Source organism: Homo sapiens, chromosome 1 (genome assembly GCF_000001405.40).
Source record: "Homo sapiens chromosome 1, GRCh38.p14 Primary Assembly".
NCBI lineage: Eukaryota > Metazoa > Chordata > Mammalia > Primates > Hominidae > Homo > Homo sapiens.
The window spans coordinates 206,170,804-206,671,018 of NC_000001.11; the positions used below are offsets into that span (position 1 = coordinate 206,170,804).

The 500,215-nt window shown below is 44.5% G+C and overlaps 6 protein-coding genes, 4 long non-coding RNA genes, 1 other non-coding gene and 1 pseudogene across 61 annotated transcripts, besides 40 other annotated features; 7 read left to right on the forward strand and 5 right to left on the reverse strand.

Moving 5' to 3' along the window:
• Window positions 1–15,375: 15,375 nt before the first annotated feature.
• FAM72A (family with sequence similarity 72 member A) lies at window positions 15,376–34,970 on the reverse strand. Of its 13 annotated transcripts, none has more exons than NM_001385240.1 (6): window positions 34,823–34,970; window positions 33,041–33,258; window positions 31,071–32,755; window positions 29,004–29,081; window positions 24,949–25,073; window positions 15,376–16,570 (listed from the first exon to the last, which is right to left on the reverse strand). In NM_001385240.1, the coding sequence occupies exons 3-6, from the start codon at window positions 31,220–31,222 to the stop codon at window positions 16,476–16,478; spliced, it is 450 nt and encodes a 149-aa protein (NP_001372169.1). In that variant the 5' UTR covers window positions 31,223–32,755; window positions 33,041–33,258; window positions 34,823–34,970; the 3' UTR covers window positions 15,376–16,475. The 13 variants fall into 13 exon arrangements, 12 of the variants coding, with proteins under 12 accessions (NP_001372169.1, NP_001372170.1, NP_001372172.1 ...); NM_001385241.1 differs by lacking the exon at window positions 34,823–34,970 and adding an exon at window positions 33,449–33,910; NR_134239.2 differs by lacking the exons at window positions 33,041–33,258; window positions 34,823–34,970 and having other exon boundaries at window positions 31,071–31,086; window positions 31,807–32,036.
• Window positions 32,433–32,562: an enhancer, noted in NCBI's record as "active region_2397". NCBI's record gives its function as "activates an Ori minimal core promoter by ATAC-STARR-seq in GM12878 lymphoblastoid cells {active_cell/tissue: GM12878}" and the evidence as "EXISTENCE:reporter gene assay evidence [ECO:0000049][PMID:35858748]".
• Window positions 32,433–33,260: a biological region, named in NCBI's record as "H3K27ac hESC enhancer GRCh37_chr1:206137267-206137987".
• Window positions 32,540–33,260: an enhancer, noted in NCBI's record as "H3K27ac hESC enhancer chr1:206137267-206137987 (GRCh37/hg19 assembly coordinates)". NCBI's record gives its function as "activates a minimal SCP1, AML or CMV promoter by ChIP-STARR-seq in naive H9 embryonic stem cells {active_cell/tissue: H9 hESC(naive)}" and the evidence as "EXISTENCE:reporter gene assay evidence [ECO:0000049][PMID:30033119]".
• On the forward strand, window positions 32,738–293,633 carry SRGAP2 (SLIT-ROBO Rho GTPase activating protein 2). 18 transcript variants are annotated; one of them, XM_011509354.3, is made up of 24 exons: window positions 32,738–32,847; window positions 34,626–35,234; window positions 132,478–132,670; window positions 172,043–172,205; window positions 213,211–213,273; window positions 221,886–222,101; window positions 222,742–222,870; window positions 230,618–230,842; window positions 234,446–234,547; window positions 235,574–235,771; window positions 245,086–245,170; window positions 248,570–248,597; window positions 250,447–250,471; window positions 259,359–259,419; window positions 266,162–266,239; window positions 267,161–267,295; window positions 269,173–269,278; window positions 275,272–275,496; window positions 279,583–279,662; window positions 282,397–282,577; window positions 284,075–284,221; window positions 287,568–287,606; window positions 287,820–288,144; window positions 290,234–293,633. In XM_011509354.3, the coding sequence occupies exons 2-24, from the start codon at window positions 35,168–35,170 to the stop codon at window positions 290,615–290,617; spliced, it is 3,255 nt and encodes a 1,084-aa protein (XP_011507656.1). In that variant the 5' UTR covers window positions 32,738–32,847; window positions 34,626–35,167; the 3' UTR covers window positions 290,618–293,633. The 18 variants fall into 18 exon arrangements, with proteins under 18 accessions (XP_011507656.1, NP_001364373.1, XP_011507657.1 ...); NM_001377444.1 differs by lacking the exon at window positions 287,568–287,606 and adding an exon at window positions 288,782–288,876; XM_011509355.3 differs by having other exon boundaries at window positions 230,621–230,842.
• Window positions 64,072–64,859: an enhancer, noted in NCBI's record as "OCT4-NANOG-H3K4me1 hESC enhancer chr1:206105690-206106456 (GRCh37/hg19 assembly coordinates)". NCBI's record gives its function as "activates a minimal SCP1, AML or CMV promoter by ChIP-STARR-seq in naive H9 embryonic stem cells {active_cell/tissue: H9 hESC(naive)}" and the evidence as "EXISTENCE:reporter gene assay evidence [ECO:0000049][PMID:30033119]".
• Window positions 126,375–126,669: a silencer, noted in NCBI's record as "tiled region #15698 duplicate 3; HepG2 Repressive DNase unmatched - State 14:Gen5'". NCBI's record gives its function as "represses a minimal TATA promoter and a strong SV40 promoter by Sharpr-MPRA in HepG2 cells {active_cell/tissue: HepG2}" and the evidence as "EXISTENCE:reporter gene assay evidence [ECO:0000049][PMID:27701403]".
• Window positions 126,725–127,019: a silencer, noted in NCBI's record as "tiled region #356 duplicate 3; HepG2 Repressive non-DNase unmatched - State 14:Gen5'". NCBI's record gives its function as "represses a minimal TATA promoter and a strong SV40 promoter by Sharpr-MPRA in HepG2 cells {active_cell/tissue: HepG2}" and the evidence as "EXISTENCE:reporter gene assay evidence [ECO:0000049][PMID:27701403]".
• Window positions 209,755–210,662: an enhancer, noted in NCBI's record as "NANOG-H3K27ac-H3K4me1 hESC enhancer chr1:206553913-206554820 (GRCh37/hg19 assembly coordinates)". NCBI's record gives its function as "activates a minimal SCP1, AML or CMV promoter by ChIP-STARR-seq in naive H9 embryonic stem cells {active_cell/tissue: H9 hESC(naive)}" and the evidence as "EXISTENCE:reporter gene assay evidence [ECO:0000049][PMID:30033119]".
• Window positions 283,874–284,545: an enhancer, noted in NCBI's record as "H3K27ac-H3K4me1 hESC enhancer chr1:206628023-206628694 (GRCh37/hg19 assembly coordinates)". NCBI's record gives its function as "activates a minimal SCP1, AML or CMV promoter by ChIP-STARR-seq in primed H9 embryonic stem cells {active_cell/tissue: H9 hESC(primed)}" and the evidence as "EXISTENCE:reporter gene assay evidence [ECO:0000049][PMID:30033119]".
• Window positions 295,212–295,431: an enhancer, noted in NCBI's record as "active region_2398". NCBI's record gives its function as "activates an Ori minimal core promoter by ATAC-STARR-seq in GM12878 lymphoblastoid cells {active_cell/tissue: GM12878}" and the evidence as "EXISTENCE:reporter gene assay evidence [ECO:0000049][PMID:35858748]".
• Window positions 296,183–297,044: an enhancer, noted in NCBI's record as "H3K4me1 hESC enhancer chr1:206640325-206641190 (GRCh37/hg19 assembly coordinates)". NCBI's record gives its function as "activates a minimal SCP1, AML or CMV promoter by ChIP-STARR-seq in primed H9 embryonic stem cells {active_cell/tissue: H9 hESC(primed)}" and the evidence as "EXISTENCE:reporter gene assay evidence [ECO:0000049][PMID:30033119]".
• Window positions 297,045–297,908: an enhancer, noted in NCBI's record as "H3K4me1 hESC enhancer chr1:206641191-206642054 (GRCh37/hg19 assembly coordinates)". NCBI's record gives its function as "activates a minimal SCP1, AML or CMV promoter by ChIP-STARR-seq in primed H9 embryonic stem cells {active_cell/tissue: H9 hESC(primed)}" and the evidence as "EXISTENCE:reporter gene assay evidence [ECO:0000049][PMID:30033119]".
• Window positions 298,583–299,220: an enhancer, noted in NCBI's record as "H3K27ac-H3K4me1 hESC enhancer chr1:206642729-206643366 (GRCh37/hg19 assembly coordinates)". NCBI's record gives its function as "activates a minimal SCP1, AML or CMV promoter by ChIP-STARR-seq in primed H9 embryonic stem cells {active_cell/tissue: H9 hESC(primed)}" and the evidence as "EXISTENCE:reporter gene assay evidence [ECO:0000049][PMID:30033119]".
• Window positions 298,740–299,049: an enhancer, noted in NCBI's record as "active region_2399". NCBI's record gives its function as "activates an Ori minimal core promoter by ATAC-STARR-seq in GM12878 lymphoblastoid cells {active_cell/tissue: GM12878}" and the evidence as "EXISTENCE:reporter gene assay evidence [ECO:0000049][PMID:35858748]".
• Window positions 299,673–326,086, forward strand: IKBKE (inhibitor of nuclear factor kappa B kinase subunit epsilon). 6 transcript variants are annotated; one of them, NM_014002.4, is made up of 22 exons: window positions 299,673–299,895; window positions 300,353–300,442; window positions 302,393–302,511; window positions 303,528–303,668; window positions 304,062–304,191; window positions 305,378–305,559; window positions 305,875–306,035; window positions 306,946–307,056; window positions 307,357–307,536; window positions 308,140–308,330; window positions 309,067–309,131; window positions 309,219–309,310; window positions 309,644–309,730; window positions 314,194–314,269; window positions 314,391–314,503; window positions 317,111–317,187; window positions 320,016–320,055; window positions 320,845–320,946; window positions 322,220–322,316; window positions 322,463–322,575; window positions 323,117–323,188; window positions 325,309–326,086. In NM_014002.4, exons 3-22 carry the CDS (start codon window positions 302,425–302,427, stop codon window positions 325,340–325,342), a joined length of 2,151 nt encoding a protein of 716 aa, NP_054721.1. In that variant the 5' UTR covers window positions 299,673–299,895; window positions 300,353–300,442; window positions 302,393–302,424; the 3' UTR covers window positions 325,343–326,086. The 6 variants fall into 6 exon arrangements, with proteins under 6 accessions (NP_054721.1, XP_005273413.1, NP_001180251.1 ...); XM_005273356.3 differs by having other exon boundaries at window positions 302,397–302,511; NM_001193322.2 differs by lacking the exon at window positions 322,463–322,575.
• Window positions 302,190–302,249: an enhancer, noted in NCBI's record as "active region_2400". NCBI's record gives its function as "activates an Ori minimal core promoter by ATAC-STARR-seq in GM12878 lymphoblastoid cells {active_cell/tissue: GM12878}" and the evidence as "EXISTENCE:reporter gene assay evidence [ECO:0000049][PMID:35858748]".
• On the forward strand, window positions 304,000–304,061 carry MIR6769B (microRNA 6769b). Its single transcript, NR_106919.1, has one exon. It is a non-coding gene; the product is annotated as a microRNA 6769b (primary transcript).
• Window positions 320,313–326,925, reverse strand: IKBKE-AS1 (IKBKE antisense RNA 1). The gene is made up of 2 exons (NR_172918.1): window positions 326,791–326,925; window positions 320,313–322,273 (listed from the first exon to the last, which is right to left on the reverse strand). It is a non-coding gene; the product is annotated as an IKBKE antisense RNA 1 (long non-coding RNA).
• Window positions 326,870–327,019: an enhancer, noted in NCBI's record as "active region_2401". NCBI's record gives its function as "activates an Ori minimal core promoter by ATAC-STARR-seq in GM12878 lymphoblastoid cells {active_cell/tissue: GM12878}" and the evidence as "EXISTENCE:reporter gene assay evidence [ECO:0000049][PMID:35858748]".
• LOC124904493 (uncharacterized) lies at window positions 332,616–336,604 on the reverse strand. Its single transcript, XR_007066830.1, has 2 exons — window positions 336,063–336,604; window positions 332,616–334,317 (listed from the first exon to the last, which is right to left on the reverse strand). It is a non-coding gene; the product is annotated as an uncharacterized LOC124904493 (long non-coding RNA).
• Window positions 333,617–333,666: an enhancer, noted in NCBI's record as "active region_2402". NCBI's record gives its function as "activates an Ori minimal core promoter by ATAC-STARR-seq in GM12878 lymphoblastoid cells {active_cell/tissue: GM12878}" and the evidence as "EXISTENCE:reporter gene assay evidence [ECO:0000049][PMID:35858748]".
• Window positions 333,697–333,746: an enhancer, noted in NCBI's record as "active region_2403". NCBI's record gives its function as "activates an Ori minimal core promoter by ATAC-STARR-seq in GM12878 lymphoblastoid cells {active_cell/tissue: GM12878}" and the evidence as "EXISTENCE:reporter gene assay evidence [ECO:0000049][PMID:35858748]".
• Window positions 336,344–336,393: a silencer, noted in NCBI's record as "silent region_1752". NCBI's record gives its function as "represses an Ori minimal core promoter by ATAC-STARR-seq in GM12878 lymphoblastoid cells {active_cell/tissue: GM12878}" and the evidence as "EXISTENCE:reporter gene assay evidence [ECO:0000049][PMID:35858748]".
• Window positions 336,644–337,003: a silencer, noted in NCBI's record as "silent region_1753". NCBI's record gives its function as "represses an Ori minimal core promoter by ATAC-STARR-seq in GM12878 lymphoblastoid cells {active_cell/tissue: GM12878}" and the evidence as "EXISTENCE:reporter gene assay evidence [ECO:0000049][PMID:35858748]".
• RASSF5 (Ras association domain family member 5) lies at window positions 336,728–418,645 on the forward strand. 3 transcript variants are annotated; one of them, NM_182663.4, is made up of 6 exons: window positions 336,728–337,256; window positions 367,369–367,490; window positions 412,466–412,576; window positions 413,584–413,881; window positions 414,377–414,492; window positions 416,023–418,645. In NM_182663.4, exons 1-6 carry the CDS (start codon window positions 336,800–336,802, stop codon window positions 416,173–416,175), a joined length of 1,257 nt encoding a protein of 418 aa, NP_872604.1. In that variant the 5' UTR covers window positions 336,728–336,799; the 3' UTR covers window positions 416,176–418,645. The 3 variants fall into 3 exon arrangements, with proteins under 3 accessions (NP_872604.1, NP_872605.1, NP_872606.1); NM_182664.4 differs by lacking the exon at window positions 414,377–414,492; NM_182665.4 differs by lacking the exons at window positions 336,728–337,256; window positions 367,369–367,490 and adding an exon at window positions 386,361–386,890.
• Window positions 337,044–337,133: a silencer, noted in NCBI's record as "silent region_1754". NCBI's record gives its function as "represses an Ori minimal core promoter by ATAC-STARR-seq in GM12878 lymphoblastoid cells {active_cell/tissue: GM12878}" and the evidence as "EXISTENCE:reporter gene assay evidence [ECO:0000049][PMID:35858748]".
• On the forward strand, window positions 358,090–358,963 carry RPL7AP20 (ribosomal protein L7a pseudogene 20; annotated as a pseudogene).
• Window positions 373,384–373,928: an enhancer, noted in NCBI's record as "H3K4me1 hESC enhancer chr1:206717516-206718060 (GRCh37/hg19 assembly coordinates)". NCBI's record gives its function as "activates a minimal SCP1, AML or CMV promoter by ChIP-STARR-seq in naive H9 embryonic stem cells {active_cell/tissue: H9 hESC(naive)}" and the evidence as "EXISTENCE:reporter gene assay evidence [ECO:0000049][PMID:30033119]".
• Window positions 373,872–374,111: an enhancer, noted in NCBI's record as "active region_2404". NCBI's record gives its function as "activates an Ori minimal core promoter by ATAC-STARR-seq in GM12878 lymphoblastoid cells {active_cell/tissue: GM12878}" and the evidence as "EXISTENCE:reporter gene assay evidence [ECO:0000049][PMID:35858748]".
• Window positions 373,872–374,471: a biological region, named in NCBI's record as "H3K4me1 hESC enhancer GRCh37_chr1:206718061-206718603".
• Window positions 373,929–374,471: an enhancer, noted in NCBI's record as "H3K4me1 hESC enhancer chr1:206718061-206718603 (GRCh37/hg19 assembly coordinates)". NCBI's record gives its function as "activates a minimal SCP1, AML or CMV promoter by ChIP-STARR-seq in naive H9 embryonic stem cells {active_cell/tissue: H9 hESC(naive)}" and the evidence as "EXISTENCE:reporter gene assay evidence [ECO:0000049][PMID:30033119]".
• Window positions 381,418–381,467: a silencer, noted in NCBI's record as "silent region_1755". NCBI's record gives its function as "represses an Ori minimal core promoter by ATAC-STARR-seq in GM12878 lymphoblastoid cells {active_cell/tissue: GM12878}" and the evidence as "EXISTENCE:reporter gene assay evidence [ECO:0000049][PMID:35858748]".
• Window positions 386,228–386,297: a silencer, noted in NCBI's record as "silent region_1756". NCBI's record gives its function as "represses an Ori minimal core promoter by ATAC-STARR-seq in GM12878 lymphoblastoid cells {active_cell/tissue: GM12878}" and the evidence as "EXISTENCE:reporter gene assay evidence [ECO:0000049][PMID:35858748]".
• Window positions 386,318–386,657: a silencer, noted in NCBI's record as "silent region_1757". NCBI's record gives its function as "represses an Ori minimal core promoter by ATAC-STARR-seq in GM12878 lymphoblastoid cells {active_cell/tissue: GM12878}" and the evidence as "EXISTENCE:reporter gene assay evidence [ECO:0000049][PMID:35858748]".
• Window positions 386,682–387,182: an enhancer, noted in NCBI's record as "H3K4me1 hESC enhancer chr1:206730813-206731313 (GRCh37/hg19 assembly coordinates)". NCBI's record gives its function as "activates a minimal SCP1, AML or CMV promoter by ChIP-STARR-seq in naive H9 embryonic stem cells {active_cell/tissue: H9 hESC(naive)}" and the evidence as "EXISTENCE:reporter gene assay evidence [ECO:0000049][PMID:30033119]".
• Window positions 386,808–387,057: an enhancer, noted in NCBI's record as "active region_2405". NCBI's record gives its function as "activates an Ori minimal core promoter by ATAC-STARR-seq in GM12878 lymphoblastoid cells {active_cell/tissue: GM12878}" and the evidence as "EXISTENCE:reporter gene assay evidence [ECO:0000049][PMID:35858748]".
• Window positions 387,565–391,591, forward strand: LOC124904494 (uncharacterized). Its single transcript, XR_007066831.1, has 2 exons — window positions 387,565–389,511; window positions 390,205–391,591. It is a non-coding gene; the product is annotated as an uncharacterized LOC124904494 (long non-coding RNA).
• Window positions 389,584–389,653: an enhancer, noted in NCBI's record as "active region_2406". NCBI's record gives its function as "activates an Ori minimal core promoter by ATAC-STARR-seq in GM12878 lymphoblastoid cells {active_cell/tissue: GM12878}" and the evidence as "EXISTENCE:reporter gene assay evidence [ECO:0000049][PMID:35858748]".
• On the reverse strand, window positions 398,343–441,662 carry EIF2D (eukaryotic translation initiation factor 2D). Of its 8 annotated transcripts, XR_001737023.3 has the most exons (16): window positions 441,484–441,662; window positions 440,381–440,571; window positions 438,573–438,656; window positions 437,433–437,523; window positions 434,597–434,704; window positions 432,148–432,401; window positions 431,533–431,650; window positions 429,460–429,505; window positions 428,930–429,033; window positions 428,660–428,809; window positions 428,200–428,289; window positions 426,297–426,392; window positions 424,915–425,035; window positions 422,816–422,990; window positions 409,889–410,359; window positions 401,868–401,896 (listed from the first exon to the last, which is right to left on the reverse strand). XR_001737023.3 is itself a non-coding variant. In XM_011509257.3 (15 exons), exons 1-15 carry the CDS (start codon window positions 441,537–441,539, stop codon window positions 410,298–410,300), a joined length of 1,746 nt encoding a protein of 581 aa, XP_011507559.1. In that variant the 5' UTR covers window positions 441,540–441,662; the 3' UTR covers window positions 398,343–410,297. The 8 variants fall into 8 exon arrangements, 6 of the variants coding, with proteins under 6 accessions (XP_011507559.1, NP_008824.2, XP_005277566.1 ...); XM_011509257.3 differs by having other exon boundaries at window positions 398,343–410,359; NM_006893.3 differs by lacking the exons at window positions 401,868–401,896; window positions 409,889–410,359 and adding an exon at window positions 420,839–421,042.
• Window positions 405,055–405,104: an enhancer, noted in NCBI's record as "active region_2407". NCBI's record gives its function as "activates an Ori minimal core promoter by ATAC-STARR-seq in GM12878 lymphoblastoid cells {active_cell/tissue: GM12878}" and the evidence as "EXISTENCE:reporter gene assay evidence [ECO:0000049][PMID:35858748]".
• Window positions 417,296–417,796: an enhancer, noted in NCBI's record as "H3K4me1 hESC enhancer chr1:206761431-206761931 (GRCh37/hg19 assembly coordinates)". NCBI's record gives its function as "activates a minimal SCP1, AML or CMV promoter by ChIP-STARR-seq in naive H9 embryonic stem cells {active_cell/tissue: H9 hESC(naive)}" and the evidence as "EXISTENCE:reporter gene assay evidence [ECO:0000049][PMID:30033119]".
• Window positions 431,084–432,283: an enhancer, noted in NCBI's record as "MED14-independent group 3 enhancer chr1:206775241-206776440 (GRCh37/hg19 assembly coordinates)". NCBI's record gives its function as "activates an origin of replication core promoter dependent on BRD2, BRD4, P300/CBP and CDK7 cofactors, and independent of MED14, by STARR-seq in HCT116 cells {active_cell/tissue: HCT116}" and the evidence as "EXISTENCE:reporter gene assay evidence [ECO:0000049][PMID:35650434]".
• Window positions 438,745–438,844: an enhancer, noted in NCBI's record as "active region_2408". NCBI's record gives its function as "activates an Ori minimal core promoter by ATAC-STARR-seq in GM12878 lymphoblastoid cells {active_cell/tissue: GM12878}" and the evidence as "EXISTENCE:reporter gene assay evidence [ECO:0000049][PMID:35858748]".
• Window positions 438,885–438,944: an enhancer, noted in NCBI's record as "active region_2409". NCBI's record gives its function as "activates an Ori minimal core promoter by ATAC-STARR-seq in GM12878 lymphoblastoid cells {active_cell/tissue: GM12878}" and the evidence as "EXISTENCE:reporter gene assay evidence [ECO:0000049][PMID:35858748]".
• Window positions 441,355–441,424: an enhancer, noted in NCBI's record as "active region_2410". NCBI's record gives its function as "activates an Ori minimal core promoter by ATAC-STARR-seq in GM12878 lymphoblastoid cells {active_cell/tissue: GM12878}" and the evidence as "EXISTENCE:reporter gene assay evidence [ECO:0000049][PMID:35858748]".
• Window positions 441,715–441,924: a silencer, noted in NCBI's record as "silent region_1758". NCBI's record gives its function as "represses an Ori minimal core promoter by ATAC-STARR-seq in GM12878 lymphoblastoid cells {active_cell/tissue: GM12878}" and the evidence as "EXISTENCE:reporter gene assay evidence [ECO:0000049][PMID:35858748]".
• Window positions 460,519–460,588: an enhancer, noted in NCBI's record as "active region_2411". NCBI's record gives its function as "activates an Ori minimal core promoter by ATAC-STARR-seq in GM12878 lymphoblastoid cells {active_cell/tissue: GM12878}" and the evidence as "EXISTENCE:reporter gene assay evidence [ECO:0000049][PMID:35858748]".
• Window positions 463,393–464,865, reverse strand: DYRK3-AS1 (DYRK3 antisense RNA 1). Of its 2 annotated transcripts, none has more exons than NR_183645.1 (2): window positions 464,797–464,865; window positions 463,393–464,180 (listed from the first exon to the last, which is right to left on the reverse strand). It is a non-coding gene; the product is annotated as a DYRK3 antisense RNA 1 (long non-coding RNA). The 2 variants fall into 2 exon arrangements; NR_183644.1 differs by lacking the exon at window positions 464,797–464,865 and adding an exon at window positions 464,293–464,581.
• Window positions 464,593–465,012: a silencer, noted in NCBI's record as "silent region_1759". NCBI's record gives its function as "represses an Ori minimal core promoter by ATAC-STARR-seq in GM12878 lymphoblastoid cells {active_cell/tissue: GM12878}" and the evidence as "EXISTENCE:reporter gene assay evidence [ECO:0000049][PMID:35858748]".
• Window positions 464,733–484,355, forward strand: DYRK3 (dual specificity tyrosine phosphorylation regulated kinase 3). Of its 7 annotated transcripts, none has more exons than NM_001004023.3 (4): window positions 464,733–464,977; window positions 466,072–466,165; window positions 466,847–466,958; window positions 476,585–484,355. In NM_001004023.3, exons 2-4 carry the CDS (start codon window positions 466,149–466,151, stop codon window positions 478,160–478,162), a joined length of 1,707 nt encoding a protein of 568 aa, NP_001004023.1. In that variant the 5' UTR covers window positions 464,733–464,977; window positions 466,072–466,148; the 3' UTR covers window positions 478,163–484,355. The 7 variants fall into 7 exon arrangements, with proteins under 7 accessions (NP_001004023.1, NP_003573.2, XP_047288074.1 ...); XM_005273315.5 differs by having other exon boundaries at window positions 464,905–465,250; XM_047432114.1 differs by having other exon boundaries at window positions 464,905–465,060.
• Window positions 465,063–465,172: a silencer, noted in NCBI's record as "silent region_1760". NCBI's record gives its function as "represses an Ori minimal core promoter by ATAC-STARR-seq in GM12878 lymphoblastoid cells {active_cell/tissue: GM12878}" and the evidence as "EXISTENCE:reporter gene assay evidence [ECO:0000049][PMID:35858748]".
• Window positions 484,356–500,215: the final 15,860 nt, after the last annotated feature.

Sequence of the window (500,215 nt, forward strand, 5' to 3'; positions counted from 1 at the left end):
ACACAGCAAGAAGGCAGCTGACTGCAAGCCAGGAAGAGAGCCCTTACCAGGAACTGAAGCTGTCAGCACCTTTATCTTGGACTTCCCAACCTACAGAACTGTGAGAACTAAATGTGTGTTGTTTAACAGACATTTTGTCTATGGTATTTTGTTTGTTGTTGGTATTTGTTGATATTTTGGTATTGGTGTGTTGTTTGTTGGTATTTTGCTATCAGCAACCCGGCAGACTAATATAGATTTATATGTAAACATATATTTGAATAGGAACCCTGCAGAAGCCACATAGCTGGTTTTACTGATGCAAAGAGCCCTATGCTACAGTATGATGAGGTGAAGGGCTTACATTTCCCTTTCAGCAGTGGTATCCACTCTCCACAGCGTAGACTTGGAGAAGCCACTTGACTCTCATCTTAGATTCCTGCATCTGTAAAATGATGAACTAGATGATACCCAAAATTTTAGATTCTATCCATCTTATGGTTGGAATAACAGCCCACCTTCTAGGTCAATTACACACACAGGTGTGCTGATGCTTAGGGTGGCAGAGAGGGTGTCCCACAAGTAGACACTGATTATCCTAACTGTAACTTTCAAATGGAAAATTAATTAAATCTCTAAATTTGGATTTGGCTTCCTAGTTAGCACTGTTTCCTTCCTGGAAAAGAAATAGTTATGTGTCAGACAGAACAGCCCCCTCTGATCATTTTTTTCCTTCTTCCTTGCATTATTGTTAGCTCTGACTGTGCAGCTCTCCTGGTGTCTCTCCCTTTCTAGATAACAGCCTAGAAAAAGGAGCTTATGGTTTCCCTGAGGTTCTTTTGATAAATGGCTGACATTTGATTGAACCATTCTCATTTCACTTATTTTTCACTTTCACAGAAAAACTGTAGTAGGTATAACAGCACAAGGTAATCATTTTTAAATTATTCAGACATTTTTAAAAATTTGATTCTGCTTCTCTCACCTCTGAAAGATGTTACTGGGGTGTCTTGGTTGCAAAGATTCATTCAAGTTCTTTTGCTTTTGGATTCTCCATATTCTCTGAGGAAGTGACTGCATCTAAGACTGTGTCCAAGGAAGCATCTTATCACTTTCATCCTTTGATCCCTGAGTGCCTTTCACTACCAGATATACTAAAACAAAAATCTTCTCTTAGCTCCCTGGTGCAGTGGAGTTGAGGGATAACCACAAAGAATTCAGAGTACATCACATAACGGAACTGTCAGGAAGCTTTTGATGGCAGAAACATATTTTCCTGGTGATGAGATTAGAAGGATCTTCATATAACCATCAGATATATTATTGTCACTTCTGAACAATGCTTTTTATAGCAGATTGTTTCTCAAAAAGGAAATAGAAATGCGATTTTAAAATATGAAAAATATGTTCAATCTCATTATTAAGATAAATGCAAATACAAATTATAAGAGGACTTAACAGATTGGCAAACATCAGAAAAGTGAGCAACCTCCTCCGCTGGCATTCTTTTTTTTTTTTTTGAGATGGAGTTTCACTCTTGTTGCCCAGGCTAGAGTGCAGTGGTACGATCTCAGCTCACTGTAACCTCCACCTTCCAGTTTCAAGCGATTCTTCTGACTCAGCCTCCCGAGTAGCTGGGATTACAGGCTCCTGCCACCACACCCGACTAATTTTTGTATTTTCAGTAGAGATGGGGTTTCACCATGTTGGCCAGGCTTGTCTTAAACTCCTGACCTCATGATCCGCCCGCCTTGGCCTCGGGAGTATAATTTGCTGTATGGAGGGCAATTTGACAGTATCTATCAGATTTTATAATGTACAGAGCCTTGAATTCAGTAATTCTACTTTTAGGAACTTATCCCACAGATATTCCAGACATGCTCAAAGATGTAGGTACAAAGATTTTATTGCAGTATTATTTGTAAGAGTAAAAAACCAGTCCATGAGGAAGACTAGTTCGATAAGTTAATAATCTAGAATATATCGATATAATGGAATACTATCAAAGAACAATTTTCACAATGTATTGTTAAGAGGGGGAAGGTACAGAAACATATGTAAGGAGTTTCATTTGTTTAATATACAATTAGTGACACAGGTTGCATCTGGGGAGGAAAATTAGGGAACAATTTTTTGTTGTACACCTTTATCTTTCATTGTATCTCTTTCAAAACCTTTTGTACCATTTGTGTGTATTGTGTATTTTAAAAATTAATTTAAATTTCAACAACCGTTATAGTGATGCAAAAAACCCTATAGAAATAACAGTTTACATTCAATTTTGCTATATGTCAGGTACTGATTTTTCAACCACAACCTTGTAAGATACGTACTATTATCATCCCCACTTCACAGGGGGAAACCTGTGGTAGAGAGAGGCTGAATAACTTGTACAAGGATTCATACCTAATCAGTAGCAGAGCTCAGATTTGAACCCAGGCAGCCTGTTTCCAGAGACCATACTTTACCCACCATTCTATACTGCTCTGAGGTCACAGACCTCCATGATGAACTCTTAATTGAGTGCAGTCAATAGGAAACTCAGATAAACTCAGATGTACAAGAAATATCTCACTTCTTCATTTGCTTTTCACCTACTTAACTCTGACTCTGAGTCCCCATCCAGCTTGATTGGCAGAAATTGTAATCTCAGTCATTATTTGGACTCTCCACTGCAAGGGTTTTGCAAGGTCCTGGAATCTTACATGGCACCAAAGCCTGGCAGAGATCCTGCCAGTTGTCAATACATACTGGTTACCACTGACATGTCCATTGCAGTCCAGTACTCTCCTGCGGCCATGTGTAGTCCTACTCACCCTCACCCATAGACTGAAAACTTCCTTATATTCTTGGGAAATTTTCTCCTTTCCTTTTCCTGCTGCCTTCAAAGACATTGATAATACTATCTTCATTGAGTTCAGGTTTTATCTACAGACAGCTAGATCATTCTGCAAAATATCTCTAAGGTAAGAAATTACTAAGGGCCTACCTAACTCACTTAGATCAAAGGGGTAGAGAAAGTACGGAAAGTGGACAAAGAAATTAATATTTCAATAGATTATCCTGCCACAGAGTCATAGCCATGAAAAACAATAACTTTGGATTTGGAATTTACCTCCTACCTCAAGTTTCCCTCTGCAAGTGTTTGGACTTGCGTGTTATGGAATGATGATTGTAATGAACCATGCCTTCTATTGGTAGCAGATTTTGACTGAGATATAGGACAGTTAACAACTGCAGTTTGAATGCAAAGGCAGACAGAGTACACTTTGCACAAGGGACAAAGAACTGATAGGGAAACAAGGACAGTCTCCTTTTACACCTTAAAAATCCTCAAATAAGAACCTGGCTTCTGCTCAGCTAACCGACACATAAGTGCAGAAAAAAAGACAAGATTGGAATCCAAGGAAGGAAATGTTAGAATCCAAGGGCCAGGAATCAAAGAGAATATATTTAAATAGAAACCAGGTTGATACCAGAACTTTGGGATGCCTAGAGTAGGCGGGAAAAAGATGTATGATCTAAGCACAGGATATTTCGAATACAGGAGCTTGGATAAGAAGTCTATCCCAAATTCCATCTGCCACCAATGAAAGCAGAAAGGAAATATGTAATGAGAGCCAAGCCATGGGGAAATAGTCCAAGATGGGTGTGCCTCCTGTGTATTTAGTAATCATGTCCAGCTCAGCAAATCTGAGTTTCTTTATTCCTTGAGCTACTGTCCATTTTAATGAACAGGGAACATTTGATCTCAAGCAGCTTCAGAAACTCAATTTTCCCCCAGCCTTTGTCTAGGTTTTATAGAGGAAAAGGTATAGTTGCAGTACTGGTTGATATTTGCTTGTGAGAGCTCTTGGGCAGCTAATTCCTGATCCTTTGCTCCACCTAGTGGATTTCCAGGCTAGAGAGACTCTGGAAAAGAGATCAGTGATCAGAAGGGTGTACATTTGCTGATAAATGAGACTTACCAGTCAGTTTCTGGATTATCGTTTCTGGATTATCGTCCGTTTCTTTACTGACGATACCCGATTCCATCCCAAAGTGTCCTTGTTTGAATTGATTGAAATCTTTCATTTATTTCCATTAATGCCAGATGTGTAGCTGTAAGTCATCAAAATCTAATGCATTCCTTTTCTCTCTTCTTAATATATAAATAACATTATATAATCAGGAGACCCATATCAGCACAAGAAAGCATATTCTACTTATAATTATATCCTCTGAGGGCCAAACACACTCAAACCTCAACAGAGTCATTTAATTAAACAATGACCTACCTGCTTAACACTTTGGGGACTCCTTTGAACAATAATTGGTTAAAGAGTCATAGGACCCTTTCTCAAGAAGTTTCACATCCAATTATAAAAACAGATGAAATAACACTGGAAAGCAGGGCGACGCTGAAAAATTTCAGGTAGAAGAGAATTCAGAGCTGACTCTTACACAATATCCATATGTGGAGATAAAATTAGTGTTAATGTAGCTTTAAGCCATTAGAGTTACAACATAAATTTGACAATCTATGCTTACTTGCTGGCTGACCATGTCCCTGTCAGTTACCAGCCTTAAAGGCTACCAAGGCATTATTCTTTATTCCTTACCTATATTTAATACTTACTTTTTGTTATGGGTTGAATTGTGTCCCCCAAGTATTCATATGTTGAAGTGCTAACCCTCAGTCCCTCAGAATGTGACCTTATTTGGAGATAGGGTCTTTATAGAGGTAATCAAGTTAAAATGAGGTCATTAGGGCATCTCTACTCCAATATGCCTGCTATCCTTATAAAGAGGGGAAATTTGGAGACAGATGCTCACAAAGGAAGAACACCATATGAAGATGAAGATGGCCCTCTACAGGCCAAGGAGAGCAGCCTGGAATGGATTCCTTCCTCACTTCCCTCAGAAAGAACCAACTCTGCTAATACCTCGATCTTGGGTTCCCAGCCTCCAGAACTGTGAGAAGATAAATTTCTGTTGCTTAAGTCACCCAGTTTGAAGAACTTTGAATGGCAGCCCTAGTGAATTAGTTCAATTGCCTCTGGCAAATGAATAAGAAGCTCACTGCAAAAATGAAATTAATCCACCGAGTGCTAGAGTTGGACGGGATCTCAGAAAATGTATTGCACAATCCCCTTGTTTTGAAATAAATGCCCAAGGTCACACAGCAAGTTGGTGACTTAGTCACTCTTTTAGCTCAACTTTCAGTCCATCAATGTTCTATCACAGTCTGCCAACTATTTCAAAGATGGTGGCAAAATCAGCCAATGATGGTGATTAGATCCAAAACTTAGTTGCAAATAATTTTTCGGGGAACTATATGCAAGCATAGGTCCTTCCTAAATATTTGCTAATGGAAGCATGTGCTAAATAGGATGCCTACCAGAAGACTGATACCCAGCAGAATAGCTAGACAGGTAATTTGACCTCTGGCTGGGCCCGTAGGATTCATCATCCCTCCAGACAAGCACTTGGTTGTGGTAAAGATCTGGCTCTGGTTGGAAGCCTGCCCCATCCCACTGAGGGTGATTCACCAGAGCAACTTAATCATCTATGGATCAGAAGCTCAGGTTCATGTGAGCAGGGTGGGGGTTAAGGGAAAGAGAGTCTGAGTAATGCTTCACAGTGGGTGTGGGGACTTGTTATAATAGTAGGCACGCTGTTGATTAAAGTACATGACAGAAGTAATTGCCAGAGATCCCAAACCAGCCATCACCTAGCATTAGAGATGTATCTAATATCAGACAGAAAGCCTAGTTTCAACTCTGCAGCAGAGGCCTTTGAAAAGTCTCCAGAAGTAATTGGCACTTAATCAATGCAATCATTATTACAGCACATGGCTACTGCAGCTTCAGGCCCTCTTGCAACCACTGAACTGCAAAAGAGGAGACTATGTCTGTAGAATTTTACCACCAACACAACATTTGATTCACAATCTCAGACTAGATAGGAGTGAACATATTTTCATATTTATATATTTTAGAAATACAGGTTCACTGTCAATAAGAATTCAGTCTTGTATAAATGATGGTATAAACAGGGAGGGGCATTTTCCCTTTACAGAGGCTTAATCAGCATTAATTTTGAGAGATAGGAAAGCAAAATCTACAGCAGGCTGTTAAGCATTTGTTTTTCATCTAATCTTCTCAACCCTCCATTCAGTATTTGGGGGAGTATGACTGTTTATCACTTGCTGAGATATGCAAGGTGCACATGCTGCTTATAATTAAGGAACAAAGAAATGTTGACTTTGCTCTTGGTCTTGCTTCATAAAGTGTTACCACTGGGCATCAAATTGGGTGTTTAAAGGAGAATATACCTCTCTTGGAGAGTAGACACGATTTTTAGGCCTAGATCGTCTCTTCTTTTCCCCGCAGGAGTTCGTAGTTAACTTTCCATCACTCTGTAAAAGGCAATTGGAAAAAAGAAAAAGCCCAAGTTCCCCTCTTGGCATCTTGCAGAAGTCTTTCATGCATAATGGATGAGAGGAAATGGGGAGAAAGAAAAGAAACATCCTGAAATTTAAGCACCCGTAAATGTTTTCATAGATGTTGGTAGTTTATTTCAGTGTTTTTCAAAGGATATTCCCAGATTAACCACTTCAGGATAAGCTGCATTGTTGACAATGCAGATTGCCAGGCCTCAATATTAGACCTGAATCGGAATTTATGGGACTAGGACCCTGGAATCTACATTGTTAGCAAGTGTCTCCAGGGATTCCTGTATACACTGAAATGGAGCCTACTCATCTATCTTCCATAGTCTAAACAGTGCTGTGCTCAGTATCTCCCTCCCTACACCTCTCCCTTGTTAATCAAATCAAGTCTCTCATATTTAAATGTCTTTTTGTATGCAGATGGCTCTCAAATTTATATCTACAGCCCACACCTCTTCCCTAAAACTCCAGAATCCTATACCCTACTGCCTGATTGACATTTAATAGGCATATTCAAAAACAAACTCTTGAATTTTCTCTCCAAACTTGTCCTTCTTCATCTCCATAAATAGCACCATGATTACCATAAAACCTTGAAGTCACTGTTGACTGCATCCTTGGCATCTTCCTCACTTTCTCTCATATTCATTTCCAATCCATCAGAGTACTGTCAGCTCTACTTTCAAAATATGCCCCAAATCTTCCTCTATCTCGAAGACCAGATAGGAGGCTGCTATCAAAATATGATGTTTTGATTATATAATATATATTATATTATAGACTTGATATATTATATTGTATACTCACAGCTACACATTTGGCATTAGTGGAAATAAATGAAAGATTTCAATCAATTCAAACAAGGACACGTTGGGATGGAATAGGGTATCGTCAGTAAAGAAACTGACAATAATCCAGAAACGGGCTGGTAAGTCTCATTTATCAGCTAATGTACACACTTCTGATAGCAGCCTCTTATCTGGTCCCACTGCATGTTTTCTGTATCAGCCAGAGTTCATTTGCAGATAACAGAAGCCATTCTAGCTATTTGAAGCAGAAAAGGATTCAAAACAGTTGTGGTAGATTGATGTTACAAAAATCGTTCCTGTTTCACACACCTTTTTGCAATTGCCACAACTCCCATAAAGAGATGAAGTCTATTTTTCTCTTCTTGTAAATCTGGGCTAGCCCTCGGTTTAATTCTGACCAATGGAAAGAGGCAGAACTGATGCTGTGTCACTTCCAGACCTAGCCTTAAGAGGCTTTGCGGCTCCCACTCTCACCCTCTTAGAAGAAAGCAGCCATCCTGTAAGGAAGCTCAGGCTAGATTACTGAATGATGAGAGACCATAGGAGAGAGAGGTCTCAACATTTCAAGGCATCCCTGCCAAAATCCTAGACATGCGAGTGAGACAAAGTAGGGCCACTGACAGCTGAATACACCCACATATGTGGGGCCAGGCAGGATCAGCAGAATTGCCCAGCCAAACTAAGTTTTTGGGGTGCTTATTACACAGCAAGAGATAACTGAAATGTCACTAAATTTAGGGATTGCAAAACCATTGGAGGGTTGGTGGGGCAGGCTGTAAATGTGGCCTCCAGGAATGACTCACAGAATAACACCGCAGAACTGGCCTGTTAGAAGAATCGCTGCTCCTACCATAGTCTGGAAGCTAAGGATCAAGAAGCCATCAACCACTTTCTAGCTTCAGAAACACACTATCTTAGTCATGCTCTGGACATCAGGAAGTCTCCACAAGTCTGTTGGCTTCAGAATCATACCACAGATCAATTTTAGATAGCAAAATGGATAAAGTGCTGTGACCACCTTTTCCCCACTGAAGTTTGTTCTGAAATCAAGACTTATGCAAATGCATATAACTAGCAAAAAGTAAATTATATAAACCCCTAGCTGCAAGAGAATCTTTTTAGCTTTTTTATTTTTTATGTTTATTTTTTGTGGCAGGGTCTTGCTCTGTTGCCTAGGCTGGAATGCATTGGTGCAAACATGGCTCACTGCAGCCTTGAGCTTCTGGGCTCAGACCTTCCTCCCACCTTAGCCTCCCATGTAGTTGGGACCACATGTGCATCTCACCATGCCCCACTAATTTCTTGATTTTTTCTAGAGACTGGGGTCTCACTTTGTTGCCCTGAATGGTCTCGAACTCCTGGGCTCAAGCAATCCTCCTGTCTTGGACTCCCAAAGTGTGGTATTAACAGGCATGAGCTACTGCACCCAGCCCACTTTTAGCTTTTTGGCCTAGGCACTGTGGGAAGGCATAGAAGAAAGAATTTTTTTAAAAATGCTTTGTTCACTGCGTAACACTCACAATAGTGTTCACACAAAAGAGATGCTCATTAAATATTTGTTAAATGATTGAACTAAAGTTTGATAAAGCAAAGGCATAACTTAGAAATGACTGTCTCTAGTTCGCCCAAAGTATGAAATTCTGTATGCCTAAAACTCTCTTTCAGTAATTCTCTTTTATGAATATATTCTGGAATATCAAGAAAGATCTAGGATCCAGGATTTTTTTCAGCCCAATATTTACCATCTTTACTATAAGTGTACAACCATCCCAAGTCAGACAAGCTGAGTCTATTTGGTTTTTTTTTTGTAATAAATTTTAATTGGAAAAGATGAATTTGGGAGAATGGGAAGAAGGTTTTGAAGGGCAAGCCCTTCAATCATTTCTGCTTCCTATGGCTTTGGCCACCATCTCACTTTGAGGGCTTGTTCTTCAGGATACTGACAGCTTGATTTCTCTGGGTAATGTCACACAAAGGAAATTAGCTCAGTATGTCTTCTACTGAATTCCATCTGTAGCTCAATGTTTGAAGGTATTTGTGAACATGACTACAGAGCAATTTTGATAAGACAAGGCAATGTTCCAGTCTCTGAGAATATTTTCCCCAAAGAACTATTTTTTAAAATACCACTGAACAGCCTGAAAACCCACCCACACATGAGCAATCTCCTGCAATATACAGAAAGCTTTTCAGGTGTCACAGCCATAATAGCAGGTGGTTCCTTTGGGTAGAAAAATTATGGCAAGAATATAGCGACAGAAAGCAAACTGTTTTGATATTCTGGGTACAACTTTCCCCAAGTGAATCATTCCCATATGCCTACTTTTACCACGGGCGCCTTTCCAGAGGAAGTGATTTGTGTGAACGGAGGTGTAGAGATGCATTCTGGTGGGCACACTTCATTGGTGCCCATATTTAGCAGATCCAATTAATCGTCAGCTATTTGTCAACCCATTCCTCTGTAAGTCTCAAAATGCAAAATTCGAATATGAATTTGATACCTATTTTTGCTTTCCACATAACAAATACATAATCTTGTTATGAAGATTCAGTAGTGCTCATTTAAGGCAAGGCTGCTTCTGAAATTCCATATGAATAGATTTTTAAATACAAGCTTATAAAGAAGGCTGAGATTAGAGCAATTTGCAAAAGGCAGTCATTTAATTCACTTTTTATTATGAAATATTTGAGACATACAAATAGCTTAAAGAGCTTATTTACTCTGCTGTAAACTTTTGTTGCTTGTAAGATAAAAATCTGGACTTGTAAAAAAGACTTTGTTTCTAGATAGAACAGCAAAGTTGCAAAGTAAGAGTTTTGCCTAATTTTTTTCTTTCTCTATAGTGTATAAGACTAGCATTTTTATTGTTTACAGATAAACCAAATCTCCCTTACTGAAAAGGGAGATGTTGTTGTCCCCATCTCAATTTAAAACAAAAATCAACTAAGCTCTAATAGGAAAAGATGTGTACAGGAAGATTGCTAATGGAAAACTTTTATTTTTACATTTTATTTGTATTTAATTTTTAAATTTTTATTTGTTTTATTTATTTGAATGGAAGACAACTGCATTGAAAAATAAAAAGAACCGGGTACGGTGGCTCATGCCTGTAATCCCAGCACTTTGGGAGGCCGAGGTGGGTGGATCACTTGAGGTCAGGAGTTCAAGACCAGCTGGGCCAACATGGTGAAACCCCGTCTCTAGTAAAAATACAAAAAAATTAGCCGGGCATTGTGGCATGTGCCTGTAATCCCAGCTACTCAGGAGGCTGAGGCAGGAGAATTGCTTGAACTCAGGAGGTGGAGGTTGCAGTGAGCTCAGATCACGCCACTGCACTCCAGCCTGAGCAACAGAGCAAGACTCCATCTCAAAAAAAAAAAAAAAAAAAAAAAGGAAAGGAAAAAAAGAAAAAGAAAGCACAGTTATTAAGCTACTTAATTCTGGGCTTTCCAAATCTTAGAGTGGTGTCATTTGCTAGCTGGGTGACCACGAACAAGTTCTTTAACCTCTCTGTGCCTCAGTTTCCTGATCTCTATGGGGAGGATAGGATCCATCAGTTAGGGGTTACATGTGAAGCACTTGGAACAATGCCTGGCACACAGTAAGCCCTCTATCAATGGTAACTCATTTTCTTCTTTACCCTCAACTAGAAAGTCAGCTCCACATGACAGCAGCAATTCTGTCTTGCTTAGTTCTGTAGCCCCAGCATCTATTTTGCCCATAGTAGGCACTGAATAAATATTCGTTGAACTAACTGATTAATGAAAAATAACTGGGCTTTGAGGTTGAAAGTCAAAGGAAATTTCTCCTAAGTTTTACAGCTAGTGAGGGAAAAATGGACAGCAGTTTAGAGTCAGGGAGGTAGAAGAAAACCCTAAACTAAGATGAGAAGCCTGATTGAAGTTCAGATTCTTCCAACTCTCTGGGTATTGCAATCAGGATTTTATTTCTTAATTTGCTCATTTATTTATTTACTTATTATTATTATTTTTTGAGACAGGGTCTCATTTAGTTACCCAGGCTGGAATGCAGTGGCACAATCACAGCTCACTGCAGCCTTGATGTCCCAGCTCAAGTGATCCTTCCACCTCCGCCTCCTGAGTAGCTGGACTACAGGCACGCGCCACCACACCTGGCTAATTTTTAAAATTTTTGTAGACACTAGGCCTCACTTTGTTGCCCAGGCTGGTCTCAAACTCCTGGCCTCGGGTGATCCTCTGGCCTCAGCCTCTCAAAGTGTTGGGATTACGGACGTGAGCCACCATGCCTGGACTCTTTCTTAATTTGTAAAATGGGAATGATAGCTCCCAAGGTTATTCTGAGGAGTAAATGACACTGCATGTGAAAGCTCTTAATAAACTGTAAAGGAATATACAAAAGCATGATATAGTTAATTTCTATCTCAGTAAGTTTTTCCATTGGATGACAATAAAGGGATTCTTTGAGAGTGTTGGAAAAAGGAATCTTTAGCTAAAGATTTCGGTACTAAAAATATTCAACCCCAGAGGTACCACAGACATAGACTAATTTTTTCCATCTGTGCAGTTTAGGGTAGATTTGGCATACGCTCAATACCAGGCAAGAAAGAAACTATGGTTTAGGCTGCTTTTAAAGTTAAAAAAAAAAAAAGGCAGGAAAGGAAACTATTTCCTTTTATAAGCAGGAATGTTAAAATAGGGAAAGCTTTCATTGAGCAATTCACTACTGAATCAAGACTATTTGATCCATATTCTCACCTACCTCCCCTCACTCCGTATTTGTGTTGTGGTTAGTTGTCTTCTAGATCATGGTTTATATATCATGGTCACTTCCTCACTAAAGTTAAACAATATAGATTATTCTTAACCAGCCACATGTGACTCAGAGGTCAAAAGAGTGTTCTTTTTGGGTAATCTCTCTCAATTGCTAATATTTAAGGACCTGGTTTTCAGAACCATTGATTATTTAAAATGTATGTCTTTAAGATTAGGCTCCACCCAAGATGCCTCCTCAGAGGCTAAGTTTGAGGTTGAGAAACTAGCTTAAGGAGAAAGATAAAGTAGCAGAAATGTCATGGCGGGTGAGCTGATGACTCACTGCCCCTTCCTTGAACTGCAAGAATGACAAAATGGAAAAGGGGAAAAAAAAAAGGCAATGCCCTACTGCAGACTAGAGGCTCCATGAAACCCAAGAAATTCCGAGAACTTGAAGAACTACATGGGTTCTTAGGGTAAAGGCAGTAAGTTTAATTTCCGTGGTCAAATTGTTAAGTGCATCAAAGAAAGGACATTAGGAAAGCTAAACTTGATTATACTTTACCATCAGAGCCATCATCCTCAATCTGATCATTTTATTCTCCTGCTTAAAAACTTCAATAACTCCACATTGCTACTGGACCAAGTCTAAACTTACAATCGTATAGTAGAATATTCTTCATAACATATAACCTTCCTTGTTAACTTCACCTTGTAATTAATTCTTTTTTTAAAAAAAATTTATTTATTTTTTAACTTTTGAGACAGGGTCTCACTCTGTCACGCAGGCTGGAGCGGAGTGGTCCAATCATGGCTCACTGCAGCCTCAGCCTCCTAGGCTCAAGTGATCCTCCCGCCCCAGCCTCCCAAGTACCTGGGACTACAAGCCTGTGCCATCACCCTGGGCTTATTTTTGTATTTTTTGGTAGAGATGGGTTCCCACTATCTTGCCCAGGCTGGTCTCAAACTCCTGGCCTCAAGCAATCCTTCCTCCTCAGCCTCCCAAAGTGCTGGTATTATAGGTGTGGGTCACCATGCCTGGCCGAATTAATTTTTATTACATGTCTTGGAAGGTATGGGGGACAACTTAGAACTTCCCAAATAAGCAAGATACTTTTAAATTCCCGTCAATTTGTTTACACTATTCCCTCTGCTTAAAACTCTCATCCCAGCTGGCAACTCCTAACTGCTTCAAAGCCTGCCTCAAGTATCATTTCTTCTCAGTAGCTTTCTCAATTCCTATGCTCTCTTGCTCAACTCCCACTTTCTCCTGCTACTCAGAATGATTGCTCTTTCATCTCTGGAGTCATAGCACTTTAAGCATGCCTTTGTTAAATCACTTAACCCAATGAAATAAATGGACTCACAGAGTTCTATCCTTTCCTCAACTTACTGTGTACTCCCTGAAGGCAAGTGTGAGCATGTCATTGTACAATTCTTGCCACACTATTGGAGAATAATACAGGTGTGTTGAATTGAATGAAATATTAAAAGAGGACCAAAGAATAGATGGATCTTCTAGGCCTAGGAATTATACTAGGAGTAGAAGGTGTATCCTAAATCCATGTATGTGATTCTGCTTTGGTCTTACCAGAGTGAATGTAATTTGCTTTTATTTAAAAACAGTGTTGACAGGCCATGCACAGTGGCTCATGCCTGTAATCCCAGCACTTTGGGAGGCCAACGCGGGAGACCACCTGAGGTTAGGAGTTCGAGACCAGCCTAACCAACATGGAGAAACTCCATCTCTACTAAAAATACAAAATGAGCTGGGTGTGGTGGTACGTGCCTGTAATCCCAGCTACTTGGGAGGCTGAGGCTGGAGAATTGCTTGAACCTGGGAGGCAGAGGTTGTGGTGAGCCAAGATCACACCATTGCAGTCCAGCCTGGGCAACAAGAGTGAAACTGCATCTAAAAAAAAAAAATCCCAAAAACAGTGTTGGATTCACACTCATGCGTGTAATCCGAATACTTTGGGAGACCGAAGCTGGTGGATCACTTGAGGCCAAGAGTTCAAGACCAGGCTGGCCAACATGGCAAAACTCCTTCTACTAAAACTACAAAAATTAGCCAGGCATGGTGGTGCATGCCTGTAGTCCCAGCTACTCGGGGGTGCTGAGGCATGAGAATCGCTTGAACCCTGGAGGTGGAAGTTGCAGTGAGCTGAGATCATGTCACTGCACTCCAGCCTGGGTAACAGAGCGAGACCCTCTCTCAAAAACAAACAAACAAACAAACAAACAAACAAACAAAAAAAGCCCCACAAACCAGTGTCATTTAGCCAGGTGTGGTGCATGCCTGTGGTCCTAGCTACAGGGGAGGCTGAGGCAGGAGGATTGCTTGAGTCCAGGACTTCAAGGCTGTAGTGAGCTATGATCACACCACTGCACTCCAGCCTGGGCAACAAAGCGAGACCCTGTCTCTAAAGAAAACAACAACAACAACAAAAAACCCTCAAACCACACTAGTGTCATGAATATATTTCTTTAGATAAAACTTTATTAATCAGCTTTCTGTTTAGAATTGGCTTTCCCATAATCCAGTTAACCAAAGGTAGTTGAGTAATTTGAAATATTCCCCAGCTGGAGTAGAATCACATTTGGGGCTTGCTTCAATCAGTGCACCTCTGTCTTGCTTTTGCTTTTCAGAGAGACCCTAGGTCAACCATAGCCTTTGAAGGCATGAGCTGAACGGAAACCAGATGAACTCTATTGAATTTTAAATTTGCCACATTTCCTAGTCTAGTATTAAACTTTTCTTCTCTAGTTGAGCAAGTTAACCAAAGAAGTATATATATATTTTTTCTCTTATAGATTATGCTCACCTAAGAACTTGAGGTTACAACACACACACACACACACACACACACACCCAAAAAACCAAATCGCAAAACAAATTATTCCATACTCATTCCATTGGTTCTTTTGATGGCCTTCTGTCAGTGTTAATGGTTGGTGTGAAAGATTTTTGGAAACGTTTTCCAGGAGGGAGTAATAGCATTTCCTGAAGCACCTTTTATCTTGGTTTGTGGCAAATGATTCTTTCAATGCCCTCAGGTCACTTATACCCTAAGACCCTGCATGAGTTTATTCAACCTTCAAATCAGTCACTTCTGCCCTCATCTAGGGCACATAACAATGTAGTTAGTTACCCAGCAGGTATCCCGGCTAAGTAAGACCATAAATAAATCATATGAGCAGGAGCTTTTGGAGTCAGTCTTCTGTCTGAGCACCTCTAACCGGTTATGCTACCTTAAACAAATTACTTAACTTCTCTCTGTCTCACCTGATTTACCAGTTTAAAAAAAAAGGAATAATAATGGTACCTACCTCATAGGTTTGTTGTGAGGAGTTAAACGTCTAAAGCACTTAGAACAGTGTCTGGCATATGGTAAGTATTCAATAAACATTAGCCTTATATTCTATACTTTAAGTACTATTTATTTATATTTTTACATACAATATGTGGGCATAACAAAAAATTAAAGGAAGAATGGTCATTTTTAGAAAAAACTTTATTTACAAAACCACAACTCAGTCTGCTTTGGTATTGACAAAATCCCTACAACTGAGATATTAAAGAGATACATTTATTTTAGAGTTACATAAAACCAGAATCCAACACTACCCTACTTTCCTATTCCTTTGTGGCTCTGAATGCAGCTTTAAAAAAACAAAACAAAGCAAAGCAAAGCAAAACAAAACAGCTCTTTATAATGTACAATGGCTTAAGCAAATCGCTTTAGTTTTTTTTCTATTTAAGATTTAGGACAGACTACTCGTCTAAAATTCACTATTTACAGAGAAGGTCCTAGGGAACAGGATAACTTATTTAGGTTTAGCTCTCATAATACAATATCCATAATGGCTTTAGAAGAATGTAAATAAATAACATTGGTAAACAGCGTATACTGATATTTTCTGACAAACTCATTTATCTAACATCATGCTGAGCAATCAAGAGGATTCCTCTATATATTTTAAATTTTAATTTATTCTATTTCCTGATTCACAAACTCTTGCTCCATGTTAAAGCAGTTATCACCAATAGAACCTATGAGAACCAGTGCCCATGGAAACCTAACAGCTTGTTTTTTTAATCCCCTATTAAAACTCGGTTGAACTTGATATATGCATGGTTGAAATATGCGTGGGTACTAGGCCTTTATTCAGGAATGTAAAATTAATGGTATCTGGTATCAAGTTGTAAGAAAAACTCCCCCAGATTGGGAGGTAACTGAGTGATATGTGAAAGAATCTTCCCCTGTCTGAATTTAAGAATACACCTACACTGGGCAGAAAAAGGTCGGGGAGAGGAAGTAGAAGTAGAGGAAAAGCACAACTTCACTGGCTTCAATCAAACTGAGGTAACTAATTAGAGACGGAAAATAAATAAATCAACAAATGCCCCATTTTTGTTTTCCAAAAAAGATCACTGGCAACTAACAATTTTAAAGTTGATCCATTAATATATTTTTAAATAGAAAAAAGTTTGTATATCATATATATCATAATTCCATTTATCTAATACACTCCTCTGCTGAGATATTTAACACATCTTCATCTGTACTCTCTTCTATCTCTGGCAAGTTGCCCCAAAGTAGGACGTTTACACCTGAAAATAAAAAGTCATAAAATTCTTTAATGCTTACTACTGTTATAACTCAGAACACGAATTACGAAACTTTATATGTTAATATTCTTATGTAAACCATAGTGTTAGCAGTAAAAAGAGTAGCTATTGAAGAATGTACTGCAAATAAAATTACCTAATATTATCCATCTAGGACATAAACTTTATTTATTTATTTTGAGAGAAATTCTCTCTGTGTTGCCCAGGCTGGAGTGCCTGGTAGGATCACGGTTCACAATCACAGATCACTGCAGCCTGAACCTCCAGGGCTCAAGTGATCCTCCTACCTCAGCCTCCCAAGTCACTGGGACTACAGGCGTGTACTACCACACATGGCTAATTTTATTTTGTAGATACAGGTTCCCACTATGTTGCCCAGGCTAGTCTCAAACTCCTGGGCTCAAGCAATCCTCTCTCCTTGACCTCCCAAACTGTTGGGATTACAGGCATGAGCCACCATGCCTGGCAAACACTTTTTTTTAAAGGGCTAGGACATAAACATTCTTTAAATCCTTTTAAGCAAGGGCTTGAATTCTAGAATTTTACAGCTCAAAAGGCTCTCAGGAGTCCATTTACTCAAACTCTGCCTCCAGCTGCATTATAACATAATCACTATACACTGATAATTTTCTGATCTATTTTAATGATGTTTAAGAATGGAGATCTCACAAGATCCTTTTAGATTAAATGCCTCTTTGGAGGGTTCAGGGAGAAGTCCTGAATAAGTCTCCTCATCCCTTCAATAAGCAGAGAAGTAGCTGGTGCCATTTTTCTGATTCAGAAAAAAAGCAAGGGTTCGGAGCCAGTTATAATATGAACTGCAATCCTTGGTACCAGTGGGTTTCAGTCCACAGGCAGAGCTTTAAACTGAACTTTAGGGCCAGGTTGCAGCAGTCACTATAATAAACAAAAGAATAATCAAAAACTTCACTGAGAAAGAATAGTCAGATTTCATATTGAAGAATGAAGCACAGGTATACAGTAAATGACTAAACATACAGTAGAGGATAATGACAAGTTTATTACTCTGGGTATATATTACATTATTAGTTAAAAGCACTAAATGGAAAATAACTGACCTCTAGGATAGCCAATTAACTTCACAAGAAAAGCAAATCTTTTTTTTTTTCTTTTTGAGTCGGAGTCTCGCTCTATTGCCCAGGCTGGAGTCGAGTGGTGTAATCTTGGCTCACTGCAACCTCTGCCTCCCAGGTTCAAGTGATTCTCGTGCCTCAGCCTCCCGAGTAGCTGGGACTACAGGCGAATGCCACCATGCCTGGGTAATTTTTGTATTTTTAGTAGAGATGGGGTTTCACCACGTTGGTCAGGGTGGTCTTGAACTCCTGACCTCAGGTGATCCCCCTCGCCTCGGCCTCCCAAAGTGCTGGGATTACAGATGTGAGCCACCACACTTGGCCAGAAAAACAAATCTTAAGCTGTCCAGTTATCAGTGTGGACACAAAGAGGATCCAGCAATTCAGGATACCCACCCCATATACACTGAGATAGCAGCCACATGGCGGAATGGAATGAGCCAGGATTTGGAGATTTGGTTTGAATCCAGTGTTTACCACTGCTAGTACACCATGCATGGTTTTACTACAAATGCATGCAACATAGACAATATATATTACTGTTTAGTGGATTTAAATTTTGTATAGAATGTTATTACACTACATATTGTTTTCTAATTTGCTTTTTCACTCGTCATGTTTTTGAGGTTAATCCATGTTAACTTGTGTAGATTTCGCTCATTTATTTTTACTTCTGGACAGTATTCCATTTTGTGAATTTTTAAAAATGTTGCAAATACAGCCCATTGCTCATCCCTTCCTCAGCTGCCCATCTTGCATAGGTGGTTCAAGGCGACATGCACAGGGATGTGTAGTGTGACATTGTTGAAACAGTAGAAATAATTAACTGTTTACCTTGACTGAGGGAGATACTGGAATCTAATCTGGCAAGAATTTAGCATGTATCTGATGCTGGTAGGGATACAGATGTGTATCTTATTATTTTCTATAATCTTTTTGTGTTTGAATTGTTTATAATAGAAAACGCTACCCCACCCCCACCCCCACCCTAAGAATGAATGGTGTTCTGCTCCAGGTAAATGTCATGGAAGAGCTGACAGGAAGAACTGTAAGGAATTGCGAGGCAAAAATCAAAGTGAAAATTAGAACCCATAAATGTAAATGGAGGGCTGAAGCCATTTTGACTCTGAGGGCATTTGCCAATTTCAGGAAATTTGAGCTGAGGTTTCCCAAGGCTCCTCCAGAAAGTTCTGGGAAATCAGGTCTCTAAATGAAGACTAGCCTAGAAAACAGACCTCCAGGAGTCCTTTTCAGTTTAAACATTATAGAATTTATAAAGCTTGTCTATGCATTCCTTTGACACTGCTGGTTCAGGTGATTCAAGGACAGTTGTGGCGCCATTAGAAACTTGCTTTGATACCAAGCATCTAGAAAATCTTGCTTGAAATCACAATATTAGGGTTACAAAGCAGAAGCTTGATATTCTTGGAGTCAGTACTCAGAGACATGAAGCAGCTCAGCACAATTGGTTCAAAGGAGGAAAAATAAACTAAGAGATTGGATCTGACAGAAGCAGCACCTTCCTTTCTCTGTTAAGAAGGGAGGAAGGAAATCCTGTGATACATCTGTTTCTTATGGATTAGATTCAGTGCAAATGGAAGAATGCGGGGCTTTTATCTTTGAAAAATTGACCAATATTAAAAAGTAAATCAAACTTGAAAAATCTCCACCCTGTGTTTTGAATTCTGTAAAGCAGGAAAAATACTATCAAAGCAGAAACTTCCTTTAATGTGTCCCATGGGCAACACAAATATAAAACTGGAGGCTTAAATTAGGAGACTGTATCCCACTTATGGGAGTTCAGATAAGTCCTTACATGAAAATGGCCTTCTTAACATACCAAAGTTTTAAATTAAGACCCCATAAATGATAGATTGAGAGCCACAGTTGAGTCCCAGATAAAAAAATCAAATCTACAAAAATCTAAGCATAATTGGAGGATTTAAAGACCCTTGACAACCTAGCTTGCAATTCGTGATCTTTTGGTCTGTGAAGGCAAATCATATATTTAAAAAATACATTTAAGTTCTAAAGGAGACTAAAACTTGCATTTAGGAACCTAAGAATGCTAGTGTCAACTTAGATTGTCAAGTTACTTAAAGTCAGCTGGCGAGGTGTCTCAGGCCTGTAATCCCAGCCCTTTGGAGGCCAAGGTGGGCAGATCACTTGAGGACAGGAGTTCGAGACCAGCCTGGGCAAAATGGCAAAAACTGGTCTCTACGAAAAATACAAAAAATTAGACAGGGATGGTGGCACACACCTGTGGTCCCACCTATTGAGAAGGCTGAGGTGGAAGAATGGCTTGAGCCTGGGAGGTCGAGGCTGCAGTGAGCCAAGATTGTGCCACCACACTCCAGCCTGGGTGACAGAGCAAGACCCTGTCTCCAAAAAAAAAAAAAAAGTTCCTTAAAATCAACTTGGTCTGTTGTGTAAATAGATGTTAGACACGGAGAACATGTGTCTTATAACAAAACTCAATGGCTCCAGGCAATATAAAAAGTATTATATAAATCCCCTTTAAAAATTGGTACTTTGGCCGGTGCAGTGGCTCACACCTGTAATCCCAGCACTTTGGGAGGCTGAGGTGGGCGGATCACCTGAGGTCAGGAGGTCGAGACCAGCCTGGGCAACATGGCAAAACCCCGTCCCTACTAAAAATACAAAAATTAGCCAGGTGTAGTGGTGCGCACCTATAATCCCAGCCACTCAGAAGGCTGAGGCAGGAGAATCACTTGAACCCGGGAGGTGGAGGTTGCGGTGAGCCGAGATCACGCCACTGCTCTCCAGCCTGGGTGACAGAATGACTCCATCTCAAAAAAAAAAAAAAAAAAAGGTACTTCAGGCCAGGCATGGTGACTCACGTCTGTAATCCCATGTAATCCCAGCACTTTGGGAGGCTGAGGCAGGCGGATCCCCTGAGGTCAGGTGTTCAAGACCAGCCTGACCAACATGGTGAAACCCTGTCTCTACTAAAAATACAAAAAAATTAGCTGGGCGTATGCCTGTAATCTCGCTACTCGGGAGGCTGAGGCATGAGAATCGCTTGAACCTGGGAGGCAGAGGCTGCCATGAGCCAAGATGACACCATTGCACATCAGCCTGGGAAACAAGAGTGAAACTCTGTCTCAAAAAAAAAAAAAAAGAATTAGTATTTCAGTGCCTCAGCACCTTAACACAAGGAAAAAGAAATTTTTTTTTTTTTAAAAGAATTGGTAGTGTACTTTCTTACTAAAATATTATTTTTTTTTTTTTTTTTTTTTGAGACAGGGTCTCACTCTGTTGCCCAGGCTGGAGTGCAGCGGTGCCACCTCGGCTTACTGCAACCTCCACCTCCCAGGTTCAAGGGGGGTTTCATCATATTGGCCAGGCTGGTCTCGAACCCCTGACCTCAAGTGATCATTGGTCTTGGCCTCCCAAAGTGTGGGATTACAGGTGTGAGCCACCATGCCTGGCCTTGCTAAAATAATTAGTATAGGCATACCTCAATTGTGCTTTAGTTTATTGTACACCATAGATACTGGGCTTTATATAAATGGAAGGTTTTGGCAATCCTGCATTGAGTAAGTCTAACAGCATATGCTTACCTTGTGTCTGTTACATTTTGATAATTCTCTCAATATTTCAACCTTTTTCATTATTATTATATATATTATGGTGATCTGTGATCTTTGATGTTACTGTTATAATTGTTTCAGGGTGCTATGAACCACACCCACTTAAGACCACACCCACTTAAGACTGCAAACTTAATCGATAAATATTTTGTGTGTTCTGACTGCTCCACTGACCAGCTGTTCTCTCTCTCTTTCCTGGGGCCTCCCTATTTCCTAAGATACAACAATATTGAAATTGGGCCAGTTAATATCCCTACAATGACCTCTAAGTGTTCAAGTGAAAGAGAGTGGCATGTCTCTCACTGTAAATCAAAAGCTAGAAATGATTAAGCATAGTGAGGAAGACATATTGAAAGCTGAGACAGGCTGAAAGTTGGGCCTTTTATGCCCAATTGTTAGCCAACTTGTGACTGCAAAGAAAAGTTCTTAAAGGACATAAGAAGTGCTACTCCAGTGAAAACAAGAATAAAAAAGTGAAATAGCCTTATTGCTGATATGGAGAAAGTTTTAGTGACCTAGATAGAGGATTAAACCAGCCATGATATTCTCTTAAGCGAAAACCTAATCCAGAGCTAGGTCTTAACTCTCTGCAATTCTATGAAGGGCAAGAAAGTTGAGGAAACTGTAGAAGAAAGTTTGAAGCTAGCAGAGGTTGGTTTATAAAGTTTAAGGAAAGAAGCCATTTCTATAACATACAAGTTCAGGTGAAGCAAAAAGTGCAGATGTAGAAGCTGCAGCAAGTTATCCAGAAGATCTAGCTAAGATTATGGATGAAGGTGGCTACACTAAACAACAGATTTTTCTTTTCTTTTCTTTTCTTTTTTTTTTTTTGAGATGGAGTTTCACTTTTGTTGCCCAGGCTGGAGTGCAATGGCATGATCTTGGCTCACCGCAACCTCCGCCTCCCGGGTTCAAGCCATTCTCCTGCCTTAGCCTCCCAAGTAGCTGGGATTATAGGCATGCGCCACCATGCCCAGCTAATTTTGTATTTTTAGTAGAGACGGGGTTTCTCCATGTTGGTCAGGCTGGTCTCGAACTCCCAACCTCAGGTGATCTGCCCGCCTCGGCCTCCCAAACTGCTGGGATTACAGGCGTGAGCCACCGCGCCCGGCCTCTTATTCCTTTTTTTTTTTCAGATGGAGTTTCACTCTTGGTGCAATGGTGCGATCTCGGCTCACTTCAAACTCCACCTCCTGGGTTCAAGTGATTCTTCTGCCTCAGTCCCCCAAGTAGCTGGGCATGTACCACCACGCCCAGCTAATTTTTTATTTTTAGTAGAGGCAGAGTTCTACTATATTGGTCAGGCTGGTCTTAAACTCCTGACCTCAGGTGATCCATCCACCTCGGCCTCCCAAAGTCCTGGGATTATAGGCGTGAACCACTGCGTCCGGCAGAGATTTTTAATATACACAAAACAGCCTTCTATTGGAAGGAGATGCCATCTAGGACTTTCATAGCTAGAGAGGAGAAGTAATACTTGGCTTCAAAGCTTCAAAGGATAGGCTGAATCTCTTGTTAGAGGATAATGCAGCTGGTGACTTTAAGTTGAATCCAATGCTCATTTACCGTTCCGAAATTTCTAGGGTTCTTAGGAATTATGCCAAATATACTTTGCCTGTGCGCTGTCAATGAAACAACAAAGCCTGGACGACAGCAAATCTGTTTACAGCATGTTTTACTAACTATTTTAAGCCCATTGTTAAGACCTACTGCTCAGAAAAATCCCTTTGAAAATATTACTGTTCATTGACAATGCACCTAGTCACTCAAGAGCTCTGATGGCATTGTACAAGGAGATAAATATTGCTTTAATGCCTTAACATAACATCTATTTGGCAGCCCATGGATCAAGAAGTAATTTAATCTTTCAAGTCTTATTATTTAAGAGATAGATTTCATAAGGCTATAGCTGCCATAGATAGTAATTCTTCTGATGGATCTGGGCAAAGTACATTGAAAACCTGGAAAAGCACATTCCTGATTCATGGGAGGAGGTCAAAATATCAGTCTTAACAGGAGTTTGAAAGAAGTTGATTCCAACCCTCATGGGTAACTTTGAGAGGTTTTAGACCTCAGTGGAGGAAGTAACTGCAGATGTGGTAGAAATAGCAAGAAAACTACACTTAGAAATGGAGCCTGAAGACGTGACTGCATTGCTGCAATCTCATGATGAAACTTTAATGGATGAAGAGTTGCTTTTTATGGATGAGCAAAGAAAACGGTTTCTTGAGGTGAAATCTACTCTTGATGAAGATGCTGTAAATATTGTTGAAATGAAAACAAAGGATTTAGAATATTACATAAACATAGTTGGTAAAGTAGTAGCAGAATTTGAGAGGATTGACTCCAATTTTGAAAGAGGTTCTACTATGTGTAAAATTCTATCAAATAGCATCACATGCTACAGAGAAATCTTTTGTGAAAGGAAGAGTCAATCCATGCGGCAAACCTCATTGTTGTCTTATTTTAAGAAACTGCCACAGCCATCCTAACCTCCAGCAACCACCACCCTGATCAGTTTGCAGTCATCAACATCAAGGCAAGACCCTCCACCAGCAAAAAGATTATGACTTGCTGAAGGTTCAGATGATCATTAGCAGTTTTTAGCAATAAAGCATTTTTTTTTCTTTTTTGAGACAGGGTCTCATATTGTTGCCCAGGCTGAAATGCACTGGCATGATCACAGCTCACTGCAGCCTCTACCTCCCAAATTCAAGTGATCCTCCCACCTCAGCCTCCTGGGTAGCTGGGACGATAGTATGCCCCACGATGCCTGGATAATTTTTGTATTTTTTTTGTAGAGATGAGGTCTCAGCATGCTGCCCAGGCTGGTCTCAAACTCCTGGGCTCAAGTGATCCTCCCGCCTTGGACTACCAAAGTGCTGGGATTACAGGCATGAGCCACTGCTCTCGGCCGAATAAGTATTTTTTGATTAAGGTATGCACATTGTTTTTTAAATGTCCTGCTATTGCACACTTAATAGACTACAATATATTGTAAACATAACTTTTATACACACTGGGAAACCAAAAAATTGTGTGACTTGCTTTAATTGTGATATTTGCTTGCTTTATTATGGTGGTCTGGAATTGAACCTACAATATCTCCACTTGTGCCTGTACAACATACTTTATACTTTGGTGTCAAATATTTCCCTTGACTAAAATTCTGTCATAACGTATTAACATAGATGTCGAAATGTCTGTTTTTATTCTGAAGCATCACCAAATACAGAGGTTACTTAGTCCTCCTCCTCTCAACTCCCATTGCCCTAGGCCTGGCCTCTCCCTTTCTTACACACACACACAGACACACACATGCATTAGACTATCAAATCTAAAATCTTCAAAAATTCTCTGGAGTCAGAATATGTATCAAGGCAGCAGTTAAGAGCAATTATAATATTCATTTTAAAAGACCAAGAAATTCAGCCAAGTTTGAGGCCTTAAGTACAAGGATGAACATAGAAATGACAATGAATTTTGCCTAATAGTTTTCATAAGTGAATGTCTGGGAAAAAAGAATTGAAGTTTCACTCTAGCTAATCCAGCTAAGAAGATCTAAAAGGAATCCTGAAATGATCTATTGGGAATTTTACTCAGGTATTGATAGAGAAATGTTACAGGAATGTCCAAGTCAATTGTTTCTTACCTGTGGAGTCTAGTCTGTTAATATCATAAACTGCCTGGCTGTGAAACATCCAGAAGTGTCCGTTGTTGCAGGAAAGAAGACAGGAACTACATGGAACAATCACATGATAACCTACAATGTTCCCACTAGAAAAGAAAGTAAATGTTACTAGATACCATGTAATAACTAGCCAGATAAGTCTTTTCATATTGCTTATATAAATAGACCATATAATTTAGATCTCATTTCCTAACAACTTTCATTGCTGAGATCTTTGGGATGGGATGGGGGTGCAGTTCTACCATCAAGTGGGAAAGCAGTCTTTAAGTGAATAATAGTAAAATATTCTCACATTTCTTTGCTATTATTATTATTATTATTATTATTATTGAGACCGAGTTTTGCTCTTGTCACCCAGGCTGGAGTGCCTGCAACCTCCGCCTCCCAGGTTCAAGTGATTCTCCTGCCTCAGCCTCCAGAATAGCTGGGATTACAGGCGTGTGCCACCATGCCCAGCTAACTTTTGTGTTATTAGTAGAGATGGGGTTTTACCATGTTGGCCAGGCTGGTCTCGAACTCCTGACCTCAGGTGATCCACCTGCCTTGGCCTCCCAAAGTGCTGGGATTACAGGCATGAGCCACCATGCTTGTCCTGCTAGTATTATTTTATGCATTCTCCCTTCAGAAGTTAGCTTCTAGATGCCATAATGTTGTGATTTGTTTTATAAACCACCCAAATTGATGTGCTGTACAGACAAAATAAATTAAATTAACTCAGTTCTGTGGGTAAAGGTTTTTGCTATCCCAGGACTGTGGCAAGTTGGGTTCTTACATGTTCTAGTTTCATGCCAGCACCTAAAAACTGTTTCAACAGATGGAGAGGTAGGAAGACAGCATGAGTCCCTGTAAACCAAATACAATCTGGCTGCTCTAATTTTAGTCTCAGTGTTTTTGAAGGAACTCAGAAATAAAGCAATCTACAGCCTCCAGAGAAAGTTGCAAAAGTTTTTACAGTTTTCAGAATTATCCAGCTGATTATAAGTACCTCAGTCTTTCACAATTTTTTTTTTTTTTTTAACTAGCTAGTCACATATTAAATAGAGTGAACCTACAGGGAATGTTTTAGCTAGTACTTTAAAAAAAATAGCAACATGAACTGTTTATACCTTGAGTTGTAAAAATTCTTATTCAAGCTTAGTCTTACTCTGTGAGATTTGTGAGTCAGTCATTTTTATGAGACCCAATAAAGATTACTATAAAAGGTACCATTCCACCTAAAATATGTCTTCTAATTATAACTTGCTTGAAAGGCAAACAAATGAAAACAAAAGTTGTGTTTGGACTAGGAGTGCCAGTTATTTGTAAGACTATATTGCAAAAGTAAATTCCATGACTTTAATTACCGCCTATATTCATTCATTCATCCATTGATTCATCACTTAAACTAACATTTATTGAGTATCTACTATCTTTCAGGCACTGCTCTAGGTGCTAGGAATACACTGGTAAACAAAACAAAGCCCTTGTTCTCACGGAGCTAACAGTCTAGCGAGGCTACATCAGATCATTCTGCTCCCTGGTTAAAACCTCTTCAATAGCCAAAAATGAAAATAAAAACCTTTCCATACCAAGGTCCAGATCTATGCTGTCAAGAATAATAGCCACTAGCCACATGTGGCTGTTGTACACTTGCAGTGGGGCTGGCCTGAATTGAGATGTGCTGTTAAGTGTAAAATGTACACCAGATTTCAAAGAGTAAGACCAAAAAATGGAATATAAAATATTACATTAGTAGTTTATGTTGGTTACATGTTGAAATAATATTTTGGATACATTGGGTTAGACAAAATATATGATTAAAATTAACTTTCCTGTTTTGGTTTTCTTTTGAAAATGTTGTTCTTCGGGTGCGGTGGCTCATGCCTGTAATCCCAGCACTTTGGGAGGCTGAGGCGGGTGGATCACTTGAGGTCAGGAGTTCGAGACCAGCCTGGCCAACATGGCGAAACCCCACCTCTACTAAAAATACGAAAATTAACTGGGCATGGTGGCACGTGCCTGTAGTCCCAGCTACTCGGGAGGCAGAGGTGAGAGAATCACTTGAACCCAGAAGACGGAGGTTGCAGTGAGCCGAGATCATGCCATTGCACTCCAGCCTGGGCAACAGAGCAAGACTCCGTCTCAAAACAAAACAAAAAAAATGTCGTTGCCCAGGTGCGGTGGCTCACACCTGTAATCTCACACTTTGGGAGGCCGAGGCAGGTGGATCACTTGAGGTCAGGAGTTTGAGACCAGCCTGGCTAACATGGCGAAATCCCGTCTCTACTAAAAATACAAAAATTAGCTGGGTGGGCTGGGTGCGGTGGCTCACGCCTGTAATCCTAGCACTTAGGGAGGCCAAGGCAGGCGGACTGCCTGAGCTCAGGAGTTTGAGAGCAGCCTGGGCAACACGGTGAAACCCTGTCTCTACTAAAATATGAAAAATTAGCTGGGCATGGTGGTGCGTGCCTGTAGTCTCAGCTACTCAGGAGGCTGAGGCAGGAGATTCGCTTGAACCTGGGAGGCGGAGGTTGCAGTAAGCTGAGATCGTGCCACTGCACTCTAGCCTGGGTGACAGAGCAAAACTCCGTCTTAAAAAAAAAAAAAAAGAAAGAAGAAAATAATGTCCAAAGGCCAGTGACTTCATCTAGTTTTTGTTGTATTTCCAGCCCTTGTAACAATGACTACCACATACTAGTTCCTCAATACAAGTATAGCTTAAATAAAGGAATGAAATCAAATAGCACATAAGAAGAGCTTGCCAATTTAAATTATTAGGATTGTCATTTATAATACAAACCCCTTCTAAATACAAACCCCATCTAAATGAGAAAATTTCAACTTTTATCCTCCTAAAATGAAAATAATAACACGTCTACTCAAAAGATTATAGTAATAGCTCTCAGCTGTTGTAATTTATAGTTTATTGAGCACTTTAACATTCATATTTGCTCTTTATAATAACTTGATAAGGTAAACACAGAAGATTATTAAATTTCTATCTTAATAAGACAGAATGGCTGGGTGGGGTGGCTCATGCCTGTAATCCCAGCACTTTGGCAGGCCGAGGCAGGCGGATCACCTGAGGTTGGGAGTTCAAGAGCAGCCTGACCAACATGGAGAAATCCTGTCTCTACTAAAAAAAAAAAAAAAAAAAAAAAAATTAGCTGGGCATGGTGGTGCGTGCATGTAATCCCAGCCACTCAGGAGGCTGAGGCAGGAGAATCACTTGAACCTGGGAGGTGGAGGTTGTGGTGAGCTTAGATCGCGCCATTGCACTCCAGCCTTGGCAACAAGAGCAAAAACTCCTTCTCAAAAAAAGAAAGAAAGAAAGAAATTAAGGTAGGATGCAGTGGCTCATACCTGTAATCCCAGCCTTTTGGGAAGCTGAGGAGAGAGGATCACTTGAGGCCAGGAGTTTGAGATCAGCCTGGGCAACATAGCAAGACCCTATTGCTACAAAAATAAAAAACTTAGCCAGGTCTGGTGGTGCCTGCCTGTAGTCCCAGCTACTCAGGAGGCTGAGGTAGGAGAATCACTTGAGCCCAGGAGTTCAAGGCTACAGTGAGCTATGATCATGCCACTGCACTCCAGCCTGAGCAACAGTATGAGACCCCTCTAAAAACAAAGAAAGAAGGAGTAATAACCTAGAAATTAAATAAGAAAACAGAGGTTCAGCAGTTTAGAGGCTAAAGGAGTTCACTCAAGATCACATAGAGAGTAAGGGTAGGGTCAGACCTCAAACATGATTTTTATTATTGTAAATCCAGGTGTTTCTCCCCCCTAACCTACATTGCCTTGTTCTGAAAATTGAAGCGGATACTGTGAATACACTTTGAAAACTGTAAAATTATATACTAATGTGAAGCATCAGAAAACCCTTTTAAAAAATAGCTCTAAGTAATAAGTAATTTTTCAATGGCTCATTGCATGCTTTATACCAGTCCTTGTTGCAGCCCACTGAACCTTTCTCTATGCTTTGGTGTCAATATCCATCTTCCAAACCCAGAGCTATCCAGAATAGTGCCACAAATTACCATTTTAAACATGCGATGTCCTTCAGTTTACATTTGCAGATTTTGGTGAAATAGCATCTTCCAGTGAAGTCCACTGCGCTGGAGAGAGAAAGGTATAAAAAGACAGTCAGATGTACTTTACAAAAAATTTAATTGTGGCAAAAAATTAACAAAATTTACCAACTTAACAAGTTTTATGTGTGCAGAGCAGATGTGCTAAATATAATCACATTGCTGTGTAATGAATCTCCTGGGTTCAAGTGACCCTCCTACCAGAGTTTCCTGAGTAGGTGGAACTATAGGCGCCCTATACCACATTTTGTTTATCTGTTCATCTGTAGAATCAATGGACATTTGGATTGCTTCCACCTCTTGGCTATTGTGAATAATGCTGTTAATGAACATGGGTGTGCAAATATCTCTTCCAAGATCCAGTTTTGAATTATTTTGGATATGTACCCAGAACTGCTGGATCAGATAGTAATTCTACGCTTGATTTAGCACAAATTTTGTCAATCCAAAGAGCTGAAAGCTAACATAGAACTATAGTATATTTTTAAAGAGTCAGTTCATATTTGTGAGCTCAACATAAACATCTGACAAATTTTCCATTAAAAAAATTTTTATGTGTTCATTGATTCACATACATCTTAGCACGCTAATTCATTATTATTTTAACCCCTACAAAGAAGGGTAGAAAATGGGAAAAACATGATTCTATTCTAGACTTGGGTCTAACCTGTAACAATTCACCTAGCCTTCCTTATGACTGCCCTATTACTTACCATAGCTATTGCAAAGATGAATGGGTTAATATTTTAAATTTGTGTATGAGCTACTAAAAAGAAAAAGCAGTGGACAATGAATCACAGAACTTTGTAGCAGTAGGTTCTATGATTTATTTTCTAGTGTTTTCCCTTTTTTGAAATACATATACGATGTACACACACACAAATGTAAAATATTAACTTAGAATTTAAAAAAATTAAAAAGATTTTAAAATAACACATTTATCTCTGCAATAAATGAGAGCCTTTGGCTTTGCTGTTAGACATGATTACACTTAGACCAATTCAGAAAAGATTTCAAGAAAGGAAGAGTACACAGCTTTACCTGGGTAAATCAAAAAACTTGTAAAGTTTCTATCATTATCATGAAATTCATTTAAAATGAATTGTGGTTATTAACCTGCTTCCTCTGGCTCTATATCCAAAGACTTAGAGAATAACTGTCCACTCATATTTTGGATAATTACTTTCCTTTTAATAATAAAATTTCAATAAATAACTAAATTTTGAAGATTCATGTAGGGCATATATATGTTGATTATGGAAAGGGAAAGTACCATTTAGAGCTAGAAAGAGGTTTATTTGAGTCAAATAAAATGGCTATTTTACCAAATAGGAAGCAAATTCTTAAGGACTCTACACCCAAAAGCAGTTAGTGGCTGAAAACAAACAGATTTTAAAAGGGTTCAATTATGGGAACAAATGTGTAATGTCCAAAATAGTCTTTATTGGAGATAAGGATTAAGGCTAAGTCTCTATTTTTCATCCCATAAAAATCTATTTACATCTCTTTCAGAGAGAGAGAGTTTTGAGGAAAGAAAACTGAATTTGATGAACAACGGATCTGATTTAGGATGCCAATTGCAAATAATGATAGAAAACGGATTTTTTTTTTTTTGGTGCAAAATTTCATGGATAAAAATGAAAAACTTAAATGACCTCTCCTCTCCAACAGTACGGAAAATTTTGCCTGAATTTACCTAAAGTCTACGCCACGGACTTGATTCAGTGAAATAGGATGGTTGGGCAGGGCACTGAACCAGGGATCAAACTTAAGAGATGTGTGGTCGCATGACTGCAATTGAACTAGAAGCATTACATCAGGACTGACCACCTTGGCTAAACCACAGACTTTGTCCAGACAGTCTGCCCACTTAGATATATTCCAAGGGGATCATCAAACTGGTGGGAGTGGCTGAAACACCGAAATGATAACCTCCTTGTTGACTCCCACAGATCCAAGCCATAAGTGTTCCCATTTAGTTAAAAGCTACCGTTGCCCGCCACTAGCATGACTTACTTGGTAGGAGGGATGTCTGTAGAGAAAAGGTCTATTTCAGTATCAGCCAGCAAAACAGCCTTCATTCCCCTAGAGCTGAGCACTTGTTTACAGAATTTGCAACACAGGATGGACACGCACCTGTCCTTGAAACTACAAATGTTGGTAGACATGGCGTCGCAGGAAGGATGAGGTGTGGGATTTTGAAAAAGGAAACAAGAGTAATGCTCCTACTATTTTGATTCCCCTAGGCTAAAATTCAAATTGCGGGACCTAGAGCTTTTCTAAGTCCTAATATTGGGAAGGAAATTAGTTTTTTTTTCTGTTTTCCCGGTGGCGGAGTAGAAGAAGTATTTATTGAGTAGGAACAGGGGAGCGTGGCAAACTTGGCTTTCCTTTTAACTTTTGGAGAAGGGAGTGGAGTTTGAATTGGAGAGGAGGCAGGTGGAGTTTGAAGGGAACTTCTCAACGGCTTTCCCTTTCTGCTGTCTAAAGGAGTCCTCTACACTTCAGCTCCCGCCCCTTCATAGCAATTCCCTCAGCCTTCTCCGATCGTCTAATTTAAAGCTTCTCCTCTTTTAAGACATCCCTTCCCCAGCATTAAGCCCCTCCCCCGGAGCGCTCCGGTTCCCTGCTGTCGGATCTCGGGCTAAGCGTCCCTACCCACGCCTCCTCTTCCCAGGATTCAGAAACTCCCTTCTCTTTTTCTGCCAGGCGATCCCGGATTCTCCTCCGTCCCGCCCCTTTTCTCCCGGACCTTCCTCCGCTCTGCGGGTCCGCGGGCCCCTCTCCTGGCAACCCCCGGCCCTCAGCGTGCTCGCGCTGTTTCTCTCGCGTCCTCCCTTCCCTCAGCTGTCCCTCGTGCCCCCCGCAGTCCCCTCAGGTTTCTTCCCGGAGCGGCTGTTCCCGGGCGCGCGGTGGTGTTGGTGGGGCAGAGCTGAAGTCGCTTTAGAGGCTCAGTCGGCGCTGGGGTCTGTCACCGAACACGTTGGTTTTCGCTCCCTCTTCCGCTTTTCCTGCCTCTCCAACCCGGTATCAGTTTGAATTGCCAGCGCCGCGCACCGATTGGAAGAACTAGAGTTAGCCCCAGTCCCTCATTGGAAGGCTCCGGGGCCTCCCCTCACGAGAGCTTAGTGGCTTGAAGACCGTAGGCACCGCCCCAGTAACGGTGCTGAGATCAATTCGGCTTTCTGGTTGGCTGAGCTTGGCTCCGCCTCCGATCTCATTGGCCGGCTTCGGGAGGTTTCGGCAAACCCTGCCTTCGCCCTAGTGAAAGTGGCAAGGCACGCCCTTCCCGCTTCTTATTGGAAGAGGTTCTACAGTCTCCACCGGTCTCTACTCTTTATTGGTTAAAACTCCCCGCAACACCCCTCCTCTCTACCCCGGCCCAATTGGCCGTGCCTTAGCTCAAGAGTTTGTGTTTGGTCGTCGGTTCCACCTTAATCCCGCCCATCAGTTCTACTTAGGGGTTCAACAACCCGGGGTGGAGCTTAATCTGTGACCACGCCTCGGCAGTGCTAGTCACACCTCCAAGTTTTGCCAGCTCCTCCCCCTCATTCCGGGCCTCTCGGGATCAGCTCTTCCTATTGGCTATGGGCCCCATCGGTCGATAGAAAACGGGCGGTGATTGGTAAAGGGGTGGGCTCTACTTCCCGGCGGGGTCCTGCGGAGTTGGCGGAGGCTCCTCCAGGGACTGGGGCACCGATCTGCGTAGAAACGGGTGGCGGGGAAGAGAGGGGAGGAGAGCTCTGAGTGGGAAGCGGAGCCGGGGGCCTGGGACCCGTCGCGTCAGAGCCAGGTAAAGGCTCCTTCCCTCTTCCTTTTCTTCCTCCCGGCCGCCGGGCTGGAGCCCTGACTGAACAAACCGGGGCTGGGGCGGGAAGGAGAGGGCGCGGATGCTGCTCGCGGCATCGCCTTAGCGGTGCCGCCCGGAATCCCTCAGACCGCCCCCCCTCCACCCTCTCCAAATCTCCCAGTACAGCCCATAATACTTCTCAGGACTGCGAGTCTCTCCGCCCATCACTGTACAGCCTGGGACTCCGTCCTGGCTCACGGACCGCAGCGCAGCCGGCACCCAGCCGCCTCTCCCTTTCCTCCGCACACGGGCAGCCGCGGTCCACCGTAGGGCAGTCGTCGTTGGCATCGCGCGTAATCATCGGCCGGCCTCCTCCAGTGTCTCCCAGCCCTGGCGGACAGCCCGGGTCCCAGCCTAGGACCCAGGAGGATGGGTGTTCCGCGCAGCTTCCGGGGCTCTCCCCGAGTCCCACCCCCCGGCCCGCCCCGATGGACTTCTCTTCGCCCACTCCCATCCCTAGACCACATCTCGGCCCCCACAGTTCCTGACATCCTTGCGCTTCACGCAACATCGCGGCCCATGATCATGCCCCAATTCCCCTCACCTCTAAGGCAGCCTTCTCCTTGCCGCCTCCCGCCTTCCGAGCGTGTGCAACTCCAATTGTCCCCGGGCTCCCTTCCAGCCTCAGGACCCCATCTCACACCCGCCTCTCGCTTCCCGCTTCCCGCTCGCCTGAACCCCGCCGCCTCTGCTCCCTGTCTTGTTCCCTCAGCGTGGCCCCTTCCTCCAGCCGCGGGAAGTGGGAGACGCTAGCGGGAGCTTCCTCCTCCCGGCGCTCGGAGGAAAAGGAAAGACCAAGTAGAAAGGGTCGCCGCTGCGGCACGCGAGGGAGCTAGTCGCCGGGCTCCGCGCTCCCGCTTGCGTCCCTCCAGCCCCCTGGGCCTCGTCCGGGGCCGGATCTTCTCGGGCACCGCCTGGTGCGAGGAGTCAGGACTGCGACCTCACCGACCTCCTCCCATCCCCAGCCTGGGATTGGGTGGGATATCTGGGATCTCTGAGCTTGGGTGTCAAAAAAATATTGGGGGTGGCATTTATAGTCACTATCGTCCCTAGCTTGAGGGAGGCGACGGCTGCCTTCCGCTCGCCGCCCCCCGGTTTTCCCGGCTCCGACCCTATCCTCTAACCCGTTTCCTGCTTCAGCTGACCACATTGTTTTCCTGGATGTGTCCCGTGCCGAGCAGGCTTTTTCCTGCAGATTTGCCCCCCCCCCCATCAACATTTTGCTGCCAAGAGAAGCTAGTAACCAAAAACAAAACAACTGGGAGGAGGGGCGGGAGAGGAAGAAAAGTTGTGCCCTGGTGGCTTATCCCTCCCCGGCTTTGATCCCCTTTGATGTACAGGGAGGTGCCCCGGCCGGGGGTCTGGGGCCACGTCGGGGGCTAGGTCGGGAGGGCTCCCTCGGGCTGGCCGCTGCCCAGCGCTGGCGGGGCTCAGGAGGCCGCCGAGGTGCCGCAGTCCCCGCCTGGTGCCCCGCGTTCCTGCAGTCCCCGCCCGGAGCCCGCGCAGGCGGCTGCTCCAAAGTGTTTTCTTTCAGCCTTAAAATCCGGAGGGAGCTTCCTTCCTCCCCACCTCGTAGCGCCAGGCTCTGCGGGCGGGGAGACGTTAAGCGGACAGGAATGGGCCCAGGGCGGGCTCGGAACGACGTCCCCTACCCCACCCCCGCCGCGATTAGGATCTGCGCTCTGGCTGATCGCCCCCTCCCCCTTTTCCTGCATTTACAGGCAAGTGAACCGGAGCAAACGACTTCCGATCCAGTCTGCGCTGTTGCGGCTCCCGTTTGGGATTTGATTTGCAGCATCTTTGAGCCTCTACGACAAAAAACCGCGAAGCACGCCCAGCCCTCCCCCGGCACCCCGAAAAGCACCCACTCCCTCCCGGGGACACAGCTGGGCGCGTCCACACCCCCGCAGCCCCACACCATGTTGTGCGGAAGGACTTCCACTCCCCGCCTGTGTCGTTGATGTCAGACCCCAGGCCAGCCTCCGGGCGCTGCAGTTCTCCCGGCTAATGCTGAGGCTGCGGCTCCGGCTCTAGCACAGGCACCAGCCGCCGCCGCACCCGGCCCCAGCGCCCACCGTCTGCATGTGCCCGCCGTAGCCGTCTGCCCAGCCCGCAGCCCGCGCTCCACGGAGCGCTGGAGACCACCGTGGGGGGCCCCTTCTGCCCTCGAGAGAAGCGGTCTTGGAGGTATTGATTTAGGTGGTTGGATTTTTTCCGTGGATCTATCAATTCACAATTCGAATTTGGAAGAAAGAAGGAAAACATGACGTCTCCAGCCAAATTCAAAAAGGATAAGGAGATCATAGCAGAGTACGATACTCAGGTCAAAGGTAAGGGCTTTGAAAAATAGCACACTGCAAATGCTCTGTGGACTGGTGAGGCGTGTATTTCCACCGTGATTTGCAGGTTGTTCATTTCTTTGGGTGGAGCAGATGGGGGCAGGCTGACCCCAGAGGTGGTTTCATAGATGGGTCTGAACCTCCAAAGGATGGGCAATGCCAGGGGGCCATTGACACTGGAAAGGAATTTTTGCAGTGGGCTGTAGGAGTATCTTTGTGGGGCTGACCATGATTTTGGCAGCCCTTTCCCCCCCAAGCCGGACAGGGTGGGGGGAGGGGCAGGAGGCTCTTAGAGAAAGGCAGTTTGCCTCCGGTTCTCTGGGTCAGGTTTCCTTGAAAGACAACTGAAATCTGACAGGTGTTTGGACATTTGTTTCAGAGATTGAAGAGGAGTCCAGACAGAAAGGCAACCTTGGGAAGGTGTACCATTTGGAGAGCCTTGGGAGAGGCGGGGTTTTTCGGATGCACTATATTAAAACATGAGATTTGCAATGGCATTGGCACCAAAAGTCCATTGCCACCTTGGGTGTACCTTGTACCTGCCTGGTCTCTGGTCGGCCTGCATACAATCAGAGATCAGAGAATAAGGCCACCCACGCCCGGTCTCCGCCCTCACCTAAATCTGAATAGAGTTGGGAGGATGTTAGGGTAGCCGGTTGGTGCTGATTCTGGAAAATGGGAAGACATAATTGTTTAACCCTTCTGTGCTGTGGCCCTCTGCTCCGGAAGACATGCTTTTAAAGCCCCATTTCCCTCTCCTGAAAAATGTGAAGGGTAAAGCAAAATGTGGACTAGGAGAAACCAAGTGACCTGTCTTCTCATCTAGTCGACTGACTTGACTCATGAATAAGAGCCCTTACTCAGATAGCGTTTTTTAAACCAGCAGTTCCCATAGGAAGGGTTCCTGCCTGTTAAAGAGCTGCAGCATGTGTTTGTGCAAGGCACTGTCCCTTCCTGGTCAGTCACTGGAAAGAGCCATGTGGCTCCAGCCCATTGAGACCTTAGCTGGGGAGTGGAAGAGGTGGGTGGCCTTGAATGTTACACCACATGGTTGGAGCTCTGGGTTTTCCTTTGTTTCAGAGTACAGAGGGAGGGGCCCCTCCTTTCCCTGCACCAGTGCAAGGAGACCTTTTCCTATCAGAGAGGACTTGGGAAGGGCCATGGCTCCCCTCTAATGATTGCTGGGGGGTGGGGGTAGGTGTAGAGTTTGAAATGGGCAGCTCCCTTATCTCTTGGAAGGTTGGAAGGTAGTCTGAAGTCCTCATTGTACCTACAGGATCTTTTTTATGTCATTAGTTTGGTCAGTGCTGGAGGTGCCCTAAGGGGCCTTCTATCCACTTGGCTGCAAATATTGGTAGGTTTATTACAGAGATGGGGGAGTTGACTGATTGATAGCTTCAGTTGAACTGGGATTGAGAGAGGTGTGGTTGTGAGTTATTATTGAGGTCTTGGCCTCTTGTCACTGTTCATAATCCAGGCTTGTTTTTGTAAACAATAGGCCACTGGCCTCCATGTCCTGTCCAGATGCATTGCATTTGCTCTTGGAATCCCCCCTGCAGTTTTAACCAGATATGTCTTTTTTTTTTTTTTTTTTTAACACATCCTATTCTTAAACTGTTGCCATCGGGAGTGTTAATAACTTTGATCTTCCCAGATTTCTCTCCAGAAGCACGCCATTTGACTAAGGTGCAAAGTGACTTTAAATGTTTAATTTTTGGAAGGTTCAAGGCTGATAGGTGTTAATAGAACCATATCTGCCAATTTCTTATTGGCAAAGGATTTCTCAAGAGTGTCTCAAAATTAAACACTTTGGATATTTACAAACATTGCTCATTGAGATGATGTAATGCAGTCGGCTATTTGGGTTCTCTCTTCAACCTTGCCACAAACAGACTATTTTGCTTTGCTCTGATATTTTCCCATTGATACTATTCAGGATCATAGAATTTTATAGGTGGCTGAGCATGATGTCTTACTCCGAGAAGGTGCCTGATGAATGCTTATGGAACTGATTTGAATAGTTTAGTCCTTCATTTTACAGCTGAGGAGAATACAGAGAACTGAAGAGGCTTGTCCAAGGTCACACGGCTAGATGGTGGCAGATCTGAAACTAGAAGCAGATTTACCAACTCTCAATTCTCTATTCTGTATCTTTACTATGAAACATCATCTGACCAGGGTGGAAAAAAATAAAAAATTCTTAAGGAGCCCAAATCTGTCAATGAATAATAATAGTAATAATGATAATGATAATAGATTACATTTTGGTTGCTCATTATGTTCCAGTCCATCCCAAGTGCTTTAAATGAATGGTCTGGTTTAATCCTTACCTCAACCCAGGAAATGGGTATTATTGTCACCTTCCATTCACCATATAAGGAAACTGAGGCTTAGAGAGGATGAGAAGCCCTTCCAAGGTCACACAGCCAAACCATGGCAGCTTGACTTCATTCCTTTATTCATTAACTATTTATTGAGTGCTTGCTGTGTGTTCTGGTGATTGGCCATACAGCTGTGAAGAAGAAAAAGTCTCTACCCTCATGGAGCTTATATTCTGGAAGCTGGGCTCTCTATGGAACAGCACAGAATTTGGAGACAAAGGGCCTGCGATCTGGTTTGGCTCTGCCCCCGACTAGCTAGAAGCCCTGGGTCAGAATTATTATGAGTGTCAGCTTTTTGTGTGTTATATGGGACTCATGGTGCTGCCAGACTTACTTCTCTTACAGATGCCAAGATAAAAAGAAAATTGCTGTAACAGCTATGCAGTTTGGTTTGGTTGTTAAGTGCAATTTTTAGAGTCAAAGTGATTCAGGTTTAAATCTTGGTTCTGACAGTAGCTAGCCTTTCACTTCAGGCAAGTTACATGACTTGTCTGAGCCTCAGTTTCCTTATTTGGAAAATAGGTAAAATAAAATACATTTCCTAAGATAGTAGTGAGTTGTTGATGAGATATATAAATTATTTAGAACAGTATCTTGCACTTGTAAGTGCTCAATAATGGTACGGTCTACTTCTCTGTGAGCCTTTCTTTTGCTGAATTGGGCTGACTATTGAGGCTGCATTGCATATTCACTCCCAAAGTGCCAGCTATTAAATGATAGGAAATAAGTAAGGAATGAAACTTAAGTTCTAGCTTAAGATCATTTAGTTGTAACAAAACATCTTGGGTCAGTCACTTAAACCCTCTGGACATCAGTTTCTTTTTCTGTCAGTGAACAAGTAAACTAATTATTGGCCACTGTGGTTCGGCCTGTCTTTGACCAGAGTCCCAGGTCCTGTTTTTTCAATCAGAATTGTTTGAGTCAAATGGACTCTAAATGGGACCCTCATCTCATGGGACTTTCTGGGACCCTCCCTATCCCTTGATTTTTGCCTCCCTATAAACCACCTGCTTGCATGTGCCCTGAGGAACTCCTGAGGCTTCAGCCCCAACCCTACCCCAGAGTGGTTTTATGAGGGGTGTGCCTCCTTAGTCAGCCTGCCTTGTAGTGTCTTCTTAAAAACCATCATTGTTTCTGGTTTGTGGGTGCCCAGATTCCTTGGAAAGTTCATGCCTCTCAATGTCTGACTTGAAAGCAATAATATTCTTAGTCTTTTTACATAGCTCTTTCCAATTTACATTATGCTTTCATATGTAGTTGTCCGTCAGTATCCTCAGGGGATTGGTTCAAGGACTACCCCCACTTCCCCCAGGATACCAAAATCTGCAGATGCTCAAGTCCCTGATAACTAATGGTGTGGTATTTGCGTATAACCTATGTACACACGTCCTTCTGTATACTTTAAATCATCTCTAGATTACTTATAATACCTAATACAGTGTAAATGCTATGTAAATAGTTATACTGCTTTTAAAATTTGTATTATTTTAAATTGTTGTATTGGTATTTTTATTGTTTTTTTTTTTTTCTTGAATATTTTCCATTCCCATTTGGTTGAATCTGCAGATATGGAACCTGCAGGTATGGGGAGGGCTGATGTACATTAATCTCTGGAAATTCTTTACAACCCTGGTCAGATTCATGGTCATAAACTGAAGCCTTTGGCCTCTAGCCTGTTAGCTTGTTGCTGGGATTGGAGCAGCGAAGGTGGTAAGTTGCAGGGCATGGTTACCAGGGTTGTGAATCTGGGTGGTATTTGGGTGAATACACATGACTGTATACAGTCCCAGCTATTGTTCTTTCCTTATTTAAGGCCCCTTTCCTTTACCCTCTCTATACCTTGAGTTTTTACAGTCTCCCAGAAAGCTTGAGATTGACAGTTCATGCAAATATTCCAGAAGAAATAGTCTGAAACAGGGTGGCACTGTATGCTGAGCAGTCACATTTTCTTTCTCGAGAACATTAGGGGTCTTGTCTTTTTTTTTTTTTTTTTTTTTTTTTTTAATGTCTTAGGAGAACAGTGTGTGTGCACCACAGAGCTGGAAGCGAAATTTTGTAATTTCCATCTGGAGCATTTTGATAGAAAAAGTGCAGGCCTTTGCTTGGAACAGTTTAACCCTTTCAGGACCCTTCAAGAGCAGGAGATGAAATTTAAAACTGGAGTCGTATTGTGTGTGTATATATACTTGGGAATGTTGATGGCTGGTATATAAACAAGCTCTTTCCCTTGGGAGGTCTGAGCAGTTTTTCATTCATGCCAACAAAGGTCTTCTCCAAAGCTTCTTTCCTCACAGCTCCCATTCCCCAAGGGAGCTTTAAATATAATCAGTTAATCAGTTTTAAATATAATCAGTTAAATATAGTCAGTTTGAAAAGCTGCAGTAAAACATTTAGTTGGAATCCTCAAGCAGATGCTATCATTTTCCTGCAAGATGATTGAGGGCTCCTGTCCCTTGCTCAGGGGAAAAAACAACAACAAAAAAAGCTACTCTGCAGCAGTAAGGTGAACTGGAAGAAAATGAAACTCTTGGAAACTTTCAAGTACCATACTCTGCATCTTGCAATTGAAAGACCCTAGAGGAAGGTGGTGGGCAAGGAGCCAGGGGATGCAGTGTACTGTGCAAAGAAGCAGTAGTTGGAAACAGTGTTCATGAGGGGTCCTTAGCTTTTTCAATTTCAGGTGTTCTTGGGGAATGAGAACAGAAATTTCCTTTGAAGAAGCCTATCTGGTAATTGTGGCCACATCCGTTATGTATCATGCAGGTTGAAAACTTAGACAGGCTCTGATGATTTCTCTGCTATGAGGTGTCCAGAGATGGACCTGGCTGCAGTATGTAGGCGCCCTCACTATTAAAATCAGCAGGTACCCAGACCCTGACTCCCATTATTCACTCCAGATAAACTGGGCTACCCAGTGGCACCTGTAGAGTTGTCCTTCCAGAAGTGAGAATGCTTCATGGGAATTGTGCTTACCTTATACCCTTGACCTCTGACAGCTACATTAGGAAAATATGTCATATTGCAGGGAAAAAGCAGTTGATATGTAGATTTCTGGTAGTAATAAAATTAGCAGTTTTAACCTGGTGTCAGCTCCAGAATTGACTTTTTGGGGAATCTGGGAAAGTTGCCTTGGAAGTTGTTAGGTTTAAACATAAGTAATAACAGCACTTAAAAGCATTTTAAAAAATTACAAAATTAACACCCTTACTGATTTTACAATAATGTGTAGGAACTCTCATATCTCCCTTACTCTCTGTAATTGTGGTAGAATACACAGGAGGTTGACCATCTTAACCATTCTAGAGTACAGTTCAGTAGCATTAAGTACATTCACATTGTTGTGCAGCCATCACTACCATCCATCTAAATGACTCTTTTCATCTTGCAAAACTGAAACTTTATACCCATTAAACAACAGCTCCCTATTCCCTCCTGCCCCTGTCTCTGGCAAGCACCATTGTACTTTGTCTCTATTTGATAACTCCAGATACTGCAGGTAAGTGGAATCATATTGTATATATTTTTTGTTACTGGCTTATTTCACTTCCTATAATGTCCTCAAAGTTCATCCATGTTGTAGCATATGTCCAAATTTCTTTCTTTTTTAAGGTTGAATAATATTTAATTGTATGTATGTACCCCATTTTGTTTACCCATTCGTTCATTGATGAACACTTGGGTTGTTTCCACCTTTTGCCTATTTTGAATAATGCTGCTGTGAACATAGGTGTAACATAGGGGTGTTCTTTTTTCTTTTTTCTTTTTTTTTTCAGATGGGGTCTCACTCTGTCACCCAGGCTGGATTGCAGTGGCTTGATCACGGCTCACTGCAGCCTTGACCTCCTGGGCTCAAGTGATCCTCCCACCTCAGCCTCCGAAGTAGCTGGGGCTATAGGCACATGCCACCACACCCAGCTAGTTTTAAAATTTTTTGTAGAGATGAAGTCTCCCTACATTGCCCAGGCTGGTTATTTTTTTTTTAAAAGGTACACTATACCAAAGTTTTACAAGCCTGTATATACATTTCTATATAATCACTTGTCCTGATAAATTTTTTAAATTTAAGGTTTTAATATGTGCATTAGCTTGTATATTAGTATATTATTAATTATAAAGTTGTACACCTTTTAATAATTACATGAATTACTAAACTTTTACCATATTTTTAATAGCTTTATTGAGATTTAATTGACATTTAATAAATTGCACATATTTAAGGTATACAATTTGATAGGCTTTGACATATATAATACCCATGAAACCAGCACAATCAAGATAGTGAATGTAATCATTACCCCCAAAGTTTCTTCATTATAATGTATTAATAAACCAGTACTATTGGCCAGGCACAGTGGCTCATATCTGTAATTCCAGCACTTTGGGAGGCCAAGGTGGGAGGATTGCTTGAGCCCAGGAGTTCAAGACCAAACTGGGAAACATAGTGGGACCCCATCTTTGCAAGAAAAAAAAACAAAAAACAAAAAACTGGCTGGGCACGGTGGCTTACGCCTGTAATCCCAGGATTTTGGGAGGTGGGCAGATCACCTGAGGTCAGGAGTTCAAGACCAGCCTGGCCAATATGGTGAAACTCTGTCTCTACTAAAAATAAAAAAATTAGCCGGGTGTGGTGGCAGGCACCTGTAATCCCAGCTATACGGGAGGCTGAGGCACGAGAATCACTTGAACCTGGGAGGCAGAGGTTGCAATGAGCTGAGATCTCGCCATTGCACTGCAGCCTGGGCAACAAGAGCGAGACTCCATTTCAAAAAAAAATTATCTGGGTGTGATGGCACATACCTGTAGTCCTAGGCTCTCTTAGGATGATGAAGCAGGAGAATTGCTTGAGCCCAGGAGTTCGAGATTGCAGGGAGCCATGATTGATTGCACCATTGCAGTCTAGCCTAGGTGATAGAGCTAATAATTATGTTATAGAAGAGGCATTAACTTCAAGATAACTAAATGAAAGCCTGGTATTAACAAATTTTAAAAAGTAACAAATAAATAATGATCTAAGCTACCCAGATTAGTTTCTGGAAAATTTGTTTAACCAAGACAATCTCCAAGGAAAGTCAGGCTAATAATTGTGTCTCAGCCGTTACTCTGCTTTTAGGAGGGAAGGTACAGGATGGAGTGAGAAAGAAAAGAAAAAAAATCATGGCCATGTTAGGAGTGGACAAATGACAGTGTCTGTTTCCATATAGAGTTGGCTTGGCTGGGTGTGGTGGCTTACATCTGTAATCCCAGCACTTTGAGAGGCCGAGGCAGACGGATCACCTGAGGTCAGGAGTTCGAGACCAGCCTGGCCAACATGGTAAAACCTCATCTCTACAAAAATACAAAAATTAGCTGGGCGTGGTGGTGGGTGCCTGTAATCCCAGCTACTCAGGAGGCTGAGGGAGGAGAATCGCTTGAATCCAGGAGGCAGAGGTTGCAGTGAGCCGAGATCATGCCACTGCACTCTAGCCTGGGTGACAGAGCAAGCCTCCATCTCAAAAACAAAAAACAAGCAAACGAAAAAATAGATCTGGCCTGAACTAGTCCTAGGGCCTCATGCCTTTTTAGAAGGGGTCACAAATAAGCCAGATGTCAAGGAGAGGGGCTAGAGGCTCCCACTGGAGATCTACTCAGAATGTTCTTAATATGGCTTCTTTCTTCTAATGATTGACTCCCTATTGCCTGCTAAATACAGACCAACTTTCTAAGGTAGACATGAACTTCATTCTCAATCTGACTGCAACCTATTGTTTCGACCACATTTCTTATTTTGCTTTAAGAGGACTGGAAGCCTAACTTGACTGCTTACCATTCTTTAAACACATAGACTACTAGCTAACATTTGCTGTCTGTTGGATGTTTACCACTTACTAAGCATTATGCTAAATACTTTATATAGATTATTCCATAATCCTTACTCCAACTTTAGGAAAAAGATGTTACTAGTATCCCATTTTACTGATGAAAAAAGTGAGGTGTAGGACATTCAGTTATTTCTCCAGGGTCTGCAGCTGGTGAATAATGGAATAGGAACCTTGGTTGTCGCCAGAGTCTAAGTTCTACGTGTTGCTCATGAAATGCCCCTTTTTCGCTGCGCAGTCCCGTATCTTCACCTATTGAAATCTCATCCTTCTGCTGGGGGCAGTGGATCACCTGAGGTTGGGAGTTCGAGACCAGCCTGACCAACATGGTGAAACGCTGTCTCTACTTACAATGTAGAATTAGCTGAGGGTGGTGGCACTTGTCCGTAATCCCAGCTACTTGGGAGGCTGAGGCAGGAGAATGGCTGGAACCCAGGAGTTGGAGGTTGCTGTGAGCCGAGATCGTGCCCTTGCACTCCAGCCTGGGCAACAAGAGTGAAACTCCATCTCAAAAAAAAAAAAAAAAAAGAAAAGAAAGAAAGAAATCTCACCTTTCTGGTAAAGCCCAACGTTTCTGGGATTCCTTCCTTAATTGCTCTGACCAGAAATAACCCTTCTCTCTATTTCACCCACACAGTTCTTCTCTTAATAGATCTCATATGGCATTGATCTCATACTGCCTTATGTTTGGAATATTTGTATTTCATTCTTTTTTCTTCTACCAGACTTCTGAATGTAGGAATGTTTTGAAGTTGTGTAGTGCAATGCAAAGAATACAGGCTCTGGAACCAGCCCTCAGTTGGAGTCTTGTCAGCATCACCTCCTTGCTGTGTGACCTTGCTGAAGTCACTCAACTTCTCTTCCAAGCCTCCTTTTCTGTGATGTGGAGATAATGAGACCTGCCTTGCTATTAATTGCAGTTGTGTTAAGAGTACTGGCTCAGTGTATGGCAAATATTAAATGCTAAATAAATAGCTTATTATAAGGTCCCTTCAGATAGGAAACGTGTCTGGAAGACTATTGTAGCTCAAATGGTGGCTCTCAGTAAACACTTATTGTCTGTAGTACTGAATGAATGGATGACCTAACTACTACAAATAATCTTTTAGAAATAGTTTAATTGTATCTTGACACTGTGTCTTGCACAATGTCACCAGAGTGATTTTTAAAAACTCATTTTTTTTTTGCTAACATCGTAGCATAAAAGACTGTTAATATTAATCACTTCCCACTTACCCTGCTTACATTTTATACTGCCTTACAGCTGAACTGCCTCTAGTTTCCTTTCTTTATCATGTTGTGTCATGGTTTGTGCTGTATCCATGCTGTGCCCTCTCTTTGGAATGGGTCCTCTTCCTTGAACCTGTAAAACTTATTCATCCTTTAAAGCAGCTCAGATGCCACCCCTCCAGGAAGCCTTCCCTGCTCCCCTGTGCGGGATCCCAAGCAGGATTCCTCAGCATCTCCCCTTGCCTTCTGCACAGAGTTCATCAGTATGCTCTCAGCATCTCCTCTGCAGTGTCTTTGTACACTCTTGTATTATTGCACTCATCATATTACATTGCGATCTCTTCATTTACATCTCTTTGTTTACAACTCACTGAGCACCTTCAGGAAAGAATGGTCTTTTATTCATTTCTGCATGTCCAGCTCCTGACACATAGTAAGCACTACAATGTTTATAAGTTGAATTGAACTGTCTTCTGAGTTGAGTTTGGATGTGATAGTGCCATGATGGCACGCTTCTGCATTTCTCCCCGACTCCAGTAAGAAACCCATGCCCTATGTTAATATTATTTGAAATTTGATATAGATTAAACTTTGTGAATATATTTGCATTATACAAGGACAAGTACAAACTACATAGCCTTATGGATCCTCCCCCACGGGGGTGTGTTTCTCCTTAAATTTATTGCTGGCACAGCCCTCTTTAGAATCACTGCCCTCTTTAGAGTCACTGCCCTAGAGCTATACTTGCTTTGACCAAATTTCTTCAGTCACATCTCTTACCTTGGAAACCAAGAAAAATGTTAACACTGAAATTCCCGAGAGTTTAAAACAAACATAAGGCTTTCTGTAATTGAAGCAAAAACACATTCTACGTTTGTCCAGGATTTATTCACCATTTTAATCAGGCACTAAAAGTCTAAGTTTGAGAAAGTTTGTCTGTCTTGACCTGGAGTTAAAACTGGGTTGACCTGAAAAAGGAACTGTTTTGTTCCTTTTTCAAAGCACGGTGTGGAGAGAGCTATTGCCTGGTTAGAAGCAGCTGTGAGATCTTTGGTAAATGGGGAAGGAGAGGTCCTAAGGAACAAGCAGGAAAATGGTCCCTTATGATTTTTCAAGTCATTTGGTATGAAATAGCCTTGACCTTATTTATACGTTGTGAATGAATGGTTCTGAACTTGAAATATGTATTCGTGAGGAAGGAAAAACAGTTGGGACATGTTCCTCCATTTTGGTGTATATTTTAGGATATCATCCTTTAGGAAGAAGGCATATTCTCTTTGTTTTTTTGTTTGTTTGTTTGTTTGTTTGTTTGTTTTTCTTAACCATATCTTCTAAATGCATTAATCAGTGGAGAGGTGACCCAGAAATCACTGTGAAAGTTGGGACCTTATCTTTGCTGTTTGAGCCCAGATCTTGCATTTAGAATCATGGCATGGTGGGCAGGATCTGAATACTCTCCCTGGAGAAGATGACCCTGGCAGCCATGGGTGGCTGGGTGGCCAGGGCTCCACAGGAGGACAAAGCACAGAAAACAAAGGGACTTAAGAGCATGAGCTGGCCATGACAAGCCATGCCATAAGCTTTAAGAAATATGTCTTGTTTCTGAAGAGTTGGCTGTTGCCAACTCTTCTCCAAACATTGAAATCCCTTAGAAATCTGCTTCCTTTCCCCATTAGATTTTGTGTGTGCGTGTGTTTATTATTTTGGTAGGCGGTGGAGATACTGCACTAGAGCTTGTCAGATGAGTAAGCTGCTCTTTGGGAAGACATCTTGACTGAGGTACCTATTCTGGAGCAACATTTCTTTTGGGCCAATACAGTACTTTGTTACGCGTTGAGCTACAGGATTCTACACAGGCAGAATGATCCTAAGGGAAAGTGCTGGATTGGGAGGCAGAAAGCTTGGGTTCTAGTTTAGCTTTGTCATTGGCTACCATGATTTTGGAGATAACTCACCTAAGGTCTCAAAATCCCTAGTTTCCCTATAAAATCCCTGTAAGATGGGAACAACAATTCTTGGCCCTTATAATAATGATGATGATGATGGTTAGCGTTTATCAAGTGCTTCTTATGTCTCAGCTCTGTTTTAGGTGCTTTACATATATGAACTCATGAATTTCTCAACAGTCCTGTGAGGTAGCTGCTATTATTATCCCCATTTTACAGATGACGCACAGTGAGGTTAAATAACTTGCTCTGAAGCACATGGCTAGTAAGTGATGAGGACAGATTATGAACCCAAGCTGACTTAACACTGGTGTGAAGCTGAAATGAAAGAATTCAGTTGAAACTATGAGATGCTGTACACACTCAGTTGATTGTCCTCATTTCCTAGTAACTTGGTACAATAAAGAATTAATGCAGTGTTTTAAATGTCTTTCTGTTACATACCTACTGTACCTCCCTATGCCTTGGTATTCTCATCTAAAATACTAGGGGTTAAACATTAGAAACTTTCTAAGGTCCTTCCAGCTTTCAGGGTTCATGATTTTTGCTTATTAATACGTTGAAGATCGGCCTGGCTGGGTGGCTCAAGCCTGTAATCCCAGCACTTTGGGAGGCCGAGGCAGGCGGATCACCTAAGGTCAGGAGTTCAAGACCAGCCTGGCCAACATGGTGAAACCCTGTCTCTATTAAAAATACAAAAATTAGCTGGGCATGGTGGCGGGTGCCTGTAATTTATCTTAGCTACTTGGGAGCCTGAGGCAGGAGAATTGCTTGAACCTGGGATGCGGAGGTTGCAGTGAGCCCAGATCGCACCATTGCACTCCAGCCTAGGTGACAGAGCAAGACTCCGTCTCAAAAACAAACAACAAAAAAGATGTTGAAGATGATGATTTGTCCCTTTTAAGTAGACACACTTTGAAGTACAAAAACCATTATATTCTCTGAATGACATTCTTTCCACCCCCAGAACTTGCCATGCCTGCATGGCTGCTGCACACTTATGGAGGGTAGGCCCCAGGTGGTAGGTAGTACCAGAGTGGCAGCTGGCCTGGAGAGCAGTTGAAGTGATACTTGTTGAAGTATCACGATCTAATAGGAAGATGTGCCTCACAGCTGGAGAAAAATCGAGGGGAGAGAGAGTTACTTGATGGACCTACAGGTGAACTTGTGACTGGATCACTTTAATCAGGATGTTTTAATCAGGATAACTATTAAACTTTGGACTTCCAGTAAGCTCAGAGACTTCTAGAGTTAGAAAATTCCCTGCTGTAACTGGTTTGTATGGTTTTCCCCATCCATGTTGGTAGGTCAGAAATGGAATTTGTGTAACTCTTAGTATTACAGATATTTATGTTGTTGTGTGCAGTACTTAAATTTAAAAGAAAAAGGAAGTTGATTGATTGTCCTTAATGAAAATTAAAGAAATAAGGAAGTGGGAGGCTCTTAATCTCTGACATCTGGTCTGGGACAAACCTGGGGGAGGCAGTGTGGTTATGGAACTGGTATAGGGTTGATCTAGACATCTGGGTTGTTCGGGAAGTGACTTCAGGCCCTTTTAGGATGTGGAGTGGCCTCTTGCCTCTTACATTGCTCTTTATGTATTAGGCCTTTTGTCAACTAAGGATTTCTTTGAGGATTGTGATGAAGCATGCTGTAATGTGGAATTGAAATGTTTTCATGTTTATGTTTGTTTTCCTTTCGCCTAATGAATAGGCTAGTAATAGTCTGTTGTTTTAAATGAGTACTATTAATAATAATGACAGCTCATATTTTTATCATTACAGCATTTAAAAAATATCATTCATAGGGAGGAAGAAATGTAGGGTAATGGAGGACCAGCTATGTAATGTTGAAGATGTCATTCCACCTTTGGGATTCTCAGCTTCTCAGCTGGAAAGTGGAAAGATGGATTACTAGTTCCTAGCTTCATGATTTTTAGGACATATGAACAAAAAATGGCTATTGTTAAGTGAGTTGTCACATAGAGTCTAGATGTTGATTATTGTCCTGGGGGAAGGATAGAAACCAGAGAATAGATAGCACAGGTTCTTCCTACTCCCCTCTTCTACTTCTGGTTTAAGGTTTCATCTTTTTTTTTTTTTCTTTGTTTTCTTCTTAAAGGTTTCATCTTTAAATGACATTAATTAGGCTTTGTGTTTTTAGCCATTTTTAGAGTCCGTTGTGCTGTATCTCCTGATCTCTCTTTTTCAGTGATTTGTGGTTATGTAAGTTATCTCAGTTCTTTGCTGTCAGCAATTTTAAATCAAACATTGAAGCATTTTGGGTAGATGACGTGTTACTTTGATTAATGAGGTTCTTGATCTGGATATTTTAAGGCCAGTAACAACACAATATGGAAACACCTAATTCTCCTTAAAACTGCAGTAGTGTTCTCACTGCCAAAGCTGAAACCGATTTGTGCTGGTTACTTCTTTCTAAGAGTGAATGTGTGCGTATGAGCTTTCTTTTGCTGTTTTGGCCAGGGAGTGGGACTGCCAGTCCAGAAAGGCCAGCTCTTCTGGATTCAGTAGCAAAAGAGTTAATCATTAAGCAGAGACAGAAACCTCCCAAGTTTCTAACCTTCTCTTGCGTTAAATCTCCTTACTCTTATTAGAAGAAAAGGCATATGCACACTTATGCATGCGCGTGTGCACGCACGCACACAAACACCATACACACAAATACTCTAACAAAACTTAATGTAAAATGATCTCATGTTTATGAGAGCTGGAATTACTTGGGAGGGATACTTGTGTTCTGCAGGCTTAGTGGGCACGATGTGAAAGCAAGGCTATTTGGCCTGTGGAGATTGAAGATAAGAGCGTGATATGTAATTGAGTAAGAATTTGAAAAATTATCCGATAACGTTAGGAGCAGCAAAGCAACTGCTTCTACTTTTTTATGCTTGAAACTATTTGGAGTAGGAGTGAGGAGCTAGCATTGTTTTCAGGGCATGGGAACCCCCTCCCCACCTCACTAGCCAAATATGTTTGCCTAGGCCGAGAGTGTCAGATCTCTGAGAGATCTTGACAGAGTATTTAAATACATTCTGCCCTCGGACAGTTCTTCAGTGTTAATCATTTCAGGAAAAGGGCCGTCAGCTAACCTTTAAAATCCTTTCCAGAATAGTATACCACAGCCCACCTTCCCATCTTGTTCCAGTGACCCAATCTATAAATGGTCAGTTCCTTCATTTGCAGAACTTGAAATAGTTTAAAGAAGAGACTTGATGAATTGAACTCATGTTTTTGCTGCTGTGGCCACACCCTCTTTACAGACATTTGCTTCATTTGGGTTCTCAGCAACTTGGGAAGGAGGAGGCTATTGATGAAACTTTCAAGGCGTTGGCTTATAGCTACTGGAGTGTTCTTTCCTGTCCCCTCCCCTCCTCACTTCCTCCAGTGTTGGGACACTTTGTATTGAACAAGAAGATCATGAGCTAATTTCAACCTGGCAGCCATTTATTTAGCACCTACTGTATGTTGTCTTTTTTTTTTTTTTGAGGCAGAGTCTTGCTCTGTCACTCAGGCTGGAGTGCAGTGATGTTATCTTGGCTCACTGCAACCTCCGACTCCCGGATTCAAGTGATTCTCCTGCCTCAGCCTCCTGAGTAGCTGGGATTACAGGCACGTGCCACCACGCCTGGCTAATTTTTAAATTTTTAGTAGAGACAGGGTTTCACCATGTTGTTCAGGCTGGTCTCGAACTCCTGACCTCATGATCCGCCTGCCTCAGCCTCCCAAAGTGCTGGGATTATAGGCATGAGCCACCGTACCTGGCCTATATGTTTTATACTATGCTAAGCTGTGGGCATAGAGAGATACAGAAAAAAGTTTCTGCCTTCAAGGAGCTGCAGTCTATTAGAAATGTCTTAGTCCGTTTTCTGTTGATTATAACACAATGCCTGAAACTGGGTAATTTGCAAAGAAACCATTTTTTTTTTCCGGTTCTGGAGGCTGGGAAGTCCAAGATTGAGGGCTGAATCTGGTGAGGGCCTTCTTGCTGATGCGAACTCTCCACAGAGTCCCAAGGTGGCGTAGGATATCACATAGAGAGGGAGCTGAGTGTGTAAACTTGCCAGCTCGGGTCCCTCTTCCTCTTCTTAAAAAGCCACTAGTTTCACTGCCAAGATAACCCATTAATCTATTAATCCATTCATGATGACATGCCTTCATGATCCAGTCACCTCTTGAAGGCCCCACCATGGGGATTAAGTTTCAACATGAGTTTTGGAGGGGACATTCAAACAATAGCAAGAGGGGTGATCGGATTACACAAGTACAGTGATAGGGTCATAGTAGAGAGATATCGAAGGCTCTGTGGATAAGGAATAGTCTAACAGTGAGTAATGCTGATGAGACTGGTTGATAGAGGAAGATGATGATGTTACCTAGTATTTACAGGGCACAAGGCAGTCGAAGTGCCTTGCCATACTTTATCTCATTTAACCTCAGAATTGTACAACACAGGGCAGGATGATATCCGGCCTTTTTTTTTTTTTTTTTTTTAATATTTTATTTTGAGATAATTATGCATTCACATGCAGTTGTAAGAAATAATGCAGAGAGATTGCACATACCTGTTACTTAGATTCCTCTGATGGTTAACATCTTGCAAAACTATAACACAATATCATAATCAGGACCTTGACATTGATACAGTCAAAATTCTAAACAGTTCCATCACTGCAAGGATCACTCATGTTGTCCTTTTCTAGTCCTGCCCCTCCCAGTTCACTCTTTCATCTCACCCCACTTTAGTCCTTAGTCCTTAACTGCTGGCAACCACTAATCTCTTGTCCATGTTTATAATATTGTCATTTCAAGAATATTATAAAAATGGAACCATTAGCATGTAGCTTTTTAGGATTGGCCTTTTTTTTTCACTGAGCACAAGTCTCTGAAGACTCATTCAGGTTGTTGTGCATATCAATAGTGTATCCCTTTTTATTGCTGAGCAGTATTCTATGGTATGAATGTATGATGGTTCGGACATATGGGTTGTTTCCTATTTTAGGCTGTTATGAATGAAGCTGCTCTGAACATTCATGTATAGATTTTTGTGTATACAGGTATTTTTTAGAAAATAGAGATAAGCCAGGCATGGTGATGTGTACCTATAGTCCCAGCTACTCTGGAGGCTGAGGCAGGAGAATCTCTTGAGCCCAGGGGTTCAAGATGAGCCTGGGCAACATTTTGGAGATCCTGTCTCCAAAAAAAAAAAGATGGAGGTAGTTTTTTGTAATGGCAAGATTGTACATTAGAAGATAGAAAAGTAGGTTTTGCATCTTACTCGGGAAGATATATGTATATTTCTCTCCCTTTGGACTGATCATTTAAGTTGTCTCAATTTCCTTATCAAGAAACTGGCATAATATATGTTCTGCCTACATCCCAGGGTGGTTGTATAGATAAACTGAGATAATATATGGCCTCCTCCCAAGTAACTGGGATTACAGGTGCGTGCCACCACGCTGGGCCAATTTTTGTATTTTCAGTAGAGACGGGGTTTCACTGTGTTGGCCAGGCTGGTCTTGAACTCCTGACCTCAAGTGATCCTCCCACCTTGGCCTCCCAAAGTGCTGGGATTACAGGCGTGAGCCACCGTGCCCGGCCTCAGAGTAGTTCTTAAATTGCAATCTAGAGACAACTCTTTTAGGCCATCTTGCTTTTTCTAATAATTGATGTGTAGATGTTCCTTTTATATTCTGTTTACTCATTGTTGACGATTATAGGTTGCAATACCTGCTCCCAGATTTAGTTTATCATCTTACTTTTAATTGAATTATTTGATATATAAGAAATTCCAAGTCCAAGCATGGTGGCTAACACCTGCAATCCCAGCACTTTGGGAGGCCATGGTGGGAGGATCACTTGAGTCCAGGAGTTTGAGACCAGCTGAAGCAACATATTAAGACTCTGTCTCTACCAAAAATACAAATAAGTTAGCTGGGCATGGTGATGCACTCCTATAATCCCAGCTACTCAGGAGGCTGAGGTGGGAGGATCACTTGAGCTCTAGAGGCCAAGGCTGCAGTGAGCCGTGATCATGCCTCTGCACCCTAGTCTGGGTGACAGAAGGAGACCCTGTCTCAAAAAAAAAAAAAAAAAGAAAGAAATTCCAAATTTAATATAGTCAAATTTACTTTTTGTTAAAGAAATTAATTTTCTTTACTGTTTTGATTTATTTAAAAGACAAACACACACAATCATAAGGATATTCTTCTATATTTTCACCTACACATTTTGCCTTTCACATAACGTCTTGAATAAACAAGGAGTAAATTTTCGTGAACAGCGTGAGGTAGGGATCTAACTTTATTTTATATTCCATGTGGCTATATTTATTAAAGGGTTCATCTTTTTCCCCATTGATTTGTAATGTCTCATTTGTACATACATTAAGTTTATTATACATATTTGTGGGCAAGATGAGTTCTCCATCATGCTGTAGCGGTGCTGCCGCTGGATGTGCATCAGGGGTTGCTGATGAGGGAGTCAAATATTTTCCCCTTTGAGGTAGCAGCACTAGGCTGTCCCCACAGCTCCAACCAGAATAGCTCTGCTTTTATGTTCACGATATTGGGTGTCCCGCTAAGATTTTATTTGAATAACTTTTTAGATGGAACAATTTTAAAAGTTAAAAACTACCATTTTTAAACAAATTACATTTTGGATCGTTTTTTGAGATAGCAAGGGTTTCGTCTCTCATCTTGGGTTGGATGAAAAGTGTAAGACAACACAGAACTCAGAACCTAGCAGCGAGGGAAGTGCATGTTTTTCAAAGGGAAAGGAATGTGTTATTTTGCAGTTGTCAGTAGTTCCAAATATATCAACTATTCCACAAAATAATGAGTATGTAGTTTCTGTGAGAGACTTAGAACTGTCTAGAGCCTAGTCCTTATTGTCTGTGATCATAGAAACCATGGAGGAAAAAAGCCTACCTATACGAAAGTAGTTAAAAAAAAAATAACCCACAGCAATACAAGAAATGACATCAGCCAGCAGATGACTGAAAATGAGTGGTGTTGATAAGAACTTGAGGAATTTTGAGATGGGAGAGGTGTGGGCCAGAATGAATAAGACCTTGATTTATGGACTAGGATTTGGCTAAGTCGAGAGTAGGAGGAAAGAACAGAGGCAGTGTGTCTTCCCTCAGTGGAGTTCCCACAGCCCCCACCGTGCTTACCGCTCCTGCATCACTTCCTACACCCTAATACAATGATGGTTTTATCCACCCTCACCCCCACCCCCACGCTCCTTCCCCCAGACTACACTCACTACCAGAAAGCTTGTGAGTTCTTTGAGGGTGGGCAGTGGGCAGCCTGTCATTTCAACATTCCCAGCCTCCTGCACCATGTTTGCATGTGGTAGGCACCCAATAAATGTGTGCTGAGTGAGGGAGTAGACTCTTGGGCTGGAGCAGAGGAGTTATAGACAGAGGAGTAAGATCGAACTGGATAGTTTTTGATGACCTTGAAGATCAGCCAGAGTCTGGCTTCATACTGGGGCAACAAAGAACAGTGGGGGCACTCTGAGTTGAAGAGTGATGAAGTGTGATGAAGTCATTTCAGAGGGACTCCCTGGTTGCTCTGAGTTGCCTGGCTGGGGGCAAGAGGCTTGTTCCTGCCCACACAGCATACCAGGCCTTGTGGTGGGTGCTGCAAACATGCTGTTAAATGTGATCAATTACTGGAGTCACCTGTGAGGGAATTGCGAGTCCCCATTTACTGAACAAGAAATTTGAGTCAGGCAGATGATCCGAGGTGATGGTGACCCATGATGGAATGGGGACTGCAGCTCAGGTCTGTCCAACTCTAAAGCCTGCTGGTTCTTTTATCTTGGATATTATGTTTGACCACACTGTAATCAAGAGATACCACTAAGATGGGAAGATGAGCTGCCGAGATGGGTGTGGGGCCTAGGGGTGAAGTAAGACTCAGGAATGCCTGAGGTTTTTAGTTTGGGAGACAGGGAGAACGATGGTGGCAATGGCAGAAATAGACATATGGAAGCCAGGAAGAGGTGCAGCAGTTGGTGAGAGAATGAGCATTATTTTAGATACCCTGAGTTTGAGATGACAGTTCCATTCAAGCAGGAATTTCATTAGGCAAGTGACAGTGCCACCCCCATCCGCCTTTCATTAAATCTGTCATTTTCTTTTCTTCTAAATTGGGAATGTTGCAGAGAAACTGTGAAATAGATGACACCCCTTTTACGTGCCAAATACCTGACCTCCTTTTGCAGCTTCTTACCTTTCACTTTCAGAAATATTCTCCCTTGAAGGGGCTTCGTGTTTGTTTGCAGGAATTAATAGCATTTTCTTTCCCTGTGCCCTGTAGGGAAAGAGCACAGCTAAACAAGGAGAGAGAAAACTGGAGTTCTGAGCTGCCTTGCTCCGAGTTTGGTTGGAGGCCCCTTATGAGGGTCAGCTGGGAATGAAAGAAAAGTCAAGTCAAGCTCTGCCAGCACCCTCCACCACCTGACCTCCCATGGGTGACTGAAGAGCCAGCTAATGAACAAGTTCTTTTAAAGGCAGCCTGGGGAGTGTGGGAGAGGCTGAGTTCAGCAAAACATGACTAGGTGGTGCTGGTGCTGTTTCGGGGTGTGGAGGCAGAAGTGGTTGATCTCCTTAATTTGAATAACTTTGGAATGGGGAGATGGCGCTTTGATAGAGGATTTGATTGGAGATTTTGATTGTAGGATATGTTGAAAGAGGGGATCAGGCTAAAGCCATTTATAGGAAATTATATTTCAGATATTGGCAGTTGAACTTAATGTATTCTATTCTCACTTCCAAAGGCTTTGAATTTTTAGTGTTATTTCTATTTTGAGGAGAGTGGCCTATGAGTACTTCTCATCCAATGTGTTCAATCCAAGGAGACTATAGGAGTTATTACTCTCCTCCTTTTTAAATTCTTTCTGTGTAACAGAGATTACCCACAGTTGGCTTGAGAGTTTTACGCCACAGTTTGGTAGAAAAAAGACCACTCAGCTGGAGGTCAGAGGCTTGGGTACCAGTGGTAGCTCTGACCCTTGCCATCAACTATGTGGCCCTGGGTAAGTCTCTAACCTCTCCTGGCCTCAGCCTCTTCAGATATAGGATGAACATATAATTCCTACATCTAGGAGTTGCTGTGTTGACTAAATGAAGTAATGCTTGTGTATCAGCTTTGCAAATTACATACCCCAAACAAATATATATTAAGATTTTATTTGCTGCAACAGAAGAAAGTGGACCATCTCTTGGTGTTTGTTTTGATGAGACTTGACCTATATAACACTGGCTCAAGTATGTTTGTTAAAGTGAATCACCTGTTGCTTTCTGGGCCATACGTGAAATGACGTGCCATGTTACAGTGAACCCCTTTTGCACCACCCCAAGTTCAGGTTGCCCTTACACAATTTGGGCGAGATAGATGAACACGCACCTTCCTCCTTCTTAGAAACAAAACAGTGACTTGGGTAGGGTAGACATTAGGAAAGTGACTTAGCTGGTAAATATGTGATTAATAATGGAGATTTGGCCTAAGCATGAGTGCGAGCCTCTGAATACGGATGGGTAAATGCTAAATAGCAAGTCTGCCAAGTTGAGCACATTGGGGAACCTCTTGGGCTCTGTTCATGCTTGAAGTATGACTGTGCCAATACTGTACTCGCTATTTAACAAAATGAGGTCATACCAATCACACTATTTTGCACGTATTTGTTTACACATCTCTTGTCTGCTAAGCTATGAGCTCTTTGAGAGCAGGGACTGTTTCTGTTTATCGTTGTTTTCTAGCATCTAGCAGAGTGCTTAGCATATAATAAATGTGTATTGGATGAATGAATGAACGAATGAAATTCTTTGCATTTTTATTCGGTTAGAGAGATTTTTTGAAAGGCATATATGTGGGATTATTTGTGCCATCATCTGCTAATTTCACAGATGTCTTCTCAACTGTAGACCTTCATATAAGGGAAAGACCTATTTACGCATAGTTGAGTTGCAGCTGCTGCTGCCCTGGCCTGATGGCACAGTGGTGAGGGCTGTCTCAATATCTGTCCCATGTCTCTTTCATAGAATAATACCCTCCCTCAGCCCCTTTTCCCTGTATCTTCCTTTCAAGGGTTGCTGTGTAGTTAACTCTGCCTCAGGCAATTTATCTTATCTGTACTTTTCTCTTCCTCATTCCTCTTCTCTTTTCCAGTGCTTGTCCAGTAACCTCAAGGAAATCTGTTCCAACGCTTCTTTGCTGTTGGTGTATTCCTATTCATGAGTTAAATCCCAAACAAAACATACTCTAATCAGGGCAGTCGAACTTGAAAAGAGTCAGTGAGAAATCTGAAAGGAGGAAAAGCCTGGCCACGAGGCTCCAAGTGAAATGAAAGCCATAAACACCAGCTTCGTCAACCTTGAAAGCTTCTAAAAGTGCCCCTAAGCCTCCTTTTGAATCACTAAAAGTTTTCACTTACCTCCCTGTCTTTCTCAAATAAAATTTCCTCTTTCTCAGCCATGAGTCTTAAAAAACAAAGCAAAACAAAACACTTCACACCTGCTTCTTATTCAGTTTTACACTAGTGGAAAGAGAACGGGATTTAGAGTTGGAAGGCCAACGTGAGCGTCCTGCTGCCACTTAGTAGCTGTGTGACTCTGTATAAGCTTCTAGGCTTTCTGTGCCTCAATTTCTTCAACCGTTGACAATATGACCGTGTATCATCACATAATACACTATGATGTGAAGTTTATGTAGATGAAGAACTCTTTCAAGCTCACAAAGCACCAGATACATGTCAGATATTTCTAATGTTACACCAGTTTTTAATATCATGTTTCATTTCACATACGGTACTTGATATCTCAATTACATTAGAGGCTAAGACAGTTTTCTACCAGCATGAGAACTGAAACACGATAGCATGCCTTTTATGGCGAAATGTGTTTGAACTTCAAACAACAAATATATAAAACTTATTATGCAATACACCCTATCAGCAAATTAATTGAAGGCTGCCTCTAGATTGTTAGGTGTGGATGACAGGAACTTTATTTCATACTTCTTTTGTACATGCCATTGCTGTTTAACAGTGTTGGGTTCATAACAGGTGATTAGACAGTCTTGTTGATAGTTTGGAGAACCATCTTAATCATGACCTAGAATCATTCTTATTTCACAGCAACCTGTGTCTTGACTAATGTTAAACTGACTAATTTGTTTTGAAGCTGAGAATGAGAAATTGGAGGTCCTTCTCATAGATCTGAGATTCCTTTTTATTCCTGAGTTGGATAAATTAGGGTAAACAAAATCAAATACTTGTAAAAATACTGTACAAAGGAATGACATATGTATGCTGGTTCCCTAGCAGGGTAATTCCATCAGCGCTTTAAAAAAAAAAAAAAAAAGATTACATTCCTTCTCAACCAGCCAAAGGAGCCATTTTCCAATCTCTTATCTTGTTGGGGTGTGTTAGAAAAATATACCAAGTGCAAGAACCTGTAAGCCTGGGGTTCATTAACCTGCTTAAAACCAGTTTTACTTCAAATAGGTGATCTTTAGTGTCAACCGTTGTACTTTTGTCTGCAGGGAACAACTCAAGTTTCGTCCTGTCCTCAGTAAGCAGATGAGAGGTAGGGTTGACGTTAGAAGCCAAGTTTTTGTGGAGCAATAAGGTAAAATAATGAAGGAAGCCTATAGAATTCCAGGAGAGTTTAAAGAAAACAGTAGAATACTTTCTTAGCAAGGGTATGGGTGGGCTTCTGAGTGGAGGAAGCAGGCTAGACCTTGGGATGTTCCAGTCCAAATTCTGTTTCGGAAGCTCCCTAAATGTATGCAGAGGTTGTGTAATTGTATTCATCACTGTTGAATGTATTATTGGTTTGATTTGGTTTCACTGCTCCTAAGTTCCTTTTGTCTTATCTTGCAAGCATATCACTCTGAGTACTTAAATCATTAACAACTCATTAAAACTCTTGACCATTTTCATTTTCTACCAAGCTGAAGCCTGGGTGTGGTGGAAACTTGTGCAGGCCTGCTTGGCTGTGCCGCAACTGAGCAGCTCCTAGCAGTTTGGCTGTCAAAAGGCCACTGAATAAACAAATTGATAGGAATGGCGGACATAATCTCTGCAGTTCCTTGAAAAGAAGGAAGGGGCTGCAGGATACAGGATAGTGAAGGATCCTTCTCTTCAACCTGAAGGACTCTTCAGCAATTAACACCTTGACTCTCTTTTTATGCAACACTTTTTTTTGTCCTCTCAGAGACTCTATTTGTACTTGGTCTTTTCTTCTTTCAGGATTTCTATAGCTTCTTTTAGAGACTCAAAGTGCTTCCAGTTTTGTTACCTCATTTATTCTCTAGGGGCAGGAATTAAGGTCTTGATGGAGATGAAGTGGTACATCACTTACTGGGCTGTGGAGGCAGTCTACAACAGGCAGTTGCAGCAGTTCTTCTGGTTATACGTTGAGAGAGAGATATATATGTACACATACATACACACACACACACACACACACACACACACACACACCTTACCTTATTTAGGATCTCCCAGAAGATAATTTTAAGTATTTGTAATTTCTATATATTTTAAATAGCTGATTTATGCCTCATAAGTAAAGAAAAAAAGGTTTCTCTGCTTTTGACTTGAATTGTTGAACTATTTGTCCCTTCGTAAACTGATCAATTGCCGTGCAGATTGAGAGAAAGCCATTCAATCAATCAAAATGTTTCTACTGCATTGGCATGCTTTGTAATGGAAATGAAAATGACAGCATGTTTTTGTCAGTTTAAATGAATAGGTTTCCTTTAGATCGATGCTGAAGTTGGTATTATAGGTATCTAGCCTATGAATGCTAATAATTAATTACGGAAATGCCTCATGGAAGCACTTGAACTTACCCCTGCATCTTACAGATATATCTGCCTGTTGGTGAAGTGTATGCCAGCGTTGACATTTCTTGTGAGTACTGGCATGACCCATGACACAGCCTCTGTGGTACCAGAGGGCCCTACACTGTCTTCAGAGACATTCAGTTCAGTGCATTTTAAAAAATTCATTCATTCAATCACTAATTCATTCATGTACTCAACACATGATTATGTATGCCTACTATGTACCAGGCTCTGGTCTGGTGCTAGAGATAGAGTTATTAACAAGACAGAGGAAGTCCCTGCTTTCATGGAGCTGTATTTTTTTTTTTTTTTGAGACGGAGTCTCGCTCTGTCGCCCAGGCTGGAGTGCAGTGGTGCGATCTCGGCTCACTGCAACCTCCACCTCCCGGGTTCAAGCAATTCTCCTGCCTCAGCCTCCCAAGTAGCTGGGACTACAGGCGCCCGCCACCACGCTCGGCTAATTTTTGTATTTTTTAGTAGAGATGGGGTTTCACCATATTGGCCAGGCTGGTCTCAAACACTTGACCTCGTGATCCGCTTACCTCGGCCTCTCAGAGTGCTGGGATTACAGGCGTGAGCCACCATACCCAGCCCAGAATGGTATTCTTAACGTATGGACTTAAAAGGAGCATTTGCAAGGAAGAGTGGCAGTGGCAGTATTGTATGGGGAGCTCTGATTCTCATTTATGCAAGATATGTAATGCCTTTCTAAAGAATAGTGTTGCTACTTACAGCTCGGGCTTGGAGATAAGACCCACTACTCTGCAGGTCCACTTGAACTTCTTTGTAAGCCCACTTGAACTAATCTGGAAGAGTTTCAAGCTTTGGTACCCTATTTGCCAACAGCTGGGTACAAAACCACCTATTGGGTATGATTTTAGGGCTATTGTCAAGGTCCCTGAAGGTGGATAGGCTGAAGACATCTCTTCTACTGGTAGCTTTATCTCTTTAAAACATTCTTTTATTGTATCTCACTCAAAAGACTAGCTGTTTATTTATACTTTAGTATGAGATTCCATTTGTTTCTTTACAAGGTTTTGATAAGGGTCTAAGACTACTAGATGCCAGTTTAGTGAGGGAGGGCACTCTGGGGGAAGTAAGCAGGTATATGGGGCTAAAATCAAAAGGTTGAAGCACCTCCAGTTGGACCTACTTAACAATTTTGCTTAGCCTTGAACTCTTGGCCTCTCTGATAATTAGTTTTCTAATTTTTTTTTTTTTTTTAGACAGAGTCTTGTTCTGTTGCCCAGGCTGGAGTGCAATGGCGTGATCTCAGCTCACTGCAACCTCTGCCTCCCAGGTTCAAATGATTTTTGTGCCTCAGCCACCCCGGTAGCTGGGATTACAAGCGTGTGTCACCATGCTCTTGTAATTTTTGTATTTTTAGTAGAGACAGAGGTTCGCCATGTTGAGCAGGCTGGTCTTGAACTCCAGGCCTCGAGCAATCCACCTGCCTCTGCCTCCCAAAGTGTTGGGAGTACAGATGTAAGTCATCATGCCCGGCCTCGTTTCCTAATTTTAAAAATGAAATTGTTGGAGTAGATCATCACAATCCCTTTTAGTTAAGTCTGCTCACTGGGTAGATTTGTACCTAACTGCCCAACTGCCCAGGCTTTGGTGTTTTTCCCCATTCTGTGCTTTGGTGAGGAGATCCTGCGTTTTCTTTCCGTTTCCTTTGCCAGAAAGAGCTCCCTGTGGCAACATAGAAAATATCAACTCACTGATTTCCCCAGAAAGGGAAGAGTCCACAGCTTCAGAATGGTATCTGCCCTGGTGTCTGCATTCTGGTCAGGCGGCTGCGTTCAGCGTCTGTGCTCCCGGGCTGGGGTGCTTATCTGTAGTAGCCAGACGGCCTGGGCGCTCACAGTAAGTTAGGTTTACATAGTGGAGAGGTGAGCAAGCAGATAGTCTGAAGCAAGTAGACAGAACACTCCAGTCAAGGTTTTCCAGAGGAAAGATTTTGAACCATCGTCAATTAAATAAAACAGAATCTTCTCAAGATCACCAGAAAATACATAGCCAGGGAGATCCCAAGTATTGTGGAACCAAGCTAATTATAGTTACCTCCTATTTGCTTAGCATTTTGTGCTTTTAAAAATGGGTCTTATTTCATATCTCATCTGATCTTAAATATCCTGTGAGCTAAGCAGGTCAGAAATTATCATTATTATTATTTTTTGAGACAGAGTCTCACTCTGTTGCCCAGGCTGGAGTACAGTGGCATGATCTTGGCTTACTGCAACCTCCACCTCCTGGGTTCAAGTGATTCTCCTTCCTCAGCCTCCCAAGTAGCTGGGATTACAGGTGTGTGCCACCATGCCCGGCTAATGTTTGTATTTTTACTAGAGATGGGGTTTTGCCATGTTAGCCAGGCTGGTCTCGAACTGATCTCAGGTAATCCACCAGCCTCGGCCTCCCAAAGTGCTGGGATTACAGGCATAAGCCATCTCACCTGGCCAGCAGGTCAGAAATTAGTAATCCCATTTAAAATATGAGAAAACTGAAGCATTAGGTAGGCTAAGTGACATGGCCAAGGTCACACAGTTAATAGGGCAGGATCAGAATTTAGAATGCATGTTTTTTCTTTTAAAAACAACTTTATTCAGGTATAATTTATGTGCAATAAAATTCACTATTTGAAACCTATAGTTCAATGAGTTTTGACAAATGGTATATACTTGTGTAGCCACAATTATAATCAATAGGTTGAACATTTCTATCACCCCAAAAAGTCCCTTCACGGTCCTTGGCTTTAATCTTCCTCTTTCCTTCCCCAACTCCCCCTGTCTTTTGATGTCTAATGCAATGCTCTTTTCACTGTCCCACACTCGGACTTGACAGCCCTTCAGCCATATCCTTCTGGAGAGAGTCCTGGCTGGCAGCCAGCCTGCCTCATCATGTTGAGTTATGAGAGTGAATGGGAAGTTAGTGGGTTGCTTACTCCATTGTTAGTTCCTTCCTTCCCTTCTTTTACCAGCTCCAGGCTATAGAAAAATTATGTGGGTTCTCCTTCCCAGGAGAGCTTGAAAAACAGGACAGCAGCTCACCTGTCTGCTCTTGCTTCCTGGTAGCCTGCTGCTGGGGAGGGGTGGGAGTGAGCAGGAGGTGGTGGGGTGGTGGACTAGGCGACCTCTAGAGGATGCTCTACTTCTGTATCGTCTGCTCAGTCTCGATCTCCTTAGAAACCAGCTAGCTCTCTGCTGCCTAGTTGCAGTTCCCCAAGGCTTTAAGCAGTCTGAATTCCATATCTGATGAATGAATCCCAAAGGTGTTGAAGATCCCAGTTCTGAAAAATGAGCAAACCCCAAGTTTTATAATAGAAACTTTCATAGCAGATCGGGTCCTAGACAGATCCCTCCCTCTGTAACTGAGTTAGGTTTTGAGGGGAGATATCCCCCATTATACTGTTCCTAAATCCTAGATTTTGACTGTAGTGTTCGGGACATTCCGGAGAGTCACATTGTTTACCCAGGTGCTGGACCAGAGTTGCTCCCCGGCGTTGCTGTGTGGCATCCAGCAAAGGCAGGTTGGGAGCCTGCTCCTTTTCATAGCCAGCTTTGCCTCCATACCAGCAAGATGGAAGATAGGTGCCTTCACTAAGCCCCTCAGGTGGCCACAGGATATGATCCAGAATGGTGGTCTCTACTTTTCTATTTGCTCCTATTTAGCCACCCAGTTTGGGAGTAGCCCTGTGTATTATGATTATCTCTTTCATTCATTTTGGGCTATTTGAGTTTTTAGGGCCCTTTCCTATCCATTATCTCCTGTTCTCAATAAGTCTGATATCTTCTGTTAGAGTAAAAGCTCCATCTCCTCTGATCTAAGACAGCTGCAAGGACAGGACAGACTCAGATTTCTTCTCTGCAAAGGCTCCTGTTAAATCTTGGGCCCTATGGTATTGATTTTCTTCTAGTTATCTCTACAAATTTTTCTGGCTTTGCTGAAGGGGGAAAAAATCACCAGACTGCATGCTTGAGCTTCAGGTTTCTCCTTAGCTGGCAGCCTCAACCAGAAAAAAATTCTATTTGAGAGCACTGAGCCTCAGGCACTGGTTTTGCCCTGTACTCCCCAGTGTCTAACTCTTAACAGCTGGTGGCCATCCCTGGCCTCCATCTTTACTTTGCTGCATACCTCAGCTTGATGAGTCCTTGATGTTGACTCCTTGACCTTACTGCCATCTTCTTTCCCCTACAGGGGCCTCTTGAACTATGGGGAGCTTAGAAAACAGTGGGCTTCCTGTGTTTTGTCTACCAGCAAAGCTGGGTACCTGAATCCCCATGTGACAGTGCTGCATGGCTGACTCCAGTATTCTTCGGGAGACACAGTAGCAGGAACAGAGACTTAGTTGAAAGCCCCAAGTGTGTATATCTGAAGTGTTTGTACAAAGATGGGGGCAGAGAGCTGCTCATGTCTGCAAAGAGGGACAGTCCCACTTTTGCAGAGGTGACAGTCCACAGCAATGCTGTCTCTTCCATTTCTCATTGGGGTTAGGTTTCCAAAGGTCCATGAAGGTTTTATTCGTTTTCGTGCCCCAAGAGAGCTTTCCATAGTAATGAAAGAAATGTTAAGAACTGCAGGAAATGGGTAAGATTATAGATGGCCAAAGAAAGTGGCAAGGAACAAAAAAAGACAATGTATTTTAAAGGAAAACTTTTTGGAGCTATTTCATGGATGCTGCTGGTCACCTGGGGAAATCTTGGATTTATTTGACAGTTCCCATTTTCCACTTAGGCTTCATGTATACATGGGTTTGGGAGCTAGGAAGGGGAATAATACCCTCCCCAAAGAGCTGTGGCTGAGCTCCCAGTCCCCAGGACCAAATTGAGCTGTTGCAGCTGGGAAGCAGATTGGTGCAGCCCTCCCCAAAATGCTCACAGCCCTGTGGTTATTTCCTGTCTTTTTCCCCTTGTATATTCCCCTTTGCAGCTTGTATCTTCCTCTTTGCAGCTTGTATCTTCCCTTTCTACAGGAAATCTCAGCCGCCTAGCCCATGGGCCTGGTTGGGCTGCTGTCTCCTTCCTTTATTCTTCATAGCCCTTAATCACTTCTCATTAGTGGACTCCCTGGGAGGGAGGGAAGAAGGGTTTTGTTCTGATGCCGGCCTCCTGGAAGGGCTGTATCCCACCAAGACAGATGGCTGCCTAGCCTATTTTTAACTGTCTCTGGGGAAGAAGATTCCACAACCTATTTTGAAACCTGTTTCATTGATTGACAGCTTTCCAATTAGGAATTTCTTGCTGATACCTGACTTAAAATTTGACAGCTATAGTTGAAACTCATTTCCTTTTGTTTCTTTGAAATCATAGAGTTTGGGAAAGAGAGGGATTTTAATTAGAAGTCGTCTAGGCCTACCCCTAATGAAGAAAATAAGTTGAAGTTGAAACTGAAAATGCCTCCTCATCCTCTCATTGAGGATCCCATCAGTTTTGGGATCTGCCTTTGAAATCACACATTTGGGTACCATTCTGTAAGAATCAATTTAATTTTCAGGGGAAAAAAAGTGTTCTGGAGCTGGAAGTTTAGAGCGCAAGTAAGTCGTTAATACGACTTACTCTATTTTGTTTGTAGTGAGAAAGTTAAATGGTGCTTATAGAATTACCTTGCCTCTATTGGCAGAGAGTAAAAATAAACTGAGCTCTCAATATACAAAGACTTCCCCAGTTCTTTTCCTTTCGCTCATATCAATGCCTGTCTTTAAAGAAAAAAAGAGGGTTATTTTTCTCTCCTCCATCAGTGGGATTCTCTGTATTTTAAATATCTTTTTTAAGACTAATGTCAGGTGACTCAAATTCCACTGAAGTCTCTCTTTTTAGTTGTCTTTCTGCCGCTGCAGACTTCTCTTGACATGAGACTCTGTGCTGCTTCTCTTGACAGACTGCATCTCGATGGCAGAACACTGGTAAGAAGCTAATGATGTTGGTTCCGTTTCAGTGTGTGGAATCTTGTTATGTGGTATAGAAGTCCAGCATTCTAGGCGAATAAACCGAAATGTATTAGACTGACTATAAAGGGGTCTTGGGAAGGGATCTTACTCCTCTTTGATAGTTGGTACTTGTACCTTTTCTCAACACCTGCGACATTTTCTTTTTCCAGAGATAGCATCGCATGTCAAGGTGGAACATCAGATGCTTGGATCAACCAATGAGTTGTATCCAGACCTGTGACCAAAACTGAGGTGGCATTTGGGATATCATTCACCTTTTGGTCTGTGCTTCAGGCCATGAGTAGTTAGTGTATAGCGCATGTTCACAGGCATTAGCATCTCAGTCTTTTGAAATATGGCTAAAATTTAGTATTCCACCTGCACTTGATCTACTTGAGAAGTATTTAACAGGTCTATTTTATAAAATCCCAAGGCAGCCTTTTCTGCTACCTGCTTGGATTGGGCTGCATGAATATAAACTCATTTTGCTATCAGCCTGAGAAATAGGCAGGTATACTGGAAACACCTTCTTATCTGGGGCAATTGGACTAGTAATTGGTCAGTTAATTCCAAAAGTCAGTTAAAACAGAGAGTCTTTAAAAACGAAGACAAAACTGTTCTCAAGCATTTTATTTATTTTAATTTTTTTTTGAGACAGGGTCTCTCTATTATTGCCCCAGCTGGTCTCTAACTCCTGGGCTCAAGCCATCCTACAGTCTCAGCCTCCTGAGTAGCTGGGATTACAGGCACATGTCATCATCTAGCTAGCATTTTATTTTAACTTAAAAATATGTAAATGCCAGCCTGGCCAACATGGTGAAACCCCACCTCTACTAAAAAAAAAAAAAAATACAAAAATTAGCTAGGTGGGTGGCAGGTGCCCGTAATCCCAGCTACTCGGGAGGCTGAGGCACAAGAATCTCTTGAACCCGGGAGGCAAAGGTTGCAGTGAGCCGAGATCACACCACTGCACTCCAGTCTGGGCGACAGAGCCACTGCACTCCAGTCTGGGCGACAGAGTGAGACCCTGTCTCAGAGGGGGGAAAAAAAAGTGAATGTACACGTATTCACAAATCTTTTTATGTGGGCCAGGGCTTTTTCTTAAAGTGTGGATCTTTCAAGTAGAGTTCAGTTGACTTTCTTTCATAAATTATACACTTAACATTTGATCTGTGATTTCCAGTTTCAGTTTAAGTGAACCAAGTTCTTAAATACATTTGAGAAATGAAGGGCAGAATTCTTCCAGATTTTTAAGCTCCACCACTACAACCTTTTACTGTTGTCTTGCCCATATCTAATTCAGCAGCAATTTTTTTTAGCAACTTGCCTTCAAATTTCTTCCAAGCATTCAACCTCTTTTTCATAGAAATAACTTTTTTTATACTCATATTTCACTTGTTTGTATTATATAATAATTTAATATGTAATTAAAATAACAAGTATACCTAGCGTGAACTAACTACTGACCCTGAAGCAGCCAACCTGGCTGGTGGGAGTAGATGTGAGTAATACACAACCAGCCTCCAGTGTGCTATGCAACTCAGCCAGTTTATTTTGAAGAGAAGTTGGTATGTCACATAAGCTGGCAAGTCAGTTAAGAAAGTATCACCCGTATGTTTCTCTCCTTTTTGCCTCTACTGATTGCTATGGGATTTTTATCTTAGCACCTGTTATCATAATTCCTCTATTAAACTATAAGCTTTTGGATGGCAGGGCCCTTTTCTTACTTATGTGTGTATCTCCAGTGTCTCCTGATATAGTGTCTGGCCTATAGTAGGTGCTCAGAAGTACTAACTAGACATATATATGTCTTAGTTCAGTGCTATATATTTGTTGGTGCCAAACAGCTCTTTATTGAATAGATGGATATATGTATGTATTACTGCACATAATGTACTCAAAATCCAAATGAGAACCTATAGAGTATCTATTTTTTAGGATTTTTGCCATACTGGTTCCTTGTGTTTGCATGAAAAACTGAAAATTGACTGTGGAGCTTTTAGGCTTGGGTTGGAACAATATGTATTTTAGAAAGATTACTCTCTTAATAATAACTACAACTCATTCTTAGAATAATAAAAATCATATCAGTACTAAGTAATATTTATCAACTGCTTACTGTGTGCCAGGCAGTATGCTAAGTGTGTATGTTATCTTAGTTCATATCTACAGCCCTGAAAGAAGACACAACAAGGCATGTTGTGTTATTATTTCCATTTATAGATGAGGTCTCTTTGGGAGCCAGCAAGGAGGTGGTACAAGGTCTAATCTTTGAACAGTTGAGAAATGGGTAGTTTGTTTTCATAGTGCTGCTTCTTATTTTCAAGGTTGAGGGCCCTTCTAGGCGAGGTGAAAGGAACCCTTAAATCTAGAGACTGCCTAGAGGGAGAAACTGACACTTACTTTTGGCTTTCTGGGAACCAGGGTAGGTCCTCTCTTAATTGAAGAGAATTAATAGGATCCTGTGGCTGGGCATTGGGCAGAGTGTTTGAATAGCTGCTGACCTTGGTAGGTAAAGCCAAAGTGGCAGTGAAAACAAGCTACTGTGGGACATTAGACCCTGCCTGTCACTTTTCTTCCCAGGCCACTCACTTGTTGGAGGGCCCTTCTGAAACTCCTCTTGCTCTGTAGTCTGGATGCTTGTGAACAAGCTGCTTGCAGGTGCCGAAACAAACAGCAGTGTGGGTCTCAGGGCCTGGGCTTGGAAGCTGGGCAGAGGGTGGAAGGGCTCCATTTGGGAGCAGTGTTGATGGAAGTAATTTTTCTAGCTGAGGTGTGAGGTTGGTTCTGAGCTGAATTTAAGAGAAGGCTATGGTCTTTTGTCCTTCCACACTTTTGGGACCCAGCAGATACTACAAATGCAATCTTTACAAACCCACTCACTGCCAGAAATGAATCTAAAAAAGTGCTAGTCTGTGGGCCTCTTGGTCAGGAAGGTGACAGCAGTGGCAACAGCAGAAAAACCAATCAAACAAACAAAATGCCTGTGGGCTGGCAAACAGAATTTCTTTGCAAGGTTAATTCTGAATGTCAGACTCTTTCCTTTTTTGTAGGTTGGAAGGAGGCAGCAGCAAAGGGAAAGAGATAGCAGTTGGAGGCCACCTTCTTTAGTCCCCCTTCCCCAAAGAAGAGCCGTAGCTAGTATTGTGGTTGGCATTAAATTGATATAAAGACACCCTGGCCTGGAAGTTAAAAGAAAAGTTTTTTTTCTTTCTTTTTTGAGACAGAGTCTTCCTCTGTCGCCCAGGCTGAAATGCAGTGGCATGATCTTGGCTCACTGCAACCTCCGCCTCCTGGGTTCAAGCAGTTCTTGTGCCTCAGCCTCCCGAGTAGCTGGGACTACAGGCATGCGCCACCATGCCCGGCTGATTTTTATATTTTTAGTAGAGATGGAGTTTCACCATGTTGGCCAGGCTGGTCTTCAACTCCCAACCTTAGGTGATCTGACTGCCTCAGCCTCCCGAAGTGCTGGGAATTACAGGCATAAGCCATTGCTCTCAGCCAAATGAAAAGATTTTTGATGTACTTTTTAGCCAGAGGGAGTTTATGCTGCTGTGTGGCCAGTTTTTCCACATGTCTGCAACAGTTACAATTTTTGACAGATATCTTGAGAAGATTATAGATTTTGATAGAGGCAGTAAATTTATTAGCAAGACTGATTTCATGTTAGAATGAAATCTCTGGGTCTTTTTCGGATTACTTTATGTTCCTTAAAAAGAAAGACATTGGGCCAGGCACGGTGGCTCACGCCTGTAATCCCAGCACTTTGGGAGGCCAAGGCGGGCGGATCACGAGATCAGGAGTTCGAGACCAGCCTGACTAACATGGTGAAACCTTGTCTCTACTAAAAATACAAAAAAATTAGCTGGGCATGGTGTTGGGCGCCTGTAATCCCAGCTACTCAGGAGGCTGAGGCAGGAGAGCTGCTTGAACCCGGGAGGCAGAGGTTGCAATGAGCTGAGATTGCACCATTGCACTCTAGCCTGGGCAACAGAGTGAGACAACGTCTCAAAAAAAAAAAAAAAAAAAAGACATTGACTGGTCTTGGCAGTCTTTGGGTTTTATTCTGAACTGTGTAGAGTTGGCCAACTCAGGAATTCTAGACTAGGGGGAGAATTTTGCAGTGCTTTTGAGCATGTCTGTGTAAATGTGCTGTACTCGTCACTATGGAATGGTTCTCCAGTTTGGCTGTAAACTCATGGAGCTGGCTCCTTGAAATGCTAGCGTCCTAGCCATGCACGCATGCAAGCAAGCAGAATTTGTTCACGCCTAGGCCATATGTGGATGTCACTCTTCTTTAGTTTCATATCCAGTTTCTGCTTGCCTGAGCTAGAAATGAAGTCATCCAGCACTCACAAAACCTCTGGCCTTAGAGGCTTAAAAACAAAAACAAAACAAACATAGCAACTATCCCATACCACCTTAGTGAGGTGGATATTATTGTCCTCTTTTCAGAAGTGAGGAAACTAAGGCTCAGAAATTAAGATACGTGCTCATGGTAACACAGGTCCTAGGAACTGGGATCCAGGATCCCAAAGTCTGCCTCTAAAGCCTATGCTTTTCCCATAGGGCTGCTGAACCTGACCTTTGCACTTTGCCATTTATGTTACTTCTTCCATTCCTTGGAAGTAAATTGAAATGGGTTTGGGTTGGCGCTGTGGCTCACACCTGTAATCCCACCACTTTGGGAGGCTGAGGTGGGTGGATTGCTTGAACCCAGGAGTTCGAGAGCAGCCTGGGCAACATAAGGAGACCCCATCTCTACAGATAATTTAAAAATTAGCTGGACTTGGTGGCACCCACCTGTGGTCCCAGCTACTTGGGAGGCTGAGGCAGGAGGATCACCTAAGCCCGGAAGGTCGAGGCTACGGTGAGCTGTAATCATGCCTCTACACTCTGGCCTGGGTGAAAGAGCAAGACCCTGTCTCAAAAACAAGCTAACAAAAAACCCCCTAAAAAACAAAAGAAATGGGTTTGAGAGAGAAGAAGAGAGAGAAACTTAACTGTGGGTGTTCATAGTTAGGTACTCGTGGAGGACCACCTACCATCAGACGGGAGTGGCTAGCCCTTGTTTTCATTTATGCAGACAGACTTCCTTTTCTACCTCTGCTGGTTATACCAGGTACAAATAGGGATGCTGCAGTAGAGCAGAGGAGCTAAACGTGGCTTCCTCTGACTTACATAATAAAATAAGAATCTCCCCAATGGCCCTTTCCTGTCTGCTGGTCTCTGTGATGAAGTGGGCCACCCTAGGGACAGCTTCACTTAAGGGCCTCCCCAGGGTTATCAGGTCCACAAAGGGTCTTGGGATCAAATGTACAGCTAAATTGATGAGATCAATTCATTAAGATAAAGACTTCTACTTCCGAAGCAGTATGGTGCTTGGGTCAGTGTCTCTTTAGAAATTAATGTATAGATAAAATATTTCATATTAGGGAGAGCTCTGTGCTGCCCTTTCCCAAAGCTTTGGTTATTTGATGGGAGGGAAAGTCTTCTCGAACCTATGTCAGAATATTCCGCTTTGAAAGATGAGGGTTTTTCTTGAGGCTAGTTTTGTACCTGCTGTTTCTTTTAGAAATGATTGCTCTATGGATTTAAAAGGTGACCCAAATTACTTTTTTATTATTATTATTTTTTAATGCTGGGAGGTGTTTGCGTGTGTGTGTGTGTGTGTGTGTGTGTGTGTGTGTGTGTGTGTTTTATCTCCTTCAACTCTGACCACCTGGAAGTCAGCCTAATCTCTGCCCTCGTGTTGATCTTTAATTCAACATTTAATTACCTATCTTGGTATCCATATGAATTTGATTGTTTTTTTGGCTTTTTTTGAACTCATAAAAGGTATCCAAGTTCCTGGAGGGCATAGTGCCCATCTCCTCCCATCCACCAGTAGACATTCTTTTCCAAAAGACACATGGCAAGTACCCCTCACACCTGAGCTGTGGTGGTTTGGGTTTGTCCCCTTTGCTTTTGTTTGCAGAACACCTTTTACTCCTTTTGCACTTGATGGTTCTGTTGTACTTGTAAGGAAAATCAGTTGAAATAAAAAGATATTAAATTGAGAGACAAAAAGATGCTGCCACACTCCCAGTTAGAGGCAGACTTTAGTCTATATTTTCAGATTTATTTTGATTATAAAGTGTAGTCTCCCCCCGCCACCCCCTGTCTGCTTTTCTTTGTAGTTCTGTAATCAGGAGTCTGTTATTCTCTTTCCAATGCTATAATTAATAGTCTGGTCTAAAATATAAAAACCTCAAAGTTATTAATGGAAATGTCACTACTCACCTCATTTTTACAGAGGCCGCTTGGCCTCTAAGTCATTGAGTCTTTGGACAAACATCATTTAGCATTGACTATGTGCAAGAACTGTGCTGTATGCTGGGGATTTAAAGACAAAGAAATACAGTTTCTGCCTCTGAGCGTGCATCATCTCACTGGTGAGGCTCACATACAAACAAACAGGCAGAATTCAGTGTAATTGAGAAATGTTGTAATTGAGTTATATATAGGGTTCTTATTTTGCACGTCTCTGTAGAGTAGTAGTTTCCATACTGTGCGGTATTTGCCTGTTCACTTGCCTGTTCCTTTGTGAGCTCTCGAGGGCCAGGAACAAATATGGATATAAACATGGAACCATGAGCGAATAGATGTTTCTTATCAGTGCTCGGCCTGTCTTACGAGGTGTTCCATAGTGGAACCACCTGGGAAACAATTGATTTTGCATTCTTGTTTGTTAGCTAAATGCCTGATTTGCTTTTTAGGATTCTTTTAGGTTAAATCATATGAAATTACCATTTTGTTGATAATTTCACATGGTTCCATGTAATAAAAAGAGATCAATTTTACAGACTTCTGGTTTTAGGTCATGCACAGAGGTGAAGTTCTGCACAGGTACTGGGCATCCTATATGTATTTCCACTAGGTTACTATTTCCGAGTGTGAGTCTCTATTTGGAACTTCAGAGAGGGAGCCTGTGGCCCAGCTACTCCTGTGTCACTCAGCTCTGGAGTGGAATTCTTCTAGGTAGTGCCTGTTTGTAGACTGGACAGGGAATAAAACCACTACTCTGTACCCGTTTATAAATATTTGCATTTACCTTGGAGAATGTACAAGACCCGGGCTTCATGCGTGTGTGAGAGAAAATAGCAAGTGAAAAGGATGTGTACACAGCAGCATGAATGGGGTGCTATTCTTAGCTGGGTCTCTAACCTAGAGAACAGGAAACAAGATGCTTCTGAATGTGGACTATGGCTGCCCCTATGCTAGAGCCAAGAGGCTTCGAGTCATAGGGAAACTCATGACAGTTGCTAGTGTCCTTCAGACCTTCCTCTTTTGTAGAAAGTTTCATTCTTTGTGTGTCTCAGACTGAGATGGAGGAGGGGTGACTCTCTTTTCTAAGGGATCTAGAGAGAAAGGGCAGATGTAGTCTTGAGCAGTGGGCTTCTCAGCTGTGCTGCTTCTTCCATGGAGACCATCTGGATCTACTCGGTTGATGGAGCAGCTCCTCTCATTCTGAGTGGGTTTAGCATTTGAGAAATAGAGGGGCACCTTGGCTGACTGGACTAAACCTTCTTTGGCAATTTATAATAAATGCTCTCTGATTTATTGTTTATTCTTTCACATTGAGGTTGAACCTGATTTGCCTTTGAAAGTTAAGAGCAGGACTAGGACTAGAACTAGAAATGCCTGATGTATACTGTAGCACACAGTGGAGCGTTGTCCACTTTTTAGTCACTTGGTGACTACCGATTAATTGATTTGAATATATCAATGTCTGGCAGTTGGACCAATTACTCAGCTTCCCAATCTGATGGTGTGGTTGATAGAAATGTTTCCTGGTGGCATTTTCCCACAGGATTAGGATGGTGGTGGCATTAGCCAGGATCTCTTTTGTCACTGCCACTGTTACTGAATGATCTGTATTTTGAACTTTCTTGACTTAGTATAGTATTATACATCCAGCCCTTACCCTAAATGCTTATTATTTAATATTGACAACTTACAGATTAATGTTTTAAATCTTTTTTTTTTTTTTTTAAGGCAGAGTCATGCTCCGTCACCCAGGCTGGAGTGTGATCTCAGCTCACTGCAACCTCTGCCTCCCAGGTTCAAGTGATTCTCCTGCCTCAGCCTCCCGAGTAGCTGGGATTACAGGCGCCCGCCACCACGCCCAGCTAATTTTTGTATTTTTAGTAGAGACGGGGTTTCACCAGGTTGGCCAGGCTGGTCTCAAACTTCTGACCTCAGGTGATCCAACTGCCTCGGCCTCCCAAAGTGCTGGGATTACAGGTGTGAGCCACCACGCCCGGCAAAACAGCATATCTTTAATTAGAACCCAACACGAGATGGTATTTCTTCAAAGAGGGCCTGAAATTGTGGTATTACCTCCAAGCGAACTTTATGAAAGGGATCGGGTCTGTATATAAACCATTTAATTTTTCCATTTCTCTAAATGGGAAAAAAAATTTGTTTTTGTTTCTTTTTTACTCAGAACACCAAGCCCCTTCAGCCACCTCAAAAGAGGTTATAGCCAGGGCGCCCCTCTTAGAAGAAAAGACATTTTTTTTTTTCCTTAAGATTGGTGCATGGAAGCTTAGAGCCTCATTTCACCACCTCTCCTGATTTGATATAGATTTATGAGAAATGAATATAGGGAAAATACTGGCTGTAGACTTGACAACTGTTAACTTGGTGAACAGCATGTTCTTGTTTATGTTAACTGTGTACTTTGACTGTTCAAGATCCCCATTACTTTTCACTTGTCATGCCACATCATTGCTGCAAGTTAGCCTCCTTAGATGAGATACATGGCAGTTAGCTATCTTCACCTGATGGGGAGGAATAGGGTAGAGAAAATAATGTGACCAGCTGTTGTCAGCTTCTCTGTGGAAGTGGTAACCATGTCAGAGCCAGGCCCTGGAGACCTGGCTTGGAAAAGAATGAAGTTTTCCTACTAGGAACTTCTGTAGAGCCCTAGACCTTTCCATCTTAGTGCCGAGTTAAATGAGTCACGTAGCCTTCAGGTAAAGTCATTTCCAAGGGATTGTGAGAATGTGCCCAGGTTGGTTTGGACTGTGTCACACTTACTTGTACTGGCTTATCTTTGCTACTAATTTTTTTGTGTGTGTTATTGTTTTTCTAACTATTGTTGATGATTTGAGTGATGCGAAAGATTTTGATGATGGTAACTTTCTATAAGAGATGTAGAAGCAAGAGGCCCAGAGAATTGATCTTGCCCTTCATCTGACACATTGTGACCAGTTTGTTGAAGATGATAAGGCCTGGAATTGTCACTTCGAATGTCTTCTTAATCTGGGAAATTTGAAGAGGTCTGCAGCAGGGAGGCTGGTCAGGGAAGTAACTTTGCAAAATAAAATCTTCATACTGATGCAATCCCAGAGAACTTGCCTTTGGGTTTGTGATTGCAAAGTGTTGAATCAGTCTTTGGTGTGGATACAGAATATTTGAAGCTAGTTGAAGTGTAGGGGTGTTGGGACAGGAGAAATGATGAGATGAAGTCTTATCAGAGGCTGAAGGTCACCGGATATTTTCCTAGTAAAGGTTCCTTTGATGTGGAATTTATCCGTTTAGCCCACCTAATTGGAGTTATCTGGTTTCTGTCCCTGAAGATTCTGCTGTTGGCCCTGGACTACTTAATTCTGTTTGCTCACCAAATCGGTGACATAAGTTACAAGTTATGAGATTTAATGTTTAGAGTATGGTTTTGGATTATAGGTTCCTTGCATTCTTAAGTTAGCAGAAGGAAACCAAGAGAAGCAGCATGGTACAAACAAAACCCCAAACAAGTGCTAATGTCAGAGAGACCTGGGTTCAAATCCTAGCTATGCCACATATAAGTTTTATCATGAGAGTAAATTGCGTAATCTCCCAGAACCTCAGTGTTCTTGTTGCTAAATGTGCACAAAATAACTGGCTATCTTATAGAGACGTTGTGAAGTTAGAGTGAGTGAAGGTGACATGCCTAGTAAGGACCTGGCACGTAGAAGCACACAATCAGCTTTAACTGTTTCTGTTATTAGCAGTGGACTTAGCACTGTATAAATCTGTCCCTCCATGCTTCCCACTTGCCCATTTGTCAAATGGACTTGACATTCCTTACTCAGTGGTTGACAGGGAGCCAAGTGAGATATCTGAGCTGTTGAGGATGGATGTGTATCTCAAGATCCTGGCATTCAGACTGGGGCTCTACAAGTCGCACTATATTTGCAAGTTGTAGCAGAACTATATTAAAAACATGCCCTGCCTGTTTCCCCTCGTTGGTCCTCCCATTCAGAGAGGGGCTTTCTGGCCTTGTGCTTTAAATAGTCCTCAGACGGTAATGTGGATAGTAGATGAACACAATTCTTGTGAATCCATTTGCCTTGTGCTTGGGAGTTCTATTCTTAGACCACAATCACCGGAATAGAAAGCCTCCGACCCCACATCCGAACTGAAGCCATGTGGGCCTGGCTAATGGATTTCTTTGGGAAGCTGGGACAAAGGACCGGGTCTGCTTCTGTCATTGACTAGGCCAGGTATGGAGCAGTCCATTAGAAACCAGTCTCCTCCCAATTGTCTGGAGTTTATGAGCCTGGCTTACCTGGGATCATTTTCATGTTATGATCCTAATTAAAGTTCAGCCTGTTTACTCTGCTCCAGTCAAGGAGTTACAGGGGGAATCAAGGCAGATAAGATGTTTATGGGTGAACCCTGTTTCATTTTCCTCGGATCCACAATTAAAGAATTAACAGCACTTGTTATTTATTGAGCAGAACCGTGGGAGGGAGGAGGGCTTTATTGCTTGTTTTGCTGCTTCTGTGAGCCCAGGGCTGCGCCAGCAGCATTTCACTTTTAATCCTTAGTATTGTTAGGCCTATACTTCCACCTATAGAGGTGGCAATTGAGGATCTTGACTTGCCCAGGGGTTCATGATCACGAACCTTCTACTACTTCATACCTTGAACACCATCTCTTCTAATAGATGGGCAACAGTATGGTCATTTCTGTGAAGATACTGGTGACTTAAAAGCATTACTAAATGTTTATTAAACACTTGAATATAGTAATTATATATGTGAGAATGGATTCACATCTAGGGCTCCTGACAGTATCTGTCAAGATGCTGGCCCCAAACCCTGAGTTTGTCATGTTATGTGGGCATATTTGGTTGCCCAACTCTGAAGCCAAATGATGCCAGGGAGAGGGAGCCTCCATACTGTGGGGGTGTTTCTAAGAGCAGCCTGGTCCTTAATTATCCTACTAAAGACAGTGTCCTCTGTGATCTCAGCCTCATAACATCCCTGTTAAGATAGGAGGGGGCTGAAATCATTTGTTCTCCTTCACATTGAGGGGAGACTCAGGCACAGATGAGAGACAGAGGCAGAGAAGTTAAATAATTAGTCCAAGGTCACATCAAATGATTTCCAACTCAGCTGATGAATCTGTCTAGGTCTCGGTCTCCAAATATTGCAGCTTCCCTTACAATGTAATTTGATCTCAAACACTTTACGTGTCTTATTTTTCTTCCTCCTTTTTCTATTTTGGTAAATAAGATGTTTTTTACACCTACTGCCAGATTAATGTTGGGTTTTAATTTAGCCCTTCAAGATGATCAATGACTTAACCGAGGAAACTGCTGCCAGAATGTAGTTTATAATGTACCTTTTTTCCTATACTCGGTTTTCTGCTTCTGTATTTTGTACATTGTCAGTCTCTGTGGGTTAAGAACTTTGGGACTCTCAAGGGTCATCTTGACAGAGGAGCTTCTGCAGTTGGGAATTGTTACCTTTCTCAGAGCAGTGCTATTGGGAAAAAAAAATCTAGGCATTTTTGTTCTCAGCTTCACAGAGGAAGTGAAGCACATTCAAGGGTAGCCCATTGGCTTCTCGTATAGGAATAGTATAGATTTGGCTTATTTTATTCCTTGCTTATTATAATATTATTATTCATAAGCATACCTTTTCAGTTACCCTCATGATTTACTATCTGTAAGAGCATAAGCTTACTGTTTGTGTAATATTTGTCGCTGTATTTTAGATGGGAGTTGCTGAGGTGGTATAAGGTTTGGTAACTTCATCCGGCCTCTCAGGGAAATAACCAAGTTGTTCAGATTCTTAGCTGTATTATGTGAAGTTGTTTGTCAGCTTCATTGCTTACTACTGTGAAATAAGTTATAAAGAGGAACTTTTAATAAAAATAAATGGATTCACTCAGGGGAGGGGTATTCATTGTTGGTGAAATATGTCGAGTACCAGATGCTTTTTGGTCTCCCAAAGACCTATCAAACTGCAGATCTTTTGGCTTTGTAATATATTCAGTTCCACATTTATTCATTCAAGATTTTTGTGTCCTCATTATGTGCCAAGTACTGGGTTGGACACTAGGTGACAGAGATGAACAAATCCCTAATCTTGGGATTTCACCGTGGATGTTGGAATTTAGTACCGTTTAGCTTTATTAGGTTCTGCAGTAGTCCCAAGATTTTCCAAGATCATCCTGTCTTCCAGTGTTCTATTGATTCAACTTCAGAATATATCCCAGACTCTGTCCCTCTTTACTCCTCACTGCTGTTGCCCTGGGTCCATCTGCCATCATCTCTCACCTGGATTATCTCAGTAGTTTCCCAACTGGTTTCCTTGTTTCCATTCTTGCCTCCTTCTGTCTACTCTCAATATAACAGCTAGAACAATCCTTTTACAATGGAATTCAGATCATGTTTACCCCTCTGTTCAAATTCTCCAGTGACTTTCCAGTTTTTACATGATCTGGCTCCTACTACCTGTCTCACTGTGTTTCCTACTACTCTCCTGCTCTTTCTCCTCTTAATAAACACTGGGCTCATGGTGTTTCCTTTAACATGCCAGGCATGCTTGACCCTGTCCTGTCTCAGGGCCCTGCTGTTCCCTCTGCCTGGAACATTCTTCCCATAGTGTCTGCATGGCTCGCTCTCTCACTGCTTTGGATTGCTGCTCAAAAGTCACCTTATCAAAGGCCTTTCCCAAAGGTTTAAAAATCATTCTACTATAAAGACACATGCATACATATGTTTATTGCAGCACTATTCACAATAACAAAGACTTGGAACCAACCCAAATGCCCATCAATGATAGACTGGATAAAGAAAATATGGCAGGTAAACACCATGGAATACTATGCAGCCATAAAAAAAGAATGAGTTCATGTCCTTTGCAGGGACATGGATGAAGCTGGAAACCATTATTCTCAGCAAACTAACACAGGAACAGAAAACCAAACACCACATGTTCTCACTCATAAGTGGGAGTTGAACAATGAGAACATACGGGCACAGTGTGGGGAACATCACACACCAGGGCCTGTCGGGGGGTGAGAGGCAAGGGAAGTGATAGCATTAAGAGAAATACCTAATGTAGATTATGGGTTGATGGGGGCAGCAAACCACCATGGCACATGTGTACCTATGTAACAAACCTGCACATTCTGCACATATATCCCAGAACTTAAAGTATAATTAAAGAAAAGGAAAAGAAAAAAAAAGTCACCTTATCAAGACCCTCTAGGCTACTCTGCATAAAATATACCCCACTTCATATTTCCTATTTGATGTCTGACTCCCCCTCCTCCTTCACTAAAACGTAAGCTCCATAAGGGAAGGGATTTTGTCTGTTTTGTTCTGTTGTATCCCTAAATACCTAGAAGGTGCTCAGTAAATATTTGTTGGTTGAATGAATAAATCAGCCTATTATTTAATCAGTCAATGTCCTCTGTAAAAAGGACTTCTCATACCAGTGGCACATATCTGTATGATGGTCAGTGTAGGGAGGGACATGGTCAGAATGGCTCTGTCTGTGTGGGATAGTTTTTCTTAGTATAATCCCAGAAGACTCCTATTGGGGTTAAGCCACAGATTTAGCGTTATTAGTACCACTCTTTAATCATAAAGTCAGAGGATGTTATGATTGGAAGGGATCTGGGGGACTGTTTGGTCCACTTTTCTCATTATTGATGTGAGAATAACAGAGCCTAGAGAAAGTAAGTGAATTACTCACAGTCATAAAGCTATAGGGGTCAATCTGAAATTAGGCTTCTGACATACGATTCTGTAGTCTTTCCTGCATGTGTTCCCCCTGGCTGAGACAGTTTGTGGGCTTTCAGAGTTGACAATTTTCTCTCCAGTCTCTAAACAGGAGCTTTTATCTGGACATTCTAGGTTAGCATAGATGGACGATGACCCTGTAATGTGTGGAAAGTCCCAAAGGGTGAGTACTGTGAATGGGAACTACCCCAGATGTGTCAGGAGCACCACAGGCACGCTCACTCTTCCATTGGCAGGAGATGTGTAGGGTGGAAAGGAAACCAAAATCAAGACCCTTTGTTGCTCCAGTTCTTTTATTACATGTCACAGTCGAATGTGTCTCCATTTAAATTCAGATTTTTTGATGAATGGCCAGACCAGCTGCAGGCCCTTTGGGCCAGAAGCCTTGATCTCGCCAACTGTTCATTTTCTTGATGGACTTCCTTATTTCAGGCATTTGTGTGTAGCTGGTCTATTGTGGAGTTGTCAGAGGGGTGTAGAGCCCCCTCTTTGGGACAGTCAGTCCTCCCTGTGCAGCATGTCCTGAAGCTGGCCTGCCTCCATCCTCTTTCTAAGTGTGTGAGGTCTTTTGTTAAACAGGGTAAAGTGAGGGAGGACTCCTAAAGAGAGAAAAACTCCTCCAGCATTTGCTGGAACGTGTTTGTGAACTGAGCAAGATGTAATTGGGATGGCATAAAAAAAAGACTTACATTTACTTAATTTCTTGCTGTCTGGTTTGTGATATATGGTGCCCCAAATTGAGGTTAGAAGGAGCTTTGATCATATGTCAAGGAGGTGTCATATTTAATTCTACTCCCTGTGGCCTCTCTTACAATACCAGTCATGCATAAAGCCCGTGGTTTTGCTGCATCTAGTTTTACTGAAGCAAAGGCTCTGCACTTTCATAGTTTACACTGACATATTTCTAGTTTGCATCTGAAATGTACTCTGAGGATGCTGACTTCCAGATAGCCATTTTTGGGTTAAGGGAAGTTCAAGTCTCCTGAGTATAGTAGCTACACCACCTGGAGAGCTTCATTTTGGTTTGGTGACAAAATTTATTTTAGCTTAGTTTTCTTACATTAGGTGGGCAAAATAAGAAAGGCCAGAAAAGTTTAGGACAGTTTTCTGAGACACTCAGCAAAACTATGAGGCCTAGAATTGAGAACTGGGTATTACCCTGTAGATGATGTCTTTTCAAGCTGGGCTAGTGGAGTTTCTGAGCAGCAGCTGCATTCTCCTTGTACATCTTCAGGTTTTGTAGGATTACCTTTAGCCCTCTAAGTGATCAGATCTGCCTCACTGTCACTCATGGGAGCCCTTGATCTGGACAACGTGGACCTTGAGTAGCTGAGTTCAAACAACTGAGGTGGCAGGAGGGATCTCCCCCTTGGTTCTTTTTTTTTTTTTTTTTTTTGAGACAGAGTCTTGCTCTGTCGCCCAATCTGGGGTGCAGTGGTGCGATCTTGGCTCATTGCAGCCTCCGCCTCCTGGATTCAAGTGTTTCTCCTGCCTCAGCCTCCTAAGTAGCTGGGATTACAGGCACCCACGACCATGCCTGGCTAATTTTTTTATTTATAGTAGAGATGGGGTTTCGCCATGTGGGCCAGGCTGTTCTCGAACTCCTGACCTCAGGTTATCCACACGCCTCAGTCTTCCAAAGTGCTGGGATTACAGACATGAGCCACCGTGCCCGGCCCTTATATATATTTTTTAATTGAAGAGGTAGAGAAGCAATCTCAAGGTCAGGACAACTTACCCTGAGGTTCTCACTTGTCAGGGATTGTGCTGGATTCTGACTTAGGTTCTGCCATCAAACACAGAATGCCCTGATCCTTAGAGGCAGAGGCAGCTCTTTAGCCTATAGGGTAAATAACCGGGAATGGAATTCTCACCAATTCTTATCTTCTATGCTAAAAGTTTTACTTTAAGATTTAGGCCTGCTTTTTTCTTTCTCTCTGTCTCTCTCTCTTTTTTTTTTCCCCCAGTAACAGTTTAAAATTGGTGCCTTAGACGCAAGCAAAAAGATATTAGCGCAGCTTTAGAAATAAGTGTGAGTCCACATGTAATTTTTTAGTTTCTCCTCTCCCTTCGCTTTTTGCTTTCTTGGTAGTATGCTAATTGTATTCTTTTTCTGCATCTTTTTTCCCCATTCTTTGGCAGATATTATTACTTGTCTTGAAAGAGTAGGTGAAGAGCTGTTTTTAGGACTCTTTGAAAGGGTACAGTATGGATGACAGTCTTGGCTAAATGTAATCAGATCCAGGAAGCTGGAGTCAGTGTGAGCTGGAATCAGTTCAAATTAGCAAAGCACTGGCGCTCAGTGGCAGGAATACAAGTGACCACAAAGTGTTAAACACATCTGGAAAGGGATTCTGACATCATCCTGAGAATCTTTGGGGAATACATATAGCCTGTAGACCCATTCCTCTTTGACCCTATAAAGATTCTTTAAAGAGTAATACCCTGAGTGGTTTTCTGGCCAGCTTGCCTGCTCATTTATCTTTGAGGAGATGGAAGGAGACAATATGCCTCGTGGAGATCCACAGGCCCTAGAGGTGTATGGATTGTGCATTTGGAAGTGCTGAAGCTGAGAGACTGGGTCTCTTGGTGGACCCCAAGGGATCTGCTTTTCCTCTACTCATTGTCCCTACACAACTTTTCCTGGCAGCCGGCATTGCTGTTTAGATGGGTTGTTCTTTGCTGTTTAAGTTGTTTGGCAGTGGTGTGTCAGGATGCGGGTTTTCTTAATACTTTCCCAGCTGGTTACTTGAGTGGTGGTTACGGAGGGGCTGTTCTGGGGCTGCTCTGGAGCTGTTGAGGTCGGGTGTCTGTCTGGATACTCACAGCTGGTCTGTCGAGGAGAACGCTGTTCTCGTTCTGCTGCCTTTGGTGGTGCTGTGTGTGGCTCTTTAGATGTGGGTGGAGATGAGTTGGGGGAGTTAATGAGATCTTTTTTTAGCTGCTTTTGATAAAGTAGTCTGTACTACAGGATTCATTGTGACTTTTTCCCTTAACCTGTGCATACTTCTTTGCTAGCCTTTGTGAAAGAGAGTTCAGGCCCTCTTGCCCTCTTGCTCTTTCGCTCTCTCTTGCCCTTCTGCCTTCTGCCATGGGATGATGCAGCAAGAAGACCCTCACCAGAGGCAGGTTCCTTGACCTTGGACTTCCTAGCCTCCAGAACTGTAAGAAATTCTTTTCTTCTTTTCTTTCCTCCCTCCCTCACTTCCTTCACTCTCTCTCTCTTTCTTTCTCTTTTCTTTCTTTCTTTTTTTTTTTTTTTTTTTTGAGGCGGAGTCTCACTCCGTCCCCCAGGCTGGAGTGCAGTGGCTAGATCTCGGCTCGCTGCAAGCTCCGCCTCCCGGGTTCACGCCATTCTCCATTCTCCAGCTTCAGCTCCCGAGTAGCTGGGACTACAGGCGCCCGCCACCAGGCCCGGCTAATTTTTTTTGTATTTTTAGCAGAGACCGGGTTTCACCGTGTTAACCAGGATGGTATCGATCCTTTTTTTTTTTTGTTTTAAATTATGCAGTCTGTGGCATTCTGTTATAACAGCATGAAATAGACAAAGGCTCCATTTTCAAGAGCAAGCCCTTTTGTAGTTTCTGAGCTAATTATGACTGCAAAGGAAGTTCTATAGGTAGCCTCAGATCTACCACCTAGTAAATCTGCTACTAACCAGACCTAGAATCTAGGATTCTAGATCAAGTGCTGGGCAACATGATACCTCTGCAACTTGGCACCTCCCTATATCCCTCCAGTTGGTTTGGCCCATCAGGACTAATATTACCCCTCATATCCTAGTCTCTCTTGTAGGCAGAAGCCTTGCCTAAACCCTAAGCTGCTTAGCTCACATTCTGTCTTGCTTTTTCTGTTTTTTTTTTTTTTTTTGGAGGGGGTTCAAATATAAAATATATGGGAAAGAAATATAATGAACCTCCATGTACCCAACACCCGGATTAAACAGTTATCTCAATTTTGCCAGACTTGTTTCATCTACTTCAATCTCCCTAAACATTTACGTTTGTACAGGAAAAACTGGATAAATACCTAATTCTCCACCCTATCTCCCATTTTAAGTCATTTTTCAGAATAATGAGTTAGTGACTAGTAACCTCCACTGTAGTGACCAATAGTTTTTTTTCCTGAATATCGTAATGAGCTCATAGATTATTGTTTGCATTTGAGCCCATTGTAGTCACTATTAATTGTTTTAGATGCTCATATTGTCTCAGGTTAATAAGTATCTCTTCAAGTTGACTCCCATGGCCTTTTGACGTGATCCTGTTGGACTTGGATGGCTTCCTTGCTTTCTGGCAAAAAAAAAAAAAAGATGTTCCAGGATCTATATCCTGCACCATACATGGAGTCAGCCATTTCTCTAGGGGGTCTTGATTCCTTTTAGTAGAGAACACAGTTTGGGCTCTAGGACTGAATTACTTTTGTGAACCTCCTCTCCTGCGATTACAGCCTGCACCCCTGCTTATAGCCAGTAGAAGCTCTTGTTGGGCATCAACAGATCGAAAACCACCATGTAGTTCTGCCTCACTCTTACAAAGATTCATCTCTTGAGAATTTTGTGCTCTACCCCCGTTGTAGTCTTTATGGTTTTGAAACTTTTGCTTCAGTCACCCTGAATTTTGCCAGCCATAGACATGCCATACCTTGGATTGCCAAACTGCCCTCACTGGAGCCAATTTCTCTGGTTAGAATAGTTGTCCCAACTCATGCTTAATACTCCAGTAAGCAAGGTTCCACCTGGGCTCAGGTTAACTTTTCTCCTTTGGGCCCTGTGTTCTACCAGCATTCCATTTATCTGAAACCCTTCCTCACCTCATCAAGATCTTATCTGGTCTTTAATGATTTACTCTGCTGCTTCCTGGGTTCTAAAGAACCCAGTTCAGGAGTTCCTCTTTCAGTTCGAGATCTTATTGGCCTGTCTCGTCAGGTTGGTGTCAGCCCAGCTAGGATTAAACAGAATGGGGTGGGGGGTTGTAGTGCACTTTTGACACAGTGTGTACCTGGCTGACTACTTCTCTGTCTTTTTTTTCCTATTGCAATTCATGAGTCTCAGCATCTTCTGAATGGTGTTTAGTAGGTCATCATGTTGAGTTCCTGCTCTAGGGAGTAGCATACTCTGGCTCTGTATCATTGGCAAAGGGATTTAAGGTTAGATGATAGGCTGCAGTTTTGTTAAATGGAACAATATGAAGAGATGGCATTATAAAGAGGCTTGGCAGCAGGGCCCATTTGAATGGTTGGTTCTTGATTCCCATGTTGATATAGGCAGATCCTTGACAGGAATTTTGAATGGTCCCAAATGTGGTAAATCGCTGGTACATCAAGTCATCCTCACAGTTGTCTGTGTAACTGTGTTGAATGCAGTTTTGTGAATCTCTGGTGATTGTCTGTATAGGGCTTAATCATTTAGTTATTTTAGTTGAGCCTGTTCAACTTCTTCAAGAAGATAAGATATGTGAAAGAGATGCAGACAGTAGGGAAAAAGCTCTAGGAGCTTTGCTCCCCCATCCTCTACTTGGGTTCTGGAACTGGACTCATAGGTGAGTAGTGAGGAGCTGGGCTCAAGCGAATTAATCCCGGATCTAGCTGTGCTATGTGTTCGCTCCAGTCCTTGTGTCAAAGTTCACTTTGAGCCACTCAGAGTAGCGTGTAGAGTGGTCATTCAGGACTGTGCTAACTTACACTTCATTGTATCAAATGGGAGATCCAGTAATTTATAGTCTATTATTTCTGGAGTCTGGAGATGACTCTGTATAAGCTTTGCTGAAGCAGATTTTATTACATTAGAAGAGAACCTACCTGGCTGCATCCAACACCAGAAGCTTTTAGATGCTAAGTAAGGAGGTCATAGTAAAGGTAACAGAATGACTCTGGAACCCATTACCCCACCCAAGAAGGAGAGTAATGAATTCCGGGTTGCCCTCTTTTCATTTCCCTTTGATTTTGAGTAATAAATTCCCTCCTTACTTCCCAGCTGAACAATTTGGGAGTCTGTATTCCCTAGAAAGACTCTGTTCACATACCCATCAGGCTAAATTAGGTGAAATCTCTTTGGCCTTAATGAATGTTGAAGGATTTTAAAGGGCTAATGGAAATTCTTCTAGAAGTAACAATTCCCATTCTATTGGTGAGGCAGTTCTAAAGAAAGTCCCCGAACCTCTTAGGTTATTTTGTACAGCAAAAGAACCAGCATTGGGTTTTCTTTGCTAATAGATGACAGGGAGAATGTAGACACTTGGAATCCATGGAGAATCCCTAAGTTGCATTTTAGCCTTCATGTTATGTCTCCTTTCCTAACCTTTTTACCAGAGCTGATCACAGGAAACAGCATGATAGATTTGCATGACCTAGCTCCCTGCCTTCTCCTGCCATTCTTTTAGAAAGTGGTGAGTGGCTGCCTGCCAGGTAAAATCTGGGTGACAAAATCCAAAGTTAGATTCAGAGTTATAAGCATAGCCCTCACCCAAGTTGCTTCCAAAGAAAAGAAAGGAAGAGTGTTGTGTAAAGTCTTGCTTCCTTGCCTTTAAATTGGGTACTTATTGAGTTACCACATTAGAATCGTGCATTGTGCTAGTTGTTGTACTCCTGTTGATTGATTAATTTCATTCTACATTCATGGAACACCAACAATGTGCCTGGTACTATGCTGAGTACCTGAGATAAAAAGATAAACAGGAGTTGGTCCTTACCACTTAGAGCTCACAGTCTACTACTGCGAGAGTGTGGGAAGGTGTGATAAGAGCTATAGTGGTCTTGCCACATAATTTGCATTTGTATCTTAAAGCCAGTGGGGAACCATGGAAATATTTTAAGCAGGGGAGTGACATGATTCATTTGCATTTTACTTTTTTTTTTTCTTTTATGAGACAGAGTCTTGCTCTGTCGCCCAGGCTTGAGTGCAGTAGTGTGATCATAGCTCACTGTAACCTCAGACTCCTGGGCTGAAGTGATCCTCTTGCCTCAGCCTGTTAAGTAGCAGGGACTACAATTGTGCACCACTACACACTGCTATTTTTTTTTTTTTTTTTGAGATGGGGTCTCACTCTTGTTTCCCAGGATGGAGTGCAGTAGCGTGATCATGGCTTGCTGCAGCCTCACCTACCTGGGTTCAAGCGATCCTTGTGCCTCAGCCTCCCAAGGTGCTGCGATTACAGGTGTGAGCCACTATATTTGGTCTCATTTGTATTTTTGAAAGATCACTGGTGGCAGTGAAGATACCAGTGGGTTGGAGGGAGGGAGACTAGAGGCAATAACAATTTAGATAATAGATATTTACTGAGCCCCTGCTAAGTGCCAGGCACCGATCCAGGTGCTGGGAACCTAGGGGGTGAGTGAATAAGACAGTCTCTGCCCTCATGGAGCTTACATTCTAATAGTGGTAGAGTAGTGTGGTGGTAGGAAAGCAGACTATATATATACATATATATATACTATATATATACATGCAACAAATGATATTTTTTCAGATGGTGATAAGTAATTTGAAAAAATAAATAAATAGAGCTATGGGAGTTAGAGTGTTTGGGCATTGGGATGGGTACTAATGGGAATGGGCAGTGAAGGCCTCTCTGAGGAGGTGATATTTGAGCTGAGGCAGCTATGAGAAGACCTAGGCAAGAGTGGTCCTGATGGGTAGAACGGCAAGTGCAGGGACCTAAGATGTGAACAGGCTTGGCACGGTGCATAAGCACCGTAAAGGTGGTCAGAGTAGCTGGAGCATGGTGGAACCCAGAGGAGCAAGTAATAGTCAGTTGAGGGTGGAGCACATTCTAAGCCATGGGAAGGAATCTGGATTAATTCCAGTGGAGTAAGAAGCACTGTGATTAATTAAATCAGGGGTCAGCAAACTACAGCCCATGGGTCAAATCTGTCCTGCTGCCTATTTTTATGAATAAGCCATATTGGAACAGTCATACCCATGGGTTTGTATATCGTCCATGGCTATTTTTAATGTTAGAAGAGCAGAGTTGAGTAGTTTCAACAGAGAACATATGGCCCAGAAGCCTAAAATATTTACTATCTGGCCTTTATAGAAAAAGTTTACTATCCCTGAATTAAATGATCTAATTTAAGTTTTGAGGAGACACTCTGGCTACTGTTGAGATAATTAATGGTAGGAGACAAGAGTATATCTGAATAGTTCAGATAAGAAATAACTAGATGTTGAGCCACCAGAAAGCAAAGATCACACCGTTTTTGTTCTGTTTAAAAACACCTAGGTATGCTTTATACTCATTAAATATTGTTGAATGAATGATGAGATGCTGAATAAGGGAGTGCCAGTGAATATGAAGGGGAAGTGAGGTTTTGAGAAATATTTAGGAGGTAAAAAATCAGTGCAGCTTATTGTTGACAAGGTGAATAGAAATAGGAGTAGGACAGAAGGAGGACTGTAGATGCCCTTCAGGCTTCTGGTTCAGGGATCTTGGTGCATGGTTGGTGTTCCATGAACCTAGAATGAAATTGATCAATCAACAGGCTATTAACTGAGACAGGAGAAGTGGAGATACAAAGAGCATACACTGCCAGGAAGAAGGAATTAATCTTTGGACATGAGACTCCCGGGACATCCAGGTAGAGATGTCTGAAAGGTAGTTGGAAAGACAGAGCTCGGTGGCATGATGCCTAGACTTATGGTAACCAGAATTCTGGAGTCATTAGCTAGTGTGGGCTCTCCTAAGAAGGGTGTGTGATGAGAAGGTCAGGGTTGGATTTCATAAGGCATTCATTTCCATTACATTTTGGATCCAGAGAGGAGGCAAAGGTAAACTAGCTGTGTGGACAGTTTGCATCAGTCAGTCAGTCAGATCATCCCATGACCATGGCATATTTTTTCTGCAGAAGCTGATAGGCTCAGATGAAGCTTTGCCTTATCTGTTCCTCTGGCTGCCAACCTCTTTCTCTTAGTTGGGTTGACTGGGGCAGTGGTGGAGGTTTCTTCCCAGACTCTCTGCTAAGGTTGGAACATTTGTGGCCTTTTAATTCTGTAGGTGATTCATATTTGCATTTATCTTTTTTTTTTTTAAAAGAGACAGGGTCTCATCCTGTCACCCAGGCTGGAGTGTGATGGCATGATCATAGCTCACTGCAGCCTCGACCTTCTGGGCTCGAGTGATCCTCCCACCTCAGCCTCCCAAGTAACTGGGACCACAGGTGCGTGCCACCAAGCCCAGCTAATTTTTTTATTTTTTGTAGAGACAGGGTCTCCCTATGTTCCCCAGGCTGATCTCAAACTCCTGGGCTCAAGTGTTCCTCTCACTTTGGCTTTCCAAAGTACTGGGATTACAGGAGTGAGCCAACATGTTTGCATTTATCTAGTTGAGGCTATGGGTAGGTAGAAGTGTCTAGTTGTTCTTGGTGTTTTGTTAGAGCAAGAACTCTCTGACACAAGGGTTAGGCAAGTGGCTAAGTTTTATTAAACATTGTTAAATATTAATAAATTTATTAAATATTATTAAATATTATTAAATTTATTAAATATTGTGGGTTCTTTTAACCCACAAAGCTAGATAAACCCATTAGAAGTCCTGAACAATAGCTTCCCCTTTCCTTTTTGTCTGGGGAAGGGGAACCACAGAAATACTTAATAAAAAAGCACTTGTGCTGAAAATGGTCTTAAAACTGGATGCAAATCTCCCCTTTACAGAAGTTCATTATGAAAACCCAAGGATGAAATCAACATTGTAAAGGGAGTAGGGAAGGAGGACCACTCTCTATCCCGCTCTTCCACCCCCCTCATATTTTTTTCAGCATACTGTCACACCTCTGTTGTTTGTACATTTTTAGAAGACACTTTTTGAACACATTTTAACCCCGTCTTACATATAATATTCAAATTTTAGGGTCCCATGTTTTATGAGTTTCTCCTTTTCTAAAGAAACAGTTGAGTAATAGTTTTGCTACTCCTCTAACCTAAATTATTCCTGTCATGAGGTTAGTGACTTCTGACAGGCAGAGGTAAGTAGTTTAAAGCCTGATTACCTAGTCCCAAAGTGGACGAAATGGAGCCTTGAACCAAATAAATAGGTAGTAAAGGTAAATTTAAAATATGAAAAAAAATTTTTTTGAAAGGCATATATGTTGACGAGTATTATTTCCACTCCTGTCTGGTCCACCCTGTAGAACCCCTGCTCCTTATTGTGGGTGTCACTCTTAATAGTTCCTTATATATCTGTGCAGTGTTTCTTTATGTAAATAAAAGGAGATATGAACATATGTTCTTACCCCTCCACGTTCTTTTACATGAAAGGTAACTCATTATCTAACCTGTTCTGTACTATTTTGTCCTTAACAGTATGTCTTGGGGATCTTTCCTTGTTGGTACAGAGAAAGCTTTCTCATTCGTATATCAGAGCTGCATAGTATTCCATTGTATGGATGGCTGCCTCCTACTTTATTGAATCAGTTCCTTACAAATGTGCACTTGAGTTGTTTCCAGTATTTGCTATTACAAGCAATACTTCAGTGAACAAAGGCAGCTTTTTAAAGGGTCGCACAGCAGTGCATATGCTACTTAAAATGAGATTATTATTCTTCATTCTTAGAATGCCAGTTGGTTTTGTTGGTTGATAAATTCCCAATTACTCGTATTCACGAGTGCAACATTGATGATGAATCTGACATCCCTTCATAACTTAAGAATCATTAGTATGACTGCCCCATGGAGGCATACTGTTCTATCTCAGGTTTATTTCAATAATAAAACCTTTGGAAATTTTAATAATGAAACCTACTTAAGACCCTTTGCTTAAGAAGTCTGAATCACTGATCACTGCAATTACTGCCATGGCAGCTGTAGAGCAATTTAACAGGATAATAGTGAATAAGATAAATTACACTTCAGATTCTTAATGGATTGATGTGCAGAAGTATGCAAGGGAAGATGGGGGTGGGAGAGGAGCGCCTTTAAAATTTCAGCACACAGTAATAAAATAGGGAACTGGGCCATTGTAGCCGTTACTACTAGGAGTTAGTAATCTCGTACAAACCTCTGGGGCTCTGTGGTGGGTAGAATGTCCTGTTTATTATAGACAACAAATTGGGTTAATTCTCTTGTTTGTGTGCCTCTGTGGAGTGGGTGGAAATTCTAGGTGACTTGCTAATTGTCTTATTTGGAATACTCCCATTTCTACTAAAGAATTAGTATCTTTGGTATAAAAATAAGGAGGCAGACCAGTTTTACAAATAGCTGCTGGCCAGGAGAATAACAGTTTCTGCCAGGTGAGCAGTTAAAAAAAAGGCAGACTGGAAAAATAACTGTGGAATGGTGTTTCTTATTTACAAGGCTAACATAAAGTCTCCCTGTGTGTTGGGGATGGGGGAGGGGACGGATTGGCTAAGAAGTAAGTACAGTGCTTGCTTTGTATGTCCCTCGATTTGTGTTTAGGGGAGAATAGTGAGGATGTGGTCATACGGGTAGGCGTGGGGCCCGAGGAAGGGGTCCAAGGAAGCAAATCCAGGAGACTTGGCTGCAGTTCTACCCTTATGGACATTCCTTGGCACTTGGTCACATTGTGGACACCTCAATATCTGCTGGGTATTGATCTTGTATACCTTCATTCTCAGTACAAAACCCTTAGCACCCATTATCTCATTCTTCCCCACCAAAGCCCTTGGAGATGAAGAGCAGGAGAATGAAGTCTTTTCTCTCTTAATGTTTAATCAGCATTAACGCACCTTTAAGTGCCATTGGATTTAGAGCAGTGTTGTTATTAAAGCAAACTAAATTGTCTTGAAGTGTAGAAAGCACTTTTAGAAAAAGAAGCAAGGTTAGGCTGAGAGAACAAGACAGATGAAGTTACTCCTCTGAGCTGGAAAAGATCTTGTGTCAAAGGAGGAAGCCTCAGAGATAATCTGGGCCAGAAGATTCTGTGTTCAAATCCTGGTTCTGCCTCTTGGTCAAGTTATATAACCTCCGATTTATAATTATTTAAATCTGTAAAGTAAAGAGAGTGATATCTACCATGCAGTGTTTTTGTTTTTTTTTTTTGAAATGATTAAATGAGATAATAGAAATAAAGTTGGCCCTCAATAGGTGGTAGCTGATACTATTAATATTATTAACAGAGGGTCTTCTAAAGAATCTCATGATAGTTTTGGAGCAAAGGAAGGCACTCTCTTTTACATGAGGAGATTGGTACTTCTGGCAGTAAATCAAGAGGGCTGCCTTTAGGGTTGGGAAGCATATTGACAGTATTGGAGGAAGGTATTAGTTGCCATGGCAACTTGGGAATTCATTTGGAGGGAGAGTTGTGACTGGAGGTTATCTCACTGTAAGAGACTGACTGGTGGAGATTAAAAAAAAAAAAAGCTTGTCTGGCAGGAATGAAATCTTGCTTGCTGTATATCTGCAGGAAATACCAAGAGATGTGCTCTAGAGAAAGTTCCAAACATGAGTCAGAATGATGTGCAGGCCTTCTTCGGTAATGGGTGGTTGTGTCTTAGTGGGCCTAAATGCTGCCACCAGTTGATTGCTTTTGTTCGCATGTATTACTTTGGTAAAAAAATAAATGTATGAATGGGATTTCAGTGAACAGGGTTTTATCGTGGGTTTTGTTTTTTTTTTTTTTGTCTTCTGAAAACATGACGTCAAATTGTTGGATATTTTCCTACAGTTGGTTTAGTCCCCAAGAAGGTTTTAGTAAAAGAGCATGAATACAGAGCGTACCTGAATCATTTACCTTGTTCCTAAGGTAAATGACATAAGGAATACAAGTATTTCCTTTTGATTGGGCAATTAAGACTTTTTTTTTTCCTATAAAGGTTCTCCTGATAGTGCCACTTGATTACTGATTTTGAAAAGCCTCTTGGTATGATGTACTTAATGTCCATTGTTAGTTTGTCTGCTTGTTTAGTACATCTGCTGTTATCTGTTACCTTCTGATTGCAGCCTTGCCTGGAAACAGGGCTGGACCAAATGAACCCCTTAAAACAGCAAGATTCTGGAGTCGCTATTTAATTTTTTACAGGCTTCCAGTGCTTACTCACATCTATTTCCTTCCTTCCCTTTCAAGTTAGGGGTACCATTTGACTTGCATTGGCCAGCAAAATGTGGCCATACATGGCAATTCTGGGCAGAAGCAGTTGCCAGTATGGGACAGTTCAGTGCTCTCTTTTCTTGCCTTGGTGATGGTGAAAGTTTGTGAGCAGGTGGAACCTCTGTCAATCTGAGCTCTTGAACTACAATGATGGACAGATTGCCCCTCCCTGACCCTTGTTGGACACACAGCATAAAAAATAAATGAGCTTTTGTGAGGTTAAGCCACTGAAATTTTGGGGGTTAGTTGTTCATGCAGCAGAACCCAGCCCATTCTTACTGCCTTAATAGTCATTTAATACATATGTATTGAGTATTTAACTTTGTGCTGGGCACTGTTAGGTTGGGTATATAACAGTGAACAACACAGAAGTCTCTTCTCTAATGGAGATTACATCTATGAGGGAGACATAATAAATAAACAAAGATAATTAAATATTGAGATAAGTGCTATAAAAGAAAATAAACAAGATCATGTGATAGAAAAATCTCCAAAGAACAAAGAGGCTATGAGAAGGAAATGGGAATCCCCCAGGACTCTTATTAATGACTTTTAATATTTCCCTATATGTCTTAAGACTCTGGATACTTCTAGAGTAGTTTCTTATGCCTTGGAAAGGGGATAACACTGAAGGCAAGAAAGCAATGTGTTGTATTACTTGGTAGCATGTGACAAAATTAAATAACTAGTGTACTCCAAAATAAATGACAACCGAGAATGATATTAGTTTGCTCTGCATCTTTAGAAACTCATTAGTGTCCCGCTGGGTTTAGTGGAAGATGAAATCTGAGCTTTGTTTATGTGCTGTGTTAAGCCCCTCCCCGAGGGCATCCATCTTCAGCATTCAGACTTTCCAGAGATCTAGTTGCTTAGTAGGTACTGATCCAGTTTAATTGTATTAACCAGACTCTCACACTGGGGAGAAGTGGAATGCAAATTGATGCATAATGCTTATATCTTGCATAATATAATTTTGGAAGGAAATAGAATGATAACATATTTCCTTAAATCTTAAATGCTCTCCAGTGAAAACTTTGAGAATGGTTATAACTTTTCTGGAAGAAACATAGGGATAGAGCTCAGGTCTGATCATTGAGGAACATTAGGTTCAGTGCCAGTTGGCAATGATGATTTACTTTGTGTGACCGTAAGAAATCTCTTGGTACGAGGGTGGGCAGCACCTATTCTGCCTTGATAGGAAGAAATGAGAAAAGTGTTACTTGGGAGTTGTAATGGGGAAAGGAGAGCTTTATCTGCTTTTCTTTTCTTCCTTTTCTTTGGGGCAAACCAAAGCAATGAGAATAGGAGAAGGTCAGGAGAGGAGGCATGTCTAAATGACAGTTATAAGGAAGAATCAATTCATTCAAAAACTTTGGGCACTGGAAGAGTATGGGCTGTTTAATTCTATGTCCAAACTGGGAAACATGCTTTTGCTACTGCAATGAAGGGAATTCAGAGTGATGTGCATGGTGACATTTGCCCCTCATCCATCAAGCCAGTCTTATGATCATCCCTGGAGGAAGATTGAGAATCTCTAAACTGGGGCTCAGATTTTTCTTTCTGTCTCGAATATTTTAGTCATCTCATGTTGGCACATACTCTAAAAATCTGATCTGGGTGAAACTCCAGGGAAGTAGGAAAAATTGATCAAAGTAAGAACAGCATTGAAGACACACACATCCTTGCAAATATATGGGTTTATTGATACAGTGTAAATTTCCGTGCCAGGACACATGCCAACAGTTTAATGATGTGTATATAGCAAAGTCCCTTGTTAACCCCATTCAGAAACTCTAAAATGAGTTGCAAGGCTGAAAGTATTGAAGCCAAAGGCCAAAAACAATGATCATGTTACCTAGGATCTCATGAATAATTCAGCTGAGTTTAATGCTTTTTCCATGGTGAAACTAAAAAGCTGAAATATTTGGCATAATGTAGACAAATTGTACCCCGCTTCCTTTTGGGAGGATGGTTGGTCATGAGGAATGTAAGGAAGGGTGGAGAAAAATAAGGAATCTTTTCATATTTGTTTTAACCAAATATATGGAATCTCTCAACATTCCACCTCTAAAGAAGTAAAAATATAAAAATTCAAGTTGGGGATTTAAAGATGTTCTCTTTGAATGTTCATTAATAGCTGAAGATTTGGGCTTGAGAGGCACTTAGAAAATTGCTCCTAAAGTCCTAGAAAGACGGTCACAGAAATACCAAGAGAGAAGGAATGCTTGATATTCTTGGTGATAGGAATCACCAAGAATAGTGTATTGGTCTGTTTCAGAAAAATAATAGTAATTAGAGATGAACAAAAGAGCATGTGGATATTTTTGAAAGTTGTGTGCAAATTGAATTACTGTAAATCTAATCATAATTTCAAGGCATTTAGAAAAGCATTATAACAAAACCTGCCAGAAGATTAGAATTATTTTTCATAAAGTGAACGTGTTTTTTTCTCTCCAGCTTAATTTTTAAACCTAGGTTTTGGTATATTGATTTAACTTAAATTGAGACCTCTGCCATTCAGGGGATAAAGCTCTGGACATTCTACATCCTTAGACTTCAGTTCTTGCCTCTTAAATAGGTAAACTCTCCTATTTCTTTCTACTTTTCTCCTAAAAACAATGAGAAGATAAGCAAGTTAATAGAATCTAAGAATGTTTGAGCTGGAAGGTGCTTAGAGATCATCTAGTGCAGGTCACTCATTTGACTGAAACTAAGACCTAAAGAGGTTATGTGACTCTTCAGAGTCTCCAGTTATAAAAGAGAAGGCAAATTATTATGAATAGGGCAAACATAACTCAAAGAAGGCATTCTTTTTATTAAAAAATATGGGAAAGGAAACAGACCTGGCTGGCATGGCCCATTGTTTTCATTCTCTATGTTTCTTTTTTTTTTTCTTTGAGATGGAGTCTTGCTCTTGTTGCCCAGGCTGGAGTGCAATGGTGCGATCTCGGCTCACTGCACCCTCCGCCTCCTGGTTTCAAGCGATTCTCTTGCCTCAGCCTCTCAAGTAGCTAGGATTACAGGCATGTGCCACCACGCCCGGCTAATGTTGTATTTTTAGTAGAGATGGAGTTTCTCCATGTTGGTCAGGATGGTCTTGGACTCCTGACCTCAGGTGATCCTCCCGCCTCTGACTCCCAAACTGCTGGGATTACAGGCATGAGCCACCACGCCCGACCTTCTGTATTTTTTATTGCTTAAAATATGATGAGATGCCTGGACATTCAGCTGCCATCTTGTGATGTAAAGTGCTGTGTTAACTCACTGAAGAAAAATAGATGGAGCCCTGCATCCTTAATGACAATCATCAAGCTGCCTTACCAGCTATGCTTGTCCCTCCTCCAGGTTTCTTCATTGGAGGTCTTCTTCTGGATATCATGGACAATATAATTCCATAAGGAATAATCCAAAATTGGGACAAAATTTTGGTAATCTGTTTGAAGTCAGTGGAGAGCTAACAAAGCAGTAGGATATTATGGAGCCAAGATCTTGGAGAACAAGGAAATTCGAGAGTGACATTGGGACAAACTTTCCCCTAGAGGCATATCTTCTGATTCTTAAAGAGGCAGCTGAGAGGCTAGAAATCTTTCCAGCAAAACTTACTTTTTTTTTTTTTTTTTTTTGAGACGGAGTCTTGCTCTGTCGCCCAGGCTGGAGTGCAGTGGCGCAATCTTGGCTCACTGCAAGCTCCGCCTCCCGGGTTCACACCATTCTCCTGCCTCAGCCTCCCAAGTAGCTGGGACTACAGGCGCCCACCACCACGCCGGGCTAATTTTTTGTATTTTTAGTAGAGACGGGGTTTCACTGTGTTAGCCAGGATGGTCTCGATCTCCTGACCTCGTGATCCGCCTGCCTCTGCCTCCCAAAGTGCTGGGATTACAGGCATGAGCCACCACGCCCGGCCACTTTCAAACATTCATGGCGCTAGAGGCTCAAAATTTAGGACCTGCCAAGGAGAGTGGGCCGTGGCAAATATCTTTGGCTTTGGGTTGCTATTCTGAGGTGCTGAACTTTAGGATCGAGTATGAACGGAAAATTGACTAGCCCTCATAGAGACTGAGGCCCAGCTTCATACCCTCTCATTCCCTGACTGGGTTAAGGATCTTGATTGGATGGCCAGTTTTCTTAGCTCCATCTCAGAAGCAAAGGACGATCCTCTTGGAGAAGTCTTAAATTATTTCTCTAATTTCTATATTTTTTCATATAAAATGTCCAGTATGCAGTTAAAAACAGCCAGGCATATGAGGTAACATAACAAAATAATTTGAAACTAAGAGATGTAATAAATAATAGAAACAGATCCACAGAGTATCCAGATAATGGAGTCATCAGGTATGGATTTAAAAATAACTTTTCAAAATATGTTTAAGGGTAAGATAAAAACAAGATATATTATTTTGGCAGAGAACTGGAAATTCAAAACTGGATAAAGTGACAAATATAAAACTAAAAATATAATAAATGAAAGTAAGAATTTAGTGGATGGGTTTTATGCAGAGTGAATAGAAAAGAGTGATGGATGAATTCTCAATAGAAAAAAAAGGAATCCAGAAAAAAATGGATTTATATCTTCAAAATAAGGAAAATAACATACAAATAAAATTCTCTACAGTGTGAAAATATCCTTTAAAATGAAGGTGACAAGTTCTTCCATGCAAATATGATTTGGGAAAATTTTAACAAAAGGGCTTATGATGAACATGGACTATATATATATATTTTTTTTTTTTTTTAAATTATACTTTAAGTTCTAGAGTACATATGCACAATGTGCAGTTTTGTTACATATGTATACATGTGCCATGTTGGTGTGCTGCACCCATTAACTCTTCATTTACAATAAGTATATCTCCTAATACTATCCCTCCCACCTCCCCCCACCCCATGACAGGCCCCTGTGTGTGATGTTCCCCATCCTGTGTCCAAGTGTTCTCATTGTTCAGTTCCCACCTATGAATGAGAACATGCCGTGTTTGGTTTTTTTTTTCCTTGCGATAGTTTGCTCAGAATGATGGTTTCATCCATGTCCCTACAAAGGACATGAACTCATCCTTTTTTATGGCTGTATAGTATTCAAACATGGAATATATTTTAAGATAGATATAAGACTAAAGCATAGGTAAGGAAAGGGTGGAAGAATAATGGGTGTAAATGATATATGTTCTGAAAAATAGAAATAAAGCCAATAAAAATGGGAGCATAATGGAGGAAGGCAGATAAAAAGGGGAGAATAGAATCAGACTGTCACAAAGTTAATAAATAATTGGGAGTCAAAGAATTCATTATTGAAAGCTGACAAACCAGATAGTAGGAGAGTAAGAACAAAAGGGGGCTAAGGACATTATAAAAAGTATTAGTATAAAGATAACCACTAGAACAAAAATGCGGACTCCCCTAAATAGAAAAACAGGCAAAGAAAACAAATCACAGAGTGAATTTAACATAATAGAAACAGTAAAAATAATATAAAATAATATGACAGGCTTAAGACTAAATATATCAGTAATATAAATATATAAATGAGCTGAAAATCACCTAATAAAAGGAAAATATTTTCAGATTGACTTTCAAGCAAAACCAATTCATTGCTCTGTAGAAGAGACATACCTAAAACAAAAGGATTCAGAAAGGATAAAACTAGTAGGATGACTTAAAGGCATACAAAGATGCTCTTAGCAGTGTTAATTATAAGACCCAAATAACTACCAAAATGCTCTTCAGAAGTAGAATGAATAAACAAAGTGTGGTGTATTCGTACAGTGGAATACTACGTATATAATGAGAGTATGAATATGAATTTTACAAAACAACTTGGATGAATCTCATAGTAAGGAGTGAAAGAGGCATGAAACAAGAGTGCATCCTATATGATTCCATTTATATGAAATTTTAAAAGAGGCAGGACCAATCTATGGTGATAGTAATCCGTATCATGGTCACCCTTATGGAAGGGTAATGACTGGAAGGGAAGCCAAAGGGGCTTTCAGAGCACTAGCGATGCTCTATTTTTTATCTGGGTGCTGGTTGCATGATTTTGTTAACTTTGTGAAAATTCTTTAAGCTGGATACTTAAGAGTTGTGTTCCTTTCTGTATCTACGTTACATTTTAATAAAAGGTTTACATTTAAAAATATAAACTATTTACAAGCAGAAGATGAGGCTTGGGGTAAAGTCCCATGGAATAGCTGGACTTAGAGTCATCAGAGAGAATGATTTTTAATTCCAATTTCTATGAACACTGCCTCTAGGCTCTAAAGGCCATTTTCTTTTCTTTATGACACTTCAAGGTTGCTCCGTAGATTTGTTTTTGCCATCTCCAAATTAAAAATAGAGTCTAGAAAAACAGGGTAGAGAATGCAGAAGTACAGCCGAATACACAAAGGCATTTGGCATAGAGTAAACCATGGTATTTCAAATTGGTGGGATGGGAGAGAGGAATGGATTTTTCAATAACTGGTTTTGAGACAACTGGGTAGCCATTTGGGAAAAAATTAAATTGGATCCCTGTCTTCCTCCTTATATGGAAGTAAATTTTATATTGATTAAAATATACATGTACAAAATGAAACCATAAAAATATTAAAAGAAAATATAGAGGTATATATTTTTAAACCATGGAATATAATGTAAGCCTGACTGAAAATTCAGGAGCTATGTAAGAAAAGATTGACAAATTTTAAAAGTTCTACATGGTTAAAAATAATATCATAAAACCAAAAGATGAACTGGGAAAAATATTTGCAACACATGAGAAGGGGCTAATTTCCTTTATAAAGTGTTCACACAGTCAACAAAAAGTCAAAAAAGATCAGTAATCCAAAGAAAAAATGAGTAAAGAACATGAACTGTTGTTTCAAACAGACTAACTAAATAACTTACTAACACCCGCAAAGACTTATTGCAACATGGAAACCTATGAACATAGGAAATGAATGATGCCAGGTCTTATTCATAATAGAGGAATACAAATTAAATTGCAAGTACAGTATGTAGTCATTTTTCACATATTAGATAAAAAACATTTGCTCATACATTGCATTCTGAGTACAGAGTAGCAAGAAGTCTCCTATATTGTTGAATGGGCAGTATTAGAAATAATTTAAAATGTATATACCCTTTGACTTACTGGTTTCCTTCTACCACTTTATTCTGTAGATACACCCACATCTACATTCATTACAGCATTGTTTATGGCAGCAAAAAATTGGAAACAATGGCAGGTACCACCAAAAAAAAGAGACTGGTTGAATAAACAAAAGCATAGCTATGCAGTGGAATGCTATGCAGCTGGTAGAAAGAAGGGGCAGATTGATATGTACTAATATGAAAAATCTCCAAGACACACTGTTAAATGAAAAAAATGTGGCACACGTGCCACGTTTTAAAAAGGGAAGGGGCATATACACAGATGCTTGTTTACACAGTTAGTATTTCTTGAAGGATATATAAGAAAATGGTTTCCTCAGAGGTATAGACCTTTGGGGAAGGGTAGGGATGAGAGGGAAACTTACTTGTCATTGTTTACTGTTTTGTATTGAGAATGTTTCCCCCAGGTGAATGACTGTTATACCTATTTAGGAAAACAGACGAAACCAATAAAACCAAACTATTTCTATACAGTGATTATTAGCAGAGATGCCATTGGCATTTTAGATGCATTTTGGGACTGTTCCACACATTTAGGACATTACATTCCTTTCCCTTTGCACTAAATGCCAGTAGCACTTCCCTAGACACTGACAAACAAAAAGTGCCCCTGTAGATTTCTGAAAAGGCCAGGGTGTGGATTGGGGTGGTGGTGTTGTTTGAGTCTAAAAGAATGTAACTTCTCTTCAGGGTTTCCCAGTTTCCAGGTTATGTTGGCCTGGCAGGGAGGGTCTTGACCGACACGGATGGTTATGGACCTTTACTTAGTGAAAAACTCAAATGAACTTCCTTTCTAGAACTCATGGTTTTCATTCAGTGACACTGGACTTTGCCCTGGAGCAGTGACTGGTCAGGGAGCTGTATCTAAGTGGGAGTTGCACCTGTGTGGGCAAAAGTGTGGCACTCAGATTTTCGTAACAATGGGCAAGATTTCAGGAAGCAGGATTTTGGTTCCCTTACTTTAAAATGCATGGAGAATGGCTGGGTTTGGTGGCCCATGCCTGTAATCCCAGCACTTTGGGAGGCCGAGGTGGGCAGATCACCTGAGGCCAGGAGTTCAAGACCAGCCTGGCCAACATGGCAAAACTCCATCTCTACTAAAAATACAAAGCCTAGCATGGTGGAACATGCCTGTAGTCCCAGCTACTTGGGAGGGTGCGGCACGAGAATCACTTGAGCCCAGGAGGCAGGGGTTGCAGCAAGCCGAGATCACACCACTGCACTCCAGCCTGGGCAACAGACCGAGACTCCATCTCAAAAAAAAAAAAAAAAAAAAATTAAAAAAAGCATAGAGGACTGGTTGTATCCTAATAGCACTGGTCCATTTTTCTGTGGTGTGCATTTTAGCTTTTTTCCTAACAAAAAAATCTTACCACATGATTCTCTGCCAACAGATTTTCCTGAGCTGGAAGGAACAGATGTTTCTGTTGGAAATGGGCATCTGTTTCTCCCCTCACTGTGGCGTGTGCTTCCTATGAGCCCAGGCCCAGGTAACAGTGAATTATCATTAGAAGGCTCTCTCGTAAGACTCATGGGGAAGAACCTATAAGACCCTAGTCTTCCAGGAGGCCAGAAGGAGAGTAGAATGGAGGGTGAGCTTCAGAGCACTGAGGACTGCAAGGGGGAACAGAGCTGCTGTCCTGTCTGCTTGGCAGTGACCAGCAGCTGCTTCTGGCCCTCCTGAAACAGGAGGCGAGTTACTGAGACAGTAGAGAAACGCTGAGTCTTTAGAACTGTATTATCTACCTGGGCCTTATAACCTGGACATGCCCAGGGGTAAAATATATCCAAGTAGAAATCTTCCTTCTCAGAACATACCCAGAAATAATGATTCTCTATTTTGAGTACTTTCTTGTGCAGTATACTAACCAGGTGCCTACTGCTATAAATTAATTTTTTTATTTTTCATTTTTCTCTTTTTTGATGGAGTCTCGCTCCGTCACCCAGGCTGGAGTGCAGTGGCACGATCTCGGCTCTCTGCAGTCTCAACCTCCTGGGTTCAAGCGATTCTCCTGCCTCAGCTTCCTGAGTAGCTGGGACTGCAGGCATGCGCCACCATGCCCAGCTAATTTTTGCATTTTTGGTAGAGGTGGGGTTTCACCATGTTTGCCAGGCTGGTCTTGAACTCCTGAGCTCAGCTCCTCCACTCACCTCAGCCTCCCAAAGAGCTGGGATTACAGGTGTGAGCCACTGTGCCCAGCAATTTTTTTCTTTAGTCTAAGTGTGCACATTAATGCATAGGAAATCCCCATCTTTCCCCAACCCCCTAGTTTTTCTTTTCCTCTTTTTAAAAACTGGATTTTCATTCATTCTTTCTCTTTCCACCTCCCATCCCCTGCCCTCCCCAAGGCGTGTTGTAGGTACCCCCAGACCATTGCGTTAAAGCGTTCAGGATAGTGCTCTGCTGATTTTAAAAAAACATTTAAAATAACATTTCCTGCTTTTTCTAATTAGAAAAGCAACATGTTTATCATAGACAGTTTGGAAAATACAGAAAAGCAAAGTGAAGAAAATAATTATCAAGGAAAACGATATGCCTTTCTTTTAAGCCATCATTTTCTCTCCATCTTTGCAGCCACAAACTCCTTTGTTCCACTTTTTACGTCTTAGAGTAGCTGGGGGTTGGCACACAGATGGTTGGAAGTCCTTGGATCTCACTGTGTTATAAGAGTACAGAAATACAGCAGTCAGCTCTTTGGCTTTGTTTTGAAGCCCTGAAGAATGGGAGAATGCTCTGCATCACTGGAGAACATTTGACTGCATTCATCTCCCAACAAGAGTGGTTGCTGGGAGGAATGAGCAGAAGGAGTGGTGTGTACCAGACTGTCCAGGAGTCTTTCCTCCCTAGGCCTGGTCAGCTTTTGCCCTTGGACAGGGGAAGAGGATATCTGGGGATTTATATTTTCTATCAGAATTTGAGCCTTGTCACCTTGGCTGTCCCTCTGTGTCCTTGGGTTTTTAAAATGGAACCTCTTTGTTGTAAAATATTAGTTGTACAGTTGAATTTTTCAGAGTAGAATTGGGATCCAGAGTGAGAAACTTTCTCCCTGAAGGGGCTCCCTGGACTTTTGCTCTTGGCGAGTTGCTGGCAGATACTGACACTAGAAATAAGTGTCAGAGAGGTCTGATATCACTTCAGTTTCAGACTGACCCCAGAGCAACCCTTGAGGACAGCAGTGTGTAAGCTCAGAAAAGATTGTTCTAATTTTGATGACCCTCAGAGTTAAGGCTTCTAGGGGAACTCTTCATTTTCATAAAAATCCGTCTGTGGGTGGTCACTGTGTTGAGAGATGAGAATTTATGGGTTGAAGTTGTTTTTATGATTTCAGAATAAGTGCTTCTACAACGGGATATTGGGCTTGGGAGTGTAGACGTTGTGGGACCAGGAGCTTTGCAGACTTCCCTTGTTCCCAATTTCTTGGATTTTTTTTTTCTATCCCTTCATTCAGTTGATTCTGATGTCCTAGTATTTTTTCCTAGATCCCAGATCAAGAGATACTTTTATTCCTAATTCTCCCTCTGAAAATTCTATGTCTTTCAGAACAAGATAGGGGAAAAGAGAAATGAGCTTATTAAAAACTATGATATCACAAGGTCAGGAGTTCAAGACCAGCCTAACTAACATGGTGAAACCCCGTCTCTACTAAAAATACAAAAATTATCTGGGTGTGGTGGCATGTGCCTGTAATCCCAGCTACTCAGGAGGCTGAGACAGGAGAATCGCTTGAACCTGGGAGGCGTAGGTTGCAGTGAGCCGAGATTGTATCACTGCACTCCAGCCTGGGTGACAAAGCAAGACTCAGTCTCAAAAACAAAAACAAAAACAAACTACTATGGGCTGGGCATGGTGGCTCATGCCTGTAATCCCAGCACTTTGGGAGGCCAAGGCAGGAGGATCACTTGAGCCTAGGAGTTGAAGACCAACCTGGACAATGTAGTGAGACCTTATCTCTACTAAAAATAAAAAATAAAAAATTCACCGGGTGTGATGGTGTGTTCCTGTAGTCCCTGCTAATCCCAGAGGCTGGAGTGGGATGATTGCCTTACCCCAGGAGTTCAAGCTTGCAGTGAGCTATGATCATGCCGCTGCACTCCAGCCTGGGTGACACAGCAAGACCCTGTCTAAAACAAACAAACAAAAAACTAGGGTGGTTAAAAAAAAATCTTGGTGAACAACCTCTCTTGTGGATTGTAATTTCTCAAAGAAAAATATGATGTAAAGATTCTTTCTTTTACTCTCCCTTCCGGGTGTCTCATCAAAAAGCGTATATTCCTGAGCTTTGCTGGCAACCGTATTATTTTTTCTCTCCACCTCAGTCCCTGTAACTTTCCTCTTTGTCCATTCTGGAGTTGTGGAGGTGATAAATGGGTCCAAAAATGCTGTTAAGAGTGATCTTTAGGTGGGCACAGGTTCTTTATGATATATCCCTAATCAAGAGCCTTTACAGGTTCTCCCCAAAGTCTCTTTGTGCAGGAATGGGAGCCTGCTGTGTTTTAGACTGGATGGGGCTCTGACCAAGTATTTTTTGTCTTTCCCCGCAGGGCATAGTAGTAGGTGCTCAGTGAAGATTTGTTGGATTGAAGTGGTTTGAATTAAATATGATTTGTATGTAATTTTATATTCAAATAAAGTCTGTTCCTGGTCTGAGTTACTTTTCAAATTATATATTGTTACTCTGAAGATTGTCATTTCCTGAATTTTATTTTCTTTGTTCCTTTTCACCCACTTGCTTCCATTGTTCCAAATTTAGTCGTGTTGGAAATCAGACTAGGTAGGTGTGGAAATAATTGTCGAATCAAATTGTTCAGTCAGGGGAAGGTGGGGGGTAGATGGCTAAAGACATCAGAATCTTTTGTCTGGGTTTTAGGGTCAGAAAATGGAAACTGGCAGAGCAAAAAGGTCAAAAAGTATCAGGAATACCCTGCTTTGCTTTAAATCTCTATTTGCCTTAGAGCAGTCATCTGTAGTGTGGTGACCACAGGCTTTCTAATGTCTATGGGTTTAACCCCCTAGAGAGCAATTCCTTTGGGGTGAGGAGACTGGAGGGGATATTCTTCCCTTCCAGGGGTCTTCTCATTGCCTTCTTTTTAATTTTTTAAATTTAAATTTTTTTTTTTTTTTTTGAGACAGAGTCTCACTCTGTCACCAGGCTGGAGTGCAGTGGCGCGATCTCTGCTCACTGCAACCTCCGCCTCTCCCGGGTTCAAGTGATTCTCCTGCCTCAGCCTCCCAAGTAGCTGAGACTACAGGCACGCATCGCCATGCCCAGCTAATTTTTGTATTTTTAGTAGAGACGGGGCTTCACCACATTTGCCAGGATGGTCTCGATCTCTTGACCTCGTGATCCACCCGCCTGGGCCTCCCAAAGTGCTGGGATTACAAGTGTGAGCCACCATGCCAGGCCCCATTGCCTTCTAATAGCCCTTTTCTCTTACCCTTTAGCTCTTGGCGCTTGACTTCCTATGTCCATCCCCAATATCCCTACTCCGTGAAAGTGAGGTGAAAATGCCATCATCTTTCTGCCTGTCCTGCTTTTAATCATCTTCCAAGGCAGCAGCAAGTGCAATTCTAGTCCCTTTCAACCCCTTCCATGTGGGTGTTAGACTGAATGTTTAGCTTCTTTATGAAGATGCACATTAGCCATTCAGAAACTTAATCTCATAATGATTTGTGTGTATTGGTAAAAAAGAAAAGCCATGATCTCTGACTGGTATACTCAGATGTTCCCTTTGGTCACTGATGGCAGGATTTCAGAAGCGAAGGACCATTTAATTTAATTTTGCAGATGGCAGGAGGTAAGCAGGAAAGCTTGGTCACAATATGCCCCCTCCTGGGAGAGTGGCTTCAGTAAATTCAGGTTGCCGAGAGCCTTAGATGTGAGAAATTTAACCCTCTGGCTTCTTTCCACTTCCCCTCCCTTATATAAAACTTGGTTGTTGTTTTTGTGTGTGGGGTGGGGGGTGGGGTAGGGGGTGGAGTTGAGGAAGGGTGGGAAGGTGGAGTGAAGAAAATTGCCTGGGTTGAAAAGCCAGTGACTGATGTGAGATTACCTTGTAGTGATGTTGCTTTGGGCATATGGATTATGACCAGATACAGATTAACCCGTTCCTCTATAATTGTTTTATGGCCTCATCCTTCTGAAATTGCCTCCTTGTGGCCTGAAATCCTTTCCGGGGTTTTCCTTAGGCTGGGAACTCTGCTTGCAGATGAGAAATAAACCTACCTCTCTCCAGGGCATGAGTTCCACAGTGAAACTGAGGAGTAGATGGATGAGGAATCTTCTTTTATTTTGTTTTTAGGGTGGTGCCCTTCCCACAGGGAAGCAAGCTGCGGATTCTGAATTTGTCAATTGCACAGCAGCTGAGTATTTGCTGCCTAGTCCTGTTGAAGTTCCAGGATTGGATATCCAAGCTGTTGGCTTTTAGGATACATCCCCAAATGGTCATCTATCACTCTTTTTTTTTTTTTTTTGAGACGGAGTTTTGCTCCTGTTGCCCAGGCTGGAGTGCAATGGCGTGACCTTGGCTCACGGCAACCTCTCCCTCCTGGGTTCAAGAGATTCTCCTGCGTCAGCCTCCCGAGTAGCTGGGATTACAGGCATGTGCCACCACACCCGGCTAATTTTTGTATTTTTAGTAGAGACGAGATTTCTCCATGTTGTTCAGGCCATCTATCACTCTTTACGGCCAATAGTCACACCCAAAATTTTGGTGACTTTCACAGTCTGGCTATTGGATAAATTTGGTTTCGGATCTTGCCAAAATGAGGCAAAATTGTTTTTCTTCATGCTTCAGAGCCATGCTGCTCTATAAGGAAGTCTATATTAAATAGGTAAAGACATATTTCTTAATAAATCAGTCTAGATGATGGTATTCAGAAGCTTGACAAAATTATCTTCCTAAAACTTGTTTGTTCCTGCTTTGCTAAAGGTTAATAGAAATAACTCATGGATAAGTAGTGAACTTTTTAAAGTTGCTGTTTTTGTCTTAAATCCCTCCTGTCTTTGCTCTTTTCCCTTCCTTTGTGGTGGCTGCCAATCCTACCTTGCAGATAACTTCTCCCTCATGAAAACAGAGGAGGATCTGATATTATTAATTTATCCTGGTAGTTTGACCATTGTAATGCTGTCCGTGAACATTTGCATTTCAGTTGTTTATCTATGAGTAGAAGGCCCTCTGGCTGGGAGTGGTGGCTCTTGCCTGTAATCCCAGCACTTTGGGATGCTGAGGTGGACAGATCACTTGAGGTCAGGAGTTCTAGACCAACCTGGACAACTTGGTGAAAAATACTAAAAATGCAAAAATAAAAAAATTTAAAAAATTAGCCGGCATGGTGGTGCACGCTTGTAATCCCAGCTACTTGGGAAGCTGAGGCATGAGAATTGCTTGAACCAGGGAGTCAGGGTTTGCAGTGAGCCAAGATCATGCCACTGCACTCCAGCCTGGGTGACAGAGTGAGACTGTCTCAAAAAAAAAAAAAGAGAATAAAATAGAGTAGAAGACGCTTTTTTTCTTTTAGCCACTACCAAGTAGGTGAAGATATACTTATATGTTTTACAATTATTCATTCATTTATTCATTCACTCATCTGTGCAACAGGTATTTTTTTGATGATCATGTATCAGACACTACTCTAGATGCTTTATTTCAGTCAATACAATAAAGATCTCTGTGAGTTAACATTTCAGTTGGGGAAGAGGGAGACAAACAATAAACATGATGAATATATAAATTGCTAGTATTTAGAAGGTAATAAGTACAGTAAGGAGCATCAAGAATGCTGGGTAGTTGTGAGGGGAGTTGCTTTTTAAAATTTTTTCTTCTTTCTTCTACTTTTTTTTTTTTTTTTTTTAAAGAGACAAGGTCTCTCTCTCTCTTGCCCAGGTTGGAGTGCAGTGGCACCATGATAGCTCATTGCAGCCTCCAACTCCTGGGCTCAAGGGATCCTTCTGCCTCAGCCTCCTGAAGTACTTGGGACCACAGTCACATACCACTATGCCTGGCTAATTTTTTAATTTTTAATTTTTATTTTTTAGAGACAGGGTCTCATTTTGTTGCCCAGGCTGGTCTCAAACTCCTGGCTTCAAGCAATCCTCCCACCTCAGCTTCCTAAAGTACTGGGATTACAGGTGTGAGCTACCTGTGCCTGGCCCAGGTTGCATTTTAAAATAAGGGGTAGGGAGCTTTTAGATGAGGCCTCATGGAATAGGTCACATTTGTGCAAAAATTTAAAGGAGGTAAGAGTGTAAGCCGCGTGGATATTGGGGGAAGGGCATTTCAGGCAGAGGAAACAGCCAGTTTAAAGGCCTTAAGGTGGAGCCCTAAGTGTGCTTGGTGTATTTGAGGAATGGCAAGAAGGCCACTGTGGCTGAAGCAGAGTGCTCTGGTGGGAATGAGGCGGAAGTACTAGGAGATGAGGTCAGAGAGGAGAGGGTGAGAGGTTTTTAGGAGGAAGGGAGGAGATGCCTGATTACATCATACCATGTTAGGCTGTTGGCTTTTATTCTGTAAATATCTATATCTACATCAATTATATCTCTCAGGACTTACAACTTTCCATCTTTATCGTCTTCTGAACTCCATAAGATCTTTCTAAGAATTGAGGGGAAAGTTGATTATAAGGGAGAATATACAAAACCTGGCATCGAAGCCTTACTAGAGACCTGGAACCTACTCTTTTTGGGACTTGGTAAATTGATGAGATTCCATGCGCCCCCACCCCCCATTCTCTGGCATACAGAACAGGAATACTTATATAGCTTACTCTCAACCCAACCTTTCCCTTCGTCTGCTTCAAGAATCTCAAATACTTACGATTTTTGGCATATTTGACATTATTTTAGTTAATTTCTGAACATGTTTTCCCACTGTTAACCCTCTTACCCCAGACAGCATTTTGAAACACTTTTTTCTTTTTTTTCTTTTTTTTGGCAGGGTCTCTCTGTCACCAGGCTGGAGTGCAGTGGTGTGATCATGGCTTACTGCAGCCTTGACCTCCTGGGCTCAGGCAATCCTCCCACCTCAGCCTCCCAAGTAGCTGGGACCACAGACATGCACCACCACACCTGGCTATTTTTTTTTTTTTTTTTTGTAGAGACAAGGTCTCCTTATTTTGCCCAGGCTGGTCTCGAACCCCTGGACTCAAGTGATGCTCCTGCCTCAGCTTCCCAAAAGTGCTGGGATTACAGGCATAAGCCACCGTGCTCGGCCCTGAAATGCTTTTCTCTACTACCTAATACTTTCCAGTTCTGGAAATGAACTTTCTGACAGCATCTCATTAAATGAAATAATAGAAGTGAAAGCACTTTGAAACTCAGAAAGTCCAGGAAGAAATCGGCTGGTTGTCTCCACTCTCTTCATTACCCACCTGCATGCTAGAGGATGTACATAGCCAGAGGATCACTTTGGAGGCATTTCATTTCATTGGCGGGCGAGGGGGCAGTTCTTTTGGCCTAGTTGAATATTAGGCATATCTGGATCTAGTCTAGCCCCGACCTCCTTACAAGTCTTTGTGCTACAAAGTCCAGCGTTGGTGTGGTTTTTCAAGGAAGGATATAGAATGGTTTATTTTGGATGAGAATTTCATTTTGTGTACCTGATTTTGTATTTTTTTTTCCTCTTAAGACAAGGTTTCACTATGTTGCCCCAGCTGGTCTCCAGCTCCAAGGCTCAAGCAATTCTCCCGTCAGCCTCCTGAATAGCTGGGATTACAGGAACGTACCATTGCGCCCAGCCCTTGTTTTGTTTTTGAAAGCTGTCGTGTTACTGCTTAAAGTCTCCAAACTGTTATTGAGAACACTGACCAGAGCCCTGTCCATAGACCAGTGTTTTTCCAAGTGCAGATTGCAACTCCTTTGCAGAGTAGGTTGTGGAGCCATTTTAGCTGACTACTCACCAGCTTTCTTCAAAATGTAAATGGAATAGGATAGAAAAATAATGAAAAATTGTAAAGTGAATTGGATGCAAAAAGGGTAAATATTGTTGTGTCAGACTTTTTTGGGTGAGTGTGCATGTGTTCACATACTGGATCACATTATAACATGTATTGCTCATTATGGGTTGTGGTCAGAAAAAATTCAGAAAACGCTGTCTCAGACTGTCCCAAAGTTGTATTTGCTTATTATGGAACTGATGAGGATAGAAGATGAGTGGCTCAGAAGGTTGTATCTTGGTGAGATAAAAGAAGACATCAAATGACTGTTTTAGTTAGAAAAATAATCCCAATTGAGTTTGTTACTCTTCTATGAAGGTGGAAGATCCTGTGCCAGAACATTATGCTCTTCAGGTCAACAGGAACTAAGCTTGTTGTTTCTCTCTGCACAAAGAATTGTGCAATTTCCAGCGGGAACTCCCCTCTGGAGGTGGAGAGGGAAGGGGAAGGAAGAGTGGAGATAGAGGCAATTAGGCAGAAATCTTTACTGTGAGCCTTAGCTGACCCAGGATCTGCACATAGTTAACTCTGAGGCTTTGTTGGAATCCGCCAAAGATTCATTGTTAAAGACAGGGAAAGCACAACTCATTTCCATTTATTTTAGTTCAACATTTATGCCAGCTCTGCGCTAGGTGCTGGGATATAACAATGAATAAGACATGGTCTTGGACTTAACGGTGCTCCTAACCTGGCAGGGAAGACAGATGTAAATTGCTAATTATTGTACATTGTACTGAGTGTCATAATACAGTGTAAAATGCTCCAGTTTATGAATTAGAGGAACTATGCTTTCAGCCTTTTATTCTGAGAAATGTGCCATTTAATAATAAAGAACTGGGATATGGGTTTTTTTTTCTAAAATTTGGGGAAGACTACTTTGTTGAAAAGGAAAATGAAATTTCCAAGGGAATCAGGTTCATCCAGTCAAGCTATTGTGTTATTTTGTGTCTTTTCCTCTAAAAGTATTCTAATGTCAAAAAATTTTTTAAATCAAGTTGACATAATACACACCTGCCCAGGGAACCTGGAGACCTGTAAAATAATTTAAAACCATTTTTTTTTTTATCATATCTTTAAAAAATACTGGCAAACATAGTAATAAGAATTTGAGACTGGGTGCGGTGGCTCATGCCTGTAATCTCAGCACTTTGGGAGGCTGAGTTGGGCAGATCGCTTGAGGTCAGGAGTTTGAGACCAGCCTGGCCAACATAGCGAAATCCTGTCTCTACTAAAATACTTATAATCCTAGCTACTCCAGAGGCTGAGGCATGGGAATCGCTTGAGCCCAGGAGGTGGAGGTTGCAGCCAGCTGAGATCACACCACTGCACTCTAGCCTGGGTGACAAAGCAAGACTCTGTCTCAAAAAACAAACAAACAAACAAAAAAAACTTGAACCCGGGAGGCGGTGCTTGCGGTGAGCAGAGATCGCACCACTGCACTCCAGCCTGGGCGACAGAGTGAGACTCCGTCACAAAAAAAAAAACAAAAAAAAACCTTTTCTTTGTTGGAACCTGTAACACTTTGCTTTTACATTCTCATTGATTTTTAAAATTACTAATAACTTTTTGAGACATGTAAAATCATGACAAATTCTACAGAAGTTCTATCAAAGCAAGTCATGTAGTGTGTTCAGGGTCCAGAACCTGAGTTCACCAGCTCCAGGCTGATTCACTTTTGTCAGCTGCATCCAACCTAAGCCTGGAACCAGATTGAATCAAATGCTAAGTTTTAATGTCTTTCATTTGGTTCTTTTATTTAGTTCAGTGTTTCTTACTGCTAGCTGACTTGGCTCTGAATTTTGTTCCTGCCTCAAGCAAATTCTGAATATGCCCATCTATGGATTTGAACAGTAGGATGTTTTTTCAGAGGTGTGAAATGATCAGGCAGCTTGATAACTTTAGACATACTGTACGTTATGAAGCATTTTCTTGCTTCTTGTTGTCTTTTTCTGGTGGATTGAGTCAATGCAGTTGGTAGAATCTTTTCCACTTATGTTATTGAGGCATGTGGTTGAAAAGTGGCCTTTAAATGGTGTGAGGTGGGTAGGCAGGGGATAAATTCTTACCACAGTTTCTAGGATGAGGAAAGTGAAACTCAGAGGCCCAAATCTTCTGACTCACACAGTGATTCTGGGGCTGTCTGTAATATCTAAACGATGAGACTGATCTACTTGCAAGGTCAGGGCATGTGGTCATTTTCTTGCTAGCCTTTGGATCACCAGGCTGTCAGCATTTTGAGGGGGAGTATTTGCATCTTGCTTTATTTGGAAGATTCAGCTTGAGGGAGTCATTATTAGAAGATTCTTAGAACACTCGAGCCCTCTGAAAATGAAAAGTCTCACATTTCCCTTCTACTTTGGCTCTCTGTTGGAGGGGAACACTTATGTCATTAAAAACATTGTACTTTGCTTATCTAATTCCCACTCTGTGTTCACATTAATAGCTTCCCATTGCTCTTAGGAACAATTCCATACTTCTTCAGACTATTTGCAATACTCACCAGAGCTTGACCCCTGCTTCTTTCAACAGTCTCATCTTTTTTTCCTCTTCTCATTTAAATTCTATGCTTCAGTTACCCTGAATTTCTTCGATTATTTCGGTTCCTTGCATGCAGCTTCTTTTCTGTTGCCTCTGGGCCTTTGAACATGCTGTTGGCTGGAGTACTTTTCCTGCCTTCTTCCCATAGGTAATTCCAATCCTTTAAGTCTAGCTCCTCTGCGAGCCCCTTGCTGAGCCCTAGACCAATTTCTGTATACTCCTACAGCATCGTCTTTTTCCCCGATAATGGGCTTTTTACATTGCAATTACTTCTTATGGTAGTCTGTCTTCTCTGGTAGACTAGATTCCTTTGGAAGGCAGGCCCAAGAAGCTGGTTTAAATTACTGGAGTCTGACTAAAAAGACTTTTATATTAGACTGGTATTTCCCAACATTTAAAAATTTATGAACTTGGGCAGGGCATGGTGGCTCACGCCCATAATCCCAGCACTTTGGGAGGCTGAGGCAGGTAGATCACTTGAGACCAGGAGTTCAAGACCAACCTGGCCAACATGGTGTAACCCCATCTCTACTAAAAATACAAAAATTAGCCGGGCATGGTGGCACACCATTGTAATTCCAGCTACTCGGGAGGCTGAGGCTCACTAGAATTGCTTGAACCCAGGAGGCAGAGGCCGCAGTGAGCCGAGATCATGCCACTGTACTCCAGCCTGGGCTTCCAAGTGAGACTCTGTCTCAAAAAAAAAAAAAATGAACTTCTTTCAGAGTAATATAATTTTGTGAACCCCCTCAGGAATTTAAAAAATAATGTCATTACTTTTATAGACTATTATAAAGCAAATTTATGTAAAATATTTTCTTTTACATCAACATTATTAAATTATTATACAGCTTATTTTAATATACACTTTAAAATTTAATAGCGTCCATTTTATATAAAGATGTTTTCTCATTTAATAGGTGATATACACTAATTTATTTAAATGAATTATGTAAGCGTGTGATTTGTTTAAAATTTATAATAAAATATAGTGCTTAGTTTGAGACCAAATATACATTAAAAATATAGTTGGAAATTTAATTACTTGCTAACACATTTTTTAAAAATAAGAGAAACCTGCATTCTTGACCTAATGTTTGGAATTGCATTTCACACTCTAGAATGACTGCTTCTTACATGTAATTTTTAAGTTTTGTTTCTACATGGTAGCGGTTACCACAGAGAGTTTCAACTGCATATCTACAAGGGAGTAACACCTTGTAGCTATGGAATGCCTTTCCTCTAACAGTTACAAAGCCAATTTGGATATGGTTATCTCTATATCTTATGTCTTTAATATTGGATTTTGAAATACTAAAGATTTAATCAGGTAAATGTAACCTAGTGATCTGGTGAAAATCATCTAGATGTGAATTGGATGGCTTGGTACTGTTTTTTATGCTTCTAGTTGACAATTGGGTTTTATCAATGTCTTAGACTTCTTGTTGTTGGTTTTTTTGTTTGTTCGTTTGTTGTTGTTGTTTTTTTTGAGATGGAGTCTCACTCTGTCGCCCAGGCTGGATACAATGGTGCAATCTCTGCTCACTGCAACCTTTGCGTCCTGGGTTCAAGTGATTGTCATGCCTCAGACTCCCGAGTAGCTGGAATTACAGGTGCCTACACCACACCTGGCTAATTTTTGTATTGTTTTGTAGAGATGGGGTTTCGCCATGTTGGCCAGGCTGGTCTGGAACTCCTGACTTCAAGTGGTCCTCCCGCTTCGGCCTCCCAAAGTGCTGGGATTATAGGCTTGAGCCACCATGCCCAGCCAACTTCTTGTTTTTAATCCACAGTCCACTATGACTGTACATTTTATGATATATGACAAAGAATAAGAGCAGTGAAAAACTGTAGAATGCTCATACCATCTTGGCCTAAGTGGTGTTTGCAAAACCACCATGGCCTAGATAATGATGTTTATTAGCTCATCACCCCTAATCGTTGTGCATACTCACTTGATATATCTGAGGTTCTAAACTGCCCAATTATAAAGGGATAATTGGGAAAACAATAAGGTTGTTGATTTTTTAAAAAAGGAAACGAAGGAGTTGCCATGATTGCGGTTAGCAGTGTGAAGACCCTGGAAGACCTGCTTGAACTTCTGGGGTGTTCACAGTCTATTGCTTGGTCAGGAGCCTTAGAAAACTTAGACATATGTGTTAGGAGACCAGGTTTTGAAACTTGCTCAGGGTTGCATAAACTTCTACATTAAGTTCCATGATGCCAGATTAGTAGTCCACATTTGCATAGTAGACATGCTGTTGCTGTTCCTTTTCTTATCACGAAAAGAGCAGAAGATGCAGATTATACCTGAGACAGAAAGATACAGGGGAGATACTGAGCTTGTCGCCTACCTTTGGGCGCCTCTCATGCCTTGTATTTCACATTGAGCCTCAGTTATCAGTGACACAGGGAATGGTCCTTTTGCTCTCCACCTTCCCCATGGCTGCCTGGAGGCAGGGGAGGCAGATTGTGCCACTTGCTGACATTGTGTTGCTGTGGATTAGTTGGAGGGACAGGGACAGGAAACTTTCCTGGTGGTGCGTGTGTCACTGGGGCTCACACGGGTACTTTTAAATCTTCTTCTCACTGGCCTCTGTGATTCTGTGAACCTGGTTATTACATGTTCAAAAAGTGTCAGCTTATTTGAAAGGGATATTCTTATTTTGTATTTAAACATTACGAAAGATCATCACACTTTTTTTTGGAGACAGAGTGTTGCTCTGTCACCCAGGCTGGAGTGCAGCGGTGTGATCTCGGCTCAGTGCAATCTTTGCCTTGTGGGCTCAAGCGGTTCTCATGGCTTGGCTTCCTGAGTAGCTGGGCTTACAGGTGCACCACCATGCCTGGCTACTTTTTGTATTGTTAGTAGAGATGGGGTTCTGCCATGTTGGCCAGGCTGGTCTTGAACTCCTGGCCTCAAGTGATCTGCCTGCCTCAGCCTCCCAAAGTACTGGGATTACAGGTGTGAGCCACCACACCTGGCCCATCACACTTTTTGAGTTTCAGGATGCCAACAGATCCTGGATTCTGGCATCTGGATTATGGTAGCAATATTGAAAAAAATATTATAGTGGGGAGTAAAATTTAGGAAAACCTTGCAAATTTTTATTCTTACTCAGGAGCTTTGTCTTCATACTCCATGGTCAGCCCTGGGCAATTAAAACTTTTGTTCCAGTAAAGGTTTCATTCTAAAGAGGTTTCATTAATTATGAAAAATTCCCCGTGGGCATTACATTGTGAATCCTTTTGTAGCTATCATAAATAATGAAGGAAAAACACTTGTCAAAATATAGCAGAGGTGACTAGATAATGCATCTCTCCTTTGATTTTTGATGGGTTTCCTTTTTTAATTTCTAAAGGAATAACTCTTGCTTATTTTTTTTAAAAAGTAAATACTCGTTATAAAAAATTCAAGCAAAACTGAAAAGTAAAAAGAAGCCAGCAATAAATTGTTCCAAATCCCATCACCCAAAAAACAGCTCTTGATTCATTCATTCAATGTGCCTTTATTGAGTGCTTACTCTATGTGAGGCACTGTGGCATCGGGGATCAGCAGGGAACAAAGTGAAGTCCCTACCATCATGGAACTTACACTCTAGTGGGAGGAGAAAATGATAAACACCTAAATAGATTTACAAGTGGCATGAAGAAAAATTAAAATGAGGTAAGAGCATAATAGAGAGTGTCGGGGCACTTTCAGATGGAGTGGTCACAAAGGCTGCTGTGAGCAGAGAGCTCAATGAAGTGAGAGAGCTAACCACGTGACTGTGGGGAAGTATGCTTCCAGCGAAGGGAAGCATATGCAAAGGCCCTGAGGTGGGTGTTTGCTTGCCATGTTCTATGACCAGAGAGGCCAGTGTAGCTGGGGGCCAGTGAGTAAGGGTGAACTGGGCCATGTAAGGTTTTGGAAAGCCGTTAGCTTTTCTCCACTGGGAAGCCATTGAAAGATGATGAGCAGGGCTGCAGTGTGGAGAGTAGACTACAGGGAAGCAAGGGAGGAGGCAGCAAGACCAGTTAGGAGCTACCACAGCAATTCAGAACAAAATGAGGCTGAGTTGCACTGTTCAAAAGGTGGAAGGGATAGGAAGGGTTGAATTCTAGACTCATTTTGAAGGTGGAGCTGATAGGATTTGCTCATGAATTGGATTGGGAATTTGTAAGAGAAGAGTCAATAATAACTCTGAAGATTTGTGGCCTGGCAGGTGAATGGTGGTACCGTTACTGGGGTAGGGAACATGCTGGGGTGGGGTCAGGATGGGGTGTCAAGAGTTCAGGTTCGGGCATGTTAAGTTCTAGGTACCTGTTAGATGGCTATGAGGAAATGGTAAGTCAGTTGGAGGCTGGAGTTGACTGAGAGATCTAGACTGTAGATACAGATTTGGGAATCACCAGACATAGAATGGAATGGGATCTGATAGGAAGCAAGGAGAGATAGAAAACAGATCCTATGACTGAATCATGCATGGGGCATTTCAGCATTTAGATGTTGGAAAAGGAGAGGGCCCAACAAAGGAGACAGAATGTGTGTCTGTAGCATATCAAGAGAGTGTGGTGTTCTCAGGCCAGTGATGGTGGTGGTGGAGTCTCAAGAGTTGGCAATATTTAGCCATGTGCAGGTCATTACCACCCACCACAAGAGTGGTAGAAGCAAGAGCCTGGTTACAGTGGCCTTAAGAGAAAAAGGGAAGAAAGAAGGTGGAGGCAGGGAGTACGGACACCATTTTGAGTCTTAATGTAAAGAGAAGCCACGATGAAAAGGTAGGTGGGTTGGGAGAAGGGAAGAGATCAAGGAAAATATGCGTTTGTTTGTTTAATAAGATGGGAGAAAATACAGTGTGTTTGACTGCTGCTGGTAATGAGCCAGTAGAAATGGAAAATGATGATACGGAAAATAAGAGTGTATAATTTTAGGAGGAAAGGGCTTGAGTAAGCAAGAAGGGGTGGGTTCTGGTTTGCAGGTAGAAAGATAAACCTAGGTTAGAGGCTGAGACAGGGCAGGCAGGTAGGAGGGGAAGGCTCTGGATTTGGTAATGGTGCATATGGACTTTCTCTTCCAGTGTTAACATTTGGTACACATAAACAGAAGGGTGGCTGGTGAGGGTGAAATAATTTTATAAGAATGGCATTGTACCATATGTACTATAAAAATAAAAATAACTGCATTTCTTTTTACTTGAATTTAACAGAAGAAAAGAAAACTGAAATGAAAGTGAAAGAGCTGCTGTACTTTTTTCTCTACCAAAGATAATAGTTCCTAAAAGTTTTCTCTAAGGTTAAAAAAAGATTATGAAAACTGTTAGGAGGCTAAAGTCACTATTAATATTTTTAAAGACATTTTTAGTTATATCTTCACTTTAGATGATTGTCTGGAAGAATTAGGTAATTCGTGTTTTTAAACTTCCTTGCACTACTCTTCCTATCTCTCAATTTTTATAGCTTATCTTTTTTTTTGTTGTTTCTTTTTTTGCCTTGGCAATTTTCTAACATTTACATTCCAACTTGCATGCTCCCATTTTTTGGTCTTGGTGCCATATGTAGCCACTTGTTCTTTGATCGTGGCTTTCCTGTTCCTGTGGTTTTTGTTTTGATTGATCTACTGGGTGCAAGATTTCTGTTTCTCAAGACGAGTTCGTGGGTGCTACATAGGCTGAGATCTTTCAAGTTGCAGAGGAAGAGAGATGTCTGAACCTTTTTTACACTTGAGTGATGACTCAGCTTCTCCTAATATTCTTGGATCACAGTTGCTCTCTATCAGAATTTTTTAAGACATGGCTACATTATCTTCAGGCCTTGAATATTGCTATGGAGAAGTCTGAGACCAATCTGGGTTTCTGCTGTATTTTGTTAGCAATCCATTGATTCTTAAATAACTCTTTCTTTATCCTTGAAGGGCAAAAATTTAAACATTATAAGTCTTTGTTGATTTTTCTGTGTTCATTTCATGATATATTATGGGCCTTTTCTATTCACAGATTTAGTTCTCTGGATATTTTTTTCTGTTTTATTTATTGTCTTCCTCTGCATTTATTGTGAGTCTCTTAAGCCTTTTTTTTACACACCATTAATTAGATATTTAAAAACTTTTTATTATAAAAAATTTCAAATATATACAGTAGAGAGACTAGTGTTATGGATTCTCATGTACCCATCATGCTACTTTGATAATCATCAGCTCAGGGCCAATTTTGTTTTATCTGTATCCCTCACCCATTCCCACTCTCCTCCATTACTTTGAAACAATAGCAGATATAATTTATCTTTGAATATTTCAATATTTAAGAGATAAGGAGGTTTTTTTTTTTTTTTTTTGAGACGGAGTCTCGCTCTGTCGCCCAGGCTGGAGTGCAGTGGTGCCATCTCAGCTCACTGCAAGCTCCGCCTCCCAGGTTCACGCCATTCTCCTGCCTCAGCCTCCTGAGTAGCTGGGACTACAGGCGCCCGCCACCACGCCCAGCTACTTTTTTTGTATTTTTTTTTAGTAGAGACGGGGTTTCACTGTGTTAGCCAGGATGGTCTCGATCTCCTGACCTCGTGGTCCGCCTGCCTTGGCCTCCCAAAGCGCTGGGATTATAGGCGTGAGCCACCGCGCCCAGCTGGACTGTTTTTTTTTTTTGGTGTTTTGTTTTGTTTTTTTAAACTTAACCACTAATAAGTTTCATCTAGTCTGTTTATAATCTTTTTACTAAATATATAACAACATTGCCTTGTGGTGTTTAGATCAGCAACTTCTTTGCTCCAAAGGTACAGTGAATGATGACGGTTGCTGGGCCTCAAAATAAGGAAGACGAAACTAAGAGAACAGGCCACAGGACTCTCCCTGATGTTGAATGGCAGCACCTTAGATTGGGCAACAGTGACATGAGTTGCATACATAGGAAGTGCCCACTGGTTCCTGGGTGTTCTCTGAATTTCTAGTGCTCACGTGAACTGTGGAGGGCAAAGGAGGAGGATACGGAATGTACAGTTTCTTTTACAGCAAGAAGTGAAACTTAGGCCCTTTCTGATTTAATAATAACCCATGAAGAAGGAGCTGAGTGGTTTGAAGACTGTTCTAGTTCTGCCTTTGGTGGCCATGTGGTTTATTCCACAGCTTTTCAAACTGCAGGTTGAGACCTTTTACTAAATCATGAAAGCAAATTAGTGAGCCACAACCAGCATTTAAAAAGTTATAGAAAATATCAGAGTTCATGACTAAGGATAAATGTTGTTTCATGACACTTTTCAGTTGTGTGCGTATGTGTGTGTGCATGTGTGTTGGATTGCCAAAGTTTGAAGCCACTAGTTTTGTTCAATTCCTATCACTTTCTGTACCTTCTTTATCGAAAAGTTAAAGGATCAAAGAACCTATGGGATAGATTTTAGGTATTATCAGAAATGTATATAAGTCGGGCACGGTGGCTCATGCCTGTAATCCCAGCACTTTGGGAGGCCAAGGCAGGTGGATCACCAGAGGTCAGGAGTTCGAGACCAGCCTGACCAACATGGTGAAACTTTGTCTCTATACAAAAAAATTGGCCCGGCGTGGTGGCAGGTGCCTGTAATCCCAGCTACTTGGAAGGCTGAGGCAAGAGAATTGCTTGAGGCTGGGAGGCAGAGGTTGCAGTGGGCTGAGATTGCTCTATTGCACTCCAGCCTGGGCAACAGAGCGAGACTCCATCTCAAAAAAAAAAAAAAAAAAAAAAAGAAGAAGAAATGTATGTAGTGCTTACAATATAATGTACCAGGAATTATTCTAATAACTTTATAAATATTAACTCATAAAAACTCTGTGAGGTAGATACTGTTATTAACAAAATTTTACAGAATAGGGACATTCTTGCATAGAGAGAGAAGTAATTTGCCCAAGGTCACACATAGCTAGTAGGTGGTGGAGCTGGCATTTTGAGCCCAGGCAGTCTAGTTCCAGGGTCAGACTTTTCTCTGCGGCCTCTCCAGTTGATAGCATCTCTAGATGATGGCATGGACTTTTTCCTGCTATTGCCTTCAAGAAGAAATGGTAAAAAGGTGGTTGCCCCTCTTTCCCAACCACATACACCTAAACATTCAGAGTTAAGACAGCGAGAATGAGGATTCTTAATTTGGTGAAGGTGAAGGAATTCGGGGATTCTTTTTGTTAACCAATCAACATTGCCAGCCTAGCACTAAAAGATTCCACTATGACAGACAACCACATGAGGCCGTATCTCAGCATTAGAAACAAATGGATGGGGGAGAGTGGTTAAGAGCACTGATTTTAAGAATTAAACACATCTAGGTTCAAATCCTGTTGTGATCTGTTACTGTCTGAGTGAGCTTAGGCAGTTAACTGATCTCTCTGAACCTCAGTGGTCCCTCGTTGTGAAATGGGAGGAATTGTGGTTGCCTTTTAATGGAGGCTTACTAGGCATCAGGCATGTAGCAAGCACTTTATATTCTCCATCTCTTTTATTCTTCATAACAATCCAGTGGAGTGGCTGCTATTACAAACTCCATTTTGTAGATAATGAAAACGACTTAGAGAGATTAAGTGTCTTGTTCAGGGAGACACAGGTACCAGGTGGCAGAACTACAATTAAAATCCAAGTTTTTCTGAATGCGGTCTATCCTCTTAATCACTCAGCTTTGCTGTGAACTAATCTCCCTGGGGTGTTTTGAGGATTAAGTGAGATACCTTTATACTTGAATAGTGACTCAATAGGAGCCTACTTGGCACATAATAAGCACTTAATAAATGGGATATGTGATTACTAGTAAATATATAAGATGTGTCTGCCTATAACTTTTGTGGGGACAGTTTACCTTTCCATAAAAAAAAAACTGTGGTCAACTAAATCAGTTCTTATAACCAACCAGTCACTTCACATGTATATTGAGTTGTTGAAAAATAAATGGTTATCTATTCTGAAGGATCTGCTGGGCAGATTCTTTCATTGGAATAAGTTTTGTCAAGGACGGGACTGTCTACCCAACATCCAGAACAGTACCTGTCACAAGGTAGGTGTCTTAGTCTAGAGTCCTTGAAAATATAAATTAGAGGGAGAGGCAAAAGCGTACACTTCATTTGCAAGAGTCATCCCAGGGAAGCAGGAATGGGGAGAAAGGGAAGGAGGGAGAACATAACAAGAGATTGCTTATAAGTTGACTATAGCTTCATGAGAGGATGATTGCTTGGTCTTGTGGGACATCTTCACATAACTATGTGAAGCTACTGCATCTCTGAACAGTCCACTGGGGCAAGGAGGGAAAATATTTCATTCGTCAATTTCTATCTCCTGTAGGTCAAAGTTTGATTCTTGGAGCCTCCACTTCTCTGTACTTGTTGTTGACATGACTGCTGATTGAATAGGTCACTCCAAGTCTCATGCTTCAGTAGCAGGAGAGAAAGCCTGGGTGGGATTGAGAGTCACACAGCAAGGGTAGAAGGCAATGCACTGTCAGGCTGGTGCATCAACAACATATGAAGGCCCAGGAACAGCCATTGCAACAGGAACTGGGCAGACTGTTTCAGCCAGCAGCAAGGTAGTTGTGTTCATCTGGGGTGATGCATAAACTGAATCTGGCAGAGCAGGCCCTCAATAATGATAGACTTCTCATTGCCAAGGTTAATGAGCTCTTTGCCTTGCTGTCTTATTTAAATACTCCATAGTTATTGACACTTTTGTACATCTCTCTTCATTCTTAATCTACTTTCCTATCTCTCCTTGCTTTGCTTTCCACCTAAATGGGGATATCCTAAGCCTACATCTTTTTAATTCTACATGCTGTCTGTGGACAGCTGCATTCACTTTGCTAGTTAACTTCCTAACTGCCATCTATAATATTTGCTGATGGCTCCCAAGTGTCTATTTCTAGACTTGACCTCTCCTGAGAACAGAAGGAGAATACAACTGCCTTTTCCAGTAGGATGCTTCGTAGGCATTTCACGGGCCAACTGAACTTCTTGGTCTTCTTTAATCATTTTTGTTTGTCCTTCTCACTGGTAACGAATAGGTGCTTGGTCCCTGCTTGTTGAACTAAACTTGAAACAATGTGCCAGTACTTATGCTAAGCTGGGTCCTGCACAAAATGAAGTAAACTCTCCAGAGCCAGCTCTACAGGAACGTAGGGTCTGGATTTTAATATTGATCTGGTTTGTTTTCAACTCGATTGTGTTGGAGCCTTGAGCACATACAGTGTGCCTCTGTCCTCTAAGAGAGTGGACATGTTTGAACTGACATTTGGTCTTTTCAGGAATTGTTTGGTAGGAAATTTCTTGGATTTTTACTCTCCTTGAGCTTTGACTCTTCTTGGGCTGTCCTGCTTTTCAAGACTCTCATTTTGCTTTGTCCAGAGTTTACAGAGCCCTTTAGAACTGTGTTTGTATCTGTTCTGCTCATCAGGCATGCAGGACCCTCTCTGCTGGCCCTGGCCTGCTTATTTACCCCTTCTCTTCATACTCTTCTGTGTGAACCTTCAAGTCACAAGGCTTCTCACAGCCTCCTGAGCTTCATCTGCCCATTTTAGCCTCTTTGACTTTGCTTTGCTAACTACAACCCTTCATCTGTCATCCCCCTCGCTTCTGTTTAAATCCCCCCCTACCCAAGGTCTCAAGAGGTCCATGCTAGATTTTACTGATTTCTTCCTCTCTTAATGTAGTCTGGGACCATTATTTTGGCACTTAGGATGCCAGTCTTATACTCTTAAATATTTTTGCATTTAGTCCTCCTTTTCTCCAATTCAATTGTAAGCTCCTTGAGAGTAAGAGACTGTCTTACATTTTCTTGTGTAAATATCTTACATTTTCATGTGTGTTCCAATGATTCATCACCCAGATCTTCCCACAGAGTTGGTGTTAGATAAATATTTGCTGGGTTTGTTGGTTGATTATCGTGGTCCTTGGGAACTGACTTGCAGCTTGTCACTAGCAATGAATCAGGAGCATCAGACTAGGTGACATTTCCCAGAGGAGCTGCTGGTCTTCACATCCTGCATCTTTAGTTTGTGGTACAAGTTAATTCTAAATTTTGGACCTTGAGAATTCTGTTTCTTAAACATCTCAGGCAAGACCTAGGAGCTAAAATTACTACTTTGGCATTTGATGTGGCAGCTTTTTCATTTGGGATCCTTTTGTCTTTAACTTGCTTTTGAGTCACTTGAAAGAACTAAGGCAGCCTGCCAGAGTAGTCACGATGATATTGAAATATCCCTCTCATTGGCTTTATGAGATTGCCTTCTGTGCATTCACTTGGGGCTGGAAAGTTAATGGATGACTGAACGTCTTTTGGAAACTTGTAGGGCCATTTTTCTTCTTCTCTTTCCCACTAGCTGGTTTCTCTTTGTTACCAAAGGTGCATGCATTGTTTTTAGGTAGTGTGGAGTTAATGTAAGGGGAGGAGTGTTTCTTTCTTTCATAGCTTTGGAATAATCTACCGCACAGGGCAGACAGTTTTGAAGATGGCCATGTTTAAAGTCCATCAGAGAAAACTACAGTCAAAAGGAAAGCCAGGGAGGCCAGAGTTCCAGTCACAACTGCCCCCACTACCCCCTTCCTCCCACCAAGATTACTGTCTTACCTTTGAACCCAAGGATGTCTCTTATGGCTCCAGTTTGCTGACTACTGTGAAGGGAAGGATGGTTTGGAATCATACTATAGAGTCATGGGCTCTAAAGTACGTGTTATTGCTAATGATTGGTGTTGTTATGTGCAGGGATTTTCCACTCATGGAATTCTCCTACTCATTTTGACCTCTCTACCATTCAGCTTGTATTGCTCATTAATGTTCACTCCATTTCTTCATTTAGACAGCATAGGACTCCATCCAGCAGACTTCCTTCACTGTGATCTTGCTTCAACTCCATTTATTACATTCATCATGACACAAACATTTACCAGCTCCATTTCTGGCTGCTTGAGATCCAAACTACTCTATTGGCCTTTGGAGCTATTCCTCCTCTTGCACCTTTATCTTTGACCAAGCCTCAGTGCCACCTTTTGTTCCAGTAAGGACATCTTCCTCCCTACCCCACAGAGAGGCCACGCTCAAACATTCCTATCTCTTGGTGTACGTTTTCTCTTACTCTGGAATATCCTCTCCTCACCCTTCATTTACTGAAATCCTACTCTTCCTCAGAATACTACTTCAGATTTCTGTTTCCTTCCCTTTCTCTCTCTCTTTCTCCTCTCCTGCCTTCCCTCCACAAACTTGGAGGCCTACTATAATGCTAGGTGTTGTTCTGGGTCCCACAAGTACATTAGTCAACTGAACAGACAAATTTATTCTTTTTTTTTATTTTTATTTTTTGAGATGGAGTCTCTCCCTGTCGCCCAGGCTGGAGTGCAATGGTGTGATCTCAGCTCACTGTAACCTCTGCCTCCTGGGTTCAAGCGATTCTCCTGCCTCACCCTCCCAAGTAGCTAGGATTACAGGTGTGTGCCACCATGCCTGGCTAATTTTTTGTATCTTTCGTAGTGATGGGGTTTTACCATGTTGGCCAGGCTAGTCTCAAACTCCTGACCTCGTGATCTGCCTGCCTCGGCCTCACAAAGTGCTGGGATTACAGGTGTGAGCCACTGTGCTCGACCAAATTTCTTCTTTTCAAGAAGTTTAGACTACCTCCAGAAGCCTGACTATAGTAATGGGATTCCCCACTGATCTTCCTGAGCTTTCAACACTTTCATTGTAGTATTTATTCTTAATTTCATGTCCTTATAGTATACAATAACATAATTTCTGTACTATATAATTATATATCTTGTGCAATTATGTAATATGAATTGTTATGTGAAATTTTGAAATGTATATTTGGATCATGTCTTCACAATTAGATTGTAATTTCTTGAGAACAGGGACCTTCATACTTCAGAAATCCTCACTTTATCCATTACAGCCCCTTTGCAAGGGACCAAAAATCCAAGGCAAAGTGGTTTTTTTGTTTGTTTCTTTTTTATATATCTTTTATTTTATTTATTTTATTTTTTTGAGATGAGGTCTTGCTATGTTGACCAGGCTGGTCTCAGACTTCCGGCTTCAAGCAGTCCTCCCATCTGGGCCTCCCAAAGTGCTAGGATTACAGGTGTGAGCCACCATGCCTGGCCTAGGCAAAGTGTTTTAAGCGAAAATTGAATGAATTGACTTGTGTCACTGAAAGGTCCAGGGATAGGGCTGGCTTCTCATCGTGACTTCATTCAGATACTCATGTTTCCTTCTCCCCATCTCTCAGCTCTGCTTCTCTGGGCCAACTCCATTCTCAAATGGGCTTTCCACTCACGGTAGCAAGATGGTAGTGGCAGTGTCACACTCTCTTTGTCCCCAGGTCTTCCATCTCCCAGCCAAGGCCTGGATTTGAGAAAGCACACTATCTTTGGAGAGGGCAGGGGTGGGATCAGTTTTACTGAAAGCATGTGGACCGAGAGTGGGGAAAACATGGATATAAGGAATGAAAAACAATTATTTCAGAAACATAATAGCTATTTGTTGGTTGGTTGTGCCTTATGTATTTAGTTTTTTGAGACAGGGTGTTGCTCTGTCACCCAGGCTGGAGTATAGTGGCACAATCACGGCTCACTGTGGCCTTGACCTCCTGGGCTCAAGCAAGCCTCCCACCTCAGCCTCCCAAGTAGCTGGGACTAAAGGCATGCACCACCACCCCCAGCTAACTTAAAAAAAAATTTTGTAGAGCTGGGATTTTGCCATGTTGCCCAGGCTCGTCTGGAACTCCTGAGCTCTAGTAATCGGCCCACCTCGGCTTCCCAAAGTCCCGGGATTACAGGGGTGAGCCACTGTGCCTGGCCTGTTTTGTGCCTTACTTAATAGAGTAAAGTAATGCAGAAAAAGACTATCAGTCACACTCTTTGAGGAAGAATATTTGCTGTTTCCTAGTTTACTGAAAGTATCTTGATGGCCTTTTCTTGGAAACTGACTACCCATAGGTAAGTAATGTCAGTCACTGAGGATGTGTTATAGCACATATAACACATTGAGGGTGGTGCTGTGTCTCTCTCTCTGCTCTGTGCGCATACTCATTTGTTTATATTATTATTTAACCTTGTTTGTTACCGTTTTTTTCTTCTTTCTTCTCCACTACCCTGCTAACTTTGAGGAAGAACTTTTTGTCTGTATTCCCAGAGCACCCGGAAGGCACTCAAATAGATGTTTGCAATGAGAGTAAGTAAAAGTAGGAAAGGACATTGGGAACTCAGCGACTTGGATTTCAGTCTTGGATCTGCAACTAAATAGCTGTGTGATCTTGGTCAATCCCCTTTGCTGCTCTGAGCTTTGGTTCTCACATCTGTCCAGCAAGGATTTTTGAGTCCTCCCTTTACTAAGTTCATAGAAAGGCAAACTAGCAGAGTAGAGAGCAAGACTTGGCAGGGCATTCTGGTATTTTGTTTCCTGAGGAACAGTTTTGAGAGGGGCTGATTACTGTTGTGATAAGAAGTCTTGGTAAGAGATATGGAGGGTAGCGCCTGAAAGCCTCAATTGTATTCTTATGTAACATTCTCTGGAAAGGTACTAGGAATTAATATTCCTGAGATGGCTGAGGTGTTTGTGAAGGGGCTAAAAGCAGGTGAGGCAGATTGGGTGGAAAAAGACTGGCAGTCAGACCAGGTTCCCAATGGGGAGCGCGGGCTGATCTGCTCCACGTGCTGGCAACAGAGCCTGTGGGAGATGCAGCTCCTGCCCCCTGGGTGCTGGCACATCAAGGAGAAAGGAAGGACATGCCTGTGTGACTCTCCTGAAAGATTACATCTGTCTCCTGGCCTGCCCTTCCTCCCCCATTTTCTCCTTAGAAATGTGGTATTCATGACTTAATCAGAGAAAATTCCTGAAGAAGAAGATGAATTTTGAAAGGAGGAAAGAAAGGGATCTCTGGATTGAAAGCAATAGGCTGAACACCCCCACTCCCTCACCCCCTGTACTCTGCTGATTGGTGAATTCCCTGGATGTTCTCTGAAGTGAGGGCAGTTTTCAGAGGACTGTGTCATCTGCATTGGCAGGTGTTGTAATTTGGAGTCTACATGATTGTCAGCGTGGCAGGGCCCTGCCTGTTTTTGTTAAATGATCAGTATCCTATTAGGGCTAGTTTTTCTTCCAGTTGCATGCTTATTGAGACCCTTCAGCATCTTTCTAAAAAGGAAATAAGCCTCTTTCTAAATACTAGGACGAGTATAGTTAGTGTCTCAGCTGTGGCCAAGCATGGGCAAGGAGGCAGCATTTCCCAGGGGAAGCTTCATGGGTGTGTCTGGTGATGCTGGATTTGAATTCACATATAAAAACACTCCCTGGCAGGTCTTTATCTGACATCGTTTGGAAATGGTGATCTGCCAGTGGAGTTCAATGTCATGGCCAAGCCTACGGCCCAGAGGGGCAGCTTCCAAGATTTGCTTTAGGAATAGTCAATGCAGAATGTGTTTAATTCATACACACAGGGAAATGGAAACCAAGAATCCGTTCCTCCTTTTGGCTCCTGTTTGTTGGGTTATTTTCCCCTTCACTGGCAGATGGTGCTCAACAGAATATGCTATGTGGTGGGGTTAAATTTTTTAATCTGTTTTTTTCAGTGAGATACAATTCACATACTGTAAAATTCACTCTTTTAAAGTGTACAATTCAATTTTTTAAACATATTCACAAGGTTGAGCAACAATCATCACTATCTTAATTTCAAAACAGGGAGGTTTAAATTTGTCTTGAATCTCTGCATGAAATATCAACCAGAGGTCAACTCTGATTCTCAGGAACCTTTTAAAGAAATTGGGTTCCTCTTGCAAGGGAAGCTGCAATTTTTATTCAAGTGTCATTTTTAAAAAAACATAATAAGAAAAAATGTTAGAGGACATTGGATTTTTCTTAGCCCTGTTATGTGATTTCTTTCCGCTATTGATGATTTTTAAATCTTAGATCTTCAGGTTGGGGCTTATTACCACAGCTTTGTTATAATAAAGAATATTTAAAGCAGAAACAATAAGACTTTTTGTGTTCTCTTGTCCTTTCTCTTCTTTGTCAAGCCATGCCTCTTTAGACAGGGCTTAGACCTGTCTTTTCCTCCTTTGTCACCATCACCTAGCACAGTGCCTCCATACAGGAAAGGCTCAGTAAGATTTGCTGAATAAATGGGCTCTACTGGGCGCTCAGGGGAGGCTGTTTGGATGTATATATCACTCCAGGTGACTCATGGCGACCTTAGTACTTTGGCTTTGTGAATAGCCAGGGAATTCTTTTGTACCCCTAAGATATAGCTGCTTCTAGAAAGTGAGAGCTTGACTTCTTTCCATGTATTTCTAGGGAAGGAACTGGCAAGGACCCCACCATCTCCATAGCTCCCAAGAATTCTCATCCAACTGTAAACCAGATGTGTAAAGCCTTCTTGAGTTGGTATCGTGAAGCATGGTGTAAGTGGTATGAGTGGTGTGAGTCTTTGAGTGTGTACACATGATGTGCACATGCATGATCGCCTAAGCACATGAGGGAACTGTGAGGAGTTCCTCTATGTTTTTAAATTGCCTCTTTCTTCTTTCTGCCCTTTTGTTTGTTGATAGGCCAGGGTTCAGAGGGGCCTTCAGCCTGGGCACATGGCCCAGGAGTGCTGGTATTCAGTGGCCCATTGTTTCCTGCCCCTTGTGTGCATGAACGGGGACTGGGGCCAGCATAGCTGCCTTCTTGGGGACCATTGTTTGTCTTTGTAGGAGCAGCAGCAGCAGCAGCGCCTAAGGCAGCACATTTTTCCCTGGATAGAACAACTGTTCTGTCTTGGAGCTGTACGCCTAAGAGTGAGAGTAGTTAGAATTTCCCTTAATGCCTGTATGGATGCTTTGAAGATGGTAACAAGGGAGGCATCTTCTTCTTTCTGCTTCCTTTCTTCTTTTGCCTTCTTCCTTCTTCATTCTCTTTCTTCTTTCTTTTTCTCCTCCTTTTCCTTCTCCTTCTCCACCTCCTGTTCTTCCTTCCTTTTCCTCCTTCTTCTTCTTCCTCTTCCTCTTCTTCTTTTTGGCCAGTTGTGAGGGAGGGGAGATGCTCATGGTGTCATATCACAAATAAACCACACTAGCAGGTGGTATCTATTAACAGAGCCTCTTTTTTTTCCTGGATCAGGGGTGGGGATATTGCTTTCTCACTGTCTCTGTCCTCTGGGCTTCCTGGTAGACCTCAGGGTGTACTCACAGGACAAGAAAAGCACTTCCCCCTAAGCTGTCCTGTAGAGTAGATCTAGGAAGTGGGGAAGGGATCCAGTGTGGTTGTGGACAGATTGAAACAGAGCTAGCTGGTGAGTCGGTGGGCAAGTCCAAACTTGTCTTAGGGGCCTGAATCAACCCTCAGCTGGAAAGTGGAAAAGGCGATGTTCCAGGAGTTAAGAGTCATGGTCACTGTGATTTACACAGAGATATTTTCAGAGACTCCAAACTGGTGTTCTATTTCTCTTGTTTTTGTTTCTCTGACCTACTATTAACCTCTTTGACAAGTCAGACAAACCTTAATTTAGCTCCAGCTCCTGTTGCATAATTGTTGACCCTTTGGTAAATTACTTAAAGAGTCTTACTTCAGTTTTCTCCTTAGTGTAATCAGGATAATTGTGGATACCTTACAGACTACCTGTGAGAATTAAATGAGATGATACATAGAAAGGCCTATAAAATGTATTCAATAAACACATGCTCCCATCCCTTCAGGGTTCCAGAGGGAGTACCTGTGATGCAGCATATACTCTGCTGCCCTCATTGAGGCACCTGCAAAATCAGGCTGGAATTCCTTGCTGGCTGGATGTGCTTGGGGGTTTCTTATATTAAATCACATATCTCAGAGGCCTCCTATTAAGTACTTGTTCCTTGGACAGGCTAACTCTGGAGTGGCCTACTTCTGGAACTTCATGGGACTTTGCCTTGTCCTCTCTTTTTTTGGCAGAGGGTGGGTGTCATCCAACTAACTATTCCTTTCTATTCCCCTGGTGAGTGAGATTACTGAGGTAAATTCTTGAGTGCATTACAGGGGACTCAGAGGGACCTGACAGCCTTACTGCCCATCCATATCCCCTGTACATCTGTTACTGATTCAGTACCTGGAAAGCCTTTCCACCCTAAAAACGCCTTGGTTCTTTTTTGTTGTTGTTTGTTTGAGATGGAGTCTCGCTCTGTCGCCCAGGCTGGAGTGCAGTGGTGCGATCTCTGCTCAGTGCAAGCTCCGCCTCCCGGGTTCACGCCATTCTCCCGCCTCAGCCTCCCCAGTAGTTGGGACCACAGGCACCTGCCACCATGCCTGGCTAATTTTTTTTTTGTATTTTTAGTAGAGACAGGGTTTCACCATGTTAGCCAGGATGGTCTCGATCTCCTGACCTTGTGATCCGCCCGCCTCGGCCTCCCAAAGTGCTGGGATTACAGGCGTGAGCCACCGCGCCTGGCACTTGGTTCTTACTGAACGGATGGAATTTAAGTAATATTAGTAAGCATTCTGAATGCCCTCTCAATGTACAGTCTGCCCACCCAATGGCTATTACTATCAGCTTTTCACTAATATATTGAAGGGGGACAGATGCCTACAGGAATAGTCTCAACAAGGGCTGTTCCCTTTAAGAGACCCAGAAATCCCTGGCAAGAACCAGATGCCTGACATAACCTCTGCAGATCTTTACCCCCAATACCCTTGTAATCAGACTCCGTAAAACACAGAACAAGAGAGCTTTGATGAGTGATGAGGTAGGCAGCTTTTCTGCACAGCCTTCTGTCTGCTTGAAACAATCCTCCGGAGCTCAGTTTCAGTTCAGGTGAGGTTACTGCAGGGCTGGTTGGCATTGGTGGTTGACAGGGAGAGAGATGAGGATGAAGAGGGTGAGAATTGCGCTTACAGATCACCTGAGATCATCTGCAAAGGACATACTGATATTTGTAAAAACAGCAACAAAAATGTAGATGGGGACAGATTGTGGAGCCTCGACTACTTTAAGGCAAAGCTAAACGCACCATTTACCCATCCTCATTGCTTCAAGAACATTTCAGCATCATAGTTCTGATCCTGATTTGCCTCTGATTTATCTGCAGCTCACGTGAAAACTCTAGACCCCCTCTCCCCATAATGATGCATTACATAGCATTACATAGCATAGACAGAAAGCATTGTTGCAACTGTGCTATTTGGGAATGAATTTGGGGCACACATAAGGAAAGGCATAATATAGGTGCTCCTTTTCTGTGGGATTGGAGTCACTGTCACATCCTAATGCATTTGGAGCTGAGCAGGCTTGCAGAGGGAAAAGATGAAAGAAATGGCTCCATTCTGACTCAGATGGGGATTGGGACATAACTTCAGCAGGATACACACTGCAAGCCTTCTCTGAGCTGGAAATCAGTCTGGCTTTGGCATACTGCTTCCTGTGAGTGCCAGGTCTCTTGTCAGTAACAAATGCAGTGCTGCATTTGAGGCAGATCTGTTCGCATCTATAGCTGCCTTTGCAGCAGTTCCAGAGAGAGTGTTTGCTAGCTCCATACAAGGACCCTGACCAGCCAGAAATCTGCATGCTAGAGCTTAACCAGAAGTATTTCTAGCTATGACACTATAGAGGCACTACAGCATCTATGAAGATTAAGCAACACAGATATGAGTGATATTTGTTAGTGAAAAAAATCTCTTTCCAAGTCTTCTTAAAAAATGATTTTCATTCTGTGATATTGGAAACTGTGAAATCTGATTGACAGTGAATGGTTTGCCTGCCCAGAAGTTCTTGTGCTTGTTTTGTTTTGATTGCTACCATTTGACCTTGGGAGATTTTCTTCCTATCTCCATTAAAATATCCTGACCTTCATCCTACTTCATGAAGATGGTAAACAACATTTTGAAATGATGGGGAAAAATGCAAAAAGTAGGAGCATGGTCTCTAAAGTCAGTCTCTTGGGGTTTGAATCCCAGCTTCACCACTTAAAAGTTTGACTTCTTCAAGACTCTGTTTTCTCATTTTTAAAATGGGGATGAGGTAGTACCTGCCTCATAGGATGGTTGGGGTGATAATTCATTTGGGCCCTCTGCCAGAAGACAACCCAGATTCTGGCTCTGTGCCACTAGAAACATAGTAATATAAATGGTAGATAGGAATGTTATTATTTTTAATAAGCAGCTTCTCATAAGTGATTCAGCAGATTCCTGGTTCACAATGTTCTTTAATGGTGTAAAAAGGGTTGGCATTTTTGGAGGTGCCTCACATCCTATGGCCAGTTTAGACTTTAGGCTTTTTTGTTCAGGGCTTTCAATTTCCCAGGGCACGGGGAATAAGTAAGTGGAAGGTGGGTGAATATTGGCATGCATGGTGGCTTATTTAGGGCGGTCTTTCTGACTGTCTTCTCTTGTTTTTGTTGTAGAGATCCGTGCTCAGCTCACAGAGCAGATGAAATGCCTGGACCAGCAGTGTGAGCTTCGGGTGCAACTGTTGCAGGACCTCCAGGACTTCTTCCGAAAGAAGGCAGAGATTGAGATGGACTACTCCCGCAACCTGGAGAAGCTGGCAGAACGCTTCCTGGCCAAGACACGCAGCACCAAGGACCAGCAATTCAAGTAGGGGCTCTGTGGCTATTACTCTCTGAGACCTTGGAATATGGGGTCCAGGGTGGAGGGGGGCAGGGTATGCCACTTAGATCCAGCTGAATTCAGGAGCCCCTGGCTTCAGATTGGTTGAAAGCCCTCAAGGACTTCTCGTTTTCCAGATCAGTCTTATGTGCAATTCAACATTTCGTAGAGATGAGAGTAGATGATGAACCATGCTAATAATAACAGCAAACTTGTTTATAGCTCTGTTGCCAGGCATGCTACTAAGGGCTTTACATATATGTTAGTTTGCTTAATCCCAACAACTCCATATGATGGTTATTGTTATTATCCCCAATTTATAGATGAGGAAACTGAGGCATAAAAAGGTTAAGGGGCTTAACTCAGGGTCTATCTTAATCTCTGTCTCTCTCTCTCTCTCTCTCACACACACACACACACACACACACACACACTCACACTCACACACCCCTAGTAAATAGTAGAGCTGGAATTCAAACCCAGGCAGTCTGGCTGCAGGGTCTATATTTTTAACCATTTCACCAAACTGTCTTTAATTAGAAGAAATAAATGATGTTGAGGCCATTACATCTAAATCCCTGTCTAGGTAGCTGCTAAGGTCTATTTCTTCTACATTTAGTTTATTTTATACAACTGGCCCATTCACTTGGTTCCCAGTGCCATTGCCCTAGTTTAGATCATCATCTTTTTTGCCTGAATGATTGCAGTATTTACTAGATCTTCTATAGCAGAGATTTTCAACCCTGGCTGCATATTAGAATTCCCTGGAGAACTTTAAAAAAAATACAGAAATCTGGGCCCCACTCCAGACCAATTAAATGAGAATCTCTGGGAGTGAGGCCTGGGTAACAGGGTGGTGTAAAAGCTTCCCAGGTGATTCTAATGAACAGCCAGCATTGAGGATCACAGTCCACAGCAGGGGTGTCCAATCTTTTGGTCTCCCTGGGCCACATTGGAAGAAGAAGAATTGTCTTGGGCCACCCATAAAATATGCTAATACAATAGCTGATGAGCTTAAAAAAAATTGCAAAAAAACCTCATAATATTTTAAGAAAGTTTACAAATTTCCATTGGGCTGCATTCAAAGCCATCCTGGCCCCCATGCAGCCCACAGGCCGTAGGTTGGACAAGCTTGGTCTACAGTTTCTCTCCATTCCAATCTGCCTGCTCCATTGTGATCGGAGTTAATCTTCCTGGAACACACTGGCGATCAGAGAATTTCTTTCTGCAAAACTTTCAATGTCTCTCCATTGTCTATGTTCTTTTTATTATGATTATTATTATTTTTAGAGATAAGGTCTTGCTCTGTCACCCAGGCTGAAGTACAATAGCGTGATCTTGGCTCCCTGCAGCCTCAAACTCTTGGGCTCTAGTGATCCTCCTGCCTCAGCCTACCTCCTGAGTAGCTGGGACTGCAGGTGTGCACCATCATACCCAGCTATTTTTATTTTATTTTAATTTTTGTAGAGACAGGGTTTCGCTATGTTGCCCAGTTTGGTCTCAAACTCCTGGCCTTAAGTGATCCTCCCACCTCATCCTTCCAAAGTGCTGGAATTACAGGTGTGAGCCACCACACCCAGCCCATCTATGTTTTTGATATCAAATTGTAGTTTCTCAGTGTCAGCATCATCTGTACTGTTAGAAATGCAGTATCTTAGGTCCTACTCCAGTCCTTATAACAAGATCCCACAACATAGCATGTGATTTGTGTGCACATTGACATTTGGGAAATGCTGTTCCATTCACAAAGGTGCACGCTTTTTGGCTTGGTCTTTAAGCCCCTCTACATCTGGAAAGCCTCAAACAGGTTTCCAACCTTATTTCTTGTTTCTGTTCCACTATACCCGAGCCAAACAGAACATTCACTCCAGTGGGTCACTGGCATCCTGTTACTTGAGGTTATGTGGTCAGTCTTTCCATCTTTGCATGTCTAAGCCATGCCCATGTCTTAAGACCCATCTCAGGTGCTCCCTGTTCCAGGAAACTTTCCTGATTCTCCCAGAAGGAAGAAAGTTCTCCATCTTCTGAATTCTTACAGCATTTTATTTGTTCTTCTCTTAGGGCATTCAGCACTATCTACCTTCTGTTATCTTCTCTGAGTGGACTGTATAAGTTAGTTTGATCTTCTGGTGTCCCACGGTGCCTAGTATAATATGTGGTGTATAGTAGATGCGCACTAAATATTGTGGAATAAATAAATGAATGAATGAATTTGAAATTAGTGCCAAGTGTATCTTATTTTCCCCATTTTCTATTTTTGTTTATTGCCTTAATAATACAGGACACAAATTATCCTTTAAAAGCCAGCTCTGTGCAATGAAGATGGGGTTAAGGTTGAGGAGAACATGACATCTCAAAATAAGCCAGAATGAAAATTTCCTCCAGAGGTTTTTTTCCTCAGAGTTTCTTATCTTTCCCAAGTCTTATTCTCTTTATGATAAGAGAATCATCTGATAAAAAAATGTTATTTTAGTATGTGATAAATGAAGACTTAGGGGAGGAATCATTTGCTTTAGAAAATGATTCAAAGTTGGATTTATTCTGTTGGTAATCTCATCCTAAATTTAAAATAGCATTTGATTTTTAGTACTATATCATATTCTCAGCTTATGGACGTATTTGTTACAAATTAAGGTTCAGATGTGTTAATCTCCAAGTCATCTTGTGTCCGGAATTGGTGGGTTCTTGGTCTCACTGACTTCAAGAATGAGGCTGCGGACCCTTGCGGTGAGTGTTACAGCTCTTAAGGTGGTGTGTCTGGAGTCTGTCCCTTCTGATGTTCAGATGTGTTCGGAGTTTCTTCCTTCTGGTGGGTTCGTGGTCTCGCTGGCTCAGGAGTGAAGCTGCAGACCTTCACGGTGAGTGTTACAGCTCTTAAGGCAGCGCGTCTGGAGTTGTTCGTTCCTCCCGGTGGGCTTGTGGCCTCGCTGGGCTCAGGAGTGAAGCTGCAGATCTTTGCGGTGAGTGTTACAGCTCATAAAAGCAGCGTGGACCCAAAAAGTGAGCACTAGCAAGATTTATTGCAAAAAGCAAAAGAACAAACCTTCCACCGTGTGGAAGGGGACCCGAGCGGGTTGCCAATGTTGGCTCGGGCAGCCTGCTTTTAGTCTCTTATCTGGCCCCACCCACATCCTGCTGATTGGTAGAGCCGAGTGGCCTGTTTTGTCAGGGTACTGATTGGTGCATTTACAATCTCTGAGATAGATACAAAGGTTCTCCACCTCCCCATCAGATTAGTTAGATACAGAGTTTTGACACACAGGTTCTCTAAGGCCCCACCAGAGCAGCTAGATACAGAGTGTCGATTGGTGCATTCACAAACCTTGAGTTAAACACAGGGTGCTGATTGGTGTGTTTACAAACCTTGAGCTAGATACAGAGTGCCGATTGGTGTATTTACAATCTCTGAGCTAGACATAAAGGTTCTCCACATCCTCACCAGAGCAGCTAGATACAGAGTGTCGATTGGTGCACTCACAAATCTTGAGCTAAACACAGGGTGCTGATTGGTGTATTTACAAACCTTGAGCTAGATTCAGAGTGCCGATTGGTGTATTTACAGTCCTTGAGCTAGACATAAAGGTTCTCCATGTCCTCACCAGAGCAGCTAGATACAGAGTGTCGATTGGTGCACTTACAAACCTTGAGCTAAACACAGGGTGCTGATTGGTGTGTTTACAAACCTTGAGCTAGATATAGAGTGCCGATTGGTGTATTTACAATCCTTGAGCTAGACATAAAGGTTCTCCACGTCCTCACTAGAGCAGCTAGATACAGAGTGTCGATTGGTGCACTCACAAACCTTGAGCTAAACACAGGGTGCTGATTGGTGTATTTACAATCCCTGAGCTACATATAAAGACTCTCCATGTCCCCACCAGACTCAGGAGCCCAGTTGGCTTCATCTAGTGGATCCCGCACCGGGGCTGCAGGTGGAGCTGCCTGCCAGTCCTGCGCTGTGCGCTCGCATTCCTCAGCCCTTGGGTGGTCGATGGGACTGGGCGCCATGGAGCAGGGGGTGGTGCTCGTCGGGGAGGCTCCGGCCGCACAGGAGCCCATGGAGTGGGTGGGAGGCTCAGACATGGCGGGCTGCAGGTCCCGAGCCCTGCCCCGCGGGAAGGCAGCTAAGGCCCAGTGAGAAATCGAGCACAGCGCCGATGGGCCGGCACTGCTGGGGGACTCAGTACACCCTCCGCAGCCACTGGCCCGGGTGCTAAGTCCCCCATTGCCCGGGGCCAGCAGGGCTGGCCGGCTGCTCCGAGTGCGGGGCCCACCAAGCCCACGCCCACCCGGAACTCCAGCTGGCCCGCAAGCGCCGCACGCAGCCCCGGTTCCCGCTCGTGCCTCTCCCTCCACACCTCCCTGCAAGCTGAGGGAGTGGGCTCCAGCCTTGGCCAGCCCAGAAAGGGGCTCCCACAGTGCAGGGGGGGGTGCTGAAGGGCTCCTCGAATTCCATTAAAGTGGGAGCCCAGGCAGGGGAGGTGCCGAGAGCAAGCGAGGGCTCTGAGGACTGCCAGCATGCTGTCACCTCTCAATCTGAATTGTTCTAATTAAGATCACATACTAGGAATAGGGTGATTTCTCCAAGTTTAGAAGAATTGATTTATTTTCTGATAAAGATGGTGCTTGGCAACATTTTTTCCTCAAATAACCAGTGAGTATTTATTGATTGACCAGTTCTGTGCTTGTACAAGGCATTGGAAAATACAAGAGAAGTTTAGGGAGTCATTATGTGGTTGGAGAGAAGATTTTGAATACAGGAAGCAATTAGAGCATAAAGCAGTAATGATCTCATTAATTGGTGTTATGTACAACATAGATCTGATGAGAGGTCAGAGATGGTTAAAGGTTCTGGAATAGTCTGGAAAGTTGTCATGAAGCAGGTGGGACCTAGGCTTGAGAGGTAGATTTGTGTGGCAGAGGAGAGAACAGCAAGTGCAGGTGAGAGGAAGCAGGAATATTTGGTGATGAGAGGGTGTAGGGGCTAGTGTGGGATCCAGCTTTATTAAAGGGAAGGTTCCTAACACATTCATCTAACTGATTTCCATTGCACATTCCTTGAACTCCTTTGTGCCTTGGAGTGTAGCAGGGAACAAACTGCTACACTTAGCACTTAGCACTTAGATGAAGAAATGGGCATTTAACAAATCACACAATTAGATATGTAATTTAAAGTTGGGGTAAGTGTTGTGGAAGGAAAGTATTTAATACAAGGTGGCACAAGAACCTGGAAGAGGGCAACTTTTCCACTTTATAACTGGTTTACTCCAATAGCTTCCTGCCTGATCGTATTCTGGGTAACAATCAGTCTACTTATTCAACAAATTACTTTTAAATACCTACTGAGTACTGTGCTCTGTGTTGATTCCTATAGGAACTAACATAAACTTAGGAATTCCTGTTTAAGCGGAGCATGGTGACTTATGCCTGTAACCCCAGCACTTTGAGAGGGTAAGATAGGAGGATCTCCTGAGGCCAGGAGTTTGAGACCAGCCTAGGCAACATAGCAAGAACCCATCTCTACAAAAAATAAAAAATTAGCTCAGCATGGTGATGCACGCCTGTAGTCCTAACTTCTCAGGAGGTGGGAAGATCGCTTCACTCCAGGAGTTGGAGCCTACAGTGAGCTATGACTGCACCGCTGCACACCAGCCTGGGTGACAGAGTGAGACCCTGTGTCTTAAAAAAAAAAAAAAAAAATCCCTGGTTAACAGGGAAAAGAGCTATGTAAATAGTATAATGTGAAAAGAGCTTTAGTAGAGATATGAGAACACAGCTATTTTCAAGAGCAGTGGAAAATAAGGTTAAATAAGTAGAGTAGACCCCAAATGATAGCTCTTTGATAGCAAGCAGAGAAGTTCAGATTGGATGTGGCAGCATTTTAGTGGGTCCTCTGGGTTCTTAGGTGGGGAGAGAGACACGAGGAAAACAGAAGGCCAGGATGAAGGTTTTGGGGTAATCTACACACAAAGTAAGAGCAAAAAAAAAAAAAAAAAGTTGGGGGAGTGGAAAGGAAGTAGGAATATATTCAGAAGGTATTCAAGAAACTAAATAGGACTGGATAACTGACTGGATAAAGCATAGAACCATAATGGTCAGAGGTGACCCAGTGTCTCTACCCTGGTGACCTAGAAGAATTGTGGCATTCACGATAGAAGTGGGGGTGTTGAGGGAAGATCTGTTTTGAATGGTGATCCTACTTTGAACGTTTTGGGTGTAGAGCAGTACGAGGCCATCAGGTATCCAGGTGGAGACGGCATACTGCTGAGGTAAGAGGTTATGACTGGGGATAGCTAGCAGAATCTTCGGAGTAAAAGTGATTGTGGGAGAGATGAAAGTATATGAATTCAGGGAAGAGAAAGAGGAGAACAAAGAACTAAATCCAGGACCCCAGGCTTAGACAATAAAAGTTTTGCATTGGTAGTAAAAGTTACTATGAGGAGAAGCAAAAGCTACCTGAAGAGAGAGAGAATAGTTTTGTTTTTTAAGGCAAAGGGTAGAAGGTAAGGTGGGAAAGTGGCGTCTGATGGAACTAGAAGTGTTTTAAGTAGAAGATCTGTAAGAGCAATTTCTTATTGATACTCTCTCATGTATAAGGTATTGTGAGAGATGCAAAGATGACTAAAACAAGCCCCAAACCCAGATGTTTTCAATCTCTTAGGGTGAAACATATGAAATTGCTGGGTTTTTTTGTAAGGCAAAATGGCAATTTCATATGGTACAGCCTGGTAGAAGAGGAGATAGAACATATGTACAAATGCATTTAATACAGGCAAGGTGGTGAGAAACTCAATAAGAGAGGCTCAGGCAACATCCTACTTTCATGCATAATTTATTCCTAAAAGTGTATACAGAAGTCAAATGGTTGAATGTCTAACTACAGTTTTATGTGGGGTAGGTAGGTTCTATTATTATAAATAAGTGTATATGTGAAATTCGAAATTATCCCTCACCTGATATATTTTTAGCATTGTATACCTTGTCTTTAGTTCTGTTTGTTTTTCCACAATTAAACTCGTGGCCTGCCTGCTCAAGTTCAGTGAATACCTAAAGAGTCCACGTAGCTGATGAGTTCTGCCCTTATCTTAGTAGTACAGTGATGAGACCTCTACTTCTCAATGCAACATTAGTAACAGCACTTTTGTTTTTCCATTTCCACTCATTTTTGTGTTGCAAAAGATAACCAAGTGTTAAAATGTGTGCACAGCACAAGCATTGCTGTGCAGAGACAACCATCCTGCTGAAACAGAATTGGTACCTGGCAGTCAGCATCACTAAGACAAGCTTGAAACATTTGCTGGCAACTGAAAATTTGACATTGGCATAGGAAAGGCATCTTAGGCATGTCTGATTTGGTAAAGATATAAGTTTGGCTGATGTAATAGACCCCAAGTAATAATGGCATACACAAGATAGAGGTTGATTTCTCTCTGATGTCATAGTCTAGGTGTTAGCCATCCAGGGCTGTCAGGCTTCTTATTCCATCCCGAGAGTGTTATCCTTTTCTGTATGACCCAAGATGGCTCACTGCCACCATGTTCTCATTCCAGCCAGCAGGAAAAGGCAACAGGACGAGGGGCAGGTATGGCCTTATTTTTTAAAGGTGCACTCTGGAAGTGGCACACACAGCTCTTCAACTCATATCTGACTGGCCAGAACTTAGTCACATGGTTATGCTGAACTGCAAGGGAGGCTGGGAAGTGTAGTTATTGTTCTGGGTGACTATAAAGTAGAATTTCTCTAAATATAGAAGAAGGGGAAATATTGGGGGACAATCAGCAGCATCTGCCATGGTGTATGAAAGGACAAGTGTAGGAAAGACCATGGCCACCCATCCATACAGAGTGCCACAGGTGCACAAAGAAGAGAGATTTCTTCTGATTGGAGGACTGGATAGGGCTTTAGGGAGGTCAAGTTCAATGGATGGGAGATAAAAAAATTAAAATGCCAGTGCTAGGCATTGATCCTTTAAGCTTAATACAGTTGAGACAATGGAGAAGTTGTAGAAAGAAGGTGAAAAGATGGGAAAGGAAGCATTTTAGATAGAGCAGTATTAGAAAAGGCTAACAGAAGTGAGAACAAAGGCTGATGGATAACTTATCTGTTTTGCTGAAGAACAGGAATTATAAATGTGATAGTGAAATAAACCTGGAAAAGATAGGGGCCAGAAGATTAAAGAGGTCTATGAATGCCAGGCGACAGGGTTCGGGCTTTATTCTGTAAGCATGGGGGACCATTGATAGTTTTTGAGCAAGGAACATAATTATGGCTGTGCTTTCGAAGGGTAACTATGGCAACGATGCATATGATCAATTGGAGCAGAGAGACTGGAAGGAGGAGGACCTGTTAAGAAAGGAGTCCAGTGGTGAGGTTAATGTGGGCTGAAACTGAGGTCATACCCTTGGAAATAGACAAGATGGGGCCAAGTGTGAGGACAAGAATCAATGGAATTCAAAGAAGCTGGGACAGAGAAAGTGCTCTTGGTTTCCTGGGTCTCTGGAGTGACAATAGTACTGTATTTTCATTCAGTTGGTGAACTGTAGCCTTGATTTTGCTGACTCTAGGACTGGTCCCAGAATAGTTCATTCTCTGCCCAGAACATCTCAGCGGGCACTCATCACCTCCCCCGGAGCTGTAGCAGCTGTTGGGCTAGCAATGCCATGAATTTGTCTTCCTGTACTGCCAGGAGAGCAGCTGCCAGCAGCAACTCTGAACAGACCCATCTCAGGGACGTGGAAACTATTCAACTTGGGATGCAGCAGGTTGGCCAGGGCTGAATTCAGTCCACATGGATTCATCTCACCCTTTTCCAGGCCACTTTCTTACCCTGGCTGGGTTTCAGCCACTCATACTGCGTTAGGTTGGGTATTTTCTTACAGTTCTAAGTGATTGCATTTAGGGATGGACGCTGCTGAACTGCGTTCTTCATCTTTTGGACACCTCCTCCCCTGGAAGCCATTACGCTGTCAGCCTTTGGCTTTGCTTCCTACTCTGCTCTGCTCCTGCTCACCTTTTGTCCTCTCCCACATTGCGCTCAGTGCAGACATCCTCATTAAAGCCTGTACAGTTCTGACTCCATGGCAGCCTGACCCTCTGGTTCCATCCCTCTCCTTCTTTCTCCTTCCCCCAGAGAATGAGAGATGCTGCAGATAGAACTGTAGCGATTATTTGACCCTATGTTATTCTGCTTTGTTTAAGACAGGTAACATGGCTTCCCCCATCCCTGTGAATTGTGGGAAGACCCTGCTAATGTCTGAAATTCTGTCAGCCTGGTTTGATCAAGAGCAGTGGTAAAGTATTATGCGAGGGTAGGAAGCCTTTCTAGGGAAGATGTTCTTGCATTTTCTTTGGCTCCTTGAAGAGCATAAATGTATTCCTATTTGTTGCTGAGCCTTTGATTGTCTCTTTTAAGTGGAATCTGTGTTAATATGGCCCAGCAGGACTCTAATTGATAATGCATTGGCTGTTTGTTTGTTTTTTTTTTTAAATAGACTTGCTGTAAATTACCTTTCGGTCATAGCTCACTTGGTTTTGATCTCCTGCTTTTAATAGCTCATTTTTTTAGGTAGCTTTTTTTTTTCTGTTGAGTTTTTAGAGCAATACTTCTACATTTCTGTCCTGCTGTGTTCCTTGCAGAGACCTTCTGCTATTTTATAACCCACTGTCAGTATCTTTTCAGCGTTTCTCCCAGCTTCTTTCTCTCCTCAACACATATTTGTTGACTATTTTAGAGGTTTTGTTCTAAACTCTTAGAGGACAGAGATCCAAAGAAATAAAAGGAGTAGTTCTTTCCCATATGAAATTATAATCTAGTCAGGGAGAAATTAAATTCAAATACAAGAATACAAATCTTCAACATAAGGCTATATGTAGTAAGTACTAAGTATATGCTGCAGAAGAGATGAGGCTCAGTTGATGTAGACAGGAAACTTCAGTAAGGAAATGAGATTTGAACAAAGCTTTAAAGAAAATGGCTCTTGAGAGGGAGGGGAAGATACTCTAGGAAAAAGGGGCACAGCTAGAAGAAAGAACAAAGCACTTTTGAGGTACAGTGAGTAGACTGGTTTAGCTGGGAGAATAAGTGGATGTGGAAGAAGTGGACAAAGGTAGATGGGTTTGTATTGTGGAGGGCCTTGACTCTTGATTAGGGATTTGGCTCTATGCAATAGACACTGGAAACCACTGATGGTTTAAATAGGTATGAACTCTGATTAAGGAAGATTAACCTAGTGGTAGTTTGCTAAATGACAAGAAACATGAGACCAAGGAAACCAGTTGCTGCAGTAGATCATAAGGATCTAAATTAGGTTGGGATGGTAGGAATGAAAAGAAGGGGAATTTATCCTTCTGTCCATTTAGCAAATATATATCTTCTTACCATGTGCCAGACACATGCCAGATACCCACCCCTGTACTCCTAGAGCTTACAGTCTAGAGACAGGTGGAAAGCACCTGGTACAGGAAGAATCTACAGGAATTGCTGACTGATGGGATTCAGGTTTCAAGTGAGCTTGGAAGCCATAAAAGAAAGAGGTCTGTAAAGTGTCTTTTTGACTTGGGTGATTGATAAATTAATGGTATCTTTAAAAGAAATAGAGAGGGGCTTTTTTGTTTTTTTTGTTTTTTTTTTTTTGTTGTTGTTGTTGTTGTTGTTTGGGTTTTTTTTTAGATGGAGTTTCGCTCTTGTTGCCCAGGCTGGAGTGCAATGGCACGATCTCAGCTCACTGCATCCTCTGCCTCCCAGGTTCAAGCTATTCTCCTGCCTCAGCCTCCTGAGTAGCTGGGATTATAGGCATGCGCCACGACGCCAGGCTAATTTTGTATTTTTAGTAGAGACAGGGCTTCTCCATGTTGGTCAGGTTGGTCTTGAACTCCTGACCTCAGGTGATCCGCACACCTTGGCCTCCCAAAGTGCTGGGATTACAGGCATAAGCCTCTGTGCCCAGCTGAAATCTAGTGTTTTTTAACAGAAGTTAGGAGAAAGAATTGTTTTTGAAGGAGTAAAATATGAGAAATTTGGTTTTGGATTTTAAGTTTAAGGTGTTGGAAGAGTATTGAAGCTGAAATTTCTAGTAGTTGACAAAATGAATGGCTGTATGCAGGGCTAAAGAGATTTTTTGGCTGTTGGTAGAGATTTGCACACGTGCACAGAGGGGATGGTTGAAACTGTGGAAATATTTGTGATTTCCAATAGTAAGGGTTTAGAAGAACAAAGGGGAAACTTCCTTTGTATCATCTGTGATACTCAGATTACAGAGTGTATAAAGGAATTTAAATGATATATTTATTTGTGTATCATTGAGTATACATTTTGGGAACCTAATTATGTATCAGGAATTGGGTTTAGTACTGGAGATAGAGAAGAATAAGACAATCTCCTATTTTCACTAATATTAAATTAGCAGAATATCAAGGAGGTAGACATAGAAAGTAAACTTTCTTGTTTGGCTGGTTATCAGTTGTGTCACTATTGGAAGTGATGTGAGGGAGCAGGGCCTAGGTATCTTAAGAATTTGGTAGACATTCAACCTGCAATACTCCTTTCAGTGGGAGGTTAGTTACACAATTAATTAAAGAAAAATTATTGTAGAGTCTGTGTTCTCGGCTTCAGGCCCAGTATTTGAATGTGCGCCATCTCTGTAGTTACATCACTACTGCGGATGGGTTCCTCCCCTGGAGTTGAGTTCAAAGTCATTCACCAGTCTCACAGGATAGCATTGGGTTGAAAAGCATAGAGTCAGCTGGCCATGGAAAATGTTATAGTTGTGGTTGCAAATCGGAAAAGGGTGGAAGACCAGAAGGTTCCTCATTGACTTATGGAGTGACCTTGAGAAGGAAAGTACCAGGAAACATGAAGCTCCCGGGAGGGAGAACCCCTGACTTCCTGGGACCAGTGCGTCACTCACTCATTTTGGACATATTTGGGAGCTGTTTGTTCCCTCAGGAAAGATTTTGCCCAGATGTAGCATCTGGTGTTGCAAGGGTTGGCTTCCCTTCTCCATGGCTCAAGATGCCTTTGTTCAGAAATTAACAGAAGGTTCTTTGGTGTGTTTTGCATGGGCCCAGTTCATGTAGAACCTTAGGTCATTGTTGAGTCCTTTTTGGAGGAAGAGTTGGGAGGACTTCTCACACATGGGTAAAGCAGAATGGAAGAGATGCAAGAAGGCCATTTGGGAATCAGCAAGACAGGGTGATCCAGTCTTTGGAAGAGAGAAAGAATTCAGTTAAAAGTTCTTTGGGAAGCTTTGTGACTTTGTGTGGGAAAAACCAGAGCTTTGAGCCAGAAAAACTTGGGTCTGAATCTTGTCTCTTCTACTCCTAGCTTGTGACCTTAAGCAAGTCACTTAACCCCTGTTAGCCTCAATTTCTTACCTGTGAAATGTTGACAGTAATACTTACCTTGAAGGATTCTTCTAAGGATATATATAATGTATATACAGCACTAGCTAATGTTTGTGACTTAATGGATGCTCAATAAATGGTAGCTGATATAATTATCAGGAAAAGTCAATCCTGATAGTTAAGATCAGCCACAGAAGAGTCAGCCCTGATAGTTAAGATCACAAGTTCTGGGAACCAGATTTCCTGGGTTCACAATCCTGGATTTCTCCCACTTACTTGCTGTGTGATTTTAGATGAAAGGTTTTAATCACCTCAGTATCCTCGTTTGCAAAATGAAGATAATATTCATAACTACCTTATGGAGTTGTTATGCTGGTTAAGTGAATTAATAATATGTGAAACACTTAGGACAGCTTGGCACATAGTAAATGTAAATAGTAGCAACTATTATCCCTATCCTTAGGATTTGGGCCTGAGCACAGCTGTACTGGGTAAAACACTGGTATATTAGATACACTAGTCATTCCTTGTGCAGAGTTAAGTATTCCTAAGCCTGGCTGGGTAATATGTCAGTTTCCATTTTCTTCAGACCCCTGTGGGCCCTCATGAATGACAAATTCATCCCCTACCCTGATTTTTATGGTATAGCTACATTGGGCAGGACATAGGCAATTATGTGACTCTGTGTAATTGCATGGTCAGTCCCTATAAAAACTCAGCAATTGTATGTTTTGTTCTGTAAGGTGTCATATAGTTCAACCTTGGTGGGTTACTTTTAGATCCAGGCTCATAATCATGAAGAGGAAGACATTTGTCATACAACCACTCTCTGATTTTCTCGTCCTCTTGGAGTTAATAGTTAGCCCTATTGCCAAATTGCTGAGTTTCTATAAAGATATACTGTTGAGGCCCACAGGTCCCAATTTTGACTTGGGCAAATAAAAGAAGGCCAGTCCTATTCAGCCTCCTGCAGTATCTACCATCGAGGCCAGCAGGCCAGTGCAGTACAAACCTTAGTCATGAACATAACAGTATGTGGTTTACTGGGTTGTTTGTCTCATGAGGCCAAACAGAAGCTCCCAAGCTTCTGCATAAATGGCTTTATATCTTCCTTTTAGGGTAGGGAATGATAAGAGGGCAGGTTAGAAGCAAAATATGCTTTTATGAGCAATTGGGAGGATGTTGGAGACTCCTGAGAGTTTCCTGTGTCTCCTAGGATTTGCCACTGGAATGTCAGCAGGCCATACCTCAGGCGTTCAGCTCCATGGAGCAAAGACAGTAGTGATCACGTTCCTTGACAACAGTGCTAGTGTGCGGGGAGCTTTTAGTTTTCCTTTTCTCTGCTCCTGTAAGCCCCATAATAATTCTGTAGCAGACACAGGAAGCAATGTGTCTAACTACTACTAGGCAATGTGTTCTTGGGATTTTTAATTCTCAGGAATTCGCAGCCAATTAAATGAATTTACTTTGATCCAGTTCTCTTTTCAAGGCAAAAGCTGTGTCATCTTATTGGGAGCTGACTGTGTTAAGTGGGAGGGTTTACAAGATAAGAAGAAAAGACAGTCTCTGCCATACGTGTTTTTATAATTGAAATGGGGGAAATCGGGCAGGCTGAGAGAGAATAATAAGAACACATGTGCACAGGAATTTAAAAATAGCACCCCATTTAAAGCAGGTTCCAGTAGTCACCAGGAAAAGAAGAAAGGTGGAGTACTCAGGAGGGACTTGTACTTGGTTCAGTCAGGGAAAGGTAAAAGATAGTATAGTTATGTTCTCAATTAGATTTGTTCCCTGGTTAATTGAAGTAAAGACTTTAATATCTAATTCCTACACTGCACAGAAGTATCACACGTTGAAAAGAAACAGTGTGACATGGGAAGGACTCACTGTTAACGAAAGATTTAGAGAGAATGAAAAAAAAAGTAGGATTTGGGTTTTTCAGAGTTGAAATAGGTTCATCTTTTCTGCTAGCTCCTCCTTTTATACATCTCCACTGTCGTTGCTCCTTGGGTTTTAAATTCAGGGAGAATCAATGAGCACAGTTCTGCGTCTTAATATATTTAGGGTGCAGCTGTTTAAAGAGCCAGGATTAGAAAATGAATCGAACAAACTAGGATTATCTTCAACAGTAGGATGCTGAGCTGTGTTTGCTGATTCCTGCTTAAGCAGTCGGGACAGGGCATCCTTGCATGAAATTCAGACATCCCTCCCTGGCAGCCTCTGTGGTAAAGTAGAGGTTGCAGAACAAGTCTGGCAGCTCTCAGCCCGAACCCTTGTAAACAACAGATGTTCATAACTAAGTTCTAGGGTGGGGGTAGGGGTTATTGTTGATGCTTGAAATTCTTTGAATTTATAGGCAGCATCTCAGGGATTTAGCAAAAGGAGGAAGTTATACAGAATTGATTTCTGCAGTGTACAGGTAGAAATGATGCCTCATGGATTTCCTTGAAGACAAAGCACAGGCTATTGTGTGGACTCTAAAACAGAGCAAGGTGAACCCAGGAAGGCAGGCACAGTTAAGAAAGGGTTGGCTTCTTAGGTGTATTGACTTCCTCCCCTCCTTCTCCTCTCTCACTCCTTTTTATACATTGACTGGATTTGTCAGTCTTGTTCTTGCTCCTGTTTTCTCCGGTAATGCGTGGAAATGTGTGTCCTTTCTTACCACAGAGTCCTAGATACATGTGCATACAAATACACAGTGTATTAGGCCATTTTTTGCGATGCTGTAAATAAATACCTGAGGCTGGGTAATTTCTAAAGAAAAAAGGTTTGATTGGCTCATGGTTCTGCAGGCTGTACAGGAGGCATGGTGCTGGTGTCTGCTTCTGGTGAGGCCTCAGGAAGCTTACAATCATGGCAGAAGGCACCGGGGAGCCAGCATGTCACATGGTGAGAGTGGGAGTGAGAGTCGGGGGAGGTCCCAGACTTTTGAACAACCAGATCTCTTGTGAACTAAGTGAGCATGAACTCACTTATCACCACAGAGATGGTGCTAAACCATTCATGAAGGATCTACCCCCATGACCCAGTCACTTCCCACCAGGCCCCACCTCCAACATTTGGAATCACATTTCAACATGAGATTTGGGGGGGGACAGACATCCAAACCATATCACATAGGAGGAAAAACACACAGGAAGAGCACACAGGTGCACTTCCCTTAGTGCCCTCTGAAGGACGCAACTCAGGTTTTTATGATATACTGATTAATGGGTTATTGTTATGGGCTTTGTCTTGGATTTTAACCTGATACTTTCTCAGTGTTGGTTTTGCTAGATGTTCATTACTTCATTAAACAGAGGTGCCGGGTGCGGTGGCTCACGCCTGTAATCCCAGCACTTTGGGAGGCCGAGGCGGGCGGATCACGAGGTCAGGAGATCGAGACCATCCTGGCTAATACGGCGAAACCCCATCTCTACTAAAAATACAAAAAATTATCCGGGTGTGGTGGCGGGTGCCTGTCGTCCCACCTACTCAGGAGGCTGAGGCAGGAGAATGGTGTGAACCCAGGAGGCGGAGCTTTCAGTGAGCCGAGATCGCGCCACTGCACTCCAGCCTGGGTGACAGAGCGAGACTCCGTCTCAAAAAAAAACAACAACAAAAAACAGAGGTGAGTGATGAGAATATGGCTTATGAAGACTTCAGTGCTGCCTCTTCTTGATCCCCATCCCCTAGTCCCCAAGCACACATACCGAGTTTCCAGCCAGATGATAAGTGCTTAGGAAACCTTCTACTTTACAGCATAGTTCAGGGAAGCCATAATAGAAAAAATATAATACATCTTTGGTAGGCTTCCTTGGCACCAAATTGACGAAGACTTTAGAAAGGTTCTTATCGTACATCAGATGAAAAAAAGCGATTTACCAGATCTGGGAATGTTTTTGAGCCACTCTAGCAAAAAACAACTGGCTTGAAAATCTTTGATAAAATCGCTTATTCTTTTGGAAGCTAAGAACATCTTTGTACAATTTTTTGTTGTTGTTGTTTTTTGTTTTTTGCGATGGAGTCTCTCACTCTGTTGCCCAGGCTGGGGTGCAATGATGCCATTTCGGCTCACTGCAACCTCTGCCTCCCAGGTTCAAGCGATTCTCGTGCCTCAGCCTCCCAAGTACCTGGGATTACAGGTGCGCACCACCATGCCTGGCTACTTTTTATATTTTTAGTAGAGATGGGGTTTTTCCACGTTGGCCAGGCTGGTCTCGAACTCCTGACCTCAGGTGATCTGCCCACCTCGACCTCCCAAACTGCTGGGATTACAGGCGTGAGCCACTGCGCCCGGCCCATCTTTGTACTATTATTCCTTCTGGAAAAGAAGTCCACTTCTGGCTGTTTTGTCCATTTGTACGAATTTGGTGAACACCAATCCTGGTATGTGAGGTTCACTTAATCTTTCAGCAAACATTTATTGAACATTTATTCTGTGCCAAGAGTTGTACAAGGAATTAAATATACATAGAAGAATAAGCTACCATTCTAGCCCATGGGAGTTATTACTTAATGTGAAATATTTTAAGTTTGTTTATATACATTTGTATGTGCTCTGATAAGGCGTAGACTTCCAGGTTGAGGAGACAGAATTGTTGGGTTATGAGTCACCCTGTTAGTCACCTTTATTATATGTGAATCAGTAATAAACACTTGACTTCATTCTCATCGCTAATGACCAATAGGTTCTCTGCAGGTTTGGGGTCACAAAGAGGTGTAGGATCCTGTTCTTTCCCTCAGGAAGCTCATGGTGTCATGTGGAAGACAGAGAGTTTATGGGAAAAAGATAACACAAAATAATATACACTTACTGCCAAAGGAGAGATGGGAGAAATGATTTCATTTTTCTCCAGAATGCAATCTGTAAACAGTTTTAAAATTTTGCCATAATGTTAGACTTACAGAAAAATTGCAGGAATAGCACAAAGAATTTTTGTATACTACCATTTTATCCAGATTGCCCCAAAATGTTAACATATTACTACATTTGCTTTATACTTCACCCTTTTCATACCCAATTCTCACACACATATTTTGTTTTTCTGAAACACTTGAGAGTAAATTGCAGACATGATGACCTTTTATCCATACATACTTTAGGGTGTATTTACTAAAAATAAGGATGTTCTTTTGCATAATCGTAGTGCAGTCATCGAAATCAGGACATACAGATTGATACAATACTATTATCTAATCAATAGACATTCAGATTTTACCAGTTGTTCTAAAAATGGCCTTTTTTGGCAAACGAAAGTCCAAGATTATGCAATTCATTCAATTGTCTTATCTCTTTACTTTCCTTTAATGTGGGATGATTTCCAAGTCTTTATATTTCAAGACATTGACATTGGCCCCGTTATTTTGTAGAATGTCCCTTAATTTGATATTTCTGGCAATTTCTGATAATTTCCTTATTATTAGATTCAAGTCACACACTTTTGGCAGGAATACCATAAAATGTAATGTCACGTTCTTCTCAGTGCATCATATCAGGAAGCACTTGCTGATGATTTGTGCCATAACTGATGATGTTAAATTTGATCATTTGGTTACAGTTGTGTCTGCTAGGTTTCTCCACCATGAAGTTGTTCTATAAGCTTTGTAATTAATGTATATATTGTGGAGAGATACTTTGAGACCATGTAAATATCAGCTTACCCTTCAACTCTTATACTCACTAGTTTTAGCATCCATTATAATTTCTTGCTTGAATCACTTTCTATTATGATGGTTACCAAATAGTCATTTTTCCAGTTTTCATCATTCCTTCTACATTTATCAGTTGCAATTCTACTGTAAGGAAGAGCTTTTCCATCACCCCCACTTTTTGGTCTGGTTGTTGGTTTATATCAGTGTGGACTTGTGGATTATTATTTTATTCAACAGGTTATAATCCTTTACCATCTTTATTTTAATGTTCATATTGTTCTATATTTGGCCAATGGAGTCCCTTCAAGCTGGCTTCTGTGTCTTATTGATATGTCCCCATCGTTCTTTGAGCACTTCCTTACTTTATGGCACAACAAGATGTTCCAGGCTTAACTTGTACTTTCCTTGCCTTTACTGTGGAGTTGACCATTTTTTCAGAGAGCCTCGGTTGCTTTTAGTGGGAAATGGTATTTAGAAACCATGGATGCTAAATATGCTCTTTGTAACTGAAGTACCATTATTTATAGTCCCTTTCAGCAGACAGAGGTAGTAGATATATGTATGTACACATAGACACATACACACACACACCCATGTACTTCTATAAATAGCTATTTCTTTATCTGTCTGTATATTTATATATATTAAAGCCTATGAGATCATATCAGTATCTTTCATTCCAATCCAATACCACATGTTTTATTTAATTTTCTCCCCTTTCCTGTTCTCTGAACAGTGAGAAACCTGGTTCCTATTATCCATAACACACATTTTCACTTAATTGCTCAGTCCTAGAGTGTACAGAAAGTTGTTTCAGAATTACTAACCCAGGCCGGGCGCGATGGCTCACACCTGTAATCCCAGTACTTTGGGAGGCCGAGGCGGGCCGATCATGAGGTCAGGAGATCAAGACCATCCTGGCTAACACGGTGAAACCCTGTCTCTACTAAAAAATACAAAAAAAAAAAATTAGCCGGGCGTGGTGGCAGGCGCCTGTGGTCCCAGCTACTGGGGAGGCTGAGGCAGGAGAATGGGGTGAACCCGGGAGGTGGAGCTTGCAGTGAGCCGAGATCGTGCCACTGCACTCCAGCCTGGGTGACAGACCGAGACTCCATATCAAAAAAAAAAAAAAAAAAAGAATTACTAACCCATGCCTCTGAAAAAGAAGACTACTGACTAGATTTTAATACTGGTTTAGAGTTCTTTTTGTTATTAGCCTTGAGGGCCAAGACACAATGTTCAAAAGTTAGCTGACTAGTTCTTTCTTTCCTATCTTAGTCTGTTTTGTGTCGCCATAACAGAATACCTGAGTCCAGGTAATTTATAAAGAAAAGAAGCTTATTTGGCTCACGACTGTGGTGGCTTGAGAGTATAAGAATGTGGCATCAGCATCTGCTCAGCTCTTGGTGGGGGCCATGTGCTGCCTGACAACATGGTGGAGAAGCTGAAAGGCTAGGGAATGAGTGAAAAGAAAGCAAACACTAGGAAGAAGCTTGCTTTACAACAACTCACTCTCTCAGGAACTAATCCAGTCCCACAAGAGTGAGAATTCATTTCCATGAGAATATTAATCTTATTCATGAAGGATTCTTCCCATGACCCAGACAACCCCCAGTGGCCCAGCCTCTCAATACCACTTGCAATTGCAATCAAATTTCAACATGAGTTTTGGAGGGAACAAACCAGATTCAAACCATAGCATCCCTCAACCTCCAGACCTTCAATGTAGTTATATTATTTGTTTGAAATATAATTTGGTTTATTTATTTGTTTGTATTTAATGTTTTCCTCTCCGGAATGGGGTCTTGACATTTCTCACTGCCAAACCTTTTCTCTTGACTAAAAAAGATGGAGCAGATTCAGGAGAAGTGAGAGACCCATGTATCCATAGATTAAGTCAGGGCTTTAGCAGAAGTCAGTGATGGGGACATAGGCCAGACATGCACTGAGAACAAACCAACCATTTTCCCCTACTTCTGGGCCAGCCCTGTCTCTAAGCAAGCCATCTTATGGATTGAGACCCTTGCCAGTTTCTCCTAAGCCTGCTCCTAGGTTCTCCTTGCCATTCTCCCTGATCACCTCTTTTGCATTTAGCGAACCAAGAATCCAGCATCAGCATCAGCATCAGCATCAGCATCAGCATCTGCTCAGCTGTAGGCCATGATTGTCTGTACTGTTTACCAGCAGCTCATGTAATATGCTTGATGTAAGACCTTAGGATAATGTTGATCTGGCCTTTCAGACATGAAGCCCCGGGGCACTGCACATTGACACCCAAACTTGCAAACTTTTACGTCCTTTTGCGAGACTGTTTGCTAGTGCCCTGTTCTGAAATCCTTGAAATTTCTCCTCCTGGACTTTCTTCAGTTACATGCTTTGGCCTCTCTAATAGCTCTTTTGCATCAATTCTGATGACCTGGCCATTTTCTCCTGTCTGTCTGGGAATGGCTTCCAGAATCCCCTTCCTCTGCCCCATTTAACCCTCTTCCTCCATCTCCCACACACTCATTTTATTTCTCTTTCCTCCAGACACATATAACCTGGTCAGTGCTGCTGATTCCAGCTGTTCTGAATCTTGTGTACAGCTTAAGTTCAAAAACAGATGGGCCCAAAGTATCCTAGATGCTGTGCCAATTTCCACTGCATGAAAACAAATTACTGAAAAGCATCAGGAAATTTTAGAATAGTTTTGGGGTTTGATTCTCTATCTTCTCAATGGTCCTTCCTCCCCAACTCTTCCATTTCTCTTCACCGTCCCTGTCCCCCCATTATACCTTGCCACTTTCCATCTCTTCTTCATATTCCTCACTTAGCAAAGGCTGGTTTTTAAAACCTTTATTCTCATTTTTACTCTTTCTATGTACTGATAGGTTTAACCATCAGGATGGGACTGTGTTGATAATCAAGCTAGGGCTGTTGGTTGTTTTTCTAGACGTTTATACCCTTTTAAAATCTTCCATCTAGGACTAGGGACCTTATGTCCTTATGTCCTTTTCATATAGAGAAGGTAAGGCTGGGGCCTCTGTGTCTGTGGGTACATTTGTAGGTCAAATAATTCACCAGCTTGCAAATAAAGTAGATATTCTTCTATTGACTTTATCACTGGGGGGTGCACAATTGTGCCAGTGCCATTGTCTGCCCTTGTCGGGAGTGAGTAGACACTCCCTGTAGACAGGGAGCGTGTTCCTTGGAAAGCAGTGACATTGGACCCACACCATTGCTTTCAGAATCCTCATTCTGGGAATATGCCAACTGCTTTCTCCCAGTGTTCTGTAGGACATTGTTTAGCTTTGGCATTCCTAGTCACCCTAAAAATAAGAGGAAAACAATCATCGTAGTTGGACCACTTATCTTACAGGTATGTAAGGAAGACACTGGGGTCATTTACAGAGCATGGGGAGAAAGCTGTTGGCATGGTACAGTGGTTATTGGGTGCCCACTGTGAACAGACATTGTAGGAACTGTCTTCAAGAGAAGCCCTTGAGGGATAGGCTTCTAGAAGTTCAGGTACATGCTGGATTTATCTATGCAAATTATAATGTTTCCCCGCTTCCCTCCCTCCCTCCCTCCCTCCTTCTCTTCTTTAGAAGAGAATCCTCAGATTCTCAAAAAGTATCAAGCAGAGTCCTATGGATGGTAACTGAAAGAAAAAAAGAAAAAAACGATTCTCAAAGGGATCTGGAATACGTAATTATCTCCCATAATTTAAGACCATTACTCTGGAGCAGTGACTTTAAAACATTTTGATCATGAATCTCTATATTTTATACTACAAGCTGGAATATACTTATATACACATAAATAGCTGAGAACAATACTTTCACAGAACAATACTTATCTTTGCTTTGTGTGATGTACTCTGAGATTTTCTACTTTGTTCTGTTATTCTTTTTTTTTGTTGAGATGGGGTCTCACTCTTTCACCCGGGCTGGAGTGTAATGGCGCCATCTTGGCTCACTGCAACCTCTGCCTCCTGAGCTCAAGTGATCCTCCCACCTCAGCCTCCCGAGTAGCTAGGACCACAGGTGCACACCACCATGCCCAGCTAGTTTTTTGTATTTTTGGTAGAGACAAGGTTTTACTGTGTTGCCCAAGCTGGTCTCAAACTCCTGACCTCAAGTGATCTGCCTGCCTCAGCCTCCCAAAGTGCTGGGAATGCAAGTGTGAGGCACTGCATCCAGGCTACTTTTTTCTGTTATTCTCTTCTACTGTTGCCTACTTAATTTTTTGAGAAATGCTAGTTGGTGACCTATAAGTTGATTTTTTTAAACCTCACTAATGGGTTGAATCCCACAGTTTGTAAAACATTGCTTTAAGAGCATTGTTTTTTAAATTTTTTGGTGTGCATAAAATTACCTGACATGCTGATTTGAAAGGCAGATTCCTGGGCATCAGTCCACCCCTAGTAAGTTGTAATCTCTGGCAGACGAGCATAAGAATCCACATTTTAAACAAGCATTCCAGGTGATTCTGATGCAAGGTGGTTTGGGGTCTTGAAGCCTCACACTTACAGAAACTGCTCTCTTTTGCATTTATGAACCTGGCTGTTGAAGGCTTCAGATCACATGCTTGGGGATGGTAGATACTAGTGGGGATCATCTGACTCCAGACTGGGAATCTTCTCGTTACAGGATGACCCCAATCACTTAGGTTTACTTCTGGATCTTGATAATTCCTTGATAGTCCTCTTTTACTGATGTCTCTTATGGCCCTTAAGAAGGCAGAGAAGGGGTTAACTGAGGCCACAGAATAGAGAGAGTGAAGGAACTGAAGGGTCATTTTACAGAGTGACTGGGGTGTGGCCCAGTCCTCCAGTAGGTGCCCAGAGCCAGTCCAAAATTAGAATGGGGTGGGATTCAAAACTGCTTTTCCTATTCACTTGCCTTTCATGTGTAACCACATGCAGTGTGTCAACATGCTTTCAGGCGCCGTTAGGCAGCAGCAGTTTTGCTCCCTCTGGGTTCATGGACCCTTGGTATTCTTGTTATGTGTTGTCTTAGAATAGCTCTGCGCTCTGGGGCTCTGAGCATTGTCCATTAACTCTTTCAGCACCAGCCCTTTGAGATGCTAAGGGCTTTTGAATGAAATGTAATAACCACCACAATGAAATAAGAAAACGGTTACTAGTCAGGAGACCTGGATTCTTGCCCTGCTCCACCACTGTCTGTGTGACCTCAGGCTCCCTGAGCCTCAGTTTCCTCACTCAGAAAATGACAGGCTTGGTCTAGACTCTAGACCATCTTGAAAGTCCCTTCTAGCTCTGAAATTCCATGATTCTATTTTTGTACACTCTGGCCTTTTCTCTTTGCACATGATTCTTTCGTTTAAAGTCTCAGCTGCATTAGGCACAGAAGATTCACTGAGTTTGGGAATTTCCAGAGAATCAGATGATAAATTAATAGCAACAAAATGTATTCCTGGCCAGGTGAGGTGGCTCATACTTGTGAGCCTGGCACTTTGGGAGGCTGAGGCGGGAGGATTGCTTGAGCCCAGGAGTTTGAGGCTACAGTGAACCATGGTCATGCCCCTGTACTCCAACCTGGGCAACAGAGCAAGACCCCATCTCTGCAAAAAAAAAGTATGGGCCGGGTGCGGTGGTTCACACCTGTAATCCCAGCACTTTGGGAGGCCAATGTGGACAGATCACCTGAGGTCAGGAGTTCGAGACCAGCCTGACCAACATGGAGAAACCCTGTCTCTACTAAAAAACACAAAATTAGCCGGGCATGGTGGCACATGCCTGTAATCCCAGCTACTCAGGAGGCTGAGGCAGGAGAATCGCTTGAACCCAGGAGGCGGAGGTTGCGGTGAGCCGAGATCACACCATTGCACTCTAGCCTGGACAACAAGAGCGAAACTCCGTCTCAAAAAAAAAAAAAAAGAAGTGTTCCTATTTAGTATACTAATGAAGTAGGGAATTTATGAAACAAGTTTATTATAAAAGGAATTTTGAGATGTATTTGTCTTTTCAGACATGATTCTAGTCACTTTGTTTTGTGGGTATGAATTCATTGTGTGGGCTGTTGAGTAATGATAGTTGTCATAATTATAAGAAAAGATGTTGATACTGATATATAGTTGTAGAACACTTTCATGTTTATAAAGTTTGTTTAAGGGCATCACCTTGTTTGATTGGATCTTCACAAAAGTCATGTGTGTTAGGCAGGGCAGGTCTGCTGTCCCTGCTTATCCCATTTATTTATTTATTTTTTATTTATTTATTTTTTTAAAAGATAAACAGTTATTCATTTTTGTTTAAGACATCAGGAGTACTAATAAAGAACCAACTGGTAAACTGCTGATAATTCCATATAATATATCTAGCACTACAACTACACTGAATCATTTTTTTTTTTTTTTAATACTTTAAGTTTTAGGGTACATGTGCACATTGTGCAGGTTAGTTACATATGTATACATGTGCCATGCTGGTGCGCTGCACCCACTAACTCGTCATCTAGCATTAGGTATATCTCCCAATGCTATCCCTCCCCCCTCCCCCCACCCCACCACAGTCCCCAGAGTGTGATATTCCCCTTCCTGTGTCCATGTGATCTCATTGTTCAAATCCCACCTATGAGTGAGAATATGCGGTGTTTGGTTTTTTGTTCTTGCGATAGTTTAGTGAGAATGATGGTTTCCAATTTCATCCATGTCCCTACAAAGGACATGAACTCATCATTTTTTATGGCTGCATAGTATTCCATGGTGTATATGTGCCACATTTTCTTAATCCAGTCTATCATTGTTGGACATTTGGGTTGGTTCCAAGTCTTTGCTATTGTGAATAATGCCGCAATAAACATACGTGTGCATGTGTCTTTATAGCAGCATGATTTATAGTCATTTGGGTATATACCCAGTAATGCGATGGCTGGGTCAAATGGTATTTCTAGTTCTAGATCCCTGAGGAATCGCCACACTGACTTCCACAATGGTTGAACTAGTTTACAGTCCCACCAACAGTGTAAAAGTGTTCCTATTTCTCCACATCCTCTCCAGCACCTGTTGTTTCCTGACTTTTTAATGATTGCCATTCTAACTGGTGTGAGATGATATCTCATAGTGGTTTTGATTTGCATTTCTCTGATGGCCAGTGATGATGAGCATTTTTTCATGTGTTTTTTGGCTGCATAAATGTCTTCTTTTGAGAAGTGTCTGTTCATGTCCTTCGCCCACTTTTTGATGGGGTTGTTTGTTTTTTTCTTGTAAATTTGTTTGAGTTCATTGCAGATTCTGGATATTAGCCCTTTGTCAGATGAGTAGGTTGCGAAAATTTTCTCCCATTTTGTAGGTTGCCTGTTCACTCTGATGGTAGTTTCTTTTGCTGTGCAGAAGCTCTTTAGTTTAATTAGATCCCATTTGTCAATTTTGGCTTTTGTTGCCATTGCTTTTGGTGTTTTGGACATGAAGTCCTTGCCCACGCCTATGTCCTGAATGGTAATGCCTAGGTTTTCTTCTAGGGTTTTTATGGTTTTAGGTCTAACGTTTAAATCTTTAATCCATCTTGAATTGATTTTTGTATAAGGTGTAAGGAAGGGATCCAGTTTCAGCTTTCTACATATGGCTAGCCAGTTTTCCCAGCACCATTTATTAAATAGGGAATCCTTTCCCCATTGCTTGTTTTTCTCAGGTTTGTCAAAGATCAGATAGTTGTAGGTATGCGGCGTTATTTCTGAGGGCTCTGTTCTGTTCCATTGATCTATATCTCTGTTTTGGTACCAGTACCATGCTGTTTTGGTTACTGTAGCCTTGTAGTATAGTTTGAAGTCAGGTAGTGTGATGCCTCCAGCTTTGTTCTTTTGGCTTAGGATTGACTTGGCGATGCGGGCTCTTTTTTGGTTCCATATGAACTTTAAAGTAGTTTTTTCCAATTCTGTGAAGAAAGTCATTGGTAGCTTGATGGGGATGGCATTGAATCTGTAAATTACCTTGGGCAGTATGGCCATTTTCACGATATTGATTCTTCCTACCCATGAGCATGGAATGTTCTTCCATTTGTTTGTATCCTCTTTTATTTCCTTGAGCAGTGGTTTGTAGTTCTCCTTGAAGAGGTCCTTCACATCCCTTGTAAGTTGGATTCCTAGGTATTTTATTCTCTTTGAAGCAATTGTGAATGGGAGTTCACTCATGATTTGGCTCTCTGTCTGTTGTTGGTGTATAAGAATGCTTGTGATTTTTGTACATTGATTTTGTATCCTGAGACTTTGCTGAAGTTGCTTATCAGCTTAAGGAGATTTTGGGCTGAGACGAAGGGGTTTTCTAGATAAACAATCATGTCATCTGCAAACAGGGACAATTTGACTTCCTCTTTTCCTAATTGAATACCCTTTATTTCCTTCTCCTGCCTGATTGTCCTGGCCAGAACTTCCAACACTATGTTGAATAGGAGTGGTGAGAGAGGGCATCCCTGTCTTGTGCCAGTTTTCAAAGGGAATGCTTCCAGTTTTTGCCCATTCAGTATGATATTGGCTGTGGGTTTGTCATAGATAGCTCTTATTATTTTGAAATACGTCCCATCAATACCTAATTTATTGAGAGTTTTTAGCATGAAGGGTTGTTGAATTTTGTCAAAGGCTTTTTCTGCATCTATTGAGATAATCATGTGGTTTTTGTCTTTGGCTCTGTTTATATGCTGGATTACATTTATTGATTTGCGTATATTGAACCAGCCTTGCATCCCAGGGATGAAGCCCACTTGATCATAGTGGATAAGCTTTTTGATGTGCTGCTGGATTCGGTTTGCCAGTATTTTATTGAGGATTTTTGCATCAATGTTCATCAAGGATATTGGTCTAAAATTCTCTTTTTTGGTTGTGTCTCTGCCCGGCTTTGGTATCAGAATGATGCTGGCCTCATAAAATGAGTTAGGGAGGATTCCCTCTTTTTCTATTGATTGGAATAGTTTCAGAAGGAATGGTACCAGTTCCTCCTTGTACCTCTGGTAGAATTCGGCTGTGAATCCATCTGGTCCTGGACTCTTTTTGGTTGGTAAACTATTGATTATTGCCACAATTTCAGCTCCTGTTATTGGTCTATTCAGAGATTCAACTTCTTCCTGGTTTAGTCTTGGGAGAGTGTATGTGTCGAGGAATGTATCCATTTCTTCTAGATTTTCTAGTTTATTTGCGTAGAGGTGTTTGTAGTATTCTCTGATGGTAGTTTGTATTTCTGTGGGATCGGTGGTGATATCCCCTTTATCATTTTTTATTGTGTCTATTTGATTCTTCTCTCTTTTTTTCTTTATTAGTCTTGCTAGCGGTCTATCAATTTTGTTGATCCTTTCAAAAAACCAGCTCCTGGATTCATTGATTTTTTTGAAGGGTTTTTTGTGTCTCTATTTCCTTCAGTTCTGCTCTGATTTTAGTTATTTCTTGCCTTCTGCTAGCTTTTGAATGTGTTTGCTCTTGCTTTTCTAGTTCTTTTAATTGTGATGTTAGGGTGTCAATTTTGGATCTTTCCTGCTTTCTCTTGTGGGCATTCAGTGCTATAAATTTCCCTCTACACACTGCTTTGAATGCGTCCCAGAGATTCTGGTATGTTGTGTCTTTGTTCTCGTTGGTTTCAAAGAACATCTTTATTTCTGCCTTCATTTTGTTATGTACCCAGTAGTCATTCAGGAGCAGGTTGTTCAGTTTCCATGTAGTTGAGCGGCTTTGAGTGAGATTCTTAATCCTGAGTTCTAGTTTGATTGCACTGTGGTCTGAGAGATAGTTTGTTATAATTTCTGTTCTTTTACATTTGCTGAGGAGAGCTTTACTTCCAACTATGTGGTCAATTTTGGAATAGGTGTGGTGTGGTGCTGAAAAAAATGTATATTCTGTTGATTTGGGGTGGAGAGTTCTGTAGATGTCTATTAGGTCCGCTTGGTGCAGAGCTGAGTTCAATTCCTGGGTATCCTTGTTGACTTTCTGTCTCGTTGATCTGTCTAATGTTGACAGTGGGGTGTTAAAGTCTCCCATTATTAATGTGTGGGAGTCTAAGTCTCTTTGTAGGTCACTCAGGACTTGCTTTATGAATCTGGGTGCTCCTGTATTGGGTGCATATATATTTAGGATAGTTAGCTCCTCATGTTGAATTGATCCCTTTACCATTATGTAACGGCCTTCTTTGTCTCTTTTGATCTTTGTTGGTTTAAAGTCTGTTTTATCAGAGACTAGGATTGCAACCCCTGCCTTTTTTTGTTTTCCATTTGCTTGGTAGATCTTCCTCCATCCTTTTATTTTGAGCCTATGTGTGTCTCTGCACGTGAGATGGGTTTCCTGAATACAGCACACTGATGGGTCTTGACTCTTTATCCAACTTGCCAGTCTGTGTCTTTTAAGTGGAGAATTTAGTCCATTTACATTTAAAGTTAATATTGTTATGTGTGAATTTGATCCTGTCATTATGATGTTAGCTGGTGATTTTGCTCGTTAGTTGATGCAGTTTCTTCCTAGTCTCGATGGTCTTTACATTTTGGCATGATTTTGCAGCGGCTGGTACCGGTTGTTCCTTTCCATGTTTAGCACTTCCTTCAGGAGCTCTTTTAGGGCAGGCCTGGTGGTGACAAAATCTCTCAGCATTTGCTTGTCTGTAAAGTATTTTATTTCTCCTTCACTTATGAAGCTTAGTTTGGCTGGATATGAAATTCTGGGTTGAAAATTCTTTTCTTTAAGAATGTTGAATATTGGCCCCCACTCTCTTCTGGCTTGTAGGGTTTCTGCCGAGAGATCCGCTGTTAGTCTGATGGGCTTCCCTTTGAGGGTAACCCGACCTTTCTCTCTGGCTGCCCTTAACATTTTTCCCTTCATTTCAACTTTGGTGAATCTGACAATTATGTGTCTTGGAGTTGCTCTTCTCGAGGAGTATCTTTGTGGCGTTCCCTGTATTTCCTGAATCTGAACGTTGGCCTGCCTTGCTAGATTGGGGAAGTTCTCCTGGATAATATCCTGCAGAGTGTTTTCCAACTTGGTTCCATTCTCCGCCTCACTTTCAGGTACACCAATCAGACATAGATTTGGTCTTTTCACATAGTCCCATATTTCTTGGAGGCTTTGCTCATTTCTTTTTATTCTTTTTTCTCTAAACTTCCCTTCTCGCTTCCTTTCATTCATTTCATCTTCCATTGCTGATACCCTTTCTTCCAGTTGATCGCATCAGCTCCTGAGGCTTCTGCATTCTTCACGTAGTTCTCGAGCCTTGGTTTTCAGCTCCATCAGCTCCTTTAAGCACTTCTCTGTATTCGTTATTCTAGTTATACATTCTTCTAAATTTTTTTCAAAGTTTTCAACTTCTTTGCCTTTGGTTTGAATGTGCTCCTGTAGCTCAGAGTAATTTGATCGTCTGAAGCCTTCTTCTCTCAGCTCGTCAAAATCATTCTCCATCCAGCTTTGTTCCGTTGCTGGTGAGGAACTGCGTTCCTTTGGAGGAGGAGAGGCGCTCTGCATTTTAGAGTTTCCAGTTTTTCTGTTCTGTTTTTTCCCCATCTTTGTGGTTTTCTCTACTTTTGGTCTTTGATGATGGTGATGTACAGATGGGTTTTCGGTGTGGATGTCCTTTCTGTTTGTTAGTTTTCCTTCTAACAGACAGGACCCTCAGCTGCAGGTCTGTTGGAATACCCTGCCGTGTGAGGTGTCAGTGTGCCCCTGCTGGGGGGTGCCTCCCAGTTAGGCTGCTCGGGGGTCAGGGGTCAGGGACCCACTTGAGGAGGCAGTCTGCCCGTTCTCAGATCTCCAGCTGCGTGCTGGGAGAACCACTGCTCTCTTCAAAGCTCAGATGGAAATGCAGAAATCACCCGTCTTCTGCGTCGCTCACGCTGGGAGCTGTAGACCGGAGCTGTTCCTATTCGGCCATCTTGGCTCCTCCCCCCTACACTGAATCATTTATTTTGAGCCAGGGCTTGAAGCAGACAATCCAAGCATCCTTCTAAACTATCCTCAGTCTTGTCAACAGCTGTTATCTTCAGCTTCTTCAAGGTATCACTGAGATTATCCATGTTGCTCCCCGAGGGTGAGGAACCGGCGGGGCGAGGCGAAGGTCTCTGGTGCGGGCGGCGCGGCTCTGTGTCCTCCCTCTACCTCCGTCTCTATTTATTTATTTTTTAAGAGACAGGTCCTATGTTGCCCAGGCTGGTCATTTACAGGCACAATCATTGTGCACTGTGGCCTCAAGCTCCTGGGCTCAAGCGATCTTCCCACCTCAGCTTCCCGAGTAGCCAGGAGTACAGGCACGTGTCACCATACCTGGCTTCCATTTACTTTTTAAAACAGGTGAAGAGATTTTGAGACCCAGAATGCATTTGTGACTTGCCCAAAGTTACCTGGCTAGTAAGTGGCAGAGCTAAGCCTAGACTCTGGGTCTTAAGCATAGTTCAAGGCGCTTTCCACAGAGTGTAGATGGAGTTTCACATTTTTCATCCAGATTCCTTAAGGACCTGAACTTGCTAATTTGATCTACTAACCTGGAAATTGACTAGGGCTTCTCTTATACCACTCAGCCCTTTAAAGTTTTGCCAGTAAAGTATCAACATGGTTAATAATATGCTGTAATTTAGAGCACACAAGCCAATGGACATACAAATTTGGTCATTCAGTAGCCACCCAGAGAGTGAGCACAGATACACACTGGAGCAGCTGATTTGGCAAGATTGGTGGAGGCTGAACATATTAACTAGTCATTAAATGAATCATGGTCTTTCTGTCCTCAACATTTACAGGATTGCTTTGGCTCTGGCATCTGTTGTTAGTCAATACTGATTAAGGACCCACCTATTCTTGGTGATAGGTGTTCATTAAACATTCTAAATATACCCTGTCCTCAAGAGAATTCCTTACTGGGCCTGGGGGTTGTTCCTCCTGCACCCCCACACAAAAAGAGACTTCCTTCTAATAAAGGCAAGATAAATATCCAAATAACACATGAGAACTGATAATGACACATGCAGCCAATCTGATGACTGTGTAGACTTCATTCCATTTAGATCTATAGTTTCACAGAATCAAGAATTTTATTTTTTTCCCCTCCTTTTCATTGTTGTTATGAGCCATGTAAGGGGACTCATTGTCCCAGGGACGGGTATTTGGGAGGGGGAGATCTTTATGGATACCCTTTCTTCTCAGTGGCTTATTGCTATTTGGCATACTAAAGTACAATTTGCTAGCCAGGAGGAGTTTCTGGCTGTAGATCAAACTTCTCCGCTCATGCCTGGTGCCAGAGAGATGCTTGCTCTTAAGGGGGTGGTTACTGCTTTGATAATAAGTGTGTGGATTTCTGAGTGACGTCATTCCACTTTGGCACAGACAGGTATTTATTTCTCTAGAATGAACTACCAGGGGTGAGCCAGACTGTCTGCCTCAGTCATTTCCCAAGGTTTCATTTATTTTAAAAATCTGCTAACACATCTGTGTGTATTTTTTTTCTCTGTATGTTTGTCAAGTGCTATAATTACTTATAGGGCTTCTGGTGACATCTTAATTAACTAGAGAAGAAAAAATCAAAGATATAATTGTAGAGTTGTTCACAGGTTTTTCTATGGACTTTGTGGATCCAACTGTCAACATGATATTGATGGTTATGAATTCTTTTTAAGCTGAGAAACGTATAAATTTTATGTTCCTCGGTCATTGATCACACCTTTGTTCTGTCTTTTACCCTTGCTATGGTGTTTTAGTTTAACTGAGTGAATGAGTCAGCTCAGGCCTTTGATGTGATCACAGCCTATTTTGGGGGGCTTTCAGGGAGCATATTTAATACCTAAGTGCATTTCTAGGCCCTTAGTTCTATGGATTATATTGGGGTGGCATTGTAGCATGTAGATTGTACCAAGAGGGTTTAAAAGCCTCTTTATTCATTCCTCCCTATAGTTCTGGGAATGCTAGTGCTAACACATGGGATGTAAACAAAGGGAAGGTCCCAGGTCTACAGAAGCTATAGAGGGAGCTGGTGGGCAGGCAGATTTTCTAAGTCAGCCAAATCAGGGTTTTGCAGTGGGTTCATCCAAGCCAATGTACACACAAGCCACAAGACCAGGATAAGATGTGGGTTGTGGCTGATGCACAGTTTAGGAGCAGGAAAGCCATGTCTTGGATCCAGGAAGTCTGCAAACATGGGAGAAGCAGGTCAGAAAAAAGAATGTTGATCCTGTTATTCCTAGAATAGTGGCTAGCCCATAATAGGAGGCTCAATTAATATTTGTTAAATGAATGAATGAAATAAGAAGACATCAGGGACTCAGAGAAGGAGCCTGGACAATAAGATATCAGAAACTAGGCAAGAAATGTGGATGGCAGAGATTCAAATCTTGTGTAGACCCCCGTGTCTGGTCTTATGGGATCCATAGATCTATCTTAAGAGATATGAAGACCCTCCATTTGCCTCCTTTCTGCTGTGAGCACCGTGCCATAGGGGTGGTTGAAAGGAAGGCAGAATCTCTCACTTAACATAAATTGATGGAGACATTTCCAGTTAGTGTCTACGATAGCTTAAATTTGGGGACCATTCCTAGTTCTCTGACCTAACCCACAAGAACCTTGGTCCTATAATCATTCAGGAAATCGTAAGCACTTAATAGATGTCAGACATGGTGCTAGTCCAGTTCTCTACTTCAAAGCAGATTCCTAAGGTCCGGCTCTTGGGCATGCTGTTCTCTCAAGGGTGTGGTTCTGCTCCATGGAACTAATCCAGAGCCACAAGAATCTTATTTTCATACAGTCCTTCCCCCAAACCTGATTATAGGGGACAATTTAGGCTATTTTGAGAAGGTGGGTCTACCACTGCTTGAATCCTTTCTAATCATCTGTCTAGGCTACCGAAGACAATTTGTGGTACTCACTTGTCCCTGAAAATTTGAAAGTTCATTTCTCCATATGTAGACTATATTATTTTTGCCTTTGGCACTTTTCTCTGTCTCTGAACTCTCCTCCTCTGATCTCATTGCTGGCAACGCTGAAGCCAAAGCTGTGATAAGCCCAGAGAAGTGTGCCCGCCCCCTGCCTGCCCGTCTGTCTTTGAAAGATACCTTCAGGCTGCCGCTGTACTACTGGGTCACAAAACCAGCATCCACCATTACAGGCAGAATCGTTTTCAAGTCATTTCCTACCTTGGTGATTTTTACCCCCTCCTTCTTTTAACACCTTCCCCAGCAAATCCAATCCATCCTCTGGCTTATCTGGGTCAGCAAGGGTCTGATTTTATGCATGACACTGTCAGACCATAAATCCGCTGCAGCTTTGCCTCTCTATCCAGCCTGCCTGCTTCTGTCAGCATCAGCAAAATGCATAATAGAGAAAATAAGCCAGAAAGGCTAATAACACTCATCTGAATAAAATAATCTCTTTGGCTGCCTCAGTTCATTTCATTTTAATCAAGGTGCCAGGAGGGAATTTAGGTTAAAAAATCCAACCTCCTTCTTGTCACAAGTTCCCTGTCCAACCATCACTTAAATGATTCCTTTTATCATGCATGTACCTTTTTTTATTCACCACATACTTGTATGTTCAATAACATATATTGAATGATGTATTTAACTCTTTAAGTTTTGTCTATCATCACAGATAGGTCTGTTTTTAAAAGCGAGAAATTATATTCTGCTTAGATGTATTGATAGTTGCCATCTCTCTATGCAGATTGGCGGGTTTGATAGGAATTCTGAGACAGGGGATGGGAGCTTAGTATAAGTTGCTGAAGCATCTAGGGTTTTGGCAATCTGTGCTCCCTTTGGATTCCTTTCTGTCAACCTCAGCACACAGTTCCCAGTGTGGAATGCAGGACTGATTGTTCTACCTTGTCCCTTAGGGAAAGGACAGTGGGAGATTAAAATCTGCTCTCCTGTTGGTATCTCTCTCACGTCTTCCCAGAGCCTTACGGCTGCTTTGTTAATTGCCTGTTGCTGCTGTCTTACTCAAACCATTATTTGCTGAAGGCTGTGCATTTTCAGCAGGCAGCAATCTTGGCCCTGGCCCAGAGCCGGGTGAGAAGCATGTTGGAAATTGATGAAAGCTGAGTCCTAGTTTGTTTGGAAATAAAAATAATAATATTTCTTCACATTTGTATAGTGCTGAACTATTGGCATAGTTCTTTTGCATCCATCATTTCATTTGATCCACACAACAGCCCTGAGAGGTGAGCAACTTAGAGACTATTGGCCCAAAAGGAAACACACCTCGTTATAGCAATGCAGAAGCTCAAGCTATATTCCAGCAATGCCAGCCTCATGCCATGCATTCCATCTGCACAGCCATGAACGTAGCAATTATTAATTAAATGGCACCTTAGGTCAGGAGAGCGTCTAGGATTTTACAGCCATACTTTGAAGATCTTTGAGGAGTGAGATGTATACCAATAGGGCACGTGTCCATTTTATAGATGAGATGATAAAAACCAAACAGAGGTGATATGGAAAAGAACCATAATAGAGAGGCCAACTTGGACCTTTATGGACTTGGCTCTTCACCATGGATATTTTAGAGAAATCCCTTTAAGCGCTTGTTGCTAAGTTTGTTGAACGTCCATAAATAGTCCAAGGTGAGGGAGAAAAGCTGGTCTAATGTCTTCGAAGCTAATGATTCAGCTATGCAGGTTTATCTCTTTCAGTGCATTTACAGTGATAATGTCTTCTGCAGATGTACAGGCAGCATGTGACTTTCCGGGTCTCCTTTCGACTCCAGAGTCATTCCCTCTCAAGTACAGTATGATGTTTTCTTGATCTTCCTCCTGAAAAACATTTTAAGTAAGAAAAATACTCCTAGGTATTTTGTCTGCTTTTTAGGGATTAGTGTTTGAGGAGGTTTGCAGCTGCTCAGCACATTCCTAAGGGATGCAGACCCTTTCCTTTAAAGGCCCAAGTATTATACAACCTAAGGCTCTGGGGGTGGGGAAAGTAAAGAGACTGTGCAAACAAATGATAGATGGAAAAGATATAAAGACAAATTTCAATCTCCTAACCAAACGAAGTTCCCTTGGCTTCAGCGGTCCCAAATAAAATGAGGCTGCAAAGCTTCTGGAGCAGGAAACCACTCTAGCAGAGCCTTAATATGCTCCCTATGAAATCACGTCTCGTTGCCGTGCTTATTTTCCAGCCTGAAGTGTGTTTCATCTTTGTTCGTGTTGGCTGGGAAAATTGTCTGTATATTTGTGATCCCCTCCTCCCACTTTCTCTCTACCTTACTTGCTCTACCACTACCCAAAAATAAATAAATGAATTAATTGAAACACCTCAGTTGAAAGGAAGAATATGTCTGAGAAAGCTTACAGACTCAAAGGACCAGAAATATTGTGTGAAAAGCTGCATTAATAGTAGGAGAGGCTGAGAACTCCTGGAAGAAACAGCCAACAGGATCTAGTGCTGGTTTTTTAAGCATAGACTCCTTTTTTAAAATAAAAATCTTGCATAGAGCCTCAATATATGAAACAGATCAAAGCAGTATTTTTATTGGTATAAATCTGCTTTTAAAGTACAAATTTATAGAGTACTTATTATACTGTCAGTCAATGAGAACAATGAGGCTGTTTTCATGAACTAAAAATATTGAGATCAGGATTATGAATCAGTTATAGTTTGATATTCGTTTCAGCATCTGGTTTTGGTTTAGGTAGTCAGTCCAATATCAAGAAAATTCTGATTAGCATAGATAAGTTATTGTAATCTTGAGCTTTAAATTGATTTAGATGGAAAAAAGAAGATATTTTTGTTTTAAAGTTGAGTCACTATCATCACCTAGCAGCTATTCCCCTTCATAAATATTAATTGGATAAGCCCCAACATGTATAATAGGCATCGCAACAACTGATGATGAGATGGTATGATATTAAGCATGTTGATTTTCGCTACCCAACCACGGTCTAACATGAACCCAGCCTAGGCCCTTGAGCCTTCTATGGCATGTGATTGAACCTTGCTGCTGTGTGTCAAGTTATAGGCTCACCTGTACAGCTTTATTGGAGGAGGCACACACAGGCTTGAATGAAAAAATAAACCTATGCAAAGCTACATGTATTCTAATTAATAGCATATTGTTCAGAAGTTCCAAGGCATACAGTGATTCTTTCTTCCAGGGTTTACATAAAACAATGCTAGCAGCCTGCGAGACATTGCAGTGGTATCTAATGCAGGGAGACTGGGTCCTGGGTCTCTTGCTCATGTCAGTGAGGGTTGCTCATTTGAATGGATGTGTCACCGTTTTTTAAATTGAAATGTGATTTTCTGCTAATTCCAGAGTATCTCAGAACACAGTTTAAAAGCTCCTGCTCTCTGAAACCAATACTAATACTGTAACTATCGCACAAAATGCTGTAAGGATGGAAATAAATACATGTGAAAAGTACTTATAGCACCTTGCAAGTTCTTTTTTCTTTTTTTTCTTTTGTTTTGAGATGGAGTCTTGCTCTCACCCAGGCTGGAGTGCAGTGGCATGATCTCAGCTCACTGCAACCTCTGCCTCCAGGGTTCAAGTGATTCTCCTGCCTCAGCCTCCCAAGTAGCTGGGATTACAGGTGTGCACCATCCACACTGAGGTAATTTTGCATTTTTAGTAGAGATGGGGTTTTGCCATGCTGGCCAGGCTGGTCTTGAACTCTTGGTCTCAAGTGATCCACCTGCCTTGGCCTCCCAAAGTGCTGGGATTGCAGGTGTGAGCCACACCTTACAAGTTCTCAATAAAACTTATTAGCATTAAGTGATAAGGCATTTTATTTTAAAAGATTTCTACTTCCAGCCATCCTGTTTATTGACCCATCTTTGTTCAGTCATCTTTTCTTTTGAGGACACCCTGGGGATATGTGCTCTGCATCCTTTTCCATGGTGTTAGGTTGATTTTGCCTCCTCTGCTTCCTTTTGATCTGCGGTCTACCTTTCTGAGCTAGCTGGCCTTTTGTTTGTACCACCATTAAAGTTCTACTTTACTATAGGTCTTTCTTTGTCTCCCTTACTATATTGCAGCATTTGCACTTTTATAACCACTAAAGCACCTAACACCATGCCTTGTTCATTTAAGATACAAATGTGTGTACATTTGTGGAATTGAATTGTGGCATTATTTGTGTGTATGTAAAGTGCTATAGGGAAAGAACCAGTATAGACCCCCCCCAATCCATCTTCTCCCTTAAGAAATAGATTGAAACCAGTTGTCAATGTAAAGTCTCATGAGATCTGCCCCTTTAAAAAGCATGCTTACTGAGGACATGGGTATCTTGCCGAGAGACACCACTTGATTAAAATGTAAATTAGGTTATTTAGAATTTTGTAACTGAAATCTAATTGGAATCATTTTGAAAGTTTTCTTGCAATGGAAACATCAGATGCTATGGAATGCATGTGTTCAAATATCTTACCATTTTGAATTTAGGATTGTTTCCAGTTCACTTTTTTTTCCCCAGATACTAAACATTTTGAAAGGAGTAAATTAATTATGTGTCTCTCTTCCTCTCAGCTGGTATATTTTTGATTTCCATAGAAATCTTTCAGTTTCCCTAAAAAGGTAAGTGTTGTCACAGTGATTGGCACGCTTAAGAGTTAGTGATTTTGGCTACAGAAGAGTGATGCCTGGGGCAGGGGGTGAGTGGTACCTGGATATAGGTTTAGAACAGTTTCAATTTGGACTCTAATATTAATTGGTTTGAAGTAACTTCTTGGTTGGGTTAGACAGATATTTGATTTGTCTGATGTATTCTGAAGTCCAAGTAAGTATGGCATGATTATTTGTTAATAGTTACTACTATAGAATTGGAAAAGCCTTCTAAGTTGAACTTCATGGTTTACAAATCACAAGTGCCTGGCCTTTAGTGCTGAATGGAGGCAGTACTGACTCAATAACCAAGCTACTCTCAACTCACTTTCTTTGTAGTAGGAGTCTGACTGGAGCAGGGAAGAGAGGAAAGGGGGAAAGAAACAGATAGTTATTATTTGCAGTGAATGACAGTACTCGCTTTGCAGTTATAGGCTTGGTTTGAATTCTGGAATTGCCACTTTTTAGCTATATGACCTTGGGCAAAGTGTTTAAAAATTTTTAGTCTACTTTTCCTCATCTGCCAAATGTGGTTAATAACACCCACCTCATCAGGTAGTTGTGGGGTTTAAGTCAAACAACATGTATAAAGGGCCCAGATATGTGTACAGTATCCCTTGATAAATAGTACTGCAAATTATTCCTACTTTTGTTTCTCTCCTTAAAGAAATCCAACTTCCAAATGTAGAACTTTCTGTTGCTTAAGTTAATGCTGAGTTGGTAATCAATAATTCTTTTGGATCACAATGTTTTCATTAGAAATGAGCATCTAGGGCTGGGCGCGGTGGCTCACTCCTATAATCCCAGCATTTTGGGAGGCCAAGGTGGGTGGATCACTTGAGGTCGGGAGTTCAAGATCAGCATGGTCAACATGGTGAAAACCCATCTCTACTAAAAATACAAAAGTTAGCTGGGCGTGGTGGCAGGTGCCTATAATCCCAGCTACTAGGGAGGCTGAGGCAGGAGAATCTCTTGAACGCGGGAGGCGGAGGTTGCAGTGAGCCAAGATTGTGCCACTGTACTCCAGCCTGGGTGACAGAGTGAGACTTTGTCTCAAAAAAAAAAGGGAATGAGCGCCTTGGTTTAGCACTTTACTGCTCCACTCAAGCTGTAGACATTTTAGGAACGCATGTTCAGGTATGGTTTGTGTTCTTGATTGTATGGGACATGAGATCATGGCTCAATAAATGAAATCAAAACTTCCTTAGATGTGTTCTGTGGAACTCCAGAGTTTTCAGTAACATTTTAATGGCATATGTCTCCAAATTTGCCTTTATTAAATCCTACAATGGATACATTTGTGGGGATTTTGTAGTGCTGTAGTGATTTTTGTCTCTAGACAAAATCTCTAACTTTGGTTTCTAACCCTAGAGACAAACCAAATGACTTAGTGGCTAAAATGATGGACTTCAGAATCACCTTAGACCTGGTCTAGCCAGACAATGCAGAACTGTTGTTCTAGTCCCTGGCGCCCTCTTACTTGTTGTGTTAGTCTTACTCGCTGTAGACAAGTGACAACCTCTCTGAGCTTCAGTTTTCTAATCAGTTGAAGGGGGATAATGGTAGTTCTTTCCTTAAAATGAAATGATAGAGCTTAGATGAGATGAGATAATACGTATAAAGCATTCACCAAGTTCTTAGAACATAGTAGGTGCCTAACAGATAATCCTGTTTCTCCTTGCACATCCCCTCTTCCCTCCCTCTCCTTCTTGTCCTTATTTTCTCCTTTTTTCTCCACTGAGTTTTTAGAAAAGGAGAAAACTAGAGAGGTGAGCTTCAGGAAAAATATCTTTATTTCTGGATTGGCTTTGATTGCTGTGATTTTAGGACACGGACTATAGTTGTAGATGTTGCCCTGGCTGCGTATCAACAATGACTTCTTTTCCTTGATGTTTCTTCACAGGAAGGATCAGAATGTTCTCTCTCCAGTCAACTGCTGGAATCTCCTCTTAAACCAGGTGAAGCGGGAAAGCAGGGACCATACCACCCTGAGTGACATCTACCTGAATAATATCATTCCTCGATTTGTACAAGTCAGCGAGGACTCAGGAAGACTCTTTAAAAAGGTACAGAGATATTTCTAGTCACAGAGGTTCTTGGGTGGAGCAATGACACAATTTTTAAAATCCTATTAGATATTATGTTGATTACCTGGGTGACAAAATTATCTGTACACCAGACCCCCATGACATGCAATTTACCCATGTAACAAACTTGCACATATACCCCCCTTGAACCTAAAATAAAAGTTGGAAAGAAAAAATAAAAGAAAGAATATCTTATTGGCCCACTTCATAGGCTTTCCACTAGTCATTCCCTACCACATACTTGCGGAGAAAAAAAATATTTGAATTGGCATTCCTTTCTTCCTTTCTGAGCTGAATTAATAGTAGCCTTGGGAAAGGAACCATTTGCAAGGTATAAACCCAGGGCTGGTACTATAATTCATAATCTGCATCTATTAACAAAAACTGTGTTTTGGGAAGTTTTCTTAAAGTGATTTGTGAAGCTGTTGAGCTTAAGGGGCCAACACTGTCATTTTATGTTTTCCTATTCTAGTTCATTTAGCAAACTCATATACGTTTATGTTTTTAGTTTAGTTTTCTTCCCAGGGTCTTATCTTGGCCAAGGTAGACTCAAAAGTGTGGTTATTCTTATCGTGGTATGTCTTTGTCTTTGGGTCTCTGAATGCTTTCGGAACTCAATTGTTATCGTACTTCCTTGGGTATAGGTTGAACAATTTGACAAAGGAAAACTCAAAATAATCATGATAATCTTAAGGAGCCAATTCACCTTACCTGTCAACGATGGAACTAGCCTCTTGAAAATCCAGGAAGCTCTTTTCTAAGCTGTCTCAGCTTGAGCTCAAAGTGGAATCATTTATTCATGAGGTTGGGTTACAGACAGCGGTGAAGGCCCCAACCATTGTATATGATATGCCATGTCTACCATTCAAGCATTGACATCCCCGGAAGACTTTCCAGAAGGCAAATAATCTTCCTAAAAGTTATAGGTAGAAAAAGATTATAGAGGGCTATTTAGAATTCATCAGTTTCCAGGTGACAAAATCCATTATTAAAATTTGAAAGTATGAGAGAAAAGACTGGTAAACAGGATTGTAGTCGATACAGTCAAAGCTCTTGATCAGCTTTCCAGTTCTCAGGAATTTTTCCAGATTTCACTAGATCTGGAATTAATACCCCATTTTTTTTCTGTAATTACCAGCCTGATCAAATAACTGATTTGGAATCTTCCATCTACCTAATTGCATCCGTGAAGGTGCTTTCCCTGTGTCTTAGAGACAGAATATTGAGGGTACAATCATCTGACGACGAAAAGAAGGCAGAGAAAGATAACTCCTCCCAGAGCTCACTGGCTTTTATTAGTAGCCCGGCTGTGCTGTGGTTGGGGCCACACCTCATTTTGGAGTGAGGGTACTTCTCACCATCTCCTCCATGGTTTCCAGCATCAGCTTCAGCTTGGTTGTCATTAATTTGAATTATTCTGCAATACTTGGTGATGCATGTGTGTGACTAAAATTAAAACCTATTTAGGTGAAATTTTGACAGCTCGTCTCTATGACCTTGACAGCCACTTAGACTATCTCAAGAAGGAAAGGGCTTGACTGATAGTTTCCTCCTCCGTTTTCTTTGTTCATCTGAGAAAACAACTTTTATAAGATCTGTTCACCTAGCTAGACTTCACCCAGTCTCTCAGCTCCCTTTTTACCAAGCCTTAGAAGGTTAGAGAAAAACCAGGCTAGATAATTTAATAGCCTCTCCAGATCTCAGAGATGCTTATACTGAAGGCAGCCAGATAGCAAAGTCACGAGTGTTCCTGGCTCTTCAAGTGCCCTATGCACATTTCACCAAAGGTAGGTACATGGCATGTATACAAGGTGTGGGGCATATGACATCCATGAAGAAAATTCGTCTGTGAATGATATTCCTAGCCATGGGCTCAGGGTTGACTTCCTTAAGCCGTGTATTACTATGCTAGAGCGTGAGGAAGAACTTATTTCTCATAGGACTGTTTATATATTACATTTCACTGAAGAAAAGTATGCCTATTATAATTTAATAGCTATATGCATTTTCACAAACTGAATTCACACTTGTGTAACCAGCACCCAGATCAAGAAACAGAACATTTCTGTACCCTAGAAAGCCCCTCATATTCCCTTCTAGTCATCTCCCCACCCTAAATCCCCAAGGATAACAACTGTCTTGACTTTTAACAGCAGAGATTAGCTTTGCTTGGTTTCATACTTTATATAAGTAGAATTGCACAGTATGTACTCTTTTTTGTTTGGTTTCTTTCAATATTATGTTTGTGAGATTTATTCATACTGTTGTGTATAGTTGCAGATCATAGGAATTTCTCTTGATCTTTGTAACTTTGGATCAATTAAATTGTAGTTGATTAGAGACATGCCCAGGGTTGTTGAATGGCCAATGATTACTATCCCACAGGGTGAATAATCTCTTTTCTCCCTCCCTTGGGGCATTCCCATGTAGGCAGAAAACTCTTAAATTAGGAGCTGGTTGGCAGATCATAAAAATAGATTGAGCCAAGCACCATGGATCATTCCTGTAATCCCAACAACTCAGGAGGTCAAGGTGGGAAAATGCTTGAGGCCAGAAGTTCAAGAACAACCTGGGCAACATAACAAGACCTTGTCTCTAAAAAAATTTTAAAAGTTAGCTGAGCATGGTGGCCTGTGCCTGTAGCCACAGCTACTTGGGATGCTGAGGTGGGAGTATTGCATGAGCCCAGGTGTTTGAGGATGCAGTGAGCCGTGATCATGCCACTGCACTCCAGCCTGGGCAACAGAACGAGACCCTGATAGTTTGAGGATGCAGTGAGCTGTAATCATGCCACTGCACTCCAGCCTGGGCAACAGAGAGAGACCCTGATGGTTTGAGGATGCAGTGAGCTGTAATCATGCCACTGCACTCCAGCCTGGGCAACAGAGAGAGACCCTGACTCCTAAAAAAAAAAAATTGATTCATTCTCTTTTGGCTGGGTAAAGAGCCTCTCTGCTTTCTAGTAATGGGCAAACAAACATTCTTCATACCACACCCCAGTTTTTTAACCTCTTTTGTTTAGAGTGTCGTTGCACATGAATTAGAATCCTACTGGTTAAGATATAGTATCAGATAAGAGTCCTAAGGAATGTCCTCAGCCATTCTGTAGTTACATGAATCTTCCCGGGGATTTGCTTTGTGCTATCAGAGGAGATGCCTTTTCCAAGTGACCCTTTCTCTTGGGCCTAGCTCTGCTCTTAACTCTGAGACCTTGGACAATGACTTCTTTCTGTGCCTCAGTTCCCTAAACTTTAAAAAAAGAGTGTGGTCTATGTGATCTCCATGGTGCCTTCCAAATTCAGGATACCACAGTTCTGTGACGATAAGGGGATCCTACACTGGGGGCTTCCTTCTGGTTGTTAGGTTACCTTTGTTAAATTGTGATAGGTAAATTGTAATCCCACAGATAAGGACAAACAAAAGTGGATATAGGTGTGGAGAGGGCTAGCTTAAGCAAATGAAGACCAGATTTCTTGAAGAATGAAGCATTATTTCAGGTGCTGATATCTACAGTGTCAGCAATGAAGAAATACCAAATTGGGATCCAAATACATAAAATAGATATGTTTTACCAGTAAATTTGGTTCCAGTGGCAAAAGGACCCATTTCTCTGGGGACATAGGCTTAGAAAAGATACCTTAATTTGTGGTATGGCTGTACACACCTGTGCTTTATGTGAATTTGGGTCTGTTTGTCACTAGCAAAAGTCATTTTTAAAAATCTTTTTTTAATCTATAAAACTTAATGATTCACTGCAAAAATTATGATAATAGAAGTCATTATATTTTGAACCTCTATGTGCCAGGTATTGTGTTAAGCACTTTATATGTATTATCTCCTTTAATCCTTACCATAATTTTATAAAGTAGTTACTATTGTCATCATCGCTGTTTTATGAAGGAAGAAACTATGGCTTAAAGAGATTAAGCAGGCCAGGCACAGTGGCTCAAGCCTGTAATCCCAGCCCTTTGGGAGGTTGAGGTGGGAGGATCGCTTGAAGCAAGGAGTTCAAGACCAGCCTGGGCAACATAGCAAGACTCTGTCTCTACCTCCCTCCCCCACTTAAAAAAAATTAGCTAGGCATGGTGGTACACACCTGTAGGCCTAGCTACCCAGGAGGCTGAGACGGGAAGGATCACTTGAGCCCAGAAATTTGAGGCTGCAGTGATCTATAATCATGCCACTGTACTCTAGCCTGAGTAACAGAGCCAGACCCTGTCTGTTTAAAAAAAAAAAAACAACAAAAAAACAAAAAACAAAACAGAGGGCTGAGAGCGGTGGCTCACGCCTGTAATCGCAGCGCTTTGGGAGGCCAAGGTGGGCAGATCACCTGAGGTCAGGAGTTCAAGACCAGCTTGGCCAACATGGTGAAACCCCGTCTCTACAAAAACACAAAAATTAGCCAGGCAAGATGGCCAGTGCCTGTAATCCCAGCTACTCAAGAGATTGAAGCAGGAGAATCTCTTGAACCCGGGAAGTGGAGGTTGCAGTGAGCAGAGATCATGCTGTTGCACTTCAGTCTAGGCAACAGAGCAAGACTTCGTCTCAGAAAAAAAGAAGAGAGAGAGAGATTAAGAAAAATGAAATGAAGCTAATGTTTAACTCCAGTCACCTGGCTCTAGAATCCAACGTTTTCATCTACATACTGTATTAGGATTCTCTAAGTATGTTGTACAGAGAAGAGAAAATCCTGGATTTTCTCTGTTTCATTGAATTCAGATATTTCACTTAGTTATAGAATTAACCTAATTTTTCTTTTGCACATAAACCTTCAAAGGGTATGGAGATGTTGAACATCAACATTGGATTGTTTTTCCTACCTGGGGTTGGGGCAAGCAGCTGGAAGTTGGGAATGAAATAGGGCAGCATGTTTATACTCCCCAGGGGCAAAATATCTGTGCCCCCTGTAAGAGGGAAACAAGGACTCATTAAATGTGAGAATTGGCCCCAAATCTGGCTCACAGCTAATTTAGCTAATTTAGGGATGTCAGGGTGGCTGCACAATTGGCCCCTCTATGCTATTGAACCCCCTTAAGGGAGGCTCCTTGCTAGCCCTCTGGTTTGTGGTAATGTCTGCTGGTACATATTTTACATTTTGCATGAAGCCATGTTGGAGATTCCTTTAGCTAAATATAACATCTGGAGAAAGTAGCCTCCTGTTCACAGCTTAAAAACAGACTGACTTTGTCTAGGACGAGAGGGAAAATTGAGCCCGTTTGGTGCTCCTGACATCTCCTTTCATGTAATGAAAGCTCAGTCTGTCTAACCTCTGTTGGAACCAGGGTTTGGGCAAATATTATTGCTGCCACCTTCATTTGTTTAATGCGGTGGCTTCAAAAACCATGGGCAAAAACTGCCAAGTTTGACTCCCATCTCCCTGTGGTCTCCATGAGGGGCATGTTCTAAAGAAGCCCACCAAGAACAGAAATAATTTTTCCCACTTGCTTAGTTTAAACTGAAATAAACTTGGGTGTGCTTTTTCCTACAGGAGAGAGGATAATCCTGTTTTCTCTTTTTACTTAGCTGGAACACACTAAAAGTACCTCTGACTTTGCTTTCTCAAATCACTGTTTCTAGCCCTTCACAGCTGCTCACACTTAAGCTTGGAAGCTGGTCAGTTCAGACAGTGCTAAGGCTCAGTTGCATCCTTATTTTTACAGCACTGCAGTGAACTGTACTCCTGTTTTGCTGTTAGGACTCTTAAGTTTCTATGGCAAAAATTTAGGTTAAATTGAAAAAGCCAAGTCAGATTCCCTATAGACCAGTAGCTTTCAACTTTGCCTGGGCATGAAAGTTACTTGGGGAGTTTTAAAAAAATCTTTGTGACCTTGAATAAACAAAGGTTTCTTAGAATATAAAAAGCATGAACCATAAAATTTTATAAAGGATAAGTCAGACTTCATCAAGTCTTGGACTTTTGTTCCTAGAAAGACTTTATTTACAAAATGAAAGACAAGACGCAGACTGGGAGAAAATATTTGTAATATGTATCTGACATGGACTTATATCAGATTATAGAATAAAGAACTCTGAGAACTCAGTAATAAGACAAACTACCCAAATTTTTAAAAATGGAAACAGGTTTTAATAAACATTTCACTAATAAAAATATACAAATGGCTAATCAACACATGAAAATATGCTCAATATCATCACTCGTGATGGAAACGCAAGTTAAAACTGTAAGAAGATATACCATACATTCACTAGGATGGTTAAAATTAAAACATCTGGCAATACCAAGTGTTAAGGAAGTTGGCCAGAACCCTCATATGTTGCTAGTGAGAGTGTGAAAGTGGTACAACCACTTTGGAAAATAGTGGCAGTTTCTTATGGCATTAAATTTGTACTTGTCATATGACCCAGTAATTCCAGGTATTTATAGGCATCTACCCAAGAGAAATAAAAGCATATGTCTAAACAAAGACTTGCACCTGAATATTCATAAAGCTTTTGTGATAGGCTGAGTAATGCCTCCCTCAAAAAAAAAAAAAAAAGAGGTCCATATTCTAACCTTTGGAACCTGTGAATGTTACCTTATGCATGTAATACTTTGCAGATATGACTAATTTAAGGATCTTGTGATGGGGATATTATGCTTAATTAGCTGGGTGGGCTGTAAATGCAATCACAAGTGTCCTCATAAGAAGGAGATTACAGATAAAAGAGAGGAAGGTCATGTGATAGAAGCAGAGGGAAACAGAGTCATAGAGAGAGGATGCTATGCCACTGGCTTTGAATATGGAGGAAGTGGCCATGAGCCAGTGAATACAGCTCTAGATGCTGGAAAAGGCAAGGAAACGGATTCTTCCTGAGAGCCTCCGGAGCAGAAGCAGCCCTGCTGACTCACTGGTTTCAGCCCAGTGAAATTGGTTTTGGAGTTCTGACCTCCAGAACTCTAAGAGAACAAATGTATGTTGTTTTAAGCCACCATGTTTGCAGTAATTTGTTACAGCTGCCTTAGGTACTTTATTCATAATAGCCCAAACTGGAAACAACCCAAATGTCCATCAACAGGTGAGTGGAAAAACATATTGTAGTGTATCCATATATCAATACTACTCAGCAATAAGAAGGGAAATGCTGATACAATATAAATGAGCTCAAAAAACATTATGTTGATAAAAAGAAGCCAAGCACAATGAGTACATTCTGTATGATTCTGTTTCTATAAAATTTTAGAAAAAACAAATCTGATCTATAGTGATAGAGAATAGATCATTGATTGCCTTGGGGCCAGGATGGGGATGAAGGATTGACTGCTAAGGGACACAAGGGAGTTTGTAGGGTTTTTATAGCCTACATTATATAACATTTTAAACAATGCTTTATAACATTTTTATAATGTTACATAATCTTGACCATGGTGGTACATTAGACAGACTTTATCATATTATACACTTAAAATGTGTACATTTTATTATGTAAATTATGCCTCAATAAAGTTGATCTAATTTAAAAAATACTCATGCCAAGACCCTACCCCAGCATGATTTAGTCAGAATCTCTGGAGTAGGGCCTGGGTGATTGTTGCCTACAGCTAGGGCTGAGAATCACTGCTGCACTGTTTTCCATCTTGGGGAAACTGCAGAGCACAGAGAATATCTGATGCCCTAAGATCCTGTCTATCTGTATGTGAGCCATGTTTGCCTCTGCAACAGACAGTGTTAAAGCATCTAGGCTAGTTTCTCTAGGCAACCCATTGTGGTTTCCTACTTTATTCTTGGAGGGTGATGAAGGGTGAAGTTAGCTTCAGATAAATAAATCTGGTGACAAAGGGTGAATCTGGCTTCCTTCACACTGCAGGAAGTGGGGAATGCAAGAAGAGTGCTGAGGAAGGAATGTAAGAGGCTCAGTTAATACTTTTCTCCGGGGCCTTGGAGATGTTAAACATGTCCTTTTGCCATTAGTGAATCAGTCACAAGAGAATTGCCACAACAGTCAGATTTCTTTTGGCACTAAGGAAATGAATCTGGTAGTTAAAAAGGATAAATGAGATTTAAAACTAAAAGCAGTGCATGTTACCTATCTGTTTGGTATCCATTTGGACTGAGATAGGATTTCCTATGGCGTGTCTTGAGTCCAGCTGTTTGGCATGTGTGAGAAGAGTGGATGATGAAACTGTGAGAGGGCATTTTGGGTGGTGTGATGGTCATAAATAAGAAGAGGAGAAGTGGTGACCCACAATGCTGGTATAGTTGAATGTCCCTGGTAAGTGCTGTGGATTGAATGAATGGAGGAAAAGAATGGTTTTCCAAAGGTTGTGTCCCTGTGCTCTGCCCCCTTAAGAAAGGGTTTAACTCTTTGGGAGAAGGAGTAGATGAGTGATTTAACCCTCCCTCCCTTCCCCGTCTACCATATCCCTCCTGCTCGTCTGAACTCAGTATCTGTGATTGGACTGAATTTCCTCCACATTATAGCATGGTCACTAACAGCGTTTGCACAGTGCTTTACGGACAGCTGTTCCAGTTGCCCAGTTTATCTTGTTGGTAGCAAAAATCTGTTCTAATTAATTGAGCTTTATTCTCTCATATCTGATGAAAAGATCCTCTTTGGAGAAAAGAATAGAATGTGAAGCTGAGCTTATTTGAGTAGGGGATGGAAGGCTGCCAGCTACTTCAAAGGTATCTCTGCTGATAAGGGGCGTCAGGTTTGCTGCCAAAGCCAACACCGAGGGGAGCTTTGCAGCTCGTGCTGTTGGGGGTGTTTTAGCTTTGGTTTCTGTGACACTGGGTCAGCAGCATCTGTGTGCTCTCCCTTGAGGCTGCTCTCTGGGTGGTCCAGGCTTTTATTTAGACTTCGGAAGGTGCAGCTCAAAGGGAATGTGTGCATCAAAGATGTCTGTAGTCTTTTGCTTAGGTTAGTTTGTGTGTTTGCCTTTTTGGTGTTTTAGTTCTTAGGTATCTACCTTTTCTAAAAGAGCTCAAGGTGCTATATTTAGAACTTTCAAAAGTATAATAGTACTTCGATTTGTATAAATCAAAGGATTATTAAGGGAATCTGAAGACGAGGAATGGAATATGGGAAATGGAATATGGGAAAGAGAGGTGCAGTAGACAAAAAATAAAAGTGTCCATATGCAACCTTGTATTGGAATACTACCCTAAATTAGGAGATTATACAGTCAATAAGTATTTTAGTGAATACTGCATGCACAGCATTATGCTGCTAGGTGCTTAAAAGAGCTTGAAAATCAAATTGAGGAGTAAGATTTGCCTCCCAAGGGAGCTTGGGGTTTTTGGTTTATTTAGGTCTCTCAAAACTTTCTGTGGGATGATGATGATGACAAAGTAATAATAGTAACCTTTCGTAAAATTCACACTGTGAATACCTCCCACTGTAGTAGGCCCTAGATGTGTATTTTCTCTGAACCTTTCATCTATTTTTGCAAAGTTTTTTTCCTAAACTATTTATGAAAGTATAAAATACTTAGAGAAAGTACACATATTATAAAGTGTACAGCTCAATGAATTTTTACAAACTGAATACAGCTATGTAATCAGCACCCAGATGAAGAAAGAATGTTACTAGTATCCCATGAACCCTCCTTCTCTCCACTTCAAGTCATTACTCTCTGAAGGGTAACCATTATCCTGACTTCTAACACAATATAAGTATTTGCCCATTTAAAAATTTGTTTGTGTAAATGGAATCAGATAATTTTTTTCAACAACTTGAATATGTAATTCACTTGCCTTCTGGCCTCCATTATTTCTGATGAGAAATCAGCTGTGGTTCTTAGATTCTTATTATTGCTTACTTGTATGTAATATATCATCTTTTTGTTTGTTTGTTTGTTTGTTTTAAAGAGATGGAGTCTCTGTCCCCCAGGCTGGAGTCCTGTTGCATGATTACAGCTCACTGTAGACTCAAACTTCTGTGCTCAAGCAAACCCAGTCCTTCCATCTTGGCCTCCCAAAGTGGTGGGATTACAGGCGTGAGCTGCCATGCCCAGCCCTTCTTTATTTGGCTGCTTCCAATATTTATTCATTATCTTTGGTTTTTAGTTCTTTGATTATCATAAGAGTGTAAGCGTGGTTTTCATTGTATTCCTTTGGCTTGGTTAAATATAATATCCAGACAATCCCTGATCTGTCAAATATCTAATTTGTAGAAATTGTAGGAAAAATATCAATTTTTTCCTCAATTTGAGAAAAATTTTTGGCAAATATTTTTTTCTGTCCCATCTCTCCTTCCTGTTTTGCTTTGTTATCAATTGCATGTATGTTAGACTACTTGATTCAGTCCCACAGCTTGTTAATATTCTGTCCATTTTTTTCAAATTTTTGTTTTCTGTATGCTTTAGTTTAGATGATTTCTAAAGTTTACCAATTTGGCTGGGCATGGTGGCTCACACCTGTAATCCCAGCACTTTGGGAGGCCAAGGTGGGTGGATCACTTGAGGTCAAGAGTTTGAGACCAGCCTGGCCAACATGGTGAAACCCCGTCTCTACTAAAAATACAAAAATTAGCTGGGCATGGTGGTACGTGCCTGTAATCCCAGCTGCTCAGGAGGCTGAGGCAGGAGAATCACTTGAACCCAGAAGGTGGAGTTTGCAGGAGGCTGAGGCAGGAGAATCACTTGAACCCGGAAGGTGGAGTTTGCAATGAGCTGAGATTGTGCCACTGCACTCCAGCCTGGGAGACAGAGCAAGACTCCATCTCAAAAAATAAATAAATAAATAAATAAATAATTAAAACAACCAATTCTTTCTTTTGTTCACCTAAGATGCTATAAATGCCATCCAATGAATTTTTTTTATTTCAGATTTTTTTTTTTTTTTTTTTGAGATGGAGACTCACTTTGTCACCCAGGTTGGAGTACAGTGGTGTGATCATAGCTCACCGTACCCTCAGACTCCTGGGCTCAAGTGATCCTCCCACCTCAGCTTCTCATGTGTCTGATACTACAGGTGTGTACCATCATGCTTGGCTAATTTTTTTAGAGATGGGGTCTCGCTGTGGTGCCCAGGCTAGGCTTGAACTCTGGGGCTCAAATGATCCTTCCCCTTCAGCCTCCCAATTATTGTATGGATATTTTTAAAACATAGTTGGCAATTACTTAAAAATCCTTGTTTGCTATTTTTAACATTGACATTATCTGTGGGTCTGTTTATTGATTTTCCTCTTGACTTTTTTTTACATGCCTACTAATCTTTTATTGCATATTGGACATCATAGATAATATGTCATAGAAACTCTAGGTGTACTTATCTTCCTCTGAAGAGTATGAAGTTTTATTCTAGGAGGCTATTAAATTACTGGTTGATCACCTTGATCTTGTGGGGGCTTGGCTTTATACTTCATTACAGTGGGTATATTTTGGTTTTGCCCTTCGTCTTAGAAAATACTGTATACTTAAGGCATGGCCTTTCTGGGGTTTTCATGGGAAGCCCAAGATGTTTATCAAGCCCCTCTAACTTGGCAGGCTTTGAATGCCAAATTCTATCTTCCTTACAGTGGGCAGCACCTAAGACGACCAACTATCCTGTTTGCCTTGGGCTGAGGGGGTTCCTAGGACATGAGACTTTTAGTTTATCTGTTCAATTGTTGATGGCATTTGGATAGTTTTCAGTTTGAGGCTATTATGTATGTTATAAATAATGCTGCTATGAACATTATAATGGGAAGTTATTCTTTCCAATGTATGGTTGAACCTGGTCACAAGCCAGGCTTTAAGAATAGTGAATTCAAAACCTTTTCTCTCTCTTTCTCTCTCTCTCTCCTTCTCTCCCTCCTCTGTCTCTCTCCCTCCCCCCCTTCCTTCTCCCCTCTGCCTTCTCTTCCCTCTCCTTTCTCTCTTCCTTTTCCTCTTTCCTTCTCCCTCTCCTTGTTTCCTCCCTCCCTTCCTTTTCTCTATTCTTTTGAATAATCTTTTAAATTTTATAGTAGATGTATGTTATAGAAAATTTAAAAATACAGAAAGCAAAAATATGATATAAAGAACAGATTTATTGTACATACTATTTTGTAATCTACTGTTTTAGTCAAGACCTTCTCCTTTACATTTCAATAAACTTTTGTCTCATCTAATACCCAGGCCATGTTAAAGATTTAATTAATTACTCAAAAAATCTCTTTGACAACTAGTTTGTCCAAGCCAGTATCTAATGCACACAGTTTTATGTCCCTTAAGTGTACTTTAATCTAGTATTATTTTCTTTCCATGAAACTGATTTGTTGAAAAGGCCAAGCCAGATGTCCTGCAAAATCTCCCATCTTCTAGATTTGTTTGGTTGTTTACTTGTGTTGTTAAGCTTCTGCCCGTATCCCATATTTCCTGTAAATTGGAAGTTGGTTCTAAAGGTCCAAGTGGATTCAAGTGACTTAGAATGCATAATAAGTGATGTTAGTACTTCATGTAGCATCAGAGCAGGAAATACATAACATCTAGTTAGTCTACCGATAGTGATGCTAATATTGGCACCCTCTAGAATAGGGCTGTGATAGTCTGACCCTTCCATTTTCTAGTTACATTTTTTAAATCACATGATAGAAACCTGATTGTAAGGTGTTATTCATGGTGCCAGCCTACAAATATTGGGTGCCAGTTCAGTCATTCGTCTGATAATTTTAGTATCAGTTGATAATTTTAGACAAGTTACTTTTTGTCATCTTTGTACCTCTCTTACTTGACTATAAGATGCCTCTCTGAGGCTGGGCACAGTGGCTTATGTCTGTAACCCCAGCACTTTGGGAGGCGGAGGCAGGTGGATCACCTGAGGTCAGGAGTTTGAGACCAGCCTGACCAACATGCTGAAACCCTGTCTCTACTAAAAATACAGAAATTAGCCAGGCATCGTGGTGTATTCCTGTAATCTCAGCTACTCAGGAGGCTTAGGGAGGAGAATCGCTTGAACCTGGGAGGCAGAGGTTGCAGTGAGCCAAGATTGTGCCATTGCACTCCAGCATGGGTGACAGAGCAAAACTCCGACTCAAAAAATAAATAAATAAATAAATAAAATAAAAATGCCTCTCTGAGAAAAGGAGAGGATTGTTAATACAGCTCATCAGGCACCATGCAAATAGTAGTTTGTAAAAACGTATTAGTCTTGGGAGAAACCACACACACGAATAGTGTGCAAGCTGACTAGGTGTCAATTTGTTATTATTAAGAATCACAGCAATAATTTTTTTAAAAAAAGCATAATTCTAAATGAATGCTAACCATGCCTAGGGACTGTGCTAGGTGTTTTACATGTATTAACCTATTTAATCTCATCACAACGACACTTTGAGATGAGTACTGGTTTTATCATCCCCATTTGTAGATAAGAGCATGGGCAAAGGGTTTAAGCAATTTACTGAAGATTATACAGCTGGTTGATGGGAGAAATGGGATTCAAGCCTAGGCAGTTGGCTTCCCCTGATCTCTTCACATCATCATGCTCTGCTGCCTTGCATGTAGGAAGGTGGCAGTCATATTGGTAAGCTAAAGAACCAGTGCTTGTGCAGGGAATTAATGACTCATGCATTCTGCAGTCATATGTTGCTGTGCTTCTGTCAGGTCAGAATTTCCATTGTGCTATTCTGATTCTGCTTCTTGCCCAGCTTGTCCAGAGAGAGAGTAGCACCTTTGATTTTAGCCTCCCTTGTTGCAGGACAGGCTTCTGTTGACTCCCCTATTTATCTTTGTCAAGACTTTTCCTTTGAATTCCTCCCTGCTTGTCTGAGCATGATTTTTATTTAAAGTGAGGACAAAATTTAAGTTTTCCTCCTTTTGACACAGCGTCTTCAGTTTTTTTTCATTTTCATCTTCTTTCCTTACAATACTGGACTTTCTCTGGTCTTTTAGTTTTTCTACTAGATCCTACCTTTCTTTGCTTTTAAGCCCAGCCCTTGGGGTTTTTTGTTTTGTTTTCTTTTTTTTTTTCCTTTTTCTCTGTTCTCTACAAATCATTTGGGTCTACATCCAGCTTCTCCCAGCATTTACTCAATATGAAACTTCCAGTTATAGATTAATTTGAATTCTTTGCACTAATTGTTTAAAAGACCATAGGAACCTCAGACCATCCCTCTTCATGGTCTCAAGAGCTCCCAGAATCATCCTCTTGGTAAGCTAAGTAGTTATTAGTAAGGCCCAGGGACAGGACTGAGAAGTAACATCTTCTATTTTTTATTTCAGTTTTCCTTTAAGTTGGAAGCAAACAAACAAAAAACCCTTCAGCTTAGGGTTTTTTCAATTGTTAAAGTAATACTGAGCTTCAGTTAAGGCTATGAAAGAAAAGAAAAAATTTTAAAAAGTAGTAACGTGTTTTTTTCAAGATATTGTGGGTAAAAACATAATAAAAAGAAAATAATAATTACTTGGAATCATGATTAACATTTTGATGTATTTCCTTCCAATCTTTTTTATACACATTTTTTTAAAAATGAGAGTTACATTATATATTAAGCTTAGTGTAATTTTTTTCATTTAACATTTGGAGAAGCATTTTTATCATGTCATTGCATCTTCTTTTAAATGTTGCCTATATGATCATACAGCAGTCTGTAGTCTGGCTGTCCCTTAGGTTTTTCATATATTCCTTATGGTTCTTTGGCTATGTTGTCTTTTTTTTTTTTTTTTTTTTTTGGAGATGGAGTTTCTTTTTTTCAGGCTGAAGTACAGTGGCGTGATCTTGGCTCACTGCAACCTCCGCCTCCCGGGTTCAAGTGATTCTCGTGCCTCAGCCTCCCGAGTAGCCGGGATTACAGGCGTGGGCTACCACATCCAGCTAAGTTTTTTGTGTTTTTTTAGTAGAGGTGGGGTTTCACCATGTTGGCCAGACTGGTCTTGAACTCCTGAACTCAAGTGATCTGCCTGCCTTGGCCTCCCAAAGTGCTGGGATTTCAGGCGTGAGCCACCACGACCAGCTGGCTGTTGTCTTGACTCTCCCCTGGACTATGTTCTTGTACATCTAGAAGCAATTAAAAATCTCATTGTTGTCTTTTTGGAAATCACTTGTTTTTAGGATGACTAGGTAGCCAAGGCTTTCATTTGGAAATACCCTACTTCCATTTAATATAAGGTAAGGAGAGAGGGTTTTTCCCCCTGCTGCTTTCCCTTTTTCTTCCTCTTCTGTCTTGCTCATTGTCTTAGAGCTTAGCTGAGAATCAGTGCTACGCCTGAGCTTGGGCCCTGGCTGGCTCAGTGGAGTTCTTTCACCATGCTGAGTTTCACTTTCCTCATCTTTACACTAATGAAATTACTCATACCCTCACTGTTCCTTCTCAGAATGCTATAGGCATCAGTAAAACCTGGGAACAAAGTGCTCTGCAAAGTTATGTTATGGTCAGAAGGTATCTGGTTGTGTTCATGCAGAAGAGCGTGTGTCTTGTGCCTTCGCCCAGCTAGGGTGGTCTTTGCAATCTCTAAGCTAATCTTTTTTTAGCGGTATATTATCATATAGGCTAGAAAGGAAATACAGAGAACAAACTGGGAGATCCAGTCTCCAACTTTAATCATCTCTTCTCCAAAGCCAAGATAATCCAAGCCTTCTGCCCACATAAGCATTGCATCCCTTCCTGCCTTGCCTCTTCCCATGACCTTGTTTTTCTTTTGATGTTCATTTTGAGGGTGGAGAGTAGAAAAAGCATTCTCTTTTTGCTGCTCTCAGAGTCAGTGGTCTTTCTGGACCTTTAAGTTCTCAGGCAAGGAAAACCACATAGTCTACCTGAGCTTTCAGGGACTGAAGGAAAAAAAAAAGTATTGCTTTACTCAAATTCAGGACCACAAATAACCACTACCAACCCATTCAGTTGAGTTTAATAATATTATTTTATTGTCTGTAATTGCTCGGTATTCAAGTTGGCAGTATAAAAGGCCTGCAGAGCAAGCTTAAAACATGGTTCAAGATCTTAGATTTCTTACATCTCAGGTGAAAGACAGACCATAGACTCCCAAAGCAGGTTACAATTTAGATAGCAATGTAATGAGTCGTACAGACAATTTGTTGTCTATAGGATCTTGGAAAAAAAACAGATTCATGAAAAGTGAGTCAGGAGAGCTTCATAGAGGGGAAAGAATTGGGCCGATGTTCTTTTAATTACCTGCTGCCAGGATTCTCAATTAGCCATCTGTTTCTTATCTTACAGAAATATCTTTTGAAGATTTCCATATTATCTGATTCCAAGTTCCTTTCCTGCCTCTTTGTCCCCATTAGAGATGTCACTCATGAGGACAGTCTGACAGCAGAGACTTCCTTTTGACCAGCAATGGGAGAAATATGTGGAAATAGCCTGAAGCCTGAGTATAGAAGGCTTTGAATGCCAGTCCAAGGAGTTCAAACTACAGGTCAAAGAGAGCCATTGACAATTTTAGGCAGGGCAATGAAATCTTGAAAACCATGATTTCCAGTGGCATTGGCAGCAGTACTCAGTGTGGTTTAGCATGGAAGAAACTATATAGGAGCCTGCTACAATAATTCAGAGGGATAATAGAAACTTGGATAATGACAATGGGAACTAAAAGAATTAGATTTACCAGAAGGCAGAGGAAAGACATTATAGACAGGACTGAGTGGCCTGACATGAGGTGGGAGGAGGTCATTCAACTTAGTCATTCAGCAGTTCACTTAGTCATTCAGCAGATATTTACAGTGTGCCTCCCATGTTCCAGGCACTGTGCTAGGCACTGGAATATAGCAGATAACAAAAAGTTCTTGCCTTCATGGAGCTTATATTCTAATAGTTGAAACAGATAATACATAAAAAAGTAAATATATAATATATCAGATGATGATAAAATGAAACAGGGCAAAGAGGATGGGGTACAAGGGATATTGCTCTTTTTTTTTTTTTTTTTTTTTTTTTTGAGACGGAGTCTCGCTCTGTCGCCCAGGCTGGAGTGCAGTGGCGGGATCTCGGCTCACTGCAAGCTCCGCCTCCCGGGTTCACGCCATTCTCCTGCCTCAGCCTCCCAAGTAGCTGGGACTACAGGCGCCCGCCACTACGCCCGGCTAATTTTTTGTATTTTTAGTAGAGACGGGGTTTCACCGTTTTAGCCAGGATGGTCTCGATCTCCTGACCTCGTGATCCGCCCGCCTCGGCCTCCCAAAGTGCTGGGATTACAGGCGTGAGCCACCGCGCCCGGCCGATATTGCTCTTTTATATAGGGTGGTCAGAGACGGCTTCACTGATAAATTGGCATTGGAACTGATTCTTGGAGGAAATGAGGGATTTTGCTGTTTAGCTCTTTGAGGAAGGTATTTCAGGCAGAGATAATAGTGCACATCTAAGGCCATGAGATGGGAATGCGCTTATCTGGTTTGAGAAACAGTAAGGAGACCTTGTACAGAGTAGGCAAGAGGAAGAGTGGTGGGAGATGTGGTCTGGGGCAGCGAGCAGGTTTCTTCAGGAAGGGCCTTGGAGGCTACTGGAGGACTGGAGAGGCATGATACAGTCTGACTTCTGTTTAAATGGGATTATTCCAGCTTCTGTGTGAAGAGAGTGCTTTAGGAGGAGTAGGGTGGAAGCAGCAAGGGAAGACCAATTAAGGGAGCTTCTATAAATAATTAGGGCAGGAAATCATAGTGGATTGAAACAGGGTGGAGCTGTGGAGATGGTGAGAAGTGGTCAAATTCTGGGATATATTTTGAAGATGGAGCCAATAGGATTTGCTGCTTGATTGATATGGTGTATGAAAAAAATAGCAGTCGAAGATGACCCCAAGCATTCTGGCCTGAACAATTCGAAGTTGGAATTGCCATTTATTGAGGGAAGTGTGTGGAAGAGCCACTGATTCTAGTCAAGCCCTGTAATTCATGAAGAATCTGAGAGCCAATGAGAAGTAACTTGCCTTAGTTTACCCAGTTAGGTAGTAGTTGAGATGTGACTGAAACTACCAGGTCTTCTAAATTCTACTCACTGCTCTGTCCAGTACATACCATATTTCTGACTTCAGCTTTAGACATGGTAAAGGGAAGGTTTAGTGAGGGCAAGAGCTAGAAGAAGACTTGAAAATTAACCACACAAAAGACCAGTTGAGGTCATGAAAGGGTATTCAGAGTAAAGGGTAGTTGAGGCCTAGAAAGAAGACTTTGAAGAGCTAGCAAAGAAGAGAGAAGAACAAATTAAAATGGGCAAAAGGAAAATGAGAGTAATATGGCTCAAAGGACTTAAGAGAGAAGAAGACTCAATGATGAGTTCTATGAAGGGGTCAGGAAGAATGGGAACTGAACAAATGTCATTAGATTTGGGTTTTAGAATCTTGGGAAACTGTGGTGCCTACAACTTAACCTCCTTTAAAATTTTAAGCACTTTTCTTGCCGTTTCAGCTAATAAGGAGAAGGAATATAACAGGGTAAGCCTGAGACAGAGAATTAAAAACAAATTTACTTCCAACTCCTGCATTACCTTCTTGTGAATCCTACACAAGAATTTGACTTTCCCAGACTCCCATATGCCCATCTATAAACTGAACAAGAAGCATACTTCTTGCCCACTTTGCCTCCTGGAGATCCTGTGAGGATAACAATGACAAAGGATAGGAAACTGCTTTGGAAGAGAAATGCTACATAAATCAAGATATCCTTTTCTAGCTGACTTTAAGTTTTTAATTTAAGAAAAATTCTTGAAAGAGTCACAAAAAACTTTACTTTAGAGATACACTAAATGCAGGACGTGTTGACTGATAAAATAGATATTCTTCTTGGAAACAATGGAAAATACTTCAGTATCATTTTGATTAAATCTTGCTTAATAACTGTTCATTAGACTCATATCAAATCCTGTCTTGGCTTTGTTATTTAATTTAATTTAATTTTGTAGTCATTGTTACCCAACCACAAAAGAATTACCCCTGTGCTTAAGGCCACACAGATTTTTCAAACATTGATATATCAGCATTGGTCCTTCTGATGAAACACAAGATGAGGTTTTCCCTGCTGAGTGTCAGGCAGTCTGTCTCAAGCTGCAGGCTGAAGCCCCAGTGGAATCTAATTCCATCCTTCCAGTCCCCTTCATACGAAGAGTGGGAAATAGTGGGAATGGAAATTAATTGTACCTGCTGGCATTATTAAAGTTATCAGTGCGTATCCCCTCTTGGGCCAGGAAGATTAAAAAGGCTGTTGTAATCAGAGCACATGATTTCTGACACACTGGATGGGCTTCCTCCCCAGGTTAGATGTAAGGAAGTGATCTGAGCTTGTTGCCTCTGGCCTGATACCACATAGCTCGGGGCTATGCAGTGTCTGCCTCATCCTCCCATCAGCCCTGGAGGAAAGCCAGGATCCTGCTCTCTGAATCAGAGATCTCTTAGTTGGAAAATCAGGCCTTCTCACTTAAGACTAGTGTATTCTGGCTGCGCATTCCTCACAAGATGTAGTCAGGTTAGGTTAGACCTTAGAGTCACACCTTGTTCAGGTTCAACCTGAGTGAAATAAGGAATTGAGGTGCTGCTCCCTGGTGATTCAGCTCATTTTAGCAAGTGTTTATTAAATGCTTTCCCCAAGCACCACACCAGGCCCAGACAATTCTGCCTGTACACATCCTGTGGTATTTGTTGGTTGGAGGAAAGAGGCTCTTGTAGTTTATGAATTAAAGAAAAAAAATTCCTGATCTGGGAATGAGAATCTTATCCTACGTTTCACACTGACTCACAGCCTAACTTTGACTGTGAATGCCGCCTAACTTTGTAACCTGTCTAGGACTTAGTTTTCTAATCTGTAAGATAATGGTTTGGACTAATCTCTCTAAGATTTATCTCTGAAATTCTGTAATTAAGTGAGGGAATTTCTATGAAAGTGCTTGGCAAACCATTGGGCTATTATGATAGTTCTAAGTGGAAACAGTATGTTTCCTCAATACACAGTGAATTGAGTTCTGACTCTCTGGGGCAGATAGATTTCTGACTTTCTGGGCCATGTGTTGAGAATATGAAGATGGCTGATGTGGCCCCTGATATTGAATACAGTGTCTAGTGGGAGAAATAGACATGCACATAAGCTATGATGATACAGTGTAATAATGGGTTCTTGGGTGGAGGGAAATATGAGGTGAGGTTTGCCTTATGATGTCCTTTGTATCTTAGGAAGAATGGGAGTGTAGGAGAGGGGAGCATAGGGGATTTCTGGGAGATAAAACCATTTATGCAGAAAGCAAGGAAGTATAATAGATGAAAAGCGTTCCGGAACTACAGGTGGTGTGGGTGAGGATGGCTGCACACAGGTCCCTTGTAGGGGAGTGGCAAGCGATGAGGCTGAGGAGGTGGGCAGGGCCTTGCCTGCCACATCAAAGGGCTTATACCCTGAAGCCAGTGAAGCAGAAGCCCCTGTAATGTTATTGTTTTAACTTCTTATTTTGAGATAATTTCAGACTTAAAGAAAGATTGCAAAGTAGTCCAGAAATTCCTCTGTACCCTTAACCCAAATTCCCCAAATGTTAAAATCCCATCTTTCCAATATTTGGGGGCGAGATTTTTAAAAAATCTCGTATAAGCACAGTACAATGATCAAAATCAGGAAATTAACACGGAGGTAATACTATAATCTCTCAATCTTACTGAAATTTCACTTGTTGCCTTGCTAATGTCCAATTCAAATTTCTGGTTCAGGGTTCAGTTTAGGATCACACATGATGTCGAGGTGAACTGTCATCTTAGTATCCTCTAATCTCTGACAGTTCCTCTGTCTTGCTTTGTCTTTCATGGTTTTAAAGAGTTCTGGTCAGTTATTTTGTAGAATGTTCCTCAATTTTGGTTTGTTTGGTTTCCTCATGGTTGGATTCAGTTTAAGCAATTTTGGCAAGAACACCGTAGAAGCGATGTCATATTTTTCTTAGTGCGTTATATCAGGAGGCACTTGCCGTTGATTTGTCCCCATTACTGACGGTGATAATTTTAATTACTCGGTGAGGATGGGTGTCCCCTTTGCAGTGTAATAAATGTCTTGTGAAGATACTATGTAAATATCCTATTTCTCCTCATCTTTTGCTTACTAATTTTTAGCATGCTTGTTAACTGAAACAATCCTACTAGCGGATTTTACCAAGAGAGTGCCATGGACAGATTTGCCTTTTAGAAAGATTACTCTGAAATGTTTGGATGTGAGAGAGATGTGAGAACAGGGAAAAAGTTACTACAGTAGTTCATTCAAGAGCGGGGCCCTGATCTAAGGCAGTGAGAGGAGGAGTAGAGAAGACAGAAGAGCCATTTAGGCTATGTTTGGAATCAATAAGCAGGGTTTACATTTTGTGCTATAGATTTAAATGCTGGAAAAATTCTGAAATGGGGGGAAATATCACATTTTTTATAGATTAACAGGCATCTATATAACCTCTGGGTTGCTCTTCTTTTTTTTTTTTTTTTTTTTGAGATGGAGTTTTGCTCTTGTTGCCCAGGCTGGAGTGCAGTGCGCGATCTTGACTCACTGTAATCCCCGCCTCCCAGGTTCAAGTGATTCTCTTGCCTCAGCCTCCCGAGTAGCTGGGATTATAGTATGTGCCACCATGCCTGGCTAATTTTTGTATATTTAGTAGAGACAGGTTTTCACTATGTTGGCCAGGCTAGTCTCGAACTCTTGACCTCAGGTGATCCACCCGCCTCGGCCTCCCAAACTGCTGAGATTACAGGCATAAGCCACTGCACCCGGCCCTGGGTTGCTCTTCTAAGAATAGCTGACTTTATTAAACATATTGTAGGTTTCATTAAATGATGTTTCACAAGGTGTTGCTTCTCCTGGACCAAATTCCTGTTGTTCAGCTGAGAGCTATTTCTAATCTCCAGTGTGGATGTGCTCATCATTTGGTTATAGGATGTGAGCAAATGAGATGGTGTTCTGCGTAGCCCAGAGGCTGCTTCCATTAGCCCTTTCCCGAAACTTTTGCCACTTTCAGGCTTAGCAGTATCCTCTCTTGGGTTCAGAATGCCTGCTCTTTGCCCTAATACAAAACCTAGAGCTGTAGGCCATGTTCTTATGATTTGACAGTATCAGGGAAGCATTTCTTATTGACTTTTCCAGAGAAAGAGAGAAAATAAGCAAGCCGGCAACAAGACAGAGGGGAAAAGGGAAGTGGCTCAGTTCTTACTTTAAGAAACAACATGGAAGATATGTTTGTTGATTTGAGGGTGGTGAATTTTTGCACTATAGCTTTGTGAGGGAGCTGGAAAGAGCCTTTCAGTTTTTCATGACTGGGAGTTTAATTTGGTTTATAACATTACTTAAAGATAACTTTGAAATTGGTCTAAGAACTTAGGGTTGTTCCTGACCCCAGGTCAATGGCCTACTTGACCTAGGCGAGAGGAGAAAGAGTTAAGGATAGGGAGTTGAGCTTTTTGCTCCAAAATCTATAGAGGGTACACCCCTCTTATATTCTGGAGTCTTACTGGGTTTCTGAAAATGCCCTTGTGGGTCATGAAACAATAGTCCTTTGAATATTTTTCTGCCGCTGCTGATGTGAGCTGCTTAAACTGGCAGGCAGATGATGGAAGGAATGGTTACATGTCCCAGGCGGGAGGTCATGACAGTTGGATCTGTGGTTGACAGAAGAATTTCAACACACATTCAAATCAGCTCCTAAGATAGATTGTCTGAGTTCCCTGGGCCTGCCTCATGCCCTCCTCAAATGCATTTGACTCCTTCTGGCCCGTAATACTCACACTTCAAATGTTTGGCTTGGCGTCCACAAATCAACTCAGGGCCGGGGTAGGCGTACTGATGAGCAGTGATGCCCTCTTTGGGAGCTACCACAGCATAGGAAATGAACATTAGACCAGGAATCAGGTAACCTGGTTGGGGACCCAGGGCTCTAGATGGTTTATTTTTTTATTTTCCTTATTGGTTAAATTCCCTACCGCAGTTTTGACATTCTCTTCTGGATACTGACTGTGGTCTAGAGAAACAGCTAAGGAAGGCAAATCTGAATTAAAATCTGGTTCTTGGGAAAGAACTGAAGTTTTCAGATTTTGCAAAATTATGGAGAGTGCAGACTAGGAGAAAAAGGACAGGCATAGTTGTGACAAGGAGCTCTTTTTTCTAGTTCTGCATTCTAGAAACAGTACTGATGAGTCCAAAAATATAGAGATAAAATTTGTCTTTTTTCTTGCTTTAAAAAAGAAATGCTTCTAAATGTCTACATACTTGCCTAAGAAAATATTTCTCAACTCCTCCAGAATATTTAGGGTTAACTAAAAATTATAAAAACATACCACAGAGCTAGTCCACTCTTTATGCCTAGGGTTTACCCAAAAGGTGTGCATGCTCTGGCTTGGAGACCCTGACCCCATCTCAACTTGCTGGTTTCAAGTCTACATATTTGGCTGCAAAGCCCTAATGCCAGGAGGAATGCGGAACTGATGAGTCCACCCCATCTACAAGCTAGAAGGACATCTTGATTAAATTAGTGTCAAGGGGGGTGGAGAGAAAGGCACAGTGACACAAAGGGTGTTTTGAGGAGCCCTGTAGCGCCTGTGGAGAATGAATGTTCTCGTTAAATATGGCCGTGACCTGCAGCTCCACACATGCCAGAGACACAGCTCAATTGTCCCCAGGATTTGGGGGGTGGGGACGATCATGGGGAGAGGACAGCCTGGCATGGAAAGGCAGGAATGCAGGAAGGCCTGTTGTTGTTTTCTTTTTGCGATAACTACAGCAAGCAATTCTTTGATCATGGTCCTTGTGTTTGTGTTTGGAAGGGATCAAGAAGCGATTTCCTTTCCCCTGGGTGTTTGAACCTTTGCTCTGCTCCTTGCTTCTCTGGGTATTAAGGGGACTCCTGAAAGCCCCCATTGTCTTCAGCCTCTTTCCACCCCCTTCCTTGGGGCTCCCCAAGAAGATTGTTGCCTGAACTCTGTAGGGCAAGAATGAGAAGCAGTGCCCCCAAGACAGTGCCTACCCTTGTCATTTACCCACCATCCTCATCTCATTTATCCTTAAGTCCCAAGACCAAAGCAAAGAACACATGGGCTGTTGAAGGCTTCCACAGGACTGCCCTGGTCAGTGGGAAAGCAGTAATGCTTTCTAGCTGGGTAACCCCTTGGCTGAGTTCCATCTGCACTGTGGCCAGGGTGCGTGGTGAGACATGCTTTTGCCATTTGCCCTTTGAACTGCCAACAATCCCAATGTAGCAAATGGATTTAAAGCTGATTGAGTTTTAGATTTCTTTCCTTTAACCAGAATATTCTAGCAGCTTATTTTTATAGTTCTGCTTATATGATTCTCTTTTTAACAGATGGAATCACAACCTTTTCTGCAGTATATATCTGATGAATTTAAAAACTGATACATCAAGAATATTCTTTTGTATATGTCTTTCTTGCTGTGAAAATTTATGGCCTTTCTTCCCCCTATCTTCGCTCTGTAATTATTAGGTGCTTACTATATGCAAGGTATTGTATAAGATTAGGAGAATACAGATAAGACAAAATAGCATTGAAGGAGTTTATGAGTTCAATTCCAACTTCACCAATTAATAGTTGTTCTCATGGACAAATTTTTTGACCTCTCTAAGCTTTAGCGTCTGTAAGTACTAAGTGCTTTTTGTGCAGAGAGATGTAGAGAGGTGAAATTTGAGCTGGGTTTTTAGTGAATGAAAATGATTTCAGTAATTAAAGATGAAAAAGTACGGAGTTTGTGAGCATGGAGGGGGAGCTGGAGTCAAAGGATATTCCATATGGAAGAACAGGCTTCAGGATGAAGGAGAGCACCGGAATGTGTGAGGACTCTTCAGAGGGTGGTGAGTAAAAATAGTTTGGCTAAATCAGAGTGTTAATGAGGAGAGCAGCTTGAAACAAAGCCGAAAAGAGCCTCGAATGCCAAACTTGGAGTTTGAACTTCATTCTGAGAGCACTAGGGAACGATGGAAGACCTACTCATAGGGAAATGATAAAATATTGCTGCTATTTCCGAAAGACTGGGCCTCTAATTCCAGGACAGGGTAATAAGAGCCTGAGATGTGGTAGCAGTGACAGGAGGAATGAAAAGAAGGAGACAGATGCCAGACATATCATGAAGGAGAAATGAACAGCGTATGGCCACTTATTGGAAAGAGAATTCGAAGTCAGCGATTACTTCTTTCAATTTTTTTATGCTAGTGCCACTTAGGAAAAGCCAGTGTGCTGTTACAGAATTTGAGGTGGCTGGTGAAGCTGACATTTTCACATATGTCTCAGGAACTAGATGCCCAAATCTTTCTCAGACCCCAGATGGCCCCATATAGAGCTTTTATACGTGCCAATTTTTAGAATTTCTTGTAGAGTTCCTCCATTTGGTGGTCACCAGAGGATCTCTGAGATTAGTATCTGGATTCTTAATCATTCAGCTAATTTCAGAGATGTCCTTTATTTGAGGTAGATTTAACCTCCTTTTTCTGTTTGATGGAGTGTGGTTTTTGAAAAGTCCCTAAGGAAGTAATGTGAAACCATACTTGAAACCTCAGGCTTGCTTCTCTCTTGTTTTACCAGAATGCTTTGGTTACCACGTCCTGGGAAATGAACAACTTAAAACGTAAGTGTGGCAAGCCTTCACTATCACCAGTATCTGTTCATTGTATCAAACAAAGCATATTTCCATTCTTATTAGGTTTCCAGAATTGCACTGGGCCTGGTGAGGGCTACAAATAAACATAAGATAATCTGTTTTCAAAATTTAAACTTAGAGTTGTGCTTCTAGAAATGGAAGCTTTTCTAGAAGAAAATTCAGACCAATCCTTTTGCTTCATGGGAGCTGCTTTCCTTGAAGAGGCTTCTGCCATTTTAGAAAATATTACTGAGTGTCAAAAAGCTGAGCAGAGTGTTTAATAGACTTGTAGGGCTAGCAGGACAAATATGGGAATTTAAGGCCCAGGGGCCCAGGATGGGTAGCCTTGGTAAAATTCCCCAGGCTTTGAGACACCAAAGGGATACAATTAAGAAGGAAAGATAAGCCAGAAATAGACTAAGGCAGTTTCATAGAGACTGAAGCCTGGATTCAAATTATCTTAACCTCTAATTGGATTAAGGTGATTTAGGATAGCCAGTGGCTAGAAACAAATTTAAATCCTCTCTAGAGGAAGATACTGTGGAAGATACTATCATCCTAGACCTAATATATCTCTCATCATTTTTCATCATGATGTTTGGCACTCAGTTATAAATAATTAGGCCTATGAGGAAATAAGAACTGTGACCAAAAGCTAAGAGAAACAGCTAGACCCACAGGAGATCCTAGTAATGGTGTTAACAGATGCAAACTTTAAATTAACTATGTTTAATATGTTTATGAAATTAAATTATAAAAACAAACCTGGAAATAATAAAAAAAATTAACTCAAAATGGATCAAAGGCATAAATGCAAGAGCCAAAACTATAAAACTCTTAGAAGAAAATATAGGTGTAAGTCTTCGTGATCTTGGATTAGGCAATGATTTCTTACATATGACACCAAAGCACAAGCGACAAAAGAAAAAATAAATAAATTGAACTTCATCAAAGTCAGAAACCTCTGTGTTTGAGAGGACACTGTCAAGAAAATGAAAAGACAGCTATAGAATGAGAAAAGGTATTTTCAAATCATATATCTCATCAAGGTCTAATTTTCAGAATATATAAAGAATTCTTAGAACTCAGCAACAAAAAGATGACCAGTCCAGTTTAAAAATGGGCAAAAGACTTGAATAGGCATTTCTCCACAGAAGTTACACAAATGGCCAACAAGCACATTTTTGACACTGTTATTTATTGGGCTACTGCAAATCAAAACCACAATGAAACACCACTTCACACCCACTAGGATAGCTATAATTTTAAAAAGGAAGAAAGAAAAGGAAAGAAGAGTTTTGGAGAGGGTATGGAGGAATCAGAACCCTCATACATTGCTGGTAAGATTGTGAAATGGTGCAGATGCTATGGAAAACTGAAAATTCCTCCAAAACTTAAGCATAGAATTAACCTGTGACCCATCAATTCCACATCTAGGTGTATACCCAAGAGAATTGAAAACATATGCTCACACAAGAACTTATACACAAATGTTCATAACAGCATTATTCAAAATAACCAGGCTGGGCACGGTGGCTCACGCCTGTAATCCCAGCACTTTGGGAGGCTGAGGTGGGCAGATCACGAGGTCCGGAGATCGAGACCATCCTGGCTAACATGGTGAAACCCTGCCTCTACTAAAAATACAAAAAAATTGGCCAGGCGTGATGGCAGGCACCTGTGGTCCCAGCTACTGGGGAAGCTGAGGCAGGAGAATGGCGTGAACCCAGGAGGCGGAGCTTGCAGTGAGCAGAGATCGCACCACTGCACTCCAGCCTGGGCGACAGAGCGAGACTCCATCTCAAAATAAATAAATAAATAAATAAATAAATAACCAAAAAGTGGAAGCAACCCAAATGTTAATGAAGTGATTTATGGAACAAACTTAAAGTATGGCATACCTATACAATTTAAACAAAATGTGTCATGTCCATACAATAGAGTAGTATTTAGTCATAAAAAAGAAGGAAGTGCTGATACATGCTACAATATGGATATACCCTGAAAACATTGTAAGTGAAAGAAGCTAAACATAAAAGGCCACATATTATATGATTCCATTTATAGTAAATGTCCAGAGTATGCAAATCTATAGAGACAGAAAGTAGATTAGTGGTTGCTAGGAGCTGGGGGAAGGAGAGATGGGGAGTGACTACTAACAGGTTTGAGTTTTCTTTTGGCATGATTAAATATTCGGGACTTAGTGGTGGTGGTTGTACAACCTTGCAAATATACTAATAGCCACTGAATTGTGTACCCTGTAGTGGTGAATTGTACAGTGTGTGAATTATATCTCAATAATTTAAAAAAATCAAACAAATTTTAGTACAAAAAATGCAGTAACTAAAAGAGCTCAATGTGTAGATCAAGTAGCAGATTAGATGGTGCTGAATAAATAGTTAATGAACTGAAACGTCAGAAAACAATGCATACTGAAGCTCAGAGAGATAAACAGATGGAAAATACAGAAAAGAGCATAAGAGACTTATGGGATAGGGTAAGTAGGCCTAACATGCTTCTACTTGAAGTCTCAGAAGAAGAGAACAAAGAGAATGGGATAGAAGCAATATTTGAAGAGATAATGGCTGTGAATTTCCCTAAACTATAAAAGACTTCAAGCCACAGACTGAAGCATTATGAGCCCCAAACAGGAGAAATACAAAGAAAATACAAACAGCTAGAGGTAAAAAAGACGTATTATCTTCAGTGGAGCAACAGCATGGTTGACAGCTGACTTCTGAACAAAAGCAATGGAAAGCAGATGACAGTGGAATGAAAGTGTAGAAAGGAATACCCTTCAAAAATGAAGGTGAACTAAAGATGTTTTCAGACAAGAAAAATATGAGAAAATATATCGCCAGCAGACTTGCACTAAAAGAAATACTAAATGGCATTATTTAGGCAGAAGGAAAATGATCCCAAATAGAATCTTAGAAGTGCAGTAAAGAATGAGGAGCAACAGAAACTATATATAAGAATATAGATTGGCCGGGCACGGTGGCTCATGCCTGTAATCCCAGCACTTTGGGAGGCCGAGACGGGCAGATCACGAGGTCAGGAGATTGAGACCATCCTGGATAACATGGTGAAACCCCATCTCTACTAAAAATACAAAAAAATTAGCCAGGCATAGTGGCGGGCACCTGGAGTCCCAGCTACTTGGGAGGCTGAGGCAGGAGAATGGCGTGAATCCGGGAGGCAGAGCTTGCAGTGAGACGAGATCATGCCACTACACTCCAGCCTGGGCAACTGAGTGAGACTCCGTCTCCAAAAAAAAAAAGAAAAAAAATATAGATCTAAGTGAATAATCACTGTTAAAAACAACACTAATAATCATCTGTGGGGTTTTCCTTTTTTAGATGTGTGGGTGGGAGGGACAGAGTCTTGCTCTGCTGCCCAGCCTGGACTGCGGTGGCACAATTATAGCTCACTGCAGCCTTGAACTCCTGGGCTCAAATGATCCTCCCACCTCAGCGTCCCAAGTATAACAGCTGGGACAAGAGGTGTGTGCCACCATGCCTGGCTTATTTTTTATTTTTTGTAAAGAGAGGGTCTATCTGTTGCCCAGCCTGGTCTTGAACTCCTGGCTTCAAGTGATCTTCCTGCCTTGGACTTCCAAAGTGCTGTGGTTACAGGCATGAGCCACCACACCAGGCCAACCCTGTGGGGTTTTAAATATGTATAAAATTAATATAAATGGCAACAATGAAATCAACAATAGAATCTGTGTCTGGGTGGGGGTAGGGAAATGGGTTTAAAGATATTTTCAGAAAGTGGTAAAAGTAGTAATTTGTATTAGGTGTTGGCAATTCAAGGATATATGTTGTAATTTTTGGTAACCACTCAAAGAATAGTATTGTACCAATCTAAGAAAGGGACAAATTCAGTTAATAAAAAAGTAACTCAAAAGAAGGAAAGAAAAATTCTGGGGAGGGCAAAACTATAGAGATACAGAACAAATCAATGGCTTCCAGTGGTTAAGGGTAGCGGAGAGTTTGACTCTAAAGGTGCAGGATACAAGAGGTTTTTGGTGGGTGATGGAACTGTTCTGTGTCTTAATTGTGGTGATGGTTAGACAACTCTGTGCATTTGCCAAAGCACATGGAACTGTATGCCAACAAGAGTGAATTTTCTGAATGTTTTGTAAATGGAAGAAAAAAAGAAGGTAGGAAAGGAGAGGAAAGAGGAAAATAGAAGAGGCAGGACAAATAGAAAGCAATTAGCAAGTTGGTGGGTTTAAACCATAATATAAGGTGTAAATTGACTTATGCAAATTAAAGACAGATTTTTAAAAAGCAAAACTAGAGTGTATGTTGCTTGTAAGAGAACAGATACACTTTAAATATAAGGATAAAGAAAGATTTAAAGCAAAGTGATAGGAAAAGATAGCTACAATAAAATCAGGCCAGGTAGATTCCTTTCTTTCTTTCTCTCTCCTTTCTTTCTTTCTTTCTTTCTTTCTTTCTTTCTTTCTTTCTTTCTTTCTTTCTTTCTTTTCTTTCCTTTCTTTCTTTCTTTCTTTCTTTCTTTCTTTCTTTCTTTCTTTCTTTCTTTCTTTCTTTCTTTTCTTTCTCTCTCTCTCTCTTTCTCTCTCTCTCTCTGCCCCCCCACTTCTTTCTTTCTGTCCTTTTTTTTTCTTTTTTTTTTTTTTTTTTCTGAGTCTTGCTCTGTCACCCAGGCTGGAGGGCAGTAGTGCAATCTCAGCTCACTGCAACCTCTGCCTCCCGGGTTCAAGCAGTTCTCCCGCCTCAGCCTCCCAGATAGCTGGGATTACAGGCATGCGCCACCATGCCCAGCTAATTTTTGTATTTTTAGTAGAGACAGCGTTTCACCATGTCAGCCAGGCTGGTCTCAAACTCCTGACCTCAAGTGATCTGCCCACCTGGGCCTCAAAAGGTGCTAGGATTACAAGCCTGAGCCACCGTGCCCAGGCAGTCCAGGTAGATTTCAATGCAAAAAGTATTTTTCGTTATAAAGAGAGACATTTCCAGGCTGGGCATGGTGGCTCACTCCTGTAATCACAGCACTTTCGGAGGCCGAGGCAGGCAGATCACTTGAGGTCAGGAGTTCGAGATCATCCCGGCCAAAATAGTGAAACTCTGTCTTTACTAAAATACAAAAAATTATCCAGGCATGGTGGTGAACACCTGTAGTCCCAGCTACTTGGGAGGCTGAGGCAGGGGAATCACTTGAACCCAGGAGGCGGAGGTTGCAGTGAGCCGAGATGGCGCCACTGCACTCCAGCCTGGTGATAGAGCGAGACTCTGTCTCAAAAAAGAAGAGAGAGAGACATTTCCTAGTAAAGACTAAGTTTCCAGGAAGAAATATATACTTAATAACATAGGCTTAAAATATGTAAATCAAATGGGACAGAATTAAAATGGGAACTAGATAAATCATCACCCCAATGAGAGATTTAACACACCTGTCTCAGTGAATGATTAAACAACTAGACCAAAAAAGTCAGTAAAAATACAGAAGAGTTGAAAAACAACAAACTTGACCTAAATGACATATATGGATACTGCGCCTGACAACTGCGGGTAGATACACATTCTTTTTTTTTTTTTTTTTTTTTTTGAGACGGAGTTTCGCTCTGTCACCCAGGCTGGAGTGCAGTGGTGGGATTTCGGCTCACTGCAAGCTCCGCCTCCCGGGTTCACGCCATTCTCCTGCCTCAGCCTCCCGAATAGCTGGGACTACAGGCGCCCGCCACTACGCCCGGCTAACTTTTTTTTTGTATTTTTAGTAGAGATGGGGTTTCACCTTGGTCTCGATCTCCTGACCTCGTGATCCGCCCGCTTCGGCCTCCCAAAGTGCTGGGATTACAGGCGTGAGCCACCGCGCCCGGCCAGATACACATTCTTTTCAAGTGTACGTGGAACATTTACAAAGTTTAAACCTGAAATGGGGAGGAAAAATCGAAGAGCTTAGGGGAGAAATTAGAGCTGGAGATTGGAAATCTCCATTTCCAAAGTCTACCTTCTTTTTCTCACAATTCCATGATTTTTCAGTAGGAGTGGGGTACTGGCCAAGAGGGAAGGTATCCTCCCCCAAGAATATTGATTTTTCTTTTTTCAACTGTATGTAGGCCATGACTAATGGGAATGGCTACCCATGTGTTTACTGTGGACAAAGACAAGAGGCTTCAAACCACCATTGTAGCTGAAGAAAGCTGATACAGGCTCAAATCTTCATCCCAGTCCCTAGGCAATGCATTCTAATTTCTGTCAGTAAAGGGCTCTACTCATTCTCCCAAAGTTGGCTTTGTGCTCCTCTTAGGTCCAACCCTGGCACCTGAGGTGTCAAGAAAATGCTGTCTTCATAACTCACTGGAGCCTCTTCCTCTCGATTCTAAAGGCTACTCCCAGTGTTCTAAAACTACACAGATCTCTCGATGAATTGGCTTTGCTGCTGGGTTCCTCTTTCTTAAAAGTATTTAATCAGCGATTTTCCCAGTGCCCCAGGCATTTCCTGTACGAGTGCTGCTGACTGTTTTACTTCCTACCAGGCTGCCCTCCTCCTCTTGGCATTCACACTTCCAACTTTCAGATGAGCTCTATTAACTCCTGTTCTTCCAGCCTCCGCCTGGCTCAGCCATCTGGGAGCCACACAGGCATTCTTTCCATCCCCCAGCTCATAGATTTCCTTATTGTAGAAGGGCATATGTTTTCAAGTACCTTATCATTCTGGCTCTTTCCCCCGATTCTCTCCCAGTTCCAAGCCATTGATTGTTTTTCCTCCTTAGTTCATTTTACAGCTGCTGAGAGATTTGTGCTCTCGTGCTGCCTGTTTGCTTTTGTGTCTTTTGTCCCTTATGTCCCAGTCTACTCAAGGATACCCACAGTCACCTAGATACCATTTCTACTCTGTGCTTTTAGTGTCCTGCTTGGGAAATGGGGTGATCACTCATCTTCAGAATGACCTCAAGAAATGCTTTGGCATGAGAGATCAGGGCCTGAAGACATTACGCCCCCACTCAAATCATTATCCAAAAGGGTAAAAGATGGAAATTTGCCAAGACAAAGATCACAGTGGTAGTTTAAGAAATGAAAGCTTAGATTTGATTGTCTGTTTTGTTTTAAGGGATGTTGTTTTGAGTTTATTTTCTTAGTATTAGGATAGGTCATTCAAAGAGATTGGAACAACCATGGAAGAACATTCAGATTATTATAGGACTGTGTTTCAGACTGGGAGAGCAGAGGGCCGTTAGCCTCTTCCTGACCCCACCCTGAACTCCCCTGAACTCCCACCCTTGTCCCGAGTATGCCTGTCCCTGACAAGAGACTTTGGTCAGGGACCAAAGTGAGCTTTGTTAGTGAGCATTCACAGAGGGTAGGAGCTGAGTCCACAAAGTTCACATCATGCCAAGGAATGGATTTCCTCCCAGGGCCACTAGCATTACTTGTGGGTTATCAAGTGTTACTGCTCACACATTCCAGAGCTTCTGGAAAAGCCGTAAGGAAATGGCTTTCAGAAAGCCATTTCTGTCCTAGAGGAGAGAGGTCCTGGATTTCACTGAACCAGAACTTGATGGGTGGTTTTGGTATTCTGTGACCTAGGTAGTGGGGAGCTCCTTCCTTTGGATGTTTCCTTTATGCCCACAGTCGAACCATATCCTAGTTGTACAGCCAAGAAGGATCTTTTCTGTTTAATCTATCTGGAGGAATAGAAGGTAATTGTATCCTCCTTATTTTCATTCTGCCACCCCTACCTTCATCATTTCTTCCTTTCTGCTAAGCACTTTTTATCGTCTTTCTTTGTTTCGTTTTGGGAGTTTTGTTTTTTTGTTTTCTTTCCTCAGGAAAGCTGAATTATTTCTTACAGAGTCATTTAGTTCTTACTGAAACTGGGGAAGAAAAAGATTATGCAACAGCAGGCATAAGGAAAAACAGAGAACGTTCTTCCCTTCGGGCCCACAGAGCCCATTGGAGGAATTCAGCTACAATCCTGCCTGGGAAGTAGTTTCCAGGACCTTCGCAATTCCACATAGCATCTTTAACATGTTTGAGAGTACGTAAGGAGGCAGCATAGTGCGGCGGAAAGAACACTCAAGTGAGTGTTGAGGGGGCTGGATTCTAATATTAATATTAGCCAACATTTATTGAACAGGCTAGGTGCTAGATTCTGTTTAAAGCACTTTATGTGGATTATCTCACTATTCTTATTATCCTATTTTACAGATGTGGAAGCTGAAGCATAGAGGGTTTAAATATAATTTACCCAAGGTCATCAATTGGGGAGTAGAAGTAGGATTCAATTCCTGCTCCAGAGCCTGCATGTTCAGCTCTCTTTTAATACTGCATGTGGTCCTTGATAGGCTACTGACCCTGGAAAAGTCATTTCAACTTTTAGGGCTCATTGGTGAACCATAACCAAAGGGAGCTCATTGTGGCTAACCTCTGATGGAGTTTCCACTTTTAATAATTTATATGATGAAACGCAGCTATATTGTTTAGTTCTTGTCATTATGTGAAAGCATAGTATTTAAACTTTGATCTCATTGATTCAGCAACTGATTATTTTATGGCCACTGTGCACAAAGCAATGGGCTGGGTACCACAGAGGATTCAGAAAAATGCTTAAAAAGTTAAAACCTATCTCTTCCATTAGCTTTAGATGGTTTCATATTGTAGTTGCTTTGAGATTTTTTTAGACTAAGTTTTTCAGATAATTAAACAGGAATCAAATTCAAAAACTATTCATATTCCAGAAGAGGAATCCTGAAACAAGTATTGGGCCTTAGACTAGTCAAGTTTCTGACATTTTCTTTTAAAATATAACTTGTCACTAGGATAGTTTATATCCATTAACTCCTGAGTGAAGGAGCTTCTGGTGAAATTGTTTTTTATGGTGCTTACAAGCTCAAGGGGTTCTTTAAAAATGGAATGTGACTGCTTTGGGAGTCACTAATACTGAAGCTGGATCATTATAACCTGAAATATCCATTAGTAACTTAGAAAGACAAACTCAAAGAAAAAGAATTTACTATGTAATAGCTGGATTTTTTGAAATCAGATTTTTTTTTTTTTTTTTTTGGCAAGCTAGATTCAATATCTAGCTTGCTGTGGAATTAGGTTATGGTGTGGAAACCTCTTGGCTGGGACAGGAAAAAAAATTGATCTTAAACTAAAAAAACTAACTTAAGATATTCCATTTCTAGTAATACCTTTGAGATTGGAAGAATTGCATTCTGATGGGCCCAGACGTTAGATTAATGTCCATCTTTCTCAACAGGTTGTAAACTTTTAAACTTTCTGTTTTGCATTCAGACCACAAGTGCCTGACACTTAATAGATGTTCTATAAATATTTGCTGATGGACTCTTTATTGCTCACTCCCTAAAATCCAGCCATTTCTCCCTTGCCAGCATTCAATAATTGAACCTGCTTTGAAACATCTGATCAGCCACTTCAAGACGGCAAGTTATTTTAGCTCCTGTCTAAATAAGTTAGTGGGCTCCAGTCCTTAAACCACTATTTTCTTTATTAATTCCTCAAGTACAGACTTTTGTATGTAACCAGTCTTTTTAAACCTGTGTATAATGACTCATTAATGAGTTGTAAAATAAATGTAGTGAGTTATGACCAATATAAAAAAATAGAAAAGGCCAGGCACAGTCGCTCGAGAATATAATCCCAGCTACTCTAAGAGGCTGAGGTGGAGGGATCTTTAGGCCAGGAGTTTGAGACCAGCCTGGGGAAACATCACGAGACTCCATATCTGAAAACAATTTTTTTAAAAATTAGCCAAGCATGCCTGTTACCAGCTACTTGGGAAGCTGAGGCAGGAGGATTGTTTGAAGCCAGGAGTTTGAGACCAGCCTGAGCAAACTCAGTGAGATCCCATCTCTACAAAAATTACCAAAATTAACCAGCATGTTGGTACACATCTGTCGTCCCAGCTACATGGGAAGCTGAGGGAGGAGGATCACGTGACAGTTGAGCCCAAGAGTTCAAGGCTGCAGTGAGCTATGATCAGGCCACTGCATTCTAGCCTGGGCAATAGAGCAAGACCTTGTATCTAAAAAGAAAGAAAGAAAAGAAAAAAGATAAAAGAATAGGAAATATCATAGTGGACAGCACATAAGTAGAGGTGAAGCCAGCTGGACTTCCTCGGTGGAGTGGGGTCTTGGAGAACTTTTCTGTCTAGCTAGAGGATTGTAAATGCACCAATCAGCACTCTGTAAAAACGCACCAATCAGCGCTCTGTGTCTAGCTAAAGGATTGTAAAGGCACCAATCAGCACTCTGTAAAAATGCACCAATCAGCGCTCTGTGTCTAGCTAAAGGATTATAAATGCACCAATCAGCACTCTTAAGAGCTGTAACACTCACCGCGAAGGTCCACAGCTTCATTCTTGAAGTCAGTGAGACCAAGAACCCACCAGAAGGAACCAACTCCGGACACATAAGTACTTTTATTATAGACACATATTATGCTGTATTGCAATAAAAAATGTATTTTTTGAACATCCTAGTCTACCTATCTTCAGAAGGCAAAAGCACCTCTGGTGTCCCTGTTGTGGTATCTCCTAGCCTACCTCTCTATAAAAGTTTTGCAATTAAGTATATTTGTGTTTTATACATCCTTGGGCTTCTCATAGTTTAAGGTCCTAACTGGAGTTCAGTCTTTCTCAGAGCCGTCTCATGGTATCCTCACTGATGAATGAATGCTGAATAGAAAGAGCCCTGCTTGCATATATGCAGGTAGTATGGTGGAGGGGAAATCTAGAAGTCATTTCTGAGCTCTGACCTGCTGGATCATCACCCCCTGAACCCCCAGAGCCTCGGCATACAGCCTCACACTGTACCACCTATTTTGGTGGCCCAAGTTAGCTGAGAGAGAGGACCAGACACAGTGCCCACCATCACCTAGCACTGGCCCTGCTACCAAACAGTCATTCCTTTTAGCCCTCTCCTCCCCACCAAAAGCATTTCAGGCAAAGTGCCAGCTCCTGAAATGTGGCCTCTTTGAAGTGGTTAGTGAATGCCCCTGAAACCACCACCTTATGTATGGTGGTGCTTCTGCTGCCAGAGCTTAATACAGGGTCATGTTCCTTTCCTCTGAAATCTGTAACATAAATTCAGTTTTAAACTGGATTTTTTTTTTAACAGTTGGTCTCTGAACAATCTTTAGGGTGGGGAGGGGATAGTAGTGGTTGTTGGGGAGATATGTGCCCTTGAAAACTGGATTCTTTTTTGGAAAACTGCTGACACAGGCTAAATGGCAGAGAACTAAATGGCCCTACTGTTCCTACCTGCTGACAGGCTCAGCCTTGGGATGGGGCTGAAATGAGCTCTCGCCACATGGCAGAGACATGCCTTCCTCTTTTTATTCTTCTTTCTTACAAATAGGGGGTACTTTTGTGCCTGTCAAAAAATACAGCTTTGAAATGTAGATAACCAATTAACAACAGTCCCACCCCCAACTTGGAAAGCACATGAGTGCTGATCTAAATAACTAGAGAATCGGTAACAAGTAACCTCCCTATTGAGAACAGGTCTGAAACCTCTTTCATAATTGGTGTTCTTTGGGAAACGCTAATAGACAAACCCATCCAAGCTCAGGAAATGTACTGATTTAAAGAGGTCTAAGGAAGAGTGACCAGCCCAGTGGCCAGGCATCCCGGATGCCTAGGATCCTTATGTTTCCGTACATATCTGCTGTTACATCCTTTCTGTGAGCAAGGAGGCTTTGGAACATTACAGTCTTGTCTTGGGGAGATGAGATGACACAGTGCATTTCAGTTCTGTTTCCAATGCTGTTATCTGTTGGAAAAAGGAAGCTTTCCTACCCATTTTGTCAGCATACAACTGGTAGGAGCTGTTGCAATCTCATTGTCTTCTGATCAGCCACTCGGCAGCAGTCAGAGTGGAGGCCAGTGAAGCACTCTGACCAAATGGTTGTGGTGAGTTTCAAAATAAGAGATCCCAGCCTGAGCACACCATCACACTTCCCATCCGATAGAACCAGCATTGTTAACTGTACCACATCTCTATTCTAAATTTAGGCATCTTTTTTTTTTTCCAGGCAAAGATTACTATGCAAACATTTAAGAGAAAAACTTTGTCCAAAGTAATTTTTTCCCCCAACTTCTATTTGGTTTCCTGCAATGTTGAGATGACTCATTCTCTTCCAAGAAATTTTAAAGAAAAGAGATGCAGGCTGTATGTTAGTACACAAAGACTGCTCTGTAAATTCTTTTTCTTCCCTGTCTAGAAACCCCTTGCCTTTTTATAGAGAACGGAAAAGCTCTACAGTCTTCATTGTCATGTACTCGGCCTCATCAGGTTTTGTTGTTCCCAGGAATAAATGTCCCCCTTGTCTTTGGGTGGGGCCCCCTTGTGGCTTACCAGCTCTGTCAACCCCACTGCAGTGGCCAGCACGGAAGCCCTTCCTGGGGCCACGCTTTCCCCCAAAGGCACACAGTTAAGGTTTCTGAAACAGAGAACGAATGGCCTTTTATCATCTGTGAAAGGAGAGACACTGGCAATTTCCTGCCTCTGGCCTAGTGTCAGAATTTCTCCTGATTGCTAGAGGCTGTATTGCACATTTTAAGTGGGCTCGCTACACATGTAGTCCCAGCCCAACCCTCAGCCAGAGGGAGCAGTAAGTCAGATCACTTCAGCAGCCTGTTCAAATAAACAGGGATAATAGTTGAGTGGTCCTCCCAACTAATCAGTACATGAAAGGAAACATCTGCCTGGGCTTAATTGCTGTTGTTTTTGGTTACACTTTTCCCTCCCCTTCTTCCCCCATCCCCCACTCTGGGGCTAGGTTATTTAAGTCATGGGTAAGCAACAGGGTAGAGGAATAGGAGCTTTCTCCTTTAACCTCTGCCATTCAAACATAAGGAGGAGTTAAGAAACGATAGGCTGGCAGGGGGAGATGGCCCGGAGGCAGGAGGGCAGGGCGGTGGGAAGTGATACTCATGGTCACTTCCTGACCCTGTTGCTGACTCTGGGGCTCAGAGTGAGTCATGTTGCCTCACTTCACCTCCTTGGGCCTCTGTTGCTTCAGTGGAGCTCAGCTTTCCTCTCAATGGAAAGGACAGGCTGGTATGTGAGATCACAGATGAAAGGCATTCCCTCTTGTGGCTTCTTCCAGCAGTTGAGGTCATTGGATGAGAGACCCTGGAATGATAAATTTAAGACTGGCAAGATCCCCTGAACCCGTCCATTTTGTAGAGCATCTGGGTCCCCGAGGAGAACTTGCTCATTATCTTCTAGCCAACCAGCCATACACTAAAGGGAGGGATGTTTGAAGCTAATATGGACTCTAGAAGCCAGGCAGAAGATCATGTAGAATCATAGAATGGCAGAGGTTGGAAAAGACTTTAGAAATGTTTTAGCTGAAGCTTTTCATTTTATAGAAGGGAAAACAGAGGGCCAGAGAGGTTAACCAGGTTGTCCAGAGTTACCTCTTTGGTAATGCAGGAGCCAGGAATAGAAAGAGAATCTTGTGATTGCTAATTTAGGGCTCCTTCCACCCCTTTCCCCACTATCAGATGTAAAAATTCATGCTTACTCATGACAGAGGCCACACATAGGTTATATTCCATAATGAATACCTTAATAGAAAAATGGGCAGAGAACACCTTAATAAGAAAATGGCAGATTATAAAAGAAAAATGAAAATGACTGATAAACATTTTTAAAAATGCTCAGGCTCATTAGAATCAAAGGATTGCAAATTACAATAGGATACCACATCAAATTGTCAAGACAAAAAAATGTGAAATAAACATTCATATATGCTATTGGTGGTATTTTAAATTGGTACCGTTTTTCTCAAAGGCATTTTAGTGGTATAAATGGTAGTCTTTGACCCAGCAATGTTATTTCTAGGAGAAAATAATGAAAGGTGTGTGCATTAGATCATATACAAAGTAATGTGATATGGCATTTTTTATCACAAAAATTTAGAAGTGAAGTAAATGTCCAAGAATGGGAGCTACATCAATAGAACGTATTATAATGCTATAGAACAATAATACATGTGGAAATGTTTACAACATATGTTTAAGTGAATAAGTTACAAAACAGGATTTATAATGCAATCCCAATTTTGTAAAACTAGAAAAGATTAGAAAAATACATAACAACACTTAGAGTGGTGATTTCTTAGTGGTAGGAATTTAAGAGTTACTTTTGTTTTCTTTTTTGAGGTTTTCTAGTTTCCTTATTATAATAAACATACATTACTTTTGTAATCAGAAAAAAAAGTATTTTTTAAGTAGAGATGTATGTACCTTGAAAAAAAGCAAGATCTTAAATGATTGTGTATCTGACATGAAAGTCCTTCCTTTTTTTGCCTGGGAGCTAGCAGCTATGGTGGGAGGGATGGGAAACAGTATTATAACTTCTGTTAGGGTGGCATTTTGATACCCGAATTTCTGGTAGGAAAGATCTAGAAGGAGCTGGCAAAAGATAAAACAAGGGCTTTCCCTCTCAATGACCCATGCTGCCAATCAGTTTTAGCTCTCTTAGGTTTGGCATACAACACTTAGTATAGAAGGTGTGACAATTTCCTTCCTGCTTCCTCCTTTCTTTCCTTTTCTTTTCTTTTCTTTTTTTTGAGACAGAGTCTCACTCTTGTCACCCAGGCTGGAGTGCAATGGTGCAATCTCGGCTCACTGCAACCTCCACCTTCTGGGTTCAAGCAATTCTCCTGCCTCAGCCTCCTGAGTAGCTGGGACTACAGGCGTGTGCCATCAGGCCCGGCTAATTTTTGTATTTTTAGTAGAGATGGGGTTTCACTATGTTGGCCATGCTGGTCTCGAATTCCTGACCTCAGCTGATCCACCCACCTTGGCCTCTCAAAGTGCCGGGATTACAGGTGTGAGCCACCGTGCCCAGCCCTCATTCTTTATTTCTACTGCTCTATGTAGTTAGATGTCAGCCCTGGGTGGCAGCAGCAAAGAACCCAGGAGCCATCACTGCTCAAGATTAACTAGTTGGAGACCCCTTAACATATATTTTCAGCATCTAGTAACAGCTAATCTCACAGGCAGTCAATATTGAGATACCGCTGCCTTGTGAGTTTTGGGTAGAAATAAAGCAAGTAAGAAATATAGTTCCATCCTGCTTGGAGTTTTCTATTTAGTTAGGGACTTTGAAGTCCCTAAATGTTTATATACTTTTTCCTATTTCATCCCATTACACATCTTACTTTCCTTTGAAATCTTCTGGAATGCTTGACTGCAAGTATCTGAGAAACCGTGTTCCACCTAACAACAGTTGCTAGGTAGGATGTGGCTTTCAGGCCTGCTCTTTGGGGACCAATAGAAAAACCAAAGGCTACCACCCTTTTTCCCTCTACGCAATTGCCTTTGCTAGGCTATAGAGAGGGCACATTTCATTTTATTAAAACTCTTTGAGTAATCTGACCATAATTGGGTCTGATTGGAGTGGTTATCTGATTTGCTGGGTTAAATAATGGGCCTTAATTGAGTCTGGGTTATTTGTAGAGCCAGTGTGGCTTTTGCCTTTGTTGCTCCCTCCTCTCTCTTCTGTTTCCCAATTAACCTTCATTCCTCTTTCCTTGCAGAGTAAAGAAGTCGGCCAGCAGCTCCAAGATGATTTGATGAAGGTCCTGAACGAGCTCTACTCGGTAAATCAGATGGGTTGCTTGGCTCTTTAACAAGCAGAGGGAAGCAGCATTTGGCAGCTTGCAGCCATAGTACATCAGCAACAGAACTGAACTGAGGTTGAGGACAAGTGCATGGTCCCCACTGGGGGTGACCCCACCCATCTCTTTTTTCACACTCGTCTTTTCAAAACGGAATGAGTCAAAAAATACTTCCTCAAAATAAGTTTTCTCCTCAGCTATGCAAGCTCACCCTGGCTTTATTTGGGGCATAATTACTAGAGACCAGCCAAAGTCTAGGTCATTGGCACAATGGACCCTGTTAGCAGCAAACCAGGGACCCTGAACTAATGGCAAGGAACGTAGCCTGCATTGCACTATTAATATGTGCCTGTCGGAAAGCCTTTATTGTTCTAGGTTTTTCATCAGATCTTGGATTGATGTATGGCTTTGAGACTAGAACAAATGCTCTAGAGGGCAGCACAGAGTCCTAAATGTCCCCAGTAAGAGGGACCAGTTTGAGCAGAGAGAGCTTTGCCTGGCTTCCTGGAGTTTTATAAAGCCAAACCTCAGTGACGAGGCAGGCTGCGGGCTTGGAGAAGAGAACACAATCTGTTCTGAGATGACTGGCGCTTCAGGCACATGATGCCTGTGGCTGGTGCGTGTTAATTCATGCGCAGAGAGGTGGTGGTGGTGGTTGTTCCCCAGCCATGTTTTTCTAATTATAATGAAAACAAACACACACTCACACACATACACACCAAGGAAATTCCTGTTGTTATACAGGGAATACTTAAGTTATACAGCTAATGCCTTTCAGGGGCCCCTTCTCCAGCTTGGATGTGCCAGCCTACTATGTCATTCTCCAGGGTTTCTCCATCCTGTTTGAAGGTGATACTGATTTCTGATGTTTACTTGCTTATTTGCTGCATTTTTTCTTTTCTTTTCTTCCTTTGTTTTTTTTTTTAATTCACAGAACAGGCAGTGGTGACATGCATGACAGGCATTTGGGATCAGATGTTGCTGATCCAGAAGCCTAGGTGTGGCCATTTTGTCATGGCAACTGTTAAGCAAGTAAATAGGGTAGAGTAGTCATCTGACTTATCTCCAGAGATGTTCAGTTTGTTTTGAATTTCTACTCTGTGACACTTCTGCTCTGAAGCCAAGCATAGATAGATGGTACCTTTCGTTCAACTCCCAAGTTTTCATTTCTCTCAAATGAAGTTAAGAGGTTTTAAAAATAGAAACACATCGATGTGAGCCATTTTCAGACTGGATGGGTTTCCTGAACCTTGTCTTTTTAATGCTTTACTTCTGCTCTTTTAGATCAATTTCTAAGCGCCAAGAAGAGCTATTACTCCTTTCTCCTAGCAGAGAATTCCCTAAGATAGAAAATGACACATGTAGTCATTGTATAAATTCTTTTATTTTCCTGTAAGCATCTTGACCCTCTACTATTTGCAGCTGTTTCTGGGGAGGAGTAGTTTGGATAACCAACAAACCTTGCCACTTCTTCAGTGGGACTCAAGGCAGCAGAAGAAGACTACTGTCTAAGGATCTGTTAGCTTTTACCCAGGGTCCTATGTCTCTTCATATGCTGTGCTTTAAAAAAAAAAAAATAAGTGAAAGGGCGTAAGCTGTGTTTGAGTGAGGAAGAAAACCTTGGAACTTATTTCTCTGGTCTGCAGAGGGCCGAGCTGCTACCTCTGACTGCAGACTTAAGACAGCCCAATATTCGCCAACTACTTTACTGGCCATTGTGAGGCCATGGTCAACATAGAGCATAACATCTTCCCATTGATGTTCAAACTGAGAATTGCCTGAGTGTGGTATCCCCTGCCATAAGGTGAGCTGGAATACACCTTCATAATCTGTTAAAGGCCAAAATTAAAATGTGATGTTTTCCTCTAGTAGGCAATGGAAAGAGGGAAAAAAAAGAGTAGAGGCACTAGGAAGTTTCAGAGAAGTCAAAACATTCTGGTCCAAATGGAGTTTTAAGCAGAGGGAGTTTTACCCCGAGAGGACATTTGGCAATGCCTGAAGACATTTTTGATTGTCACAACTGGAGGAGTAGAAGGTGCTACTGACATCTAATGATCTAGAGGCCAGGGGTGCTGCTAAAATCCTACAGTGCACAGGGCAGCTCCCACAACAAAGAATTATCTGACCCACAATGTCAATACAGAGACATTGACAATCTTCTGACCCACAAGATTGAGAAATGCTGGTCTAGTGACTAGAGTCTCCTGAATTAAGCAGCCTAGATTCTACCCTGTCTTGACTACTAGCTGTATGAGCTTGAGGGATACCCCAAACCTCTATGACCTTGGTGTCTGCATACACTCCATGCACTGGTATTTCTATATCCTAGGGGGTGGAGTAGTTGGGTGAGTTATACTTCCTGAAATATTAGGCTATAGCTAAGGATCAAATAGGTTTCCAGAGTCTGTAGGCCATTAGAAAGTTCAGTGAGCCAGGCTCATGCCTGTAATCCCAGCACTTTGGGAGGCTGAGGCAGGCAGATCACGAGGTCAGGAGATCGAGACCATCCTGGCTAACACGGTGAAACCCTGTCTCTACTAAAAATACAAAAAAAATTAGCTGGGCATGGTGGCGGGTGCCTGTAGTCCCAGCTACTGGGGAGGCTGAGGCAGGAGAATGGCGTGAACCTGGGAGGCAGAGCTTGCAGTGAGCCGAGATCGTGCCACTGCACTCCAGCCTGGGCAACAGAGCGAGACTGTCTCAAAAAAAAAAAAAAGAAAAAGGAAAAAAAGAGAAAGTTCAGAGAATAGCCGGGCACAGTGGCTCATGCCCGTAATCCCAGCACTTTGGGAGGCTGAGGTGGGCGGATCATGAGGTCAGGAGATCGAGACCATCCTGGCTAACACGGTGAAAACCCATCTCTACTAAAAATGTATTAAAAACTAGCCAGGCATGGTGGTGGGCGCCTATAGTCCCAGCTACTCAGGAGGCTGAGGCAGGAGAATGGCATGAACCCAGGAGGCAGAGCTAGCAGTGAGCCAAGATCGTGCCACTGCACTCCAGCCTGGGGGACAGAGCAAGACTCTGTCTCAAAAAAAAAAAAAAAAAAAAAATAGCAGTTCAGAGAATAGAATTATTTCTTCTGGAGATTAAGATAGGTTTAGGACTGGTCTGAATAAGGCACCATGGGATTACGGTGACTAACTGTCCCTCTTTGCCTAGTACTGAAGAGTTTCCTGGGACATGAAATTGTCAGTGATGAAACTGGAAAAGTTCTAGGTTAAAAAGGGTTAATTGGTCACCTTGCATGGGAGAGTGGTTTTATCAGGTGGGAAGCTGGGACTGTTACATGCTAGCTTTGGGAAGCTGCTTGCTGTATGCACACCTTTGAGGAGTCAAGAAGAGAACAAGGGAGAGTTTCTTAGAAGGAGCTTTCCCATTATTTGCTTGTCAGGAAGGCAGGGAAGGGCCTCTCATTTCAATGACGTTGTAGGCAATAGAAGTTATTTGGGGTCACTGGAAAAAGGAAACCAAGGATATAAGAAACCCACCCAGTTTTTTCATGTCCTTCACATCTGCTCCTAATGCCCATGAATACCTTTTTTTAGGGGACTAGTTATCCAAGGGTTGGTAATTTTAGTACCTTTGAACCTTGATGATCCAAGGAGCAGGACCCAGGTGTTCCCAAATAAAGATGCCTTTGGGCACCGGGCCCAGAATGCCGCCATGAGTGGCCAGCTGCCCCTCTGCACCTTCCTCTTTTCTGCCTGAAGGGCCTTTGATTTCCCTGACTTGGCATTCTGTGCTGGGGCCTGCTTCCCACAGCTGCTATTCAGAGAGCAATCCTAGCGAGCATTCTTCTCCACGTGTTTTCCCCCCATAATGAGCTGGCTTGTATGTAAGCCATGGCATAAGTGGTTTTCATTTTCTGACTGATGCACCGGGAATGCCTTTGAAGTCAGAACACACTGCTTCCCAAAGAACTCTGGGATTCTTTGCCTCAGTTGTACTCAGAGGTCGTGTCTGGAAAAACCCAGCAAACCCCCACAGGAAGGAGTGTACATGGAGGCACTGAAGCCAGTGTGGATTGGCTGAGTATGAAGAGTCAAGGAAGCTCTAGAATTGAGAAAAAAGAGGCTTTGGGACACTTTGGGGCTGTTGTTATTCCAGAGGCCTTATGCTTCTGTACTCCCCCTAAATTTACATCCCCTTGGCTTGGAGCAGCGGCTGTGTGCTGGCAGAGCTACTTCAGACTGGTATTTAGCACCTGTTCCCTTGAAACAATGGCACTTAATAGTCTCTCAACTCTGCTTGCCTATTTGACTCTGGCACTAGGCACTAGGGAGACAAGAACAAATAAGAGATGTTTCTGACCTCAAGGCGTTTAGTTTTAATAGGGAGAGACAGAAAAGTAAAGCATCAAGTGAAAAATGAAGTGACAAGAACTCATTTACATGTCTGCACAGAGGACAGGGATGAAGTCAGGCTCCTTGAAGAGATACTTGAATTGAATCTTTATTGCCAAGAACTCTTTTCTTGTTCTCTACATGTTCCCTTTTTTGTTGCATCCAACTTTTGTTTCATGATGCAGTATCGTTTTATTTCTCATTTATCTCTCCAGGGCTATTATGGATATATTGTTTTCAAACTTTTCTTCTTGTTGTATAATATTTCTTCTAAATTGCTAGTTTTGGTCTTGGTCTTTCATATTAGACATTTCCTTTAAATGCCTGGTCATTCTTAGCTGCCTATTCACATTTTAAAGTGAGGCACTAAAAGATTCTATGTCAGCTGTGGCCTTCACAGTAGGGTGTTCTAACTGGGCTGTGTCCTTGTGGAAGCCCCAACTTTAGTATTTCTAGGTCTCTTATCTTGGATGGTCAGATTGCCGAGAGATCACACTTTTGATCTCCCACTCATGTCTGGGAGCTGAGTTGTGAAGAGGCCTAGACCATCTCAAAATTTAACATAGACTTCAGCTAATCCTCCTGTTGAAGTTCAGTATACCCCTATCCTCAGCTGAACCTTGTATCCCCTAGTCCATGGACCCTCTCTAACAGAATAAACCTCTCATCTAGTCTTCCACTACAATGGGAGGGGGATCTTGGGGCCTCACTGTTCTCAGACTTCCTTTTTTTTTTTTTTTTTTTTTTTTTTTGAGATGGAGTCTTGCTCTGTTGCCCAGGCTGGAGTGCAGTGGCGTGATCTCGGCTCACTGCAAGCTCCACCTCCCAGGTTCATGCCATTCTCCTGCCTCAGCCTCCCGAGTAGCTGGGACTACAGGCACCCGCCACCACGCCCAGTTAATTTATTTTTGTATTTTTAGTAGAGGCGGGGTTTCATCGTGTTAGCCAGGATGGTCTCAATCTCCTGACCTCGTGATCCGCCCGCCTGGGCCTCCCAAAGTGCTGGGATTACAGGCATGAGCCGCCATGCCCGGCCTGTTCTCAGACTTTCAATAGCTTATTTTGTGTTTAGCTCTACCTTCATCCCACTGCTACTTATTTCTCTTCGGGCTTCTGTGATATAAATCTGGCTGCTTCCTGGCTCACTCTAGTTTTGGTTTAGGACTCAAGTAGATGAGTTACTGTTTGCCTACCTGCTTTTCGGCTTCAGCTTCCATTCTTTTTGTTTTTCTCAATTTATACCTAAATGATAATCATTTTAGAACCTTTTTTTTCCTATTATTTTAGTGTGGCTGTCAGAGGGAGCAGAGCTAAATATGTGACTTCAGTGTTTAGTTTTTCAAAGTAAAGTGGAATGTTCTTTGCAGAACTGAGAATTTAGACTTTTCAGTTTTTCCCCATAGTTTGCATTTGCCTATCTATATATAGATAGAAGTATGTATATGTATATCTTTATGTATACATATCTATATATACATATATGTGTAGCTATATGTCTAAGACATAGATATATAGATATACATACATTTACATATGTATATGTACATAGATATATATATCTAAGTCCTATCTTGGCTTTCTCTAAGTCCTATCTTGACTATAAATATATATTTATAAATATATATTTAACATGTATATCTGTATCTATATACATTTCTAAGTCCTGTCTTGACTTTCCTATTTTTTCAATTGTTTTGGCATCACTTATTTAAGCTTCAGCTTCTAGGTACCTCAGTTTTCTCTTGAGCTGGAAGGCACTAATAAAGCTTCTCCAGTATTTACCCAGAAGAGAGATTCAGTGTCATTCAGTCATTTGGGCAACCACTTTGTAAAACTACCATTGTGTATATGACATATTTCTCCACTGTGAGAAGAAAACACAAAAGAAGTAGAGCTTAGCGTGAAGAATGTATAGTTTCTTAGGCAAAGTAGCGTTTTACTCTCTTTTAACAAGAAAGTTCTTTAAGTTTTTTAGGGGAAAGTAACATTGTAAATTGTTGATTTTTGTTACTTCATTTGTTGACTTGGTAGCGCTATTCTTTGACCCCTTTTTTATCTCATGTTTATTCATAACGTTTTCTCTTTATCATGCACCTTCATGAAATAGGAAATCACTTTAAAAAAGAAAAAAAGCACTCACTTTTGTAACTTCTCACTAAGCTTTTGAATCCCATGGTCAGATTCAGGTGAAAAAAGAGAAAAAAAAGAGGAGCCTCCTATCTACACTTCTTCAGCTGAGATAACAGATGCCTCTTTTCCACTTCTTAGTTAACCTGGAAAGCTGGGGGTCTGTTTGAATTACTTAGAAAGGCTTTTAAACGCCATTAGTTGTTAAGTATTTTTTCTTCTGTATAGAAAATATGAAGAGTATTATCCTGGTAAAATTTACGGGAAGTAGTGTTAGGTTCAGAATGAGGTGAAACTGATTTAAAACATTCTGCATTCAAAATGAGACATAATTTAGACTCTAATGTACTTTGATTTTGTCAGTGTCCCAGTATTCTTTATTCTTTCATCTGCCTCTAGCTGATCGTAGGGGCTAGATTAGTATACCCACAAAGTCTTTCTAAGCTAGATTTTCTCAGCGTCAGCACCATTGACATTTGGGCCAGATAATTAGTTGTTGTGGGGGCTGTCCTGTGCATGGGATGTTCAGCAGCATCCCTGACCTCTAACTACTAGATGCCAGTAGCAATCCCCAAGTTGTGACAATCAAAAATATTTCCAGACACTGCCACATTTCCCCTGGGGGCCAAAATAGCCCCAGGTTGAGACACTTCTCTAACTCAGGTTCATACATGGAACCAGTTTCTCTTTTCAGGAATATCTTGACCATATTTAACCTTTCCTCCCAACCAGTTCAGCTCCAGTCCTATCCAGAGGAGAGTCGGTGTTGCTTAATGGCTAAGAATGTGGTCTTTGGAGTCTGACAGACCTGGGTTTGAATCCTGATTCCACCATTTACTCATTGTATGACCTTGGGTATGATAGTTAATCTCTCTGAGCCTTATTTCCTTATCTTTAGAAATAGAAATAATAACAGTGTCTTTCACAGAGTTATTGTAAGAATTAAATGAGGTAATGTACGTAAAGCCCATGGTACACAATGTTTATTAAGTGGTAGATATTAATAATAATATTGTACCTTTGCACTCCTGTGTTACACACACACATGCACACACACACACACACACACACACATGCACACACACACCCAACTTCTACTCTCTAATTCTCCATCTCAAAGAAATCTTATGGCATCACACTTTCAGCACTCGTGAACTCCCTGTGTGGAAACAGAAAGTTCCCACAGAGTAGAGCAGGCACTAGGTGGCTGGAAGTAGTATGTTTAGTAGGATTGGAAACAAGCTTGAGTTCTAGGCTTCCTGGCCTCCCTGTTAAGAGAAAGGATTGGACTCCTAGATGGTTGCTTTGATGGAAAATCATCCTTCACCTTTTATACTACTTCCCTCCTGTGGCAATTCCAGTTATACTTGATATGGATTTTATTCCTTCCCAGACTCTTACCTGAATTGTTTTGAAGGCTTACAGTCTTCATAGGGTTGTTGTCTAGATTGTGGAATTGTCCTAAGGATGAAATGAGAAAATGTGTTGTGTGGTACTTGGCATAAAGCCAGGAATATACTAAGTGCTCAGTAAATGATAACTGGCATTGCAGTTGCTGTGAGAGGGTGTTTGATCTGGATAAAGCAGAACAGACAGATCCCCAGAATGCCAGGCCGGTAAAAGGAGCTTTTGGAAGCTTTTCCTCTTCCCTATTTTATATCTGAAAGGTAACAGAAAGCATAGGCTACTCCATAGGCTGCACTGCCCTCTTCGGGGTTCCTGACCAGCCCAGAAAGGCTTTGCCCTTGGGGCCTGAGAGTGGTGGTGTTGTTTCCCATCTACTCAGTATTATGAGGTGACTAAGTGATAGAAATCACCTGGCCAATATTAAAGAGAAATGATTACAAATGATAATGAATAGAAATAAATAATACATGATGGATAGACATTAAGTTATTTCAATAAGAGGAAATGTTGGCTCAGTTCACATATTGCTTTCCTGTGCTTTGGAGTGGTCTTTAATCTGTGTTTGCTGAACCAAACACTTCTGGATTTTTCCCTTAGGGGTGTGAGGATATTGCTTCATGGGGGAGAGCTCCAGCTGAGTCTGTTAGTCTGTAAAGCAGAGAAATGACCCCCTTGGCTTGACCTCTGGGGGTGGGGGTGGGCGATGTCTTGCAGGTGATGAAGACATATCACATGTACAATGCCGACAGCATCAGTGCTCAGAGCAAACTAAAGGAGGCGGAGAAGCAGGAGGAGAAGCAAATTGGTAAATCGGTAAAGCAGGAGGACCGGCAGACCCCACGCTCCCCTGACTCCACGGCCAACGTTCGCATTGAGGAGAAACATGTCCGGAGGAGCTCAGTGAAGAAGATTGAGAAGATGAAGGAGAAGGTATGTAGGCTCCCACAGCTGTAGATGCTGGGAAGCAACATTCGGTAAGGCATGGCTGATAGGAATTTCCCAGTAGTCACTGGGAAGAGCAGACGAGGAAGCTCTGGGTTCTTTTAGTGCCTAATGACTGAAAATGAGGCCTTGCTCTGTGCCCTGGCAGGAATACTAGGTATTGGAAGAACTGGGCACGTGGGATCCAAGTTTCTAGCCTCTAGCAGAAAACCAAGAAACAGCAGTCACCTTTCCCAATCCATTTTCCAAATAGAGCTCAATATCCTATTGCTTTGGAGGGGTTGGGGGTGACTGTAAACCCAGGATTTGGTTTCAGGTATCAGGTGTTCAGGGGCAAGAGTAGTGGTACCTCCTTCAGAGTGGCATTGCAAGAATGAAGAATGATATTTGAAGATAGAATCAAAGTGGGGCACGCATCTTAAGTAGGGAGCCTCATTAACCTTTCCTGAATTGATCTACATTGTGCCCTTGAATCTCATTAAACAGAATTAGAACCCAATTTAAGGCAGATGCGCATAGGGAGTAGCAACACAATTGTAGTTCTTGAATACACTGTACTTTTATCTTTTAGAGAACAAGCCCCCCTTAAAAAAAAAAAGGTAAAAGTGAACTTCTGTTTCCTTTTCAGCGTCAAGCCAAGTACACGGAGAATAAGCTGAAGGCCATCAAAGCCCGGAATGAGTACTTGCTGGCTTTGGAGGCAACCAATGCATCTGTCTTCAAGTACTACATCCATGACCTATCTGACCTTATTGATGTAAGTGCTTAAAGCCAAGGGCCTGAGGGCACCTCTTTTCTGGTTTCAGAATACTCGTCAGACATTCCCCGATACTATTGTTCAGGAATCTGGTGCATTTTGAGAACAATTAGGAAGATAGCAGCCATGATCCATCAGGGTGCTTGCCAAGCACCAAGTGAAACACTTCACACTTATTCAATCCTAACTGGAATTCTGGGAGGAAGGCATTATTATCTATATTTTTACAGATTAACAGAGAGTTTAGATGACTTAGTCAGAGTCAGTTAACAAATGACAGAGGCAAAATTTGCACCTAGGCCTGATGACTCAACCCAGGCTCATAACCACTACACTCGTCTATCTGCCAGGAAATACTTTCTTCCTTTTTTTTTTTTTTTTTTTTTTTTTTGAGATAGAGTCTTGCTCTGTCCCCCAGGCTGGAGTGCAGTGGTGCAATCTTGGCTCACTGCAACCTCCATCTCCCAGGTTCAAGCAATTGTCCTACCTCAGCCTCCCCAGTAACTGGGACTACAGGCATGCATCACCATGCCCAGCTAATTTTTGTATTTTTAGTAGAGATGGGGTTTCACCATGTTAGTGAAGCTGATCTGGAACTCCTCACCTCAGGTGACCTGACCTCAGGTGATCCACCTGCCTCGACTTCCCAAAGTGCTAGGATTACAGGTGTGGGCCCTGCACCCGACCTAGGAAATACTTTATTACATCAGCTTCTCTTGCACAGAAGTGAGTGGCAAGAACTTAACTAAAGAGTTACAATGCCATCCCTTATATTTGTATAGCATTTAAGGTTTCTCAGTGTTAACTCATTTGACTCTCACATCACCATTATGGGTAAGCATTGCTGTCTCCAGTTGCTAGATAAGGAAGCTCAAGGTCCAGAGGACTACGAGACTCACTTGTCCAAGGTTATGCTGCAAATTAGGGTCCTGTCAGGAAGGTATCCAGCTCCCCCTGACATCTGGCCCATTTTTTAAAATATGTGATGCAAAGGGGATTGAGGAAAGCGGCTAATAGGCACATGTGTTTTGCAAGGGGCAAGCGCAGGGATAAGCTTTTTGTTTTTTGCCTGTGAGTTATTCTTGGCCTTGTTTTTCCTGCTGCTTCCCCTTACAGTTGGGTCTTACAAGCCCTCTCACCTACAGACTCCAATCTGGCCCAGGTCCTGAGCCACACCTAAGTGAAGCTATGTAATTACACCCTTTCTCACCTCTCCTTCCAGTCATCAAAGTGAGGCATCTGGAGCCAGCCAATTTAGCATCCCAGTCTCTGGGGCTTCAAGTGTATCTCATCTCGGAGGCCTGCCATTTGTTTCAGGGTCTTGTTGGCAGCAGTTGGGCTTTGCAAAACTCTGGCCCGACCACTCTTGCTTTCCTGCCTTGGTTTCTCCACAAGCAAACCTGCCACACCTCACAACATCATATGGGATTTGGGTCCGAGTCTTGCTGTTATATCACCACCTGGGTCATCTAGGCTTGTCACTGAATTGTTCTGAAACCCAGCTTTGTTTCTCACCCACTCCCAAGCTCCTCTAGCTAACTGAAGAACTGGACTAATTCCCTGGTATTAAAATCTGGCCTCACGTAAGAGTTGCTTGGGGAACTTCTCTAAAATACAGATTCCTGTCTCCCTTTAGCCGAGGATTTTTGATTCAGTAGATTTCAGCCACTTAATGCCCTAGGTGTCATTGTCTCACTGGGTTAGTAGAGCCTTGCTCCCTGTTCTGGTACCTCTTTGTTCTCTCTGCTTATTGATGACAATCTGAACACTGTCCTTCAATGGAGGTCAGAGCCCTAAACAAGATCCTTTCTCCTCCTCAGGGGAAGAGCTCCTCATTGTTGGGAGAGAGGCCTGTTCTCAGCATAAGGAAGAGAATCCATTCTTTCTTATGCACAATTTCTGCTATTTATCTCGCATTTGGTAAAAATTCAGACTGTGCTGTCTGCCACACCACTGCTATTGGTTAGCCCTCTTCTCTTTTTTTGTACTCAAGGCAACTTCCCTACCTTTTTCACCGAAATACTGATCTCAGGGGAAGGGAGGGGTTACTGCTGTATCAGCCACAACCTTTGCAATCCATAGATTCTCCATCAGGTATAACCAAGTGTTTTAAAATCAGTCCAAGAAGTGAGGTATTTTGTACCTTATTTTCATCATTTAAAAAAAAAAAAACGTCTGCTAAGAGCCTAATTTCACAGGATGTGGTGTGACATGCCATTGAAAAAGAGGCTGCCTTAGTACTTGGCAGGGTGTGGGTCTAGATCACTGGGATCAAAAGGCTACATAGGTAGTAATAAAGTTTCTCATGTTTCTTTTTTTTTTTTTTTGAGAAGGAGTCTCTCTCTGTCGCCCAGGCTGGAGTACGGTGGTGCGATCTCGGCTCACTGCAAGCTCCGCCTCCCAGGTTCACGCCATTCTCCTGCCTCAGCCTCCCGAGTAGCTGGGACTACAGGCACCCGCCACCACGCCCAGCTAATTTTTTGTATTTTTTTAGTAGAGACAGGTTTTCACTGTGTTAGCCAGGATGGTCTCGATCTCCTGACCTCGTGATCCGCCTGCCTCAGCCTCGTTTCTTTGCTGCTGTTTTGGTTGTGTCTTGTTTTAGTTTGTTGGTTGGTTGGGTTTTTGTTGTTTTTCCTGGGATATGGACACATTCATTATTTTTTTTAAAGTTGTATTATTCTGCTCTATAAATGTTCAGTAAATATTTATTTAGGGAGAAGCCACGTGCTCAGTATTGGGGTAAAAATGGATTATAGTAGTTCTCACCCTAGAGGTAGTCATAGGCTGTAAGACAACATTTTTCAAACCATTGGTCAGATCCCTTAAGAAAGCCAGGAAATCACTTTTATTGGTTTAACCTGTGTTTTCAGATGACTAGATGAGACTAGAATAAGAAAGAAAATATTAGAGTACATCACATTGGTAAGATTATGTGAAACTTTTATGTTAGATATGTATGTACACACTTGTACATCCTATGGGGGAGTGTGTGACAATAGAAGATGTGTTTCTTATTGTGAGTTGGGAGTCAAAAAAGTGTTTGTGAGCCATTGTACTATGAACAGAGGAAGATCTCAGTCTCATCTGTTAAGTTCTGTGAGAGCAGGAACCAAGAGTTTTCTTTACCTTAGTAGCCTCCAGTGCTTAATATATAGCTGAGCACATAGTGTGTTTACTGAAGGAAGAAAGGAATAGAAAGAGGAGGAAGATGATCATCTAAGCTAAGATCGGTTTTTCTTTTTGTACCTTTCAATATGGTTTTGAAGTATAATTTACATACAGTAACTAAACTTAAGTGTTACAGTTTCAAGAGTTTTGACAAATTTGTACATCTTTGTAACCTATGTCAAGATATAGAATAAATATTTTGATAAGAGATATCTTTCCATTGCCTCAGAAAGTTTCTCTTGTCTCTTCCCAGCCAATCCCCCACCCCAAGGCAACCACTGTTATGATTTCTTTCACCATAAATTAGTTTTGCCCATTGTAGAACTTCACAAAGATGGGATTATCCTTTTTTGTGTCTGGCATCTTTTGTCAGCATGATGTTTTTGAATTTCATCCATGTTGTTTGCATGTATCGGTAGTGTCTTTCTTTTTCTTGCTGACCTATGAGATAAAAAGGGCCAAAAGGATGCAGTTAGAGCAGGACTAAGTGAGGAGCCTGGGATATTGGCATCCTGATCTTAACATTATTCATTACTTGCTTTAAGACATGGGATGAATCCTGTTGCAGTCCATTGCCATCTGTGTCATGTACAGCCTTCTGCCTCCTTCTTAGTGGTTCTGAAGCCAAATGTGTGCATAAGGCATTGAGGATAAGTGAAAAGAAGTTATTTTTGTTGATGCCATTACATTGACCAAGGACTAGCCTCCGACTTCTTTTTATAGTATAGTGCAAGATTTAAACTTCAGACTGTAGGAATCCACGTGAGGCATCTGCCACACTGGGGAAACCTTGACTTCAGGCCAAAAAGACGTTCTGAGCTCATTTGATGGCATCTAAGAACGTAGGCTCACTGGAATGTAATTTTCCTCCCCCATACTCTTCTGGCTCTCTCAACCCAGGAGCAGATGGATGAATGAAGAACAGGGCATTGTCCTCATGCATAGCTGGAGTGTTGTAAGTGCCGTGTACATGTATGGAAGGTCTGTGACACCATGTGCACCCAAGTCGGACATGAGGGAACTTGGCTGTTTCAGTAAGAAATGTCATTAAGGGCAGTTATTTTTCTCTTTTGTGTGAACTTGAAGTGGGTGTTGTGAAACACCCATTTTTCCTTTCCAGGCCTTGTGGAGTCTCTGGGTGAAGATATCAGCTGGGAAAGGGTTAATGAGCTATCAACTCAAGTCATCATACATCTGGATGGGCTGTCATTAACTTCTTACAAAAATTTGATTTCCCCTGAGAGATTTTTCATCAAACATTTATATAACCCAGAAATGGCCAGGGGAGTCCAGCGTGGCCACAGAACTCATCAGAAGCCATGGAAAGCCTGCTTTGTCCCCACTGTGAGCAAAATAATGTGCTTCCTGTACTTACTGGGATTCTTCTTGGAACAGGATGAAATATTCAAATCTCATTTACCTAACCTTGCCAGATATTGCTTCTTCGCTGAAGGCTCGGTTTCTGGCTGTTTCCCCTACAGGTATATAGATAGTCAAGACTCTGGAGAACCTCTTCCGAATCTGCCTGGTTGGCTAGAGGTGTAGAGGAGCCAGGGGCACATTGTGACTCAGACCCTCACTCATTGGCACAAAGAAGCTACAGAATAGTTATATAAACAGAGGCAGTGTGCCAGCCTGGGAAAACTCCCAGCCTCCCTTTGGCCATAGAGTAAGCAAAACAAATGGCTTCACTGGCCCCATCTACCCACTTGACTTAGGTCAGTATTCAGCCTAAATGTTTTATTTCCTGAGAGGCTGGAATCTGTATTTGTGGTATCAATCAGTCAACTGAAATTTATTAAATGCCTGCTGTGAGCAAGGCCTAATGCTGAGGGATGTAAAGAAGAGTGAGAAGCTAGTCTGGTTGGGGTGATATGACATGGCAAGTCATAGAATGAAGAAGCGTATTCCTTGTCATATGAAAGCTGTAGATTAGTGTGTTTCTAAGTAGAGGCCAGGGTCACTGGAGTCTAGGATTGCAGGGTTGGCTGGCTTCCCAGAGGCTAAGAATTTAATCTGGATCTTGAAGATCTGGTCCAATTCCAACAGGTGAGAGGCATAGGAAACATTTAAGGAAAAGGACATTCTGGGAGCTGAAGGGCAGAGGTCAGTGGATTTGGAGCTATATTAGTATTTTTTTAAAGTGTCTACATGGTACCAAATATCTGTAAATATATTGCCTGTTAGCCTACAACAAACTGTGTGGCTGGTGTTATCCTCATTTGAGGCCCAGAAGGATTAAGTAGCTTGCTTATGGCCATATAGCTGATTTGAAGACTAATACTCTACCCTAAACAGAGAGTATTTCATTGGATTAGAGCAGATGAATCTGAAGAAGAAAATAAAGGGAGTTGATGTTGGATGGGTAGATTGAAGACAGATTACAGTTTGTTCTGGCTATTGAACCTTGCTCAAATTATTTAACTTCACTGAACCTCAGCTTTCAAGCCTGGAAAATTAAGATTATACCAACCTCATTGGGGTTATTATGAGGATTAAAATGTAGAATGTATATAAAGCACTTAGCACATGGACTGACGTATAGTAAGCATACTTAGTGAAATAGAAGCATTTTTTAAATTTCAAAACTGAGGAAGGTGGATTTTACCTTGGGGAAAAAAAATGAGAGGTATTTTAGGTTCTTCAACAGGAAAGTGCCATAATTAAAGTCACAGTTTAGGACAGTGAAGCAGACGGTGAGGGTATGAATAGGGGTAGAGGTAGTAAGAATGGAGAGGAAAGGGAAATTACCAAAAACAGGTAAAAGTTTTTTGAAGGGTAACTTTTCTCTCCCAGATTCTACCCCCTGCCCACACCCCCTCCACCCACACTCATACACTCTGTGGGCCGTGTTACTTCTGTTCATTAGACTTATAGGCATAGAGCTCATCAACAGGGTCTACATAGAGCTAGTCAGGAAGGTTTACAGGTTCAAGGGCAGCCTGGTGAGACCAGCAGCATCTCCCAGAGAGCCCATGCCCGTGCAGAGTCCTAATGAGCCGCTTTTGTCTAGCTTCCATTTGCTCTTCCCTCCCAACTGAATTTAATGTCTTTCCATCCTCTGCCTCTAGTTAAGTTGTAACTGCTGTTATTCCACTGCAGCCAGGCAGCTGCCAGGGCCTGTTGGCACTGAACCCAGAGCCCAACCCAACTGATGTTCTCACTGAGCTTCTTGTCAGATGCCAGGAAAGAGGAGGCACATCATATGCCTTTTCTTCCCCAATAGTAGCTGCTTCCAATGTGATCATGATGAGAGGAAAAGGCTGTGGGGAGAGTTAATTTGATGCTTGCTTGTGCAATGAAATGGCAATCAGGCAGATGGCCTTACTCTATGCATAGATTCTTCTTTGAGGTTTCTTCTCAGGACCCGGACCTCAGAGCTGCTTAAGCAATAGAGAAGATGATGGATGGCCAAGGAATTGGGATCTCTGGGTCTTTTGGGAGGGATGGGGAATATTATCACAGAGTTACAGAATGCCATTGCTGAAGAGGGCCTTAGGGATTACATTTAGTCCAAGGATTTTCAGACTTTTCTCTAACAGAAGAATTCTTTCTTCAAACCAAACCTTACATAGAATCCCTAAATATTAAATAGAAAAAAGAGCAGGGTTGGCTTGGTTGAAGGAGGAATAGAAGACTCCAAGTCCTAGTAGTTGGGTTGTCCTTTTACTCACTTCTCAAGGGCAGCTTCAGTGCCAGCTCTGGTCTACTGCTTGAAAGCCACTAGCCTGGCCAAATCTGTTCATTTTACTATGGAAGAAACAGGTCCAGAGAAGGGGAGTGGCTTTTCCAAGGTTGCTTGATTCTGCGCCAGTGCTTTTTTTATACAGTTGCCTCTTTTTGCATTTTGTTGTAAAAAATCAGAATCCTTTACATGGCATGAATTTTTCCAGTAACACTTTTGCGTAGAGCTTTTTAGTCTTATAAATGCTATTTCTGTAGTGCAGGGGCATCTGTTGTCAGATGCCAGGAAGGAGGAGGCATGTCAGAAACCCTAGTCTGCAGCTAAGGCCTGTCCTAGGATGTTGGGCATTGGTGGGGATGATGACCCACAGAGTCAGCTCCCCATTCTCTCCTTCTCCCATCTAGAGTTGAGCTTGCATACATTAGCTGCTGTTGCAATACTCCTGCTTTCAGAACCCTGAAATGGCCTGGCTTGGTTGCTATATAGTGATTTAACCACAGTAACCCTCAGTGAGTGGCAGGTTGTATTTTTATTGTTGAATTTTGTTATAATGACAACCCCAGATAAACCTGAAAATGAAAGAGGATTCTCTTTAACTCTCAATTCTTCTCATGTTTATGAAGTAGCGCTTAATTAAATAATGTCATTTTATCCTTATGAATCTTCTTCCTCCTAACCGCCTCACAGCCCTCTAGGGTGTGTTTAACTGTTGAATTGGGAGTCAAGAACTGAGAACTCTCACCCAGACCTTGGAAGTCGGAATGTCAGCCCTCTTTCTACTGCACAGCCAAGCCTATTGATGTGGTCAGATCTGCCCTCTGGACCACCTTCCTTTTCTGCCAAGCCTTGGGGCTGTCCATGGTGTGCTCATGTGCCTTCTCCTTCCCACAGCAGTGTTGTGACTTAGGCTACCATGCAAGTCTGAACCGGGCTCTACGCACCTTCCTCTCTGCTGAGTTAAACCTGGAACAGTCGAAGCATGAGGGTCTGGATGCCATCGAGAATGCAGTAGAAAACCTGGATGCCACCAGTGACAAGCAGCGCCTCATGGAGATGTACAACAACGTCTTCTGCCCCCCTATGAAGTTTGAGTTTCAGCCCCACATGGGGGATATGGTGAGGCCCTTTCCCTATACCCCCACCCTCAAGGGGCTTGAGTGGACTTGTCTAGATTAATTACACAGAAGGCACATTATTCTGGGGTGGGAGAGGCCTGGGCCCGGCTTTTTGTCAGGTGGGTGAGGCACATTCCACTTATTGAGCAAACAGTTAGTGAGTGCCTGCTGTCAGACACTCGGGCTTGGGTGCAGACATGGGGGATTAAAGCCCTCAGGGAGCTTACAGTCTGGGGAATAAGGTCGCTAAGGCTTGAGGAGGGTTCAAACTATGCATAGAGAGGGGTATCCAAAGGGGCCCAGCAGGATCAAAGAAGGTGAAAAACAGCAGGTATATTCTAAAAACTACCAACAGTTCAGGATGGTGAAAGGAAAGTGAGGGAGGGGGGCGCTCCCAGTGGTGAGGCTAGAAGAAATGAGAGCTGAGGTGGGGCCACATCCTAGAGGCTTTAGTGGGGAAGCGAGGGCTAGGCAGGGAATGCTGTGATCTTTTGGCATTTGGCAGAGTTCTGAATAATCTTATTCTCCTGAAATTAGAAGACTGTGATGAAGTGTATAGTTTGGGTATTGAATAAAAAAGAATGGGTACCTGCAGGAAGGAAAGGAGCTAAGATGCTATCCCAAAGGCCTGATGCTGGTTGCCCAGACAGGGGAGCATGAACATGGGGGCCTTGTTTTGGACTCTTAGCCTCCAGTGACTAGAATAAAAAGGGCCTAAAAAAGCTAAAGTGAGAGGCAGGAGAAGCTCCTCGGTTTTCATTGTTCTGAATCTTTTGGTTCCACTTGTGTGGTTGTGTGTACAAGTCAGAGTGAACCTCATTCCTGTGGATAAGAGCCACCATTTCTCCTACTGGTGAAATTAGAAGGAGGTTGTATAGGGCTTATGCAATAGAAAAGATCAAGATGGACCTTTGGGTATAGTTGGCTTTAGGAGGAGGAATTTTACCAAGATACTGTTTTGCTGTCTCTGTACTACTTCCTGTGTGTTAACTCCATTCTCAGACAGGCCATTCTCCCATGGAGGCAAGGTGACTGCATTTCCAGCCTTCCCTGGTAGGTTGAAATCTAGTGGAAAGAGTCTCTGCCTCCCTCCTCAAAGCCCCCATAAAGTTTGTGTGTCTCATTGGTTTTGATTGGGTAAAGTGCTTATGCCTGGGTCCATGCAAAGCACGTGGCCTGAGTTGTGGAGTGGGAGGTTCCCCTCGCCGAGGGCAGTTAGACCAAAGCTACCAAAAAAAGGAGGAGTGGACGCCGGGGACCAAAAAACAGCAACATGTGTGCTCCTCAGGAATGATGCTTCCCTTAAGATTAGCATCCAGACTCTAGAAATCCCCACTCCAGAATGACAGCTGTGGCAGTGGAACCAGAGGATTTGCTGTCATCAGTTGGCCTCTATGGAGAGTGAGACGCTGTCCTGGAGATAGAAATGTGGAGTTGGTTTCCTTCCTTTCCTTCCTGGGGAAAATCAAACCATTTACAGTTCATTTCCATTGCTGTGGCTTAGGAAATGTCAGTGTCTGAACAGATGGAGAAGTGAGATGGCAGCATGTGCAATTAGAATTGGGGGAAGGGGTGTCACCAAGCCTCAGGAAGCCCCATTCCTCACCTGCCCTGGCTTCTGGTCAAACTTGCCTTCCAAGCACCTTCTCCAGCTGTCACTGAGGTTCCTTCCCAGGGATCAGTGGAACTTGGGGACCAGCTGAGTGGAGTGATACATTTTCTGGTGTTAGTGACTGAGTTGCCTTCTGAGCCAAACAGCTTGTCTCCATAAAGGAGGAATCCAGATGCTGGGTGCTCAAGCCCCCTCCTCCCCCTGTCAGAGCCTTATTTCCATACTCCAGAGTGCAGCTGAAGTGTATTACCTTGCACCCTGGTAGCGGACCACTGCCAAAGCATGCATCATCATCAGCTCTGCTACTTCTTAAAGGAACAGGCTTGGAGGTGGTTTTTCCCTCCATGATTCCTCTCTGCTAGGTCTGGGTTACTTTAAAAATCAATAGCTCACTCTTCTGCCAGGGCCCTCCCTTTATGTAATATAGCTGATCAGTGGCTGAGCCAGGCAGGGGCCAGGACCAGTCCTGGAGCTTGTGAAGGTTCCGCATTCTAGCCTAGCCTTCATATGAGTGAAAATAAAAAGAGATGAGAGGGTGGGTCATTCTTGGCCTCTGCAGCCAGTCTATCCCCATCAGTGTGGGTTGTCTGCAGATTGTGGAGGCAACAGGAGGGAGCTGCCTGGAAGTCGTTGAACTAGGGCCAAAGATTGGGTAGCATTTTGACCGGAAGCCTTAAAATTGGCCAGGGTCCCACACTAACTGGTGTTCTGGGGTGCACAGCACATGAATTGATGCCAAGTGCTCTCAGATGTACTAGGAGGAGGTGCTTGGCTCCATTTTTGGTGCCCTCAGAGGCTGTGGGACTCTGGATGCCTGACTGGTGACATCAGGCAGCCAGAGAATTTCACTCTTGGCGCTAACCGGTTCTGGCCACTGAGCTTTCTCCATTGTGTCTGCTTATCCAAGAGTTAGAGTGAAGTCAGCTCTCTGTGGATCTGAGAGTTGGCTCAGGCCAGCCTCTCAGCTGGGGGAAGAGGTCAAGTCAGTTGGGAGCTTAAAAGCCAATGGAGGAAAAGGTCAAGTCCCAGCCCCCTCCATTTGAAGAAAGGTTTTTTCTTTTCAAGCAAGGGAATGGTCCGTGGGCATGTGAATGTGCCCACTCTTTGCTGAGGAGGAAGGAGACCATTTCTATCCAGATGTCTCTCTGCAGACAAGAGGCTAAAGGACGAACGGTAACAAGGTGACAGGAGCTGTCTCCACATGGGTCCTGCCTCCCAACTCTCTCAGCCTTCTGCTCCTCATCTGTCATCCAGGGGACTGTGGATGACCTCATCCCATAACCACATCTCCAATGGGAGACAGTGGAACAGCCATTCCTTCACACAGGGGAAAGCTAATTGGCAATAATCCTTGCGGGAAGGTCAGACTCCTCTCTTACAGATCTAGGGAAGGCCTGGGGTAAAATGATGGCTCTTTGGAAAATGCCAAGCTCCTTCAGATTCCATACCCCCTCGGGCCCTCTAGCATAGGCAACGAACTTGTTCCTGGCTTCACGCTTTCTCATTGAATCAAAGCTCTCATGCATGGCCTGGATTTGTAAACACATGCTGGCTGCCAGCAGTGGCAAGTTAGCCTCCTGACCCACTTCTCTCCTGCTTTCACTCTGGTGTATGAAGGGGGATGAGGGAGGGGCCAGAGAGGTGGCCACTTGGACCTTTGGCAGGAAATCTTCACTGTGCCAAAGCATTGTGTTTCTGGAGCCGGAGCTGCCTGAGGCACTCTTCTCCAGCCTCCTCAGCCTTCCATGGAGCTGCAGACCCTACATAGACCTACCCCTGCCGGGCTCCAAACAGATCCCCCTACCCATTCCTTTCATGTACTGTTTGGTCCTGGAAGAGGCTCACACAAGTTGGCTTTGGGTTTTGCTTCAACATAGAAACCACGAGCCTTATACCTTGAATATGGGTAGTTTCATTGCCAGTAATGGGAACTCTGGAACTGCCAAAGGGACTGTATCCTCTTTCTGACCTGGTGTTGCTTTCTTTTGTTAGGCTTCCCAGCTCTGTGCCCAGCAGCCTGTCCAGAGTGAGCTGGTACAGAGATGCCAACAACTGCAGTCTCGCTTATCCACTCTAAAGATTGAAAACGAAGAGGTGAGTTTCTTCCTTAGGAGGCTCAAAGCCACACTCTTAGTTTCCCTGTTGAAACTTTTGCTGCTGCCCGTCTGGGAGCAGGTGGAAGGAGCATGCAGAGAATGTCCGGGCGGCCGCAAACATTTCCTAGCCAAATGTAGGCTTGGACTTTCCCCCTCTGCTACATCCTGCCCTTGAACTCCAGGAAGTTGCTCTTGCATTGCCAAAGGTTGTGCTCTATTTTGAGCTTTTGCGAAATGCTTTTTTTCCCCTCTACACATTTAATCAAAATGGCACTTGGCAGCTGTGTGAACAATATTGTGTCTCTGAAACCACCTCCTCATGCCTAGCTTTTTCCAGCATGTTCAAACAAACAGAGGCCTTTGACTTTGACACTTCAAACATCTCCATCCTCTTAGGAAAGGGTGAGTTTCTTCTGGGCTCAGTGTATTTGCTTTCAAAAAGCGGTTCAAAAGGGCGGGTGATCCAGCTTTCTGTTGAGCTCAGATGGCTTCTTACCTTGTGTCTCAGTAAGTCTTACTTTCTGCAGGAAGATCAGGAAGAAGTAGGGATAGGTCACTTAGTTTGCAAATGAGCAAACAAGTTCATCAGTTTGTTGAAGGTCATGAAACAGAACCTGGGGCTTTGCAGTACTAGGCCCATCACACATTTTAATTAGCTGTTTGTATGAGGGGGTTGGTTTAGATTTATTTTATTCTCTTTCCCTTAAAACTTCTATTATAATGTTGTTATATAATATTATAATAATGCTAATATTAAATTTTAAAAGTAAACATTAAAAGATCTGGGTCAAGTACATAGCATGAAGGGTTGTAGTGGCTTTTAGGTTTTCACTGTAGAGAGTAGCATGCTGTAGCAGAGTCCATGTGATGTTTACCTCCCACTTAGCACTGTCCAGTGGGAAGCAGAGCTGCACACTCTGATGGCATCCTGTGGCCTTCCCCAGCCCACTCTCTTCAAGCTTCTCCATCACCTGCTGTTTAACAACCCACCCTTCATGCATCCTGTTGGCCCTTGTCGTGGCAGGTAAAGAAGACAATGGAGGCCACCCTGCAAACCATCCAGGACATTGTGACTGTCGAGGACTTTGATGTGTCTGACTGCTTCCAGTACAGCAACTCCATGGAGTCCGTCAAGTCCACGGTCTCTGAAACCTTCATGAGCAAGCCCAGCATTGCTAAGAGGAGAGCCAACCAGCAAGAGACAGAGCAGTTTTATTTCACAGTAAGGGAGTGCTATGGCTTTTAAAGAGCGTCAGCATGCACTGCAGCACTCAAGGGAGATTTGGAACTCAGAGTCCTTGTTAAGTGTCTGAAGGACAGGCGTTGAATATCTTAGATACGAATGTGGGCATACTCAGAGACCATCCCTACACTTAAAGGTGCAAACATTAAAAGTTGTATATGTCTAACAGGGATCCGCCCAAGAGAAAGGATGCTCCCAAGTATACAACTAAGAAGATTTTCTTTTTTAAGAAATTTTTAACTAGCTAGTAGGCTTTCACTGGAAAGTTTCCTTCTCAGGCACAGGGGATCCTGAAAGGGGAACTTCATCTTTTAGTTCTTGGAGAGTACATACAAATATTCATAATAACACATATTTTGTTTATAAAAATCTATAATCTCTTCTAGGTGATATGATGACATTATTTTATAACTTTTATTGTTGGGAAACTATTTTTTCTAATTATTGCTAAAACTTAAAGGATGGGTAATATGCAGCATTACTATTTTGCACATAATTCCAAAACATCGTATTTTCTTATTCATGTATCTCTAGTCTTCTTTTAGACAGTTGGACCCTTTTTTCTTTTTCTTTTTTTTTTTTTTTTTAAGTATTGTTAACAATCCTTTGGAAGTCACTACTGGTCTTTGTGTGCTGCTTTTTAATAATTGAGTTATTTTGAGCTTGCCAAGTAGGATCTATTGCCTGGACTAAAATTTATTTCCTAATCTTCTGATGACCAAGAAAGGAAAAATTAAGTTTGCAGATGTGAGATGAAATATAGCCAGTGAATATGCATACTGATTCTGAATGAAAGGAATTAACTTTTCAGTCAAGAAACAGTCTGCATGCAGTAAATTGAATTTTTCCTGCAACTGGAATGATTTGTTTAATTCTTCTTTGAACACTGCCCTTTCTCCAGTAAGAACACTAATGATTTGCTAATATTTTTTAAAGAAATCTGTTTTTTTAATTAGTTAAGCTCAGACTTCCTCTTATTTTTTATCCTAGAGAAAACTGCTAAAAGGGAATGATATATCAGTACTATTCTTCTAAAACAACTTTTTAAAAATGATTATACAAAGCCAAATATGCTCATTATATAAAATTTAGAAGGAAAAAGAAGGAAATAAAAATTTTCCATAATTCTACCAGCTAGAGATAATGGTGTTAGAATATATTCCTTTCTAATCTGTTTTCTATGCATGCACAAACACATATGTGAGCACATATTTATAATTTTATTCTAAAAAATAGGATACTGCTGTACATATTGTTTTACAATCTAAGTCATATAATTATAATATTCTTTAAGCATATTTATGAGTAAAATATTAAAACCTATACAAAAAAATAATAGAATGGCATTTTAGCTCATTCATTGATTTTTGTAAAATATTTAACACACTCCCTGGTTTGTAGTTAGCGTTCAATAAATGCTAAAAATTTATCTTCACCATCATCATTAATTTATTTATTAATCATTATTAAATTATTCATTGATCATTTTTTGAGGATTTACTATTGCCAGACACTGTGCTACAAGCTGGGAATGCTGACAGTATAAGATAAAGAGGGAAATGATGGGGGATGGGTCATGTAAAGGGAGAACTTTCATTTTTACTTCATATATATCTAAGCAGTTATAATAGGTTGATTTTTGTAATTTAAAAAATGTAAAAATGCATACATGCACTAGTGCATGAATGGCAGCCAGGATGAGTGGAATTGGAGAAGCATCACACACACAGTGACTTTTGTGTTTGATCTTGAAGAATGAGCGAACCAGGCAGGGAGTCGGGGAGGAGAATCGCATTCCTTGAGGAAAGAGCAGCATGTGGGAAAACATAAATGCACGCAATAACCTGGCTCACATGTTAAGAGAACTTTCTGACTATAATGAGGGATGTGTTGCTGCCCCAAGCTTCATTATCTAAGGAGTTTGTTGAACACTCTCTAGAGGCTTTTAATAATAGGATTGTTTAGCTGGTCTGTCTGGACTGCTTAGATATAACACTATTTAAATGACCCAATCTCATTACATTGTGAAGATTTCCATTTTTTAGGTTACGTAAGAAATTTTGGACCTAAAAATCTTGCATTTTAAGACAGTCTTTGTCAGAATTACTTTTTGGCTCTAAATGAATTCTGTAACATTTGTTTTCTAAATTGACCTTTAGTAAAAGCAGGAATGGCCATATTCAAACTGGTAACCTCGCAAATCCTGCCCACCCTTTCACTTTCTGTCTCAATACATTGATGTCCTCTAACCCATTTCCTGTCTTATGTGGCTCTAGTGCCACTTATCAAAATTGTGTGCAAATTTCCTTGGCTAACAGTAACAGTTTTTGTCTGGGCTTGTCTAGCAGTGGAATTCTGCCTGAGTTCATCATTTTTGTGACTGGTACTTGAAGTGCATCAGATGATTAATTTCATGATAAGAGGGCTTTTTGGGGTGGTGAAATAGACATTTATGGAAAATGGGATACCCACATTAAGCAGGGTGACTACCTGTTTACCATACAACCCACACAAAGCCAATACAACTATAGATGTGCTTTCTTTAGTCTGTTGCCTCTGCAAACATTGCCCGTGTGTTTCTCTATGCCCTTCAAAAACATCAGAGCAGCACATCCTGGAAGATCCTATCTTTTGTAAGTTTAAGAAGCAGCCTCTTGTCACAGCTTGACTCCTAGGTAGTGTGCCTAGTGACCAAGAGGGCTGCTAAGAAAGCTTTCTGACCACTTGTGGCTGTCATTGGACTGATTTGCCCAGATGACATCAATTGGGAATTTGAGGCATGACCTATAAAGATCAGTTGCTTGCAAGAGTCTCAGGAAAATAATTGTGGAGTTAAGAAACTTGAAGCGATTTTTAAAAATTACCTAACCCAACCTTCTCATTTGAAAAATTAAAAAATAAATAGGCCAGATATGGCGGCTCATGCCTGTAATCCCAGCGCTGTGGGAGCCTGAAGCGGGTGGGTCTCTTGAGGCCAGGAGTTCAAGACCAGCCTGGACAACATGGTGAAACCCTGTCTCTACTAAAAACACAAAAATTAGCTGGGTGTGGTGGCAGGCGCCTGTAATCCCAGCTACTCAGGAGGCTAAGGTGGGAGGATTACTTGAACCGGGGAGGCATAGGTTGTAGTGAGCCAAGATCGTGTCACTGCACTCCAGCCTGGGTGACAGAGTAAGACTCTGCCTAAAAAAAAAAAAGAAAGATTAAAAAATAAATAAATCTGCTGGGCGTGGTGGCTCACGCCTGTAATCCCAGCACTTTGGGAGGCCGAGGCAGGCGGATCACCTGAGGTCGGGAGTTTGAGACCAGCCTGATCAACATGGAGAAACCTCGTCTCTACTAAAAACACAAAAAAATTAGCTGGGCGTGGTGGCGCATGCCTGTAATCCCAGCTACTCAGGAGGCTGAGGCAGGAGAATCACTTGAACCCGGGAAGCGGAGGTTGCAGTGAGCCGAGATCGTGCCATTGCACTCCAGCCTGGGGCAACAAGAGTGAAACTCCATCTCAATCGATCAATCAATCAATCAGTAAATCCAGAGAGGATGGGTAGCTCACAAAAGCTGGACCCACCACTCTGGTTACAGGGTCTCTGGCCACAGGCTGCTTCTCTACACCCTGTGGAAGAAGCAGAGGTGAAGGGAAGGGCTCAGGAACAGCTCAGCAATTTTTGCCTCTTATTTGCCCTCAGTGGTGACATGTTTCCTGATCTTCTTGGCTTTGTGTTTATCGCTTATCTTTTATAACACATAGTTCATCAATGTCTACTTTTTACCCGTTGCCTTTTTTATTGTGATTGTTAAAAATCAATACTTTTAAAAGATGCAAAGATTTGAAAAGGGTATACAGGAAAACGTACTATAAAGTTTCTTTTCATTCCTGACTCCTATTTCCCCTCCCCTCTGCTGGTGATTGAAACCAGTTTCTTCTGTGTCCTTCCAGAGATACTCTATGCATGGACAACAACTGACGTATCTGTAAATACCCTTTAATATGATAAATTACATTAGAAATGTAATGAAAGAAAATGGAAGTAGATATAGAAGTATTCCACTTATACAGTTCTTCACTTTTTTAACGTTCTTTATCTTGGATCTTATTTTTATGTTAGTCCCAAAAGATCTGCGTCCTTTTTAAATGGCTGGATAGAATTCCACTGTATGAATGTGCCATCATTTGTTTAACAAATTCCCTCCTCATAGGCAGTGATGCTCGCTGTTTAGCCAAGGTTTACCAAAGCTTTATAAGGCTGGCATTTTCCTAAGTATTTCCTTTGTTTTTTGGAAACCAAGCCTCGGCTCTTGTTGCCCAGGCTGGAGTGCAATGGTGCAATCTGGGCTCACTGCAACCTCCACCTCTCAGGTTCAAGCAGTTCTCCTGCCTCAGCCTCCCAAGTAGCTGGGATTGCAGGCACACGCCACCACGCCTGGCTAATTTTTTGTATTTTTAGTAGAGACGGGGTTTCACTATGTTGGCCAGGCTGGTCTCAAACTCCTGACCTCGTGATCCGCCCACCTTGGCCTCCCAAAGTGCTGGGATTACAGGCGTGAGCCACCATGCCCAGCCTAAGTATTTCCTTTTATAGGGAGTTGGAGAATTAGGTTCTTTTATGGGGGATAGAACAGTGAAGGGGTTAAGGATCATGGCCGATAAAGTAACAAAGCTAAACAGTCTGAATTCTTAGGGACAGGTTTGGGGAAGGTAATAGGAGAGGAGGCAATGCCTTGGCCACTGGGGCACTGAGTGACACTAGACTTGGAACTTGTGGTCTGAGATCTTTTTATCTTGGTATTCTCTTGCAGGCCCTTGGTAAACGTGTGCTAGTGAGTACAAATGAGTGAATGCCCCTGTGCTGTCAATTAAACTGGGGAGACATGCTCCATTTAAAGTTTACTCTATTATGTATTCTATCTGACAGCTGTTTCCTATTTTAAAAATTGACGGGGAGGAGGGGAAATGTCAGCATGCCTGCATGGTGGGGAAACAGCCACTATAGTGACATCTGTGTATCTCTGAGCATGGGCTGGGTAGGTGTACTCACTCCTCCTGCCTTGCTGCAGTGGATACTTAGGGTCTTGGGTTCACGCAGATTAAATCCAAGGCATAAGCAACATCCAGTGAGTTTTATACCCCCATGGTAAGAGTGTATTTAAAGGGAAGAGGTTTTTAAAAATGAAATTTGAAAAGCATTCTAGTGCCTCTTACTACTTTTTTAAGGCCCAAAACCTTCTGCTTTCATTCTGCTTTTATTTTAGCACAAAGCAAAGATGCTTAGGGAAGGGATGCTTTTAGGTTCACTGAGGAGGTGATTCAGGTATAAAGGAACACCTTTCTGAGTGCCTGCTCTATGCCAGGCCCTGTGCTATTAACAGTAATGCTTATTATCCAATTTCATTCTCACCAACTTTGTGAAAAAAATAGTATTCTCATTTTTCGGATGGAAAAACTAAGACTCAGGGGGTTAAATGATTTGCCCAAGGTTAGGAGAGTTAGTAAGTGGTAGGACTAGAATATTCCAACTCATGCTTTTTCATTTTAATGCAACTAAAACGTCTATCAAGGAGGGAATGTGCAGAAAGAAAAGTTATTATGTTAATACTTTTCAATAAACAAAACTCACTGCTGACAGTTAATATCCAATTAGGAATTATTAGGAAATCAATTAATGAGATCATAAAAACTGAATTGAAGTTTCACAATGGCACTAAACAAAATGCCCAATAGACTCTTTGCCTCCCTTCCTACTTTTTGAAGAAATTCTCAGTTTTGATTATTTTAAGTGTGAAAGTTGTTGGGGGTGGGCACTGGTCAGACTGTGTTTTAGGAACTTGATTTTATTTTGGTGAATACCTAGAATAAAATATTACCTGTTCTTTTGCTCCTTCATTGAGGAAAACCCCAGGTAGCCACTTTGATTTTGGGTGTTTGGTGAAGGAAGGAAAAAGAACTACCTAATATTGGAACATGCCCTAAGTAAGGAGAGTGATCCTCATTGCCCAAGGAAGGGATTTTGAGATTGGAGATTATAAGCAGCCCTTTTCCTGGCCCCCGTGATCTCCAGAAGTCATTAAAAGCCACCTATTCTTCCCTTGCATTCTTCAGCGGTCTCAGCTCCTTTCTCTGTGTTGTCTGTCCAACAGCAACAGAAACCTTCTAACTCACTTCCACCAATTAAAGACAAGGTCACTTATCCCCAACGAGTCTCTCATATGGATAAGTGCTGACTTGTGGGTGGGATAGGGGAGTGATAAATAAAATAACGTGCCTGCAGACTCTGAGATGCCTTTACCTTTCCATACCTGGCTTACCTGGATGGAAAACTCCCAACTGTGGTTTCCACGCCAGTATTAGGGATACAGTTCATACCTTGACACAGTTATGATCCTTCAGGATTTAATGAAACCCGAAGAGGTAATCCATCATACATCTTTACCAGATTGTTATTTATTTTAATGGTTCATCAAGTGATAGCCAGAGTTAACTAATGAATTGTGAACATGAATTTAAAAAATGATTTCTGGAATCACAAGTAGTGAGAGGAAGGAATTTGTATCCATCTCCTTTGAGAACTGTGGCTGTTTTCTGAGCAGTCTGGTCTTGTTTTGAAGGTTACAGCTTCTTGGTGAATTTTCCTCATTAGGAAACCTTTAGAGTCTCCTGGGATAACCTTCCAAAGAGAGAGGCTTTTGAGGCTTGCATTGTTGGCAATGGATATTTCCTGAAGGCTTTCCACCTCTGGGCCCTAAAGTACTGTTCCAAACCCACAATTAGGCATTGGTTGGGGATTTGGATATTACCCCGGGAAGAATGACAGCAGGTGAGCTGGCATCTGGAGCAGATGGAAAAGGGAAGGTGATAACAGAGCCTCTTTCCTTGCAGAAGTTCTTGTGCAAAAGCATAAAAGGACAGAGGGAACAGATCATGAATAAGGCAGTAGAAATGATTTGGTGTAAGATTTGGTTTTGGCTTGTTTTATTTTTAATTTAGAGAGTACGGGCACACTAGGGGCTTGGTTTGTAACTGCTGAGGAAGGGTCTACCCAGAGGAGAGTGAGACTGCTCATTCATTTATTCATCATGCATTTATTGAGTATCTGCTATCTGCTAGGCGTGGTAGTATCAGGGATGCAAAGGATAATGAATGACATGGTCTCTGACCATAGAGAGGAGGCAGTCTGAAGAAAAAGACACATGAGTAATAAACCCTCTGTGACAGGGCTGTATGAGAAGTGCTGTCATGGAGATTTGCATGGTACACACAGGACCATCTGGGTGAACATGGGAGGGCTAGGGACTGCATCCCAGAGAAAGCAGATTTTTCTTTTGTTTTTAAACAAGAGAGAGAATCAGATGCAAGCTCTTAGTTAAAAGTTCACACTGTACAGAAAAGTATAGAGTAAAAGTAACTCACATTTGTTCACTTTTCTTTTCTTTTTCTTTCTTTTTTTTTTTTTTTTGAGACAGAGTCTTGCTCTGTCGCTCAGGCTGGAGTGCAGTGGTGCAATCTTGGCTCGCTGCAAGCTCCGCCTCCCAGGTTCAAGCAATTCTCCCGCCTCAGCCTCTCGAGTAGCTGGGATTACAGGCACTCACCACCACCATGCCCGGCTAATTTTTGTATTTTTTTGTTAGAGATGGGGTTTCACCATGTTGGCCAGGCTGGTCTCAAACTCCTGTCCTCAAGTGATCCATCTGTCTCAGCCTCCAAAAGTGCTGGGATTATAGGCCTGAGCCACTGCACCTGGCTCTGTTCACCTTCTCTTTCTATCACTCTTAATCCTAAGTGGCAATCCATGAAATCAAAGGTTTGATGTATAATTATATGTTTTACTTAATATACATTAAAAGACAGACAGAACTATTACCATTTAAAATGGTGCATCCACCTATCTACCTCAGTGATCTCATATATCACCAGTAATTCACGGATCACACTTTGGGAAACCTGGCCATTTGACTTCTGAGTTCAGACTTAGGCAGATAGCCCCTGATCTGGAGGATGAACCACTGCAGCAGGAGGTGATCAAGGCAAACTAAGACCCCCAAGAAAGGCTGTGGAGGAGAGCGGAAAAGATACTGTGTTAAAAGTCCAAAGGCCTTAGATTGGGCCTGACACTACCACTTGCTAGCTTGCAATGATCAGCAATTTATTTGATACCTCCCCTCCCCTGAGATAATCTTATCTGTAATAAGGAAATAATATCTTCCCTATGTGCCATACAGTTATTTATTGTTAGAGTCGAATGAGAGAATATGCGGTGAAGTGCTCTAAAACCTGCTATGTTGCTGCATGCATAAAGCATTAATACTACAAAATTTAGTTCTGCTTCTCTCCTTCTCCTGCTCTGTACCATGATGGATGGGGCATTTTGTCGTAATGGTTAAGAGCACATGCTGTATTGTCAAACTGCCTGTATTTGGATACTAACTTTACCACTCACTAACTGTTTGACCTTGAGCAACTTAATTAAACTCTCGAAACCTCAGTGCTCTCATGTGTAAAATGGAAATGATGATGATGATGATAGTTCCTAGGGTTGTTTTGAAGATTCAGTGAATTGTCTGGGGACATACGGTCTCTCACTGGGCAGACGAGGGTTGAGAGAGAACAAATCTGAAAGTGCAGCACAGCAATCATATTTTGACTGTGAGAGCAGGTGGGATCACATTTCCAAAACTTCATCTTGTATTTAGACCTGGATGTGTGTATGCAAGTCGGGGATGTCAGCCCCTTCCGCTGAGTGCTCAGAAATCCGAAGCTTTCCATAAAGACTCCATGCAGAATAGAGAAGGAAGCTGTTGAGGATATGGCTCAAAGATGCTCCACATCCTGGGCTTGCAGCTGAGGCAGGGACTGAGCCTGCCATTGGCACTGCTCCTGGTGTGATGGAATGTCCCCCCCTCCTCCCACCGAGGGGCCAGGGCAGGGTGGGATGTCAGTGGAGGTGACAGATAGCAGGTGTGTGTCCTCACACCAAGAAGACCAGGGCTCAATAAGTTCATCTACCCTCCCTGCTCTTCCTCAGTGAAACTGCAGGAGAGGGGCTCTAGGAAACAATTTCTTTATACTGGCCATCATAGAACTCCCAGAAAAAACCTGGAGAAGGATATTAATCCACCATGAAAATCAACAGCTGCCCATATGATCAGTGCCTTAAAGAAATTAAAAAATTGACTGGTGGAAATTGGGTCAGAAACCAAATGACCTCTATATAGGGGAATTGTCCAGCTGAGCATCTGTGATTTTTTTCTTCTTCTTCAGGAGTCTGATTGCTCTTTTTCCTCCTCCTCTCTTACAGAAAATGAAAGAGTACCTGGAGGGCAGGAACCTCATCACCAAGTTACAAGCCAAGCATGACCTTCTGCAGAAAACCCTGGGAGAAAGTGAGTGTGGGAACCCTCTGCTAGAGGCTTGACAGTGAGGCCAGCTGGAGCTTTCTTGCTGAGCACACGCCTCCATCCTCAGCCAAGTGGACCCGATCTTGTTGTATGAATGCCTTTCTTTTCTTGGCTTGTTGGATGTGGAAGCACACACCCCAAATGACTGCTTGAGTAATGGGGAAAGGCCAATGCTTAATGAAGCACTAACGTGTATCATCTAGTTGTTTAAATGGAGCGTGCCTGCTCTCCACCCAGTCCCTCCACCCTCGCCTCCTCTGCCACGACTAGGGTAGAGAGGCTGAGGGGTTATTTATTCTCCAGACACTTTGTTAAAACTCCTAGCTCCTCTGAGGCAGCACTGAGACTGGAGCAAGAAGGTAGGGAGCTGTGAGATGAGATACGCAGCTGCTCTGAGAGGAGAGAATCCTCAAATGCAGGAGGGATGGACAGACTGCTGCTTTCTATAGCTTCCAGAAAGAGCATCAGTTTCCTTCTGCTTTGAAAGCTCCTAATGCTGTTTAAGTGGCAGCCCTCTCTCGTGTGGCTATGCTGAGGCCTTGGTGCTGAATGGACTGTCTTGTCTCATAGAATGATTTTAACCAGACCCTGGAAAGTAGCAAGGCAGAGAACTGGACCGGCACTCTGGACTTTCTCTCCTCAACTGTCAAACAGAAGGTGGAGGTTGAAAGAGAAGCTTCCCCAGGGTTTTTTGGCACCCTGCCCAGATTTCCTGCCCAACTCTCAGCATCCTATGATTAATGGGATTCCCAGGTTGGGGATGCCTCTGAATGCCGCCCCCCCCTCCCTGCCCCACTAATCTAATCTCCTCACTTAAAGATAGGAGGGAGTGGAAGGGAGAAGCTGCAGGGAATATGTGCTAACATCAGTTACAGGCAAGCCTGTACTTACACAGAGATCTGACATTTTAAAATAAATTCTTGAGCACTCTTTAGACAAACTGCAAAGTTTAGGAAAGTGTGCAATACTCCTTGGCTCATTGGCCCCAGGAATTGGAGCCTCACTTCTTATTATACCAGAACCTCCTACCCACCTTTTTTGCCCTGTCCTTTTCCTGCCTTGGATGATTTCCCAGATGATTAATTTTTTTCTCTAATCTTTTATCTAATGACTTCTTTTTTTTTTTTTTTTTTGAGATGGAGTCTTGCTATGTCACCCAGGCTGGAGTGGAGTGGTGCCATCTCGGCTCACTGCCAACTCCACCTCCTAGATTAAAGGGATTCTCCCACCTCAGCCTCCCCAGTAACTGGGATTACAGGCACGTGCCACCACGCCTGGGTAAGTTTTGTATTTTCAGTTGAGATGGGGTTTTGCCATGTTGGCCAGGCTGGTCTCAATCTCCTGACCTCAGGTGATCCACCCACCTCAGCTTCCCAAAGTGCTGGGATTACAAGCGTGAGCCACCATGCCTGGCTGATCTTATGACTTTTTTTTTTTTTTTTTTTTTGAGATGGAGTCTTGCTCTGTCACCCAGGCTGGAGTGCAGTGGTGTGATCTTGGCTTATTGCAAACTCCACCTCCCAGGTTAAAGCAATTCTACCACCTCAGCCTCCTGAATAGCTGGGATTACAGGTGCCCACCACCATGCCTGGCTAATTTTTTTGTATTCTTAGTAGGGACGAGGTTTCACCATCTGGGCCAGGCTGGTCTCAAACTCCTGACCTCAGGTGATCTGCCGGCCTCGGCCTCCCAAAGTGCTGGGATTACAGGTGTGAGCCACCGGGCCCAGCACAATCTTATGGCTTTTAAGACATTTTCTTTTATGTGAAGAAAGCTGGTTAGATAATTTCTATTCTTCTTCCTCACCACCGAAAGGACTCAGACTAAACAAGTTTGGGCATTGAGGGCCAAACTTTGCTTATAGAAAATCTTTACTCTTGGGTTATCACATCACTCCATGGAGAATCAAGACAGTCTAAGCATAGTCCATAAGTAAGACAGAGAGCAGGGCCTTGGGGCCATACAAATGCATTCATATGCGCTCACATTTGTGTGTGTGAGTGAATGGGTTTACTCACACATTTATGCACCAAATGTGCTACTATGGAGGGATGAAGGCTGATCATTAGTGCTGCAAATTGTCTTAATCTAAAGATGACAAGTTCTAGCAATAAAGAAAAAAAAAAGCTATAAATCTTTCTGTGTGCAAGTCATCACGTCCCTGCCTTCTGAATGTTTTTGTCACCATGATGCAGGAGCCCCTTGTTCTTGCCGTAGAGGGATAATTGATGTGTATGAATATTCCAGAATGGAAATGGAACAGATGTAGAAAATAATGGCTCAGAATAATATTTTTGCACATAAGAGCTGAGCCTTTGGTAACGAGAGACAGTTAGGGGTAGGGGATGGCGTTGCTCAAGATGAGCTGAACTGTAAGCAACAATTACCAACCTTTAAAGGCAAGAAAATGCCCTGCCCTCCCTCCGCCAGCCCTTGGAGTTGCCTTTGCAAGAGCTTGGATAGGGAGGAGTGTGGGAGCTGATTTTTACTTCCCCCAGCTCAGCACCTGCTAGGGTTTGCCCCTGGTTTAAATAATGCAGATCTAAAACAGATTGAGCTTCATTAACTGTGGTCCTAAAGAAAGCAATATATATTACATCATTTCCCATGTAGACATGCATATATATTTTTTTAAAACATGAGAATACTTCTCATGAACTTGAAGATTTTCAGTTTCATTTTTTTAAAAGCTAGCAATGACCCATTAAACTCCTAAGGCCCACTGTTAGATTGAGAACCATGATTTGCTAGCAGTATCAACATTGTATCTCCCATCTCCCTTGCCACCTCAGTCAAACCTAACAGGAGAATTTACTATGAATCTAAAGCTAGAATATCCATATCTTCTCTGTTCTCTCCCGCAAACAACTCCTCTTGTTCTCTCAGCCTCCAACTCTCTCTGTGTGTGTGTGTGTGTGTGTGTGTGTGTGTGTGTGTGTGTGTGTGTGTATACTCAGGAGCAAGTAAACTTGGCCTTCCACCCCACCACACACACATCCAACATAAGAGAAGCTGAATTTCATCTCTGGGAGGGCTTCTAATAATTTATTCTATTAAGTATGATCTGTGCTGCTATTGTTCCACTACCTCCATCTCTATGTTCCCATTGGGAAGCAGAATTGGCCCTAAGGTTTAGGGGGACTGACCTGGACTGGGAATCAGCATCAGAAACAGTTTTTGCCCAGAAAGAGGGTCTTGGTGCTTTCTTTTCTTTCTCTCTGTCTCTGTCTCTCTCTGTCTCTCTCTCTCTCTCCTCTCTTTTGCCACACACTGTTATACTGTGGCTGTCTAGGGGAGATAGGCATGGTAGTTACTAGGAGTGGGTCTCCCTCCTTCACCTCTTCTCCTTTAACATAATGCTTTTTGCCTTTGTGTTTCCAACAGGTCAGCGGACAGATTGCAGTCTAGCCAGGTGAGTGTGGCCTGGGACAGGCCTGGGAAGTGATAGAGGCTTGGTGGGTAGAGCAATCTTACTCTGGGAGAGAGCCAAGGAGTTGAGTTGTAAAGGCATTGAATGACTTTACAAAGCAATGGCCTGGGGCGGGGTTTGTTTACTTCCCTTTGCCTTACTGACCCCATCTGATCTCAGATAGAAATGGGGTTTTCTGGGACTTTGAGAAGGAGCTAAGCAGAACTGAGTAAAAGGGGTTATCATTTGCTGAAATTGTCCCAGAGACCCCCTAACGCCACTGAATTGCAAGTAACATAAACATTCAACTGTAGAGGATTCTGGTAACCTAACCTTAGCTGCTAGACTTCAACATAGGGGCTCTGGGGAGTCTCTGACCCAGAGAAAGAAGATCAGGAGATGGCATTTGATTTTTTTTTTTTTTTAATGCCCAGAAAAGAAGGCAGCCCCTAATTAGTAGTGACTGTTGCTGGATAATGAAATATTACATTGCATTGGCTCGCCAAAGAGTATTGGTAGAAATATTTGCCTGATGTACAAGTATGCACCCCTCCCAATCTTTCCCCACCTTCCCCTTCCTCCTCCACCCCAGCCAAATATTTTCCCTCTCAGTCATGGTGCTGCTATGAGAAAATTTGTGAGCTGTCGGAGAGCAAGGTATTCATTCATCCAGCAGTTCTCAGATGCCTAGAAATGTGCTGATTTAACTAGAGAAGGGGCTTTAATGGGTTGGACTCCTTAGAGACCCTGGGTTAGCCCATTATATCAACCACTTATATCTGCCAAAACACATAATAATTATGAGGCCATTTACAATTATAGGTTCATTATTTAGAGATAGCTTCATTTGGCTTTCATTGTTTTGTCATTGTGAATTACAATAAAGATCCCATTAATATACCAGTCTTGATGACTGGAGGGAACCAGGATAATGGGATTCTCTGGAACACATCTTTTTGGTGTTAGAGTCTTACTGTAAGTTCACCTGAGCTCCTGAGTCTGTGGAAGGCTCTGTAGGACTGAAAAGAGCTGAGTTGAATTTCCCGGTGCTGAGTTATTTTGCTGTGAGACCTTAGGCCGCTCTTTTCCCCTCTCTGAACTCTGGTTTCCTCTTATAGAAGACCAGAGCACTCCACTAGATTCAAGGTGTCGTAGGATTCCAAAGGGGTTCCTCAGGAGTGGCCTGGTGGCAGGGGCAGAGCGATGACCAGCAACCAGGCTCTGGTCCCATCCTTCACTCAGAGCAGGACAGCCCTGGCCTCCTTGGTTTGGGTGTTATGCCTCTGAGTCAGATTCCCTTTGAGAAGAGGCTTCTGAGGCTAAACACAGATTGGAAAACATTGACCTAGAGGATTCTCAAGGTTGTTTCCAAACTAGATGTTCTACACTCTAAACCCAGAAAAATTGTTCCCTGTAAAGATAGCGATCTTTAAGGATTTCCTAGAGAAACAAAACAAAAAGCATCCTTTGGTGTTTCCCAGTGTCTCCTAGCAGGCAAAAAAATCTTCTTATTGTCTAGCCCAAAAATATTTTACTAAAAATTGAACCAGTCCTCTCCTATTCTAATTTTGAGTAGTGGTAGACATTAAAAGCAGGGACGTCTGTGCTTTTGTGAAAAAAAAGAGCTTTCGTAGGCTTTATTGTGGAAGTAATTTATCAAGTTTCTTAGCCATTTCTGGGACTGAACTGAGTAATGTCACATGTTTCATTGGCTACCACACAGATTTTTTTTAATTATTAAAAACTTTACTTCTGGGTTTAAGAGTGATTGTTTATCTCATTCGTCCCAATTTTCTCTTTTTCTCCCTTGTTGCTGGATTGGTCCAATCTGATTCGGCGGGATTGGTCACAGGCGCAGCTCAACTGTGAGGAAACAGGTAAGGGCCCAAGCGGGGCCAGGCTGGTCTGGCCTGAAAATATAGTCCATCCCACAGGCATTTATTGAGCGCCACTGTGTGCAGGACAGACACCTCTGACTTCATGCCTGCATTTGGAATGTATCATTTAGTCATAGTATGTTTAATATGGTGGCAATGTCATTGATTTAACTAGTTGGAGTGGCCATAGTCTTTTTGACTTGTCCCTCTCCTTTCTAGTCATTTATCCTCTTGCATACTAGGGGTTTGGTTTCATTGGTGCAGATTGTTCCAGAACTGCCCATGGCATCCTTTTCCAAGACCACAAAAGAGGCTTGACACTTCCTACATTTGTGCTAACATATCAGTAACTCACAGCACCTAATTAGCTAGACCAGACAATCTCGCTTTAAGTTGGCAGATTTTGTTTGATTGTTTCCGGTGGCGTAGTCATTCTAGATGGACTCCTAAGACATGCTAACAATGAGAAGATTAAGTCTGGTCTAGGAACGATAGGCAAGGGCCGTTCAACTCTGCAATTTGGTGCATGATCTTCAGTGTTGTGTTAAAATCTGCCACTGGGCAGCCAGCTCTCATTACCCATATTAGGAGGGCTCTTAGAGAGCAGTGGCATGGATAATCCACATCAATGGATAATCTAAACAGCACTTGTGCTTGTTTAAAAAAAATTAATTGAAGTATTTTTTGCAGTAGCAAAATTGACTTCCTAATTATACTTTATGGCAAATACTGAAATGATTTTATGTCCCCTAAGCTCATACCAGCTATGCAGTAGACAGCAGGGAGGGCGGGTGGAGAGAGCTCAGAAATGTCTTTGTGTCTGCTCAGGGGAAAGCTAATCCAGGCTTTAAAAAATCATTTTGGGTAATTCTCAGTGGCTCTAGCCACAGGGAGATAATCGAATAAAGAGGGCGCATGGTTTTTATGGTGTCGGCAGCACCGGCATTTCTTCAGCTCATCTGACTGCTCTGACAGGGTGGACCATTAAGCTGGGGAACTTGGATGATACAGGCCTCGCTTGTCTCAGCTTTGCTGTCACTATTTTCCCCTTCTCTACTTTGAATCTCGTCTTAATGAGTATGCCATCAGATGCAATTACACATTTTTTAAATTATAAAAATTTAATTGCAAGTCTCCTCCCTCTTTTTCCTCTATTTCTTTCTTCCTCCTCTTTCTTCCATAATTTCATTTAAAACTAGAGAGGAATGGAGTGACTCCTAGAGATAATTTAGTGCATTTAAAATTAATAGGTGCATATCTTGCAGAGGGAGCAAGCCATTTTCCCTTTAACACTAAGAAAAGAAATGAGCTTGAAGTTTGTTCTTTTCAGTTCCTTGGCTGAAACCAGGCATCTTGCTTATAGCTGGAGCATGTTTGCAAGGGGTTTGCAGCTCCACTGTGGCTGCAGGAGTGCCAGAGACATCAGTTTGGCAGGTGATATGTGCCCTTGGTTGGGCTCACTGTTGGAGGGGAACAGCACCCATCTGGTTTGCATCCTGCTGCACATAAGCAGTTGCAGGCAAAGTGTGTTTGCCTGGTGCTAGATTTGCGTAGGAGTTACAAGATATACCAAAATCCCCAATCCAATAAAGACCTTGTTTTCATTCTGCTGCCCCAGTTTCTCTCTAGCAGTTCATATCTACTAGTGGATCAGCAAGAAGTTTTCCTAAGATGGTCAGGAAGATAAAATAGATAGTAAGTTACTTGGAAGGTGAGTAATCTTATATAAGTAACAAGGAAATAATTGTTTGTTTATGGCAAATCAGGCAAACAAGAGGAAGAAGCTAGTAGTTTTTGTTTTTGAGGGTCTTTAATGGGTTCCGGTCATTTTTGACCCTGTCAAAGACTAGGTTTAAACCATCCCAGACCTTTTTTAAAAAGGAGACAGTCTCACTGCTGCTTCCAGACCTTCCCTGCTCCCTGTAACCTCAGCATTATTTCTCTCCTGGCCATGACTTCATATCTTCTTTGTTGGCCTTTCTCCATTCCTCTAAATTGAAGCATTTCTCCAGGGCTCTGTCCTCTCACGATGTCTCTCTATATTCTTTCCTTTGTCACTCTTGTTCCCTTAGATGAATCTTTCTCTTCTTCCCTAAGCATTCTTTTGTTCTATAATGCTGTCCTTTTGAGTCCAATGAGTAATTCCTCAGTGATCGACTAGACATTCATACTTGAAAGTTGTGATAGCACCTTCTACCTTCAGCATCAGTCTCACCGTCCCCCATCACATTTTGATTTGCGTAGCCCCTCCCTTCACTTCTCTGTTTGTGTTCGGGGGGACTCCATTCTTCACAGTCTCTGAGGCCCCAAATCTTACCTTTGATGCTTTTTTCATCATTACTCACATATAATCTGTTGTCAAGATTTGTATTTTCTCCCTTGGTAAAAATGAAAATTAACAAATGTAGTACAAATAAGTACCTAACAAAAACTCTAACCCTCTTACTCATGTGAAATTATGCCAGATAATGCATATTCACAGATTTTCTGGCCACCTTTCTGATTTTTTTTTTTTCTTTTTTGAGACAGGGTCTGGCTGTGCCAGGCTGGAGTGCAGTGGCACAATCTTGGCTCCCTGTAACCTCCACCTCCTAGGCTCAAGCAGTGCACCCACCATAGCCTCCTGAGTAGCTGGGACTACAGGTGCACACCACCACGCCTGGCTAATTTATGTATTTTTTTTTTTTTTTTTTTTTTTTATAGAGACTGAGTTTCACCATGTTGCGCAGGCTGGTCTCGAATTCCTGAGCTCAAGTGATCCACCTGCCTCGGCCTCCCAAAGTGCTGGGATTATAGGCGTGAGCCACCACGCCCGGCCCTTTCTGATTGTTTTCTCCTGCAAATTACTGGACCACTGCTTTACTATGTTTTCCAACTTAGGCCCTACCTTTCTCCCTCTACTTTTGGTTTAAAGTTCCCTTAATCTGATTGGATGAGAATTTGGCCTGATTCCTTAAAGGCCCCTTCTAACCCTAAGATTTCATTACCAAAAAATAAAAAAGTGTATGAAGGAATTAAGCTGACAAGGATTTCTAACATTGGAGGAGGGAAGAAGACAGAGAGAAAGGAAGAGACGAATAGTACATAAAAATGTAGACACTGCTCAGTCAGTGCTCACGCCTTTAGTCCCAGCACTTTGGGAGGCCCAGATGGGCGGATCACCTGAGGTCAGGAGTTCGAGACCAGCCTGGCCAACATGGTAAAACCCCGTCTCTACCAAAAACAGAAAAATTAGCCAGCCATGGTAGTGGGCACCTGTAATCCCAGCTACTCATGAGTCTGAGGCAGGAGAATCACTTGAACCTGGGAAGCGGAGGTTCCAGTGAGCCGAGATCATGCCATTGTACTCCAGCCTGGGTGACAAGAGAGAGACTCTGTCCCAAAATAAATTAAGATAAAATAAAATAAACTCAGTTAACTCTATGCAAGGGCAGTGGTGAAGTGCAGGTCTTCGTGGCACCACAGGAGTGCACAGACACATCCCAGGGAAATTAATTTACTCATTGCTCAGAAACATTATAAGGAGAGAGGAGGATGGCAGGAGCGTTCAAAGCCTTTGTGACTTTGTCCATTTTGTGCTCCTACTGGACTCTTAGACTCCACTGGAGCAGTGGGGACTAGAAAAATGCCTGTGCAGTAGGACAGGTCATCTTTAGCCCACCCTTACCTGCCACAGGTTATCCATTGGGGGCTGCATGTGAGTGCTGCTGGTAACCACGGACATGCAGGTTAATATTTTTCTTGCCCTGTTTCCTGCCAACCCTTTGTACTTGCCTTTAACTACCACTGATATTCCATTTCCTGCAGGCCAAATTTTGTACTCACACAATTTGTTGAAGCCAGTAGCCTGTAAGCTTTCCAGCTTTCCTCTCTCTAGGTCATAATATATAAACCTAGGACCAACAAAACTATGCAAACGCTCATATCACTAACTTCATTATCACTGCTGCTACTATTTTTTAATAATTTATATTAATACACAATAATTGTACACACTTATGGGGTACATGTAATATTTTGATACATGCATACAATTTGTAATAACCAAATCAGGTTAATTAGGGTATCTGTCATCTCACATATGTATCATTTTTTGGTGTGTATGTATTGGGAACATTCCAAATCTTCTATCTGTTTTGAAATATCCAATAAATTATTATTAACTATTATTATCCTACTGTGCTATCAAACATTAGAACTTATTTCTTCTATCTAACTGTATTTTTATACCCATTAACTAACCTCACTTTTTTTTTGTTTTGTTTTGTTTTGTTTTTTGAGACAGGGTCTCGTTCTGTTGCGCAGGCTGGACTGCAGTGGTGTGATCTCAGCTCACTGCAACCTCTGCCTCCTCAATTCAAGCAGTTCTCATGCCTCGACCTCCCAAGTAGCTGGGATTACAGGCGCGCACCACAACGCCTGGCTTATTTTTGTATTTTTAGTAGAGACAGAGTTTCGCCATGTTGGCCAGGCTGGTCTCGAACTCCTGACCTCAGGTGATCTGCCTGCCTCAGCCTCCCAAAGTGCTGGGATTACAGGCGTGAGCCACTGCACCCTGCCCAACCTCACTTCTTTTTTTTTTTTTTTTTGAGATGGAGTTTCACTCTTGTCGCCCAGGCTGGGGTGCAATGGTGCAATCTTGCCTCACTGCAACCTCCACCTCCTGGATTGAAGCAATTCTCCTGCCTCAGCCTCCCGAGTAGCTGGGATTACAGGCATCTGCTGCCATGCCCAGCTAATTTTTGTATTTTTAGTAGAGACAAAGTTTTACCATGTTGGCCAGGCTAGTCTTGAACTCCTGACCTCAGGTGAGCCACCTCACCTGGCCCAACCTCACTTCTTGACCCCTCACTCCCCGCTACCCTTCCCAGTCTCCAGAAACCGTCATTCTACTCTCTGCCTTCATGCAATCAAATTTTTTAGCTTATAGATACAAGTGAGAATATGCAGTATTTATCTTTCTGTGCCTGGCTAATTTTACTTAACACAGTGTCCTCCAGTTCCATCTATATTGCTGCAAGTGACAGAATTTTATTCTTTTTTATGGCTGAATAATATTTCATTGTGTATATATACCACATTTTACCCATTCATCTATTGATGGACACTTAGGTTGCTTCCATATCTCAGCTATTGTGAATAATGCAGCAATAAACCTGAGAGTGCAGTTACACTGATACTTCAATATACTGATTTCTTTTCTTTTGGATCTATAGCCAGCAGTGGGCCTGCTGGATCATATGGTAGATCTACTTTTAGTTTCTTGAGGAGCTTCCATACTGTTTTTTTGCGGTAGCTGTTCTAATTTATATTCCTGCCAGCAGTGTACAAGCATTCCCCTTTCTCTGCATCCTTGCCAGCATTTGTTATTTTTTGGCTTTTTGATAATTGCCATTTTAATTGTGGTGAGATTATTTAAAAATTTGCATTTCTTATGATTAGTGACATTGAGCATTTTTTCACATACCTGTTGGCCATTTGTATGTCTTCTTTTGAGAATGCCTATTCAAATCATTTGCCCATTTTTTAATCAGATAGTTTGGTTTTTTGCTATTGAGTTGTTTGAGTTCCTTATATATTCTAGTTATTAATCCCTTATCAGGTGGATAGTTTGCAGATATCTTCTCCCATTCTTTAGGTTGTCTCTTCACTCTGTTGATCGTTTCCTTTGCTCTGCAAAAGCTTTGTAGCTTGAGATAATCCCATTTGTCTGTTTTTGCTTTTGTTGCCTATGCTTTTGAGGTCTTACTCAAAAAATCTTTGCCCAGACCAGTACCCTTGAAGCATTGCCCCAATGGTTTTTTTTTTAGTCATTTCATAGTTCAGGTCTTACATTGAAGTCTTTAATCCATTTTGATTTGTTTTTCTATATGGTGAGAGATAGGATCTAGTTTCATTCTTCTGCTGCTATTATTTGTAAATGAGAAATGTAATAACAGAAGTCTGTAAACATAAAAAGACTCCCCCCAGATTGAGCTTTTCTGGCATTTTCATAGTGGAACCCAGTTTCTTCCTTAGAATAGGGAAGAGAAGACAAAGATTCTTCCCCTGAGATCACCCTAGCCTAACCAGCCAGTCAGTGATGCCGACAAGAGGACAGACACTGGCTGCTGTAGCTGGAAAGCTGGAGGAAGCAGATGGGTTTGGGGGTCATGAAGATGAGCATTTGGGTCGCTGCGACCGTCCTGACACCAGCTCCAACTTGGCACATACAGTACTCCCTTTGGCATCATCCCTGGTTCCCAGAAAGCTTGAGAGGTAGAGGCTAAGCCAGCTTTTCTCTCAGCCTGACTTTTTTGTGAGACCCAGCTGCTTGCCTAATAGTGGCCAAACCCTATGGCTACAGTGGCAAATTCAGAGCCAGGGGGGGGATCCACGCAGACCTGTCAAACGGGCAGAAGCTACACAGACCCATCGCACTTGACAGTCTGGTCTCTGTCCTGAACATCTAAAGCCCTTTCTAGTTAAGTTCGGTCCCCTCTCCCTGATCTCTTTCTTCCACACAGCTGAATTATTGTACATTCAGCTGCATTATAAAACCCTACTGGTTTAGGCCAGGCACGATGGTTCATACCTGTAATCCCAGTGCTTTGGGAGGCTAAGGCAGGAGGATTACTTGAGGCTAGGAGTTTGAGACCAGCCTGGGCAACATAGCAAGACCCTCTATGTAAAATAAAAACGTGCTGGGTGTGGTCTGGGTACCTGTAGTTCCAGCTACTCAGGAGGCTGAGGCAGGAGGATCACTTGAGACTATTTGCTCAAGGTTACATTGAGCTATGATCGCACCACTGCACTCCAGCCTAGGCTACAGAGGGAAACCCTGTCTCTAAAAACAATAAATTAATTTAAAATATAAAATAGGCCGGGCGTGGTGACTCACGCCTGTAATCGCAGCACTTTGGGAGGCCGAGACAGGCGGATCACGAGGTCAGGAGATCGAGACCGTCCTGGCTAACACAATGAAACCCTGTCTCTACTAAAAATACAAAAAAATTAGCTGGGCATAGTGGCAGGTGCCTGTATTCCCAGCTACTCGGGAAGCTGAGGCAGGAGAAAGGCATGAACCTGGGAGGCAGAGCTTGCAGTGACCTGAGATCGCACCACTGCACTCTGTCTGGCCTGGGCGACTGATTGAGACTCTGTCTCAAAAAAAAAAAAAAAAAAGAAAAAGAAATTGTATATATAAAATAAAACCCTACTAGTTTTGAGTAATACTTGGTATGCACACCTGGCAATGTTTGCTGAATGCCTAGGGTGCAGTATGGGTAGTGGCAAAGTGTTAGGTCTCCGAGGGAGATTGCCTGGGTTTGAATCCTGGTTTTGCCACTTGCCAGCTGTGTGACCATAGCAGCTACTTAACCTCACTAAGCCTTCATTTCTTCATTTTTCTTTTCTTTTTCTTTTTTGAGACAGGGTCCCGCTCCATCACCCAGGCTGGAGTGCAGTGGCTTGATCTTGGCTCAGTGCAACCTCTGTCCTCTGGGCTCAAGCAGTCCTCCCACCTCAGCCTCGCAAGTAGCTGGGACCACAGGTGTGCAACACCATGCCAGGCTATTTTTAGTAGAGACAGAGTCTGTTGCCCAGGCTGGTCTCACACTCTTGATCTCAAGTGATCTGCTGGCCTCGGCCTCTCAAAGTGCTGGGATTACAGGTGTGAGCGACCGCACCTGGCCTCACTTTTTCATTTTAATGAGTATAATAATAATAATATGTACTCCATAGGATTGTTACCAGCACTAGTCCATCTAAAGGACTTAGTACATGGCCTCACACCTCTTTAAATTCCTCTATAAATGGTAGGCACTAATGTTCATGTGTTAATAGGAAATATTACTCTCCTTGCCTCCAGTCCCCTCCCCAGTCTGTAGAAGGCAAATTGAGGCCCAAAAAAGTTCAGTGACATGAGCCAGACTGTGAAGCAAAACAACAGAGCAAAGATTGACATCTGGGAGGCCTGCTTCTTTGCTTAGTACCTGTTAGTCCCCACTATTTAGAGTTAGTTTTTCTTTTCTATCTTACCTTTATACCAAACAAACCCTCTTTCTGAAGCTCCCATTGGTTCATTCTGCTACCTTCAACTGAGAATAATTGAGCACCTCTTATGTGAGAGCATCATGGCCAACCCTGGACACCCAGGAATTGACATAGGATCTGCTCTTGTGAAGTTTGAGCTGTAGTGGTGACAAGTGCCAACAAATATTCACATCCACACATTGGAGTCACAGTCAGGGTTGAGGAGAACATACCCCCAGCAGGAGCAGCTCATGCAAAGCCACGAGGCAAAGGAGGACTTTGCAGAACAGAAACGTGGCCAGCATAGCTGTAGCAGAAGCTAGGGGAAAGAACAGGCAGTGGAACTGGAGGCACAGGCAGTATTCCTGGCATGCAAGGCCGTGTAAGAGAGTAATGAGAGGTCTTTGAAAGAGTTTAAATAATGAAATGTGCCCTTTTAAGATTACCTAATTACTATGTGAAGGAAGAGAAATGCGGGTCAGAAGATGGCAAGGATGGGAATTGAGGTATTGGTGGATTGAACTAGGTTGGGGGCAGTTGAGATAGAGAGAAGCGAATGGATTTGAGAGATATTTAGAAGGCAGACATGACAGAATATTAATTAATTAGGTGGTGGAGAAGGTGGTGAGAAACTGGTTTGGGGCAGAAGATGATCAGTTTTGTTTAGGACATGCTAACTTTAAGGCATCTGTGTAGCATTCCATGTGGGTGGTTGTATTTTTGTGCTCTGGAACTTGGAGGACAGGCCAGGTGCTTCTTTGTAGACCGGCTGGTGATCCGCTAAGACAGTTCTGCACGGTTTGGCCCGTTTTCTCTGACCCTGGGCTATCCCTGTTTGAATATTCTAATGTTGTGTTTCCCTTTGGCTTTTCAGGACTCCAGCCAGGCAATTCCTCTGGTGGTGGAAAGCTGTATCCGGTTTATCAGCAGACACGGTAAGCAGGATGACAGCCTTGTCCATATTTGTGCAAAGATTGGGAAGAACTTCCAGGAATTCTTTGTAGAGTAAGAATAGAGATTGACTTCCCATCCTGGCATTCTCAGAAAAGGAATAAATTCTTACTTGTCCACATAACTTTTGCTACCTCAAAATAGCCACACCTAGACATTGAAAGAAATGCATCATATATTTTGACACAAAATGCCTCAGCCACTTATCACGCAGCATTTTTTTAGCTTGAGAGTAAGTTTGAAATTGCAGCTGTTATGTAAATACAGCTGCTATTATGTGGTAACAGTAGTTTCACCATTACTCACAGTCTTTGCAAGTGTGGGTATCTCCCACTGTACAGCCTGACCATTTTGTCACTTTCTGTACCAGACTAGTTTGAAAACAACTCCTTTCCCAATGTTGCAGTGATTCCTAATAATCAGTTTTTGTTCTGGTTTGGTCTCACTGGATACAGCATGGCCAAGGGCTGAGTTAGTAGCTGGTCTTAAAGTTGTATCCAACTTTTGAGAATCTGCAGAGGCAGGCTGCTTCTCAGCCTAGGTGAAATCATACTCTCTTCTACTTGGATGAAGCTGAATCTTATAAACACCATTCCTCACCAGCTACTGGTCTCATTGGACAGAATTTAGCGATCGAAATAATTGCCAGAGAATTGATTTCCCAGGGATTAGAGTGTTTATAAAGGACAGAACTAGTGCTATGAAAATTTCTAGGAACTGAGCATCAGAAATTGTTTTTAGATGCTGTTCTTTCTGTGATAGGAAAAGGGGCAGAGTGACCTTTCTGGAGCTAAGGAGGTAGATAAAATATTGCTTGTCTAAATTCAGAGGCAGCTATTCTCTCTCCCTCTCCTTGTCTTTTTCTCTCCCTGTAAACTGGGACATTGCTCAGGTTCATTTTTGGAATAGTAATTATTATAGCATGGTTACAATTGATCTCATTCTAATCAGCTATAATTTTTAAATTTTATCCCTATTCATTTAAAGTAACAGCATTGTATATCAGTATTGAACAGTCAACAAATTTATCAAGTCCCTGATCAATGCTGGGTACCATGCATTGCCATGCAGGAAAACAGAAACAGGAATAATATACTCTTCCTGTCTTTAAGTGGTTTTGTGATGCAGTTGGGAGAAATAAGTAAGCAAGTGATAAGTTAAATAAAAAGGGATAAGCTGTGGTAATTCAGAATAGAGTATAAGAAATTTCACAAGATAGTAATGATTAACAGTCAAACAGTTTGCAAAGAAAAGTCCAAACGGAGTTCAGGGGAGGATGAATTATTTGTGCCTAAGAGACAATAGGAAGAAGAAAGTCTGAGCCACTGTTCATTAGCATACATTTCATTCATTGAACGAATACATATTAGTTGCTTATTATATCCCAACAAAAAGTTTCTGCCTTCATAAACCTTACATTCCACTGAAAGGTGGATAAGCAAATGACCAATTGATCAGCCAGTAAATACAGTATGTCAGGTATTGGTGAATGTCATGAAGAAAAGTAAAGCAGGGTGAGGGGATGGAGAAGGAAGAGGGAACACTGTTTGAAGCTGGTTCAGGGAAAAGGCCTCTCCTAAAGTGACATTAGGGCAGAGTTGTGAGGGAGTAAGCCTTGTGGATATCTGGGGAAGAGTATCTTGGGGAGCGGGAACAAGTGCAGAGATCCTTGCCATATGCAGGAAGCCAGCGTAGCTGGAGCAGAGCAAATGAAAAAGGAAGCGGCAGGAGATGAAGCTGGAAGCCAGACTCTTAGGGCCTCATGTGCTAGGATTGGATTTTATTCTGAGGAAGATGGGAAGCCACTGGAGAATTTTGAACAGGGAGTCATCTTTTTAAAGGATCCCTGATGCTCTATGGAGCTAAGACTGTAAGAAGGAGACAGGAAGCAACTGCAGTAGCCTGAGGAAGACATGATGGCGGCCTAGACCAGGGTGTTAGCTGTGGTATTTGCTGAAAAGTGGGCAGGTTCCAGATATTGTGGCATGAATGTACCTGTTTCTGCCCCTTACAGCCACAGTGCGTGAGTGCTTCACCATTACTGTGGTGAAGCTCTGGGGAAACAGGCACATTTATATGTTACTAATGGGAATGCAAACTGATACAACTCTTTGGAAGGGAATTTGGCAGTATCTAACAAAACTTCATATGCACTTACGATCCAGCAGATCCTAGGAATTCTAGAAATTTGCCATGAAGTTACATCTCCAACAATACAAAAATGCATGCGCACAAGGTTATTTGTGACAGCATTGTTTGTAGTTGCAAAGTATTAGAAACAACCTAAATGCCCATACATAGAGGAGTGGTTGAAGAAACTATGGGACATTCATTCAATGGAGTACTATATAAGAATGAGTAAGATTTCCTTGAACTAATATGGAGAGATTCCCAGGATATGTTGTTAAGTGAAAAAAACAAAATGTGAAAGAGTCTATATCATGTAGAATACTACAGATGCTCCTCGGCCTCTAATGGGGTTACGTACGCATAAATCCATAGTAAGTTGAAAATGTACTCAATATACCTAGCCTAGGGAACATCAGAGCTTAGCCTAGCCTGCCTTAAATGTGCTCAGAACATGTACATTGGCCTACAGTTGTGCAAAATCATCTGGCAACACTATACACTGTAGAGTATGTGTTGTTTACCCTGGTAATCACGTGGCTGACTGGGAGCTGTGGCTCTTTGTTGCCGCCAAGCATTATAAGAGAATATCGTACTATATTTTGCTAGCACAAGAAAAGATCAACATTGGAAGTATTTCTCCTGAATGCATATCATTTTGGTACCATCATAAAGTCAAAAAATCATAAGTCAAACTATTGCAAGTCAGGGACTATATATATAGATATTCTTTTGCATTTCATTACCTTTTATATAAGAGAGAAGAAGATATAAGAATATCCACGTATCTTCTCATTTCTGCAAAAAGAAATGCAGGAAGGATGAATCTAGGAACTAATATTTAATTGGTTACTTATAGGGGATGGATGGAAAAAACGTGAAAAGAATGGGGCAATGGGAAATGGTAAGGAGTGGCATTTCTCTTACCTTAGTGTAGTTTTGACTTTTAGAACAACATTAGTGTTTCCTGTACTCAAAAGATAAATAAACAAGCCAAGCATGGTGGCTCATGCCTGTAATCCAAGCACTTTGGGAGGCTGAGGTGGGCAGATCACTTGAGGCCAGGAGTTCAAGACCAGCCTGGCCAACATGGCGAAACCCTGTCTCTACTAAAAATACAAAAAAATTAGCTGGGTGTGGTGTTGGGCACCTGTAATCCCATCTACTCGGGAGGCTGAGGCACAAGAATCACTCAAACCCAGGAGATGGAGGTTGTGATGAGACCACACCACTGCACTCCAGCCTGAGTGATAGGGTGAGACCCTGTCTCAAAAAAAAAAAAAAGATAAATAAATAAATAAAGGCAGAGTATGGGTACAACCCAAAATGGAATGCAGACAGTAACATATAAACCTAACTGTATTACAAGTGAATAACGTAACCACAATGAAGAGAATGAGGAAGAAAATAACCTAAGTAATTTGTCTTGACTGTAATATAAATCTGAAGATAAAAAGATCTCTAAACAAATATTTTACAGTAATTAGTAATTTTTTATCACACAAATATGGATTAGCAATTCTAAAAGTATTTTATATATATTCTAGGATCAAGCAAATATATTGTGGATTTTTTAACAATTGAGCACATAGTAGCTGCTCAAAAAACATCTGTTCCACTAAATTGATTTTTCCCAAATAGGGGCTTAAGGTGCTCATGAACTCCCTAAAAAACCATAGTAAAAATTTTTGTGTATAGGCATCTAATGAGGATAGAGCTCATAACCTGTGTCAGTCTTGAAAGAGTCTGTGGCCCACTGAATGCTGGGGATTTTCACATCCTAACTATCCTCAAATCCCATGGGAGGTAGACATTATAGTCCCCATTATATAGATGAGAAAGCTCAGTGGTGGGTGAGGGTGATTCAGGAAGGCTTAAAGGAAGAGAAGCGATTTGAGGAACAATTGAAACTGAATCATGATGGAAAAAAACAAAAAAACAAACCGCCATTTTCATGAGGAAGGGAGCAAGATAACGTGAACATGAGATGGCTGCTGTAGAAATCATTTGAAGAATTCTCCAGGAGAACAACTTTTGGCAATGGTTGGATCCCGTGCACAATGGAAGGTTTTGTGCCATTTCCAAATAGCTTAGTCCAAGTCTGATGAGTTTTATACTTTCATGTTCATGTGAACTGAGAAAAAATTTAAAAGATCATGGATGTGTCACTTTGGTTATGTAAGGATTCGCCTGCATTATAATAAAAAGCCAACTGGTTTTTCCCTTTACTTTCTGGAAACCAGCCACTTATTAATGTTTCTGCTTCTAGAATCTAGAGATTCTGTCTGTTGAGCAAGAACACATAGTAGTCCCTCCAAAACATAAGTTCTCAGGAGGAAACAGAGACCAGACCTAAAGAGAGCTCCATGTGTTCCAGGCCTGCTGCCTGATTTCCAATGAGCTCTCCTCTCATTTCTTCTTGTCCTGGACCCCCAGGCCAAGGCTGCTTTTCCTTGGTGTCCTAACCTACCAAAAAGTATCAAGATGATGACGCTCTTTCAAGAATTTGTGCAATGGCTTCACCAACTAGAACATAGTGAGTAGCCTGGTTTCCGAGATGACATTTGCTTATACCATGTTGTGACATGTGGCTGTTTCTCTCAAAGCACTTGTTGTTTACATACTATCTTTAAACAACATTATCTGGCTTTTACATCCCATTTGTAACTAGTATTATAGTCCTATTACACTGGTACTAATGAGGTTTTAACATTGCCTGCCACTCTGTGAGGAATATTCTGGAGATTCCTTTATAGGAGCAGACAACTTAAGGCCTATTACAAGCCAGGTAACTATATTTCCTCTGCTTACTTTTTAATGTTGTTTCAGTTGGATTCAAAATATCAGTCCCGGCCTATGTGGTTTACCTCCAAAGGTCTAACTGATAGAATTCATCTGCCTCCTCACTGAGAAACCCTCAAACAGTGGGCAAAATGTAGCATTAGTCCATTTTGTTTTCCTAAAATAAAATTTGAGATTTCTCCAGCATGTCAAGGTTTTTGAAGGATTGTGCCGTAACAGAGGGATTTTGACAGAATGCTTAAGATTGAGACCCAGGGATCCTGAGAAAAGCTGAGCGGTCCTGATGCAATCAGAGATGCTAGTCCAGTCCAACCCCTGGGGCTGGCACTGATGACACACTTGCTGGATTTCTCACCCGTTTTGCAGTTGTGTGTGTGGTGCTGTCTGTAAAGCCATGTCCATGCTCAGACTGACCAATGTGGTTCCAGCCTCTGCACTTGCACTCCAGTAGACTCCAGAAGCCTGGTGTTGAGGACTGAGTATGATTGCAGCCACAAGGCCTGAGTTTGAGTCATGGCCCTGGTTCTTACTTCCTGTATAACTTAAGGCTGACTATCACTCATCAATCCCCTCATCCAGAGAATGAGATTGTTGCCAACCTTTACCTTGTTGTGACATTATTATTTCTGAGGACCAAGTAATTTATTTCTGTGAAAGCATTGATTAGCAGCAGTCACTATGCCAGCATTTTTTTCATGATTTTTTTCTCTAACAAAACCAAGAAATTCTTGTGCACATTATCGTAGTATAACATTCATGCATGTTTGTCTTTAGAGTAAAGCTGTAGTCAGGAACCAGTGCCTAGCACAATGTCTGGCAATACTATCTGTTGACTGATCACTTCATAGCAAGCTTGTTCAACCTGTGGCCCATGGGCTGCAGCACAAATTCGTAAACTTTCTTACAATATTACGAGATTTTGGGGGGATTTTTTTTTTATCATCAGCTATCATTAGAATATTTTATGTGTGGCCCAAGACAATTTTTCTTCCAATGTGGTCCAGGGAAGCCAAAAGATTGGATGCTCCTGACTTATAGTTTCATGTTCTCTCTTTTTCATGAGTATTGAAAGCATTGCCCCCTTGAACAATCAAACCGTGTTAAAACAGCTAAAGCAATATTATAATCTCAGACCTTATGAAACTCCTCTGATGAGAACTAATGCCTTGACCTATTTCCCATTCTTTTTTTTTTTTTTCTTTGAGATAGAGTCCACTCTGTCACCCAGGCTGGAGGGCAGTGGTGTGATCATAGCTCATTGTAGCTTCTAACTTCCAGGTTCAAGTGAACCTCCTACCTGAGCCTCCTGAGTAGCTGGGACTACAGGCATGCTATAAGCACTGTGCCTGGCTACTTTAAAACATTTTTTAGAGACAGGGTCTCATGTTGCCCAGGCTGGTCACAAACTCCTGGCCTCAAGCAGTCCTGCTGCCTCAGCTTCCTGAGTACATTTTTCTATTCTTGACCCTAGATGATTTAAAAAAGTACCAATGGGTCACTTCTTTGCTTTACAGATGGGAAAAGAGAGGCAAAACAAGGGAAGGAATCTGCCTCATAGTCGCCCTTGGAGTCAAAGGAGTCTCTAACTTGGTGCTTTCTAGTGAAAATGAATGCCTCGAAATTATTCCAGTGACTTTTCCAACATCCTTGCACATGTTTTTCTCCTTTGGCCTAAAGAAGAGAGACAGCGTGCTTAAATACATGCTGGCTGGGGGAGACAGATATTCAACTAAGCTTGGCACTATGCTTGTGAATTTGCTTTTTCTTCTTCTTGATCACTTTTCTGTGTATTTCCAGGACTACAGCATGAAGGAATTTTCCGGGTGTCAGGATCCCAGGTGGAAGTGAATGACATCAAAAATGCCTTTGAGAGAGGTAAGGAAACAGTCTTGAAGATAAAACCAAATATTTGCCAGCCCCCTGGGGTATTGGCTCCACCCTTTCTTCTCTAAGAGGTCCCCAGAGGTCAGGAAGCCAACTTCCCTGTCTCTTCAGGGGGTACCTGCTGTCTTGTACACATTCCCCTGTAGATATGCAGAGAAATACCAGGGCACATCCCAGTTTCCTTCTTCTTTCGTAGCCCTACCCATCCTGCCTCTTTCACGCCGATGATCTGCCAAAACCCAAGAAGTTAACTATGATATCTGGGCGGTTTATGGCTTCATCCGGAACCCTTGGTAGCAGTTAATATCAAGGCTAATGCGCTTGTTCATTGTAGCCCATTTATTATTTTGTGGGCTATTAAGGTAATGGGCAAGCTTTGGCAATTTCCGTCACTGTAATGGATATATATAGTGTCAATTTGAGGTTGGCCCTATCATTAAATCTAATTACATCTGATATGAAATTTTCCATAGGGAGCTCTGGCATGATTGTTCTGTAAGTAGGTGTTCTTGGTTGCAGGCCAGGAGACGTGAGAGCCAGTCTCAGGAGCTGGCCTCCTTGGCCTCATTTTTCTCCCCGCAGGGGCTCAGTCCCAGCCTGGTTTCATGATTCTTGTGAGATACAGTTGCTGTGTCCCATCCTCAGCCCATAGGGAATGTCCCTGAGCCAGGCTGGCACAAGAGAGTTTATATTGGTGGACTCATCTGCCGTGCTTTGGTCCTGGAGCCCCTGAAATGGAGCAGTCTTTGCTTTATCTGTTCCCTGGTCTGTCCCACTCATGGCCACCATGCCGGGCAGAAAGCTGATGGATTGGGACCAGGACATGCATGGTTCACCCCTTCCCCACGTTCGTCCTGTGTGTTTTTGCCTCTCTCACTCTCTTTCCTTTTCGTGGGGGTTGCTTATCCTCAGGAGAGGACCCCCTGGCTGGGGACCAGAACGACCATGACATGGATTCCATAGCTGGTGTCCTGAAGCTTTACTTCCGGGGGCTGGAACACCCTCTCTTCCCCAAGGACATCTTTCATGACCTGATGGCCTGCGTCAGTAAGTACCATTCTGGCTTCAGATTGGCTTCTGGGCTACAGCACCGGTAGCAAGAGAGAAAAAGTTTCCACAGGGTCTGTGTGTTCTCATAAGCTTTTCAATGAAGTTTTTCTTTTCCCCAGTGAAATTTCTCCTCAGCCTCACTCCTTCATCCCCTGGTGGGAGGGGAGGAGGAAAGACTTTTCAGTAAGAATCTAGGACCCCCCAAGTCAGTACTCCTGGCCTTTTTTTTTTTCTTCTGATTCATCTCTGGGCTTTATCTTTTTTTAGTAAAATACCTTTATTTTCAATTATGTATTTGAAGCTTATACATTAGTGCTTGTGCTTTTCATGGTACAAGGGGGAAAAGCATAAGCGTTGCAAATATTTCATGCTTGTTGCATTAAACAAGACATGGCTTACCTGCTAAATGTATTAATATGTGTTCTAGGAACAAAAGCCCTCTGCACATTTAAAAGTAGTAATAGGATATTTTCCCAAAGAGAAAGGTATATTCTCTGCTTTATCCTCTTAGGAGTTCTCTGCCTCTTACTCTAAAATTTGGGTCTTGAAAAGCTATTCCTAGCCATTTGGTTTAGCTTGTGGTACTGGAACACCCTCTCATTTGTTTGCCAGGGAAAACAATCAATGGAAACTTGGATTAATACAGGTCAGCCTGGAAGCAGGCCCTGTCTGACTGATGGCTCCAGAGGCTGGAGGGAGTGGTACCTTTGAATGGAGAAAAGATCCTTCTTCCTAGGTTGACCAGATCTTCATACCTGCTGAGTTTCCAGTTTCACTCAGTATCTGCCCTGAGTACTTGTCCCTCTCTGTTATCCTGAGAAATGCCCAGGGCATTTGGGAAGCTGGCTCTCTGGTTTGTTTTGTTGACTTCTGTTTGTGGGAGTCTAGTGGAAGTGAGTTATGTGGGTGATTAAGAATGTGATTCCCTTGGGTCATGTCTTTGTCTTTTTCCGGGACTGGGCCTAGGTGAAGTATCTTAAGCTGAACTGGGGTTGCCAAGACAGTTCAATATCCCTTGGCTGCCCAGTTCTTCCCTAGAGATACACTCTTCTTCCTAATCCAGTACTTCCCATCTCTTTTTCATATAAAGGCACTCATAGAAAATGGCAGTGTTTACATGGCACACTGTGGAAGTGAGAGGCTGCCTATGATGGAGGACCTGTAATTGACCTATAATTAACCTCTCCACAGCACAAGAAAACCTTTCAGGTCTCCTTCCCAATATCACTACATACCCAGGGGCCTGCTACCTCTTGCCTCAGGCCACTTTTTACTCATTCATAGTGCAGATAAGGGAGGGAGAAGATAAGCCACACTTGTCCAGAGGATGAGATGGCATGTGTGGAGTGAGCAGGACAGGCCTCTTGCACAGCCTCTCTTCCCACCGAGAAGTAGGCCCTTTGAGGCTTTGTGTTGAGCAGTTACAGCAGGTTGGCGGCAGCTCCCTGTCAGTGGTTGTTTGAATAAGAGGGTGGTAGATCCTGTGGGGAACATTTCTAACCCCATTTCCTGTGCCCAAATCCAAATCCAAACTTGTTATTAATAACAATGAGATTACAACAACCCTAGTTCAGTTTAATATTAATAATGTGTAATAACGAGTTTGGATTTGGATTTGGCACAGTTCCCTGTGCCCAAGAAGTATACACCTTACATCCGGCAATGGTAAATGTCTGGAGCCCAGCAGGTGCCCTCTTCTAACAGCCCTACTCCAAGGAGCAACAGGGATGACACTCCTGTCACTGCACCAGTGCTGTGCGTGGGCTTGATCTGATGCTGTCCGTGTTGCCCCTGCTGGTAGTAGGGACTTCTGATCATTACTGCCTGGGATCCCAGTCATAGTGGAGGATAACACATGGCTTTCTTCTTTTCAGCAATGGACAACCTGCAGGAGAGAGCTCTGCACATCCGGAAAGTCCTCCTAGTCCTGCCCAAAACCACTCTGATTATCATGAGATACCTCTTTGCCTTCCTCAATCAGTGAGTAGCCTTCCCAGTGAACAGCTGGATCAGGCTTTGGCTTGGGCACTGGAAGTTCCTCTATGGACCTATGCCTATTCATCCATCCCAACAAAATATTTATTGAGCACCTACTGTGTGCTAGCCACAGTGCTAGACTTATTTAATACATCGTTAAATAAAAGATGAAAGCCTTGATATAATTTAGCTCCTGTTCCAGGGAAGGAAACAGCCAATAACAGATATATCAGGTAGAATAAGTGCTTAGAAGAAAAATAAAAAAGAGTAAAGAGAGGGGAAAGAGTAAAGGGGTCTGAATGAAAGGAGGGAGAAGCACTGTAGTTGAGGTGGACAGCAGAGGCCTGCCTGAGAAGACAGTGTACAAGCAGCAGCCCAGAGGAGGAGAAAAGAGTGCCACGGGGCCATTTAAAACCCCAGAGTCATGGTAATAGCGAGTTTGGATTTGGATTTGGGAAGCAATTAGAAGATTTTCTTTTTTTTTTTTTGAGACGGAGTCTTGCTCTGTCTCCAGGCTGGAGTACAGTGGAGCGATCTTGGCTTACTGCAACCTCTGCCTCCTAGGTTCAAGCGATTCTCCTGCCTCAGCCTCCTGAGTAGCTGGGACCCAGGCGCATGCCACCACGCCCAGCTAATTTTTGTATTTTTAGTAGACATGGGGTTTCACCACGTTGGCCAAGATGGTCACCATCTCTTGACCTCGTGATGTGCCCACCTCAGCCTCCCAAAGTGCTGGGATTACAGGCGTGAGCCACCGCACCCGGCATGTTACTATCTGATTTGTGTATTTTATTTTTTTAAAAACTGCCAACTGCTTTGTGGAGAAGTTACTGGAAAGGGTCATGAAGAGAAACAGGGAGACCCTATCCCAAGGTTACCATCTGGTCTGGCCAGAGGTGTTAGTGGCTGAGTCTGGAGAGCGGTGAGGAGGGGTCAGGTTTGTGATACATTTTGAACATAGCATTAACAGGATTTGCCCATGGATTATACATAGAATATGGAGAGAGAAATCCTAAATTGTTGGCATGAGCGACAGGGACATAGGGTGGTCATTTATGGAGTTGGAGAAGACAAGGTGTGGAGAAAGGAATCAAGACAATGTGTTGATGTGGTCATGGTCATTTGAGGCACTTGTGAGATGTCCAAGTGGAGATTTTGAACAATTGGACCTAGGAATCCAACCCTTAAGGGAGAAACCAGGAGTGGAGCTGCCAGTGCAGGAGTTGCCCATGTACTGGTGGTATTTAGCTAATCACCCAGGGAACGGATGTGTCTACAACAAAGGTCTGAGGAGCAGAGGGGGCCGCGGGTGTGGATGGGGCATTTCTTCTCGTCCAAGCAGCATGTCCTTGTGTGGAGCAAGCTTTGGAGTCCCCACATGACAGGAAAGGCACCAAGCAAGGACATGTGATTCTTCCCCTCTGAGGCACCTCTGTCTTTTCACTTTGGTTTTGCTGCAGTTTCGCCCTCAACAGCCTAGACCAAAGGTTATAAATGGGCACCCTGAGAGCCAGATAAAGCCGAAGATGTGTTCTCTTCAGGTGTCTATTGTGTCTTGAGAACAATGAAATCATACTTACATTTGGGGAAATTTCACTTTTTAAAAACCTAGATTTCTAGCTTCTTTTGAAAAATTATTAGATCTGGTGATACTGACTCTGCAGTCCCTGGTGGCAGCAATTCCCTGTGGAGTAAGGGCTGTACTCCCTAGATGGGGCAGGCACTCCCCAATTCACCACAGTCCCCAGCCCTCCCCGTTGTCCCCCAATCCTGAGGCTGAATTCAGTTGCTATTTATCATCACTCTTGTTTTGTGGTTTTCATAGAGAACAAAAATGTTTCTCTGGATCCATGAATCTATCAGAGTAGGGGAAACAAAAGGTAAACCAAGGGACCCAGGTGTTTTTGCACATATTTCTTTGTGAAAATGAGGAGCCTTCTACAAGGTTAGTCTCTGCTTAAAAGGAATACAACTTTAGAGACCATTTCATAAGTGTCAGCTTGCTTCCAAGTTTGTGGTCAACCTGGCCTTATAGGTATCTGGGTTAGTGGCCCCAGCTTGAGACCTTTTCTGGGGCACCCACACTATCATGTAGCCCCCTTGCTGGCCCTTCAGAGCTACAGAGGGTCCTTGTTCCCCATCTTGTCTCTTCCATGCGGTTGTGTCTGCTCTATTCATTGGCCAGGCCCTGACTCAGCACCACCACTGCCTTTGGGTTGAACACCCCAGTGAGTCACACAGCGTGTTCATGTGCAGCCTGGAAACTCTGCTAATTACTCTCGAGTTAGTCCCTTCAGGGCTACCAGTCATTGTCTCCCCTCAGAGACCAATACCTGCCCTCAACATGAGCCTCGTCTGTGCCCCCAGAGCTGGGAGCATGACAGTGGTGAGCAAATGGGGATGAGGGGAAAACAGGGAGGGCTGGGGGACTATATGTGACAGTACAGTGGGGAGAAACAATAGAATAAGCATCCATGCAGGGTTGCTGCTTGCAGAGATGGCAGCCACTATTGAAGACAGCATAGGAATTGCACCAATTCAAATTATTCATTTTGTTTTGCTTTTATTGGGTTTTTTTCTGATTGAAACGAGATTGATTTGCTCATCAAAGTGTTAACATTAAAAAAATGCAGCATTAATAAAGTGTTTTCTAAAATAATAAATAGAATGCAAGACACAAATGATAAAGCAGACCACCTCCACAGGAAGACAGCAGCTGACAGGTGTGCACTTCCGGACAGGGGTAGCAATAGTTGGCAGGTAGCTCCCGATGCAGACTCTGCCTGGGCCCAGACCATCAGGACCCTTTTTCTTCATTGCTGTGAGTCCTGGATGTATGTGTACTTTATTTCTGGCTACTGTTTGTTCTTGGATTGGACACATTGTCAATCTCAAGGAACCAAAAAAGCTAATATCTCAGTTTCTGTGGGTCTGGAATCCAAGTACAGCTTAGCAGGGGCCCTCTGGAGAGGTAATTGCATATCATTAAAAAGTTAAAAATCCAGAAAAGTGCATGCTAAAAAGTAAGTTTCCCAACACCAATCCTGGCGCCCCAAAAAGCCTCTGTTCCTAACCACAATGCTGAACCTTTTTATGAAGCACAAAAGATGAGTTCAAATCAGTTAGGAGAATTCACTAATAATATGAACTGAAACTGTAGAAATACAGTAGAACTCTTTGAGGACATGGCATGAGTGACTACAAGTCGACACCAAAAATTTTAAAGCAGAGAGTTGTTACTAATGTTATCCATTTTAGGTATTTCTTTGTTTTTATTTTGTTGTTGTTTGTTTGTTTTTGTTTGTTTGTTTTTGAGATGGAGTTTTGCTCTTGTCCCCCAAGCTGGAGTGCAATGGCACAATCTCTGCTTACGGCAACCTCTGCCTCCCAGGTTCAAGCGATTCTCCTGCCTCAGTCTCCCGAGTAGCTGGGATTACAGGTGCATACCTCCACGCCAGACTAATTTTTTTGTATTTGTAGTAGAGACAGGGTTTCACCATGTTGGCCAAGCTGGTCTCAAACTCCTGACCTCAGGTGATCCACCCACCTCGACCTCACAAAGTGCTGGGATTACAGGCATGAGCCTGTAATTACACCGCGCCTGGCCTAGATATTTCTTTAAAAATAAAAATCCAGTTTTTTATACTCTTACACTAGACACAGCCTTCAGGGACTTCAAAGATTATTAACACCATGACATTTTACACAAAACTGTGTGCATTTATTTATATGCGCACATATGTGAATTTTTCTGGGGAGAGAATCCCTAGTTTTTGTCAAGTTATTGAAGGAACTTGTGTCCCCTAAATAGTTAAGAACCACTGCTTTAGGACAGGCGCAGTAGCTCACACCTGTAATCCCAGCACGTTGGGTGGCCAAGGCGGGTGGATCACCTGAGGTCAGGAGTTTGAGACCAGCCTGGCCAACATGGCGAAACCCTCTCTCTACTAAAAATATAAAAATTAGCCAGGCGTGGTGGTGCACGCCTGTGGTCCCAGCTACTTGGGAGGCTGAGGCAGGAGAATCACTTGAACCCAGGAGGCAGAGGCCTCAGTGAGCCAAGATTGTACCACTGTAACCCAGACAGGCGACTCCGTCTCAAAAAAAAAAAAAAGAACCACTGCTTCAGCCCCTAAACTTAGATGTTCCCACTGTATATTGGAAAAGAAAAATGGATTTTCATCTGTATTTTGATGGGAGCAAGAAAATAGACCTAGAATCATGAGACCACAGTCCACAAAGATGTGTCCTCTTCAAGCTCCTGGTCATTGTAGCCACCTATGAATTGAACAGTTCTTACCTTAGCAGGCTTCCCAACATTCTTCATCTTCCACAGAGCTTTGACTCAGGACTCTCAGGACTAGAGTTTGTTTCCCTTTGACCATCAGGCTTCCCAGACACTACTGGTTTTCTTTTATGTTACCAAAACATTGTCAGATCACTCTAAAGTATCAAGGCCTTCCTCCTCTTTGTCCCTCCATGACACCAGGAACTGGCCAGCCTTGGATTAGCTACAGCTTAAGCCTGCAGCACCTCATGCCTCAGTTGTTTGCTCTGAGGTTACCAAGGTAATTATCCTCCTGTCCCTCCCCAGTTTTAATTTGACTAGGAAGTAGACTTAGAAACTTCCCCTAGTCTTTTCTAAATCTCTGCTCTCTTTGAACTCAGGATCCGGGGAAGGATTATACACTTTTAAGAACTCCTGTGAAGCAATCCAATGAGATTTGTAACCTCCCCCGTTGCTGGCCTCTCCTGCATTTGATTCCAGGCTCTAGAGAACAGTGATTCTCAACTCTTTTCTCCCATCACGTCCATAATACCACTCTTCAAGTCCTGCAGTGATTCGCAAACAGACAGGGGGTACATCTCCAGGAGGGGAGAGAACCACTGAGTCAGAGGGTAATGGGCTTTGTAATGTGAGGCTGGATGAGGGGTACACTACAGAAACAAACTCTGCAATCAGTTCTGAAGAACAGCTACTCAGATGGAGACAGCTGAGTCTCAGGCCTCGTTTCCCAACAGAGGACCTTTGGTTCCTTCTCAGAATCAAATCCTGCCCATGCCTATAAGGGAGACTCCTCAGCAGAGCTCACAGCTCTGCAGGCTGTGTTGGGGAGGTATCCAGAGCTGGCCCAGCCCTCAATGCCTGGACGGGCAAGGCCCAATGGGACTCATCAGGTGCAGTGGCTCATTGAAGGCCTTGGGTCCTTGGCCAAGGTTGGAGGTGTGGCTGGAACAGCTGCTGGCTGAGAAGGGGAGAGTTCCCAGAATAAATAAATACCCGAGAATGAAGTCAGCCTGCATCCAGAGGAAGCCCGAGCAGAAGCCAAATGGCATGCTGACCTTTTCCTGAAAAAATCCTGAATGTAATAATCTAGAAGGAGATTATGAACACGAAAAACAATTGCATTTGCTGTTCTAGGAAGAAATTCACTGGCTTGATGGAATACGAAAGCTAATCAGTTGGCTATTTGTTAATAAGTCTAGAGGCTAGAAAGGAATATCCCTAATAATTTGATTATTTTGTTATGCAAGAAGGTACACAATGCACAGTGCCTGTGCCTCTGACCATATCTTTACCAGGGCAGCCTGAGGGTCCCCGTCTGCCCTGGCAGCTTAGTATGTTGGTGTGTAGCAGCCATATTCAGCTCTGCAGAGTGACATGTTCTCAAGGTCATGTGGCCTTTGATAGATAAGATCCGGGGATAGGGATGAGGATGGGGTGGTAAGTAGAATTTGAAATGGGAGCTGGAAAGAGAGAAGGGATCAGAGCTGCAAGCAAGTACCTCTAGTTTGCATTTCCTGAGCTCCTGAATGACCATTCTGGTTGTCAGTTTTCTCCCCAGCTTACTTTCTGGAAAGTCTCTGACACCCAGAAAGGCAGGTGGCAATTTGTGGACCTTCTGCTTTTGCTCTTGGCAGCGCCTCCTGTGATTGTGTTTTCTGGGCATTCATGCGAGAGCTTTCCAGCTTGCCCCCTTTCCCTTCTCCTCCAGTTTATCACAGTTCAGTGAAGAGAACATGATGGACCCCTACAACCTCGCCATCTGCTTCGGGCCCTCGCTAATGTCAGTGCCAGAGGGCCACGACCAGGTGTCCTGCCAAGCCCACGTGAATGAGCTGATCAAAACCATCATCATCCAGCATGAGAACATCTTCCCAAGCCCCAGGGAGCTGGAGGGCCCTGTCTACAGCAGAGGAGGAAGCATGGAGGATTACTGGTAGGGGGGCTTGGGACGGGAGGAGGGGAGGGATTCACTAGCACACACTGGCATGGGAGCCAGATGGCCACACGAAAACCAAAGGGAAACACCCAGATCCTCCCAACTCCTCACTCCCAGGCTGCTAGGGTCTGGGGATGCTATAGGCAGCCCCCACCTCGGCCCCACCCACAGACTAAATGCCACTTCTTGCCACCTCCCTTTTTGATGAGTTCTGAGTGGCAAGGGACTATTCTGAAAGATATTGACAACATTAATTGTGATACTAATCTCTAAGAAAGGACTTTTTATAAAGTTGCATCTAGAAGTGATCTTTATTCATCAACAGTGTCTCTTGGGCTTCTACTCTGTGCTCTGTATTCTGAGAAAAACCATCCTGGGTCCCAGGGAATTCCCTTCCTTTTGGGAAGAGTTTAGATAAAAGGCATAATTTCCTGACCGTGAGTTTGTAAGCTGGCACTTCAGAATGATTTTAGAAATTTGTGAAGAGAAAGAAGGGTAAGCCTTGTTTTTGGCAGGTTAGGGACTGTCCTCCCCTGAAGCAGCATTCCATTCTGTGGGGCCAGGTTTTCCATGACCTAGCTTCGGAACAGAGATCTAAAAGGAATCCCTGGGATATATGTTTGCTAGACCCCTCTGTTTGACAAAGAACAAATCACTATTTCTATTTTATGGATGAAGTAGCTGCAACCCAGAAAGGCCAGTGACAGTATTTTAGGCCACTCTAGTGATGGGAATTTAACCCCAATCTCATCTCTTTGTACAGGGTACAGTCCGTTACCCCATGCCACCCGCCATGGTACCATTTACAGCGTCGTTTTTTCACTAAACACAAAGACAACTGCCTCTCTCTTTTAATCCCTAACGTCCCTTACCTCCCCCTCCTCCTCCCCCTCCCTTCTTCCCCTAAATAGTATTTCAGCCTGAGCTGAAAGCACAAGCCAGCCCAAATCGGATTCTGTCTGAATTCAACATCTGGAACCAATTCGGCCAGCCCCATTGCTATCGACTGAGGTAGGGGAGGACAGGGGAGGTTGTTTACTTAATTAGAGGCCAATTGGTCCACGCTTCTCCCTGACCCCCACAGAACAGCCTCTTGCCCAAGGAGTGAAGAAAGTGGCATTTGTGTTCTGTGAACTTAGTAATACCAGTGACATCCCTGGGTTCATCCCTCTCTGCTGTACTGCAGATTTCAGTGTCTGGGTCCAAGCTGGAGGAACCTATGCTGGCCAGCTGGGAGAGAAAGCTTTTTGTCACCGACAGATGGTTGGTGGTGACTGGGGAGGTTGTTGGTCACTTTAGGTCTCAGCCTACTGGATGATGAGCTCCAGGGAGCTGTCCTTGTGCATGTGACTTAGAGCTTTGGTTTTCCCCCTTGCATGCGTGGTGAAAAGCTGTAGAATAGCATTCCCTTCCTTCTAAAGTCAGGCAGAACCTCCGCCCTCACTTCTCAAACATCAAACCACTGCAGGCTCTGGTCCAGTGCCCGGGGCACAGAGACCCCTACAGCCCTGGCCCCTGAGTCCCAGCCCAGTGGGTCAGAGTCCTGGAGGGGTGTGGCTCACGGGGACAGGTGCCTTCCTCCAGTTTCCTCCAAGATAGTCTCCCAACCTACCCACCTGTTTCTTGTGCACTCAACATTTATTAGCAGCCTCTGGAAAAACCACAAGATTAGTCAGGGAACATTACTACCGCAGACTGTGTGGGAGGCTAGAAGCACCTGAGGAACAAGAGTCAGCAACCTTGGGTTGAGAGGGACCTTCTAACCGCTGGATTCACACCCACCTGGAAGGCTCATGGCCTCTCCTCTCCCTTCTTTGGGAAGTGAGAGAAGTGCCAGCCCCGGGAGCTAAGGCAGTAAGGAGGTGAGTGAGGGTGGTAGAAGGGGAGATAGAGCACTAAGAAGAGAATGGAGAATGATCAGGAGACCCAAACAGCCATGGAAAGGAGAGCACCAGGCCACATGGCCTCCCCACAGCTGTGGAGAGGAGAGACAAATCCATTTCACCACACTTTCCAGTCCTGAAACTGGAACCGGTTTTCTAGGACTACCGGCTGGGTGGCATGGTGGACTGCTCCTGAGACCTCAGGTATTTTTGGGTCTGGTGGGTGCACAAGAGCAAAGGCTGGGGATGGAGTGTGTTTCAAGAGAAGCATAGGATTTTAGGGCTAGAAGAGACCTCAGAAAGCATCCTCTTGCCTTTCTCATAAAGCAGTGGTTTTCAAAGTGAGGTCCCTGGACCAACAGCATCTGTGTCACAAAGGACTGGTTAGAAATGCACGTTATTTGGCTCCACCCAGACCCAGTGACACAGGAACTCTGAAGATGGGGCGCTGTTTTTTAACAAGCCTTCCATGGCTCGCTGAAGTTTAGAACTGTTGCCTTACTGGCTGGCTGTGTAAATAAACTTGAAGCCCTGAGGGAAAGTTTGCCTTTGAACCTCTCCCCCGCCACCCCCACCATCTCAAAGGTTTCCAGAACATTACAAAATTCATCAGATTCATCAGATGGTTTTTAGCCCTAGAAAACAGTGAGAAATTGTGCCTACATTTTTTGACAAAGAGGAATCTCCGTTTATATTCTTCTAGAATGTTCTCTGGAGCCTGGGAAACCTCCTTGGAAGTGACTTGCTCTACACAGGATGAGTTCTGAACTGGTCACCCAGTCTTTGAGGAACTTCCCAGGAGTGTAGGATCCATCCCATGGGGAAAGAGGCTTGAGGGTTCCAAGGTGGAAACTGTGCGGCCAGGCTGCCAGGCTGAGTGGGTGATGGTGCTTTCACACAACTGCCTGGAAAGCCTCACCTGTTACTGCCTACTACCAGAGGAAGAACTTTAGAAATGAACAGTTTCTCTACTTTTCAGGAAGTAAGAACTTCCTGGTGCCCATCCTCATGAGTTCTGAAGTCCATGAGCCAGGAGATCAGGAATAGAAATGACTTTCCTAGTAACCTCTCTATCATTTCTCGATTCCTTACACTGGATGATTTTTTTTTTTTTTTTTTTTTTTTAGACAGGATCTTGCTCTGTCACCCAGGCCAGAGTGCAGTGGCACGATCATGGCTCACTGCAGCCTCGACTTCCCAGGCTTAACCAATCCTCCCACCTCAGCCTCCAGAGTAGCTAGAACCACAGCATGCACACTGGCTTTTTTTTTTTTTTTCTTTTTTTGTAGAGACAGGGTCTCATTAAGTTGCCCAGGCTGGTCCCAAACTCCTAGACTCAAATGATCCTCCCAAAGTGCTGGGATTACAGGTGTGAGCCATTGTGCCTGACCTACCCTGAATGATTTTAAATTTCATGAATTATTTCAAGAACTTGACCCAGCTTCTCTCCCCTGCCCTCCAACCCGTAATTGGATCCTGCCCTGTAGCCCATAGCAGATTATTCCTCCCCTACTTTTGTTTCCCACCCTCTCCTATGACTCACCTTCCACTTTTTCACCAGTTCACAGTCTGAACTGCAAAGCAACCTAGAGGCATCAAGCAAAATGAGAAAGAAGGAAAGCAAGTACTATTTATTAAACACCCACTCTGTGCCAAACTTGTGACTAAATTACTTTATTAAATCCTCACACAGCTGAGGATATAGATCTTTATCTTCAGTATATAGATGAGGCAGCTGAGGCTTAAGGAGATTAAATAACTTGCCCAGGATCACACAGCTACCAAGTATCAGAGCTGGTTTTCGAATCCAGTTTTATCTGATGCCGAAACCCAGTGTTTCCCTTCCACCCTGCTTCCCCTTTGAAAACCAGGAATGAATTCACATAGAGAATCAGACCTTGAGGAGTTGAGTTGTTCTCTATTTTCTAAAGAATTTAGTTTATACCTTCAAAAGGGCTTCCCTTTGTCTTGAGATATTCTAAGTTCCAAGTAGTCTCAAGTGGTTTTTGTAGCAGGAGCTAGACTGGAAAAACTCTAGAGCTTTGTATTTCATTATAAGCATTTGTCTATTGTGTGCAGTTAGGATATAGAGAGCATAAGATGGATTCAGTGCCCTCGCGCCAGGGAGGCTGTATGAAGGGGAAGACAAGAATTTTATGAGCACATGTTAATGTCCCTGTCACTCTTGCTTCTGTTGCAGTGATAGCCCTCATGGAGAGACTACCTCGGTTGAAGACTCAACCCAGGATGTGACCGCAGAGCACCACACGAGCGATGACGGTACGAGGCCCTGCTTCCTGGTCAGTGGGGACGCCAGGGGTGAGGCAGAAGGAAGTGATTATATATCCTGTGCATCTGATGAACCTGTCTGCCCAGCGGTCCCCTGAGGGCAGGCAGAGAGCTCCCTGTCTCAATTTCATTCCCTTCCTTCCTTGGAGAGGTAGCCCACCTTCTCAAATAGAATCGCTCGTATTAAACCAGAGGTGAAGAACTAGGCCTTTCATAGCCCTTCAACCTTCTTGCTCCACCTCCCAGCTCCTTGTCTGGCCTGAGTGCAGCATGATGTTGGTCCCTTATCATAGCCTAGACTCCTGCCAGACAGCTGGAGAACAAAGTGAAGGAAAGTACATTTGAAAAACAGTAAGCAATTGGGTGTGGTGGCTCACACCTGTAATCCCAGCACTGGGAGGCCCAGGCGGGAGGATCACTTGAGTTCAAGAATTCAAGACCAGCCTAGGCAACACAGCCAGACCCTGTCTCTTAAAAAAAAAAAAAAAATAGCCTGGCATGGTGGTGTGCAGCATCCCTGTAGTGCCAGCTACTTGGGAGGCTGCGGTAGGAAGATCCCTTAAGCCCAGGAGTTCAAGGCTGCAACAAGCTATGATTGTACTACAGTACTCCAGCCTGGGTGAGAGAGTGAGACCCTGTCTAAAAAAAAAAAAAAAAAAAAAAAAGTAAGCCTGGGGTGGGAAATAGCAGAGCTGGTTGCCCGGAACCCAATAGAAGCAAGCCAGAGGGAGTGGGAATGAGGATGCAGAAACCACATGCTTTCACGCCTACCGACTGGAAAAACTGACCCTTTCCAAAGTACAGACATGCGAGTGCCGAGCAGCGTGGTGGGCGTGCATCAAGGGGAGGAATGCTCAGCTGTCATCCTCAGGCCCCTCAGCAGTGCCCATGCTTTATGAGGGTCTGTCCAGCCAGCACATTTCCCCCGCTTCCAACAGCTCCACACCTCCTCTGGATCACATGGGCTCTGGAAGTCTCAGCAGCTGACAAGGGGCCTCAGAATTTTCTGGGCACAAGAATGAAATGGCAACAGTCTGTGGAGTTTTCCCTGTTCCCTGCCTTGCTGGGAATTCTGCAATTCTAGGCCAGCTTTCAAAGGAGAAAAAAAAAAAATAGGACTGCTTATTTAGATCCTGATGTCATAAGGATCCATATGATCATTTGCTACATTCGAGGAGGGGAGTAGGTGAACTAGGAAAATGAGTAGTGGGTTAGAGCCTACCTCGTGGCCAGCTCTGCTAGAGGCTTTATATATGTTATCTCTTAATCTGTAGTGAAAAAGATATGGCCGCTATTTTACAGTTGAGAAAATGCAGGTCAGGGAGGTCGAGTAACGTACCCGAGGCTGTAGAGAACTAACTGAGGTGGGTATATTTAGACAGGCCTTCTCTGACCAGCCTCCTATAGTGAAATCTCCAACCCCTCCTGTGCAGGAGCAGACCCACCAGCTAGGGCCATCTAGGCATGGTCTTATTTTTAAGCAGCCTTTCTCTCTGCTTCCCAGAATAGCCGACTTTCATCTCAGGTTCCAGCTTTCTGGGAGCCTTCTCTTTGCTCTTTGATCTCTACCTGCAGCCTAGCACAGACGAAGATAATGATAACAATAAGTCATGCACACATACCACTTACTATGGGCGGGACACTGTTCTAAGCACTTTTACAAATTGTAATTCATTGACTCTTCATAACAACTTCATGAAAAAGACACGATTATTAATCTCCATGTTACAGATGAGGAGACAGAAGCCCACACAAAAATAAAGATAGATTGCATTCGTAGACCCCTTTTACTTTTTTAGATTACTTTCATGTGCATTTTTTTCATAGGTTGGTCACAAAATATATTTTCATATTTTGCTCCTTGGAAAGTTGATTGAGCAAGTTATTTTCTCTTTATAGAGAGACAGAAAGCTCACATTCTACTTACTAGGGGGAATGGATAACATAAAATATTTAGAATACATGTATGTATTCTAAAAAATGTATGATACATTTTCTACAATTACTGGAATTATTATATAATTAGAAAAGAAATAATGCTTAAAAATATAGTATGGCAAGTTTGATGATAGACGTCAAGGCATGAAGATCTTTGGAAACACCAAAGAAGTTACTGTAGAAAGCAGGGGATGCGGTCGGGCGCGTGGCTCACGCCTGTAATCCCAGCACTTTGGGAGGCCGAGGCAGGCAGATCACGAGGTCAGGAGATCAAGACCATCCTGGCTAACATGGTGAAACCCCGTCTATTAATAATACAAAAAATTAGCTGGGCGTGGTGGCACACGTCTGTAGTCCCAGCTACTTGGGAGGCTGAGGCAGGAGAATCGCGTAAACCCGGGAGGCAGAGGTTGCAGTGAGCCAAGATCGAGCCACTGCACTCCAGCCTGAGCGACAGAGTAAGACTCCATCCCAAAAAAAAAAAAAAAAAAAAAAAATGGGATGCTTGAGTTGTGTTTTGATGTGCTTCATCAGGCAGATAAGAGAGAAGAAGATTCCTGGTGGAGGGAACAGTGTGAGCAAAGGCAGGTAAAAGGTGATACCAGTGCTTTCAGGATAATGGTATAGTCTGCGTGAGAATTACTTGCTTTATAGATCATCCATGGCTTCGTTTTCCCACTAAGTAATTTCCTACCACTGTAAGTTCAGCTAATTCAGCTTTTCCACCCAGTTTCCTGAGTCTGCAGGTCCCAAGAACATGTGTTTACTTCTTTTCCACCCTTCTCAGAATGTGAGCCCATCGAGGCCATTGCCAAGTTTGACTACGTGGGCCGGACAGCCCGAGAGCTATCCTTTAAGAAGGGAGCATCCCTGCTGCTTTACCAGCGGGCTTCCGACGACTGGTGGGAAGGCCGGCACAATGGCATCGACGGACTCATCCCCCATCAGTACATCGTGGTCCAAGACACGTACGTTGGGCCCATGGCATCTTTGGGGGTGGTCCCCAGCTGCTCTATGGGAGTGAGACTTCATTTCTGGAGCCATAGGACTATGAGGGAGGCCAACCCCTGGGGGGTCCAGTGCAGTCCTGAGGCTCACACAGTTCCTTGAAGAGCACCCCCCCCACCCCCCGCCCCACTCCCTGCACTCAGTGGAGAATTTTTTTAAATCTCTCCACTATCTGTGCCCCCTGCAAATCACCCCCTAATCCAGTCATTTTAGAAACCTGCCAGCCAGCCAGCACTCATCCATATTTATACCTGATGAGTGATAACAAGGGGTTTTTATTTGACCACCTATATTTCTTTTCTCGAAAGATCAGGCTGGGAAAACATTTTTGTTACTCTCTTTTTTTTTTAAACAACTATGCTCACCCCAACCTGTTGAGCCACTCTTCCACTTGCAAATTAAAATGACTGGTTTTCTAGGAGAAATCCGGCTTAAGCAGCCTTATGGAAGTGACCTAGTTCATTTAACCGAGATGAGGTTGATATAGGGTAAGATGGGGGAAGGAGGGAAAAGGATGTCAAGGAACAAAGGAAACCTGAACTGGTCCCAGAGAGATCTCATCTGATAGGCTGTTGGTTGATTCTCACACTTTGAAGCAGTTGTCCCGTGGGCCCACCCAAGCCTGCCCCCTGTCCGTTTGCCCTGTCTCTGTCCCCAGCTCCCCTCCCTTGGATACGATGCTGTCAGTGTTTTTAGTCCTTCCCTTAATATTATTTTTTAAAGGTTGATATCCTGAGTGAGTCTGCACCCTCCCAGCCTCTTCCCGGCTCGTTCTGCAGGGAAATCCTCCCTCTGTTGATAGCATCGCAAACCTGGTGGCAATCTGTGCGTGGACAGGACCCTCCCAAATTTAGCATTATGACTTCACCACAGGATCAAGAGAAGATGAATTGTGGGGGAGAAGGGGCTTTCTTTGTCATCAGTAGCCAGAGGGGCCAGGAGAGCAGTGGAGAGACCTGGGACCGGCTTGGATGCTCTGAGCGGGGCTAGAGGCGCTACGACAGTGTGTGGCGGTGTCCTGCCACGACGCCGCCGTCTCCAGAGCCACCACACAGTTGACTGTCCTTACCCGGCAGTGCTCAGGACCTCAGCCGATAAACCACAACCTGGACTTGCCGCCTCCTTCTCCAGGAGGCCGCCCCAGCACGGCCTCCCCAGGAAGCAGCATGGGGTAGAAGGCAGATGCCTCGAATCCAGGTGTCCCCTAGCCACGCTTTCCTGAGGAGCTGAGGAGCCCGCAGAACTCAGCGGATTATTTATTTTTATTTAAACGACCCTTCAAAGGCCCTTAGGTTTCCTTGCCTCTGCTCACAGAACTAGTCCAGCCAGGTGTCGCTGCTGCCTCAGAGCTGTGTGGGGTCGCGTGTATGTCGGGGGGCCATCTTGCCGATTTAACGCTGCTTTTTGTGTTGTTGTTGTTTTCCCTCCTCCCTGCCTGCCTGCCCCTTCTCCCCCAGCGAGGACGGTGTCGTGGAGAGGTCCAGCCCCAAGTCTGAGATTGAGGTCATTTCTGAGCCACCTGAAGAAAAGGTGACAGCCAGAGCGGGGGCCAGCTGTCCCAGTGGGGGTCATGTAGCCGATATTTATCTTGCAAACATCAACAAGTAAGCTCTGCTTTTCATTTTCTGCTCCCCTGAATGACTTGCAACACCCAGCCTCACCCTCTGGCCTAACCCCCATCTCCATTCCTGTGCTGCACGTAGGGCTCCCAGCTCCCCCAGCCTAACAGTTTGCATGTGGTCATTGCTGCTGCAAGGCGGACAGGGCTGAGGATGCTGCTACAAGCCTCGGGGCAGGTCCAGGTCTCCAGCTAGCTGCCCTCGTGCTGTGGAAGGGTGCTTTACTGTGTGTTCCCGCAGTGTCTGTCCACCCAGACCTTTGTGGCAGTCTTACAGCTAAAACTTTGACCAAAGCTTTGGTCACTTTATGCAACCTGGTTTTGTACTGTTTCTCAGAGGTGCCTTCTTTTTTCCAATCCATACTCAAATAATAGTCTTTGATGTCTGTCTTCCTTGACCCGTGTTCGTGCAAAGATTCAGAGTCTGTGTGTGGCTTCTACTAGGCTGATGTTACACCAGGTGGGTTTATTGAGATATCATGTGTCTGTTCCTCCCCCTGTCCTGCATTCACTCCTGTGGAGGAAAGGAGGCCACGATGTCCCTAAGGAAAGCTTTGTCCTGAGCTCTTCATTCATTGGCTAACCCCTAGCTCCCTTTTCTTCTGCCCTTTCACACCAGGAGAAATAATTTTCCATTTTGTTCCTATTGCTTTGGCCTTTTGTATTATTCTACCCCCTTAGTCCCTTTGCAGATCCCCACTCCTGCTCAGCAGGCTCTTACCTCTGACCCCCAGCTTTCATTGTGGCTGTTAGCAACATCCTGGGGTTTAAACTCCACCCACGCCCGATCTGGCTGTCTAGAGGGATTCTACGCCTGCGTGCTGCCGCCTCCCCAAGAGGCATTCAGGTTATTGGAGAACTAATCTCATCTCAAGGGGCCAGACACCAAGTCCCAAAGCCTACAGACCTCTTTCCGCCAGGCCCTGAAACCTGGCCCCGTGCCAGCAGGATGACAAGCCCCAGGGCGCTCCTGATGAATATGGATTGGAGATGATGTACAGTTTTTATTCCCCTCTGGCTTTTGAGGAATGAAATGATTTGCACTTTGAAAACCTGTTAACCGTAGCCTCTGGACACTGAGACTGGAAGGAGAATAAAGGATGCTTGTTGTTTTTAAACTATACCAGGTTTCCCAGATCTCTTGGCTTTTTTCCACCCAGACGGTAGCAGGGGGAGTGGTTGGGGCACGTGGCTCTTTTCCATCTCTTTCACCCTCAAGTTAGTAAAGTCGTTTATTCAGATCACTTACTCAGTGTAGTTATAATTTAATTCAGACCAGTTAAAAAAAAATTGAGAAGTTTCTGTTTCCCTCCAGCACACTGCCCTGCTGGGAGGGCAAGCCAATATCAAGTAACTGTGGGCTAATCACATTTTTTTCCTTATTTACAATTCTGTGTTAAATTGTAACCCTACAATCAAAAGGTCGTGATCCTATAATTAACTCAGAAACCAAGGCGGGGTTGGTGGAGGAAGAGTTAGATAATTAGTTAAGTACATATTTTTAAGCCATCATATATTTGATGCCATTTGTGCATAGAAATTGTAGAGAGTAATAACTGAAATGGTAAACAGAAGAAGAAAAAAAAAGAGTATCTGTAGACAGTTAAGGTGGTTCCCTTGAACTCCTTGTTTGCTGGTGTCAGGAGTCTTGGGATGGGGTTCTTGGAGGACAAGCCTCATCACCTGGTGGGTGGGTGAGCGGTGGCCCCGGGGCATGTCTGGCCCTTAGAAGTGAGTCGGCCTTTGAGTCTTACCTCCTGCCCCCCACGCCACTCCTCCTCCCAAATTCCTTGAGTTTCCCGAGTGCCCAGGTTCTCTTTCGCCCCTGGGCGCTCACGCCTGCTGTCTCCTCACCTGGTCACCTCCTCATCTCCCTTCAAGACTCAGTCCGAAGACTTAGCTCTTTGGGGAAGCCATTCTGACATCCCTGACTTCCCCAGGCTGAGTGAGGTGCCCTTATGCTGCATTCCAAAGACACTTTGAATACCTTTTGGTACTCACGCTTCACTCAGATCCCCCACCAGATTGAGCTCCTTGAACCCAGGAACTATATCTTCCTTTTCTTTACATCCCCAGGGCCTAGCCTGGGACATGGCACACCACAGCCACCCCATAAATCTGTCTTCTCAGCAGTTTCAGCCCATGAGTCAGCTATCCTCAAGCAGAAAAAGGAAATCAGCAAAGAGCTATTAGGGTGTGGCACTTCCATTTAATTCTACACATTTATTAAGTATCTACTGTTGTGCCAAGCACTGCTGGTGTTTATTCAGAGATAAAAAAGACGAGGTCCCTGATCTCAGAGCTCACAGTCTGGCAAGGTAAAGACCCTATGGACAGGTAACTGACAGGTAGCATCAGATGCTCTGAAGGTACAGAGGAGGGAGGGGTCCATTCTTCCTGCAACTGGAGTTAGTGGTGCAGTGGTGCCAGTGCAGTTGGAGTTAGTGGTGCCAGGGAAATCCTTGCAGAGAGGGGGTTCATTTCAGCAGGGCCTTAGAAGACTCTGAGAACATCCTTTTTCCACTCGAGAGCGGCTGAGTCACAAGCCTAAAACTGCCGAGTGGACAGACTCACGGAGTGACTGATACATGCCAGGTCCTGGGCCAGGCCCTGCAGGCAGAAAGATGAGGAAGACCTCAGCAGTGAACAGGACTAGGACTGGCTTAGAGCACTGTCCCCACCTCACAGACCAGCTCCTTATCTTCAGAGTCTAACCCCTTCCCTCCTTCCACCTCAACTCCTGCCTCAGCCCCCATCTCTCTTAGATTCAAGATCAGAGCTGTTCAGCAGCCATCCAAATCAGAAGTTTCATTGCCTCTTAGATTAGACCTTTTCAGATCTGATTCCAAGACAAAATGAAATTATCCAGCAGCAGGCAACACCCATGTAACTGGGATTCTGCCAAGCCATTTTGTCTGAGAGCCCTAAGTGGTCTGAAACAAATTCGCCCAGATCCAGGGTTCAGCCCAGTGCTGGGTGACTTGGGAGTCATGTAGAGGTATTTCCACACTAAGAAAACGCACAAACTGGGCCCCAACTCTGCAGTGTTGCTGCCTCTTGAAAACTATTCTGCTCCATGCCTACAGAATAAGCAACAACAGCCTCTTGCCAGAGCCCAAAACAGTTACAGTCTTTTTGGAAAAAGAGTCATGCTAAAATTTAGAAAAGTTAACTATCCTCTTACCAGCAATCTTGACCTCTTTGGTGATGGTGAGACTTCTTCTCCTAGCTGGGGCCTTAGGTTTCTGTTCATGGCAGGTCACAGAAGGGGCCTTTCCATGAATCTCTTTCCCATTAGAAACCTTCGCTTAATCAGACATTTTTTCTGACAGCAACTTACATCTTGACAACACAAAGCCCGTGACCACCAAGTAAGTATCCATTTCTCCTTCACCCAGCTTGGGGGTGGCAAGGGAATGAAGACATGGAGAATGCAAGAGAAGATGAAGCCGAGGAGAGAACGAGTTCTGTGTCCCTCTCCTTCCGAAGTCCCTGGGTGCCAACATCTGCCCCCTCCCACTTATCCTAGCTTCCTTGGAGCCAGGGCTCCCTGATCACACTGCCCTTTCTGTTTGTGATTGAAGGCAAAGGAAGCGTCCAGAATCTGGGAGCATCCGGAAAACTTTTCGGAGTGACAGCCATGGGCTGAGCAGTTCCCTGACTGACTCCTCCTCCCCAGGGGTGGGGGCTAGCTGCCGCCCATCCTCCCAGCCCATCATGAGCCAGAGCCTCCCCAAAGAAGGGCCAGATAAGTGTTCCATCAGTGGGCACGGGAGCCTCAACTCCATCAGCCGCCACTCATCCCTGAAGAATCGGCTGGATAGTCCACAGATCCGGAAGACTGCCACAGCGGGAAGGTCAAAAAGCTTCAATAACCATCGGCCCATGGACCCTGAGGTCATTGCTCAGGTAACTGTGGGCTCCTGGACAGACAGCATGAGTCTACATTCATCACTACCACTTAGTGCCACCCACCTAATTATGACAGGACTTGAAACAGAATGATTATTTTGTATGTGATATACTGAGTATATGTCCACTCTGGACATGTGGACCCAATAAGACAGCTTAATAAGTGGTCTGCCTGTCCCTCTCTCCCCAGGAAGAACCTAAAGACAGAATAAAAGAAGCCTAGCTTCTTGCTCATACACTGGCTATTAGGAAGGCTGTTGTAATTTTTAAAGCCGGTATTAAGAGTATTTTGAAAGCCCAAGTTTTGAGTCTAAAGACCTTGGTAGACTTTAGTGAAACTGCCCGACTGTTGAGGATCAGGTGTAATCCTGGCCACATGTTTATATTGCTGTGCCCATCACCATCATCCCGATTCCTAAGGCTAGTCTCTGGTACCGAATGGGTAGATGATCAATTAAGAACCTGCACCTGGTTTTAAAGACCTAAAAAATACTCTGGCTGCAGAGAGCTCTGGTAACCAAAAGGATTTGCAGCCCAAGCCTCCAGAGGCTATGGAGATGAGCTCCCTGGTTGCAGGGTCTTCCTTCTGTGTATGCACCGCACTGATGACTCTCTGTTTTCCATGAAATATTAGAGATCCAACCCCACCTCTAAAAATCCGACTACCGGGGCCACTCCAAGCAGTTCACTCAGACGTCTCTCCCAACTATATAATTTTCATTAGACCAGGTAGGAACTAAGGGCTTATTGTTGCCTTCTTATCTCAACTGAGTTGAGATTCTCCTTACCCCATCTTCCAGGGGGTGATAGAGGCTGGGCATGGTCTCTCTTGGCTTAATTGTGGTTCTCTGCTTACGGAGATGTACCTGGCAAGCCCAGTATTGAGCTACAGGCCTGAGATGTCTTGCTTTGCTAGCCTTCTATTCTGTGCCTCTATTTAAGCTCTTGGCTGCAATCTGCCTTGCGCTACGGGAATCCTCCCAGCTCCCTCCTTGGCCAGGTGTTAATAGGAATGTCAGGAAAGGTAGACAGCTGGGACAGACTAGCTGTAGAGTGCGACTGAGGAGGGAGATGGAGTTCTTCCTGAGCATTTTAAAGGTTTGAGAATGTCATAGGGATGAGTGAAACTGAATCACTGTGAACAGAAAGCATGCATCGGTCTGTACGACAAAGAAACCTTAACCAAAGGCCTTCGCTTGGAATGTGTAAAATCTTTCCATGTGAACCTAATCCCAAGAAGAAATCCTGTGGTAGTTTGGGGGTGCCAGACACAGGTTTATGGGGAGGGAGCGGGGAGCTGGGAAGTCTCACTGGAAGGCAGCTGGCTTGCATACAAAGGTTCTTTGGTTCTGCCTTGAGTCCCTGGGCTAGGACTGCTGTTGGCTAAAGATCTAGAGTGTTCCATTGATTTGCAGGCAATTGATTCACCTATGTGGGCTTTGGCTCCCCTTCCTGGTCATTCTTTTGTCCCCTTGGTGGTGATGGCTGGAAGGAAATGGTTTCAAATTGGACACTGCCCTGAGTTGGGGAGGAGGGGCGGGGGGAGGCGTATTGGGCTCCTGAAACTTTCCTCAGCCCCTGAGGAGGAAGGACTAACCCTCTTCACCTTTGGCCTTGAAGTCCAAGAGAATAAAGATCATACATCATCTCTACCACTTTTTAAAAAAGTGTTTATTATGTACAATTTCAAACCTACCCAAAAGCAGACAGAACTGGATAACAAATCCCCATGTACTCATCACCAAACTCCTGGCCATTCTTACTTTGTCCGTGTTTCTCTTCCCCACTAGATTATATGTCACTTCGTCGATAAGTATTTCAATATCTATCTCTAAAACCTAGGGTCTCTAAAAAAATATCAATTACTTTTTCTAAAGGAAAAAAAAAAATCTCATGACAGTGAAAATCCCTCCGTCCCCCTTTCCCTACTTCCTGAGCATTCATATGTTCAAAGATTTAGGCCAAGTACAATAATCTGGACATCTTACGGTCATTTTCTTCATGCCTTGGCCTGTGTTGTTGAAACCGGCTCCTTGGGGAATTCTCCCCTCATTTGCCTCACCTCCTCCTTTTTCCTGTTTTGCAGGATATTGAGGCAACAATGAACTCGGCCCTGAATGAGCTACGGGAACTAGAACGGCAGAGCAGTGTCAAACACACCCCTGACGTGGTTCTGGACACCTTGGAGCCCCTCAAAACCTCCCCAGTGGTGGCCCCCACGTCAGAGCCCTCCAGCCCTCTGCACACCCAGCTCCTCAAGGACCCCGAGCCCGCCTTCCAGCGCAGCGCCAGTACTGCTGGGGACATCGCCTGCGCCTTCCGGCCTGTCAAGTCTGTCAAGATGGCTGCCCCGGTCAAACCACCAGCCACACGGCCCAAGCCCACTGTCTTCCCCAAAACAAATGCCACTAGCCCTGGTGTCAACTCATCAACTTCCCCACAGTCTACTGACAAGTCTTGTACTGTCTGAGGGATAATAATTTAATTGTTCTAGACAAGGGGACTATAGGGACTGACTGTTATTAAAATCTTCCTATTTAACTAGCTTGGGGACTTCAGTTGAAAATTAGGTTCTAAGTTGTTCTTGCAGGAATTAGCCTCCCCGTCTCCCAAAACCTTGAGAATGAAGCCCTTGGTATCGCCTCTCCCTTCCCACTGCCCTCTGCTTCCCCCAGTCGTCGTAATTCAGCCAGCTGCAGTCCGTACCGTTCTTAGGTTAGCCAGAGACAGGTTTTCATTATCAGGTCACTGTGAAATCTGGTAAGGCAGTCCTGAGGACATGGGCTCAAGTCTCAGTCCCCTCAGACCACGGTGATGCCTTGACCAGATGGTTGGCTACTGCCATCCAGCTTTCAGTGGCATCTTGTTTTGGGAACTGATTATAGAGAATCATATATAGTCCAGTCTTCATTTTACATACACACACATATTTTACACACACACACATTTTACACACACACACACACACACACACACACATATGTTTTTCTAGTCTCTGGCATGTGTAGCCTCTCCTGGTCATAGACCAGTCTCTTTGTAAGTTATTGTGGCAGTTCACACAGTAGCCACCAGGGGTCTCTGTTTCCATCACAAACTTTGTTCTGTCTGGGCCAGAGAACCTAGCCTTTGAAATCTCTCCATCATATGAAACATAACGGGATGGGACAATCCCGTAACCTGTTTGGGGTTGGGGGCTTTCTCTCTGTGTTCTTTCCATTGATGTGAATTGGTCATTGGTGTTTGCTCTTGCCTCTCCTCCATCCCCTAGAAGTACACCCCCGTCTTATTAAGGAGCTTTTAAAGTTTTTCTGAATGTATAGACATTTCTCGGGTTCCTACCTTTGTCTCTGATGGACCATTTTCCATTTAAGACATTTTCCTGTATAAGACAGTTTTATAGCTGGTTCCTTTTAGGGTAAAGAGTCTTAAGAGAGTTTTATTGTGTCTATGGCAGGTTTGGGAAAGGTAAGAAATGGGTCCTTTTTCCTCCTAATGTTTTTGGCACTTAAAACATAAAATTCATTATCCTATTAAAAAATTAAATTCAGCTTTGCTAATCCAGAAATTGTTCCCAAATGAAAACTTGTTTTAAGTCCACCCCTTAGTTTCCTTATTTTACAAGGTCTCTCTTCAGGGACCAACAGGGGCTTAGAGAGCCTTAGTTAGATTAAAGGGAGACCCTACCTCTTAAAACCAGTTTTCATTTATGCAAACAAGGACAATTAAGGGAACCCTGACCCCACAGGCTCTCAAGTCTTCCCAAGGCCAGAATCGAAAGAAAATTAAAATTTGAATGCTGAATATTCTGGCTCTACTCTGGCCTTTTTTCTGGTTCCCTTCCAAAATGCACAAATCATACCCTTGTCTGCTCCAATTCAGTCTCCAAACCTGGTGCCTGTGCTCCTGGCCCCCCTAGCATCATGCTATCCCAGGAGTATCAGGACCAGACACATCCACAGCCAGGCTCATGGGTCTCAGACAGCAACTTGAGTTAAAGCTGAAACTCATCCTTCTTCTCTGTGTTTTCTGGTTTAAAAGCTGCACTTATATTTTAGCCTTATTATTTTCTGTAGTTCCGGAGAGATGGTGGGTTGCCATTCTGGTAGGAAAATCTGAGTTTTCTTATCTTTGACCTAGAAGAGATTCTTTTTGGACCAACCTGCGAAATTGGTAGTTAGGTCTATGGAAAGTGGTAGGATTTTTTTTTTTTTAATCCTGTGCAAAGGAAAAGAGGTGCTTTGTGGGAAATCACTAATGAGAAGGCTAACCTGCAGCACCAGAGAAACCTTTCCAAGTGCTAGGCAGGAGAACTGAAGAACTCTTTCAGTGAAGTGAGTCAGCCTAGAAGAGGCAACCCACAGTCTTGATTTTTGTTGCTGTTTCCTGACCTGTTCTTGCCTGTCACCTGGGCCTACACAGGTCCCAAGCCAACGGGGCTTTCATACCCAAGGATCTGTTTCCTTGCTGAAAATGAAACCCTATCTTTCACTTTACATTCCTTTCAATCCAACTGATCAAAACTGGTACCCACACTTGCCCTTTCTCCCTCTCTCCAGCACACTCCCCTCTAAGAAAGTAAAAGCAAAGCTTTCTTAATGGCAACACTTTGGGCCTGTTCTGTTGCTCCTGCCTTATTTCTCTTTCAACCCTGTACATGACTCGTGTTCACCATCCCCTTGATCAGTGTCCATCCGCGCTAATTTGCATCATGAACTGAACAGTGTGTGAGTGGTCACCTACTAAACCCAGCTCTGGGGGCAGAGCTGTCTTCCCCATCTCTGGTGCTCCTAACACCTGTGAGATGGTCCTGTCGAGAGGACTAGGAACCGATAGGAGGAGAGTCCTTCTCGGCAGAGCTCACTGCAAACAACTGGAATTGAGGTTGCACACTGTGATTTTTACACCGAAAAGCCAAAAGGAGCTGGCCATCCAGGGCCTAGGGAGACCAGCCTTCCTCAGCTATGCTTGCCGAAACCAGCATGATGCTTCAAAGAGCCCTGCTCCACCCCTCATGGCATGGATCCTTTTCCTGGTGTGGACTCTGAAGGGTCAGTCTTCGGGGAAGAGAGGTGGGGTGGGGCTACTAGCATCCCAATTTAGAAAATAGAGGAGTTTGTAGCCAGCAGCCTGTAAACTGGAAACACTGGTCTCAGCCAACCTCCTCAGGGCGCCCTGGCTTCTCCCCAAGGAGATGAGGAGCGGTGATGCCAGCACCGGGATGCGCAGAGCACTGGAAGGGCTGGTGCAGATCTACTTCCCATGCAGAAGAGAAGTCACATCTTCCAGGGAATCGCAATGTTGTGGCGTCTGACTTGTATGTCACATTTGTGTAAAATGGTATATTCTTTAAAATAGTGTTGATAACTGGAATATTGTATGTATGCTTGGAGATGCTTTGTGTGAACCTAAGACTGTCACTCAACAGATGTTGGATTGGGGAAAATCCAAAGCACAACTTCAAAATAAAATACATTTTTAGGTTTCGATGCTGCAGTTCATATCCCTTCTCTCCTCTCTGAAATCTCTGATTCAGGACTCCAGCTGCCCAGGAGGGATTTTGATTCGTCTGTGCTAACAGAGCCCTGCCTGGCAACAGAGAGAGCAACGAGATGACCTTACAGCCAGCCACCTTCTCCCTCCCCACCAAGGCACAGCACACTTGCATTTAGAATGGGAGGTTTTTCCCCCAGCATTTCCATTTAGCCTGTGTGTGGATTCTCATAGGTTTTGTAGAGAGTCTTCCCGCTCACCATTGGACTGCCTGTTGCCATGAGAACCGTTTCCTTCACAGAATCCACCTTCCTTGTTTTCAATAAGGACTGTTCTCATTTCTATCTCTAGTCAGATTTCCTCACTTCAGGGAGTGGGGCCTAAGAAGTTGCTTAGAAACTTGGCAAGCTACAACCAAGGGTGACTAGAGATTCTCTTTCTTCCACAACCAAAGCCCTGAGTCATTCTGCCCTTGACAGCCCTCTGCCTCTGGGAGAAAAGCTGACCAATATGCTTGTGCTGTTGGTGGGAGTGGGGGATACAGGTGATGTTTTCTCTCCTACAGATTGTGAGTCTAGCAGAGCTTAAGTTCAAGGGTGAAGTTATTTCAAGGTAACAACTTCAAACAAATCCTAGAGCCCCTAGGGCCAACACTTATTTTTAACAGGCTTGTTCTAATAAAAGATGCCCCTGGGGATGGATCACATCTCTCCAAGTGGGTACCCTATGTTCAGTGGTAATGCAAGGAATCCTACCCCCAGCTCTAGACAGAACACTTTACAACCCCTTCTTAGGTTTATCATCCCTATCCGTTATTCATATATCTTCTATTCAGCTCTGCTATGCCCTTCCAGCCTACTGTCTCTTCCCTTCCCCTGTTTTCATGGAACAGCTACATCTTGAGCTTCTCTTGCTGGGCCCTTGGCCTTGGGTAAGTCAAGGCCAAGGCTGCTGTGCCACTCTGTGGTAGGAATGAGTTCTCCCTGACTGCAGGGAGAATGGGGATGGCCAGGAGCACCCCATAATAGCTGCGACATGGAGCCAGTTTGTAGGCTGTGAGCAGGGGACCAAAGAGCCCCTTTTCAGAGGGTCCTGAGGCAAAGGCAGGCTATGCTTTTTAGGTCCTCTTTATCCATATATGGTTCTTTTTATCTCATATGTCCTGATGGGGGCTGGATGGAAACTAGTGGCAATGAACACTGTCAAAACACAAGTCCATTCCTTCCAGATAGAAACCAAAAATGGAGACCAGATGTATGTGAATTTAGGAAACAGTCTTTTAAGACTATCTAACCTAAATGTTTATATCAAACTTGTCCAACCCACAGCCCAGGATGGCTTTGAATGTGGCCCAACACAAATTCATAAACTTTCTTAAAATATTGAGTTTTTTTGCAATTTTTTTTTAGTTCATCAGCTATCATTAGTGTTAGTGTATTTTATGTGTGGCCCAAGACAATTCTTCCAATGTGGCCCAGAGAAGCCAAAAGATTGGAATCCCCTGATTTATATTCATAGGTATATGACGTTTCCTTTTACTCAGGAGTTAGCAACCTTGGCATATTATATATACTAAAGACAGTCATTTAGTCAATCAACATTAAGCTTCTCTCTGTACAAGCACTGTCATATGGTACTGAACAGAAAAAAAAAAAGAGCTAATGGAGCTTTCTAATGAGGAAGGACAGATAAAGAAGCAAAATGAGTATTACCCTGAAAATGAAACTAATAAGATAGGAGTTGTTCAGGAAATGAAGTATTCTGCTTGATCTGGCAAGGCTGATATGACTGGTAGACATCTAAGTGGAAATATCAGGTAGACCCTTGGATGTATGAATTTGGAGTTCTGGGGGTAGATAATACCTGAAAACGTATTAGGAGCTATTACATTATAGATGTATTCAAACAGAGATTCCCAGGAAGAGCGTGGAGATGGAAAAAAGAGAAGGTCCCGATCATTAGAAATGCAGCAGAGGGGGAGGGCGCAGTGGCTCACACCTATAATCCAGCACTTTGGGAGTCCAAGGCGGTGGATCACCTGAGGTCGAGAATTCGGTACCAGCCTGACCAACATGGAGAAACCCCGCCTCTACTAAAAATACAAAAAAAAAAAAAAGTATCTGGGCGTGGTGGCACATGCATGTAATCCCAGCTACTCAGGAGGTTGAGGCAGGAGAATCGCTTGAACTCGGGAGGTGGAGGTTGCAGTGAGCCAAGATCACGCCATTGCCCCCCAGCCTGGGCAACAAGAGTGAAACTGTCTCAAAAAAAAGAAAGAAAAGAAAAAAAAAAAGAAATGCATCAGAGGAAGGGGGCCAGCAAAGAAGGCAGAATGAGCAAGTGGCAATGAGGTAGATGGCTGGGAAAGCACAGGGTCACAGACAGCAGGAGAGGACAATGCTTCAACAAAGCAGGGAATCTGCTGTTGAATGCCAATGGGGTAAGGTGAGGGTGGCATAGAAAGGGAATCATTGGACAAGAGCATTTTCAGCAGAGGGGGAATGAGTCCAACTGGAGTGGGTTAGGTGGCAAATGGGAAGGGAAGAGGCAGTAACTTGACAACTCGTTGAATGGGGAGCATCGAGAGACAAGGGTAAGATGGGCAGTGCAGAGGTGCATTTGTTGGTGGGGTGGGCAGGATGCAGTAGAACGGGAAGAATGTGCAGGAGAGGAGAGGGTGAGCTGCAGGGTACAAGCGGGAGGGTTGGCCATGGCCACTAGAAGAGGCTCAAGAAGAGGCACTTCCTGCTGTCGCGTGGGAGGGAAGGCAGGTGAGTACAGACACAGGGCAGGCAGTGGATGTGGGGGAGGAAATGAGGGGGTTCCCTTCTGATTGCTTCTTTTATCTAAGCGAAGTTTAAGGCAAGGTCCTTAGCTGACAGTGTAGGAGGGAACAGTGCAGAGGAGGTTTGAAGAGTGAAGACAATGAGAGAAACACTTGCTTTTCCTCGAAGAGAGACGACGCTGGCACCGGCGCCGATTTCCTTCAGTGGCCTGGATGCTGCCTCACAGCTTGTCCCACTGCTTGGGGCCATAGCAGCAAGATTGGCTGCAGTGTTTGTCCCTCCTTCTGCACCCAAAGCTCCTAGCCAGAGCTGACCCCTGAAGGTGACAAAGAGCTGGGCTCTGAGACCTCGTCCCTCAGCCCTTTGCCCTTGTGACTGAGCACAGCAAAAACGTATGGCCTGGCAATGCCCCCCAGCCTCTTCCATATGCACCCCAACCAGCACCCGAGTCCTTTCCCCTCCCCTTTAAGGCACTGGGCCGGCGAGTCAGTTGTGAAAAACTGGCTCAGGCCCCTTAGAGGTGGAAAAAGAAATTAATATCTTTTCAGAGCAGACCAGGTGCCAGGAGCTTCATCTCATTTTACTTTCAAACCAGCCCTATGAGAAACGTCGAGTGACGTGCTAGGGTCATCCACAGTAGGTGGTAAAATCTGAACTCAAACCTCCATGGCAATGGAGCTAGCCCCTGCCCTTCTTACTATACTTTCAGCCTCTTTGTAGAAGTCACATGAGATTTTCTTTCTGACAGCTGCTGTCAAGGGCCGCCCTCTTCCACCTCTGGTCCTTGCACTACCCTTGGATTGCCACTTCTATTTCTAGGACTCCTCAGAGCCACTTGGGAACACGTGGTGGGGACTCTTACAGACTTCCTCTTCCCTTCTGGAGCCCGCCAGCCCCCTGCACCTTCTCGGATGCAACCGGCTGTGCTGCCCGGCTGGGGCACAGGCAAGACATTGCTTCACTGTGTCCACACAGAGGATGTGACCTCACAGAGGATGCGCAAGGAAACTTGATCTGTCACGGCACATGGCTCCAGGCCACCTCTACCTCTCTCCCTTTTCACAGCCTCAGTCCGGCTCTTCTCATGCTTCTGTGCCTCTGCACATGTGCCCACAGCCTGGAATTCCATTCCCCCAGCCCCCTCTCCTCTGCCCAACTCCCCTTTTCCTAAAGTCTGGCCAAGCAACCCTTCTGGAAAGCCCTTCTTGATCACCTTCCTCCCCGCTGCGCGTCTGCCACTCATAGCATCTGCCATGCCATCCTGGACCTCCAGGCTCCTGATGGGATGCCCACCTTTACATCCTGAGCACACAGTGCCTGCCTCATAGCAGGTGCTAGACACATGGTAGTTTCCTTTGAATGTGCTAAATATGCTGGGAAAGAGATTGACGGAGAGAGGAAAGTAAGAGTGCTGGTGAGGACCCAGCAGGTTCATCAGGGAAAAAAGTGGGTAAACATTACGGATTGTCTAAGTTATGTAGCAAACCTCGGTGCCCTAAAGCAACAAAGGCTGATTTCTCACCAAAGCCAATGTCCCTTGTGGACCAGCAGGGGAACTCTGCTCAGGACAGTCACTCAAGGACCCAGACTAACAGAATCACACTGCCAGAAAGCAGAGTTCTGGGAGGGTCTTGCATCAGGAAATAAATGCTTTGGTGGGGAACTCACATGCTCCCCCTATCACAAAGTAACTAGGATGTGCAGTTCTCCCATGTGCCAGGCAGGCAGAAACCTGGGAAGACTAGGCTGGGTGCAGTGGCTCACGCCTGTAATCCCGGCACTTTGGGAGACTGAGGCAGGTGGATCAGGAGGTTGGGAGATCTAGACCAACCTGCTCAATCCACCTCACCAACCACACAGTGAAACCCCATCTCTACTAAAAATACAAAAAATTAGCCACTGGCTCACGCCTGTAATCCCGGCACTTTGGGAGGCTGAGGCAGGTGGATCAGGAGGTTGGGAGATCAAGTCCAACCTGTTCAATCCACCTCACCAACCACACAGTGAAACCCCATCTCTACTAAAAATACAAAAAGTTAGCCGGGCATGGTGGTGCATGCCTGTAGTCCCAGATACTTGGGAGGCTGAGGCAGAAGAATCACTTGAACCCAGGAGGTGGAGGTTGCAGTGAGCTAACATCATGCCACTGCACTCCAGCCTGGGTGACAGAGTGAGACTCCATCTCAAAAAAAAAAAGCAAGCTGGGAAGACTGGGTGGAACATGAGGATCTCAGGCACTCAGGCACATTCCTCCTGGTCCTGATGTGAGAAGTTGCAGCAACTCCTCCAGCTGGAGGTGTTATGGGGAGTTCTCTTTATCTGAGCACTAGGCAGTTCTCAGCTCTGCTCCTGTTCTAGTGTCACTGTGGGAGGGGTGGGGCTGGCGGAGGAAACCACCAGGTGTGGCCATGGGAAAGTCCCTCCAACATTCTATAGAAACATGGAATTTCCTGGTTTTAACCATTTCATATCCAACTGCCATCTCTGAGCTGACCAGAGCAGGACAGACCCCTCCAGCCTCCTAGGACATTTGATGTGGGGCATCGAGTCCTGGCTGGGAAGTTGGCACCTGGGTGCCAGCCCCAGCAGTCTCTGAAGAGCATGGGTAAATTACTGAAGTGTGTGGGCCTCCATGCCTTCAATGCCTTTCTGTAAAATGCTTTCCAAGCTCCCAAACAATTCCAAATATATCCATGTCATCCAATCAACCCACAGAGTAGCTGTTACTCTGCGGGTGAGTGAGCTGGCTGGGAGGGGCTGCATGCTGTGTGCTCAGGTCACACTGGAAGGCATCAGCTGGGTCCCCGCGCTTGCTCTCGGACCTCTGCAGGCCTCCTGGGAAGGTGACTCAGATCCAACTTCTAGGACTGGATCGGCATAGCTCCCACACTTCCTTGGGGTTCCTGGGTGTGGGAGCATGGACTTCCCAGGCAGCTTTCCACTTAGTTAACTTGCCCAACCTGCTCTGTTGACTCTGGGAAGAGCCCTGAACTTCCCTGCTCCAGTGAACTGTGGGAGATGCCAAAACAGCACCCAGCTGCCCATCAAGATTACCAGAAGGGCCCCAGTTCCTGGCTTCTCTGTGGCTCACACTCTGGTCCTATTGCCTACCCTTGGGAACTCAGAGCATCCTCTTTCTCTTTTCTGCTGAGCTGGTGGCTGCACCGAGTTGCCTCTGTCTCTTTAAGAGAGAAAGAGAGAGCGAGAGACGGAAATCAGGAAGTGCGAGAGAGCTGAGAGCCAGGACTCAGTGCTGAGCTTGGTGTCCCACCGCCACAAGGAGGCAGGGAAGAAACCCACTAGTCCCAGCTCCTGGGGTGGCACAGACATTGCAACTGGCCCTGCCTGTGGGTCCTAGGGGCCCTTGGCTACCAGGAGGCTAAGAACACTGCTCATGAATGACAGTGAGCCCTGAAAGCTCTGGGGGTGTCACCCAGTCCCACAAGCCTGCATCCCCTGCAGTGGAGATGGGGTGAGTGTGCAGCGTGCGGAGGGGGGTGGGGGTGGAATGAGGGGCCAGACAAGGGGCAGCTGCAGGGCAGCTCAGCCGGGTGCAGGGGTGTGGGCTTGTTGGCAGCGGTGCTCTCACATAGAGCGTTGTGTGTGGCATGGAGGTGAGCCACCACGGGCCAACCACAAGCCCTCCCTGGGCTCTGCTTACCAACACCCAAAGCCAGCGATCAGCACCCAGCGCCTGCCCTCACCTTTCCCGGGGTCTTTCTCCCTGGCCGGAGTCTCAGGAGTAGGAGACGCTGGGAAAGGCTCCCTGAACAGTTTGGGAATAGAGCTGGAAACCCCCAGCCCAGCCCTGTGGGGGAAGGTGACAAACAGGAAAGGGTTAAAGGGCTAGGGCCGGCGGCCTTTGATGGAGGCTGAGAAGCAACTGCACTGAGGGGCGCCTCTCATCCGCCCTCCTCTTTCCGGTGTAGCTCAGCTCCTGGACGTGCCACAGACAGAAAGCATAACATACACTCGCCAGGAAGAGCCTTTGCCTGACTCAGGGCAGCTCAGAGTGTGGGGTAAGTGCACTTGGCCACAGCAGAGCCCTGAGGAGGGAGGGGAGGGGAGAGGTGGGTGGGTGGTGTCTCACATGCTTCACTGTCCACTGCTCATTCATCCAACCACTGGCTGAGGGCCACTGAGCCCTTCTTTGCACCAGGTGCTTGGGGTGGTGGGGGGAGGATCTGCAGAGCGTGCAGAGTTAAGCCAGATGTGCCACAACCAGAGCTCCCGGGCACAGAATCCAGGGGCACACCGCTTGTCTGGGGGTCTGCGCTTTGCACCTCACTGCCTATTATCCCAGAGTCCTGAGCTGTTCCTTGCCCCAGTATCAGAGCCCTTGGCCTTGATTTCAGCCTGCTGTGCTCCAACCCCAGCCCCAGCCCCCAGACCTGCTGGCTGCCTCCAGCCTCAGCGGGGAAAACCAGACCCACTCATTCATGCTGAGCTACTGTGTTGTCTTCAGGAAGCCTCTCAGTACCTCAGTTGCTTCTGTGTAATGTCCGCTCCTACCTGATCTGAAACTAGGAGTTGACCACCGATCTCTTCAAGGGGCCTCTGGCTCAATGAAATGACATTATCAAGGATTTGCATTTTTAAAAAAGATTACACAGAGAAAAAGTTCAGAGCGAAGGAACATAGGATTCCAGGCATGGCAACCCTCAGTTTGAGAACCTGTAAGATGTTAGAACACGAAGATGCCTTTTCTAGTCTAGCGTTATTTAAAAGTATTTAAGTGGCCAGGCATGGTGGCTCACACCTGTAATCCCAGCAATTTTTTGGGGAAGCCCATGTGGCCGGATTGCCTGAGCTCAGGAGTTCAAGACCAGCCTGGGCAACATGGCAAAAACCCATCTCTACTAAAAATACAAAAGACAGCCAGGTGTGGTGGTGCACACCTATGGTCCTAAGCTCCTCAGGAGGCTGAGTTGGGAGGATTGCTTGAGCCCAGGGGGTGGAGGTTGCAGTGAGTCATGATTGTACCACTGCACCCCAGCCTGGATGACAGAGTGAGACCTTACGTCAAAATAAAAAAAAGAAAAAGGAAAAAGAAAGTATTTAAAGGATGGTGGCCCTTCTAATGCTTCTGTCCCCAGGTATCCCAAAAAGGCCAGCACTGGCCTTATTTTTCAAAGAGAAATTGAGTTTAACTTCTGAGGATACACTTTCTGGTACTAATTGCTTTAGGAGAACTAGGCTTTGGGGAAAAGATGAGGACAAAGATGGGAAACAGAGTTGTAGGGGGTTTCAGATTCTCCCAATGGCTGAATGATGAATTTTGCCTCCCCTATACCCTGCTCTCACACACACACCCACACCCTTCTCCCCAACGCCCTACACACATACACACACACACACTCTCACACACACACACACACACACACACTCTGAAGCAGCCCCATCTCTCTTGGAGCAGTACTGGCCCGGCTGTCAGCTCACAGCAGCAGGAAGTGGTGGGCCTGGCAGGCAGGCCAGCGGGGGCTGGGGGAGTGGCTCTGGACTCATGTTGCAATCCTGGAGATTTGTGGTGGTGTGGGAGATGCTCCCTGACCCTGGGCCCTTCCTCCTATACTGTTTCTGTTTCCTGGGACAATCTCAAGCCTGGATGCCAAAACCCCAGAATCTTCAGTGCTGGGGAGAGGTGGTAGAGACAAGAGGTTTGTCTCTGCAGAATGACCTGCCTCAGGAGGGGCTTCAAGGGAACGTGGGGAGCCAGGACAGGCAGCAGGTGGAACAGGTGCCGGCTGTGGGCTGAGGGCTCAGTGGGGGCCCTCTTGTTGTGCTGTGCGTCCTTTTGGGGAAGTTACTTAACCTTTCTGTGCTTCACACTTCCCCCGCTCCCTTGCTTGTGGAATGGCCACATGGAGCCCTTCTTAGGGTAGCCTTGGGGCACAGTTACAGGTCAGGCCACCAGCGGCCACCCTGTGCCAGGAATGGAATCCTGGGCCCCCAGCATGCTCTTTCTCTAGGCAGAAGGTGACCAGCCAGCTCAGGGCAGGAGATGCAGAGCACAGCCAATTACCTGTGGCACACAGATGACCTGCTGGGGCAGGGGGCCACTGCCAGTGTGTACAAGGCCCGCAACAAGGTAGGAAGCAACCCTGGCCAGGCCCTGTCCAGCCCAGCCTTGGCCCCCTCATGCCTCAGAAGCTGGCCCAGTCAGCCCCCAGTGGGCATTGAGGGTGGTGGGACAGGGACCTCTGGATGTTGTGTAGCACACTCATACTGTGGGTTTGAGCAGAGGCATAGGGAGCTGAAAACGGCTCCTTGAGAGGATGCCTCTGTCGGGCACGAGTTGGAGCAAGAGAACTGTGAAGTAACAAGGCAAACATCCGAGGAAGGTAACAGCAAATGGAATCTAGGAATAGCAGAGTGGGGAATTAGGCCTTGTTTGGATTTATCCTGCGAGAATGTATGAGATGATATCCACTCTGTCTTATTCAAGAGTGGTAGCCGGCCGGGCACGGTGGCTTATGCCTGTAATCCCAGCACTTTGGGAGGCCGAGGTGGGCAGATCACGAGGTCAGGAGATCGAGACCATCCTGGTCAAGATGGTGAAACCCTGTCTCTACTAAAAATACAAAAATTAGCTGGGCATGGTGGCGTGCACCTGTAATCCCAGCTACTCAGGAGGCTGAGGCAGAGAATCGCTTGAACCTGGGAGGCAGAGGTTGCAGTGAGCTGAGATCTTGACACTGCACTCCAGCCTGGGTGACAGAGCGAGGCTCCGTCTCAAAAAAAAAAAAAAAAAAAAAAAAGAATTGGAGCCATACAGACCAGGTTCCAATCCCTTCCCTGCTGCTAACCCCAGGGAGTGTTAGCTGCCCTGTGATGATTGTCAATAGCAATTGTAATAATGACAACAAGCCATCCCCTGCAGAAGATCAGAGTGTCAGGATCTTGTCACCTCCCAGTGCTGGACTCTCTACCCCTTGAGAGGGAAAGGCGGTGCGGATGGGAGCCCCCATCCAACCAGGCTAATCTCTGGGGTTGGGCTGGCCGGAGAGGCTGAATGGAGGCCCAGGAGAGGGTGGCTGCTCCCCTGTGGGAGTGGGACATGTGCTAATCCCATGCTGTCTCCCACTGCTCCCTCCCCAATGGCAGAAATCCGGAGAGCTGGTTGCTGTGAAGGTCTTCAACACTACCAGCTACCTGCGGCCCCGCGAGGTGCAGGTGAGGGAGTTTGAGGTCCTGCGGAAGCTGAACCACCAGAACATTGTCAAGCTCTTTGCGGTGGAGGAGACGGTAGGTCCGGTGCTTGGTCAGAGAATGGTCTTGTCCTTGACCCTTATGGTCTGGGGAGAATCAGGCCACATGATAACAGAGATTTGGTCCCATGCTCATCAGCAGGTCAGAGACAGCAGGCAAATTGCAGAAGGGAGCAAAGGGGGCAAGGGGGTGGGGGCGGTGCACTGGAAAGGAACGATGGACAGAATCAGTACCTAAGCAGAGGGCTTCCTGGAATAACTGACTTTGGATTCCAGTGTGCGGGATCAGTGTGAGGCCAAGGAGGGAAGGCCAGGCCAGAAGCTGGGACCTGGAGAATGGGGGCTCTGGGCTCCAGGCTGAGCCACTTCTTCCTGGTGGGTGGGGAGGAGAAGTGCCGTCCTCATGAGCCCCTCTCTGTCCCACCCATAGGGCGGAAGCCGGCAGAAGGTACTGGTGATGGAGTACTGCTCCAGTGGGAGCCTGCTGAGTGTGCTGGAGAGCCCTGAGAATGCCTTTGGGCTGCCTGAGGATGAGTTCCTGGTGGTGCTGCGCTGTGTGGGTGAGCCCCTCCCTGTCCCTGCCTCCACCCTCAGACCAGCGGCAGGCCTGGGACAGATGCTGACAGGACTCAGGTGTCTGACTCCTGCTAATCATTCCATTTAAAATTCCAACTTAAAAATTAAACCTAAAAAAGATTGTACACCAATGTTCACAGCAGCATTATTTACAATAGCCAAAAGGTGGAAACATCCTAACTGTGAAAACAAAATGTGGGAGGTACCTAAAATAGAATATTATTCAGTCTTAAAAGGAAAGAAATTCTGACACCTGCTACAACATGGATGGACCTTGATGACATTATGTTAAGTGAAAAAAGCCAGACACAGAAGGACAAATCCTGTATGATTCCACTCATACATTCATAGAAACAGAAAGTACCATGGTGGTTTCCAGTGGCTGGGGGCAGAGGAGAATGAGGAGTTGTTTAATAAGTATGGTTTCAAGTTTGAAGAATGAGGCCGGGTGCAGTGGCTCATGCCTGTAATCCCAGCACTTTGGGAGGCCCAAGTGGGCGGATCATTTGAGGTTGGGGGTTTGAGACCAGTCTGGCGAACACGGTGAAACCCTGTCTCTACTAAAAAAATACAAAAATTAGCTGGGTGTGGTGGTGCATGCCTGTAGTTCCAGCCACTTGGGAGGCTGAGGCATGAGAATCGATTGAACCTGGGAGGCAGAGATTGCAGTGAGCTGAGATTGCACCACTGTACTCCAGCCTATGTGTCAGAGTGAGACTCTGTCTCCAAAAAAAAAAAAAAAATTGGAGAATGAGAAAAGTTCTAAGATGGATGGTGTGATGGTGGCACAGCAGCGTGGGTGTGCTTAGTGCCAATGAAGTGTACACTTAAAATTGGTTAAAATGGGAAATTTCGTTATGCATATTTTACCACAATTGAACACCTAATCAAAAGAAGTAATACAAAGAGGGGTGCTGCCCTTGAGGACACAGAGCCACCACCCATCTTGGTTTCCTAGAGAATCCAGATGGTACCTCCATACCCTAGTGTCCTTGAGATGCCCCCTAAGCCCCATGCATGTCTCTGTCCTTCTGCCTGTCCCATGGCTCTGTCAGCCCATGGGAACTCCTGTCTCTCTGGATGCAAGGACAGCCTTCCCACCAAGATGAGCCTCAGACACTAGACTGTCCCCGACCAGAGCCAGCTAGTGGCCTCCCCGTCTGTCCCCAGTGGCCGGCATGAACCACCTGCGGGAGAACGGCATTGTGCATCGCGACATCAAGCCGGGGAACATCATGCGCCTCGTAGGGGAGGAGGGGCAGAGCATCTACAAGCTGACAGACTTCGGCGCTGCCCGGGAGCTGGATGATGATGAGAAGTTCGTCTCGGTCTATGGGACTGAGGAGTACCTGGTGGGTGAGCTGCTCGAGACCCGCTGCCCTATGCTGAGGGCTCCCCTTGCCTTGTGAGCCCCCCAGAGCCCCCATGAGGGGGTGTGGCCCACCTCCTGCTTCCACAGGAGTTATGTCTCTCCCCTGTACCCCAACCAGAAGAATGCATTCTGTTCTCTAAGATGGAAAAGGTGAGGCTGACACCCATTTTTAAGATGACAAAGAAGGATTTGAACAGTTCTGTTTTCACCTGCAGGCGGTGAAAGGGGGTCTGACAGGTCTCAGGCCCTTGCCAGCCCTCCGGCTCCATGGCCTCATTCTGGTTCTCTCCGGCAGCATCCCGACATGTATGAGCGGGCGGTGCTTCGAAAGCCCCAGCAAAAAGCGTTCGGGGTGACTGTGGATCTCTGGAGCATTGGAGTGACCTTGTACCATGCAGCCACTGGCAGCCTGCCCTTCATCCCCTTTGGTGGGCCACGGCGGAACAAGGAGATCATGTACGGTGGGCCACAGGGCAGGGAATGGGGCGGACTGGCAGTCCCCTGGCCCTTCCCCCACCGGTCCTTGCTGTGTCTTCTGGTCCCCTCACACTCCATGGCCCTCCTCTGGTCCACCCCCCAACCCAGGCTCTTTGTAGATCTTTTTTTGTTAATGGGATCAAACAAGCAGCTGAGCTCTGCCCAGGGCTGATGGGAGTCTGTGAATATGCTCTATGTTAGTTCGGTGCTTCACTCTAGCCCTCTGCTCCCTTACTGCTCTCCTCGTCTCAACCGAAGCTCAAAGAGTGCCTTGCCTAAGGTGGAAGAGCTCACCAGGGGCAAAGGTGGCAGCTTCCTGTTCCCAGGTCCAAGGTCTTTCCATGGTTTTGTGCCATCGGACAGGGAAGTAGCAAGTGGCTGGAGACAGTAGCGGCTCCCTCTGAGTGCACAGCCCAGAGCAGAGGAGATGTCAGCTGGCTTAGTGGGAAGGTTGCTGCACCCACCTCAGCCCCGGGGTCCAGCTGTGTGGAACCTATATCAGGCCCGCAAAAGGGGCAGAAGACCAGCATGGATGGGGGTTGTCAGGGAAGGCTGGACTCTGAAGGGAAAGAAAGAGGAGAGGATACTGGGGCCATGCATAGCATGGGCAAAGGTGTGGAGGAGGCTGGCCAGGCTGAGGGAAGTGTAGCGGGGGGAGAGGCAGTGGACAGGGCAAAGGTGTCTCTACCTGAAGCAAAGGGCTCCAGGAGGAGTGCTGAGGCAAGGCGCTCTCACAGCTGAGAGCCAGGTTTCTCACACTCCATCTGTCAGGCTACTTTGGGGTAGCTGGGTGACTTGAACCTGTGCTCCGAGCCCTTTGTGCTGAGTGTGTCGTTGCCCGGCAATGTGATAGCTGGGGATCCCGCTGACCTGGCCTTCCTCCCCGCAGGTACCGGATCACCACGGAGAAGCCGGCTGGGGCCATTGCAGGTGCCCAGAGGCGGGAGAACGGGCCCCTGGAGTGGAGCTACACCCTCCCCATCACCTGCCAGCTGTCACTGTGAGTGGGACCCTGCTGGGGGGTGATGCTGGAGTCTGAGCTGGGTGTCACTTCTCTCTGCTAAGTCAAGACTTCTGAGGCCTGTTCCAGCAGGTTCCGGGCATGCTGCAGGCTTGGGCACACCACTTTCCCATCTGGTTGCTGGAACGAGTTCTTCCAGCTCTTCCTCCCCAACCCACCCTGCCCCACCATCTTGGTCCTAGCTCTTCAGGATATTCTCTTAGAACGCTCCTATTGCCTGCTTAAGGAGGATAGGTCTGGGCCCCCACCCCTGACAGTCTCCATGTCCTGGGAGGGCAGGGGGCTGCAGAGCCAGCTGGTGCCCATCCTGGCCAACATCCTGGAGGTGGAGCAGGCCAAGTGCTGGGGCTTCGACCAGTTCTTTGCGGAGACCAGTGACATCCTGCAGCGAGTTGTCGTCCATGTCTTCTCCCTGTCCCAGGCAGTCCTGCACCACATCTATATCCATGCCCACAACACGTAAGTGGGGGCGAGGGAGGGAAGCGGTGAGAACCTTCTCTACCCAAGCAGCAGTGCATGTCCAAAGCAGCATCTCCCACAGTACGTTCTGAGGAGTGTGTACATAGGAACGCTTCCAGGTCCAAACGTAGTTGGGAAAAGACTAGTTCTACAAAGTTAAAGCTAAACAGGTTTTCTTGCATGTACTTCAGAGAGTCAGTACCTTTTCTAATGCTAATATGCATTATACATCTGAGAAGTGTGTGCGTGGTGTATGTTGGCTGTACATTTCGTAAAGGTACTGCTCATAGTACCCTTGATTCCTGGATAATTTTATAGAACTAGGTAAATTTTAATGGCAGTGTGACAGGAAGAGGTGCAGAGGCAAAGGCTGGGTATTAGGACTCCTGGGACCTGTTCCCACTCTGTCTCCATCACTATAAGATGTGAACTCTCCCCTTGGTCTCTCCACCCTTGATGACAGAGAAAACCACCCCCGTCCCTCCCTCTGCAAAACAGAGCCCTGTCTATGGGCAACGCTTAGCTGGGGCTTAGGTCACCCTAGCCCCCTGCCTTGCCTACTGACACCCCCTGCCCTCTGCTCCCCACCACGGCTGTGTCTAGGATAGCCATTTTCCAGGAGGCCGTGCACAAGCAGACCAGTGTGGCCCCCCGACACCAGGAGTACCTCTTTGAGGGTCACCTCTGTGTCCTCGAGCCCAGCGTCTCAGCACAGCACATCGCCCACACGACGGCAAGCAGCCCCCTGACCCTCTTCAGCACAGCCATCCCTAAGGGGCTGGCCTTCAGGGACCGTGAGTAGAGCCACCTGGGCTGGATCTTTCTCCTCCCCACATTTTCCTCTGAGACAGGAGTTTGCAATCCAGGCCATTGGTTACTTTTCTTTGTGGGTGTTTCTTTGGGGCCACAGGGAGCAGGAGGCAGATGTGGGTTCTAATTCTGCAGACGCCTCTGAGATGCCACATGACGTGGGCTGGTGGCTTGACCTCCCTGGGGCTTACTGGCATCCTCAGAGCTGTGGAAAGAGCTCCAGTGGAAACAGGGAGATCTGGATTTAATGCACTTTCCATAATCTCTGATTTGTGGGGAAGCCTCAGGCAGTTTGTGTTGGAAGAAGCCCAAGTCTGAGCTCCTGGAAAGAAGGGAAGGGGGTCGGGGTCCAGAGCTTGGGCCTCTCTCCAAACTCTAGCAAAAATGTCCTTTCTTCTCACTTGAACAGTGCAAGTTTTATCCTCTTTCTCTGAGGCTAGGAAGGGGTATTCACCTCAAAACCTGTGGACAAGAGGGTGATTTAGTCCATTTTCAGCTCTTGGACATGAGGAGGTAGTTCTCAAAAGTGGCCGCAAGGTGGCAGTGAGGGATCACAACTTTAAGTGTGGCTAAGGCTGGCAAGGTGGGAGGCTCAGGGTGAGTTGTGAAGCCTGAGGTGGGAGATTGGCAGTGAGGGGTGAGTGTGAGCTGGAAATAATGAAAGATAAGCCGACCCAGCACCATACAGGCAGGCCCCTCAGACAGGGTCTTTGTCTGCAGCTGCTCTGGACGTCCCCAAGTTCGTCCCCAAAGTGGACCTGCAGGCGGATTACAACACTGCCAAGGTGAGGGGCAACCCCCAGGTGGCAGGGAGGGGCATGACCCAAGGGTAGGAGGTGTGGGACCTGGCCCTGTGCATCTCTGTGTTTCAGGGCGTGTTGGGCGCCGGCTACCAGGCCCTGCGGCTGGCACGGGCCCTGCTGGATGGGCAGGAGCTAATGTTTCGGGGGCTGCACTGGGTCATGTGAGTAATCATGAGGGCTGGGCACAGAGGGGGAGGCGGGCAGGAGAGGGAGGCGGACAGGAGGGGGAGTGGGCAGGAAGGGGAGATGGGTGGGGGGTGGGCAGGAAGTGGAGGTGAGCAGGAGGAGGGGGTGGGCAGGAGAGGGAGGTGGGCAGAGAGGGGGAGGCGGGCTGGAGGGGGAGGCGGGCTGTAGGTGGAGGCAGGCCGGAGGGGGAGGCAGGCCAGAGGGGGAGGCCGGCAGGAGGTGGAGGCCAGTATCCTGGGATGCTGTCTGCATGCACGGTGCTGAGTCCCCCGATCAAGGCAGCTCTGACTCAGTCTCCCCTTGGACAGGGAGGTGCTCCAGGCCACATGCAGACGGACTCTGGAAGTGGCAAGGACATCCCTCCTCTACCTCAGCAGCAGCCTGGGAACTGAGAGGTGGGTGTTCGCCTCAGGCCAGCTGGGACCTCTCAGCCCTGCCTTGTCTGCTCCTCACCCTAGATACTTCCAACAATGCACCTCTTCTCCCCCAAGCCAGGGCTACTGCCTTCCCTGCCCTCCTAGAATAGAGGGCACCCGCACCCTATCCCTTATCCCCACCTCACCAAATAACTGCAATGGCTCCCCCAAAACCCAGTCCCTCACCTGCAGGGGAAGGGGCCCATGGGGGCACAGACTCTCCAGGTACCAAGGTGGCCTCCCTATCCCAAGAAGGGGCTTGTGTCCTGCCAAGTCCTTCTCTGAATGATTTAGAGTGCTCACCCTATGCCAAGTGCCAGCAGAACTCTAGGGGGAGGACACACACCCACGCACAGTTCCTGGATGTGACCAGGGATGGAGATCCAGGTGGTCTCGTTCTCCATGCCTCATCTCCTGCTTTCTCTGAGTCTTCAACTTATCCTTGCCTTCCTTGGGTTCCCTGCCCCAATCTTTGGAACCCCACTCCCTCCACTCCCTTGTCTTGGGCTAATAAGGGGGGATGGGTTGGAAAAAGAGAGAGACCGGGCAGGAGGAAGCCAAGTGGAAGGGTCTGGAGATGGGGAATGTGGGAAGACTTCATTGGCCAGAGCACGATTGAGAAGTAGGCACAGCACCCCAAATCCTGGAAGGCACGAGGCCATGGTACGGGTGAGGGTGGGAGCTCTGCAGCCTAGGGATGCCACTGGTGACAGGAGTCTTTGGGAACAGAAGATCAGAGACTGCCCATATGCCTGAAGGCCCCCTCCTCCCGCCACCCCCAGCCCTTGTCCTCAGGGAGCTCCAGGGAGTTTCCCAGCTGTGGGCTGACTCATGCAGCCCCGCGTGCCTCCTGCTTCGCAGCAGCAACTCAGTTGATGGGGCAGCTGGGAGGTGGAGGAGCAGGGAGGAGGAAGAGGAGCATCTCCAGATAACAGGGATGGAGTCTCCATCCAGACTGAGCCCCTCTCAAATGGTGACAGAGAGTAGGGTTCAGTCAGCAGAACTGCAAGTGAATCTCCTTTGAGCAGAGCTCTGTCCAGGGCACAGAGGGGGCTCCAGGGGTAGATGTGGCATCCTGTCATTCAGAGAGGCCCATGCTTCCTCCGGAGCAGCTAGCCCTTCCTGGACATGTGAGGGCTGATGGGATTGTTGGGTAAGAGGAGACCTGAGATGGGTAGAGGCAACCACGGAGGCCTTCCTGAAGGATGAGGCTTTTTTTTTTTTTTTTTTTTTTTTTTTTTTTGAGACGGAGCCTCGCTCTGTCGCCCAGGCTGGAGTGCAGTGGCGCGATCTCGGCTCACTGCAAGCTCCGCCTCCCGGGTTCACGCCATTCTCCTGCCTCAGCCTCCCAAGTAGCTGGGACTACAGGTGCCCGCCACTACGCCCGGCTAATTTTTTGTATTTTTAGTAGAGACGGGGTTTCACCGTTTTAGCCGGGATGGTCTCGATCTCCTGACCTCGTGATCTGCCTGCCTCAGCCTCCCAAAGTGCTGGGATTACAGGCGTGAGCCACCGCGCCCGGCCTAGGATGAGGCTTTTAAGGCCAGAAAGAAGAAGAATACCTCAGGCAGGAAGGTCTGCGCAGAGACAGAGAAGAAAAGGGCCCTGTTCGGGGGAAAGGAGGGGATGCTGGGGAGGCTTACTGAAGCCACAGTCATGATGGCAGATAGCCCAGAGCTAAGCCAGAGGCGGACAGAGGTGGAGGTGAGGAGGGGAGGAAAGAAGGCATAGAGGCCCTGAAGGAGTCCAGCTAGAGAGAGGTTGGACCCCAATAAAACAACCAGTAGAGAGCCATTGTAGATTCTTGACCTGGAAAGATGTGTTTGGGAAAGCTTTTTGGGTGTCTGTCTGCCCACTTGCCCTGGATGGACAGGCATGGTGGGGAATGGCACGCTGGCCTGGGTCTGGCGTCCTGGCATCCTGGTGTCCGCTGGCTGCTGTTCCCCTGTTCTGGCTCTGCAGCCTCCTCCAAGGTGGCCTCCGTGGTGTGTCTAGAGAGCTGGGGTCAGGCAAGTGCCTGCTTTGAAGCCTATTTCAGCCTCCCATCAAGGAGGAGGATGGTGAGCAAAAACAGTTGTGAGCAGGGAGCCAGAGGGCCAGGTGCAGCCTCTTCTCTTAGTCTGGGTGTGGCTCCAGCCCATTGTCACCTTCCCCTACCTGGGCCTCTGTGTCCTCATTTTCAAAATGAGAGGGTTGCATGATCTCTGCGGCCTCCCAGCTCCCACATGTTGCAAGCCCATTCTTGCCTGAACATCCCCAGACCTGTAGATTCTCCTAAGGGCTGAAGACACTAGCTCCACCCGCAGTGGAACCAGGTATTTTCATGAGCTGAATGTCACACTGGAGGAACCCAGCACCTCATGCCAAGTGGCCCACCTTTGCCCATCCTGGTGACCCACCTCTCCCCCAGTGTGCATATCCTGCCTCAGGTTCCCCAGGACAGGTCCTTTGGTAGAGCAACCTTGCCTTTGTCCCAAAGCTCCCTGGCCCTCCTGGGCAGCTGCTGCCATCCACAGGCACTGCTCAGGCAGCCAGGACGGGCTTTGGGAATCCTAGGGCTTCCCCCAGCCCCGCCACCAGGCAAGACATTCCAGGCAAGACTTCATCTCCAAGGTCCCTTTTGATCCCTATGAATATCTTATTGTGTCGCAGGAAGGAAATTTGTCTCCTCGTTTTATAGGTGAAGAGCCTGAGGCCTGGAGAGCTAAAGGACTAACCCAAGGTCATGCAGATAGCAAATGCCAGGACTAGGACTCGAACCCATGTCTCCTGACTCCCTGTGGAGATGTATTGGGTCCAGCCTCACCCTCTTCTGCCGTCAAATTTCCCATGCCTTAAAATCCATTTGTGCACTCAGTAACGCCTTCAGCATCCGTGCACTGACGGACTACCATGTGCCGAACACGTTGCTAGGCACGAGACGTACGAGGAGCAAAGCGACGGCACCCCTGTCTTCAAGGAGCCTGCAGTTCATTCCTGATTCTCTCTTTGCTCAGCTCCCCTCTCCTTCCCTGCTCCTCCATTCCCAAGCCAAAATACACAGCATACTTTTTAAAAATCATGATTGTTACTAAAATGTATATACTAATGGTAGAAAGTTAGAAAACAGAGATAAGCAAAAATAAGAAAATTAAAATCCCATAACCTACTATCTAGAGACAGGTTATCACACCTTAGGAGTACACATCCTTCTAGATATTTTTCTACTATGAGTAAACATTAACCAACATGAAATGATAGTGTATTTGCTGTTTTATAACCTGTTTTGGGGATCACATCTGCTGTCCCACCTTCTGGACTCATCTAGAGCTTCCCCTTGAAGTTGTTTGTCTTGTCCTTCTTTCTCAGCATTTCCTGTAAACTGGGAAGTTTTAAAAATTTTTTTTTAGTATTTTATTTTATTTCTTTTCTTTTTTTTCAAGGCAGGGTCTCACTGTGTTGGCCAGGCTGGTCTTGAACTCCTGACCTCAAGCAATTCTCCCACCTTGGCCTCCCAAAGTGCTGGTATTACCGGTGTGAGCCACCATGCCTGGCTTTTATTTTGTATTGTATTGTATTGTATTGTATTGTATTGTATTGTATTGTATTGTATTGTATTGTATTGTATTATTATTTTTGTAGAGACAGGGTCTCACTGTGTTTCCCAGGCTGATCTCAAACTCCTGGTATCAAGCAATCCTCCCACTTCTGCCTCCCAAAGTGCTGGGATTACAGGCATGAACCACTGTGCCAGGCCTAAACTGGGAGTGCACAAGGCTAGATGGATTCCAGTTGAACATTTTTTGCTAGAATACATTATTGATGATGCCGGGTATTGTATGTTGACATACCACTGGCTGGTGATGGCCTGATTCCTCTGCTGTACCGTTACATTGTCCCTGTAGAAGAAAGAAGCAGAGTGGTGTGACCTTGTCACCGTGCAAATGCCCACCCCATTATCAACCATCATTGCTTGTAAGGCTATGCCCCAGAGAACGATTTCACTGGGCAGCAAGATGATAATGTTCTAACTTCTGATATATCATTGCCTAGTAGTCTACAAAATATAGCTTTTCCCTCATCAGAAAGCTATTGGTTATCAAGAAATACAGTTTCTACTGGACAGGAACTTAATTCTTTCCCTTTAGTTACAAAGTTTCCTGGTAAGGAGATCATTAATAGCAGCCTTGCATCATGGGCCCGTGAATTTTCATAGACTCAAGGTGTTACAATCTGTCTCAACCTTTATTATTTGCAATACTCAACAATGTCACAACTTGGGTAAGCAGGGCCCTCGTCAGGATGGCGCCTCTGTCCCAAACACAAAACTTCCCAGAGACCCGGAGAGCCACCAAGGCTGTCCCACAGATGCTATGCCCAGCATGTGCCAACAGAGCTCTCTGCCTCCCACCTTGGCTGCTCCTAAGCCCCCAAATGTGGCCTTTCTCTTTGCTTCCCTCAAGGTTCAGCAGCGTGGCTGGAACGCCTGAGATCCAGGAACTGAAGGCGGCTGCAGAACTGAGGTCCAGGCTGCGGACTGTGAGTGAGGCTGGAGGGCAAGGGCTTAGCAGGATCAGAGCTGGGGGCCCGTGTTCCAGCCAGCCTGCCCACCAGTGCCCAGGCTGAAGACCCCACGGGGGTCTGCCTTTGTGCCCCACAGCTAGCGGAGGTCCTCTCCAGATGCTCCCAAAATATCACGGAGACCCAGGAGAGCCTGAGCAGCCTGAACCGGGAGCTGGTGAAGAGCCGGGATCAGGTACATGAGGACAGAAGGTCTGTGGGATTTTCCTTCTTTGTGGGGTGGGAGTGGGGGAGTGGGCAGCTCCAAAGGTCCAGTAACCTTTAGCCTTTTAGACGTCAGCTTGCATTCCCCTTTCTCTTGGCAAGGGTGCTAGGGCATGGGGGAGTAGAGGGAGATCCAGCAATAAACAAGAACCCCCCGACTGCCCCAGACACCAGCCAGGAGGAGAAAAGGATCTGGGGTCCTGCACCCATCTTGGAGTTTGAGGAATGCCTCGGGAATCTTAGCAGGTGCTATAATTCTGAATAAAAGAAGACTTTAGTTCCCTTTCTCTGTGTCAGGCCCTTGGGTAGGTCCTCTCACGTACAGCATCTCGTTGAATCCTGAAAACAATAATGATGCTATGATAATGCCCTTTTTATAGAACCTCAGTCAGTGAGGTTAACTTACCCTGAGTCACAGCCAGTAAATGACAAATGACAGAGGTGGCTTCAGGTCGGGTCTGTCCACCTCCAAAGCCTATGTTCTTGGCCTATGCCAGGCAGGGGTTTACAACCTTTAAGGCACCACTCTCCCTTTTAACAGACATAAAAATACCCCCCTCCCCCAGGCCCCAGCTGACTGTGGGGAGCCGCTGCCTACCTTGCCGCTTCTGACCAGGGGATGGGTGGTACCCAGCGCGGACCTCCTCCCCATTCTCTGCTGGTGCCTACTGTAATCTGGGCCTATCCCCATCCATCATCCCATGGCCTCAATTCTAAATTCAAACAGCTCTGAACACCACAGGAGTTTTTCTTAACTGTTTTGGCCATAAAACCTGACCTAAATCGAATGAGGCTCTTTATAGAATTTATCCCACTTACGGTGAATGTTCTTGTGGTTCTTTGGAGATGTGAATGTGTTTGATTAGGAGTTGATGCCCTGCTCGGGCCATTCCACAATACACTGTGTGGGTACCAAATTGCCTTTCTGATATCAGAAGACGATTCTCAATTCAGAGCACATTTGGCCCCGTCCTTTTGGATGAAGGCTGCAGATCTGAGGCCCCGTCCTTTTGGATGAAGGCTGCAGATCTGAGGCCCTGTCCTTTTGGATGAAGGCTGCAGATCTGAGGCCCTGTCCTTTTGGATGAAGGCTGAGGATCGAGGTCCTGTCCTTTTGGATGAAGGCTGCGGATCCCAGGCCCTGTCTTTTGGATGAAGGCTGTGGATCGAGGCCCCATCCTTTTGGATGAAGGCTGAGGATCAAGGCCCCATCCTTTTGGATGAAGGCTGCAGATCTGAGGCCCTGTCCTTTTGGATGAAGGCTGAGGATCCCAGGCCCTGTCTTTTGGATGAAGGCTGAGGATCGAGGCCCCATCCTTTTGGATGAAGGCTGCAGATCCCAGGCTCTGTCTTTTGGATGAAGGCTGTGGATCTGAGCCCTGTCCTTTTGGATGAAGGCTGAGGATCGAGGTCCCATCCTTTTGGATGAAGGCTGCGGATCCCAGGCCCTGTCTTTTGGATGAAGGCTGTGGATCCCAGGCCCTGTCTTTTGGATGAAGGCTGTGGATCGAGGCCCCGTCCTTTTGGATGAAGGCTGAGGATCAAGGCCTCATCCTTTTGGATGAAGGCTGCAGATCTGAGGCCCTGTCCTTTTGGATGAAGGCTGAGGATCAAGGCCCCATCCATTTGGATGAAGGCTGCAGATCTGAGCCCTGTCCTTTTGGATGAAGGCTGTGGATCCCAGGCCTTGTCTTTTGGATGAAGGCTGTGGATCTGAGGCCTGTCCCAGCCACTTCATCTTCCACCCTCATGTTCCTGGCGGGGCAGGCTCCTTCGGCTGGCAGAGCCCTGGAACAAGCCTGTGCTCTGTTCAGAGTCAAGCTCCAGAAATAGCAGAGATGGGGTCACTTGGAGGTGCTGCAGGGAGGAAGTGGAGCTACATAGGCCTGTGGGTGAGGAAGAACTTTTCCCAGACACTCCCGACTTCTCAAACAAAGTGTTTGTTTCCAGCCTGAAAAGGGGAAGGAAGAAATAATAATGACCTTCAACCCCAGAACAAGAAAGTCCTCGGGAGATCATCTCCCCAGTTCCTCCGCCTCCGGGCAGGACCGAGGCCTGTTGATTCATTCTTGTTTTCAATAAGGATTATTGATTCATTATTTATGTTAAGTTTCTGCTGTGTGCCACACATTGGGTAAACCAAGAAGCTATATTCTTCTGCTTTTTCCAGTTGACCAGAGAGAGATTTTAGCTCCCCTCTATCCCCAGCTGTCACTGCCAGACACGCTCTTAGGTTTCAGGGGCCTAGGCTCCTTCCCAGGGCCTAGTCTCACAACTTCTCAGGTAGTAAAGGCCACGTTCCTGTTGCCCGTCCTGCTTGGCTTCCTGTCTCTCTTATCTCCTACTTAACTCATGCTGCGAGTGCATGTGTGTGAGAGAGGAAGAATAAGCCATGAGAACGAGAGACGGCTGGCTGACTGTACGGGGTCTCAAATAAGCCTAGAGACGGGACAGCCACCTCCACTCCCAGACTGATCCCCCAAAACTGTGGCTGTGAGGCTCCTCCCCTATTCCACTGCCACCCTTCCCCTCCCTCCCTCTTTCCTCTGTGCTATTAGATTCTTCCAACACCTGGTCCCTGTCTCCTGCCCACAGCATCCAGCAGATTCAGTGCTGTTTGGACAAGATGAACTTCATCTACAAACAGTTCAAGAAGTCTAGGATGAGGCCAGGTGAGCCCGGGGAGGGCAGATGCCCCTTCTCTCTCCTCTGTCTCCCTTCTTTCGCCTTTCTTCCTTTTCACTGGTGCTACCAGTGGCCACTAACCTCCAGCTAAGTGGCCGCTAACCTCCAGCTGGTGGTTCTTGGAGGCCCACTAAGCGGATGGTTCTGTGCAGCTGCTCTAGGGGCAAGGCCCCTGTCTGCAAGCTGCCTGCAGGCCAGTGGGGGACATGAAACCTTTACATGCCTGCCTGTTGCCACATGAGAGACTTGGATCACATGGTTGGGGGATCCAGTGGGCCGGGACCTGGGTGCTGTAGGAGAGGTGGTCCTGGAAAGAGATCTCGCACCTTGGCAGGGCACTTTAAAGTATAGAATGTCACTATCCGTTGTGTCCTTGGGACACTGAGACAGTCAGGTTTTCCAGAAAAGGGGGGGTCAGGAGAAGTCCCATTTTGAGTCACTGGGTCAGGCATTTTGGCTGCTTGATCCATTAATCCTCACAAGGATGCTGTGGCAGGGGCAGCCCATTTACAGGCTCGGGGGTGGGAAGCTGCTTGTCCAAAGTGACTGCCATTGTGGGGTAGTGCAAGGGTGGGACCCAGGGAGGGCTGGTGAGGGGGTTGGAGGGAGCCTGCGGAGGCTCCAGTTGACTCCTCAGGTTGGGGAACTAACACACCAGGAACCAAACCTCCCCCTCCTCTCCCAGGCCCCAAGCATTTCCTAATCTGTAGGCTGAAGGTCTTGGGCTTTATTGCCAAATTCTCTTCTCTCCTTGGGATTATCTAAAAACCACTGTCCAATAGAAATATAATGCCAGACACGTATGTAATTCTAAGTCTTCTAGTAGCCAATTTTTAAAAAGTAGAAAGAAACAAGTGAAATTAATTTTAATGTGTTATTCAACCCAATATATCCAGTGTCATTTTAGCGTGTAATCAATATAAACAAAATCACTAAGGAAATACCTTATATTCTTTTTGTGTTATCTTCAAAATCCCACGTGTATATATACACATAAATATATAACTTATTTCCTTAGCAATTCTGTTTATATTGATTACATGCTAATATATATATTTGAGACAGGGCCTTTGTCACCCAGGCAGGAGTACAATGGCATGATCACTGCTCACTGTCGCCTCAACCTCCTGGGCTCAAGCCATCCTCCCATCTCAGGCTCCTGACTAGCTGGGACTACAGGATGCTTTCCCATCACTTCATTGTTTTATATTTCACATATATATATATAATTCATATATATATTATTCACATATATATATTATTCATATATATATTATTCACATATATATAACATTTATAACACATCTCTATTGGGAAACTAAATTTTATATATGTGTGTATATGTGTGTGTGTGTGTGTGTGTGTGTATATATATATATATATATATATATATATATACACACACACACATACATGGAGCTGTGTGCAGTGGCTCATGTCTGTAATCTCAGCACTTTGGAAAACTGAAGCGGGAGGATCACTTGGGCCCAGGAGTTCAAGACCAGCCTGGGCAACATAGCAAGACCCCGTCTCTACAAAAAATAAACAAAACTAGCTGGACGTGGGCATGCGCCTGTAGTCCTAACTACTTGGGAGGCTGAGGTGGGAGGATCACCTGAGCCTGGGAGCTGGGAGTTCGAGACTGCAGTGAGCTAAGATCACACCACTGCAGCACTCCAGCCAGGGCAAGAGCGAGACCCTGTCTCAAACAACAACAATAACAAAACCTCTAGGCATCATTACCCTCCCCATTTTATAGATGAGAAAACCAAGACACAGAAAGGTTAAGTAGCCCAAGTAATCTAGGTCCAGCTGCTTTTAACTATCCCATTTTACAGCCTCAAAGGAGTTTTACTTCTATTGGTCTTTAAGAGTCCTTTAATAAAATTAAAAATGAACCCCTAACTGTTAAAACCCAGCGTGTTGAAAGATACCATTTTTTAAAATGCCCGGTGGTCTTCAGGCTCTCTCGCATGAGCCTCACGGGACTCCCAAGTGGCACCTGTGATGGATAAGGAGACAGGCTCAGCGAAGTGAAATCACTCGCCTAGTGCCGCCTGCCAACAGGAGGAAGGGCTGAGGTTTGTCCCAGGTCTCTCGGACTGCACACATGCTCTTAGCTGGCCGAGTGCAGGGCCCAGGAGGGGGACTCTGCTATGAGAGGAGTGGGATGGGGAGGCCCTCGAAGTGAACCGCCATCATCATTTCATCTTGGGGCTGCCGCCACCCTGGAGGCCCATTCCTGCGAAGACCAGGAGGGGGCAGCATCTCCCTAGTGCATGAGCCTTAGGGCCCTTCAGGAGGCAGCCAAGGCCATGAAAGCTTCAGCCTTTCTGGCAAAAGTGGCTGGGCAGAGCGGGGAGGTAGAAGGTGGTGGCCTGATTTCTCCAGCTCGTTGCAGGTAGCGCCCATGAACATTCAGGGATGGGACCACCCAGCTGCAGGCATCAGTCACTCTGGGAGGGTGCTGGATAAGGGGCTATGGTTGACCGAGCCTCCTTCTAAGCCCACTTCATCCACCAACTCCCACCTGAAGCATCCCCCACGTCCCCACCCCGGCCCTGCACTGCAGGCTGCCTTCCCCTGGGGCCCTCACACAATTTCCCCATGGCTTCTTGAGGCCCTGGCTTTGTCCTAATCAGCTATTCCGGTGCTAGCTTCACTCCTCTGCCCCTCCTGCTCCGCTGGGCGGTGAGTTCCCGTGAAGCAGCACAGGCTGGGCCGTCTTCATCTTTTAACTGTCTCTCGACCTTTGCTGCACACTGTTTCGTTGACTGATTGAATAGGTGACATCTGTTCTGTCTGTTTCCTCCAGGGCTTGGCTACAACGAGGAGCAGATTCACAAGCTGGATAAGTGAGTGGCCTGTCCTCCGGCAGGTGGGTGGGCAGGAGGGTGGGTGTCCTCAGGGCAGAGCGATTCTCAACGCCAGAGGAGAGGCAGTGAAGGGCCCTGTCCCGGACTGCAGCTGAGCAGAGTTGGGGATAACAGGTTATCTGGGGCCAGGGGAGGGAGTATGCATAGCTTAGTTGGAGGGAGACTTCTCAGATGCAATCTTGAAGTAACTGGATTTACTTCTGGTATGGACAAGACTGTTTGCAGGCTTTTTTTTTCTCTAGTTGTCCTCACTGATGCACCACTTACCACTTCCTGCTTCTGCCCTCTGCCTGAACCTTCCCTGCCTCCCCCCGCTCCTCTGTCTCCCATGTTTCCCGGACACACTCACGTCCAGGAGGCCCTCCCTGATTTAATGGTTATCTGGGAACTCACTCCCCCAGTTCTACAAGCACCCCGACCCCTTTTTGTCTCACACACACACGCACTCACACACCTTCTTTCCACGGCTGCCTCACTTTCCCTTCCCTTTCCTGAGGACTAAGCTTGAGCACATGTGTGTTCCCTGAGGACCCCCTGTGTGTCTCCCACGTCTCCCTGTTGATGTGGGCTTTGCTGGCCACTGCAACCTTCACAATCCAAGTGTGTGACCGTCCTTCCTCCTTTCCCAGAGACATAGCCCTGCTGTGGACGCAGGGCTTGGGCACTTACGACAAGGTGGTGACGGAGACTGACGGAGACTGAGGGATGGTGGGCTTGTGCATAGTGGTTCTGGCAGCTCATCTGCACCTTGGTTCTCTGTCGTTCTAGGGTGAATTTCAGTCATTTAGCCAAAAGACTCCTGCAGGTGTTCCAGGAGGAGTGCGTGCAGAAGTATCAAGCGTCCTTAGTCACACACGGCAAGAGGATGAGGTAACAGCCCCTCCTGAGCTCCTGGAGCCCAGGGCCTGGCCTGGCCCTTCTAGGCTTCAGAGGACCCAGGGCTTTGTGGAGCCCTGAGGCAGAGGGAGGAGTGAGTGAAGGGGTGTGAGCAGAGGAGTGGTTTTCTGTCCCTGGGTGGACCAGGCAGTTGGCTGGGAGATTTCTGTAGCTCAGCTTATTTACTCCTACAACACCTGCCCTATACAGTAGATATCATCACCCTATTTCCTAGGTGAGGAAACTGAGGCTCTGAGAACAGGTCTCCTCTGCACATCACATGGCTAGTAAGTGGCAGACCCAAGACTCGTATGTGGCTCTGCCTGCCTCTACAATCTAGATTCTTCAGGGCTTTTGAGGGGTAAAATCAAATCAAATCTGGATTCTTTCTACCGTTCCACCTGGTTATATTGAGAAGTCTCCTTTAGGAGAACACTAGGTGCCCCTGGGATAAGGACAGTGGCAGTGGCCCTTAAGTAGAACCTTCTGTCACACTGTCCCCTTCAGGAGTTTTGGGTTCCGCCTTCTCAGATCAGGCCCACTCTCCATCCCCTGCCTGTGTGAACACTGGCCCCTCCTGAGAAGAGAGGACAATTTCCCACGTGCTACCACATTCTGAGGCCTGTAGGACCTCACCTTGTTATGGGGCTGAGACCTTGGCACTCACCCGTCCTCATATCAGAATACCAATGCCTGCTTCTTCTACTCCAACCCACCACACATTCTGGTGTAATTGCTCTGGAGCAGGGCTTGGATGTCAGTGTAGTACAGCTTCTCCAGGTGATTCTAATGTGTGGCGAGGGCTGACCTCCAACCCCTGATTTAACAGCTCTGGGCCTTGGGGAAAATGTTCCTGTTCCTTCACTCCACTTAGAGATAGAAGAGAATTCACACTGGAAATGAGAGCGTGGGCAGTTCCCCACACTGAGAGCCCTGGTGTGGGCTATCCTCTGCCTCTCTGCAGCCTGACTGGTGCCACGCTCACCATAGGTGGCATGCGTCACCCAGCCCCAGCCACATGCATGTTGTTGGTGCTCCACACTACGGCTCTGAAGGGGGCCTCCCAGCCTCAGCCAGCTGTGTGCTTCTGCATTATTGCAGTGGGGCGGGCAAGCGTGGAGGGCACAGCTGGCAGGGCAGAGGCAGCGAGGGAGGCAAATACCCGGGACCCACCTGTGTCCATGTGTGGATCCGATGGCAGCTAGGCGAGCCCTGGGGAATGGGCTGAGTCCTGCTCTAATTCTAAGTCTCTGTGTGTTCTCTTGAGGGTGGTGCACGAGACCAGGAACCACCTGCGCCTGGTTGGCTGTTCTGTGGCTGCCTGTAACACAGAAGCCCAGGGGGTCCAGGAGAGTCTCAGCAAGGTGGGCATGGCAGAAGGATTCTAGGTGCTCTGGGGATGCAGGCTGGGGCGCTTGTTACCCATGTCTTCCCCTCCTCCAGCACTCCCCCTACCCAGCCACACATAAGCTGGCTACTAATTGCTGACCAAAGTATGGCTTCCCTGCAGCTCCTGGAAGAGCTATCTCACCAGCTCCTTCAGGACCGAGCAAAGGGGGCTCAGGCCTCGCCGCCTCCCATAGCTCCTTACCCCAGCCCTACACGAAAGGACCTGCTTCTCCAGTAAGTGCTGGGGAGAAAGCGGTTGTGTATCTGTGTGGAAGGGGGTTGCAGGGAGCAGAGTATGCTGAGGTTAGAGCCTGAGGGGTTTGGCGTCATGCCAGGCCTAGGAGGCAAGATTAAAGAGACTAGCTGGGTGCGGTGGCTCACACCTGTAATCCCAGCACTTTGAGAGGCCAAGGTGAGCGGATCAACTTGAGGCCAGAAGTTGGAGACCAACCTGCCAAACATGGTGAAACCCCATCTCTGGTAAAAATACAAAATTTAGCCGGGTGTGGTGGCAGGCACCTGTAATCTCAGCTACTTGGGAGGCTGAGGCATAAGAATTGCTTGAATCCAGGAGGCAGAGGTTGCAGTGAGCCAAGATTATGCCACTGCACTCCAGCCTGGGCAAAGGAGCAAGACTCCGTCTCAAATAAGCAAACAAAAAAGAATAAAGAGGCTTCTTTGGTGGGGCTGCAGAGGAGGGTGGGCCTCCCAGGAAAAGGGTCTGGGCAGGGCAACTTCCAGCCTCAGCCGCCTCTCCTGCCTCTGCCTTGGGCAGCATGCAAGAGCTCTGCGAGGGGATGAAGCTGCTGGCATCTGACCTCCTGGACAACAACCGCATCATCGAACGGTAAGGAGCTTTCACCTTGTGTAGGTCAGGGCCGGGTCTTCAAGCTACCCTTGCCTGGGGGTGGTGAAGAGTCCCCAAGCCTGCCCATGCAGGTTTGATGACACGTGTCCATTTTCGAAGAAGCCCTGTTGAAGCTTAGGCATTTTCCACAAATGAGTTGACATCCTCAGGAGGTGTAGGGTTCACTTACAGCCTTTAAAATGTGAGCCTCCATGCTGTCAGGGAGATGGGGGCCTGGAGGCATGGGGTTTGTGCCTGTGTCCAGCTCTGCACTCCATATGTACTCTGTGCTCAAGCTGCCCCAGATGCCTCCTTGAATCACAGCCATCCTCAGGATAGGTGCTGTTTTCATCCCCATGTGCTACCCCAGGAAGCCACAGCGCAGACACCTTGGATACGATGCCCAAGGCCGGTGTTTCTCTGGCCTTGTGGGGCTCCCGTCCCTCCTGCCAATGCTCATGGGCCAGCCCGGGGCTGCAGGATCATCTCCTGATTTGACTCCCCTCCTTGGGGTGCTGAGGGGTCATGAGAGGTTGGTGTGGGAACGCAACAGGGCTCCGACTCTGAGATTGAGATTTTGCATACCAGTAAAAGTTCTTTCTTTTTTTTTTTTTTTTTTTTTTTTTTTTTGAGACGGAGTCTCACTCTGTCACCCAGGCTGGAGTGCAGTGGTACTGTGTCGGCTCACTGCAACCTCCATCTCCTGGGTTCAAGCAATTCTCCTGCCTCAGCCTCCTGAGTAGCCAGGATTACAGGTGTCCACCACCACACGCAGTTAATTTTTATATTTTTAGTAGAGACAGGGTTTCACCATCTTGGCCAGGCTGGTCTCAAACTCCTGGTCTCAGATGATCTGCCTGCCTTGGCCTCCCAAAGTGCTGGGATTACAGACATGAACCACTGCGCCCGGCTACGTACCAGTATAGTTCTAAAAGAAAACTCGAGAACAACAGAGTTACCAGCTGCTCACATAACCAAGTAAGCACATTTGAAGTAAAAAAAAAAAAAAAAAAAAGCCCTGTCATCTAGTAACCCTACTTTATAAAACACATTTTACCACCAAAGAGAGATAACCTCAGGATAAAGGATGGTCCTTGCTTGCCCTGAAGGCCAGCGGCCCTGTTTATATACATGTACACACGTGCACGCATCTCCCACTCCTGCCTGTCATCCTCGTGTCTGTCATTTTCCTGTCTGAGAACCAATGGCAGGGTAGAGTCAGCAGAGGTTCCTACAGGATTTCAATCCTGACCCTGCTTTTTACCAACTGCGTGACCCTGGGAGGTGTGTTCAGCTTTGAGCTTCAGTTCCCTCCCCTGTGAAACAGGAGTAATAATTTCTACCTCATGGTGTTGACATAGGGATTTAAAAAAATGAGATATGCAAGGTGCTTGCGCATAGGGGGGTGTGGAGGGAAGGGCTCACTAAATGTTACTTCTTCCCCAGAGGCCACTCCAGTCTCACACTAGAATTGGGGCCAGGAGGTAGGGAAACCAGGAGCAGAGCTTGTGGTTTGTCCCCAGAGTTTCAGAGGGTCCTTGGGTAAGGGAGGAATCTCCTCCCTGTCCTGTTCCAGCAAGAGAACTCATCCTCTTAAACACCCACAAAGAGGACATTTGACAGCTTCTTGGAAGGATTTTCCAAAACAGCCCTCTTGGTCAGGAAGTTCTAATTTTAGTGCCAACAAAAATTGCTCTTGCTGTGATATGTCATCTATTTGCAGATAGCTCAAAACTTTATTTTAGTGAATTTTCACTTCCTTATTCAGAGCTGTAGCCAAAGAGCCAAATGAATCCATTTAAACTCCTTTCCCCTCCTAAACCTTGGCTACACACTGGAATCACCAGGGGAGCTTTTAAACGTACAAATGCCTGGGTCTTGCCCCAGAGACTCTGGGTACAGCTTGTGGTTAGGATTTGCATGAGCTTTCCAAGTGATTCCAACATATAGTCAGAGGCGAGAGCCAGTGGGTTCTTGTCGGGGAGTGAGGGTGCTACAAGGGGAGAGCTGAGGACTTGAATGGCTCAGTGTTCTTGAAAGCTAATTGTGCTGGGCCCTGGAGTGTGGTCTGCAGGCCTCTCCAACAGGTGGGCACTGCTAGCCTGTACCTTTTCTTGTAGGCTAAATAGAGTCCCAGCACCTCCTGATGTCTGAGCTCCATGGGGCACATGAGGCATCCTGAAGCATTAGAATGATTCCAACACTGCTCTTCTGCACCATGAGACCAACCCAGGGCAAGATCCCATCCCATCACATCAGCCTACCTCCCTCCTGGCTGCTGGCCAGGATGTCGCCAGCATTACCTTCCACTGCCTTTCTCCCTGGGAAGCAGCACAGCTGAGACTGGGCACCAGGCCACCTCTGTTGGGACCCACAGGAAAGAGTGTGGCAGCAACTGCCTGGCTGACCTTTCTATCTTCTCTAGGCTCAGGTACTGCTCCTCCATGCCCATGGCTGGGCCGTGGGGAGAAGAAGCTCTCATACGCCTTCCCACTCCCTCTGGTTTATAGGACTTCACTCCCTAGCCAACAGGAGAGGAGGCCTCCTGGGGTTTCCCCAGGGCAGTAGGTCAAACGACCTCATCACAGTCTTCCTTCCTCTTCAAGCGTTTCATGTTGAACACAGCTCTCTCCGCTCCCTTGTGATTTCTGAGGGTCACCACTGCCAGCCTCAGGCAACATAGAGAGCCTCCTGTTCTTTCTATGCTTGGTCTGACTGAGCCTAAAGTTGAGAAAATGGGTGGCCAAGGCCAGTGCCAGTGTCTTGGGGCCCCTTTGGCTCTCCCTCACTCTCTGAGGCTCCAGCTGGTCCTGGGACATGCAGCCAGGACTGTGAGTCTGGGCAGGTCCAAGGCCTGCACCTTCAAGAAGTGGAATAAATGTGGCCTTTGCTTCTGTTTCTGGTGGCTCTCCCTGGGCTGTGTCTGCAAGGCAGGGCTCTCAGCTGGGTGTGCTTGGCAACCAAGTGGGGTCTGGGCGGGGATCTGTGAGAAGTGCTGGGAAATGGGGGTGGGAATTGGTCATGTCCTGATTTCTGCCTTTCCCCTAAATGGGCCCTAATTTCAAGGAAGAACCCAAGGGGTGCCTTCCCATTCCTTCCATTCTCTTGCCCCCGCATCATTTGGAAAGCTGTGTGAGGGGCCTGGAACTTAGGGAGAAAGGTATTCTTCTTTTTTTTTTTCCTTCAAACCCACCATCTAAGTGGCTACTGCTTTTTTCCCATCTCCACAGCTATTCAAAACCTAGGCTATGTCCTAAATAGTGGGTTTGAATAGTATTATGGGTTATTTTAAGCATTCCTTCATTTTGTCTAGAATCTAGAGTGGTGCCTGGGCAAGGCATTCTGACTTTTGCAAACTGCTTGCAAATTTACCTCCAGCCTTCCCATAAACCAGAGCTGGACTACCCACCTACCTGGGTGGGTGAAGGAAGGGGAAGGGGAAATGCAGTAAGGTAGCCCCAGTAGGAGAGAGAGACGAGTGGGAAGCCCCACTGTGTGCTTCGAAGCGTGAAGACAGCATTATGCTTGACTGGAAATAACCCCAGAGATCCTTCCTGTCCATCTTCATGGGAGCCCCCACATCCTGAGGCCACTCTACTCACCTGGTAGGGCCAGAAATGGGGAAGGGTGAGTCCTGGAGGCTTCTGTCCTCTGTGGTGCTTCTCTGTGCAAAGACCAGCACTCTAAAGGCCTGGGGGAAGGTGGCTGGAGGTTGTTTCCTTGCATCAGGTCCAAGTGGCTTTGTGTTTGTTATTTGGGCCTCAAGCCCGTGGAGTCACTTAAGCCCAGGGGTTCAAGTCCTGGGGCCTCAGAGACCAGCTGCCGCCTTGATGTTCCTGGGTACTAGACCACCTCTCGTCCACTCTGCTGGCCTGAATTTCTGGCCAACACTTCCAGCCCATGAGTGGCCCTTCAGGGAAGTCCCACAATGGGTTTTCCCTGGCAGCAACAGCTTGCAAAACCCCATGTGCTTGGTGGAGCTCAGTGAAGGAGCCAGGGGATCCCTGAATGCCAAATACAGATTTTTGGGAGATGATATGATCCAGGCTGTATGATCTCATGAGCAAAGCCTATGAGATGTGGCGGACAAACTCACTCAAAGGCTTCAGTTCAGTTGTTTTTTTTTTTTAATTTTCCTTCTTTTTTTTTTTTTGGCAGGGTTTTGCTCTGTTGCCCAGGTTGCAGTGGAATGGTATAATCTTGGCTCACTACAGCCTCGACTCACTGTAGTGATCAAGCGATCACCACTACTACTCACTGTAGGACCAAGCAATCCTCCTGCCTCAGCCTTCCAAGTAGCTGGGACTACAGGCGTGCACCACCACACCCAGCTAATTTTATATTTTTTGTAGAGATGAGGTCTCACTATGTTGCACAAGCTGGTCTTGAACTCCTGAGCTCAAGCAACCCTCCTTTCTTGGCCTCCCAAAGTGTTAGGATTACAGGCGTGAGCCACCACGCCCAGTGGCTTCAGTTCATTTCTATGCAAGGCAGAGCTGCTGACATCAGTGCCTCCCTGGATCTGAGGTTCTGCAGAGCTGCTGATTCCATCTCAGTAGGAAATGAGGAACTGGACCAAGACCCAGAACAACCCATAAGATCCTCAGGTGTCTGAAGACCTCTTTAATGTACCTCTCCATTCTCTGCAGTGATTCCTAACATAACACTTAAAATGAAAAGAGCCCATTCAGTTCACCAGACATGATCTGAGCCCTTACAGTGTACCAGGCCCACGGGATGCTGGAACTACAGAGGTGACTAAGCCACCTTTCTGGCTCATGGGGAGCTCACCTCTATGGGGGAAGACAGGTATGCCACAGATAGCTTCCCATCATGGAGGAGGTGCTATGCTAGGAATGCAAACATCCAGTGTGGTCCTGAGTCACCATCCTCACAGGGGAGGGTGCTTAGGTCAGGCTGGGAAACTTCCTAAGTGTCAGGGAGTGACTGAGAACAGGTGAATCCAAAGTGGTCTTAGCAGGTGAGCAGGTGATACCTAGCAAAGAAGGTGTGGGAGGCATTCCTGGCCGTGGGAGCAGCAGTGGCACAGGCATGGGAAGAGCTACTAGTATTTCTATATGACTGGAGAGTAGGTTAAAGTAGGATGCTGGTATTGTGGAAAGGGAGGAGCCAGTCCAAAAGGTCCTTGCAGGCCACACTGAGGAACTTGGACTTTACCCCAGAGGACCACAGAGAGGTTTTAGGTCAAGTCCAACTGGTATTTTAAAGATACTACTCCTCGGTGCCCGTGTGGTGAGTGGAAAGTTGTGGGTAGGAATAGATTAGCTATGTGCATAAAGTGCCTAAAACTCAATATTATTATTATTATTGTTATTATGTGAGACGCAGTTTTGCTCTTGTTGCCCAGGCTGGAGTGCAATGGCACTATCTCGGCTCACCGCAACCTCTGCCTCCCGGATTCAAGCGATTCTCCTGCCTCAGCCTCCTGAGTATCTGGGATTACAGGCGTGTGCCACCACGCCCGGCTGATTTTGTATTTTTAGTAGAGGCGGGGTTTCTCCATGTTGGTCAGGCTGGTCTTGAACTCCTGAGCTCAGGTGATCCACCCACCTCGGCCTCCCAAAGGGCTGGGATTACAGGCATGAGCCACCGCACTGGCCCCAAACACAGTATTATTAACACAATAGTTCTCTGCATACTCCGCTCACCTTCCCCATCCCCTCCCCACCTCATTCAGCTATGAGCCCCTGCACAGGGTAGGTAGAGGAAACAAGTTCTTGTCTCGTATGGGCTGAGTCGGGGGCTCAGATCAGTCACAGATATCTGGGAAGATTCCATGTGGCATTCAGATTCATGGCTAGCAGCCTCTTAAAACAGGCTGATCCAAGCTAAAAGGGGGCCTAACTGGAAGGATGAGGGGGCCTGTCCCAGGAACCCAGGCAAGAAGTACAGTCAGTTCTGGAGGGCAGGGCGCTACAGGGCTATATCTCTCTTTCTCTCCCAGAATCCACACAGTTTCCTCTCTTGAGACTGGTGTCCTGGTTTCAAAACACATATTCTGGGATCCCACTCAGCTCCTGAATCCAATCCGTAAGGGTGTGGCTCAGGAATCTGTATTATTGATGAGCTTCCCTGGTGATTCTCACACCAGCTCAGGTTTGAGAACACTGAGGCAGAGTTTACAAAGATCCTGCAGAGGGCATGTGAATGGCCCAACAGAGGCCAATTGGCAGTGCGTGGTACACTGGACCAGGCACCCCACTCCACACCCACCCTGAGAGCTGAGGCCAGGGCAGCCAGTCTAAGGACAGGATGGATCTCAACCATGGCCAGGCCACCCTCCTACTGGAACCACCGTTTGCTTTCATGGAGCCACCTTGCTTCAGTATCCTCACAGGATTGCTGCAACTGGTCATTTTGGGTTCACTTCCAAACTGCTTCAAAGATTTTTATTTATGTTTATATATTTATTTTTTTTTAAGACAGAGTCTCGCTCTGTTGCCCAGCTGGAGTGCAGTGGTGCGATCTTGGCTCACTGCAACCTCTGACTCCCTGGTTCAAGTCATTCTCCTGCCTCAGCCTCCCAAGTAGCTGGTACTACAGGCATGCACCACCACGCCCAGCTAATTTTTGTATTTTTAGTAGAGACAGGGTTTCACCACGTTGGCCAGCATGGTCTCGATCTCCCGATCTCCTGATCCGCCCACCTCAGCCTCCGAAAGTGCTGGGATTACAGGCATAAGCCACCGTGCCCGGCCTATATTTTTATTTATTTATTTATTTATTTATTTATTTATTTATTATTTATTTATTTGAGACAGAGTGTCACTCTGTCCCCCAGGCTGGAGTTCCGTGGCGTGATCTCGGCTGACTGCAACCACCTCCCAGGTTCAAGCCATTCTCCTGCCTCAGCCTCCCGAGTAGCTGGGTCTACAGGTGCCCACTACTATGCCTGGCTAATTTTTGTATTTTTAGTAGAGATGGGGTTTTCACCATGTTTGGCCAGGCTGGTCTCAAACTTCTGACCTCAGGTGATCTCTCTGCCTCGGCCTCCCAAAGCGCTGGGATTATAGGCGTGAGTCACCGCGCCCAGCCATGCTTGGATGATTTTTTCAAGGGTGGAATTCTGGCTTCTTTTCCCCGATCTCACAAAGGATCCTTAATCAGGCAACCCCAATGGGAAGTGTTAAGGAATAGCCAGGCTGACCTGAAGTAGCTTCAGTTTCTGTTCCTTGGAAGCTCAGAATGACTGCGGCTGGAGCAGTGTGGCTCCCTTCCCTTCATTCTTCAGCGGAGACAGAGGAGGAGGGGTGAGATAAGAGGTGGGAGTGAGAAAGGAGAGAGGGAGGGGGAGATGAAGAGGGATGGAGAGGGAGATAGTGGATGAGCAGGGCACAGGGAGAGGAAGCAGAAAGGAGAGGCAAGACAGGGAGACACAGAGCACAGAGGAGGAGACAGGTGGGGGCTGGGGTGGGGCAGGGAGAGCCTGTGAGGTCACCCAGGCCACCCTGCTCTCGCTGGTCTGTTGTAACCCAGTCCATGGCTTCCTGCCACTGCAGTGGGCCCAGGGCTGGCTTAGTGCTGGAATGCAAGTGGCTGTGGCTTGGAGCCTCCCCTCTGGCTGAGGGAAAAAAATTGCTGACAAATCTGCTTGGAATATCTGAGTTTTTCCAACGCGGAAAGAAAACACACACACACACACACACACACACACACACACACACACACGCCAGTCTTATCATAAGCCTGGCAGAGCAGCTCAGGATGGAAAAATTTCATAATTGAGATGGATGGAGGAGGTGCCACTAAAACTGGTGGAAAACAAGCCCCACCTGCCCCCACTCTACGTGATGACACCTTTCCAGGAGCCCTCAGATCCCTCCCTGCTTTTGTCCCCCCTTGATCTGCCCTTCTTGTCCCCAAGTACTGTCAAGGACCTAGGAGATCCCCTTGGGAGCACTGGAGTTTGGTGACATACAGAAAGCCCATTCCACCAAGAGTCGAGATGGTGCCCCACCAGCCCTCAACCCTGGCCAGCTACAAACATCTGGAGGCAGGAAATTCACCCAGTGACCAGAATCTTGGAGGAGGTACATGAGTCTTAAATGGAGCTCCCAATACTACTCCAACTTCTACCCAGCCCCAGCAGGTCCTCGGGGACCCTCCATGCTCCCCAAACCAAACGATTCCTCCATCTCTCCATCTCTGGGTGCAGGAGGCGTGGCTTGAAGAGACGTTAAGAAAAAAAATCCTGGAATAGGTACAGGTTAATGGGCATCTCCAGTTAGCCCTGCACAGTGGGATCAGAAAGACCACTAAGACCCAAGCAAGGGAGGCAAACATGTACAAACTGAGCTGCAACTCATGTTAGGATAATCTGAACTTCAAAGGCACAATGGGCTTCTTGTGAGATCCCAGGGAAGGAGCCATGAGTGAGGTCTGGGTGACTGTGAAGGCTCTGGAGGACCTGGCGTTTGGACTAGACCTTGGGAGTGGAGCAGGGTTTCCACAGGGAGAGGAAACTGGGGAAAGATTTTGCTGATCCTTCAAGCTGCACCTACAAAGTGAGATCAGAGATTCTGAGCCCTGCCCTTTCTACCACACCAGCTGGGCAGGACAAAGGCAAATTCATGGATCTGAGTGGATATGAGTCCAGACTGTGATACCTGTTTGGGCCAGTCACATGACTTCTCTGAGCCTTGATTTTCTCACCTGTAAAACAGGAATGCCAGCCATTTCACAGAGTTGCCATGAAGATGAAATCATTCAAGCCAAAAGTGCCTGCCGCATAATAGATGCTCAATGTATGTTTCTTGAGCAGATACATGTAACTTATGGCACTTTACAAGGGATTTCTCTCACAAACACATTTTGATCCTCCAACAACATTTTGTCATGGTCCCTGCTCTCAGTCTAGTAATGTAAAATATTACTGACCCCCATCACACATTGCAAGCAGCACTCACTTCTTTGGAAAGCTGAGCTCTGCATGCAACATGCTGCCCAAGAAGGAAAGGAAGCAGCACTGGAGACCTGTGTTTCATAGCTAACCAAGATAAGGGCATTTTTTTCCAAATGTCTGTGGAGGGGGTCACACCATTTTAACTATTTACTGCTGTAACCCCATTTTTAAAGTGTAGTCTGTGAGCCATCTGAATCAAAGTCTCTTGCAAAATCCCGGCCAAAATCCAGACATACTGAATCAGAGGGTCAGGTCCCAGAATAGGCATTTTGAACAAACTCAGGTTCATAAAGCTTGAAAAGTTTTTGGGGCTGTTGTGCCTGTTGTTCTCTTAGTCTGGGACACTCTTGTCCAGATTGACAAAGGGCTTGCTTCATTCAGATCTGCTTAAATGTCTGCTCCTCAGAAAGGTCTTTCCTGACTACTCAATCTAATAGAGTAGCCTCTATCACCTTCATCCCCTTAATGTGCTTGATTTTTCATCAAAGTGCTTACAACCTGATATCATATTACTCTTGTGTCTGTTTATTGTCTGGCTCTTTCACTAAATGCAAGCTTCATGAACATATCCATTTCACTGTTGTACCTTTAGTGCCTAGAACAGTGCTTGATACATAGTGGATATCAGAGAATTACTCATTAAATGAATGAATAACTGCTCTATGCCCTTGAAGATTGCACTGGCCATTAGCGCTGATTGCCAAATATTTCCAGCCCTTTCCCCTTCTGAGCACAAGGTAGAATTTTACATCTGCTCCTGTTTGTAGAGTGGGGTCATATGACTAGTTCTGGCCAATAAGCTGTGAGCAAAAGTGACTGGAGCTTTTAAATGCTGATGTGGGATCCTCCAGGCTCTCTCAATCTCCCTTTGGCACAGTGACTGGCAATATTAGACATGGTGAGTCTGATGAGAAGAGAGCACCTGCCAACCTGCAAAAGGCATGTAATGTGAGCGAGAAAGGAGTCTGTTATTTCAGGGCACTCAGCTGTGGAGCTTATTACTACAGCATAACCTAACTTGTCCTGACTCTTACAGTGATTCCATGTAGACAGTTGTGCAACTGTCAGAATCCCTGGGAGTTCCCTGAAAGCTTCGGGGATTTCAGGCGACTTCAGACGCCTCAAAGTCAAACAAAACCAAAAATGTCCCCTTCAGGAAGTCAGGCCATGTTCTGTCCTTCCGTTTTCCTTCTTACTAGGGAACTTGGGGAGGGAGGCTGGGCGGCAGCAGTTAAACAACTCACCCAATGGGAAAACCAGCACGCTCTGGGACCACCTCTGAAGTGATCTCACACCCTGACCACACACTCTAAACTCACTGTCATAATCCTTCCCCTTGGTCAAAAATAAAAGCAGCACACCCACTCTGCTGGGAGTGAGTCACAAACAGAAAAAAGTCAATGGGTCTGAGCCAAGAGGATCTACTAACAAGGGGAAAGATCTCCCAGTGGAGGTGTTTCAGCGGATGCTGCGGTCTTACCCTTGTAGCCTGGATGACCAGACAGATCAAAAAAAATGTTAAAGTCCAGGCATCTGACACTACCCCAGCAATGTCCTGAGCTTATAATGAGACTAGAGTTTCTTTAGCACTTCTTCCCTGGGGAAGAAGGAATACTCTGCTGTTCATGTGGGGTGTGTGTGTGTGTGTGTGTGTGTGTGTGTGTGCATGGGAGCAAGAAAGAAGTCTATGTGTGTGTCGTGGGTTGGTGGGGAAATGCTATTTCAAGGAAGAAGGGGACTGGGCTGGGAAAACTGGCATCAGAGGAGACATGCCCCAGCCAGGGAGCCTCACATTGAGGTTAAGAAGGGCAACTGCCCGCCCCAACTCTAATTTCTTGGCTCAAGGAGATGAACTTTAAGATAAACTTTATGATAAATTTTTTGATTGGTTACATGGAGTTATATGATTAATATCTCCATTTTCATCTCTTTTCCCACCCCAGAAGCCAAATATAGGGCTCTGGCCCTGCACAATCTCCTCCCACATTCATGCTAAGAGCAGCCACTGCCACTCCACCAAATCAGAGCTGCAGGAGGAAAACAAAAACTAGAGCATTTTTCTGTACAGCCCAGACAACTGGGGAAGAGTTTTATGCCTGATGGTTTCAGATAGCCCTCAGTTTCCCGTGGCCAGAGATGACGCTCCTCCTCATGAGTCTCTCTATCCAGGAAATCTGGGCTGGGCTGCCCAAACCATGCTTTGAGGCTGCAGGGAAGGACAGAGATGGAGACTGTTAGCAATTATTTCACAAATGGCTTTTCAAAGCCGATCTTCCAGGGATGCACTTGTTGTCAGATCCCTGCTGCTTCTTGCCCCACCAGGCTGTCACTCAGAGCTCAAGCTGTTTCCATGCCCAGGACCTCACCCACCCACTGCACTCCAGGAAGGGGATGAGTCTCAAGTGTGTGGAGATGGGTAACAGAGTGTGGACACAGCAAATATTTATATGGAATACAGATTTCTGCAACAACCCCAAGAGAACTGCTTGCAGAAAAAGTGGGAGATTAAAATAAGAGACCACAAGGGCAAATTGTATTTTCCCTTTTACACCTTCAGCAGAAAGTATTCAGGAATAGCCCTCATTGGGCTTTTATCTGTCAGGTCCACTGAAGTACACTTGTCCTGGGGAGAAGGAACAGAGAAGCCCATTCTCAGAATCACCACCTCAGACCTAGAGCAATGGTTTTCCAAGTTGGGTCCCTGGATCAATAGCATCAACACCTGGGAACTTGCTCAAAATGAGCCATCTCAAACCCCAGCCCCAGACCTATAGATTCTGAAACTTTGGGGATGAAGCCCAATAATCTTAACAAGCCCTCCAGATGACTGTGATGCATACCAAGGTTTGAAAACCACTGATGTAGCAAAAGCAAGGTTAGGAGAGGGAAGAGGAAAGGTAGAGGAGGGGTGGGGCAGAGGCGGTGGCCTGTGGCTTACACCCCTCATCGGAGCTCCTCTGTTTGGTAGCACTGTGGGGTTGACTGTCCCATGGGTCATTCCTCAGAAACCACCTCATAGGGTGAGCTCCCGCCTCTGGTGAGCCCCCAGAGCCCCAGGAACCTCTCTTCTGCTACAGATTTGGGAGGCAGAGGACTATGATTACCGTGAGGGAGAAGCCATGGAGCAAAGCTGGCTGGGAATTCCCTGGCCACTGGACTCTGGAAATCTTAGGAATTACCTAAAAATTACCTCCAAGGGAAAAACAAAAAGCAAAAGTGAAGATTCCCCTACGAAGCACTAGGGGGAGACCCATCTCTGGCCTGGGAAGAGAAGGGAGAGACCAGGTCCAGAAGAATTTAGACTATTCTTCTAAAAAATGACCACCGCTAGACGGACCAAACCGAACCTGTGTTTTAAGAGGAAAGCTGTGATCACTGAGTCATAATGACGGAGCTGGAGAGTGCCACGTTAACAACCACCTGTCTCCCCACCTCCAGCCCAATGTACAGTTAACAATACTGGGGCTAGAGAGGGCCAGGGCCCAGGCCCAGGTTCAGAGATCCAGGAGTCCTCCTTATCCATAAGATGGGCCTGTTTCCATGGGCAAAGGTGCCTGTCAGGAACAACTACATAATTTGTGGGAACCAGTGCAAAAAGAAAACGCCTGGCCCTTTGTTCAAAAAGTAAGACTTTCAAGATGGTGACCGCAGAGCGTTAAACCAGACAAGGGTCCATGAAGGCTTGAAGCAAGCCTTCACGGGGGAAAGTGCCGGGAGAAAGGAGATCTCTCTTTGGGTCCCATGAGTGAACCATCCATACCAGGTTCCACTTAGGGCATTTAGGGGAACTGGTATCTCCACAGTAATTACTAGAGCAGCTCTGGGGAACGGAGGGTTGGCTAAGGAAGAAAAGCTCCCCCAACCCTTGGGGCGAGGGAGCGTTCTCTCAATGGAGCCCCCCCAACTCCCCTCCACCCCCCACCAGTCTTCCAGGAAAGAGGAATACCCTACCCGGCAGGGCTGCGAAGGAAGGGGAAATCCAACCAGAGCGAAAGTCGCACGCGGACAGCTCTGCCAGCCCTTGGAGGCATCCGGCGGTCACCCACGGGACAAAGCGCGGCTGCGGGAGCGCGCGCGGGGCATTCCGGACCCGCGTCGAGCTCCGCTCTAGAGGGGGCGGCGGGCGGCGACAAGCCGGAGAGAGGAAGGGCCAAGGAGCACGGCCCTCCTGTCGGCACCATCAGCGGGAGAGTGGCGAGCGGACGCCTAGACGGAGGGGCCCTACTCAGACCCCATCGAGCCAGTTCCCAAGCTTTTCCCTCCGACCTGCTCCCTCCCGGGGCGCGTGAGGGTGCGGGTCGGGGGTGAACCTGGTGTTGGGGAAAGTGATTGGCAAGGGAAAGAGGCAGGGCTGAAGGCCTAGGGCCCCCCGCAGAAATGCGCCCTCTGAGCTGTACTGTACAGAGGCGCTCCTCTGCGGAATCCTGCAGCTGCTCCAGGTGAAGACGCCCCCAAATCCACACTCGCGCAGACGTCGCCTGGCACGGACCCTACCCCCTTCGGTCCGTCGGCGGTTCTCTTGGGTCGTCCTTCCTGCCACTCCGACTCTCCCCGCCCCCGCCCCGCCCAGCAGGCTGCGGTTCCTTTAAAGGCGCGCTGGTGTGGGGCGGCCCCTTCTCTCGGGGCTGGCTCGGGAGTAGCGCAGTCGCCAAAGCCGCCGCTGCCAAAGCTGCCGCCACTAGCCGGGCATGGCCATGGCGTCCCCGGCCATCGGGCAGCGCCCGTACCCGCTACTATTGGACCCCGAGCCGCCGCGCTATCTACAGAGCCTGAGCGGCCCCGAGCTACCGCCGCCGCCCCCCGACCGGTCCTCGCGCCTCTGTGTCCCGGCGCCCCTCTCCACTGCGCCCGGGGCGCGCGAGGGGCGCAGCGCCCGGAGGGCTGCCCGGGGGAACCTGGAGCCCCCGCCCCGGGCCTCCCGACCCGCTCGCCCGCTCCGGCCTGGTCTGCAGCAGAGACTGCGGCGGCGGCCTGGAGCGCCCCGACCCCGCGACGTGCGGAGCATCTTCGAGCAGCCGCAGGATCCCAGAGTCCCGGCGGAGCGAGGCGAGGGGCACTGCTTCGCCGAGTTGGTGCTGCCGGGCGGCCCCGGCTGGTGTGACCTGTGCGGACGAGAGGTGCTGCGGCAGGCGCTGCGCTGCACTAGTAAGTGTGAAGGCAGGGGAGGGGCGTGCGGGGAGACCGCAGTCTGGGGGCGAAGGACTGGGAGGGCCCTGGGGCAGGGAGAGAGGGGCCATTACACTCTTTGGCTCCAGGGGAGCCCCGAACATAAGGAGATAACAACCCCTGGGGACAGTCCGCTCCTTAGTTCCCTGCCCGGTATCCTTTAGTGCCTGCCCACTACCTAGGTATGGTTATGCGGTAGTTAACAGATACCTGTCTCCTGACAGGTGCGTGCCTTGGCCCTCCACACACACACACACACACACACACACACACACTCGCACACAGGTTGTGGGGGGTGGGTGGGTGATGGCCTCGGCGGCCTCTGTCATCTCCCTGTGCACCCTCATGGTTTTGTTGTGAGTTCTTGGGAGTGGGTTGTGAGACTGCTGTTGAGATGACCGTTTGACCCTTGCTTATTAGGGTTACTGACAAAACGCTTGTTTGTCCGCCCATGGTACAGGCTCAGACCTCTCCTCCAGGGGGACGTATTGGGACAGGGAGGAGACCTTGTTAGATTTTGGATAAAGGCAGGCTGTGAGGCTGAAGAGAGCCTGAAGTCACCCTGAACCCGTGCCCCCTCCTGCCTTTCACCTCTGGCCCCTCAAACCTTTGGACTCTGCTCCAATGTTTGGCTGTGCCCTGCCTCCTCCCCTTCCTCCTCCTGGGTTCCTGCCCTAGTCGTCATGCTCTAACATTACTCAGCTCCTGACAGGGTCCCTTCCTCTCCACAGCCCTCAGGCCCCTCCAGTCACCTCCTGAGCCAGGCGCTTCTCAAAGCCAGAAAACACTGGGCCCCCAGTGTATAGATTTTCTGAGCCAATCTTCAGTCTCCTTGGGGGTTTATTATTTTTCTCCTCCTACAGTTAGGGGTGTGTATGCCTTTAATAGGTGTCCACCCTCCACCCCCACCCCGGCATTTGCTCTTGCGTGTTTATCAGAGGATATCCACAGCCATGTGTTCATGTGTTTACATGGATATTTCAAATATCTGAAGCCCAAAGCACAGACAATGGCACAGCCTCTAACAAGCATCTCTGGAAATGGATTGTGGTTTGCATCTTTCAGCAAAGGCCCTTCCCCTATGGCAGCAGCCTCACGTCTCCCATCCAACTGCAGCGTTGGACAGCAGCAGTGATTTCCACATCAGGAAAACCCTACCCTTTTTCTGCCTGCAGTCTGCAGCGGAGGCTGTTCAATGTGCTGCCCGCTGCAGCTGGCTGCAGGGAAATAGAACTCAGACACTAAGCCTGGGTCAAGTGGAAGGGAAAGATTGGAAGGGCAAGTGGGTGCTGCTCTTTCCTCCACCAGAACCCCCAGTTCAGGTGCTAATTAAGAAGGAAGGAGTAAAGGTTTGTAGAGGTACATGTTGTGGGTAGAGGGGCTGCTGTCCCTTGGTAAATGCCTTTGACTACAGTAGAATCAAATGCAACTTATCCTTGGATGTGTTGGCAGCTTTTGCACTTTCAAGATTCCCTTACTGCATCCAACAACCCTACACACAGGGAGAGAGGCAGGAGCCTCACTGAAATGGGTTTTATCATAGCTGGAATCCCAGGAAATCTGCTTCGTTGGCATTCTAGTTTGTAGTTAGACTTTGGGGGACTGTATCACTTGTTGAAGATTTTGCACATAGTTTTGTGATTTTCTTTTTTTTTTTTGGTTTGGTGATAATGGTGCGTTTGTGTGTATTTGCGTGTGCCTGTGTGTGATACTCCATGACTAAATGAATTGATCCTTACGTCACATCAGAATTGTCGATCTCCTTTGATTAAGTCATACGTCGTTTCTAGTGGCAGGAAGATCTAGGCCCCCGGGCAGTACCTCTGACTTTGTGTGTGACTTGGTGAGGTCTTTTTACTTTCCTGGGCGCTCATGGTCCCCCACAGAGTTGGTTTAATGCTAACGATGTCTGAACACTGGAGAGAAAGCAAAACTGGAATCGAGGGGCTACAGAAAGGAGTCTCTGTTTGTCATGATTAATATTTAACTAATTGTGAACCTATGGCTGGATGGCAAAAGTTGAGAAATGTTCTGATGTGCAGATGAGGGCTGGCAGGTGGAGACACAGCAGGCCAAACTCGCTGAGCATCTTTCTTTAAGTTGAAGGTCTGATTCCATGGTGAGGTTGCTTTGTTTTATCTTCATTTTGAAAAGCAAGTGTCAGAAATAGGACTTTAAAAAAAATCATACTATGCAGTAGTTAAGAGTACAGACTGGAACCAGAGCCCTGGGTTTGAATCCTGACTACCACTTAGTCCCCACGTGAGTCCTGGACATCTCTGTGTTCTGCTTCTTTGTTTAAAAAAAATAGGATAATGATATTACCTACTTCATCATGTTAATCTGAGAATTAAATGGATTAATATACATAAGGCACTCAGAACAGGGCCTAGCAAAATGCAATACGAATGTTTAATTCGATATGATTGTTATTGTCCCCTCCCATCTAACAGCTGTAACAACTAGTCTGGGCTTGTGACACCTCCTAGGATTACCTTTCGAAGCAGTGAGTACAATTTGCGAACTCTGCCTGGTTGCTGAGCTAAGTGGGGAAGTGACTGCCATAGACATCCCAGAAAATTTGGGTATTAGGTGTCCTCTAGAAATGCCACTCCTACCTGATGTCCTGCTGTGGCTGAGGAGACCCTTCTTTGCCTGGCATAGGGGCCACGAAGCCATTGGCTCCTTGTCTTTGTGTTTCTTGCACCCAGCAGAGTGCCAGGCCCAGAGCAGGGTCTCACTATGTGGTGAGTGATGAAAGTGATGGCTTGTTTGTGCTATTAAATATCCCAGCCCTTGGAAACAAGCAGGAGGGCAGTGGGTATGTGAGTGACATCTGTCTGCCCAGGAGACTGACACTGGGTGGGAACCATGTTGGCAGAAGGGCACTTTAGTAAGGAAAGCATTTTGGAAAACACTCTTCCCACTGTCTGCCTTTTTAGCAAAAGTTCATCTAACCTAAGCTTACCCCACTTCAAGGTCTGTAACCAACCTCTGGTTAATGCTGGATTTGTGAACAGGGAAGTTCAGAGTTAATATTAATTTCTAGGATTAAAGAACTCCTAGTTGTGAGATAGAGAAGGAAATCCAGTGGGGATCTGTGGAAAGGCAGAGAGAGAACGAAAGGTCCTGTGAGCCCATGTGTGTGTTTTGGGGTAGGGGTGATGGTGATGGCGAGAATGCATTTCTAGCATTCTAGGAGGGAATGGTCAACAGCAAATAACCAGAGAAACTCACTGGCTGCCCTTTGGCTTTATTCTCAGGGACTTCCCCTTACAGATGACGTCCCTTAGTGTTCCTTCTGTAGAAGGCGCATGGAGGTGGCCTTTTACCTTTCATCTCATTTTGGTGGCTGCGTAAGCCATCCTGGACCAGGGGATGGTCTGGCACTTGGAGAAACCTAAGCCTGACTCAAACCCTCCTGGAGATGCTTAGACACACCTTGGCCATTGTCAGTGAATGCCACCTGTCTGCTCCTGGAGTCGGAGTCTCTCTCCAGAGGGGGCGTTATTCAGAGCTGTGAAGTGTTAAGTGATTGGAATTACATGGTTGAAAGGGAGGCCAACTAACCTCCCCACTCTGTGATAGATTTTAATGATGTGACTACAAGGCCCTGCCATGCAGCCCTCGGGGAAGGGCACCGGGACTATTCTTATTAAGAATGGCTGATATCTCCCTGGGCCTCTAGTCTGGTCTCTCTAGTCTTGTTGCTACGCTATTGGCTGGGTTCAGCTCCACTTTCTGCACTTTCTGCACAGCTGGAACCGCCTGCGTGACAGCCCCCGATCCTGCAGACCCATCCCCCGCTTGTGGGTTCTTTGTGAAAAAGGCTCCTGGGACATTGGCATTGATTCTTTCTGTAGCAGAGAAAGGTCTTCATTTCAGGCCTCTCAGAAATCATCCTGTGTTGTTCTGGCGGCTTCTGTATTTATTTACCTTGGGCACTTGGAAGGTATTTGCGCACCCAGCAGCACTGAGTGTGTAGCGTGTGTTTTCCTTGATTTAGCCCCGTGTTTGGCTTTAGAGTTTAAGAAAATGAAGCACAGAAATGGAAATTTTGTTGTTAAAGATTGTGAGAATCCCCCACTCCCAAGCCCTCTCCTACCCCTGGCTCTAACTGGGATCTTCTTCTTGGGCAAGGTCCTGTTGGAGGATGTGTGCGTTAGGGGCCAGGGAAAGGACCTGGAATGCTTTCAAAGAGGCCTTCTGAGCTTCCCACGCTGCAGCCCGTTTTTCCTCTCCTCCCTGCTTCCTGTCTTATCAAAAGATGAAAGTGAAAGGATTAAATGTGCGCTTAATTTTCCCCACTATTCATCAGAGCATGAAATTTTCTGATTATGGAGTGTGGGGGGCTTGAATCCCAGGTACAGTCAAAAATGATTAATGCCACTTGTCTGCCAGCCTAATTAGACTTGGTAATGAACGTGTGTGTTTGCCTGCTGATCCTGCGGAGTTATTAGGTGGAAGTGAATTGACATCTCCCCGCAGCACTGAGGGTTTGGTCTGATATCCTCTCTCTTCTCCCCAATTCTACCGGCGAGCCAGCCTGTGCCAAGCCTGGCAGGTAGTCCCTGAGTGACAAAGAAAAGACAGCCCCCAGCCCAGTCCCAAGGGCCCTGCCTCGGTGGGAGAGTGAATTTATCCTGTCAGGGAGCTACCTCCTGTGAAGTGTGAGCAGGTCAGGGGCCAGAGGCTCAGGGGAAGCTGCCGCAAGGCCGAACCCAGGTCTGAGAATGGGCATAAGAAGAATTCTTTGCATGTCAGTAGTGCCTTTTCTCTGAAGAGCCCAAAGTGTTTTCATGCCCGCTGCTACATTCATGCTCAAAATAGTTTCATGAGGTCAGAATACAGGGATACAGGGATGCTTAGCTCAGCTGAAAGGGAATTACCTGGCCAGGAGTCACCTGCTGGCTTTGCCAGGGACAGTGGTAAAGTTAGAACCTCTCGGGCGGGCCTCATTCTGACAGGTCTTCAAGGCTTTGGTGCTGTCTCAGGCCCTCAAGCCATTTCCCCCGCTTTGGGCTTCAGAGTCAGCACCTCTGTGTGAGAGGCTGCTACCTGAGGTGGGATGGCCATGGGTGGGTCCCAGCTCCTGCACCCCAGTGTTCTCCCACAGGGTTCTCTCTGGCTCCCACACCCACCCCTCATTCCTCAGTTTCCCCATGGAGGGCAGCTGCTGGCATTCTTGCTCTGCCCAGGCTTACTATGAAGGCTGCTGAGGAACCTGTAAACACATCTCTGGCCTCACCAGAGGCCCTTCCTGTTCGCATTCCTCAGATGGCAAGGTGAGTATTCTTGGGTGGGTGAGTATTTGTGGGTGTGCAAAGCATGCAAGCTCCCCACCCCCAGCCCTTCTGAGGGAACCATGTTCCTGGGGCTCAGTCAGCACCAGCTGGTATGATTTCCTTCTCACAAGCTTGCAGACCTGGGTCTGTGCTGGTGGCAGGATGCTTTCTGCCTCCCTGCAGGGTCTCGCTCTGTCTCTGCTGACTCTGGGCACCTGCCCCTCCCGCAGGGCTCTGTTCTGACTCTCCATGGCTGGGTGGGGAAGGGCTGGCGGCAGCTGGGAAGGCCGGGCCTGACTGGGGAGATGGTTTTGCATTTAGTCATTTTCAGTTTTTTTCCAAGACTTTTGGCAAGCCTTTCTCCACATGTTCCGGGCTGGATCTCAGGGTCGGAAGGGGAACAGAGCCAGTTTTGGGGCTTAGGGGAAACAGCGAGGAGGCTGAGGTGATGACGTTAGACCAGGCAGAAGGCTGGGTTCCCTGGGGGCACTGGTTTAAGTGGAATAAAGTCGGGGCTTGGGAGCAGTCATGGGTTGCCCCACCCCAAGGTCAAGACTATCTTGACTCACACCTGGGGAAGTGACTTTTGAGTTTTTTCTGAAGCACTCATAACTATGCTGAGGAGACTTGGGCAGAGCCTGGTAGACCCCAAGAACTCTCCATGGTGTGGTCTTTGGCTGAAGTGGCCCACAAGGCCATGCCGGGCCTGTTCTAGCATGCCTGTGGTTCCTAGAGTACACAAAGGTTTGTGAGAGATGTACCCATTGGGAAATCTTTGAGGTTTGATTCTCTTTTTTTACCCTTTTTGGAGAGGAAGGAGGAAGGGCAGTGGGGTCCCTCCTGGCATCATAGCATGTGTCCAGCCTCCCAGGGGAGAATGCCCCACTTTGGCTGAGGAGTCTGGTGACCCCTGGGAATTGTAGCAGGTTCTAGATTTTCTTTCGGATTTTCCTACCTATAACTACTGCCCTGGCCCCATTTGAGGGCATGGGGCAGAGGGATCGGGGGGAATGCAAGATGTGCATGCTGAGGGTCTATAAGAGGGGTGGTGTTGGAAAGAGTAGTCTGTTCATTTTTGTGTGGCACTGAGCAGGTGAGTGGATGGCTGAGTATGACACTTACCTGTGACAGGTTTATTCTTCAGTGGAGGGCCTATGTGCCACCTTCTGCTCCCCATTCCTGTTTTTTGAACAAACATATTTCCAGGGTGGGGCAGGTCTTATTTAGACATCTGCAATGGCCATTGGCTGGGGCTGCTAGAAAATTAAAACTTGGCTTACATAGACCTTTAAGAAATCAGACTCCAGGTTCATGAAAGTCAGGCCAAAAAGAAGAGTGATGTTCTTATTTTTTTAAAATCCTTTTATGTTTTGTTTCTACTGGATGCTAGAGCTGGAAAAGAATTATCATTGTGTTTGCTGAAGATACAAGCTGGCATTCTGTGAACCTGCTAGGATGAGTATATTCACATGGAATAGGAAGAGTTGAGAATGGCAAAGAAACTGTGGGAGCAGAAATAACTTTTGTTGCACTTGGCTATCACTAAGGCCGTTTGATGTGCACTGCCTCTGTCAGGATTGCAATTCTGTTTCGTCGGTAGAACTGATGTAATCAGGGCCATCTCATAGATGAGGAAACACAGCATTCAGGGAAGTCAAATGACTTCGCTAAGATAACCCAGATCATTAATAGCAAAGCCAGCACCAGAACCCAGCATGGCATTTTGCCTTAGGCTAATATCATTGATCACGCAAGTTAGTTGAGTTTACTTATCCATCTGCTGCCCTTCTGCTGGTGAATGCTGAAATGTCCAAAAAAGGAGGTACAGGAAAAAAAGGGAGGTGAGCCCTATACAAGCTAGAGAATCAGCCAGGGCTGGGTAATTGAGAGTTGGCTCCACTTAAGCCAATTTTCAACAATCAGTTTCTAAATTGATTGTCACCATGTGCAAATCATGAGATCTTTAGAAAAAGGGTGAAGTTTTTCCAAATCCTAAGATGAAAGAAATAAGTGTGTCTCTCCCCGCTCCCACCTCACCCCGTAGGTGTTCAGGGTGTGTAGGGGGTGGGCCTGGAAATGCAGGTGGAGGATCTTTTTCTGTTCCAGTCCTCCTTCTTGCCATGGCCCAGCTCTCAGAGTTCATGACACAGCACTAGTCAGGAACCAAAGTGAAATTAACAGACTGGATCCTAGAGGGGACAGCTAGGGTGAAGAAGACATGGATAGGGACTGGACAATAATCTGAAGCTGCCTAATGGACCTCTGGCTCTAATCTCAGGCAGTGATGTGGCCCCATGAGAAAAAATACATCTGGGGAAACCTCCCACCCCCAAGCCAGCTCTGACTCTCTATATTTCTCCAGGTTCATCTCTTATTTGGGAACAGGTACCATTGCTTACTTTTCTTGCTGATTTGCAGGAGGCTGTTTTTTCTATCCAAGTTGAATGGAAGTTGGAGACTTGGTGGTCTCTGCTGAAAGAATTATGTGGATTATTTTTTGCATCTGAAGAAAGTATTAACCTCCCCCACCTCAAACAAAACCTCAGAGATGCCTTATTATTCAACTGGAACAGATTCCAGCTGTAACATGAGAGTTTTGAGAGAAAGCGTTGAGCATATTGTCCATGAATGTCTACCCTAGTGATGAGTGTTTTTTAAAAGCCATCTGGAGGTACCTTTATATAAAATAGGGTGATAATATATTGTACCCCAGCAAGTAAGATGGTGAAGGTTGTTGCTTCAAATTATGCTGGGCCATGGCTGAACTTGCCTCCAGCATGGAGGTCATTGAGTCATTGCTTAGATGTCAGAGACAGCAAGAGGTCATTGCAGGCATTTCCCTGTCTCTAGGTAGTGCTCCTCCCAGACCATCATTACAGTAGAAAAATCTATCTAGTTTTCCAAAGGTCAGGAATGAAGATCCTAGAGCTTCTGAAAGCCCCATCTCCAGACTCTGCCAGTTCTTTCCTGTTGTCTTTCCCAATGGCTTAACCTGTCAAAGAACAGCTCAGTGATGAGGAGAAAAGAGAAGTGAGGTCAGCATATTCTGCAGCCCAAACGGTGCATTCGGAAGGGATTTCCCCGCATTACACGTGACTTTTTTTTTTTTGAGATGGAGTCTCGTTCTGTCGCCCAGACTGGAGTGCAGTGGTGCAATCTCGGCTGACCGCAACCTCTGCCTCCTGGGTTCAAGTGATTCTCCTGCCTCAGCCTCTTGAGTAGCTGGGACTACAGGTGCGTGCCACCACACCCGGATAATTTTTTTGTATTTTTAGTAGAGATGGGGATTCACCGTGTTAGCCAGGATGGTCTCAATCTCCTGACCTTGTGATCCGCCTGCCTCGGCCTCCCAAAGCGCTGGGATTACGGGCATCAGCCACCACGCCTGGCCGTGACTCATATTTTAAAGTTCCCCCAGCAGCCCTGTGTTCTCTTCTTTGAGGGCGGGGATGGGAATGAGCCCTTGCCTGTGCTCAGCCAGGCAGGACTTCCTAGGCCCTCTTGGAGATCTTGGGTGCAAGGACCAGCAGGGCAAGGAACTTGGCCCCCACCCCTTGTTTGATGGTCCCAAGTGTCATTTCAGGACCCGGACTTGCTTATGCCCTTCTTCTGGTACAGAGGTTGCTTGGTAAACTAGAGAGGGCCACAACAAAGGCCATGGGCAGCTCCCTTCTCCCTGAGGAAGCATTAGGGAGAAAGAATCAGTCCGCAACTGAGGAAGGGTGGCATCTGAGCACAGACGTATAAGTGCATCTTCCACCAGAGATTCTGCAAGTGTGTGAGTCCTCTGAGGTGGATTTCCTCTGGTTAAGGGATAGGTGTCCCTGCTGGGCATGGAGGCTTCACCCCTGTAATCCCAGCACTTTGGGAGACTGAGGCAGGATGATCTCTTGAGCCCAGGAGTTCGAGACCAGCCTGGGGAACATGGTGAGACCCCCACCTCTACAAAAAATATAAAAATTAGCTGGGTGTGGTGGTGCCCACCTGTAGTCCCAGCTACATGCTGGGGGGTGGGAGAATCACTTGAGCCCAGGAGGTCGAGGCTGCAGTGAGCTATGATTGGACCATTGCACTCCAACCTGGATGACAGAGCAAGATCCTGTCTCAAAAAAAAAGAAAAAAGAACAAGTGTCCCTCCTTCATGTTAAGCTGGTCCCCGCTGGTGGTTGGCAGGTGAGTCCTGTCATCTCTGGGCAGCCTGGGAGGGACACCCCTCTCTAGTGGCTTTTCTGGAAGGCTCTGCTGCCTGTCTGGTGCCAGTCTTCTGTCTTGGACTGGGCAACAGGGCCTCCCAGAACTTTTCTACTAGGGCTTGGCAGCTTCTGGGAGTCAGAGTGAGAGAACACCTGTGAGTACTGTTTTGGGGCAAGAGAACAATATTTCTGCCCTTTTGTGACAGACTGATCTTTTCTCACCACCCCACACCCATAGGGTCACATCCGCTTCTGCTCAGGTATCTAGTCTCAGAAAAATGAATGGCCTGACCCTCTTAAAGCAACACCACCTCCTTATGGGCCCCTCCCCCACCCTGGGCTTAGCATGGGAGGATGTGAATTAGCCCCAGTTTGTCCCTTAGGAGCCTGTACAGCTGGTGAAGCATTAGTAATCCACCATCCCCAAAGAAATCCATTAACGAGCTCCTGGGCTGGGCACGTGGTGTGAGGTAACCGATCACTTCTGTCGTCTGAAACTTTGGAGACATTGATTTTCAGACTCACAGGCGCGACTGAGAAGTGAGGCTCGGGGCAGGCTCTTCCCTGCAGCCTGTTTGGTGGGGGCATTTTTATCTTATCAAGCTAAAAGCCCCAGGAATAGAAAGTTTTCCACTGGGGGAGGTGGAGGGGAAAGGACCTCAGTGCGGAGACAGAAGGCATCGTCAGTCGTTGAGGGTACCAGAGCCTGAGGGTCCAGGTGACTGTCCAGGTCATGCGAGGCCCAGGGCCCTCCCCGGAGCCCTCCCCCACCCGGCACTCCACCCCTGACGCCAAGCCTGGAGAAAAGCTATTGATCTCTGGCGCTGAGATGACCGAGGGCCAGGAGGAGAAGGCAACCGCTGCCTGCTTTGGGACAGTCACTGCTCAGCTCCAGCGGCTCTTCTGCAGGCTCCCGAAGAGCCGCTCGGTCTCCAAAAAGCACCAGATCCTGCAGAGGTTCCGCAACGGGGCCCGGAGGGCTCGGGGTAGGTCTAAGCCAATCTGACTGGGGGAGCTTGGGTTCTGAGGCCTCTGCTACTGGCTTCTCCCATAGAAAAGGAGTACAGGATCTTTCTGGCAGTCTGCTGTTTAGTGCTGAGCTCAGCACCACTCCTTGGCCCTCCTGACTCCGCAAGGACAAAGGCACAGGTGCTGTCACCTTGCCTGGTATGGGTTGAACAGCCAGATCCAAAGGACATGGTCTGCCTGTTTTGGAGGCCTTGAGTGGGTAGTGGATTTTAACAACTTTTTATTGGCTGAGAATTAGGGCCAAGCGGTCGTCTTAATCAGGGTCCCTGAGCTGGCAGAATATGGGTATCTCGGATGGCCACTGTTTTCCATTCTGCCTATCCTGTAGCCCTTCAGACCCTGCCAAGTTGCTGAGTCAGCCTTCTGAGGACCTGGGAGCAGTGATGTTTCCCAGGCAAAGGCTTCTCACCTGCAGAGTTAGTGAAGGTGCAGGCTGCATGGGGCTGAAGGCTGCTGGGTGGAGCACAGCTGACAGGAGTCCCGGCCTCGGGAAGTGGCCAGACCACTGATTCCTCTCCTGAGCACTAATTAGGGCAAGAACAGTCCTCGCCTGAAGAAGGATAACTGGACGGCATAGCGGTGAGTGAAAGATAAGAGGCAGAGACAACAGCAATCCAAATCATCATAGGATCTTAGGTCATCCCATGCCCCTTTTCCAATGAAAGGAAGCTGGGACCAACAAAAGGCCCTGCTGGTGGCAGTGCCAGGACTATGAACCCTGGGCACCTGCCTTCCAGCCTTGGATTCCTTCCGCTGTCTCATGCTGTCCACAGCATCTTACACTTCTGTAGCACTCTCTGCTAAACACTCAGAGCATTTACGTTTGTTTGCTTTTAATATCATTTATTCCCTCCAGATCCTGGTGTGGTGGGAATGGGAAGGGGATTATTCTGTTTCACAGATGAGATAGCTCAGACAAGTAAGGCCCCTTGTTAAAGGTCATTGCCATCTGGCTGGGTCTGGAACCTGCTTCTCTTTAACGGTTGGCACTCTTTGGAGCATACATACTTTTCTTGGGGCCCCCTGTCCCCATTTTTCTCTATACTTCTCTCATATACTTTCAAGAATCAGTGGGGATCTAGGCAGGTCACCACACTAAGTCATAGGGATGGGACTAAAATGAAGTGCCATCTCTGGACTAAGTTTTGGAAGCAGATTTTTAAAAATAGGATCTTGACTATGAAAAATACGATTTTTCTGATTAAGGCTTTACCTCTTGAGAAGTGGGAATTTTAATTCAACTAGCCCTAATCCCCATTTGGAGACAAATATTTCTTAGCCAGCCTGAATAATTTATCCTCATCAATATCCTAATACATACTGTGACCTTCACTGAGAAGAGAATTGGACACCGAGTTGCTCAATTTAAATGCTCACGAGCAAGTTGGTATTCATCCTCTCTTTCCCCCTCCCTTACTCTCTCTTTAAGAATTATTCAGCAGATCATTTCCTCGCTCCTTTGCTATTCAGTCCAAGGAGTTATAGATTTAAGTAAAATCAATCAGGCCTGAAGGGGCAGCATTAAGGTCAGGGCACATACCGCACTGTGGCTATGATGGGCTTGCTTAACTTGTGTTAGCATTTGGGCTTAATTGCCAAAAGAGGAGGGGAGAAGACAGGATGCTCAAGATGATGGGAAAGGTGGACTGCAGACTGTGGACATCTGGAATATCCTCATCTCACTCACAAGACTCCATGAGCAGCCTGGAGTGTGGCATTTAAGAAAATGGGTTTGGTGGCCGGGCGCGGTGGCTCACGCCTGTAATCCCAGCACTTTGGGAGGCCAAGGCAGGCAGATCACCTGAGGTCAGGAGTTCGAGACAAGCCTGGCTAACATGGCGAAACCCCGTCTCTACTAAAAATAGAAAAATTAGCTGGGCAAGGAGATGGGCACCTGTAATCCCAGCTACTCGGGAGGCTGAGGCCGGAGAATTGCTTGAATCCGGGAGGCGGAGGTTGCAGTAAGCCAAAATCGCGCCACTGCACTCCAGCCCAGTTGACAAAGCAAGACTCCATCTCAAAAAAAAAAAAAAAAGAGAAAAGAAAACAGGCTTGGAGCCAGGCTGCCTTGAGTCAGGATCCTGGAGTTACCACTTTCTGGCTGTGGCTCCTCCTACAGATTAACCTCTCTGAGCCTCATTTTTCCAAGTATAGGATAGGGCAGAATATCTCAACCTCAGACTGGTGTGGGGTAAATTAAATGTCAAACAGTTGAAACCATGTTTGGTGCATAGAAAGCCCTGCACTGGGAGCTGCTGTTGCTGAGTGCTCCCAGGAAGACTTTTCATAACTGCTCCCCGTGGGTCATTGGGACAAGCCTGCAGCACGGCTGTCTGCCCCTCCATTGTACCTGGACCAGGGTGGACTGCCTGCATCTCAGTGGGAGACATAGGACTTGAAGGTTGCCCAGGTAAAAGTAGAGGAGAGACATAAACTCACAAACACATTCCCTGGAAAAATTCCTATCATTGAGTTTACCACATCACATAATTAACAGGCAGAGCTAGATTAGCCCACCGGGTATCTTTAGGAGCTAAGCAAGCATGTCGCCAAGGAGCAAGTCATATGTCATTTTAAAAGGCTGCTAGGGGGGTCTGTGGGAAATAGGCCTAGGTCTCTCCAGAAGTCTCTGGTGGTCCTGGCTGCAGCGATGCAGCTGTAAAGAAACCTTTGTGTGTCTCCAGCAGAGAGGTCCTCTGACATAATCTATTTACTTTCCTTCCCACTGCAAAAAAGCCTGCTTTCGCCCGGTTGATGATTGGCACTTTGAATAGCTGCAAGTGACATCAAAGCAGGTGTGGAAAAACCAGTTGGATGTAGTAGCCTGGTTGTCCCATGATAGACTGAACCTGCCTGCTCCTGGCCTCCTGTGACCTCCTGGCACTAGAACTGGGCATACCTGCGGTGCATTCATATCTGTATTTCTGCATGAACTTCATCTGCCATCTTGCAGTTTGCATATGCCCAGCCAGGTCTCCTTGCAATCCTATTTGGCTGTCCTTATCTTTGGGGTCTGTGGCATACTACCACAAATATACTCTAGGCTAACAAGAGGCTAGGCTGCCCTTTGCCCCTTCTCAGAGATGATTGTCTGCCTTAAAAACAGAAACACAAGCAAACAAAAACAACCCTCCCCTTCTCTTTCCGTATGTGCCCCTCACTTCTAGAGCCCAAATCCTTTGTCAGCTACCCAGGGTCCTCCGTCTGTCTTCTCAGGGGCCCAGGGATGGGTGAGAGGGCCCAGAGCCCAGGGCTGGGAGACCTCTGCTGCTTTGTCTCTCTTACACCCAGAGCAAAGTGACACATGCCTAGACGAGGGGCCCCTCCTGAGCAGGCCTGGGGCCGAGAGGGTATCTGGCAGCTCCACACTGGCTTTGGATATCATGGGCTTGTTGCTATTTGTTGAGTTCCCTTAAACCCAACTGCCTACAGTGTTTTAAATTATTTTTTTTTTCTTAAGGTGCCTGGCAATAGGATTTCTTTTTTCCCGTGGTGATGATCAAACCAGTATATATCTTTACTGAGCTTTCTCTCTCTCTCTCGAATCCTTTCATACACTTCTTCCTGTCACACACAGTCTTGGTTGTGACTGCCTGTACTTTGTAACAGTGAGCTATGGGAGGCCCTCAGTCAGCACATGGTGAGTGAATGCAGGCCACACATGCACAAATGAACAACTGGTTAGGAGCTGGGTAGATGTGGAAAGAGGGGAGACGGAACCGTAGAAAAAGGTTTAGTTCTCTCCCTGTGTATCTCTGAGTACATGTGTCCTGATGGTCACACATAATTTAATTGCCCTGTTCAAAAACTGTGCTGTGTCTTTGCACTTCTCTCTGCATGGCCATACCCTAAATGCAGCGTGAGCGTTTTCTGATGTGGTGTCGGAGGGTCCAGGTGACAAATCTCTCACATTCACTGAGGAATGAGGTCCATTTGGCTTGCTCGCCCCAGCACCCTCCCCCAAACCATTTACTTTTACACTTTCTCCCAAAATAGATTGCCTCTTACCATTCTTGGCCAAGGGGGGATTCTCAGGACTGCTCTGTGATGTGCACTGAGGGCCTGCAGACTTTCCCACCTCTTTCTGCTCCCTCCACATTTTCTCCTGGCCATCACTGTCATCAACAAGCCGTACTGCATGAGGCCACAGTGCCATGGTATAAGAAGCTCAGTCAAATAGAGGTGCATCTCTTAAAGGGGCATACAGCATCATCAGGAAACATAATGTATATAAAAATTACAAAGAACCCCCTAACATGTAGTCAAGCCAAAAATGAATTAAAATTTAAAAAATTTAAAATGGTTTAGCTATTGTAAGATGACTAGATTCATTTAAAAGTAAAGCTAATTTAAAAGTAAAGCTAATTTTAGACAACAGTGGGCTCTGGTTAAAACAATAGAAATGTTATAAACATTGCATGTATAAAAAAATATATTCCAGGCGTGGTGGCTCACACCTGTAATCCCAGCACTTTGGGAGACTGAGGTGGGCAGACCACCTGAGGTCAGGAGTTCAAGACTAGCCTGGCCAACATGGTGAAACCCTACCCTACTAAAAATACAAAAATTAGCCAGGCATGGTGGCGGGCACCTGTAGTCCCAGCTACTTGGGAGGCTGAGGCAGGAGAATTGCTTGAAACCGGGAGGTGGAGGTTGTGGTGAGCAGAGATTGTGCCACTGTGCTCCAGCCTGGGTGACAGACCAAGACTTTGTCTCAAAAAAAACCCCATATATACATATAAAATATATTTATATATTATATATTTTATATATTATATAATATAAATATTATATTATATAAATTTAATATAAATATAAATATTATATATTATATATTATATAATATATTTTATATATAATATATAATATATTAAATATATTTTATATACAATATATAATATTATATATTATATATTTTATATATTATATATTATATATTTTATATATTATATATATAAATATATATACACTCTAGCCTGGGTGACAGAGCAAGACTCTGTCTTAAAACCATATATATTTTATATATATATAAAATATATAAAATATATTATATATAATATATTTATATAAAATATATAAAATATATTATATATAAATATATTATATATAATATATTTATATATTATACAATATATTTATATATTATATATAATATATTTTATATAATATACATAATATATTTTATATATTATATATAATATATTTTATATATAATGTACAATATATTTTATATATTATATATAATATATTTTATATATACTATACAATATATTTTATATATTATATATTTTATATATATTTTTCATGTAACATATATATTTTATATATAATATATATACCATATATAATATATTTTATATATAATATATATACCATATATAATATATTTTATATATAATATGTATATCATATATAGTATATTTTATATATAATAGGTATACCATATATAATATATTTTATATATAATAGGTATAACATATATAATATATTTTATATATAATATGTATACCATATATAATATATTTTATATATTATAGATACCATATGTAATATACTTTATATATAATATAGATACCATATGTAATATACTTTATATATAATATAGATACCATATGTAATATACTTTATATATAATATAGATACCATATGTAATACATTTTATATATATTATAGATACCATATGTAATACATTTTATATATATTATAGATACCATATGTAATACATTTTACATATATTATAGATACCATATGTAATACATTTTATATATATTATAGATACCATATGTAATACATTTTATATATATTATAGATACCATATGTAATACATTTTATATATTATAGATACCATATATAATATATTTTCTATATATTATATATATAAATATATATATGGTTTTTTTTTTTGAGACAGAGTCTTGCTCTGTCATCCAGGCTGGAGTGCATATATGTTTATATATAAAATACATATAAAATATATTATGTATAATATATAAAATATATATTATATATTATGTATAATATATAAAATATATATTATGTATAATATATAAAATATATATTATATATTATGTATAATATATATTATATATAATATATATTTAATATATTATATATTATCTATATATAAAAAATAGGGGATGGGGCAGAAGAGATGGGAAGGATTGCTTTCACTTGTCCTAGCAGGGAGTCAGTTAATATAGTCTATAGTTGAAGCACGGATTGCTAAAAATGGCTCAACACCATTACATTTGTTTATAATACACATGCACACATACACACACACACTCACACACACACACATGCACAGGGCAGAGTGGGGACATGCTTCGGGCTACAGCACCCCCAAAGAACAAAGTTGTGGAAACAGGCCATGTGGAGAAGGTGCCAGGGGTCAGGCCTGTCTCCTTTGTCCTGGGTGCCTGGCAGGCACTCCTCTTACTTCCTGCATCATTTGTCTGAACTTGTTGTGAACTATCCTGCCCTCTCTTCCTCTGCCCACTCCTCCCAAGACACCCCTACTTCAACACACCCAGCCTGGCCTGGCCACAGTACCTTCCTTTTGTTGATGTTTTCAGCCTAGGGATGTGTGGTTGTGTTGGAGATGGATGATTAATGTGCCTGCCCGAGAGGCACACCCACCCACACCCACCCACGTGAGACAGGATGGTGCCCCTGCAGGCCAACCAGGGCGCCCAACTTCTGCCAGGCAGGTTGGGTGTGTTTGGGAGGAGGGCACAGGGGACACATCCAGCCTTCCTGGGAATGTGGCTTGGAGAATAAATCACTGATACATTAGATCCAGGGACCCAGGTTCCAGAAAGAATTTTTCTTATTTTTTAGAGATAGGGTCTTACTCTGTCCCCCAGGCTGGAGTACAATGGACCGATCATAGCTCATTACAAGCTTGAACTCCTGGGCTTGAGCCATCCTCTCGCCTCACCCACCTGAGTAGCTGGGCCTACAGGCACACACCATCCCCCACCCCACTAAGGTTTTAATTGTTTTGGAGAGCTGTTTTACAAAAACAAAACAAAACAAAACAAAATTGTTTTAATTGTTTTGTTATGTTGCCCAGGCTGGTCCCAAATTTCTGGCCTCAAGCAATCCTCCTGCCTCAGCCTCCCACAGTGCTGGGATTACAGGCGTGAGCTACCTTGAGGGCCCCAGAGAGAATTTTAATATCTACTTTGGTGTCTGAGCAACAACTGAGCAGATCTTATGCCTTTCCCTTTAGTACAAAATGGTCGCTAAAAGTGTATGTCAATCCCATCCAGCCCTGCCACACAGAAAACTGATACAGTCATTTTGGAAGAGAGTAAAGACCAGGATCTTGGGGTGGTCTTTGGCTCTCTTTCCTGTGCCTCAGTTCAGCAGAGGCTCCCAGCTTCACCCCACCTGTCCAGCACTTTCCCTTCTCACCGGCCTTGGAGGAACCTGCTTCCATAAAGCCCTCCACCCCAACCCACTCTTTTACATGGGAACTCAGCATCTGAACCAAACTGGAGCTTGCTCAGGTGCATCCCCTCTTGGCTGTTCTCACAGAGACGACAGCCCCTGTGTGTCAGCTGCCCATCTTGCCTGTCCACATGAGGGGCTGGCCATCTCTGACCTTAGAGTTGCAGGACACTCGTCTTACCATTACATTGACCTTTCCTGTTTGCTTCCTGGCTTGCTTTCTGGCAGTGTGTGTGTGTGTGTGTGTGTGTTGGAGTTGGGGCTGGGGTTGTGTGGAGGGAGGGAGCAGTTGTGTGCCTCCAGGCCCTCCGGGCTGGGCTGCAGGATGCTGAATGCCCCCAGGGTGGTCTGTCCTCTAAATCAAGGAACTACAGTAAGTGGTCTCAAGAGGGCTGAGCTTTGCCTCCTTCCTGGAAACATAAGGATGCAGATGTCCTGACCTGGCTGCCTGACCCTTGGAGTGGGGAGTTTCCATTCCCTTGCTGCCAGCCTCACTAGGAGTTTAGCCAGGAGTTTGAAAAACTTATAGATCATGTTGATTTTGGCAATGGCTGCAGACCTCCAGGCTTGACTATCACAGTCTCTCCGCCTTCCCATTCACCAACATGACCTATCCTTCCAGCCCCCCTGCCTTACTCCTCTGCACCCATTAAAGGCAGAAGTTGGAGGGAAGTGGGAGCAGGTGGGAGGAACTCAGATGAGCAGGAAAGTTGCACAGTTCTTCTTACCCTAATACGTTAGAAGAGGACCTGAAAATTGAGAGGGTTTTTGGCTGGCATCACATGCTGAGTCCACAGGAAGCTGGGTGGACTCAGGCATCTCATAGCGTTGAAAATGACAGCTGCCATTTATTGAGCACCTACCATATGCCAGGTGCCGTTGGATGCTTTGCATACATACTCTCTAATTTTGGCAACAAATTTGCTGGCAAGAAAGATACTACCACCGCCATTTGCAGTTGAGGAAATTGAGGCTAACTAAATTCCACAGTTAACTGAGGTTAATTGTCCAGGTTTCTCATACCCAGTTAGAGGGAGGGCTCAGGCTCAAACCCTGATTCATGTGACTCCAGAGTCCAGATTCATTGCACGCCCCAGCACCCGATTGAGTGTTCCATCTTTTCCACCCATTCTCTAAGACCTCTATCACACATGTTAAGCAGTGTGTTTCAAGGGATCACACCATCTGGGTAAGGATTTCTGATGTATGGCTGGTAAGTGGGTGCGCTCTGGTGCCAATCTCTGAGGTAGTTGGTTCTGGGAACTTGGCGTCCATTTTGGTGTCATAGGGAGGGGGTTTGCAGAGGCTGGGCCTCTTTGAGTGGGGAAGGCTGAGAGCCTGCTGTCTTGTGGAGCCTGAACTTGGCTGAAGTGCTGGCCTTTCTGGTGAAATTGTCCTGAGAGCTCAGGACAGGAACCTTTGGCTGCTGCCTGGGTGGTTCCAAGTCTCGCAGATATGGTGTTCCAGAGACAAAGGGGTCATGGATGGAGGACCAATTCAGAGCAGGCAGACAGTATGGGTGGCTTCAGAAACTCCCAGGATGCTGGCAGCCTCCAAGGCTGAGTGGCTTGGTTGAGCTTGGAGGAGAGCTGTGAAGTGGCACATCCCAGGCCCTCCAAAGACAGGACCGAAGCCTCAGGTGGGGTACTCTCCCTGCTCCCTGCTAGGACAGAGGAAAAAGCACTCCTTGCCCAAATGCCTTCAACCCAGGCTCTTTCTGGCCTTGGGCCACCCTGACTCCCATCCCCAGTGAAGCCCATCCCTGGCCTCAAGCAGTGCAGAGTAGGGACCAGGAACAAGTGGAGGGGACGGTTCTGAGGAATGGGCTGTTGAGGAGCAGCCAGGCATGATGCATCTTCACTCTCCACCCTGCTGCTCGCCAGCTACAAGGCTGCCAAAGGTCATTTATCTCTTCAAGTCTCAATTTCCCTATCTCTAAAATAGGAGTAGATCCAATGAGTTAAAAACTTATGTCCACAAAATAACCTGAATAAAGTTGTTTATAGCAACTTTATTCAGAGTTGCCAAAATTTGGAAGCAACCAAGATGTCCTTCAGTAAGTGAAGAGATGAATAAACTATGGTCATCCAGATAACGGAATATTATTCACCAATAAGAAGAAATGAGTTGTCAAGCCATGAAAAGACAAGGAGCCTCATAAATATATATATAGCTACTATGTACCCACAATTTTTTTAATTAAAAAAAAAGACAGGGAGATAATACTAAGTGAATGCATAGTACTAAGTGAAAGAGCCAGTCTGAAAATTGGCTACGTATCTTATGATTCCAACTATATGATATTCTGGAAAAGATAAATCTATGGAAACAGTTAAAAGATCAGGGGTTGCCAGGGTTAGAGAGGAAGAAGGGATAAATAGGCAGAGCACAGCGGGTTTTTAGGGCAGCGAAACTACCCTGCCTGATGCTATAATGGTGGGTGTATGTCATTATACATGTGTCCACAGCCATAGAACGTACAGCACCAAGAGTGAACCCTAATGTAAACTATGGACTCTGGAGATCATGATGAATCAGTGTAGGTTCATCAGTTGTGACAAATGTACCACTCTGGTGGGGGATGCTGATAATAGGGGAAGCTGTGCAGCATATGTAGGGGCAGGGGGTATAAAGGAACTTTCTGTATTTCCTGCTCAATTTTACTGTGAACCGACATTGTTCCAAAAAAGTCTATTTTAAAAAAATTAGTGGTAGCCAGGCACAGTGTCTCACACCTGTAATCCTAGCACTTTGGGAGACTGAGGCAGGGAGATCACTTGAGGCCAGGAGTTTGAGACCAGCCTGGGCAACATGATGAAACCTCGTCTCTACAAAAAATTAAAAAATTAGCTCTCTCCTCGCATTGCCCAAGATGCTGAAAGGAAAGAAGGCCAAGGGGAAGAAGGTGGCTCCTGTCGTGAAGAAGCAGGAGGCCAAGGAAGTGGTGAATCCCCTGTTTGAGAAAAGGCCTAAGAATTTTGGCATTGGACAGGACATCCAGCCCAAAAGAGACCTCACCTGCTTTGTGAAATGGCCCTGCTATATCAGGTTGCAAAGGCAGGGAGCCATCCTCTACAAGTGGCTGAAAGTGCCTCCTGCGATTAACCAGTTCACCCAGGCCCTGGACCGCCAAACAGCTACTCAGCTGCTTAAGCTGGCCCACAAGTACAGACCAGAAACAAAGCAAGAGAAGAAGCAGAGGCCGTTGGCCCAGGCTGAGAAGAGAGCTGCCGGCAAAGGGGACGTCCCCACTAAGAGACCACCTGTCCTTCGAGCAGGAGTTAACACCATCACCACTTTGGTGGAGAATAAGAAAGCTCAGCTGGTGGTGATTGCACATGACGTGGATCCCATTGAGCTGGTCGTCTTCTTGCCTGCCCTGTGTCATAAAATGGGGGTCCCTTACTGCATTATCAAGGAGAAGGCAAGACTGGGACGTCTAGTCCACAGGAAGACCTGCACCACTGTCGCCTTCACACAGGTTAACTCAGAAGACAAGGGCGCTTTGGCTAAGCTGGTGGAAGCTATCAGGACCGATTACAATGACAGATACAATGACATCCACTGTCACTGGGGCGGCAATGTCCTGGGTCCCAAGTCTGTGGCTCACATCGCCAAATTCAAAAAGGCAAAGGCTAAAGAACTTGCCACTAAACCGGGTTAAATGCACACTGTTGAGTTTTCTGTACATAAAAATAATTAAAATACTACAATTTTTCCTTCAAAAAAAAAATTAACCAGGTGTGGTGGTGTGTGCCTGTAATCCCAGCTACTCAGTGGGAGGATTGCTTGAGCCTGGGAGGTCAAGGCTGAAGCGAGCCATGTTCACGTCACTGCACTTCAGCCTGGGTGGCACAGTGAGACCCTGCCTCAAAAAAAATAAATACAATAAAATAAAAATTAAAAATTGGGGTAGAAACACATATTGCCCAGTCATAGTATGGATTATATGAAATAATGCATGTAGAATACCTGGTGTATGGTGGGTACTGAGTAATGGTACCTGATGTCATCACAGTGTGGGTACGTGATTTTTCTTTGTTCCCTTTTTGTGGCATTTTTCCATTAGTAAAGAATATATTTCCATTATAAAAATTTAAACAATTTAGTAACTATAGAGGTAGGAAAAGCACTTGAAATCCCATCACTCAAAGCAAACATGTGACCTGCCTTCCAGACAGCTCTCTGCATAATGTATAAGTATGTATAGATTTTATATCATTGAAATCATAAAACACAATCTTTTTCCTTTTTTAGATGTATGTTGTGGACATATTTTCATGTTGACCAATATCAATATGCATCATCTTATATAATGGCTACATAGTATTCCATTTCAAAATATAATTATAACTAGTCTTTTGTAGATGGATGTGGGGGTATTGCTAGCATTTTGTTGTCATAAATAACTATGTGATGAACATTTTAGTGACAATATATTTAGATATGAGTAAATACATACCCAGAATAAATTCCTGCAGGAAATTGATACCACCAATAAGGTAGTACCTTCTCATTCCCCCACATCCCCTTTAATACTGGAACTTATTAACTTTGGTTAACAATTTTCTTTTCTGAAACTAGAGTGAGATTTTAGAAGTTCAAATGTTGGAGGAAGGGTGAGTAGAAAAGCAGGGAGGAGGGATGTTCCAGGGGGCCGGCAGAGGCTTCTCTGCCAAGTGGGGCAGGGTTACCCCTTACAGACTCTAAGCAAGTACACCCAGCCCCTCCCCGCTGCAGGGAGCTGAGCCCTGGGGCCTCCCTTGCTCATAGGGGAGCCATGGAAGGTCTGAGGATGATCAAGACCTTTTCCTTATGACTGTGATGCACCTCCAGGTGAAGGTCTGGAGGAAGGTCAGTGGGCACTGATGGGGTGTGCACAGACGGGCTTTTGAGATGAGGATGTCTGATGCTGTGGCCACTGGCCAGACAGACTTGGATGTTAGCGAGGTAAAAAGGAGAACTAATATTATTGAACACCTAGTATGTAGCAAGTGTTGTGTTGTTATTTACATAACATTCTCATTTGATTCTCAACAACCGTACTGCTATCATCTCCATTTAACAGATGAGGAAACCAAGGCCACTAGAGGTTAGGACACCGGCCTGGGGTCGGATCAGCACTCGCACTCTGGTCTCTCCACTTCAACAAAGGGCAGCAGAGAAGCATTCCTTCCTTTAGTCACTCAACCAATTTGTAGTAGTCCCTTTCTGAATGCTTGCTAGTGAATGGGCTTCCCAAACTCGGAGCAGGGCCCAGAGCAAAGGGCTGCAGAAAGGGTCGCATTCAGGAACTGTGGCCGAGGAGATCCGGAGCAGGCGGTGAGGTTGCAGAGGGAACAACTGTGTCTATTGTATGAGAACCTGAGTCTGAAGGGACATCTTGGGGCCAGGTTGAGAGGCGGTATCCTAGCTGGGGGAGCTGGCAGGGTAGAGGCTGCAGGGTGAGGGTGCAGGGGGCTGGAGGTGGTGGAGCTGCCCTGGGATGGTCTGTGCGCAGAGGGCGCTGGAGACCCTCTCTGGGTGTTCTTGGAGCTGCCATAGCTGGTCCAGCCCAGAGGCTCCAGTGGGGCAACACCCAGTGGAAAAATGGGGGATTCTTAAAGGAGAATCCCCTTGAAAAGGGATTGAAGACAGGTACCATGAGATGGTGACAGTCCCCACTGACTTATTCAAGAGGATCAGGACAAGCTTTACACCTGCCCTTTTAAAACTTTGGTAAATTGAGCCAGGCACGGTAATCCCAGAACTTTGGGAGGCCAAGGCAGGCGGATCACGAGGTCAGGAGATCGAGAGCATCCTGGCTAACATAGTGAAACCCTGTCTCTACTAAAAAAAAATAAATAAATAAATACAAAAATTAGCCAGGCATGGTGGCGGGTGCCTGTAATGCCAGCTGCTTGGGAGGCTGAGGCAGGAGAATGGCGTGAACCCGGGAGGCGGAGCTTGCAGTGAGCCAAGTTCACGCCACTGCACTCTAGCCTGGGCAACAGGGTGAGACTCTGTCTCAAAAAAGAAAAAAAAAATCTTTGGTAAATTGTAATTTTCCAATGCATATTATTTTTTCAGATTTCCCTGTAGTGCCTAAGAACAAAATTATCTTAAAACTAAAAGTGATTTGTGTGCTTGTTTTGGAAATACCTATAGGAATAAGGTTGGTGAGACTCAGGAATCCACATAGCAGAGCAGTGGAAGGAGAGGGTAGGGGATGGATCATTAACTCTTAACTTGGAACCTCCACCTTCCAGGGCTTCTATGTAGTTCTTGACATCAGGAACCCCATTTAATCCTCATGGCAGCCCTAGGAACTGGCTACTATGATTCCTGTTTTAGGGTAGAGAAAATTAATGCTCAGAGAAGTTCATAACTTACCCAGGGTCACAGAGCTAATTGAGCGGGGCCTGGAGGCCTGGAGGACTTTCTTCAAAGTCCATTCTCTTTCCATGACATCACAGCATAGGCCAGGCTGCTGGTCCTCAGGGAGAGAGGGAAGGGGGTGTTAAGGTTTGCTTAAGATTGGCTTTCTTCAAAAAGGCATAGGGATGTTCAGAGAATGCGCATACGTTCCCGGATTCAGAAGTTGTCCTGCTTTCCCTCAGGCATCGGAAGTTGCTTTGTCCATGCAGAGTGAGAAGCTGCTGTTCACTGACCTGGGATTGACCATAGGGGAGGCTGGTAGCTCTGGTGTCATCCAGGCTCAGTCGCCTTGGTGCCCGCCTGGCCCTTACCCACACCTTGGCCTGGGCTGGAGGAGGGGAGAGTTAAATGGAGAGTTCTATGTTGTCTCTGTATCTTGCATGCAACTCGGGTGAAAGGGCCTTAAGGGTTTCTTATCAACAGAATAAGTTCTTATCAACATACCCATTTTCTAGTTCAGAAAATAGCCACTCAGGCTATGCAGCCACACGGCAGAGGGTGCATGTGTGTGCCTCTGTGTGTGTGTGCATTTGGCAACTGGGTTGGGGCAAAAACTAACATTGGCAGCCCTGGGGATTAAGGGGAGGTTTGTAGCTTCTAAATTTTGGAAAAACAGCCTCCTAGCCATGGAACTCCTGTGTCCTGTGTAGTTCCACCTTCTGGCTTTACTTCTTCAGGGCTACAGTGAAAGAAGTAATGCCATCTCCAAGCATAGGCCACCATGGCCTGTGGGCCATGTTTGAAGTGGTGACTTGGCGGTAACCTTCAGGGACTGTGAAGCCCAGAAGCAGGCCTGGTAGAAGTAGGCAGGCCGTCTTGGCTTCAGTTTACCACTCCCTAACCTCCCTGTCCTGTCCTGCCGGCCCACTGTGATCTCTGGAGGAGGTTTCCACTAGAAACCGCCATCTGTTTGGGCCTAAGGGCTCTGTGCTCCTAATATGGCCCAGGGAGGGTCCGTGTTGTGGATTGAACTGGGCTTTCCCCAAAAATGATATACTTAAGTCCTAACGCCCAGGCTGAGCATGGTGAATCATGCCTGTAATCCCAGCACTTTGGGAGACTGAAGTGGGAGGATCACTTGAGGCGGGGAGTTTGATACCAGCCTGGGCAACATAGAGAGACCCTGTTTCAACAGCAACAAAAAAATCAACTGGGCATGGTGGCACACACCTGTAGTCCTAGCTACTCAGGACACTGAGGTAGGATGATGGCTTGAACCTAGGAGTTCGAGGTTATAGTGAGCTATGGTCATGCCACTGTACTCCAACCTGGGTGAGAGAGTGAGACCCTGTCTTAAAAAAAGAAAAAAAAAAGTTCTAACCCCCAGTAGTTCAGAATGCAACCTTATTCGGAAATATGGTAGTTGCAGGTGTCATTAAGATGAGGTCGCACTGGAGTAGGATGGCCTCCTGATTCAAGATGACTGGTATTCTTATAAGAAGACAGAAGCACAGGGAGAACGCCACGTGACGATGGACACAGAGGCTGGAGTCATGCAGCTGCACACCAAGGAATCCAGCAAATCATCAGAAGCCAGAAAGAGGCAACAAAGGACTCTCCTGCATATTTCAGAGCGGGCCTGGCCCAGCCAACACTTGATTTCAAGCTAGCCTCCAGAACTGCGAGACAGTAATTTTCTGTTTAAGTCACCTGGTTCATGGTACTTGGTTCCAGTGGTCCTGGGTGCTGAGGTCCTTGGCCCTCCATCCCAGCTCCTGGTTGTGGCTCCCTTCTGGGGAGAGGGGCTCCTATTGTGGTTTGTCTCCTTCATTTCCCTTTACAGTTGCCTCCTTCTATATACTTTCATAGGCCCCTCTTCCAAATCCTGGAAGCACATTTACTTCCCTCAAAGCATCCCCTAGCAATAGGGATAGGGTCTGTCATTGGAAGGAAAGGCTACAAAGGGGAAAGGATCATTTGATTTTACAGATGGCAATGTCAATATCAAGAAATGCCTGTTCTCCCGGAGAAACTACAGCTAGTTTCTCCTTAATCTGTTGCTGCCTCTTGTTTGCAAGATCCTTGTCCTCTTTAGTGATGACAGAATCCCCTGCCTCCTCTTGGCCCCTGTGATAAGGTCACAGGATTTACCTGGAGTCTCATCTCCTCTGGAAGCTCCCCAGAGCTGCCTGCACCCTGAAGCCCTCCCTGCCTGTTCTGGCTGGCAACTGTCTCTAGTTGAGCAAGCTTCCTAGGTCTGTGCCACAGCCAGGCCCCTGCTTTGGGCTGTCTCTGTTGTTAGTTATCTTTTCACATGTGCATCACATCTGCCCAGTGAGCCTGGGTTTCCCAGGTTTCTTTTCTAATTCATCCTCACCCTCGGGCTAGCACAGAGCACGAGGAAGCCCCCATGCTCCAGACATTGATGCTGCTGCCAGAGGCGATGGCACTAGCTGCCCAGGGAGGGCTGAACCCTTCCTTCCTAGAAGCCATGCTCCACCCAGAGTTTCACTTTTCCCTCCCTCCTTCCTCATCCAAACTGAGCACCTGGCCGGGTGCGGTGGCTCACACCTGTAATCCCAGCACTTTGGGAGGCAGAGGTGGGCAAATCGCTTGAGCCCAGGAGTTCGAGACCAGCCTGGGAAAAATGGTGAAACCCTTTTTTAATTAGCCAGGTGCAGTGGTGGGCGCCTGCAGTACCAGCTACTCAGGAGACTGAGGTGAGCCCGGGAGGTGGAGTTTGCAGAGAGCCACGATAGTGCCACTGCACTGCAGCCTGGGTGGCAGAGTGAAACCTTGCCTCAAAAAGAAAAAACAAAAAACAAAACATAAATTGAGCACCAGCTGAAGGCTGTGGAGGACAGTGGAATACCAAGGGCAGGGGTTGGTTTGGTTTGGCAGCAGCTGGTGACGAGCTGCCTTAAGGGAACTGTGGTCTGTGGAGAATTAACCACTGGGTCTAGTGGAATGTGGCTCTGTCTTTGGAATCTCATGGGTCTCCCCAATCCCTGAAAATGTCAGGCCTGCAGGCTGTTGCTTTTGGGTTTGGAGAAAGGCATGGGGGCTCTGACTTCATCTCTGCTGGCCTAAAAGCCCTGGGCTTGGCATTTCCAGGACGAGGAAGTATGAAGATGTGCTTCAGAGGTTTTGCTGCAGCCTGTGATTACATGGTCCGATGGAACAAAGTCTTTGGTGCTCAAACATGCTTCTTATAAAATCCCAGAACACTTCTCAGAGTCTTCTGCTACTTAGTGTTGTCCAGCTCAGCATGGTGATGTTTTCAGGGTGTGTGTGTGTGTGTGTCTGTGTGTGTGTGGTGTGTGTGTGTGTGTGTGTGTGTGTGTGAGAGAGAGAGAGAGAGATGGAAATTGAGAGATTCAGATGCACAGGTGGACATAGACTGCCTGTGCCAACAGGACAAGGAGCTAAAAGAGGAGGAGAGAGAAATTCCTCCTCTCCCAGGTGCCTTCCCATTTGTGAGTTATGGCAGCTGTCATCACCGTGGAGCTGGGCGAGCTTTCAGTCCTTCCTCCTTTTCCTTGCTGCCATTTCTTGGCATCCTCAGAGCATTCTTCATCGCTCAGAGCTCTACCAGAGCCATACAGGTGTGTCCCAGGGCCAGCGCCAGGAACAATGCTGCCCATTGTGGGTTCTGGCCTCAGTGCTCCCTTATCAAAACCCTGGTATTTCTGGGCACTGCGGGCAGAAGTTTGGCCTGCACTTCCCTTTGTACCCTTCACCTTACTAAAGGGGAGGCTGTTTTTGTGCTGAGCAAGAGGTCTCCCACGGAGGACCAGAAATGCATGTGGGTGCCTGCAGGTAGATGGGTGCATGCCCCAGGGAATTGACTTCATTCATTTCTGTCTCCAAGTGAGAGGAGGAGGGAGGCGTAGAGAAGCGTGGGATCTGAAGGAGAGGATATTGGTGGGCTTCACTTTCGAGCACAAAGGAGATGAGCAGTGAAGGTTCCAGACACTGTTACAGAAAGGTGGTCAGGCCATGGGTAGGAAGGTCGTGCGGTTCTGGGATCTCTGTGTGTCCCCACATTTGTCAGGGTGCTCCCCTATGGACATTAGTGGCAAAACCCGTGCAAGAAACATGGTCCAGGTGCTTATCTTTGGGGGAGTAAGGGAAGGGGCAGCTGGGGAGAGGGGGGTGTCATTCCAAAGCTCCCCAAAAGTGGGGAGAAAAGGAGCCATCACCCCTCTGCCAAGATAGAGTGTGCTGTGGTGGCTTTTAAAAATCGACACCAAATGTACTGAATTTTTGGAGCTTGTTAGAAGGAAGGAAAAGCATTTCGAGGTGCCTGAGCCCTTATCAACAAAAAGTGGCCCCCTAATCCCCAGGTATGCAATCAAGTCCAGGCTGTCACGACTCCTGCCACAAAACCCGCCCACCCTAACCCATCCTCATGACTTGCCTTCACAGTCCAGAAGGAAAATTTATGAGATTCCAGCGCCTAGAAGGCTGGGCCTTCTGGCCGAGCTGAGGCACCTCCAGAATAGGTGACTCCAGCTGACCTGGCAGCTATCTGTGAGGACCACACCTCAGATCCGAGCATTTTCCCTGCGGATGGACTTGTGTTACTTTCTTCTGCTGCCACCTTGTCTTCACTACCCCCCACCCCCGCTCCCCTGCCCTTCCCTCGCCTCCCTGAGTCTCCTGCTGCCTTTGACTTCACCTCCCTTCTGCCAGGAGGCTCCAAAGAGAGCCCTTGAGAAAGCTGGAAAATACTAGCAGCCTTGGTGCTGCCACCAATGAGCTGTGTGTCATTGGGCACCTCACTTTTTCTCTCTGGCCTCAGTTTCCCCATCTCTGAGGTAGTCCCCAAAGCTCTTTTCAACTCTGGTCACTAAGTCTCTGCTTCCATGGAAGTGAACATTGTCGATGGAATGTGCTTCCCCCGCTGAATCCCCGGATCTGGGATGTGGTCTGTGGGCTATTTCAGCTGCATTCAGAGTAGCATCCCCACATTCTAGCCTAGGCCGGGTCAGAGAGAGGTAACAGCACTTCCTGCTGATGATAATGCCTTTGTCTCTGGAAGCACTTTTAATTCTTCAAGATATGTCCTCCTTTATAACTAGAAGCAGGCAGGGGAGCTATTACCCATACAGGCTGAGTATCCTTTATCTGAAATGCTTGAGACCGGAAGTGTTTCTGATTTTGGACTTTTTTCAGATTTGGGAATATGTATGATACCAGTCAAGCATCCCAAATTTGAAAATCAAAAATCCGAATTGCTCCAGTGAGCACTTCCTTAGAGTGTCATGTCGATGCTCAAAGAGTTTCAGATTTTGGAGCATCTTGGAGATCTGATTTTCAGCTTGGGGATGCACAACCTGTATTTTACAGATTGGCAACATAAGGCCCATAAAAGTCAAGTCCTTCCCCAGGGATTTATGGGTGCTGGTGATTAATGTAAAGTGGTAGAAAGAGCACCAGTCTGGGAGGCAGAAGTTCTGACCTTGAGAAAGTCACTCAGTCTCTAGGCACTGATTTTCTATCTGTAAAATGGAAATAATAATGATTGCAGAGTCACACAAAGTAATGCAGGTGAAAGCAGTTTGCAAACGCGTAGAGCACTTAACTTGCATCCTTCCTGGGGGATCCGAGAGCAGGGTGGCATTCTCACGCTGTCTCCCGCCCCACCACTTCTCTCCTGCACTGCTCTTCCCACTGGGAACTAATGCAATCTCCAAGGTTATTTCTCTGGGTGAAAGTGGGGAGGAATCCTGCCTGTCCTCTAATCTCCCTTTTGTTCTTTACCTCCAGACTGTAAATTCACCTGTCACCCAGAATGCCGCAGCCTGATCCAGTTGGACTGCAGTCAGCAGGAGGGTTTATCCCGGGACAGACCCTCTCCAGAAAGCACCCTCACCGTGACCTTCAGCCAGGTAGGTGCCAAAGCTCTCGTACCAAGCTGGGAACAGCCTCTGCAGGTGCCCCGGGCTCCACTTTCTCTCCCAGGAGCTCTGGTGAGCAGGAGGTGGCATGAGGCCTCAGATTCCACATGCACTGGATGGAGTTCACAGACACCCTGTTCCAAGGGGACTAGGGGAAGTGACACAGAGAACTCTGAAGATACTCAGAAGTCCCCTGTAGTTCTCCCCAAGTACAGAGCCTATTGTGGCTTAGGGCTCTGAGCCAGAGATGTGGGTATGAGTGAGCAGTGGGGTGGCTTCCAGAGAAGCCTTCTGACGGTCCCTAAAGGCCTCATAGCCCTGGGACAGTGGGGATGCTGGGGCTGAGGCATCTCAAGCACATTGTCCAGCCAGGCCAGCCCAACCTTCAGAGAGGCTGGGCAAATGTTCTCTCCCTGTGTTAAAGAACCAGAAAATTGATGTCCAAAGCAGCTTTTGGTTCTGGGTTTTGTAAAGACACTTGAACTGTGATGTATCTGAACTTTTATTTCTAGGATTTAGAATGGAGACAGAGGAGTGTGTTTATTGCTTCTTGCATTGAACAAGCATTTGTTGAGTATCTACTGTGTACCAAGCATGGGTGAGAGTTGGGGTAATAAATGCTACGTCACAATTCTTGTCCTCAGACAGCTTGCATTCTGGCAGGGGAGGCAGAATACCAACAAATAGCATACACTGTGATGCATTTTGCAATAAAAGTATGAACCAAGTGTTTGGATATATAGTGCAATTGTTTCTGCTGGGAGAAATCAGGGAAGGCTTCCCAGAGGAGGTGATGTTTGATTTAAGCCTTAATGTGTGGGTTGAAGGTTGCGAGTCAGGGAAGTAAGAATATCATCCTTTAATTCATTTAACAAATAAGTTTCGAGTGTTCACCATGTGCCAGGCCCAGGAATGCTGAGGATTTAATGATGAAAATTACAGACATGGTTTCTACACATCCGGTGCTTACAGTAGGGTAAGGGAGTGAGACTTTAAACAAATATATCCTGTGTCTCTGACGGAAAATCTCAAGGTGCTCTGAGAAACTATACTGGGGGACCCAGGTGCTGGATGGGAGACTCACGAGCAGCCCCCCGGTCTCCAGAGTAGCCATCACATGCTTTTTCTGGAACACAATCAACAGTGTTCAAATGCCTAATTCACCATGGGTGTTACCAGCCTCCCAGCTGTTCCCTCACGCCTTTCTCTCTCCCTGGAAAAAGAATTATTAGAAAGCAAGAATGATATATGTTTTTATAAGGGTGATGCTGGATTAGTTCTAAAATGTATATTTTAAAACTCTGCACATCGCTCCACAGACGTTGGAATAGTAACTATTTCTGGTGTAGCCTGAATGTAGCCTCTTGGAAGGGCCTTACCCTTAGCAGGAACTGTCTACCCAGGATGGGACACAGGGAAAGGAGAGGAGGCACATCTGGCCCCCAAAAGTGCTGATGGGCAATGCAGATGTTTCCTGAAGGTTTTCCTCAGAAGATAGAGGGAGGAGGTTACATAGTACACCATATAGCAACATTTCCTAAAAATCTTATTGAAACAACCTTTTCTGGTCTCAATTTGCTTTTCTCTTTGGGAGCTTCCAAGTGTCTCTTCTTTCTGATCTCCTCAGCCCTGCACGCCACCCTGGAGCCTGGCTGTCCCCATTACTTCCTGGGTCTCCTCTTTGTGTCTCTTTCTGTTCCTTCCTTTAGAGCAGCAGGTCTCAAAAGGCGGCAATTTTACTCACCCCCTAGGACATTTGTCTGGAGACATTTTTGGTTGTCACAACTTAGAGGATGCTACTGATTCTAGAAGAGGCCAGGAATGCTGCTAGCCGGCCTGTTTTGCATAGAACAGCCCCCCACAACAAAGAATTATCTGACCTCAAATGTCAGTTGGGCGAAGACTGAGAAACCCTGCCCTAGAGTGGGCTAGCCAGCTCCCAAGTGTGGCAGGCAAAAGGCCCAGGGAAGGCCTGGAGTTGGCTGGATTCGTTGTCTCATCCTCCAAATGTCAGCAGTGAAGAGATGCTTTCATGTCTGAGTTTTTGGAAACAGAGTGACCCCCTTTCCTCTGCTGGAGAGAGGAGTCAACCTTGGAACCCTCTGGCAAGTGAAATCAGGGCTTGTCTAGAGCAGAAACACCACTGAAACATTGCAGAGGAAGGAGCCAAGAACCCCGCGTGGGAGCTGAACCGCCCCCAGTGGGCAAACAGCCTGGCATGGGGTTTGCTCCTGGGCTGGCCAGATCAGGCTGCTGCTGTATTTGCCTTGGACAGGCCTGCCTGCATGCTTCAGCAGAACTGGGGCAGGACCCAGCCCTCTATCAATAAAACCTGGGCCCTGCTCCAGGCCCACTTGCCTCTTCTAAAAAGCCTGTTTGTGCTCATTTCCGCCTTGGCTTGATTTTCTGTTAAATCTCAAGATGGAGCTTTCTTTCACCTTGACATCATCGACCTGGGCTGAGCTAACTTCATGTGCTAGTGCTGTTTTCTTGGGGGATTTAAGGGAGCAGGGGCTCAGATCTGAGCTCAGCTACTTCCGGGTATATATGGCTTAGGGGGGTCTCGTCTCAGTGGCATTTCTCCTCTCTGATATATATTTTTTTTTCCTGAGACAGAGTCTCACTCTGTTGCCTAAGCTGGAGTGCAGTGGCATGATCTCAGCTCACTGCAACCTCCACCTCCTGGGTTCCAGCAATTCTGCCTCACTCAGCCTTCTGAGTAGCTGAGATTACAAGTGTGCTCCACCATGCCTGGCTAATTTTTGTATTTTCAGTAGAGTTGAGGTTTCACCATGTTGGCCAGGCTGGTCTCGAACTCCTGACCTCAAATGATCCACCCGCCTTGGCCTCCCAAAATGCTGGGATTACAGGTGTGAGCCACTGCGCCCGGCCCTCTCTGCTCTTTAAGGAAAGAAAATCATTTATTTTCCTCCATCCAGAGAGAACCATTCTTTATTAACATTTTTATATGTTCTTCCTGAACATTCATACATTTTTCAAAACATGATTGAGATCATCCTGTAGATAAGCATTTGGCCTCAACATTTCAAAAGCAACAATCCCAAGGTTCTGTCTTGTCTCTGCCATGCCACAGGGAGGCAGCTGGGGAGGAAGGAGGGACAGGTGTGGAAGCGGGCAGGAATGAGCTCAGAATCCCCAGTGGCAAACTCAAAAGGTCATCGGAAACAGGCATCAGAAACCGAGGAAGGCCGCTGGGAGCTGTCTGTGCTTTTGTCAACCACAGAAATGAGGGTTTTGGAGTTTCTCCTTAAAGATCTCTGAGGTCTCTGATATCTGACTTTTCCTTGGGCACCCATGCGTGACCAAGCAAATCTCCTTCAAGTCTACCCTAGACCCCTTTTTCAGTTTAAGCCTCATTTGCTAAGGAACATCATCGCTATTGGCTAAAGACCACAATCAGTTACCCAAACAGCTGCAGTTCTTCTATTTAGGATTATACCCCAAAGAATTTATACTTCTGGTGGTCTTAACGGTGCTCTTATCCTGTCACCCCTGGGAGGAAAAAAGCCCTCAGTGGCTCCTGGTGCCCTCACGATGAAGTGAGGCCTCTGATGGCTTGGTTCAGTCCTTTCGCTGCCTATGGAGAAGCTGGCCCCAAGAGAAGAAGTCTTTGTCCTTGCCCACCACTGGATTCTCATTATCACCCACTGCGGCCCAGGGCAACCCCGGCAGCTCTGTCCCTTTGGCCTTGGGTGCCGCTTTTCTTGGTACATGGAATGCACAGATTGCAAGAGAGAAACATAAGCACTATTCCTTCTACTCCAATCCCTTGCAGCCAGTGCTCAAATTTTATGCCAGCAGGCCCAGAGTCCTACCCCTTCCTCCTGACCCTCTAGAGTCCCTGATATGGTTTGGATGTGTGTCCCCTCCAAATCTCATGTTGATGTGTGGCCTCCAATGTTGGAGGTGGGACTGTTGGGAGGTGTTTGGGTCATGGGGGTGGATCCCTCATGAATGACTTGGTGCTGTCCTGCAATAATGAATGAGCTCTCGCTCTATTAGTTCACACAAGAGCTGGTTGTTTAAGACAACCCTAGCATCTCTTTTTTGCTGTCTCTCTCGAGTGTGACACGCCTGCTCCCCCTTCCCCTTCTACCATGAGTAAAAGCTTCCTGAGGCCTCCCCAGAAGCCAAGCAGATGCTGGTGTAATGCTTGTACAGCCTGAAGAACCCCAAGCCAAATAAACCTTTTCTCTTTATAAATTACCCAGCCTCAGGTATTCCTATATAGCAACACAAAATGGACTAAGACAGTTCCTGGGCAGCAACCTCGGAAACCAGGCTCCCAGGCCCTCAGCTGCAAAGGCCAGCCCCTCCCATGGCCGTTCCCAGACCACACTCAGGCACTTTCCCCACTCAGGACTCAGGCCCTGCTCATGTTCCACCTGTCTACTATTTACTTAACATTTCTCTTTAAATAGACTTATTTTATTAAATTTAAATAAACTTACATTAAAGGAAATTTTAAAATATCCTCGAATCACTGGTTTGATGTACTTAGGAATTTTTTCTCAGCACACATTAAATGAATACTTATAATTTCTTTTAATATGTGTCTAAGGACTGCCTCAAATTTACTCCACAAATATTTATTAAGCCAGGCACTAGCCAGGCACAGTGGCTCACACCTATAATGTCAGCACTTTGTGAGGTCAAGGCAGGAGGATTGCTTAAGCCCAGGAGTTTGAGACCAGCCTGGGCAACATAGCAAGGCCTTGTCTCTACTAAAAATTAAAAACATTGGCCAGGTGTGGTGGTGGTGTGCATCTGTAGTGCTAGCTACTTGGGAGGCTGAGGTAGGAGGACAGCTTGAACTGAGGAGAAGGAGGCTACAGTGAGCTATGATCATGCCACATGCCACTGTACTCCCATCTGGGCAGCAGAGTGAGACCTTGACTAAAAAAAAAAAAAAAATCCACGCACTGTTCTAAAGTCCTTTCAGGTGTCATTTGTGGGAGATGCTGCCCTATCGAGGCCACTCTCTTTGGCCATCTGGTGCCTGGACTACCAGGGCACTGGGTCCAGGGAGTGCCTAAGGGGCAGTGTGAGCAGTGGAGAGAGCTCCTGGGATGCTGAGAAGGAATTGCCAGCTGTTCTTACCAATACCAAGGTGCTCTTCCAAAGGACACTTGGATCTGTATATACTGATACGGAATTGTGCAGCATGAATGCAGGTCCCTCCACGGTACACATAGGACCAGGCCATTTGTATTTTGCATGTATATATACACGTGTGTGTGTATGTGTGTGTGTGTGTGTGTGTGTGTGTAAATGCAGAACGAGGGCCTGGTAGTGCTCAGCTAACTACTGAAAGAGATTTCACCCTGGAAGGGGGTGGACGTTGAAAGGGGTAGAGTGAGGCTCTCACCTTTTGCCCTTTGTTTCTGTGTTGTTTGAATAGCCAAATGCTTTTCATATGTTCCTAATGTCATTTTTTATTTTTATTTTTTATATTGAGTCTTGCTCTGTCACTAGGCTGGAGTACAGTGGTGCAATCTGTGCTCACTGCAACCTCCGCCTCCTGGGTTCAAGAAATTCTCCTGCTTCAGCCTCCTGAGTAGCTGGGATTACAGGCGTGCACCACCATGCCAGGCTAATTTTTGTATTTTAAGTAGACACAGGGTTTCACCATGTTGGCCAGGCTGGTATTGATCTCCTGACCTTGTGATCCGCCTGACTCGGCCACCCAAAGTGCTGGGATTACAGGTGTAAGCCACTGCACCTGGCCCTAATGTCATATTATTAAAAGGCAGTAAATGTTTTCTTAAAACACAGACCCTTGGCCTGGGTGACTGAATAGCTAGGTTCTAATCCAGATTGTGTAGACGAAATACTTGACATATGAGCCAGGACAAGCCTCTTAGTTTCTTTGAGTCTCAGGTTTCTCTTCTGAGAAATGGGACCCTGTGAGGCTCCAGCGAGAAGAGGTGTGTGAAAGCATGAGTGGACAAAAGCATGAGTATTCTAGGTGGCAGTCCTGGGCCATCTCTGGTACCTCTAACAGTCTTGCTAGATGTAGATTTTTTAACTGTGTAACTCCTGTGATGAAAGCCCTCAGTGGCTTCCCATTGCCCTCAGAATGAGTCTAAATCTGGATTAGCACACACAACCCTTATGGTCTGGCTCTGCCAACTCTCCAAAACACCAGAAAGTAGGGTTGTTGTCCTGGATATAAAACCAGGACTCTCTGGCTTTGTGGTTTGGGTGGACATTTTTTGCTATAAGGTTTATGACTATTGTTGAGGCCCCAAGTCACTATTCCACCCTGTGGATGAGTCCCTGTCCCCACTCACCAAAGGAGCAGATGGCTTCCAGGGTTCCAGGATAGATCAGCCGGCCAGCCAGCATTTCAGCCTTGCAGGTCCCTGCTGCCTTTCTGCCTACACCCCCAACCCCAAACACTGTCAAGCCTTAGCAGGGCCCCTGCTGCAATCACCCCTCAGCCCCTGCAGCAGAGTAGTGACTCCGCTGGCTTGGAGTTCTGTGCTTCCTGGCTCCCAGTCCTTTGCTCCCTCCTGCAGACATGCCACTGTCTGCATTAACGCGGTCTCTACCTTTCCAGACCCTTGAGAAAAAAAAAAAAGCTCCTGCGGCCAGTCCTGCCTTGTCCCTCAGCCCAACAGCCACGTGTTGAACCCAGGATGACCACGTGGGGGAGCCAGAGAGCAAGAAGAAATGCGCCTAAAAGGGCAGGTGCTGGGGGTGGGGGGATGTGTCCTTTCCTGAGGCCCCGGGCTCCCTAACACACTTGATAGACCTACCTGCACATCTCTCAGGAAGTGCAGGGTCTTGGGTCCCTTCTGGAAGCTTCAACACATGTTAATTGAACTGTGACTGATAACAACAGTAGCTGACATTTTTTGAGGCATACCTGTGTTCTGTCTACTCATTTCATTTATTATTGAAAGAAGTGTTGAAATCTCCAACTATAATTGTGGATTTGTGTATTTCTCTTTACAGTTAATATGCCTGTATTTTGAAGCTCCATTATTAGGTGCATAAACTTTTAGGAATTTCTTGTGTTTTTTTTTTTTTTTTTTTTAACAGACAGGGTCTCACTCTTTTCACCCAGGCTGGAGTGTAGTGGTGCTCATTGTAACCTTGAACTCCTGGGCTCAAGTGATCCTCCAGCCTCAGCCTCCCAAGTAGCTGGTACTACAGGTGTGTGCCACCATGCCTGAATATTTTTTGAGTTTTTTTATAGAGATGGGGTCTTGCTCTGTTGCCCAGGCTGATCTTGAACCCCTGGCCTCAAGCGATCCTCCTAAAGTGCTAGGATCACAGGCACAAGTCACCACATGGGATACTTTTAGGATTATTATGTCTGCTTAGTTAATTGACCTGTGTATCATTATGAAATGACCTTCTTTATCCCTGTTAACATTCTCTACTATGAAATCTACTTTGTCCAATATTAACATAGTTACTGCAGCTTTCTTTTAATTACCATTAGCATGGCATTCCCTAATCTACCCTTTCATTTTTAGGCTATGAGTCTCTTTATATTTAAAGATCATTTCTTATAGGCAGCAAATAGTTGGATCTTGTTTTTTTTTAAACCAATCTGCTCATCTCTACCCTTTGAGTATTTAGATCATTTGCATTTAATGTGATTATTGATATAGCTAGATTTTTTTTTTTTTTTTTGAGACAGTCTTGCTCTGTCACCCAGGCTGGAGTGCAGTGGCGCGATCTCGGCTCACGATATAGCTAGATTTTAAGTCTATCTTCTTACTACTTTTTTTCTTTTCTTTCTTCTTTTTCTATTTTTTTTTTTTTTTTTTTTTTTTTTTTTTTTTTTTTGGGACAGGATCTCATTCGGTCACCCAGGATGGAGTGCAGTGACACAATCATGGCTCACTGCAGCTTCAACCTCCCCAAGCTCAGGTGATCCTCCACTTCAGCCTCTCGAGGAACTGGGACTACACATGCACCACCACACCTGGCTGACTTTTTTGTACTTTTCGTAGAGACCGGGTTTCGCCATGTTGCCCAGCCTGGTCTCAAGTGATCAGGGGCTCAAGTGATCCTCCCACCTCAGCCTCCCAAAGTGCTGGGATTATGGGTATGAGCTACCGCACCCGGCCAGCTATTGGTTTTCTATGAGTATTCTATCTGTTCTTGGTTCACTTTTTCTTTTTTTCTTTCTTGCCTTCTTTTGGACTACTTGAATGTACTTTATGATTGCATTTTATCCCATTTGTTGCCTACAAGCTTTAACCCTTTGTTTTGTTATTTTAATGGTTGTCTTAGCATTTACAGTATATAAATGGTCCTTAATTTATGGGATTACATCCCAATAAACCCACTGAAAGTTGAAAATACCTGAAGTCAAAAATGCATTTAATACACCTAACCTACCAAACAACATGGCTTACCCTAGCCTATCTTAAATGTGATCAGAACACTTACATTAGCCTATAATTGGGCAAAATCATCTAACACCAAACCTATTTTCTTATGAAGTGTTGAATATCTCATGTAATTTATTGAATGCTGACCTAAATTATGGTTTCTATCAAATGTGCATCTCTTTAGCACCATCTTAAAGTTGAGAAATCATAAGTAGGACCGTTGTAAGGAGGGAACCATCTGTACATCTTTAGCTCATCACAGTCTACCTGTCAAATGATACTATGCCATGTCATGTATAGTATAAAACCCTGGCTAGGCACAGTGGCTCACACCTGTAATCCTAGCACTTTGGGAGGCTGAGGTAGGAGGGTCATTTGAGCCCAGGAGCTCGAGACCAGCCTGGGCAACATAGTGAGACCCTGTCTCTATTTTATACCAAAAAAAATTTTAAAAAAGAAAAGAAAAGACAAAAATGATAGTATCCTTCCATTTCTCATCTACAGACCTTTGTACCATTCTTGTCCTGTATTTTATTTTCGCATATACTACAAGCCAGGGGTCCCAGCCCCCAGGGCCACACACATGGCCTTTTAGGAATCAGGTTGCATAGCAGGAGGTGAGCAGTTGGAGAGCAAGCCACGCTTCATCTGTATTTACAGCCACTCCCCATGGCTTGCTTTACAGCCTGAGCTCTGCCTCCTTGTAGACCAGCGGCAGCATTAGATTCTCGGAGGAGCCTGAACCCTATTGTGAACTGCGCATGCGAGGGATCTAGGTTGCGTGCTCCTTATGAGAATCTAATGGCTGATGATCTGTCACTGTCTCCCATCACCCCCAGATGGGACCATCTAGTTGCAGGAAAACAAGCTCAGGCCTCCCACTGATTCTACATGATGGTGAGTTGTATAATTATTTCATTATATATTGCAATGTAATAATAATAGAAATAAAGTGCACCATAAATGTAATGCACTTGAGTCATCCCCAAACCACCAGCCCCACCCCAGTCCATGGAAAAATTGTCTTCCACAAAACCAGTCCCTGGTGCCAAAAAGGTTGGGGACCACTGCTATAAGCCCCTTACAATATTGTTACTATTTTATTTAAATGGCCAATTATATTTTAAAGAGATTTAAATGATAAGAAATTGTTTATTCATTTGGTTACCATTTCTGGTACTTTTTTTTCTTCTGGTAGATCCAGGTTTCCATCCGATATCATTTTCTTTCTGCCTGAAGGACTTTCTTTAACATTTCTTGTATTTGTGGGTGTGCTGATGATGAGTTTTTTCAACTTTCCATGTCTGAAAAAGTTCTAATTTCACCTTCCTTTTTGAGAGATTTTTATGGGATAGAAATTTCTAGGTTGGCACTTTTTTTCTTTCATTATTTTGAAGATGTTGCTTCACTACCTCCTCACTTGCATTATTTCTAACAATAAATTTACTGGTATCTTTATCTCTGCTCCTCTGTATATAACATATTCTTCTTTTTTCTTTTTATCGCTATGTATTAGTCTGTTTTGTGTTACTATGAAGGTATACCTGAGACTGGGCAATGTATAAAGAACAGAGTTTGACTCATGGTTCTGCAGACGGTACAAGCATGGCACCAACATCTGTTTGGCTTCTGATCAGGACCTCAGGAGGCTTTACTCATGGCGGAAGGTGAAGGGAGAGCAGGCATGTCACATGGTGAGAGAGGGAGCCAGAGAGAGAGGAGGAGGCGCCAAGCTCCTTTGAACAACCAGCTCTCACATGAAGGAACAATACGAGATGCTCATTACCATGGGGAGGGCACCAAGACATTCATAAGGGATCTGCCGCCTCAACCTAGACACCTCCCGCCAGGCCCCACCTCTAACATGAGGGGTCAGATTTCAACATGCGATTTGGAGGGGACAGATATCCAAACTGTATCACACTGGTTTTGAGCAATTGGTTACAATGTGCCTTTTGTACTTGTCTTTATGTTTCTTGTACTGGGTGTTCATTGAGTTTGTTGGATCTGTGGATTTATAGTTTTCACGAAAATTGGAAAAATTGGGGGCATTATTTCTTCAAATATTTTCATACCCCCCCACTCTGAGGATACCACTTACATGTATATTAGACTGCTTGAATTCGTTCCACAGCTTACTGCTCTGTTCATTTAAAAAATTCTCTTTTCTTTCTGTGGTTCATTTTGTTTTGTTTTATTTTGTTTTGAGACAGAGTCTCGCTCTGTTGCCCGGGCTGGAGTGCAATGGCGCGTTCTCGGCTCACTGCAACCTCTGTCTCCTGGGTCCAAGTGATTCTCCTGCCTTGGCCTCCCAAGTAGCTGGGATTACAGGTGCCTGCCAACGCTCCCAGCTAATTTTTGTATTTTTAGTAGAGACAGGGTTTCACTATGTTGGCCAGGCTGGTCTCGAACTCCTGACCTCAGGTGATCCACCCACCTTGGCCTCTCAAAGTGCTGAGATTACAGGTGTGAGCCACCATGCCTGGCCTGTGCTTCATTTTGGATCATTGCTATTGCTGTGTCTTCAAGTTTGTTAATCTTTTCTTCTGCAAAGTCTAATCTGCCATTAATCCCCATCTAGTATATTTCCCATCAAAGGCATTGTAAATTTCAACTCTAGTGGTTTGATGTGGATCTTTTAAATATTTTCCATTTCTCCTACTTAACTTTTTGAATAAATAGCATATACTTATTCAGACATTTCTCTGGGCTCCTCACAGCCTATCCCCTTCTACCCTAGAAGCAGTGGGCTGCCTGAGACACCAGAATTAGTGTCTTTGACCAATGCTAATATCTGTGTCAGTTGTGGTCAGTAGTCGAGACAGAGTCTCACTAAGTTGCCCAGGCTGGTCTTGAACTCCTGGCCTCAAGTGATCCTCCCACTTTAGGCTCCCAAAGTCCTGGGATTACAAGCATTAGCCACTGCACCCAGCCCTGTGGAAATATTCCTGAGTTTTGTTCTAGGACCCAGTTAAATTACTTAGAAGTTCGATCCTTTTTAAGGTTTTAAGAGCCTCTTTAAGATTTGTCAGGATTGGAATAGTCCTCAGTCTAGGGCTAATTATTTCCCACCACTAAGGTAAGACTCTCTGTGTACTCTACTCAGTGCCTAATAAATCATGAGGTTTTCTGGTATGGCTTGTAGGAACAGGCACTATTCCTGCCCTGTATGAGGGCAGACACTGTTACCTGTAATCCTTTTGGGCGGTTCTTTCTCTAGCCTTGGGTCATTTCTTCCCATGCACACACCGATCAGTAAGCACGCAGGTGAATACTATAGGGGCCTTTCTGCAGTTCTCTCTCTCTGCAGCTGTCTCCATTCAGTTACTCTGTCCTGTGAACTCGGGCTGCCTTTGTCTCCCTAGACTCGAGCAGCATCTCCTCAGCTTCAGGGGGTTTTCCAGGCTCCACCTTAGTACCCGCTCTGCACCACATCTGGGAGTAAACTGGGAGTAAATCTAGGGATCAACTCATTTGTTTCCTGTGTCTCGGGGATTGCTATTCCTCATTACCTGATAGCCAGTATTTTAAAAACCACTGTTTCATTAGTTGTATCCATTTTTTTGGTTGTTTTAATCAGGAGGATATATCTGAATCCTATTCCCTCATCTTTGCCAGAAGCAGAACTCCCCCAGGCACTGTTCTAATCCTGATTCGTACTAGTTCATTTAATACCCAGCCTTACGCATTGGGTAAATGCCTTGAGGGCAGGGATCCTATCTTTTGCCATTTAGTCTTCCTCATAATGCACTGGGCCTTGCACATAGTAGGTGCTGAAGAAGTCCTTCATTTTATTCGATTTTGAACTTGGATTTGTGGAGGTTTTTTGCATTCAGAATGCTGGTTCTCCCACTTATTATGACACTAGGAAAGTACATAACCTCTCTTAGCTATTACATGGGGACACCAGTGTGGTTGTTGTGGCAACTGTATAAAAGCACTTGTAAACTCCATGGAGCATGAACCTTGTTTGTTTACCAGTGTGTTCCCAGCACCTACCACAAGGAATATATATAATAGGACTGGCAAATAACATAGTTTCCCTTGCCCCTATGGTGTTTTAGAGCCTTCAGCCCAGCAGGCTGCTTGCCCTCTGTAGACACATTATCCTCAAGATAGCTATGGGTGTGAACAATGCTGCTCTCAGCATCTTAAAATATGGTAACGCTCCAAAATGGGGATTTTGTGTTGTACCCTGAGCACACAGGCACAAATCCATGTGCCTGCCCTGCTACCCAGTCCTAAGGCTGCTGACAGCCCCTTTCTGCCATCTTGGAGCAAGTTTAGCGCTCCCAGCTCTAAAATCTGGCTTTCTATAGCTTAATAACTTTATGATCTAGCAATCAATTGATATTGACAGAATCTTTTGTTATTCTGTGGCCACCAGAAATGAGAGGAACTCACCACCTTTAGTTGACATGGCAGGAATGTCAGGAAAGTCAGAAACTAGGGTCCCACATCTAATCTTTCCTGGTAGATGTGAGGGTGGGGAGCAGAATACATTAGACCCCACCTAGTCCCTCAGTCAGTATTTCCTTAGCTTCCAAACCCCAAATTTGGCACTGATTTCTTCTATTCTGACTCCTTCCCTTGATAAGAAGCTAATGGCTGCTCCCAGGGGATTCTAGAGGTGCCAGATGCACACCAGCCCACCTATATCTGCCAAGAGAAGGAGCCAGTCCCCCGCTCCCTCCACGTTACCCTGAGCGGACATCCTTCATTCTTACCCTGGCTAGGCCGTCCCATCTGGGACAGCTTTCTCCATGGCTCCTTCACAGACTCCTGCCACACTTTAGAAGCCAGAAGTGCTGGCCAAAGCTGTCAGTGATTCCTTTGCACTGGACAGCCGCCCTCACAGGAGCCTCTCCAAGGCCTATCTGACCAGCCCCAGATGGGCCCAGCCCACGCCAATGTATTTCTGATTAGGCAGAATGGAAATGCTTCCCAAAAAGGAGGCACCTGAAGTCCTGGCCACAAGGAGGGACAGAGCTCTGGTGCATATTTCTCTAGAAATCCTTAAACCCTGGAGACATTTCTCTGGGCTCTTCACAGCCTATCCCCTTTTACCCTAGAAGCAGTGGGCTTCCTGAGATGACCCCCAGGTGGGCTAGGCTAGCCCTGAGGCGAGAGGCAAGACCCTCCTTGCTAGATGTAGCAGTGCAATAGTTGTTCACATCTCACCCTGGTGACCATGCTGCCCGGGATGTTGGAGGATTGGCCCTGCCCAGAGAGGGGCACATCAGGGAGACGGCTGTTGATCAGAAATAGCTTTTGTCACTCTGTATTCTCACTAGGGAGGAAAATTAGAAGACAGAGCCCTTGGGCCTGACTCAGACCCTGACATGAGTTCTTGAGGGTGTGGACAACTGGGGTAACTCAGCTATCTTCAGTAGGTTCAGTGTCAAGGCCTATCGAAGCTGTTAGCCTGGCAGCCAATCAGAAGTGTGGTGTGGGTTAGCACCGCTGAGAAAGTGACTGTAGGGTGAGTCTAACCTAAATGGTGTGCCACCACTCACCTCTTACAACAGGAAGTCATCTGGGGAGACACCGAGCTCTCTGCTGTACACAGCCATTGAATGCTGAAAATTGCTACCCTAGGGATGGCAGCATCTTAAGATTCAACCCAGATAGGACATCTGGTTAAGGATGCTTCTCAGAGTCAGATGGAAGGTGTGGGAGGTATGGATGATATTGGGGAATATGTGTCAGGAAGTGGGGAGGACATAGGAGGAGGATTTTGACATCAGAGGAGAGAATAGCAAGAGCTAAGCCACAAGAGGGAAGGGTGGCTTCTGGGAATGTGGATCGAATTTTGTGCAGCTGTAATGAGGGTTGCTTGATTGCACCTGGAGATGGGTGTGAACTGTTGGCTGGGTGTGCACCGTGAAGGGTCTTGAAGGACCTGCTCAAGAGTTTGGAATAGGTGGCGGGAGTCGGTGGAGAAAGGACAATTGTAATGGAAAGTTACAGGGGCTCTGGGTTTGAATCTGATTCTACCATTTACTTGCTTGGGCGAGTTTACTCTGAAACTCAGTTCATTCATCTGCAAAATACCTTCTTGCAGGGTTCTGAGGATTAAGTGAGATAATGAAATGTGTAACTTTCATTCAGTAACTTTAGTAGACCGTCTTATTCAATGTTGTTCTCACTAGACTGTATATTATTAGAAGGTAGGGACTGTGTCTTATTCATGCCCAAACTCAGACACTCAGTCTAGTGCTTGCCTGAAGAAAGTGCTCAGTAAGGCTGGGCGCGGTGGCTCACACCTGTAATCCCAGCACTTTGGGAGGCCGAGGCAGGCAGATCACGAGGTCAGGAGATCGAGACCATCCTGGATAACACAGTGAAACCCTGTCTCTACTAAAATACAAAAAATTAGCCGGGTGTGGTGGCGGGCGCCTGTAGTCCCAGCTACTCAGGAGGCAGAGGCAGGAGAATGGCGTGAACCTGGGAGGTGGAGCTTGCAGTGAGATGAGATCGCGCCACTGCACTCCAGCCTGGGTGACAGAGAAAGACACTGTCAAAAAAAACAAAAAACAAGAAAAGGGCTCAGTAAATATTTGCTAAGTGAAAGAAAGAATAAGCAAGTAGAACTTGATACATAGTAATTATTCAATAATTTTTTGTTGAAATCTGAATGGAAGTTGTTATGGTACCATGATCAGATCTTCATCTCAGAAGGGTAACTGTGGCAATAAAAAGGTAGGGGGTTTGGAGGAGGCAGAGATAGAAACATGGGGAACTCTTGGAAGGCTTTGCACTAATCTCAGTTAATGGCACTCATCAAGACAGGAAATACTACGGGAGGAAAAGAAGGAGCAGGTAGCGGACAAGGGAGGGAATAACAAACTCAATCTTGACCCTGTTAAGAGTGAAACTCCAATAGGAAGGGCTGGGTACTCAGTGAGCTGTTACAGGTACCCACCTGGAGATACCTGGGAGAGAAAGAATTATGAGCCCTGAGTCTGTTAGGTGTGGTTGATACCAGTGGCATAGGTGAGACTTACCCCCCAAGGAGAGCAGGGGTACACAGGGGGAGAAGAGAAGACCCCAGGAAGCTGAAAGGAAGACGGGGGCATAGTCAGATGGAGAAAGTGGTTCCTAACTTGTTTGTAATGGACTATAATTTCAGGCATGTGGTTATTATGAGAGTAATCACAGAGGTAAACCATGAGGCCGCAGAGTATAGAGTTCAAGGACTTGGGTTCTGGAGTCAGACCCAGCGGAATTGATATCTGGCTCCACCATTAACTAACAGTGTGGATATGTGCAAGTAACTTCACTTGCCTTAACCTCCTTTTGCTTTCTGTAAAATATAGATAATAACTGTAGCTTCCTCATAGGTTTGTTGTAGGGCTTAAATGAAATTATGAACAAATTATTAGTACAGTGCCTGCACATACTAGCTAACGGTGATTTCAAAATATGTCTCAGGGGTGCGGTGGCACCTTGCCCTGGTTTTCAGCCTCTCTATATGCCACTACATCTGATCATAAGGTCATAAGGCCCTAAATCTGATCTCCACTGCTGCTACCCTTCAACTGGATAGTTGAGGAAACCTGATGTCCATAGTTGCTCAAGATACCATATCAAGCTGGAGTTGGAGCTGGGACTAGAATACAAGCTCCTGACTTCCAGTCCTGTATCACAGCTTTTCTGGTACATGCAGAACTACAGGGTGGATCTTACAAGAGGATCTGGCCACATGACAGGATTGTATCTGAGAAAGGAAAAAAGCTTAAAATAATGTCTTTCATCATCTAACACTTTGAGTTAGGAAAGTGGCCCATTCATCATTTCAATGGGGCTTTCTGAACCCCAGCACGACGCCATGGATTTAGGGCTCTGGCTGCTACAGCTTTAGATCCAGCCTCCTCTTCCTAAGTCCAGGGACAAGAATAGCCAGTTCCCATCCTTTGTGCGATCACATCTCAGGGCCTTAAAGGCTCTTGCTCAGACTCTTCCATGCCCCCTCCCTCTTACCCTGGCCAAGCTATCACTATTATTGATTATTCATAGGGAAGAGGTCCAGAGGTTCAGACAGGGCCATTAGATGCTTCAGGGAGTCCTGTCTTCCTTCCTTTGAGACCCTGGGGCTTCAGTCTGGATTTTTCCTCCTGGAGGCTGGCCAACTTTGGTATATTATATATGATCTTTGTATATTTCTTCTAGTCCTAAAGTCCCTGCCAGCACAGTCTCTGTTTTGCTGACTTCTTACACATGGCTTTCTTCCCAACCTAGATTCACTGACAGCTGGGACAGGGTAGGGAAAGAGACATTAACTAGAAGTCAAGAGGCTTTGAAAGTAATGAGCTGTGATGGAACAAGTTACTTCCCTCAGTTTCCTTATCTATAAAATGGGCATAGTACCTGCTCTTAGGATAAAAGAGTAGCCTGGGGGAAATAATGGATGTTAAAAAGGTTTGAAAGACCCTATTCAGATGTCAGATTTTCATAAGGTTTGGAATGGCAGGGAGCAGTACCCTAAAAGAACACAGTGTCCCTGAGAACTTTCCTAACCAGGTCTGGCATCTGGTGTGCTGCTTCTAAGGAGAGATTCATGCTGACTCCTGGGGTACCTTGGCTTGGTGTTTGAATAGGTTGTTATTAGCTGTATGTGAAGGTTGCATTGCAGAGCTTCCCGGCATGAATCCAAGGACACAGTGTGGCCACAGAGAATCTGGGGCCTGTTTTTTTTTTCTTAAGTATTAGATTCCCACTGAGCAAGGAGGTTCTTTTTATGAAGAAAAGCATGTTTCTTAGCTGGCTGGACAAAGCAGGTGAGCTGTTATTGATGGCCCAAGGATCACAGGAAACCACCTCTCTGGGGGAAACCCCCCAAACAGCCTCTAAAATTTGAAAAAAAGATTGCTCCAGACAAAGCCAGAACCTACTTTCACCCCCATTAATGTGAGATCTTCCCCTGCAAACACCCGGTAGCTCACCCCAGCCCCGGGTGCTGACCGTCTCCCTCCTCTTATCTGCCTGCCAGAGAAGACAGCTACTGGTATTGACAGTTCTCCTGCACCGAGGGCGGCCAGCCGGCTGGGGTGCTGACTCTCAGCTCTCTTGTTTTTGTGCCTGCCAGGCACTCGCAGGCTTCTGGGAAGAAGACTGTGTGGGAGGATGAAGCCAAATTGGGCTGCAGTTTGAAACCTTCCCGAGCACTGACGGATTTGGCTTAGGTGGGAGAGGGAGAGGGTTTCTCATGAAGGTAGCCAGAGCTTAAGATGGAGTTGGCAGCTTGGTGTCCGGGGGGCTGAGTCTAGTCCTCCACCCAGCTTATGTTTCCCCAGGACTGGATTGTTTCAGAACTGTAGGAAAAGCTACACAGATTTGGAGAGAGACCTGATAACCCCTCTCAGCCACAGTCCAGGGCCCTCCGGGGTCCATGAGCCATCAGACTCCATGAACATGGTAGCAAAGCCAGGCCTCTGAAGGCAGTTTCCCTGCCGGGACTCCAGCCCCCACTGTATTTAAAGATGGCAAAGTGCCCACCCAAATAGCCTCATCATTGCTGAGGGTCTGTACATGACAGTGACTGGGGCGTAGGCAGCTGCACACACCAGGGCTGAGTCCCAGCACACGTGTTCTACCTGTGTGACTCCGAGCCTTACTTTTCTCATCTGTACACAGTCTCTGTCTCAAGGCTATTGGAATGAGTCAATGATAGAGTGCACGTAAATCACTTGCACAGAGAGTTGTTCAAACAATGGTAGCTAGAACTGCTATTGATCTATTGTGGGGTAATTGTCTTAACTGCTTTGAAGGATTCAGCCCTATGTGTTCCTTTGTCCAGTCAGATGGGAAAATATAAATGAGCCCTTCTCAATGTTAGGAATGACAAGATCAGGCCAAGACCCCTCTTTCTCAGACTATCCGGAAGATACACAGATGACCTGGACAGTGTCTGCAGGCTCCTGTGTATCCTGAGGCTTCCTGAGGGCCAAGTTCTATGGGTGGGAAGGCAGCTTGCTCTCTAGGTTGCCATAACTCTGCATCTGATTTGCATGTGTTTGTGGTGACCCTGCAGTTTCTTCTGGCATTTCCAACTTAAAATATTGCTGTTTCCCCAGGCAGGGCAGATATTGATTTTTTTCTTCTCTAACCATTCCGATTGACCCGGCTCCCCCACCCAGCGAATGGGGGAGGGAGGGGGTGGGGGTGAGGAAGTGGATGGGGGAGAAGGGAGGAGGGATGGTGTTGCCCTTATAGCTAGCACCTTTTACTCCGTGGAACCTGAGTCACCGGGGCTGATGAGAATGGGCTCTTTCCAGAAGCAAGTGCATGATGAAGAAAGAACAGAGGGAATGTTCCCCCTCGGGTCCATCCTGGTCCCTTCTTTCCCTGCATCCCTTATATGACCTGCAGTTCCCTGAGTCCACTTGCCACCGGGGGCGGGTGGCACCCAGGCGGCGGGGAGGCGGGGGAGGGGCGCAGTGACAGCCGAGCCGGCTTTGAGGAACCTTGCAGAGGAAGTGGCTTCAGAACTGCTTTACGCGAGGGGCAGGAAAGGCGCGGGAGGCGGGGGAGGTGCGGAGATGGCGCTCTGCACGGCGGCGGAGGGAGGGCGCTGGCGCCGGGGACACGAAACCGCAGAGCCCGGACGAGTCAGGGAGTGAGGCGCGAGCCGGGCGCCCGGGGCTCTGCAGGCGCAGGCGGCGCGGGGACAGGAGCAGGTTACCGGGCCGCCCGAGCGCTCGCACCCCGCTGAAAGAAACGCAGGCGGCCCGCCGGCTCTGCCTGGTCCGCTACCCGACCAGCTCCCGGCTCGGGGCTCAGAGCTAGGGGCTTACGCCAAGCGGAGCCCGGGGAGGGGTGCCCACCTCCCTCCGCCGCATCCCAAGCCCGGCCCCCTTGATGCGCTGGCGGCCTCGGCCGGGAACTCCGGGGTAGATGACCGTGGACAGCAGCATGAGCAGTGGGTACTGCAGCCTGGACGAGGAACTGGAAGACTGCTTCTTCACTGCTAAGACTACCTTTTTCAGAAATGCGCAGAGCAAACATCTTTCAAAGGTAAACATAATAATGGAATGCAGGAGCCTTTCGTGGGGGGAAATAACCTCTGTGGTCAATCTAGAAGGGAAACCTTGCTCCCAGCAAAGGGACAAAGCCACATGTCAGGAAAGTGGCCAGGCAGTTGCCCTGAGGGCTGAGCATCGTATCTGGAGCCCTTCAGGGACCTGCACTATTCAGTTGGTCAGCCCTCCTCACAGCGGTTCCATCCACAGATCTCTTCAAAATGGCTCTCCAGAATGTGGGGGCTGCCCCTGGCTGGTAGATTGGCTGCAGGTTCACCTGTGCCTGAGTGCACGGTCTCATAACCGCACCCCCTCCCCAAATCCTAGCTTAGAAGTTCTAGGTGGAAACTGAATGCCACCCAATCCCACAATAAGATAAACATTCATCAGTTGATAAACATTCATAAACACACATTCATCGGTTGGGACTTCCGTATTTGAAGTGGCCAGAAACCACCTTAAGTCGTAATCCAGCAACTTTGCAGAAGTCCAGGGTGTTTTTAGAAGCAGACGAAAACTTCTGGCCTAGGCTGCTGTCATGCTACCACTTTAACTTCCTGGGTCGGTTTGGGTAACCTGAAGGGGCTTGCGTGTGTTTCCTGATGGCATGACTTGTATTTCCTAAAGGTGTCCGCCTCTAGACACCCAGCAAGCCTGGGTGCCCTGGCCACTCTCCTAGTTGGCTGCAGGCCTCGTGTCTGTCAGTATCTTGGTGGGAGTGGAGGTAAAGCTGAGTTTGTTTATTTGTTTTGCTACTTAGATGAGAGGGCTCCAAGCCAGGTCCTTAGAGAGGTTACCTAGAAGGGGCTGGTTTATAGACAGAAGTGAGCTGTTATATTTCGCAGGTGTGTGGCAGGCTCATCATTAATTCAGCAGTGCTACACCAATTCAAATTAACCAAAAACTTCCCCAGGCCTGACTCTGAGGCCTCCTTTGTTAATAATTCATCTTGCCTGTAGGCTCTGCCTTTCCTGGATTCTGAAGTCAGGCAAATATACTGTACCTTCCAATTGTGAGAAGAGGCCCAAGAACCAAAGAAGAGATTGTGATTTTATGTTTGAAGGAGTCAACTAAAATAGGCCCCTGTAACTAGCACCTGTTTTCCAGGGCACCACTCATGAGGCTGGAGAGCAGGGGATGTTCCAGAGGGTGAGGGGCAAAGGGACAGGCGTCCCTTTCCCTGGCTGTAGGTGGGGCTCCTGCAGAACACCGTGGCTGCAGAGGGGAGGTGTCCCACCCTCCCGTGGGGTTCTTGCCGCGTGGTATAAGTCCCCCAAATCCCCACAGATACTCCAGCTAGCTAGGTATTTAGACCAGTGGTTATCAATCTTAGCTACACACTGGATTCACAGGAAGCTTTAGAAAATACTGGTGATACCTGGTTCCCATGCCCAGAGCACCTGATTTAAATGGCCTGGGGTACAGCCTGGGCATCAGGATTTTGAAAAGCCCCCCAGGTAATTCTGATATACAGTTGAGGTTTTGAACTATTTCTCTAGAGTGTTTTGTTGCTGCCTGGGAAGGAAATGGTTCCTGTTTTTAAACCAAAGTTTAGGTGCTGTGCCTGCCTCTCACTGCCAGCTAGGCTGCAAGCCCTCAGTTTCAGAGGGTGAGATTTTTGCATAATTAGGTGAGGAAGAGGCACTGCAAAGATGGGGTTTCTTTTACTTGGCAGTGGAAAAGATAACCGTTTCTGATATTTCTTGGGAGGAATAGAAATATCCTATAAGAAAATACACTGGGATGGGGTTGGTGTGGGGGATGGCTTGCTCCATGGCCTGAACAGCCATCTCTCTCCCTTCTTCCCCCCAGTTCTCCTTCCTCACCTGCCTCCAGAAAATACACCTTTGGTTTGGTCCCTGCAGAAACACTTCCTGTACTTTGTGTCTTGAATCCACCTTGTATCTTGAGGCCTCTGTATATCTTCCTGTGTCATTTTGCTGGAGTCTGTAAGCCCTCAGAAGACAGGAATCCCTTCTAAGAAACTCCTTTTACTGAACCCCAGAGAGGGTGATCAGGGATAAATGCTTCAGGGTGGTGGGCACGGCCCCTCTTATCCTTACGGGAAGCATCTTGACTGGATATTCAGGTCAGGGACAGTGTTCCTCAGCACGAGGCTGGCCTTCAGCACAGAACTCTCCAGGGAGGGGCAGGGCTGGGTGAGCAAGTGCAGGGGTGGACTGAGGAGGGTGAGGCAGGCTGAGCTGGGGACGCGTCCTCCAAAGGTTTCAGTCTTTCATTCTTCTAGGTGCCTTTTTACCTTCAATGACACTTTTCCACTCTCTTTTCTCCCTTGGATCACTTCTGGAAAGGGTTTTAAAGAGCTCTGCCATATTCTGACCCCATTCTGACCTCTTACAGTGCTTTTATTCTTACCCAAAGAGAGATCACGCTTGAGCTCCTAAGAGAATTTCTTTTTCCTGTCTCCAAGGAAAGGAGTTGATGTGTTTCCCGGTCGTCGAGAGATTGAGGCCCTCATCTGGGAAGGGCTGAGCTTGCTTCTATAAATAGCCTTGTCAGAACAACCTGTGTGGCTGCTCAGTTTGTGCCTGGCTAGAACAGAGCTTCAGGGAAGCCTCACTGCTGTGCGATGCCACCACCTGGGAGTTGCCACTGGTCAGTCCCAGGAGTTCCCAAGACTCCTCTCCAATGCCCTTTGGGAAGAGGTCGGAGGGGTGGGAAAGGTCTCCCCATTTCATAGGAAGGGGGTGCCTAAAGGTCAGGAGACAGCAAGGGAGATGGGGGCACCAGGCCCTGGGCCCTAGCTTGGTCTCTCTTTTCAGAAAATGGCAGTTTCCTGGGGCCACGTGCCTCCTTTGAGAGGGGCCGGGGACTTGGTTTTGAATCATACCACAGTTTTAGGAGGCTGAGGCAGTACTCTCCTGGTACTTTCCCACTTGGCTAGGCACAATTAGATCGTGTTTCTCTGGGTCAGGCATGTCACAAATGGGGCCTGGGGGAGAGCCAGCCTGTGGGCTTGGGCAGTGCAGACGTAGATGGTCTCAGTAAGACCATCATAGTTACCTCAATCTAAGGTGTTGCCTAGATGGGTAGGGGGACTTATCAGGTCACAAGACAAGGTTTTGATGGACCCAAGGTTAGAACTTCCCTCTTTTGCCTCCCAGGCCAGAGAATTTTCTTCCTTAGTCCCACAAAAGATAGGGTTTGGTGATTTGTAGGACTGGTGACTGTGAAGCCAGGCCAGGCCCTCTGTCCATCCCTCATATTTGTTCATTTTTTTCCTATCAGGGATCTGACCCTGGAAGTGGGGCCAGCTTCCATTCTTATCAATTTCCCAAATGCCTACAGGTGGTGGCCATTTAAGGCTTTGACATCTGAGCGGGAACACAGGCGTTCTGAACTCTTGGCATGTTAAACAGGCTCTGGGACCCCAGGACTCTGGCACCGGCCCAGAGCATTGGGGTGAGTGCTCTGAGGACAATACAGCTTTCTGCTTGCAGAATGTCAGAGCACCTCGCTTTATAGATGGAGAAACTGAGGCCCAGAGAGGTGGAAGGACGTCACTAGGCCACACATCTGTTTGGGTAGAGCCAGGACTAACACCCCTCCAGGACTCCTTGTCAAGTTCTCTTCTTCTTGGTCTTTTCCTACTCAGTAGATGACCCAGGATAGACCGTAGGTCTTGTCCTCTCAGAACCTTCTACAAAATGGAACACTCAACTTCAGGCTGGGTCAGGTTTTGAAAGGTCCTTCCCATCCCTCCATTCCTTAAGGCATGCTAGCTAAGGGGACATTGACCCTACACTTGATTTTAGCAGGTAGTCCCTGTAATCTTACAACTTTAGTGACTTAAAAGTTCTTCTTGGTGTCTATCCTACAACTGAAATATGTTAATAGATAAACCTCTATCTTCCCACTGGAGACTCCTCCTCATGTGTGTTTTTCTCTGTGGATACAAAGAACAGAAGGTTGACTATATCTACAGTTAAATATTTTTCTTTTTCTTTTTTTTTTTTTTTTTTTGAGATGGAGTTTTGCTCTTGTTGCCCAGGCTGGAGTACAATGACGCGATCTCGGCTCACTGCAACCTCTGCCTCCCAGGTTCAAGCAATTCTCCTGCCTCAGCCTCCTGAGTAGCTGAGATTACAGGCACCCACCACCACACCCAGCTAAGTTTTGTGTTTTTTTTTTTGAGTAGAGACAGGGTTTCACAATGTTGGCCAGGTCTTGAACTCCTGACCTCAGGTGAACCCCTACCTCGGCCTCCCAAGGTGCTGGGATTACAGGAGTGAGCCACCGCACCCGGCCTATAGTTAAATATTATACTTAAGTACATAGAAAACACACTCCCATGCCCCCATCTGCCTAGGCTTTCTTGGGTCTACAGTGACACCATTGAATTCTTTTTCTTCAAGGAAGATGCAAGAGGAAGAGGGTCCTGGAGGTCAGATCCTACACTGCTCCCTGTTCCCTGCCTGTAATTGTTCCATCTCCTCCTGCCTGGCCAGTCAGCTCCTCCCTGGACAGGATCCCTGTGGTACTCCAGGGGCACTAGCCAACCCCACAGCCCTGGGACAGTTGGGGAGGTCCCCATCTCTCTGCTAGCAGCAGGCACACCCAGGCCTCAGGCATGGCACCTGCCCCTCACCACCTCGGCATGAGAGAAAAGAAAAGATTACTAAAAATAAGTTAGCTCCAAATTTCAGCAATAAAAATAAAACTAGAATCTTTGGAACCACTGGCCCATTTGACTGTTTTTTATGTGCTGTCTCAAAGGCTTACATGGCCCAAGACTAGTCCCAGAAGAGATTTCAGACTGGCACAGCCTCCAGATAGCCTCATTTAGAGATGCCGTCCGAACTCCACACTCGTGGGATTCACTGCCCGCTGCCTCCTCTGGCCCTTCCCAGTATTGTCCGTCCTATAAGATCAGAACTCGCATCTCCTTCAGGTCCAACAACATCAAGTACTTGGTTACAAAAGCCAGTATTGGCCGGGCGTGGTGGCTCATGCCTGTAATCCCAGCACTTTGGGAGGCCGAGACGGGCGGATCACGAGGTCAGGAGATCCAGACCATCCTGGCTAACCTGGTGAAACCCCATCTCTACTGAAAAATAGAAAAAATTAGCCAGGCGTGGTGGCAGGCTAACTACTTGGGAGGCTGAGGCAGGAGAATGGTGTGAACCCGGGAGGCGGAGCTTGCAGTAAGCCAAGATCGTGCCACTGCACTCCAGCCTGGGCGACAGAACGAGTCTCTGTCTCAAAAAAAAAAAGCCAGTATTGACCAAATACTGCTTGGGTTGAATTGCTGCATCTTCTCTCTTGCATCCTGTACAATCAGGATGGACTAACTTGAAACAACCCCTGCTTTTCAGTCATTGAATATAATCAGAGGTTTATTTCCCCCTTTACTTAAAAAAGTTAGATTGGCAGGTGGGGATCAGGATAACACATGGGAAGCTTGTGGGCCAGACCCGGAAATGGTGGGTGTTTCTTGCAACCACGGGCCATTGGCTGGAACTCAGTCACGTGGCCACACCTAACCACAGGGGAGGTTGGGAAGTGAAGTACAGCTGTGAGCCCTGGTAGAAAAGGAAGCAGGTTGTGGTGAGCATTTAGCTGTCTCTGCCACACATGCCTCCTGCCACCGTTTCTGCGCCAGGCACCTGGGAAGCTCTGCTCATAACTGCTTGGTAAAGGACATGACCTGTTTCTTTGACCTTGTACCTCTCTCTCATCTGTCACTGAGGATATTCTGTTCTTGGGATTGGGTCCTGTCTCCCCCATCTAAACTGGAAATCTCTTGAGGACGGGTGCTTTTCCTCACTCAGCACTTCTCTGGTTTCTCTGTAGCATCTGAAACCTTCAGTGTTGCATCAAGGTGGCCTCAACCACCTGCACCAGAACTACTCTTTGAGAATGGAGTTTCAGGGGCCCTACTCCAGAGCTACTGGCTCCTGAATCTTTGGAGATGGGACCCTGGATTCTGCTTTTCTAATACTTTTCCCAGGTGATTCTCATATATGCTGCAATCTAGGAACCACCTGTTTAGGAAATATTTGGTAATTGACTGCTTACCCCAATTGGAATGCAAGAAGAGAATGTGTCACAGATTCCTAAGAGGTTCCTAGGCTGGAAACTGAAGTCTAGAGAGGGAAGAGGATTTGCCCCCAGTCACACAGCTCAGTAGAGACAGATTCAAGGAGTCAGGCCCCCTGGGTCCTGCTCAGAGCTTTCTCTGCTAGTCTCATCACCACAAGCTGAACTCTTATTTCAAGGCCCTTTGAGATCTTGATGGCACATGATGTAAGGGAAGACACACAGCACTAACTGTAAATGAAGTCCTCCCTTCCCATCCAGCTCAAGCCACTAAGAGGTTATGGCCAAGTCATTTCAATCATCAGACTCAGGTACTTCATCCTGTCCTTCTCAACAAACACCCTTGTCATGTGAGTGTCCTTATCTTCCCTGCTGAGAGTCCCTTGCCTCTTTGCATGGGAACAGACCCTTTTTACTAGTTTCTCATGGGCCTGGTAGGGATTCTAGATATTGGCTGCCAAGTTCTCTAAACCATAAGGACTTCCCCTAGGGAGGGGTCAGAGAGACGACCTCCTCCAGGACCACCTGGAACTCACCCAAGACATCCTTGTTCACACGCCGCTTAGTCCAGGCCATCCCTCACTCTCTGTTCTGGTTCCTCCCCTCCTGCCCTCCTTCTGTCTTCACAGGTTTAGATAGTTTATCCAGAATCAGCTTTTCCCTATAAAGCAATTTCACTTACAGTTTGGGACACATAATATCCACCCACCCAAGCAGTTTAGGGAGAAAAGAAGAAAGATTTTATGCCAGTATCAAACCTTGAATCCCAGGTCTTATTGCACACTGTCAGATCAGGCTTTGGATCCAACTCCCAGCCTAGGAGCTTGAAGGGGTCCTAGCTTGGGGACCTCGATTCTCTTCTCTTCTGCTCTTCACTTACCAGGTACCCCACACCTGTGTATCTTCTGGCTTTGGGAGCTCCCTGGGTGGGGAACTGAGACCTGTCCTGCAGGTCCTTGGTTTCTTCTTCTTCATGGTTTAGTCTACCTCAAAGAGCATGGGGTGGGGATCCAGACCTAGCCTGGCATATTTTCCAGAGACAAGAGGATGAGATAAAGTGCCACGAATCAGGAGCACTTGATTTCAGGGCCAGGAGGAAGAAAAGAGCTGCACTGACAGACAGCTTCAGGCTTGAATTGCTGAGCCTGTGGCTTCTGTTCACAGAAGGCTTCTGTCCTGGGGGCTCATCTCCCCTCTTCTCCCACAGCATCCCAGCTTTAGCTAATCACTCTCCAGCCTACATCCCTCGCCCCACCTCTCTTCCTAGCTCTAGAATGGCATTTTCTACAGCTTCCTGGAGGTCTCAGATACCTTAAATTTAGTATGTCCAGAACCAACTCATAACTCATTTATTTCTCTGTCTCTGCCCCACCCTCCTAGTCCCCCACCTTCAATACCTCAGGGGTCTTCACCTCTTCTATTCACCCCATCTGTCCCCGCAGTGCTGCAGAGGTCAGGCCTCTCCTCTCTGTCCCCGCCTCACCCTGTGTTGGCTGCTCATAGCCTCTCACTGAGATGCCCCAGTAAGTCAGTTACCCTGCAGTTTCAATCCTGTGTTTTCCCCTCTGTGTATCCTGCCTACAACTGCCAAGGGCTTATTTTTCCCATATCCCAAAATTTTCCCAGGTTCCCTTTCCTTCCGGAGTGAAGCCCATACTTGGTTCTCCCTCTTTAGTACAGCGTCCAAACTCTGCAGCACCTGGCCTCAGTCAGAATGTTGTGTTTTTAACTTTCCTATAGCACTGAGCACCACAGGTGGGGGACATAAAGATGGATGAGATGGGGTTTCTGTACTTGAAGGCCTTAGGGCCCCCAGCCCACATTGTGTAACAGACCCTAGCTGCTCCCCTTCCCCATCCATGAAGTGTTTGGATGGAGGCCCTTCCATATCCTAGTGGAAGATGCTCTCAGCAACTGCCTTGCAGCCACATGGCCTTTATCATGACATGGCAGCAACTCCTGAGACAGGGAGGATGGAGGGCCTGACTCCTAGAATCAAAGGGTTTGAACAGGAATTGCCCACGAGGGGCTGGGAACAGGCTGCCAGCAGACACAGTGACAGAGCTGCACCACCACTGAGGAGGATGGAGGGGGATTTACCTCACCTCTGAAAAGCAGAGCCTCCTGGAGCTGGAGGAGATGGTTAGGGGTTATCACAGCCATTCCTCTGTCCCCATGCAGGACTGCACATAACCCATGACAGGCAGGGGAAGGAAGGTCTGTTCATTACCACCATCCTAAGTTAGTTTACCATCTTAGACTAAGTTAATTTACCATCCTAAGCAAGAAAAGCAGGGAGGGAGGCAGCAGAGTGTTCATGCCTGACAGATGTCGCTGGCGGAATTTCTGCTACCATCAAGCCAAAAAGTTGACACATTCTATGAGGTAACATGTGAAAGGGGGTGAGCCAAGGGCAAGGTTGCCAGCCCCCATGCTTGTCCAGCTCTAAAGCACATGCTCATCCCACCACACACACAGCTGAGGGAAGAGTCCAGCTTTGAAAGGCTCCAAATAAGCTCCAGTCACCCCTCTCAAGCTCTGATGTCCTGCCGTAGGAAGCTGTTTTTCTCATTCAGTCAATTTCCTGATGCTGAAATTCAGGCCGTTTTTTCCTGTTCTAGTCTTGGGAAATCTGGGTTACTGTACTTTGTTATCATGATCATCTCATCAGCCTCCAATTCGTGAACCCCTCATTATCCTCCTCATCTCCAGGCTCTCCCCCATGTGGTGAGTGGTGGTGAACTGTTCCCCCCACTTTGCTGTGGATGACATGCAGGAACTGGGTCTGCAGGGCCCTCGCTTTGCAGTGGGGAGCAAGAGGCAGGTCTTCTCACCCCAGAACTGAAGCTCCACCTATCCCCTCCGTTGGCTGGAGCACAGTGAAGAGGCACTTGGCACCTATAATGTCGATGCTCACAATTGGCTGGGAAGGCGTGGGTTCAGGAGGAGAATGTGGGAGCTGGTGATTCCAGAGTGTTAGAGGGCATTTCCAGTTGTAACTCAGATGTCCCCTTCTCTGTGCTCCCCAAACACCTCGCCGCTCTTTCTCTCCTATCTCTCCTTTCAATGGGCTATAATTTTCTGGACCAGGGACCATAGCTTGTTCATCACTGTGTCCCCTGGCACGTGGTAAGTGCTTAATGTGGGTTTGACAGAGGAGGAGTGGGTTTGGAGCTTCTTTCCCAGGGGACATGAGCAAGTACTTTAGGGCAAGGTTTGTGAAAGTTGATCTCAGGACTATTTTAAAGGGAAGCTTGCTAAGATTCTGGATGTGGAATAAATGGATTTTTCCAGTTATCAGGAAATGAAAAATCCCACTGAGTGAGCAGAAAATGCAAGGACAACTTTTCAAACCTACAGCAGCCCCCACCACCCCAGCTGTGATTGTTCAGCTGTTTGCGCTGGAGGAAGGGGGTAGGCAGGGCTGGGTCACTAAGCAACCAAGCCCTGGCACCTGCTGGCAGGAGAGTTGGCGTGGGTCTTCTGTCTTCCTCTAGTGGGGCCTCCGAGGGGGTTGGGCAGAGGGGTCCATGGGAGGGAGCGGGGGAGCCTGCTCTGACAGATTCCCTCTGTCTGCCTTTCAGCTTTGGGGAATGGCAGATTGGGGAGGAAGAAACCCATAAATCTTTTGTTTATTTTACTCTCCCAATTTAATATTGAGTGGGTGAAAGATCCTGGTTTGGCAGTGCCATTGGTCTGGGCACCCACAGTCAATGGATGGAGCGGGGAGGAGCAGGCTGTACTGGGGCCCTGTACCTGAAGGGAGCCTGTCCCTGGGCCTGGGAACCCACACCCAGCCTTCACTGTGTGTGACCTCGGGGAACCACCACTCTAGGCCTCACTTTCTCCCTCTGTAAGACGGGAAGACTTGGCGAACTCTGGGGCTGGGGATGGTAAAGGCCATTTTGAGAAACACAGTTGCCAGAGGTAGGGCTCATGACTGGGGTGTGTGGAGGTATAAGGCTGTGTTCACAGACAAGGGCAGGCACAAGGGGCTGCTGGGAAATGGCTGGAATGTGCGATAGTAATGGCTGGTGATTGGGCGTTGATATGTGTCAGGGACTGTCTTAGGTGCTTTACTGGTAAACACTCAATCCTCAAAACTACCATACGAGGTAGGTACATTATTGTTGCTACTTAAGAGGAAACTGAAGCACGGGAAGGGGTCAAATAATGTGCCCAGGGTCACATAATAGTAAGTGGCAGATCCTGAAGTTGGACCCAAGTAATCTAATGCCAGAGCTCCTAACCACTAAACTGTAGCTCTTTCCAGAACTCTCCAAGTAGTTGAAGCTCTTGACCTCACAAAGGATGCCCACAAATGCAGCCTCATGACAGCAGTACCATCTTGGAGTCACTGAAGATAGGACCCTTTGCCAGGCCATTTAGGGGACAGAGGAGATCAAATGTCCCTGCCCCTGGGCCTTTATGGCACAGTGAGGGGACACAAGCATTAAAAGACTCAGAGCTAGTTAATAGCTAAGTGGATATGTTTCAGTATCACATATTAATCCCTGAGCACCTGGGTGCCAAGACTGCCAGCCCAGGGTGGGGTTAACAGGGCACGCAGCATGTGAGGAGAGGACTCGTGTGGGCTGGTGAAGAGGCGCCCCAGCCCTCAAAGCTGCAGGTGGAGGGAAGCCAGGAAGGGCTGCACTTCCCCAGTGGTCAGCGCAGGCTGGCGTCCTGGCTGCTGGCGCAAGTCTCAAGCTGCCCCTCCCCTTCTAGCAAGCATGGGCGGTGTGGGTATGCGGGGTGCTGGGTACTGACTCACCTCCGGAGACCACTCGGCTCCCACACACCACCTCTGAATGATCTGAATCATTTATGAGGCTGAATGCCCTGTCCTCCAGGGAGCTCCAGCTGGAGCTGGAGCCAGCATATGGAGGTGGAGAGAGCTCCCGCAGTCACCCGGGCCCTGTACAGCCTGCAGGCAGAACCTATAAACTGGACTCCTAAAGCCACTCCTCTCAAGGCCTGGAGATTCTGCTGAGTTTCACTCTTTGGCTCTCAGAGCATCTGGAACTCTACATAAAGCTGAGGAACCCTTTGTTTAAACCATTCTTGTGCAGGAAGTTCACTATGTGAGGGCAAGGATGTGATTTGGAGGTGGGGATGGATAGCTCCAACGGTGAGCCAATACGTAGCTCCTAGCTCTGGAGCACCAAGAGTGTGCCGTGACTCTATGACCACATCCATCTCTCTAGACGCATATGAGGCTGGAAAGCCAGATGTTGACCTAACCCTGACCTTGCCATGACAGGGTAGTGGGAGAACATCTGGAGAAGGCTGGGAAGTCCCCACTACCTGAACCTCCTGTAGGGGCCAAGGCAGAGCTTCCGCTTGGCCCTCTGAAGGTTTGCTGAAAATCACTGCCATGAGGCAAATTGATGAGCAGGCAAAAAGGCACACACATTTATTTAACGTGTATTCGCGGGAGCCTTCAGAATGAAGACCCAAGCCCCAGTGGGGTACAGAAGCCCATACACATCCTAAGGTTACAGAAAGACTGTGGGCTCAGAGCATGGCCCCAAATAGGTTATGGTTGGTAAATCAGGTTTTAGTGGCAACACAGGTTTTGGGAGGGGAAGAAGAGGAGGCTTGGCTAGCCAAGGTGGTCTTGTTATGTAGATGAAACCTCACAGGTAGCAACCCTCAGAGAGAAGACATGGCAAATGTTTCTTTCAGATCTTTAAAGATGTCAGACTCCATTAATCTCTCCTAGATCTGGACAAGGGAAGAAGCCTTGGCTGCATTAAAGGAGATTCTCTACAGATGCAAATTTCCCCCACAAAGGACAGCTTTGCAGGGCCACCTCAGTCTGCTGGCCCTGTGACAGCCATCTCAAATTATGTCAAAGTAATATATTTTATCTTTTTCATTCCTCATGACTTAGTTTGCTCTAGAATGTGGGTAGGTGGACCAGTTCATCTTGAGGCCCCTTCCTGATCTCTGAGCACAGGCTTCTGTGCCCCTGACCTTTCTGGGCAGTCCCCTGGGAGGTTTTGAGCAGGCATGCCCGCTACGACTGCAGCAGCTCCTTTGAGCTAGGCTGGGCTGTCCAGGTCATTTTTTGTGTTCATTTTGCATCCCAGGAGAGTGGCCTAGTCCTAGGAAAAGAGCCTGGTCTTGGAGGGCTTGGCGTGATGGAGGCCCAGTTGCTTAGATGTGGCATTGACTCCTCGCTTGGAATACAGAAAGTAAGGGAAGCTCCCAACTCTATGGGAAACAGATAAAACCAGCCAGTGACATGGCCTCCAGGTTTCCCCTGCCCTTTTTATTTTTTATTGTGGTAAAATACACATAACATAAAATTTACCTTTTTTTTTTTTTTTTTTTTTTTTTTCCCCAAGACAGAGTCTCAAATCTGTCACCCAGGCTGGAGTGTAGTGGTGCAATATTGGCTCACTGTAACCTCTGCCTCCCAGGTTCAAGTGATTCTCCTGCCTCAGCCTCCCGAGTAGCTGGCACTACAGGCATGGACCACCACGCTTGGCTAATTTTTTTGTATTTTTAGTAGAAACAGGGTTTCACCATGTTGGTCAGGATGGTCTCAGACTCTGGGCCTCAAGAGATCTTCCTGCCTCGGCCTCCCTAAGTTCTGGGATTACAGGTGTGAGCCACTGCACCCAGCCAAAATGTACCATTCTTAAGTGCATAGTGCAGTGACGTTAAGTATAACCTCACATTGTTGTACAACCATCACGACCATCCATTTCCAGAACTTTTGTTTTCCCCAACTGAAACTCCTTACCAATTAAACAGTAACTCCCTACCAATTAAACAGTAACTCACTATTTTCCCCTCCCCCCACCCCTGGCAACCACCATTCTACTTTCTGTCTCTATTAATTTGACTATTCTAGGAACTTCATATAAGTAGAATCACACAGTATTAATCCTTTTGTGACTGGCTTATTTCACTTAGCTTAATGTTTTCAAGGTTCATCCACGTGATAGCATGTGTCAGAATTTCCTTCCCTTTCAAGGCTGAATGAGATTCCATTGTATGGACACAACACATTTTTTGTTTATTCATCCATCAGTGGACACTTGGGTTTCATCCATCAATGGACCCTTGGGTTGCTTCCACCTTTTTTGGCTACTGTGAATCGTGCCGCTGCAAACCTGGGTGTTCAAATACTGGTTTTCTGATATTTGAGTCCTTGCTCTCACATCTTCTGGGTGTATACCCAGAAGTGTAATTGCTGGATCACATGGTAATTCTGTTTAATTTTTGAGGATCACCATACCATTTTCCACAGTGACTGCATTATTTTACAATCCCACCAGCAATGCACAGGGCTGCAGTTTCCCTGCATCCATGCCAATGCTTGTTATTTTCTTGTTTATTGTTTTTATTAATAAGCATCCTGATATGCATGAAATGGTATCTCACTGTGGTTTTGATTTGCATTGCCCTAATGATTAGTGATATTGAGCATTTTTTCATGTGTTTGTAGATCATATATAGATCTTCTTTAGAGAAATATCTGTTCATGTCCATTGTCTATTTTTTCATCAGGTTTTTTTTTTTGTATTGTGGTAGTTTATATATTCTGCATATCAATCCCTTATGGCATATATCATTTGCAAAGGAATACTCTCTAAATTGGCCTGAAAGAACTGAGAGAGCTTAGGAGAGAGTTGGCCTGGGATGGGGTATTGGGATCCACTCACTCACCTACCCACCGTCCATCCTTAATTAACTCTGCAGTACTCTGGTTCAGGGTGGTCTGGGAATACAAAGATGGAAAAGGTACAGTCACTGACTGTGGTGTGCTCATAGTCTAATGAGGGACACAGGCTTGTACCACTAACACTAACGTACAGAGAGTCAAAGCAATGCTGGAATAATTGGGCATATGCTGATGTTGTTGGAAAATCCACTAATTCTAGATAAGAGTGGGTATCCCAAAAGACACTGTCAGTTCCAGGGGCAGGAGGCCAATTCTGTCAGATGTAGAGAAGGGAGGACTTTTCAGGCAGAATGGTCAGATGAAGGGCTCAGGGAGACTGAAAGGACGCTGACCTAGGTGAGGCTGGGTGAGGGGACAGGGACCTAGCTGGAAATCCAAGGAGGAAAACACCCAAAGGAAGACCTTCTAGAAACTCCTGAGGGCATAAGATGTCCCAAGGGAAAATTCCTGTGGCCATCTCAGAAGATTGAGTGTCACCCTCTTCTGTCTGGTTCAAACTTTAGACCTCTGAGCTAAAAAGGGGGCTTCATGAAGACCTGGAGCAGGGGAGAACAGAAATGGAAAGGATTTGGGTCATCTATTTTCAGAAGCAGAGGACAGAATTCTCATCTGGTGTTCAGTAGTCTCAGAAGTAAATGGGTCCATGGACCAGCAATCCTACAAGACCTTTATAAAATTCTGGAACCTTTTAATTACCTTACATTTATTTTGGGGTTTAGGGTGCATGCGTGTTACTGCTTCTTTGTGTTTTCTTCAACGCATGAAGCCAATGTTTAATGAACCCCTATTGTGTGCCTGACACTGTTCTGGGAGCCGCCTCAGTGAACAAGCCAAAGACCCTGCCTTGAGGGAGCTTCTTCCGAGATAGCCCACACAGTTGTGTCCTAGGCCACAGCCTGGCCTTGGAGTGGCTGTGGATATCAGAAAAACCTCCAGAATTGAGTACATGGGCACAGCTTTACAGAAGAGCACATGGTGCCCCTGGGATGCAGCAGAGAGGAAGGGAGTCTGTCCAGACCTGGGGCTAGGGTAACCAAATGCACTGGTTCCCCCGGACTGTCCTGGTTTTAGCATTGAAAGCCCTGCATCCCGAGAAAACCCTCAGCCCCAGCACACTGGGACAGTCAGTCGCCCTACCTGGGACTGAACAGCTGGAAAGTATGGTCACTTCTCCATGAGGCACAGCAGGCATCGTGCCACAGGCACACACGACTTTAGAGGTCCACAAAAACGTTTTAATTTCTTTAAAATCATGAGAAAAAAAATGAACATTTAGGTTGAAGAAAGTGTTTTAATATAGGATATTGATGTATTTGTCTTTATACCGATGCAATCATAGAATATAATTTTCAGTGGGTTTTTTTTAATGGAGGAAGGGGCCCTTGGCCCCAAAGACAAAAGTTCTTAGGACCCATGAAAGTCATAATGTGGCCTTGGCTGAAGGGCCTATCGGGAATCAAGGTCCCATATTGGGTCCCCACTGACCAAGCTTTGGTCAAATGACTACTGAAGATGATAATGGAAAAATTTGGACAAATGACTACTGAAGATGATGATGATCATGATCATGATGATGATGGTGATGATGATAATTTGGATGATGACGCACTAGCTAACATTTATGGAGTGCTTACTGTGTACTTTGTGCTAAGCACTTTGAGGCCTGAGATCTCATTTCATCTTCACAACAAATGTATAAACTGCATTTCACAAAGAAATCAGTCTCCGTGTGGTGGCTCATGCCTGTAATCCCAGCACTTTTGGAGGCCGAGGTGGGCGGACTGCTTGATTTTTTACCTTCACATCAATCCCGTGAGGCAATAAAGGATTTTTATCCCAAATTTATAGATGAAGAAACTGAGGCATATAGATTTTCTGACTTTCTCAAGACCATGTAGTGAGTAATAGGAGTCAGAAGCCAAATACACACTCATGTTCATCCTGCAGGTATTTACTGAATCTCTGCTATGTGTCAAGCTGGCACTGGGATCTGGGACGCCATAGAGGGCAAGACAGGCACGGGTGCTTCTCTCACGGAACTCAGTATAAATGGAAATCCAAGGCTCACTACTGCACTGTAATTCCTAGGAGAAATTAAGACCTCAAGAACCACTGAAGCAAGTATTGAGCAAGTATTTCCTATTTGCCTCATGTTCAGAGCCACCAGGCATAGAGAAGTAGTAGCAGTGGATGTAAGTCATTAAAGAGCTTCAGTCTAGTTGGGAAGAAGACCCGAGATGGATGGTCTACTTGGAAGTTAATATAAGTAGCCAGGCGTAGTGGCTCACGCCTGTAATCCCAGCATTTTGGGAGGCCAAAGCGGGAGGATCACTTGAGGCCAGGAGTTTGAGACCAGCCTGGGCAATATAGTGAGAGCCCCATCTCTTAAAAAAACAAAATAGAAATCGGAGTCTTAGTGAGGTGGACTTGATCAAGTTCACAGAAGACCAAGGGCATGGCCAGCACAGGCCACCTGTGGCCCAGCGTGCAAGGCAGCATGGTCTAATGGTGAAGAGTAACAGCATCTTTCTTGTTATTTAGGGGATTAAATGAGATCAGGACCTTGAACCCTTCAGGGCAGTGCCTGACTACTGTCGGTTTTTAATATTATAATGAGGCTCTGCAGGGGCTTGAACTTAGGTCCCTGTAAGGGAGCTACTGTTCCCTGGTATAACCCACTCTAGCTGAGCTGTGCAGAGACTGAGATGGTCACCTCAAAGAGCAGGGGACCCCGTGTCCAGACTCTGGGGCATGCTGGCAACCTGAGGAGTCTGCGGGAGTGGCCTGATCTGTGCTGCTTGAGGCTTTTTGTCCCAGATCACACTGTACTTGCTCTGGTGTGCCACAGCGCATCCATCTCTGTCTTCCCTTCTCAGGTCACCTGCAGACTCCCAAGGACAGGGTCACATCCCATCTGCGTCATCTCTCAAGGTGCCTTTCACGATCCTCACCCATAGGCAGTTCATTCAGTTACTACTGGCGGACTGTTGACATTGACCATCTGCTCTACGTTTTTGTCTTTGGAGACTTGAGTCTCTTTCCATTCTCAACCTCCACCCGCCACCTCTTTTTTCCCTCTGCTCTGTTAATACACCCTACCAGAGCTGCTCAAATTCCACATGGAGCAGAAGCTCCATGATAAAGCCCCTTCCCTGCTCTGCTGCAAATAACCTATTAGGGAACACAGTTAAGGAGTTCCCAACCCTTTTAATTTTGGGACAATGGACAGTGCCATAGAGGGACCTGTGGAAATCAACCCCTTCACTGCTGTGGTGGGTCTGTGGAGTCCATTTCAGAACACAGGCCTTCGAAGACCTGGGAGGGGGCCCTGCAGTAAGGCCCCATAGGGATTCCTCTTTCTCATTTGGTTGAGACCATCACAAAGGGACCAATGACTTTTTTTTTTTTTTTTTTTTTTTTGAGATGGAGTCTCGCTCTGTCATCCAGGCTGGAGTGCAGTGGCGCAATCTTGGCTCAATGCAACCTCTGCCTCCCAGGTTCAAGCGATTCTTCCGCCTTAGCCTCCCGAGTAGTTGGGATTACAGGCGCACGGATAATTTTTTTGTTTTTGTTTTTGTTTTTTTTTTTAGAAGAGACAGGGTTTCATTATGTTGCCCAGGCTGGTCTTGAACTCCTAACCTCACCTTTGAATGCGGTTTGGACATTGAGCAGGGTATTTCAAATCCAGCCCAGATAGATGGGTGTCTGCCCCTTGCCTGCAGACGTTCCCATCTAGGGCAAGCACAACAGAAGCACCGGGTGTTTGGGGTGTGGAAGGCAGCTGCAGATGGACATTCTCCTGTAGGAGGGGCCTGAGGCTTTCCTCCCTGACTTAAGCCTGGAGATGGCTTCCTTCCAAGGGGTGAAAGAATTGCTGCTGACAGATTTGCTAAGAGCTGAGAAAGAGGAAATGTGGCAAAGGCTCATGGTGAATGGCTTCCGGGGTATTTTTTGTTTTGTTTTCTTGAGTTGTGTGTGTTAAGAATGCGTAGACCGGCTTGGGCTTGGCTAAGATAGAGTCTTGCTGACAATAGAGAAAAGTGGTGAGCAGTGAAAAAGTAAAGTCGTGGCGGTTAGAAATGTTCTTTGTGCTCCTTTAGATTGGTTATTCCTGCTGCCATTCAGCCATGCTAGCTAGCCTCCAAGAGGCCCCCATCTCCACACCCAATTCTCTGAAATAGAAGAGGAAGCAATGATGAGAAAAAAACACCACCCTATCTTATGTGTAAAATCTTAGTCCTGCGAAGGGGCCCTTAGAGCTTCTCCAGTATCACTTCATGATTTCACAGATAAGGAAACTGAGGCCCTGAGAGGGGAAGTAGCTCCCCAGACGTCACAGGTCATTTGATGGTCTTGCATTTGTTCTCATCAGCTAGCTGCCAAGAGCTGAGCCACACGGCTAACGCCAAAGTCCAAAGCCTGGTGTGTGTTCTTGGTATCAGACCCTCAGGGTGCAGCTGAGTGTGAGGTGCTCCTGGACCTAGGGGTCTGGGGTGGGCTCTGGCCTGAGACTCCCCAGGCTGTCTTGCCCTCCCCTGCCACCCAATCAACAGGTATTTATCTGACACCTACTTAAAGTTTGGCCCAGGTTTCAGCCAAGCGGGGTGCCAAAAAGCTTAGGCACCAAACTAATGTCTGCCTCCATCCAGAGAGCATCTCACTGGGGAGATGGGATTAACATGTGAAACAATCATTAAACAATAAAAGGCAGCATATAATTAGATGCCAGCTGTAGCCACACAGGCTCTGAAATCACCTCTATAGGCTCTTGCAGTATGGATTTAACATTAGCCAGCAGCTGCAGAGATCTGTGACGATGGTAATTTGTACTTTTGCTGCAATGGGAATCTGAGGCTTTGAGGCCATGGGGCTGGTGTTTGGGAGCGAGTCACAGAACCAGGGGGTGAGCCTAGCTGTCTACCTCCATCCCTACCCCAGCCAGCTTTGTTGCCTCCTCATTGCAGAATGGAGTAAAGTGAGCAAAATCCAAGGAAGTGCCCAAGCCTTTGTCTTCTTGTGAAAAGTGTCCATGAAATGAGAGTGAAGTTACAAAGGCCCATTAACTGGTGGTGTGAGGAAATACACAGGAAACATAGGAAGTATGATTCAGGAGAAAGAGAGACCAGGACAAAACTGTGATTACCTTTCTCCATGTGGGAATCAAAATGCCAGGGATCTGGTACATTAAGAGAGCAGAGGATGGAGAGATGGCTATAGACTGGAGAAATTGCATTGGGAAACTACATAGAGAAGGTGGAACTAGGGCTAATAGTGTTCTAGGCAGGAGACTCTGCACAAACAACAGCATAGAGCAAACTACTGCACATGGCCAGGTTCCATAAATAAAGTTTGTTTTGTTTTTGAGACAGGGTCTTGCTCTGTCACCTAGGCTGGAGTGCAGTGGCACAATCACGGCTCACTGCAGCCTTGAACTCCTGGGGGCTCAGGTCATTCTCCCACCTCAGCCTCCTGAGTAGCTGGCACTACAGGTGCACTTCACTGTGCCCAGCTAATTTTTGTATTTTTTTTTTTTTGTAGAGACAGGGTCTCACTATGTTGCCCAGACTGGTCTCGAACTCCTGGGCTCAAGCGATCATCCTGCCTTGGCCTCTCAAAGTGCTGGGATTGTAGGTGTGAGCCACCATGCCAGGCCCATAAATAGTTTTACTGGAACCCAGTCACACTCATCCAGTAGCTGCTTTTGTGCCACAATAGTAGAGTTGAATAGTGGCAACAGACTGCGTGGCCTGCAAAACCTAACATTTACTGTCTGACCCTTTACAGAAAAAGTTTGCCAACCACTGGTGCAGAGAAAGGAATTAACAAACTCTATGGGCATGTGGCCAATCAGAAGAAGGACTCAAGGAAAATGAAAACTGAAATTGGCTCAGAGGGGTAGAACTTTGCTTTCCTGGGATGATAGTCACCATACATGCCTTTGAATGGGTTTGGTGATTTTCAGAACACTTTTGTACCCATTATCTCATTTGATTTTTACCTTCACATCAATCCTGTGAGACAATAAGGGATTTTTATCCCAAATGTATAGATGAAGAAACTGAGGCTTAGAGATTATCTGACTTTCTCAAGATCATGTAGTTAGTCATGGGAGTCAGAAGCCCAACACACACTTGTGTTCATCCTGCAGGTACTTAACCCCTACTATGTGTCAAGCTGGCACTGGGATCTGGGACACCATAGAGGACAAGACAGGCGTGGGTGCTTCTCTCACAGAACTCAGTCTAAATGGAAATCCAAGGCTCACTGCACTGTAATTCCTAGAAGAAATTAAGACCTTTTTTGTCCACTGTAGGCAATAGGGGATCATTGAAGGTTCTTGAGCAAGTATTTCCTATTTGCCTCATGCTCAGAGGCACCAGGCACAGAGAACAAATTGAAGTATGATGTAAGTCATTAAAGAGCTTTAGTCTAGTTGGGAAGAAGACCTGAGATGGATGAGTCTACTTGGAGGTTAATGTAAGCAGCCAGGCGCGGTGGGTCACACCTGTAATCCTGGCACTTCGTGAGGCTGAAGTGAGAGTATTGCTTGAGGCCAGGAGTTTGAGACCAGCCTGGGCAACATAGCAAGGCACCTCATTTCTACAAAAAAATAAAAAAAATTAGCCAGGAGTGTGGCACATGCTTGTAGTCCCAGCTACATGGGAGGCTGAGGCAGGAGGATTGCTTGAGCCTAGGAGGTCGAGGCTGCAGTGAGTTGTGATTGCACCAGTGCACTCTCGACTGGGTGACAGAGGGAGACATCTCAAAAAAAAAAAGTGTGTGTGTGTGTGTGTGTGTGTGTGTGTAAGTAGATGCTTACTTAAGTGCCAGATAGTATAGTGTTGCCTTTAGATGTAGGTTAGCTTTAACCTTCCTGTGGCTCACTTTCCTTGACTGTAAAATGAGCATCATAATAGTATTTTTTGTGACACATTTGCTGTGATGATGAAATGAGCTAATACATGCTAAGTGAGTAGAATAGTGCACGGTACATATTAGCTGTAGTGAATCATCGTCATCATTCAGGGCTGGAGTGATCAGGAAGAGCTTGACAAATAAAGTGACTTCTGATGGGCAAACAGGTGTGAGATGATTCAAATCGTGGGCCAGAAGGAGGAAAGACTGACAAATTTAAAAAGAGTGAGAGTGAATTTTTTAGCAAAAATTAGGTTTGTGATTTTGGTCAAGAAAAAGTAGGCACGGATGTATATAATAGCTGCAGTACTGCCGGTGGGACACACGTCCTCCTCAGCCCACCCTCATCCTGGGGACCCCCTCTCATTGCCACAGCATTCCTGGGTGCCCTGGGCCCACCTGGGAATACCAGAAGCCACGTGACTCACTCAGAGCCTCTCCTTAGGGCATTAGGTCACTCTCCAGTCACCAAAATTAAGATTACATATGTCATTGATTAGAGTGCAGAAGTAGGGTTTTGTTGCTGTTGCTTTAGTGATAAAATAAAGAAAAACAGCTTAGGGCAAATCTGCCCTGAGTTAGGCCCCAGACGAAAGGGGTATGGTCCTCCTTATTTTGTTAAGAATATTTAAATGGAAGCATTAGAGAATCACTCAGGGTCGGGGTGTCGCTGTGAACCCCTAGCACCCAGCCTCTTTACATGGCTGTTCCCCAATCACCTCCAGAGCTAAAAGAAGACATTGCCCTTTTCCACCGCATAGGACATGTGAGCACAAACCTGTTTTTCACCAGTGCCCTGGACATGCCAAGTGCATTGGGAACAGCTCAGCCATCTGCCACCAATGCCAGGGGCTTAATCGGAATAGATGAATTCCATGCCAGATGCACTGAGATGTGTGAGCCCCCAGGAGAGACACCTCACATGCCAATGTCTATATTTGTTAAATCATAACAGAGTTCCCTATTCTGTCTCTATCTTGGGCCACCCCAAGAGGCAAAACTGTCTGCTTGGTTTCTCGCTTTGTACCCGTGGACAGATCCTTAAGAATCTGGCAGGTGAATAGGAATCAGAGTCTTTGTCTTATCCTCTGAAGATTGCTATAGTATCGATCTCGCTCTCATGGCAGATAGTGCCTGTTAGGTAAACCTTTGGGGTGTTTGTGTGTTTCTTGGCACCAAGTGTTAATTCAGCAGCTGGATGAAGACCCTTGAGGTCTGGAATTGTTGTGAGGGGTCTGTCTATTTCAGTTCTTTTCGAATGTTGCTGCGAATTAAAATCAACTAGGAGATTTTTAAAATTCCCATGCCCAGACTGCACCCCAGACCAATTAAATCAGAATCTCCAGGGATGAAGCCCAGGCAGCTAAGTTTCTAAAGATCCCCCAGATGATTGCACTGTGCAGACAAGTTTAAGAACCACTGGTCTGGATTATACGCCATCTCTTGGGTGGAAAAAGGATCCGTGAGCCCTCGTGGCTGTGGCTGGCTGGCCTAATTCAGGAGGTGATTCATTTGGTCCATGGGTCACATCTTGTCTGCCAGATATTTTTGTGGGCAGCAGCCATCCCAGACCTGGGTGCTGGCATTCCATGGCTGTGACATTCGTAGTGTTGGCTACACACGGGGCTCCTGGCACTCCCAGACAGGGCTTCCCATCACCAGCCAGAGGGCCAGGCCTCAGAATGGTGAGGTCAGGGCTGCTGTCTTTTGAGTCAGCCCTGGAAGGCAGAGGTGCCTGTGGCCACTTGCGTCACTTCCCCGCGTTTGTGGTGGGAAGGGGAGAGATAGATGGGTCTATCTGCTGAAGAAAGGGGAACAGGAAGAAGAAACCCTAGGCTAAGGCAGCTTTGCTTCTCACTGTATTCAAAATCAAGCCTTTGAAAGCCACAGCACAGCTGCCTTTTCTTACGGGGAAATGGCTCTAGCTTGATTGGAAACTATGAGAGGAGATCTTTCCGAAGCTTCTAGAATTTTCTTTCCATTACTTATTTTTTATAGACAAGTATGAGAAAGCTATTACCTCCTGAGGAGCAATAGCCTACATGCGTCAGAGACAGAGTGAGTGTATAATAGTAACCAGACAACGGGGTCTTTCTAATTAGAAGCTCCCAGCGGGAAGGTATAGGGGTAGGGCCAGGGTCAGGCACATCTGGTCCCATAGACATGTGCTCAGCTGGCAAGGACTGAGGATGGGGAGCTCTGGGAGCTACCCAAGGGAAGGGATGAGGAAAATGAGAGGCTTCACTGTGAGAGTCCCCGGGTTAATGGACTGACAGTGAATGAAGAGAGTCTGTGAGGCTCACACTACTTGCTACTCACCTCCGGCAAGTGGGAGATGGCCAGAGCTGCTTGCCCTTGGGTGGTCTGCAACAGAATCAAGGTTCAGTTCCAGAGACCTGGGAAGGCACACAGGAGAAGGCTGGGCCCTGCATCCTGGTGGCTGCATCTCACTTGAGTTAGAAGTCCTTCCTTCCCACCTTCACAGGTGACATGGTGCCTCTGGGGCCTGACCCGCTGCTTAGACTCATCTTAGATGAACATTTCACAGATCAGGTAACTTACAGGCTTTGGTTTAACAGCTGCTCATCCCAGCCCCGCAGCACAGAGTTTCAGTGATCATTATGGGTGTGGCAGGCCGGCCCCTTCAGCAAAAGATGCCGTCCCATGGTGGCTACATGGTGAATTGAGAAGAGCATGGGCCTTAGATGGATTTGATTCCAGTTCCTACTTAGCTTCTTACTAGCAGGGGACCACAGGCATGTTTCTTAAACTCAGCCTCAGTTTTGTTATCTGTGAAATAAGAATGACATACATAGTATGTAAGAGAAGGTATGTGAAAGTACCCAGCACAGGCTGTTATTAATAGGTCAGGACCCCTTGGGGAGAGTACAGCGGGAGCAGACAGGCCAGGGAACGATGCCATGATGGAAAGAGGATGTCAGAAGCTGGGTGCGGTGGCTCACACCTGTAATGCCAGCACTTTGGGAGGCCAAGGCGGATGGATCATTTGAGGTCAGGAGTTCGACATCAGCCTGGCCAATATGGTGAAATCCCGTCTCTACTAAAAAATACAAAAATTAGCTGGGTGTGGTGGTGCGCACCTGTAATCCCAGCTACTTGGGAGGCTGAGGCAGGAGAATTGCTTGAACCTGGGAGGCAGAGATTGCAGTCAGCCAAGATCGTGCCACTGCATTCCAGCCTGGGTGACAGAGGGAGACGAAAGAAAAGAAAGAAAGAAAGAGAGAGAGACAGAGAGAGAGGGGGGAGAGAGAGAGAGAGAAAGAAAAGGAAGGAAGGAAGGAAAGAAAGAAAGGAGGATGTCAGCTGTGCTGAGGGGTTGGAGGTGGGAGGCTGGAGCCACGCCAGCTCCTCTTGGCAGCCAGAGCCTGACATTGCATCGGTTCTGTGGGATTGGAAAGTGGAAGGAAGTGATGGCAGGTTGTTCAGGGTGGCGTGTCTCCCACATGGCTTGCTGAAGGGAGGAAGGTAGGGCAAAGCTCTGTCACGGAGGGGGGGCCCTGTTGTGTTCCGCGGGGTGGTGATGTGACGTCGCGGCAGCTGTGAAATTCCCCAGCCAAACCCAGACACCCACAGGACAGTGTCAGATGGTGTCAGAGTCATCCCTCACTGGGCCTCAGTTTCCTCATTTACCAAAGGAGAATCCTGATCCACCCCAAGTCTGCTACACTTGAACGTCAGGCAAATTCTGGGTGGGTTCTGACCAACCAGTTCCCACACTCCCAGCCACTCAGGGACAGTGTGAAGATAAAACCGGGAGGTGGGTAACAGTGAACTTGAGAGAGAGCCAGAGAACTGACTGAGGGACAGTGGCTTCGACCCCAGAATTCACCCCTGTATTGTCTCTACAAGGTGAGGGCCATTGACCTCAATCTCCTCAATTTCATTGTTCACTTATCCTTCCCAGGGGGTGGGAGGAGGAGGGCATCTGGGAACATATGAGAAGAATGAACACATGGTCTCACAGGAGGAACACAATGGGACAGACCTGGAATTTCTGTTTCATTCTGTACATACTGACTGTAGGGTGTGAGGCAGGTTGCTAAACTTCTCTTAGTCTCAATAGTCTCACCTGTAAGATGGGGTAATAAACTATCTTACAGACTTCTGGTTTGTGAGAATCATATGAGATAATGTATGCCAAGTACTTGGCACAGAAGAAGTGCTAAGTAAATTCTAGGTGTCCCTGTGCCCAGTAGCGGTTTATCTCCTCTTTTATGGTAGAGGGGGCTACAGCCCTTCATCCCTGCCAGTTCACTCGTTCATTTGACAAATAGATATTTACTTCTTGCTATGTGAAAAGCACTGTGGCAAGTGATGTGGGGCCTGGACTGGTCTCTATGTGTCCTTGGTCCTTGGGATCTAAGAGAATTCTTGTCTTCCCGATCAGTAGTATATACTGGCACCATGGGTAGACGCCTGTCCCTCCAGCTGTGTTGTTACTTCCTTGAGGAGACAGACCATGGCTTGTATTTCTTTGCATCTCCCATAGCATCAAAGAAGCATCTTTTCCATAGCAGCTTTCCATAAGCAAATGCGGCTCTGCTCATTCACCAGATTCATAGTCAGTGCCTGAGTGCCAGACGCTTTCACACTAATCTCAAGACAAGCCTGTGCAGTAGGTATTGTTCCCATTTCACAGATGAGGAGACTGAGGCTTAGAGAAATCTGAGTTACTTCTCCAGGAGGGCTGGCTAGACACTGGCACAGCTGCAATTTGACCTCTCATTGTCTCACTCCGAGTCCGTGCAGTTAGTTCCACTCTGCAGGGCTGGATGCTCACTTCTTGGTTAGAGAGGCTTTGGGGAGGGCGTGGTTGTTCCCTTTCTCACCCTGAGAACTACTACACATCCACCTCCACTTCTGTGTCTCTTCCAGAATGTCTGTAAACCTGTGGAGGAGACACAGCGCCCGCCCACACTGCAGGAGATCAAGCAGAAGATCGACAGCTACAACACGCGAGAGAAGAACTGCCTGGGCATGAAACTGGTAAGCGCCCGTCCACCCTCAACCTGGCCCCTGCTCCACCACCCGCTTCGGGTTTGGCGCCTCTGCCCTCACTCTGAATTCTGTGGCTACTCCCTGGCAGGTCCCCTCCCTTTCCTCCGGCCTCCAGAGGCCTCCGGGGTCTGGAAGGCTGATAGCCAGAGCCCTCAGTGGCCTCCATGTGCTTTAGGGAAATAGATCTGACTCTCATTTTTTGCTTGTGATTTTGGGAAGCTCTTTTAACTCCTCCTCTGAGCTTCAGTGTAAACTAAGTGATTAAACGGTACGTAATGACCAAGGGCCCAGTATTGCTTGGCCTCCAGGGAGCCAGGACAATGGGACTTAGTTGCTCCCCTTCCTACCCCTTCGATTGTGAGAGAGGGACATACTCTCTCAGAGAGGGGAGGGCACCCAACTTAGCACCCAGTTGGGAAAGGCTGTCTTCAATAGGGAGGGGAGAAGGTAGAAAAACACTGCCCCCTGCTGGTGGCTGGCATCAGCTGGCTCTTTGGGGTTCAGCCAGATGGAGCACCAGAAAATCCAGTCACAAATGCACCTAGGTTTAAGTCTTAAAGGCTGTTTCTTAGTAAAGAGATACAGGAGGAAATCTAGTGGGCTGGTTCTCCAAGGCCCTCATTATAGAGCCTTCCTGCTTCCTGCCTGGTTCAGAGGTACAAACTAGAGTGGCTACCCCACACCCTGCCTCTTACAATGGGCACTCACCAAAGGCAACTGGTTACAGGAGGTTTAGGGAGCTGGCCTGAGCCTCCTGGGAGGGAAATCCACTGCAGCCCCACAGGTCCTCTTTGGTAGCTGGATCCTGAGGGTCTTCTCCCAGCCCACTATGGGGAAAGGGATCTCTGCTCCTTCCTCCAGCTCTCCCACGTCAGCAGAGGCAGGAAAGAACTCAAGGAGACAGGTGGGTGCTGCTGGGGCAATGGCCCCGAGTGGCAGATATGATCATGCAAGGCGGACGGCCCTGACCCCCTGTGACATGCCCCCGCTGGCAGAGTGAAGACGGCACCTACACGGGTTTCATCAAAGTGCATCTGAAACTCCGGCGGCCTGTGACGGTGCCTGCTGGGATCCGGCCCCAGTCCATCTATGATGCCATCAAGGAGGTGAACCTGGCGGCTACCACGGACAAGCGGACATCCTTCTACCTGCCCCTAGATGCCATCAAGCAGCTGCACATCAGCAGCACCACCACCGTCAGTGAGGTCATCCAGGGGCTGCTCAAGAAGTTCATGGTTGTGGACAATCCCCAGAAGTTTGCACTTTTTAAGCGGATACACAAGGACGGACAAGGTAGGAGAAAGAGTGAACCCAACCAGACCGTTCCCTTCCTACCTGTGTCCAAGCCCACCCACTAAAACTCCTGCCGGCCTTGGGTGGGAGCTGTGGGCTTCTCCTGAGCACCAGGGGTCCAGCTGCCCATGTGGTGTTCAGATCTGTGGAATCCGGGCAGGGAGGCAAGAGCAGAGTCCCTGACTCTGCATGTGACTTCAGGAAAACCACACCCTAGGCTCCCATTTCCTGATCTGTGCAATGGGAGGAATCTGCCCCACCATTCCTAATCTTTCAGGAGATGATGTGAATGGAATCATGCTTTAAACTCTGAGCAGACACCCAAGATAAAAGGTTATTGCCCTGTTCATTACTGTCATGTTCATTTCATTAAAAGGCCCGTGTCTACTTCCAGTTGTACGTACCCCACCTCTGCATTTCCAATCCTTTCCCGCAAGCCTGGGCCCCGCCCTTCTTTTCTGGGAAGAGCTCCCAGCACCCTCTCTTGGTTTGCAGTGCTCTTCCAGAAACTCTCCATTGCTGACCGCCCCCTCTACCTGCGCCTGCTTGCTGGGCCTGACACGGAGGTCCTCAGCTTTGTGCTAAAGGAGAATGAAACTGGAGAGGTAGAGGTAGGTCTGGACCCATTGTGCAAACCCAGGCCTTAGGGCACCCTGGGTGGGTGCAGGTGGGTGTTGTCCTAACTACCTCACATAGGTGGGAGCCACGCAGCACGGGCAGGAAGGTGACTGTTGAGAGAGTGAGCAGGGGTGGGTGATGGGCCTGGGGGTCAGTGTTTCAGCCAGGACTCTGAACACCCTGGGGTAGCACATTAGGGCCTGTGTGTGGCAAGGCCTGTGGAAAGAAAGGATTTCATGTGCTTTATTTCTGAAAACTCAGGGAGGAGGGGGACCAAGAAACTCCCTGTGCTCAGGCACAGGCTGTTTTTGCTTCAAAATGGCCCGAGGGCTACCAAGCTCCATCTCTGGGCTCCACTGGGTATAGACGTTTTTGAGCCATTTGTCCTCCCTTTTCTTGACCTCCATCCCCCAAGGGGAGCTAACCAGTGTGTAGTCTTGTGGCATAAACTGGAGTAAAACCAGGCCGGTGCCACCCATGGCCTGAGAATGACCAACAGGGGAAGGTCTCAGTGTTTGTCACACTGTGTTCAGTGGAGGCCTAGAGTTTTAAGGAGTTTTGGGAGTCACTGCGGAGATTTAGGGATCAAGGCAGCTGGGACTCTGTCCCTTCTCCCCATTTCAGCAAGGGCCGCTCTGCTCCCATCTGCTTTCTTTATTGGCATCTGTGCAGAATATGTTTGGAAAAAGTACTCCATGGACAGTAGCTGAATGCTGCTGGCCCTGTGGAAAGCTCAGGCACTTTGAAGTGTGGAGACCTGGGCTCTAGTTCCAGTTCTGCTGCAATGAGCTCTGTGATTGTGATTACGCCACCTTCCCTGTGTGGACTTGAGGTTTCTCACTTATCCATAGCGAGGACCAAACCAGATAAACCTTAGTACTCTATTGTGCTCAAAGAGCTTAGGAGTCTCAATTGTTGGCCGCACAGGGCTTGTGCTCTTGGGTCAGCCTGATGGAAGTCCAAATTGCCTTCTGCCATCAGAGGCCAAGTCCTTTAGGGGTAGGCCTGGGCCAGTCAGGCTCTCATTATCTGCTCTGCCAGTCATGGGAGGTAGATACCCCAATTTCCCAGCAGATAACAGGCTGAGAAGGGTGGAAAGCTGTGCTCGAGGTCACACTGCTGGGAGAGGTGGAGTCAGGCCCAACCCCGGTCTCCTGAGTCCACGTTCCACTCCTCCACCTGCTTTCTGAGGGTCTGCATGTTGGGAGGCTGGGTGGTTCCAGCATCACTGTCAAGATCTCGGCTGCTACACAGAAACTTAAGATTATTGAGTTTCAAAATAAAAACATGGTTCATAGACTGGCAACTCTTGGTCATGAGATGCCAGCATTTGGAATTTTGTTGCTGCTATGACAGGCATGCAAAGCCCAGGCTTCGCTGATTCAGTCTGTTCAGTAGCAAACTGTGTGTGAATCACGGATGTGAACTGGGAAGGGGAAGGCAGCAGGGTCTCTCAGGTCGTGTCAACTTCTAACCTGTCTCCTATTCTGTTTCTTCCCACAAATCTCCCTCTCGCCTCACAGTGGGATGCCTTCTCCATCCCTGAACTTCAGAACTTCCTAACAATCCTGGAAAAAGAGGAGCAGGACAAAATCCAACAAGTGCAAAAGAAGTATGACAAGTTTAGGCAGAAACTGGAGGAGGCCTTAAGAGAATCCCAGGGCAAACCTGGGTAACCGGTCCTGCTTCCTCTCCTCCTGGTGCATTCAGATTTATTTGTATTATTAATTATTATTTTGCAACAGACACTTTTTCTCAGGACATCTCTGGCAGGTGCATTTGTGCCTGCCCAGCAGTTCCAGCTGTGGCAAAAGTCTCTTCCATGGACAAGTGTTTGCACGAGGGTTCAGCTGTGCCCGCCCCCAGGCTGTGCCCCACCACAGATTCTGCCAAGGATCAGAACTCATGTGAAACAAACAGCTGACGTCCTCTCTCGATCTGCAAGCCTTTCACCAACCAAATAGTTGCCTCTCTCGTCACCAAACTGGAACCTCACACCAGCCGGCAAAGGAAGGAAGAAAGGTTTTAGAGCTGTGTGTTCTTTCTCTGGCATTGATTCCTCTTTGAGTTCTCTTACTTGCCACGTACAGGACCATTATTTATGAGTGAAAAGTTGTAGCACATTCCTTTTGCAGGTCTGAGCTAAGCCCCTGAAAGCAGGGTAATGCTCATAAAAGGACTGTTCCCGCGGCCCCAAGGTGCCTGTTGTTCACACTTAAGGGAAGTTTATAAAGCTACTGGCCCCAGATGCTCAGGGTAAGGAGCACCAAAGCTGAGGCTGGCTCAGAGATCTCCAGAGAAGCTGCAGCCTGCCCTGGCCCTGGCTCTGGCCCTGGCCCACATTGCACATGGAAACCCAAAGGCATATATCTGCGTATGTGTGGTACTTAGTCACATCTTTGTCAACAAACTGTTCGTTTTTAAGTTACAAATTTGAATTTAATGTTGTCATCATCGTCATGTGTTTCCCCAAAGGGAAGCCAGTCATTGACCATTTAAAAAGTCTCCTGCTAAGTATGGAAATCAGACAGTAAGAGAAAGCCAAAAAGCAATGCAGAGAAAGGTGTCCAAGCTGTCTTCAGCCTTCCCCAGCTAAAGAGCAGAGGAGGGCCTGGGCTACTTGGGTTCCCCATCGGCCTCCAGCACTGCCTCCCTCCTCCCACTGCGACTCTGGGATCTCCAGGTGCTGCCCAAGGAGTTGCCTTGATTACAGAGAGGGGAGCCTCCAATTCGGCCAACTTGGAGTCCTTTCTGTTTTGAAGCATGGGCCAGACCCGGCACTGCGCTCGGAGAGCCGGTGGGCCTGGCCTCCCCGTCGACCTCAGTGCCTTTTTGTTTTCAGAGAGAAATAGGAGTAGGGCGAGTTTGCCTGAAGCTCTGCTGCTGGCTTCTCCTGCCAGGAAGTGAACAATGGCGGCGGTGTGGGAGACAAGGCCAGGAGAGCCCGCGTTCAGTATGGGTTGAGGGTCACAGACCTCCCTCCCATCTGGGTGCCTGAGTTTTGACTCCAATCAGTGATACCAGACCACATTGACAGGGAGGATCAAATTCCTGACTTACATTTGCACTGGCTTCTTGTTTAGGCTGAATCCTAAAATAAATTAGTCAAAAAATTCCAACAAGTAGCCAGGACTGCAGAGACACTCCAGTGCAGAGGGAGAAGGACTTGTAATTTTCAAAGCAGGGCTGGTTTTCCAACCCAGCCTCTGAGAAACCATTTCTTTGCTATCCTCTGCCTTCCCAAGTCCCTCTTGGGTCGGTTCAAGCCCAAGCTTGTTCGTGTAGCTTCAGAAGTTCCCTCTCTGACCCAGGCTGAGTCCATACTGCCCCTGATCCCAGAAGGAATGCTGACCCCTCGTCGTATGAACTGTGCATAGTCTCCAGAGCTTCAAAGGCAACACAAGCTCGCAACTCTAAGATTTTTTTAAACCACAAAAACCCTGGTTAGCCATCTCATGCTCAGCCTTATCACTTCCCTCCCTTTAGAAACTCTCTCCCTGCTGTATATTAAAGGGAGCAGGTGGAGAGTCATTTTCCTTCGTCCTGCATGTCTCTAACATTAATAGAAGGCATGGCTCCTGCTGCAACCGCTGTGAATGCTGCTGAGAACCTCCCTCTATGGGGATGGCTATTTTATTTTTGAGAAGGAAAAAAAAAGTCATGTATATATACACATAAAGGCATATAGCTATATATAAAGAGATAAGGGTGTTTATGAAATGAGAAAATTATTGGACAATTCAGACTTTACTAAAGCACAGTTAGACCCAAGGCCTATGCTGAGGTCTAAACCTCTGAAAAAAGTATAGTATCGAGTACCCGTTCCCTCCCAGAGGTGGGAGTAACTGCTGGTAGTGCCTTCTTTGGTTGTGTTGCTCAGTGTGTAAGTGTTTGTTTCCAGGATATTTTCTTTTTAAATGTCTTTCTTATATGGGTTTTAAAAAAAAGTAATAAAAGCCTGTTGCAAAAATGACTCATGTTAGAAACGTCTCCCTTGAACTTCACCATCTTACGGACACTGGGAGCGGGGGAGAGAGGGTGAGAATGGACATGATCACATGCTTCCTGGTGGAGTCAGATTTTCTTTTGCCAGTGAGCAGAGAAATGAAGGCTACTGTTCAAATAATTTGGGAAAAATTGTCCAAATGCGTAGGCGGGAGGGCGCTGCCTGGGTGACCAGCTGTTCCATGTCTCCGCAGTGCAAGAGAGTCAAGGAGACTGATTGCAGGCAGAGATGCTGATGTGTGGGAAAGAGAAGGGCCTTCTGGAGCTAAGGGTGATTTGACACCAGGACAGGCTACTGAGCTGAGCCATGATTCTTCTACTTCTGGAATTATTTAAAAATAAGGTAGAAAGGAATAGATCTTTAAAAGTTTAAGATCACTTCACCTGGAGGAAGGGGGCTAGATCAAATGACCAAAACAAACAGTCCTTTCACTTGAGTTCTCTGACTTTCATCAAAGGAACATCTCAGTAATCATGGAAATAACCACATTAAATTATTAAAAAGAAATTCTTGCTGCCTTCCAGTATTGATCACATAGAATGCAATACATGGGGCCCAAAGAATGAATGAATGTCCAACAAGCATCCTTAAAACTGCCCAAGAATGGGGCACATCTGTAACATTTTTGTTCATCTAAACCCCCAAGAAATGTATCTTTCAATGATTTTGCCAAAGTCCAAAAATGAAGCACTTTCTGCTTTTCATTGAATCTCATATGGTTACAGCATAGGGTTAATAAATTCAAAGTTGTACGTTTGACATTGATACAGATTATTTGACTTAGCACATAGGAAAAAGAACCTGTTACACAGTCTGGCTCTACTCTGCCTTTGAATATGTCCCTATGCTGTTCACAGGGGGAGAGGGAAGATGACTCAATGCAAATGTGTCACCGTTACTGGAAAAACCACTCAATGCACAGGTCTGGACAGCACTGTGTCATGGCAGAATTGTGGGTCAAACCACAATTAAGGGTAGATGTTCATTTTAGACCCAGCCCTACCACTTACTGGCTTTGTGTCTTCAGCAGAGATCAACAAGGCGGGACATGACCTTTCTTAGCCTCCACTCCCTTCAAGATCGTGCAAAACAAATCAAGTTTGTGAAAGAACTTTGCACAGTGCTATATTTTACTTGTATTCACATAAGGAACCATAGTTCATTACTACTATACAGATCATAATCCCTCAGATCAGACTCTGGCAGGCCAAAGGCTTTAACAGGATCCTGTTTAGGCTCAATTTCTGGAAATCCCTTTCCTAGTTTCATATGCTCATGCCGGTAGAGATAGGATTAGTGAAATTAAGGAGTTTACTCATGAGTAAAAAGGTCTATTCTGGGCCTGATAACAGACGGTAGGAGGCGCCACACACACATTTTCAAACCCATTCCTTTTTTCCTTTTCAAGCCTCAAACGGGCAATTTGTGGATATTGTGGATATTTTTAAGCCTTTCTTATCTCAGTTTGAGAAAAACTGAGAAGAGAAAGAAACAAGTAAACTGAAGTGCAACTGTCTCTTAATGGTAAAACCCAAAAACTCAGGGAATTTAGCCCAGTTCTCCCTCCTATTATACAAGGAGAGATCCAGTCAGTGAAATGATTCCATAAACTGAGCAGGGACCAGCGCAGTGGTTCTGCACTTTTCTGGCATCAAGTGATCCCTTTGGGAATTTGATGAAAGCATGGTCCATCTCTCAGGAAAATGATCGTACAAAATCTGTGCACCATTTCAGGGAGTTCATGGATCCTCTAAAGACCTATTAAAGACCCCTTCCATGACCTCCACGTTAAGAAGTTGGGGCTGAAGAGGGCATGTGTTGGATGAGACTCTTCACTGTAACAAAGCTGTCATCTTGGAGTTACATCACAAATTTACCAGTTAGTGGCAGTGTCCTAAAGTTGGGGAAGAATCACTGTCCTATAGAAACCCACGTCCTAATATGCCTGTATACTGTTTCTGATTTCTATCTAGCCTAAATTCTACTGCAATTTAGGGTCAATTCTTTCTTCTGTTGCTTTGATTGATGACAGAGAACAGCTGGGATCTGTTTTCTACGTGACTAACCCTTTAGAGATGTGAAGGAACTATTTTGGGGCTAGGAAGTTAATTAGGCAGTAGGATATTTGGTAGAAGGTCTTTAAAAAGAGGAAGGCCCCACCTGTCCGAACTCTGAATGGGCTGGCCTGCCTGGAAAGCAGGGAAGGAATGAAATCATTGAAACCACATGGACAGAATGGCAGCCACCGTGACCTCTTCTGTCCATTTAGAATACTCCCGACTTCAAAAATTAGTACATTTTAGCTAAGTGGAGGAAACAAGAGGGAAGTCAGATTTAGATTAGAATAAAAATTTATTTTTGTAAAGAATTATATTTTGTATTTGCAAAAGCTGAAAATGCTCATAAAAATTACCAGCCCAGAGCTTGGATTTCCACCGGATCCACCACGTGAGACAAAAGAGTCTGTCACTTCTTCTTGCCAGGTTTGAGGGCCTTTTCTAGACCTTGGATGTGTTTTCGAGGGAGCTGATACTCTTCTACAATCCAAAAAGCACACACTCCTCAGCGGAGCATGACCTTGCTCCCCGGCTGGCCCTCCACCAGTCCCCGTTGCCTCACAATGTCATTCCACCCAGCTCAAACTCAACTTCGGGACTGACCACTTACGCCTACACCTCACAGCTGATGTGTATATTTCTGAAATTTTCACACTGAGAGCTACTTTCTGGGTGTATTTCAGGCATTTATAATTTTTTCACGAGAGAGAATGTGTCTGTTCAGTCTGTGCTCCTCGCTCTTGCTCATAACATTTCTTCTCAGTACCTTGTATGGGGTTCTTCACATAAAGAGGCTCAACTCTAGAAGTTAACTGTCAGGTACTGCCATAGGCCATGGAATACATTTGCCTAAATGAGCACTTACTATCCGCCAGGCCCTGAGGATGAAAAAGGCAAGGTTTCTGGCTCATGCAGCTCAGTCTGGCAGGAGGTTCAGACATTAGAAAAAATTAGCCAAGCTGCAGACATTAACCGGAAATATAAACACAATTGGAAAGTGCTACATTAGCAATGTTTAAAATGCTAATTTAGGCTCAGGCCTCCCAGGACCCCTGGGCTGGGCCAGTGAGCCTCTGAGGTCAGGTGGGCTTGGGCGTGGGAGGGCATCTTAGGCAAGGGGATAGCCCAGGCGGAAGCACATGTGGGTGAACATGCAAGGAGAATCTGGAGAACTGCAAGGAGACCAGGACAGCTGGTGCCTGCAACATGGGTGTAGGAGCTGCCAGAGAGAGCCTGGCAGGGAAGGCTGGGGTCAGGCTGGGAGGGTCTTGTTTATTGAGCTTAGGAGTTAATTCTGAAGGCATTGAAGAGGCATACAAAGTTTTTTAGAAGGGAGTGATGTGATCATATTTGTTTAAGAAAGCTGACTCAGGCAGAGATGTGAAGGCTGGTTTGAAGTGAGGAAAAACGGGAGGCTGGGTTACCCAGAGTTAGTAGAAAGAACTTAGGCTTTAGGCCAGGCATGGTGGCTCAAGCCTGTAATCCTAGCACTTTGGGAGGCCGAGGCAGGCGGATCATCTGAGGTCAGGAGTTCAAGACTGGCTTGGTCAACATAGTGAAACCCCATATCTACTAAAAATACAAAAATTAGCTGGCCGTGGTGGCATGCGCCTATAATCCCAGCTACTCGGGAGGCTGAGGCAGGGGAATGACTGGAACCTGGAAGGTGGAGGCTGCAGTGAGTGCAGTGAGCCAAGATTGCGCCACTGCACTCCAGCCTGGGTGACAGAGCGAGATTCTGTTTCAAAAAAAAAAAAACTTAGACTCTGGAGTCTAAAAAAGTTTCGTGCCCAGCTATATCACTCAAGAGTCAGAGGATCTCAGGGCAAGGTACGGAACCTCTCTGGGCCTCAGTTTCCTCATCTGCAAAACAGATAACAGCTCTGCAGCATCATTATGATTAAGAGAGATGCCTGCAAAAACCCCAACAATGGGCCTAGCACAAAAGTTTGGGTGCTCGCCATATGTTTTATAGAAAGGGACCAACCAGGAAGAAAACTACTCTAATAGTGGAAGAGAAAACACTGAATTTGGAAGGAGCCAAAGGATCTGATTCAAACACTGGTTCCCTCTTCTCTAAATAGCTACTAAAAACTAAATGGAGAGAGAGAGAGAGAGAGAGCGAGAGAGAGAGAGAGAGAGAGTGTGTGTGTGTGTGTGTGTGTGTGTGTGTGTGTATTATGCAAGTTGAGTTGGCAGGAAGGTCTTTGCTGAGCTAGACCAATGCCTCCACTCTTCAGAGGGGATGCTCACCAAGCAATAGCCAGCCGAGGTGGTGGACCTGGTTTCCCTGGATCTGCACCTGAAGGCTGTCCTTGGCCCCAGGGGCAGGATTGACGGTGGTGCTAGCCTGGCATCGCTGCTGAAGGATGGCAGCCACTGAGTATGGGTCCAGACCATAGGCCTCCAAGTTCCGGACCACGGTCACCTGGGGGGACAGTGGGGACAGAGACTGACGGTGGTGACTGCATTCCCTTCCCTCCAGAGGGCCTTCCAGAGCCTCAGCAGCCTTCTGAGCCCCTGTGTTCTCTGATGGTTCACCATTCCTATAACCCTAGTACTTTTTAAATCCAAATCACTTATTTTTGTGCTTCTAAATTGATTCTGTCTACCCCATCCAATATATGTATTACATATTTAGAGGGACAGATACTCTCTGTATCACACAGAATGTCTACTTCTTTTTTAAGTTTTATTTGGAGAATTCAAAACATAAATGAAAGCAGAATAGTATATAAACCCACATGTACCTATCACCAGTTTCAACAATTACCAACTCATGGCCAACCTTGATTCATCTATACCCCTGTCTACTCCCCACTCCTCTATTACTTTAAAGCAAACCTCCCCAGACATCAGATCATTTCATCTATAAATATTTCAGTATGTATCTCCAAAAGACAAGGCTCATTTAAACATAAAAACAAAACCATCATCACACCTAAAAATAAAGTAACAAACAATAGCTCCTTAATATCAACAATCTAGTCAGCAACACATGCATTCTTCTGGTATTCAGCTTCACAAATGACAAGTATGTGACTTTGAGATAAAAAAGAAAAATGTTAGTGCTTTTAAAATATCACAATTCTCCCCCTTGTTGCTTTAAAACAAATTCTTTCTCATTCATGACTACAGATAGTAAAGTGTATTACTATCAGGGGTGTGTGGGGGATGACTGCTATCAATAAAGACTATAAAAGCTCCAACTAGCCTTACGCTTATCAATGAGCTCCAGACCCAGAAAATCTTAGAATCAATAAGACTTTAGAGGACGTATCTCTTCCAATTGCCCACCTGATGCATGAACCCCCAACTACATCCTCCCCTGACAAGTGCTCACCTAATTTTTGCTTGCAGACTCTCCAGAAAAAAATTCACTATTTTATGAAGCACCAATTTCAATTTTGGACAATTCTATTTGTCATTATTAACAGAAAATTAGTGTTTACATAAACTATATATATGAAAATTATTTAGTTCAGTGTCTGGCACATAATTAAACACTCAATAAATAGTGACTGTTACTAATTATTGTAAAGATTATCATTACTGGTTCTCAATTATTGAGAACCAAGTATTTATATGCCAAGTACATTCTAAGTGCTTCAGCCATGTATACGCCTTCATTTGATCCTCACAATGCCTTACCAGGTAGGTATTATCCCCATTTTTCACAGAGTAAAACTCAGACAAAAAGAAATGAAGTAACATGCTCAAGGTCAGGCAGTGAGGCAACGGCTGCATTTGAACCCAGTACTATCCAAAGCCCACGCTCGTAACTGTACACTACTACAAAGTTCTTGAGTCTTTACAAAGACAGACTCAAGTCTGCCTTCTTGGCATTTCCACCCAATAATCCTATTTCTGTCCTTTCAAGGCATATAGAATAAGTGCCCTACTTTGCCAGGGGACAGCTTTGCACATATTTGAGGAGAGATGTCATTGGTTCCCCACAATTTTGTGTTGCCAAGCTAAACACACTCAGTTCCTTCAGCAAGTTTTTTACAAGTTATTTTCATTGAGCAAGGCCTAAGAGGTGAAAGAATATGTGGGAGCTGAATGTCCATAACATAGTTCTAAGAAAAAAATGAAAATACAATCTTGTTTACTTTTGGAACCAGGCTCTAGCAAGTTTCCTAGAACAAAATCCTAGAGGGCAGTGAGTGAGCGGGGTCAGCTTTACCTGTTTCATACAGAGCCCAGCCCAGGCACATAAACACGGGTGTTTCATAAAAAAATCTTTGATGAGTTTGAGGCCAATCTAAAAACCTCCAATCACATTAGGGAGACCAGAACTTGGCAAGAACATTAAATCACTATCCTTGAACATTGTGTCTTTCTAAAATTACCTTTTTATTAGACGCTCTTTGTGCTAGGGTGATGTCAATTGGACAGATTCTCCCTTTCTTCACAATGGGCTCTTGTCCGGGAAGGGTCACTTGATAGGCAGGCTGTAATTTTTCCAAACACCTGAAACAGAAGTTATGAGTTGCAAACTGATAAAGCCAACAGAAACCATTTCCTCATACCCCACTACCAGCAGGCAGTTAGGTGTAGGCTGAAATTGCAGGTCCACAACCTTGGCTGCACATTAGAATCATTCAAATCCCTAGGGAGCTACAGCCCAGATCAATGAAATCTGTATCTCTGACTAGGGCTATGTATTTTTTAAAGCTCCCTAAAATGCGGCCAAGGTAGACACCCACTGATTCAAAGATGGGAACATCAGTGACTTAGGCCCCTGGAAACGGTCCACTGACCTGGCCTTTTGAGAATCTGCCCAGTCTGCCCTGTGGAGGCTACTACCTGTCTCAAGAATGTGCCTTAAGTGGCCCATTGCCTGCGAGTGCTGCTTCACATTTCTGACATGTTTTATAGAGAACTTTTACCACGAGGAGTTTCTACCTTTTATCTAACCAAGTTTTCTCTTGCTATCACATATATCAGGATCAACAACTTTTTCTATAAAGGGCTAGACAGTAAATATTTTTGGTTTTGCCAGTCACCTGGTCTCTTACAACTACTCAGTTCTGCCATTATAGCATAAAACCAGCGCACAGACAACACATAAATGGATATGGTTGTGTTCCAACAAAACTTTATTTACAAAAACAGGTGGCAGGCCAGATTTGACCCATGGGCTGTAGTTTGCTGACTCCTGACAATAAACTATTTTCAGTTATGTGGAAAAGAAGGAATATTAAAAATTTTTCCTTTAAAGACTTTAAGACACTTTTCCCCAGCCTTCTTTTGCTTCTGCATCTTATTGAAGTTTTATTTTATTTTTTCTTATTTTTTTAAATGCCCTCACTTTAACAGAGTAAGTTCTTTTTTTGAGACAGGGTCTCACCTTGTCACCCAGGCTGGGGTGCAGTGACATGAAAATGGCTCAATGCAGCCTCCACCTCCTGGGCCCAAGCAATCCTACCGCCTCCGCCTCCCAAAGTGCTGGGACTACAGGCATGCACCACTATGCCTGCCTGAAGTTCTTATTTTTAATTAATGTTCCTTTTTGTTCTTCCTTTCAAGCTCTCCCATGTCATATTGGCTCAAATTGTTCCAAAGACCCCCCAAATCAGAGTTCCTCAAGCCTGTGTTTATGTAGACTGACTTGGTATGAATTACAGAAAGAAAATCAAAGGCTAAGATAGTGACAGTATTAAAGTTCAATGTGATCAACATTAAGGCGAGGGGATAGAAAAGTTGGAGAGGGACTGCCAATGCTCGTTACCTGGTCAGAAGACTGTCCCATGGAAGCTTCATGACTGTATGCTGTTCATTTTTCTCTAAGATGCAGTCACATAGGATGGGATCCAATCTCACAAGACTAAAGGGAAAGAAGAGGCAATGAAGAAATCCTAGACTTGTCCCTTCTGACCTGAAGGCTAATTCAGGATTCATCTCTCGTACGGCCTTTATAGACATTCAGGATATGAATCAATTATGGGCCCACAGTCCAAAAGGCAATGTACCTTATGGGTGGGAGATACACGAATGCTTTCCTAGGAAAAGCAGGAGGTGGAAGGGAAAGTGAGATGGGATAAATTTGAAGATCAGGAGCCTTTGCTACTAACTAAGCATGTGACCACAGCTTTCTAAGCTTAGCATCAAAATTGGCTAGTGAGGAAGAAAGAAAGGAAGTGGGGATCTTTAAAATGAAGGTGTTGGCCAGGTGCAGTGGCTCACGCCTGTAATCCCAGCACTTTGGGAGGCTGAGGCGGGAGGATCACCTGAGGTCAAAAGTTCAAGACCAGCCTGGCCAACATGGTAAAACCCCATCTCTACTAAAAATAGGGCCGGGCGCAGTGGCCCACGCCTGTAATCCCAGCACTTTGGGACGCCGAGATGGGTGGATCACTTGAGGTCAGGAGTTCAAGACTAGCCTGGCCAACATGGTGAAACCCCGTCTCTACTAAAAATACAAAAATTAGCCGGGCATGGTGGCGCATCCCTGTAATTCCAGCTACTTGGGAGGCTGAGGCAGGAGAATCGCTTGAACCTGGGAGGCAGAGGTTGCAGTGAGCACAGATTGTACCATTGCACTCCAGCCTGGGCAACAAGAGCAAAACTCTGTCTCAAAAATAAAAATAAAACATAAAATAAAATGAAGGTATTAGATTAGGCTGGTATGTCTCAACTTTTTTATCATGATGATGTTTTTTTAAAGTGAAAAAAAAATTTTTTTTTGAGATGGGGTTTCACTGTATCACCCAGGTTGCAGTGCAGTGGCATCATCATTGCTCACTGCAGCCTCAACCTCTTGGGCTCAAGCGATCCTCCCACCTCAACCTCCCAAGTGGCTGAGACTACAGGCATGCCCTACCATGCCCGGCTAATTTTTGTATTTTTTGTAGCGACAGGGTTTCATCATGCTGCTCAGGTGGGTCTCAAACCCCTGGCCTCAAGCAATCCTCCCACCTCAACCTACAAAAATGTTGGGATTACAGACATAAGCCACAGTGTCCGGCCATTAAAGTAAAAAACAATTAATGGAACTCTCTTCATCTGGTAGTTTACCATCTGTATCTCCTTTTAAGAAAATAATACCATAATGGGTACAAATATACAGTTAGATAGAAGAAATAAGTTTAGTCTTTGAGAGCAGAGTAAGGTGACTGTAGTTAACAACAATGTATTGTGTATGTCAAAATAGCTAGAAAAGAGGACTTACAGTGTTCCCGACACATAGAAATGGTAAATACTCAAGGTGATGATACCCCAAATACCCTGCCTTGATCGTTATACACTCTGTGCATGTAACAAAATACCATGCACCCCATAAATATGTACAAATATCTATCAATAAAAATAAATACCTAAAGCTATGATGACTTCAGTAAATTCTTTGTAAGCTTGCATTTTATTCCTCACAATAGCCAATTAAAGATGATTCATGGGTATTTGTGAGAGAATATTTACTTAGTCGGTAGTCAATGTTGATCGTATACATGGATCTGAACACCCCAGACAATAACTGAGTGTCCACAGCCCATGGTTTGGAAACCACTGATCTTAATTACCTCTAAGATGCTATGGTTTTCTATTCTCCCTCCCAGACATCCTCCCCAAATGTGTCTATGTCTGATAAAGACAAAGACCCAATAAGACAGATCTGGTGCTTCTCATGCACTCACTTTTTGTTGTCTGCATCAACCAGGTCATTTTTCTTGGCGTAGTTAATGACGATCGTTCGGACCTCACTGCCCTCCAGAAAGCTCCCCTTCCTAGGTGAGGAGAAGTGACCCAGGGGTTAGTTCATGCTGTGCCATGAGACAAAAATGCAGATGCCCAGACTCACTCCCTGCTGAGCAGGGAACTTTCCTTAGCTTTCGGCCTCTAGTTTCTTCCCTTTTCCTGACTGAAGTGAGCATGACCATGTGAAGAATAATTACACGCAGAAAAGGGTGAGACCTACTCGTTCATTTAGTCCAGAGGAACTTGCCCAGGGAAGAAGGCTGGAAGCTGGATTTTGGAGAAGGGGAGAACAGGGGCAGAGCAGGTTTTGCCAGTCGCAAAAGAGCACTACTCAGGTTGAGAGGAACTGTAGGCCAGAACACCAAGCAGGCAGAGAAGGGCTGCTCTCCAAAAACTCACTTGTGGCCAGACTCCTGGAAGAGCAGGGTCATGCTGGCTGGGACACAGTAGAGGGGTTTTATATCTGGAGGGTGATAGGGCTGTTCCCTGCTACCCTCCTGGATAGTCTGGGAGGTCGGGGAGGGCTCGGGTATGACGAAAGATGTAATCCTAAAACCCAGCAGAAGGAAAGAAAAAACACATTTTATACTAGCATCTCAGCAATCCCCAGTCCGTGGCCCAGGTGCCCTGGGGCCAGCTGGGCTACAGTGACAGGCCCCCTGCACTCACCTCGGGTGTTTCCAGTCCACAGCCACAATGCTCTCCACCCCTTTGCTCAGCTCCTTCACCTGTATAATCTGCTCCTGCTGCATTTGCTGCAGGAACTTAGAGAGCTAAGGGAGAGAGGGCCAGTGGTAGGGGACTTCATTGATTCCACACACATACTGAGCACCCAGGATGTGCCAGAGTGAGCTAGGCAGGGACTGTGCAGGGATATGAGACAGCCCCTGCCTTCATCAACCAGGAACTGGGAGGCCCCCAACCTGAGGGCCAGGGAGCAAGAAGCTGCTAGAGACTAACCAGTGAGGCCGTTCAGAACTCTAATCAGATATAAAGGGGTCAAAGGAGAAAGGAAAGTGGGTGCCACCAACTGCTTCAGCCCAGGGAGAGTTTCTTTCTTCCCCCTTATACTTGGAGTCAAAAAGCTTAATTCTAGACTGAGCCTGGTAGACAAGGCTTCCCCAGCATCCATCTGGCTTATGTCATATGTGCCCCTACACAACTCTCTGCATGGGTCTGCAAAGAAGATCCTTGCTTACCTTTTTGTAGCTTGACTTCTTTATGTCCAGTTGTCGTCCTTCGGGGCTGATGGCAGATGGAAAAGGCAAATTAAACTAATGAGCAGTCATACTGGGACCTGCCTGACACTGAGAGGAGGGCCTTTTTCCTCAGCCTTCCTCCCCCACCTTCAGAGAGAGGCCACTGTGCCAGAACTCTCTGCCCAGGGATGACAGCAGAGAGGGATGCAGACTATGGGACATTCTAAATCAGTGCTGTTCAAGAGAACTTTCCATAGACGTGGAATGTTCTCTGTGTTGTCTAACAGGGCAGCCATTAGCCACATGTGGGTAGTAAGTACTTGAAGTGTGACTAATGTGACCAAGGGAACTGAATTTTAAATTTTATTTACTTTAAATTAATTTAAACTGAAAATAGCGACATGTGGCCAGTGGCTACCACATTGGATACAGCCTTAGATTCCTCCCAGACCAGACAACCTTCTGTGGCCTCCAAAGTTGCAACAGCAAACTCACACTGTGGGCAGCCAGGCCTGGAGTGGGGCCCAGCAAGCCGCATCCTGGGGTCAGGTCTGGCCAACTAATTATCTACTGTCTATGGTCACATTAGTGCTACAATGGCAGCATCGAGCAGTTGCAACAGAGATGGTGTGGCCTGCAAAACTGAAAATATTCATATTTACTATCTGGCCCTTTACAGAAAAACATGCTGACCCCTGCACTACAGCAATTAGTTTTGGAGAGAACATTCCTGATAAAAGCTTACATCTTCTCTCAAAACATGACACGCAATAGCAGTGGATTCTCGAGGAGTCCTTCTAGAATCCACCCCAGAATCCTATCCTACAGAATATTCTGGGGCCCCTTTACCATATATTTGCAACCCAAGAAAGTCAGAACAGATTACCAAGTATCCCTCCACACACTCCAGACACCACATTTGTACAGGATAGCTTAAAGACACCCAAGTATAAATGGGAAGACATTACATTAAGAATCACTTTTTTAAAAAACCACAGCCAGATTCTCAAAAAGAAATAAATTCAGGCCGGACACAGTGGCTCACGCCTGTAATCCCAGCACTACGGGAGGCCGAGGCAGGCGGATCACTTGAGGTTAGGAGTTCAAAACCAGCCTGGGCAACATGGTGATACCCCATCTTTACTAAAAATACAAAAATTAGCTGCACATGGTGGCATGTGCCTGTAATCCCAGCTACTCGGGAAGGCTGAGGCAGGAGAATCTCTTGAACCTGGGAGGCAGGGGTTGCAGTGAGCCGAGATCACGCCACTGTACTCCAGCCTGGGTGACAGAGTGAAACTGTGTCTCAAAACAAAAAATAAATAAATAAATAAATTCAATCTCAGGGTAAAAATCAATAAGCAAACCTCCTGACATGATAGTATTTACTGAATGCTTATTATGGTTCAGGCTATGTAATCTTTACAGCAATCCCATGATTATTAGAAATTAGGACTCAGAGAAGCCCAGTAACAAGCTAAAATGCACATTGCTTGAACACCCTGGAGACCTAGCAGTTGAGTACAGACAGCTCTGTCTTCAAAATCCAGGTTCTATCCACACGCAATAATACCACTCCTGATGGCTTGTGTTTTGGATGGGGTGGGCCGGGACGGGGGGTGTTCACACCAATTCTTCCTCCTAATAAAACCTAATGTGGCCCCCCACATACTTTTCAGAAGTGTGAGGAGGTTGAATGTTCCAGAAGAAGATTCCTGACAAAGAGGCTGCCCTGGGACACTTCCTGCAGAGGACACGCTGCCCGATTTGTGAGGTTGCCCAGAACCCCCACGGCAGAGGCAGTGTTCACAGAATCTCAGGAATTTTAACTTTCCGGTCCTCAATATCCTTTCATTGGCTAAAATTTAAGATTTTGTTTTAACAGCCCAGCAAGCTAAGAATTAACTTTTTAGAACCCAGGAACTAATGTATTTGTCAGATAAGCCTTCCCTCCACTCTTTCCACAGCATGTCCCTCAACCAGTCCCTGCATTGGCCCCATCCTGTCCTACTACCAAGGAGCACACGTGAGACCCCGGCCCCGGCCTCCAGCCCACATCAGTGCTTTCCATACCAGCAGGAGAACATGTGGCTGCCAAGGAAAGTGCTGGTGAGTAAAGGGAGGTCAGCCTTTTTGACTCGGCACTTCAAGGCATGTAAGAAGCATTGCTGTAACAGCTCATCCATTTGTTCTGCAGGGAAAAGACAAGAGCCACATCCTTCCTGAGGGATACAGAACACCTGGTACAAGAAAACGACCCCCAGCTTCATCCCTACCTCACCCACTTGGCTCTGAAAGGAACCCATTCCCAGGTACCAAAGCTCCCAGCCTCTCTTGAGCACTGAGCCTTTAAAGAGGGTTGACCCCAGAGAAGGAGTCAAGCCACAAAGTCCCACCAAGCTAGGAGTGTTCACCCAGAGAAGTTGAGCCAGAAGAAACCTTGGAGGGCTTTGTAGCTGAAGACAGGCAAATGCCAGGGCAGATTAGCTCCCAGGAAGACGTGACTTATGTGGAAAGGATTCAAAAACAAGATGTGAAAGGGCTGCTGCGCCACCCTCACAGAAAATAAGGACCTTCCCCTCCTCCCCCGGAAGCTTAAGGGCCATTCTAGTCAGCAGTGGAGTGGAGTTCGTCAGGCTCCTAAATTGAGAGGTGGGGAGATGGGCTCTTCTCCTCCTAGAGTTATACCTTGAAGCGTTTTGCTATCTGTGGAGTCTTGGTTCAGGCCCCTGGTGCTGGTGTCTTCTGGGGCTTCTGAGAGAGACTTGTCTTCACGTGCCTGGTGAACCTCCCCATTCTCCTCTTCCCCCTCCAGGGTCATGTGCCTCATGTCTCCCTGCAGGGTGGAGTCCATCTGGACAGACCCCTTCTCTTCACTGAGATCTGCTGAATCCAGGGCCAGTGGAGCAATGGAAGGTGGAGAGGACTTGTTTCCAGACCGCCTGGAAAAATCTCATGTCAGAAACATCAAGCAGCAGCTCCAATACTCTCCAGCCCTGGCCACAGAGGAGTCAGCAGTGAGGTCAGAGACAGCAGAGAGCCAACAGGCAGGAGTGGCCAGGAGGGGGCAGAGAGCCTGTGCCCTCATCTCAAGCGTACTTTCAATTCTGGGCCCCTAAAAGTTCCATGCCTCAGTTTCTTCATCTCTGAAATGGGGAGAATAAATCTTGTCTCCTCCCTATCCCAAAAGAATAATACTATTAATAGACATCCCAAGACTGAGAAAGATTAAAGAAAAAGGAGTTTAAGATAAACTCCCAAAAATGTTCCCTTCATCTGAGTTAATAACAAAACCAATTTGAATTAAATATGAACATTAAGATCGCGAATGCATCTGTAATATCTGTTTGGTGAAATGCAAACCCACGGCTCAGCATATGTAATAAAACACAAACACCTGGACTGCTCAAGGACTGCAAAATCAGTGGCTTCTGTGTTACATCAAATGCAGTCTAACGTGGAAAGCAGAGATTGCCATGGTTTTATGCCACTAAGCCTTAGGAAGACAGGAAAACAGGCGATGCCACATAGCAAAGCACACAAAGCAGTAAAAAACTTTATCTTAGCCAACATTATGCAAATCAAACTAAGTTTTAACTAATAGTTACGGCAAGGCTTCTCAGTGTTGTTCACAGTAAAGCCAAAGGGTATGTTTAGGCTATTCTGATCAGGTAAATACCATAAATATTTTTTTCAAGGTGCAGCGAGAGAACCAAAGCAGCTGCTGCTAAAACAACTTAGACAACCTGACCTTGATTGCTGTTGCCCAGACTGATAGTTAAACAACAAGGTGCTAGGAGAACATCAGTCATCAGCCCTCAAATATCTAAAAACAGGCAAAAATGAGCTTGTACCAGCAAAGGAGGACTTGGCAAGTACTTGTAAAATCAGTAAGTCCGGCGGGGAGCGGTGGCTCACGCCTGTAATCTCAGCACTTTGGGAGGCCTAGATGGGCAGATCACGTGAGGTTAGGAGTTCGAGACTAGCCTGGCCAACACGGTGAAACCCTGTCTCTACTAAAAACAAAAAAATTAGCCGGATGTTTTGGGCACAAGCCTGTAATCCCAGCTACTCGGGAGGCTGAGGTAGGAGAATCACTTGAACCGAGAGGCAGAGGTTGCAGTGAGCTGAGATTGCGCCACTGCACTCCAGCCTGGGCAACAAGAGCAAAACTCCATCTCAAAAAAAAAGGCTGGGCGCAGTGGCTCACACCTGTAATCCCAGCACTTTGGGAGGCCGAGGTGGGTGGATCACAAGGTCAATGGATCGAGACCATCCTGGCTAACATGGTGAAACCCCGTCTCTACTAAAAATACAAAAAATTAGCCGGGCGTGGTGGGAGGTACCTGTGGTCCCAGCTACTCAGGAGGCTGAGGCAGGAGAATGGAGTGAACCGGGAGGTGGAGCTTGCAGTGAGCTGAGATCACGCCACTGCACTCCAACCTGGGCGACAGAGCGAGACTCCATCTCAAAAAAAAAAAAAAAAAAAATTAATAATTCCAAGACTGGGCTGGAAAATATAAGAATGAATCTATACCAACAGGCCACAATACTTGGCTAAATGTGTGCTTTGAGAAAATCACTGCTTACTGTTTTGCTAAAATGACAAGAAAATAACCAGAAAATGAACAGGTACGCGTCTCAAGAATGCAACCTTTACAGTCAGAATGCGTTACTTTCATGAGGAGGAGGAGTCTGGAATGTGAAATCTGAATAACATAAAAGTAATCAGGTTATAATCCTGGAGTCTAAAGGTCTACCCTGCAGTGATTAGGATTCAGAAGCACTCATCATGGGGTCACATGATGTCTAAAATGTGCATCGCAGCTAGGGCCAGATTGACCAGGGCTATAAAAAAACGAGTATCACTGTACTGAGAGGCAGAGCAGATGATCCCTAAGGTCTTCCTTTGGGTCTAAGATTCTATAATTCACTTAGAAAATAAAGTTCTCTCTCATTACTTGTCCAAACAGGGGAAAAAAATATTTTCTTTATATTTGTAAGGAAATAAAAGTCTGGGCTTAGCAACTTGCTTAAAGACATGGCTAGGACCAAAACTCTCACTCCTGAATCACAGGCCCCATCCTCTCCCCAGCTGCCCCGGTTCTCTGTAAAACAGAAGAAACTCTGTACCCACCACAAGTGGTCCTGGTAAGTGTGGAGCACAGAGAAGCCCCTTCCCTTCAGGCCTGACGTGAGCATCTCAGCTGTGGACATGGCTGCAACTCCAATGGCTACAGGGGCTCTAAGAAGAAGGAAGCCAGAGACCAGGGTCATGGAAAATCTATGGGAAGGGCACATGTTAGGATCATCTTCTGACACATGTGGTAAAAATACCAAGGTTACCAATTCGAAGGTCTTGTATCATAAAACCAAACTCAGTCCACTCTCAGTTTTCTTCAGATTATGTACAAATATTACTTTCAAAAATCCCTTGACCAAATATTAAACTAAACACTAAACTTCTGTATTAGTAACTCCTCTATTGACTTTATCACTGCCTTTGTTTTATTCCTGCTGTGAATTAAATCTCCAGGTGGGTCTTGGAAGGATATTTAATGTTCCCTTTCATTAATTTCAAAAATATAAATTATCTCCTCTACCTTAAAGAAGTCATAGCCATCCCATAAGGAAGTTTAAAGGGGAGGCAATTCATATATCATAAATTAGGCTGAGGGATGCCATAGGGAAGAGAGAAGAGACACATAGTGGGGCCAACTAGAGAAGTTCCTTCTAAGTTGACTTTATAAGAGGGGTTGCTCAGTGTAACTATATATCTAAGAACTGGATGTTTCCAGGATATCAAAAACAACCACATATATAGTAACTACAGAAACTTCCAAAGCCCAGATGAGAAATCTCTGCCAGCCCAGTGTTACTCAAGCATTGATCAATCAGATATTGCCTGTAAGGATAGGTGACTAGCTGGATAACAGTGGGGGAATAATACATAAGCCTGGCAAGGTAGCCAGGGTCCAAGTGAGAGTTCCCAATACTTGAACTTGCTTTAAACCTGGTAGCTCTGCTAACTGTACCTATAGGTCAGTTCCTGCCACAAAATCTGAAACTGGCTTCTTTCCCAGTTCTTAAAAGAAGGTTTTTCTCATCTACCCCTGAAAGGTCAATGGCTTGAGAACTCCAGTCTTGAACATGACTTGTATTTTTAACAACCCCTCATATCATTACCCCCACCACAAACCATCCATAGCTCCACCCCCATATACACTCTAAAGGCTAAAGTGAACAGGCCAAATATCCATTTACATAGTTTCCTCCTATCTCAGATAGAATACTGGGGGAGAAAAACGGTAACACCATCATTCTTTTCAACTGTAATTTCTGCTACAGGTAAACAGAAGTTTCTAGGTGCTTGGTTCCAAAGCGTTCAAGGAAAATAGAATAATATGAGTAGCAAAAATAAGATCTTTGAACACTGACCCCTCCCATGCCTACCATCGCTCTTTCCTTCTCTCTCAAAGAAGAAATTATCAAAATAATGAGTCCACCTTGGTCATCTCCATGAAAAAAAATAGTAAGATGTAATTTTTCACTCACTAGGATAACACAAATGAAGATGACCTATCATATCCAGTATTGGTGAGAGTATAGGGAAATAGGCTCCATATATGCTGCAGGTAGGTGTAAAAACTGATACAGCTTGTTTGTAGGAAAACAGAAAATACACATGATCTTCAACCTAACAATTCTGCATTTTAGTATCTACTCTGGAAAAATACTAGCAACAGTGTCCCTAGAGGCATCAATAAGATAACGTTTGTAATAGAGACAAATTGGAGGCAACCTCAATGTCCACCAGGAGAGGGCCTCTTCCATCACCACACAACAGGTAAAAAGGTTTGGCAGATCTGTGTGTTCTTATTTAACACACAGTTAAAGTTAAATGTGTATTGTTAGTATTTAAATGTCCGCATAAAAATAAAAAAGAAAAATTAAAAAAAGAAAACGTCCACACTATATTAAGTGAAAAAATAACACATACACAGTATAATTTTGTTTGAATTTTTAAACACACATACCCTAAGCCATGTATTTTTATACGCACATGTATATATGTGTAGGACAATGACAAGAAGGACACACATCAAAATGATAATGGTTATTTCTAGGAGAAAAAGATTGTGGGGTAAGGGAGGCTTTTAATTTTTCAGAGCTGTTCATACAATTACTTCTTATTTTTAAAAAGAAGCATTGGAGGCTAGACGTAGTGGCTCATGCCTGTGATCCCAACTCTTTGCGAGGCCAAGGCAGGAGTATCGCTTGAAGCCAACAATCTGAGACCAGCCTGAGCAACAGAGTGAGATCCTGTCTGTATGTAAACTGTATCTCAATAAAGCTATCAAAAATAATTAAAAGATGAGGATAATGATATGCATATAGGGAAAAAGCATGAGGGTGATGAAAGACAACAACAACAAAAAAACAAAAAAGGTCACAAACAGGAGACTAAGGAGACATGACAACTAAATGGAATTTGGTATTTTACATTGGATACGTGAAGAGAAAGAAGATATCAGTGAAAAAACTGGGGAAATATGAATAAAGTCTGTAGTTTAGTTAGCAGTACTTTGCCAATGTTAATTTCTTAGTTGTAATAATCTATATTGTGGTTATGTAAGAGGCTACCATTAGAGGAAGCTGGGTAATGAGCATTTCAGAACTCTACTATCTTTGCAACTCTTCTGTAAATCTAAAAAATAAAATAAAATAAAATAAAATAAAAATGCTAAGTTGAAAGAAAACAGAGCAGCAACAGCAAACAGCAAATACACTCTGCCCAGGCACATGGATTCCCCATAGGTTTGCTGCCATTCTCCTGCTGGCCCACTCTGCTTCTTCCAAAACCGATTTTTGCTTTCACTCTTTTGTTCATATGCTTTATAAGTTGTCATTCCCCTCCAACTTCTCTTTTACACAAGTTTTTCCCCCAAAGGCACAGTTGCCTGGCACAGTACCTGTTCCCCACCAAAGAAATGGCACAGAGGTCGCCCTTCTGTACCTGAGGCAGACCAGCAGGGGGCATCACCAGTCCAGGCAGCATCAAATCTGCAATGAACAAAAAAAATCACAACCTGCATTCAGCCTCCATCTCACTCTGCGTTTTACTTCATCATTTCCTCACTCGCTCAACAAAAAAATAGTTACTAGGTATCAACTATGTTTTTCATAATAAAAATGAAAAATGGCAACTTCCAACAAAAAAATAGTTATTAGTTATCAACTATGTTATTCATAATAAAAATGAAAAATGGCAACTTCAGTATCAGACCTTCTCCCCTTAGGGGGCTAAAGGTCAAACAGAGTTTGAGTGTCCTGGCCGGGCGCAGTGCCTTATGCCTGTGGCTTACGCTTTTTATGACCCCTTCACCCATCCAATAGCAGGACATTTATTTTTATTCAAATGGTGGTTTCTAAGCCAGAAGTGGGAACCTTGACTTCCACTCCAGACTCAGCTCCTAACATTCTTCTGGCATAAAAGAGCTACTCTTAGCCAGGTGCGGTGGCTCACGCCTGTAATCCCAGCACTCTGGGAGGCCAAGGCGGGCAGTTGACTTGAGGTCAGAAGTTCGAGACCAGCCTGGCCAACATGATGAAACCCTGTCTCTACTAAAAATACAAAAATTAGCCAGGCGTGGTGATGCACACCTGTAATCCCAGTTACTCGGGAGGCTGAGGCAGGAGAATCACTTGAACCTGGGAGGCAGAGGTTGTAGTGAGCCGAGATCATGCCACTGCACTCCAGCCTGAGCAACAGAGTGAGACTCCATCTCAAAAAAAAAAAAATAAAAAAAGTTTGAGTAGCCTATAACATGATCTGTCTTGTCCTAGTTTCCTAAATTCAGCTTATTGATTTACAGTATAGCACATGGTGGTTCATAAAATACTTTCACAACACTTATTTAAGCCTTACAACAGGGCCAGAGGGGCCCAGAGATCTTGTGTGGAACCAGCCAAGTGAGAAACATAAAACACATAGGGGAAAAAATTCCATTTTTCAACCACAAAAACACAGGAAATGGGTAAGTTTATTACATCAGTTGGCTTTTGCTAAGTAGGTTTCAGCCAATAGCCAGAATATAGGAGAATCCTCTTACCTGCTCCCCCTACCAGTTTCTCGAGCACCAGAGGCCATGTTGTAAAGGTTGGCAGAAGATCAGGATAGGACCACAGCGTGTACACTGTACAAAAAGAGATCCAGAAAACACTACTACCAAAAAGCCAATCTTCTAGAGAAATGGAAAAACCTAACACTATGGTCACTTTAATTAGAATACAGGAAAGAAACTCAACTCAAAGCTAAAGAGAAGGTTGTAAGGGGATGCCCAGAGAGGTTTCATTTTTGAGGAAGGAAAAAACCTAAGAAACTGAGTGTCACTTGAGATTTGGAGGCATCCGGATTGCAGCAGCAGAAAATGGTCACAGTGGACAAAAAAGTGAGGGCAGAGAACCAATGAAGCTTTTATTTACGGCTTCAGAAGCAAGTAGCCTAAGAACAGGAAGCCAGCTGTATAAAATTTGGAAACTTTCCCATGTTTATCATTTTTATCCCCTCTGTTTCCATAGTGATTAGCAGCAAAAACCCCTAGGTCAAAAAGCATTGTGGTTGTCTTCAGGTACAGCAAGGAAGTGAGATCAGGGGCAGGAGTGGCCTAAGGATATTGCATTGCACTATTGCAGACAACCCTGGAGGATGAAAAGCCCCAAGTTACAAAGTAGGTGTCAGCAGCTATGGAAAAGAGAAAAGGAGACTGAGTCCCTGAGATTTGTGACAGAGAAGGCAAAGAATCCTAGAGAGCCACTCATAGCCTAAAAAATCCCTGTGAGACCTATGGTTAAAGTACACCATGAAAACAGCTGGATATGTAGCTTATCAATCCAGCTTTATTCCTATCACAGTATATCTTTTCAGTATTTTAGGAAAATCCTGCTACAGATAGTTTTAAGAAACATTTTTTAGGCTGGGCACCCTGCTCATGCCTGTAATCCCAACACTTCGGGAGACTGAGGCAGGAAAATCACTTGAGCTCAAGAGTTCAAGACCAGCCCGAGCAACATAGTGAGACCTTGTCTCTACCAAAAATTTTAAACGTAGCCAGACATGGTGGCATATGCCTGTAGTCCCAGCTACACAGGAGGCTGAGGTGGGAGGATCCCTTAAGCACAGGAGGTTGAGGTTACAGTTAGCTACGATCACACCACTGCACTTCAGCCTGGGTGACAGAGTAAGACCTTGTCTCTAAAAAATATATATATTTTTGGCCAGGCGCGGTGGCTCACGTCTGTAATTCCAGCACTTTGGGAGGCCGAGGCGGGCGGATCATGAGGTCAGGAGATCAAGATCATCCTGGCTAACATGGTGAAATCCCGTCTCTACTAAAAAATGCAAAAAATTAGCAAGGTGTGGTGGCGGGTGCCTGTAGTTCCTGCTACTCGGGAGGCTGAGGCAAGAGAATGGTGTGAACCCAGGAGGCGGAGCTTGCAGTGAGCTGAGATTGCGCCACTGCACTCCAGCCTGGGCAACAGAGCAAGACTCTGTCTCATGAAGACATGCCCTGAAATTCCATCCTTTTCAAGACCTCTGCTCTATTCCTAGTCAACCCACTGTAAACTTCTCAGCCACTGTTCCTTCATCTCAGAACTTCCCTTTGCAACCACCCTTACTTACTATGTCAGCCCTTTTTTTAATCCCTCCTATAGTGGTTTTGCATAAGAGAAAACCTTTTGCATCCTAGAATTGAAAGACCCAATTCTAGGAACACCAGGTCCATAAAGATCCTTGGGGATGGTATTGGGAGATTTCGTGCTTGCTTATTTTATGGGAGACAATGGAAGAAACAGAGAGAAGCAGATGTTAGGCAAGAACTACCTAATGGTAATGGCCATCTTCGTCCTGTTGTCATACCTGTTGGATACAGATTTTTCTCCAGTTCAAAGAGGATGGGGTTACCACCACTCACGTACACAGTCACTGCATCCCCTTTGTGAGCATACAACTTCACAATGTTGAGCTCCTCCTTTCCAGGTACTAACTCAGAGACTTGATCAGTTCCAAGGGTGGGGAAAGCAGTTGTCACATCAGCTCGAAGCTTTCTCCTGTGGAAAGCACACCAGCACTGTGAATGCTGCCTGGACAGACTTTTAATAAATATCAAGAACGAACTCAAAAGTGCTCACTATAAAATCACAAGGGCCAAAGAAAGATTGCCTGGTTTATGATGTCCTAGTCTCACACACACTCTTCTGAAACATCCTAAACTCTTTTTCATCCATTGTCATCTATTTTCACTCATTCCTGGGGTATGCCTTCCCATTTTATGGGTGGGAAAACAGGCCCAGTGAACAATCCAAGTTAGCCTGACACAGGAAACAGCCCTGCCTTCCTGACTTCATGCCTAGCCCTTGGGCCCACTCCTTTCTCATACATGCTTCGCAAATATGCCAGTTTATGATTAAATAACTATGCCATGAGACCTATAGACAACTATAAAGCACTGGTTACAAAATTCCAAACACAATCTCCATTTGTGACCCTGTCTGAACAGATACAGTTCTTCTTACCACATGTGCCTTATTCCCTCCCACCTCAGTTTCCAGCTGTCTCTCCTGCCAGAATTAATCACTAGTCATTTTTTTCTCTTATACTTTTAATTCTTGGTATCCCATCCGATCTCTCCCAAGGGGCATTAAGCTCTTTGGAGGGCAAGAATTCTGTATTCCTTCACTTCTGCATTCTCCACAACACCTTAAATAGTCTGCAGTCAGTAAACTCTGACTTAACTACGTTTTCTTTTAAACTCACTAGACTATCCAAAAGAGAGCCAGGTCCCCCTCCATCCTCACCTCAAAATGTGTCTAACCCACCCTTGCCTCCTGGGGTCCCTTCCCTGGCATACCCCTCGGCCTCCACCCGAGGATGTCGGCCAAGAATAGCGAGGGCTATGGGCCAGCGGGGCCCAAGAGGTGTCTGGTTGTTCCGTGGCAGAGCAGGCCCCTTTCCTCCCTCACCTGTCCGACCCCTTGATGGCCGTGTTGGACTTGACCCGAAAGGCCTTGGCAAACATGTCTGCTGGGGTGGCCTGGGGAAGAGAGCACAGAAGCCAGGGAATGTCAAGAAAGCGAGGGCGCAGCAGCTGCCAGGCCCTCAGCCGTGGGGGCAGCCATGCTGGGGCCCGGCCGCGAAAAGGGCCCGGCTGGAAACCAGGGCCGCGCAGCTTCGTGGCCGTTGCCGCTGGGGAGGCCGCGGCCGCCCCCAGTGGCGGTACCTGGAACTAAAGCAGGGCAGGGAGGGGCAGGGCCCAGGGAACGCCCCTCCCCCCCACCTTCCCATCCCCTCGCGGGCCTGGCTCTGCGCCTGCGCGAGCGGCTCGGGTTCCCCGTCCGTAGCGACTCGGCCACGCCAATAGCTGTTCTGTTTATTTCCTTCCACCCCATCAACCTTAGGAACTGCTTTGAGTAGAAGCTCTCTGCAAGCTCCCATTCCATTCGGTTCGGTTCAATTCCGCAAAAATAATTGAACTGATAAACAGTTCAGGCTTCGGCCGGGCGCGGTGGCCCAAGCCTGTTATCCCAGACTTTGGGAGGCCGAGGCGGGCGGACCGCTTAAGCCCAGAAGTTCGAGACCAGCCTGGGCAACATGGCGAAACCCCATCTCCATAAAAAATACAAAATAAAAAAAAAAAAAAAAAAAAAAAAAAAGAAAGAAAGAAAGAAAGAAAAAGAATTGGGAGGCCGAGGTGGGCGGATCACCTGAGGTCGGGAGTTCGAGACCAGCCTGATCAACATGGAGAAACCCTGTCTGTACTAAAAATACAAAATTAGCCGGGCATGGTGGAGCATGCCTGTAATCCCAGCTACTCGGGAGGCTGAGGCAGGAGAATTGCTTGAACCCGGGAGGCAGAGGTTGTGGTGAGCCGAGATTGCACAATTGCACTCCAGCCTGGGCAACAAGAGTGAAAGTCCGTCTCAAAAAAAAAAAAAAAAGAAAAGAAAAAAGAAAAATTCAGCCGGGTGTGGTGGCGCATGCCTGGGGAGGCTAAGGCGGTAGGATCGCTTGAGCCCAGGAGGCAGAGGTTGCCGTGAGCCGAGATTGTGCCACTGCACCCCACCTTGGACAACAGAGTAAGACTCCGTATCAAAAAAATCAAACAAACAAACAAAAAAACCTCGAGGGCTTTTTGAATATTTTTCTTTATTTTATTTTATTTTGTTTACTTGGAGACAGGGTCTCGCTGTGTCACCCAGGCTGGAGTGCAGTGGCGCAATCTCAGCTCAATGCAGCCTCCACCTCCCGGGCTCAAGCGATCCATCCGCTTCAGCCTCCCGAGTAGCTGGGACTACAGGCGGGCACCACCACACCAGGCTAATTTTTGTATTTTTTGTAGAGACAGGATCTCACCTTGTTGCCCAGGCTGGTCTCAAACTCCTGAGGTCAAGAGATCTGTCCGCCTCGGCCTCCCAAAGTGGTGGGATTACAGGACAGGTGTGAACCACCAAGTCGGGCCTAAATGTTTTTCTTAAAGGCATTCTATGATTAAGGTCTATTCATTGTACTATAAGCTAGAAGCCTCAGCTAGAATTTTCTGTAAGATTTTTCTCATCCCGGATTTTTAGTTTACTTGGGTGGTAATAACAGTAATAGAGAATTCACTGTTGTCCCAGATTTGTCCCAAAGTCACACAGGCAGGGAAGAGAAATTAGGTTTTCCTCAAAGGGACAGCTGTGTTCCCTGGAGACAAGGATTTAAACACCCGGAATCCTGGCTCTTCGTAAATTAAGTCTTGCATATTAAAATTACATTAAGCAATTTAAGTAATAAAAGTAAATTATGTTTTGCATATTAAAACTTCCAAGTGTCCATTCACCAATAAAAAATCCCAATTGATTCAGTGACGCAGTTGCACAAAGGAGAATTCCACACTGGCTTTCTAAACATTAGGCCTTCTACAATGTTTGCCCACCACCTATAGTGGCCTAGGGACCAGCCCCAACTCCTCCTAAACCTGTGACCCACTAGGCCTTTATTCTGAAGTATCCCAGCCACCAGGCCAATGTCAAAGGAGCCCAGAGGAGGACAGTGCCTACAACAGACCCCTGTACCCACCCTTCACCTCCCACTTAGCCACTCTTCGGATGTGCAATACATTTGGGGTCTTTTGCAGCACAGCTGCTGAGGAAGCCTCTTTCTTAGGGAACAGAGGAAAGCTATTCAGAGAATACTAAACATTTTAAGCTAGGGGAACTTTTGTATACCAGATGTCCTTGGATAAGAAAACATCAATTGTAAACCTAAAAATTAATTAGTGGTTGACAAGTAGGAGCCAAGACCCCAGAGGATTCTGCACCATGGCATCCAGCCTCCTCTTTGGTAGAGCAAGAGCCCCCTTCCCCAGTGGGCACAATCCCACCTTCTCTGCTTGCATCACAGACCTGCCTGCTCCCTGCTGGCTGACCCTATTGCAGGGAAAGCAGCCTGAACCTTAAGTTCAGCAAGCCCTGATTCCTGTGCCTTCCATCAGCAGCTCCAGAGCCACCCCACAGGGCTCCCAGACTGTTCCCCACTGGTGGGTCTGAGCTGCCAAGTTGCAGCAAGGCACAGGGCAACTATACCAAGAAAGCTGCCATTTACTGAGAAAAAGGATCGTTTTCACTAATTATACTTGATAGCAACTGGCTGTAAATTGGATTCTTTACAAGAGTACCAAGTATTTGGAAGCAAGGGTAGGCCAGATGAGAGATTCCATTTTCCTTAGACTTCCTTTTTCTTCTCTTCCCAGTGAGTCCTAATGGAGAAAATTTAGTTTAATTCATTGAAACTTAACTGGAAGCTTTCTAATCAGGCTCTGTGATTTTTAAGACAAATTCGACACAAGCACTCTGCCCTCAAGGAACTCACAGTCTAACAAGTGGTATTTATGTCCTCTTGAAGTCTATAGGACCACAGGGTACCCAAACTGATAATTCATCCATGGCTACCTACTAGTTACTCCTTCACTAGCCTTCTCTTCCCTTCTACTGAAGCCCACACGCAAATCCCCTGAAAATATGGATCATTGGCATCTACATTTCAAATGTGACCAATGGTTTGAGAATTCTTTGATGGATCTGGATGGCTTTTCAGATGAGCAAGTGTGTTCACAGCCTCAGAAAGAGTCATGTTATCTTCACCCATATACAGATGATTCAGGGATACGGGATTTTTACTTTTTCAAATGTGTCCATGCCCATTGCCTCATGTTACCTTCATACCAATGCTGTAAGCAGTTATTGTTAACCCCTTTGCCAGGTGAGAAACCTGGAGTACAGAGATGTTAACTAACTTGTCCAGGCTCACACAGTTACCTTGCATGATTTAGTCTGTGGATGATGCTTTCCAACCACTAGGAAAAAATGGATGCAATAAATGATGTCAGGACAAATGCCTATCCATTTAGGAGGAAAGTTTACCTCATATTTTCATAAAAAGAAATTCCAGATAAAGATCTAAATGTAAAACAAAACAAAACAAAAACTACCACAAAACTAAGCATGCTTTTACCATATAATCCAGCAATCACTCTCCTTGGAATTTATATAAATGAGTTGAAAATGTATATCCACACAAAAACCTACACATAGTCATTTATAGTAGCTTTACCCAGAATTGACAAGACATGGAAGCAAACAAGATGTTCTTTGGTAGGTGAATGGATAAATAAACTGTGGTACATGCAGATGATGAAATATTCTTCACCACTAACAAGAAATGAGCTATCAAGCCATTAAAAGACATGCAGGAGCCAGGCGCAGTGGCTCACGCCTGTAATCCCAGCACTTTGGGAGGCCAAGGTGGGCAGATCACTTGAGGTCAGGAGTTCGAGACCAGCCTAGCCAACGTGGTGAAACCCCATCTCTACTAAAAAATACAAAAATCAGCCACACGTGGTGGTGGGCACCTGTAATCCCAGCTACTTGGGAGGGTGAGGCACGAGAATTGCTTGAACCCAGAGGTGGAGGTTGCAGTGAGCTGAGATTGTGCCACTGCACTCTAGCCTGGGCGATAGAGTGAGACTCAGTCTGAAAGAAAGGAGAGAGAAGAGAGAAGTGAGAGAGAACATGAAGGAATCTTAAATGTGTATTATTATATTAAGTGAAAGAAGCCAATCTGAAAAAGATCATACTGATAGTATGTAAGTGATGGTTCCAACTATATAACATTCTGGAAAAGGCAAAACTTTGGAGATAATAAAGAGATCTGTGGGGGAGGGAAAGATGAACAGGTAGAGCACATGTTGGGAGAAAAGCTGAGTGTTGGGAGAGCAGCTGAGGCAGGGCTTCCATGTCTGCTAGACTTGCTGGCTCCTTGCTTCTAGCACACCCATTATTTCAAGCAGCCATTCACTTGATACACTGTTTCCTGTCAACCCCCACATCTTCACCACCTGTTTGTTTGTTTGAGCACCAATAAGCAGCCATGGACGCCCAGAAATCGGGGCCTTGGCAGCCTCCACACTCACGATGGTCCCCTGGTCCCACTTTCTCTCTCAAACTGTCTTTTTCTCATTCTTTTGACTCTGCTGGACTTCGTCGCCCCCACGACCTGGTGTTGGGTCTGATCACCCCAACAACATTCTGGAAAAGGCAAAACTATGGAGATAGTAAAGAGATCCGTGGGGGAGGGAAAGATGAACAGGTAGAGCACAGAGGATTTTAGGGCAGTGAAATGCTTCTGTATGACACTACAGTAGTGGGTACATGTCATTATACATTTGTCCAGACCCACAGAATGTACGACACCTAATGAACCATAATGTAAACTATGAACTTGCAGTGATAATGATATGTCAATATAGGCTCATTGATTATAATACGCAAATAAATAAGCCTTGATTCATAACTCACAGCCTATTCACATACAAACTCAAAACAGATTGTAGACCTGAATAGAAAACAAACCATAAAACTTCTAAAAGAAAACATACGAGAACACCTTTGTGACCTTGTGTTACACAAAGATTTTTTAGATATGACACAGTAAACATGACCCATTAAAATAAATAATAACAATTTGGACTTCATAAAAATGAATAAATTTTGCTCTTCAAAAGACAGGTTAAGATCTTGAAAATTCCAGCCAGGCACAGTGGCTCACGCCTGTAATCCCAGCACTTTGAGAGGCCAAGGCAGGCGGATCACTTGAGGTCAGTAGTTTGAGACCAGCCTGGCCCATACAGTCAAACCCTGTTTCTACTAAAAATACAAAAATTAGTTGGGTGTGGTAGCAAGTGCCTGTAATCCCAGCTACTTGGGAGGCTGAGGCACAAGAATCACCTGAACCCAGGAGACAGAGGTTACAGTGAGCCGAGATGGCACCACTGCACTGCAACCTGAGCGACAGAGCCAGACTCCATCTCAAAAAAAAAAAATCTGGAAAATTGCAAAATAAGTAAATTTTAAGTGTTCTCATCATAAAAAAGTATGTGAAGTAATACATATGTTAATCAGTTCAATTTAGCCATTTCACAATTTATATGTTTAAAAACAATATGTTGTAGATGATAAATGTACATTTAAAAAATACAAAAAAAATACAATTTTTATTTGTCAAATAAATAATATTTTGGCGATGCATGGTGGCTCATGCCTAAAATCCCAGCACTTTAGAAGGCTGAGGTAGGAAGATCACTTGAGCCTGGGAGTTTAAGACCAGCCCAGTCAACATAGCCAGACCTTGTCTCTACTAAAAATAATTTTTTTTAAATTAGTCAGTTGTGGCCGGTCGCGGTGGCTCACACCTGTAATCCCAGCACTTTGGGAGGCCGAGGCACGTGGATCGCCTGAGGTCAGCAGTTTGAGACCAGCCTGGCCAACATGGTGAAACCCTGTCTCTGCTAAAAATACAAAAACTAGCCAGGTGTAGTGGCGGGCGCCTGTAATCCCAGCTACTCGGGAGGCTGAGGCAGGAGAATTGCTTGAACCTGGGAGGTGGAGGTTGCAGTGAGCCGAGATAGCACCACTGCACTCCAGCCTGAGCAAAAGAGCGAGACTCCATCTCAAAAAAAAAAAAAAAAATTAGTCAATTGCATAGAAACAAGCGGATCCAGGAAAAAAAAAAAAACAATTAGTTGAGTGTGGTGATGTGTGCCTGTACAAGTCCTAGCTACATAGGAGGCAGAGGCAGGAGGCTTGCTTGAGCCTAGGAGTTTGAGGTTGCAGTAACTATGATTGCACCACTGTACTCCAGCCTGGGTGACAGAGCTAGACCCCATCTTTAAAAAAAAAAAAGTGTGTGTATATAAGTGTGTGTGTATATATATGACATATATGTGTGTGTGTATGTGTATATATATGACATATGTGTATATATGTATATATATGTATTTATATACACATATGTGTGTGTATATATATATATGACATGTTAAGAAAATGAAAAGATTAGCCATGGACTGGGTAAAAAGATTTATATCTGTAATATATAAAAACCTGTCAAAACTTAATAATAAGGAAACAACCCAATAAAAATTGGACAAAAGATTTGAACAGGAACTTCACCAAAGAAACTAGATGAATGACAATTAGGCACATGAAAAGATTATCAACATCATTAATCATTAGGAAAATGCAAATTAAACACAATGAAATATCATACACATTTATTAGAATGGTTGAAACAAAACCAAAGGCCAGGCATGGTGGCTCATGCCTATAATCTCAGCACTTTGAGAGGCTGAGATGGGCAGATCACTTGAGGTCAGGAGTTTGAGACCAGCCTGGCCAACATGGGAAACCCTGTCTCTACTAAAAATATATATATATTAAAAAAACAACAAAAAAAGCAGGGTGTGGTGGCGGGTGCCTGTAATCCCAGCTACTCGGGAGGCTGAGGCAGAAGAATCCCTTGAACCCAGGAGGCAGAGGTTGTAGTGAGCCAAGATCGTGCCATTGCACTCCAGCCTGGGTGACAGTGAGACTCCGTTTCAAAAAAAAAAAAAAAAATTGACAATGTTAAGTTGTGGCAAGGATGTGGAGCAACTGGAACTCTTAGGCATTGCTGGTGGGAATGCAAAATGATAAATAACTTTGGAAAACGGCCAGGTGCCATGGCTTGTACCTGTAATCCTAGCATTTTGGGAGGCCAAGGTGAGTGGATCGCTTGAACCCAGGAGTTCAAGACCAGCCTGGGCAAAATGGTGAAACCCTGTCTCTAAAAAACTAACAAAAAATTAGCCAAGGAAGGGGTAAGGGGGTGGCTGAGGTGGGAGGATCGCTTGAGCTCAGGAGGCAGAGGTTGAAGTGAGCCGAGATCCCACCACTGCACTCCAACCTGGGTGACAGAGTGAGACCTTGTCTCAAAAAAAGAAAAAAAAAAAAGGCCGGGCGCGGTGGCTCACACCTATAATCCCAGCACTTTGGGAGGCTGAGGCAGGTGGATCACGAGGTCAGGAGATCGAGACCATCCTGGCTAACAAGGTGAAACCTCGTCTCAACTAAAAATAGAAAAAATTAGCAGGGTGTGGTGGCAGGCACCTGTAGTCCCAGCTACTCAGGAGGCTGAGGCAGGAGAATGGCGGGAACCCGGGAGGCGGAGCTTGCAGTGAGCTGAGATGGCGCCACTGTACTCCAGCCTGGCCGACAGAGCAAGACTCCGTCTCAAAAAAAAAATAATAAAAAAAAAAAAAGGGAGAAAACTTGTGTTCATACAAATCTGGACATAAATGATGATCAGAGGCTTTTTCATAATTGCCAAACCCTAGAAACAATTCAAATTTCAAATGTCATATATACAGGACAAAGATCTAACAAAAAAGGATAGTGTCACTGTGCTTTCGGGTTAACCAGTCCTTTGCTGGTGAATTGAATGGGGGAAAGGGGAACTCTGACTTAGAGTGCTTACCCATTTCTGCATTGTAAATACTCCTACCATGGCCTATTTCAAGTTAGGTTTAACAAACCGCAGCTTACAAAATTCTTGAATATTTAACAATCAGCTTGACCAAGTTATATAATCTCTCTGAGCCTCAGTTTTTTGTAAAATATTAATGGATAAAACTGCCTGGCCGGGCATGGTGGCTCACACCTACCTGTAACCTCGGCACTTTGGGAGGCCAAGGCAAGAGGATCATTTGAGCTCAGGAGTTCCAGGCTAGCCTGGGCAACATGGTGAAACCCTGTCTCTAAAAATATACCAAAAAATTAGCTGAGTGTGATGACATGAACCTGTAGTCCCAGCTACTCGGGAAGCTGAGGCAGGATAATTGCTTGAGCCCAGGAGGTTGAGGCTGTAGTGAGCTGACATAGCGACACCACACTCCAGCCTGGGCAACAGAGTGAGGCCCTGTTTCAAACAAAACAAAACTGTCTAACTTCATCGTAGTGAGGATTAAATGGAATAATATGCATCAAACTCTTAGCACAGGGTCTAGCAAATAGTAAACACTCAAAGGGTAGCTATTATTATATTGATTGCTTAGGCCTTAATATAGAGTACTCAGCTGCTTAAAGCAGAGGAAAAACAAGCAAAATCATACAACCAGTGTCCAAAGTCTGCAGCACATGAAATAGAACACTATAAAGGATCATCATGATAGTGATCGGTTGGAGGTTCTGAGCAATTTTCCCACGTTAAGCTTCTCCAAGTCCTGAGGTAAGGGGGGAAACAGAAAGGCTTCCAACCATAATGATGGATTCTGGCTTTCTAGTCAATTCCCCTTGTTCACTTGCATTGGGAGACAAGAAAGAAAAACTTTTGAGAATACATGGCCAATAAGAGTGGAAGAGGCTCTGAAATCAGGGAATCATTTGTTATTGCTGTATACAGATGTGTAGCTGTTATGCATTATTCCCAGGTTCAAGATCCTTAAACCTTAAAAAAGGTTACCATTGTGGCAATTTAAAGTGTGCTCCTATTTCATTTAATCTGGAATCCCGAGACTCGTTCTGTTTTCACCCACATGTCAGCCACAGTGCTTGGTCATAGTTGCTTCACAAACGCGTGTGGACTTGAATCCCACATTAGAGCTCAAAGGTTCCTCAAGAGCTTCTAATCCCAGGATGGCAAATAAGCTTTATGTGCCATGTCAACTCTCCCAGGTTGGTACCAGCTGACTAGGGAGCCATGCTGAGGATTCTGAAGCCAAATCTGAGGAGCTGAGAAAAGAAGGCTGTAATTAAAGGGCATGGTGTCTTCTCAGCCCCAGAAGGGAAAGTGGTGATGCCTAGGCTGTTTGTTGCCAATGCTACCCTAATCCCACCCTTCATTTACAGCAGAACAACCTGCAAGCCAAAAGTAGAGACCCAGGATAAAAAATAAAAATATTCTGAAAACTTTTAGGTAAAGTCATGGATAACAAAGCTTTCGTGGGTCATTGTGGGAAAAGTAGCATTTTCTTTCTCTAAACTTTGAGGTCAGACCATAATCTTCTAAAGTATCTTTTAGAAGTATTCCTTGGGTGCTGGGTGCGGAGACTCACACCTGTAATTCCAGCACTTTGGGAGGCCGAGGTAGGAGGATCACCTGAGGTCAGGAGTTCTAGACCAGCCTGGCCAACATGGCAAAACTTCTGTCTCTACTAAAAATACAAAAATTAGCTGGGCATGGTAGCGCATGTCTGTTAAAAAAAAAAAAATGTATTCCTTGGGGCCTCGCTGAAAAAATGAACATGGAGGAGAGAGGTGGGTGGACAACAATTATCCTACTGCTCTTATTGCTAATCTTATTAGTTCTAGAGCCACACCTAGGGCTGCTTCCCACTCAGCTCTGACCACCACACCTCATTCTCCTTCCCTGTCCGTCTTTCCCTAGAGGGTCTTAATCCAGTGGTTCTCAAAATGTCGTTTCTAGAGCCACAGTGACATCAGCTAGGATTTTGTCAGAAAAACAAATTCTCAGATACTACCCTATATCTACAAAATAAGGAATTTTTTTTGTTTGTTTTTTGTTTGTTTTTGTTTTTGTTTTGAGATGGAATCTCGCTTTGTCGCCTAGGGTAGAGTACAGCTGTGCGATCTTGGCTTACTGCAATCTCGGCCTTCCAGGTTCAAGTGATTCTCCTGCCTCAGCCTCCCAAGTAGCAGGGATTACAGGCACTCGCCACCACAACCGGCTAATTTTTGTATTTTTAGTAGAGACACGGTTTGGCCGTGTTGGCCAGGCTGGTCTCAAACTCCTGACCTCAAGTAATCCACCCGCCTTGGCCTCCCAAAGTGCTGGGGTAACAGGGTGAGCCACTGTACCTGGCCCTGTGCTTGTTTCAATAATAGCTTTATTGAGATATAGTTCATTGCCCTACAACTCACCCATTTAAAGTGGACAATTCAGTAGCTCTTAGAATATTCACAAAGTTGCACAACCATCACCACAATCAACATTTTAGAACATTTTCATCACCCTCAAAAGAAACCCTGTACCCATTAGCAGTCACTCCTCGATTTTCCTCAGCTGCTCAGTCCTAGACAACCACTGATTGACTTTCTGTCCCTATTGATTTGCCTTTTCTGGACATTTCATATAAATAGAATTATACAATGCATGGCCGTTTGTGACTGGTTTCTTTCATTTAGTTCACTGTTTTCACAGCTTATACATGTTGAGCCTTGTATGTACGTGTGTCAGTACTTCATTTCTTTTCATTGCTAAAGAATATTCCATTGTATGTGTATATGACATTTTGTTTGCCCATTAGTCAGCTGATAGACATTTGGGTTTGTAGCCACTTTGGGGCTACGAATGATGCTATGAACATTCATATACAAGTTTTTCTGTGAACACATTTTTATTTCTTTGGGGCATATACATAGGAGTGAAATTGTTGGGTCATATGGTAACTCTATATTTAACATTTTGAGGAACTGCCAGAATGTTTCCCAGGTTGTCTCATATTGTTTTTGATATTACGGTGTCTCATATTGGTTTTGATTTGCATTGCCTGATGGCCAATGACGTTGAGCATATCTTCATGTGTTCATTGTCCATTTTTATATCTTCTTTGGAGAAATGCCTATTTAGATTCTTTGCCCATTTTTAAATTGGGTTATTTGTCTTATTATTGAGTTGTAAGAGTTCTTTATTCTAGTTACAAGTCCTTTATCAAACATATGATTTGCAAAAATTTTCTCCCATTATGTGGATTGTCTTGGTATTTTCTTGATGGTATCCTTTGAAGGACAAAAGTTTAAAATTTTGATGTATTCTAATATACATTTTGTTTTTGTTGTTCATAGTTACTTGTGCTTTTGGTGTCATGTCTAAAAAACCACTATGTAATTCAAGGTGATGAAGATTTACGTCTATGTTTTTTTCTAGGAGTTTTATACTTTTTGCACTTACTTTTAGGTTTTTTATCTATTTTGAGTTACTTTTTGTAAACAGTGTGAGGTAGGGAGTCAAACTTTATACTTTTGATATAGATATCAAGTTGTCCCAGAACCATTTGTTGAAAAGACTACTTGTTTCCCCATTGAATTGTCTTGGTAGTCTTGTCAAAAATCAATTTGCTGGCTGGGCATAGTGGCTCACATCTGTAATCCCAGCACTTTGGGAGGCTGAGGCAGGTGGATCACTTGAGGCCAAGAGTTTGAGACCAGCCTGTCTGATATGGTTTGGCTCTGTGTCCCCACCCAAATCTCACCTTGAATTGTAATAATCCCCACATGTCAAGTGGGGGACCAGGTGAAGATAATCGAATCATGGGGGCAGGTCCCCCCCCCACCACCCCATGCTGTTCTCTTGATAGTGAGTGAGTTCTCAAGAGATCTGATGGTTTTATAAGGGGCTTCCCCTTTTGCTCGGCACTCATTTTCTCTCCTGCCGCCCTGTGAAGAGGTGCATTCTGCCATGATTGTAAGCTTCCTGAGGCCTCCCAAGCCATGCAGAACTGTGAGTCAATTAAACATCTTTTCCTTATAAATTACCCAGTCTCAGGTACTTCTTCATAGCAACATGAGAATGGTTTAATACACTGGCCAACATAGTGAAACCCCCTCTCTACTAAAAATACAAAGATTAGCCAGGTGTGGTAGCATGCACCTGTAATCCCAGCTACTTGGGGGACTGAGGCATGAAAATCATTTGAACCCAGGAGGTGGAAGTTGCAGTGAGCTGAAATCGCACCACTGCACTCCAGCCTGGGCAACAGAGCAAGATTCTGTCTCAAAAAAAAAATCAATTATCCATAAATGTGAGGCTTTATTTCTGGATTCTCAGTTTTATTCTACTGATCTTATGCCAGTACCAAGTGTTTTGATTACTATAGCTTTGCAGTAAGTTTTGATATCAGAAAGTGTGATTCTTCCAACTTTGGTCTCGTTTTTAAGACTGTTTTGGTTATTCTTGGTCCCTTGAATTTCTGTATGAATTTTAGGATCAGCTTGTCAATTTCTGTAAAGAAGAAAACTGAGATTTTGATACAGATTGCATTGAATCTGTAGATCAATTTGGCAAATACTGCCCCCTTAGCAATATTAAATCTTTCAATCCCTGAACATGGCCTCTCTTTCCATTTATTTAGATATCCTTTAATATATTTCAATGATGTACTTTTTAGTTATTTTCTTAAATTTATTTCTAAGTATTTTCCTTATTATGCCATTATAAAATGAACTGTTTTCTTTATTTTATTTTCAGATTGTTCATGCATGCATATAGAAATACAATTGATTGGCCAGGCGTGGTGGCTCATGCCTGTAATCCCAGCACTTCCGGAGACCGAGGCGGGCGGATCACGAGGTCAGGAGATCGAGACCATCCTGGCTAACATGGTGAAACCCCGTCTCTATTAAAAATACAAAAAATTAGATGGGTGTGGTGGCGGGCACCTGTAGTCCCAGCTGCTCGGGAGGCTGAGGCAGAAGAATGGCGTGAACCCGGGAGGCAGAGCTTGCAGTGAGCCGAGATCCGGCCACTGCACTCCAGCCTGGGCGACAGAGCAAGACTCCATCTCAAAAAAAAAAAAGAAAAGAAAAGAGAGAAAGAAAGAAATACAATTGATCTTTGTGTATTGATCTTGCGTCCTACAGCCTTGCTGAACTCATTTATTAGGTCTAATATGTTTCAGTGGATTCCTTAGGATTTTCTGCAAGTATAGATACAATGTGACAGATACAAGATTATGTCATCTGCAAAAGCAGTGCACTTTAAGAAGTCTTCCAGGTGATTCTTATGCAAGTCAAAGTTTGAGAAACATCACATTAATCTCATTTCTTGCTAAAGTTCCAGCGAAACTAGACTCCCATTGAATCTCTTTCCTGTTTCACTTTGATACTGTAAGCATGTGGGCTTTAGTGTAGAAGCAGTAAAGTGTGGTATGATAGCATAGGAGGGCTAGGAAATATAAATAGCAATATATTGGCAGCTGTGACTTTTCCAACTACTATTCCTTTAATTTTTCAAAACTGCTGCCTTAGTACCATACTTTCACTGTTAGAAGACAAGAGGGCCAAAAAGGTCATAGGTAAAATTTAGGGATATAAGAATTTAAGTAGTATACAAGATGGTTGAACAATTCCAACTCTTAGGTATTTATCTGTAGTGGGTTGAATAGTGTCTCTCCAAAATTCACGTCCACCTAGAATCTCAGAATGTGACCTTATTTGGAAACAGAGTCTTTGCAGACATCATAGTTAAGCTAAGATGAGGTCAAACAGGATTAGGGTAGGCCCTAAATCCAATGACTATTGTCCTTATAAAAGGAGGAGAGGACACACGGAGACAGAGACAGAAGAACGAAGAGCCTGTGACAAAGGAGGCAGAAACCAAAGTGACGTATCTGCACGCTAAATAATGTCAAGGATTGCCAGCAGCCACCAGAAGCTGTGAGAGAGGCATGGAAGATTCTCAGAGTCTCCAGAAGGAAACAGCTTTGCCAACACCTTGACTTTAGACTTCTGGCCTATTGAAGGAAAGGCCATGTGAGCTCACACGGAGAAGGCACCCATCTGCAAACCAGAAGTGGGCCCTCACCAGGACCCAACCATGCTGGCACCCTGATCTCGAACTTCTAGCCTCCAGAACTGTGAAAGAATAAATGTCTCTTGTTTAAACCACCCAGTCTATGTTATTTTTGTTGTGGTAGCCTGAACTGACTAATATATACATGCTGTATAATTTCATTTATATGAGGTTCAAGAACAAGCAAAACTAATCTATGATGGTTATCTCTGGGATGAGATAATTAACTGGAGAGGGGCACAAGGGAACTCTCTAGAGTTATGGAAATATTCTATATCTTGATTTAGTGTATGTTGCACAGGGGTACACATTTGCTGAAACTCATCACAAATGCATTTAAGAGCCATGCATTCATATACACTATGGAATACTATGCAGCCATAAAAAAGAATGAGTTCATGTCCTTTGTAGGGACATGGATGAAGCTGGAAACCATCATTCTCAGCAAACTATCATAAGGACAAAAAACCAAACACCACATGTTCTCTTTCATAGGTGGGAATTGAACAATGAGAACACTTGGACACAGGAATGGGAACATCACACACCGGGCCTGTCGTGGGGTGGAGGGAGGGGAAGGGATAGCATTAGGAGATAAACCTAATGTAAATGATGAGTTAATGGGTGCAGCACACCAACATGGCACATGTATACATATGTAACAAACCTGCACGTTGTGCACATGTACGCTAGAACTTAAAGTATAATATATAATAATAAAAATAAATAAATAAAGTAGCACATTGGCAAACCCCCACCCCCCCCCAAAAAAAGAGCTGTGCGTTTTGCTGGGTATAAAATTTACCTTAAAAATTAGTCAATAAAAAATTCAAAAATTAAAAAAAAGAATTAGGGAATAAGATTATATGCACTTGAGTAGGTGTGAGGTTATATAAGTTTGTAAGAGGGAAAGAGGAAAAGTTACTTAGGATGATTTTTCTAAGATTAGGTTTCAAGTCTAATTTAAGGAATTACAGCTGAAGATTTTATGCCTTCCATGTAGTATTAAGATTTAACAAATAAAAACATGAAGTGCTCAGTTAAATTTGAATTTCAGATAAACATCAAATCAGTTTTTAGGATATTATATTCCAAATATTACAGGGGACACACTTATACTAAAAATTAAACATTATTTATCTGAGATGTAAATTCAGCTGGGCATTCTGTATTTTTCCTGGCAACCCAAATACACATATCCTGGTCATACAGTGGGGATATGCTGAGCTTGTGAGGTCCAGCCCAAGAAAGGCAGGTAGAGCCAAAAATGAGAGGACTATTTAGGAAAAGTGGATGGAAGCTGTTAAGTTCCCGTAAAAGGTACAGATTCAATGACTGTGAGCTGAGAACGTGATTCTTTGTGAGTGAAAAACAAAGACAGGCAGGAGAAAGGCGGGGCCTCCGTGGAGACCATGGGGTGTGAATGAGGATCTGGTTCCTTCTGTACACCTAGCAAAGGGCCTTGCCTATAAAAGACATTTGTTAAATACAATCTGTTTGATTTTGTTGCACACATCTGGAGGAAAAGAAGCTGAAACTGTGGTTTTTGGATCACTTCAATATTGATGGTATTTCTTAAGAAGTTCTGGTAGTCTACAGGTAAAGCTATTTGGTTTTTTTGTTTTGTTTCTTTTATTTCTGAGACGGAGTCTCACTCTGTCACCCAGGCTGGAGTGCAGTGGCGTGATCTCAGTTCACCACAACCTCTGCCCCCCAGGTTCAAGCAGTTCTCCTGCCTCAGTCTCCCAAGTAGCTGGGATTACAGGTGTGTGCCACCATGCCCAGCTAATTTTTTTTTTTTTTTTAGTAAAGATGGGGTTTCACTATGTTGGCCAGGCTGGTCTCGAACTCCTGACCTTGTGATCTGCCCGCCTCGGCCTCCCAAAGTGCTGGGATTATAGGCATAAGCCACCTTGTCTGGCCCAGCTATTTGTTTAATCAAAGACTGTATGAGTATAGGCAATGCCTTGCAGTCCCATTGTTCTTTTAGAGGCTGGATTTTAAAAAGTCAGATTTCCTTTCCAGCTCTCTCCAGTTCCTAGGGCTATGACACCTCTGCGGAAAGATGATATGAGGACATATTGCTCTTACTCCAGTGGACCTTTCTTGAACTTTGTTTCGATATTATTAAGGAGCACAAACTGGATAAAAATAGAGTTCTTTAAAGGTGTCTCCCTCATTGAAAACCGTGATTTCCTAATTCAGTAGTGCTATCTGTGTCTCAGGAGAGCAGTACTGAGACCCTGAAGATGGTGAAAAGGAGCCTGGAACCTGGAGGCCACTGAGTTTTACAGGATTCTGGAAATCCTGATCTCAATACAAAGCTAGAATACAGAAAGACATCCTCTCAAATCTCTTTACCTTAAAGCATAATTTAAAAAATTGTATTGGTATCAACTATTAAAACGATCACACACACACAAGAAGAAGAGGAAGAAAGAAGAAAAAGAAGAGGAAGAAAGAAGAAGAAGAAGAAGAAGTAGGAGAAGGAGAAGAAGGAGAAGAAGAAGAAGAAAGGAGAAGAAGAAAGAAGAAGAAAGAAGAAGAAGAAAGAAGAAAGTAGTCAGCGCATCAGAGGAGAGAGCAGCTCCTGGAACTCCCGACAATAGAGAAAGCCAAGGAGGGCCTGGGAATCTTGAAGGAAAGAGGCTGGTTTTCAGGGCCCAGTGGAGACATATTTCCTGATCTCTGCAGTTCCTGCAGGGGTCTCAGCCTAGGAAGGCTGTGTGTGTTTCCAGGCTTCCAGGACAAGAGCAGGCTTTTCTCTTAAATAGCAAGCAAGTAAGCAGCAAGCAAACAAACAAAAGTGAAGGCTTTCTCAAGCCAAGGTGACCAGCAAGTAGAATGTTGGGAAAGTAGGACAAATAAAGACAGAGATGTCCATGTACTGCGGAATAATTTCTAAAATGCTGCTGACATCAGCATCCTTGCTGAGAGCCACTAGTGTCTGGCATGGGGAATATGAAGATTATTAATAAATAATCAAGGATTGAGACAGACCCATGCATATATCATTCTAATCAATGCCCATGGAAACACCTGAATTTTCCTCCAACCCAGATATTTGCTCATCATTATTAGAGAAGGGGCTGAGCTGGGCAGAGGAAAGGGCAGAGAGGAGGACCTCCAGCTTGAGACTCCCCAATCCTGCGGACAGCTGGACCTACCCTGCTTTGAGACAGTATAGGGATCATAAGGATTTTTTGGAATTTCTTTGGGGAGCCTTACCCTTATCCCCCAACTGTTCCCACTAGGTGCTCAACCAAGCATTTCTTCCAGGCACATATGGTTGTCTCCATGAATGTAATCTAAATAAAAACAATATTCTCCTACTTCTTACATTTCCAGCTTAGTTTTAACAACCCTAGTGGATTAGCTTCCTAGGCACAAGTTTGACTGGAACACCCCCAATCCGGCTTTTATTAAAGTACAGACAGGTGAATGAAATTTGAGGATTAGGAACACAGAGGCATGGTGGTAGGGCCCCTAGCTGCTGAGCTGTAATTATCATGCATGGAAGTACTTCATGAATTGTTTTATAGAGCTTGGGGGCCATTTTTGAGGCAGAGGGGAACCTGTCTTCCATCATTTGGGTGACTTGGTAAGATGCATTTCAAAGTCTGGTGTCCAGGCTTTTGAGACTTGGGAATTTTAAAGACTTCCAGTAGCCTGGTGACCCTGATGTGGACTTTCAGAACACAGATAAAGCTGATTTCCAACACCTAGCTGTAGTGAATATCTGTTGTGTTTGCTGTACCATATTCACTTATCTCTTTTTTGGGACCCGCTATAGCAACTTTCCTCTGAAAGTCACTGTTTTCCTAACTTTCTGTCCAATATGTTTCTACTGCTGTGTCTAGGAGCCTCAGGCCTGACCAGTCAGAGTATTACATTTTCCTGGCTGCATATTTGGTTTAAGAATGGGCCCAGTGAAAGCCAGTGAATTACAGTGAGACTGTGGGATGACTGAGACAGCTTTTCTACTGAGTTGAACTTGGAACTGCAGTTGCCATCTTGCTTGCACAAAAGAACCCTGAGAATGAAACTAGCATGTTGGAATATAGAAACAAGAAATGGAGATAGGACAGGCACCCATCATATTCAAATTTAGCTTTACTGCTTTTAAAAAAATACTGTAAAAAAGGTATATGGTACATTTTCTTTTCTTTTTTCCTTGTTTTCTTTTTCTTTTTTTTTTTTTTTTTTTTTTTGAGACAGTTTTGCTCTTGTTACCCAGGCTGGAGTACAATGGCACAATCTCTGGTCACTGTAACCTCCACCTCCTGGGTTCAAGCCATTATCCAGCCTCAGCCTCCCAAGTAGCTGGGATTACAGGTGCCCGCCACCACACCTGGTTAATTTTTGTATTTTTAGTAGAGATGAGGTTTCACCATGTCGGCCAGGCTGGTCTCGAACTCCTGACCTCAGGTGATCCACCTGCCTCAGCCTCCCAAAGTCCTGGGATTACAGGCGTGAGCCACCGCACTCGGCTAGTACATTTTCTTTAAACAGATTTAGTTTGATATTTGCAATAGAAAAAGCCCTAACCTGTACACTAGGTGATTGAGAGAGAACTAGTTCCTTGGCCCAAATGCTGTGAATAGAGCAGGTGCATTGGTCTTCTAAGACCTTCCATGAGCCAGATGACTCAATAGGACTTGGTCTCCAAGGTCTACAGTAGTGATTTCCAAACCTGGCTGATGAACAACAGCCACAATAAAAATATGAGCAGAGATCCTTACCAAGAAACTGTTCATCATTAGATCTGGTGGGATGGAGGGTAGGCATAATTGGTATTTTTCAAAAGTACCCCTATCATTTATTTATTGCCATACCCCAAAGCTTAGTGGCTTAAAGTAATCATTTTATTTGCTCATAATTCTCAAGGGGCTGTTGATTTGGGTGGGGTGCAGCCAAGAGGTTCTTCTGCTAGCTTTACGTGGAACTCTCATATGGCTGCTGTCAGCTGGCAACTCAGCCAGGTGGCTTCCCTCACTTGTCTGGCAATTGGTATTAGCTGAGGACTACAGAAATCCAGCTCAGACTTGTCCACATGGTGGCAGCATCTAAGAGCAAGAGAGAAGAAGCTGTAAGGGGGGTCTCCTGAGGCCTAAGCGCCTAAATTCCTCACGTGTTATTGGTCAAATCAAGTCACGTGGCCAGTCAGCTTCAAGAACCAGGAAAATTGTTTCCTCTACTCCCTGGGAACAGCTGCAAAGGATGTGCTATGTTTAATCTATTACAGTACCCAAGGTTCCTAAGCTTTAATGCAACAAATTACAAATTTAGTGGCTTGAAACAAGGAAAATTTATTATCTTACAGTTCTGGAAGTCAGAACTCCTAAAATTGAGGTGTAAGCAGAGATTCGTTCCTTCTGGAAGCTCTAGAAGAAAATTTGTTTCCCTGCCTTTTCCAGCTTCTAGAGGCCACCTTCATTCCTTAACTCACGGCCCCCTCCTCCATCTTCAAGACCAACAACAGCATCTTCAAATCTCTTTCCCTCTCTGACCTCTGTTCCATGGTCACATTTCCCTCTCTGACCCTCCTGCTTTCCCCTTCCATCCTTTTTTTTTAGATGGAGTCTCACTCTGTCACCCAGGCTGGAGTGCAGTGGCGTGATCTCTGCTCACTGCAACCTCAGCCTCCTGGGTTCAAGTGATTCTCCTGCCTCAGCCTCCCGAGTAGTTGGGACTACAGGCACACACCACCATGCCCAGCTAATTTTTGTGTTTTTAGTAGAGACGGGGTTTCACCATGTTGGCCAGGGTGGTCTCGAACTCCTGACCTCAGGTGATCCGCCCACTTCGGCCTCCCAAAGTGCTGGGATTACAGGCATGAGTTACTGCACCTGGCCTCCCCTTCCATCTTAAAAGGACTCCTGTGATTACAGTGGGCCCACTCAGATAATCTAGGAAAATCACCCCATCTCAAGATCCTTAACTTCATCACATTTGCTAAGTCCCTTTTTGTCAAGTAAAGTGACATATTTACAGATTCTTGGAATTAGGATGCGGACATCTTTGGGGAACTATCATTCTGCTTACCATCTTCAGAATCTTAAATCAAGAGAAACTATGTCACAGAATTCAAGGGTCCAGTGGTCTAGCCTGGGCTAGCCTGCCAGGCTCAGGGAATACAGGTGGAATACAGGCAGTCGAGGGGCTGAGTTTTTCAACCAAACAGACCAGGGTTTGAATTTCAGTTCATCACTTACTGGCTGGGTGACCTTGGGCAAGTTATTAAACTCTGAGACTGTTTTCTGAAGTGTAGGATGGAGATAATACCTATCTCACGGGACTACTGTGAGTTTTAAATGAGCAAATATGTTAAAGTGCTTCAGATAGTGCTTGGAACATAATAAATACTTAGCAAATGGTAATGATGATTAGAAAGACTCCTGGTTTGGTTTCAAGATTTCAGAAATGAAGCTTCATAGGACCCCTCAGGGCTATAGGTGGAACTGGTCACGCTGACTTAGGAGGAACAAGTGGAAAAAGATGGCAAAAGTTTTGGAAAAGAAAAATAGGTGAAGAGTTTGTGATAATAAGGACAACCTTTAGGGTTTAGGAGACACAGAACTAAGTGTGTCTTAGTTGTAGCTGTACTACAGCACTGCGGGCATGGCTTTTGTTTGCTTTGTTAATAAGGGGCATTTTTCAAATCTTGGTGGAGAGGGGAGGGCATAAGAACAGGAGATGCCTGAGGTATAGAAGAGAGACAGTTTTCTGAGGCTCCAGAAAAATAAGCCATGGCTTTAGTGTTCCAGTGAGCTAGATTTCAGTGTTTCTGAAAAAAATAGCAAGTATACATTTCAGGAACACGGGTCAATTTGAGGTTAACATAGCTTGAGGAAAAAAGTAAGTTTCACTGGTTCTCTCCAGTGATTTTTAAAAAATATTTTCCAATTCTGTGATGCACATGTCACAGTAGGCATTATGGCACATTTTGCTGTACAGAAATGTCAATGAAACTTGTCCAAACTTAACATAACCTACTAACAGCTATTTTATCACAAAATTCCAGGTAAATGTGGCCACGGGGATGTTTTCTTAATCTGTGCATTTGAAACTTTGATCACATTGTGAATGTCCCAGTGGGTTTTTAAGATCCTGGAATAGTTGCATCTTTTTTACTGTTGTTTATTTCCTTAGTCAATGTATTAGAACTTGCAGGTACCTTATTTTGCAGATGTCTTGGAATTGGCTTCAAAGGACAGACATGCATCTTATATGACTTTTGGCTAATTCATGGTGGGTAAATCTGACTTTAACTGCATGGAGAATGATAATGGTGATTTTAAACTACTCTTGAATGAGGCTTTGGAGGGGAAGAAAGGGCATGAATGATGTGGAAGCTGCTTGGGAGCTGGAGGGGACAGGGCAGCGCTCAGCAGGGGTGTGGAGGCTCCTGCCAGATCCCTTATGGGACGTTAACCCCATCATACAGGGGATCTTTGAAGAAACATTGGGTCACTAAGGTCAGAGATTTATGAAGCTCCAGCACCCTCGAGGAGTCCTCTTTCCCTTGACCATGGGAACAATAGGCGAAAGACAAAGGCGGCCTCTGTATTTCCCACCTTAGGAGCAAGAAAGGGAGCAGGAACCCTTCCACTTGGCTCTGGAAGATGTGTCTTAAGCACAGACTGCGGATGCAATCCTCTCACGAGCAGTGATTCAGAATGAGGTAAGAAATCATGTGGGGGCAAGTCTCATTCAACTGTTTAGGGAGGGCAGTAAAGTGGTCTGAGGTGTCTACATAAGTACTGAGAACGGGGATTATTTAATAGAATTTTGCAATCTTAGAGCTGGAAGGGACTTCAACAGTAACCTCGTCCAATCTTTGCGTTGCCATGGAACTCTTTCTTCAAACAAAAGCTTCGTAAGAGCCCAAATACAAACCCCTGTGAAAGCAGAATTGCTCTGGTTGCAAAGTGGGGGAAGGGAGAGACAAAAAGAAAAAGTTTATTTATAAAATAAACTTTAAAAAATCATCATGGAAGAAAACTTTTTTATTTATATGTATATCATAGAAAGGCTAAAGTAACATTGATCACAAAAAATAAAATTCCCCAAACCAATAGATTATTAGTTTATACAGTGAAGATACTTTGGCTCTTTAGGGACATTTTTACTTGGAGTCACGAGAACAGAGAATATGACTTTTAGTCACACGGAAATGAGCCTTGGATGGGAATTTTTAAGATTTATGGGAACTGTGTGCTATGCTGATTTGGGACAATAAGCGTTCTAGTCCCACCAGGTGGCGCCCGCGTTCGGCATTCTGAGAACGTTTGGTGTCTTCTGGACTCCAGAATCTGGACGGTCCGACCGCCTCGTGCTTGGTGGGTTTACAAACTCTGACTGGTTCTTACCACCCATCTAACAGGAAATTTTTTTTTTTTAAAAACAAACCAACCCATAAAACATCTGACCAGATGCCACACTCAAGAAAACACTTGTATTCGGGTGTTTTAACCTCCAACGATGGAAATCTGCTTAACATTGGTGTTTCTGAGGTGTCTTAGCATCAGAAAAGGAAAAAGACACATATACACACATTCTAAGGAAAAAGTCAGGAAGGGCCTTGCAGAGGTAGGTCCTGGTGCGGCAAGAGGACGGTTAGGCGTTAGAAGCTTCTAGTTCAGGCTTTGCCGCTTCATGCTCATGAGGAAGCGCGGCTCCTTTGGCCTCAGTTTCCTGCGCTGCCTTCCCGTCTGTGGCTGACTGTTGCAGGGTAGTCAGACAAAGGCCCAGCTTCTATTCTGCATCCCAGCTAAGTCTGTAAAAGACGAAAGTCGTCGGGTACCTCCGTTACTGAGATCAAATGTTCATAAATGGAAGCATCGTGTCAATAAATGGGTTTATTATTATTGCTTTCTTATGTAACTCACCAACCCCCGGAGGGCCGTCCCCGCGGTGGGAAAGCCTAAAACAATACACATATGTTTTCACTAATTTAAAATTCATATTGAAGCGGGACGTTTTAGAACTTCCAGGACGCAACGTGCTATTAAGGGACCGTGAGGGGCGGGCAGCCCTTCTGAGATCGCGGGCTAACTGCTACTTTCACCCCTCCTTCTCCGGACCCCTCTCTCCGTCTACAGCTCGCGCCAGGGACCCAAACAGCCTAGGCCGCGAGCTCCTCGCCTCCAACCTCCCGCCTCCCGCGCCAGTACTAGCACCCGCTAGGAGCGCCGCGTGGCCTTTACCGGCCACGGGCCCCGCCCCTGTGCGTCAGCCCGTAGCTGCGCCGAGGCGTTTCCCGGGGGCGTGCCGCGGTTGCTAGGCGACCAGACCGCTCCCCCTCCCGCCCCTGGAGCTGCGTCTCCCCACTTCCCAGCCGGGGCCAGTCGGGAGCGAAAGTGCGCTGAGCTGCAGTGTCTGGTCGAGAGTACCCGTGGGAGCGTCGCGCCGCGGAGGCAGCCGTCCCGGCGTAGGTGGCGTGGCCGACCGGACCCCCAACTGGCGCCTCTCCCCGCGCGGGGTCCCGAGCTAGGAGATGGGAGGCACAGCTCGTGGGCCTGGGCGGAAGGATGCGGGGCCGCCTGGGGCCGGGCTCCCGCCCCAGCAGCGGAGGTAACGGCGCCACGGGGTAACGGGCTGGAGGCGCCACAGGGAGCGGCTGGCGCTGGCAAGCGAAGCTTGGGGGTGGGGAGGAGGTAGAGTGAGCCCTCAGTAGGAGGGACGAGGGCAGGGGTCTGACTGCCTCCCCGGGACCGCCCCCACCTCCTCTCTATCAGGGCCCCCTCCCCCCATCCCTGTCTCACCGGGCGCGGGGGACGGGGCTAGAGCGGAGTTAGAGCAAGAAGAATTTCCACCCCTGGATTCCCTCTGAAACCCTAGATCGGGGTATATGTTAAGGGATTACGAAAATCTAGGACTTTTTGTGGGGCTTTTTATTAAAGGGGGGGAGCCCGGGAGCAATACCTTGGAAAGAAGCCCTGTTGCTTAGAGCGGATAACCAACGGCTGAACTCTTGGGGTTTGCTGTGAGGGGTGCGGTCTAGCTTCGAATGTACAGGTTATGGGCTATGCTGGGTACGGCTTTCTCCGGATCCTATTTTGAGAGATTCCCCACCTTGCGTTGTATTTTACACCTAAATGGAGAGAAGAGACCCTTGCTCCCCGCTTTATTTGCATGCAGACTCTTGTTAATTTCCTCTGGCTGTTAGTCACTAGGCAATTTTGCACGTTTTCTTTTTCTTTATATATGTGGACGCCTATCCTGGTTTGTTTTATCAGGCTTATGGCAAAGGGTCAGTCACATCCAGAATATTTGGTTTCTGTTGGTGAAGCCATTCCCTGTTAAAAATATAAATAATTCTATCAGAATGTGAGCATGTTTTTAAAAAGAGCATTCCAAAAATATTTGTAGCGGTTTTTTTCCCTTTATATTTTTATAACACATCTATAAAGAAAACTCTAGAATGAATTTCACAAAACAGTTTTTAAGGTGACCAGAATATTCCAGGATATTTTAAAAGACGTTAAAAAATTATTCCTCTGCAACATCATCATTGTTATATTCATAGTGTATCATGTAAAATGATACAATGAAATGCTGATGTGTGTAACTGGGAAATCCGTGTTCTTGGTAGCAGATGAAATACATTATTCAGGGCCATCTTGTGGATTAAATAAATCCTCTCCGTCTTTTGTGTTCCCTTACAGTGGTGGAGCCACAGTGTTAAAGAACAGAGAAGTGATCCTTAATCATTTAGAATTTTGCCTCCACCATCCACCAGAAAATGAAGTGGAAAGAGAAGTAAATTCAATACATTTTATAATTTAGAGCATCCTTTTAGCGTTTGCTGTAGTACTTACTGTATTTTTCTGCAGGTTAGGTAGATGTAAGTAGGTAAGTAAGTAAATGAATAAAGAGAAGACAGCCTTAAAAAGGCCTTTTATTTCTTGCCTGTAAGACCCAGAAGTGTGAAGACTGGAGCTAGTCTTCCCATTAACATGGGGAAGACAGGCTCAGAGGAGAAGGTAGCACTGGGGAAGACAGGCTCAGAGGAGAAGGTAGCACAGCCAGTGTTAGAGCTGAGATTAGAATCCAAGTCTCTGACTTGAGAAACTATTACCTCTGTTAGTTTTTTCTGGTCTGTTTTTTTCTCTGTGAGCTTCAGTTTCAAACTAGCCTTTATTTTCAAGTAGTAAGTTATTATGAGATCCTTCTGATAGTCCTTATTGTGTTTAACAACATTCAGAAGGACTTGTTTCAACTGTTTTAAAATACAAACCTAGAAATGCTGTCCTTGAAAAACAAAAGTTGGATTTCCTCTGTACCTCTTCCAAATACCCCAGTTGTTTGTATTCAGTGCCAAAATGTAGTGTAGACATTTATTTCTATTACTGTTCCTTGTAGCAGATATGAAGCAGTTAAGACATAGGATTCTATATTCTTCAGTTCCTGACAGATTTTGTCTGTAATCCTTTTAACTAGGTTGGGGGATGGTGTCTATGACACCTTCATGATGATAGATGAAACCAAATGTCCCCCCTGTTCAAATGTACTCTGCAATCCTTCTGAACCACCTCCACCCAGAAGACTAAATGTAAGTAAAAGAAGTCATTCTTTGTACATGAATTGTTTTGGAAAGGAGGAAGTGCTACTTAATGCTCAAGGTACACTTATGTATCACTGACAACCAGACTTTTTTTTGGTTTATTTTTGATTTCTCTTGACTTTGGAATAACAATGTCTGTGGTCCAAATTTAGCTTTTCAGAATGATTTCAGTTTGGAGCTCACCTTTTTATTTCAGTTTCCACTGGGATAAATATATAGCACTAGGAAAAAAATAATATGCTACTTTTATTTAGGTAATGCTTATTTTTGTATAGGATGATATACACCTAGTATTACAAAGGCTCCTTTTAACAAAAATAAGAAACAGAAAACATGTCAGAATTCATAGATCTGCAGGAGTTTTTTTTCCCCTGCACGGTGGAAATGCAGTCTTCGTTTATTAGTATACTAAAGAGAACCATTTTATAGATAGATGATAACTACAACAGTTTGGTTTTTAATGCACTTAATCATTTTGGGGACTGCAGACACTTAGCTTTTTTTTTTTTTTTTTTTTTTTTGAGGTGGAGTCTCTCTCTGTCACCCAGGCTGGAGTGCAATGGCATGATCTTGGCTCACTGCAACCTCTGCCTCCCGGGTTGAAGTGATTCTCCTGCCTTAGCCTCCTGAGTAGCTGGGATTACAGGCGCGTGCCACCACGCCTGGCTAATTTTTGTATTTTTAGTAGTCAGGGGTTTCACCATGTTGGTCAGGCTGGTCTTGAACTCCTGACCTCGTGATCCACCCGCCTCGGCTTCCCAAAGTGCTGGGATTACAGGCGTGAGCCACCGTGCTTGGCAGCTTTTTTTTTTTTTTAACTTAAGATAAAATTAATTTGCATTCCTTCAGCATGCATAGAGTGGTAGGCAGAGCAGGGTTTGGCCAAGTTCCATGACAAAGAGAGGCTATCCTATGACTTTAAAATTTCCTGCATATGTCATCAGATGAACAAACTGAATAATTGAATTGACTCATTTGTAATATTTCTCTTTCACGTTTCTGTGTTTAAGACCTGAAATTGTTTCTATATGGAAAAATCACTTCTATTTTTCATAGTCCTTCCTGTGGTCATCAGTTTTTGCTTAAAATCAACCTTTTTCCTTTTTTTTTTTTTTTTTTTTCCTGAGACGCAGTCTTACTCTGTCTTCCAGGCTGGAGTGCAGTGGTGTCATGTCAGCTCATTGCAACCTCCACCTCCCGGGTCCAAGCAATTCTCCTGCCTCAGCCTTCCTGAGTAGCTGGGATTACAGGCGACTGCCACCACACCCAGCTAAGTTTTGTATTTTTAGTAGAGACAGGGTTTCACCATGTTAGTCAGGCTGGTCTAACTCCTGACCTTAAGTGGTCCACTTCCCTCGGCCTCTGGAAGTGCTGGGATTACAGGCGTGAGCCACCGCACCCGGCCCTTTCCCCACTTTCAACACTAGTAGTATACAAAACGTGAGCTAAAAATATTTTGAAGGCTGGTCACCCTATTTTTCGTCCCCTTTTTGGAGTGTAGTGGGGTTTCTTTCCATTCTTTGCAAGTTGTTTCTTTAATATGTCAAAATGTCTAAGAACTTCAGAACCATATACATCTTGTGTTGCCCATCAGATTGCTTGGTTACTTGCTGCCAATTGGTTCACCTCTATAGGAAACTATTTGCAATTGGGTTGAAGTGTTAACATCTGACTTTAAGTCATTTTAACTGATTTTTTTTTTTTTTTTTTTTGAGATGGACTCTCACTCTGTCACCTAGGCTGGAGTGCAGTGGCGCAATCTTGGCTTACTGCAACCTCCCGGGTTCAAGTGATTCTCCTGCTTCACCCTCCCAAGTAGCTGGGATTATAGGCACCAACCAACATGCCTGGCTAATTTTTGTATTTTTAGTAGAGATGGGGTTTCACTGTATTGGTCAGGCTGGTTTTGAACTCCTGACCTTGTGATGCACCCACCTCAGCTCCCCAAAGTGCTGGGATTACAGGCGCAAGCCACCGCGCCCAGCCAAGTCATTTTTACTTTGATTCAGAGTTAGCCGATGCTATTTACCTTCCAGTAGGTTACTTACATTGTATGTTTCAGGATCAAAAATTAATTTCTTACTGCATGGTGTTAGGCATGACAGTTTTGTGAGGGAGCAAGAAGATTTTAGATGTCTTACTCATTACTCATTTCTTTTTTTTTTTTTTTTTTTTTTTTGAGACCGAGTCTCGCTCTCTCGCCCAGGCTGGAGTGCAGTGGCACAATCTTGGCTTGCTGCAACCTCCATCTCCCGGGTTCAAGCAGTTCTCCCTGCCTCAGCCTCCCAAGTAGCTGGGATTACAGGCATCTGCCACCATGCCTGGCTAATTTTTGTATTTTTAGTAGAGATGGGGTTTCACCATGTTGGCCAGGATGGTCCCGAACCCCTGACCTCAGGTCATCCACCCACCTCAGCCTCCCAAAGTGCAGGCTTTACAGGCGTGAGCCACCACGCCTGGCTGTCTTTACTCATTTTGCTGAAAAAGAAAATAAAAATAAAAAATGCCTTTTGACCTCTTGGTGCCACTTACATTTCATTATGCCATGACTCTATCCCGAGATCCTGTTACTTTTTTTTACAAAGTTTTCTAGCTTCATTTATTCAAGATGCTCCTACATTCTCATGGTAAACTATAAATCATCTGCCCATAGGCTTTTATTGGGTTAAGTTTTGTGTTACAGGGATTTAGGGTTTGGGAGCTGGGGAAAAGGTAGGGTTTTATATCTGAGTGAGAAGGATATTCCTTTATTCCTTTTCAATTTCTCAGCAAGATTTTTTTTTTTTTTTTTTTTTAAGACAGAGTCTCGCTCTGTCACTGAGGCTGGAGTGCAGTGGCACTATCTCGGCTCATTGCAAGCTCCGCCTCCTGGGTTCATGCCATTCTCCTGCCTCAGCCTCCCGAGTAGCTGGGACTACAGGCACCCACCACCACACCTGGCTAATTTTTTGTATTTTTAGTAGAGAGAGGGTTTCATCGTGTTAGCCAGGATGGTCTCGATCTCTTGACCTCGTGATCCGCCCGCCTTGGCCTCCCAAAGTGCTGGGATTACAGGCGTGAGCCACCGTGCCTGGCCTCTCAGCAAGATTTTTAAGACTTGATTAATACAGTAGAAGATTCTATTTAAAATGCCAGAAGCCCATCAAATTAGCAGGGTATGTGAAGCATTCTTATGAAATAAAACATGATAAATATGACATTATTCATGTCTCTGGATATAATTACATGGTTAAGAAAATACTTGGTAGAGTCAGTCATATACATTGCTTGGTTATTGTGATTATAACCCTAGACTAGAAATATTTAGTGTTTTTTTTTTCAATAGGTTTTTGGGGAACAGGTGGTGTTTGGGTTACATGAATAAGTTCTTTAGTGGTGATTTCTGAGATTTTGGTGCACCCATTACCCGAGCAGTGTATACTAGACCCAGTGTGTAGTCTTTTACCTCTCACTCCTCTACCACCCTATCCCCCAAGTCCCCAAAGTCCATTGTATCATTCTTAAGCCCTTTCATCGTCTTCATAGCTTTGCTCCCACTTATGAATGAGAACATACCATGTTTGGTTTTCCATTTCTGAGTTACTTCACTTAGAATAATGGTCTCCAATTCCATCCAGGTTGCTGTGAATGCCATTATTTCATTCTTTTTTATGGCTAAATAGTATTCTATGGTATATATATATATACCATAATTTCTTTATCTACTCCTTGATTGATGGGCATTTGGGGAAATATTTAGTGTTTTAAAACAATTATAGTTTAATATGTGTGAACACTGTAGATTTTTTTAGAACAATGGAAGGAAGGTTTTATTTATAACACATCAGACTTGATATGTAATTGATTCAGGCCAGTATTTGAGTTATTTACAGGAAAGGAAAGAAAGTTAAGAAGAGAACCCCTCCCTGAAAGGATTTCCTATTTAATGTGCTGGGAAAACTGGCTAGCCATATGTAGAAAGCTGAAACTGGATCCCTTCCCTACACCTTATGCAAAAATTAATTCAAGATGGATTAAAGACTTAAATGTTAGACCTAAAACCATAAAAACCCTAGAAGAAAACCTAGGCAATACCATTCAGGACATAGGCATAGGCAAGGACTTCATGTCTAAAACACCAAATGCAACGGCAACAAAAGCCAAAATTGATAAATGGGATCTAATTAAACTAAAGAGCTTCTGTACAGCAAAGTAAACTACCATCAGAGTGAACAGGCAACCTACAGAATGGGAGAAAATTTTTACAATCTACCCATCTGACAAAGGGCTAATATCCAGAATCTACAAAGAACTTAAACAAATTTACAAGAAAAAATCAAACAGCCCCATCAAAAAGTGGGCAAGGAATATGAACAGACACTTCTCAAAAGAAGACATTGATGCAGCCAACAGACACATGAAAAAATGCTCACCATCACTGGCCATCAGAGAAATGCAGATCAAAACCACAATGAGATACCATCTCACACCAGTTAGAATGGCGATCATTAAAAAGTCAGGAAGCAACAGGTGCTGGAGAGGATGTGGAGAAATAGGAACGCTTTTACACTGTTGGTGGGACTGTAAACTAGTTCAACCATTGTGGAAGACAATGTGGCAATTCCTCAAGGATCTAGAACTAGAAATACCATTTGACCCAGCCATCCCATTACTGGGCATATACCCAAAGGATTATAAATCATGCTGCTATAAAGACACATGCACATGTATGTTTATTGTGGCACTATTCACAATAGCAAAGACTTGGAACCAACCCACATGTTCATCAATGATAGACTGGATTAAGAAAATGTGGCACATATACACCATGGAATACTGTGCAGCCATAAAAAAGGATGAGTTCATGTCCTTTGTAGAGACATGGATGAAGCTAGAAACCGTCATTCTGAGCAAACTTGCAAGGACAGAAAACCAAACACCACATGTTCTCACTCATAGGTGCGAATTGAACAATGAGAACACTTGGACACGGTGGGGAACATCACACACCAGGACCTGTCGTGGGGTGGGAGGAGGGGGGAGGGATAGCATTAGGAGATATACCTAATGTAAATGACGAGTTAATGGGTGTAGCACACCAACATGGCACATGTATACATATGTAACATATGTAACCTGCGTGTGGTGCACATGTACCCTATAACTTATAATAATAATAATAAAAATATAATAATAATAATAAAAAAGATAACCCCTCCCTGTGTGGAAAAATTACCTCCCAGAATTCTCCAGATTCACTGGAGAAGATGATATTGATGGTGGACTACACTGAAGTAGCCTGCTCTGTTCTGGAAGGCATGCTTCAAGAGAGACATAAAGTGCAGCCTATGTTGAGAATGTGAACAGGAGAGTGGGTGAGGTAAGGCAGATGTAGTGGGGATGGTGAACCTACAGAATGGTGGAGGCAGGGACAGCACAGCCCCTTTTAGGTACCCAGAGGGTTCCTACTTGAAATTTGGACACTTCTGTGTAGTTCCCAAAGGCAAGGTACAACTTATTTTGCAAGGAGAGAAATTTAGGCTTACTTTAAGGAAAAACCATGAGTCAGGGATTCTAAGTGACATCTTTAATATTATTGTAATAGTTCTATGGAAATTACATTTCTGATATGTATCTGTTCTTATTAATGTTGTGTACCTGAGACCCTCTCATTATCACAAACAGAAATGAAGACCTTCAGAGCCAGTCCAGCCTTACACGTAAGCAGAGTAGGGGAAATTCCCAGGGACAGACGCTGCACCACAAATACCTTTCCTAACAGCTTGTCACTGGTAACTTCAGTTCCTAGAGAGGCATTCCTTTTCATTAGGGCATTGATCTTCTGTTGAAGTTCAAATATCCATGGAGAGGTAACACAGTACATTGTATAGTGAGTGGAAAGCATGTTTTATGTGGGGAGAAAGTGGGTGAGGCAATTCCGTGTATCCTAAGTGAAGGCCTATTGTGGGGGCCCTCATTGAGCAGAAGGCATAGTTAGTGCTAGACGCATGATGGAGGGAGATCAGGCTGGAGAAATGGAGGAAGCCGCCAGCAAGAGAAGAGAGAAAAGGGGAAGGGGAAGGGTGTATAGGAACTTAAACTTTAATGTATTGAGAATTTTGCTGAATTGTAACCAGTGTCTTTTAAATATTTTATAGTTGGTGAAATTATTATTTTTAATTAGAATTTGATTCACACAACATCCTGCAAGTAGATATTATTATCCACATCTTACAGATAAAGAAACTGAGGCTCAGGAAGGCAACAGGGACCTACAGCTTTTTTTTTTTTTTTTTTTTTGAGAAGTAGTCTTGCCCTGTCGCCCAGGATAGAGTGCAGTGATGCAATCTTGGCCCACTGCAACCTCTGCCTCCTGGGTTCAAGCAATTCTTCTTCCTCAGCCTCCTGAGTAGCTGGGATTACAGGCACACACTACCACACCTGGCTAATTTTTGTATTTTTAGTAGAGATGGGGTTTCACCATGTTGGTCAGGCTCGTCCCCAACTCCCGACCTCAGGTGATCTGCCCACTTTGGCCTCCAAAAGTGCTGGGATTACAGGCGTGAGCCACCACACCTGGCTGGACCTACAGCTTTTAAGTAGTGTAGCCAGGACCCCAACCCAGGCCTTCTGACTCCCTGTTTCTTCAGGATGTGTTTCAAAGACTTAAGCAGTAAATATTTAGATGAATTAAAGTTAGGTAGTAAAGATTTTAAGGAAAACTAGCCAAGATGCTTGTAGATGTTTGTTTTTGTTATGTAAATCTAATTAAAACCAAATAATTAAAATTCTTTTCCTAGTTCCACCAAATTTATTCCCTAATAGATTGCAGGCTGGAATGCAGTGGTGCGATCTCAGCTCACTGCAACCTCCACCTCCCCAGTTCAAGCAATTCTCCTGCCTCAGCCTCCCAAGTAGCTGGGAATGCAGGTGCGCGCCACTACGCCTGGCTAATTTTTGTATTTTTAGTAGAGACAGGGTTTTGCCATGTTGGCCATGCTGGTCTCGAACTCCTGACCTCAGGTGATCCACCCGCCTCGGCCTTCCAAAGTGCTGGGATTACAGGTGTGAGCCACCACGGCTGGCCAATATTTAGATTCTATATGTGGGCCTGTTTATTTTCTTGACCAGTGATAGTTTTCTATTTTGGTATCAGAGAGACTATATGTACTTGGGCAATATCTGGCCCCTTTATTTTAAAACTAAATGCCAAGCTGTGGCTACATTTGAACTGGCTCCTTGACTTTGTTTAAGATCATATAATACATCATGTAACTGTAAGTGTTCTATAAATATTTAAATTGATTAAATGACTTTTAAAAAGGAGCAAGCAGGACTTTTATAACTGAATTACGGGGGCTGTCTGAGGTATGCCAACACTTAAATTTTTGTCATTTATGTTTTTTAATATTGTTTTTTGTTATTTATTTTTGGTAATTTATAAATACAATTTTTGTTTTGCTTAGGTTATATTAAAATTTCTAGTTTTTAAAGGTTTGACTACTTTTTAGCTTACATTTTTAGAGATTATAACTGTAGCCCAGAGCTCCTCCGGAATTAATCTGTTCCTCTTACTACAGGCTCTCTGAAATTATCAAACAGATAAAGGACATAATTCTTCAGGGTCCATTGAGAAAAACAGTTGTTCTTTTAAGTATCCTAGACTTCCTTTTATTTATCCTAGACTTCCTTTTATTTTTAAGAACAGATTTAACATTTTTATCTTTCCAGCCCCTTCTTAGTATTTTTCACTTATTTCTTTTTTTATTTTATTTTTTTGAGACAGTCTCTCACTCTGTTGCCAAGGCTGGAATGCAGTAGCGTGATCTTGGCTCACTGTAGCCTCCACTTCCCAGGTTCAAGCGATTCTCCTGCCTCAGCCTCCCAAGTAGCTGGGATTACAGGCATGCATCCATGCATCACATCTGGCTTTTTTTTTTTTTTTTGTATTTTTAGTAGAGGTGGGGTTTTGCCATGTTGGCCAGCCTGGTCTCAAACTTCTGGCCTCAAGTGATCTGCCCGTCTTGGCCTCCCAAAGTTCTGGGGTTACAGGGATGAACCACCATACCTGGCCAAAGTTTTTATTTTATTTTTTATTTTATTGATTTATTTTTTTGAGACGGAGTCTCACTCTGTCGCTCAGGCTGGAGTGCAGTGGCATGATTTGGCTCACTGCAACCTCCACCTCCTGGGTTCAAGCAATTCTCCTGCCTCAGCCTCCCAAGTAACTGGGATTACAGGTGTGCACCATCATGCCCAGCTAATTTTTGTATTTTTAGTAGAGACAGAGTTTCACCATGTTGGCCAAGCTGGTATCGAACTTCTAACCTCAAGTGATCCACCTGCCTTGGCCTCCCAGAGTGCTGGGATTACAGGCGTGAGACACCACACGTGGCCAAAAAATTTTATTTTTTAAGGTGTCCAGTATGATGTTTTGATACACATAGTGAAATGGTTACTACAGTCAAGCCAATTAAATGTATCTATCATCTCACATAGTTACCCTTTTTTTGTAATAGTAATTAATTAATATTAATTTTACTTAGGTGTTTGGTTGTTTTTGTCCTTCTTTTCCTCCATCTTATTTCAAAAAACCTTGTTTCAGTTCAAAGAATCTTAATTCAGAGGTGTAAGTAGAGCTTTTTTCTGTGGGTCAGTATCCCTTCCAGGAGAAGATTGTGGAAAACCTGGTGAAAGGAGTAGTACTCCTTTATCAAGTAGGCTCTTGCTAGGGAAGAGTTTTATAAGTACCCCAGGGACCTTGGACCCTCACTGTTATCAGGTACTTGAAGAATTGGTCCAGATGATCTCAAAAGTTCTCTTTAACTTAGAGCTTTTGTGATTCAATGAACTGAGTTAAAAGGCTACAGTAATTTATATGGGGACCTGGGAGTAGATGATTGAGCACGTTGTTGATTCCAGGCCATAGTCAACATTCAGCCCTGCTAGTCTACAGGTGCTGGGAGAACCTGGTGCTGAGTTATGTTAATGGCAAGGGCCCTTGAATAGGAGCCAGAAGACCTATTCTGGTTCAAATTCTGCTTCTGTCACTTGATAGTACCTTCTTGTTTACACTTCAGTATGCATTATTTTCATCATGCTATATGTCCTTAATATTTGGGAAGATACTTGAAACAATTAGTAAACAGTGTAAGGTAGTGCATATATTATACATAATCAAGTACCAAATTATGTGGCACAAACTGGAGAAGCTGCAGTTAGGATATAAGATTAATTAGTATGGGCTTGGCATAGTTCTAAGTGGAAGAGAGAGGAATTAAACTGGGCTTTGAAGGAATGTAGGAGTCGAGGGGATGAGGGGGTGGAAGGATTCTCAGTACAAGGACACATCTGTAAGAAGGAACCTGGCATGTGGGGGGCATGGTAAGATCATCTTGTCTTGAACAAAGCAAGGCATGTATGGGGGTTAGGGATGGCCGCAATATTCAGGGAGTCTGAAAATTAATATAACACAAGTTGCTAGAGACTCTTGCTTTTCTTATCTTCTTTTTGGGTCATTTTAACCTTAAAGTAAACATGACTGGACATGTTTTGTTGTTATTCAGTTGGAGGAGGGAGGATTCTTCCATCTTTCTAATGTTTTTAATGACTTATATTCATTTTCTCTTTCATAGATGACCACTGAGCAGTTTACAGGAGATCATACTCAGCACTTTTTGGATGGAGGTGAGATGAAGGTAGAACAGCTGTTTCAAGAATTTGGCAACAGAAAATCCAATACTATTCAGTCAGATGGCATCAGTGACTCTGAAAAATGCTCTCCTACTGTTTCTCAGGGTAAAAGTTCAGATTGCTTGAATACAGTAAAATCCAACAGTTCATCCAAGGCACCCAAAGTGGTGCCTCTGACTCCAGAACAAGCCCTGAAGCAATATAAACACCACCTCACTGCCTATGAGAAACTGGAAATAATTAATTATCCAGAAATTTACTTTGTAGGTCCAAATGCCAAGAAAAGACATGGAGTTATTGGTGGTCCCAATAATGGAGGGTATGATGATGCAGATGGGGCCTATATTCATGTACCTCGAGACCATCTAGCTTATCGATATGAGGTGCTGAAAATTATTGGCAAGGGGAGTTTTGGGCAGGTGGCCAGGGTCTATGATCACAAACTTCGACAGTACGTGGCCCTAAAAATGGTGCGCAATGAGAAGCGCTTTCATCGTCAAGCAGCTGAGGAGATCCGGATTTTGGAGCATCTTAAGAAACAGGATAAAACTGGTAGTATGAACGTTATCCACATGCTGGAAAGTTTCACATTCCGGAACCATGTTTGCATGGCCTTTGAATTGCTGAGCATAGACCTTTATGAGCTGATTAAAAAAAATAAGTTTCAGGGTTTTAGCGTCCAGTTGGTACGCAAGTTTGCCCAGTCCATCTTGCAATCTTTGGATGCCCTCCACAAAAATAAGATTATTCACTGCGATCTGAAGCCAGAAAACATTCTCCTGAAACACCACGGGCGCAGTTCAACCAAGGTCATTGACTTTGGGTCCAGCTGTTTCGAGTACCAGAAGCTCTACACATATATCCAGTCTCGGTTCTACAGAGCTCCAGAAATCATCTTAGGAAGCCGCTACAGCACACCAATTGACATATGGAGTTTTGGCTGCATCCTTGCAGAACTTTTAACAGGACAGCCTCTCTTCCCTGGAGAGGATGAAGGAGACCAGTTGGCCTGCATGATGGAGCTTCTAGGGATGCCACCACCAAAACTTCTGGAGCAATCCAAACGTGCCAAGTACTTTATTAATTCCAAGGGCATACCCCGCTACTGCTCTGTGACTACCCAGGCAGATGGGAGGGTTGTGCTTGTGGGGGGTCGCTCACGTAGGGGTAAAAAGCGGGGTCCCCCAGGCAGCAAAGACTGGGGGACAGCACTGAAAGGGTGTGATGACTACTTGTTTATAGAGTTCTTGAAAAGGTGTCTTCACTGGGACCCCTCTGCCCGCTTGACCCCAGCTCAAGCATTAAGACACCCTTGGATTAGCAAGTCTGTCCCCAGACCTCTCACCACCATAGACAAGGTGTCAGGGAAACGGGTAGTTAATCCTGCAAGTGCTTTCCAGGGATTGGGTTCTAAGCTGCCTCCAGTTGTTGGAATAGCCAATAAGCTTAAAGCTAACTTAATGTCAGAAACCAATGGTAGTATACCCCTATGCAGTGTATTGCCAAAACTGATTAGCTAGTGGACAGAGATATGCCCAGAGATGCATATGTGTATATTTTTATGATCTTACAAACCTGCAAATGGAAAAAATGCAAGCCCATTGGTGGATGTTTTTGTTAGAGTAGACTTTTTTTAAACAAGACAAAACATTTTTATATGATTATAAAAGAATTCTTCAAGGGCTAATTACCTAACCAGCTTGTATTGGCCATCTGGAATATGCATTAAATGACTTTTTATAGGTCAATGCATCTTTGTTATTATCGTCAGATGTATTTCAACTGATGTATTATACTATTGGTTTAAATCTCTTTCTCTCAAGATAGAAGGTGTAGCAAAAGTATCCCAACTACTCCTCGCTTCTAGTGTCCCTCGGCATCTGTTCTGGAGGGGTAATTTGGGATGTGGTGTTAGTTGTGGCTGAGAGCCAGTGCTAGGTCCCTTGCCCCACTAGGCCATTCTCTAGGCTCATTCTAGGTGAAAGAGCTCACAGCAGACTGTGGGGTGGGGGAGCACCAGGAAGCTGTTGGTGACCTGGACAACTGGTGTCCCTGGTTTTCAGTGACTCGCTCCTCTTCCCTTCAGTTCTCTGATGTTTGGTGTTATTATTTTATGTTGTTATTTTGCCTCTGATTTGTTTCCTAGTCACTCAAAGCATTTTACAGAAGCCTTACCACTTTACTAAATAACCCTGTAAGGTACTGATTTAAAAACTGAGTCATATGCATCCCTCCTCCTTTCCTCTCCCATGCCCAAGGAAGATAAAACAGCTTCTCTGCCACAATTGACCCAGAGTGGTAAAGATAGAGAATCAGCATGAAAACTGCAGTTCCCCAGCTTTGTGGTACTCCACGGACCAGCCTCCTTGCTGCATTTTCATAGAATCTCTTCCTTATAAAAGTAATCACTCTCGGATAAACCTTACTACAGTTTAAAAATGCTTCCCTCTTCTCTTTACAGCTACCTGCCACTTCAATGTGCCACATTTTTCCCCCCACTTTCACGTTAAGCTTAATGCTATTCCCTAGATCTGAGTGAACTTCAGTTAGAAGAAGAAAACTAAAAATCCAGAAACTGGTGATAATCAAGTTTTCCCTTTTTATGTTTCTTAATTTTATTCTCTTCAACAGCTTTTCTTTTTCTCTGCTAAGATTTAAACAGTGAGGGCTGATAATAAAACTAATTGTTAAGCCAGTGTCCTACTTACAAGGGTGGAGACGGGACAGAAGCTAACTCACTGCTACTGGGTTTTGTTTGTTGTTTCCTGTCCCTTGCTCTATTTCTGTCCTCTTCCAGAACAAAAGTATGCTCAAGTTCTATCCTAAATGTGTGCTCTTGGCTGGGTATTAGTGGCTCATGCCTGTAATCCCAGCACTTTGGGAGGCTGAGGTGGGTGGATTCCTTGAGCCCAGGAGTTCAAGACCAGCCTGGGCAACATGGTGAAACCCTGCCTCTACAAAAAATACAAAAATTAGCCAGGCCTAGTGGCACATGCCTGTAATCCCAGCTACTTGGGAGGCTGAGGTGGGAGGATCACTTGAGCTGAGATCATGCCACTGCACTCCAGCCTAGGCAACAGAGTGAGACTCTGTCTAAAAAACAAACCAAAAAAAGTGTGTTCTTTAAAGTAGAATATTTGCTTTTTACAATATAGTTCTCAGAATGATCCAGTTCCATTTATTATTCTAGAATGTGGTGCAAACTCAATGACATTGGAAGAGACTCTTTTTGTTGGGCAGTGTAGGAACAAGAAAAGAAAATAAAAATGCCATGAGTATATTATTTAAGGAACTTTTGTTTTATCCAAAAGTAGTCATGATTGCTGTAGCATAGGCTGTGAAAAATGAGAGAGTGCAAATCTCTCTCATTTAAATGTCCACAGTGGCTTTAGTCTCCCAAGTACAAGGGCCAGATGGCAGAGAACAGCTTAAACTGAGCCTTCAGCCTCATTAATAGGAGGAAGTCTTGGTACTTTTGGTGACTAAGAAACTGGATTATTTAAAACCTTAATTATCTCCTTTACTCCTGGTTTACAGAAGGCAATAAATATACAACTCCTTTAGATCCCTCTAACTCCTGCTGAATTTTCTTTCTTTTTTTCTAAGTCTGCATCCTATCTCTTGATTCCATTGCCTGAAGAAGCTGTGTGAAATTAGTCTGGTTATTGGTTTTCTTGTCTGATAGTGGCATCTTGATCTCTTCAGATGTCACACTAAATGCTGCTCATAACCCATCCTCCTCTTCTTTATTCATCACTGCCTTCTTCAAGGGAGGTCTTGAAACTGCCTCATCTACCTCATGATCTGCTAGTCGAGATAGTGACTCTTTGGAAGTTGGTAGTCCAATGTCTGCTTCCCCGCATTAACCACATTGCGTAGGTTTGGGAATTTTGCAGGTGCTAAATCATCATGGCCAGGAAGATGAAACACCTTGAGAAATGGGAACATCTCTTCACTGTGTTCTTGGATCAGCCTTCTTTCAACTACCAAGAAATGGATGATTTCTCTGCCAACTCCAGGAAGTAGTACAGCATGATTGAATCCTTCTTCAGTGAATCTTTTCATTGTAACTTAGGGTGTAAAAGCTCATATCTACTCAAAAAACTCAAATCTACTCTTTCAGTAGATATGAGCTTACATTGACTTATGAATGGTTTTCCTGTAGGCCCAACAGTGTCATGACCCTCCAGTTGAAACAAAGCATGAGTTATTTTTATATCGAGTCCTTGAACTGCTAGCCAGGTAGATGTTTCCTTGAAGTCCAGAGCAGGATCCAAGTCAGATGAAGGAGGTGGCACACCTGGCTTAACTGCAGATCAGGGAGCATTGAACCTCTACAATTTGCTGCATTGGATTTCTGCATGGGTTTCTCACTGAATAGTAAATTAGAGAAAATGCTACTTTTACTATTTTGCATTTTATATCAACATTAGCAGCCTGTTCCCACTCAGGTGCTGTCCAAGGCACATGTTTCCTTGGGATGTTTGGACAGAATGATCTGGCTTGATGTATTTCTTGGGCTCTGGTACCACATCATAGAGTTGGTTAAATGTAGCCAGCAGCAGTGTCAAGACAGCTGACACTGTCTTCCAAGAGTGAATGCATTGGCCTTTGGAACTGCTGCTAAAGCCATGTGTGGGGTGGCGAGCACATCTTTAGGTGGCAGCAAGGCTATATCTGATTGACACAGATCTGAAGTCTCTAACACCATATTGCTGTTGTCCTGAATTTTCTAACTTGGAGAAATTTAAGGATCTCCTGCATTATCTAGGCAGAGCATATGTTGAGGTTGTTTTGCCAGTTGTTATCAGTGTTGAAGAACTGCTCCTGTAAGCAAACTGTTAAAAGCATTACTACCCCATATGCATCTGATGTACACTGTGTTTTGGTGTTTGTGTTTTTAGTGAGAGTTCTAGCCAGTACTGTGCCTGAACTTGGGAGAGAAAGGGGCCTGTGGCTGAGGTTGGTGCGTGCTCTATTTCTGTGTATCGAATGGACTACAAGGTTACTGAAACTGGGCTAAGGGAAAGTGTATAGACAACTCATTACACTGTAGACAGATTTTAGAAAGCTACAGGAAGGCAAATGGATGTTTCTGCCTCAATTTGGCAACCGAGAGAGTGATGCAGAGCAGAGTCATTGAAGTTGGCATACCTGTCTTCTGCAGGCCAATTCAAGTTTGAGGAGAGTGGGCTGCTTAAAAACATGGTGCTCGTCCACATGGATTTGAGGAAGTTTATGGTTGGGTTTCAAGCTTAGGGACAAGTTGTGGTTTTTAGAGGCAGTAACTCTATGCCACCTTATTGGCCACTGTTAAAAGTTTCACTTGGATCCCTGCCCAGCCATAGCAATGAGTGACTGAATTGGATCAGAGTTAGTACAGAAATTCAGACTGTCTCTTCCTCAGTTACTGGATTGTTCTTTAGCCATTTTTCTTCTAGTCATTTCAGTCAAACTGGTTAGGTTAGGTGACTTACTGAGTTCTAAATTGACAAATTTTAATTTCCAAGTTGTTTCTGACACGGTGAGAGTTGGGTTAGAATTTTTATTTCATTCCCCAAGTCATTTTTTCTTTTTCTTTATTTTTTCTTTTTGAGACAGAGTCTCGCTCTGTCGTCCAGGCTGGAGTGAAGTGGCGCAGTGTTGTCTGCAGCCTCAACCTCCCAGGCTCAGGTGATTCTCCCATCTCAACCTCCAGAGTAACTGGGACTACAGTCACGTGCTACCATGCCTGGCTAATTTTTTGTATATCTGTAGAGAGGGGGTTTCACCATGTTGCTCGGGCTGGTCTTGAACTCCTGGGCTCAAGTGATCCATGTGCCTTACCCTCTCAAAGTGCTGGGATTATAGGTGTGAGCGACCGTGCCCAGCCTCATTTTTTCTTTCAATATGGAAAATTGGCTAATCCACCTAATACCTGCTCATCTTCTAGTATTCTATCCTACCATCTACCCTCAGAGTTATTGATGTACTCTTTCATCATGTGCTATCATGATTTCTCCTTAGATTAGAAAGTAAGCTTCAAATGGGAGTGTGTCTTCATATTGTTCTGAATTAACAGATTTTGATGCCCGCTGATCATGTGCAGATGATGGAAGCTCATTTCCTTCCATGAACCAGGAGCATGCTCGCCTCTTCTTTTAAGTTGACCCACACAATCTCTGATGTCTTCTTTTTGGGAAAGGGTAATGAGATAAGGATTAAGGACATTTTCTTCTGGTCCAGTGTTAGATACAGTTACCTTGATAATAATGAAAAAAAAATGAATACCACCAAAACCTAACTATGATGTAAGGATTCTGCTTCTGCCCCACAGGGGCTCTGAAAGAGTCTAGCCTGGATCTTCTTTCCCAGAGGAAGTTTGACTTATGACCATATTAGTATGCTTTATTCCTTGGTGTTTAAGGGAGTTGGGGCAGACAGGTTAGCTGGCTAATGTCATTACAATTTAGTTTTTGTGACAATCTGTTAAGAAGGGGGCTTATTGCATAATCAAAAAAGAACAATAAAAAAATAAAAATTTCTACTGTGAAACTATTTCAATCTGTAGCAGCTGGTCATGTTAAAACACTTTCTGTTTTGCTTAATTCGTAACTAGGCATAATTAAAGTTAAATGCTAAATTTTAGGTAGCAGCTGATAAATGGTTCTAAGCTTTCCTGACAGAATACTCCTACTACTTTGGTGAATCATGGAAAACTCTTTCTCCTTTATTTTTAATTATTTCTTTTCCATCTGTTATTGATGTCATCAACACGGAAGTTGGAAAGGTGACAATGATTGTTCTAGACTGCCTCTGTAATGCTTTTTCTCCTCTGAGAATTAAAAATACATACTTACACCTTGAGCCAGGTAGAATTGCCAGAACATGTTTTCCTCCGTGTCTTCGGTCTAGATGACCAATCTGTAGAACGCTATAACTTACTATGCGTAGAGCAGCGGCAGGCATTCATGCTATGGAAAACCTGGAGTCAGTACAAATAAGGAGTAAGAAAAGGCCAGGGATTGGCAAATCAAAGAAGAGTTCTCTTCTGCCAGGGATTAGCCTCCTAGTTTTAAATATATTTTTAATATCCCCATTTTAACATACTCCATTTTCACCTTCAACCTATCCTTCCTGAAGCCCAAACTTTTAAAGAATTTACTTCCAGACCTGGCCTTCAGCCTAATATGATTAGGGTGTTTTTCTGAGTGTCTGTCAAATTATGCTGGCTAATTTCAATGAGAAAAGATTTTAGAGTCACAGTGAACCCATCCATAAAAGGACTAAAAGCTCTCTCTGGTCCCTGAGATCCACAACCCCTGAGAGAAGCCAGAACTACAAATGCATCGTCTAGACTTTGAAGAAGCAGGGTATGATTCTTAATATAGCCCACCCATCGCTAAGTCAAGCCTAGACTCTAATATTTTTCTATAACAGGAGAAGCCTCCCTGACTGGAGACTAGAGTCTCACATCTTCTGCCACCACATGAATAGACTAAAAAGAAAGGAGAGTCCCACATCAGGCCAAGTGGTGACCTGTGGCTATTTCAGCTCAGAATGTCAGCCTCTGAAGCATCAGGTTTGAATGACTTTGGTGTCATGGGATTCTGTCCATTGTCCGTTTGAGTCTGCTGACATGCTTCCTCTGGAAAGTGCAGTTTGGCATGGATGAGTCAGTGGTTTTTTATTTTGGGGTGTTTTTTAAAAAATAAAAATGAATTGCTTTGAGAATTTTTTAGCATCCTGATTGTTTCAAAACCAAGGCTGAGAACTGTCGCAGGCAGGAACTTGTGTGCTGTACTCTGAAGGAGGTGAGTACCAGTCGCTGGGTAATTAGGGCTGTGCTGCAGGTACAGCCTCTCTTGCTTGATGACAATGATACAGAAAGAAAATCTTGGGAAGGGAAAAGGCTGCCCTGAGAAACAGCCTTACAGAGAGTCCACCAGTATTCTTCCTTTAGTACCCAGAGCTTCTGTTCACAGTCTGGTTTGTGAGCTCCAGCCTTGCTGTGAAGGAAAATGGGAAAACATGTAGAGTGCTCAGGGCTAACCATCTCCCAGAAACCCGAATCAGCAGCTCTCCCATTTACCCTCTTGGGGCCCAAGCTCAGCTTAAGGATGAAACCTGACACGCAATAAGGAATACAGTTTATTTGGGAAGTTTGGGTGTTTTTCTTAGGCCCAGACCCCAGTCTGTGGGATAACTTTTAAAGCCTGAGGGAATTGAGTAAATGAAAGAGGAAAACAATGTTCTTAGGGGTTGTGGGCTCTGCTCCAGCCTGCTTCTGATCTGGCCCTGAGCCACAATTGCCCTGGCAACAGGAGCTAATTGGATACCTAACAGGGACTGCCTTCCGCCACCCTTGAGTTGTCCCCTAGATTGTTGTGGCACGAATACAGTTCACTCCAGCCTTAACCTCCCTGGCCTCAGGTGATCCTCCCACTGCAGCCTCCCAAGTAGCTGGGACTACAGGCATGTATCACCATGCCCAGCTAATTTTATGTATTTATTTTTATTTTGAAGATGGAGTTTCACTCTGTTGCCTAGGCTGGAGTGCAGTGGCACGATCTCGGCTCACTGCAGCCTCTGCCTCCCAGGTTAAATGATTCTCCTGCCTCAGCCTCCCAAGTAGCTGGGACCACAGGCATGCGCCATAACACCCAGCTAATTTTTTGTATTTTTGATAGGGATGGGGTTTCACCATGTTGGCCAGGCTGGTTTTGAACTCCTGACGGGTAATCCACCCGCCTCGGCCTCCCAAAGTGTTGGGATTACAAGCATGAAACACCACGCCTGGCCAATTTTTTGTGTGCTTGTGCATTTTTTTTTTTTTTTTTTTTTTGTAAAGATGGGGTTTCACCACGTTGGCCAGGCTGGTCTCGAACTCCTGGCCTCAAGCCATCTGCCCATCTCAGCCTCCCAAAGTGCTGGGATTATAGGCATGAGCCACTGTTCTCAGCTTTCCCTGGATTCTTGAACAGGGTTTCTGCCTTATGGGACCCCAGCCTAAAGCTAGACATGGACCTTCCTATACTCACATGGAGCAACTCCAGGTTGGAGACATTAATTGCTGCTAGCGGAATTATAGAGCAGGCAGAATTTAAAAGAAAATTCAGCTTGCAATATCGCTGTTAAAATTTACCCATGATCAGGCCGGGTGCGGCGGCTCAAGCCTGTAATCCCAGCACTTTGGGAGGCCGAGGCGGGTGGATCACCTGAGGTCAGGAGTTCAAGACCAGCCTGGCCAACACAGTGAAACCCTGTCTCTACAAAAAATACAGAAGATTAGCTGGATGTGGTGGCACACACCTGTAATCCCAGCTACACGGGAGGCTGAGGCAGGAGAATCGCTTGAACCCAGGAGGCGGAGGTTGCAGTGAGCCGAGGTTGCACTCCAGCCCGGGCAACAGTGGGAGACTCTGTCTCGAAAACAAAACAAAACAACAAAAACCCCATGATCAAAGGCACCACAAACCAGGATACTCCCATGGCTCTTTATGCCTTTTAAGACAAAAACTATCAGCGCGTAGAAAAGGCAGTGAAAATGGCAATGAGGGCTACTAGTGCATTGCCCATTGCTTTTTACTTTCTAGGAAGGAATTTGTCAGTCCAAAAGCAGAAACATAAAGTGACTGCAGCTAGTCTGTGCAGATGCTAAGGACTGACCTTGACCTTCCAGTAGAGTGAGCCTGGACATGATTTGACCTCGTTTTGCAGAGGCTGCCCAGCCCTGCCTTTGAATCTGGCTGTTGATGATCTCCTGATTGAGGAGCAGATCCAGGACACCCAATCTGAACCACTGCAGAGAATTCTTAATCATTCCCAGGGTGGAGCCCTGACCCAAGCTGCACTCACTTTTGCTGTTCTCAAGCATGTCTATATAGGCTTTTGTTGGTGCATTGATTCTTTCACCAGTGACTTGAGCAACTGTTGTGTGCAAAAAAAGCACCCTAATGGCATTTATCAAGGATAGGGAGCGTCAGCAGCATTGTTGACCATATGTTTAGAATCTAACAAAAGCTAGGCCATGGCTTTAGAGAAAACTTGCCAGCAAGTTATCTGCACTCTGTTCTGGTTTAAAATTTGTGTAACTCTGTAAGTGAATGGGATGGGGAGGGGAGATAGTTTCAGAAGAGAATGTTCTCTGAGTCTGTGCATAGTATAGAGTAAGGGGCTTGTGTCCTGAGCTGAAGGTGGAGGAGAAAAGATGGTAGGAATGAAAGGCATGGAAGACATGCTATCCAGTAGCAACTTGGCTCTCACCACCCTCCGTTTCTGACGTTGAAGATGAAATGGGGTTACCCTTCAGGTTTCTCTGCCATGATTTCAGATCAGGGGTTTGGCTTTTTCTGCTCCCTCATCAAACTGATTCTATCCCAGATTAGCCATCCTGAGATCTGCAGGGGAGGAGGAACCAGCAGACCAGGCTTCCCTACTTCTCTTCCCCACTTCTCTTCCCCGATTCCCTCATTTCCCTCAACAAGTAGCTGGCTGCGTTGCTGTTTTCTCTGGTTGCTAAAACAACATTGCTTACTTCTGTCCCACCAACAATCCCAGCCAGAGACTTGAGACTGAGGTGAATACACGAGATGAATTCAGAAACCTCATCCCTGAGATCTTTCACCCGAGTTTTTGAGCCAGCGTCCCACATTGTCCTGGTTCCATTCCCCTCTCAGCAAACACTCTTCATTCATCCCTTTTCCCGTTGGAACTGAAGTCACTAGTTGCTGTAAAATGCCAGCGAGATGTCCAGGCAAAGTGGCATGAGTGAGAGGGAGGAGGCTTCAGAGCTCTTTGGAGGACCAAGAAGCGCAATGGACCACAGGTGCTTCCCCTCAATGCTGCTAAAATAATGAGGGGCAGGCGCTTCCGTGGTGGGTCTTCCTGCAGTCACAACTGTTTCCCAACCGCTGTGTCACACACTCTACTGCTACCCCTTCCTAGCCCAACCTGGCCTGGGGCAGCTGCATTTCAAAGAGAGGACTTCCTCTGTTCTTTATTTAGTCCCAGGCTTAAATTCTACTACATTCAGAAGGGGAGGCGCCGCTGTCGCTGGGAAAGCTGGGCCGGGGCCGGAGGGAGACACAAGGCGGAGATTTCCCAGACCACAGAGTCGAAGTTGTAAAGTTAGAAACCTGGTAGGGAACAGCTGCGGGAGCCTCCTGGGTGGGAAATGTCCTACCTCCCCAACCCCTGCGGCTGCACTTTCACGGGGCTCCCCCCAGGGGGCGCCAGGCCCCGCCTCCACCTTTCTCTGCCTTCTCTTCAGTCGCTCAGTAAATGCCCAGTGTACTCGGTGGGCCAGGCGCTGTGCTGGATCTATTCAAACATAACACACATATTTAATGGAAGGTCAAACATGTTAAGAATTGAAGTACAGTGAGATACATATGATGGTAGACATGAACTAGTGTCCTAGCCAAGTGTTCCTCAAAAGACCCATTCGGACGAAGCGTCCCTCACTAGCCATGACCATTTACTTCTCTTTGTTTCCCTTCTTTCTACCCTAGCCACCACCCCGCAGCACCAGTGACCACTCACTATCTCCAGTGCCTTCTGCCTCAGAGATTGCGAATGAATGGTGCCCAGGCTCTTCCCAGCTGAAGAAGTGGGAGGCAGAGTGCCCAGCTGGAGAGACCAAGCACCCGTCCCTTTAGTTCACAGCAGAGCCAGGGTTTATGACCCCTCCCTGCTGCGACCAACCCCACCCCGCCCCCACTGCCGTGTTTACAGCGCCTTTTCAGCAGTCCCCATCCCACTCCCCAAAGCTGCCAAATGGGTTTATTTTTACCTACTGGGTTGGAAAAGGGGCAAAGGCTGAGGCTGGGGCAGTTCTGTGGCGCCAGCTGGGGCTTAAATACAATGAGAAAGTCCCACCCTGCCAGCTCTGCGTGAAGAGAACCCAGTAGGAAATAAATAGCGCTGTGTGGCCTGCCTGGATGCCTGACCTGCATATGTCTGCCTGGACTCCAGCCCGTCACATGAGCCGAGGCGGGTTAAAAAGAGAGGTCGGGTGATCTCCCAGCTCAGGTATCTGTCCTGGCATGAGGAGCTGTGGGGTGAGGGTGCCAGCTCTTCTTTACAGGGCCTGGTGGACAGGGAGGCCCAGTGGGCAGGGGCAATTCGGGCCAGGGAGGGAGTGGGCCAGGAAGGGAGCCGGACAGGCGGACTTTGCCCCAGTGCCAGTCCGCCTCCAGCTATCAGCCTCCAGCTGTGGGCACTGGGAAAGGGTGATAACGTTCGTAAGGACACTGTGACTGCCTAACGTTGGTAAGGGCAGATGACTGGAAGGGAGAAAAAGCTTGGCAGAAGTTCCAGGACTAAATCTTAATTTGGCCAAAGCCGTTGTTTCCGTCACACCCCACCCGGTGCGTGCGCGCGCACACACACACACACACACACACACACACACACACACACACCATTGCATATCTTTTTCTTTCCCATAGCTTTGACCCCCTTCATGCATTCCTGCCCCCTCCTCCACCCCTTCCAGCTCAGAATGCTAGCATCTGCCTATCTCCAGCAACACAGACACTTCTCCCTCCTCCCACGCCTCTCTCCTGGGACTCAGGCCTGTGGCTGCTTCTCCTTTCTAGGCCTCAGTTTCCCCTTAGGCAGCATGTCTCAGATCCCACTCCCAGGGCCCTCTAGGCAATTTAGGCCAGGAGACAGTGGGAGGCTCCTGGGAGAAGTTTCACTTCTTTTTACTGAAGTTCCAGAACTAGGTTAAAGGATTCAGCAAGCTGAAGACCTCCCTGTTCAGATCTGAGTTCCCTGAGATGTTGGGGGACCTTGAGTCAAGAGGCTCATTTGCTCAGATCCTGTTGCTGAGGAAAGTACCACATATATTGTGGTTGGACCAGTGCAACCCCCAGAACACCTGTTCATTGCAGTGGGTTGGCTGGATAGGGGCGTCTAGGGATCCTGAAGGGACAGAAAACTTGCTCTGTGGGATGATACAGTGCTGTGGAATGGGGAGTGGAGGGAACAGGAGTTGTCGTAGGCCCCAAGATGCCTGAACTCCAGGAGCCCGAGCTAGAGCGATGGCCATGGCATGGGCAGGCAGGACACATTCAATAGCTCTCAACTAGATAATAGTTTTTTTTTGTTTTTTTTTTTTTTGAGATGGAGTTGTGCTCTTGTCGCCCAGGCTGGAGTACAATGGTATGATCTTGGCTCACTGTGACCTCTGCCTCCCGGGTTCAAAGATTCTCCTGCCTCAGCCTCCCAAATAGCTGGGATTCAAGCATGCACCACCACGCCTGGCTTATTTTTTGTATTTTTAGTAGAGACGGGGTTTCACCATGTGGGCCAGGCTGGTCTCGAACTCCTGACCTCAAGTGATCTGCCTGCCTTTGCCTCCCAAAGTGCTGGGATTACAGGCATAAGCCACCATACCCGGCCAATAGAATTTTTTCAAGAGAGAAATTGTCCCTCCTCTGTAAAAAACCAACTACAAGTTTACATATCTAATTGGTCTAGAAAAACAGTGGACATATAGGGAGGGAAACCAGTATAATTTGTAATTTCAAGGACTATTCTGGAACTCCAGACTCCATGGAGATTAATCCTAACACTGGGGACAAATGCCCATTTTCTCTGGTTGGGAAATTTAAGAAATCAAGGTGGAACTGGGCTATATGCAGAAGCATCTGACTTCCTGGAATATAATCAACAAATGTGATTCTGAGCCAGGTTGGGATCAATGCACCAATGTCAAGCAGGCATCTGGGGAGCCCTGACAACATGGAGCTAGATGTGGGGGTCAGAGACATTCCTGAGGGTACTGTATCTAATCCCCCTCAAGGTAGGATAACTGGGTAGTCGAAAGAAGACACCATTTATAAAATGTGGGCAGGGTTTCGGGAAACTACTAAGGGACAGTGAAGTACACCCAGGATAGCCACATGGGGCAGAAGGAAGGGAGTGGTTGCTGGAATCTTAGCGAGCAATAGCGGTGGATGAGGTTGTAGGAGAGAGCTGCCTGCCTGACAGAAGCTGTGGCTTTTGGTAGAGGATGGCAGGCACTGCAACCTCTGGAGAGTGGGGAGAAATCACGGGAATAAATGTGCTGGCCTCATCCTAGTGCCAGCTTATCTTACTCCTGTGCCTCCCATTGGCCTAACTTAATCGGAAGCCACGTCTGGTTGGCATAGTCAAAAAATGCCATCCTTGGCCAGGTGCGGTGGCTCACACCTGCGGTCCCAGCACTTTGGGAGGCCAAGGTGGGAGGATCACTTGAGCCCATGAGTTCAAGACCAGCCTGGGCAACATAGTGAGATCCCCATCACTAAAAAAAAAAAAAAAAAAAAAAAAATGCCATCCTCGTGGCACACAGAGCACAGTGTAGAAGGGTGGAGAGTGGATCCAGAGGGGCGAAGAGTATATATAGCAAATCTCTATGCTCCTAAGCAGGCAATTTCATCAGCATCAAGAAACTTTAATTTTTTTTTTCTTTACGGCCAGGCGCAGTGGCTCATGCCTGTAATCCCAGCACTTTGGGAGGCTGAGGCGGGTGGATCACAAGGTCAAGAGATCGAGACCATCCTGGCCAACATGGTGAAACCCCGTCTCTACTAAAAATACAAAAATTAGCTGGGCATGGTGGTGTGCACCTGTAGTCCCAGCTACTTTAGACTACAGGCACGCACCACCATGCCCAGCTAATTTTTTTGTTTGTTTTGGTAGATATGGGGTCTTGCTATGTTGCTCATGCTGATTTTGAACTTCTAGCCTCAAGCAATCCTCCCAACTTGGCCTCCCAAAGTGCAGGGATTAGTGAGCCACTGCACCCACCCGGCAGTAAACATTTTTTTGAGCACAAACCATGCACAGCCATTTTGCCGTGTACCAAGGATAAAACGCAGAAATGGATTTTCAGCAACCTGGTAGTCCAGCTGGGAGACAGAAGCAGAAGTGTTCAGGGAAGGCTTCATGGAAGAAGTGGGAATGTGAGACGGGGTGGAGGAGGGGATTGGAGGACAGGTGAGCAGAGCGCTGGGAGTACTTTCCTTCACTGTAGCAGAATGTCATTCAGCAACATGATCCACCCCAAGGTCAAGTTTCAGATCTTCCATCCCTGAGATTTTACATAATAGGCATGGTTAAAGATCCCCATGTGACTGTAGCCATGTGACTCCACATATTATGTCCACCTCACCTGGGAAGGATCAGTTTACCTAAATGTCATTCCTGCTGGGTTCTCTGAATGACAGCTGTCTTCCAACTCCAAGAGTGATGTCCTAATTAATCAAGCAATCCATCAATAAAAATTCACCGGCCTCATAAGTAAAAGGCACTGGGAACTTGGGCTACACCTCTTCAGAGCACCTCTTCTTCTCAATGAACTCACATTCTAACAGAACAGAGATATGTAGAAATGATTAAAGTGTGTTTGGTAGGAGGTGTAATGGAGGTACGAGTAAAGTTCTGGGAAAATGCAGTGGAGAGAGTGACTCATTCCTAGAGGTGTTAAAAAAAGGCTTCAGAGAGGTAATATTTGCACTGCAACTCCATTAATGAGTAGGACTTGCTAGGCAGAGGAGGGAATTCCTGGCAGAGGACTTGAAATGTGTGGAAACAGCAAGAAGGTGAGAAAGGATGGTGAAAAATTAAGGGTGGCCAGAGCCTAGGATGGCAGTAATTGAGTCTAGTGGAAAAGCTGTGGGATGGTTTAAAGGGATATTATAGCTCCAGTTAAGGAGTTCACCAGTTAAGCAGACAAATAAGGAACCAAAGATGTTCTAATGCAAGGGAGGGACACAATGAGCTTCTTTTTGGAAAGGCAATTTTCTAGGAGGAGATGGCACTGTTCAAATGCAAGCAATAGGACCTGAGACAGGGATCTGTTCCTCTGCTCCTCTCGGGGCCCCACCCCACATCCCACCTCCTCACCTCCCCATCCCCATCTTTCTCCAGAGAACAGTTGTTATTTGAAATCTGTTACCATCCTGATTTTGCAACTAAAGAACGGGGCCAAATAAATGAGCTTATTTCCTCTTCTAGGACAATGTGGGTTGAACACCCAGGAGGACATTTCCCCTTCCTCCAGTTTTTACCCCATTCCCAAATTTGACGACCGAGAGAATGAGATGAAACCTTAAGTGGAACAGCCAGTCTGTGGGACTCAGGAACTGCCAATCCTAGAGGAACCAGCCAACCCCAGAGCTTGTCAGTTTCCCCAGGGCTCGTTCCACATTTTGTGACAATTCCCCCAGGTCTAAGCTGAAAAACACCAAAAAATAGGCCAGCTCTTTTCCATTTAATTAGCCATTCCTCCAAGGATGCCAGGTGGAATGAAGTACGAGCAGATGCATGGGGACAAGAGAAGGCGGGAGTAGATGCTAAATGGGGTTCTGTGAGCCCAGGCTCACCTCTACCAAGGCTGCTTCTTAGAATAAGGAGCTCAAGAGGCAGACGAAGGGGCTGCAGCCTTTGGGCTTGCAAGCCAAGGGTTTCAGGCACTGGGCACGGAGGGGAGCCGGCATGGCCAGTGAGGAGGCCAGAAGGGTGGGAGCAGGTGCCGTGGGAGCAGGTGCTGGGGCAGCTGTGCAGGGTCTCTAGGGCAGGAGGAACCGCTGCTTCCTCCGCAAGGGCGAATGCAGGGTCGCCTGGGGCTCACCCGCCCTAGTCCGGCTCCTGTTTCAGGGCTGTGGGCAGCCAACAGACCACACCGGCAGCCTTGTGATAGCAGCCAACTGAGGTGCTGGAGTCTATTTTTGGAGCTCTTAAGAGTAGGGGGAACTGCCAGCTGCCTGGGACCAGATGATCTCTGCAATGCCTTCCTTATCTAAAACAGGGTGACGCGTGCTAAGCAAATGCAGGCAGCACTCGGGCAAGGGAGAGAGAAAAAGACCCCTTAGAGCCCTGAGGGTCTCTCACCCTTAGCAAATACCTCCTTAGCGCCGCAGAAAGACCACCGATGTGGAGCAACTACCCCCCCTGGTGGTGAATATCGGGATAAGATTACACAGGGGCAGCTTACTTGGCCCTCACTTGGTCTTGCAATTTCTCCCCCAAGTCTCTGAAAGGTGACTGGGAGCCTGCGGTGTGAGTCCAGGGTGATTCCTTTTCTTTCTAGCTTCCTTCTTTTTCTCCTGTTTGCAGTTATGGTCCCTAGCCAGAGGCTTTCAACTTTATGGATCAACATGGCACAGTGGAGGAAGCATTGGCGCTGTGCCCTGAATCTGAGTTTGAATTTCTTTATTTAAGCCTAGCTGTTTCCATATCTGTAATTTGGAGATGATGCTAGAGGCACTGTCTGCCTCCCAAGGAGGCTGTGAGATCCAATGTGAACCACTAATCACAGACAAGGAAAGAGGGATGCTTCCTGGTCCCACGACCCAGTTAGTTCCATTGCTGGCTAGGGTGATCTTCCCTGTCAGAAGCCAGCATCACTGTCACCCATGCCTGGTCCTGAGATACCCCACAAGGCTCAGCTCCTCGTGGCTGCTAGGATTCTTTCATTCTGGTCAGGAAGTCACCTTTCCAGCTGCCTAGGCTGATGGCCAGAGGAGGACGGGATGACATGGTGATTACGGCACTCAGGCTGGAAAGACATAGGGAGGAGTCGTGAGCCTATTTGTTGTTGTTGCCACTTAACAGTCTTATTATTGACATTTATTTTTAGGTATCTTACCGGACATTTCTTTTATGCACTGTGACTCTTTGTCTATCAGATGCTGGATTTTGTTGGTGAGACACAAGACAGAGAACAAATTCTTGTTCTCCCTAAGGGAGATACTTCGCCCATGCTTGTGACTCTCTTTCCACAGGTCAGTTAGTGGAGCTTTTGCTATAGCTTCTTTTCTTTTCTTTTTGTACTGCTGGCTTAAAAACAAAAATGAGGTGAGTTGTCTGAATGGTCTGAAAGGTCAATTCTTTGGGAGCAATGTTGCACTGTGTGTTTAAAAGTTATTTTCAAGAGTTTTGCTAGGTGTACCTCAATTTTTTTATTGTGGCAAAATACAACACGAAAGTTACTATTTTAATGATTTTTACATGTACAATTCATTGGCATTAAGTACATTAACGATGTTGTGCAACTATCACCATCATCTGTCTCTAGAACTTTTTCATCATCTCCAACAGAAGCTGTACTGGGCTGCCACTATTAAAGAACCATAAAGAAACTATTAGCTTCTTTATGACTTAAGCCACTGCTAATTATCTTTTCAACTGCACGCATTCTCTCCTTCTGGTCTCCCTAGACTGGGCACAAGAGTAGTGGCTACTGTGTTCTGGCTCCTTCTCCAGGAGAATTAATCAGATAATACAGCAGAGAAGGGGGCTGGGGCTTCCTCGGTTTCCTATAGTTGCTGAATTCTTTGGCAAGAGGGGTGCCTCCAGGGGTCCTGAATGTCTCTCCCCAAATCAGAACCAGAGCCGACCCATAGCTTAGCTCTGGGCCTGACGTATAATGGGCACTTAATAAAGATTTGTTTGATAAATGAATCTGGACAGATAGATTTGCCATCCCTGGAAAAAGAAACTTTATGGCTGCTCATAGTCACAATGAATTGACAAGGACATGCACTTTGGGGTCAGAAAGATCTGGGTTCACATGCTGGCCCTATTCCTTACTAAGTAGGTGGCTCATTTGTTGTTGTTGAGCCACAAAATAGGAATAACAATTCTTACCTTATGGTGTGCAGTTTGAATGAGGCAATGTACATGAGGTACTTTACCTTAGAGTAGTAGAAGCTCCATGATGTTAGTTCTGTCTCCCTTCCATCTACTAGAAAATCTCACAGACGCATCTCCAGAAATGACTTTCTCTTCTAAATGCCAGTTCCTTTTCCTATTGCCTCACTTATTGTCAGTTCCTAAGAGTGAGAATCCTCCCTATTTTCTGAACTCTAACCTTAGCCCTTTCAAGTTAGGATTCTAATGCTGTTAAAATGTGAAAGGGAAATGATACTTTCTTTGTATTTTGAAATTGAGCCTCCTCAATTTCTGTTTTATTGGATGGATTTGTGTTTTCTTTTCTCTTTTCTCTCTCTCTCTCTTTTTTTTTTTTTTGACATGGAGTCTCACTCTGTCACCCAGGCTGGAGTACAGTGGTGCCATCTTGGCTCACTGCAACCTCCGCCTCCTGGGTTCAAGCGATTCTCTCACCTCAGCCTCCCAAGTAGCTGGGATTACAGGTGTGCGCCATTACACCCAGCTCATTTTTTTTTTTTTTTTTTTTTGGGACAAAGTCTCACTCTGTTGCCCAGGCTGGAGTGTAGTGGTGCAATCTCAGCTCACTGCAACCTCTGCCACAGGTTCAAGCAATTCTCTACCTCAGCCTCCCCAGTAGCTAGGACTACAGGTGTGTGCCACTACACCCAGCTAACTCTTGTATATTTAGTAGATACAGGGATTCACTATGTTGGCCAGGCTGGTCTCGAACTCCTGGCCTCAAGTGATCTGCCTGCCTCAGCCTCCCAAAGTGCTGGGATTACAGGTGTGAGCAACTGTGCCCGGCTATTTTTTTGTATTTTTTAGTAGAGATGGGGTTTCGCCATGTTGACCAGGCTGATCTTGAACTCCTGACCTCAGGTCATCCACCTCGGCCTCCCAAAGTGCTGTGATTACAGGTGTGAGCCACTGCGCCTGGCAGGATTTGTGTTTTCTTATGCACATTATATGTTCCCTTTCTCTCTTCCCGTGCCCTCACCCTCACCGCCCACCCCCGCCTCCAGTGCATAATCACTGGCACAAGCTGCTTCTCTCACCCACTAAACTGAAACTATCATGTCTTTTACTATTTCCAAATCCAAGAACTTGGCCACATTCCCCTGGGACAGAGTTCACAGTGCTTGTCATAGGCACTCAGGTTTTAATAATAGCCAGGATTATCAATCATTCACAATGCCTCTTTCATCCACCCCTTCCTTCCAATTACTTGGCACATTTGTTTTCACCTCCAAATTCTAAGATAAAGGCATGGAGTACATTATTTGTGGAAATTAAGTGAGCTGGCTAAGGTCTGTGCCCTGTTGGATATATGACTCTGTCTACCATGTGGAGTAGTTGGAAAAGTTAAAACCCAGAGGAAAGGAATGCACTTCAATTTCAAACCAGTAAATATTCATTGGGTGCTATGAATATTCAAGGCTTTGGGGCAATATGAGCTTATGAAATCTGCAAATCTGATGGCAGAGATTTTAAAATAGTATTTTAGAATAGTCTCTTAACTAATATCCCAGTCACCATTTGTCCCCTCCTCAATCTAATCTACACAACACTTACAGTTTATATAAATAGTGTTCATGACTTAGGGGTCAAGACTGTGAAGAGTCCCATGTACTCTAGGGAGTTCGGCCCATTTCTCTAGGCTCTGCAGAGCTATTCAAATATTTTTAAGCCCCCTGGAATCAAATGATCAGATCTGCATTTTAAAAAATTATTGGGGTGATATTGGGAGAAGGGATTGGAAAGGGGAAGACCAGAAGCAATCAGGGGGCTGGTGCCATAATCCAGATGGAAGCTGGTGATTGCCTGAAGCAGGGCAGTGGCATGAGAATGGAGAGAAGGGAACAGTGGGGAGGTGACATTAGCTGGAATTGTAATTGATTATTGGGGGTGAGAGACAGTGAGGAGTCAAGGTTGACTACCAGCATCAGCCTTTGGCAACCAGATGGAGAGTGGTACCTTCTCTGAGTGGCAGGATGAAGGAGGGTGTATGTGTGTGTGTACAGTGTAGATAGAGTCAGTTCTGTAGATATTGAACTTAAGCTGTCTGAAAATAGTAGTGAAAGTCCACTATGGGTATGAGTTTAAGAAAAGTATTTGGGTTGAATTTGTAAATTTGGGGGTCACGGGTGTAGATTAGCTGGTAGTTGAAGCCTGGGAAATTGTATAAAATGATTACTAAAGACAGTCAAGGGAGGAGCCCTGGAAAACCTCAACACTTTAGAGGGAGGTTGGGGAGAAGAGCAATTGAAGGAAACTGAGGAGAAGTGGGCAAGGATGGAGAAGTAGAATTCAGAGTGTGAGGTCCTGATAATCAAGGGATCCTGTGCTGCAAAGAGGCCCAGGACAGAGTTTTGAAGGAAGAAGGAAGGGTTGGGGCAAAGTGTGAAATTCAGCAGAGAGATCTAAACTGAGATGGTGAGCTAAGATAAGGAGATAGGAGGAGTGAGTGGCCGAGGCAAAAGCCGAATTTCAGAAGAGTTGAGTGCTCAGGAGTTGAAGAAGTGGAGACAGGAAGTATAGTTAAATTGCTCCTGCAGTTGAGTTTGCTAGGAAAGGAACAAGAGGAAACCAGGCAGGTGTCAGGAAGAGGCAGGACAGCAGGCAAGAAATACTTAAAGATGTTACAGACAGGGGAAAGTGTCACTTGAGTGGAAATGGAGCAAATGCTGTTCCCTACTCAAAACCATCCCCCTCGCTTGTTGGGCCCCATGATGTGTCTGTAATCTCAGCACTTTGGGAGGTTCAGGCCGAAGGATCCCTTGAGCCCAGGAGTTTGAGTCCAGCGTGGACAACCCAGTTGAAGCTTCTTTCTCTAAAAAACAATACCAGAACCAAAAACCCATCCCCCTTTTCCTTCCTTGTGACAGAACCCATACCTGGTTCAGCAGGTGGGTAGCAAAGTGCCAGGGGAAGGTTGGTTCCTCCCCGACCTGGGGAACATTCTGGTTCTTTTGTGCAGCCATTGGTTTAGGAGTGGGCATGTGACCCACTTCTGGCCAATGGGACATTATGGGAAGCCAACTGAAGTTCTCTGGGAAATATTTTTCCCTTGATAAATACCATAATTTTGGAGGAAATTTTATTTATTTATTTATTTATTTATTTATTTATTTATTTATTTAAGACAGGGTCTCACTCTGTTGGCCAGGCTGGAGTGCAATGGTACGATCTCAGCTCAGTGTAGCCTTGATCTCCTGGGCTCAAGCAATCCTCCCACCTCAGCACCCCCGGAGCAGCTGGGACGAGGCACACACTACCACTCCCAGCTAATTGATTTTTATATTTTATAGAGACGAGGTCTCTGTATGTTGTCCAGGTTGGTCTTGGACTCCTGGCCTCAAGCGTTCCTCATGCCTCAGCCTCCCAAGGGGCTGAGATTATAGGAGTGAGCCGCTGAGCCCAGCCAAGACTTCAATTTTTTTTAAATTTTACTTTTATTTTTTATTTCACCCTTGCCTCTTTTCTTGCTCTGTTGAATCACGCCATGGGAAGATGTGAGACTTAGAGCTGTTGCAGCCATCTTGCAACAATGAAATAATATGCTGAGCTGGATGGTGGAGAGGTCCTGTCTGCTGAGCATGGCAAAGCAGAGGACGGTCAGACCCGGATCCTTGATGGAGCTTGAGGACTTTGTTGAGCTGCTGAACAACCCGAGATCACCTCCCTTTAGCCTTGTTAAGAAACTATTAGCATCTTTATGATTTAAGCCATTGCCAGTTGTCTTTTCAGCTGCATGCGTCCTAACTGATATAGGATGGTTCTCATATTCTGGATCCAAGGTAATTTAGGCTGGTTTTTAAATGAGATTAGGGTACCAGTAAGACCTTTTGAAATGTTGAGGTAAACCATCTTTGACTGTGGTTTCTTCCCTAAAGTAGCACTCAAGGCCATCATTCTTTAAAACAATCCTGATTGTTTAAACAGACCAATTACTTTGCTATGGGTAATGAAGATTATGGAAGTCAGGCCTTTCTGCCTTTTTTGGTTGAAGCCAAGTCAAACTAAGCCTTCCAAGCAAGAGACACCCATTTGTCCTCTCCACAGCTTCTCATAATTATTTCCATGCCTTATTGATACATTGGGAAGTAAACCCTCCTAATTATTGCAATTGGCTACATTTTTATTGTAATATGAGATAAGACTTTGGATATCATGCTTTTCTCTAGAATTTAAGACAAAGGAACTCTCTAGACTGAGAGTTCAAAAGGCTGAGCTTTTGTCTAGAATGTGAGCCTAATGGAAAAGGCGAGATATTTGCAAGGGAGTCATTGCACGCATACTCAGCAAGCACAGACTGCTCCTCTCGGGGCTACTGAGGAGGGCACAGGTGACTGGGAATGGAGTATCTGCCCTTGAGAAATTGACAACTTGGGAGAAAAAAAAGTCCTCAAAAGTGACGAATAAAAGGCCAAGTATAACAAGCATCATAAAGGATGGATTGGAAAAGCACGGGGTTGAAGGCAAGGAATCTAGTTAGTGAGCTAGTGGAATATTCTAGGTGAGAGAAATCTAGGGCAGTTGCAGGGGAGATGGAAAAGAGGGCAGGATACAGGAGGCCTTGCTGAGATAGAGTCAGCAAGAATTGCCAGCTGATTAGATGTGGGATGTGAGGAGAGGGGTGAATAAAAGGACAAACCTCCTGAAACAACAGTGGGAGAGATTTTAACAAATCGTCTGTATTGTCTTCTAGGTATGGGGGGAGGATAGGAAGACAAGAAAAACATCTAGATCATGGTTCTCAAACTTTCATTTAGCTGAGGAATATCTTCTTCAACAAAGCCATCTACATACAGCCAATATATTTGGGGTAGAATGTGTTTTTTTCCCTCCCCTTTCCTTGTTTAGGAGTTGGGCATGCACCAGGGTAGGATAACAGAAGACAGCACAATTGTTCTGTGCAATGATTC

Bases quoted from the DNA above. Each gene is read 5' to 3' on its own strand.
- RASSF5 (NM_182663.4), top strand. From the start codon at position 336,800: ATGGCCATGGCGTCCCCGGCCATCGGGCAGCGCCCGTACCCGCTACTA. The intron at 337,257-367,368 runs GTAAGTGTGAAG...CTTTACCTCCAG, and splicing joins GCAGGCGCTGCGCTGCACTA to ACTGTAAATTCACCTGTCAC. The intron at 414,493-416,022 runs GTAGGTCTGGAC...CTCGCCTCACAG, and splicing joins ATGAAACTGGAGAGGTAGAG to TGGGATGCCTTCTCCATCCC.
- IKBKE (NM_014002.4), top strand. From the start codon at position 302,425: ATGCAGAGCACAGCCAATTACCTGTGGCACACAGATGACCTGCTGGGG. The intron at 303,669-304,061 runs GTAGGTCCGGTG...TCCCACCCATAG, and splicing joins TCTTTGCGGTGGAGGAGACG to GGCGGAAGCCGGCAGAAGGT. The intron at 322,317-322,462 runs GTGGGCATGGCA...GCTTCCCTGCAG, and splicing joins TCCAGGAGAGTCTCAGCAAG to CTCCTGGAAGAGCTATCTCA.
- FAM72A (NM_001385243.1), bottom strand. From the start codon at position 33,192: ATGCCAACGACGACTGCCCTACGGTGGACCGCGGCTGCCCGTGTGCGG. The intron at 29,082-33,040 runs GTATTATGGGCT...TTCTCTCTCCAG, and splicing joins GAGACTCGCAGTCCTGAGAA to CGCAGTGGACTTCACTGGAA. The intron at 16,571-24,948 runs GTAAGAAACAAT...TTTTATTTTCAG, and splicing joins TAACAGACTAGACTCCACAG to GTGTAAACGTCCTACTTTGG.
- DYRK3 (NM_003582.4), top strand. From the start codon at position 464,901: ATGGGAGGCACAGCTCGTGGGCCTGGGCGGAAGGATGCGGGGCCGCCT. The intron at 464,978-466,846 runs GTAACGGCGCCA...CCTTTTAACTAG, and splicing joins CTCCCGCCCCAGCAGCGGAG to GTTGGGGGATGGTGTCTATG. The intron at 466,959-476,584 runs GTAAGTAAAAGA...TCTCTTTCATAG, and splicing joins CTCCACCCAGAAGACTAAAT to ATGACCACTGAGCAGTTTAC.
- EIF2D (NM_006893.3), bottom strand. From the start codon at position 441,539: ATGTTTGCCAAGGCCTTTCGGGTCAAGTCCAACACGGCCATCAAGGGG. The intron at 432,402-434,596 runs GTGGGTACAGAG...AGATTTTTCCAG, and splicing joins ACTTACCAGGACCACTTGTG to GCGGTCTGGAAACAAGTCCT. The intron at 422,991-424,914 runs GTAATTTTAGAA...CTGTCCCCCCAG, and splicing joins AAAGAGCGTCTAATAAAAAG to GTGACCGTGGTCCGGAACTT.
- SRGAP2 (XM_011509354.3), top strand. From the start codon at position 35,168: ATGACGTCTCCAGCCAAATTCAAAAAGGATAAGGAGATCATAGCAGAG. The intron at 266,240-267,160 runs GTAAGGAAACAG...GCTTATCCTCAG, and splicing joins CAAAAATGCCTTTGAGAGAG to GAGAGGACCCCCTGGCTGGG. The intron at 284,222-287,567 runs GTAAGCTCTGCT...TTTTTCTGACAG, and splicing joins TATCTTGCAAACATCAACAA to CAACTTACATCTTGACAACA.